Source organism: Aythya fuligula, chromosome Z (assembly GCF_009819795.1).
Source record: "Aythya fuligula isolate bAytFul2 chromosome Z, bAytFul2.pri, whole genome shotgun sequence".
Classification (NCBI taxonomy): domain Eukaryota; kingdom Metazoa; phylum Chordata; class Aves; order Anseriformes; family Anatidae; genus Aythya; species Aythya fuligula.
Genome location: NC_045593.1, coordinates 39,914,463 through 40,491,178, shown reverse-complemented (window position 1 = coordinate 40,491,178; position 576,716 = coordinate 39,914,463). Strand labels below are relative to the sequence as shown.

Genomic DNA, 576,716 nt, shown 5'->3' with positions numbered 1-576,716 from the left:
ATGCTGACAGAGCCTAGTTCTCCTTTTTCATAGCACTGGGTCTGGAAAAAGAATTAAGTGCTCCAGTGTTCGGCAAAGGTGGAGCATGTACAAGCAGTAGGTGGCCCACAGTCAGGTTGGAGAAGCTGATGAAATTGTCAAATCTGAGTGGGACCCCTGTTCTGGATCTCTGCTGAAGACCAGCTCTTGTTGATCCAACCATAACTTTATACCTCACCACTTATTCTGGTTTGTTCCCTTGCAGGTAGCAGAAAATGGCACATCATAACTATAAATCTGTGTGTGAGCTTTAGCTATGGGATGATACAGGGGAAACAACATAAAGAGCCTTAGTGAAGCAGACAGCATGTCTCAGAAGAAGATCAGGAAACAACTCATATCTAGAAACTAATGGAAATACAGAATCTGGCAGCTTGCCAGATGCTGAATCCACCTTGTCATGATGCTGGAGATAAACAATGGGGTATTCCTAATCAGAGAAGAGCACAATTCAAAGAGAAATAAACATACTTTGTAAGCCAGCCATAGGACTCAGTCCATGACAACACATTGTTGTGGCAATATCATACCCAGTGTCATTATTAGTCACTTTCCCCTTTGGACTGTACTATAGACTATAACCATCACTGCTTTTGTCTCTACATGGCTACAAGGAAGCCGCAGAGCTGTCATCTTGCTGGCAGCAGAAACGTGTTTGCCACAAAAGGAAAACAAAATGCAGCGTTTGATGCAAAGAGCGCTCCCTGCACATCTGATCATTCTGGCCTGGTGTGAGATGCCCAGCGTGCAGGCACAGATTGTTTGCAGACATCGATCAAACCAGCTGACAGTGCAAGCCGCAGCCACAAGAAGGGGTGTAATTTTGGCTTTGCTTTTTTTGTCTGAGTGAAGAAGTTTAGAAGAAATAGCCTCATCTGTTTGCTAGCTTTAAAAACAGGAAGGAGAGCCTCTAAAGTTTCTAGATTTTTTTTTTTTGGCTGTCTTTTTTTGTTTAGAGTTGATCAGTGTGAGTCAGAATAGTGAGAATTCATAACGTCTGACAGTTGCATCTAAGTAATTCCTGGGGAAAAAATATTTTAACCTAAGGAATGCAATTTTATCCTTGCAGATTTTTAAATTGGAAGGGCTTCTTGGTTGGAAAGTGAACGGGGGATGACCAAAGGGGTGCTGTTTCTTCATGGATCAGCTTTAAAGGATTGGAACATATAAAGATTTTTCTAATACTCTAAGGTTTAAGACATTTACATCTGTTATTTGGATTATAGCCCACTTATCTTGGGCTGTATAATGTTTCAAGCTGAGGATCCTCACTCTCCTCACACCAACAGCAGGGTAAATCAGGAATAACTGTGCTGAAGTACAAAACTTGGACAAAAAAAACCTTTCAGGCCTTCAATGTTTAAACAGAGATGAAAATATAAACATCTGTGTTCATTAGCATGCTTTCTTCTTGCTGAGAAATGAAATGGATTATTCCAAACAATAACTAACCACCTCTTTTATCCCTCTCCTTTCTTTTTCCATGAATTCCTCTTCTCATGCCATGGAAATAGCTGCCTTCTTAAAGATCTTTTGATGCTGCTTAAGTGCTGCAAAATTCACAGATCAAAACAAATCACTGCAGCATGAAAACAAAGGGGCAACCTACCCGGTGGAACAAGCAGAATGTTGGTGTCAGTGGGTTGTGCAGGAGCACTGCTGGGCTGCCATTCAGGTTTTTCGTTAGGTAAGTAGCAAGTTGTGACCTGTAATCAAAGTAAGTGATACATTACAGAGATTTTTCTTTGTTGTATGCAATCTGTTGAAATGCTGGCATGTAACTTGAACAGGTGGGGGGGAACCCCATGGCGATACTTGCCTGTACAGCTTTAGGTGTAAATCTACCTTGTGTTCTGTACATTGATGGTATGCGTCAAACTAGAAACCAGGGAGCAGCTGGAGCTGCCTCATTCATAATGTTTGCAGAAGTGAAGCTGCACTTTTTAAATTATTATTATTAATTTTTTTTGGTCATGATCAATGATTTCCAGTGTAAGTGTTCCTTTCCAGTTGCAGTCAGATAGACTATTATTCACTTTGACATGAATCTGTAAAACTCCAGCCATAGCCTCCTTGGAAAAGTGCTATATGTTTTATTTTATGCTTTTCTCTCATACCCTTCCCATTTGATATTGCATTTGTAACAGCTGTTGCTAAGATCATGTCTTCCCTTTTTACATATGTCTTTGCTCTGCTCAGTAAGTTTCAAAAGGACAGTTAGTGCTAGAGCTGGCAAAGAGAATGCTCTGAGGAAGGCAGGAGGAGATACCCAGGTAAGAGACAGATTACTTCAAGCCACACAAAATCTTAGCCTGGCAGGCAGGTGAATGCAATACATCCCAGCTCTAGGACTCCAACACCCAAGGATACAGCACAGACATTGTACCTGCCAAAACTTTGCTGACTCAGGAAACAGAAGGCTCCTGACACAGGAGCTGAGCTACTGAGCTGTACAAAGTTCCTGAGCATCTGCTGGAGGCTCATGAACATGGCAACCCTCCCCTGCAGGATTTCTGCACTGTTTTGAGCAGTTACTTTGCCCCAGCCAGGCAGATTTGTTACTCCAGTGACAGCCTTATGAAGAAGTCCTTGGGAAGCTACGTTACAGCAATATAAGGATTATGAAGATCAATGTCAAAAAGTCTGAAAAAATAGGATCTAAAAGTTTTAAACAGTATTGAACAAATCTTCCTTTTATTCTGTCTCATTTCCTTTTTTTTTTTTTTTTTCTCCATTTTCCATTTCTGCACATCTCCTCATATTTGGCTTTCTCCTCTGTTTTCTTCCAAGTTCTGCAAAAGCACTGTCATCTGAGGGAGAAACTGACCACAGGGCATTTATTTGTACACAAATAATATTTTACCATGGCAACCTCCATTTTTTTCCATTATGCAGTCCTCTGGATGATGAAGTTGCATATGAGCACATGGGCATTCTCCTGCTTCTTTTACAGCTGGTATCTCAAAGAAATATTAACTATGGATTTTGATAGGGACATAAACAATAAGGCAAAGAGACTTCATCCACTGAAAAGGTTTTCTGAAATTGTCAGTGGCTTCTTGGTTTGTTCATGTCTACAAGTAAGAGGTACTTATTTATAAATCATATAAGATTTAGGAGTTTACTTATCTATAAATGATTGATCATGTTATTTAGCTGTTAAGAGGGGTAATTTTGCTTTCATTTGCTTTCATTTACACCTATAGTGTAGCATCTGATACAAATTAGCAGAGAATTCTGTTCACAGTATTTTGTTCATTCTGGACTCTTACTAAATACTCATTGTCTCTCACCTGATACATTCTGCAATGTCTAAAGACAACAATGGCATTTGAATAATTTAATTTCTATGTAATTTAAACAAAAAATATCCTTTTAATTATTATTATTTTTTAATTCTCAGAGTAGAATACATGTAGACTATTCAAAAGAATAGTTTATTTTCTTCAATTACACATCACTCCAAAGATCATACAGAGGAACTCAGCCACGTAACTTTGCCCCTGACCTTACACCTCAGCTTTCCTTGCAGAATATAAGACCAGTTCCTGACTCCAGATGTAGACTGAGCTACATGCCTGTTCTGAGTCCATCTGTCATTCCAGCTCTCTGGGATGAGCAGGATGTTGTTGGCATTTCAGCTCAAAGTTTTTTTAAATTCCCTAGTCCTAAGCCTAATTGTAACCGTACTCTTCTGCAGAGTAGGTGATAAACCTTCCTAGTTCAAAACGTGTGATGAGCTACCGCTCCATCCTGAGCACATCTTCCTGCAGCTCTTTGGGTGGAGACAGTTTTACTCCAACCACAAATATACTGGCTTCCCTAGCTCCAACACTAATGTTATGCTGCAACAGTGTGCATATCAAACACATCCAGCTGGAAATGGGTGATGAAACCATCGTTACCCTCATCGCTGACCTTAAGCAGCAAAGAGTTTCTTTTAATCTCACAGAATCAGAATCACAGAACAGGCAGGGGTTGGAAGGGACCTCTGAAGATCACCTGGTCCAACCCCATGTTGAGCAGGATCACCCAGAGCACATTGCACAGGATGGCATCCAGGCAGGTTGTGAATGACCTTCAATAATTTGACTCTTACAGTGCAGCTTTAATGGAAGTGTTTATTATTGTTCTTGTTTGAATAGCTGAGATACCATTCAGTAACATACCTGAACCTTAAAGGGGTTCAAAGATATGATTCACCATAGAAGTATATTGGTACTTGCAGAATATAAATTAGAAGACACCTTCAAAATGCTATTAAATGATTCAAAAAACAGAGTTCACTTTCTAATTTTCTAGGGCTGAGATCAGGAAAAGCTGGAAGACAGCTGTTAGGTTAGAATTAGGGGAAACTTTGCATTTTCAAACTCTTTAAACTCAATTAAGCCAATGTTTGGCTTTTCTTCATTTATCTGAAGACAAATCAATTTAAAAAAGATGAACTTGGAGTTACACACAGAACAATATATACCACATCCTATCTCAGAGATATTTTCACTGAAGTGAATGGATAATGGACCAGAAGAAAGGTTTTATGAATTTGGTTTATGTTGTTTCTCCTTCTGTTTACAGGAGCCCTGTATCCTCTTTAGAAATCCCATTAGTATTTCCCATTCTTCATGTTCCTGTCTTAAAGTTAATAACAAAACCATCATGCTTACCTCAAAACAGTTCTATTCCCCAGCCTCTGGAATAGGGGGGCTCTAGGTCTTCGACTAGCAGTGGCCGAACACTGCCCCTGTATGGAAGTAATAAAATAAAATATAAAAATAAAATAAAATAAAATAAAATAAAATAAAATAAAATAAAATAAAATAAAATAAAATAAAATAAAATAAAATAAAATAAAATAAAATAAAATAAAATAAAATAAAATAAAATAAAATAAAATATTGGAACTGATAATGGGTGATGAGACAATGGACTTCGAGGGTTGGAGATAGTTTGTTGTTTTTTTTTAGTTTGAGGAAGTTAGGGTACTTTGTAGGTTTGTCATAATAGATTTTCTTTGTATATACCAATAATTTTTGCAATAGCCTAATCAGCTTGTCTAACCAGAAGGTTGTAGTTCAGACTGACATTTGTAAATTCCACAGGGCTTATGGAGAAGCCAGGTCTAGAACAGGGTGATAACAAGACTTGTTTGGCCTAAAGAAAACAAAGCAGATGAGAACATATGCTCTTCTAATCAAGACTCACCAACTTTTGGCCTGAGTCCATAAAACCAAACACCTGGTGAACTGATTGTTTTTAATGTTACTATGTGGTTTTGTCCAGAACCAAAACCAACTTTGGATATGAAATGACAAATAATATTAATTTCTTCTCCTTCTCTCAAAGTTCATTTCATAATTACTTATCTTTAGCAGTGCAGTGGGAGAGTTCCACCACATAAAGTCTTCTCTTTGCCCTGCAAAGCCAAATCCTCTTCTGTGATATCTCCTGTCTACAGGTGAAGTAGATTTGATTTATGTGAGGAAACTCCTTTAGACATGTGTGTGTGGAAAGAATGCTTTCCAGCAGGATTATCTGCAGTAACTACAACCACGAGGTTGCCCATCTCACTTTGCACTCCCTCTGTCCTGTACCTACTGGCTTCCTCTCTTCCACAAGTGAGTGACAAGCCCCATGGCATGAGGATAAAGAAGTAATTCTTGGAAAGATTTATCTTCTGGCATGGATCAAGCACTGATATCCTCTTCAGACCCCTCCACCTGACCATTTTTACCGACTGAGAAGTCACAGTGGCTGGCACTCTGTGTTGATGGAGAAGGACAGAGTTGGCAGCTGAAAGCAATGTTCAATGCCCTCGGCCTTCAGAGGCCAACAGTTGGCTACTAGGTCACTAGCAAGGCTTCTAGACAATATTTAAGGACTGTAGGGTATCTGCTAACCCACTGGTTTAAAAAAACAGACAGAAGTCAGACCTGATAGCTATAATAAAAAGTTAATTAGCTGTAAACCTGAGCTTTTTATGTTCAGTTTATTTCCCCAGTATACTTTTTTTTTTTTTTTTTTTTTTTTTCCCTGCAGAGGAAGTTGAAGTTTGCTGGTGCCAGAGTTTTTACAAACAGAGAAACAAATCACTGGGATTTAGTTTGTTTTATAACTTTACATGAAGATGTCATTCTTGACTGTTTCTTTTACTCCTCTTCATGAAATCATGGTGATGTGCAGCTAGAGCTTGCTTCCTTATAGCAGCTGGCTTTCCTTTACAGGCAATTAAATAAGGCCTAGAAAACTTCTTAAACAATAACAATTGTAATAAAGCAGGCTGCTGCTTCTAATGTGACAGAGGGATCCTGGAATCTTTTCATTGCCACCCACAAAGGAAGAGCCTGCTTTAGTGTGCAGTTACCTCATGCCCAGATTTGCCTTTTCTGAGACTGGCCTCCTGTTCTTTTCTATCCTATTGACAATCTGCAAACTGAAGAATTGTTAATTTAATTTTATTATTTTTTTTTTAATTGCTCATTTCAGTGGCTAGCTACATCTTTACCTAGAAGTAACTGCAGTGCAGATGGATGCTGACTGCACACACACAACAGAATGATCTCCTCTGGTCTGTTCTCATGTTTCTGCATGACCAGCTTCAGGACCAGCTGATCTTGCTGAGCTCAGCTGCAGCACAGTTCCTGTACTGAGTCCCAGAAGTGCTTGCTGATGAATCAGCACCAGATCAACCACAAGGTCCTTAAAAACCTCAGGTGTCTTTCTTACTCTCCTCAGTAAGACCAGTCACCAACCTCCAGCAAACCAAGCAGCAGCAGCTGCGTGGTTTCTGCATGAAATTTTGGGGCATTAATCACTGGAAGCAACAGGGAAGAGGAAATATACTGAATGAAGACACAATATTCCAGAACAATGTGCCAAAAACATGTACTTTGTTAGTACTAAACCATACCAGGCTGCTCAGAGCATAGCCCTCCAAAACTTTACACAGAACCAGTCCAACAGAACAGAAGAAAAAAATTCCTCCGTAAGCCATTCTAAAACGTGTGGAGATGTACCTGCTGTGCTGATGTATGCATGTGGCTCATACTACAGATGGCAGTGACAGGAGCTTTCCCCACTGCTTCACTTCGAAATTGCAGTTTGTTGCTAGTAGTGCAACATCATAGCAATCAGAAAAATCAAATAAAACTGTCATGACATTTTTCCTGCTCATCTTTCTACCTCCCCAAAGGGCACATATGCTGTATGGCAGCAGAAATAGCCAGCACAGTCACTGGATACTAGTACCCTCTGCCCAACCTCATTTTGGTTTTCTGTTAGAAATTAAATCCCTCAGAAAAATATTGCACATGTATACTCCCTTTAGCCACTCTCCCCACTACGTGTCATCGCTTACTAAGCAGCACAAAAGGGGATTCCTCATTCCTCTTACTGCATCTACGTAGTATACAGAGAAGCAAAACTTTGAGCATTTTCTGCTTGATTTATGACATAGCTCTGCCCATAGGGGCTAACCAGCCCCTGGAAACAAGAAGTGTATTGTATGCAAGGGCTGCAAAAAGCCAGATATTGATGCTGAACTGGGCATGACTGCACGGCTCTGTTAACGCTGCCCTGTGGTGCAGTGCTGTCATGTCCTAACAAAGACAAACCCAGACCTTATGCAGAGTCGTGCCTGTGAGAAGCACAGTGAAAACCAGAGGAAATATTCCTACAGCATGAGGTTCTTCCAGAGAAGGGTGATTACAGTAGTTGCAGAAACTGGCTCATAAACCAGATCAGAGCCAATTTTGCACTGTGAAGCACTGGAGACAATGGGCACAAGGCATTGCAGATACACCACGGCAGTTACACTGTTTAATTGTTGTGGCATAATTGGATTAGCTCAAACTACTGGCATTTTTCATACTGAAGATAAATATGAAGGAAGTCGATGCCAGGTTTTCTGTCTAATTTGACTTGCAAAGTGCCATGTGTGATTATAGTACATTAAAGCATATTAATAACAGTAACACATGTGTGTGACGAGACTGAAATATGAACACTGAACTGTTTGACAAGACCTCATTTCCTTGTCCAGCCCTGATATCCCGTTCCAACTCAAAACAGTACCGGTGTCCAATGTCTGAGATCCAGTGGAAAGTTTGGATGTGCCTGGGCATTTGGTGAGATCTTTTTACAAAGTGTATTTTCCAGGATTTCAAAACAAACACTGCAGAGGAGAGTATCTGTAGCTAGGGGTGCAGAAAATATGGAAAAGCTTAGAATGTAATCATCATCCTTCTGCTCCTCTGGTGTTAATCTGGAAGTACAAAAGGAGTCAAATTAAAGTAAGGCAAATTGAGGCCTGTGAATCAAATTAGTCCTTAAAGCAAGCTCACTTAATAACATGATTTACCAAGATGTAATTGGCCTTCTGCCTTATTGTGTGTTTCTGCATTCCCCATCTTAAAAGGCAACAAACACAATCGTGTCCTGCTTGCCCCTTTGCTGGCTGGTGAGGATTGAGCTGGGGAAGTGCCGATGGAATTAAAACCTGCCATTGTAGAGGGCTTCTGTACACCTCAGACACTCATATAAAATGATTAATGGCACTCCTGATATTTGTTCTCACTTGTGAGGGAGGCTGGTTAACATATACACGATTACACTCCTCCCTGACATGAAGAGGGCAACCTAATTCATTTAGCAGCAGGAGAGGACAGGGTGGGACTTCAGGAAATCTGAGTTAACAAGGTGCAAACTGCTTTTATGAATTCATTATAAAGGAAAATATTCTATCCTCTTCCACACATTTCTTGGAAGAAAAAGCCCAAGGGGACACTCTGAGGGTTTGCATCAGTTTCAGGAATTTTTATGTCATTTGAATATTGACTCTCTCAAGACCCTTGGCTAGATTTTGACACTAGATTTTGATGTGTTTTACCTGTCACTATTTGAGTTAACTAGACTTTCAGAAATTCTCTATCCTTCTCCTCCAAGTCCTCTAAATTAATCTGTAAATCTAATTTACCCCGCCCCCCCAAAAAAAATATATATCTGACCTAACCATTGCTCTCATTACTTTAATATTTTCTCAAATCCCTACACAAAGTATCTGTATCTGCCACATATCCCTTTGCCTTCCCAACAAAACCCCCTATTTGCATGTCTGCTCACCTTCTCCCTTTGCCCTTCAGAATAGCCCATCCACACCCACCACTGCCATTACACACTTCTGATACTTTCCAGGCTCCTGAGAGTTTGCAGCAACCTGGAGTTGCCAGATTAATAACCAGTTTAATACAGGGGGACATAAACTTTGGTGGCTGAAGAACTGTGGCATGTGTGGCTCTGTCATTCCTGATAAAAGCCACACCATCTGCAAGACTGGTGGGGAAATCAGATGAGTACTGATAGTGGTGAGTCACCAGCATCAGCAGCCTATCTGGCCACAAAACTGGTATATACTGCATACTGCACAATACTTGGTTCTATATGTATACAATTTTTAAAATGTTGGAGACATATAGCTAATCAGCTGCCTTGATATTGCAGCTAATTCATGTTAGGTGTGTTTATCTGGCTTCAGAAGATGTTGTTAAAATGTATGCTGAGAGAATCATTTGTCTTGCTCAAGCTTGGTGTTCTTTGAATCAAGAATAAATCCATTTATTCTAGAAGATTAGGTAGAGATATTAGTCAGCCATCTGTCAAAGACACTTTGCAGCAGATATGCCTGAAATGGGATCATTTAAGTCTCTGAAGATTTTGGTTATGAGAGTTTGGCCCCAGCGAGAAACTTAAATTAGAATTGTGTATGTCTTTGACTAGATAAATCCTAGGTAAGGTCTTACAGAGAAGGCAAGAGAATGATATTAAAATGTAAGTCTGTATTTTAAACATTTTTGTGTGCCTCTAGTAAGATCTGCAAAGTTTGCTCTGTCTATAGATTGGGTGGACAAATAATGTAGAATTTCAGTACTTGCTACGTAACAAATGAAGTGATCCTGAATTCTTTGTTATTTCTTATTGTTTGCATGTTACCATAGCAGTTGGGAAACATCATCAAAGATCAGTACCTCTATTAAACTGCACCCTGAAAAAAAATCCTTGCCGCTCCCAAATGTTTTCTGCCTAAGAAAAAGGGTGGTAGATAAATAAAGACAGAGAGGCAGTAAATATAATGCAACTACCCTGCATGACTTATGTTGGTCTCAGCACACCAGTTTCCTGTTGTCAGTCTATTAGAGGTCTCATAGAAAAGAAAAAAAAAGAAAAAAAAAATCAAACAACAACTATCTCTTAAGGAGGAATGTGAAGAAGTATAAACAAGAAACAATGTGGATGATTATGGAGACCTTCTTACATGTGAGAGGATCAAAGGGTCTGGAAGCTGATGTCAATGTGGAGGAAAAACCTTTCTGGGGGAAGGAGACTATGAAAGACTTTGAAAACGAAAACCTGCAGTCTAGATTTAACAGAAGGAGAGAGGAGAGCTAATGGTCATAGCTAGTTAAGTTGTCTTGGTTACATCTAAGAGAAAATAGCAGTCAGTCTTAACTGAGCAATTAGTGTTATAGGAAACTTGCAACAACAGTGCTGGAACAGAGGAAGAGGAAAATAATCACAATAAGCAAGGTATTTCTTTCAATTTTCTTACTTCAGGCATGGAGTTTCTGCATTTATCCCTTCAGAAGTCATTTTGAATCTGTTGCTGCCTTATAACAAAACGTAACGGCATGCAGTGTGTCAGGTTTTGTTTTTCCTGCAGCAGTCGGAAAATGCTTTGGTCATCTCAAGTGAGACATCATCGTTATACAACTTGCAGCTGTAACAGATCAAAAATCTAAAAAGGCTAAAGAAATGTGGTTCTTCCTTCTGCTAAAAATAGGAAAAAAAATAATCTTTGTATATAATACTGTGAAAAATCTTTGACAATTTTTTTTTTTATTAGTTATATTTCTGAGCAAGTGACCATTTTGCTGTAGTCCTATAGACTTTATTCTGATGAGGAGCCACGTAATTTTTCCAGCCAGCTGGGAAAAGTTGTAAGGTGCTACGTTTTGTCTTGTGGAGTTTGTTCTTTTTTGTTGTTGTTTTTTTTTTTTGTTGTTGTTTGTTTGGATTTTAGCCTATAAACTCCTTGCTTTTAAGTTCATGTGTCTGTGGGGCTTGGCTCACACTAAGGTAGAGATGTTAAGGCACAAGAGAAAAAGGGATGACTGAAAAAGCTGGATGCTATACAGGCACCATTTCAACTCTGTAGGAGCTAACTTGCTGCAAAAACTGGCAGCCTTAGGCCTATCTCTACCTGTGCTCATTTTTCAGACAAAAATCTAATTCATGGAAGACAGAAAGCATGGAACCAAAAGGATTTCTTTGCATCTTAACAGGGTCTTTTGTCTAGACTATCAGGAATAAAAATAAACTAAGAAATACAGAATAGGGATTGGGGCAGGTTGAAGCTGTAGGAGAGAGGGAACACCCTGAAAACAAGGAAAAGAGTGCTTAATTATACATGCATGAAGAACAGAGCCTTGAAAATAAAAGAAATAAAGAAAGCTGACATTGTTTCTGAAGTTGTTTGTGAAGCACTTAATTTGTCTAACAAGTTGTGATGTTCTGCACACAGTAAAAAGAATGAATTATGACAATGTTATCTTTTCAAATGGAGAATGCAAAGGAAGACAGAAGACACAACATGTTTATGATGATCTTGTGCCTGATGGGCCACTTTTGGGATTTGTCAAATCCCTGAGAAAAGATCCACTCATGCCTGGAGTCTGATGAAGTCCATACTGCAAGAAACTACCCAAGGAGCCTGAAATGTATAAAAACAAACCTGAAAATACAAAACATGCTAAAAGCAGAGCATAAATAGAGTTAAAATGATCTGAGTCCTGGATCTCGTCAAGGCTTCATCCCTTGAAGGAGGAGATGGAATGGGGAACCCTGAAAATAGAGGAATATTTTGTGAACTTTTTCAAGGGGATAATGCAGCTTTCACCAAAGTTCAGAGCAGAGCTGGGGGTGCCCTCTCTTCTTGATTGTTTATACCCCTGTACTTTCCCTGAAATAGGTACTAGAAGTCTCCTTGTTCTGGAAACCACAGGTCAAACAGAAAAAAAAAAAATAAATAAAAAAAAAAAAATTAAAGATTACCTGTTCTGCTCAAGACCACTGGTTTTATTAAAAACCCACATGAGATGAGTTAATTTCTGAAGTGGGAAAGTTTTTCTACTACCTGAGAAGAAGCATTCTGGGAGAAGCCTGTGCCAGATATTTTTGACACCAATTTTCATTTCACAGTGTTTCCAGGGAGGCCTGGCACGTGTCCCTGGGAGGAGCAGAGAATATGTTTGTGTGGGCATTCAGAGTCTGTTTCTGGACACACCACTTCCACATGCTGCGAGTGGGTTGCTGCTCAAGTGTGAAGTGTTTCACTGGAAATTACAATAACTTCCTGATTTTATTGTGGGTGCTCAGGTCTGAACACACATGGCCTCTGTTTGGGATGCTGGCAGAGAAGCAAGATTGAAGGGTCTGAGAAAGTTTGTATCTTTGACTTCAAGACAAAGCTAAACTAACAACTGTGAATGCTGTGTTACAGAAGTACTGTGAATACTGCAAAGTGTACAGGTAAATGTCACAGCAGAAGAACCCAGGGCACTGCCACAGTCCTGGCCCTTACAGGAAAGGAAAGGAGACAAAGAGTTTTTGGAAGGTGTATTGTGCAGGAAATGCTGTGTTACCCAGCTAGCTGAGCAAAAACAAACAACAACAACAACAACAACAACAACAACAAACCTGAGAGCACCATTGTATGAACAAATGAATGAGGGATGCAGGCACTATTAAATTGTCTGTGGGAAACTGAAGAGATTGCACTAATTAATACCCAGCAAAATCAAAATTAAACTGTGAATGTTTATCCCCAAGGTAGATGCTGCTCCAGTCCTCTTACAATGGAAGGACTGAAAATTAGATGCCTGCTTCTTTCATGCACAAAAAATATTGAGTATCATTATGTTTGTTATGAAATGGGCCATGAACCTTTCTCTGCCATTCCCCAAAGCAAGCAGGCATGCCCTACCCATGAGAGCACAGTCTGTTCTTCTGGGTACAAAAGCATGCCTTTAAAACAGAACACATTTGGGAGGGATTATTCAAGAGGTAGACTACATGTGTGGGTAATCTGATATTATAAATAATAGTAATAAAAAAGCCTGTCAGCCAAAACCCTTCTCAGACCAAGCATGAACTGTGTGAGGGCTGGAGCCATTGTGCAAGACATCAGTGTGGTCATAGGGACCTAGTGCCTCTGTCAGTTTATGGGGAAAGGCTCTAGATACCGTATGGGATTCAGGAGTGGTTTTATGATAAGTGTATTAGAGGCTACGTGACAGTTATTTAGGGATGCGTTTAGGGATCACCGGGTGCAAGAGATATTTTTACCGGGTTCATGTGCCTTTGCTAGGAGCCTTTTAAAACTGGTGTTGCACGCCGGAATTTGCTAACAATAAGTAAAGTAAAAGCCACGTAACTGAAGCAGCCTGTGCAGGCTGCACATTTTCCACGAGGGCTGAAGAAAAACCCCGCGCGCGCGTGTGTGTGTGTGTGTGTGTGCCCAGCGGTGCGGGTCCGGGTGCAGGTGAGAGCCGCGGGGCTGACACCAGAGGGGGGCAATTCGGGGCGGCGGTGAGGAGGAAACTTTTCCCCGATGGGGACAGCCCAGAGGCGGAGGTTGCCGATCCCTGCGCAGCCCGGAGGTCGCAGAGGAGCGGGGTACCAGGGCGGGCGGCCAGCCCCGCGGGGCAGCAGAGGGGCAGGGCGGGCCGGGGCGGCACAGGGGGTGGGAGCCGCTTTGTGCTCCGCAGACGGGTGCGAGGGGGCACCGCACCGAGCAGCATAAATACCCGGCGGCGGAGGACAGCGAGGCACAGCCGGGCTCCGCTCGCAGTGCCCAGCAGCGAGCACGACCCCAAAGACGGAGACCACCCCCCCCCAACCCGACCCGGACCTTGCTCCTACCCAGCGGGTCGCCCCCGGGGGGCTGCGGCGCCCCCATCCCCGACACGACCCAAGCCCCCCCGCCCCGATCCGGGGCTGGGTCCCGCCGCCGCCCCGCTCGTTCCCCGCCCCGCCGCGCTCCCGCCCCGCCGCCGCCGCCAGCCCTGGCTCCCCCGGCGCCGAAGATGCTGCGGCTCTGCCTGCTCGCCGCGCACGGTAAGCGGCGGCCGGGCAGGGGGCTGGGGGGCGCTGCCCACGGTGGGGGGGGGAGCGGAGCCCGAGTCCCGTCCACCCCCCACCACAACCACCCCCCGAGCCGGCCGTGCCGTGACCGGGGCTGGCTTTGTCCCTTTGCAGCTCTGCGGCTGGCCGGCGCCGCCCTGCTGTCGCCCGGGTCGTGCGCCTTTGAGGACAGCGCCTGCGGATACGAGTGGGACTTCGCGCATCTGCCCTGGGCGCTGCACGGCGAAGGTAAGGGCGCCGCCGGCACCCCGGCTCGCTGACCCACCCCTCGGGGCGCTGCAGACCCCCCGCTGACGGTGGCGGAGCAGGGAAGCCCCCCCGGGGAAGCCCCGGGTCCCCGCTCGCCCCCGAGCGCGCTCCCGCTCGCCCTGTGTCGCCGTGCGCCCCGTGTCACCGTGCGCCGCCCCGCGCAGGTTCCGCCGCCGCTCTCCGCGGGATGCCTCTGGAACAGCCCTGCCTCGGCTCTCGGTCCCTGCCGGGAACAGGAGGCTTATCGAAGACCAAAAAAACGCGCCCCCAAAAAAACAAAATACAAAACACCGCCACCACCAAACCCCACGCATCTGTCAAATTCCTACTGAGCAGCACTGCTTTTCCCTGAGCGTGTGTTGGGCTCTGCTCTACGAGTGGGTGCATTTTCAGGGCAGAAGACAACCTGTGTGAAGAGTATCTTCGTAGTATTAAGGCTTTAATCCAGTCTATGGAACCCACAGTTCAACAGGAAACACATGCATTACCATTTCAAGTTGTATTAGACTTTAGTGAGACTGACTGCCATTCAAAGGAACAAAATTCAGTCAATATTCAGAATTTCCTTGCAACTGTAGCCCCTACCTGATAAGTTTTTAGTGTAGGCTCTTATTTTTGATAGAATCAATGTGAGCAGACAAGGCACTAGACAAATATAGACACAAAGTGGTTATAACCACTGTATTTTTAATTTAACCATTGTATTTTTAATATAATAACCATAACCATTGTATTTTTAATTGCTTTTGATTTTATGGCCTTAATGTCATTCATAAAGTGAAAGTTGTTTTCACACAGTAAAAGGAGCTGTAGGTTTCAGATGTTCCTAAGCTCCAAAAGGGTCACCAAGAACAATGAAGAGGTGAGTACAGATACAAAAGAGGTCAAGACCCTTCATCATTGCTTATCAGTGCACCATTCAAAGCAGGATGGTCCAGATTGGTCATTTTACCTGCCACTCCGTTTATAATGAGTTTTTTGTTTGTTTGTTTGTTTTGTACCCAGTTCCCACATATGCAAAGCAAGTCACCTTAACTATTAGTCATTAGTGCTTGGGAATGGCCAGAGAGTGCCAACTTAGAACAGGCTGTGAAGATGTCTTGATTTGACATTAAAATAATTCTTGCCTTCTTCTCATTTACTTAAGGATACATAGGTTTTCCTGCACTTTTGAGGATACTACTGAAAATTTGGTGCCCATCTCTGCTTTCCCTGCTGTTCCTGTTAACTTTATGCTCCTTCAAGCTGCCCGGCTCGGCAGCAGCACCGCTCATGATTAATGGGAAACCACACAGTCGTGGTACTGGTTCAGCTCCACGGGGCTGTGGGATGCTGGGGGCAGTACCTACACAGATGAGTGAGCACAGTGTTGTGCCCATTCATGCCACAGTACTTCAGAAAACAGGGAAATTTTGTCAGAGGTTTGGATCATCAACTGCTGGCATTTTTTGGTCCGCAGAACCGTACTTTGGTTGTTGTAGTTTGCTTCTTGTGTCTGACCATCAACATACCAGAGGCCAATACCACTGCTAAGCTTCTGTCACTGTAGATCTTGTTTTTCAGAGAGATGAACTGTCATGTGCTGGGCGGACATGTGGTGTACCAGCACTTGTAATTGGTATAGTTCAGTCAGTGTTTCCATTATAAACCCTTTTTCTGTGGTCTGATATTTCATATGTCATTTAATATTTAATATTTAGTATGTCATTCTATGCAAACCTTTGGCACACACAGTATTAGCCTCTTTGGAAATGCATTCACATAACTCTAAACTCAAATGATGCAGATCTATGTGGCAGGTGTGCAAACCAAGTTTCTTTTTTCCTTAGTAAAACCGTGTTTCTTTTGGTAGCGCCAGCCTCTGGTATTTGCAGGTCAGTGTATGTGCGTGTGGCATTCTGCTGGTACAACAGAGGAAGTTGAGGATAGGAGGGGCAACTTAGCTTTGAATTGTTCCACGTCTCCTTGCATTGCTTCAACATTGTTTTATAATTTTAAAATATGATTTGGAATACAGTTATATGCAGCAAATTTCTTCTGGGGATTATCTGACTTGCAGTGTAAATTCTTTCATCTTATAAATCTCTCAGCGTTGTGGTCCCATGCCAAACTGTCAAGATGATGTAAATACAACTAAAATCCTGCCCAGAAATTTCCACTCCATACTTGAAAGCTTTTTGCCTCATTGCCGAGGAAACCAACATCTTGTGAACAGCCAGGTACAGATAGGAAATAGGAGGCTGAATTTTGCTTTTGTTTGCAGCTGTGCATTCCCACTAAAACCAGCAGGTTTCTAAGGTTTTATTGTTTTTTTTTTTTTTTTTTTTTTTTTTTTTTTTTTTTTTTTAATAAATATCTCTGGCTTCTCTTTAGTATTCTGGTAGTAATGGAGAAAGAGACCTTTGTTTGTTTAACAGTATAGTTTATAAAATTGGAAAGATTTATTTATTTATTTATTTATTTTTAGATGAAGCTTTGACACCTGTAGTAGACTGAGTTTTAAGGGTCCATTTTTGTGTAAGTGCAAAAAGAAAACCAAAACAAAAATGCTCAGTGCTAAAATGGATAGCTCTTCTGCTTTACTCAGAACTGTTGAATTGGGCCCTAACAAAGGGGATGTCTGTAGGATACCAGCTACACAAGAAATGATTAGGACATCTTCCCTTAATATCTGTCCAATGGATATCTTCCCTTAATACCTGTCCCATAAACTCCCGCTTCACTGAAACCCTCTGTAAGCTCATGCTCCCTCATGTGGCTCTGAATTCAGGAAAAGGGCTTTCAAGTCTGACCATCAAGATAATGTCCTTAGCTGTTAGCTTTTTGAGTCAGTCATCTGCCAACATCTCTGGTGTTCACATTTTAGAATGGTAAAGATTTTTAGCAGACAATCACTGTGCAAAGGAAAATGTAAAAAATTAGAAATAGCTGAGGATACAGTTTTCTTGCAAGCTTACCTATGACTGAGAGGCATGCCCAGCTGAGGTCTGTAGCACAGGCTGGGTAAATATAGCACCATGCTTGTGGCATCTTGTTTCCTAATGTGCTAGTTCTGCTTTCAGTGTACGCTGTGGGAAGAATGGGGAAATCCCATGCAAACATGGTGTGCTTCATGAGGGGGTGTTTGTAGGATACCAGCTACACAAGAAGCATGCTGATGTGGCTGCTCTGGAAAAGGGCTGCATCACGTAAAGCATGGAACTGAAACCTGATGAGCAGCAGATGAACATGTGCATGTATGATGGATGGAGCAATAAACTCTGAAGACTTCAAGTCACTTGGTAGTATAGATAAACCAAGATGTCAATGGCCCACTTTAGCTTCAGAGAAGTATGATCCCATTCTAGCATATATATTTCTTCATTCATGAGTCCTCTGAACAGGAAGTTTATGTACCAAAAAACAACCCAGAAAAATAATAACAGTAATAAAGTATAAGACAGTGAAAGAACTCATTGGAGTAAATTAAGTGATGAGAAACTTAGAAAGCAGACCTGCATTCATCACCACTATGCTATTTTAGGACAACTGGAATACCATGCCACTCACCACAAACATCCATGGGTAAATTTAGCCCGAGTTCATGCCCAGTTATGCTGGGGCATAGAGCTTTGCAGAAGCACAGTGGCCAGCTTCCACAGACACTTCTGTGTCAGCAGTGGATGTGTCAGAATTAGAGATGAGTTGTGAGGGGAAGACATAGTTAATTTTAATGCATCGTGTAAAACTTCATGCAGTAGGATCTCATCACATGATCTTGAGATTTTGTTTAACCAGGTCAGGTAGCATTTCAGAATGGAATATATCCTTTGTAAATGTAATGTTCCTCTTTACCAAGCATGACTACTTTCTTTCATTGTGCTTTAAAACAAAGGACGATAACATATGTAATAGGCAATAAACCAGAGCAGAGCAGTAAGTAAAGCTGCTCAGCTCCACTTGAAATGGGAGCAGGAAACACAGTCTCCAGCCTGTCCCAATCATTCTGCAGGGCTGGGTTTGGCCTTTTTTACTTTCCTCCCACCTCTGTCCAGCACAGAGCAAGCCATAACCTGACTGTAAGAACATCCTGCTCACAGCAACATTGTAAATAAGTTTCATTAGACACAATAACCATGGCACATTTCTTTTGCGACTCTGGAAAGTCTGTTTACATTTTTGCCAAGAATAGCTGTGCAGTATTTTGTGTGCCTGTGTCTGTGGGTATGTTTTGTTCTCAGACTTCCCTTATTTTAATGGGGACCATTTTAATAGTGCAAGAATTAATTTGGACTGTCAGCTCAAATTTGCCCTCAGAGAGTTTGTTGTGCTACATCTGTTTGCCTGGATTTAAGCATTAGATAAGAAATGTGTCTATTACCCCTGCAAACTACAGGGAAGAGAGCTTTTTTATCCCAACAAAGTGCTCTGAAAAGCAGGTGATCTTTGTCAAATCTGCCCCTGCACTGCCAGCTGCAGCGGACCTGGAGCTATTTTAGTAGTAGTGTCAGTAGTTTTTGTACAGTTGTCTCCTTATCACCTTTGCTCTTCTGCGGAGTGTTGTCAAACAGCTTTCACTGTTGATGTATAGTGAGCTATGCAGCACTGAGCCACTGAGGCTGTGACTGGTAGTTGATATAGCCATAATTCATCTCTTAGACTCATTGACTACTCTAAATAGACATTGGTGTGTGTGTGTTGCTTTCCTTTCTAAATTCTGGAAGTGTAAATTACTTCAAATCTCACATTTCCATGGACATATTTTTAATAACATGCACTTCAGAGTTTTGGAATAACATTTTCTCCTTCTGCAGTACTCCAAAGGGGGGTCCCATCCCTAAAAGAAAAGTTTTCATTCAGAAAAGTGATGTAATAAATTACAATGTACTTAAAAATTGCCTGGTTTTCTTCTCCATAAATGGTCCCTGCATTTTGCTGCACCAGTCCAAGGCTCTGTTTCTGTGGTATACTTTAAATGTCAGGTAATGGTTTACAGTAAGCAGGTAAGCTAGCAACATCTCAAGCAACAGTATGAGGAAAGTGACACTGCCTTTTGGGGCATACTTGTCATTTAGATACACTTTTAAATGGTTTTGAGATAGTAAATAATTTCAAGCAGCAGACCACTCTTCCAGGGCATCAAGTAACACAGGCACGAGAGCAGCAGCGTACAGAATCTCTAATCCAAACACGGCATGCATACCATTTAAATAGCTTGCATTCACAGCTGTGCCATAGGACTTAAAACTGACCTTTACTGACCTAAGCTCTGTTATCCTGAATGCCAGCTCGCTTGGATGCAACATGTGGAGTAATGAAGCAGGTCATCATTAGTGATCCTAATTGTTGTTGCACAGCAAACACAGTTCATGTCTGATAAGTGCTACCTCTCGCTCAGCTACAAACCCGCTGGCAGATACATTGGCACATCAGTAGTCTCAGTTTTCTCTACTTCTACCTGCAGTACTTTCCTGTACATGGGACAGTATGAAATTTTAAAGTGTCTCTGTAATATCTCTGCCTTTATGCAACACTCAGATGAGACAAGTGGTCTCACGTGTTCACAATAACCGTAACTGGGAGGAAAGCAGGGTAATTTAGGGAGACTTGCACCAGCTTGTACCTAGCTGCAGCAACACCAGGATGGCATACCTTATGGTAGCTCACTGGCAAGGTTTTCAGCTGGTAAATCCACCCTGCCATGTGAGCTTGTTGTTTTGGGTTCCCATACATGTAGCCTGGATATCTCTTCACTGCATGCTACTTTGCAGAGTGGAGAAGCCCAAAGACCTGGCACATGGTCTGTTTTCCCTTGACCTGATAATTAAAATGTTTGTCTTTATGGCCAAAATAATTTCATTTTGAGTGACAACTTTCCTTCCCAGTCAGTCCTGAGGAAAAAAAAAAAAAAAAAAGGACACTCTCACATACTTCTGGCACACTCAGACTCTTCCATTCTTCTTATTTCTTCTTTACCTCTGGTGCTGTGTTTCCTGTTCATTCCACGTTGACTGCTCAGCTGCTACTCTTCTCTTAACAGCTCTCTCTCTCTCTCCCTTTTTTTTTTTTTTTTTTTTTTTTTTCTTTCCAATTTTCTTGCTCAGTCTGTCAACAGCAGATTAATAGTACTACATGTGAGTAGGATTCAGCCTTGTTCCAGCCTCACCCTTGTCTTGCAGACATGAGTGGGACATCTGACATTTTGCTCAGCCAGGTATAACTTCCTGTCCCAGGCTTCTGAGTAACAGCATTTATGGTGGACTGTGTCCAAATAATGGTTATTAGTATACTTTTTGCTTGTCTTGTGGAAATAGATGGCCAAGTGTACTTCACATTCATGGAGGTCTTCATCAGCAGCTGGCTGTTCATGAGACTTTTGATAAGTTTTGGCTTTCCATTTTCATGGGAGAACAAACAAATCCTAAGTTGTTATCAGTGAATCACTGCATGAAAGATGAGTTTCAAAGCATTCCTCCTCCTCCACAGGACAGAAATGTCTTCAGAAGTGTATTTTCGCTTACAGCTGTTAGTGATTCAGCACTCAGAGAATCAACGAACTATTTTGGTGCATTTTACACCAAGCTGTGGAGGACAAGAGAGGGAGGACAGCTGTTAAAAAGATCTTGTTTACTGAATATACCTGCAAATGCTGACAATGGGCTAGACTTTACTTAGCTTGGAAACAACTGAAAATAGGTAAAATGTAACACTAGAATTTGGAAAAAAAAAAAAAAAAAAAAAAAGAAACAGAAAACTGGATGAGGTCAAAAGAATGTTTAGGAGAGGTGATGTAGGCCAAAGCAACTCTGCCAAAAAATAATTGGCATGCAAACCCGTAGAAAAACTGATTCCCTCTGAGTATAAAGGTTTGTAATTCACTACTAGAATGGGACAACTGGTATGGTTCTCTACCATTAGGACAGGACAACTTGTATGGTTCTCTACCACCAATAAAGCAAAATAAACCACGAATATTACAAACTGCATTGCATCTTCACATGTCTGAACAGTGAAGATAGACATGAAAAACTAGTCCCATGACTGTACTGCAGCCACTTCATATGTGACCAGCTCATTCGGACATTACCTGGGCTAGCTTTATGTTATCATGCAAGTTGTGTGTGTCAGTTGCACAACCTGCCCAGACAGACTGGTGTCACAACACTTCAGCTTGCGTGTGTAGGCAAGGTGACCATACCCAGAGTTTATGCTAAGGGCTGCAGGGTCTGGGCTTGTCTCAGTTGAACATTGGAGGGTGAGGCATGACTTCCTGCCTGAAATCACAGCTGCTGTGGCTGACTGGTGGGGAAGGACAGAGACCAGTATTAGGAAATTCATCTACCTTTGTGTGTTTTTGTTCTTCATTACTAAGAATATTAGATCTTACTATATTAATAAAACATATTAATAAAATATAATGTCAATGTATTAACACACTGCTTAAATGTAGTATAATATAATGTAATATAATGTTAAAATATTTAAACAATATATTTTCAGATTCTGTAATAAGCTGGATACGAAATAGAAAGACCTGGGGGTCCTGGTGGATGACAGGTTGACCATGAGCCAGCAGTGTGCCCTGGTGTCCAAGAAGGCCCATGGGATCCTGGCATGCATTAAAAGGAGCCTGGCCAGCAGGTCAAGGGAGGTGATCCTCCCCCTCTTCTCTGACCTGGTCAGGCCTCACCTGGAGTACTGTGTCCAGTTCTGGGCTCCCTGGTACAAAAAAGACAGGGATCTCCTAGAAAGAGTCCAGCGGAGGGCCACAAAGATGATACAGGGCCTGGAGCATCTTCCTTATGAGGAAAGGCTGAGAGACCTGGGTCTGTTCAGCCTGCAAAAAAGAAGAACGAGAAGGGATCTTATCAATGTAGTATCTTAGTATCCTAAGTGTGGGAGACAGAGGGATTTGGCCAGCCTCTTTTCAGTGGTTTGTGGGGACAGGAAAAGGGGTAATGGCCACAAAATGGAGCACAGGAACTTCTGCACCAACATGCGAAAGAACTTCTTCACGGTGAGGGTGATGGAGCACTGGGACAGGCTGCCCAGGGAGGCTGTGGAGTCTCCTTCTCTGGAGATATTCAAGGTCCTTCTGGACACCTACCTGGGCAGCCTGCTCTAAGGAACCTACTTTGGCAGGGGGGTTGGATCCGATGATCTCTTGAGGTCCCCTACAGTTCTGTGATTCTGTGAAACTGGATGGATATTGACCTTGTACATACTGTTGAAACTGACAAAATACATACACAAATCTATAAAATCACTTGCCAAAAACAGCTAGAAATGTTTTCAGTTTTCTGAAAAAATGCATGATTTAAACAATTTGAACTAAAGTTTCTTTCTAGCAGTTTTAGGGTGCATGTATGGCATGAGTTTTTATATACAGGCAATCAGTGAAACTGCTGACAGGCAGTATAAACCACTTTGTGGTCATTGAACTTATTACTCTACATAGGTAATTGTCTTGAAAAAGAAAAGGAAAGCCAACCATTTGCCAGTTCATTTTTTGTATGGAAAGGGAAGTATTTTCAGAACTCTCAAATTCCACAATAAATTATGGAGTCAACATGGGTCAAGATTTGTAGTGAGTGAGGAAAAAAGTTTGTACTTGCATGGATGAGTTACCACAGATTTTTCAGAAGCATTTCTACTAGGAACAACAACAACAACAACAAATGTTCATTTTGTGTATGGCTTCGACTCTGTGCAGAATTGTAACAGAATCATCCTGAGAATGTTCTAATAGTCATATATAGAATGCTATTGAGTGGGAAACTTTAAAAATTTGTTGAAAAAAATAAGCCAAATGCAGTGACAATTACTTGTCTTGTGTTCCCCTTCCTTCCTTTCTTCCTTCCTTCCTTCCTTCCTGCATCCCCTCTTCCTTCAATCATGCTTGTCTTCCTGCTTGCTTTACTTTCTACTTTTTTTTTTTTTTTTTTTTTTTTTTTTTTTAATAGTTCTGTAGTATTATGTTCTGAGATTTTTCATCCTCAGCCACCATTCGCAAGAGCAGTACAGGCAATGCTATTTGGATGACTGATTAAATTTATCAAACAAGGTCAAACCTTCTGAAGAAGGTTACGTCTGAAGAATATATACTTAAAAAGGGATATTTTCCTTTAATCTTTTTGTTTTTATTGTCTTAATATAACTTTGTAACAGTAGTGTAACAGAAGGCCAGATAAAAGGGCAGTGTAGTCATCTGTGTAACTTCATACAATGCTTTGATTGCTCCGAAGCCTCTGTATTGTTCGAACATATTTTATTACTCTCATTTAAGAGAGTGAGCATCATTTGCCCTGTATCTCCCAATGGTTCCAGTCAGCCAAAGATTCAAGTCTGATTATTATAGCTCTTGTCTGAATGATAATAAAGCCAAAGATTCCTAAAATATTATGTAACAATATAGTGCATGGCACCTTAAAAGTGTTCTTTAATAAACAGGTTATTTCTCCCTACACTATATAGCTGTTCCTGCAACACATTTTCTTTTGGCAGACACGGCTCAAGGTCAGCTTATTAGACAACTCCTGTAATTTGTGTAATTGTGTTGGTGTACTTTGGAAGCTGTTTTAAATAGATGTATTGTCTGATAAAGTGTGAGCTGCATACTACTAACATGTTGTTCTGTTCTGAAAACCTTACAAGTCCTAGTATGAAAAGATCCATGAATCATAGTAATTAGATTTCCATTTGAAATCAGTCAAAGACTTTTAGAAAATACAGACTTCCCTGTTTTTAATTAGCAAACTGTTAAAATACTTAAAGAAGATCTATTATGACTGTAGGTGTTTCTTCACATTTGCTAGACCTTAAACGGTATTTCATATTAAAAATTTTGGAAGAGCTTCAGAAAAGGGCAGATTACATCTGTTGTACAGAAACCCATAGTGAGATGTAGTTTTCAATGGAAGTTATTCTCCACCAACTGATTCTCAATTTTTTGCTGTTACATCATAACAATTGACCAAAACTAATTTGAAGGTACAACTGCTGCCTTGTGTAGCACTCAGGTTGGACAAAGGTCAAAGCAAACTTCTGTGTGACAATGGTGTCACAGTGTGAATGATATCACATTCAGTTTTGAAGGAGATGTATTTGTGTTAAAAAGTCATGTCTAGAAGGCCAGGAGGCCAGATAGTCCTCCTACCTGCTCTGTGAATAAGCAGGATATTTCACTGTTTTCTGATAATAACTCTAAAGATCATGTTTTAATACACTGTATCTAAGAACAAAGTTTAGATTAACTATGTAAACAGTTCAATAAAGCTCTAAGTACTTCAAAAAGCTTTTAAGAGCACTTAGTCATGAAGAACACTTACTCATCTCTACATTAGATGTAGAGATGGATAAACTAAATTGTCCAGTGTCACTCTCTGATTCACTAGTAGATCTTGCAACGAGAATGTGCCTCCTTTCATAGGTCCATTTTACAGTTGCTGAGCCATATTTCTTCCAGCCTGGAACATGTAGAGTTTTTTTTTTGTTGTTGTTTTGTTTTGTTTTGTTTTTCCATTTCAGTAGCTATCATGAACATGATTTGAGAAACACACTGAATACGGTTGTTGTCAGCAGGTAGGATTAATACTATTTGGAATAAGGGGCCGTGAAATATGGAAAGGATGCCATTGGGATTTTATGGCTCTCTCTTCACTCCTGAGGCAGATGATGAGGTTTGTGCCTGGCTATGAGAATCCAGGCTAGTCTCATTTTCATATAGATAGCCATAAAACGAAGTCACAACTGAGTTAAAATCTTCATGGGTATTGGGAGCACTGGGAACTCCTTTGGGAACATATTTCAAGGTTTTTGTGCTGTGATAAACTGAACTGCTGTAATTATTTTCTAGTGTGTTGCAGAGGAGTCATCAGTTCTTCTGGGCATAATCTGAGAATAGCAGGGTGGAAGGAAACCATAGACCCAGGAGCTATAAAGGGAGGAACACAAACTCTTCATTGCATGAGATGGGGATAAGATATATTTGGGAAATAGTGTGGAAAGTCTGAGTGGACAATAGATTTTTTTTCTCTGTTTATGTGGCTATCGTGCCATACCACTAAACCTCACAGGAATCTCCTCCCCTCAGGAGACAGAATGTTCCTGAGCCTGTCAGATTTACATGTAAAACCCATGAGTTCTGCCTTATTTTTTCCTTTCTTTATGTATGTATTTTGCAAAAGAATGATAAAGTTTGTGGCATATTTTCTTTGGAAATCAATAATGCTGACTTTCTCGGGGAGGTATAAATAACATTCTGACTTTTCCCTGACTCTGTTTCCTGTTTCACATGTTGGCAGATCTTGGAGGGCACAGCTTTATTGCTATGACTGGGTATAACATCATCCCAGCCAGAAAACTTTGGCTAGCATTTGGATTTTTGAGCTGTTGCTGATATGCCTTTTCTGTTTCAGAAATATCTTGGTTCACTTTAATTCATATACATGCTGTAGAGAAAATGCATATGTACAGAGTGGGGTATTAAGGGCTTTATCTAGAAAATCTGAATGGAGGAAAATACAACAGGAAAAAACAGCAGGAAAATCTGCTTCATTTTCCTTTAAAGAAATGTACCCTCTTGAAAGGGAGGGTAGAACTAATCACTGTGTTCTGTATTTAAAACTCTGAGGCAACAGAGATTACTATTATTGTTTTTAGTACTGTTGATATTTGCAAGACTATGTTCTTAGAGGTGTAGTTGCTTTAGGGAAATAGTTGAATCACAGTCCTTGGAGGGGTTCAAAAGACATATAGGTGTGGTACTTAGGGACACAGTTTAGTAGTAGACTTGGGAGCACTAGGTTAATGGTTGGACTTGATCTTAGAGCTCTTCTTCCAAACTGAACGATTCTGTAATTCAATAATTCTACATTATGGCGAAGGCCACAAGAGCTGCAGCCAAGGTGTGGGGGATGTAGAAATAGATTTGCCTTGTGGCATGGCTACTCTTCCACTGCATGTGTGCTGCAGGTGAACAGCAGAAATGGCCAAAGGAATACTTCACAGTTTTTTTCAAAGTGGAGAAAAATTATTTCTCTCCTGGTGTACTAATGAACTTTAGTTGTAATCAGTTTAGAAATACGAAGTTCTGGCTTCTTTTGATGATGAATTAACTAGAAACTTAGCTGTTGAGGCTGTGGCATTCTATGCAATTAGAAACTGAAGAACAGGGAAAGAGGGCTTCCAGTCTTCATTTGATACATTTTGAATAATTTTAGCACCTACTGCATATTTTTGCACCAGGAAGTTCTGTGGTTTTTAGTTTGTTTGTTTTGTTGCTGTTGTTGTTTGACTTTAAGTATCTTCACAGTTCTTCACAGAGGATTTCTTCACAGAGAAGCTGATGAAGTATGGGTTGGGTGAGCAGACAGTAAGGTGGATTGAAAACTGGCTGAATGGCCAAGCCCAGAGGCTGGTAGTCAGTGGCACAAAGTCCACTTGGGGGCCAGTAACTGGAGCTATACCTGAGGGGTCAATACTGGGACTGCCTTAGTTAGCTTCATTAATGATCTGGATGATGAGGTAGAGTGCACCCTGAACAAGTGTGCTGATGACATAAAACTGGGAGGAGTGGATGATACATGAGAGCGTTTTGATACCTTCCACAGGGACTTTTACAGTGTGGAGAGATGGGCTGACAAGAATCTCATGAGGTTCCATAAGGGGAACTTCATGCACATGGGGAGGAACAACTCCAGGCACCAGTACATGTCACTACTGACAAGCTGGAAGACAGCTTTGCAGAAAAGGGGCTGGTGTTCCTGCTGTATTATACCAAGTTGACCATGAGCCAGCAGTGTGTCCTTGTGGCAAAAAAAAAAAAAAAAAAAAAAAAAAAAAAAAAAAAAAAAAGCCAATGTTATTTTGGGCAGCATTAGGAGGAATGCTACCAGGATGTTGAGGGAAATGATCTCCTCAGCACTGGTGAGGCCTTGGCTGAAGTACTGCACCCAGTTCTGGGCTCCCTACCACAAGAAAGACATAGACACACTGAAGAGACTCCAGTGATGGGCTACAGAGTTCATGAGTGTACTGGAGCACCTCTCATGTGAGGAAAGACTGAGATATATGGGACTGTTCAGCCTGGAAAAGTGAAGGCTCAGGGCAGAGTTTTTTAGTGCATAGAAATACATGAAGGGAGAACGCCTAGAAGACAGAGCAAGGTACTTTCTAGTGGTGCCCATGGACAGCACACAATGGGCATAAGCTGAAACGCGAGCTTTCGTATGAACATCAGGAAAGACTTTACTATGCAGGTGACTGAGAACTTGAACAGATTTCCCAGAGAGACTGGTTTTTACCTCCTTGGAGATCTTCAAAAGCTACCTGGACATGGTCCTGGGCAACAGAGATTCCTCCCAGCCTTAATCATTATGTGACTCTGTGGTATTTTCACTTTTTCAAGTGAAAGATAAGAAAAGCCCTTCTGTAGTCAGGTTTTGAGTGAAGAGATCTCCACACACATCAGGGAATGTGAGAATTTCTGGTATTTAAAGGTAAGAACTAAACACAGTATATGTACATGTGTATAAACTCTGCACCCTCATTTGAGAGAGAATAAAAGTTCTTTGCAGGTACCCTGTTAGATAAGAGATCTCTCAATTGTTACTAACAGGATGTGGAGAGTTTTTTTCCTTATTGGTATTTTTCAGGATTGATTATCATGTAGCTGAGTTTTTCTAATGCACGACTGAAAGATTTCATGGGAAACAGATAAGCTAAATGCAGCATTCTGCTGCATTTTGCAGAACGGTCTGTTCAACATTTCCAACTTTTTAATAATTTCTATTTGAAGACTTCTTGGTCTTTGTTGCGTGCTGTTTTAGACATAGTTGTTATGCTGAGGAAGGTTTAGCAAAATACTTCTGTTGCATATCATCAGTCTTTGTAGAACTTTCTGCAAATGAATCTCCTTGACTGAAAGTGCAATCTCATAGCTGTTTAGTCAAAGTGAGCTGAGTTCATTTAAGGACACACGACAGAAAAAATCAGAATTCAGACCATATGACTGAGAGCATAGTCTGAACGCTTAAACTCTGACAGGCTTGGTGCTGTGACTATGACCCTGGACATTAATTGGTGTCTATGTTTAGTGGATGCAGCAGGGATACAGATGAATGGGTGGGTAGGAGCTATGGGTTGCTCCCAGCAGATAAGCAAGTGACGAAGCAGATGTAGCTGTCTGTGCTGTCTGTCTTGCATCTGTTCTGGAAATAGAGGTCTTTATTCTCCACGGCCATCTATCACCAAGCTAATTTGCATTATCAGTATTTATTTATTATCATTATTTATCACTGTTGTCTGGTTTTAGCGAGTCTGTTCTTTTCTCTTTCCCCCACATGCCAGATGCCAAGCATACAGAGAGTATATTTCCTGCCTTAAACGTGTACACACTTCTGTCAAGCAGTCACAAAAATTTTTAAGTGGGGACTCAAAAAAGAAGACAAGAGGGGCTTAAAGACAAAAGCCTCAAGCCGTGCTTCACTAACTTAGTGTTCTAGAGACTGAGACATCCATCTCATCCAAGGAAAACCGTAGCTGATTGCCCAGATGTCAGGTGGTAGGCAGTCTTATTCTGCATGATTACAGCTGAAAAACAGTGGAAATTTGTACCAGAGCTGGGATAATGCTATTGTTTTTATCTCTTGCCTCTACTTAACACTAAGTGTCATTGGACAACCCACCTGGAGTACTGCGTTCAGCTCTGAGGCCCCAGTGTAAGAAAGACACAGACTTGCTGGAGTGGGTGCAGTAAAGGGACATGAGGATGATCAAGGGGCTGGAGCATCTCTCCTATGAACACAGGCTGAGAGAGCTGGGCTTGTTCAGCCCGAAGAAGAGAAGGCCCCAGGGATAATGAAGAGATTCTTTACTGTGAGGGTGGTGAGTCACTGGAACAGGTTGCCCAGAGAAACTGTGGATGCCCCATCCCTGGAGATGTTCAAGGCCAGGCTGGATGGGGCTTTGGGCAACCTGGTCTTGTGGGAGGTGTCCCTGCCCACGGGACGGGGATTGGAACTGTGTGGTCTTTAAAGTCCCTTCCTACCCAAACTGTTCTATGACTCTGTGACTCTATGACTTTCTATTCTAGAGCCCTGTGATTTCATGCCCTCCTTAAGAGTTCAGTGGAGAAGTTATTCAAAGCAGGCAGCAAGAAAATGTGGAGCTTTTAGTACTGCTCAGGCTTTGGGCCATGGCTTGAGCAACAGTGTAATTCTATTGCTGTGAACAAATTTGAGCCCACCCAGTAAGCAGAAGATCTATGGTTACAGTCTTCCTAAGTGTAAAACTCATCTCTGGTTGTTTAAATTCCTAAGTCTTCATAAGGGGAGGAAAAGGCTGCCTTGAGTGCAAGTGTGCATAAAGATACACAAATGCAAACTGGGAATACAAGCATCTAGGTTCACAGATTTTTAAAGCATACTTAACACAGCAACAAAAAATATATTCAAGAAAAAAAACAGTTCACTTGATCTTTATCCACTAGAGATATGCCTTGGAGACAAGAAAAGGCCCAGGGCATATACAATGATAAACTCTGTCAGTGTGAGGAATAATGTCTATTTACAGGTCTGTGCCAGTTTACTGGCTTACATCTGAATGTGCAGTTGCATATTCATCATCACAGTACTTACTGTTAGAAATCCAGTTATGAATGTCTTCATATGCATCCTTGAAAACTTGTAAATAACTGTATGAACACTTCATTTTAAGTTGTTGCTTTAGTATTTCAAGTAGGATGACTAGTAACATACAAAATATGCATACATATAGCTACAGTGAGGCAATGCTGATGTAAGCTTTTGCTTTGTATAAGATTAGTTGATGTTTAGTAACATACAGCAGGAGTTTAAATGCACAAATCTTAACTAGATCCTATTTAGTCATTGCTTTGAATTTTAATTTTTGTGAGGCCTTTTGCAGAGGGATTTCTTTCCTAGCCAAGAATATTCTTGTGTACTTAAGTGGAAACATGAGAGGATTTATATCAATACCAGATTGTTCTCTAAATATAGCCACTTCTACTGCTTATTTTAAACTAAGTGTCAAACTGGAGAGTTATTAGGGCAGTAACTGTAGTTTGTTTGAAAAAGAAGAGAGAACTTTGCACAGCAAAGTTGTCATATATGGAAATAAGATGAGTGGTATGTGTAGCTTGGACCGCCACATGTAGGTAAGAAGCAAAGAGTTGCAATCAGTGTTTGTTTTTGTATGAAAACACACTCACAAATTTGGAGTAGACTTCACATCTGACGGGTGTTGAAGCCAAAAACAGTTAAAATGATCAATCGCCCCTAACTAGCAGAGGAATCCCAATAGTCTCCTCTTGTGCTGGGTCAGCTAGGTCTTCTGATACACTTTCCAGACTCATTTATTTTTTATGTTATTTCTTTATGACAGATCATTTTGAATTTTCTGTTAGTTATTCACTGCTATGCCATTAGTCAACTCCCAAGTTAGTCCACTATTCTTGAGAGAAATTTCCTACTTGTAAGAGAGGGACAAAGTGCAAGACAGAGGAAGAGCTTAAGCTGTGGAAGCCCAGAGCAGTGGAAGTTTCAGACTAAGTCCATGGTTTGAAAACATTCAAATTGTTCTATGGAAAGAAAACAAAACTGAATCTTTGAAACTGGCTGGAAAATTCTATTGCTGCCTGCTGGACAACTGCTCTAGATGAAGTTCCCTCTTGAGGCCTTTCCTGATCTGGTTCTTGTACCATCCTAGTTTGTACAGCATATGTATGGTCCATACTGGACTACAAGAAACTCCCTGAGAGAGGAAGGTGGTAGTCTGAATGGTGCTTATAATAATGCTTTGCTCTAGGCTGATGGAAGAAGGCAGCCTGTCAGATCTTCTGCAAAGATATCCTTGCAAGCTGTACCTGCATGGTGTGTCTGGGTGAAATCAGTTCTCCCTGTACATTTTACTTGTCATTCTACGTGTTGCTGAGGGGGTTACAAGATGTGCGTGGGAAACCTGCTGCAGGGTTTCCATTAGTGCTCCTATGGTCACTGTTAGCCATTGGGCTACCTGAAAGCCACAAGAAATACAGCCCTGCAGGGACACTGAAGAGGGTGTAGAGTGACAGGCATTGTCCCAAGTCTTGAACATGTTAGATATTTAGATTACAGTAAATACATTGAGAGGGATGCTGAAGAAGAAGTTCAGGTCAAATAGGAATTGGTATCCACCATGAAGTATTTAAACTTAATCTACAGCCATGGCTCTGCTTTACAATTTCTTTAGCTCCTTCAACATTTTCTGGATGTGAGTTGCCAAAGGACAAAACTTAAGATTTTACCAGAAAGTTGAGAAAATTTTATAAGTTATGAAATGTCCAGTCCAGTCCAGTTGCATCTGCTGCCCACCATCTTTAATTTATAATATAGCCTGGTGTCTGCAAGCGTACATGTACATAGCCAAAGAGCGATAATTTGAGGATGGGGAGAGATGGATCCACTCTATGACATCTTCAGCAAGCATCAGAAACAAGCTTGAAATAGGATGTTCAACTCCACACTGCTATTCTGGAGTTAAGTATGTGAACTCATTCCCTGGTCAAACTAATGACATAAGTATTTCTCCAAATAGCTGATATTGTGGTTGTTTACAGTGGTCACACATATTTTGAGTTTTCAACTAACATTAATTAAATTAATTGATTTTGAAATCCAACTGTAGTGAAGTACTCTATATTAATTGCTATTTTCCCCTGCTCCAGCAGCTTACTCTGCAACTATGTTTATACTTAATGTCAAAGATTGTACTCAATATCTGACAATTTTCAGAGGTTAACTAAGGCCAGCTAGTTATGAAAGTCATAATAAACATTTAACTTATTTTGAATAGTCACTGAATTTTATAGTTTTGTACTCAGTTTTGCCCCCATTTTTCTTTCACAGCTGGCAAAGAAGTGCAGTAAAACAGGTCTGTCTGATAAGTACAGCTTGGTTGAAGTGGAAATCACTTTCTGTTTATTTACATACTTCGTTACTCAGATTATTGTCTGTTTGCATGGTTTGTTGCCTGGGTTTCCGTATGTTGCTGCCAACAATTGTAATTTTATGGCAGCACTTGTACCAATGCACAATATACAAACTGATATCAAAGTTTTGGCTATCCTGGAGCAGAGAGTATACTTCACCTTTTCAATTAATATTTTTTAAAAGACCATCCTGATGATGAGTTCTAGTGGTTAACTCTGCCTGAGCTGTTGTGGAAGGACATTCAGAAAGGTGAGGTTAGATTTTATTTGAAAATTCAAGCTATGGAATCTTCCTCATTGTTGCTTCTGCAGGAAAAATAAATGATAATAGTAAGCAAACACTGTCAAACTGTGCCCAGTTTGGTTAATCTCAAGTGATGTATCCAGAAACTCAATACTATACTCCCCAAAGGAGGACTATTATCTTTAAAAAAGTGCTCCATATTTGCTTTTCAAAAAGGAGGATTTTCTAAACCTTTTTATTGTCCTTCAAACTTCTGTATTTCTTTTCTCCCTGATAAGAAAGGAAATACATTTCAGAGGGAAAATATGCCTAGAAGAAACAGGAAATTTAGACGTGGAGAATTTTCTATATCCTGGGGATTCAGCAAGCCAGTAAAGAAGGTAATTACCCTGATGGGAGAAGCTGCATTTGTGCAGATCACACTAGCAACAGCAAACTCGCTCACTGTCTTGTGTAGTTGTGTGCCTACTGGGGAGAGCCATCATCAGTTGTGGCAACCACAAGAATTAGTCAGTAGGGAATGCATGTCTGCCTCAGATCCTGCACTGGAGGGACTCCTTTCCTGTTCATATGGGATTGCCAGCAACTCTTGTGACACATTTCCTCCATGCCAAAGAAAAATTGCTAAATGCCAAGAGATCTACACAGAGGTGCGGAGCATTTTGGTAGCTGCCTGCATTCCACCTGCGTATTTGCAGACCTCTTTGCCATATGTTGTTTTCTCATGGCACCCTATGGCAGGCAGACACAGCTTAATGCAAGAGATAATTTAGCTTGTGCTAACAGTTCCTATCCAGTGGTCCATCATCAGTCCCTTGGGCAGTGATAAACAAAACTTTGAGTTGACACCTTTACCTTTCTGCTCTTGTACCTGATACAGAAATTAAGCCCTTGCATATTACTGAGGTACTTACACAGGGAGATACAAAGAAGTACCTACATGTTTATTCTGTCATGACATAGCTGTGTGGATGCTGGGTTACACAGTTAGATTTGTTTTCAGTGAGGCACTGCGAGTTTAATTCTCTCCTAACTGGGTTTCACGTGGCACAGAGATGTGGAGGAGGAAGGCAGGTTTAATATTCCTTGTATGCTTCTCCTGTTGGAACCAATCTGCATTTTCCTGAGAACAGCTGGAAAGCAGAACCATTTTCCTCCCCAGAGGGTTTCAAGGACAACCACGGGTATTCCTTGAGGCCAGTTTCCTGACTGTTAATAGTCTTATACTTTGCTTTTCTCTGATACAAATAATCTGAGCCATAACAAGGAAATAATTTCTTTATTTTCAAAATGTAAAGGTATTGAAAACTCTGATTTTTTTTTTTTTAAGCAGATTTTTTAAAATCCTGTGAAAATAAATTCCTATGGAAAAGAAAGTAGAACACTTTTAAAAGCAAGGAAATATCTCTGCTTGTATTTGTGTGTGTGTTGCATGCTGTATCCATTGCTCTCTACAGCTTTTTGTACATTTTTTCCTTCTTAAAAATCTGATGTGCACTACAGAAAAATTAGTTAACTATTTACATAATGTACCTTATTCATTTCCCACCTTCATTAACACTTTTTAACTGAAAATTAAAAAAAAACCTGTTTATTAGCAGTAGTCTTATGAAATAACATCTACCTAAGTTCTGAATGTGAAGAGTTTTGGCCCTAGATCGCTTTCATATACTAGGTCAGCTTAGATCAGCCTCTTGGTAGTGTTAGAGACTAGACTTTGAAGGCTGGTGTTTGAGATCTTGTGTTTTCCTTTTTCAGAGTACTCCAGTTATACGAATTCTGGCTCAGTACTTGGGGTTACTTCAGTATCACACATTGAAAAGTTGACTTTTTTTTTTTTTTTTTTTTTTTCCAAGTTCCCAACAGTCATAAATATTTTCCTTGTTTTCCAAGATAAAACTTGGCAAGCAGCTGTTCTTGTGGCCTAGTTTAATCTGAGTTTTTGAGGTTTGGAGAAGGAGCAGAAAAAGTGGGAATTTCACTCCTGCTGTGCTGTGGAAATGGTCTTTTCTCTTGCTCAACAGTAAAGGGAGAGTCTGGGCACAGCGTAAGGAAGTTGATAACATGTTGACAAATATTTCTTGTATGTGAGTTGCAGAGCAGCTGTCAATGTTATTTGGGTTTATAGCTTGGAGCAGTGACTGGAAAAGACAATTCTACACCTTCACTTTTGAGAGATGGCCTGCAGCAGGGTTTTCGGTATATGTGAAAGTTGAACCTGAAATGAAATTGTGGAGTTAGTCTCATCACTTGTTAACATTTAATAATTAGTAAATTGCCTCCATAATCCCCAAGATGCCCATTGATATTTCTTAGGCAAACACGGCTACAAAAGTCTTCAGTAAACAATGAGATTTCTCTGCAGGCAGCACAAGTTTCCGACTCTGCAGGGCAACAGGCAAAACCTCTTTCCCTTTTGGGATCAGCTGCCGGGACAGTTTGAGACTTGAAAATCTGTTTCTTGACATCAGAAACAAAGAAGTGAGTCACTGTCAGTGACCAGCCAGACACACCAGAGCTCCAGCCGGCGTTGTCAAGAGCAGAAAGCAATGTATTGGAGCACTTGCATGTGCCAGATGCTAGCTTTTGGCTTCATTTTCCCCCAAAATGTATTATGTTTGCATAAAATACTTTTCCAGTACAGAATTCACTGTTCCTGGGGAGACTAAAAAATACAGAAAATGTGTTGGGACCGGTGATGAATGTGTTTGTTTGCATTTGTTTATGAACTTTTCTAACACCTTCAAATATTCCAATATTATTGTCTCAAGTGACTTCTGAACTACATTTTATGGCAAATACAACACTCAGAAATTGGCTTTCTTAGTAAAACTAGACTACGGACTGCTTTTAAAAAGACCACACAAAGCTTGGCACGTAGAGCAAAATAATTTCTGTAGAGTTTATTATATACATGGTTTATTTTGATTTAGAATGTGTACAGAGCACATGCTGCTAAGTTGAGCACGGGCTCATCTGTTGATACAGTTGATACCATAACCAGCTCAGCAAGTCTTCCAAACTAAAAAGTGGCTGAGACTGGGAGGGCACAGGCAGAAGTATCTAAATAAGCTCGTTTTGCACTTAATTCTTTATCAAGTGTCCATCTGTGACCACAGTCAGGTTCCACCAGAGTGGGTGGATGCAGGGTTGGATCTGTGGGAGCCAGTCACAGTTCTTTTATTATATTTTGAGCAATAAATCAGGTGCACACTTGCAAGAGAACTGTTCCCTGTGACTGGTGCTCAGTGTCTGGTGAGGTTTGGCAGCCTAGGTGCACCAAGGTAGGGTCACCTGAAAGGTGTTTTATGGATCACCTCAACTTCACTAATCTGTGTGACCACCCTAGGATACTTAAGGTGTCAAGTAGGTAGAATGAGGCCAATTAGCTTTAATTGTCTGCTAGGGGAAAATAAAACTCTAACAAGGACCCATAAACTCCAATACTTTGGAAAGTTTTGCCAAACTTTTTTGTTGTGAAATAAGATTCAGTGAGGATATCCTGAAGGAAGTGGTGTTGTGAACTGGCAGGACCAGCATGATATTTTTTTTTCTAATGACCAGTATATCTCTCATGTGTTATTTCTGTGTTACAGCTCAGATGACATATGCTAAATACCCTTGTAAACAATTGCCTCGGAATAATTAATACTGGCTATTCATGGAATGAAGTTGCAGTAAGAGTGTGCTAAAATTCACCAAAAGTTTCAGCATTTCATTTCCAAAGTCATCTCTACAGAAAGAAAGGGAAATATTTGGGGCCTCTGTCAAGAATAAAGCCTGAAAGCCTGAGCATCTGTGATGACAGGTGCCCCTGGGCAGCTGGAGGAGTGTGAGAAGGGACTGGTGGAAAGAATTCACACTTGGTCATCACCAAGACAGAGGAAGCACAGGGGCCACCATGACATGACAAATGTGTGAGTGGAGGGGGTCAGACAGATGGCAGAGTCCTCTGCGTGTTTTGGGTGATGACTGGTGGCCTGAGTGGACTTCAGATATCAGGGGATTCACTCAGTTAGATGCTGTCCCAATGAAGAATTTGATTAACTGTTTTAATTAAAATAGAAACCCCAAGAAACAACAAATGTAGCAGACCTTTATTGGCTAGGGTCAGTAATTAGATACCTTGTGGAAAGCAAAACACTGGCTCTGTTCCTAAATCTCCTAAATTTCTGAACATTCATTGGCATACATTTCTTCCTGTTCCCTCAGACTGGAGTTTGCACAAGGAAGTGTCTTTTGATTTTGGTACCAAGTGATGCTTATGAATGTGTTTCTGGAAAATCCAAATGTCTCACTGGGAGCCAAAGTTCTCTGACTGAGTCTCCTTCTAGTGGCACTGGAGACTGAAACCACAGAGGCAAAAGGGATGTAGTCATAGGGCACCAGCCCCTGCCACAGAGGACCGCACCATCCTGCAAAATGTTCTGGGGTCTTCTGAATTTTGAGACCAGCAGGGAATTTATAAATGTACAATTGTTTACAATCCCTGTAAAATTTGGAAAGTCATCCTAGGGTTCATAAATACATCCGAGTTTCGCGAAAAAAAAAACATGGCAAGCTTTCAGTCATGCATTTTGATGTGCAGTGTTTCATATTTTTAAAGCTATTCCCTTAACAAAAAGGAATAGAGAGTAATAATTGAGGAGGAAAAAAACAGACATGCAAACAAACTAACGAACAAAAACCAAAACAAGCAAACAAACAAACAAAAACTAACAAACAAACAAACAAAAAAAAAAAAAACAAACCAAACCAACCAAACAAAACAAACAAACAAACAACAACAACAACAACAACAACAACAACAACAAAAACAACAAAAAAACAAACACACAACCAAAACCAACCAAAGATTGCAGCAGCACTGACAGGTTGAATTCCAGTCTTCCTGGGCTGTTAAATCCAACTTTAGCTTAATTTTCCCAGTTTTAACAGTTTCAGGGTACTCAGCCAGAAAACATTACTCGAGTTCTTGGAAAGGAGCTCCCTTGCAGGAGCAGGATTGTGACCAGAACCCCCATGCTCTATATTTGAATGAAAAATACATTGTTAAACATCTCTGAACATAGGGGATTTGATACCCAAAGAACGTAATTGTACAGCAGGTTATATTTAAAGTTCAAATGGCAAATATGCGTTTCAGGATTAACTGTACAACTACTTTCCATTTATGTAAAATGTGCGTGTGCTCACAGTTATCTAACCTGAAGCTATTTTGATAATCCCTTGAAAACTCTCGTTCTCTGATTTTGTGGATTTTGGCTCAGTCAGTCTGTACACATTCACAAACATCCTCAATTGCAACCAGCTGACTGCCAGACAAGATTCGTGTACAGGACTGTAGGAGTAGAGGCATCCCTGGTAAACTGAAGCCACAGATACTGATCTTTGAAGTGGATAACTGTTGGATGCAGTTTTGCAGAGCTTCAGGAAGTATTAGCAGTGGTCCTGGTGTTTGTTATGTTCAAGATCAATAGATATGTTCCTTGGCTGCAGGTTTTGTGGTTGCAGATGCTGAATCTTCACTGTTACATGCTCCTGGTCCAGGATGAGTCTTGCTGAGACAGAAAATGAGTCACTGTGGCTGCTTTCTCACTTAGAGTGGATTACTCGAGAGTAGCCATTGAGTAAACATGGCAGCAACTAAGGGACTGCCAACAATAAACAAGTCAGGAGCCAGTGACTGTCAGCAGCTTTTCAAAAGTGATGGTGTAGCGAGGCTGGCTTGCTTGGGCACCCTTCTTCCGGGTTACTGTTAGCACCCATCAGGATCTGATTAGCATACCTTTAGGCAGTTCGTGTAGCCAGCTATTTCAAGGCCTGGATCTAGACACAAACCTGGTCTGTTAGTAGTACCGTTTGTGTTTTTTGATGTGAGAGCAGTGATCACTCCACCAGGAGTCTGCCAATTGTCCTAATGATCCTGGAATACACAAGAACTATAAAAACACTAAGCTTACAAAAAGCAGGAAACTGAACTCACGGGAGTTCAACTTTTGAAGCCAGTGAAACCAAACAAATATCTCAAATATTTCAACACTAAATAATATTTCAGTCTTTGCAAAAGCAAGGGCCTGGGTGAACATCAGAGTAAATGTAATTTGTCTAGGCCAAGCACATTTACAACTTTTACTGGAGGGACAATGCTGTGGGCAAAGGTTACATTTTATTAGTTGATCTGATGTAGCTGGGAGAAACAGACAAGTACTTAGGCAGATGAGCAATTTTTTTGGGTAATGTAGTAGGCCAAGTGATTTGGCAGATGCTGAGAAAGCAGATCCGTGCAGTAGAAAAGCTTTGCTTTTATAATCTCTTACTGAGCGCACCCCTGTGGTTTGCAGACGCACTCCAGGAGGCTGCCGGATGGGTTTTTTCTTTCCCTAGGGGTGGTGATGTGATGTGGCCTGGCCCAGGACCCCACTGCTCGCCCTGACCCCACAATATCCAAGCCAGCCTGCTCTGCTCTCTGACAGGCCCCAGCCCCGAGGCTTGCTTGTCCTCTCTCTTCCTGGGCCACGGCTGTCATCCCATTGCTTGCTCTGTGGCCTATGAGCCAACAGCTTGGTCAGGGGTGCAAATCTGATGGCTTTTCCTTCAAAAAAGAGCCACTGCAGCGTGGACTGGGGGTCAGTCAGCTGGCTGTAGGCACGCCGAGGTGTAATGTGGCCAGTGCAGAACAGAGGGGGCAGAGCTAGTGACACGCCTTGGGCACACCCCAGTGCATCCATGGCACACATCAACAATGTAAATAAGCAGCATAACTCAAGGGAATACTGTAGGAGCAAGATTTCATTCCTCTTTTTCTGAGGAAAGGCAGCCCTGCGCTACACTCTGCCAGAAGAAACAGCTGGGCTGAAGGAGCAGTTGCAGCACTTTCCTCTGTGTTTGATCCTGGGGAAACATGATGGATGAAAGGGGCAGAACTCATAGCGAGGGAGGTGAGCGCAGTCAGCAAATACATGCCTGATGATTTCTGCTTTACCTGGTTCTTGTCTTTGATATTCCCTATGGAACAATGGAAACTGATTTAGGGTGCCAAAGAATAAAAGAAAGGCTTTTCTAAAATAATTCTTTACAGTTCAGAAATTCACAGCGGAGTATCTTGTACCTAAATCTTACTTGAGTTCTGCTCAAGTGTACCGGCTAATAAGAATCACACAGCATTTTTGAAAGAGCTCTTGCAAGTAAAAGCAGAGATAATAGACTACAATCTGGGACCCTTTATGTCAGCAGTTAAAGAAGTGTCAAAATGATATAATGAACAGTGTGAAAGGGAGATGTGAGTGGTTTGAACAATTGCTCATTGGAATTGGTGGATTGTTCACAAGCCTACAAGGCTGTGTTTGGAACAAGCAGAAAGAATACTTGAAAAGTGCATAAGCATCTGTGAGGTCACTGTGAGAGAAAACAAGCCCACATGGTTGTGCTTGGAACAAACAGAAAATCTGGTGTAATTGGTACATGATGTCAGGATCTTGGGACTCAAAGAGGGAGGGTGAGGAGACAACCCATCTGTGGCCAAAAACTCTTGCAGTTAAAGCATCCCCAGTGAGACTACTGTAGTGGAGCAACTGCTCTAAATTAAAAACAGAAAACAGCAGCACAAGCTGAACCCCTGCCAGGAGCTTGTAGCCATGCTGATGGATCAAGATGAGAAGGCATTGCCAGTATGGTAGTAGTTGTGACCAGATGCCAAACGCACAGAGGGCTTCAGGGCTATTGTACTACTCTGACCTTTACTGACAGGCTCACTAACAGCTGCCTTTGTGCACTTTCTGGAGAAGCAAAGGACAGTGCAGGAGAAGGGGCTGGTAGTCATGCCCTTTCTCCCTTTCCAAGCTCTCTGCATGGAAACAGTATCAGTAACAAGCCTTTGGAAACTTCTTTCCCCTGGTTTGAAAACCCATTGCTCTGACTGCTTTGGCATCCTTGACCACCAAAGATCCCAATAATCAGTTTCTCTTCTCAGAGACAGATTCAGTCTATAAAGCAGAGTGAGCTTGTGTGTGAAGAGAGCTGCTGGGGGCAGCTCCTGCTGCCAGGGCTCCTGCTGTCAGGGTTGTTGGTGCAGTGGAGGAAGGTGTGTGGCTGCTGGGAAGAGCTACCTGTCTGCTTATCATCCAGGGCTGTGGTTTCCTACAAAATGCTCTTGTTTTGTGTAAATGTTACTTGCTTTTGCAAAAGTTGCCTGGAAACCCCATTGTTCCTCCTGAAGTGGAATAGTACAGAGGTAAATTTAAGGGGGTCCTCCTCAGGTGCCCTCCCTGATGGGCAACAAGAGGGATGCCAGTGGCCAGGCAGGACCACAAGCTTTTGCTGCAGGAAAGTGGCAGCCTTAGGCCTAAGGTGCCCCTATGGACACACAAGAGGGAAACCCTGTGACAGCAGCTGTGCATGAGTACAGCCAATGTTGTCCAGTTTTGTGGTGAGTGCTGGACATCAGTCCCTGCAGACAGCAAACACAGACCACCTCCTGCATCTCTTTCCCTCAGCTGTTTTCACAGAGCTGCTTTTAAGAAACCACAGATGAGACAAGGAGGTTTAAAGACCAAAAAGTTTTTTCCTACAGCAATAGGTCCCAGTGGAACAGTGCATTTCTTCTGATGCGAATCTAACAGCTTACCAGAAATGAACTCCACTGTGGCTTAGCAAGAATGGAAATAATGATTATGTTCTGCTTTGTCAAGTAACTTTAATCATAGATGTTTCAGACATTTTGGGACTGAACCTATACCTTTGTGAACATGGGCTGGCCTTTGCTGCTCAGCCCAGTGCACACTGTGTGAGCTTTTGTCCACCTGTGCCAGAAACTGCTGCTGCGAATCCTCTGGGGACCAAGAAGAATTGGTCAAACACTGTCCCTGCCGCTGCTAGGGACATGAGGCAGATGGACAGGCCTCCTCTTCTTTCTTTACCTTCTCCTCCTCCTCCCCTGGCCAGGCATCGATGGTGAGCAGTGCTGCTTTCTGCAGCAGCCTGTGTTGAACTGATGCTGACACTGCCCAGAGATGCTGGTCACACGTGAGGCCTTGCTCACAGGAGACTGCCATAGGGTAACACCCTGACCAAGGCTTTTGTGTGGTTGATCAGTCTGAAAGTTTCTTTGACTTTTTTTTTTTCATAGGATTGTAGCAAGAAAAGTTTTTCCTCCTATTGAAAGGTGACTTTATCATGCCATTTTTTGCTTTCCCAAGACACTACCTAAAAAAAACTTGAAAAGCTCCTCTCTTCCACTTTTCTCCAAAGAGCCTTACCAAAATGCATGGTAACTCTTCCTGGGAAGAGGAAAGGTTTTCTCCAGAAAATCTCAGCTTTTCATGGGTTAAACAAATTAAACAGTGATCCATATGCTTCTGTTTTTCAAAACAACTGCCAGGTCAGCAAAAAATGCCCATGTTAGTTGAAAAGTTTCCTTTATATTGACAAGGAATTGACTCAAAAGCAGTGTGTTGAGTCTGAGGCTTTTGTATCCAATATCCACAACCCTTCTCCTTTTCAGCCAAAATTTCATTCAAATATATGGGAGAATTTATGTGTTCTTACCTCAAAGTCTCATCTAAACACAATCTGCACCCAAGGATAGCCTCCAATTAAAAACTTAATTTGCAAAATGATCATTAATATGTTTTTATGATTAATATTTTAAACCAATTTTTCCTGGTGATATAGTAAGGAATAATAGGTCATAAAAAACTGTTTTTCTTTTTTTTTTTTTTTTTTTTTTCTTGGAGTAGAATATAAAAAAAACAGCAACAATAAACAAACAAACAAAACACCCTAAAGGCACTCCCCAAAATCCAGACACTGGTATTCCAAAGAAGTATCAGTTTTTGTTGTAAGAATCCCTGGTAATATTCTTTTCTGTTTCCATAGGGAAAGTACAGAGGAAATCCAAACATAACTGGCATTTCTTGCAAATTTTGTCTATAAATAAATGTCTAATCAAATGTAAATTTCCAGACTTTTTTCTGCTTCATATTTCCTTAATAATGTTTCTCTTGGAACTTGCTGTTTATATACATTTTTCTTGTAAAGCTTCACTGTTGCTGAACTGAGCAAACAGCTGTGTCAGACATAAGCCCCATGAAGGGTGTAAAATTTCTGTGGTTATGCTTCTAAATGTGAAAAGCTAGTTGGTAATTTTAGCTCCGCCCCCTCCTTTTTTTTTTTTTTAGGTTTCTTAATGGGATTTGGTTTAGTTTATTAGCCAGTGTCTGGCTTTGTGCCTTGTTTGTGTTATTTACAGGGAGAGCAATCACTGTCATTTCCTTACTGAACTGGGGGAAAAAGTAGTATTGCTGGTCTCACACCAAACCCCCACAAACCATTGATATAATTGCTGCTGACTGATGTAGAGATGGCCATTTAGTAAGTAAATTAAAAAAAAAAAAAAAAAGGTTAAATATAGATTAGGAAAATCTGAGTGAATGATTCATAGAGTTACAATATAACCAACTGTAATTGAGAGACTTTGTAAGGAACTACTTATTACAGCATCAAGATCAGAGACTTGCACACAGAAGGATTTTAAAGGTCTCATTTTGCAAGTCTTACAGATGCGATGCGTAGTCACACTGATTTGCAGTATTGGGTCCTAAGCCCCCCTGGGGCTCAATATTTTGCTTGGACAAGCAGAAATGTAAAATGAGCACATTCTTGGTCCTGTACAGAGTTTGATACAGCTGTCAGGCAGAAAGCAGACAAGTTACACAGTAGGTAAGCAGTCATTACAGAAACCTGGGTTGGAAAGTGCACTACTTGCCAGCTGGAACAGTGAGTGCATCACCAGAGAAATACATCCAAGAGTCCCCTTTCTCCCAACTCTTCTCTTAGCTGTACATGTTTGCCATCACCAGGTAATTGCTAACTGCCAGTAGTTAAATGTAGGTAGCCATCCCTGTCTGTTGTCACCTGTAAAATAGCTTGTAAGTTCTCTTCACCATAACAACAACAACAACAACAACAAAAAAAAGGCCATTCCATAAATTAGGAAAGCAAGAGCAGCTTGCCTGTATTTACAAAACTAATTATACTGATTAGGGCTGTATCTACCACCTAAGCAAGTCATTGCCAGAAATTGCAAGAAATAATATGTTTGTGTTTCTGCGTCATCAGACTTTTCCCAGCATTTTGTGACTTTCTGTGGTTTGGAAAAGTAGCCCTCTTCTGACAACTCCTGAGTGAATTCTATAAATTAGGTGACTGTAGGTGATTGGAGGGAGGAGGATTTTGAGGGAAAACAAAAACAAAAACAAATCCATTATGACATGCTGCAAATGAAGCTGCATGTTGCATTTTTAATGAGAGATTTCTGGGTACATCAGTGTGCATTCATCCAGTTCTCCATAGACTGTTAAATATCCTTCTGTTACTCCCACAGACAAGTGTGGAAAGTTATCTGCTTCTTTACTCCAAGGAGCCCTCTCTTTGCATTGATTTGCTCTCACAATCGCTCTGTGTCAGTTCTTGAGGTCTGCATTGTGGGACCTTCCCTTCTGCAGCAGCAGCACATCGTAGCTATTATTGAAACACAATTTAGTTTAAAGGGCACTTAGTCAATGGCAGCATTCATTTGTACGAAGTTTACCATTAGCATTTTCTGTGCTTGATTCTGCAAAGTGCCAGGCTCTCTGATCCTCATTAGCAAAGCATTTTAACATACAGATAAAACTCTCTATCAGTGGTCCCATTGATTTCAGTGGAGCCAATCACACTCTGATCCTTCCAGAACAGGCTAAAAGGATTAGTAAATTGGGGGTGAGAGCACTTTTTCTGGAGACTTTGATGAATAAGTCAAATTAATCTTAAAAACGAAAAGAACGAAGAGATTCTGATTAAAAAGAGTTCATGATCTTTACTTTCGTATCAGTGGGGATTCAGACCAATCCTGACTGGAAAGTTTAAGAGGTTTTCTTTCTTTTTTAAATGAGTACTTCTGTAGAAGAACATTAGTCTACTTATAATTAAGCCTTAAAGCCAGGCAGCCATTTGAACCTCACAGCTGGTAATTTGAGGTATTCATGGGAATATTTTTCTATGTCAACATTAATTTATTTCTGAAAAAGAAAGAAGAAAAAAAAAAAAAGGTGAATATTATAAGAATGTTCTGTTTCCTGTGGGTTTTCTCATGATGTCTAGAAAAAAATAGGGTTGAATTCTAAACTGAAATTGCCAAGCATGGATTCTGAATTACAGGTTTCTTTGCAGGCAAAATGATCCAAATTCATGCTAGCTTAAAAACACAGATTTTGTGTCTGAACTGGATAATTCCACTTAAATCAATGTAAAACAAGTGTCGTGTGAGAAGCATTTGACTTCTGGTAGAGCCTTAGTAATCTCCCTGTATCACCCACCCTCATGAAAAAACATGCACGCCCTGGACTAGATCATGCCAGCAAATAAATACAAATAAATCTCTTGTGGACTAAGTTGGTAGCTGTGTGCAGGTGGATGTTTTATACACTCACATTGCAGTTAGTGGCAGATGAAGTATATGGAAGGCACATTAGGTGCCTATTTCTAAATATGTACTTTATTTTTTTTTCTTTGATGTGCTGTTGCAATAATGGGTTACTTGCACTTGACCAGTGATTTTGTGTTTTCCTTCAAGAGACTAAAACCAGGCACAGCAGATATAAGAAGAAATTCTGGTAAGAGGCAAAAATAAACATTCCATTCCCTAAAAAGGGAAAGAAAATGCAGCTTTTCTGTGTCCACACAGCCCCTTATACTGCTTAGGGCTACATTTATCCCATAAGTAAGTAGCAATCATTTATCTTACATCTGCTAAACAAAAATGCACAGTACAAATGTGTTAGATTGTTTCCTATGCAGTGTCCCCAAGTAAGAGAGGGAGCAGATAAAGTGGGATATTGTAGCATACACTGCTTAAGGAACCAGGGATCATCAGAGCTCCTGCCATCATCATGCACTGGGCAGAGGATTTTGGGAACTGCATAGACCAAATCTGTGCTTGTTGTTTGTTTTGTGGGGTGGTGACTGTCCATGCTTATGATTTTTTTTCACAATAGAGAAAATACTTGTGAATCTGAGAGGCAATAGCAGAGCTTCTAGTAAGAAACCTCAAGGTAGTTTTGTTGAGCTGAAGAGTTCAGGTGGGAATTCAGAGAGGAGAGTGTGCCTTAAAGGCAAACAATGTATACAACATCACTCTAATTCCTGCTGTGTCCAAGTTAAGCAAATGCTTACACATGTGTAGGACCTAAGAATGGGCTCTGTGGTCAAGTAGAATAAAATTGAAGAAATATATGCCTTGAGGAGAGAAAAGAGTGTAGGGTGATGCCCTGCTGTGTGAAGGACTGATGTGACAGTCCTCAAGAGCTCTTGCAACTCCAGCTTTCTATGACTACTGTATGCCATTGCACACTCTCGATCTTGGTTTTGATGTGTTAATGAACTCTCTAAGAACAGGCATCCATTCTACTGTGATTTATTTATCATTGTCAACTTTTCCTACATAATGTTTCTTTGGTATGTTTTTGCATCTTCATGTCTTTTTATCCTTTCATCACTTCCTTTCATTTGTTTTTATAGAGGAGCTGATGTTTTAGTCCCTGCTCTTAAAATATCCATCTGGAAATTAATTTTGAAATAGTTCCATTGACATCGCTGATACATTTAAATATAACTTTACATTGAGCACTATTTCTGAATCAGTATAGTTGTACCTGCTGGTATTGCTGCTTAAGAGAGAGTCTAATCAAATGATTTGTCTACAGCTACCTGTTTTGGAGGGCAATGCTTAAATAAAAATTCTGATGTGTTTTGTTCCTAGGACATTACATTTCCGTGGACACATCTTATGAGGGTGAGAAAGCAGTGCTTTTCAGTCCTGACCTATATTCTGAAGAGTGGAGCTGCATCAGACTGATTTATCAGATAGCAACTACTTCAGGGACTTCATCTGATCATGCCAGGCTCAACCTGTATCTGAGGCAAGAAGGAGAGAGCTTTGATCGTTTGATGTGGTCAGCCAAGGAGCCTTCAGATAGCTGGCTCATAGCTAGTTTAGATTTAACAAACAGCACAAAGAAGTACAAGGTAAGCCCAATTTTGGAAGACACCACAAGCTTTCATTATGGTATCGTATAATCAGTATGCATTATGGTGTATGGACTAATTTACAAGCATTTCCACTCTTGGCCTTACTCTTCCTATTCTGACTCCATGGAATATGTGGTCTTCAGTATGCACTTCCTGGACAGAAGAGAAATGCACTCCATACTGATGGGATGCTGAGTGCTTGTTCTAAAATCTCTGGGTTAAAACTGATGCAGGCTAGCAGCATGTGAATCACTTGTCCCCTTCTATCCATAAAGTCGGTGAGTAATGCTGTTTTGAGTCAGGCAGTTAATACTCTTCGAAGCAAAGGCATCTGTCTCACTGGAAATCACAGCGGACTGAAACCAAGCAGCAAAGATACCTCATTTCTTGGCAGCCTGACATAGCTGCAGTTGTCTCATGGGAGATACATGACCTGCCAGGTCTTAGTTCTGCAGATGTGCTCTCAATGCTGTCCTCTGCACCCTTCTGGAAGAAACAAGGATCAGAAGGTTAGGGCAGAGTATTTCTACCCAAATCCTCTTATGATGCATTTCTCACAGTAACTTCCTGTATAGCCAAAGATGAGGAATATAAAGCTATCTATTTGCAGTGAATGATATGAAGTGCAAGCTATTTTGACCTTGTCTCATTGTCCTTCAGTGTGCCTTTTTTTCCTCAGAGAAGGGCATTAACTGTCTTTAATACATTCTGCCAAGCCTTTCATCAAAAGTACTTCTGCTGACTGTAAGGGTGTTGAGGTCCCTACATATGTTCTGTTAGTTCACCTGTTTAGCCAGTTTAAGTGTTTAGGTTGATAATGGCCATTCTGACACCCTAAAATCTACAATTTGATTTATATTGTGCAGATTGTACTAGAAGGTGAAATGGGACAAGATAAATCTGCCAGTATAGCCATCTTTGAAATTAAAATAACTCCTGGGTATTGCATTGGTAAGTAATGTCTGCTCAGCTCTCATATTCTCTGCATAGCACAAAATGCCTCATTGGCTGCTTTAAAACCAAGTTAAAGATTCTGTTTTATGAAAAAGGCAAGGGGTATTCTCTTAATGAAAACTTGACGGTTGCATTTGATACAGATATTTCATTGTTTTTAATTTAAGACAGTGCACATTAAAATGCGTATGTATGTACCTACCTCTCTAGTATATATAGACATTTCATATAAATTCATGTGGAATTTCAGTAACCCGTTCTGTTCTTAAGCTACTTATTGTTTGAACAGGACCAAGTGTTATATTTTCACAAAAATAGATGTCTGCAAACATTAAGCATAAGAGCTGCAACATTATGTCTGCTGTCTGCTGCCTCATGTTTCCTTACAGAGGCACCTTTAAGGCTACAGAGTGTCAATATTTACACTGATTTTATTTCCTCATGACATTTGCCAAAAACTGCTAAGTCAGTGGCTCAGATGCTGGGACACCTTCCCATTTCTGGGAAGCTCTGGTGGAGTCCAACCAAACAGTTAAAATTCTTTGGCTCTGCAAAAGAAACAAAATAGCTTTATCACCACTAGGAAATCCTGTTGTACTTCCAGGCATCCCTGTCTTGCAAGTGGGTGTTCTGCTCTTCTATATAGAAGGTGTTATCTTGTAAATCTATTGTATTTGGTTCTAAATTACAGCAGATGTATATTACCAAATAATGAACAGAGAGATTGGACTAATCAGGACAGAAATGAGGATAGCAGTGATCAGGAACTGTGTCTTAGCTTGCTTTTGTTTGTTATGAGCTGTTAAGCAATGTGTCCATTTTTATAAATGTAGTGTTCTTTGTGCTACTGTATGTAAAACAAGCCCACTGCTTGGCCTTTCTTTTAGTTTCCGTAATGAAAATGTGTGCATTGAACTGGTGTTTGCAATTGCAGAATGTGACTTTGAAGAAAATCATCTTTGTGGCTTTGTGAACCGCTGGAACCCCAATGTGAACTGGTTTGTTGGTGGAGGAAACATTCGCAATTCCCAGTCCATCCTTCCCAAAGACCACACACTTAACAGTGAATTGGGTAAGCAGCAAATATAAAACAGAAATATAGTGGATTCATATAAGACTCTTATATTGTTTATGTATACTTATATGCTATTTCTTTTATCCTGGCATTAGGTGGGGGAAGAATGACTCGTGTGTAAATAGAGATCAGAAAGAGATGGAGAGAACTTGCAGAAGGCCACACAAAATTTCCCATACGCATTATAATAAGGTTGCTATGCCTTTCTCTCTGCTTCAAAATAAGGAGAAGGAGCTGGATGCTGAATGCCCTGAAGTCTATAGGGCTCTATTCATCCCAGGATACTCAGAGATCTGCCTGAGGTCATTGTGAGACCTCTCCCAATTATTTTTGTAATGGTCTTGGGAGTCTAGAGAGATCCCAGTCTGCTGAAAGCTGGCAGTTGTGCCAGTTTTCAAGAAGGGTAAGAAAGAAGACCTGATAATTACTGGTCTGTCAGTGTCACTTCAGTGCCTGTTAAAATGATGGAGAAGATTATTCAGGGAGTTACTGAAAATCACTTGAAAGACAGTATAGTCATTGCACAATATGGATTCATGAGGGGAAAGTGCTTTTTAGCAAACATAATTTTCTTTTATGATGAGGTTACCCATCTAGCTGACCAGGGGAAGCCAGTAAGTGTCATATTTTGGATTTCAGCAAAGATTTCAGTACTGTTTCTCACACTAAGCTTCTGGACCAAATGTCCAGCATACAGCTAGACAAATACATAATGTGATGGGTGAAAAATTGGCTGACGGGTCAGGCTGAAAGGGTTATAGTGAATGGGGCTACACCAGGCTGGCAACTAATCACTAGTGGGGTTCCCCGGGGCTCCATTTTAGGGCCAGTTCTCTTCAATGTTTTCATAAATAATCTGGATGCATAACTCAAATGCATACTAGGTAAGTTTACAGATGACACTAAACTAGGAGGAGCTGTTGATTCCTTCTAGGGTAGTAAGGAATTGCAGAGAGATCTTGACAGACCAGTGGTAATCAACAACTGTATGTAGATTAACAAGACCAAGTGCTGAATTGTACACCTGGGATGAGGCAACCCTGGCTATACATATGGACTGAGACTGACTGGGGAATGGGAGGATGGAGAGCAGCCCCACGGAAAGGGATCTGGGAGTTCTGGTTGGGAGCAGTGTGCCCTGGCAGCCAAAAGGGCCAGCCATACCCTGGGGTGCATCGGGCACGGCACTGCCAGCTGGGTGAGGGAAGGGATTGTCCTGCTCTGCTCTGAGCTGGTGCAGCCTCACCTCAATGGCTGTGTACAGTTTTAGGTGACACAATATGAGAAGAACATAAAGCTATTAGAGAGTGTCCAAAGGAGGGCTACAAAGATGTTGAATCTTTGTCTAGAGGGGAAGACGTATGAGGCACAGCTGAGGCTCCTTGGTTTGTTCAGAGCAGGCTGAGGGGAGGCCTCATGGCGGCCTGCAGCTCCCTCACGAGGGGAGCGGAGGGGCAGGCGCTGAGCTCTGCTCTCTGGGGACAGCGACAGGACCCGAGGGAACGGCATGGAGCTGGGACAGGGGAGGGTCAGGCTGGGGTTTAGGGAAAGGGTCTGCACCCAGAGGGGGTTCGGGCACTGGGACAGGCTGCCCAGGACACTGGTCACAGCACTGAGCCTGCTGGAGTTCAAGAAGTGTTTGGACAACACTCTTTGACATATGGTCTGATTTTTGCATGGCTCTCTGTGGAGACAGCAGTTGGACTTGATGAACCTCGTGGGTCCCTTCCCACTTAGGATGTTTTGTGATAAAATTTTGTATGGTGCAGGGAAGGTGGCTTCTAAAAGTATGGCCCACAGTGTGTCAAAAACTTGTACCACTGGCCTGTGCATCTGGCAGGGATTTTCTTCTCAGTGGCCATTGGAAGTGAGTAGGAAAGCTAAGGGATTGAAACATGTTTGGGGAATTTCATGTTAAATTGCACGGGATTTAGGAGTGGTGTTTCTTTCGGTCAAATGGGGTGCTGTTAATGCTGTCCAGCACTCTGTAAAGGCTTAAAGTTTTTTTTAGCACTGTCCCTATGTGAAATACTTGCTCTGGCCACCTTACTGACACAACACTTAAAATCATCATGGAGAAAGTCTGGTGGATATCTTAGTCTTTGATGTAGTGTTTGTTGTATGAAATGCCACAGCAGATGACACTTGGGAGATCTGGCTTTCTGCAACACAATGTGCATCTCAGACAATGTGGAGTTTTTGATGGTGCAAGGAACTGCATCATGAAAAGTGGGGTTGGTACTCTTTCCTTAACTCATGCCGCTGTGCCTTTTAATTTTATTTCACAATTGTGTGAGTTGAGTACAGAGTGTCAGCCTAGCCCTGCATAACCCCAAGTCACTTAAATACTGGTAAAATGTTGATGGAAGTTGAACTTGCCACAGCTTCGAACTCTGTAGACAGTGGTTCTACACATTAGAAAGTGCTAAATGAGACCAAAAGGTGGCAGCTGGCAGTGATTTTTTTTCTTGTAGCCACACTATTTCTTGTTCACACCAAGGCCTCACTGATGACCATTGTCTGAGAAGACTCCAAGAAACAAAAATTCACAGGAGAGCTTTCATTTTGCAAGAAGTGTGTTATGAAGATACAGCAACCATTTGTAAGGAAAACTTTAACTGATATATGAAAACTGCAGAAGAAAATGAAGCCCAGAACTTCTCAGGCCAGTTTCACTGAAGTGTCACCAGTCCCTTACAGTGGCCAAGCTGGAGAAGACCCACAGCCACAGCAACCCTTTTCCCTTTTTCCACTGGAGTGAAGTGAGAAGTGACAACTCCAGGACTGGGAACACTATTAGATAATTGGCTGTAGTTGTGTAGATAGAAGCAGATACAAACCTAAGAGCAGAGTTTGCAGTGTCCCAGCTGATGCATCCTGCCGATTTAGCATTTCACTCTCCTATGAGTTTTCTTCTTGTGAAGAACCATTTTTCCATTGATCAACAGGCACTGTTTGATCCTGTATTCTTGACAGTAGAAAAGGAAAAACTACAGATGCACAGCTTATTCATGAACATGCACATATCCTTACATCAAGATAGCTCTCCCAAAATCACAGTCTCTTCCCTTTGAAAATCCTGCCTAGTACATCATATTGGCTGTTCAGGGGAAGGGTTTTTACCCATCTGTATTGCGTGTTTCTGTTAATGAATCTCTCTTAAAAGTATTTTTAGGGATTTTGAGAAAAAACAAACAAACAAACAAACAAACAAAAAAAGAAAACACAACAATCTATACAGTAAATATAAAAGATTTAGAAACCAAATTTTAGGTAGATCAAACAGTTTTATACAGGTAGTGAAATGTACAGAATTACAAGATGTTTTCCAACTCATTTGTTACATTAAATAAATGATGTGCTGTATAAAATATGTGAGGAAACACATAGTTCATATTCTTGTTCATTTACTTAGTTTACCTCAACACTTGGATAAACTAAACCCCATACCAAGCTGTTGAGGGGCAGAGAATTTGCTCAGTTGTAACATTTTTTATCCATTTATGTATGAATCTCAAAATTCAGAGAGTTTATTACTTTCTTTGTTGTAAAGGTTTTGATTAAAGACTTAAGAAAGAGATGAGCTGTTTTGCCTGTGGTATCAGCTGAACAACTTTGGGCTGTACGTAGAAGGAAAGGAGAAAAGAATTATTTGAACTACTTGTTTTCCAAGTCACAGAAATACATAACTTGTCCCTGCCCACCTCTTGCAACTTGTTTTAAGTGGTGTCCATTAAAGGGTGTCCTCATGCCACGTTTCTTTTACACTTTTAGGTCACTACATGTATGTGGACTCTGTTTATGTCAAACATTTTCAGGAAGTGGCGCAGCTAATCTCACCAAAGACCACAGCCCCAATGTCTGGTTGCTTATCGTTTTATTATCAACTTAAGCAGGAGAGCAGCATTGTTTTTACCCTTTACTTGAGAGATACGAATGGCTTTTATGAAGAGATCTGGAAAACAGACAGTGCCTTGTCTGCAGGCTGGGAGTTAGCGGAGGTTGACTTTAGCGCACCGTACCCAATGGAGGTAAAACAATCATTCCTATCCAGTCCAGCTATGAATTACAGGTTTCATCAGACATCACTGCTGACTCAGGCCAAGTTGGGAACATTCCAGTGGCCTTCCAGTATCTGAAAGATGTTAATAATGATGCTCCTGATCTGTCTCTTCCTTTGTTGTTTCCTTTGTCCACTGTATAAAGGTCAAGGAAAAATCACTTTTCATGCTGCTTTTTGTTTTTCAGTAAAGATGAAGTCAGGTGGTGAATTGCTTGAAGCGACTGTCATGGGAGGTTGTAGAGTCCTACTAACGTGAAATCTTTTTGTTCCTAGCAACTAATGTCATTGCCCTTTCAGTCCCATATTTCTGTGAATTGATAATTCATTTTTTAAGATGCTGACTATAATAAAATTATGCATGCCTCACGCCGTAGAAGAAAAACTTTAAAAAATGTTCTAAATATCTGTCTTATATAATCTGTTTTTGCTTTTATGAGACGGAGTCCAAACTTGGGTCTAAATAGTACAGCAGCCCTTAGATGTGAAAGCTATCTCTCTATGGTAGCTATAATTAACGACCAAATTACAGAAAAAAGTAGATTTTTTTATTCCCTAATGTTTACTGAAAAACAAATACCTTAGAAGACTGGAATAAACAGTTTGTATGTGTGTGTATACATATTATATATAGTATATATACATATATAAATATCTAAGATGTTTGGAATAAACAGTGGGCTATATATGCATATATGTACTTACAAATAATATATATACATATTATACACATTATACATATGTATCTATATATATAGCACAGATATTCCTATATCTGTATATGCTATAGATATATAGATATATAATACTAAGATTACAGAGAAACCAGATTTAAATGTATTTGCGTTAACTCTACATAGTTTATTCACCATTCAGTGTAAACCTACAGATTTTCAGAAAATATTAGGAGTAAAACTAATTTTCATTAAATGTTACATACTTGGTTCATACACAGTAATGTCAGTGACCAAGTCATCTGTTGAAACTGTCAGACTTCAAATGGTAAGGGAAACCAGATGAGATCTGATAGCAAAGTACACGTCAACCCAGGACAATAGGAACAGAAGATGTATAACATTTGCTGATATCATGGTCATAATTTTAAAACACTATATTTGAAACTAAGTACAAGTTATTAAAAAAAAAAAAAAAAAGGTCAGAAAAGATTAAAAGGGTCAGAAAATTGGAATGATTAAACAATGAAGTGAAGAGAGTTAGAAAATTAAAAAAATAAAAAACATTCCACAAAAAACAGGAGTTGTGTGCAAATGGGAAAAACAGAAGAGACCACATGATCTGGCGGGTAGAAAAGAATGTGTGGGAATGTCATTCTGCATCAGTGACATTAATTACAAAGCCTTTAGCAACATTGGAATTTGAAGATATGTTTAAGTCTCTGGCGGTCCAATCAAGGTGAAATAGAGGAAGTGTATGAATACTTAACCACAGCAGAAAAAACGAATGCATCTTTTGCATGTGTGTCCTGTGAAGGAATTCCCACACTGCAGTCTTCCTTTAGAATCTTAATGTGTCAGTGCATGTGTATGTAAAACAAACAAACAAACAAACAAACAAACAAAAAAAGGCAGAGCAGCTTTCCTGGGCTCATTTGCCCTTCAGAGCTGCCTCCCTGCCTCCCATGGCATCCCACCTATCAGTACCTGAATGAGCCAAAATCTGCTCTGCTGAAGCCCAGGGCCTGGCCCTGCTACTTGCCTTCCTCTCTCCCTGCCTCCTCTCACATACCTGACTCCACTATTTTGTGGCCACTACAGCATCACTGGCCGTAAATTGGTTAATGATCACTTAGACCTTGGAGTTACTGTGGTTAGTTTTATGAAAACATTACCTCAGTTCTTACTGGCCACCTGGAATGCTGGAAATTGTTTAACAGGAATATACAGCAAACCATGGGATGTCATACCACTAAATGAATGAATGCTCATGGTATCCCTGCCTTCAGGAGAATTCACAACTCCAGTCCTTTCAGTTAGCAATGAATATCCTCAAAATTACAAGAGGGAGATGGGGATAATCAATTTACATTAATAAAGTAAGAGTTCTTAGCCTCCAAAAAACATGACTAAAGTAGAATATGTTAGAAATTTATAAAAATCATGACACAGGAAAGTTTGACTGTTCACTGTTTCTCATAATTCGGATTAGTTTCAAAAATAAACCAAAAGGGAGATTTTTCATACGTAGCATATCTAAACTGTAGAAATCAATGCCACAACATACTATAGATACCATTCCTGTGACCTGTTCAAAAGCTGATTAGACAAATATGTGGAAGAAAAGAAACCATTGGGAATGCAGTGTGACAGAAGAAGTGGAAGCTTGTCATCATAAACAGTTGTTCTGTAGGTGACCTCTGCTCAAAACAAGATAGTGGGAAAACTGTGTGTTTATTCTGTTCCAGGAATTTTTATGTAATCCATCATTCTCATTATTTTAGATATAATTTTACAGAAATAAGATTAAACTTTGCATATAATTTTTTCAGTTGCTTCATGAGGATCCTTCTCTTTTTTCATCTGGCTCAAGGAAATGTTTCAGGTTTCTTACACAGCTCTTCTAGTTTGGCTCCCATCTGTAGGCAACACATCACAGACATTGCTATCACTAGAGAAGATCTCAATCTGGAAGCATTTGTCCATATATCCTTGTTTTGTCCCTGGGGTTGTCTTGTGATTCAGGCTTTTTCTCAAAGTTTTCCTGTATCTCAGTGCTTTGATACTTCAGATAATTTTTAGCACACTTCCTGAAGAGTTATGGACTGTCCTCCACTTACTAGAGGAAATAATTTCCTTTGGGAGTGGCAAAGTACACACAGTGTTTGATTTTCTCGTAAACAAAATACAGGGATAGCTTTTCTGGTTCTTAACTGATTTTTTGAAAAGGAAAACTTCCTTTCCTGCTGATTCCAAGGCATGGGTTTCAATGTCTGAGGATGTTTAGTGAAAAGTTAACGTGACAACAACAATTCATGCAGGATAATCCATGCAGTTTTGTTCTAGCTCTTGATTAAGATAGATGCTAGATACAGTCATAATGAGGCAGCATTGGAGTTATGGCCAATAAAAGGTGATAACCCTGAGTATTATCTTGGTATGGTATAATTGGAGGAGCCTGACTGCATCTTTAAAATTGATGGTTCATAAAGCAGCAGAAAAGCTCTGTTCTCCTTGATTTTTCCTTGACCTTAAATGGACAAAGATCTGGTTCAAGGGTCAGACTTGGACTTATATCATGAATCAGTGATACAATTCAATTTGTCCCAACACCTGTAATGCTATCTGAGGTACATGAAGTCTGTCTGGGAGATCTGGTCAGAATTCTGTAATAAGAAGGTGTGTAACAAAATTATTGTTGTGTAGATGGTAAATGAATAACAAATGATTATTATTTCCAGGTAGTATTTGAAGTTGCTTTCAATAGTGCCAAGGGAGGTTATGTTGCCCTTGATGACATTTCCTTCTCTCCGTCTTACTGCAGCAATCAGACAGGTATGAGTTCTTATTGCTATTTACCATCCTTATTTTCTCCCTTTGCTCTGTCCCTTTGACCTGCCTGTGTCAGTATGTGCAATATTTTGTAGTGATGTGAAGATGCTGCCTTCTTAGCTGAGCAACACCATTGGGCTTCTTGTCCTACTAGTGACAAAATAGCAGTGTAAGGCAGATAAAGACTAAGGCCATTCACTTGATCAGTTGATCTAGAAACCAATCCCTAGTGCTTCCTTTCCAGTTACCTTGCCTCAGGGATCTGCATCCACTGTGCTGGACTGAATGCTCCAATTGCATCTCCCCAGTGCTAAAACAAATTACCATATGCAGACCTGCACCAGAAAGAGAGAGGGATTTCCCAAGGTATGAGGAAGCAGATGTCCTGGGCTTTCCACATTTGCCAATGTAGGGAATATCTTCCACCATGCCACATGTCCTGAGGTGTTCTTGAGAACCAAAGCAGGAGCCTTGCCTTCCTGTCTCCATTGTTCCAGGTGGTATTATTTGTCTCAGATAGAGACAATACCTGCCACTTATTTCTCTGTAGGCAGAGAAAAATACCAGTGCATAGATCTGGCTTATTTGAGGACAAAAGGGAAAATTTAAAAAGAGGCATTTCTCAAAATTTTTCTTGTCCTGAAGCCTCTATCCCTGTCCTTGCATGAAAATCCTGCTTAGCCTCTGTGCACAAGGGTCATTTGTGCTGTTGTAAACTGATGCTGACTCCTGGCCTAGCCAAAAATCACATGGTCACTTTGGGTTGTGTCCCTTCCTTCACACAGTGTCTGCAGCAAGTGACTGATGAAGTTTTTAAAGTCAAGATATTTTACTTAAAAAACACCCTTTCACCACAGGTCAGGAGAGAGCTGTCAGTAGGATTGAAGGTTAGATAAACTTTTAATAAACTGTGCTATAAATGATGCAGTTTTCCTTGTTGCAGTGCTAAAATGAGTCTATAGCCATAAGGCGGTACACAAAAGCTATTTGACTTACAGACTCAGGGTATGTATATGCACACACATAATCCATTACTGCAAAAGGCTTTTGAGAGGTGCTGTTTTTTAAAAAAATACTGAATTCTTATACTAGAAAGCTATCCCCTTGGAAACTGAAATGAAAATATGACAGCCACACACACACACACTCATTTAGTCCAAATATATTCTGAGTGAAGGAGAAGGATCAAAAGAATTACTTCAATGTCTTCATGCATTATGTCCTGAAGGAGGAATCTTCTTTTAAAGTTTGTAGCTTATTTGTTTTTTATAGGGACAGAGAGGGAAGATTTTTTTCCCCCTCCAGTAGCAATATAAGAAAATAACATCCACTTGTGATAGAAAAATGATAGCTTGATGTTAGTGTGACTTTGCATCATGTATGTGTAACATCTTTATATGTTCTTGTCTTCTGTAATGCAAAGAAATATGAAACAGAGTATACTTTGGCACACTTGTGCTTCAAATGCCTGTACTTGTCATACTGCACTTTTCCTAACAGAACATATGCATTTATCTTTTAGGAATATCCTTCAATCCTGCAGAGGCAAGCTGCAATTTTGAAGAAGATCTGTGTAATTTTTACCAGGATCACAAGGATGGCCCAGGATGGAGCAGAGTGAAAGTGAAGCGTAATGTGTATAGAGTCGGAGATCACACTACTGGGTTCGGTAAATCAAATTTTTTCCCTAGAAGAACCAATCTGCATAAAGCTTAACCTGTTGCATAAATTTTTACTCAGTTAAATAACATCATTGTCATGCTGGTTAGATTGCCTCACTATAAAACCCTGCAGTGAGAAATCAGGGCAGGCTGCTGATCCCTAGCTGGGACTCAGACTGTACCTGCATGTGCAGGGGCAGTGTCACATGTGGAATGGCCACACAGGGACATAAATAGTGTCACCAGGCGGCACTGATCTGCAGTCACTAAGGACATGACTCCATGTCCTGGTTTCAGTTAGGACAGAGTTAATTTTCCTCCTAGTAGCTGGTAGGGTGCTCTGTTTTGGATTAGGATGAGAAGATAACTGCTGATAACATGCTGATGTTTTAATTGTTGCGGAGCAGTGCTTACACCAAGCCAAGGACGTTTCAGCTTCTCACTCTGTCTTGCCAACGGGCAGGCTGGGGGTGCAGCAAGAGCTGGGAGGGGACAGACCCAGAGCAGCTGACCCAAACTGGCCAAAGGGGTATTCCATACCATCTGACATCACACTAAACAATATATAGGGGTGGCTAGCTGCGGTGGGAGGGCTGGACTGCTCAGGATTAGGCTGGGCATCGGTTAGCGTGTGGTGAGCAATTGCATTGTGCATCATTTGTTTGTACACATTATTGTTATTATTATTATTATTATTATTATTATTATTATTATTATTATTATTATTATTATTATTATTATTACACTCCACAAAAACATGCAAGCAAATATGATAGTGGCTCAATGAATTGCTTTTCATATAGAGGAGAGCTGGGGCTCCTAACTCTTCCAGGCATAGGACTGTTGGCATTTTAAGGGAAAACTGTCAAATTTTGCGTAGTGAAACCACATAGTAAAAGGCCTGCTAATAAGCTCTGAAAATGTCTTTTGCACTGATGTAGTGCTTCTCACACATCCCCTTATGTAGAGTATTTGTGGTTATTAATCGTGTGTGCTAAAGCCTGATCTCTTTCATACTCGTTGCAGGGAATAATGTGCTTGGTGCCCCAGTCTTCATTCTTTGTTCTCAGAGCAGTACCTTTGAAATAGTGAAGGATCCAGCAGGCCAGAGGATATTTCCACGTGTATTTGAAAAGTACTTATTTCTAGTAACTTAGCTGTGTGCCAGTTTAATATGAAATAACAGGGATGTTTTTAGAAAAAAAAATCTTACTTCCTTTCAGTATCTGTTTCCTGCCAGTAGGATTTGCTTTTACAACCAAAGTCTGCTGCAGTAATGGAAGCTGCTTTAATAGCAAATAAGCTGTGCTAATTGTCTATTAGAAATACTCAATAACTGCAATGTCTTGCAGGTTATTACTTGCTGGCAAACACGAAGTTTACATCACAGCCTGGGTACATTGGACGTCTGTACGGCCCAACCCTGCCAGGAAACCTGCAGTTTTGCCTACGTTTTTATTATGCCTTGTATGGTTTTTTCAAAATGAGCGGCACCCTCACTGTTTATATTTTTGAGGAGAATCACGTGGTTCAAGAGAAAATCTGGTCTGTGCTGGACTCTCCAAAGGGAGTTTGGACTCAAGCTGAAATCTCCTTCAAAAAGCCTATGCCTTGCAAGGTAAGAGCCAGCTCTTCACATCTGCAGAGTTACAGATGGAGGTTTTCCTTGCCTCTTCCTTTCAGGGAGCTCTCTTATCCAGTGAATAATCCTGTGAATCATACCTCCAAAGTGAAATAAAGGTCCCTGGGCAGTAGAGCAGGTAGGTGCCTTCTTTGCAGTCTAGCTCCCAAGTGAGCCCCAGTAAAGCAGCTTTGCATGGGGCACAGGGCGGTGCCCTGAAGCACAGGCACAGTATTCAGAGACTTCATTGGAGGACATGGAACAACAGCTGGTTGTATGTTGGTTTCTCAGTGCTATGTTTATATACTTCTGTGTTTATTTCCTGTGTGATTCCAATTACCTTAGTGAATTTCAGATTGTAATTATTTAAAAAATTCAGTGACAGTCAAAGTTCTGGTCAAAATGGGGAGTTGGTCCTACAGTAAGCTACTAGGTTAACATATAAAAACAGAAGTCAGTCTAATTTAGAGCAGTAGACTTGAAACATTGGCAGAGTCTGGTTGGAGAGGTCATTTTAATAGCTCACCAAGTTAATAATGATATATTTTATATCAGCTCCTGAATAAGTCTTCAAACTACTATTTTTCCACATCTCCACTCTTCTTACAAAGACTTGCTTTTCTCAGGTGACTTGCTCAAATTTGCATAGGAGCTACTTTGGCAGTTATCCCAATATCTGTAATGTTTTTTTACTATCTTTGAGTCATCAGAAGAGGACCAGATAGATCACTACCTGAGAACACTGAGATAAATACAGCTTTATTATTATTATTGTTGTTGTTGTTGTTGTTATTATTATTATTATTATTATTATTATTATTATTATTATTATTATTATTATTATTATTATCTGCTTGAAGCACAGGAAGTTCTGGCTCAATATGAGTGGGCACTTCTTTACTGTGAGGGTGACAGAGCACTGGAACAGGTTGCCCAGAGAGGTTGTGGAGTCTCCTTCACTGGAGATATTCAAAACCCACATGGATGTCATCCTATGCGATGTGCTCCAGGTGATCCTGCTCAGCAGGGGGTTTGGACTAGGTGATTTTCAGAGGTCCTTTCCAACCCTGCCCATTCTGTGATTAGTACCTCTTCAAATAAAAGTATTTCTAAATTATAGATAAGAATCTTAAGCATTTTTCCTCACAATAAAGTAATTTTTGAAACGACAGGAATTACTTAGTTTAACTCCTTGGGAAAAACAAACAAACAAACAAACAACTTTTTGTCTGGAAGTAAATGCCCTGTAAAAAAGAAAACTTGCTAGAATGTGTTAAAAAGGAAGTTTACACTGAAAGTTTCAATCCTAATTGTTGGGTAGTTTTCTCTAGACATCTGTTAAATAATAATAAAAAATTCTTATGTCTATATTTTTTACACATAAAACTTAAATTCATTTCTAATGCCCTTTCAACTCATACAGAAAGAAGTGATTTCTGAATTTTATTACTGCCAAGAAAGTGAGCAATAGAAAACTCTCTTAGTATCAACCCAAAATATTTGCAGAAAAATACATTTTTCTTTTCCTTAAAACATGAAACGATACTGGTCAAAAAGGTGAGTTTATAATATACTTTTGCCATCTCCTGTTTCCATATATTTTTATTACTTCTAAAAAGGCTCAGTAGCTTGAGCAGTGTAACACTGTGTGAGTAGTGATGACAGCTCAACATAACTGCTTACAAATGGTTTATAGCCGCGGAGGTGGCAGGTTTTTTTTTTAGTATCTGACATTTGCATGGAAAATTTCTTTCAGTGTGGATTTATGAAGAACTATTTTTATGTTTTCCTAGAAATTAGTGTATCTAAAAAACTTGCAAAGAAGCTTGCCTAGGATGGAAAGCTTGTAAAACTTTTCTTGAAATTCAGCTTTCATGTCTGTAGCCACTAGCCTGCCTGTGGGCAGTAATAGATGGGGAGAGTGGTACAGGAGAGAAGAAGTCAAAGGAATATACTCTCTGCTTCTGAGCCTAAAGGTCTGCTGGAGGGGCTTTACGAACCCCATGCTCTGCAGAAGGGGGTTAAGTTGGCATCTGACAATTCTCAAAAACCTTCAGTGGTTTCATAGAATCACAGAATGGCTTGGGTAGGAAGGGACCTTAAATTCATCCAGTTCCAAGTCCCCTGCCATGGGCAGGGACACTTCCCACCGGACCAGGTTCCTCAAAGCCCCAGCTTGGCTTTGAACACCTCCAGGGATGGGGCACCCCCTACTTCTCTGGGTAACCTGCTCCAGTGCCTAACCAACTTTTGAGTGAAAAGTTTCCTCCTAACCTCTAATCAAAATCTCCCCTCTTTTAGTTTAAAACCATTCCCCTTTGTCCTATTATTTATCTGCCTGAGGAAGAAGTTACCTTCCTTTTTTTTATAAGCCCCCTTTAAGTAGTGAACAGCTGCAATGAGGTCTCCCTGGAGTCTGCTCTTCTTCAGGCTGAGCATCCCCAGCTCTCTCAGCCTTTCTTCACAGGAGAGGTGCTCCAGCCTTCTGATCAACTTTGTGGCCCTCCTCTGGGCCCACTCTAACAGCCCCATATCTTTCTGTGAAGGAGCATGCTGTGGCATTATATAAGCATTCACTTAGTTATCTGTAAGGATATCTGCCAAGGACCTAATGAAATAGCTGTCAAGGGATAGTCATTTGCCATCTTCAGTGTAGGCAGCTGGTGGAAGTGCATTTGCCTGACTGTAAGGAGTGGTGTGAGACAGCAGCTCAGGGATTACACTGCAGGTTCTGGGGGGAGAGATTGTGAATCCAAGACCCTTATCTGCTCAGTGAAACTTGGTATCTCTTGTCTTGTCTCCTCTAACCTGTACTCGTGTCTCTTGGTGCCTTGTGGGGGCATCTTTGTCTTTTCTGTCCTGCCCTGTAGGCAGCAACACCCCACTCATATTCCCCATTTTACTTCTGGCTCCGCAGCTCCAGTCGGTCCCTCAGATCCTGTCCATGTCCCACTCTCCACTGTCCCTGCCTGTACAAGTTCTTACAAATTTTAGGTTTTCTAAAAGTAATGAATTGACAAAAAGCACAATTCTGGTACAAAGACCAAACCCAGAAACATCTCATTGTCTTACTCCAGTCTCAGAGTGACCAAGCTTTTCAAAGAATTTTTAAAATAGGGGCAAAATAATGCCTTTTTTCCTAGCCCTGTTCTTGGAAACGATGGAACTGTTTTGGCTTAAATCTTCCAAAACAAGCTTAAAGCAAGCACCCAGAATGGAAAGTCTGAGCTAAAATAATTGCAACTTGGCAATGTTATAAACAAGTGAAAATGCAGTCTTTTAATGGAGCGAGGTGTTCCTAAAATAAGGTGGAGCTACAACTTTTTCTCTGGGAGGCTGATGTGACTATCACATTGTTTTCTGAGGTGCATCACATCTGGATGTAAATGATATGAAGCTGTAGGCGTGCACAGTAGTTTGGCTGATCAAGTTCTTGGTTACTGGTGACTTGTAGGTTGGCTCAGTGTCTGTGGAAAGAGTAAACAGTCTCCTGGCTGCTCCTTAATGGTCCGCTAGGTCAGCGAGGCAGACGTTATGTTCCTTTGGCTGGAGAGTCCTGGAGGTCATAAAGATTTTGCAGCCAGAAGACAATTTTTCTAAAATACCTGAATATGTATGTCTTTCATCATTCTTCTCACTATGAATATTACACTCAGAGCTTTGAAAACAATACTTTAAAATCCATCTGATAAGTTTTAATTTTGATATATATTTTTTTTGTGTGTGAGTGTCAGGCTAGTAAAAAGTCTCAGACTTTCACCCTTTGGTTCATGTAATAGTTTTTGCAAGTTCTTTTGGAATTAGCTAACTTCAGTCTGGCACAGAGTTTTGGCTTGAGTTCTTTGAGCAGGAAATTTGAAGCTGGCCAACAGGCTTTTATTTTACACTTTCAAAATACCACATTGAAAAGGTTAGGTGGGTATGATCCAACTAAGTAAGTCATAAACATTTATATATACTTTTATATAATTATACATATATGTTTGCATATGTATATATGCAAATAATGCAAATATATGTTTTATATGAAGCTAGTGAAAAGGCAGGAAATTTAAATTCCAATTTTTCCCTTTGCATTTGAGACACTCTGTTTATACAGCTATAGTCCTTTGCATAAAAAGTATTTTTATACTCTCTATACCCAGCAAATAAATGTGAGACAATTAATATAAAATAAGATTTTCCTATCATTTATTAAAATAAATGAAACCCTCCATGTCTTATTGTATAAATATCTTGAAGTGCAGTATAAAAATCTGACTCTGAAATATGTAGATTCTTTCCATCTCACTGAATGAACTGAATCTAATCTTCCAGGTTAATACCTGGCAGGGAAAGGTCAGTGCTAACTGAAAGACCAATTTGCTTATGCCATGTGTAGCTTGGAGATGCTCACGTGCACCATAGAGCATGAATTTTATTTTTAATATTGTGTGTGTGTGTGCTTGTGTGCATAAGCAACCATGGAAAGATTTTGCTTCCATGAAACTACAGAATAAATCTCTAATGCCTAGATTAAAATAAAGATTTGAGTGCAGTTTGGTCTGCTCACATCAGTTCTGTTTATTTCTGTTGGATTGATTCACCATTCTCATCCCCTGATTTTACAAAGCAAAAATCTCATGTTGTTTATCCTCCATTCATACAGATTTGTATGATGCCACTGTAGTGTCTGAATACCACCCAAAGAGTTAAGATAGAAATCCTCAAGAGGGTAGCTGGCATCATAACCCATCTACCTTACTTTCCTCAGACCAGTTGTGGCAGCATTTCCTGGGGTTTTATTCTTTCTATTTTTCCTCCTCTTTAGTGTGTTTTTCTTTAATGTCATTTTTTTTTTCTCATCCTCTTTCTATGAGTTCATCTGTTTGTTTTCACCCCTTTCCAATAACTAATTTTAGTTACAGTTGTGAGAAAGTGAAATTGACTGAGTGTTACACTTCAATATTTATTTATTTTTTTAAACAAACAAAAGGAAGGACTTTTTCAGGAACAGCTAGACAATGAAGTCTCTTGCCACAGGATGCTATAGAGGCTAATAGTATACATGCATTTCAGAAGGGATTGGGCAAATTCATGGAAAATAGACATTGCAGTGACCAGTAAACACAGTGGTATATGTGTGACCTCCAGTTCAGCAAATTCTTCAGATCTCTAGGAGGTGAACATGTTACAGTAGGAGACAAATTCCTTTATGGTTGATTTGTTTCTTGTACTGTTTTCCCTAAACATCCATTATCAACCCACTCTCCACCATCCTTGGGCTTGACATGAGTGTTTTTGGACCTTGTTCTCACTTTTTCCCTGTGAAAATGCTCAGTGAAATGAGTAGTCTTTTAAAATCTGTAGTAATTAAATTAATTAATTCTGAGATTTATTTTTACTACTGATAAAAGCATGCCTCCTACTTGTCCACAGAAGTCACTGGTAAATGACTAATGTTGTCTTGAATACCATAAAAACCTGTATCACCATAGCCAAGTCAACAGTATGGGAGGATACAGTTTTCCAGCTAGGTACCAGGTGAAGGAGGGCTGACATCCTAGTCCTCACCTGCTCCTCTTAAAATCTCTCACTTGTGTCAAATAACGGTTGATTATTTTGTTTGAATCAGCTGCATTTTATATTTTGACCCTTCTCTGTCACCTTCTCTTGTTTTAGACATACCTTCTGTGATGTCTAAAACAAGAAACGTCTTAAAGAACAGTCACTGGAAATAACAATATTAGGGTCTGTAAACAGTAGCATTAATACTTACAAAATGTGTACCCCGCTGTCTGTGGTGTTTGATATACAGTTACGGAAATGATATATTGGAAAGAACTGTAAAACTTACTCAGAAAATATTAGAAAGTTCTTCCTCAGTGGCCTGCAACTTCACAGTAGCTAAGCAAGGGAATACGTTGCATTAAGCAAGGGAATACGTTGCATGTGTAGGGACACAATTAAGTTTGTTACTTAATTGATATTCTTTTTTTTTTTTCTTTTCTATTTTTGTTCTGGGTAATTAATATTGTGATATTACTGTGCCACGCCATCAGAAAAGACTCTTCATCCTAAAAGCAAGAACCTTTGCCTCTAACAGAAAGAGCCAAGGAACCAATTTCATTGAAATAGAGCAATAATAGGACATTACTGGAAATCTAGGAAGGATCTGGAGGACAGTGCATGATATCAGTGTCCTGTATACATCACCATGCAGGCAGTATTCTCTACTAGGCAATGCAATCCATTGAATATACATGTAGCAATAACTATGATAAATATTGAAGCCTGTGGCATCACCTTGTTCTCTTAGTATGTTTCTCTTTCATTGTTTGTTTCTGTAACCCATTTGGCCTTGGACAGGAAAGGTTTTCAAAAAAGTTTGTCTTAAATATGTATCTAACTGCCAGAATGAGTTTTGAGTCTAGGCAGATATACAGTGCATAGATTAAACATAATACTCAGTAGGATAAAATCGGGTAAACTAATTTGCTGCAGAGGCATAGCCTGCTGTTCAGACACCAGATTTGGCTGTTGTCCCTATTTCTTTCTTTTTTCTTTCTTTTTTTTTTTTTTTTTTTTTTTAATTATTATTATTATTAGATGTTCCTGCTCTTTAATTGAGCAACAGCTATACTTTCTGGGATAGACAAGCAGGAAAGAAAATGCACTGGACCCATAGGGATGTAGGGACATCTTCTATCCTTTTCTCCTGTTTTCTGTTTTCAATCCAAATACCCTCAAGCTGCTGTTTACAAACTTCCCTATTCCTCTCTCTGTACTCCTTATGTCCTACTCCTCTCTCCTTCAAAAGCAGATGCACACTGATACACACTTCATATGCATACCTTCAACTCACATCAACTCGTAGAGATGCCGAGGTAAGGATGAGAAGTCCATTCCACTTGACTTGATGTCTGAGCCACAACCCAAAAGCAGCTCATAGGAGAAGTGAAATCTACCAGTTCTCATTTGGTGCTACTCATTACTGGTATATATAATCTTGGATAAATGATAAGACCTGCTCATTGTTATTTTTGAGGCTGCAGGTCAGGAACATTGATTAAGCACTGGAAAATAAACAAATCAGCCTCCAGAAATCAGGGTAATGATATGGAAGGAGACTAATGCCCTGGCATTAAATATCTGTTTGTTGAATAAGAGACATGAGAGAAAAATACATTTATTTTTCAGTATTCAGGCAGTCTCAGTAGAACTGCCTGCATTTGACAATGTTTTTAATTTAGCCTCCAAGATAGCATGCTAGTCCAGAAAGATTTGTTACCTAGTTTGAAACAATTAGCATATTGTTCGTTTGGCATGGTTTGTGAAAAAAAGTGTGAGCTGAGAACAAAGATCCTGCTGTTTTCTTCTCCAAGGCATGAGATAACTTCATAAAAATTTCTTTTGGAACAATTGACCCAGGAAATATTTTCATTCAAAACAAGAGCAAATGTAAAGCACCATGAGACACTAGGGCTGTTGAGAATGTAGGAAGGATTGAGTTCTGACATAGGGTTAAAAAGACTGGCTGAGTGCAATCCAAACTGATGGAATTTTGGTAGGTAAAGTTCAAGTACCCCAAAATAGTCATTTAAGACAAAAAATGGGACATTCAGGACAAAAGAAGAGTGAATAGATGACCTGTGAAGAAAAATATCTTCTACCCCATTGCTTAAAAATAAATCAAGAACATAACAAAATAAGCCAAGAGGAAAATGAACAATTATAGTATATAATGCTATAGCTCATATTGGAAATTCTGCATACTCGAGCACCGCCTCCCGCACCCTGTGCAATTATAAAGTCTGCTCATGGCAATATGTCACCCAGTACCACAAAAAGCAGGCAGAGAATCAGTAATGCTAAAGCTGCAGATGACAAGACTGAACGAGTTTACAAATGTCACAGAAACAGGTCGATCCTTTGTACAAAGCATACTTGTTCAGTGGCCTTTGTCAGACCATCTTATATGGTTGTGATGCTTTTAAAATGGTGCGCTTTCTGCAGGATCCAATGGGTAGTTGCATACCTTGTATGGAACAAATTATTGCAATTTAAGAATAAAGAACTTGATTCTGGTCCCAGTGATGTCAATTGGAAAACATTGCTTAGAACATGATTCCACAGTGTGGAAATGTTGTTTCGCAAACGAGAACTGACCTCACCCTTGCATGTGTGGTTTTCTGAATATTCTTGGTTTTAGAACTGTAATATGTCTTTAGTTTATTACAAATGTTCACCAGAATGCATTTATTAAAAATACAGTGAATGACGTCCACTCAACGTCAGTATTTATTGTATTCTTTATTCAAAGAAATGCTACCACTTTTTTAAAAAAGTGCATCTGTTTCTTGAGAATGGCCTTACAAATTAGGAAAAAATTTTTGCCCTGTTAAACCTTACGACTGAGAGAGCAGCTCTACAGAAAAAACATCTAAGACCACTCTTAGGCTACTATACACTGAGCACCTCTGTGTGCTATGAAGAGGCAACTGACAAGTCCATACCTCTAACATTTTGCAAGATTGATAATCCCTGCTACCAGGATTGGTATGTAAAATGGTTTGGAATGAATGGTTTGGATGATTGGAATGTAAAATGGCTTTGAAAAGTGCTCCATGCTGGGCAGTCTTAAAAGGGCATTCTTAAAAGGCTGTTTTATAAGCAGATAGATAAATAAATATAACTAAGCAAAACAGTCTAGAAAATTACTGTATGATGACTACATTGAAGATGTTACTTACACTGGTAATAGAGGATATAACAGATAATGCATTAAGTACTCTTAAAAATCTTTTTCTATCAGCATGAAACTGTCAATCAGCATTCAACCTCAAATATGTACCCAAGATATTTACAGTTGTTCCAAAATATTAAATTTTAGAAGTGACATTTACCTGTCACTAGTCACTAGCTCAGACCTCATCACAAAAGAATTGTTTTCAAAAGCTCCACACAAATTATGGTCATAACCTGAATGGATTGACAGTTGTTTGCAGTAGTTAGGCAGAGAAAACTGTCAGACGTATTTTCACAAAATAGACCTTATTGCGTCTTGTGTAATTTGAACAGTTCTGTGTCAACCTTGGGAGAACAGCAGCTAGGAATCTTACGGTTTCAGTGGTTTCTTTGTATTTTATTTTGCCATTCTGGGAGTGACTTGGATTTTCCATGGCAGAATTAATGTGTAGTCAAATAAAACATCTTGGGATCTGTTCTTAATGTTCTTAAAAGCTAGATAAACACTGTGAATGATGCTTAGCATTTTCAGTCTCCTGCCTTATGACATTGTGGCCTTGTGTCAATTCTGAAGAATCAGTAGTTTCACCTTTGCCTTGTTGTTCTTTGCTTGCACTTTGCCTGGGCCATTCCTGTTGGCCATCACGCTGCACTACTCCATGAAATTTATGTTTTCATAGATAAAACTTCCTGGTTGTAAGGATGGGTTGGCTGAGGATGCTTAACTTTTAATGATGTTTCATTGGGGAGGTAAAAAAATATAAAATTAAATTAAAAAAATCCTTTAGAAGCTGGCAAATGTTGTGCCGATTTTCAAGAAGGGTCAGAAAGAAGACCCTAGCAATTACAGGCCTGTCAGTCTCACGTCAGTGCCTGGTAAAATCATGGAGAAGATGGTTCTCGAACTTATTGAGGTGCACCTGGGGGACAAAGCAGTCATTGGTCCCAGCCAGCATGGGTTTGTGAAGGGTAGGTCCTGCCTAACTAACCTGATTTCCTTTTATGATAAGATCACCCGTATGGTGGACCAAGGGAAACCAGCTGATGTGATTTTTTTGGACTTCAGCAAGGCTTTTGACGCGGTTTCCCATAGGATCCTACTGGACAAAATGTCCACCATACAGCTAAATAAAAACATCATACGATGGGTGAGCAATTGGCTAACGGGCAGGGCCCAAAGGGTTATGGTAAATGGGGCTGCGTCAGGCTGGCGGGCGGTCACCAGTGGGGTCCCTCAAGGCTCCATTTTAGGGCCGGTACTTTTCAATATTTTTATAAACGATCTGGATGTAGGAATAGAGGGTATTTTGAGCAAGTTTGCTGATGACACCAAACTTGGAGGAGTTGTGGACTCGAATGAGGGTGGAAAGGCCTTGCAGAGGGACCTGGATAGGTTGGAGAGCTGGGCGATCACCAACTGCATGAAGTTCAATAAGAGCAAGTGCCGGGTCCTGCACCTGGGACGGGGAAACCCTGGCTGCACGTACAGACTGGGCGATGAGACGCTGGAGAGCAGCCTAGAAGAGAGGGATCTGGGGGTCGTGGTAGACAGCAAGTTGAATACGAGCCAGCAGTGTGCCCTGGCAGCCAGGAGGGCCAACCGTGTCCTGGGGTGCATCAAGCACGGCATCGCTAGTAGGTCAAGGGAGGTGATTGTCCCGCTCTCCTCTGCGCTGGTGCGGCCTCACCTCGAGTACTGTGTGCAGTTCTGGGCACCACAGTATAAAAAGGACATGAAACTGTTGGAGAGTGTCCAGAGGAGGGCTATGAAGATGGTGAAAGGCCTGGAGGGGAAGACGTACGAAGAACGGCTGAGGTCACTGGGCCTGTTCAGCCTTGAGAAGAGGAGGCTGAGGGGAGACCTCATCACAGTCTACAACTTCCTCGTAAGGGGGTGTCGAGAGGCAGGAGACCTTTTCTCCATTAACACCAGTGACAGGACCCACGGGAACGGGGTTAAGCTGAGGCAGGGGAAATTTAGGCTTGACGTCAGGAGGGCGTTCTTCACAGAGAGGGTGGTTGCACACTGGAACAGGCTCCCCAGGGAAGTGGTCACTGCACCGAGCCTGTCTGAATTTAAGAAGAGATTGGACTGTGCACTTAGTCACATGGTCTGAACTTTTGGGTAGACCTGTGTGGTGTCAAGAGTTGGACTTGATGATCCTTAAGGGTCCCTTCCAACTCAGGATATTCTATGATTCTATGATTCTATGATCCTTTGACATGCACTAAAAATGCACTCTCCTAGTAAAATGGCAGCTACATACAGATACATCATTTGCCTATAAAAATGAGAAAACACTTTCTATTTAATGAAAACATCTAAACCCACTGGATTTAAATGCCAGTCATTGGCAGTATTAGTATGTGCTGAATCAAAGTTAGTTCATCATTTCTGTATTGTAGATGTTAAATCAGTAGCATAGTGGGAAAACTCTAAAATTTCAGGCCCTTAGCAATGCCAGCTTTTTTTGGAGATACATGAAACTTCCTTCATATATTGCAGGTTGTCTTTGTGAGTTGGTGCAAAAGCTTCTGGGACTGTGGACTTGTGGCACTGGATGATATAACTCTGAGTCTGGGAAGCTGCCAGTCTGCTGGTAAGACCATGTGTATTTGTTGTTCAGCAGCTGCTACCCCCCTGTTCCCTTTTCAATAAGGGCACATCTTATACCTTCATTTTCCAAGCATTTCCAGTAGCTGACTTCATTCCACTGGGGTGTCTTTTCTTTTTTCAATATGTATTGCATTAATCCTATTTTTGGAGTATTTTACATAGAGTGAGAACCAGGTTTTGTTCACAGGGGTACCGGCTAACTCCTAATTAACTTCACTGACTTCAGTGCAGTTGTGTATCAGGGCTCTTTACTTTTGGGGCACACACCCATTTATAAAAGAAGTCAGACTGACAGTAAAGTGGCTTTAGGAGACTGGGGATAGACTCAAAAGCAACATTTTCAAAACACAGCATTGTTCTTTTTGTCCAGAAGCACAGTTGTGTGAAGCCAAGATACAGTCCCTTATCTGAGCTGCAGCTCTGAAATGTACACAGATAAGACAAGCCTAACTTCCATAGTGGGAGGAATTCAGTGTTTCTGAGACTTTACACTCTGACATGCACAGGCTAACCTCGCTGAACTCACCCAAACTCTCTCTTCTGGGGCTTTTGGAGGTTTGACAATGCAACGATTGTATCTTAATTTGGAAGCCATTCTCATAAGACAGGCACGATCTATAATCCCATTATTTTTTGGAACAAAACCATGCCTTTGAAATGGTGATGAGGCAGATTTACCATGCCATTTATATTGCCATGTAATAATAAGTATTTTATGACCTCTTCAGACTGGATTTCGTGCATTCAGGCAGCTAGCCATTACTGAACAGAGAGAGAGAAGTCACACATATAAAGCAACATGCTATTTTTCTAAAGTATTTCCAGAAGTTGCTGATTTTGCCTCTTTGTAGTTCCTAAGGGGTTTGTAAATGAATGAAGGGTGAAGAACTGGTATTTGAATTTATAGTCATACTAGGGCTATGACTTTGACTTTTTTATAATTATACAGTGACTGTTGTCACTGATGGCAGCAAAAACTCAGCTCCTGAGTGAGAGATGCTCAAAGGCTTCCTCCTTTTCAAAAGGGGAACACATTTTATGGTGGCAACTCCTGTAGTACAAGCTAAAATTGTAGCAGTCTGTTGTATATGACAGTGGAATCAGATGCCAAGGCATATCTATTAATATGCATGTTACACGAGCTGGGGCTCGTTAAACTGCCTTGGGTGCTACAGTAGTGAAGAAGACAAGGCTGGTAGAGCCCTTTACAGAGTCAGAGCTACAATAAACTATACAAGATGTTTTAAAGAATGTTAATAGATGTTAGTGAGCTAGACTAAGGCACAGATTTGCCCAAAGCTGTGAAGAAAATGAAACAAAATCTTGTACTTCAGTTTTAAGCTAATTTTTACAGGCTTGTGACAGCCCTAAGTATTGCTAGGCAGATGTAAATGATCTCAGCAGGTGAACAGATGCAATGTATTGTTTGTGTAATCTCTCTATATGTCTATCTAATATATTTACAGTTTTAAACAATGACATCTCATTATAGATCTATTGCCACCCTCTCCTGGAAAGTGTACGTTTGAAAAAGATGAGTGTATGTTTACCCAGAAGAAGAGAGGTCGTGGAATTTGGCACAGGAGAAGGGGCCCAACTCCCACCTCTTACACTGGACCAAAAGGAGACCACACTACTGGGGTAGGTGAGTTAAGCTTCATATTGAACTTTCAGAACAGATATTAGAGTTAATCAAAATACTTTGACATGATAACCTGGAACACAGAAACATTTTTTACTCTTCTGTTCAGAACAATTATTAACCAAACGAAGTAAGTAAGTTTCTTAGGGAACCACCAATATTTTGAGAATGTGGTGTTTAATCAGAATTATCTGCAGGCCAAGTGAAGAATCCAAACTTCACATCTCAGAGTAGCCCTTTCCCTTGGGAGAAAAAGGACAGGGTGACTCCCTGGGTCCTACAAAAAAGCCCTCTCCCAAACCCTTAGATTCTGCAAATATTCCCTAAAACAAAAATGCAAACAGTTGGGTGGGAGCTCATCTCTTCCACATAAACAACTTCCTATTTGAACTTAGAACAAAACATGGGTAATACAAAAGCAGTCCTGCAGAGCTTTTATCTTGAAAATCTGTTCCATCACCACACTTATGCCATTTTATTCTTTGAATGATGTAGGAGAGTAGGGCCCCCATTATCATGAGTGAGTTCACACAAAACTGCATCCAAATTCCCCCCCACCCCCGACTCTCCCAACCATAGTACCTGCTGACTTTTGGAAATGAATTACTGTGTTGGGCACTTGGGTTCCTGCAGAAGACCTCCACATCAATTCCACTGATGCCAGTATAACAAATGAAACTGCCCTAAGGGTTGTGAACTTTAAATGCTTACATGGGTTTAAAATTATTTTTGCTGCCTTTAGATTTGCCCTTATTCACAAGGGACAGTATTCATTCAACAAGCCATTCAACAAGATCATTGCAGACAAGCTAGCATACATACTGTAGCAATCTAATGCGGTCTGCTAAAATTTTTATCTGGGTCATTAAAGCAGTTGACCTGTTTAAAAGTCTCACCAAAAACTATTATTATTATTCACTATTATTGTATATCAACTGTGATTGAGTGTAAACTACATTATTATTACAAGCTACATATTATGGAAAAGGATTTTCTTCTAGCTAAGGAAATACATGTTTTGCCCTGTTTCTGATCACTTTATCTAAAAGCATGGCTTTGTGCACATTCAGCAAAAAGTCCCTTCCTATTCCCTAGTAAAATTTATGGAATATTTGCATCCAGACCAGGGCATGGAGATTAATTGCAGAGACAAATCTGTGGTTTGTGGGACTGTACAGCCAAAATCCTGCACATGAAATTGAGAATACAGATTGAAATGTTTCATTTAGGAACAAAATACCAGGCTGCAAAGAAATTACATTCTTCCACTGTTGGTTCTAAAAGGTGCAGATTCTAGGTAGAAATATGAATAGCCTTCAGAGATAAGGGAGTTTTAAAGCTTGAAATTCCTCTTACATGTTCTGAAATAAAAAACAAGAAGCATTTCTTACAAACCTGAGCAAATTCTGACCAGCTCTATCAGATAAGTTATGCAAATAAAAAAATCAGTCTATGTACAAATCAAGAACATTTTCCCAGTAATGATACCTTTGTGCTGTGGAATGATTTTCAAAAGGGATAATTTAAATTCTTGTCCATTTTCTATTTAGAAGCAGAGAAGAGGTGTAAATGTAATATCTGAAAAACTTATATTTAGGTAGTTAACTAGATGACAAATTGTCTCTAAGTCTTCGCTACCCTTATTGTCCAGTTTTTCTGCATCAACCAGCCTTAAAATAGGCGAGGATTTTTCCTAATGTTTTTTAAAGTTTATTTGGGAGGGTTTTTTTGAAATGTGGGTAACAATGTTGGAGAGGCGTCTGTAGGCTAGCTCTATACTATCTGCCAGACTCTTCTCCATAATAAAATCTAAAAGGAGTACATCATATTAAAAATGCAGGTTATTTTGGTAAGAAACTAGGCTCAAATCTGTCATAAGATTCAACATTCAGGTTCATTTGCTGCCTTTTTTTTTTCCTTTTTTTTTTTTTTTCCCTATGAACATTCCTGAGATAATACCATTTTTTCTCTTTCAAATACTCAGTTTTTTGATTCTCATGTTTCCAAGGACAATATCCCTCTACTCATAGAAAGACTTAAAGAGTTTCTTGCCAATGAAAAAGAATGGGATTTTAGCATGTGTTTCTGACTTCAGATCCATTTTCAGTTTATGTACTTTGCTAAGTAATCTGAGATCTGAGACTGACAGTTTGTGTTTCTGGTGAAGCAAGAGAATCCTTTAAGCCTGGCCTGTGACAGGAAAATATGTTTACAGCAATGTAAACATTTATTCCTGGTAACACACATCTGTTTGCAGCAAAGTGTGTTGAGAAGTAATGTGGGTTTGAATTCACAAAATCAAGAGATAATCTAGTCTTTCCAATACATTTATAATATGATTCAGGCCTAAAAACTAAAGGCAAGTTACTTTATGCTGCAGTGTAAGCTGCAGGTTTTGATGTCTAACTGAAGTAACTTTTAAGCATAGTGAATAACAAAATTCTTGCAGTCACTTGCACTAGATTTGGAATAAACAGCCTCAGGAATTCTCCAACAGACTGCACCAAATGATCTTTCCTTTACAGATCTGCAGCTGTAGATAATCATCCTTATCACCCTTTCTCTTTAGTGCTGCAGACCGCCAAACTGCAATCCTGGCTAGAGAGGATGACTTCAGCATGTGTTTGTTTAGGTAATAGGGCTTTGAGTATCCTGAGAGACACATCTACCAGCTGCTCTGGCCACTCTCAGTCTGTCTGCTGCCTCACTGATCCCCAGAAATCCCCTCACCCTCTTGGGGACCATCCCACCTCCTGTACTCACAGTGGCAGAAGGGCAGCTTTCCCACTCCAACATGACAAATAGGGAGTGATGGTACTGTATCAGGGGCTGCAGCAAAATCTGGATCCACCACCTGCTGCAAAACAGCGCAAAACAGCTGACACATGCAGCAGATGGGATGTGGGGGTGTTTCTCAGTCTTCTGATTGAGCTTACTCCAGTTGGAAATCTCTAAATGATGGATCTCAGGGAGGTGGGGGGAATAATTTTTCCGCCACCACTTAATGACTGATTTTCCCACAGATCTGAGTTCATGACAATCTCTCGTTCATTGATGGATTCTAGATAATCTAGTTTTCCTCACTTATGTCACAGAACAGAAATATCAATGATGTCATATGTGATTTAAAAGAGGCACTTTAGTTCATTTGCTTTGTTAATAGCATTGGCTCTAAACATAGCCTAAGCTGTACCCTCAGATGTATGTGCAACTATCCTTCCAGATCTGCAAATAGACCACTGTCAGAGTGCATTCCTGATTTAAGAATAAATGTAATTCTTTTTTCTTACTTTGCATTGCTTTCTATTATGTATTTCATCAGATATACATGTACATAGCTTTTTTTTTGTTTCTGTGTTCCTATATTAGCATTCACAAACTTACAATAACTACAATACACAGCTATTATAGTATCACTAATACTGCAATTTACAAACATAAAAACCCAAATATGTCACTTACAAGGAAATATTCCTTGTCAAGGGTTTCAGTCATAGCTTTGTATATGGTGAGTATGTTGAGCATAATGAACAGATTGAGAGAATGTATTTTACTTTGCTAATAATTTTATGTCTTTTTAAGGATACTACATGTACATAGAGGCATCCGACATGGTCTATGGACAGAGAGCATACCTAATTTCAAGATCACTAAGAGGGGTCTCTGGAAAACAGTGCCTGACATTTTTCTACCACATGTATGGAGCTGGGACTGGATTATTAAGTGTTTATCTAAAAAAAGAAGGTGATGATGAAGAGATTCCTTTGTGGAGAAGGACAGGGGAACAAAGTATCTCATGGCTAAGGGCACTAATAGAATATGAAAGTGATAGAACCTACCAGGTAAGAAAAAACAAACGCAATGCAGTCAAAGTGGTGATTAAGCTGCATATGTGCTAGAAGCTAAGTTCTGGGTTGCATAAAAAAAACACAGACAGCACTAAATGGACATCTGAACAAGCTGAAGTAATGCATAATTTATTACAAATGGAATGGAATGGGATAGAATAGATTAGAACAGAACAGAATAGAATAGTTCAGTTGGAACGGACCTTCAGAGATCATCTAGACCACTTCATGAGCATAGTTCATGAATTCATTAATTCAAAATTATTATTTTTTAAATTACTTAAATGCCATTTTCTCATACTTCTTGCCAGTAGCAGTAGTTTTTATTTAGGCCACTTGTGCATTTTTTTCCTTCTGCCGTCTAAAGCCTTGTCTAATTTTGATATTATCAATAAGCTGTGATAAAAAAACCTTTGTCTTGCAGGCTGATCTTTCTGAGGTGGCACCAAATGCAAGGAACGATGCAAATTTAGAGCTCTGCCTTTGATTTCAACAGTGTGGGAATCTCAGTATTGCCAGAGCCAAAGTCTGCGTCTGTTTCTGTCAAAGAGAAAGCTAAACTGCTATTGACTGAAACAGCACTGGGTAGAATACTGCAATGATCACTAACCAAAGATGTATTTGTATTTATTTTTTTCACTTTGCCTTATGACCCTGGAAAGTAATTAAAAAACAAACAAACAAAAAACACTTTTTCAGTAAAAGCAAGTTTAGCTTCATCAGTAAGACCACAACAGAATACTGTAACTTTATTTTTTTTTCTCCTCAAGTCTTGCTTCACTTGGGCAACACCTGACTATTTAGGCCAAAAAGCATGACAGACATACTAAATCATTGGAGTAAATTTATCAATGGTCTATAACACTGTCTTATGTCTTATCAAATTGTGAAAGCAAATCTGTTCCCTTCATCAGAATATATCTCCAAATTCTCTGACCAAATAAATCAGTCCAGTGATGGAATCAGTCCAGTGATGGAGTATAAAACTTTTTTTTTTTTTTTTTCCCCCAAGAAGTAGGCTTTCAGGACACACTAGATCCTTGAATAGACTGCATGGTTGGTTTTCTTTTTCAGCCCTTCTTTTGAGGCATGGGATCCATGAAAAGCTATATCTTATCTTTACAGATTATTTTTGAAGCAATCCGTGGGGTGTCGATAAGAAGTGACATGGCTATTGATGATATTCTGTTCCAAGCAGGACCCTGTTTAGGTAAGTTTAGCTTTACTTTTCCTAGGAGACATCTAGCAAGTCACATAGTATTTTTTGTACTTACACAGGTGATATGTCGTCCCTTGAATCCCCACTGGATGATCTGCTTTTAATATCATGCTGCTGCGTTAGTGCAGAATTTCTAGTTTTTACTAAGATGTGAGACCATCCTTCAGAATTCATACTAGTAAAAATCTTACAGCACTTTTAGCTGTATGGCAGTTCCATTTACATCCAACAAGATAATTATACTCTGTTATGTCTTTTTATGTGTGATAAAAATGAAAGAAATTACAGTATTTTTCTCTCTCTCCTCCCCCCCCCCCCCCTTTTTTTTTTTAATTCTAGAAGTGGAAGAAATTCAATTCTCATCAGGCTATCCCGACAGCTTAAATGAAATTGAGTATTAAATACAATACAGTCTGCTGAAAGGAATGGAGTGCATAGAAGGTTTTTACATGAGAAACTGCACGAACTGCCTATTTTAAAATGTGTTTTAAGTAAATACTGGACTTGTTTGGATATACAACAATGTATAGGAAGAACTCAGAGCACTCATGTTCCTCGCCTTTGCAATGAAATTATTGACTCAGGGCTTCTTAGACTGTTTTTTGTTGTTGTTGTTGTTATTTTTTTCTCTTTTGCATGAGGTATCAATTATTATATAAAGGCTTCTCATTTTGCACAGATTGTTCAACACAGTATTTTAGTGCTTTATTTTTGTGTGTAAATCTTTCTGGTATATAGGTAAAAAGGGGAAAGTAAAGGTACACAATTAAAACCCAATATTGTGTTATCTTAAATCTGCATTCAGTGAATGTTTTGCGTTGGGTACAGAATGGATTTTTGTTAAGGAAATCATAAATATTTTTAAATAATAAAGAAAATTGTATTAGATACTACTAATATCCTACAGGTTAAGTGCAATTATTAATGAGACAATTCCCTCTGGGAAACTCTAACACTTTGCAGGCAATTTTTTGTGTTTTTGTATTCTTTTACTATAACAAATATCTTTGTCATCCTTACCAATAATAAGCTCACCTTTAGTACTCCAGTATAATTCAGTGTAATCTATTGCCATTTTGAGCTATATGAAACAAAACCCTTTGAAACCATGTGTTTTCTGGCATACAAATCTTCTTTTCTAAATAAATTTATTTGTACACGCACAGAGAATGTACTTACACGTTACCCAACCACAAATGTCTTGCAATTATATTGATAAGATACTGAATTCACACAACTTGTTAATTTTTAAGATTTTTTAATGTGTTTGTGTTTAAGGTTTTGTTTTGAAACTATTAAAACTTCCTAATAAAATATAACTTTGAAAATTGTCTGCTTTGGACTTTAGTTATTGGTAAAACGAAAAACAACTGAACCTCATGTAACAGCCTGCATTCATTATTTTGAATATGAAGAAAATGGGTCACTTCATGTAAGACATCTGACAGAAAGCAGAAGGAAGCACCAGTATCGACTCATACAGGTGGTGCTTGCAGCCACAACATTTAAGCAGTTTCTGCAAGATGTGAGCCCTGAAAAATAGGAACAGCCTTTGATACTTTGAGAATGAAGGATGCAGCATTTCTAATGGGCTCTAAGAATCAACAGCACCTGGGACATGCTGGATCAGGTTTCACATTGTCCTCAGGGTACTCAGCCTCCTGACTTGTAAGTCTGGGATGGGGAGCAGGATAAATCCCCCATGATTCAGGTGAAAACAGTTTGAGTCCTACTGCTCCACATGCAGTGTCACAAGTCCATGGGGCCAGATGGGATCCACCCAAGGGTGCTGAGGGAGCTGGCTGATGTGGTTGCCAGCTGGCTGGATAGCTGGGCTCAGAGAGCTGTGGTGAATGAGGCTTTATTCAGCTGGTAACTGGTCACAGGTGGTGTTCCCCAGGGGTCAGTGTTGGGACCCATCCTCTTTAATATCTTTATTGATGATTTGGATGAGGGAATTGAGTGTTCCCTCAGTAAGTTTGTAGACGACACCAAGCTGGGGGGAAGTTTTGATCTACTGGAGGGCAGGAAGGCCCTGCAGAGGGACCTGGACAGGACGGGGCGATGGGCAGAGGCCAATGGGATGAGGTTCAACATGGCTAAGTGCTGGGTCCTGCACTTTGGCCACAAAAACCCCATGCAGCGCTACAGGCGTGGGGCAGTGTGGCTGGAAAGCTGTGTAGAGGAAAAGGATCTGGGGTGCTGGTTGCTGGCAGTGTGCTCAGGTGGCCAAGAAGGCCAAAGGCTTCCTGGCGTTTATAAGAAATAGTGTGGCCAGCAGGGCTAGGAAGGTGATCGTCCCCCTGTACTCGGCTCTAGTCAGGCTGCACTTTGAGTACTGTGCTCAGCTTTGGGCCCCTCACTACAAGAAGGACATTGAGGCCCTGGAGCGTGTCCAGAGAAGGGCTACAAAGCTGGAGAAGGGCCTGGAGCACAAGTCCCATGAGGAGCAGCTGAGGGAACTGGGGATGTTTAGTCTGGAGAAGAGAAGGCTCAGGGGCAACCTTAGTGCTCTCTACAACTACCTGAAAGGAAGGTGTGAGGAGCTGGGGGTCAGCCTCTTCTCACAGGTAACTAGTGATGGAACTAGAGGGAATGGCCTCATGTTGCACCAGGGGAGGCTTAGTTTGGAAATTAGGAGACATTTCCTCTCAGAAGGAGTAGTCGGGCATTGGGATGGGTTGCTCGGAGAGGTGCTGGAGTGACTGTCCGTGGGGGTGTTTAAGGAAAAGTTGGACATGGTGCTTAGAGACATGGTTTAGTGGGTGATAGTGGTGGTAGGGGGACAGTAGGACCAGGTGATCTTGGAGGTCTTTTCCAACCTTAATGATTCTCTGAATGCTTTATATTGGCTTCACCCTGTACTTTCACCCTGTACATTCAGCTGTACATTTAGAAGGAAAAATAAAAAAAGATCCAACCCTTTGCATCACTGTTAGGTTTTTCATTTTGGTGACACAAACAATTAAAGAGGTTGTTCCATTAAATACATTCAGTAATAACATCTACGTTTGCTTATTGACTGACATAGGTGGTTTATTATTTCCTAGAGACTGAGAGAGAGACCAAAGGAACTGACGTTTTAACTGCCTATCCTAGCTACCTGCTGGTTACCAATCATTCTTCATATTATAGTTTGAAAATAAAATCAATCAGAATCAATGGGCTCTTTCCTTAGAGTTAACACAGTTTTACGGTTGTTCTGTAAAGCTTATGTTTTGGTATCAAGAAAATTCAGATCAAATTATTTAAATAGAAAACAGGTGAAAATTAAGTGGTTGAAACCACCATGCTTGGTGCTTCTCCATACATCTGGTGGAACTTCTCTATAACTGAAATGAAGCACAAGACATAACCATCGTACTCCTATCTCTAACACCTTTATGCAGTGTGGCTTCATTCCACCAAAGTAATCAGATTTCAACTGATATGGACAAGAACATAAGCAAATTACTCTGTTCTGCTCACAGCAATTCTTTAGGAACCTCACTGGTATGATGATTTTGTTGGTATCACTGAGGGTAACATTTATCCCTGATGTGTGAAGCACTATCCTGGCTGCAAATAAAAACTCTAGGTTCTTCCCTCACTAGGGAACAACAGCACCTTTCCACCCACCTCTGCTTCTGCAAGAACAGAAGAACAAAGGGAGGATTTGAAAGGTGGCTTTGAATTACTTTAGTGCCTAGTGAATATCAGTCCATAGAATAGCAAATTCTCAGACTAGTCCCTTGAAAAGAAGGGTTTTAAAGCACCTGACAAACAGAAAAGATTCACTAAAATATCTCTACTGGCAAACTTCATTTTTTAGGTTATATAAAAAACATTCCATCAGCTCTGCTCAATTAGGAAATACCCCATCCACCTAATTTCTGCCCTGGATCCATTTTTTGTGGGCTGTTTGTTCCCCTCTCACTGTGGCAGTAGCTATACAGGGATCACAGCACGGCAAAGAGCAGTTCTGAGTCTGTTCTGTCTGTTCTGCAGTAGGCCTATTCACTGTCTGAAAATTTCTTCAAGAGTGACTGGAGAACCTACAAGTAATTGCTTTGAGCACAGTGGTGGCACAGTCCATAGAAGAACTATGAAGAGAAAGCCTTCAAAAGCAACTATAACACCTCAGACACTAAAAGGCTTATATTTGCCCTAAACTTAGCTTTGAGCTGCTGTGGAACCAAACTTAAGAGCAGAAGAAAATGCTTTTTAATGTCCTCTTGTTTAATACTCTTTTTATTCCTTAAATATTTTCCATTAGTTGACATTTTGTAATTATACTTCTGAAAAGAGAACCAAATTCTCATCTCAGTTGCACCAATAGAAATCCAGAATAACAACATAAAATATTGCTGTTATTATAGCTTTATACCAACGTACACAAAACTGTATTCTGGATGAATATTTTATCACATCAACATAAACCTAATGTAAATCCAAGCTTACAGTCTTGAAGCTTCAGTTGAACAGCTCAAGCTAAGCACTAAAAGACCTGGCACTTTATCAGTCTAGATCTGAACACAGCTGAAAAGTGTGAGTACCAGCACATGAGAGACCCACTGCTCCAAAAGGACTACCATGTAAGGTAAAATGCTAAGGATAGCACACTTTTCATGCAGCATGGCACACTGTCAGAAGCTTCTACCCCTCACACTTTGAAACAGTCTCATCCTCCCTCAAATAAACACTAATCCTGAGATGTAAATTTTTCTTAATCTTAACATTTCCTTTGGAAAGACAAAGCAAGAGAAAACCAAAAATCATCAGTTTGTTATTTCAAGCTTCTTAGTTACTTAGGAAAGAATGAAGAAAGCTTAAATATTCCTTTATGTTACTCTGGTTTGTGTTCATCTCCTTGCTGTTTTTTCCCCCATTTCTCTGCATGTTTTCTCTGTCCTTTTCCTGTCCATCTCCTGTGCCACTCCCACCCACCCAATGCCCTTTCTCTTTTTCCATGTTGCACGTGGTCTTTGTGAATATCGCGAGCATTTTGCTCTCATTGCTAGCTAACTGCACATACTTGAGAGAGGGAGTTAGGAGAATCTTATCAAGTAGCGATAGAGAATATGCTGCGCAAACGCAGATGGGAGGAGATTATGGAAAAGACTCCTTGGAACTAATTTTAATACGAAGTGGGGACAGGTTATGAATACATATAGGCGTACGGGGAAACTTTATGCATATGTAAGTCTTTTCTGCATATAACCAAGGCAAGTTGCTGCGTCAGGTGTGCACGACTTTGGCGGGACTACCCCCTCTGCTGCCCAGTGCTGAATAAACACACCTACTGTACAATCTGACTGGCTGTGGAGTGCGTTTTCCGCAAGTCATACTTCTTACCACTGAGTACTGTGTCCCAACTCACCGCTCTTACATTTTGTATTGGCCCTTAAATCTTCCCTCTATTCTTTGAAGAACTCCTCTTAGCCCCGAGCACTGCCTACCTTGTGGCCTTCAGAAGCTCTTTTTTTTCTAGCTCTTACTAGCAGCCACTCTCATCAGACCCTTGAAAATGCTCCATGACAAACTAGGAAAAGCAGATTTCTTCAGAAGAATCTGGCAGGAGGTTATGTTGAAATCATTCCTTATTCTAATGCCTCCTTCTCTTTCAGCCTTAACTGTTCATTCATGGGTCCAACTCTACCTCTCTAGACTGCGAGCTTGAGACATAACTAATTTAAGAGACACTTTTTATTATACAGAACATTACTAGGAATTAATAAATCAACAAGTAATATAATAAGGAAATATACTAGTGTTACAGGTTTACAACTCTGTCTTTCTGCACTGTTACACAGAATCACAAAGTTATGAATTACCACAAATCTTACGAATGGCACAGAAATACTCTCAGTTTGGTTATCCTTCCCTAGATACGTCATATTACTAGTGTGTGCTGCTGCTGGTTGTGCGTGTACCCTTCTGGATATGAACCTTACGGAGAGTCCTGCCCCGCATCCTGGGGTAGGCAGGTCAGCTGCACTGACAGCCCGTGTATCGGTGCTCTGAGCAGTTCCACGTGAGCACAAGTGTATTTCATTTTACATTTTATTTTATTTTATTTTATTTTATTTTATTTTATTTTATTTTATTTTATTTCTAAAATGTATTTATTTTACTTTTTTCCATTTATTTTTTTTAATTTATTCATTTTATGTATTTTTTCCATTTTATTTTTTATTTATTTTAATTTATTTTATTTAATACTTATTTATTTTTTAATATTTATTTCGTTTTATTTCGTCTCCCTCCAGCAGCCTGCCTGCTGCCTGCCGACCCCCCCCTTCTCCCCCCCAGGCGGTGCTGAGGGCAGCTCCTCGCGAAGCCTCCCCGCGGCCGCCCGGCTGTGCCGCCATCTTGCGGGCGCACGAGGGGAGCCCGCGCGCCGCGCGGGTGGGCGGGGCCTATCTTCCGAAGCCGAAGGCACTCAGGGAACGGCCCCCCCTCCCTCGCACCGCCCCCTTCCCTCCCAGCCAATAGGAACCCTCCGAGCGCGCTGCGGGCCAATGAGAGGCCCCGCGGCGGCTGAGCCCGCCGGTGAGCGCCCCCCTTGCCCCCGTGCCGGAGCCCCGCTGCCCGCGCCCCGCCCGCCTCGCCCTCCGCGCGGAGCGGGGGCCCAAGATGGCGGCGGCGGAGGCGGCGTGCGAGGAGCGGAGCGCGGGCGCCTCGGAGCCGGGCGCCGCCGGGGCGCCGCGGGGCGCCCGGCAGCGGCCGCGCTTCATGGAAGGCTCCATCGTCAGGATCTTCATGAAGAACTTCCTGTGAGTGCGCGCCGCCCGCCCGCCTGTCGCGACAGAGCCGCGACAGAGGCTGCGGGGCGGGGCGGGGCGGTGTGGTGGCTGCGGGGGGCCGTTGGGGGGCGGCTGCGGAGCCGTGAGGGGATGGCGGCGGCGGCCTGATCCCGGCCGTTGGGCGCCCTCGCCCCTCGGTGAAAATATATATGCGTGTTTAAGTATCTATTTATGTGTTTATTCGTTTATTTGGAGCTGTTGTGGCGGCCGGTGGAAGCCCGCGTTTCGTTTTGTGCTGATGGCTTCTCGCCGCGCCCAGACCGGCCCAGCCTAAAACACCTCCGTTGTAAGCCTCAGGGCTAGGCGCTCAGATGCGTCCTTTCCAGCAGGACTGTCGTGGTGTTGAGAGACTTGAGTTTGTTTGTTTGTTTTTTTTGGTGCTGGTGCCCGCCAACTTCCTCTCTGCCTGGTGCAGTGTGTGAAGAGAACAGCGAGCGGTGGGTTTTATTATAAACACATGGAGTTAAGGGTTGTGCCAGCAGTAGTAGTTTGCCGTGGCATTTTTTTCTGTGGTTACTATTACTAAGTATGCACGTGCAGAAAGCTAATGTCTGATACAAGGTTAAAAAGTGTAAATCACTGATTCTGGGCCAATGTTTCAGGTTCTTGTGAGTAACAGACACTAGTGCACACTGTCCAGCCTATCCGTGCGAGGTACCACAGAATCCACAGACCTTGCAGAGCTGAAAACCCATTTGCATCATATGGTTTAGGCTTGAATCTCCTGCGCCTGCAGTGCAGGTGGCAACTGGCATCAAATTCAACAGACTTGACTGACCGCCCTCTGTGTGGTTGGTTTTAACGTCAGATTATATCAAGTCCTAAAAAGTCAGTAGGAATTGTCTCTTTTCTTTTTGTGTGTGTGTTGAGGTTTCATTCTTTATTTGTTGTGAAGAATACTGCTGTAAATGCTCTGGCAGGTAGGAATTTTTTTCCCAAGTGTTTTAATGGAGTTCCAGCTTTCACTCTTGAGGTTTAATTACAGTATAATGGTTGAGAAATGAGTCTAGATTTGATAAAACTCATAATCTTTCGTATTTAATATAGTCAAAAAGTGGTTTTGAGGTGATTTATTGTGTATAATGTTCAAGAAAATACTGTGTTTTCCAGAACTTATGACATCTGTGAAGTACGTCCGGGACCCAACTTGAACATGATTGTAGGTGCCAATGGAACGGGAAAATCTAGCATTGTTTGTGCCATCTGTCTGGGACTGGCTGGAAAACCTTCTTTCATAGGACGAGCTGACAAGGTGACTATAAACTTTCTTAATTTTCATGTTTAATATAAATTTCATCGAGAGTCTTGCCCAAGGGGAGGGATGGATGGTACGTTTTCCTCGATTTACTTTGTTTTGTAAGAATATGAGGTGTGGGGATTGTAGAATGGCTTGCTCTAGTGACAAAGGCTTTTACCAAAGTGGTGGCCATACTTGCTGTTTTGTCTGAATTATCAAATGGAAACACCTGAATTGTACCTGAACCTAGAGTAGATTAGATGTTATTTCTGAAGATGGCTTCCACAGTAGCATAGGAAAATGCCACCAATAGAAATAACATATTCCTGATGTGACTGAGAGTTTTTATAGAGCCATGCTACCTTTATAAATTCATCTATGATTTAATGTAGCGACTTAAATGATTTGGGGGTTGAGCTATTAGTTTTTTTTCATTGCATCTATTGTTTTTTTGTTCCCAAAAGATTATATAGTGATATTGTAGGAGAAAGTTTATTTGTGTGGTCTCTCTTTTTTTTTTTTTTTTTTCCTTTTGTTTCCATCGATATTGTGGTTAGGTGGAACATATTTTGGTAGTTCTTTGGAGCTCTAAGTCTGGTTACCTAAATGATTGTATGTATTCTGTGATTGCAGCTCTGTCTTGAGAAAACCTTAAGTATGGAAATTGCCTGGATGGTATTTTCATGTTTATCCAATTAATTTATCCAATTAATCCAATTTCATGTTACTATCCAATGAGTATGAACCTTTTAGTTGAAATTGATAACAAACTGTTAATCTGTGGAGGAAACTAATGCTGCTAGTTAATGAGGAAGTTAATACCATCTTCCTTTATTCTGAGGTAGTAAACTGATAAAATAATTTTTTGTTGTTATTGTCAGTTTTCAGTAAAATACACCATTACTGCAACTCTATAATACAAATACGTGTTTTTGTAAGAGATTACAACTTAATACAGAGTTACTTTGCAATAATAACTTACATAATTCATTTTGTAGGTTGGTCTCTTTGTAAAGCAGGGGTGCCTGAAAGGTGTGGTAGAAATTGAACTGTAAGTAGTAAAATTATATTTTCTTATTAATTTTTAATTAGATTATTTCCCCACACAGTCGCTCGCAAAACTCTAGAACAAAATCTGTACAGGGTGTGCAGAGATCTTTATTTAAGCTGATGATTTATTTGTTTTTTTTTTTTTTATTGTTGTTTCCCCTGAACTTAAAATTGTAAAGCTTTTAAAAAATCACTCAAAAAAAAATAAGCAGTGATAGTTTGTTCTGATTTCACTTTCTGAAGCATTTTACCTTGTCTTGATGCAAAAACAATACAAGGACAAAGACTGATGCGTATGGTGTGTTTAGCTTTCGATGATACTCAAGGATCACGTGATTTATGTGCAGTCTGTACTGCTGTCATGTCATAGTGGTTGGAAGTGATTTAAAAAGGATAAAAAACAAGTCTGAATTCTAGAAATAAATAGACAACAATATTTAAAAAAAAATAAAAGTTCTGTCTTTGCGTTCCTGTACTGATACTCCTGATGTGAGGGGTTCCTCTGCATTCTTACTATAAATGTTACTGAAGCAAAGCAGAAGAAAAAAGTAGAGCTGACTAATTCCAGATAATGTAGAATTCCAGGTAGTGTAGTCTTCTAGGTAAGATTAATGAATAAGATTAATCTATTTTATACAAGATAGAGAAACTGAAATATCATTTGGAGTTAGCCTGTAAAATCAGGTTAGTAACTTGCATTTATTTTATGGTTACAGGGTAATACTACATGGTTCCAGTATTTAGTGCTAAACTGAACAGAAAAAGATAAAGAGAAACTATCCTAACAGAGTTTCTCAGTATCTGCTTTTGGGTAGAGATCTTAACTTGAAACTGCAATAGCAGTGCAATAGCGCAGGTTGCCTTGATAAGCCTTAACCTGCTATGTGGCTACACTAAATAGAATGTAGAGCTAATAAAATGACTTAGATCCTTAATTTGTATGAAAGTTGGCCACCTTGATCAAATTGTATATAAACTAAATTGTGGGCAATTGATGCTTTTTTACTCTTCTTTAAAAGCAGAAAAAGGAATTATTTTTCATTCAGTATGATATTGTTCGTATTTTCAGGTGGAATATGTATACACAGCTTATTGATTGAGTTCTGTACATTAATATTAAACTTTAAGAACTTGGTGCTGGTACAGTTCCTGCATACCAAGTTTAAAGCTTCCTCTTTCAAATTAAAAATACTTTTATATATAAAACTACTTCATATGTAACAACTTTTAAATGATTCATGCATTCATCAAGAATATGTTATATATGTAAATAGCTACCTCTGAGTTAAGATTTGCAGATATTTGTAATGTCATCAGTGTTGCACAGGAGACATGGTGGGATTCATTCATCATGAAAATATTGTATACTATGTGAAACAATATGAATCTGTCTCTGCTGTTCAGTTTTTAAATATTTAAGTATCAAATAAGTTTTTAACATGGTAACTAATGTATTCTGACATCTGGTGACCCTTGTATACTCTCAAAAAATGTAAATACTTTTTTTATTAATCAGGTCTAAGGCACCTGAGAATATCATTATCACACGGGAAATGCAAGTGGTGAACAACACATCAACATGGTTTATCAACAAAAAACCAACAACTCTGAAAACAGTAGAGGAACAGGTCGCAGCCTTAAACATCCAGATGGACAATTTGTGCCAGTTTCTTCCTCAGGTATGAAAGAATTTTGAGAGGCAATGCAGTTGCAGTGAGAGGGTTCTGTAGTTTATTTCCAAATCCTGTGTCATTTCAGCAATTTAATTGGACCACACAAAGGAGGAGCATGGGGACATAGCCATACTGGTGGGATGTTGAAAGAAGGAAGGAACTATGTGGCCTTTAGGGTTTCTTAACTGGACAGTTCTGTACCTGCTGTCTGTTGTCACTGAAAGGGAAGCTGCTGATGTTGTTTGGGTAGCAATGATACCAGTATTACCTCTCTGACCTGCCGCTAATGCGGCAACAAATCTGTGGGGAAATTTATTTATTTAAATAAGGTCTTGAGATCTAGCACCATTTCTGTGCATTTATCTGCGTGGTTCCTGCATCCCTGCCTTCCACAGTCATTGTCTGCATGTGCTTTTCTTTAGTTATATCCAGACAGTTCCTCATGACTAGGTCCTCTACTTGGCAAGTGAAGGCAAAGAGTTGTCTGGATTTCTCTCTCCGAGATCCAGGAAGTAGCCCTATTAAGTGACCTTGTAGTTGCAAGAGAGACTGCTGCTAGAGCCTTCCTATAAGCTCCTGTGGCTTAAACTGTTTTTTGAGCATAAGGTAGGACTTAATGGTATTCAGAATCAAACTTGGTAAAAAAATAAAATTGTCCTGATGGAAAATAGCTCATGAAGGAAGGAGAAGACTAATGAATGCCAGGTGCTGCTTTGATAGCTGGATCCATGCATGGGAAGATTAGGGTTTCTGTGCAGATAGCTATGTTGGATCACAGTTATACCCTTAAAAAAAAAAATAAATAAAAAATTATGGTGGGTTGTTTCTAAAGACCTTTCTAGCTCATGGGGATCGTCAGAGATAGTAGTAAAAGGGAACCCTATCAGAGCCTAGCCAGTCATGACTTTTTTTCTCCTCTTCAAGGAGAAGTGCGTTCATGAAGAAAGGCTGAAAAAAGTGAATTCTCTGAACTGAGCTGTCTCATTTGGAAGAATGATAGCCAATTCAGAAACAATGAACCAACCTTTGTCCTCAGCAGGTACCCTCAAGCTGCTGAAAAAGCCAAGAGCTAAGGTTTAAGCTCAAATCATGCCAGAACAGCTCCATACGTGGATATTTCCTTGTATGAAATTTTACAAATTCCAGAGGTGGTTGTCCTATGCTTAATTATGTCAGAACTATCAAAGAACTGTACATCAGGTGTTTGTGAACCTATTTAAATCCAGTATTGCTGTCCTACACTATTATAACTAAAACTGTATTGTTACAACTTCTTTATTTTATAGGACAGAGTTGGAGAATTTGCAAGACTGACTAAGGTTGAATTGCTTGAAGCCACTGAAAAATCCATTGGTCCTCCAGAAATGTACAAATATCACTGTGAACTGAAAAACTTCAGAGACAAAGAAAGAGAACTAGAGGTAAACATGCACATTGTACAGACAGAATTTACATAATAAAATTTTGTGAGTTCTTACAGGTATCTTTTTTGTCCTTTAAGAGTTGGCAGCTGTTAGGAGGTGTTCCTTTTGCTTTAATCTTGCTTTCCATAAATTATGGGTGAGATTGTTGCCTGTTTCTACTTTTTCCTGGTTAGTAGTAGTCACATATTAAAAGGAAAAAAGATAATTGTAAGCAGTATGGTGCAACCTTGTTGCTGTCCTTTTCTTAGTATGCAGGATCTTTCCCTGACACTCAGTTGTGCTGTGAATTTATCAGGCTTTGTAATCTGTACAGAGATGTTACTGCTGGGAATGGTGTCTTGGGAGCACTGTTCTGGGAACAGTGCCTGTCGTTATCAGTGCAGGCCATTTTAATTCTTTGTTCTGCTGTTCCTTGTATTTGTGCAAATGCATGTATTTCCATTTATACGTACTATATTCAAATACCAACCTTAATATTTCTGTTACAGGTCTGTACAAGAACTTTCAGAAGTATTTTTACAACTTATATTTAGCAAAATCAGTTATGGTTGTTTAGAAACTTCTAGATTAATCAGTCCATGAGCTGTAGGGATGATATCTTTTCTTTAAGTGTTTTAATCTTTCAGTGAAGAAATTTTTCCTAATATCCAACCTAGACCTCCCCTGGTGCAACTTAAGGCCATTTCCTCTTGTCTTACCACTTGGTGCTTAGGAGAAGAAGAGACCAATTCCTGCCTTGCTATAGCCTTCTGTAAGGTAGCTGTAGAGCGTGATAAGGTCTCCCCTGAGCCTCCTCTTCTCCAGGCTAAACAACCCCAACTCTCTCAGCTGCTCCTTGTAAAACTTGTTCTCTAGGCCCTTCTGCAGCTTTGTAGCCCTTTTTTGGACACACTCAAGTACCTTGATGCCCTTGTAGCGAGGGGTCCAGGTATGGATAATTTCTGAAAAGTGTTTTCATAGAGTAGATGCTGTAAATTATGAAATGCATATTCTTACAGAATTTGTGCAAAGAAAAAGCTTACTCATTGGAGAAAATGAAACAGAGGGTTGAACGATACAAACAAGATGTTGAGAGATACCATGAATGCAAGCGCCATCTAGACCTAATTGACATGCTTCAGAGAAAAAGACCTTGGGTGGTAAGATTTAATTTTATTTTCAGTGTTTCTCTTACCTGATGTGTTTTTCTTACAACTGCAATACTAGAACTATGTCGTGTTGAAGGGATTTTTTAATCTTAAATTGGATTATCACATCTTTCTCCGAATGTTTTTCTGCTTTACAAGAAAAGATATAACAAAGAAAGAATTTTGACAGAGTAGTCTAAGTAGATATATTTGTGATTATTTTTTTTTATGTTTACAAGTGTGGTGATTAAATTACTAACTAGGAAAAAGTGGCTGTGTTGGTTTCACGCTGATGGGCAGCTAACTCAATCACACAGCTCTTCCCTTCTAAAAAGGAAAGGGGAATAAAATATGGTGAAAAAAAGGCTAATGGGTTGAGATAACAGGGAGATCACTCACTATCACAGGCAAAGCAAACTCAGCATAGAGAGATCAATGTAATTTATTGCCTGTTGCTAACAGACAAGAGCTGTAAGAAGCTATGAGCAAACTAAAAACACTTTTCCTCTCTCCTTCTGAGCAGCTCAGGGGAATGGGGGTTGTGGTCAGTACTTAACACTTTGTCTCTGCCATTCCATCCTCCTCACTGTCTTCCCTGCTCCAGCCTGATGTCCCTCCCACAGGATGCCATCCTTCCTAAATTGATTTTATGTGGGCTTCCCACAGGCTGCAGTTCTTCAAGAACCAATCCAATATGGGTCTGTACCATCAGGTCAGTCCTTCAGGAATTGACTGCTCCAGTATGGGCGGCAGCTCCCCCCAGACCCCTGCTCCTGCGTGGGCTCCTCTCCATGGGCTGCCGGGGCCTGCTCTTGTGGGGGCTCTCCATGGGCCTCAGCCTCCTCCAGGCCACATCCACCTGCTCCACTGGGGGCTCCTCCACCCATGGGGGGGCTGCAGCGTGGAGATCTGCTCCATGTGGGACCCATGGGCTGCAGGGGGACAGCCTGCTCCACCAGGGGCCTCTCCCTGCACAGGCGGCAGGGGAACTGCTGCTGCCTGCCTGGAGCACCTCCTGCTGCACTGGTTTTAGTGTCCGCAGTATTCTACAGCCCCCCACCTCCTGCTCCTATAGCCTTGTTATGTTAACCCAGTACAGTGGCAGATAGTGCAAAATGGACAGAGCTTGCAGGCAATCCCTTTTTTTTGTGTGTGTGTTATTTTAAAAATCAGAATAATTCAGGGCTCCCTAGATAGTGACTTGTTATTGTAGTGTTTGGTGGAGGATTTGTATGCATGTGTTGTGTCTTTATGTTTTTTTTCTCCTTGAAAGTTTTGTTCTTGCCTTCTCCCCTTCAGTTTACTTCAGTGTATGTTCCTAGCTCTGATCCATCTAACTTCTTCTTTTTCTTTCTCCTGAAATTTCCTGTGGTTACTTGCTCCTTCGCTTGAGGACTTCTGCCTAATTAATGCTCAAAGTATAGACAGAAGGGGCTAAATTAGTTTTTTGACGCTGATCCAAGATGGGTTTAAAGGCAAAGCTGTTGGTCGTATCTTCTGCTACTTCCATTGTCTGTTGAGAGCCACTAAAAGTGTGCCCTATTCAGTGGGGATTGAACGATCTCTGTATCTTCTGCTCATCGTCACTACTAACAGGCGCATTACTTAAGTAGTCATGCTAACACTGGTTTCTGTATGAGACTTTTCTCTTAAAACCTGTGTTCAATTACATAAAATGTTAAAGCAGTATAAATAATACTGGAAAGGAAGACAGAAGTCTTTAATTATTTTACTTGAAACTTTTCCAAGGAATACGAAACTGTTCGTCAGCAGCATGAGGAAGTAAAACAAATCCGAGACCAGGCCAGGGAAGAACTGAAGAATCTGAAGGAAATGCAGTCTCCACTTGTGAAAAAAATAGAAGAAACTGTAGAATCTTTTAAGAGTCTGGATAAGAAGATAAAATGTATGGTAGGTAATTTAAGTTCAGTTATAGTATTCAGGTGTTCTTTGTTCAGATTTGCGAAGAGTGACATCTGTCTTTCTAGTGTGCCCTAATATGTTCTAGAAGTTTTCCTGAAGTTCTCCTGCTATTGATTCTCAGTGAGTTCTGCATATTGGTGTTTCGCTAAAAGCAGTAAAACTTAAGGATTGTGTTTCTTAATAAACCTTAGGTAGCCACTCTAGTGTCTCCTCTCTTGGTATTACATGAACAGGAACTTTTCGTCTTTAAAGATACTTATGCATCTTTAAAGATACTTATGTACCTTTTAAAGAACCTTCACAGTCTTCAGGGTTATCATGTTACAGGTTCCTGAAGTTAGATAACAGTATTAAATTAGTCCTGTGTTTTTGTCTGTTCTGTAGTATCTTTGCAAAACTTAGTCAGCTTGCAAATTCTCCAACTTGGTGTATCTTAGAAAAAATGTGGTCAGTTTGTGTGGCTAATTTAAGCAAATTTGCAACTTTTCTGGCATAAGGGTTTTTTTCTAATGTTTAATCTACTTTTGTAAGTAGGGTATTTATATGTTTATTTTTTAGTATACAGTAATCCTCCATCAGTTGTGAACATTGTTATGCATTGAAGAATTTAAATGGGTAGCCTGCCTGTGCTTTACAGCTTGGTATCTGGCTTTGAATAGCTGTTCTCTCTACAGCTGTGGAAGATGTCAATAAAAGTACTGTAATTCTCTGCAGGAGAATGTACTGTTCAGGCTCCAGTAGTAATTGTAAAAAATTTTGGATGAATAATCAAAGTTAACTGATAACATGAGAATATTTACAGCAGTGAGTTCTACTTGAAGATAACTGTAATTCAAATCAGATAACTTGGTGTGAAGGCACCTGTGACACGGCTGTCATGATGCAGCTTGTAGAATCAGGCTGACACTTTACTTGAATGTAATTTAGTGCACTGTGAGTTACTACACTCTCCATGTGCTTTCTTTGAAAGACAAAACAAATCAAAAACCCAAAATTGCAATCAAGCAAAAAAACAGATTGAAGAGCGGTACTGGTGTGAACAACAAAAATCTTACTAAGAACAGTTGTAGTCAGACTTTGGATTCAGAGCTCCACAGTGCTGCAAGAGTTTATTACACTGTTATATGACATACATGTATATAAACTTCTTAAAAAGTTGGTTTTATTGAAGTGGGGTGTGGCTTTTTTGTTTTTTTTATTGTTAATGTTCTTTGTTTTTAAAAAGTAGGTGGTCTTCCTTAGAGGAAAGTTAATGGATGAAAGCTTCAATTGATTTTCATAATTTGGAAAGGGCCTTTGTGCTTTGTTTTCATGGCTTAGTGTTATCCTTCTGTGTTTTAGTCATATCTCATTTTTAACTAATGTTATACTAATGCTTATATCTATATCTCTATATATGTATATATTGTGAACAGGAAGGAGTTCTGCTGCTTCCACAGTTCCTCGAGGTATTGGTCTCTACTCATTTAGGAGTTACTCCCTGTTTGCATCAGAAGCCTATGGAAAAATAGTGAACACTTTAGTTTTAACTTGCAAAGAGTGTTCTTATATAGGCTGTTCACTACGGAACTGTAAAAGTGGAACTGGGGGAGTGTGCTACCTGATTGACTCATGCTCTTGATGGACTTACTCTTGAATCAACTTGTTTCTACTGAATCTAAACCTGTGAAGTGTTTTTTTTTTTTTATATATATATATATATATATTATATAAACAATGTACTACATATTCACAAGGTTAGCTTTATTCTGAAGTCATGCTTCTTTTGGGCTCAGAGAATGTATTAGGTGCATTTTGATCTATGAATTCCAGAAGCCAAAAAGCTGCAAAGAAGGAGAGATCACAGAATCACAGAATCACAGAATTTCCTAGGTTGGAAGAGACCTCAAGGTCATCGAGTCCAACCTAACGCTAACAGCCCTCCACTAAACCATATCCCTAAGCTCTACATCTAAACGTCTTTTGAAGACTTCCAGGGATGGTGACTCCACCACTTCCCTGGGCAGCCTGTTCCAGTGCCTCACAACCCTTTCAGTGAAGAAGTTCTTCCTAACATCTAACCTAAAACTCCCCTGGCTCAACTTAAGCCTATTCCCCCTCGTCCTGTCACCAGGCACGTGGGAGAACAGGCCAACCCCCACCTCGCTACAGCCTCCCTTGAGGTACCTAAAAAGAGCGATAAGGTCACCCCTGAGCCTCCTCTTCTCCAGGCTGAACAAGCCCAGCTCCCTCAGCCGCTCCTCGTAGGACTTGTTCTCCAGGCCCCTCACCAGCTTCGTCGCCCTTCTCTGCACCCGCTCAAGCACCTCGATGTCCTTCTTGTAGCGAGGGGCCCAAAACTGAACACAGTACTCGAGGTGCGGCCTCACCAGAGCTGAGTACAGGGGGACGATCACCTCCCTAGCCCTGCTGGTCACACTGTTCCTAATACAAGCCAGGATGCCGTTGGCCTTCTTGGCCACCTGAGCACACTGCTGGCTCATATTCAGCCGACGATGTGACATTTGAAGTAAATTAACCACAGAAGACTTACCGAGATATTCTAATCTTGCTTTCTAGTTTCTTTTGAAGCAGGGTGTGTTCTGCCAGCACTGTCACTAGTTTTAACCCAAGGCAAAACCTCAATGGCTTTAAGTACCATACCTTCAAATTACTTTGACTGCTAGTTCTTCAGAAACTCTTCACTTCTTTAAAGACACAGCTTGAATTCATTATAGCTTAAAATTTAGTCCTTATAGATGCAAGGATTTGAGTATTTCAGGGATAATTATACTATCAGCCAGCATGAGTTGAGTGATTTTTACTATCAAAGCAGTGTAACTTTATTTGTGTAATTTTTTTTTTTTTAATTAAACATTTAGTTGGGCATTAAGGGAGAGCAGTGTAGCATTTCAAGCCAGTCATGGTGTTACAGATTTCCTATAGTATGAAAGTAAAGACAGTGTTAAATCTGGAAAGAAATTAAAGTACCCAGAGAGAGTGCATGACTATTTCTGTTGTTTGTGTTTAAACCCTTGTAAGTGTTTGGTTAGATTAAGAACTGTGAGTAAAGTTTTGTGCTTAGGGTGGGTGGGGTGTGCAGATTCTGAAGAAAATAAATCTGCCCATTGTGGAGGAGGAGGTTGATAAAATTGTGTGAGAGAATGCTGGAATAGTTTATGCTCCAGACTCTTGGACCTCTGAAAAGGGTGCAATGCAATTTGTGTAGTACTTCGTAGTATAAAGCAAGAGTTTTTTGGTTGTACCGCAAAAACTTTAAACAAGATTGTTGTCGTTAATCTATTCAGTAAGTTGGTACGTATAAATACATGATAACTGAAAATGTAATGATAATTGAAAAATTGGATTCCAGTTCTGTAATACTCTCCTGACTTTGAGATGCTTCAAATTTTTTCTGTGAACATTTAGCATCAATTTCCCAGGAAAGGCTTTCTTCTTCGTAGTGCCAGCCTGTGCACTTTTCAGACAGCGCTGTGGAGTCATTAGTGTATCGCGGTCAACTGCAAGACCAAGGCATATCATTCCATCTTGTCTCTGTACAAACAACTGCAGAGTCAAGGCCTTTAAGTTATGTTCACCTTTTAGGTTGCGAGATGAAGAAGAGTTGCACAATTTTATTTTCTGTTCTTCGCACATCTTAGCTTTTCAGTGTGACATATTTTGTAGGAAGAAATTCCTTCCAGCTGGAGCGCTGTTTTTATTTACCTGTCTGCACTGGAATTTACCCACAGGATTCCCATCCTTCAGCCTTTTTAGTTCAGGAGAGGAGTTGAATTTGTTCAGAAAGCACAGCACGCTTCCTCTGTGATCATAATTCTATTTGATTATGCAACTTGCAATTAGTAGCTTTTTCTAACTACTTTTTCCAACTGAGAATCTTTTAAACCTGTTAATTTTAGCCACACCACAACTCAAGTCTTGTAATACCATGTTGAGATAATGTGGGGAGTCTGAAGGTTGCCAGGTTCACGTCTTTTCCTCTCATTGCACTTCCTAGGTAGCCTCCTTAGACAAATGGGCCTTCACTGCTCTTATTCCTATTGCTATGACAAGTAGCAGAGGCAATTTGGAATTTGGGAAGGTTTGGAGGGTTTGGAGATTCACAGACTCAGTTAATTAATTGGGCATTGGAGGCTTTCAGGACTCAACTGGACATGTGCCTTAGTAACATGGTTTAGTAAGACCTGCTTTGAGCAAGGGATTGCATAGGGTGACTTGACTTCCAGGAGTTCCTACCAACATGTATTGTTTTAAGTCAATTTGGAAAAAGAGGCAGTAACCCTTTTCAGTTTAAGGGTCTGAGTGTAACTTTTTTGTTTGTTTAAATCAAAGGTGGAATTATTTTAATTAAGATTAGGTTCGGATGCTTCCTCTGTGCCAGAGTTTGCAGATCCATAGCTGATCTTGCATGACTGTGAACAGATTATACGCCAATATTCAGTTTTGTACAAATTGCTGAAAATGTATGTGTTACAGATAGAAGTAAGAGTAATAATAAGATGATGAGCTTGTCTTTGTCAGTCATAAAAATTCACTTACAGCTTTATCTGTAAGAATCAGTCACACTTGAAGGAATTTTCAGTATATACATAACTAAGCATTTATTCTGCATTTTATTACTATCTGATTTAAATATGTTGTTGTATGCAGGCTGGTGAAATCAAGGAGGTTTCCCAAAAATGTAAACAAAAGCAAGATGCTTTGGAGATGAAAGATAAGCAAGTAAGAGTCTTGATTTTTGACTTTTTGGTGCTTTTTTGTTTAATATATTAATTTGGTACTAGCTTTGGCACATCTTGCGTGCAGGTAGAATTCTTCTCCTTAAATTCTGCAGTAAAACTTTTTTTTGTCTACTCTTTAGTCAGATGTCAGAGATTTCTCTCCAAGCACTAGCAGCATTTTTATACTCCACTTCTAGTATACAATGAATCTTTGCACCTTCTGGGCAGAACAGAATCTCCTGAGAATCAAATGCCCATTACTCCAAACACCAATTGCTATTAGATAGTTATAGGCTACATAAAATCAGTTACTTTGCAACAAACTTTTAGAATGGATGGTATGTATATGAGCAATATTTTGCAGGCTTTTCTTGAAAAGTTACAGCCTTGGTAGTACAGTAATACACACAACATTAAAAACTCCCTCAGATACTCTGTGCAAGAGACTTTGGTTTTTGCTTCTGTTAACTAAAAGCATTTTTAAAGAAGGTGCTGCAAAAATCTGTTGCAAAGAAGAATTGCTGTTCTTCACTTATGCACTCCATCAAGAAATTTCTAAGTTACACATCAAGGCGCAGAATTCAGGTTGCACGCTGTTTTGTGATGTAGGCTTTATGTAATCTAGACTGGCTTACAAATGTGTTAAAGATGTTTTAAACTTCTGCTTTTGTAGAAATAAAGGATCTTTGAAAATGATGTAAAAATTTGATTTTAGTTTAGATTAAATGTTCTCAAACCTTAACAAAATCTATTCAGCTTCTAATTTGTCATAGGGCTATTAGAACTAGAACATATGGTTTTAATGCATGGTTACATCTGTATTTAATACCTGTCTCAGTGATATACTAGTTATTTGTCATAATATTGCATACTAAACTCTCTCAATGTTGAAAATATTCAAAATTCTTAGATTGAAGAAATTAATCAAGCTTTCAGAATGAAAAAAGATGAAGAAATGGATAGAAGGAAGAAAATAATAAGTGCTCATAAGATGATAGAGGAATGGAACGATGAACTCAGTACAGCGAGCAACTGTGAGAATCTTCAGCCACAAATTGATGCTGTTAATAATGAACTGAAAGATTTACAAGGAGAAAGGGCAAACATTGAGAGTGATATTAGTGATGTAACAACAGAGAAAAATAACCAAGAACGGGAAAAGAGAAGTAAGTTACTTGTTTTTCTTTGTTTTATTTTTTAAGACTGCTCCTACAGCATCTGCTTGTTGTCCTGCTATAGTAAAAATAATTTGAGACATTTACCTCAAGCCTCAGAGTTGCAGATTGTTACTTTAGTAGCCCTCTTGACTGTTTTATTAAAAGTAACAAAACCAGCTGTAGAGATAAGAACACTTAAATTCAAAAGAAGTAACTGACATTAAAACTACTCTTACAAGAAGTTAGTTTCCCTTGATCCCTGGGTAAAGAAACTGGTTTGCCAGTTTTGTTTGTACTTGCAGGATGAAGGTGGGGGAAAAAAGCTTGTTTTAAAGATGTGTTGCTTAAAATGATCTCTGTGGCAGTATATTAGCTATTGATGCTGATTCTTCCTTTTTGGAAGAACTTCAGCTAACATTAATTTCAGTAAATTACTTTGAAGTGTCCTGGGGAAAGATCAAGTGACCTAGAGGGAGAGAGGCTATGTACTTTATTTCAAGAGGCATAGAAGGTATTCAACCTCTGCTTCTCCTCAGTACCAAATGCTTTCTTACACAGTCTACGGTCATGTCTTCATTTTTCTGCAAACATGAAATATCACTCAAATTTCATGTTGCTAGTCCCCCAGTTTCTTTTCTCTTGGGGTATTACTGGTTCTAAATATAACAGTAGAACATGAATTGAAGAGATACTTCTAGGACTAAATTCTTATGTTCTTTAATATAAATAAATGCTGTACACATTTCATTATGCTTTGGACAATTATAATTTTATTCTAAATTTTAAGTTTGAATAATTCTTTAAATCCCTTTAGAATAAGTGGGATTTTGAATGTGGGAATAGAAACTCTAAATTCTTATACTCTCCTGTCAGCCCTACTCCTGTGGTAACATAGTCAATAAATATTGAAAAATACTGAATATAATGTATTTTTACTATGGACTCTATTTACGAAACTGTCTTAAATCACAGGAATAATTGATCGCATTGAACAACTTAATAATATAATGAGTATGAAAGAAGAGACTCTTAGAGGGAAATATCAAGATACACACTCTGCTCTTATGTGGCTAAGAAAGAACAAAGACAAGTTTAAAAAAACAGTTTGTGAGCCCATAATGCTTGTGGTAAGAAAATTTACATCTATATCACTAATCAATTAATTTCTATTTATGCTTGCAAGACTTTGAGAATTAGTTCAGAACTTGCAAGACACCTTAAAGTTAGCTGCCAATTGCATGCAGTATATGTATGTAATATGTATGGTATGGTGAACTCTGTATTTTTCGTTCCTTTTGAGTAAGATGAGATCATACCTTCTCTCTCCCTCCCCAGTAAGAAGTTCTTTCTTAAGGTTCATGCTGCAGATTTCCTCAAAAGTACATCTAATTACTTAGGTTTAAGTGGCTTCCTAAAAATACAGTGGTAGTTGCAACTGAGGGCCCACTCCTTAAAGCGCAATCTGCTCAGCAAATATTTCATCATATCACTGTGCTCCTCAGATGTTTTTGTGGTGTGCTCTGCATAACCAGCTACAAGCACAGGAAAAGCCTACTCCTAGAATTTCCTCTTATTACCAGATATTCCAATTCTTTTTGTAAGATCACATCAAATTAATTCTGTAGATACCTTGGTATGATGGCTTTTGCTTTTACTTTAAGGCCTCATTAATATCTATAAATGACTAATATCTATAAAATCCACTAATGTTTGAACTTTGTTCTGTGATAAATGTAAGTTAGTCTCACTTACTTAGATGCTTTAGTTTTCAAATTGATAGTAAGTTTATCCAGCCTTTGGCAGTCTTGGGGCTGTTAAATTGTGTGGTTCTGTGTAATTTCGTCTTCATTTATCATGGATATAATATCTTAAATACTGGTGAGTTACTGCAGAATTCTAATATTAACGTTTTATTCAGTTAGTAAAAGCTTCATTCATACTTTCTTTAAATTCTTAAATAAAAAAGTTTAATATAGTCTTTGTCTTTCTCGGGCTTCACAATTCTTTATTCATGTTTGTCAAAGAGAACTGCATTTGAATAATTCGTAAAGCATGGAGTTCTGTGTATTTGGTCTATTATCCCAGTTGCTTCTAAACAGTATGGTATCTTTACTAGCGTTGGAGCAGAGCCACCAGACATGAAATGGTGGTGAACTGTAGGCTTGGATATCAGCTGACTGCTGGCATGGAAGGGTTGTTAAGTTCAGTTGTATTAAAACAGTCTCTTATCATTACCTTTTCTTAACTTTTTTTTTGTATGTGAGCAGATCAATATGAAAGACAGTAGACACGCTAAATATATTGAAAATCACATTCCGGCCAATGACATGAAGGCTTTCGTTTTTGAGAGTCCAGAAGATATGGATACGTTTCTTGTGGAGGCAAGTAGGCAGTAATTTTAAAAGTTGATTGTACTAATATGCAGCTAACACAAAGGGTAGTAGACTCCAAAGTATGTTTCCTAATTATTATTCAATCTGTATTTATTGTACTTGAAGCATCCTTGAAGTATCTGGATGCTTCAGCTAGTTTGGCATATGCCCAGGATGAGAGGCATGAGGCTTTTTTCTGCTCTTCCAAGCATGGTAAAACTCAACATCTGGAACCTTTATTGGAAAAGGCATCCACTTGCTTGTGTGTTTGTCTACTAGCCAACATGGCACATCCATCCACCTTTGCTGCTGGTTGCAGTAGCTCCTTTTATTAGGAGCACTGTCCTACAGACCTAAGTTGGGAAAGAAAGCATGGTATACAGTTTGATTAGTTTTTCTTTTAAAATTAACAGAGGGGTTTAGGATTGCAGGAAGGTACTGAGTCTTAGTTACTAAACATTGATAAGATCACTGCAGTAGCTAATACAGAATATTCAAAGACTTTAATCTGATTAGTAAGTAAGATTTTTTTCAAAACTGGAGGAATGTGGAAATATTAGGAAAATATTTCTCTTTAGAAAAAGCTCTTGTCTTCCTTGGCAATGTAATCACTGCAGAGGCAAAAAAAGTGCTGATAAAAGGAAATGACAAGAGCAGGAAGCTGATAATTAAGTACCAAGTATTTCCAGTACCTCCTGACTAAAATGGCAAGAGGATATCTTTCTTGAAGATAATGGTCCAAGCAACAAATCAGGCTTATTATTTTTCTAATGTTGCTCTTTCCTGGAGCCATGGGGAAATTGTGCCCATTGAGAGCCAGACAGATGACGTAGGAGAAAAAAAAGTCACAAGACAGGACATTAACTGTCATAGTGCTTCCCAGCTACACTCCTTAGAGTAGTTTGATTGATGACAAACTACTCTGCAGTTTTTGAAGACTTATTGGCTCTTCTTAGAAGCTAGTCATTTTTATATGTGAGCCATTTTTGTCTGAAGTTCTGGGCTGCTTTAGGTAGCTAAACCGATCTTTCATGTGTATACTCAATCTTTTCTGCCCCATTAAGATCAAAGCCTCTGTGGCTAGTGATCTGCCATTATCTGTGCAAAATGGCCATGCAGCCTGAAAGAAGGGTCTTCCGTAGTACATCCATACAGACTACCACCTAGCTTAGCTATTAAGATTCAGCACATGGCACTGGATTTGAATGCTTTTATTATACCTAATGTGTAGTATTTTTACATATAAAAATAAGCTTTTGTACGTCGTAGTCATTCTTGAGCAGGAGGAGTTTTTTGTAGGTTCTTCCATAGGTTTAAGTAGTTTAAAATAATTCTAAGTTAGTGAAATCCTTCTTAAGAACAATATATGGCCTTCACAAAGCAATTTTTTCCATTCTTTTTAACCAAATAATGTAATCTATATTTAGACACGTGATCATCAGAAATTAAGAGTGAATGCTGTGTGTGCACCTGCTGTATCATGTGCTGGAAACTTACCTTCAAGACCTATTGAAGAATTACGGTATGTATCAGATTAAATCAATGGGAAAGGGTTTTAAATGTAGTGTTTTTGTGTCATTGCTATGTATTATGGTTTTTCCATGCAAATAAAATTGTTACCAATTCAATTTGGGATTAGTGGGACTTCTGACCCTTTATTAAATTCAGCTTGCTTTTATGTCTTTTTTTTTTGGTGATGCTTGCTTTTTTTTCCTTCTCTTTAGCCAATACGGATTTTTTTCATATTTACGAGAGTTGTTTGATGCTCCACTTCTTGTGATGAGTTATCTTTGTTACCAGTATTCTATTCATGATGTCCCTGTGGGAACAGAGAAGACCAGAAACATGATCGAAAAGGTGAGATGTACTAAATAGCACAAACACACCTGTCAACTAAGTTTTACTTCAGGAATTATTTGGCAAGCTAAAGTGAATATAACAAAAAATGTTTTGCCCTTTTATTTGGAGTTCACAAGAGAGAACAGTTCATGATATACAAGCAGTTCATGATACTGCAAGACATTTTAACAAATCCAATAAGCTTACTGCATTACTTTGCAGAAAGCTCAATGTCTTCCACCCAGGTGTTGTTCTGAGTCAGTTATATGAAGTTGTTCTTATTATAATAACTTCTACATTAAGTGTCTGAAATATTGTGGACAAAGTTCTAATCAAACAGTTAATAGTACATAACAAAGCTGACCTAGAAAGAAAATGGGTGGGTGGAGAATTGAGGTTTGTCCTGACCTCTTCCCCTTCAATCCCTGAGATGGGGTCTTAAAGCAATGATTAGGAAGGTGCTTCTTTCTTACTTTTTCTACATCTGATGTTCAGATTCTGGCTGCTACAGCTGTGCAACTTCAGTTAGAATTGATATGATAAATAGGATAAAAAGGCTTCAGATTCAGAGTAAGTTTACTACCTTACTCTTACATAGTCTTCCAAGCTCATAATTGCTGGATTGTAATGAGTAACATGACTGGTTTTGGCATTAATCCTTATTCACTTATCTGTCCATGCTGATCTCCTGTTTTCTGTCTTGTATAAAGAATAAAGTCTCCAAGTGGAAAAGGAATTATTTGGGCTCTCTGAGAACAATGAAAGTTGTGTTTTCAAGAATCTCAGGGAACAGTCTCTTTAAATAGAGAACAATTCCTACCTTTTTTGCTGGGATAGCTGTTGCTCCTTTCTGTCTTTTTCGTTTCTCAAGTGCTAAGAATGAGGAAGAAAATAAAAGTGGAGGGAGACCTAGATTAGAAAAAGCAGGAATAGAAAGGGTGTTTTTTTTAAGCATTTCCTATTTAGAATGTCACTGTTTTCTGTTTATTAGCTGATGAAGCAGATACCTATGTAATAGGTCTGAGAGTTATATTATGTAGATCATTCAGAATTACTTGGTTAGATACTCTGTCCTTTCCTGAGCTCTGTGAGCAAGTGTAAAATCACTGATATAGCAGGAAAGATAAGCTAATATTATGAATGTTTTGCACGTGGCATTTTCTCAGTTAAGCTGTGTGAAGTTTTTTCTGCTTTTATTACTTTTGATTGAGAAATGCAGTGTTTCAACATTGTATTTCATACTTCTCAGAAAGTTCCAGTTTAAAAGGAGACCAATTTTTATAGAGCTGAACATGTGGAAAAGAACTATGATGGAAATGTCATCAACCATGGTATAAGCTGTAAAGCAAAATTAAAACAGTTTGCAATGTCCAGGAGCCAAGTGAACACAATATTGGAGGTGTTTTGTGTATAATCTGAAAGTAGCATTAGTCAAATTAACTTTTGTCTCATGGGGTCTCTTTTTGCTCTTCTTGGTTTACTGGGCACTCTACATTCTTCTGAAGTACTGCGTTACCTTGTGTTATGGTAAACGTTTGGTTATTTATAATACCCTGTTTGACACAAGTAATCTAAAAACAGTTATTCAAGTATTTTTATCTCCCATAGTTTTTTTCTATGAATATGCTTGCTTAACTGAAGTTCATGCTTTACAGGTCACCTTATGGTTTCCTCTATTCATTTAGTTGTGTGCCTTTAGTAGTTAGGTACACAGGCTATGTTTGCATGTATTTACACGTAGTACAATGCATTTGTTCATTGTACCATAAATAAGCACAAGTGCAGATGTTAATAGTTTTCACCAAAGCTCGTTCTTATAATATTGTTAGAGAAACCCATAAAAGCACGTAATAGGGTTAGAAGTAACTTATACATCAGAATAATTGGAAGCTGTTTGATTGTTTATAGTCGCATAGGCTGTGTGATGGTATCTTAAAAGTTCTTTGCTGACTGTTCTGAATTACAAGTATAAAAATGCATTAAATGTTACATCATCTTTTTGCAAAAACTTGTTAACAAATCAGAATTTTACATAAGCTGACATTCTTTACTGTGGATTTCATCTAGTTTATTCCTTGCTCTGAAAAGCATTGCCTTAATTAACATTTTTGTCAAAAGAGTATTTTTCATTTTTTAGGTCATTCAAGAAACCAAACTTAGGCAACTGTACACAGCAGAAGAAAGATACATTGTTAAAGTATCTGCTTATACAAACCTAACCTTCTGTAGTAATGTGTCTCTGAGAGCAGCCCAGTTTCTCACTAATTTGGTGGATACAGATGAAAGACAGCAGCTAGAAAAACAGCAGCAGGTAGGCATTTGTTTTCAGATATTTGTTTTCAATAAGCATAGCCTGCTTCCATGTATTACTATGGTACGTTTAAAGCAAGAATGCTAATGTTGTGTTTTTTCTTATTTCAGGCTATCAATAGCACGTTACAGTCGTTAGATACGCAGTTGACAACATTGCTTGAGAGACATAAACATCTGGAACGGAGAGACAATGAGCTCAGGCAACAGAAGAAGGAACTCTTAGAGAGAGGAAACAAGAGGAGACAATTGGAATCAAAAATTGCTGTGAAGTATGATAGGTAGGAAACAAATTGTGTTATGTGTGAAATGAGAACAATTTTAATAACAAATGTATACTGTCTTCCACTTACTGAAGCGTGCTTTTAATATAAAAAAATACTTAAGTGTCAGATACAGGTCATAATCAAGATCAAGAGGGTGCTTAGAAATAGGGATTAAGATAGTAGTTGAGAAGCCATATAACAATATCCTAAATAATTAATAAAATCATAGGATTCCAGTGAGAAATCATTGCATTCATTTGCTTAGAGATTGCCATAGCCCTCTCTCTTGGTAGCACACATCTTGGCACACCAGAAGGGACTTGCTGGTAGTACGAAAGGCAAAGGCAGCTTTAAGATCCTTGGGGCAGTGAGTAGGGCACACAGCGTAGATATATGGAGGTCAGTACTGAACCAGTGTATACCAGGGGAGGATTTTGCTGGCCAGCAGTGTGCCCTGGCCAAGAAGGTTAACAATATTCTTGGCTTCCTTAGGCAAGGTACTGCCAGCAGGTCAAAGGCCTTACTCAAGTCCAGGTAGACAATAACCACTGCTTTCCCTTCATCCATGAGGCTAGTCTTTTCATTGTAGACCTTATTAATTTGTTTAGAAGCATATCAACATTCCTGTCATCTCATCCTTAGATCTGCACATGTAAGTGTGGGTTTTACCCCTGGAGACACCTAACCCCATGGTCTCTCTGGCAGCTGGCCTGGATTCCCCTGTTCCCTCTGATATCCAGCTTCTGTGGTCTCAACCTTAGAGACAAACACATGCTTGACTCCCTGGCCACTTCACCTAGTTGCCAGCTAGTCTGGCTTGATCTTCACTAAGGAACAAAAGCTCACTTATATGCCAGGTGCTAGCACTGTGGACTCATGGGCCCCCAGTCTGTGGTGCTACACCTGTGCCTGGTATTTAAGTCCACGAACTCTGGTCTTTGTAGCTGCTGGTACCACAGATCATCTGGTCCTCTGACTTGTGATCCTGACTAGCTGCTTGCAGGTAGGCCCCCTATATGCACATGTGAATGCCAAACAAATAGTCCCTCAGCTGAGGAAAAGTGACAAATGGAATTTAATGACAAGAAAGAGCGGACTGTGCTGAGTGGGCATGGGACATGACTGTACAAGTGTATCAACCTGCCAGCTGTTCATGTGTAACTGGCCCCTTGGTGCCTGTATCCCTCTATTTTTTTCACACTTCATCCTTCCCACGTCACCTAGATTGCTTGCTTTCCTTGCCTTCAATTTCTCCCCTCAGTATCACATAAGTCCTGTGCAATTGTGAAACGCTTTCTGCTGCACCATATAATGTGTGCCATAACCACAGGCATGAACTTGTCACAGTCTAGGGAGTGCTCAGACATTGACTCATCCTGATGGGTTTTCACACCTGGACGATGGGGTTGAGGTTGTCCTGGAACAGGATATCCTTTCCTCCTCATCTTTAATTTGGGTTAGTGCCAGCTGGGGTGTCCTTGGCTCCTCTGGGCTTGTGGAGATGGGCCTTCGATAGGTAGGAGACTTCTATGATGGGCCTGGGAGTAGCCAAGATAGGGCATTATTTGAGCTTCCCCCATCTGCCAGCATCTCTCTGTACTCCTTTATGGGCGTGCAGGTGAGCTTTTATTATACAACCTAACAGGAAGCGTGCCTAGATTAAGGTAAATGACATTCCCTTCATCTCCCGTCATCCAAAATCTGGTCATTTTGTCATAGAAGACAATCAGAGTGGTCAGGTTAACCCTTGGTTAGTGCTTGCTGACTGTTCTTGACAGCCTTTTCATGCTGCTAGGAGTGTTTTTGAAAGGGACTTGCTCCAGCAGTTTCCCAGGGATCAAAGTGAGAAGACTGGTTTGTAGTTTTCTAGATTATTGTCTTGATGTATTTGGCCTTTTTTGAATGTCTCCATTTGGAGCCCTCTGCAGCTACCTAAACAGCATGATTATTTCATTTGAAGTTCTTCATAATTATGCAGTTTTGGTATTTAAAATGAGTGAAAATTCTAATTTTCTGCAGTACATGCGGGAAGCTGAAGGTGCAGATTTTACTTACTAGTATGTGTAGCAAGAATTAAGTAAGCCTTTTACTCTTGGATGCTGTATTGTTGTGAGCAAGTAGTAGCAGAGGAAGAATGTCATCCTTGCACTGACGCTTTAAGTCTGAAATTTATAGAAACCATATGGTTGCTGAGAGATGCCCTTAATAACCTAAATTCAGATTTCTCTAATTATGAAAGTTTTTGTGTTTTCAGTTTCTTAGGCATAAAGTTCATGTATGGGGAATGCATCTAATATGTTTGGAATGTTTAGAAACAAAAATACCTATTCTTCCTTACTGTTGGTTTATTACATACAAGATTTAAGAATTCTGGTATTTTCTGCAATTTATTTTAATTAGGATTAATCATGTATTGGTTCCTTCCATAGTATAAAACAGCTGGAACAGGATGCTATCAACCTAGAAGAGGAATCTCAAAAGGCAAATGTAAAGATCAAAGAAATAAATACGCAAAAAGCAAGACTTGTTTCTGAATTAATGCATCTCATAAAGGTACGTGTTTTTTCATGGTATATGTTCCACCAGTGTGAAGATTCTAATTCATGTAAGAAGGAGTTATGCAACATTTGGATGCATTACTGTAAATGTTTACAAGCTACCTTGCTTGATGATAAACTCCTTCTAAAGCTTTAATGAACTTGCACCTGTTTATTTGTTGGTGACAAAAGTCCTTTATGGACTGATCCAGTAAATACAGAAATGAACTGCGTAATCATTTCAGTCTGTACTTTTTCAGAATACTGCTTGTTCGTGTGAACTGTTTCTTCCTCTTAGTTAATAATCTACTTTTTTTATATCGTTGTTCCTATTGAAAAAAGGAACAGTCATTAGTCTGCTAAAAGTCTGTCTTACTGCTAAAACTAAAGAAAATGTGAACTCTTCCTGTACCCACATGAAAAAACTGTCCTGAAACTGTAAGGACCCATGACTGTGAAGGAAGGCTAGAATCAGGAAAGTACTTGCAGGCTCTAGTGTCATGAGTTACTTGTTGTCTTTTTTTTTTTTTTTTTTAGAGTTCAATATTAAAAATAAAAGTAAGCCCTGTGTGTTTAATTGTTACATTAGTTTACCTTGTAAGCCTGAATAAGGGGAACTGCTGGAAGGTGAATTACATTAATTTGTCTTCTGAATAAGTAAGGGGCAAGAAACAATTACTTCTAGTTCTAAGGGAATCTGCTTGTGGCTTCGCACTTGGCAAGAAACGGTGCCATTCTGACTACAACTTTGATCTTGTATGCTCTTCTTTTGCCATGTCTTAGCGACATTGAAATGTTTTCTTGCTTACTCCTGAAAAGAATTGAATATTCCCTCTGAAATAATGATGATTTCAGTACTCTTCAGTTGTTGGTATTTATTTAAAAAAAAAAAAAAAGCTTCCAAATGGATGAGCTGCTTGTTTGATAGCCCTGGACAGGAATGACTGGTGTGTCTGAGAGAGCATCTTTCAATCAGCTAGCCAGCAACTTTGAAAATGCAAAAGAATGGCAGAAAACATCTGCCATGTTAAAAAGGGTTTTGACACTTTTATGTTTAGTGCCCGTTTCCCTGTATGTAAACTGTCCCAAGTGTTTTCCTGTTGTAAAGACAATTGAAGTAATTTATAGACTGTTGTAAAACCTGTCTGAAGGAGTGTTTTAAGTCTCTTTTCCCTGGTATAAGAAACTGTATTTGACACATACTGTATGATTTCTTAGTATACCAGGGTGTAGGGCAGAACGGATGGTATTTGCTTGAAGTAGTTATTGACCACAAAAGGTATTTTTGTATCATTTTGTGTATCAGCTTAATTTTTACGGCTTGTGTGCTCAAGGAAATATGTGCTAGTGCCTATAGAAGAGATTAAAATGATCTGTTTCAAGAAAAATGTTTTGGCATGTGATTTATTAAAATTACTGAATGCCAGGCATTTCTGTTCATTCCCAAACCAAACTTCATGCATGTTTCCAAGTTTATGGGAATCTTTTCAATTTTGTTCTGTAGTTTTTGTAGTTGTGCTAGCTGTAGGCTATTCAGGTGACAAGCTTTTTTTTTTTTTATTCTTATGTTCAGGGCATACTCATTTCTGCTACAGAAGGAAACTTAAAATGTTTATGGGATTTTTGTTTGCATGGTAGCAATGTGATCTGTTTTTTAAAGAGTTTCTGTGGGTTATGTGGAACAGTCAACAAGAGTGATGGTCTGCATGTATATTTATAGGAATATACAAGGCAGAGCAGACCTGGTATGAGTCAATTCTTTACAACCACTTGACAGAAACAGAGTTGTTCCACTGTTTCAAATTCTGGTTTAAATTTTGCATATAGCTCTCTTGTGCTGTTATCTTAAATAGGCTTAACTTCTATTTTTCATCACCTTTAATTAAAACTCTCTTCTGAGTTGGCTTCTCTGATAATTTTAAGATTATTTAAGTGGATTGGAAACAAGGAAACTTATTCTGTGTCTAAGTTCACACTGTAGGAACTTTGTGTTGAAATGACAAGTAGTAAAGAACTCATACATTTGGCTTACTACTAGGGTTGGAAGCTAACACTGAAATATTCATTCCCATAGGTCTACAGTGGGAACTTTGTGTGCCCTTACCTTAAGAGAAGGGGGGTCCTCTCTAATATGCTGATTATTTTAAAAAAAAAAAAAAAAAAAAAAAAGAGCCTGGGTTCTTAGTGCTTTATACTTGAAGCTATTCTTTACATAGGCAAGAAAATGTTGGTGATTTTGAAGTCTTCCAGACCATTTCCGAGGCTATCTCACTTACAGAAATTATCATTTTAATGTCAAAGTTGCCTAACCAGAGAATGAGGCTCACTAAAGTCTGTTATAAAACTTCCAAAGCAGAACCTCCATCTGTACTTGTGCATTTGTTCAAGGTAGGACACTCAAGGACCCCTTCTAAATGGTTACTGTACTAACTGAGGGGCATCCAGAGCTTTTATGGTACTTAGTAGATTTTGATTGTGTTAAGACCATGCTCTTACATTCATGGGTAAAAGAACACGAAGGGAGAATGTCACAGCTCCTGCCATGTACTTCATGTTCACTCACTCTTGCGTTGCCAGTGAGAGGGGCATGTATTTTATGTGCTTATTTCTTGATTGTTTTTCCATCTCTGGGTGTGATGTGTGAAATCCATCAAACTCCACCTGTTGGAATTTGTCTCTGAGAAAGAACTGAGATAGCTTTACCTTTTCTGGAACTTCATATGGGAGTATGTGGTGTAGGGAGAGAATATATGCTTTTTTGGTATAACATTGTTTAGTTGCAAGTGATATCTGAATGCCTACAGATTAAAAATGTGGGTGGATTCCATGTCTTGAAGAGTTTGAGTCACCAAAAAGTCACTTTTCTTTTTTGTGTTAAGCCTTCCAAAAAGGTGAGCACAGTACGGGATTGTATGCTATCACTAAAGAGAAAATGCATGGTTTCTGAAGCTTGATGGTAATTATTTTTGAGTTTCTCCTGGGGATGTTTAAAAAAAAAAAAGACATTTTCTTTTTTCCTATGCAGCATTGTGTATCACTGAACATGCTCAAAACAGATCTGGTTCTTCAGAGCACTGTGGTGGCTGCTGAGAAGAACAGACTAGAATTGGAGTATAAAGCAGCAAGTACGCAGCTAAGAGCTTCAGAGGTAACTGTTTCTATGAATGATTGTATATCTACTGTGAAAATATCTTCTGTGGAAACCTTTATAGTGTAGAAGAGCATGCTTCTGTGCCATTCTTTAGGAATGGACATTAATATTGTTAAATATGTAGCCTTAATTTCAGTGGTTGATTCATTACTTCAGCATCTTAATTTAAAGCTGAAAAGGAGGTTCTGCTTCCTCAATTAAGATGTCTAAACTGCCATGAAAACATGATAGACAGTCATCATGTCCTCCTTCAAGCTTTTAATTCTAATGCTTAGCCAGGGTAAAAAAAATCTAGCTATTTTTTTGGAACTGTACTCTTTCTTCTGAGCCTATCATAGACAACAGTACTCAATCCACATGGTACATGCAGAGTCAAGATAGCTCTGCTGGACCCTAACACAGTACTTTCTTTCATAGCTGACTTTCTCATACTGTAATTATATGCCTTTGGTGGACAGAAGAGGTGATAACTAGTCTTTTGATTAATCATATTAGGCAGCTATGCAGTATTCTGGTTTAAAGAAAGTTTGAGTAATGGGTTTCACAGGAAAGTAATCTTACAGAGGATGTGGTTCTTTTTAGTGGATTAGCATTTAGAGGTCAATTCGCACATTTGTTTAGTAAGCACACAATTTTTCAATGTACCAGGGGAAAAAAGCTGTAAAACTGCAGTATGGTAGGTTTATTTCTTATCTTGAGAGACTCAGGTTAACAGTAGTTTAATGCTAATTCAGCTTGATAGACAAAGTAATTGCAGTTAAATTGGAAAGCAATTCAAAAGGTAAATGATTTTCATTTTTGTTTGATAAGCAGTTTCAGAAAAAATTACTATGGGAATTTTTTAGAAAATATTTAGAAAACCACTTGGAGGCATAGGTATCATCACTTGCAGGACAATTAGAAAAAAGAGAACTTGAGCAAAAAATGTCTGGAAAGTAGAGACAATCCAGTATGTTGCTTGGAAAGTCACAGGTTGCATCAGACCTCTCATGCAATGCATGTGTTACTCAGACTATGAAAATCCAATGCAAGGTGCTACATTAGTGGAGCTCAGTAACCAGTAAAAATGTATTACAAAGCCATGAACCATGTAGGAATAGTCTGTGTCATCAGTGGTAAATTTAATACTTTTTTTGTTCTGTCTGTCCAATCTTTTTCACCCTTTTAGAGATTAGCTTTGAGTTGGTGCATAGGTAGGTGTCTGGTCAGGTAAATACACAGGACATGTAAGATGAACATTCTGATAATTCTTAGTTAAACAAAAATTGCTTCCTTTCTTAGTGAAAAGCTAGTTGGGTCAGTTGAGGTTCCCTTAATAATTGTTACTGCATTATATTCAGCCACTTGCATAGAGGAAACACTGTATCGGAGCTAGTATTTTTGATGGGTGCTTTACTTGATGTTAGGAACATTAAAACAACAATAACAAAACCCTAAAATTATTAATTCCCGTATTAGAACTTGAAGAAATGTAACTGCTCTGGAGGAAAACTTTTTTGAGTTTTCAAATGCATCTTAGGTTTTCTCTTACACTGAAGTTCAAAGCCAAGCATCCCCATGAGTTTTCAATTAAGTCTTTGGCCCCTTTTTTAAAAAAGGTTCTCTTTCTTGTATTGCATTGAGCTATGTATGTTGTGCACACTGTTTTTTCTCATTTTGTCTGCTTCACTCTAATTCCTTAGTGGCTGACTGATATTTTTTTTCTGCATTAAAGTAGTCTTGCTCCAAAACTGTCCTTGAGGATGCCATCACAACACTGTGTAGAAGTCTTGCTAACAGTTGCTTTATGTTTTTATAAAATAAACCTGCAAAAAGTATGGAACCAAACAAAAATAGAAATAAGTGTGATGAACAAAAGCTAGGAAGTAAAACTAAATTGAAATTTAAGTGTTATGGTTATGGGGCTAATAATTTTCTGTTTGATCATCAGACACTTTCTTAGGTCATGTGCTGATTATAATGCATTTATTAAAATTGAAATGGAGGGTATCAGCCAAAGAAACCGTGAAACTTAGCACTTATTCATGGTGTTTATCTCCCAAGCAATTTTGAGCCTCTGTAATATATAAGTAAATATCTGATTAAGATTTGAAGAAAGCACAACCTCCCCCCTTACATCTAGAAGATCACATATGTTCCTTTTGTGAGGGCTCGACACTGGGATACCGTGGAGAGAGCAGCATGTTTGTTGCTTTATGGGTGTTTTTTAACCACTTAGGTGTAAAGGCCAAAACAGTACATGTTTTTGAACAAGTCAAGTTAGCAGCAACAGATTTCTGGGGTATATATTTTGTTATTGCAGTTCAAATGGGAACCTTGGTGTTAGTTTAACAGCTTCTTGTATTTAATCTATTTAATGAGACTAAGAAGCAAATCTGTGTTTTGTGACCTATATTGAATGTTAGGGAGAATTGTTAGCCCCATCTGCTTATTAGATAATTGGCACAATTGCCTGCATGTTTATGGTGATTGTTTGAAAGAGTCTTGCTAATTGACTTGCTGCGATAGCTTGCTAATTTTTTAGGTTCATTTGGTGTAAATTTAAATAATCAGTATTAGTACTCAGTGTATACATTGCAGCACTTGTTCCTTAAGCCAAGTTTTAAGAAAATGCAAATTCTGTTTTCCTGTGTATAAATTTGCAAACTTGAAATAACTAAGTACTGTCACCAGGCGTGTGTTCAAACACTAATTCATGAGAAAATATTGGGTGCTGGTGACTGTTTTCTTCAACCAGCTTCTCATTTTTCACAAAACCAACTGCACTACTGTTAAGTGCAACTCCATAAGAAACACAGAACGTAAGTGGGCTCTGCTGCTTGGTAAATGTTTCAGTAAGTTCTAATCACAGCCTTGTGCTAGCATGGAATTATCCTGAAAGACCAGGATACAGTTCTTTCCAAGTTGGTATGCTGTTGGCTGAAGCAAATTTGAAGCTTTGTCTAGGCTACAGTGTCTTTCATGGTGTAGCCTCTCTGTTCAAAGTAGCAATTCTTTCTACTTAACATTTTTCCATGGGTTTTATTGAGGCACCTTCAGAAAGTGCACAAGAACCTTTACATTGCAGTGCACTTCTGAGTATCTAAGAGGATGCAGGATTCAATGCTTGTGGTTTTTCTTTATATTATTTAACTTATGTTTAGCATAGGCCTATGACAACAAACGGGAAAAACTGAACGAAAACTGAGGCTTGCCTTCCTGATGAGCTGTCAGTGCTTTTATTCTATCTTCATAACCACATCACGTCTATTGCTTTCCAGTGTTCCTGTTGAATGTTGAGTTTTTTTCTGCCTAAACGTGTTTTCCTTTTCACACCCTGAAAAAAATTACTTGCCTCAGACTTCAATTAGGCCTGTTCAATTTTAAGTATATTTAAGATTTTCAGTGCCTAGAGTTCAACTCAAAATCTTGTTTCGTGCAGCTCTGCAGGATTTCAAGTGTGAGCAATACGTGCAATTGAAACCGAGATTCCTCACTTCAGATTTTTTCAGAACTGACTTTGGCTCTGAATGATCAAATGCTTGAATATGAAATTGATGTTTCATGTGTAATAAAGCACGGCTTGTGGATCCTTTCACTGGATCCTTGGCTCTCATTATTAAGAGGTCAAACACAGTTTAAGTCAGTTGCCTTTTAAATTTCTAGGGCCAAAAGTACAGGCTAGTTTTAATTCAGAAACTTATGAAATGTTCCTAAAATATTTGAGTGTGTTACAGGTCACATGCCGGTATGTAATGGAACATAAGTGTTGTGGTGTACAGTTTTGCTTTTGTTAATTCAGAAAGACATAAAATACTGGCTGTGACCAAAACGAGGGCCATCCTCCGCTTACCCTTGTTTTATCAGTGTAGCTCCAATGCCAGCCCTTCTTGCCTGTAAGACATTTCCTTCATTCTCTAGCATGGACTTTACAGAAATTGAGGAAAGTAAATGGTGCTTTTTTAATCTTTTTGAAAGCATTAACACAGTGACCGTGTCCTGTGTTTGAAAAAACATTCAATATACAATTGAATAAATACTCAGTTTACTGAATATTTATTCAATTGTATAATCCTGAGATGAAAAGTCATTTTTTTTGCCACTGGAGCGCTCCCATATTTAGCTAAAACACAAAACAAACAAACAAAAAAAAAAATACAAACTGGGGAGATAAAGCACTCCAAAGTTTAGGAATAAAATTAAACGTACCAAACTGTTAGAAGTAAGTACTGAAGCAAAATATTGTACATATGGATTTTAAGTTAGGATTTTAGGTTGGATGTTAGGAAGAACTTCTTTACCAAAAAGGTTGTTAGACAGTGGAACAGGCTGCCCAGGGAAGTGGTGGAGTCACCATCCCTGGAAGTCTTTAAAAGACGTTTAGATGTAGAGCTGAGGGATATGGTTTAGTGGGGACTGTTAGTGTTAGGTCGGAGGTTGGACTTGATGATCTTGAGGTCTCTTTCAACCTAGAAATTCTGTGATTCTGTGATTTTGTGACTCTAAAAAAAGTGAAAATGGTGCGTACCCACAGTGTAACTGCCTATTAAAAGGTACACTGCATGTGTAGTCAGTCACTGAGTAAGGGCATGGTAAAATAACTCGGAGTAAAGTTCCAGTCTCTTGGTACTTACTCATTTTCACTTCTAAGTTGTTGGCAGCTCCCAGCTTTCTGCATCTGAGTGCTCACCTGAGCTGGGCATCAGTAACAAGCAGTTACTCCCAAGCCTGTTCTGCTCCATGTATTGAAGTGGCAGGCCTGAGGTCTGGGCTGCATGTGCAGAGAGAAGTCAGTGAAACTTTTCTCTCTCCAAGCTTTTTTGCCTGGATATTGATGTTGCAAGATAAAATACAATACAGAGAATACGACACGTTCATAAAGCACTGTCCTGAAAGAGAACTACTGTTGCGGGAGAACTGAATTACAAAAGTAATAGGACTTGGCTGTCCGTTTACCTGTGGTGAATTCCAAAAAGTTTAGTTTCAAGACAGCTGTTCAACAGCAGAACCTGTTTTTCACTTTTTTTTTTTTCCAGTGTTGGTTTAAAAATTGTGGATGTTCCTGTTTTATATTTTGCAAACTGTATGACAGGAGGTAGAATACAAAACAGCAGAGGAGGACTTCTGATTTGTAATTAGTTTGCTCTGTACAATTTCAGATAATCTCCACCATGTAGATACATACAGTTAAATGGGAGCTAATAACAAATAAGGCTCACAGTATAGTTCTGCTATACCTTGTAGCAAATTTGCTGTAAAATTGTCTGATTTTAAATGTATGTTGAACCTACAAAAATCTACATATACGGGAAAAAAAAAATATTATATTACTAAAGCATGCTTTTGATCAGTTTACCTTGACATCTGTTGACTTTGAACAGAGAAGCAGAAGGAGTTCTACGTGTTGAAATGATGAATTTTCTGTCGTTAAGCAGTATGATTTCACCTATATTCCTTGATTTGGAAGTCATTTGTTGCTTATATGCTCTTATCAACTCATGTTGGAACCGAAGTTCAACTGTGTGGATATGACTTGCAACATTTAGATGTTCAGCACATTTCTTAAGGAGTCAGTGAAGTGTAATGCAAAATCAGGGACCATAATGGAAAGCAATAGAAAATTTAAAGTAAAAAAGATGTGTATTTTTAATATCTTTTCTAATAGCAAACTTTTTGTGAGCTGGATGAGAAAAAGCGGGTTCTTACAGAAAACTGCAGGGCATTGCTGAAAAAGGCTCGACAGATGTGCAAACTGGGTCCGGATCAACATCTTCCAAAAGAATTTCAAACTGTATGTACAAAAATAAATCTCCATATTTCTTTTAAATTTTGGATGATCCTCATATCATTCTAATTTTTCTAGCAAAAAATATTTAAATTTAATATTGTAAGGGTACTAGCAAAGGATCATCTCTATTTCTGTTAGAATTGGCTTGCATCTTATCATTTAACCTTTAAAAGCACCTTTCAGTATTTAGATTATAAAAGATGGGATATCCCCTGACTGTGCATAGGGGAAGAAAATGTGATCTGAAATTTCAATTGAAATGCATATGTTTGTATTTGTAAAAAATAATTCAAAGCTATATTCTTCTGATTTGTTGTTTTAATGGAGTAACACGGAAGTATTGAAATCTGGGCTATCTTCCTACCTACTTGGAAGTCTTCCAATAGTCTAGAAGTATTTGTATGGCTTAACTGGAATAGCCCTGGCGTACACCATGTCTGAGTATCTGTACCTACACAGAATAGGCAAGTATGGAGCAATTGCTTGTGTATCTGTAGTATCACTGTAGGCAGAACTCTCTGTCCTGGATAGCTTGTGAAGGAATGTTGCTGTGTTAAATTTTGAACATGTGACATCCTGAATAAAAGTAAGCATTTTCTGGCTTATGGGATTTCTTTTTAGCAAACTTGAGTTCTTCATTAGCATTGCTGTAAAACATATGCATCTTTGCTCTTGTAGGCTTTTCAGGATCTTCCAAACACACTGGAGGAAATAGATGCTCTTCTGAATGAAGAGAAATGCAGGGCCTCCTGTTTCACAGGCCTGAATGTTGTGGTATGTTCACTGCTTTCTCTACGCCCTCCCTTCCTCCCCCTCCACCCGTATTGTACTTGCTTCCCACTCTGTACTAGATCTCTTAGTATAACAAGCTAGACAGCAGGAACAATGTTCTGTAAATGCCAGTTTCTGCATCTATTAGAATTTTAAGTAGGTTCTTCCAAAAGAACAGTGTGTTCTGTGTCTTTTAAAGAAAAAAAGTTGTAACCTGAAATAAAAAATACTTCAGTTTCTCTGCCTTAAAGCTTGGAACAAGTCTTGCTTCGTGTACAGTGCAATAATCATATAGTTGTGTTTGAACAGGATCAGTGTAGTGTGATATTTTCACAATCAAGGTTAGAATTGTGAAACATTGTGGTTAGTGACTGCTTTTTTTAATTCTGGCAGGTTGTTGAAGAGTACAATAAGCAAACTGAAGAAATACAACAACTGATTGAAGATCTAGAGGAAAAGAAAAAGGAACTGGATAACTATAAGCAAAACATTTCACAGGTAATAGCTGAAATTAGTTTTTCTGTTTGAGAATATCTTCATTAGAACAGAACACGTACAAAAACAAATGGTAACATTCAAAGTTCTCTTGAGTGTAAAGTGAAATCCTAGCTCCTGGAATTATATATTTTTAATACTAATTACTGTCTCTGAAGAAAAATTTGCTTACTAAAAATAGTTTTACATGGATGTTTCTACTTCTAGGTCAAAGAGAGGTGGCTAAACCCTTTGAAAAGCTTGATTGAGAAAATTAATGAGAAGTTCAGTAACTTCTTTAGCTCTATGCAGTGTGTTGGTGAAGTTGATCTTCATGTGGAAAATGAGGTATGACTTAGTTTTCATACATAATATTGCATTCATATTTTCATACATCTTATATGTTGGCAGAGATAAAATAACAAATTGTCATTTGGATTGTGGGGAAAATGTTCTTTAGAAGTTCTTCATTTTTGTAACTGTCGCACACACTTTGTGCTAGAGCTGCCTGATTGGTTTGACTAAAGGAAAATGAGCCTTTGTCCAGTTGCATAAGAGTTCAGCTCATTGACTTTTGGAAGTTTCTTGTAACTGAATTAACTACTCAACTTCTTCAAATGCTAAATTGCTGTTCTTCATCTTTTTATGAAAGATTGGTTTTAGGAATGCCCTTTTAGACTTCACATTTTTGGAAATGCTTACTCTTTCTGCCAGAGCAATACTCTTCAAGAGAAGCAGCAACTCTGAGTGATGCATGATCTGAAATTTCAAATCATTGTCTGTGTTTCCTTCTTTTTCTTGTAGTAGATGAAAGTGTGCATTTCAGTTCTGATTTTTCCCTCTGTTTTCCTGTTACAAGGCATAGTTAGAAGCTCTGCGTTCACTTCAGCTGTAATTCACATTTGTTATGTTAGTAATTTAATTTTACTTTTTTGACTAATTTGTGCTATTTTATTACCATATAGTGGCTAAAAGCTGCTATTAATATTGTAATAATTTGGTTTTACCTGTAGTTTCTAGTCAAGTCTGGTGTTTTGGCTTTTCTGGAGCAGTAGCAGTCACCTGGACCTGCCTGTTACACCATTAGTAATGGTTACAGGAAGAGTTTACCTCTGAGGGAATTACCAGTAGTAGCTTGAGGAATGATGCTCTACACAGTGGGCTGAAGAGAAATCAGCTATTTCGTTTTAAACTGATCTCTGTAATGATGATCTTAAAGACTTTTAAGTAATACATACATTCTATTACACTGATAGCTGACAGTTTTTTCTGTAAATTACTCAAGCTGCTTCTAAAATATTTAGTGGTAGTTATTACTGGGGACAGAATAGTAACAGGGAAAGCTTGGTATGTGAACAGTGCATTAAAATGTTAGTATAGAAACTAGTAGTAAGAAACAATAGGACATTAAAACATGGCCTTTTGATTTCAGAGTCAAATCTATTACACAAATACTGTCTTCTGTGTAAAACTAAGTTGGGAGGGAGAGAGTACACAGAGAAAAACAGTAAATAAGTGGAGGGCTGATCTTACAGGCTAGCAAAGCCTCCAGGATGAACCTTGTACACTTCTCCCACCCTACTTTCAGCCTGTGCCAGTGCATCTGAAAATACAGTGGGCCTTGGAGACCTTAGGTCTTGTTTTTTATTTCTCCTTACTTCAAATGGTTGTGTTCTTCATGTTCTACAGGAAGCTCAGTTACTTTCCAGAGAGTACAGCAAAAGCTCTCTAAGTATCTCTTAGAGAACAAACAGGAACTAAATTGTGCACTTAAGCATATTTTTCCCTCCACTGTGATAACAGTTCCTGATCATAAGCAAGTCAGACTGTGGGTCTGTTGAGATGGCTCCTGATAGTCAAGTATGAAATCCTTCTGAGATGGAGCAAGACTATCTAAGCAATAGTGCTGTTACCTCCACTGATTAGGAGAGCCTTGTATTAGCTCTCCTTAGCAAAAGACCACCTTCAGGAAGGTCAGTGCAGCTGCATTTGAGTGTTCTGAAAGTATGTCCCTTGATTTACCTGCTTAGGTTCCTGACTGTCAGGCATAGCTATTGAAGTACAATCTGAAAATCTGAGAAGCTAATTATTCTTCTGCTAAGCTGCATTAAATGCTAAATTAAATACTTCTTGCATAGTGGGAGAGATTGGAATGGTAACCAAAAAGAATTTGTAAATGGTTTGAGTTGCAGTAAGTATTGCTTTGTTCCAGCATGTCTGTCAGTCACATAGCACTCCTCCTCAAGGCAGGGCTTCAATTTGTCCTTGAAGTGCCAACTGATTGCCAGCAGGGGAGAAAACACTGAGGGTAAGAAAGGTGATCTGTCTTCAAAAATCGGAAAAAGCTTGCACTGTTGCAGTTGTGGGTATGCAGCTATGCCAGGTCACCTTCAGTCTCTCCCAAAGTACATACGGGTTGACCTCAGCCTCACAGTTCTATGTTTCTACAGTTTCAGTATGCCAGTAGCACCAGGGATTTGTAGTATGTGAAAGTAAATACCAGTATAACTTACACATCTCAGTCTTGAAGATGCTTGTCTGTCTGCAGATAGAGTAAAACACCAGGAGCACCAAAAGGTGTTTTGTTGTTCAGATTTAGCAGATTAGCATGTAAACAATAAATCCTCTCAAATGTTAGATGCAATATCTCATCTATGCATTATATATGCAAAACCTGGAGGTATCAAAGAAGCCAACCATTGTTCCTACAGTCTTCAAGTTCATTAAGACAGTTCTAAGATTGAGTTTTAAGAGTGTCTTGTTTCCTTCCTAGCAGTTTTTAGACCTTGCGCTTCACAGAAGCCAGCCCTACGCTGTCACTCCTCTCTGCTGGGTCACTTAGGTTCTGTATGCCTTTTGATAGCTGTGGTACGTGGTCTTCTAAACCAATCTGGTGTGTGCTGGCTTCTGTGGGAAGGGCTCCTCATTGTCTTTTTGTGTCACCTGTCTTTTCTAATACTAGATGTATTTTGCAAGTAACCATCAGTGCGTCACCTCCACTCCTTTTTTTTCTACCTTAAGCATCACTGCTGTGTACTATTACAAGAACAGCAGTTGGTGACCTCCAGGCACAGAACTTATGCTTCCATAGTGAATACAGCTAGACCTCTTAGAACTCAAATTCCTGAAACTTTTGAATGTTCCCTGTAGGATTTGTTAATATGATAAATACAGATAAGGAACATGTGTAGACTGAACAGTCTACATAAGTAGATTTCATAAGCAGTCAGTATAGACTTTCTGCAGTGTGAGGATCTCTGAGGATTAGCAGGTGAAAACTGCTCTCAGCTGCTTTTCACTTCTGAAAGATTAGCAGGTACTCCCAAAGATGTTTTTTTTCATCAAATAATGAATAGATTTCATTGGATGGGCCTTCTTTGAACCAATTTATTCCCCACACTTGTGTCTCATTAACTCAAACTGTTGACGGGTCAATTTTCTCTTGAAGATGCCAGTGGGAAGCCTCATGTGTTGTTTTCTGGACTGTGAATGAAAGGGAAGTTTCTGTCATGGTGCATTTGGTTGGGGGATTTGTATCTCATTCTGCTAGTGGAGGAAAAGTAGCTTCTGTTTTTACTTTGGAGCACAAAGATTTGGATGGATATACTTACACTGCTTGCACTTGGAGAACATTAGGTGGGGTCAGAGCCAAATGTGTGGCTGTAGGTTTTCACCTCACTGTTTAAGTAGGTAACATCATGCACCTGATGTTTTATTTTTTTCGGAAAAAACTGAATTTTTAGGGTCATTGATTTCTCCTGTTTCAAGCAAAGACTATTTTTTTTTCTTGTCTGTGTCCTTATTGTGCACAAAGTCTTTCTTACAAGCAATTTGGAAATGAACAAATCAATATTTAGCGACAGTAGTATAGAGGAACTCTCTAACAAGAATAAATAAGAATTAAAGAAACTGTATGAAGCAGAAAGAATATTAAGTTGAATCTGTGCTGTTTGTTAACTCTTGTAGAACATTTCACATTTCCTTTCATTTGCATGTCATTGTCAAATAAACTGTAATACAGAGCAACTGAATTTAACAGATACTGACTTTTATAGGATGAGTATGACAAGTATGGGATTCGCATAAGAGTAAAATTCCACAGCAGCACTGAACTTCATGAATTGACTCCCTATCATCAGAGTGGAGGTGAGAAAAGCGTTTCAACTATGTTGTACCTGCTGGCTCTACAGGAACTCAACAAATGTCCTTTTAGGGTTGTAGATGAAATAAATCAGGTGAGGATCTAGTGCAGTAAATAATCACATGTTATATAGAAGCTTATGAAACTGTGGAGAGAATAGCCTTTTTTTTTTTCCTCTTAGGGAATGGATCCTGTGAATGAGAGAAGAGTTTTTGAAATGGTTGTGAAAACTGCTTGTAAAGAAAGCACATCTCAGTACTTCCTTGTTACACCAAAGGTATGTGGCTGAAAAATGAAAGTTTCTGTGAATGGCAGTTGTTTTCTGTGGTGGAATCCCTATAAGCACAGTATAGCTTGAGTCTGATTTGTTTTATGCCAGACCATAAAATTAAATGGGTAACTGTAACATAATTTGCCTATTGTAAGGATGGTCCTGCCACAAATTAATACAACCTATACCAAGGCTTGAGTAAAAACAACAACAGAAAATATTTAGATGACTTAATGAGTTTGGATGATGTAGCTTTAGGGGACTAGTGAGTTGGATGGTAGTTCGGCTGCACCTTTAATGGAGGTGAATGTTACATTCAACCTGATGCAAGACAGCTAGAACAACAAAAAAATATTTGTACACCAAGGAGGCAAATGATAAGTACTTGTATACTCTGTTAAGGTATCACTTTTCTTACATCTCCTACATTACTACTGCAATGTAGAAAATCTGGTGGTATGTACTATACTTTTATAGTATTAGCAGTTGAAAGACCTGTGAAAAGCCACCTACTGCATTTACCTGACTGAAAGTAGCAGGAAGGTAAGTTTACTTACCTCCACGCAGTTTGATTGTTTCTGCTTTGTTATTGTTCTGTCTTGTTTTGTATCTGTCTCCTTTTGTCTTTTTGTGATTCATCTCCTTATCACTGGCTCTGCTTTTCTTACCTCTTTCCTGCTTTAAGAAACAACGGAGTAATTTGGATATTGAAAATATCCAAAATGGGGCCTTAGAAGACGACTGTCAAGGGGTTCAGAGTTTCTTTTAAGGGTTGTGCATGCTGTCTAATCAGTGCTTTAATTGATAAGGAGGAAAATTGTGTGTGGAGAGCCAGACAAATAAATCAAAGCAAAAGCGAGAAACAAGTAGAAAGAAGCTTCACAGGCTTTTTTTTTTTTTTTAAATATATATCCATTTAATATTCTTGATAAGAGGAAGATCAAGGAACATGTTGGACCCCTATTCAGCAGCAAGAGATGGCTTTATGAAGAGATTACTTAAAATAATACCTTTTTTTTTGCATAATCTAGTATTTTTTCCAGAAAGATCAACCACAAGTAGGAGTTAACCATGCACACAGTTAACATGGTAAAGTTGTAGTGGCCCACTACAATGAATAGTACTGAAATAGTACTTCATGTATAGATCTTAGCAAACGAGATTGTTCAGATAGGCCTCATCCAAGGGTGTGCAGAACAGGCTGAGGAGAAAGCTGGAATCTGCACCAGTGCTTTCAGTGGCTTACTTGTAGTTCCTGAGCCTAAGCTATATATAATTACTTTATAGAAAGTAAGCACTTAATGTCATACTAAAAAAAAAAATAATTGCCATATTAAGCTATGTTCCTTTATGTGTATCTGTTGTACACAGGAAAAAGTCTTGTTTTTTTTTTTCAGTATGTTTCAGTTTGTTGACACCTTTCCCAGCTAATTTTTATGCGAACTATGGAAGAGAAGGGGCATAGATTAATATGCAGTAGAGTTGTTTATGGAAGTTTGTTTTCTGAATTGTTGTGATTCATTATCAGAATAAGTAGATGAACTGAATGCATTCTTCAGAAGTGAGTCCTGGGTTTGAAAAGCAGCATTTTTTGATACAAATAACCACTATACAGGGAGCGAATGTGTCTCTGCTGGAGAGCAAGATTAGAATTCTGAATAATCTTAGATTAGATAATTGTGTTTGAAAACAGGATGTATTTCAGCACACAAACCTAGGACATGGGATTTAAATGGCAATAATTAACAACCGTAACTGGTCTAAGGTATAAATTACAGCAGAGAGAGGAATTACTGTGGGTGATGAGTTGTAAGTTAATTGCTAGAAGTTATCCTTAGTGCTGAAGAAAGCCTTACGGCTTGTGAGATGTAGGAAATCTGTCAGTCTCCTGGGCTTGCCACTGACAAAACTTGTGAAAACTTGAACCGTGGTAGGTGTCCAGCTTTGGTTGCTACACATCAAAAAAACAGAACACTGGCTGGAGATATTTCAGAAGACATCAATGTAACTTGTAAAAAGTTTTTGAAAGTTTTGAGTTCCAAGTAATGGGAATTGCTTAGCTCAGAGGAGTTTGAAGTAGCTCAGAGGAGGTTGAAGAGAAGGATAATCCATAATAACTGTCTCCAAGTAATTCTCCCCTTCTGCTCTCCTTAGCCCTGGCAGGAGAAAAGCAAAAGCAGTCAGTATTCTCTGCATGTAGTGGATTGGGCAAAGAAGTTATGACCTCATTTGCAGCAAGAAGGTACAGATTAGGCAAGAAGAAACACTGTCATAGTGAGGATAGCAAAATATGGAAACTACCTGAAGGATGAATGCGTTCTCTCTGGGGGCATCTGGGAACAAATTACACATCATCTGCCTGAAAGGTTATAAAATTGATCCTGCAGGATTGACCTTTCAAGGTCTAAGGCTTGATGTTAACCTTCTTAACTTATTTTAGATAACGGGCAACATCATCTTTTATAGCAATTTTGACTTCGGATTTTGTGTTTTTCCCCAGCTCCTACAGAATCTCACTTACAATGACAAGATGACAGTGTTGTTTGTCTACAATGGACCTTGTATGTTGGAAACAAACAAATGGAACTTAAAGTCTTTCTGTAGGCAGCGGCGGCGACTTGGAAAGATGGATGAACAGTGATACGTATATATGTATATTTATGTGTATGTACATGTGTATATGAAATATATAATTTTTTTAGAACATTTTGGAACATTAGGCTTTCAAGACTCACAGAAATTGTGAAAGATGAGAACCTGTAAAAAAAAAAAAAAAAACAAACAAAAACAATGATTGAGAGCTTTGTTTTTTTTAAAAGCTTATGTAAAAACAATGGATTTCAAGTATGTATTTTTTCAAGTCTTTTGTAATAGTCTATTTCTTCAAAGAATCTACTTTTTAAAAATAATATGTTTAAATAAAAAGGGAGTTTCTTGTATTTTGCTGTTATACCGGTAACGCAACATCAAAAATACAGTTAATTCTTCTAGGTTATATTGGATTAAACCAAAGTATATTTTTTTATCTAAACCTGGAGTTTGCTTTTGTTGAACTGTGTTCCCCTAACAGTTTAGGGTGTTCTCCAGACTTCTCGTATTGAAAGGGGGGGAAACCTTTTTTTGTAACGAATGAAGCAGAAGATGTATGGGAAGAGAGTGGTTCGTAAGTAGCTGTGTATTGTTTTTTGTTTTGTGAAAATACACCTGAAGTTGATACAAGGAATGTATTATAATTATAGTAATATACTTTATTATTGTGATTATTTTTAGCTAGCCTTCCATTTTGTTTTCCTGGAAGGATAAGATATGTATTTTTCTATGGCATGGAGGCAGTGACAGAGAGCCAGGTGTTTAATAATTAAACAATGAGATAGTTATCTTGCAGCGGTAAAGCTAAGCAATGTCTAACTTTTTAAAGTAAAACTGGATATATTTTTGGTAATAGGTGACCAGAAGGCTTTTTACACATCTTTAGCTGCATTGAAGTGATAGTACACAATAGTTTTTTAACAGGGTAGCTTTAAAATTCATTAGTAGAGTTTTCTCTATAGCTGTTAAATATTTCAAAGTAGATGTTACCGATAGAATGTTGAATACAGCTGTTTAATAGTTAAGGAGATATTATCAATAGACCATTAAATACCCAAAATAAAATCCTGGCTATTTAGTTAACTATTCAGTGTTAGGTTTGTTTTTTTTTTTTAATTGTAAAGAGTATGATCTGTAAAGAAGTGGAAACTATGGTTGTTATCTAAAATGTACGTAAAAAATAAGAGTCCCAGGACAGCATCTGAAAATATACAGTATCCTCTTTTACAGCAGGACAGTAGCCCTCAATAGAATTTTAGACATAATTCAGTGTCTGCTTTATTTTGAATGGGAGTTTTTCCTACTGGCATCCTGCCCAGTGAACTTTGTCAGTGAAATCGATATGTCAGGCTTTTTACATGAGAGTGAGATGTTAGAAATACAGTTACACACTGCAAAACTTAAGCTAGAATATGAAGCGTTTCACATATTAAAAGTAAGTAATTCTTGTTTTTGAATTCATGAGTCTTTAAGGGAAGAACTGCATACTCCTACCTCACGGGCCAGAAGACTGGCTGCTGTTGATCAGTGAAGCTCCTTCTGTGAAATGAATTCCTGGAATTAGCTCCAGGAGGATTAGTGTCCTTACAAAAATACTTGACAGAAGAAATAAACGTGTGGAAACTCAGGCTCTAGTCCAGATACAGAGTGGGCTGGTGGAATATCCTTGACTTAATTGAGGCTACAAGGCCTATCTGTCCACTTTATTTTAAGATCTGTGTTTTAAATGTGTTCTTTGAACTTCAGAATGCTTCGTTTCTCCTAACCACAAACTTCTAAGGTTAATTTTGTAATTATTATTATTATTAAATGGAAGCATCTTCCATTTAGTCTCTGAGGATTGCTGTATGAAAAGTGCAATTTGTTTTCCAATGTTAAGCGGATGAAACTACTTACAGGCACACAAGTTGGGACGTCAGTTCATCTGTGTCTAGACAACACTGATTATCAATTCTTAATGTTGTCATCATAGAACTAGTTCATGGGTTTTCTTCCTAGAGTTGTGTTCCTTTCTCATGTTTCAGACTAAGTGAAGTATGAAAAGCAAATCTGACTTCCTTCAAGAGAATGTTAGTTCAGATCCTGTCTCAAAAATCCCACTTTCTGAGTATGTGCCTGTTGCACTGCAAAAGTGAAGAGAATGATGGGCTTGTGAGTGTTTGCTTCTTCCTTAGATATGTGTCACTACTGACCAGAGGTTCTGGTTTACAGTCCTAACATGACACTGTCATTCATACTGCTTTTGTCCAGACATTGTAACAAGTAGCAAAACCATACAATACTGTTATGTTACAGACCAATTGTTATCTAGGATCTTTGCTAGCTAAAGGCTTTAAAAAGGACCTATAACACATCTGTGTATATGTACAGTATAGCCAGTGCCATTTGCAAACAGGCTGTAGAGCCTGACTGTGTGCCTCCCATACACGTTCCCATTGGTGACCTGCTCCTTCGTGTGATGGCTGCATCCTTGTCCGTGAACAGAGCTCCTCTGGCTTATGGAAAAGTTTTTTGGACTGGATGCTTATCCACACTAAGTGACTTAGGGTAGCAATAGCCTTTCTTAGCATTCCTTACCTTATGTATTGGGTGTTTCATTGCTGTCAGCTTTTTTGCTGTTCTTGTTTTGCTGCTATTCAGCTCCTCAGGCCCTCTTGCTATAAAAATGGGTAAGATTTAATTTCAGTATAACTGAGGAAGAGGGGACGAGTGGAAGTGTATGTTAAATATACATGCAGTATCCAGCTTTTCCTGATGACTAGACAGTACCTCAGATAGAGAAGTGGAAAGTCACTAAATGGTCCTTCCAGCTGAAGTATAAATTGGGTGTTCTCAGAAAACAGGTATTCCTTTCTGTTATTTAGACCAACTGAAGACTACAGTAAAGATCCTTTTCCATAATCATCCACAGTTTGACACTTGTGTATCCTCAAGTATTGAGACAAAGAAGTGGCATGGAAGTTTTGACTTACTGGGAGAAATAAAGCAATTTTGAGAAACAAAATACCAAAAAGCTTGTATGAATCAGCTTTTAGTAGCGTTTTTCCTGACTGAAAGTGTCATTTGTGCATGTATGCTGTTAACTAGGAACGGTTGTGTAGCTGGATGGAGTAGCAGGCTAGAACAAAGAGCATAACTTGCATAACTATAATGCTTTCTTGGTACTTGTGTTTTCATTGGAAGAAAAATTAAATGAAATATGTTAAGGCTCTTGCTATCAGAACTTCTATTCTATGGTCTCTGGAGAGGTGGTGAGAGGTGGTGAGACACACAACTGATATGCGCTGCAGCATGCTTACTGACAAGTGTGACAGGTGCCCACTAGAGGCCAGAATATGCATCTGCTCTAGGCCTGCTGGCAAACTTTATTCAGAATTAATACTACTTAGAATTAACTCTACATTGTTTTATTTTTACAAACATGTGCATGGCGTTAAAATGTCTGATAGTGTTGATGCATTCCCATGCTTAGTGTTTGATTAATGTTGGGGGGACGGAAATGGGGGAGGTAGATCTGTAGTGAAAGATACTCACTGTTCACTAAGCTGAGCAGGGATTCTCTCTCTGTTCCCAGGGAGTGGCTGATGCGATTCCCAGGCAAAGCAAATTCCCAGTCTTGTCACTGCATCCATCATGTTTAACAGTGCCTGTGTTGGGAAAGGAGCACCACACTGAACTGAAGGGCTGTATCGACTCAGCAGTATCCCAATAAATACATAAAATTATTTTGTAATTTTATGGAAGCTTTGTGGTTCTGTGCATCAGTTCCCCATCTCCTCCTCCGGCTTTAGTTGCCCTGATTCTTGAAAATCTCACTGTAGTTTCATCTGATTTGACTGGCGTAATACCTGATGGGAGGTGTCTAGGGAGAGCCTACATCACAGGCGGGGGGAACCTTGGCAGTCCAGCTTCACTGTAAATAACTCTGAGCCAAGATTACTCTCTTAGGTTTTGACTCACTGAAACACAATGTCCAAAATAAATTTTCCTAGAACTTTTTGTTACAGAAGCATTTTTCCCAGTGCCTTGCTGAATCAGAATAAAGCCAGGATTCAGTACATGATAATCTGGTGAGGAAGGAGATGGGGAAGAGAATTAAATCTATCTCTGTTCTTAAAAAAAAAAAAAAAAAAAAAAAAAAAAATTCCTTGTCCCGGCCTGAACGTTGGGAAATAGCAGGAATATTTCTCTTCTGTAACTTTCATAGATTACGTGTGCTAAAAATCAGGTTTCTTCTGCATGGCTCATTTGTCCACTATAGCAGCCTGCTAGCCATCATCTCTTGTGGTTCAGCCATGATCCCATCAGCATGATCCACAGCAATTCCCATCTCCGGTTTCCACCAAATTCACCACCTTTTCTTCATTATTCTTCATTATTCTGCTACACAGTTGCTCCCAAAGTAATTCTCTAGTTATCTGGTATCGCTTCTGTTGATCACTTGTCTCTACTAAAGCCAATACTGTTGACAGTATGTTAGTCCCAAACAATGACATTATACATGTCACTGGCTAGATTTTAGTATCGCAAATGGTTTGCATCAACTGTTGCATCTGGAGCTACATCAAATCTTGGCATATATTTCCCGCACATACTTGGAGAAAAGCAAGACACCTGCTTGAGAACTGACAGTCTTTTGTGAAGCATGGAGATGAGAATATTGCAAGTAGGCCAAAAAAGAATTACAAAAGTATCTTTGAGAATAAGTAACTATGCATGGCAGTGGGCAAAGTTGTCTTTGGTAGAAGCAAGGAGGAAGGAACAGATGCTAACTGAGAAGATGGTTGCAGAAGATATCAAGGAACTCTGGAAAAGAACAGAGCAGATGACACAGGTAACATGCAGTATGGATGGCTCAAAGTGGATACATGCTTCAGAATAATCAGAACCAAGTAATTTAAAGAGGGAAGGTATATTATTAGACATCTGTGGAGAAATCCTCTAACAAAGAAAAGACTGGTGAAAATAAGGATATTAGTGAGGGAAAGGCAAGCAGAGGAAACAAGCTAGAGCAGGAGCAAATCTAAACTCAATATTATTTAGCAGATACTTCTGACATACAGCATTATGCAATAGGTAGCATAAAAGAGGCAGGTGTCTTTGGGAGAACTGGAGAACTAGTGTGTTGAACTGAAGAGCAGTTAGTGTCCTCTGGAGTCATACGAAGAGTCAAGGAACAAATGGGATTCCAGAAAGAAAGTCTATGAGAAGACCTTCCACTTGTCAGCTAGTTCCCTCCTTCACCAGTTGCTAAGTAAAGTTTTAGAAAGTTTTACTGCTTGATCTTGACTGCACTCTATTAGTAGCAGTTTGTGTATTATCTTCATGGATGACAAAATGTGTTTTTGTGTGTGTGTGTTTCTCCTTTTCCTACCCCCCTTGATTGCCAAGAATTACGAACTGTGAACATGGGCTAAATCCAAAGCAAATGATCAGTAGAGAGCATGGAAAGGGACTTGCTCTTAAGTACCATAAACAGTATCAGTCCCACTCCGTGCTGCTGCAGTGATACTTACAGGTCTGTTTAGGTAAAAAGCCAATGATGCTCTGGTTTCCTGTGGGCCCCTATCTGAATCCACTTTCTGTCTGCTTCTGAGCCTGATTGTGCTGTTCATGAAGGATTTCTGTGTTCAGAATTCTCCTTGTGTTTAAAATACGCTCTGCTGTACGTAATGCGCTGGTTTGATGTCAGCGTAATGAAAGTGGTACAGGTTCCAGAGTGCATACGGTTCCCCAAGCATAGGTATGCCTTAAATCACTGTTCTCATGAAAAATGATCATAGTATGTTACGTTGAGAGAATCTCCTTTTATTTCAGCTTGAAGGAGTTTACAGCAAGGCTTTCCCAGTTAAGTATAGCAGGTGAAAAATGATAGCCCTGTGAAAAACGATTCATTGAATGTAGAAGCTGAATGTAGCTTTGCTTCTAGGTAAGATTGTCGTTCTGTGGTTCAGTAAAATGGATGCAACAATTAACCATCAACATTGCATAGCCTAATAACATAATTGTGGTTTTCCCTGGCCTTGTGTTTCTTGACAGAGGAGTTATGCATGTCTTTTCTTGGGTTCTCTAAAGCGTTTTTTGCTTGGAAACACCGTCAGAAACCACCAAAGCAGTGGTTAACAGCAGAACACAAAATGTTGTATGTGGTTTCTGCAGGGAAATGGGTTAACTTACACCTCCCTCCTTATCTCTCCGGGAACTTCACCTGATGTCTTACCAACCTCTTGCCCATTAGCCAGAAGAAGAAAAGGCCACTTGGAAAGACTACGACAGTTCTTTGCAGCCTTTCAGCACAGTAGGCTCTGCCCACAGAGGGCTCTGTTACTGTCTGTGCGCTTTGCTTTCTTTTCCTGTGCCTTCTGAATTCCTGTGGGTTTTTTTTGTTTTTTTTTGGATGTTGGGATGGTAAGTTAATCTCATCTACTAGGTGCTTCTAGTCCTGTGGTGTATATACTCCATTACCTTTGTACCTTGTGTTCAGCAGTGCAGTTTTCCAGGTGTTGATTTCATTAACAGGGTTATCACCTAAAGGGCGACAGACAGTACTGAAAGAGGAATAGAGGAATGGATGGCTTTTGATATGGAAAGCAATAGGATGTTTGTCAGTTGTAAATTAGTTGTAAACTGAGGGCAGTGAGCTGGTTAGAAAAACTGAAACGTCAGAAATACAAGCTGAATGCAGCAGAGGCACTCTGCTCACTCTCACCCCAAAAGGAATACATGGGCTCCATATACAGATGTATAAAGTGGAAAAAGTGTATAATAATACAGAAATAAAAGTTTGTTATGGATTAGAACTGATGCCAGATCCCTGGTTGAAATAAGAAGTGTTCTGTACTACCTGTGGAAGTGCTTGGGGAGATAATTTAGGGGACGTGATGTCTCAGTTGAGGACAACATGACACAGAAAACACTAATTGGAAAATTCTTGTCATTGGGAAAGCTTCCCTTGCTTATTTAAGGCAGTCCATTAAAGAGGGTTTTGGTAAGTAAGTGCATTATTCTGACAATTGTGACTTTGCTTTGTTGTTGATGTAATTTGTCAGATGTGGCTGGCAGGTGTGAGGAGCTCAAGCTGGAAGAGATTTTGCTTCCAATGCAAAAGCCCTTGAGGAAGTAGCAGTTCTCACAGAGGTCTGATGCAGAAAGGAGTCAGGCAGGTTTCCTTAGCCCTGGCTGAGTGAGTGCTGAACAACATGGCTTTAGACTCCCACAGAAAAGAAAGTCAGCCTGGGCATCCTAGCAGGCAGGTTGCATGTGAACCTTTTCTGAACCACTCTGCAGACATTTAACTGGACTTCCATGGTATTAAATGGCATGTTTCCTTTCTTCTCTCTTCAGCAGAAAGTAGTAAAACTTCTCCTTGTAGAAATAATTGTACTCTCTGAATCAGCTGGGATGTGCTCAGGGTCGCATTTCCACATGTCAGTGCTGAAGTCTTAGTTAGCATCCGTGGAGGGGCTTCCAGTCTGCATACCTTGCCTATTCCAGCCAAGATTTACATCACTCCTGGAAAGGCTATTCTGCATAGTGTACTAGATCTCAACGGTTGGAAACATCCTCAGGCTATGGCATTGTCTACACTTGGAAGATTTTGGTAGTTTTTCCAATTGGAGCACAAAGGGAAAATGTTAAATACTTTAAGGAGGAGTCTAAAAAACACTTGGAATGTCCTTTTATGATGGGAATGCAACGGAATAAGCTCAGGGGAATGAGCCCTCTGTCCTTTATTCCTAGAAACAATGACAAACTAAAAAAAGAAAACTGTGCTGAGTTTGTTGTGTTTGTCCTTTGGCTGTCCAGCCAAGGACAGAAAACTCCAATGCAGTATCCAAGCCAAATGTGCCTGCAAATTTAGTTCTAGATGCAGAGGGCACACGTCTACCCCTCTGTCTCTGCCCACAGTGCCACAGGGTTACATGTTCCTTGGGTCCGGGGAGTTACACCCTAGTGTGGTTCCCAGGTGCCAGGTTGAGTTCTCATGCACCAAGTTAAGATAGTTTGTGTAAGTAGTTGCTTCTTGCTAGTCCTGACTGTAAACATCAGTGAGCATTTTGGTGAAGGGCTCCTTGCCTTTCCGGCCTTTGGAGGCTGCACAGCTATGGTGTTCTTATTTCCTTACCTCAGCGAACTCCTCCAGACCTTTGGAAACCTCAAGGCAGTGGCACTGGGTGTACAGGCTGCGGTGGTGCAAGGGAGAGCACCAGGCTGAGGTCAAAAGCTGCTGAGCAGTGGGAAACCTCGTAGGTGGTGCAGCAAGTGCATGAAGGGACACTCTTGCTCCAATGCACGCTGTCTCTGCAGTAGTGGGAGAAGGAATCTCTGAAAATACTGTGGAAAAGTAGAGAAATAAGACCTAAGCTTAATAATGACAAGCAAGGCTGGGACCTTTGAAACTGGTCCATATGCCACTTAACTCAGGGATTTCACCGTGTGCAGCAGAATTTTTTTAATTATCTAAATTATTTAATTATTATTTTTTTTAATTATCTAAACAGGATGATTACTTGGTTGGTTTATATTGATTGGTTTACATGATCACTCTTTGACTCCAATCACTCAAAACAGCCTTTGTTTTTTTAACTCATTTCTTTTTATTTTGACAATATATATATACATATGTACAAAAACATCTATGCCTACTTTTTTTTTCCTTTTCTTTTTTTTACAATTTCATGTGATTTACAAAACAGGACAGCAAAATAACTTATAAAGGATACGAATACTGTACAAAAATAAAACTGATTAAACTGTTGGAAGTTTGTATCTTACAGTGTTACAGATCATGAATCTGTAAAACAGCATTTTGAAGAATGTGTCCAGTCTGGTGTATGTTGAACTAAGTCCGTCTGCAAACTGAAAACAGATCTGTAATAAAGGTTATGAGAAACTGTTTTGAAAAAGAAGTATGTTGAAGTATGTATAGCTATACCTTTAAAGCCATGACTTCACTATAGTAATGGGCTTTCTGAACCAAGGAGAGGAGCTGTCCTAACTTCAGCACTATTAAGTATTTCCAAAATAGTACAACAAGTATGAACGGTATTAGAGAACCCGATTTTCCTTTTCTTTTCCAACATTTGCAGCACTCTTTGAAACTTAACTTGAAGATGCAGAAAACTAACTTGGAGTTTGTTTCATGTATTAGATCCGTTGTTTGCTTTTACTAGAAGAAAAACTAAAAGACCCAAATCATCAATACAATAAACTGAAATACCTAAACCTGATCATCCCCCATGTATTCTGTTAGTGGTTAAAAAATCACATTAGTCCCGTCTGTCCTATGCTGAAATACAGCATACGTTAGAGTAAATTGGTTACGGCTTAGGAAGGTTTTTTTCAGAAACAGGATCTTGTCACCAGTGGTGATGACATGAGTTTATATGTCCCTTTGTTCTGTGGACCAAGGTAACCCCCTGCCTGTTAATTCTTTTAGAAATTGAAGAATTAATGATGATATTTCCTTAGATGCGCATTCTACCCCAAGTATCGAAGCTGGGATCTATGAATCTGGCCATTTGCTTCCACATGTAGGCTAATTCCGGTAGCTGTGACCAAGCCATTTATCTATTGATTTAGGAGCTGCTTATCAGCTGTGGCTTCCCGTTGTGGTTGACAGCACGTGGGGGTGCTTTGTACTTCACAGGACCAGGCCTTAATACTCCCAGTACTGCATTTGTCCTACAAAATGGCAACAATCCAGACTGTAGGACAGACTCAAAAGGTTATTGTGATCTTCACAGAGAAGAAGGAAAATGAATATGCATGCTCCATTGAATCTCACTGGGCTACACGTGGCCCTAGCTCCGCTTAACAAGGCAGCATTAACAGTAATGGTAAGCGGAACCATTTCTGTATTTCTAGATCAGTAGAAATACTGAGGCTACCTATTTTTTGTTAGGAAGAACATATGTCCCTACAACTCAATTTGAACACCAGAAATTAAAGTTTGGTTTCTAAAATAAAAGTTTCACAAAGCTGAAACGGAGGTAGAAAGTGTGCTTGGTTTCCTGATGTCTTCACTGAAGAAAACACATCCCTTTTTACTCCACAGACTGCTCAATATCCCTAATGCCTTAAAAGCAGTTCTCTTCACATAGACAGAATTTATCAAGAACTACACAGGTAAAAACACTATAAGCAAACTGATTTCTAATGCTGAAAGCCTTATACAACTGTAGAAGAAAATACCCTACTCTCTGAGCTCATTTTTTTTTTTTTAACGTTTGTTTCTAGGAAGCAAGCTTTTTATCAATTAAAACAATAAGATACGGTAACTGCAGCTGTACTAACAGGATCTTTATGTACAGAATTTTACAGGATGACCTAAATTCATCTGCAGTGGAAACACTTCAGATTTCAGTGTGATTACTCCTGAGATGAATTGGGCCCTAAGTCTCTATAGTAGGGCTGCACCTCCCCTTCCTCTTCTGGAGGAAGGAGTAAAAACAGAACAGCAGAAGAATGCTTCTGGAAGAAATGTGTAAACATAATTATCCCCTTATAAGTAGCTGGGAAGGGAAAAAAAAAAATAATCACTGGTAACCTGGTATGGTGCATGGTTTTAACATGAAAAAAGATGAAATACTCGCACAATGACCATGACTTGGAAGTTCAACTTCGGTGATCTTTTTGCTCCTTTTAGAGAGCAAAACATAGCTTTAAGTTAAACATAATATTGCCTTGATCGGTATTTGGCATGTCATGCATGACACAGGTATGACTGCAAGGTACTTAGGGAAGCTGATGCCAGAAGGAATATTGTGACACACCTTGGGCGTTTTATTTCCAATTAGCTCATGGTTTTCCCTCATACTCTACAGAAACAGTGATCAAGAGATACGGGAGCCCTTCTGAAGTGCTCTTTTACAATAAATTTAACTGTTTCCATTAGCAGAGTGCTCCTAAGGAAAGGTCTACTCTCTCCATAAGCACACGGAACTCCCATTGATGTGGCAGGAGTTAGGCACGTGTATGAAGAGAATAAATCTTTAAGGCAAGTGTATGAAGAGAAAAAACCTGTAAAAAAGCAGCAGTTTATAAAGATGGTAGCTGCTGTAATCCATCCAGTCAAACAAAACACAGCAGAATAACGAACTGTTACTGGCATTTCTATAGTACAGTACTGTATTTATTGACAAATGAAAATATAGATCAATTGAGAGACGTATGTTTCTGCCCGCATCCCCCCCGCCACGTTATGTAGGCTGACTTGTATTTTTCCAGGTAACTGAACAACAGAGCTAAATACACGTATGGTCAGAAAATGACTGAGTGGTTGTGTTGGTGTTTTTTGCTTTAAGTATCTGCTTGAATTTTACATGTTTTTACTGGAAAAGTGCAGCTTATATTCAAAAGTATAGTTAATACAAAGAAAAATTAAAAAGACCCCCTTACTTTAATGGGTCTTCTTGAGTATAAATTCACCTTATTTCAGTATATCAATCAGATGCTATTAGTAACATGTAATATTTCTCTTAACAGTCTTTTTAAATGAAGGATCATTCTGAAATATAGAAGTAAACCCACTTCTACAATGTGCTATGGATTTTATATCTGAGAATTACTTATGTGACTCGGAAAGTGGTTTTACTCGACAGACTCTAAAACACAAGCAGCATTACATTGTTCAACAAAACATGTTCATGACACAGCAATCACAAAGACCTCAGAGTCACGCTACGGTGGTGTCACTGGCCGGACCATCCCGTGAGACGTACGTACGCCAGTCTCAACGCGCCGAATGGCAGAAGGCGGCGGTCCCGTCCTTCTGCCCGGAATCCCCTTCATCAAGACGGCTGCTCCCAGCGAGGGGGAGGGCGTGAGTGGGAAGCACAAGGTGCTTATGTTCTGAACACCGGCTACAAATGCTTGATCCCCAGTTGCCGGACGCACCTTGCACCCCCTGCTCCGCTCCCCGGGCCGGCCCTGCCTTCACAAGGAGCCAGAGCTGGATTTTTTGGATCGCTTGATCATGCTGGGGTGAAACTCAGTGTGGCGGCGGGCATGCTTCGTCAGGTGGTCGCTCCGCATGAAGCGCTTCTCGCAGAGAGGGCACCGAAACTGCTTCTCGCCGGTGTGGGTGCGGTAGTGCCGGGTCAGCTCGTCGGAGCGGGAGAACTTTTTAAGGCAGTCGGGCCACGTGCAGGGGAACGGACGCTCGCCTGCAGGGAGGAAAGGACAAGAAGGTGTTTAGAGAAGGGGGCAGCGTGCTGCCGAAGGGACACAGCTCTTGCTTTATGTCAGGTCTGCCGAGCTGCTGCCGATTCGCTTGGCAGGTTTCAGCCTCGCCACTCTCAAGCCGAAAAACCCTCCATCCACACTGACCCCAACGGATGAGCACTGCCCATGCACCCACGCTTCTTATATCAAATGCACTATGCTAGTTTGAGAGGAGCACACCATTATTATTCCTCTGGCACTTCCATTCAACTGGATAAAATCATCCACAACCACTAGAAAAGCAGCCAAAAAAACCCTCACCTACAAGACGTACTTACTACCTGCCTGGGAAGGGATGAGGGGGGAAGAGAGCTGGGAGAGCAGAGCAGCCTCAGAGCTGTAAATCTGCAGAGCAGAAAGGCTGCGCCTGCTGGCAGAGGCCCTCTGCCCCCCTCTCCTCCCTTCCCCGGGGCTGTGCCAGCAGATGATGGTCTCCCCTCGATCTCCTACATGTCCAGTTTGAGGACAGGAAAACTGTGATGTTACTTGCAGCCCTATCAGTAGAAATGTTTGCTGTGGTGGCGAAGAACCAAACCAAATGCCTTAACCTAGAACACCTTTGTTTTAAAACCCAGGGTGTGAGGAGCAAGTGATACCAGCATCCTCCTGGCACCCCAGATCCCTGTGGCTCAGCCCTGCGGGCTGCCCGCACCCCGCGCACAGCCACAGGCCCAGCACCTCCCAACCTGCAAAGCTGACTACTCCATGTCACAGAAGGAAATCAAAAACGCTCAGGATACATCATGTACCAGAGCCATTTGATGCCTTAATTCCTTTTCTCAAGAGCCTCCTGAAGGGAATATAAATGACAGCTATGTGACAGCTATTTATAGTCAACCATGAAATATAGAAACTATCCCAGGAGATTTCCAGCTTGGAAGAGTTGGAAAGAAATTCAAGAGCTCCAGTACTTCTTGGTACGGTGCAATTTGGCACAACACGCAAGCTCACTTTACATTTGCAGATTGCAAGAAAAGGCGTTATTTACAAGGAAGTGTGCCTTGGAAAACTCCCCAGACACAACAGCCTGGACAAAAGACTGAAGACTGGGATGAACACCCCAGCAGCCAGGAGGACGACCACGAGCAGGAAGTACTGCAGAGCTCTTGGGAGGAGAATGGGGGTGTGGGGAGGGGGCTGGGGGGGCAGTCTGCTGGCATCCAAGAGATGCCACACCAAGGAGGATGACGGCAGGACAGATGTGCTGAGATTATGCCACACAACTGGCCCTGAAAGCCTAGTGAAAGTCTCTGAAATAAAGCAGACACTATACTGGCTTAAGTTTCCAATTACGTGGTGCTCCTTGCCAGGCAGACTGCTCTGTCCCAGACTGACATGCTTTTGGTTCAGTTTTAGGCAGATGATCAAGACCAAATGTGTCAAAGCAGCCTCTAGGGCCAGGCCAGCCATAGCACAGCTGCTTCCTGCATGTTTCCTCTCCTCACCTGGCAGCAGTGCTGGCCTCTGGTCAGGGAAGGGGAAAGCAGAAGTAGCACGACGCCAGCTGTGCCTGCATGTTAACCCGGAGGAGATAGGTCCTGACCCATGGGGCTTTATAATTGTTTTTAAGTACAGGCTCCCTGCTATATTCCTTTAAACATGGTTGGAAGCCCTTCTGAACAGCCACTGCCCTTGTGAATGAAATTAAAGCTGTGCATTCCCTCACACATGCTTGAAGGCCATGGCCATAGCTACAAGACCGCAGCACCAGGAGGTGCCATGCGATGGTCTCACAGATCTCATCTGCCTTTGTTCTGCCCAGCGCCCACATCTGGCCTCCCAGGCAAGCATTTTATGGGTACTACTCTTAGTATCCATCTTATGGTTTCTGTCATGGCTTTGCAAAACAGGCAGCAGTGGGCGGTGCAGAAAAGCTTTCCAGATCCCGAGGGGACGTGGGAGAAGTGCGGTACATCACGCGTGTGTGGAGGCATCTCATATATAGCTCTGTCCAGAGCACTGGGGGCAGCTCAGGCATCTTGACCCTTCCCCAGAAGCTGCATTCCCACCATCTACCTCAGGACAGCTCGTCGGCCTGCCAAAGTGCCTAACTCACAGAGACCAAGAGTGAGACCGAGTACCTAGGCTGGGTAACATGGACCTTTGGTGCTCAGTGTCTGCTTGTTAGGCGGTGGAGTATGCAAACTGGTTGCTTGAAAGCAGTGTTTTATTTTAAATACTTGCAGAAGGGAAGAAGAAACAGAACCTGCTTTCTGGTTCCTCCCGAAACGCACGGGGAGCGGTGACCTCCGCCATTGTGGCCTGGCACCACCACTTCACCTGCCGGGGGAAATGGTTGAGCTGCGAGGCATCCACGAGGCCACGGGCTGAGGCAGCTCTCGCCCGGGATCCCTCACATCGGTTCACAGCACCGCAGTGATCACAAGATGACAAGATCACTGCCACCAGGGAGCAGGGGGAAACAGCTTCCCTGTGGGAACCTCCCAGCCACGGAGGTCTGAAGGAAGCAGGGTGGAGGCATGCTTGGTGCTCAGGGTGGCGAGCATAGCGGCTGTCACCAAAGGACAGGGACGGTCACGCGTCCTGAAGCATGCGAGAAGGGGAACCCACTGCAGGCCACCTTCTGCCACCGAGTACAGCGATGGAAAGTGATTTCATCACCTCAGTGGTACGAGCTCCAGGAGGCTGTCACAAACGCTTTGGAAACGCGCACATTAAAAAAAAAAAAAAAGTAGGCCAGGCATAATCCGTGACACCAGGAAGTGTTAAAACTCAAAGAGCAGAGAGACGAGGGGGAAGAGAGAGACTTCTCCAGGCCCTGGGTGTTTGTCTCCAAGCCTGAAGATCTGTTCTCCTCGGTTACAAAGCCATAACCTGTTGCACAAGCCCAGAGAGATGGTGCTTCAGTGACCAACTGAACAGATGCAGCACAGTGGTGGAGCGTGAATTTGGAAGGGTTTTTATGCAACGCAGAGACGCCTGATGGCATGCGATGACTGTGTGCTCAGCAGAGCTGGACCTTGCAGTTGCTGGTGGTATTTGACATGCCATTCCTTAAAGCAGCAGAGGAGCACAGGAGCGCAGAGGCGAGCTGCCATGACACAAAGATGTGATGCCCATAGTGCTGCCTCCACCAGGGGACATCCCTGTCTGTGCCATGTCCAAGCCAGAGGTATTTTTTCCATATGATTCTTCCCCCTGGGTTTTGGGAGCAGTACCGCTAGGGCCTGAAAAGAACAAAACGAACCACTAAAACAGGGTGCTGTTATGCACTGCTGCCTTTGGTGGCAGTATGCTACTTCGATTTTAAGACATGCCTGAGAGCGAATTTCTATCAATCGATGAGGGAAAGGCCACTGATGGATCACAAGACATTAGAACTGTGTGCAACAGAATCTGACCGCAGAGATAAAAGGTGTAAATAATTCTCTTCACCAGACGTATCCGTGGCAGCTCACAGAAGTAACCACTGAAACAAACTGGTTTACAGGAATCGACTCATTGCAGAATTCCCCTTTGTCCTGTTTGACACCAGGGTGCAGCGGGAGGCACAGTTTACACTGAGATGGCACAACAGCACAAGCTGATGTTGGCTGCGCACAGCTCCTTCCCTGCTCCTGAGCCCTGACTTGCTTTAAATCCCACATAAATACGAAGGCCATCGCAGATCCTTTCGAACTGTGCTCTCTCACTTCACCCAGTCTTCTCTCCCTGTTCATCCTCCCCACTCTTCACTATACATGGTTCACTTCTTCTGGGGAGTTTAAGCTCTCTGTCTAGGCTGATTTGTAAAACCTGAGGCAACTCAACGTTATTCTTTTTCCATTTTATCCTGACTAGATTGAAAACTATTCAGCTTTTTGCCCTGCCCAGAGACATTCCAGATTTTCCCACATGGTAGTCTTGTGCAGGAAGCGTTTCTGAAAATAAGAATACGGAGTGGGCATTAGCAGACTCATTAACAGGGCAGATAATACTGGTATCCTGACTTGTTGTTTGCCTTCTCACTAAAAGTGCTGATCTAGATGTGGATGGATGACTGAGGTTAGGAGCTGCAGTTCGTGTTGGCTTTAGAAAAGATGACTTCATTCAGGCAAACAAGTGATAGAGAAGGTCTGGAGTGTCTTTTTTTTGTCCCAGGGGAAAAAAAATGCTGTGTTTTTTGACAAAGCTGAAGACAAAGTTTATTATCATACACTTGAGCTATTCTCTTGGCTTTTAGCAGGGCACGTCCTAGGAGTGGAGCAAACTGAGTTTCTGTGATGAAGTACTAATTTTAAGAGAATTGCTAAATCGCTTTGAGCACTGACTTTATGGAAGATGCTCAGAGACTGCTGTTGGTGTGGATGGAAGTCTGGCCAAGATGAACGCTTTACTAGCCTTGTATTGTTTTTCTGGCTGACAGAGACGAAGTTAGGTGCAGCCATGAGCAGAGCCTGGGATCTACGCTAGCTAACACAGAACAGTTTGCCATCAAATAATGATGATGATGATGCTTCACATATTAATTAGAAAGCCAAATGGACTGTATCTACAGCTGCAGGAATGGACCGCTAATTAGACACTGCTGACTGACCTGCATGTTAAAGAGGTGACCACCGGGAACACGGTAGGACAGGACTGCTCTGCCAGGTACTCATAGCAGCACCTACACTAAGGTACCAAAACTGAAGAACGGGACCAAGTTGGACTTCTGGGATGCAGTGCCTGTGCTTGACTCCCACCCTCTCTCTGGCCACAGGACACATCACAGCTAGCCAACATCTCCTGCCACAGCAACACCCACCTCTGCCCGTGGCACCTGCCCAAAAGCCCAGCCGTACTGCATGACAGCTGCACTGACCCGTCCCATCAGAGATGAGGGGGGAAAGGCTGAGAAGGGAAAGCACACAAACGAGGAAAGCTCAAAGAATTTGTCTTTTTTCCATCAGGCAAGAGCAAAATTACTTAGGAAAACAGGACTGCTGTTTGCAGGAAGGCAGAAGACAAAAATAGGGGGGAAAAAAGGCATTCCCAGAGCTTCAGTGGGCATGACCAACTCCTTATGGTTCAAATAAATAAAAAAAATGTAATCTCCACCTTCATCTTCTGAGATCCTCCTGAACCCCTGTGGCTGCTGGACCTTGAACTTTCCAAAGCAATCTTGGTACCCTGGGAAGATCTGGTCCTGAACAATGATCCTTGGCTTAGATACAAGGATAACGCTTCCCTCCACGACCCCCTTCTATGACCCCACTCAGCCACCACTCCCGAGCGTCACAGTGTCTCCTGAAGTATCACAGGTCCTGTAGATGGATAAGTGTCAAAAACATGGCCAAGCATATTGCAAGAAAAAAAAAAAAAAAAGGAATAAGGGCAGACACTCCTTTTTGCCACAAGACAGCTGTATTTCAGGCCTCTTTTTCCCTCGAGTGTCATTGCTTTCCCCGCATACCTGAAGGAGCAGATCCCTGTGAGACACTGGATGCTGACCCAGTGTTCTCTCGCAAGGTGTTCTGATGAAGATGGCTCTTACAGACATCTGTACTCCCAGTTCTGGGCTGACAGGCTTTCAAACTGCCTTTTTTACTCTTCCAAGACAGATACTCCAGAACTGGAGTGTTAAAACGCATGGCAATCACAGGGTAGAGATGCTGGTGAGAAACAGCACAGAGCAAGTCCAGCAGAGAGGAGACTCGGTACAGAACAAGGGTTCCCGGAACACGTCAACCATGGCCAGCCAGTCTGGCAAGAAGATCAGATGCTGCCTACAGGATGGACGATGGACAGAGGGGTTGCACCAAGGGGTTTATTCCACCAGCACCAGGACTGAACACCACAGGAAAACTCAGGTGTTAAAATGCTGCTTTCAGCATGTTCTTACGCTGCTGTGACATCCTCGAAGCCACCACCCAACAACTGCTTTTATCCATCTGCAGGTGCCTGAGTCTCTTTCAAAAGAGCAGATGCAAAACCACCTGCTACAACCCACCACTGCTGAGCGCCCCAGCTCGCGCCGACAGCCCAGCGAGACGCAGTCCTGCCACAGATACACCTGATAACAGCAGTAAGGGATGCACCCCTGCAGCCTCTCTACCAGCACCCCTTCCTACAACAGGCTTTCCTTCTGGGATTGTACCTCCTTGTATCTATCAGTCAGGCAGGGTACCTGGGCTGTGAGAGACCTCTTCAGGTCTCACCAGAGAGTTAAACACACACTTCTCGTAGCTGAGAGGAGTGTCCTCAGCAGTAGACTCCTAGGTACTTGGAATAAGCTTCTACCTCTTACCCTTTTCTATCTTACCTCCATGTGAACTTCCCCTGCCTTGCAGTAATACTTAAACATTAACTGAGCAATGCAGGGAGACCAACTCCTCATCTGGTGCACAGGGCACTTAGCTGGGATCGCAGAGCACTGGACGTGGGCTGCTGTCCTGTCTGAGTGACCGAGTACTTGCTAAGGGGGAACAGCTCTGACAGAAGGAGCAGAAACTTTCTGAGTCAGAGCGGCCTCTCTCCGAACTCCAGCAGAGCGGGGACCTGGGAACACGTCTTCCAGTGACCACGGCCATTCCCTCAGATACCGAGCTGCTGGATACCACAGCACCCTGGACTTTCCCCACTCCTCCCCTCTAGCACAGAAAGGAAGAGTTTGGCACGGGCACTTTGCCTCGGGAGGAGGTTTATGTCCTGGAGGAGCCCCTCTCTCCAGCCAGGCACCAATTGCTGGCACGACAGCCCTGCACACAGCTGGGGCTCCCTGCCCCTGCCCGTGCCCTCAGGTGGCAGATGAAGGACTTTCTTTGGCCTCCACAGGGTGACCCGGCTCTTTAGAGACCAGCACTGCAACCATCTGTGGGGCTGGACCAAACACACGGGGGAGGGAAGGTTTTTGGTGGCTGCCTTTCCAAACTGCTTGTGTGTAGCTCGGGGTAGTGCTGGGGGCCGGCAGCGCAGGCGGCCGCTGTGCTTAATGCATTCCCACTGACCCTGAGTAAACCGAGTGTGTCACGGCTCTCGTCTTCACATGCATTCGGGGAGATAATTCTCATTAATCTAGTGTGAATTTATTAGCCAATAATTCAGCTGACTCTTCCCTCAGGTTGAGGCATTTACAGCCAGCGTTCCCAGGCTGTCCGCCCTCGCTCGATGCTGGATGATGAACTATGCACCACAAATACCCGGCATTGGAAGCTGCCTTGCCTCCAGCCCGGCCTTTTGGTCTGTGCCTTGCCTCCTCCCTGCTCCTCCAGCCACCAGCCTGGGGGCTCGGCGAGGCGAGGAACGACAGCACAGTGCAGAAGCACGGCTGCCCATTGCGGGGAATGGTTGTTCCTGCTCGGATCCATGCTGCCAGGACTGTGAGACGTACAAGCTACCAGAAGCAGCTGACACCTACTATGGGGCCGTCGGTGCCACAGCGTGCACAGCCTGGCAGAGCTGCCTTCCCAGCACGTCCCTCCAGAAACGGGAGTCCCGTCCTGCCCACTGCTTCTGCCCTACACAGCTCTAAATCTTCATTTTTGGTTTAAAGTAACCCATAAACACCTTCCTGGGGTGCTTTCACACCGCGACACGCGCACTTGCTTAGTGTTTGTGTTTTTAAAACTGGGGGAATAAAAACAACTGAGCAAACACTGAACTTAATCTTGAGGATCTGCGCCTACCTTACTTGGCTGGCAGGGCTTCCAGTCAGCACAGTCATGTTTCCCCAAGGCCTGGAAGTGAGCCTAGCAGAGCTCTAGCAATTTACACATTTTGTGAACCCTTGAGAACGGGGGTTTCAGATGGAGGCCTGGTTTTGGCAAAAGTGTCCTGCTGGCTCCACTTCCTGCTCTTCAGTCTTATTTTAAAAGGAACTGGCAACGTGACATTGCATGAGCTGGGAAAGGGGGGCTTAAAATGCTAAATTTCAGATTATGCTCCCATAAAACACCCAAAAAAGCTCTCGGCAGGCAGAGGATTGTCAACTGATCATCATCCGTGCAGTCTGTCAAGCTAGCGATAACCTAGAACACAACTAACAAAGCAGCACAGTCGGAACCAAGCTGATACGGGGGCTGGATCGACACCATCGCATCCAGATCGCAGCACCAGGCAGCTGCAGCGCTCATCTCCCCTTTCTACCAGGATCGCTCCTGAGCTTCGCTGTGCCAGATGCTGACCCACGGCCCCACGCCTCTGCTCACAGCCTGCTGCTGAATCTCCACCAGAGCCAAGAGCTGGGGGAGCTCCGGGGTCTGCCGACTGCCTGATGTCACGAAACCCTTTGTCTGGCTCGGACCTGGTCTTCATGATGGGAAAGTTGGGTGAAAAGCCTGGTTGACAAGGCAGGACTTGAAGCACGACTGCTGGTTTTTGAGTGTCTAACCTCTTCACGAGGGGCACCTGATGTAAACGTGAATTTCTCTTCAAACCACGAAAACAAATTGTTGAGAAGCATTTGGGATTCGCCTCCCCAGGCAAGTGAACTCCTGTAGGTCCTGTAAGAGGCACCTCGTGAACCAGCTTCGTGGTACCTGCTCTGCTCCTAGCCAGGAGGGCCTGTTCCTGGCAGCCACAAGCCCTCTAGCTGGCTGTATTCACACTGTAAGCAGGTGTACGTTCCTTAAATTAAGCTTCTCCTGACAGTTTTTCTGCTTCTGCCTTTCAGGATCTTGCTCTTTGCTCCGTGCTCCCTGCCCTGCCCTTCTGACCGAGGCGGCTTGTTTGCTCTCGCATGCCTCTCCCCATTGCCCCTGGAAACACTCCCTGCACATCCTTCTCTGCTAAGCTTCCCTCTCCCTCCCTACATTTCTGAGGCTCGTAATAACGCTGCACATTACCAACCATAACCAAACCTCCGAATCAAGCTGTTCAGAGAAGACCCTGAATTTTCAAGGCAACCTTCTGTCTATCTGTTGCTACTCATTGCTTTCCTGTGCGGCACGGACATCTGTTTTCTCCTGGCCTCTTGCACTGCTTCCAGGGCTCCGGTCTTGTTCACATCTCGAGAATGAGCCTGGGCCTTTTTCTCTGCTCTGGAGGCCCCCAGGGGAACATCTGCAAGGCGTGGTCATGCCCCCTCTCCTGCGGAGAGGACGCTCCTGCAATCCCTGCCTCTGCATGCAAACTTCAGCTGAGCGTGCACGTCCCGTGCTCCCACAGCACTGTCCCAGGAGGGACGGGATGGATACTTCAGAGACCAAGGTAAGGTCACTTTGTAGACCTGGGTCTTCTGGAAATTGAACTACACTCAGAGGCTCAAACTCCAAGAAGACAAAGATGGATACTTTTTGTTTCTGAAGTCAGGGGTGCCTTTGAACCAGCAAGTTTAAAGTGTGATTAATAAGATCCAGACCTGCAACCTCTGAGCATCAAGCCTTTGGTCTTCTACCTTCATTTGGTATTTCACGTCTCGCTTTCCATTAGCTCACCAACGTTATTCTAATGAGCTTTTAGGTTCCAATATATTACACTGCACAGAGCAGAGCTTTCCAACCAGCTCAGTGAGTGTCCACGAGTACAGACAGGCGTTGCCACAAGCACGCTCATGGGTGTGAACAGAAACAGTGAAGTCGTTTCCCAGGATCGAGAGATTGGGGGACAAGTACTGAAAACTGAAGACCAGGAAGCCTCCACCAGCGGCTGTGCACGTACTTCAACCAAGGGCTGCAAAGCAGCAAGAAGGCAGTTTGGTTGCCCGATGGAAGCGATTCAAAAGGCTCAGAAATGACAGAAATAACTTGATACAAAAAAGGGAAGAAAACGGTACTGAGGAAGGAGGGAGTATTAGTGCTCCGCAGAAACACCGCTATGAATAACTCTGGCGATCCAATCAAGCCCCACTGTTGCTAAGGAATTGTTCTGCCATCTATAAAGATAATTAGCATTAGCGGTATCATTCAGCATTTCGGTTGGCTCCAATTAACTGCTCGCATTAGGAAGCTCTGAAAGTTTATTACTGCTGCATGTTTGCAGTGTCCTTAATCACACGGGGCTGCCACGGCGGCGCGGCCGTGCGCCCACCTCGGGCATCTCGTGCTTGGAGCTTGGCCCCCTGCTCCCAGGGGTGCACGGTGAGCCCCAGGGGTCCCTGTTGTAACGCTGCTGCTTGCAGCGAGCTGTTAGGGCTGTGCTGTGCATCAACCTGCCCGTCCTCACCCAGCACCATACCCCGGCTGGCGCCTGTGTCGGATCGGGGTGGGTACCCGAGCACCGGGCAGTAGGTGGAACCGGCACCCGTCCATTGCGTTTGCCACTCGCGAGCCAGATTTTTGGCAAGGCATCGCTTACATCCAGCCCCCAGATGAGCACCGGGGCTCGGGTCCCCGCGCTGATAAACCCAGCAGCCCCCGGCACGGCTCCTGCACCGCCCTGCGGCCCCCTGCCAGCCCCCGCTCCCGTCCCACCGCGGCACAGCCGAGCCTTCGGAGCTCTCTCCCCTCGCAGGCAGCCTCGCTCCGTGCTCCACGCCGACAGACGGGGCCCGGGGAAGGCGCAGACCGGTGCCAAGCACCGCGGTGCGCCCGGTCGGGGGGGGTCCTGGCCTCCCCCCTCTGCCTCCCTGCCGTCCACGGGGAGCGGCGGTGGGGCAGCCCGGCTGGGACGCGCGGTGCTGTTTGAACTCAGCCCCTCGCACCGAAGGGCTGAAGCACACCGAAAAATGATGATTAAAAAAATAATAATAATAAAAAAGCCCACGACCGGGCACGGCCGCGGCAGATAACGCCTCACGGCCGGGCTGCCGCCCCGACACACCCTCCGCGGCACCCGGGGCGCCCGTCCCCGACGGCGGCGGGGGGGGGACGAGCCGGGAGGGGGCCGCTCCGCCGGGACAAGACCCTTGGACCCCTCCTGCCTGCCCCCCGGGACCCGGTGTCCCCGGTGCCCGCCCGCCCCCTCCCGCGTCCCCGGCGGGGGCGTGCCAAGGGCAGCGGCCGGGCGCGGGGCGCTGCGGGAGCGGGGCCGCCCCCCGACGGGGCTTGGCTGCGACCCCCGGGCACCCCATTTCCCCAAATGACCCGGACCCTCCCCATTTCCCCAAATCCCCCGGACCCTCCCCATTTCCCCGCAGCCCCGTTCCCGTCCCCCCGCTGCCGCAGACCGCCCCGGGGGAGGGGTGTGGGGGGGTGTCACGCCCCCCCCCCCCTCATCCCCCCGTTCTCCCCCGGGGGGGACCCCTGCCCTCGGTGCTGCCCGGGGAAGGGCCGGCGTGAGACAAACGACACGAAACGAGCGAAATGCGAGGAAGCCGAGGGAAGAAAGGAGCGGGCGGAAAGCGGCGGGCGGGGCGAGGGGGCGGGGCGGGGGGCGGCGCGGCGCTGCCGGCAGGGTTCACCCGAGGACACGCGGCTCCCCGCGGCCGCCCCGCCCGGCGCGGCTGACCTGTGTGCACCCGGTAGTGCGCCTTCAGGTGGGAGGACTTGCCGTACACCTTGCCGCAGCCGCTGTACGGGCACTTGTGCCGCTTCTCGCCCGACGGCTTCCCCTTGCCGCCGCCGCCGGCAGCGGCGGAGGAGGCGGCGGCGGCGGCGGCGCTGGTGGCGGTGCCGGCGGCGCTGGCGCTGTCGGGGGGCGCCCGCGGGGGCGGCCCGGGCGCGGGGCTGCGGGGCGGGCTGGAGCCCGGCTCGGTGGCCGCGTCGCTGTCGGAGCCGGCGTCGTCGTCGGGGCTCTCGAGGCTGTCGCTGCAGACCGAGGGGGCGGGCAGCGGCCGGTACTTGTTCAGCTCCAGCAGGCTCTTGGCGATGGCCAGCAGGGCGCAGTAGTCCTGCCAGGCGTCCCGCGGGTCCCGGGCGCCCGCCTCCCCCTCGCCCGCCGCCTTCAGCCGCGGGGCGGCCCCGCTGCCGCTGCCGCTGCCTCCCCCTGCGCCGCTGCCGCTGCCGGAGCCGGAGCCGGTGCCGCTGCCGGCGGCGGCGGCGCGGTTGGAGATGGACACGAGGCACTGCGCCGCCACGAAGTCCACGTAGGCCACGGCCGACATGCCGCGGCCGCGCCCCGCGGGGGGCCCGGGGCCCTCAGCCGCTGCTCCCGGCGCCGCTCCCCGCCGCTGCCCGCCGTCGGGCGCCGGGGGCGGGGCGTCCTGCGCCGAGCGGGACAGGGCGGCGGGGCGGGGGGCGGGCGGCGGCGGCGGCGGCGGGGAGCGGCAGCGGCAGCGGCAGCACCGGCAGCACCAGCACCAGCAGCACCGGCAGCGCCGGCAGCGGCAGCGGCAGCGGCCCGGCGGGGCCGGCGGGGCCGGGGCTGCGCGGGGGGAGCCGAGAGCAGAGCGCCCGCCTGGCGCCGCCCGCCCCGCGCCCCGCGCGCTCGTGCCGGGGAACGGCCGCGCCGCGTCCCATCACGTCAGGTTCGGAGCCCCCCGCCCGCCCCCCCGATTGGTCAGCGGGCAGGGCCGGACGCCGTGTTTACCTTCTCCCCCCCCCCCCTCCAACCTCCCGCCCCCGCCCCTCCCCGCCCCAGCCGCTCGCTCGCGGGCGCCTTTTGGCAGGGGGGCGTGCCCGCCCGCCGGCCCGCCCGCCAATCGCCGCGCCGCCTGCGCCGGGCCGCGTGCGAGCCCGCGCGCCCCGCCGCGCCGCCCTTAAAGCGGCGATGCCGCCCCCCCGGCAGCGGCAGCGGCGCCGGGCGGGTTAAGTGGCCGGCTGGGAGCCCGGCCGTCCCAGCAACCGGGCGGCCAATGGGAAGTGGGCCGGCTGACGTCACTGCGCGGCCCTCCGCCAATCGCAGCGGGGCTGCCAGGCGGCGCGCGCCGCCCGGGGAAGCCGCCCGGCGGCCACGCCCCCCGGGCCCCCGTGCGCCCCGTCGGGGCCCGGCGCGGAGCGGGGACGGGGCCGACGCAGCCCGGCCACGGCCCTGCCGCAGGGCTCGGGGGCCCCCCTGGGGCTCCCCCCGTGGTGGCAGCGGGCACGGGCAGTGCTGGGGGGCAGCGCTGCGGGATGGGCAGGCCTCGGGCAGGGCGGTGGGGTGGGGTGGGGTGGCGGAGAGGCGGGAGTGGTGGCGGTGGTGGTGGTGGCGGTGGTGACAGCGATAATGGTGGTGATGGTGGTGGTGATGGTGGTGGTGGTGATGGTGGTACTGGTGGTGGCAGTGATGATGGTGATGCTGATGACAGTGGTGGTGATCATGGTGATGGTGGCGATGATGATGGCCGTGATGATGGTGGTGATGGTGATGACAGTAACGGTGGTGGTTGTGGTGTGGTGATGACAGCCGTAGTGATGGTGGCGGTGGTGGCGATGATGGCACTGGTGATGATGGTGATGCTGACGGTGTTGGTGGTGGCGACAGTGGTGGTAGTGATGGTGGTGGTGATGGTGGTGGTGATGATAACAGTGATGATGTTGGTGATAGTGATGATGGCGGTAGTGATGATGGTGGTGATGATGGTGTTGGTGATGGTGGTGGTGATGATCGTGGTGGCGGCGATGTCAGTGGTAGTGATGGTGGTACTGGTGGTGACAGTAACGATGGTGGTTGTGCTGATGACAGCCGTAGTGGTGGTGATGCTGACAGTCGTGGCGGCGGTGATGGTTGTGGTGGCGATGATGGCACTGGTGATGATGGCGATGATGGTGGTGGTGGTGATGGTTGTGATGATGGCACTGGTGATGATGGTGGTGCTGAGGGGGGCTGTGCACGCAGCCACCCGTGGCACAGCACACAGCACGTGGCGGGTACATCGCATCCCCTGCCGGCCCCCTCGCCCCTCCGCCCACCCCACCCGGCTCCCGGCGCGGCCACCCGGCGCGGAGCCCCTCGGCTGCCGGCCCCTCGGCTGCCGGCCCCGCTGCGCACTGCGGGCTGCAGGCGTACGTGCGGCGCGGCGGCGGCATCGCCGCTTTAAGGCTCGGCGGCGGGCGGGGGAGGCGGCGCGCCGGGTTCAGCCGAGGACACAGCCCCAGTTCTCAGAAATCCCCGCGCTGCGGGAACATCGCGCTCCGGCACCGCAGCCCCGCCGCCTGCCCTACATCGGGGCCGCCCCCGCCCCCAGCCCCCCGCCCCCCGCCCCCAGTCCCCAGTCCCCAGCCCCGACGGGGGCCCCAGCCCCGCGCCCCCAGCCCCAGCCCCAGCCCCGGCCCGGCGGCTTTTGGGGTGCGGGGCTGTGGGTTTGGGGCGTGTGCCGGGCGCGGGGCGTGCACGCGGGACACGCGCGTGTGTGCGTGTGACATGTGGCGGCCGGGGGCGCCCCCGCCAGCGCAGTCCTTTGTCATCGCCCCGCACACGGGGGGGGGCGGGGGGGGTTGGGGGAGCTTTTCCGTAAATTTTACGCTTTTTTATTGCATACTTCTGCGAGTCAGTGTTCTATTTATATATATATATATATATATAAATATATATATATTATTTCATTTCTTTTCTTATTTCTTTTTATTGATTTTTTATTTATTTCATTTTATTATATTTTATTATTATTTTATTTATTTTATCTATTTCATTTATTCCATTTTATTTATTTTTCATTTCATTTCATTTCACTTCATTTCATTCTACTTTTGTTTCGTTTTATTCCATTTTATTCCTTTTTTTCTTTTTAATTATTATTATTTTTTTTATTATTTTTTTTTGCGTGGGGGCGCGCCCAGATCCCGGCACCATGCAGGCAGGCAGGCAGGGACCGCGGTGGGGGTGTGCTCCTGCTCAGCCCCCTCCCCTCCTTCCCCTCCCCCCCCCCCCCCCCCACCGCCCCCGAGGGGAGGGGCGTCCCTTCGGCCCCTCCCCGCCTCACCTCAGATGCCCTCCGCCGCTCCCCCCCTCCCTTCCCCCCCTCGTCCCCCCGCCCGCCGCCTCCATCTTACGCCCTCCCCCGCGATGTCACAGGCAGCGCTGCCGCCTCCGCTAACATGTCCGCCCCCGCGCCCGCACGGCTCCGTGTGCGGGTGCCCGCTGGGGGCTGCCCCCCCGGGACCCTCTCCCGGGACCCCCCCCCGGGACCCCCGTGCCCCGGCTCCCCCCCTGCCCGCCCCGTCCCGGCCGCTCCGGGGGCCGCGGGTTCGGTTCCCGCTGCCCCGGCCTCGCCCAGCCCCAGGGCTGCCGCTGCCCCCCGATGGGGGAGAGCCCCCGCCGCTGGCCCTCCCCAAAACGCTGATTTTCGGGGACGCGGGGCTCTGCTGCATCTCCCCCGGCACCCAGGCACCAGCACGGGCTGGGTTTGGTGCTCGCCGGGCGCTGGGGCTGCAGGAGCGCTCGTAAATACATTTACAGTAACGCTGTAATTGCCGCTGCTGGTGGCATCGCGCGGCTCAGCGGCTGAGAGGTTTCCTTTGGACGTTTTAATTCATCCCCGGCGGAAATTCCTTCCAGAGAAAAGAAGGGCCCGGCAAGCAGCTCTGCAGAAGGGGCTCTGGTGGTGCTGCCGGGCACCGGGCTGGAGGTGAGCCAGTGGCACCCCTGGGCTGCGCCAGGAGGGACGGTGCCAGCAGGTCACCCTTGCAGGTGACCCTTCCCCTCTGCACAGCCCTGGTGGGGCCTCACCTGCAGTGCTGTGTCCAGCTCCGGGCTCCCCGGCACAGGAGGGACGTGGGCACGCTGCAGAGAGCCCAGCAAAGGGCTGTGAAGGTTCTGCAGAGCCTGGAGCACCTCTCCTGTGAGGAGAAGCTGGGAGCTGGGACTGCACAGCCTAGACAAAAGAGGCTCAGAGGGATCCGAGTCAGTATAGATATCTGAAGGGAGGGTGCAGGGATGGAAGATGGATGCAGGCTCTTTCTGATAGTGCCCAGCGCCAGGACAAGCGGCAGTGGGCACAAACTGGACCATGAGAGGTTCTGCCTAAACGTCACTTTGCTGTGCAGCTGACAGGGCACTGCCACAGGCTGTGCAGGCTCCCTGCTTGGAGATCTTCAAGTGCCTCCTGGACATGGTCCTGGGCAGCCTGCCTGAGGAGGGCGTTGGAGCCGGTGGCCTCCAGAGGTCGCTTCCAGCCCTAACCATTCTGTGCTTCTGGGATCGGGTAGTAGTTGGGTAGGATCACAGAATGGCTTGGGCTGGAAGGACCCTGAAGGAACATCCAGTTCCAGCTCCCTGCCACGGGCAGGGACACCTCCCACCAGACCAGGCTGCCCAAAGCCCCATCCAGCCTGGCCTTGAGCACCATCCAGGGATGGGGCAGCCACAGCTTCTCTGGACAACGTCACCAACAGTGAAGAGGTTCTTTCATATATCCGATTTAAATCTATTCCCTTTTAGTTTAAAGCTATTGTCACTACAGGTCCTGGTAAAACAAAACAAAACAAACAAACAAAAAAAAAACCACCACCACCAACAACAAAAAAAACAACCAACCAAACAAAAAAACCCCACCTTTCTACAGCTTTCCTGTAGGGCCCCTTTAGATACCAGAAGGCTGCTGTGAGGTCTCCCTGGAGCCTTTTCGTCTCCAGGCTGAACAACCCCAACTCCCTCAGCCTGCCCTCACAGGAGAGGTGCTCCAGACCTCTGATCATCCTCGTGGCCCACCTCTGGGCCTGCCTTCACAGGTCCACATCTCTCTTGTGCTGGGGCCTCAGCAGTGTACGGGCCAGTCTGTGCAGGTTTGGAGTTGGTGTCTGGGAACACATGACAGGTAAAGCAAAGGGTCTGAACACGTTAATTTTCTTTCATAATTTTGACTACTGCTGAGTAACATCCTAATACTGATTCCCATGTGTCCACTTGTACTGGTGAAGGGGTCTGGTGGGCCCTGCGGTATTCTACGGCTCACTCCCCTACTGCTTGGTCAGCTTTCAGGACTGACTTATGACACAGTCTTTCAGATACCAATTTACAATCTTCAAGAGAAATGCAAAATGAATGTGCCTGTGCTTGCACATATGTCCCGCATTATCAGAAATCATCTCTAATCACAAGGGAGAGACTTAAAAGGTTTCTGGTGCCCTAACCCCACCTCTTAGTCCCTTTGTTTTTCTCCCATTCCAGAAAGTTTTGTCTCAAAAAGATATATTCTAAAAAAAAAAAACAAACAAACAAACATATGCCAGAAGATCCTGTTTTGTGGTCTGGCTGTACCAACACAAGCTTTGTTTAGTAGTAATCAGCTAAGAACATTGTCGTATCCATTAAGGTTATCTCAACAAACAGTTACATTTTCCCCAGAATGTGAAAAATGCTATTATAGCCCTAAACTGGAGAAAATATTAGATTGTTAGTTTAGACTGACAAAATGCTTTTCTACATAAGTCACCCTTTTACTTTCATGGTCACACTCCTTTTTTTTTTTTTTTTCTTCCTTATGCCAGTGTTTTACAGTTAACTTTGACTGAGTTCTAATCTCTGTTAGTCAGTTTTACTTTAAAATCAGCTTTACAGACTTGACTGAATTATTCTGAAGCGTGTGGAAAATCAGCATAGGTAATGTTATTTATTCATTTATTTATTTACAGAGTCAAACGAGGTATTAGGCACCTAGAGAAGAACACGGACACTTGGATTTTACTCAAATTCGAATTTGCAAAGGCCTGATGGTTCCTAGTGCCAAGAGAGCTTAAACTCTAACTTCTCTTGATTTTCCCTAATACTCTGCTCTTGTGCATGCCCTTGGACATAAACTTTTGGTTTGTATATCTGCCTAGATTTCAGGTCCTGCTAAGAACACCAGGGCAGCTGTATCAAACCGACCAGGCGAAACATGCTGTCTGTCGCGGTGGCCTGGGACAGACTTTAACATCCTTCTTCTAACATTCTCCAGGCCTCCGGCCATTTGCGGGTTAGAGGCGCTGTGATAACTTCACGTTTGATTGCAAAATGCCCAGCAGCCCTTAGAGCAGAGCCTGGAGTTCAGGCCTTGCCCAATCCCAAGTCAAGGTCCTGAGGATGAGGTTCACCCTCTCATTCACAGTCATGGGTTTTAAAAGGAAGGGCGGAGACTGTCTCACCCGGCCCAGCCCAGCCGCCTGAGCACTGGGTTTCAAGGTGGGAACTGCAGATGTGAATCCCCTCAGGAAACAGCAGCTCCCTTAGCTGCTGGGATCAGCCACAGCCTCAGAGCACATCAGGGCAGGGGGCTGGCTATAAACTGCATGCTGGGCAAAGCCTGTCCCCAGCTTAGCTGGGTGAGATTCCTGATTTCTGGAGAAAACCGTGGCTAGAGGTTCATTTTCTCCTTGGTTGCTCTACTCAGTGCGCTCTTGTTGCTTTGAGAGCCTCTCCAAGGCTACTGTTGCAGGGCAGACAAAATCATGCCCTGCCCTTGATTCTGAGGTAGCTGATTGCAAGTCAGCTCCAGTGTGGGCAGTTATCACAGTGCTGAAAGTAAGCTGGTGAGTCCTGCTGGGTTAAAGGGGATATTAGGTCATGCTCACTCTGCTGACTTAGCTGCCTAATTTCTGCTCCGTAGCACAAGCAGCACTGGAGCAAGGCTTTGTAGCACAGCTTGAGATGTGCAGCTCCGCTCTCACATGATGTACAGAGCCTGAAGTGCCCACCTCAGAGCTCCAACCCCCACACGTCTATGAAAAGTGCATAGATATTGTCACATACATAGCATGATGCATCACCGCTGCCTCACTCAGTCACTCGCAAAGCAGGCTCTTGTCAAAGCAAAGGTTCAGGGCTGAGAAAGTTGTCACTGTGGTTGCACTGATGCACACACCAGAGAGATGTCTTTTTTTTTTTTTTTTCCTCTCTCTCTCTCTCTCTCTCTTTTTTTTTTTTTTTTCCCCCTTTCTTCTTTTTCTTATTTGTTTATTTATTTATTTTGCCAGAGCTGCCAAGTAATTTCCACCTAATTTTCTCAAATACAAGTGCCTGCAACACCAGAAGACTTCTGACTTCACAAATGTTACAAGCTCCATGCTCAAATACATATATATTTTTTTGGTGTGTCTGTGACTTCACCATGGTGGATTGTCGTGCATGGCAGCACTGCAGACTTGTGTAGTTCAGTGTGTAGAGAAAAAAAACAACAACTGTACAGATAAAGGAAAAGAGATGGGCAGAGATATCAGTTAGTTGGATTTAATTATAACTTGTAAGGAAAGCTAGTTGGCTGTGCTTGGATTAAAAGAGCTTGGAGAGACAGATGATCTAATAGGTCTTTGATTTTCTGAGGTGAGAAAGTGGGAAAGGACATGATTCTCTTATGAGCATGTGTTCCTCCTCTTTAACGTAGCTATTTTTATAGCTGTGCAACTATTTCTATGGATCTCACTTGTTTGAAATCTAGTAAGAACAGTAATTAGCACTCATAATGGAGCGTTAAGGTGAGTACTACTTTTTTCCTTTTTTTTTTTTTTTTTTGGTACAAATAGCAATACTGAGTCAGAGAGATGACGTATCTTGCTGAGGGCTCTGAGCTCCATGAGAAAGTCAGAGTGCAGGACTCCGAGTTTAGTTACACACTGTTCAGCATTTCAAGTAACTTTTGCTACTCTGAAGGGTAGCCAGGCCACCCTTAGGTCAATCTAGCTGACTCAACCATTTTTTTCTACTTCTTCTTCAGGATACAAAAGAGAACAAATCTTAGAATGAGTGTAGCAGTCAAAATGCCAATTTTGGGTGACTTTACGCTGTTCAGTTAATGCTGCTGACACTCAAAATCAAAGAGTGTAACAGCTGCAGAGGATTATTTTTCAGGTGAGGAAACAAGACAACAGTAAGGGAACTTTTTAAGACTAATCTTGCGGTGCTCCCAGTACCAAGGCCATCTGCTGGCTTTGTCTACTTAGCCAACCTTCGCTGTGAATAAGTTATTGTTTCCTCACTAATGCTGTTCGAGGAACATCTACTGCTGCTGCAAATGCAGAGCTAGTATGAAATAACCTTTCTTATTGTTTGAAGGAGTTGAGTAGAGAGAGAGAAGGAGTCTAATATTTAGGCTTTCTTAATTTTTGAAGCTCCCCTCACCTTTTTGTGCTTCAGCTTCAACCTGACCGAGAACCTCCTGTCACGAATGTACGTGAGTCAGAAGCCCATGTATTTTTAGCTAGTTACACTAGAAGTCACACCAGCCAGAACCAGTAACACTGAATTGAAAGTATCGAATGTTTGCTGATGGGTTATAATGAAAACATACATTTTGTCTGTCTCGTTTGACTTCCAGCACCGAAAGCCCAAAGACATTTAAGCACGTTTCCGCTGCTTGCAAGAAGAGAATTATAATAAAATTATCACTTAGCTGCTGCCAGCATTTCACATGAAGTTCTTTATAAATATTAATCTAAATGACCTAACTTACTAATTAAGTAGTCATCTGTGTACAGCAAGTGGTACTTGGTGGTATGCAGTGGGTGTTAAGCTACCCCCAGCAGTTGCATGTACAAGGAGCTTATTGCTCACAATGCTGGATCTGTCAGGAGCTTCGTCCAGATCCATAACTTGTCCTGCTTGGAACTCAGTGTAAGATCAAATGATGAAGGTTAACTTCAGTAAACATTTACCCATGCAAATGACATTAAATAACTATGACGTTCCTCTTAGTATCTGTCACACTGTATTTTGCATGAGACGCTGGACTGAAAATCAATTTACCCATTGATGTTTACACCAGCATCTGTTTTGAGAATTTCAGCACACATTTCATCCTACAAACAAGCAAAATTTTCACTACCCTATTTCTCTCAAAGCAGCAATGGCTATTAAGTGACAACAAAAGAAGTTCTGGTATTTCTGCAGAAATGAATAAATCCTGATTTTTCCTCCCAGGAGTCAACTGACTATGCTAGGCAGGAGATTTACATGGACGTACAACTTTGAGAAGCCTACTCTCTGTGCTTGTTAAGAATCACAGCTGTTGATTTCAGTGCCTGTCTTCTTCTATTGCAGCCCCTATTTCCAACAACAACAAAAAAGTGATTGGGACTTATAACTTTGAATTCCCATCAGTGTATGTAAAAAAGACCAACACTAAGACTTTTCTTCCTTTTTTATGTATTAGGGTTTGCTGAGTTTCAATCTGCTGTACCAGAGAAGGTCCACAGAGAACAATAATACTCAGCAGGTGCCAATAAGGACACAATCTGAGAGCTAATTTAATCTGCTACTCAAGTTGCTGAAGGTAGCAGCTGGAATTTCCCTAATTATCTTCTTCCCCGTTTAGCTTATAAAATAAATGCACTTTATGAAGTAAGTACTGGGGACAGAGTGGATATAGAAAGGATTAATTCTTTCCAACAGATTAAAACTGTGCTTTATCCTAAAGAATTCTTAGAGACCCTGAGTAGTTGCCATTGAGAAGTTTGTATATAGGAGGTAACAGAACATCCTCATTTTGTAGTACTTACTATGTTGAGATAAAAGCCTTGTTTTTTAGGGGATTCCAATCCACTGTTCTTGTAAAGATGTTTTAAAACAAAACAAACAAACAAAAAAGCATTTTGTTATTATAACGATCTTCCATCTCAGTCAGGTAGTTTCAAAGTGATTGCTACATTTAATAGATAATATTATTTCACAGTGGAGTAGTCTGTCCTGCAAGAATGGAAAAGATGTAGAAACACTCTGATAAAACATAACACCAAGCGTTCAAGCCAATATTTCTCTTCCTACGAGTGGAGAACACTGGAACAATGGCAAACACTATCTGTCTTATCTGGATTATCACGTATACAGTGCCCTCCGGCTCCTCTAGGTATGCGGCAATGCAGATTCTCTTAGTGATGGTTCATGTCCTCCCTTTGGGAACAGCTCTCTCAAGAGTTCTCTTAAAGCCTGCCACGTACATTCCTAGGCAGTTTTTCTGTAGTCACCATGTCTGCTGATCACTTGATATCTTCCCGTGTATTTAGGTTGTTTGTCCTACTGCACTGTGAGTGGCTGGTGTTTTCACTGCTGTCCAGGGTGATTTGTACCATTGCAAAAATGTGGTACAATACTCTGAATTGACTTAACATGCCAAGTATCTCATGCTATCAGCCTTTTTTCAGCATTGCACAGTGGATTTGCAGTGCAACTTATTTTTAGGTGATGCAAATAATAAACATCACTATTTATTTGTTCATTTTCCCCAGAAAGAGCCTATAGTGAAAATAGTCTTCTAGAAAAATAGAAAAAGGGGTACATGTCCCCAGATTAAACTCCTGAGGGATTCTGTCAGCTACTAGGACATTACAACTGTAATCAATAAAGAAAATAAAAACTTACACTTCCTGAAAGAGACCAGTAGGCATGGAACTCCCCCAGGTTAACTTATTTATCACCAACATTTTGTTTCACTGACTGATTCTTCTCTACTCAGCCATGGTGAGACTACACATGGAGTACTTTGTCCACTTCTGGGTTTTCCAGTACAGGAGGGACATGGACATACTGGAGAGAGTCCGGTGGAGGGCTACGAAGATGATGAGGGGACTGGGACACCTGTGTTTTGACGAAAGTCTGAGAGAGATGGGACTGTTCAGCCTGTAGAAGAGGAGTCTGAGAGGGGATCTTATCAACGTACACAAATATCTTAAGGGAGGGTGTCAAAGTGGTGGGGCCAGACTCTTTTTGGTGGTTCTCAGCAACAGAACAAGAGGCAATGGGCACAAACTGAAGCACAGGAGGTTCTGGCTGAGTATGAGGGGGCACTTTACTGTGAGGGTGACAGAGCACTGGAACAATTTGCCCAGAGAGGTTGTGGAGTCTCCTTCTCTGTAGATATTAAAAACCTGCCTGGAGGCCGTCCTGTGCAATGTCCTGCTCAGCAAGGGGGGTTGGACCGGATGACCTCCAGAAGTTCCTTTCAACCTCACTGTTCTGTGATTCTGCGAAGTTAATTGACCTATTCCTAAAGGAACCTTCAGAAGTAATATGTCAATTTAATATCAATTTTATTATTTTTCTTTGAAACAATGCAGCAACTTACAATGTCAGCAGAAAGTGAACTCTTGAGTTACTTTATTCTAGTGTTCCAGAGATAGTCACTCAACGTGAAGTAACCCGTGATGTGATGAACTCCATTACATCCTGGGTTAGCAGTGCTGTTAGGGGGCTGACATATGGAATTAAAAGTGTCAGTTTTCTGCTCTTTGAAGCAGACATCTTTATTTGCTAACAAAATGCGTGATAGGAAAGAACTGTGAGATGATCATGATATTCATTCCGTATGGTGCCCTCCTGAGGAATCTCCTAATATTTCAAGAGACAGACAAGGAAATCTTCATTTCATCCCTTGCTGAAAGTCGTTACTTCTTCACAGCAATGAAGAAAAGTCAATTTTCAAGCAACACAGAAATGTAGGGCAAGAACTGAAGAATACCTTTCATGCAGTTGCAGTAATACATTCAGAGAATAACTGTTTATATAGGAATTTGAAGAGGAGATTTCAATTACCAATCTTTCTTTGATGACGGCAACTTTTTGGCTGCCTTGTATGGACAGTTCTTCTTCAATGACAGCTGAACAGCATTTCCTAAATCTACAGATTTCTAATTCCAAATGGTTTTATTCTGACCAATAAGGAACAATGCAACTTTTTGATTTTTTTTTTTTAATGAATTTTTTATTATTTTTCTAAAGAGCGTGTGTATTCTCTGAAAGTATTTTGTTTGATTGCTGATCAGTCCCATTGAATTCATCAAACTGGTGTTGCTAGAAGACACTTTTTACTGAAAAATTGCATACAATTTTGATGCTGAAATTGTTTTAACACTTCTCTTTCCTGATGTGTGCATATGGCTGGTTCTGCAGTGCTAACAGGCTGTCTTTGGCAGGAGAGAGAGCAACTTTTAACTCCCAACCTTCTGATGCTCATGCTCATTTTTATTTTATTTTTGCTGTTTATTTATTTGTCTGTTTGTTTCTGGTGTGTGTGTGTGTTTGTGTGTTTGGTTGGTTCCCCCCTCTCCACCCCATGTGTTCTCTGCCTACGCCTACAGTGTGGTACATGTACATCCATCCTGCTTCATTTTGCCACTCCTTTTTAAGCCATCAAGCCCAATAATGAAGCTCTTGATGAAACTGTGAAACCAGTACCAGCAACAATGAGTCTTCATTATTCTTGGAGAAGACTGGGGTGTTTGATATGCGTGAAGCTTTGTGCAGATAGCTACCACTATGAACTGCCATTTGTTACTGTCAAACAAGTAAGTGTTACAACTATGTAAAAGTGTTGCTCTTCTCTAGCAAGGGATTTATACTTGGAAAAGAAAACAAAAAATAATTAGTACTTTATCTTTGTTTCATCCACACCTCAAGTGTATGGATGTTGGCTGATGGACAGAAACCCTGTTCTCTATTACTGCTTACAGTGGGGTTGGAAATGATAAAGAATTGGCTTGAGTATATTATAAATAGCTGAGATAAAATGCCTGTGACCTGATACCTGAGTCACCAAATATTTTAGCTATTTGCATACGGTTACTATGATTGTAAAATATATAACCTGTCCACATAACTGTGTATTTATAGAACTTTAATAAATATGTAACAGACACATACTGACAAAATCTGACATACTGATAGCCTATTTTGCTTTTGGTTGTGCAGGAAGTGCTGAGTTTGGGATTCACTTTGCAGAGAGCTGAGAGTAAAAAAAAAAAAAAAAAAAGAAAAAGCTTAATTACAAGGTACCCCTCCCATAAACATCTCCCAGACAAAACCACAAAGTTTTATTGATAACAGTCTACTTATCTACAGGCAGTGTAGCTGATAAGCTTCCTGTCTGCTCAGGCAGACCAAGTATAGCATACCTTATGAAAAAATTTAGAGCTGTCTCTAATACTCAAATATTTCTACTTCACTTCTCACCTTTTATTTATTTATTTTTTCCATTTTATTTATTTATTTATTTATTTAAATCTTCAATATGACCAGAGTTTTCCTTCTCCCAGGGCAGATGCAGTCCTAGTCTGTAGCAGAAGAGGTGATGATTATATATATGGTTGGGAATATGGATGGTGTTAACAGGAGGGTTGAACGCAGTTTAATGTTTCTGACCTGTATGTCGTATTTTTGCATATGTACACAGACATATGCACAAGCACACATGTGCAAATGTGTGCCTGTCTTCATACCCCTCTGCCATTCATAAAACTTTGACTGCAAGCTGTTCTGGCACAGTCATTGCAAAAGAGCAAGGGCAGTCTGTAGCTGTTGTGGCTGCATTCACATGCTTACTTCTATTCCTGTGGCTTACATGTGGATCTCTCTGAAACAGAAGAGAAGAAATCAAAGCTAACTCCTAACATATTTTTAAGATGCAGCTGAACAAATTCCTGAAGTTTCTAAGGATCAAGGAAATTGTTGAGCAAGGCCAATCTAGCCCTGAAAACTTCGAGGGATGGGGCATCCACAGATTCTCTGGGCAACCTGTCCCAGTGCCTCACCACCCTCGGAGCAAATAGTTTCTTCCAAATATTTACTCTAAATCTACATTCTTTTAGTTTAAAGCCACTCTCCTTGTCCCCTCGCTACAGTCCCTGACAAGGAGTAAGCTCCCTTTAGGTATCGGAAGGCTCCTATAAGGTTTCCCCAGAGCCTTCTCTCCAGACTGAACAACCACAGCTCCCTCTACCTGTCTTCATCGGAAAGGTGGAGCCACATCAACCTCATGGCCCTCCTCTGGACTTATATATCCATACAGCTTGTGCTGGGAACCCCAGAACTGAATGCAGTGCTCCAGGTTGGGTCTCATGACAGCAGAGTAAAGAGGGAGAATCACCCCCCTCGACCTGCTGGCCACTCTGCTTTTGATGCAGCCCAGGATACACTTGGCTTTCCGGGCTGCAAGCTCACATTGCTGGGTCATGTTGAGCTTCTCATAAACCAGAAGAGAAGGGAAACTGAACTGTGTTTCTGAGCATGCGCTGTATTCTACGCCATATTCCTTTGTGTGGTGTAATGGGTGTTTTTGTCACTTCTTACTAGGATATAAGAAATGCAGTTTGCAGTGAAAATAAATCTGTGTGGACAGTTGAAATGCGGTCTATCACTCTCTCTTAATTTGAGATGACTCTAAGATAAACAGTTCTTTTCCTGGTGCTCTCATGTTTAGAACCTTTACTCCATAGTACAGAGAGAGAAAAGCCTGTAGACTCTTCTTCTGGTTTTAAATGAGGAACAGAATGATTTGTGTCTGTTTAATCATCTACAAGGAAATCAAAGCAAGGTTTCCTCTGTCACTCAGTGCTGAAGTAATGCCACCAAGGTCCTTGAGTATGGTGAGAGAAAGTAGTCTCACCTGTGTAGTAAGTCATTACCATGTTATCAGTGGTAGGACTGGAGTACACTAGAATCTGTGTATGTTTACCATCTCCAGATGATCGTAAAATATTTGTTTCCTGTCTACGGTATGAATATTGAAGTAAAAATAATCATAATAACTTACATAAATCACTCAAGACCTATTTCTCAGAGTTTTTATTCCAGGGGGAGAATGTCCTTGGAGTATAAAAACTGGAGGAAGAGAAGTAGTTGTCCTGAGGGAGCATTTGTTCATAATGGGGAAAGATCCTGAATAGTGGGTGTGAGGGCAGATTTACCGATAAAGGATCTCAGTAAACTGCGTATTAAAACAGTGCAGCTCTGCATGTATGTCATGAGAGAAAGAGCTGGCCAAGCCATTGGCTTTAAGGGGGCTTTAAGCCTAACTTGACCCCCTTATTAACACTGGCCCGTATAGCACATGCTCCTGGGTTACCAGATAGTACTTGTGCATCCCTGCAGTCTTCCCCACCATGTTGACTCTGATTGATTTCCACCTTTAAAGGCTGCACTGTGGCACAGCCTCCCCCTTCACCATCGCAGCTGCATCTATCCCTGTTGGAAAATGCAGATCAACAGAAGATGTTTGGAGTACCTGTTATGACAGCATGCATCTACACTGGGGAGAATAACAGCCATACCTTTCCTTTCTGCTGATGTTGGCAAGAGGTGTTCTCTAGCACTGTGACATGCTAGATGCTTGTATATTTCTTTTGATTTGTCTCTATGGTAACAGACTGCCAAAAGAAGGGATCTGGTGTCTGGGAGCTCAGCCATGAGCATAGGGAAAATGGAGGATTATACCCCACCTGCGGGAAAGGCAAGCCCAAGAATGATTTATTTAAGCAGAGATTTATGGGTGGAAGATGGGAAATAATACACATACAACATAAGATGCTCGAGAAGAAGGTATTCTCCTAGTTCTTGTTTGTCAAATGAAAGGCAAGTTGCATCATCTGGCCTCACCTCATAGGGGAAAGGAATGGGCATTCTCCAGTCTCAACATTTGCTTTTGTTGCTAATGCTTTGACACAAGTCCTAATGTTGCTTTGTGGGTAACCACCACATTTTTCGCCTTTCTTCCACCTTTACCTTCTACTCCAGCCCATTCAGTGCAGGGCAGTGCAAGCATAATTCTGAAATATTCAGTTTGTTCATGAGTTTCTCCACTGATTTGCTGTTTCAAGCTACAACAAGTTCAAACACCCTTGCTCACTTTCAGCTTTCTCTGTGATTCAGCCTCCCTTTCATTTACTATGCCACACTATCATCGCCTTCCTGCTTTGCAATTGGGTTATTGAGCTACATGTATATTCACACCTTGCAGTTTCTAGGTTGGGAAATAGTTCCAGCTGCATTTCAGGGTGAGAGCCAAACGTGCAACAGCTTTGCCTGTGCCTTCAAAGCTCAACACGAGAATTGAAGGAAAAAACAGTGGAGTATATAGCATATCAAATGTTTTAGGAACAAAAAATGTAAGCTAGAATTAGAAAATAAAAATAATGGAATTCAAAGACCTTATTTTTCTTCTGCAGGCCACAGATTTATTTTCTGTTTGCAGCACTGCTAAGGCTATCCCAGTCACTGTGCAGGTTCATGGAAAACACATGTGTGCATGTGTATTGTGCGCACACATACACAGTGAAGAGGTATGGTATCAGTCTCTTCGATTTATTTTATATGAAACTGACAATTTAAAGCATTTTAAGACTAGGTGCTTGTCTTTCACGTTCATTGCCTTTATTTTTTATTTTTTCCCCTACACATAATAAATGTTTAGAAAATCATTCTTGTATTTCACAAGCATCTGCAGAATTGGGGCAGCATATTAACTGTGAATAATAAAAGATACAGAAAAAAACACACTTGTGAAATCATTCCTTTGAAGCTGAAATAAAGACATGGTTACACCCGGAGATTAATTATGAAAAACTGGATACTAATGCAGTGGCAATATGCATAGAGACTTTAATCCATTCAGTTGAGGAGGGAAGCATGGATGAGTTGAGGGGGAATATTTTTCAGTCTTGAAATGATCAAAGAATTTTAGTATATTTGCAGAAATTGGTGGAGACAGATGACAGTCAGCACGGGGGAGAAAGGGCGACAGTTTAAAATAAATAATGATATCAGATGAAACATGGAATGAACATACAAAACATGGCAGGAATTTGCACTGGAGGTTATGCAAAAATTCTGCAGCTCTGCAGAAAATAGTAAACACTGTGTTTCCTTATAAACTTCTCTCTTGATTTGTGGGAATCCAGTTGTTATCAGCTTTCAGCATGACAGTTATAAAAATAGCACTATGTAAAAATAATGCACGTACAATAAAATGGTAAAAATGTCCAAGGCCTGTTCACTAAATGAGAATGCCAATGCTTGAGTTGGACTTTGCATATTTTCTTTTGGCTGTGAATTTCATGATTCGTTTCATAGTCTCTTCCCACCCTTTCTGAAACCCCTGCACCAACAAGCCAGAGGTTCAGTCCTGGAGGAGAGGAATGAAGAAATGATGGGTTTGGACCAGGCATGTATGTTTGTTAGGGAAGGAAATATTAAGAATGAGTAATACTTGCCTTTTGTTTTGTTTTGTTTTATATTATTACTGTTACTGTTACTATTATTACTATTGCTATTGCTATTGCTATTGCTATTGCTATTGCTATTGCTATTACTATTACTATTACTATTATTTATTTTAACCTACCAACAGCTCTGGTAAGCCTAATGTAAATCTGGAGCCAATCAATCATGTTTGGCAGATTGCTCTGTCCACCATCCAAGAGGAAGAACCCCTTGCACCACCTGGCTGACAGTAGGCACCCAGCACCACAGCCCCAGAGCCCCGTGCCCCAATGCTCTCAGCCCATAGTGTGGCACTGGGCCCCCAGAGGCACTGCAGACCCCTGGGGCTCCCCCTTGTCTGCCTTCCACTGCCAGGAAACCTTACAACTCTGGTCATTATCTCCGTCCTAGGAAAGAACAAACGTTCCCTCTTCAGGGCCTTTCCTCCATCTCAGCCTTCACGAGTGACCTTGGGTTTCATTTCACTGCCGTGCCCTTGCACTAGGAACCAACTGTCAAAGAAAAGTGTATCTGGGATTTGTTAGTGCTTGCATTTTTTTTTTTTTTTTTTCAGACCCACGATTCATTACAGGTGATTATGCAAGAACAAGCCTCAAGGCTGTTATGTACATGGAATGCTTCTGGCCTTTGCAGTTTCTCCCACCTCTGTATTTCTTCAGAAAGAGGAGAAAAAGCCAGATTAGATGCTGAGGGTATAGTACAAATCTTACTTTTCTATATTTAAAGCATAACATGATCCAGTGACTGCTGAAGTAATGAATCACTGTGATTTACATATACAGGTCAGCGGAGGACATCAGCACACAGCTGAAAACATCCCCAAACCTACACTCTCCTTTACAACTCCTATTCCAGCCAGATATGTGTGCATTCCTGTTACGGATCCTGTTAACCAGCTGCAGGCTGGGAGATGAGGAGGCTGTGCTCCTCGTGGCCAGGAGGAGGCCTGACAGCGAGGACTCTGCTGCCCCAGCTCGCAGCCTGGCAGAGCAAGAGGTGCTCCCAGTTTATCCTCTGAGTTCCCTCGAAGCCAGCATTGAGGTGAAGCCAGGAGCAGATCCGGGCTGCCATCCAGGGGTCCGGGTGCTGGTGACACAGACAGACACTTTCTCCATTCCCCGGCCAAGTCATGTTTGAGGGATCTGAGAAGTGGGACGGGCAGGCTGGTTTCCTTGGAAATGCTTTTGCTATAATTAAACCCAGCGAGGGGGGGGGGGGGGGGGGGGGGGGGGGGGAGGAGAGGGGAAGAAGTGAAGGGTACCCCCCACCATTTCTGAGTGAGGGAAAAAAATAATCTATTTGCACCCTGGGCCGGAATATGGAGGAAACCACTGGGCTCGATCCCTGCTCCACATGCATGTGCCTGAGCGCGCGAGCATGTCTTTTCTGTACACAGAGCGATCTCTGGACGGCTCAGATATTGCCAGTGTCCCTCTTGTAGCGCCGCGGCTGAGATCATGTTGTTGATCTTGTTTTACAGCAGCCCTGACTGTTGTGCAGAGTACAGAATGTTCCCTCCCGTGAACTGAGGTTGAACTTCTCCAGCCCACTTTGTTTCAGGAACCGTGCAGATATAGAGCTTGGGGTGGGGGGGTGGGGGTGGGGGGGATTGGAGGGGGAGGAAGGGAGGGGGAGCCAGTTTTAAAAAAAGCAAGAGGGGTGGAAGGGAGGAAGTTCCCAAAGGGTTTGTTTCATCTTAAGTATTTAGTTTATTTTTTTTTTAATTAAAAAAAAAAAAGCACCACCACCGCCACCAAAACAAACAAACAAACAAAGCCAATCAGCATAAATAAATAAATCTACTTTGAGGAAAGATGTAAAAAAAAAAGACAAGGCAAACTCACGTTTACAGAAATAGATTTATGGCACTATTGTTTCTTTGACTGTATGTCATTGTTAAACGAGCACATCTCTTTTGCTTTGCTGCACCTCTCCCCCTGCCCTGAAAGCCATGCTTCAGTTCCTTTCCCAGAGGAAACTGCAAGTGTGGCTGGCTCCACCTGAGAGAGAAGAGGCCAAAGGTTTGACGGACACCTCACCTCATCCCCACAGATGATTTTATTTTATTTATTTATTTATTTATTTATTTTTTTTTCCTGAGAGTACACCTTCAAAGCTGGAGCCTCTCAGAAGCTTTTTGTCATTGTGGTGCAGTTCTCAGGCCAGGCGGCGGGGGGGCTGCTGGGACCAAAGGAGCCTGTGAAAGGAAGGTGTAGAGGAATAAATAAGTCGAGGAGTTTCAGCCTGCAACAGGTGAACACGCCAGCACCCCGAGGAGCCGGAATGTCATTGGTGTGCTCCAGGGGCTGCACTGCCACGGGCTGTCTTTATAAAAGGATTGTTGAAAGGAGTGACTGGATTAGCAGCACACTTGGGCATTCTTCTTGTTTAGTGCAGCCAGCCCTGTGTCAATCTTGGATCAAAATGAATCAGGAACCTCAAGAGACGTTGTTAGCTCCTTTGTATAATTTCTTGTATTTCATGCAAATCTCACAAACTCATTGCTTTTGAGAGACTTTCTGCCTTTCTCTAATTTTCTTTCATATGGAGATCACAGAGTTAACCCACTCAATCAATGTCTGTGTTCCTCGCAGTAGCTAATCTCGCCACCTAGTCCAGTTTAACTAGCTTCTAATTTATTTCTCAGTACTGACTACATGCCATCTGCATATATTTTTTTGGCAGCAAACTGGGATTTATATCACTACAATGTGTTATACCCTTGGTGTGTTCCACTCCATTAAGCACCTCATCAAATCCTGTAAGAATATTTTTTGTAGCCTGCTCAATAGCTAGATGATGCACCCTTTTGTGGTTTGCTGTTCAACCCCAGTGAGCTATAACATTTTTTTTTTTTTTCTTTTCCCCAAACATAAGGTAATCTTATCTCTCAGATGTGAAAGCATGCAAAAAAGCCCCTTCCACTCTCACTTTGAAGTTAATTCCCTGTGTATTGCAATGAAAGCTATACCATACCCCCTCTGAAAGTTGGGTAGGCTGCCTCCTGGAAGATGCCCCCTGACAGTACAAGAACAACCTTCCAGGTAGCACATGCTCAAAGCATAGCTCCAAAAACTGGTGAACCTGCAGCCCCAATTTGGTCTGCATGGTGCCCTTTGCCATCTGCTCCCCAGCTGTGCATTGGCAGCTGGTGCAGCCCATGGGTCAGAAGAAGGGTAGGCAGGGTGGAGGCACTCTGTCTTCCTTGTTCTCTTTCCTCCACAGGAAACAACATGTCCTTGTCCCGTGTCCCCATGATACTCTTTTCCCCCTCTTTCTTGTCTCTCATCTCAAAACAGCCCTTCCTTTTTGTTTTCTCAGGTGCTAGCACCTAGCACCACTCTGCACCTTAGCAGTTAATGTGGCTGCTTCACAGCCTGCTGCATTTTATCTTATCCGCAGCACTTCAGAGCTACATTAGCCCACTCTCACTGTGCTTTGCCAGGCTGCTCTGCTGTAGCTATACAAGACCCATGCAAAAGTAATCCAAGGTCACTTCCTTTCTGTGAAATGGGGGTGAGCTGCTTTGCTCTGGCTGTGGACCAGGATGACGGACAGCTGTGGGCAGTTGTTACTGGGCAGAAGAGCAGAGTGGTTCCGTGGGGTGGGAGGTGGATGGGTGCACTTTGCAGGTACGGTGCTACAGGAGACCTCTTGAGCTTTTTGTGACAGTGGCCACCTGTAACCAATCCGTATTCTGGATGTTCCCCCAAAAAACAGCCTTGTTCGCCCTTCAGCCACAACACTAGCATCTGTGCAGCTCAGCGGTGACTTGGATTGGGGAGTTGATCTGCCTGAGAAGTGCTCTTTTCTGAGTTATTTTTTGTCCAGATCAGGTCAGTGACCTGACTGAGCCCACAGACCGTGGGGTGTGGGAAGGAGAGGAACTGGAGGTATGGCCTACAGAGGTAGGTCAACCTCTTTTTTTCCCCCAGCTGTCTCATGTATGTTTGAAGTGACCTACCTTAGACAAATCCGTAGGCTCTTTGATGAGACACATCAGGCTACAGGCTATAAATCAGGGTTCTCTTTACTACACAGTGTTGAATGCAAGCCCTGCACACAAAAATAGTATCATTTAAAACACATCTATATATTTAAATATATATATTTAAAGAAGTAGCGAGGCTGTGCAGGGACAAAATTAGGAAGGCCAAAGCTCATCTGGAGCTCAATCTGGCTACTGCCGTTAAAGATAACAAAAAACGTTTCTATAAATACATCAACACAAAAAGGAGGACTAAGGAGAATCTCCATCCTTTACTGGATGCGGGGGGAAACTTAGTTACAAGAGATGAGGAAAAGGCAGAGGTGCTCAATGCCTTCTTTGCCTCAGTCTTTAGCGGCAATACCGGATGTTCTCTGGATACTCAGTACCCTGAGCTGGTGGAAGGGGATGGGGAGCAGGATGTGGCCCTCATTATCCATGAAGAACTGGTTGGTGACCTGGTACGGCACTTAGATGTGCACAAGTCGATGGGGCCGGATGGGATCCACCCAAGGGTACTGAGGGAACTGGCAGAGGAGCTGGCCAAGCCACTATCCATCATTTATCAACAGTCCTGGCTATCAGGGGAGGTCCCAATCGACTGGCGGCTAGCAAACGTGACGCCCATCTACAAGAAGGGCCAGAGGGCAGACCCGGGAAACTACAGGCCTGTCAGTTTGACCTCAGTGCCAGGGAAGCTCATGGAGCAGATCCTCCTGAGAGTCATCACGCAACACTTGCAGGGGAAGCAGGCGATCAGGCCCAGTCAGCATGGCTTTATGAAAGGCAGGTCATGCCTGACGAACCTGATCTCCTTCTATGACAGAGTGACGCGCTGGGTGGATGAGGGAAAGGCTGTGGATGTGGTCTACCTTGACTTCAGCAAGGCTTTTGACACCGTCTCCCACAGCATTCTCCTCAAGAAACTGGCTGCTCTTGGCTTGGACTGGCGCACGCTTCGTTGGGTTAGAAACTGGCTGGATAGCTGGGCCCAAAGAGTCGTGGTGAATGGAGCCAAGTCCAGTTGGAGGCCAGTCACTAGTGGCGTTCCCCAGGGCTCGGTGCTGGGGCCGGTCCTCTTTAATATCTTTATCGATGATCTGGACGAGGGCATTGAGTGCACCCTCAGTAAGTTTGCAGATGACACCAAGTTAGGTGCGTGTGTCGATCTGCTTGAGGGTAGGAAAGCTCTGCAGGAGGATCTGGATAGGCTTCACCGATGGGCTGAGGTCAACTGCATGAAGTTCAACAAGGCCAAGTGCCGGGTCCTGCACCTGGGGTGCAATAACCCCAAGCAGAGCTACAGGCTGGGAGAGGAATGGTTGGAAAGCTGCCAGGCAGAGAAGGACCTGGGAGTGATGGTGGATAGTCGGCTGAATATGAGCCAGCAGTGTGCTCAGGTGGCCAAGAAGGCCAACAGCATCCTGGCTTGTATCAGGAACAGCGTCACCAGCAGGGCTAGGGAGGTGATCGTCCCCCTGTACTCAGCTCTGGTGAGGCCGCACCTCGAGTACTTTGTTCAGTTTTGGGCCCCTCGCTACAAGAAGGACATGGAGGTGCTTGAGCGGGTGCAGAGAAGGGCGACGAAGCTGGTGAGGGGCCTGGAGAACAAGTCCTACGAGGAGCGGCTGAGGGAGCTGGGCTTGTTCAGCCTGGAAAAGAGGAGGCTCAGGGGTGACCTTATCGCTCTTTTTAGGTACCTCAAGGGAGGCTGTAGCGAGGTGGGGGTTGGCCTGTTCTCCCACGTGCCTGGTGACAGGACGAGGGGGAATGGGCTTAAGTTGAGCCAGGGGAGTTTTAGGTTAGATGTTAGAAAGAACTTCTTTACTGAAAGGGTTGTGAGGCACTGGAACAGGCTGCCCAGGGAAGTGGTGGAGTCACCATCCCTGGAAGTCTTCAAAAGACGCTTAGATGTAGAGCTTAGGGATATGGTTTAGTGGGGGCTGTTAGTGTTAGGTTGGAGGTTGGACTCGATGACCTTGAGGTCTCTTCCAACCTAGAAAATTCTGTGATTCTGTGATTCTGTGATTTATTGTTTGCTAATTCAGCTTACTTGCCTATCTCTTGATACTGCTCCCTGGCTCCTATGAAAGCTTCCTGGCTTTCCATATGTTACAGAGCAGGTCAGTGTGCATAACAGAGCTATGGTCTTTGGCACAAAGACTGAGAGACTACTTTTTTTTTTTTTTTTTTTTTTTTTTTTTTTTTTTTTTGGTAGCTTTTTACACCACTTTGTGAAACAAGCTGGCTTTTATATTCTAACATTATGTGATGCGTGTCCTTGGTAATCTGGACTGTAGTTACATTGTGTTTGGAGACACTGCTCTTCAGGAAGTTCCACTTTAACTCTGTCTGCTGTAGAATTCATCAAGAACTATTATTATTATTTGAAACCACAACATTTTCCCGCTAGTTGCATCTTTTTAACTTTTATTTATTTATTTATTTATTATTGGCATCTCTTTGTAGTTTATGAAAACAGGGTCATGCCCTTACAAAACAGTTGTTTCATTATGTTCTTTGTACTTCTATTACTTGCAATGAGGTCTTTTTTTTTTTTCTTTTCCTTTCTTTTTGTTTCTTTTTAGTTTTATGTATTTATTTATTTATTTTCATCAGAGAGACTGTGATCACCTCTGTACTGGGAGATGGCATGTTTCTTTACCCTTCTGGTCTGCCTTCATGAGCTTCTGTGCACACAGAAGCATGGACAATTACATGGACTTGGTATTTCAATGCTTTCCTCTTAGAATCTCAGTTTCCACAAAACCTGCAAAGGCTTAATAATCTTCACAGAACCATGGCTATTTGTCACAATAATTTTGCTTTGACCTGGCCATTTGTGGCTACACCACAAACTAATTTAATCCCTAATTAATCCATTTGATTGCAGTTCAAATTCAGAGGACTTAGCCTTATTCATTGGGGTGACCCGACACCTGGCTGTTTCAAAGGAAATGTACCTTCTGTGCATGGGTGGCAGAAGTCACCGCTATTTTTTGAATAATCCTTTCCAGCAGCTTGCAATTTTCTCTGTACACCCATGGGAACAGATTGTAGGTTTCCAAAAGCTCTGGGCTTGCATCATACAGCAGTGTGGAAGATTTAATTCCGAATCATTTTCTTTCAGTACTACCTTATCGGGCAATAATGGAAAGTGTTATGACCGTTTTCAGCAATTTTGTCATGCTCTTTTCCAGTTTGGAAGTTGCAGAAAACTTATTTTTCTCCATTTTCACTTGTTTTTGGCACTGTGCTTTACTGAGTTGACGCAAAAAGAGAATAGCTCCACTGTCAACTGTGGACTAATGTTACCATGCAAGATGAGGAGTGGAGGGCATTATTGTCAATTCAATTGGTAACGATGGCTCACGACAGCCTATTACTTTTTATACAGGTAGGACCTCCAGCCAGGTGGGATGAGCACTTCCTCAGTCATTGTGCTTCTGTCAGTCAGCACAAGGCAGACAGTCTGACAGAAGACTTGGAGTTAATCATTATGGTGATGAAAACTGATGCTCTCCAGAGCAGCCAGGGAGATGGAGAGTGATGCTGTGCTCCATATATTAGAGCATAGATAAAAAATAGCCAGACAGCAATGAAAACTGCAGAAAAGGCTGGATGAACATTGTTTGCTCTTGCTAACACTCAAGATTCCTCCCTCCCTCCTCAGGAGGCCAAGCACCATTACAGTTCTCTCTGAGGACGAATGATGCACAAATGTGCCTGTGACCAAGTTACATCTGGAGAAGGGCAGTAAAAAATAGGGTTCAAGGTCTGAACCCCAAATACATTCAAACCTGGGTTTAGTGCCTAGGGTAGGAGATAAAGGCTAGACCACACATAGAAATTCTGGATTTTGCTGCACTCCAAGCTTCTGGACTGTGTTTTTAACTGTTGAGATCAAAGGTTTTACCTGTGAGATCTGAAACTTTTTGGCTCAAAGTGCTGTAAGAATACTTGTTGTGGTGGGTTTTTGCTGTCTATGAACTTAAAAGATAAATGTCTGATTTGAGATTCAGTTTGGTGGAAATCTGCAAGGCTAACTTTGATTTTGGCAGGATGGAATTCGGTTTCTCTGTGTAGTTAAGAGGCTTTCATTTAGTTGAATGAGAGTGGTAAGAGCTCATTGAAAAGGCAAATAAATTAAACAAAACATCTTTCTAGTCCAGAGTGGGAAGGCAAACAGACCCCATTTTCATCTCAGGATGTATTACAATTGTGTGTTGTGGAGAGGTTTTGAAGACCATCGCAGTAAAATGGGAATGCTTGCAGAAGTTTCTGGTAGAAGGGGAAAACCATTGGATGCTGAGGGCATCCCATGCCTGGATAATCTAGATGCCAAAAAGGAGTGCTTTGATTTTTGCTTGTTTAAAAGGAGTTGAGTTGGAGGTGGGCCTACTTTTAGGTAGCTTTTTCACATGCAGAGGATATGACTCATATTGGGAATGTAGTCTGTGATTTGAGTATAGATATATTTTAGGAATATATGTGTACTTAGTAATGAAGGTATCTGAGTATGTACCAGAGAAAAGGCTGTTTTTCTGAACTTTTGTGTTGAATTACCTGACATACATTTACTGCTTTTCAAACTGTTACACATATTTGCATTGACAAATCAATAACACTAAAGTATTGGAGGTTGTAACCCTTTATTTGTGTGGTTGTATTTGTATTTAAATGTTAAATTAGAACTTTTTTTTTTTTTTTTTTTTGATAAAACAGCTAAGTAGGCTTCTGCTGGTATCATTGATGGCCTAAAAGTTCAAATTTTAGTGTAAAACACCTTAGTAAGTAACATTTTTGGCAGACGTTCTGACATAAATGTTTCCATATGAATACATGTATCATCATGATTTTTTTGAAACTCCTGGATACGAGTATAGGGACATTTTTCTTCTCTGCCAGGTTTGTTGAATATATAACGCATATTCTGTGAAATGTACATGAAACCAGACTTAACAAGTCTGGTAAAGCAGAATTTTCTTGTGACAAGTTCTTCATCCTGAGAAGAGGCTGCAACAACCAGTAGGAACTGATACTGGTGGTGGTGGTACGGGTGTTGAAATTCAGGGAACTCACTCAAATGTCTGAATATGAATTTAGATGCCTAATTTTGACATTCCTGGCTAAGAGTTAGTCAGCCTATGAATTTCTACAAGCCATACCATGTATCCGCAATGTTGAGTGAACTTTGAATTAAAGATGATTGGCTTAGGGTGGTTATAATGTTTGACTTGTTTAGCAGAGCCATATGTGTAAAATAATAATTTTCTAATCACCTGGAACTTTTTTCTTCTCTTTTGGCAGTAGATAAAAAAGAAGTAGTTTTATTTATTTATTTATTTATTTTAGAATAAATTTGGCCAAGCCAGATGTTAAAGTAGTGATAGTTTACAAGTCTGGCTACTAGATTTGTGTCATGCTTTTTCAGTGATCATAGGTGGAAGAAGTTTCAAAGACATTTTTTCTGGCAACCTCACTGAAGTTTTGAATAGAAGTTAGAAGAGCGACTGTCCATTTTATTTTTTTTTCTGCTGAATTGTGCTGTTCAATAAGCTTATAATTATTTTCAGTTGCAGATAAAAGGAAGTTTGTCCTTGAAAATAAAGCTAATTTTGTATTTTTTTTTAAGAACAAAGAAAAGTCATTACAACCTCCTTAACAGTCTTGTCCCACGACAGAGAAAACTCTTCTATGAAACAGATATACTCAGTAAACTGAGTGACAAAAAATGTCTGAAAAAGAACAGATGGATCTATCCCAACTTTGATTTTTTTTTTTTGCTTTTTTTGTTTGTTTGTTTGTTTTGTTTAATTTTATTTATTTATTTATTTATTCCTGTTGCTGTTAAGGTTTCCCTTTGAAACTCCCAGGTTTCTGCCGTATCACTCAAACAGGACAGTCTCTACTACGCTTTTCTGAAGGCTGACAAATGGGGAGAATAGAAATCCTTACCTATTTAAATACCACATAAAGACAAAACCAAAATACAATGTCATTCACACAGCTAAGGATAATAAACACTGCAGGGGCTTACACTGATGGTAGAGCCCTCTCTGGGAGCAGTGCAGCTGTGTCCCCAGCTGCTTCTTGCTACCTTGCTGGATGCAGCTGCTGTGGTTGCTCCATGCTTGCACTAGCACAGCATCTGGGAGCCTGAGGTGGCTGGGACCTTATATTACAAGGGTGGGTAGTAAACAAGGTGACAAGTGCAGGGAAGCAACCTGCCAGCACCATACCACCCCACCAGCAACCCAGCTGGCTGAGTTTTCTGTGGGCATTTAGCCTTTCACAGGGCTTTGTTAGATTTCTGGTAGAGTCCTTCCCAGGGATAAAAGGCAGAATGTGAGAGAGGCTGGCTTTTTGACTGACCGGAGAAACAGAGGACAGGCAGGAGCATTTCAGTTTTTATTGGTAAAGCCTTGGTCTTTATTAGTAAGGACAATTGTTCTCAGGGTACCCATCCCCCTGAGATGTACAGCAGTGACATGGAGCAGGATGAAACTCCTATAACCCAATGTAAAACTGTGAGTGACCAACTACATTGCTTGAACATTCGTAATCCTATGAGACCAGATGGGATCTATCCAAAGGTACTGAAGGAACTGGCAGAAGTGCTCACCAACCTACATATATGACAAAGCAAACAAACAAACAAACAAGCAACCCTGGTTAGTAGATGAGGGAAAGGCTGTGGATGTTTCCTAACTCTATTTTAGTAAAGTGTTTGAAATCATTTCTTACACTGCTCTCCTGGAGAAACAGCCTCTTCATGGCTTGGGCAGGTGTACAGTTTGCTGGGTGAAGAAGTGGTGGGCTCAAACCGTCATAGTGAATGGAGTTCAATCTGTCTGGCAGCTGGCTTGGTACTGCGGCCATTTCTGTTCAACATTTTTATCAATGATCTGGATGAGGGGATCAAGCGCACCCTCAGTGAGGTTGCAGATGACACCAAGTTGGGCAGAAGTGTTGATCTGCTTGAAGGCAGGAAGGATTTGCAGAGGGATCTGGATGGGTTGGATTGATGGGCTGTGTCCAGCCACAGCTCACTCAATAGGGTTAAGTGCTGGGTCCCACACTTGGGTCATAACAACCCTGTGCAACAGTTTAATCTTGGGGAAGAGTGGCCCAAAAGCTGCCTGGCGGAAAAAGACCTGGGGGCAGTGGCTGAGAGCTGGCTGAATGTGAGCCAGCAGGGTGCCCTGGTGGCCAAGAAAACCAACAGCATTCTGACCTACATCAGGGATAGGGTGGCCAGCAGGACTAGGGAATTGCTTGTTCTCTTGTACCTGGCACTGGTGAGACTGCACCACAAATATTGTGCTCAGTTTTGGGCCCCTCACTGCAGGAAGGATATTGAGTTGCGTGAGTATGTGCAGAAAAGAACTGAAAACAAAACTCATGACGGGACTAGAAAATGGAACTTAAGAGTGACTGAAGGAAACGTTTTGTTTGTTTGTTTGTTTGTTTGTTTGTTTTAGTCTGGAGAAGAGGGGCCTGAAGGGACATCTCATTGCTCTATACAACTACCTGAAAGGAGGTTCCACCGAGGACACTTGGTCTCTTTTCTCATGTGACAAGTGACAGGATGTGCAGTCTCAGGTTGCACTGGCAGAGGTTTAAGTTGGACATTAATGGAGAGTGTGGTGAAGCATTGGAATGGGGTGCCCAGAGCAGTGGTGGATTCCTCATTCCTGGAGGTATTTTAGAGACACGTGGACATGGCATTAAGGGATATTGTTGACTGATAGAGTGTAGTGATAGGACAAGGGGTAATGGCTTTAAACTAAAAGAGTGTAGTTTTACATGAGATATTCACAAGAAATGCTTTATTCAGAGGGTGGAGAGGCACAGGCACAGGTTGCCCAGGGAAGCTGTGGATGCCCCATCCCTGAAAGTATTTCAGGCCAGGGGCTTTGAGCAACCTGGTCTGGTGGGAGGAGTCTGCCCATGGCAGGGGTTGGAACTGGATTATCTTTAAAGTCCCATTCAGCTCAAACCATTCTGTTGACCTGGTAGGTCAGGTGACTTCATGATATTGAAGGTCTTTTCCAACCTAAATGATTCTATGATTTTATGATTCTATGAAATCAAACCCAAATGCGTTATCTAGAGTAAAATGTATTAGCTACATCGACAACATATATTCCTGTCCTCTATTAGTCACTGTTAGTCACTACTGAGAGCTTGTGTTGACAGTGAGTCAAATTTGTCTCAGTTCAACAGATAGTTGCCCGCTGTGGGCATTTGGATTTTGGAGTCCATGAGGTTGTGGATTACTTGGAGGTTAGAGTTAAACTCTCTCCATACCCACTGTGGTGCTTTCTATTGAAGTTCATAATTCTGCAGAGCAGTAACTGGAGGAATGTGCAGCCCCCTGTTCTGCTGATGGAAAAGATCAGATGCTTTCAGTACAGGCTATTATTTTAAACCAGGTTATAAATTAAAGAGGTCACAATCAACTTGAAAGCCAGATTTTCCTTCTGACACACTTTTCCATATTTCTGCAGATGAAAGACAAGACTCTTTCAGCTGCTCAAGCAGCTGTGCTGCTTCGTTAACATTTCTGTGTTAGGTGTAGCATGTAGATTAATTTCCCTTTGACTTTTTCCTCAGGGTAGTGTGTTAGCTTTTATGTGGGTCTTTCACAGCAGTGCAAGGGTAAAGGGGCATTGAGGAGCTACTGAGTCTTAAAAATTAATTTCAATAGTTCAAAAACTAAATTTTGAGTTATCAACCTCCTTATAGAGTCTGTACATTTCATAAATTAAATGCTGGTCTAATTCTTGTCTTTTTTTTTACCTGGTAAGTCAGGATTAGTACCACTGAAGAGAAATGAAATATAACTCTTGTGAAGTTAAAGGTAGGCAAGAGACCTCTCAGGCATATTTCCTTTCATATTTTTGGCATCATGGAGAGCCTTCACTTTTTAGCAATTCATGTAAACTGCAAGAAGCTCAGAAACGGGATTTTTGCTGAGGGAACCATCTTTCAGCTGTCAGGCCATCTCTGGTATCTGAGAAGGAGGACACAGGGACAAGGATGTACAGTACGCAGGGGAGGGAAGTGGTAGGCTGGGAGCTGCCCTGGGGTAGGTACTGGGACACTGTTGGTGGGGAGCGGGCACCCCATCTGTTAGGGAATGGGAACGACCTAGTCCCTCTGCTCCTGGCTGCCAGCCCTGTGGGTGACACCAGCTGCCACCCCTCACTCCTTCAATTCAAGCACAGAGCTGTCACATTAGAAACTCCAGCTCCACCGTGGTCTAGTAAAAATGCACGAGGAGTACCTGGTGTGGCAGAATGGGTGGGTTGTTCTTTTCTTTTTGGAAAACTGAAAACAATATAAGGTCCCAAGCTGCTAATATTAATTTTTGGATGTTGCGCATTCAGAAGTTGAGAAAGGTTGCCTTTGCAGGTGCCCATTCAACCTCAATTAGACCCCTGAGGCTTGTGTGTTCAGCAGTCTGTAATTGTATGACTATGTACCATCCTATCCACAGAAGTTTTACTCAGTCAGTACACAGGATGGAATTCCTTTGGGGATGAATAATCAAAAAAAGGTGCAAAGGAATAAATATATATATTTTTTTTCTGTAGGAGTCAGATTTTGTTTCTTTCCAAAGTCTGTATAAAGACAATTAGTGTCTAACAACGCGTTATACATAGAAAAATGTAATTGTACTTTGGTGGGTTTTTTAATTATTATTATTATTATTTTTTGAAAAAAAAAAATCTTCTCAAATGGGAATGAGACATATCAAAGTGTTTTTTTTTGTTTTTTTTTTTTTTTTTTTTTTTTTTTTTAATAAATAATGTAGTTACCAAGGAACAGAAATAGTATTTTGGCTTCCTGGTTGCCTGAGCTTAATTTTGATTCTTCCTGCGGGCACACACTAATGATGACAAAGTCCTTTCAGCCTTGGTGCCATTAGGTAGGGGACCGTGAATCCTCCCTTCCTTTGCTTGCTCCACAAAGCAAAGGTGGAGGTGGCAGAGGGGGAGCTCAGCTTTGGCAACTGAGCAGGCAGATGTCAGTATGCTCAGACAGAGAGTAAAAATTTCTGGTTTTGGGTGGACTGTTGAAGAAGAACTGCTTCTGTAGTTTCTCTGCATCCTGAAATAAAACATATATATAAATATATATATATATATATATATATAATTTGTCTATGATGTCATTTTCTGTCACAAAATACTTCCCAGTGGAAAGCTTCAAGTCAATGGTCATTACAATGAGGTAATAGAAAAGAAAATATGAGGGAGAAATGTTCACTGAAGGACTGGGCTCTGTCGCCATTTTTGCCACAAAGTTCTGATGGATTTTGGTTAAGTCATTTCAACTAAACTTCTGACTGCCACCAAATGTCTCTAATTCTCCAGATACCTGACCTGAGGCTATTTTCAAAGGCAGCGTATGCTCACAGCTGTAAAAAAATCTATCAAGATTATCTCAAATGGATAACATTCAGTATAAAACGTTAGAAGTTTGGATGGCAAATTTTTCAAATTGAGTTTCCACAATTACAAACCATTTTGTAAACTGAGATTATCAACACTTAGTCATGTCAGAGTTATTGCAGAAATAAATTAATTCATAAATATGTAAAAACATTTGTTAATTTAGCAACAAGTATTACAGAACCCGCCCAAATGAAATTAAAACTTAAAAAAAACAATAAAATAAATTAAAATGTAGGAGCATAAGGCATGGATTGATGAGAAAACAACATAGATGTTCATCAATTTTAGACAATCCTGAGGAGGAAGAATACAATAGTATTTGAATATGTAAATAAACCCATCATTTTTTGCAGAAAGAGAATGCATAGGCGACCTTTATTTATTTATTTATTTATTTATTTATTTAAAGATTTTAGGGCTTAGCAATATTAATCCTGCTTTTTATTATAGGATATAAAGAAACTGAGGATTGTTACTAGAGTTCCCCGTACCTTCAAAATATAAAGAAAGAAATTATAGTGTTCATTTTACCAGTTAGAATTTTAAGAGACCTGAGAGTTGTGCAGGAACCATTGAACTGCTTGTATTGAAAGAGGCTTGTTGTGCAGATCCCACAGTGAGCTAGACAGATAGCTGACGAATGTCAATAAATATCTGTTCACAATTTAAGTAACTTTGGTGAGTCCATGACCCTTTTGAATAACTTTGATAACTAAATTACAAAAATACTGGCTGAAGGAGCAAAGCTCAGCTCTTTAAGTATTCTGGTATTAAAGTACCCATGAAGGTACTAAACATCTTTGTGCTAAACATACTTAGGTGCAAAACATCTTTGAATGTTTGATCCTGAGTCACAGACTGATTAAATAGAAGTAGAAATATTAACTTCTTATTGTCTAGACTTGAGTGGGGAGAAGACTGGCTTTTTCCTGCCACATAAATTCCTGTGTGTTTCAAGTGTGCTAAGAAGTGAATTTTCCTTGAAGCCTTAATTAAAGCAGTGGTTCAAGTGCTAATTGCAAACTCTTTACAAGTCATGCTTCAAATTCATGTGTACAAGAAATAATTTCCCCCCCCAAAAGAGGTTTAGATATACTCTAGTTTGTCAGAGTACCTAAAATGTCCTTGTCTCTTATTATCTGGTCAGAGAGGATGACCTGCTGGTGAATAACCAAAAACAAAGAAAACATTTTCTAAATATTTGACAGATAGTTCAAGCAGATAGTAGATCTGAGAAGACAAATACTACTTCTTGTATAGTTCACTAACAGATGTGAACTTCATCAAGATCATTTATTGTATTATTGAAAAATATGACCTCAAATGTTGCAATTATGTAAAGCTTATTTGAAATTTCTTTTTTCTTGTAAGACTATATAGGGCATTGCTCTTCCCATCTTTTAGTTTTTTGCCCATTTCCAGTGCTTTTTTTGAAAAAATAAAGTGAAATTTTTCAAGATGTATGATCAGTTTTATGACATTACTCAAATCTTGTTTGATTGATTGTTTATATATATTTTTTTTTCTTCTACAAATGCAGTTAAGGTGCCTGCAGAAGTACATGGATGTGTCAATGCTCTTACAGGAGAAAGGGAGTGTCTGGGCTGGGGGCACTGCAGCATATTTGACCAGAAAATTGCAGGGAGGAATGGCAGGATATGAGAGTGGCATGACCCTTTCAGCTGGTGTTCATAATCTAGTCTGTACAGAAAAAGGTACAAAGCTCAGAAAACTCACAGGACCGTACATGCACCAGGTACTGGTGCAGACGAGAACAGTTAGGGCACTGTCAGTGGCCTGTGAAGCACTCAGCACAATTGTACTCCTTCTGTGTATCAAAATCCAAGTATATCCATGCCAAAAAAAAAAATATAATCAGCAATCTGCTTAATGAGTCCTTGTGATGCCACAAGTGGTGGTTCACATTAATGGCTCTGGAAGAAGTGAATGCATATTAATCAATAACATGGTGGGAAGCCAGCTGCAAGGATCGCCTGTACCCACAGACAGGTACCTGAAGCCGTGGGACTCCAATTGCAACTGCAAGTTAGTGTATTGATCTGAGGGAGTACCTTTAAATTAGGGTTTATTCAAGTTTCCTCCTTAACAAGTACTTAACTCTTTTGTTACAGATTGCTGTTTGTGCTTGGGCCTTTGGTTTGTAAGAGTTTTATTTATTTATTTATTTATTTTAACAGCACTGCCACTCTGAAAACCAACTGTGGCATTTGTTATGCCCTCATTTACAACTACAATAACCATTCAGCTTACAGCAAGAGGCCTGTGAACTCCTAAGCACTTCACCTGTTGGAAGCCCTGCAGCTTGCTTAATTGCAGTGTAGTACCTCCTTGTGTCATGCAGTGCCCTCTGCGAGCAGGTGAGCTATTGGTCTGGGATGATCCAGCCTGTCTTTGTTGGGAGCTGGCTTCTCTTGTATCTAACCATTGCGGCTGCTAGTTGAAGTTCTTGGAGTGTGTGGTGCGCAGCTATAGCTGCTATTTCACTTGAAGCCTGCCCCACCAGTGACCACCTCAGCTCCTGTGTCACCCAAAGCTGCCAGGAGAAAAGGCAGCAGCTGGCTAGCTGAGTTCTCCCCGGCATCAGAGGTGGCCTCATCAAGTGCAGCCTGACTCTCTGTGCTATGTGTGTGTGTGGCAGCCATGGGATAGCAGGTGTCAACTGGCGAGTGTTCCAGTTCCTTTATTTCCAAGACTGGGCTGGGGAAATCACATGGAAATGCCGAATGAAGGGGGCTTATGTCCTTAACTTTTCATTAATTTCAGCTCTGACTAATCATTTGCTATGAATCACTACCATTTGTGTGCACAGGTAGGCTTTAGGAGATTTGGAAAGATGGCTATCAATACTAATGGCAGTAAAAGTACTATGTTTCTGGAGTGTGCTGCTGTAACAGGAATAAAAGCCAATTATAAATCTGTTTCTTACAGACCTGATTACTAGGACTGTAGTGTTGGCAGCTAGGGCAGTGTTTTGGCCTGATACTCTAACAACAGCTTTTACACAGAAATTCAAAGCTGTTAAGTTGCCCTTTGTTATTGAAGAAGGGATAAAAAATCTTGCATGCAGCTGCTATGTAAATTCTGATGAATCATTGCAGCCTACAGGGTTTATGAACAACCAGCATATATGAGAAGTGGGCAGAAATAATTATTTTTATTTTATTTTCTGTAGAAAGACATAAGAAATATAAGGCTGATACATCCTATTAAGACAAAATTTGAGGCAGCTATTACTCATGTGAGTTTAGATGCTCCTTTATTTGGAGCCATCACAGAGAGCCATCACCACCCATCACACTATGTATTGCTAGCTCAGGATGGTTTCATTTGTTGTGTCAAGTTTTGCTTGTAGTCATTTAAGCATGTAGTCTGGGTAACTTGGTTGCTTCAATGGAGAAGACAGTTGACCAGTTTTGGCTTAGCCAAGGTGAGACTTCATTCTTCACAGTACCTGTTTCTCTGCATGCTTGCATTTTTGATGCTCTGTTCAGAAAAGATGAACACTGATGTTCCTTTCGCTCCACTTTTTTTTTTCTTTTTTTTTTTTTTTCCTTTTTTTTTTTTTTTTTTTTTTTAATGATTAGTTTATTTCTCAAAGTTTTGTTTTATATAAGTAGTAAAAATACTCCTTTTGATCTTTACATTCCCGTCAGGTGGTCACTTTCAGCAAGGTTTACATGTATTTATTATTCATGTACACATAGTTACTCCTGGCTTGGACATGCTCATTCTGCTCCCATTTCCATTGAGCTATGGCTGCTCTACTCCACCACAGTGGGAACATGAGCTGGTTCACAGCAATGTAACAGAGGTTGCTTAATATTTCTGAATGTTCATTTAGCATTCTTTTTTTTTTTTTTTTTTTTTTTATTTTATTTTTTGAGATGGAGTGGGTAGGGCTTAGAACTGGCTTCAGAGGTTTCAGAAGGACAGAGCAGGCAGAGGTTGCCAAGATACATATTTTTTTAAATCATGGACAGTCCTATTTATTTATTTACTTATTTATTTTTATTTTTAATGTAATAGCAGTTGTGGTATTAGGTGGTCCTATGCTGTTCAGAGCCCTGAGAGAAACAAACCCAGGAGTCTTGTGATTGCTGAGACACCTTGAGACACTTGTGTGAAAGCAGCAGTCATTGGATTTCCTCTGGATCAGCTTTTGCACTACATTAAATAGAAAGGAATAGAAAGAAGGTAGCAGAAGATCCCTCCTAAATTCCAGATTAATTTAGCAGGCTGAACTTGTGACATTGGCACAGTAGGAGATTAAAATCTTTAATGTTATGTGTCACAATTTCCAATGCTTTTCCCTGTGTAATGTTTCTGTTGGCAGATGTGAAACAAGGATGTGGTGGCTTAGCACCAGATCACCAAAACAGCATAAAAGGTATGGCCATTTGAAGCCAGGTTGATAAATCTGCTCAGTTCTTGCCTAATGCAGTAGGTGCTTAAAGTTTCTAATGGCCTGTATTTTCCCCAAATCCCATTGGGAGATACATACTCTGTACTTTCTATGCATGATTTTGCCAAACAGCCAGGGGCTTATCTGATGTATGAAACCTCTTTTGGAATCATTAAACAGGTTTCCCCCTCTCTCTGCCTTATTCTTTTGCTCTCCAAGCCCAGGAGGCTTAAAATAGGTCAACTCAGAACATGCCTAATAAAACAGGGAGCAGGAAAAACAGCTGGTTATGTCATCAGTGTCCCCTTCTATTATACTGTATATAAAAAGCACTCTGAACTTTGAAAGATTTCCTACATTTTATGATCCTTTCTCTGCCTGAGACTCTTCAAACTGCACCGGGGGAATGCCTTAACCTAGCTTTGCTCTGGGCTCTGGAGCCCTCTGTCTGAACGAGCAGCTTCAAACAGTCTCCTGGCTGAGGGTGGTTTGCCCAGGAATACTCACAGATGGAGAAGTCATTAACTGCTCCCTGGGGAGGTGGGAGAATGGGATTTGTCTGTTGAGAGGGCTCAGAGGAGAGATAGTACCCAACTTTTCTGCATGGATAGTGCAAAAAGAAGTGTTCTTGGTAGTGAATGGTGAACATAGCATGAACACATTTTTTCCTACTTGTTTAAGGGACCAGAAGGACAGATGCAGAATTGCTCTGTCAGAGGGACTGAGGTTCTAATTAGGGACCTGATTTTTCAGGAGATTTGTCGTTATACAGTTCTCTGCATGTTCAGAGGGTTACCACTGATTTCTACCTGTCCTGCATGTTCAGCCCTTTGTCATGCAAACAAACCAAGCCAAAAATTCAGAAAACGAGAACACAATAATTATTGCATCACTTTGAAGTTCTTCAGGATGTTGTTTTCTGACTAACAATCCCAAGGATAGTGTGCCACAGTCTAAGACAGCAGCAAGTTGCCTGGTGTGTGGTCAGTACAATACAGCCAACTTTCTGATGCTTTTCACCTTGATAGATGTGCAAAAGCCCCTTAATGGAAAAAACTCTTAACACAGGCAACCTTCCACTCTCCAGGCTTTCTGTGCCCATGCCCAGTGTAAAGCCAGAGCTGGTTTTTGTCAGGGAGGGTTTTGTGTCTAAAGTGGTGTACAATTATGTGATTTTTTTTTTTTTTTTTACATCAGACTCTCCAGTGTCTGCTGTGCAGAATTCTGTTATGGGAAATAATTTAATGAACTGAAGTGAGAACCCTCCTGTTTTGGTGGCTGGCTCAAAAAAGGCATCCAATATCCCAGTGCTGCAGGTGTAAGTAAGTCATCATCAGTTCTGCATGGGTAAAAAATCTCCATAGGTTTTAACTGTTAAAATAAAATAAGATAAATAATAATAATAATAAACCCCACATTGCTACTCATTGATTTTAAGGTATACATGCAAAATTCAGATTTTTTTTTGATGGTTTATTTTTTCATTTGTTTATTTGTGTTTAGTATGAATAAGATATTTATTATTATTATTATTATTATTATTATTATTATTATTATTATTATTATTATTATTATTATTATTATTATTATTATTATTTTAATAAAATAATAATAAATAATTAATATAATAACATATAGTCAATATATTATTATATATATTAATCATTATTATTATTAATAATAACCAGGGAAACAAATTATTATTAATAATAATAATAATAATTTGTTTCCCTGGTTACCTTTACCTCCAACCAGGAATCATACCAGAAAACTTCAACCTTAAGGGTTGCAATGTTCAGCAATATTCTGAACAACTAAAACATGACTAAAGTTGCCTGACATTTCCACTTATAAGAAATAATGTTACCATCCCCATATATAATGAAGTTTCAAACTCCAGATATTTTCCACATAAGGAGTTATGCTACTTATGCAATTTTTTTCATGTTGGACTTAGAAAAATTGTGATGAGCATGGGTAACACAAATAGGTCAGGCTCTCTACTTCTTCCTCCAAAAAACACTTGTTAGCATAGTGCCAGGTCTCCAGGTCTAGCTACAACACAGCCCCAGGATTTATTTCTGAGGGCTTCACACTTCAATCTGCCCATGTTCTCAGTCCTTATTGATGCCAACCAATTCAGGGTGGCTCGGTCAGTTTTGGTTGCAGCCAGAGCCTGCCTGGCTGGTCCCCTGTGGCTCCTGCACCACCTGGGACTTCAATAAGGGATGCTTCAAGTGATTGTCCTGGAGCAGGCTGTGAAGCTTGCTCTTTCCTTTGTCCTTAAGGCCCTCAATTCCCTTATTTCGAGTCACAGAAACGCTGTCAGCGTGGGTGCCTCTCGGATAAGAAACAGTGACATCCAGCGGCCACTTGGACAGAAATGGCACCGTGTCCCACAGCCGGTGCCGGGACGGCGCAGCGGGCAGGGACCCTCGCGTCTGGGGAGGGGGCGAAACCCAGCGGAGAAAGGTTTGAAATGCTGTGAGTGCCCGTGCTTTACCATGCAGGACACACGCGTTCCTCCATCCTGCTCTTGAAGGCTGCCAGCTTTCAGTGTAAATAGCTTTAGACACAGGTGGAGCAGGACAATGTTCCCCTTTCAGATTAGGAAGCTATCCAGATTTGGTGACAGCGGTACTTTGCATGACAAGTTGCTGTAAACGCAACTTGGATCCTAGGCTCCAGTCAATACAGGAGAGTAAGCTGGTGAGTCAGCTGGACCTGCCTGCCCTTAACACCTCCTTACGAAGCATAGCGGTCACCTCTGAGTGTCCCGTAGCCGTCGGGGTGTGGGAACTGGTGCTTGCATGGCACTGCATAACACTGACCTTCCTCACAACAACTGGGCTGCTCATTTCCATCTGCAATTCAGCCTCTGCTGCAAGTGCTCTGCCTCATTTAGGCTGACTCAGAGTTTCTCTGTAAACATGTTAAAATATAACATTTTGATTGTAGCGTTAACTCCACCAGCAGAGAAAGAAACAGAAAAAAAAATCACTTTTTAAAATAGAGGCCAGGCAAAGGTCTTAGCCATTTCTTCAACATGAAAACATTATTAGGACAGTTTAAACAAATAATGCATACTGTACAATATTTTCTATTGTAGTGTACACTCTGGAAAATGTTCATTTAAAAAAGAAATTCCAGTGCCAAATTTCAACAGTACAGTAACTCTTCATTTTGGTCATCTTCATTTTTTTTTAATTAATAGCTTTTTAATGTATAACTATTCCGTGCAACCTCATCTAAACTGAAAAAATGCACGGCTAACTTCTTGGTACACCTAGAACTAACTTCTTAGTAAAACTGAATCTTCAGTGTCTGCTTCATATTGAGCCCTTATGGATCCATAAGTTGTTGCTCTGCACTTGATTGTTATTTTATTTGATTGTTTGTTTGTCTGTTTGCTATAGGATTTTTACTTTTAAAGTACTCTTTTTTTTTTTTTTTTAATCAAACCCTTGACCCTCATTTTGGACTAAAATTATTTGTTAAGACTTCTCTAGCATGAACCTGCATGTTATAGTTCGCTTAGTGATGTAGTTCCACTACATCTCAGAAGGGAAGAAACTAGAGAGAACAGGAGCACAGAAAATCCTGTGAAATCCTGTGGTTTCCAAGTTCTACTTAGCCTAGAACTAAAGCCCCATGCTGAATCTGCTCAGGTGCTGCACAGAACTGTTTCTTCCACCATCTCAAACAAAATGGAGATTTTTTTTTTTTTTTTCACCATCAGTGGCCAGTGAGTAGGATCAGCTGCTGTTATTGAGAAGAACTTGTTTTCCCATGAACGTCCACGGTGCCTTATGGCCTGAAAGACACAGATATTTTAGAAGGGATTGTTTGGACTAAGGTAGTCTTAGTTTATTTTGTAGACTTATTGATAAATCAAACAAGCATATAAAAGTTAGAGATAAATGTTTAAAGGACTGCAGTGGTAATGAAGACCCTAGCTATGGCTCTACATAGTGAGGAAAAGGAAAGGGAAAAAGAAAGGAAATTAAAGTGTGATGCACTTTCCAAGGTGTCTGCTGCCACTCCTTTCTGACTGGGATGGGATGGAGATGAAGGCAGTCTGTTCTGGTTAGAAAGCCAAAATGTTTCAGGAAGAAAATGATCTTCATGGGAACTGGGAAACAGGTCACATTTTCTTAATCTTTGGCCCGCTCCTGCAACAGGGCAGCTATTCACCATCCCTTAGATAAGACTGGAGCAAACAGACAGAACATCTTTTCAGGTATTTATCAAAAGCCACTCAACAGTGCCACTGAGAAGGGGACTGTTCATTCAGTAATAAGCACGAATTAATCATTGTAGCTCTAAGTTATATGCCTAAGTTATGATTCTCTGATGAACATACTACAGTATTAGTAAAATAGATAGCATTGTAGAAATGGGTTACTCATGAGCTAACCCTAGTACCAATTTCAGAGATAATGTGTAGTTCCTGAAACATCCTCTATGGGAAGAAGCAGGTTCTAGCTACATAGCATGACTGATCTGAATTTTAGAGTTCGTTGTTCATATTTTCTCTTAAGTAGACTGTTTCCCTTATCCCACCCCTAAATTATAATACAGTTACTGTAGTTCAGTAGCTGTGGGTTAGAACTCAAGTTTGAGTGTGACTCATATTTTTAAGGACTTTTTTTTTTAAAAATTAATCATATTTACTATTTTTACTGATATTTCCAGAAGATTTTATTTTTGGCAAAAGATGTATATTAAGTTTCAAAATTTTCATTAACAGATAGTGCTTGGCAGTTGAATTTTTGTAATCTTCCAAATAAGGGAAAAGTAGATTATTTGTTAGCATTTTCAGCTAATGTTTCAGAACCTCAGCATTTTTTTTTTCCTGAGATTGTTAAAAAAAATTGTATCTTTACACACTGAGAACCAAAATCACCAGAATATTTTGGGAGGATAATTCTGGATCTTTCACAGCTGCTTCAATGATGCACATGAGATTGTTTGGCATTTGGCTATCTGTTTATGTTGTAAGGAAAGGTGTGGCAAAAAAAAAAAGTTTTTGAAGGTGGTAGTCTCTCTGTCTAAGGTATCTCTACCTCTATCTAAGGTACCAGTCTCTCTAGCTGTCTGAATAGCTTTCAGACTTCTTATTTTTAAATTCACACTAACAAAGGCCATTCTTTTCATAGCTCTTAATCCACCCTTAGCTCTCTGCAGCAGTTGCCTATATATGCAATTGGATGTCTGTTCATGGGCTGCTATTGTTATCTTGCACAACCATACTACAGTAACCTTCCCTTAGATACTGCTTGTCATTATTGTTTCATAATATTCTACAACTACTCATGCTGCAACCAATTATTTGAAAATTTCATAATCATAAAATTTTGGGATTTTATATATATTTTTTTTCACTGTTGTTCCAGAAATATAAACAGGGTGAAATTTGAGGTTGATACACAAAGACTGTGAAGATGTAGAAGCATTTCTGTACTCTAAGTTCTTGCTGTATTCAGTTGTGAGGATAACGAATCAGGGTGGAATGTCATGGTCAACTTCAAATGGAGTTCTTTGCCATTGTGTGGTAACTGGAGTAAAAGATACCAGACCACTGCCCTAAAAGCTATAAGAGTGCAGTTTGTGGGCTTAAAAATCAAGACATCAGTTTCTACAGGCATATACTAACTGTCTGAATTCAGATTAAGGTTTTTCCTGGGAAATCTCAGGAGGGACCAGGTACATAGTGTTACCTAGAAATCAACTGTCTTGCACAGATCTGTGTGCATATGTGTGTGTATAAGGCTTCAAAGCTCCTACTGTCTTTACTGAATGGCACTCTAGGAGATTAGATAAAATCTGATTTATCATTTCCTTCTGAGAAATCTGAAATAAATAACACCTTTCTCAACCATTCCCCTCCTGAAGTGTGACTGATTTATGTAGAACTATCTTGAGTATCTGATATATTTGTGTTCAGTGGGATGTTTCCTGTGTCTCTTTTGCATTTAGTTAAAATATGTATTATCTCAGTGAAGAGTCACTTGCTGAAGGAGCAGATCCTGACCTTGACTTACTTTGTGTCAGTGCCTCTTTTTTCCAGCATTTTTGTGAGGAAGTACCAGGGCTGGTTGTAGAGCATCATGAAGACAGAGGTAATGACTTCGTTCTTGAAGAAGCTGAGATACAAGTTCAGAGGAGGTCATGGGTACTAGTGGCTTCCTTGGTTTCTGTTGTTTTCAATGAACCTTCTTTAGTTACAAGAGCCAATGATGCCACCCATCTGGGTAGTGTGCCACACAAATGAGTGTGTTTATTCAAGACTATGTGGAAGCAACTTAGAGTGGACCTGTAATCAATGCTTGTATCTCTCAACTTGCTGAAGTGGTAGCTGTAAATAAAAGAAACTATCACTTCTTCTTAACAAACACATCAAGACATCAAGATGTCTGTCTGTCTGGGCTCAAACTTGGGTCTGATAATGACCAGGAGAAGAGATATCTGAATGACACTCCATTTCAGAGGTGGAAGTAACTTAGAACATTCAACGTGTCAGTGTGCAAGGCAGCAAACAATTTTTTTTTTTTTTTTTTTGTTTTTTTTAAGCTGTGAAGTTAGAACTAGAGCAGTGGGAGGTCTTAGAGAAAAGCAGTTTCCATCACACTGCTATTGTGTTGCTGTGTAGTAAATGACCATGAATAAATGTACCAGTAAGTACAGATGTTTTGAACTACATCTTTTCTTTTATTGCAAAACAATTGTTACAGAATTGTCAGAAAGTTCTACTGTAGTAATTGCCAACTTCTGCTTTTTTATTACATATCTAAACACAGTCTAAAAGTGCATTGTGAATCCAGTAGACCTTTGGAAAGTACCATTTTCCCTAGTGATATACATTTAGACAAATCATACTTGAAAAGCTTCATATTAGTAGGAATTTGTTTAAAATGACATTTTAATCATTTTTTTTCTCCCTTTATAAATGATTGTTATACACTTACAAATGATAACCCAAATAATAAACGATTAAATAGCTATTAGTATAGTATATTGCAAACACTGTTCCAGACAGCAGTAGCAGCATATAGACTCTCCTCATGTACAACAACTGCAGTGGTGGAAGAAGAATATAACTTTAATACAATTTACTCTTGTGAAGGCATAAAATTGTATTTCACAGCCAATTCCCACCTCTGTCCCCTCCCTCTCCCTACAAAATACTAAAATAAACAAGACTTATCACTTCCCTGCAGCAGAAAAAGCAGCAATTTCATAATCAAACATTTTTCTTAATCACTTTTTTTTTTTTTTTGAAATAAGTACTCTGTGGCTCTATGATAGATCTGAAAACGTATAGCAAAAATTAATAGGTTAGAGACTTTCATGACTGCTCTGGCTCAATGGCTCAGTCATTAGACTGCCCACCTAATGATGACTTAGGATAAGCTGTGCCATGACTCAAAGTAATATAGAAATAGCAGGATAAAAGAATAAATCCATTCTCTGACAAATGTCAGAATAACTCCTTAGAAATCAGTTTTTTTTTTTTTTTTTTCTTTTCCCATCAGATTTGCATCAGCAGTGATAAGACCATAACTGTCATCAATATTGCAGAAGAGAAAATTATATTACCTATAGTGTTCACCCTGTGATTAGCTATTAAGCTGCATAATTCTTACTGGGGTGCAGAAAGTTGGTCCCTCCACATTCAACACTAGTGTTTCTCTGCAAAAGTGTGGCAAGGCCAGTGAATTCCATCCAAAGTAATGCAGTGTTTCCTTATATAAGCAGACACCTCAATGCCATACTTCTGCTCAGTTTGGACGATGTTGTTGTTTGAAGTGGATGATGGAAAATTAATGCTATAAAGCTTTCCTATTTCTTTTGAAGAAGGTGGTCAATACCTGACACCATTTAACAGAACTGAAAATGTTGTGTTTTTTGAAAAAAATAGGCATATTTGTGCAAAAACGCAAATATACTATTATTTTGAAGCAGGGGGGAGGCTCACAACTACGAAAGTATTCCTAGGGAAATCCAGGAATCACAAGCTCACATTTTCCTTTGTGGTGATTATCAAATCCTCTTAACTGTATAACCTGAGCAACATAACAAGACATTTATGCTTGTTTTAAAAATCTGCACCATGAGTTTATAGATAATTTTGTTTCACTGGCTCGCTCTAAACTAAAACCTTTGATAAATTCTGCTCTCAGGACAGAGATACTTGTTTTTTCCGACTGCAGTCATTGGACTAAGGCTGTGTGCTGCTATCAGCACATTTTTTTATCAGTTATATGTGTAGTTGCATTTTCCACGTACTGACAGTTTCTAGGAAACAAATCATTTTCTTCTCTTACAAAAAATATACCTAACTAAGATATTTATCCCCTGACAAAAGGCTATCCATTCCACAAAAGGTACAAATCATTTTTATTTTTATTTTTTTACCAAAAATCTATAAATGGAAAATGAAAAAAAGCAATCTATATTTGGAACCCAGAGGGCTTTCCTTATGTGCATGAATGGATATTTTGGGCGTTCATTGTATTTTTAAATTATCCCCACACTGCCATTTATTAACTGGCACTTGTGCTAAGAACAATAATGTAGCACCTTATCTCTTTCAAAAAAGAGAGAGCCAAATGTCTGAGGACTGCTGTAGGTTCGCATTTTGTGTTGAATATTTCAATTTCATAAAATACAATTGTCATTTAAAAATAATAAAAAAATCAGTTACTTAGCTAAAGATCAAACATAATGGAAATAATGTAAACATCCAAAAGCTTGAATTCATTCCTAACTGGATTCGTCTTTACAGGCAGGCAATAGCAAAATGTTAAGTTTCATAGCAGTCCAAAGAAACTCATGGAACAATGCATGCATTTTCATTGACACAAAAAAAGACTGGACTGTAAGGAAGAGAAACTATTTCAGTCATACTACACGGTTATTGTGAAAGAATAATATGCTATAACCCAATACCTAGGACAAGTGTATACCCCAACTGTAGAATAACATCACTTAAACTGGAAACAACAGAACAGATTACTATAGGAAAATACTTATAAAATACTGTACACTGCTTCCTCAGTTGGCCAGCGTATGTAAACAAACAACTAAGTTCAGTTGAGTTTCAAAATATTATTAAAGTTCATTTATCTTATAATCTTTTGCATAACATGCCAGTTCATCTTTCACATTACCACAGCTCACCTGTCACAGCCCACAGTGGCTCATTAGAGGTTTACACATCAGCTCATACAGACATTTAAGTGGAGCTATACAAAGAAATGTGTGAAATATACCTAACTCACACACTGTGACCAGAAATGCATATTCCATATGTATGCTAATAACTGGATAGTGGAACTTAATGCTTGATGCAACATGTGCTATTTTATTGAATGTTACAGATTTACAAACAAGACTTTATAATGTGATATTAAAATTGTCCTGTAACGTTCACTAATATTATCACATGTCACAACTATACTGGTTTATACATGGGAGATATGTATATATGTGCAGATATATAATTCATAAGCGCTATCCCTTGATACAGAATATGTCATATGGCACAAGCTATAGGTACGTGATGATGGATGATAAGACTTTTACTCTCACTAAATGGTCATAGTACATTGGGAGGGGGCAATCTGGCCCCATTGCAAGAAATGGGTTTCTTACCACCAAATTCTGAAAGGAGCAGTTTGATGCAATACGTAAAAAAGAGATGAAGATGAAATAACATAACATCCATCATAATATATTCTATAGAAACCACGTTGTAGAATAAATGGGAAACATTCAGGAAAAGAAGTGTTCTGACATCTTGCAATCACACTTTTAACATCTGAATTTACATTTTATATATAATGGCAAATTTTAAGAGGTAAATAAAGTGTCCTGTTTCCTTTTACCTGGAATGTGTGTTCCAGATCAATAAAGTGCTGTATCTTAAATGTTTATACAGCTTCTGGGTTTGGCAAATTCCTTTACCCTGACAAACTAAGCGATGAAATCTACCCCAGAGGAGAGCCCTATGCCTCAAACAAATCACTGTTGACGAATTTCTAATGAATTTGAAGTTCCTCTAGAGTAGGCCAGAAATATGGTGGAGGTGGAAGAATCCACGAATAGTTTTAGAAGACATTCGTAAAAGTAACAAAGAAAACAGAGTGAGAAGATCCCCCTATACTCATCAAGGACAAATAGATTTGGAGAAGCCTTAGTAAAAGGCTGCTAACAAAAGTTGGCACATTTGAAGCAGACTGTTAAACACAAGTTCCTTTGTCCCTGGGCTTTTTGCTATTGTTCAACAATCAGCCTATTACAAGCATGCTTCATAATGCACAGAAAGGTTTCTGACCTTTCTTGGTGTTGCCATGTGACCATAATGCTGCACATGGACTGCAAGGCAATTGCATAAATATGGTGTCTTGGTGGAGTTTAGCTCACTGAAAGCTTGGTCAAATAGGATAAAGAAAGGAACACATTGGTGCAGGAAGCACGAAACACATTGTGCTTAGTGTGTCCATGTTGCAGTTCTCTATGTAATGAACTTTCCAACGTAGTGACTCAGTACCTATAGGTTTTTACCTTCTTTGCCTCTTGTCTTGAGCCAGATGATTATTTTTATGTCTCTATTTTTTGTCTTTCAGACTTTATTCTCACACGATCCTTAGAGTCTTCCAGTGCGAGATTCTAGTGAGAAAATGTCAGCCTACATTTTCAAAGCTGCCTTAGAGATTTGGAAGATAATTCCCATTTAAATAAATGGGAAGTGTGTACCCCACTTGCACATGCTCTTTTTTAATAACAAAAAGGACCTGATTCTACACAGATGTTGGTCATTGTAGAGATGTTTTAATTTTTAACAGCACTAGCTTCACTCTTTTCAAGCTTGAAAGTCCCTTCACAGAGGATGTGAAATTTTGATCCAGTTGCTTTTTATACTTCTTTAACATTTTCCTGTCTTCTGCATACCCTTTCTCCTCTGCTCACAATGATATCTTTCCTTAATAAGTTTAAAATTCCTGTTGATACTGTGGTCCCTTAGAAAGTATGTGAGTGAGGTCAGTGGAGTCTATTGCCATTAACCAAAACCCACAATTATATTACAGATCAAATACATTTTCTCCTACTAAAATGCATGTAATGTAATATGTTGCAGAACAGTGGAAGCATACTTGCAACTGATGTAATTTGTTGTTAACAGACAATTCCTGTTTCATTCTGGTTCTTTAACCTACCTTAAAAACACATACTACATACCTTTTATTGTTTTGTAGTATTCTGCCAAGAATGCTTTCATTTAAGCAAATTCAGCCTAATTTGGTTGATCTGGATTTAGACCAGATAAATCTTGATACATCTTATATAGTTTGAAATGTTCAAATACAGTGACGTCCTCATTAAAAAAAAAAATAAATTGTATAGTTTTAGGTGACAAATATTGGCAGCTCAAATGGAATGGCAAGAAGAGCCTGGTGGCAACCTCACAGGTAAATCTCTCCAGTCTGTACAATTAATTAAACAGAGCAGTAAGAACCTGACAGTAGTGCTGTGCTCTGTTCTGATCACCCCATTCTTACTGTTCCATCACATCCTTTGATTTAATAAGACAACGTATTGATGACAAATATGGTAAAAAAATAAATATATACTATTCTGCTAAATTACATTCATCCTAAGCTTGCTTAGCTGTCCTAGAATCTAGAATGCCTATTTTACACAGGAAATCACCTGATATTTTAACATAAATTCCTCCTCCATTTAAGTTGCAGTACAATAGGTGTTTCTGTTCCCTTTCTACTTTTGATTTTTTATATTTTAATTATTATTATATATATTTTTTGTGACACTAGAAGTTGATACAAAAAGAGACAAGTGAACTTTATGGTTGTTAGCTTGTTCATCTTCATTTTCACAAGAGTAGGGAAGTAAGGTATTTGGGAGGCTTTAGGTTTATTTGCTGCCAGTTCCTACAGAAATAACAAATGCTTTTCATCAGTCATCATAATGATGAAACGGGTGAAAAGGAAGTCATGATTGAAGTTTAGAACATCTAATTTGTACATCTCTTTTTGCCAGTTAATTCCTGTGTCCTAAAGACTTGTGAATAATAGATCTTAGGATGCCTTCTAGTAAAAGGCAGATTTCTGAACTCAGTTATTACTTGTGACTTCATAAAGGGGGATTTTTTTCTTGTTGTTTATTGAGGTGATCATAATTATTTCATCCCTCCCTTTTTCCTTAAGTGCAAATGTCAACTGGGTCAAGATGCAGTAGCTCAGCAGGAGCTGCTGAGACTGACAATGTGCTCCCTTGACTGGTGGCTAACACCAACTAGAGTTGACATGGAATTATATGAGATGTGTTAATTCTTCTAAGGAAAATGGACTGGAGAGCAGATGATCCTGCGGGCAAGCTTTGTCTAGGCCTAGCTGTGCTTGCTTTCGAAGCTACGGAAGGCTCCTGTTCTTGATAATCTCCTCAAGGACAGGTTGTCTCCTTTGCTCTCTGGCCTCGAGGACTTGCTCCTCTGGAAGGGGTTTCGCAGACTCGTTGCATTTCGCTGTCTGTCAAGTTTATCGCTGATTGAGTAGCTCTTACGTGTGTGCTGTGCATACAGCATGTTGGACTCCTCTGCAGAGTAGCTGTTGGCTCGCTCTATTTTTGGAAGTGGGATGCTGTTGTTCAGAGTTCTTGTTGCATTGCCATCTTGAGGAGATAAGGGGATTCCCTTCTTGTCTTTGGACTCAATATCTTCATGATCAGAACTTGGGTGGCTTAGTTCTGCTTCTCTCTCTGGGTGGCAGCATCCCAAGTCTTCCACCTTGCCCCCAAGGCTTCCAGGAAAACTGGCCCTCTCTGCAATGGTCTGGGGAGCACTCACACACCTTGTGTCTATGCAGTCTGTAATACTTGTGTACTCTGCTGTTTTGACTGGGACGCCAAGGCTGCTGAAGTAACTTCGAGATGGTGAGAACATAAAACTGTGAGATTTCACAATTGGTGTTTCCTCCAGAATGAATGGAGTTGTAGCCAGATAACGACTGCTTTTGGATCTCTCTAAAGTGTGGTACAAGGGAGGGTCTGAATCCCAGGGTATTTGGCAATCTGTGATTTGTGAATAGTCTGAAGAAAATGCTCTTGTTTCTATTCCAGATGTTTCCTCATAATCAAGACTCCTGCCAGAAATCTTTTCACTAGGTGTACTGCTAATATACGTGCTGTTAGCTAAAATGGAAGAGGCTATGTGAGCCTGTAGGGCTGTATCTACAGTACCGAGAATATTTATGGAGCTGTCAAGAGGCTCTGTGTCAGAATGCATCTCATCCATTGCAGAAACATAGATGTCGATACAAGACGAAGGCCTTCTGGAGTCTGGGGCAATTGACAAAGTGCTGGTAGGGGCTAAGGGAGCCTTTCCTTCTTTTGCTATCGAGTGGGAACTGCTAGCCCTGTGCAGGCTTGGAGACCTTTCCTTAAAAATGCTTTCAAACTTTTCCAACCCACACTTGTCCTTCATATTTGTTGCATAGAAAGAGTGGCTTCGCATGCGGGGTGTGATTGTAGGAGATGTTGGGGACATGGACTCCTCTCCTGTAGGATCTATGCTCTCTTGAAGCTTGTAAGTATTTCCTTCCTGACTATTGAAGCTACTCTGCCTCACAATGTAGGCTGCATCTGTACAGTCAGATGAGGTCCTGGATCGTATCTTGGTTGTCTCACCTCTCTCTATGCCGGTCAGTTTTTCTAAGGCTGTCACCATTCGTCCTATCATATCTTCCAGCTGAGCAAGCCTGATGTCGACAGTCTGCAGAGAAGCCTTCATGCAGTGCTCTCGCTCATTTACTTCTTCCAGTCGCATGGCCATGTTCTCTACCCTTAAGGAGGGGAAGATAAAATGGGTTAATTTTTACAAAGCAGTGATGTTCAACCAATAGGTCATTGAAACAAATTGAAATAAATAGGCCTCAACATTCAGAATCAGTGTGCACCTCATATACATCAAACATTGCTAAAAGAGTTTCAGCAACCAAAGGATACTGCTTGCTCAGGAAATTGTTCCAGTAAGTTAACCAGTCAGTGTCTGCTCCTTATTGATTATAACATAGAAGGGATTTTAGGTATGCACTATCCCAGGGACAGGGGCTATTACAGAAATGTTATTGTGATTTGTTACCTCTCTGCTGCCAAAACTTCTAATTAGGTGGTTACAAATGAATAAAACTTTCAGCACATGCACATGATATTGCTCTCAGTTGTGCTACAGGCAGAACTATTGTGGTTAACTCCTGAATTAAAAAAAGTCATGGAAGTGTGTAATGTGCCACAGAACGTGGGAAATACCTCACATTTTTCTTCTGATGTTCCCCCCATATTTGTACCAGCTACCCTTGCATGGGCCTAAGGAAGTATTTTCCTTGTTCTCTGATTCATACTTACAGAATCACAGAATCACAGAATTTCTAGGTTGGAAGAGACCTTCAAGATCACCGAGTCCAACCTATGACATTAACCAGTCCTCTACTAAACCATATCACTAAGCTCTACATCTAAACGTCTTTTAAAGACCTCCAGGGATGGTGACTCAACCACTTCCCTGGGCAGCCCATTCCAATGCCTCACAACCCTCTCAGTAAAGAATTTCTTCCTAATATCCAATCTAAACCTCCCCTGGTGCAACTTTAGCCTGTTCCCCCTTGTCCTGTCACCAGGCACGTGAGAGAATAGGCCAACCTCACCTTGCTACAGCCTCCTTTAATGTAACTGCAGAGTGCGATAAGGTTGCCCCTAAGCTTCCTCTTCTCCTGGCTGAACAATCCCAGCTCCCTCAGCTGCTCCTCGTAGGACTTGTTCTCCAAACCCCTCACCAGCTTCGTTGTGCTTCTCTGGACTCTCTCGAGCACCTTCATGCTCTTCTTGTAGTGAGAGGCCCAAAACTGAACACAGTACTCGAGGTGCAGCCTCACCAGAGCCGAGTACAGGGGGACAATCACTTCCCTAGACCTGCTGGCCACACTGCTTCTTATACAAGCCAGGATGCTGTTGGCCTTCTTGGCCACCTGAGCACACTGCTGACTCATATTCAGCTGACTATCAACCATCACTCCCAGGTCCTTCTCCGCCTGGCAGCTCTCCAACCACTCATCTCCCAGCCTGTAATGCTGCTTGGGGTTATTGCGCCCCAGGTGCAGGACCCGGCACTTGGCCTTGTTAAACTTCATACAGTTGGCCTCAGCCCATCGGTCCAGCCTTTCCAGATCCTCCTGCAGAGCCTTCCTATCCTCGAGCAGATCGACACACGCGCATAGCTTGGTGTCATCTGCAAGCTTACTGAGGGTGCACTCGATCCCCTCATCCAGATCATCGATAAAGATATTAAAGAGGACTGGCCCCAGTACTGAGCCCTGGGGAACGCCACTAGTGACCGGCCTCCAACTGGATTTGACTCCATTCACCACAACCCTTTGGGCCCAGCTACCCAGCCAATTTTTAAGCCAGCGAAGCGTATGCTAGTCCAAGCAATGAGCATCCAGTTTCTTGAGGAGAATGCTGTGGGAGACGGTGTCAAAAGCCTTGCTGAAGTCAAGGTAGACCACATCCACAGCCTTTCCCTCATCCACCCAGCGCGTCACTCTGTCATAGAAGGAGATCAGGTTCGTCAGGCATGACCTGCCTTTCATAAAGCCATGCTGACTGGGCCTGATCGCCTGCTTCCCCTGCAAGTGTTGCGTGATGACTCTCAGGAGGATCTGCTCCATGAGCTTCCCTGGCACTGAGGTCAAACTGACAGGCCTGTAGTTTCCCGGGTCTGCCCTCTGGCCCTTCTTGTAGATGGGCGTCACATTTGCTAGCCGCCAGTCGACTGGGACTTCCCCTGATAGCCAGGACTGCTGATAAATGATGGAAAGTGTCTTGGCCAGCTCCTCTGCCAGTTCTCTCAGTACCTTCGGGTGGATCCCATCCGGCCCCATTGACTTGTGTATTTAGCTCAGATACATAGAAGAAGATTATCAACATTGTACAAAAATGTAGGTAATATGTATATAAAAAAACTGCAAGGAGTGAGCACTGATGGAATAAAATGTAGTGTACAACAGGGTACACATATCAAGACTGTTCCGTTCCTGTGTTTGTACCTTTTGTAGTCTGTGTTAGTAGTTTAGGGATTGAAATGGTGAGCTTATTAGCTCCCTATCATAATATATAATAAAGTACTAATAGCTAATAACTGAATGTGTGAGTTTAATTTAAATTTCAGTATAACTGTTTTATATACAGTATATACAGTATCAAATTTAGCTCACTTTTTAAAAGTTTTCATCTGTAAAGTGAACTGTGAATTTAAAGTGAATTTATGCCGGTGGCTTATAATCATTTCTGTTTGCTGGCCTAAAAACTTCTAAAACTTCTCTAAAAACTTCTAAAAACTTCTCTACTGCTTTTGTATGGAGTCTTCCAATTTCATGCAATAAGATTGCCTTTAGCACATATGAAATTCCTTATAATTATATTTCTCTGGTAGTAGTCCATGGAGTAGACCAGGGAATTTCATTATCTGCCAAAGAAATATTAAAAGCTGCATACTTATGTAGTTTGTTTACTTACATATGGCTTATTTTAGGGTTGCACTTCTGGGTTTCCCTGTCCCTATTGACACTGAAAAATGAACAGTGAAGTGACAAATACCAAATGACGGGTTTTCCACACTTTTCTCAAGTCTCTCATTCTCTGTCTATTACTGCAAATCATACTCCAAAGTTAATATGCACTCTGTCAACTGTAGCTGGGATTTCTGATGGGATAAATATCATACCCTACTATTTGTAGATAAATTTCCAACAGGACAAGTGATCTGAAACTGGAAACACCACAAACACTCCTGCTTGTCCAAAAGGAAATCAGATTTTAGGCAATAAATGAATATTGGGCAGCATTAATATCTGGTATGTCACAGAAGCTTAGGAAGTGAAACGCTGAAGTCTGACTACAATGTCATATTGAGCAGCAACCATCCATCCGCACAAGAGAGGAGAAGGAAGAGAGTGGCACCACACTCTGCAGCAAGGCTTGTATGCGCAAGAAATATGGGCTTATTGTGTTGAAGACCATGAATTTTGAAAGTACAAGTAAAAAAACAAAAAACAAATCTATAGATTTGAAGTGTTCCATGAATCAGCAACTGTATTACTGTCATCAGACTTCAGTGGATGAAAGATTAAATAAGCTAAGACCCCTACAAAGAAATAAACCTGTAGTTTCAAGGAATCTCCTTCTACTCAGCTTATTATTATTAACCAGTAGTCTACTTCTTCTGTCAACCTCCTCTAACAAAACAGACTAATGTTATTACAAGCACAGGATATAATTTCATAGTAAGAGAGCAGTTGGTGTAAGAAGCAGTTGAATTTTCCCTCATGTTATTAGTTATTTAAACTGCTATTTTATCAAAGAAATTATACTTTTGAAAAAATTATCAGCTAGTAACTGAGTACCTGGTCACTCACTCAGATTCCATAATAACTTCTTGATGATGATGACAGATATAGGTTGACAGTTCCGGTACAGTTAGACATGCTGAAAATCCTGAGTAAACTCGTGGTCTATTTGAGCTAAAGGAAAACATTTTGCCTGGATATTAACAGAGCCTGACATAAGATGTAAGACCAGTGGTTTTGCTGGCCGAGACAAAGAGAGGCTTCTGGGTTACTTGGACTGGTGGTTGCCATGGAAGGAGCCCCAGATTTGGTCACATTGATAGTGGTGGGAAATTTCTTTAGAAACATAACAAGGTAAGGAATTTGCAGCCTGGGTTCAGAAATAAAAGGTAACCATAGATGTACTGTGAGGTACATAACTGAGAGGTACATACATGTGTTTACACTGTATGAATCCCAGAAAGGAAAGAAGGAAGAAAGGAAGGAAGGAAGGAAGGAAGGAAGGAAGGAAGGAAGGAAGGAAGGAAGGAAGGAAGGAAGGAAGGAAGGAATCTTGAGTGTTAGTAGTCTCCTCCAATTTCAAAGCTATTAGCTGACTTTAGTCATCTTTTGTTTTATATATGACACTGCTGGACCTTTCCAAAAAATATTTATACTTTTAATTAGGGATATTCTCAATATTTTATGCTCAATTCTGTAATCATTCAGCACACACAATAGCACTCTGTGAGTATTCCCACTAGAAATGTGATAAAATCCCATCAACTAAACACTGAGGACATAGGGAGATATGCTCTGGAGAAATACAATCATAATCTGGTCCTTAAAATATTTTAATAAATGAAAATTTATATTGTCCTATGTTAGATGATATTGCACTCAGTGAACACAGACAGAGCTGTATTTTCTTCAGGAATAGTTTCAAATTAAAAGACTATTTCAAAGCAAGAAATAAAAATAAGTTTTTCATAGAATCATATCATAAAACAGCCTGGGTTGGAAGGGACTTTAAAGATCACCTAGTTCCAACTGCCTTGACAACACTTCCCACTAGATCAGGTTGCTCAAAGCTCTGTACAACCGGGTCTTGAACTCCTCTAGGGAGGGGTACCCACTTCTCTGGACAACACATTCTAGTGCCTCATCGCCTTCTGAGAGACGAATTTCCTCCTAATATCCAATCTAAATTTCCCCTCTTAGTTTAAAATGACTCCCCCTTGTTTTGTCATTTTCTGCCTGAGCAAAAAGTTGCTCTCCATCTTTTCTTATAAGCTCCTTCTAAGTACTGGGAAGCTGCAGAACTTCTCAGAGCCTTCTCTTCACCAGGCTGAACAGCCCCAGCTCTCTCAGCCTTCACAGAAAGGATGCTCCAGCCCTCTGATCAACTTCATGGCCCTCTTCTGGACCTGCTCTAACAGTCCCATATCCTTCTTTTGCTGGGGGCCCCAGACCTGGAAGCAGCACTCCAGGTGGGGCCTCACAAGGGCAGAGCAGAGGGGAACAATCACCTCCCTCTTCCTGCTGGCCACCCCTCTGTTGATGCAGCCAAGGATGCAGTTGGCCTTCTGGGCTGCAGGCACACACTGCTGGCTTGTGTCGAGCTTTTCCACCAGAACCCCCAAATCCTTCCCTGCCGGGCTGCTCTCAATGAGTTTTTCTCCCAGTCAATGCTCATGTCTGGGATTGCCTTGACCCAGGTGCAGCACCTTGCACTTGGCCTTGTTGAGCTTCATTAGGTTCACATGGGCCCACTTTCCAGCCTGCAGGTCCCTTTGGATGGCTTCCCTTCCTCCTCTTGTATTGACTGCGCCACTCAGCTTGGTGTCATCTGCAAACTTGCTGAGTGTGGGCTCAATACCACTGTCTATGTTGTTGATAAATATATTAAAAAGCACCAGTCCCAAGACAGACCCCTGAGGGACACCACTCATCACTGGCCCACCTGAACCTAGAACCATTGGCCACTATTCTCTGGGGGTGATCTTCAAGCCCACTCCTTATCCACTGCATGGTCCACCCATCCAGTCCATATCTCTCCAATTTAGTGATTAGGATGTCACGTGGGACCGTGTCAAAGGCCTTGCAGAAGTCCAAGTAGATGACATCGTTTGGTCTTCCCTTGTGAAGTGATGCAGTCACTCCATCATTCTATGCCACCAGATTGGTCAGGCAAAATTTGCCCTTGGTGAAGCCACGCTGTCTGTTTCATATCACCTCCTTGTCTCACATATGCCTTGCCTTGTATATGTTCTATTATTATTATTATTATTATTATTATTATTATTATTATTATTATTATTATTATTATTATTATTATTTTGTGATGTGTACTGGAGATAGTATAAACCTTTTGGCAAATCTGACAATATTCATGTATGATGCCTCTATTGCACCTGTGTTTTTCCTTACAGCAAGATTTATCTCATGTATGAGAGGGTGCCAAGCCATCTTAGCAGATGGGCATGAGAACAGAAAAAGAGATGGCTAAATCTAAAATGTGCATTGAGTGTATTTTGCTGAAGCTTAAAAAATTCTAATAGAAAAACATATATATACCAGCTGAAGAGAATATTCAGTAACTGGGGAAAAATACAAACTCAGAGCTGGGAATCTGACAAAGGTACTACATTGTCAGTGACCAACTTTAAATTATGGTTTGGAAGATGAAGGATTTTGCTGGCATTCACTTTGGTTATAGTCATTTTTAACCTCTACACAGCTGTTCATCTATAATTTAATTGAAGCAATGATTTAATGGGAGTAAGGTACTCTTTTCAGAAGTAGACCTCTTAACTGAATTAAACCATTAAATGAATTTGAGAATTAGGTTCACAAGTCCCTTTGTAGAGCAGTGTCCATTTTTTAGGCATCCTTTGTGTCTGCAAAATCGTTTTCATCCATGCAAAGATTGTAGACGCTGAAAGTCTTTTAAAGAGGGGATCCACATTGCTTGTTATAGGTGACCGTTGAATGCTTTTACTTTTCTGGAAGCAGTTCCCAAGCTTGTAACAGGCTATTGGTACTGTGCCTGATATTTTTTGGTAAGGTATCTCTGGTGTAAGTAGACAGCCAATTTTTCCAAGTACTGTGTTTTTTGCAGGTTAAGGATATTGTGTTGTCCTGGCTGCATTCCTGTCTGGATCCTAAAACCACCAAACTCTTTCTGATTAAAGACAGATGCAGTGAGATTAACAGACCTTTCCTAGCCCCACTTTGCACATATGGCCTGATCGGGTAAGGTCACTATTGACCCTTTTCTGTGCACTTCATTTTGCTCTCTCTGGAACCAGGATAACAGCTATGTCTTCATTCTCAGACACTGTTAATGCAATTGCACTGAAGACTGTGTAAAGTGTTACGGTACTATAGCTATGAACTCCAGAGATGACATAATAATGTCTACTCCAACCAGTTTATCTGATTTTTAAATACTATTAGGATGTGACCCTTCTCCCTTTGGAATCAACAAGAGGTTTTTGTTGGGTCAAGACTTGGCCATATGGCCAAGAGTTTTGAAAGTAGAGTCCAACTCTACTTTCTTCCCTGGTCTCCAGAAGATTCACTAAGATTTGCCTTTGTGATAAATGCACTTAAAAAACCACCTTACAGTTTTGTACTGCTTTGTATTTCTCACCATAATCACTTCCTCTGATATGTATCATTAACTCAGACCTACTTCCATGTACCTGTGCTAGACCCTAGCAAACAGAATAGGACAAACATCAAGAGTTGTTTCATGTTTTTGATTTCTGAATGTAAAAACAAGCAGTCAAAGGAGGCATTCTGTGTGGTGACACCAACTGTGGATACCTCTGGGATATTTTTTGCAGTGAGAATGGTAAGACTGAACCCACTGAAGCCACACAAGATGTCAGGGTGAACTATTCCAATGTGAGAGTATATAAACTGCTTCTTGTTTTAGGGGAGTCAGGCAAGGCATTGTGATCCTGACCCAGCACGGCCACTGAGACCATGGCTGAAATTGCTGGTTCACATGCAGTTCAACACATCAAGAAACAGCATCTCTTGTTCTTTTGCTTTCCTGAACTCCCTCATGCCTCTGGGACCAATCTAGGCTGAACTTCAAGGCAAGACTTTGTTCCCATCTTCTATTGCCTTTCTAGTGCTAGATTTCTATTCCTTCATCCAGGCTTACTGGGCTTTGCACCCTGATTTTGCAGCTGCTTTTCCTTCAAGTAGTCCTTGGGGCATTTTGGTAGATCCAGCTGCAAGCAGAAGATACTCAATGGGATGTTTAAGAGGTGAAAACATTCTTGTGAGCTAAGCGCATCACAGATGCCTGGAGGAGAGGAAAGGCTCTGAGAAGTCTAGGTGGATATACATCACACCAGGCCTTGTCCCAGTTCTTTTCTCCTCCACCTAAACAGCATCCTCAGCTTCCTGCAAAAAGGTCTTCAGTGCAAAGGGAAACTCCACACACATTATCAGGATATTCTGGGTTGATTTTACACCATGTAAAGTTGAGTTAATTGGCCAGATGGCTAGGGTGATGATATCATGGCTATAATGTAGATACTGTGCTTGATCTAATACTACAGGTTAATGACTGGGCATTGGAAGAGAAACTGTGTTAGTGCATCTTCTCTGTTTTCTTTGCTTTACATCTTGCTAATTGTACAAAGACTATTATATAGAGAGCCTATGAAGTACAAAGCTGGGTTTTAAATATTTAAATATTCTACAAGTTGGGAAAAAGAAGTTTGGTGTTTTAGATCCAGAGCACTTCAAGGGATACATATCTGACCATAATTGCAGACAAAATGACAGACCTGGGAATGTGGTTCTTAAACTGAGCATGATTAGATACTTATACTGGATATTTATACAGCCTGGATATGAGCATATTTAATCTAATGCTTTCAAACTTGTCTTGTCTGGGTGGAGTATTGTAGTGGGTTTAGTGGAGAGCTGTTATGAGATGGGACTTCACTGCTGGAAGTCATACTAGTGGAATGTCCAACTTTCCTGTGTTTAGGTTTGGAAATAGACTCTGTACCCTGTCCTCACAAAGCCTATCCTATCCTCACAAACGGCCTTCCAAACAGAGCTGGGACTTGCTGGTTTAACATTATTGACTAAGGAAAATGAATTTTTAAATAATTATTTCTCTGTGAGACTCAGGTCATCCTTCATTTAGGATTCATAATCACAAACCCTCCTCTGGAATTTAGTGCTTTAAGTCATTAATTTAAAATATAGAAAAGGACTTCTTTCCTATAAAACAAGACCAAAACAGAGAGCAAAGATAGACTATTACAAATTCATTGTCCAGTACATAGAACACTTGCCTAATGTAGGGGAGGTCTCATCAGGGTCATTTATTTATACACACTTCTTTCCTTGGCCACCAAAAATAAAGCTATGAGCAAACAGAGATTTGAACCTACAACTACTATTTCCAGGTTAGTTTTCTGATCTCTGCAGTATCAGAACACAGAAAACCTTGGACAACCGTTCAATCTATCCTTCCATCTTTCTTTGAAATGTAAGTAATTCTTCAGTCTACAGTCTTCAACCACTTTCAGCTTAGGACCTTCTTGGGAGTAAAATGATTTCTATGTATTTAGAAATCCTGACAGGATTTCTCTTCCATAAGCTTATCTAGTCTCTGTTTTAACTAGTGTCGACTTTTACCTGACATCATCAGGTCTTTTAGACCTCATAATCTTTCAAGAATTCACTCTATTTTAGTATTTAGTGCATGAAAAGGACATCTGCTTTTATTTATTTTGAACAGTCTCCTTTTAGATTTATCTGTTGTTCTCCTAGTTCTTGATTTGGGAGAGGCAGCAAATATTGATTTCTACTCACCCTCTTCTTGCATGCAGAATTATATAGGCCTCTGTGGTTTCATTTCTGATTTTTCCCTTCCAGACAGAATAGAGTTTTATTTGAGGATTACCAGGCCATCCCTTGTGAAGAAACTATTCCATGCTTTACCACACTTCCCCTCTAACACCCTTTTCTAAAATGTGTCTTGTGAGTACTATTTTCAGGAAAACAGATGATTAAAGGATATTATATTTGCTAATCCCGTTCTGGGATAGATTTAGTTCAAAAACAATTTAAAAGCACTTTTTCTTGCCTACATGAAACATATTTGAGGCATAGCTGTATCAGGAGCTGTGCTGGAAGTTTACATATAAATAGAAGAGTGTTACACCCATGTACTCAATTACAGCAATGACTCTCCTGATTTCTTTTACGTGTTAAATCATAGTACTCAGCGTACAGAATATTCAGTGGTTCTTAATTTTCATGAGTATTTGACAGGATATCACCTTAGTATTTTTATTGACAACAGTGCTGTGCATTGAACAACAAGCTCTGTACTCAAAATTTAGCTCTGTTGATCAGCTGCGATATGATGAAAGCATGTATTTGAGATTAACAGATTCATTAAGTTTAGGACTGTTAAATTAGAAGACTAGAAACGTGCACTAAACCCACATATTATCTTAGTCCTCTGTGCTTGTTATCATTCTGAGTGATATATCTAGTTCCTTTGAAATTAATAGCAAGATTTCATCTCAATGAAACTAGTCTACCTACCAAGACCACCTCAAAGTAAAGCTCTTTCTTTATCTAAATGCTAAAGCTCTAGTTCTTATTGAGGAATTCTCATTTACTCTCCCACTGTGTTCTGACCACTTGTGCCTCAAAGTTCTGCTTCAAAAACTGCAGCACAAAGAGGAATTGTGTTTTCCTCACTATTTCATTTGCATACAATTGGAACTGGTTAGATGATACAAAGTTTTCAAAATTTTGAGGAACATTTGCTTTAGTGAAGAAGAAAAAAAAAAAGAGAAAAGAAATTGATCACCTTGTATCACTCTACTTTTTCATTAAGATTTACTTAAAATTCCCTCAAATGTTTCCCTGTTCAAGAAAAAGAAAGGAAGGGTGAGAAAGACAATAAAGATATATTTCTAGATCAACATATGAGAGAGCAAAGTGCACCTTTCTGAAGTGACACGGATTCTTTCATCATTGGAGGAATTAAATCTGTCATCCTTCTCTCTAAAATATTCTTCTATACACTGCTCTTCAAAATCATGGACTTTTTTCAATTCATCCTCAGTTATGAAAAGTTCTGTAGAAACAATGGAAAAAATATCAGTTTGGCAAAGCATTAACATGTGAAATTAAGTACACTTTTCTTATTGCAGAAATCACAGACTGAACTTTCAAAATCAGGCTTCAATTTTATCTGGCATTTTCATATGAAAGCAAAGAGATGCAGCTAATTTCCAAATTAGTGGCTTCAATTATAAGTGATCCTGGAGATAGCAACACTTTAGCGGGCAAATGCTGTACAAACATGAATGTGTTTTGATTACGTGAGACCTAAACACAGCTGTTGGTCAGGACCTGGAGAGACAGTGGGAGCCAAACGTCACCTGTAACCTAATATAAATTCAATCATATTTGTAGACCAGTAAGAAAGGAGTATGAGAGTAGAAAGGGTCTGTTTGACATGGCAAGAGATGAAATCTGTAGGCAGCAGCAAAGGCTATGTCAGACATGGTGTGATGTGAGTGGGAGGAGAGCGGTATAGTTGCACTTGCATCTCTCATGCCATCACAGGACTTCAGCTCCTTTCTTGCGGAGAAGTGGGCTGTGGCATGGGTTTGAGTTGGGAAGAGATGCACATCCGCTAGCTCCCTACTTCTGTCATATACACTGGGGAAGGTGGAGTTTTTCTACTTTGAAGAACTAGATAAGGAAGAGCAGTGAAAGTGTTATCAAAATAATCTGTCAGGCTTTCTATCATGCTTATGGGAGTTCTTATTAAAGTGTCTGGAGAAACCACTCCTCCACTTTGAATCAATGTCAAGGAGACAACATGTGTCTACAGAATAATTACTCCTCACCATCTCTTATCTTATGTAGGCATAAAGTGTGTTGAGGGGACATATGTGCTATTTGCTCAAAAAATAGGAACACTATCTCTGTATTAACTGCAATAAAAGTAAAGATCTGGAAGTGCAAAGAACTGTAAGAATTCCAGTAAAAACAGTCTTCTAGCAACAGCAAAACAAAAGTCTTTGTTTTGAAGAAAGAAACAACTCAAAATATCCAGGAACAACACTGCCTCATTAATGCTCTGAGGAGAACTGTGTGTTAAGGAATGGAAGTAAAGCTAAGTGATTCAGGTGGCAACTTGTGGCTAATAGTTCTCTGTTGAAAAGGTTACCAAAGTACTGGGCTTAGCCTTCATTCATTTCAAATTCCAGATACTACAAAGAGAATTGGAAAGTCCCACTCTGTAAATTGTTTAAGGCTTACTTAGTCCGTAGTCTCTCTCATCTGGGTCACTTTCGTGTTTCCGCCATCTACAGCAGAGATGTTGGAATATCATAGTCATATGGCTGAAAATGATCAGAGGTGGTGGGAGAACTGGCCTTTCATGAAATGTCATGATTAGCTGATACCTTTGAAACTTCCATACTTGGTTGGATATGGATTTGACTTCAAAAAATGTATTGCTAGGAGGCAAGAAGAGAAAATAACATCAGATTAAAATGTTTTTGAGTACTTTGCCAGAAATGGTATGACAGCACTTTAATTACACACATTTCACTAATAGTGCCAAACTTTTCCTTGTCATACAAAAAAAGGAAGTACAAAAGAAAGCAGATAATAAGGTTGTTCTTCAGTGATGCACAGTGGCAATCAGTCATTTAAAATGTTATTACTCTCTATTCTTGCTCTGTGCAACCAGTTAGTTTTTCGACAACCTAGTAAGACAGGCAAGTATTTTTGTTCTTATCTTCTGTATTAGGAGTGAATGATGCCATAACTGAATTTCAAATTTTTGGATTTTCTACTTTCAGTCACATTGGATGTCTGTTCTTGGAAATGAGATAATGTAAAAAATTTGACATTTCCCTCACTCTCTGGAGACAAGGTACTACTTTATATCTTCTCACCCCTACATCCTCTGAAAATAGCTTTCAGCCAAAGTCTTCAGCTTAGCTGCTTTCTTAGACCATAAATAATGCCCACCATCCCCAGCTCCATTCTTTGCAATGTGTCACTCACTTGAAAACAGCAATCAGAAGGTTCACCAAAAGGATGTTTGCAACCAAGAGGTAACAGGCCATGATGGCAGGAACGATCCATGCTCCTGTTTTGCAGGGAGGCAGTTGGATTATTTTACCATCTTCTCTTGTTTCATTCTGACCACAAGGAGCTGGGAACAAAAATACAAAAATACAAACCAGGAATTAATCTTATTTTTTCTTCTTTTTCTGCTTTTTTACAGAAATATTTAAATGTTTATGAAGGCCTGCCTGCCAAAGCAATATCTTCTAAGTAACAGTGCCATTAATGCTCCTCTCAATAAATCTGCAATTGCTATAGGTGGTGGTGATCACATGCATGTCAAATTTATCATATATTTTAAAAGCTACACTTCTTGATGCTATACGTTATTTTCCATGAAAGTCAAGATATTCCCCTTAGAAATTTCAGGAAATCTGTCTCATGTAAACTGCCCATTCTTTTTAACTGAAATATCTTAGTACTCTGGTATTAATTAGTGGTTGTGCAAATGAAATAATCAAAATGGTTAATCCCACAAAAAGCTAACATACTATTTTTTAATGGTGAAAGGTTTTAATTTTATTTTTCATAGAAAAAAAAAGAAGTACATTAAAATAAAGGGTATATATTTATTCCTGTGCACTGTACTTCCCAGAGCCCAGAGCATTATGAATTCTTCTGGGAAGAATTCATAATGGCCTTCTGCTATTGACTTTTGACTGCATTCCTAGAAAAACAGTGGGGGAGATTATCAAGTCTTTATTGTACCAGGTAAAGGGATATGTAGGCAACAGAGTTGCCACCTGTTTCTTTCACAAATGTTTTGGAACAAAAATGACTAAAATTTCCTCATCATGAGAGTTGTAAAACTGAAGCAGGGGGAGAAAAAAATGTGAAATAGTTGTTATTACTATTCAGAAGATTTAGTTTGAAATTACTTCTGTCATACTATTATGACAGAAGGATACATCCTGCATCAGGTTCAACATGAACTCTCCCAAAGTATTCAACTCACAGAAAACAAAACAAAACAAAACAAAAACCAACCAACCAACCAACCAAACAAACAAACAAAAAAAGAGACAACTACAAGCAATACTACATTTGCAAGCAGTTCTGCTGTGTCTGGACCCACATTATCTCTAGTTCTTTGTACTTACAGAAAAAACACTTTATTCCTGGAACAGGTTAAATATGAGCAATTCTCTATTTCTTGGAAAATATCATATTACAGGCCCTTTCAGTTAGTTGCTCCAACCAGTGGCTTCATTTAGACATTCAAAATACCATCTGTGAACTGATGGATTTCTTGAGCTAGGTGCATTCAGCCTCCATCCAGCAGAAACTGGGACATTCAACACCTCTTGGTATCAGCATTCAAAGTGAGACTTTTTTGTTTATGTGGAAACAGTAATGTGTTGATTCAGAGCTACAAAGCTACAACAGAGTACCAAACCCCATCATGATCTCACCAGTAACACAGAAATCATTCTAGCAGTTGATGAAACCTGTTGTCCTTCTGTGTGTTAAAGCACAGAAACAATAATGTCTTTTATAGTGAAGAGAGAAATTTCTGAAAAGCATATCTTAAACTTTAAATCAATGATATCCAAAACTCAGCTTTAAGTCTGGCTATAATCTATTATTCAATTTTTCTATTAAAAATATTTTCATCCAAAATATTTTCCATCTTTCACAACTACCAAGACAAAAATATTTTCTCTAAAGTGATTTTCCTACAATAGAATATTTGGAAAACCATTAATGTGTCCCTGTCAGTTTATGCCGCATAAACTTCCTTGAAAACAAGCCACATAAACTTTCCTTGAAAACAAGCCTCCATAATCTATACATACATAGGTGTTTGGCTTGCCTTGAGGCTTTGTAAACGTCTTCTCTTCTGACAGTTCTGTTGGAGAAACAGAACTTAGCATTCCTTTAAATAACAAAGGAATACTAATCTTACACCTTACTTTACAGAGGTCTAAGCCAACATTCAATCTTCAAATCTTCAGCTGCGTGAGAAAGTGTGATGTGTGTCCAAAGTTCTGAAGCCTTTGTTCTAAGGTGTATGACTGAAATTAACATCTTTTTCCACTTTAAACCATAACATCAGTTTTAAGGGATTTTGCTCCCACTATTAAGCAAACTATTTGTTAAAAACAATTACTCCCAGAAAAAAAAAGGAAACTGAATTTTCACCCTTTGCTACAGGGAGGAATCTGGCAGGTGTCTAAGAGTGCAGATGATACTCTTTTTAGATAACAAAGACACTTGCTTACTTTTAAGAATTTAGAATTCTTATTGATGATTTTATATTTTGAAAAATGTAGGGATTTTTGTAGTATGTGCAATAACATATTGTAACGACAAACTTTTTCAAAGAACAATTTTAAAGTGTAGGAAAACATACTCTTATCTTTCTACATGACAGCCTTGCTTTAGCAAAAATTATGTAGGATTCATAATTCGAGTGAAATGTTTTGTTAAAATAAATTCTGTTAGTGTAACTACATGCATATTCCAGGTAACTGAAAAACTCAGGTAGTCAAATGACCTGTAGGTCATTTGATGTAGGTAGGACATCAAGCCCCGAACTTTGGTTTTGAAAAATGGTAATTGGTTGAAGTTTTAATTTCAATTACATGTATTAACTTCCCTCAGCTTTCAGATATTGAACCTTGACAGCTGTGGTGGTATGTACTTGTTGCATCTTTTGTTTCTCTTTTCATAGTCTGCCTCTATGCTTATGTTTCCTTCCTGGCTCCCTTTTACCATTTCCTTTACAGGCCTTTCCTGCTACATATCTAATGTTTCCTCTTTCCTGGCCAGCAAACTGGTGCAAAGCAAACAGCAATAGCCCACATCTCTGTGCTTCAACCGTACCAGTTTACCAGGCTAGTAAGTATTGAAAAAAGGCTAAGCGAGCTGCTTAGGACTGTCCACTTCTTAACTAACAGAGAAAATACTGAACTCTGGGAACTCTGAATCTCACATCACTGCTCTCTTCATCAGTAGAAACATTCAGGGAACTGACAAGTATCTCATTACTAGAAGAAAGTTTCTCTAACTAGAGTATTGTGACCTTACACATTGCTTTTTGCTCTCAGACACATTAAAATGACTCCAAAACATCTTTCCTATCATATTTTAATCATAATTTATAGTAAATCTCTCTAATTTTCTTGTTTTCTTTCTCCCTCCTCCTCCCTTCCTTAAAAATATTCAACCGAATGGAACCTAAAATATAACCTCATGGGAGTGATAGGAAGGGGAAGACTGCCACAGCTCAAGGCCAGGGAGATTCTTGAAGTGATGTGTAGGCAGTACAAAAATATTATCCTCTGCCTTTGTCTAACAATACAAAAAATATTGCCTGTGCTGCAGAGTTGTAACACAGATGAAGGAGGAGAAAGGAAGGGAAGGGAAGGGAAGGGAAGGGAAGGGAAGGGAAGGGAAGGGAAAGGAAGGGAAGGGAAGGGAAGGGAAGGGAAGGGAAGGGAAGGGAAGGGAAGGGAAGGGAAGGGAAGGGAAGGGAAGGGAAGGGAAGGGAAGGGAAGGGAAGGGAAGGGAAGGGAAGGGAAGGGAAGGGAAGGGAAGGGAAGGGAAGGGAAGGGAAGGGAAGGGAAGGGGAGGGAAGGGAAGGGAAGGGAAGGGAAGGGAAGGGAAGGGAAGGGAAGGGAAGGGAAGGGAAGGGAAGGGAAGGGAAGGGAAGGGAAGGGAAGGGAAGGGAAGGGAAGGGAAGGGAAGGGAAGGGAAGGGAAGGGAAGGGAAGGGAAGGGAAGGGAAGGGAAGGGAAGGGAAGGGAAGGGAAGGGAAGGGAAGGGAAGGGAAGGGAAGGGAAGGGAAAAAGCATGATTTATTATATTTTGTGAAAAAATGCTCTATTACTTCAAATTCCAAACTAATCCACGCAAATAACAACCCTTACTGGAAGATACCACAGAGACATACAAAGGATGAAATGTTTAAGATTGTATAGAATTTTGTATAGAACTTTAATTTTAATAAGAAACCTTTGAGAACTTAAATAAATTCTAAAAGATTAAGAAATGTAAATAATTTAAATAAAAGTAATTTGTATTAATTATGTTTTCCTCAAGTTCATTGGATAGTTGCATAATAATTTGTCTTTCGTATTCTACTGAAACAACTGCATTCTGATTACTTGGCATTGCTCCAATACAAGCAAGAAAAGGAGGCTCCATCTTTTTCTCTTTACATATATAGGATTTTCCAATAATGCTTTAGGCAAAGAGAACAAACAGAACTCAGATTGATCCTCAGATTTCAGATGGCACTTGAAATACTGTCAGCTGGAAAGAAAATCCAGATGCAAATCTGACATGAGACAACAAATCTGAAAACAGACCAAAAAAAAAAAAAAGAGAGAAACCAAACCCAAACCCGTGTTGACTAACAACAGTCTCAGATGTTCTACTTTCTGAATATAGGAAAATATGAAGTCTGTTTTTTTTTTTTTTTTTTTTATTTTTATTTTCCCCTGGAATAATCATTTCCTCTTCAGTATTTCTATATACTTCCGTATCCTTAATATCCTGGAGGGACAGATAGCTTGGCAAGGTGAAAAGAAGTTCTTTGCATGTAACATCTGTGTTCTGAAGTTTTTGGCTAGTATTGCCAGCAATAGTGCTGAAGTAAGTGAGGCAAACCAAGGGAGAGATTTTACAGCATTTGTGGGTTTTCTCCTAGACAGGCCTTCACTGCTAAGCAGCTAAGCAGCTGGCTGCTGCCCCATGTATCCCATCAGGCAGCAGAAGGTTGGGCTAGACTAAGAAAAGCAGACTAAAAATGAGATAATTCCACACGCCATAACCAGTACCTTGGCCTGGACCGCCTCTTGTCCTTGACTAGTGCAGCTGTGATGAATTGTCAGTCTGAGAGGAGCTACTTTGAGACTGGTTTTGCTCTTTGGCTTAATTTGCCTAAAAAGTTAAACACAATTCTAAAAGGTTTACTTTGTTTTGTTTTGTTTTGTTTGCTTGTGTTTTACCTTTTACATCTGGTTGGTTTTCATGAATTTGCAGGAATGTAGTACTTGTGTACATCACTGATAATTAACCATACCGCTGAAAAGTGTACTTGTACTCCCGGAAGTGAGGATATATTTCTGTCCCCACTTTTGAGTTGAAGGTGTGATCACATTGTCAACAGGACACTAATGCACACTCCAGTTAACATATGTATTTTAAATGTGAAATGAATACAGACAGTATGGGTAAAAAGTGTAAGTGTACAAGACACACATTATTTTAGAGAGACATATTTTACTGATGTTTTAACAGTGCAATGTGTTGAGATAAAAGTCAAACTACATCCACTGGATGGTTAGGCTGCCAGCTGATGAAATATATCCAGACATTACATCTGGTCAGCCTTAGTGGCATGCTTTACAGTCAACAGAAAGTGAAAGAAAAGAAAAGTAAGTCAGGAATTTTAGAGTAACATACATTCTTTGTACATTTCTCAGAAATACAAGGATAATTTCCAGGAGCATGACTCCAATATACATGCATCTAAAATATTAGCATTTTTACTGAATTCCAAACTTGCAAATAATGTTGTAATATTAACATCAAAATATAAAGAAAAAAACCCACAAACTTTAGGCTTGCTATTATAACAACAATAATGATAATAACCTGCTCAGAGCTATAAAGTTCAATTGTAGTTTAGATGTAGCATACCAATTTTTATCTTCTTCGAGAAAGTACAAACATTGTGTAGTACTCTAACATGAATACAGTGGCTGATTTAGCTTAGAACAACTTGGAAAATAGATAACAATAAATTTCTGAATGGTGAAAAAATGTATCCTAGTAAAACCTTTTGGGTGCCAATCCAGTCATTTTGATTGAGTAACATCACCAACCATTTGCTCCCAGTCTATTCCAAGGGTAACATTTCTTGAGACAACCAAGCCTCAGACAGACATGACATATTGCATATAATTTGTGCTGCAAGAGTGGCAGATTCTAAGTCCCTGCATCATCTGTCTCTCAGGAAGGAGGAACTAGGTGCTGCTTTTCATTTTGGCATCACCACTTTCTCTGCAACTCCTAGTTTCCTTGACACAGACAGAAGAGCAACACATCTACACCTACAGCTGGGGATGAAACCATTAGAAATTTTACTTTCCCTAAGCCTCAGAAGTAAATACTCTGCATTTTTTTTTTTTTCCCAAGGTTTAAATGTTGGGCATCTGAATAATGTACAAAACCACCTCTAAATTCTTATGCAAGAGTATGGAGCCTGCCACCCTCTTTTTATACTTAAGAAACATGCTTCATTCAAAGGCAGTATATTTTGTTGGGTTTCAGGGTTCTAAACTATAATCAGCACTTCAATAAAAAATACCAAGAACTATTTATTCAGCCAATTGCCACATTTGTTTCACTATGGTAGTTACTAAGAACAACATCAATAAATGGCCACTTGTAGAGGGACAGAATTCTGCTTGCACATGGAAGTCATAGTTTTAAACCTTTATCCATCTATTACACCTTTGGAGCAAGCTGACGTTTTGAATCCACAAGTATTATGTCTTTGGATTGAAATGAATTTTTAAAAAGAAAAGAAAAGGAAAAAGGATAAAAATGAGGGGAACTGGGTGAAAAGCTAAACTCAGGGAGGAGCTTTGTGATTTTAAGTATTTATGATAGAATCATAGACTGGTTTGGATTGGAAGGGACCTTAAATGTAATCTAATTCCAACCCCCCTGCCATTGGTAGAGAGGGACACCTTCCTCCAGACCAGGTTGCTCAAAGCCCCATCTAACCTGGCCTTGAACACCTCCACTGATGGGGCATCTACAGCTTCTCTGGACAACCTGTTCCAGTGCTTTACCACCCTCTGAGTAAAGAATTTTTGTTGTTACATTTTGTGTTATAAACCTACCCTATTTTAGTTTAACGCCATTACTCCTTGTCCTATCATTACACTTCCTGACAAAGAGTCCCTCTCCTGCTTTTCTGTTGGCCCCCTTTAAGTACTAGAAGGCTACAATGAGGTCTCCCCAGAGCTTTCTGTTCTCCAGGCTGACCAATACAAACTCCCTCAGCTTGTGCTCACAAGTCCTCATTTTCTGGCATGTCTTGCTGCCTCTGAGAACAATGTGTAAAAATAATCATAAAAAAGAGGTTTCATCTGCATCCATTGTAACAATTCTGTGCAACCCAGGAAAAAGAAATAAACATGAAACTGCTGTAACATCTGACATGGGATATGTCCCTCTGAAACTCTGTAAATTCTCTATCCATCTGAAACTGTGTAAGTTGGGGTAATTCACGATAGTACATTTATTACCTTAACCCTTTCAGAAAAAAACAACACATTTTTTCCAATCGAGCTTTGTCAATGCTAAAGAAGTAGAAGATAAATTATGAAAACACCTTTCCTAAGGTGGTGCTTAGGATAGAAAAGAATACGTTAAACAGAGTTTTAATGGATGCCATTTGCCATTGGAAAAGATACTCACTTCTAAATGCTGCCAAGACACTGCACATTTAGGTAGGAATGATAAACATCACTTGCATGTCAGTATTTTTTAAAGATACATTGTTTGTGGTTCTTAGTTTGTTCTATTTGTCATCTATTGCATCACTCCTCATGACCACCCCTCTCTTTTGGCGTAATGTACTAGCTGGAACCAGAAGGTCTAATTTAAGTAGAAAACTGCCATTTTCCTGATCACCAGCCAAATGAATCCTGAAGAGACAGTATATGAAATACTGGCCTTTGTTCCGTTTGCATTGACATGAGCACACTCTTGCCTTCCAGTAAATAAATAAAGCAAAATTCTTATAACGTATGTACTCTCCCCAAAGAATTGCATCACATTATTTAGCATAAAGGTGGTGACAGTGAGTAGGTAACAGAGAAAAGAAAACACAATGGATTAGATCCTCATGAAGTCCAGGAATTAGAGGTCTAACCAAGTACTATTATATTTGATGCTTAGTATGAAATTAGGTAGAAGCATTTAGGTCTAAAATCAAACAAATGGATGAAAAAAAAAAAGTGACATTTTGTGTCTCAGATAAACCAAAGAACTCATCATGGATACCTGGAAGGGTATCCCTATCACCCAACCGGTAAAAAGGAAACATTAAAACATTCTTTATATACAAGATAATTTAGCATTGCAGATATCTGTTTAAATTATTGCAAAAATGATGCCAGAAGCACTTTCTAGAACTGACACCCCAATATTACAGCTGTAAAAATATTTTGTGACCATTCTCTGTGATGAAGGAGTCCTCTATCCTGAGCCATTTATTGAGCACACATACATGATCTGGTAGAACATCATCTGATCAAAGTTGGATACCTGACTTTGGAGTATGAGAATCATAAACTTGCTTACGGTCTATCTGGTCTGCAAACACTTCCCCATAGATCATCCAATAAGGCATGTAAAAAATGTTTTTTGCCAGCTTCCACGAAGGCTCCTCATTGGGGAAGAGAATAGCCTGTCTTGCGACACCGAAGCTCATCAGAACCACCAACATGATGATGACAAAATACATCATGTCGATCATCTGAATGTCATGAGAGGAAAAGAGAGAGAGAAAGAGAGAAAGGACAAGAATTAAAGAAATATATTTGTCCATATTTCCATTAGTCTATGCTGCAAAAAAAGTTTTTAAACCTTAGAAAGAGAATTTTCAGAAACAGTTTCTGAAAAGATGTTCTCAGTTTTACACATATCATTTCATTTTGAAAGAAGGAAAATGGTATCCCCGCGTCTTTGATTTTTTTCCCAGTATTCCTTTTAAGAACTATATAAATGTTATGTATAGGCCTGAAAACACAAGCAGCCATCTGGTCATACCAGTTGCCTGAACAATAATATAAGTTCATAGGCATCAGCAGCATGGCCTGAACAAGGGTTGTGAGATAATGTATTGTTTACAGGCACCTATTGGCAACTGTATCAAAACAAAAGGTCTGAAATGGACTATCTTATTTGTTGGTACCCATTGTCTTGGTGAAAAGGAGGGAACCTGGATATAACATAAGGAATAACGAGTGGCAGAACAGCCTGTTATTGAAACATAAGGCATGCCATAGGGGTAACCAGTGAGAAAGGAAAGCTGTGATACTGGCTGGACTAGAATTCAGGCTGGTGGTGGTGTCCAACAAATGCCATATTTAAAAAAATAAAATGCAGATAACACAGGCACTCAGTCCTATTCTTCTGCATTGTTGAATACCTCATTAGCATATGCACAGCTTTAATTAGTGCCTGCAAACAGTATCTACCCATTCAAAATGTTCCAGGAAAAATTGGGACAGCAGTCCTAGGAGGTTCTCACTAGAGGCTGAAGATTAGAAGAACAGCTGTGCTAAGCAGTATTAGTGGGACCCTCCAGAGAGTGGAGCAAAGGAGGAGCCTTGGGCGTCAAACAGGTACAGCACAGACATACTCAAATGTTTGAAAAATAAAAGTGACTCTTGTAAGGTCTCTGGTAAGGTCCCTTTAGAACTCTCAGTTACAGGTTTATTTATAGGCTTTTATTTATAAGGCATGTTATGATAGAGGCATGTTATTTCCATGGCTGTGGAAGCAACTTCTGTCTGCTCAAACTAAAGAGCCTCAAAACTTTCTGACTCTTAAACCTGTCAGTCTCCACTTTCTCTGGTGGTGAACTCAGCATTCTGAGTTCACTGCAAGGCAGGTGTGCAACCAACGTGCACTTTAACTGGTGGCTCTATAGCTCCACATGGACCTGCCACAGCTAAGGAGCAGGGTGATTCATTTCAGGAGCTAGTGGAACAGGGCTACTAATTTCCAGCAGATGGATCTGCCACTGCTGTTGGGGTTTTTCAGTTAAAAGCACAAGGATGGAGATGTAAGGTCAAAGTAACACTATGAAATTACTTAACAGAGAAAAGAGAGGGATACTGAAAAGCAAACAGATAGGGATATTCTCATACTCACTAAGATAGCAACTCTAAGAGAAAGAGACCTGTAGGGAAGGGCCCTGGTAGGAGAGTCTTCACGAGACAGAATGAAGGAATTGAGGTAGGTGAAAAGAAGCATGGAAAAATAAAAACCTTAAAATAATGCAGAAAAGAAAGACAAAAAAAAACAACACACACACACATATTGGAAGATGAGACATGTAAATAAATGCCTTAAAGAAATAAAAAATGGACAAATAAATCATGAACATTCTTATGTTTTTTCAGGTCATTAATCTTTCAAGAAAACCTGGTTGAAGGGGAATTCCGGATGATTATATCTCAGACAGCAACCTGAAATGGGGAAGATGCATAATTACTCTTAATTCTTACTGCTTTTAGAGAGATATGGAGATGAAACCTGTATCCTTCCTTCTTCTCTGATAAAAATATGCTTTCATTTAGAAAGATGATATGATATGATATGATATGATATGATATGATATGATATGATGTAATACGCATAAAAATTACTTGCTGGAAATTAAAAAAAATAATCTTAAATGTTTCCAACACTTTTGATCAAGATTCACAGAGGTTTGAACTCACTTTGCAAGAAATTAAATTTTCAGTGTTATTTTCCGTTCAACCAGTGTATTAGTGTTTCCCTCATTCAACCAGATATCATTCTAAAATGTCAGTAGCTTGTCTTGAATTGAGTGAAATATATGGGCGTGTTTCCACTGACTGCAATGAGCAGTGTATCAGGCCCCTTGGCCTGCAGGCTCAAATTACAATTGCTGTTTTAACAATGCAGTGACTGTTCAGTCATTCTGAAGAACCCTTTAGTCACCTATTCAAACAGCTGATAAAACAAAGATCTTTTGGTGCAGTTTTATTAAGAAGTTGGCTCCATTCCCCCTCGCCCCCCCTTTTTTTTTTTAATCAAAGAAACTAAGAAAATGTAGACATTCCCATACAGAAGGGGAACTGATATACTTCTGACTCTCTTGACATGCACAGTGATTGCATTTCATTCTGAAATAGGCAGGAAGTAAATCTACCATTGTGCAGGGATTGGAAAAGCACACTATAATAAGCACATTCTGTAACTGAAATTAGTAGATAATAATAAACTTTGCCATTCATCTTCTTCCTCCTCTCTTCATCCTTCCTTTTAAACCTCTGAATACTATTCCTGCCTTAATTTAATTTGCATATTTGTTCACAAGGCCCACTAAAACCTATTACTGCTATTCTGTTGGATGCAGTGGAGAGGCAGGTGAAGGGAAAGTTCCTTTATATTGGAAAGATGAAAAGAGTCATCTGTTCCCTCCTGAGTCTAAAATTTGCTTAAACAGAAGCTCAGTATAAAAGCTCAGGCTATAGATTGCATTAAATATAGTCTGCTGAGGAACTCAATAGCTGTGATGGGCTTACTTTTTAGAAACAAGTACAAATTTATTGTCTCCACAGCACTGAATGGTACTTGCAAAGAGGTAAATGTGCCTGTGATTTAAACAGAAATACACAGGGGAGGCCACTGCAGCCCAGAGCGAGCAGGTGCAACCCCAGGGAAGTCTGTGCATGTTATAAATGGGTTGGCCATTACACAGGGGAATAAGCTGGCCAGAAAACAGTTGTTAGGGGCAAATTTATGTAACTGAAACCAGCTGGGCATTGCATATGTGGGCAAAATAGATGTGCCAGAGTTGCTGAGTGCATGGAAAACTGGATGAGGTGTGAAAATCAAATAACAGGAAGGCATAAAATAAAACAACTTCCCTTCTTTAACAGATGCCCACACCTTCAGAGAAATCTGGTAGCTGAATTCAAAACTCTCTGAGTAGGTGCTAAGCCTACAGAGGCTAGTGATTTTCATGCATTAGTTTTCCAATGAAAGTGGAGTGCAACTTAATTCATTATGCACATGTAAGAATGACAAAGCAATGTAAAATATATTATTTTGATGATTTCAACCATTTCCTTTCTATGTTGATACCAGTGGGGGAAAAAAACAAACAAACAAACAAAAAAAAACCAAAAACAAACAAACAAAAAAACAACCACAAAACACTGCTTAAACTACTGGTGAAGCTGGGTTCCTATCAGTCCTCCATAACTCTGACTGCTAGAAGTTTGTTATTCATGATCAACTCGTTTAATATTGAACTGTTTTTTGGGCTGCTTTTGCTAACATAACAGCTCTGAAACTTTTTGGCCATGATATCTGTGAAAATTAATACAGAATTGAAGGATAATTGGTTTTGGTCCTTTCTCTCATCCTGCTGTCCTTTTCCAGTAATTCATAGCAAGAACTCCTGAGTGTTCCTGTAGTGGTGCACTCTGGAGCACTGCAAATCCCCACCCATAAACAACCTGTTGGCTTCCTTGAAGGAAGGAACCAGACTTCAAAATTCTGTCTGCAGCAAATAAACACTGGGCTTGTTGTGAGTAACTTAATATCAAAGAATTGTAGTCCATGAATTCATATATGTCCCTATTTCCTACATGTATGATGGCAAGGAAGTAGGGTTGTTGGCTTTTCATTTTATGGACAATGGTAAGGCAAACAGAACACAGAACCTATTTGAATTTATTCAATATTGTCCACATATCAATTAGATAGCAGTAATGATATTTATAATTAGGAAATTTAATATCCAGTTTGGCTTTTACTGAATACTGACCTCAAGGATTATTTCATCCTTATTTTTAAAAATAAATCTTAAGCTCTAGAATGCATGAAGCAGACATTATTTACACAACAAAAGCTGGCTAACTGTATCTAAAACATAAATATATGTGTTAGCACATGTTTAGCTACATGTGCAGGTACCCGAATATCAGTGACCTGTACATGTGTTTCTGTAAACTCAACAATTTTCCTTAACTCAGATAAGCAAAATTGTGCTTTAATGTAACGCTTCTGCTGATATAAATATATATATAAATACAAAAAGTTAAATGTTACACATACAACTATACATATCACTTGATCCACTTTATATGAATTTACTATTATGTAAACTAATTAATTTGTGTCACACTGTATACATGTGATGCAGCCAGGGGACAGAGGCTGCAGTTAGGCACATAAATTTCTCATCTCACAGAAATATACCTGAACAAGCAAGAAAGACATGTGGCTATGGAACAAAATAGAGAAATGTCACGGTTTTAATCTGACCATTATGGTTTTGAACATACTTACTGTGACATAATTTCTTTGAGGGTCTCAGAATCCTGAATATTTTTTTTTTTTTTTTTTTTCCTCCAAGCTAAACAAATCTCTCTCCTTTGCAACTAGTTGAGAATTAATACCCTGTGTGTTTACTGCAAATGAGGTAGATGGCTTTGCTACTGAAGAGAGATCTGAGAGAAACACAAACAATATATCATCTAACAGAATAGGCAGAGTCTAATCCCCAGTTCTGGGGGTCTGTGCAGATGATCTGATTCAATAAGGACCTGATTTTTAGCTTACATGAAAATACTAATCTGTTAAGAAAAAACAAACAAACAAACCAACCACAAAACAAACAAAAACAAACCACAAAACAAAAAAACACTGGAGTGATTTAATCGGCCAAACCAGAGACACTGAATCAAGAACATGCTGGCAAAAAAAGAGAACGAGTTCATCAACTTTTCTTACCATTTTTCCAATCATCATAACATATGGTCCCAAGTACTTGTTTACTCCGAAGATGTCTAGTAATCGTATATACCAGTAAATGATGTTGACACAGTATATGACCCGGCCATCACTCCGGAGTGGCAGATCTTGCAGACGGAGGACCATCCCAACAGAGAACAGCAGGATAGCTATGAGATCTGTAACATTCCAGTACTCTTGCAGCCAAACTTTTACTTTCTGTAACAGTTTCCCAGGCTCTGACATCAATATCTGAAGGACACAGGACACAGAGAGGAAAGGAGCTGAGTTGCCTTAATTTAAGCCTGAAATAAAGATAGGTGCCACACTGCCTGCAACCAAAACTGGTAGCTCCCTAGTATATAATACTATACGTACTCTCTGATTTTTTTTTTTTTTTTTTTGTGTGTGAAACCTTCAAATTCTTCTAGTCTTAGCCTGCATCTATTTGTAAAATATTTTTTTAAATAGAAGGTATATAATACATACACATATATATACTATATATATATATATATTAAAAAGGAATAAAACCTTAATTCCTCTGAAATCCCCCCAAAAATAGAAGAAATGTAGGTATGACTTTTCGTTTCAAATTGATTGATCCTAGTTAGAGTCTTAGAATAGAGGGAGAAACAAAGAAAGGCATTTAATCAGGAAATTCACTGTTAAAAACACTATACATTTAAAGAACATTATTCTAAAGTATGTATCAAAATGTCAAGAAATTTGTTACTGACCATAAAGATCTGGGATTGGCATTAAAACCAGCAAAAGACTAGCTATCACTTGGACTTGTTTTTGGAATTTCAGTTCCACAGCTGACAAGATAATTCATAAAAATAATTAATCTTACCTTATGAATTTATCACCATTTTATTTGCTAGATCATTTGGGAGAGCTGATTGTTTTCCTGAATTACTGCTGAAACTATTCCTCAAGTGATTTCTATGAATAATTCCTAGCTTTTAGTTAGTTAACAAGCTGTTTGTTTTAATTTTCTATATTTAGCATGAGAACATTTGAGCAGACTCATACAGTTCCTTAAAGAGAGGAATGCCATTCTTATAATTTTCTTATAATTCATTTTCAGAATGAATTTTAGGCTCATCTTCCTTGAACAATCTCCAACATCTGCTTAGAAATTCATTCCCACAAATGCTCTTGATAAACTTTTGTGGAAAGGACAATTTAGGGTGAATGATTAGATATAAATGGCACACTCCATTCCTGCCAGCAGTCTCCCACCTACTGAGCCAGAGGTGCTTTGTCTCCATCAGTGCTGCAGAGCCACCGTGTGGCTTGCCGCCTCTATTTCCCTTTTTCTTTTGGTTAGCGAAGGACACTCGCTCAATTAACGTCTTTTCCTCTGCTCTTTTAATTTATAATGTAGTTTGCCGTGCAGTGTTTGAAACCTATATTTGGAGTCTAAGTGGCTGTTGCAAGACCATTTTCTGCTAGTCCTCAAAAACATTTGCTGCAGAACATACAGACGTAAATGGCAACAAATTCAGCCCAGGGGTACAAATGTGCTGTTTCAGCTGAGGTCAATGGGACTTGCACCTACACACATCAGGGATGAATTTGGCCTCTGGTGGCATTGTGGAATAAATGAACATTTGGCCAAGTGAAAATGGCACAGAAGAGTCTGCGGCTGGGAGAGACCATGAGGGGCAGGGGGTGGCAGAACAAGATCACTCTGCCTATAGACTGAGCACTACCTTAAATAATTTCTTAGCTCTATGTGTCTGCTCTAGCATTTTTAGGGAGATGCATGCTATTGCTGGACATAATTACTAAGAAATTTCAAGATTAAAAAGGGGGAGAATCTATCCAAAATATACTGTAACACTCATCATGGATCTAATTTTTCCCCCAGTTATGTCTGGTTTTATTTAATGCTTTCACATGAGGTACTTGGACAGACAGAACAATTGTAAATTTTGAATGAACTCTACTTTTGGTGAGGATTCAGGCATAGACTTCTTGGTTATCATTCTATTGTCATGTCTCTGTGTCCATTCCATTATACTCTTATCTCCCTTCTCTATTCCTCAAACATACTTCAAAGCCTAGGCATCATTTCAAGGATGATGGCCGAGCTTTAAGGTATATCAGAATCGCACCCCATACTTGTGAATGGCATTTGACATGCATCATGCAGAAATCTGAACAGAGAAATTCCATGCAAGTAAGGTCATTATACAAAGAAAGGAAGCAATTCTTGGTTTAAAAATGGAGGAAGATAGAATTTTTAATGCTGTGTTTTTAACAATTCATCTGCTTTTCTGAAAAAAAAAAAGAGAAATTTTATGTTAAACCCATTCATCAGAAAATATCCTGAGAAAAATAATAAAAACAAATATTAAAATGCATAAAGACACACCACACATTGTATTTTTCATTCTGTCTTTTGTGGTTGGGTTGACTTTACCTCTCTCATCTTCTCTATTCCCAGAGTGAAAATGTATGAGATGACAATCCATTCCTGTGTAGATGGCCAGCGATCCATCTTCACTAACACTATATAATTGAACAGCATCAAGTAGCCTATGTATGCCAGCTGTAAAGAAACAAAATTAAATGAATATTAGTAGTCACTACATTTACACATCTGAGCCAGTTTCTCAGGTGTGATTTGATGTTCCTAATTCCAGTGTAACTAAACAGACCAAAGAAAGATCAGAGAGTACTCCGGGTTTTAAGCTCACATTAACATATTAAACTCAGATTAAGCTCATACTAACATATACAATATAGAATCTACAAAATACATGTACATATATCCTCTCCTCTAGCTACAGCTGCCTCTCCAACAAAACTATATTAATACAGTCCCTTCAGATTTTCCCACAGTGGCGGGGACTACCATTTCACATATCGCAATGCTGGCTACCAGACACTGATTTACTAAGTTAACTTGTGTGAATACTTCTCCCCCATCCACTTCTAATAACAATTACTTGTCCAGCATCCCTGCTCTTTGCTTCCTCTCCTTGTTCACCTAACTTGGGGTCACTGACAATTCATGCCCTTTTTGCACAATCCTTGCTTGGTATCCAAAAGGTTCTAAGTATCATTAGAGATGTCCCTACTCAATGAAGTACTGCTTTAACTTCCACCATCATTCCTCCCCCAAATACTGCTACTCCTACTTACTTTGCTGCAGCAAGTAGCCATGCAAAGTCATACATTCATTTGCCTTGTATTTTCTGCAAGTTTTTGTTTTGTTTCATTTTCTTTTTTCCCTTCTCTAATACATCTACTTTCTGGCCTAATTTTTGATACAAAGGAAAGTATGGTTGAAGTTTTTGGTTTCTTTTTCTTTTCTTTTGTCTATGTTGAATATAATTGGTCAGTCAAAGAAATACAAGTTAGCAAATAGTATCATCAAGTTCATGAAACTCAGAGAAGCCTAACTGTTACTCTGGAGTGTGAGCTGTAGCAAAAGTGAGCAGCTGGGGCTGGGCTCTGTGTTGACCAGAATCCCTCTTCATATCTACTTTGCTTTTCGAACAGCAGCCCTACAAGAACCTTCACCTGAAGCCAAATTTAAATCAGAGAAAAGATGATTCAGTTCTGTGCATGAACATTTTAATAATTGTTGCAGAATGCTTAGTACATACATTTGTATTACAATACAGTTCTTTTGCAGTTCCATAATACCCACAACTATTTTGTACTCAGTATCAGACTTCAGATGAAACAACCACAGAGGGTCTTAGTACTTTGGGATGGGATTATTTCAAGTGTTCAGCACCTCACAAAACATGATTTATAATCTTGCTGTATTTGTTACAGAAAATTGCTTCTGCTCCGTGTAAAAGGCACAGGATTCTTGTTTCCCTTTCAGTTGCTGGTTTTAAGGATACTTGAGAACTCCTTACATTGTCCTTAAATATCTACACAGATAGGACAACCAGTTGAATCACAGCTTCTCATATGCTTAAAACAGAGGAGAAAATGATTTCACGGGTCTTTCAGTTTGTGAGTAAAAATGAATTGCAGATTTCGGGTCTGGAGATATCTTGGTTTTACCTCACCACTCTGGAAGGAAACTGAGAGCAATATTGATTTAAGTCAGCATCTAGAGCATCAGCTGAGTTAGCCAAACAACTATTTGGGCAGGCAGAACTACAAGATTTTCAGTGTAACTAGGGGCTTTTGATTTTAATTGTTTTTCTTTCCTTTGTTGTTGTTGTTGTAATCACTATTGCTGGTTTTTGTCAATCAAAAATTACTGAAAGTTACTGGAATTTTTTTGCATGGAAAAATTTGGTTTAATCTTGATTTAATGATGAAATTATGCTGACATCATACCTTTTTAACCCAAGAAGCCATCCCTTCAGACCATGGCTGACTTCCTCCATCTCCCTCTCTAGGAGGGATGGTCCTTACAGGAACATGTTCTAGTCCCACACTACTGTCAAATTTCAGTAGGGATGCAAATACTGGGAGTCAAGATTTTTTGAAAGTGCTATTACACAAGTAACTAAACCTTCTTTTTTTTTGCTTTTACGAAGAGCTAGTGTCTGCCATTTCTACCCCTGAGTCCAGTACCTGAAGACATTAAGCAGAGGAGTAGCTGCTAGGAATTTTCTAGGATGGGTTCCTCCCTGCCCTCCTGTGGATGTTGTCCTATTTTGTGTATACTTCAATATGCACCACTGTAAGGGACAAACCTGGAAATTGCAACCAGCAAGAGAGTGCTTCAAAAATGAATGTACCCTCCTCTTTTCTCACAGATTGCAATAATTAAATGATCATAAAGTGACTTGCTTCCAAAATTAAAAACTTAGGACGAAGCTGTTCTGATGCCTGGAACATGACTCTTTTTGGGGATTCAATTCCCTTTGTACCTCTTTCTCACAGGAGGTAGAAATGGGGCTTCTCACATCATGACAGCATTTCAATGTAAAACTCGTACTTCAATGGGGAAGGCTGTCCTCTTCTTATTGGACAATCTCTGGGCTGAAACCTTTGAATCATGATTTTCAGTGCAACAGCCACAAAAATAGAACAGAGTAGTTGACTTTTGAAACTACCGCATGCCCAGAGAGAAAGGCAAAATTCCTTTTTGTTTGAGAAAACGCTGTTTATTTTAGCTCATCTGCTGAGCCAAAATATTTCTTACACAGAAATTTCCACATCTAAAGCACTCTTGTTTATTTTAAAAATGAAGATGGATAAAGACAAGTAGATATAGAATAATCAAATGATTTTAAATGACATGCAGAAGCCACATTTCTTACATTTTGGAGTTTGGAATGTAAAATTTTGAAGATTGCTTTTGAAATCTATGATTAGTGTTTCTGCCTGTGCATTTGTCGTGCGATAGGCTGCACAATTTTAATGGTCATAGGAAACATTTTTTTTTTCTGTCCTGGAATTCCTGAACATACCCACTGGTCAAGCATTGCAATTGGAATGCACCTTAATTTGCTCTTGAAACTTGGTACAGGCAAGATCCGACTTTAATAAGTGACCTTAAGTGAGACCTGCCTCAGGACTGTAGAACCAAGTCTAAAAGGCAACATAATATTGATCTTTCTCCCATTTCAAAATTGAGTTAACAGGGAAAGCCAGTATGTTTGTTTCTGTTTACAGTGAAAAGACTTTTCTGGTTATACATAACATATATAGCAATTGATAATGGGACCAGGTTGCTGCTGATGAGTTTCTAGACTCATCATGCTGATTAACCTCTAATGGCCACAGTTCAGAAAGCCGTAACTTCAAGTTGCCAAACTGGAACTATTTGCTAGCATAAGCAGTCCACTACAGTTTGGTTTCTATAAATGTAAGTTGTTTCTGCTGTCTGTAGACATATTGTCTGGATCTCAGTAAGGCATTTTTTTCTTTTAAGAAGTCATCTACAGAAGGAAGCAAACAAATGCATTCATTGCTATTTGCTGTGATTTCAGCAGAATGATGGAAAATTTAACTGGGATGGACAAGAAGTCAGCTGAACAACTCCATAGTGACAAGGCATAATTAATATGCCATATTGGACACATGTTTTGACAAGATAAACTTAGAAATCCCTGACAATGGAAAATCTACTGTCTCCTTACATGATTTATAACAATATTTCTCAGAACATGTAGAAGCTGTTTCCTAATATCTTACCAAGAATTGCCTTGATGCAATCCTATTCAGAAAGGATTTGGACAGTATAAGGATTTGGACAGTATTCTTGTATTCTTCAGATTTTGTTCCTTTTTACAGAAACTTACACATATTTGAAGACCATTGCATTCCTTCTGCAGGACTTTTTTTTTTTTTTTTTTTTTTTTGGCCTTCAAACCAGTACACATTTTTCACATTATGCAGAAACTGAAGTGGATTATAATATTCCAGTGAAGCTGATTGGAAGGACTAATTTCCACGTTCATTTTAATTTTGATGTCATCCTTCTACATTCCAGAGCCATTTACAAAACTTCATCATCCAAGTTTTGAATGAAAATAACAGATGGTACCTGATGTAAGAGGGACCCTAATAGAATCCTTTCCAATCCCTGATTCCAGCTGGGTAGAGAATAATTAACATCAACTCTTGAGGATCAATCACCAAAAACCTTTTTATCTATGTAATAACTTTAAGTAATATAGCAATTACTAATGTATCTGTGAGAATACCTAGTAAAATTTTTGACTTACTATAGTCAAAATATATGACCTCAGCTGTTTTCTGTCCCATCTCCAAGGTTTGTTTCTTTATAACATAGGGATATTAGCTTGGTTTGACTTAGTTTGTCGCTGAAAAATGTCGGTTACTATTCATATTTTTGTTATCTTGTGGCTACTTACGCAAACACTTTCTTTGAGAGACACTTTGCAGACTAGTAAAATCAACAAAGCAAAAATGTTCCAAGAAAAAATGTGTTCTGTCTGTTTCATATTTTCATCAGTTATTATCTGATTTGAGATGGTGATTAAAACCAGCTTTGTATTGGGCTTACTATTGGAAACACTCCTATTGGGAATTCCTTGGGAGCACTGATTGCAGCAAGCTACTACTTATTGTACTTGACAAAAGTTTGCATGCAGTGTTTAACCATTAATTTCCTAAATAAAGTGTGCTGAATTTAAAACACTTTGAAAGGTTTGCAAGTGCTATCTGACTTCTTCACAACATGTTTATTAAATTATTTAAGCCCTCCAATGCACACAGACACAGACTTTCAAAAAAATACACAATATGACTTTAACCCAATTCCGGTACTTGTCCAAATCAGTAGTAACAAGAAAGATATCTTACTGTGTAAAACCAAAATTTAACAATAGGAGCATTGTAGAATTCATAAATCTTTCTTCCAACAGGAATCAGTCTGTGTCTGCTCTGAACTTCCTCTTCCTCTTTCTTTCTCGAGGATTCTCCATTCCCTCGACCCAGCATTGCCTACAAGAAAGGACACTTTTATGTTCCTTTATTTCTGAAGAGCAAATTAAGGTTTATTTATTTATTTATTTATTTATTTTAATTTCAAATGGAAATTATTCCAAACTTATCTGATTTCTTGATCTTTAGACAAAAACAAGTGACCACAGCCATGTGCAAAATATTTCATTCTCAGATTATCTTTTATAGAGGGAAGATGTACTTTAGTTCCTTCTAAATTGACAAAGTAATGCTTTGGCAGAAGGCATCAACACTAGTGTGAAATCCTTGAAAGGTGAACAAAAAATGAGATGTGGAGAACATTTCTCCTTTTGGCTGTATAGACAGCAAGAGTTTTTACCTGACAACAGTTTCTTAGTATGCACTTCACAATAAACTAATACATTCAGAAAACAGATAAGTTTTGTTTTTAAACAATCAGAAGATCATAAAGCTGATACTGACAGTGAACAACAGGAGGAAAGATGAGTTGGCAGCTGCTGTACTGGGAGCAATGAAACTAGTGACTGTTCTTCTGTTGATCACAGGATGCATCATAGACCATGATACCACATGGATGTAAAGGACTGAGGATGCAGAGTTCACTGCAACATTAAGGCCTTAGATCACAAGATCCTTCTACATGACCACAGCTTCTTCTATAATGAAGTTCCAGAGTGCTCATGCATTATCTCTGGTACACACTAACTGTAACTTTTGTACTACAGACTCACTGAAAATCTACTGTGAGCTACAGAATCATATACTTAAGAAGTCTTCAGTTATGAGTACAAAGCTATCATGCAAAAGATGCTAATATTATATTTACTCTTAGCTTCATGCTCAGCTTCAGAGAGAAGTGGAAGGAGTAACTGAACAACACACTCCTGAAGTTAGTGCTAAAAGAAGTTACCACTTTGTATTTAGGGTACAGACTGATCTATTAAATGTTCTTTTGAAAAAAAAAAATATATTTATTTATATATAGTAATAGTGAATTTTAGTTCCCTGTGTACAGAGAAAGTTCTTACTACTTAGTTTCTTAGTTTGTGGCAACAGCTATAGACTACAACATACTTCTGCACATGAAAGCAACTGCAAGAATCAAGATACAAGAGTCTTAAGTAATTACGGAGCGATTGCACAATGACGGTCTTATTGAAATACTTTTACAATATTTGTACAAGTAGATCAAAATATTTTAGTGCTTTTATGGTAACTGAAGTAAACTTTCAACGTCCCTGAAGATAAATTCTTTACTATGTGGGTTTTGAGGCACTGGAACAGGTTGCAAAGAGATGCTGTGGATGGACCATTCCTGAAGGTGTTCAAGGCTGGGTTGGATGGGACCCTGGGCAACCTGATGTAGTAGGTGGCATCCCTGCCTGTGACAGAGGGGTTGCATCTGGATTATACTTATGGTTCTTTCCAACAGAAACCATTCTGTGGTTCTATGATCCATAACTTAAAAATATGGGAAACTAAATCACTAAAGAGAACAATGATATGGCAAACATAGTCTTGAAATTAAGATGTGTTTTTTTTTTTTAACTGTCTCTGTGGTCTCTTAATTCACAAGGATATTCAACACATACTTAACTAGTGAACTTCACTACTCACATATTTGATTGTAAGAATCACATACGGTTCTCATACAGGTCTATGGTCTAAAAAAAAATAATTAATGCAATAATGCAATGACCACTTTTTTTTCTCTCTCTCTCTCTCTTTTTTTTTTTTTTCTTTCAGTCAGAGTAGAAAAAAAATAATTAATGCAATGACCACTTTTTTTTCTCTTTCATTTTTTTTTCTTTCAGTCAGAGTAGACATTTGTAACATTATTAGGACCACGTATAATCCTAGATGCCTGCTCTCTAATATTTCAATTTCATTTAATTATGCAGTTAGTTTTTTTCTCTGTTTTATTGCTTTCCATGTGATCTCTTTTAAGCCTGAATATGACTGTGCATGGATGTTGCCTTTCATACTTTGAAAGTTGACAAAGAAAATTGAACAAAGATTCAAGACACAGGTATACCATACTAAAACTAGCCTGCTGATAATGTCTTGAAACTGTAGCATTTTTTTAAGTTACCTGTTTCCATTACCTTTTTATGCCTGCTGATCTCTGTTTATTCCCACAAATACATATAAAAATGTATATTAAAAAAATTAAGACACCCCCTGCTGATTTTCACACAGCCCATAAAAACCCTTTAAAATCCAGAAAAAAAAACCAAACCTTTAAAATCCAGAAAGAGCTTCATAAAAAAAAGAAAAAGCTGAAGTAGCTGTGTCCTGTTTTCAGCCACAGTTGTAAACATAGAAGTATATTTCTTATTAGATGAGCAGGTAATCTACAAGAATGGGAGACTTATTGCATATACCTGTGGTAATAGAGGCTATACAACCTTCACAGAACCCTGGGTATCATTACCTGAAATCTACAAAACCAAACTGATTCCCCAGTCTTTAAAAAGGATTTATTATGCTTTGAAAATATTCTAGCCTAGGAAGGTAATTTCTTTGTTTCTCTCTACCTCCTGACACTGTTTAGGGAAAAATGCCATCTGGTGCTTCAGATTTTTCTGCAGCTTTTCCCAAGGCTTTGTATTTGCTGTCCTCTGGTGCCCAAGAATTTTGCAGGAGAGTGAAAATAAAAGCTGGCAGCTTTAACGAATGAGTAGTCCTGTGCTTTTGTGAAGGGGATTATTTTGCAGTCTAAATCCTTCAAAATTTTATAAAAGTAGTATTTCTGAGATATCCTTCACCCTCATTGAAATCAGTGAGTTTTGTGTGTTTTAAGGATAAAGCTCCTTCAGAGTGAGGCTATATGCTCATGGATGCTGATTTCTTGTTTCTTATTGCTTTTTTGTTCATAAATGATGCTCTAATTTTATCTTGTTATATTTTTGAATTAACTGCGTACTGTACAATACTATCCTCTCCCCTCCCCCATGCTACAGATGGGGAATTGCTCTGAGATGGCTGGGGATTAGATTTGTCCTAGTGTCCCTGACTGTTAATTATATCATGGTATTAACAATTTGAAAAGCCTCCCCATTAGAAACATACAGAAATAACCTAAGTCACTGTGTTAACTGAATAGCTGCAATGCCAAATATGAAAAAATGTGTTTCCACTTGGAGGGGGAAGCAAGAAGGTGGGAATAACTCAAGACACTGCTCTGTGTAGGCGGCATCTCTTTCTCTAATACACAATTCTGTCCATGATTCACTATGAGTCATGCAAGGTAAGCCTGACAGCAGTGCAACAGTAAATTACTGTACAACTGCATCATTGTGGCCTGAGGGGGTTGATGTGTGCGTACTTTTTACATGGAGATTTTCTGTCTCCCCCCCCCAATTTTATTTTGTTTACTTGAGGACTGTTCATTGACACAAAACCAGGACAGTTTTGGGTTCTGTATTTTTTTTTGTTAAGATATGTTAATGATTGAATGATATTTTATCTGTTTTTATAATTAAATAGCAAGAGTTTTAGTCCTGTTAGCATGATCAAAGCTCTTCACAGTTTATCATTAGTGAAATGTACATGCTACACATAGACATACCCTGTACTCACAATGAACTAGTGTGGAAATAGTACATAGATGGGTGGACATACATGCCATACCTCGCCCTGTACATCACCTTGTATCCTGCAGTGTGCATAGAAATGCTGCCTCCGTGCTAATTGTTCCAGGGCTATTGCTCTCTGCATTGAGCTGCTGGCAGGAAAAATGCCTTTGTGTTCTACGTGTAAAAAAGTGGATTTTGCACATGCTCATTGGTTCTTTAAAGTGAACAGAGAGCGGACATAAATCATTAGGAGCTCAGCTCTCCCAGCTGCTGAGCACTGTGAGCCATGGAGAGTGCTGGAGCATGACAGTGACACATGAAGTTTCTGAAACTCTCAGAGAAATGGAGGGAAATCCCTTATTATGGAGAGGTCCAGCACTGGCGCTTCTGCCTTGTGAGCCCCAGCAGAATTTCCCACTTTTGTTTTCCAGATGGGTTACAGGGGTGCCTCACTCCTGGCACGTGAGATGCTACAAGCACTGTGGTTAGTAGCATGGGTGAGATGGCGTGGGGGCATGATGGCACTGCTCTTCAACCTTTTCTAGGTTAAAAACTGCATTTTTACTGATTTGGTTAGTTCTTGCCATGGAAAAAAAAGCTAAGCATATGTACTATGGGTAAGATACAGGTCTGCCCAGAGGTCTTGTTGCTGGTGAACAATCCTATCACAGAATTTCTAGGTTGGAAGAGACCTCAAGATCATCGAATCCAACCTCTGACCCAACGCCAACAGTCCCCACTAAACCATATCCCTAAGCTCTACATCTAAACGTCTTTTAAAGACTTCCAGGGATGGTGACTTCACCACTTCCCTGGGCAGCCTATTCCAATGCCTAACAACCCTTTCAGTAAAGAAGTTCTTCCTAACATCCAACCTAAAACTCCCCTGGCGCAACTTAAGTCCTGTCACCAGGCACGTGGGAGAGTAGACCAACCCCCATCTCGCTACAGCCTCCTTTAAGGTATCTGTAAAGAGCAACAAGGTCACCCCTGAGCCTCCTTTTCTCCTAACTCAGACTTTTGCCCATGGAAGTTCAAATTTCCTATTTAGTGTGGAAAATTAGAAAAATGCAACAACAAACAAACAAACAATCTTCTAAAGGACTTTAATGAGTTGTTCTTTATCGTGAAATAACACCATTTACTGGGAAACTAGTAAGTGAATAATAAGGCACCGAAGGAAGATTAGGATGCTCCTAATTGCAGTTTCTAGAACCATTGTTAAGGTGAGGCTAGTCCACTGAGGTTTCTGACCAGCCTAAAAATTAGCACCTAAAGTAAGATTCTGACCAGGACATTGTACAAATACAAAATGTCTCTGGCCTTCAGATTTTAGTGCCTTTCTGCTCCTCTAGGTCTTAATAAGAAGGATTAATAACTAGTGGCTCCTTCTATAAATTCTGGTAAATTGATTGGAGCCAAGGGAATGGTGATGAGAACAATATTTGAGAGTGGTTTTGTGAGTAGCTGCTATAAGGAAAGTCTGTTGCCTAGCATCTAGGTGTTGAAGGAATGTGTGCCCAGCACTCTCAAATATGTGTTATAAAGCTAAATGCAGGTGTGAGTAACAAGTAGTTTACAGTAAATAAACACTGCATCTTTATATAGTATACCCAAATGTTCACCTACCTACCAGTTCCTTTGAGATGAGAGTAAAATAAGCATATATAAGCAGATGCACCCATGTGGGGACTTCATTGTTGCTGTTCTCTATATGATCACATTATTCTGTGCAAGTGAGATGTAAAATACTGCAAAAATCACATCAACCTGATCCACACTAGAAAAATGCAGTCCAGACTAAGGAATTGACTCTTGTTCTATCATTAGTCTGGGCTAAATTTCACAAGAAAAAGATTTCATAAGAAATCAATTCACAGATCTTGATTATGTGCAATCCCTTTATCTTAGTAATACCTTTATAAAAATTTGTGTGGTCATAAGATTACTGGAATACACATATTTCAGTAGTATTCTGTGTGAAGGATTATGAATAAAACTAGGCAGACTATTTGGATTACAGATTACTTGCTAGAAATGGATTTATGAGGTGACAAAAAGTGTTAGTGTTCTTAGTTTGTCAATGTTATTTGTTTAAACTTGAAGCTGAACAAAGCTTGGAAGGCCAAACCATGGGAAATTTTGGATTTTCAATGATCCCGTGTCAAATAAACAGATTTTAAAAAAATGCACTAACCCCTTAAAGAATCTATTTTTTAGTCACGAAAATGAAAAAAAAAAGGGGGGGGTGGGGAGGGGAATGTGCATTTCACTTTGAATATAAATAATATTAGTCAAGATTAAAGTTAATCACTGCATCAAAATATCAGTTATTAAAACAGATTATATTACAAATGCTTTGTAGCAGGTGTTATGAATAATCGCAAAGTATGTTTAGGGTCAATGGCTGATCTATTGAACCAGAGTTCAGCAACTGATTAAACATTTGTGATACCAAATCATAACCATTTATTAACCTTAATGAACTATGAATAAAGTATCCTGAGTATAATTGTAGCTAAACGTTAAAGTTCTCAAAGGCGCTTCCCAAAATACCTGTTAGATATCCTCTCATTAGTGAAGAGGCCAGATCTAACATGTCAAGCAATTTGACTTAGGTCAGAACAATCCAAAATTCAATCTGAAATCCTTTCTTATATCTAAAACATGTCAGTAGTAAAACTCTCCCTGACGCAGTGCCTGAAAAGGACTAGGTATAACTACCTATGGTGTACAACCACAGAAATATATGCAAAGTTCTCTGCTAGCAAGTAACTGCTCCTTACAGCTGAAGGGCACAGCTGGCATTGCTCTAAAGCCCTAAGAAGAAGCTGCATTAGAAGTCCTAAAACATGCTACAGGTAATATGGGCAAAAAAATAAGTCAAAGTGTGTCAAGGATTTTTTATTTTTTTTTTTTTCTGAATTTTGTCAACAACATGGGGGTACTCCTTACACTTATAGAAAAATTGTATCTGTCAGAAACTTTACTAGAAAGATGCATCAAATTTGAGGGAGCAGAAGGATGGATTCACAAATGGAAAAGAGCAATAAGATTGTCAGCACACTGTAAGGAGAAGGGAGGGAAAAATCTAAGATTAATTTAGAAAAACATATACAGTTCAGCACATAACTTCCTTGTAGCAGGAATCAGAAGATAAAAAGGAAACAGTATTGTAGACAAGAAACCAGGAGCTGGATTATTAACTGCAGAGATGGAAATGACTTCCTCCCCAAATCTCTCCCATTGCCAAGAAAAAGGCAGTTTACAAAGTGCTTATTTGATTTGAATAGGCACTTCATGAGTGGATCAGAAGCCAGGGGTAATACTTTGCAATTGACAGCTAATGAGTGGAGAACAACCCATAGTGGCTATTCTGGCTTCTGGTCCTTCCCAACCACCAGGTTCTTGCCTGCAAACGAGTCCTGTAGGTGGGTCTTGTGGACTGCTCCTTCGGCTTGCCTGCATATGGGGTCCTGTAGGCAGGTCCTTCTGCCTGCCTGCAGACGGGGTCCTGGGGGCAGCTCCTGCTGTTTGCCTGTGGGAAACAGTCTTTTTTTTTTTTTTTTTTTTTTTTTTTTTAATTAAGCAGGAAAATCCCTTTTTTACTTCTACTCCTCTGTCCTAACCTTGAAGGACTAGTATTGAGCTTTAAGTCTGTCAAAAGACACCACAACCCACAACCAAAACTAAAAGCAAACTAAGGTAAGGCCTGATAACTCCTGATAACTGTGGTTTTCATTCCTGATAATTTTGACTCCTGATACCTGCATAATTTGCAGATCTTTAGCTATTTGTTTCTCTTTGTCTTGTAAATTATTAATATAAGACTATATTACAATACAGACAAGATCTTTCTTACACAGTTCTGCTGATCTATAAAAGCTTTTAGCAAGGGCTGAGCTGTCTAGCTACTTGCCAATGTCTTCAGTTGATTAAAAATGCATGTGTAAATGTGTGAGAGGCACTGAATACAAATTCATAAATGGTTTTGAAAAATGTCACCATTGCTTTTCTTGCCTATTTGCCTGCTTGTCCTCTAATTAACTAACAATCAGTAAATAAATTTCTAGCTTCCACAAGTCTTTGTATATTTCCAACTGAAAAACAAAGAGTTTTCTTTGTTCTTTCAACTGAAAAACAAAGGAGTTTCTTTTCTAACAGAAAGGTGCACTCCCTTTATCATGGTCAAGTTTTATCAATCCTGAAATTTGAATTTATCTGAATCTTGAATTTATTTCAGATAATGCAGCATCAAATTGGATCAAAATATGAAGATATTACGTTACAAAGTGGTGCTTCAGTATCACCAAATACTACTGCAACATCAAGACACGATGACAAATTATTTTGATTTGTGCTGAAGAGGTGGGAACATTAGGAGCGGTATCCTATCATCTGCTTAATGTATCAGATGACCTACAGCACCCATAAAATAGCAAACTGAGAGCACTGAGGTTGCTCTCAGTTTGTTATTTATTGTCAGCTCTTACGGTGAGTTCCATGTCCTCCTCCTCTTTTTCTTTCACTGGTTTTTCTTGTTCTTCTGGCTCCTTCTCTTGAAGATGGATCTCATTGGCCTGAGACATGTAAGGCATATCATCTTTGTTCTTGAACTCCAAGCTGAGGATTGAAGGAGGAAGTAGAATTCCTAGAATTACCTAAAGCAATGATAATAATGATAACAATAATCATCACAATACACAGTACAATCATGATGGTTATTTAGTGTCAAATGGAACAACTCCCTTGGGACATTTGAGAAAATAAATATACTTGCACAAGTGAGTTTCTATGGCAATAAAGTATTTGTCACTTGGGGTAATGTTTTCAGAGCTCTGTAGTGAAACAAAGCATGTAAATTCTATTACCACTGCTATGAGTGCTATGGTTAATTGTCTCTCTTGAGTATTTTATCTCATGAGATAAAATGCTTTCTCATCAGATTCATATTGTTAATACATGAATGCATTTACAAAATATTATAGAGGGTCAATGGCAGGTGGTATCTTGGCTATGTTCAGACTTTGGACTTGCTGATTTCTGAGTTTTATGTAATAGAGAACATCAGTGTAAATGACAGACAGGAATTTTCAATTTTAATAGACAGGGTCTCAAGCTCCCTGCATCCATACTTAACACATACAGAAAGTCAAGACATAAACGTGGATCTGAGGACAGGAAGCACAGCCATCAGTAGTAAATGCAAGATGTGCTTAGCTATGCAGTTCCCTTAGATTTTGCTTCCCTAGCTTGGCAGCCCACATTATGCTCATGCTAATACCGACTCCTCCTTTTCTGCCTTCTCTCTTACGCTGAGGGAGTGCAGAAAAAACATTACATTTACGTTGCTATATGCAATGAATAACACTTGGGGTATAACTGAAGAGATATCATAACAATACAAGAAGAAGTGGCCAGTCTGTATTCATAAGCACAACAGCTTTTTCTGTTTTTGCTAGAATCTCTAGAAAATCTCAGATGACAGTGAAACCAGTTAGCTTGTCAGCTGGTTGGGGCTGGTGACTGCTTGTGTTTGTCTCAACAGCACACAGAAGGTGTGTGTTACTGAAAGCACCCAGGTTATTGCAGTTAGCAGCAGTGAGCATGTGCGCAGCCTGCTCCCAGCCTTGGACAAACTGAGCACGCGGCAGCCTGCACTGCTCCTGCACCCAGCTCATTCATCAAAGGGTAAAAAGCAAACCTGAATTCCCCGAGAGAAATCCAGGAAGGATTCACAATTGCCTCTCCCCTTCCCCTTGGTGCTGCACCTCCCTGCTGGGATGATAAGAGAATTAGGCTTCTTGCTGTTTGCCAGTTTCAATGGCATAAAATTATTTGTGGGAAATAATCCATGACTCATACTTGTCAATTATCTCTTCTCTGTGTTGCCTCCTGCTCATGGAGCCTGCTTTATCTTTAAACGGGGTCTGCTAATGAGCTTCAATGGAATAAATCACAGACTGTAAACTGAGCAAAGGATCCTTGTGAGGGGCCCAGCTATTATGAGAAGCTGAAAGGAAACAGCATGTTATCTTTGTTTATTCAGTGTGAAAGGAAGCTCTGTTTTATGACTTCAGATGTATACACTGTAAAAGTGAAAACATGCAGTGGAAAATTAGGTGCTGCGGGGACCACCACCTGGCCAGGTGGAGTATCTGCAAAGCCAAGCAAGGAACAAGGTAGCAGTCCCCCATGAAGGGCACAGAGCCCATGACAGTGCAGCTCCTGAGGGAGGATGGTGAGAATCCTGTTAGTCACTTACTCCCATTCATCATCATTACTGCATTATACACAGTATGATAATAATGCAAGCAGTCATCACCATTCTCACCATTACCAAACAACTTTTCACACAGCAAAGCAGCTGAGCAATTATCACTTCTCACACACAGAAGTCATACAGGAAAGAGAGGGCCTTCCCTGAAGGTGCTTCTCTGTCATCTAGAGGGAAGAGAAAACTCCTGACTTTGTGCTCTGGTGAGAACTCTGGTGAAAGTGGCAGCCTAGGTTTCTTCTGAACAGAAATTCACATCACAGAACCTACCTTGCTCTGTTAGCAATTATGCAGGTGGAAGTAAAGCTTAAGCACCTTTGGAAATTGGAATACCATCTGTATCCCCTTGGTTAGTTCCTTCAGGGCAATCATCAGGAAGACTGGTGGGGGATTGCAAGAACATTGTTATGCTCTCTTTGACCTGTTCTGGGGAAGGCTGTTGGATTTCTTCTACTTTTCTCTAGCTGTTAATTCACTTTCATATCCATTTTCTTTATTTAAATGTAAGAACCTTGACTAACTCCTCAAGTGTCCAGGCAGAGTGATGAACTAACTTCCTGGCTCGATTCTGATTCTGGTAACTCTCACTGACGCTGGAAGGGGCTTTGAGAAAGAAGATAATGAAAAATAAGTTATGCATTTTGAACTTGGGTTTCTGATAAGCTCTCTGATGAAATGTTAAAAACAGGAAGAATATACCCTGAAAACAGGAAGAACATACCCTGGTTAATACTACTATGAATAAGACACCCAGAATAATGTTAACTGATCATGTTGTTACTAATTTGCTCTGAGCCCCGTCACCATAAATCAAACTCCTCTGGCTATTAATTGTAGTTTAAAACAATGCTGACCTTTAGGCCAGAATTTTTGCGCATCCTGAGACGACCCATCCACATGTCTGTGAGCAACATTTGGCTGCAAGTGTGAGCTATGAAGTCCCTGTGCTTCGCTGCCACTGCGAGCTGCAGGCATGTGGCATTGCTCCAGTTCTTCAGCTCATAGGTCAGCAGTTTCATTGCCAGTTGCTCGTCTTGCTTGTATGACTGGTCCAACAGCTCCACTGCCAACTGGCCAAAGTCCCTGCAACAGAGGGACATTTGATCATTCCTGTTAGGCCACAGGGTCTAAAACACCAGAAAACACCCCTCAGGAAGTGACAGCCTCTGCAGCGGGTGCATCACCTTCCATCATGCAAACCGTGATGTTGACTGCATGCACACAAACCCACTTTTTCAAATGTGAGTGGCTAATGGTAGGCATATAAATAAATAGCCCGGCTTAGACATGCTGAGCACCCACAGCTACCAGCTGTCTTCTCCCACCTGCCTGCCCACCTCCCTGACATGTTCTGGTTGAAAAATGTTGGTTATCTGCAATCTGGAGGACTGCTACTCCTCTGTTTGCTCACGACTTCATGGTCAAGGCTCTTGGAATGAGGAGCATCGAATAAGATTTTTTGAATTATCATCATTTTCTGTCTCAGTCTTTTAAAATCAGAAAAGATTATTACGAAAAGTAGTGTTTTGTCCTGCTCACCTAAATAGGAGCTATTGGTTAATTACCACTTCTGCCTGCATAAGGTGTTCATAAGGATTTCAACAGTTGTTCTGGATAGAATGAACACAGTGCCTTGCAAAAGCACAGAGAAAGACTGCAGCCTGACTGTTGAGGCCTCAGGGAGAACTTGTACACAGAATAGATAATTCACTAACTTCTTGATAACCTTCTTATTCAGAAGTTGCCTTGGTTGCAACATCGCTTATTTGGCAGACAGATTGTTTAAAAGCCATTTAGTCTTTCTCCAAAGGGAGAGAGACTTTCTCTACAATTTCCCTACAATTTAGAAGTGGAAACAAGTTACAGAAAGAGGCAGGGTTAGCAGCATCTTTCTCTCTCTCTCTCTCTCTTTTATTAAAATTTTATTTATTTGTATTTTGTTTTTCTAATTATTATTATTATTATTTTTTTCATCTATTAAAATGTGTATGAAGGAAAATCCACCTGGAATTATGGTTCAGTTCTTGGGATATGTCATCCACCATGTCATTTTCTGATGCTTCATGGGCCATGGCTTTGCAGAGCTTACAGGCCACCAGTGCTTTAGCCATAGCCTCCTCCCCATGCTGCCAAAAGAAGAGAGCCATCTTCTGACGCTTCATAAGCACAGCCCACACCATCAGCTCATGGAACGGGAAGGGAAAATGATTGATCTCAGGGTCATCCAAGTCAATATCAACTTCTTCTTCTCTTTTCTTAGTTGTTTTCCTCCCTCGCCGCAAAGGGACATCATCCTGTGAGAATTGTAGAGATTGTTTTTTTTTTTTTTTTTTTTTTTTTTTTTTTTCCCACATGAAGGAATTCAGTCAATTCACACAATGTATTGGTCAGTATCTGAGATGTCAGATACATTCCCCACAGGCTAGCCTGTTCAGCATTTTTGGATAAAATATTTAACAGCACGAAACAATGGCAATAGTATTGGTACATGCACTGTAATTATGAAGTGGGCCCATACCTAAATATAGGGAAAAAGAGCTTTGGACTATCACTCTGAACTGCTCTTTCTCCCTGAAAGCACAAAGCATGACAATGCCCAGAGCTATTTTGGAATAGCCATCATTAAAATAAAGTGAAGAATTCATTCAATTATAACATCTGTTATAAAGCATCTGCCTCATTCCTCCTACTGACAGTACATCACCAAGGGATGGTCTCATCTTTTGAAGACTTCTTCCCTTCTTACTCCTAGTGTTTTGTATCTTTATCTTCTCAAAAGAATCAGAATCACCTTTCTTTACTTCCAATCTGCTTTTCTATCCCATGCTTATCCCTTTTTTCTCCAGTTCAACATTGTTTCTGTAGTTATCCCCAAATGAGAGGGCAGGGCAATCACCAACTATATGAAGTTTAACAAGAGAAACTGCTGGATTTTGCACCTGGGATGGGGCAGCCCTGCCTGTACATACAGACTGTGAGACAAGAGGCTAGAGAGCAGCCCCATGGAAAGGGAGCTATGGGTTTTGATCATCAGCAAGTTGAACATGGGCCAGCAGTGAGCCCTGGCAGCCAAAAGGGCCAGCTATACCCTGGGGTGCATCAGACACAGCACTGCTAGCTGGTTGGGGAGGGAAGGGGTTGTTCTGCTCTGCTCAGCACTGGTGTGGCCTCACCTTGAGTACTGGGTACAGTTTTGGGCACCACCATATAAAGAGGACATGAAGCTATCAGAGAGTGCCCAAAGGAGGTCTACAAAGATGGTGAAGGGTCTAAAGGGCAAGACATATAAGGAGCTGCTGATGTCCCTTGGTTTGTTCAGCCCCGAGCAGAGCAGGCTGAGGGGAGGCCTCATGGCGGCCTGCAGCTCCCTCAGGAGGGGAGTGGAGGGGCAGGCGCTGAGCTCTGCTCTCTGGGGACAGCGACAGGACCCGAGGGAACGGCATGGAGCTGGGACAGGGGAGGGTCAGGCTGGGGGTTAGGGAAAGGGTCTGCACCCAGAGGGTGGTTGGGCACTGGGACAGGCTCCCCAGGGCAGTGGACTCAACACCAAGACTGTTGGGGTTCAAGAAGTGTTTGGACAATGCTCTCAGACACATGGTCTTTTTGGGTGGTCCTGGGTGGATCCAGGAGTTGGACTTGATGATCCTGGTGGGTCCCTTCCAACTCGAGATATTCTGTGATTCTCTCTCTCTCTCTCTTGTGCACGCGCTCTTTCCAGTTTTAGCTTACTTTTAGTCTGATGTATATATATATATTTTATATATATATATATATATATATATATATATTTGTTTTCAGATACCAAATTAAAGTTGTTGTATAAATTAAACAAGCAAGAAAGCAACACTATTTGAATTATCAGGGTAGACAGAAGCATCAACAAAATTGATGAAAATTTAGCCCAAAGAAAGATTTCCGCACCAGTCTATTCAATGGCTTCATTTCTTTGAAATCTTTCTAAAAGTACATAGTAATCTGACTGAAATACTGCATAGGCTGACAGACCAAAGCATTTTGTTTAACTTTTATCAAAATAAACCTGATGCACAGAGGTGGCAGAGCCTTCTTTTCTTTTGCCTACCTGTTAGATTTTTATTAAGAAATGTTTCTTAATCTGGCCCTTGCATAAACAAATTATCTGGACGAAAATTACAACTGATGTGGCACATTACTCATTAAAAATTTGAAAACAACTATTGGTGCCTTCATCAGTGTGAACTTTAATATTATCAGGATACCATTTATATTTGTCAAAGAAGAAAAAGACAATAAGATTTATCACAGGTCACCTACCTCCATTCCCAACAGTTTCAGGGCTTTTGGCTGTACAAAAAAGTTAGAAAAATGTTATTTCTCCCAGAAGGGTGATGAAAAATTACAACTATATGTGTATATATACATACATGAGTGTGCAATGCAATGTATAACATATAGAATATAAAATATGCAATATTTAATGTAAATAATCTTTATATAATGAAATGTAAGGTAATATACTACACACATATAAATCAAATAAATATCTGCATACATGTGTTTAATTCAACCTTGAGTTTGACTCTATTTCACCAAAACAAACAACAGAAGACATACATATGGATTCAGATGTAAATTCCAGCTGGATTGTGTCTGTTCTAGTAGAATGGAAACAGGAATTACTGCTAAGAGACTGCATGAGAGAGTTTCTGAGGAGTGCTTCAGTATTTTGGCCATTTACTTGGCAAGCTTTTATTGATACGAATCTGCTCTACATGTTGTGTCAATGTCTGTGAAGTCTCTGCTTAAATGTTTTTCTTATTGGAATATGACTAAATGAAGGAGGTCTCTCCTGGCAGTTTTGGTTACTACCCTTCCTCTCAAAAGTGAAGTATGAACATATAGGGAAAGAAAGAACCCCCTTGTTATGTGTTATGGCTGTAAATTTCCTTAGAGCTGTTGACTTTGAACAGTATTCAGTAGTATGTATATTTGCTAAAACCTGGACTGAGGCATGAAATGAAAATGTGAGGCAAAAATAGGCAAAGAACTACAAATCTTGCTGGCAAAAGTTGATCAGAATTTCCTTCAAGTTAGATTGGGTTGGTGGCATTATTATTACAATAGGCATATTTTATGCTTTAGAAAGATAATAAATTTACTTTGGATTCAAAATTTTGAAACCTATCAGGCAAGAAAACTCAAAAAAAAAAAAAAATCAGAAAGGTATTTTTGCTATGATCTCACTGACTTAGCTGGAGAGACATGCAAGCGCTAAAACCTGCTTTGAGTGATGGGTTTTTTTGCTCACATAGCTTCTGGCCACAATCAAGAGGATGAGTCCTGAGATAGGACATGAATCTATAAAATAAAACAAGTTTTCTCAAGTCTAACCCAGGTGCCCTGTGGTATTGTTGGTACAAATCAAAAGACTGGTCTTTTGAAAGCTGTGGATAATTACAGATTTTAAATCCAGGGGAGGCTGCTTTATGTCATGGTCTCACCAGGGCAGCAGGACAGCTCAACCCAGTAATTTTTTAATTAAACTCATAAAAAAATGCAGCTGACTTACTACAGTGCATTTCAATGAAATAGCTGCTATGTAAGTAATGGAAATGAATCTGTAGACAGAATAGTGTGTGCATGCAGATCCCCCCCAAAGCCTGGAACCATCCAAGAAACTATTGCAATCCCTGCCAGTGGGTGCAGTCACACAGAAGAGAAGCAATTTGTTCCTTACTCTCTTGGGGCCAAATAAATTGTGGTACAGTGTTCTGAACCGTTTTCGGGTGTAATTGCAGCGATATGCTCCTCCCATCAGGTACTCTATCACCAAGCCAATATCAATCAGGCTAATTCGATAATCAGGAGGTAAATTTCCCTGTAACAAAAATAAGTAGGATTGTGGGGGAGGGAGAAATAATTATTATTGGTATTGTTAAATATACTTCAAAAAGATGTTAGAATGAAATAAATTAAAATAGTTAAAAACAATAATATATTATTATACTGGTTAATTAATTCACCTTAAAATAGATCCAACCGAAACCTGGATATTCTCGCTTGGAAAGAAGACATAAGTTAAATAAGAAGTTGAAGAACTTGTTGATAGTAACAGAAGATAACGTCAGTACACAGTGCTCATATTCTTCAGCTGGGAAAACAAGGAACATGACTGCAGAACAAAAAGCACGAGGTTCAGCGCACTGGAAAGGTCAGGCACAGTTGCTGAGCCCTAGTCTTGCAGGACAGCACCTCTGCTGCACCATCTGTCCCCCACATCTCTTGTCCTGGAATCTCACGTCTCTGTTGGCATCTCTTTGCACTGCATCATCTGCACTGCTGAGACACTGTGAAGTGACACTGTGCAAAATTGATAGTTTGCATGAAACCAGCTTCTACATGTGATCTTCCCATCCTGAAGTGTTTCCTTGCCACATTCCAGGAAAGGAAGGACAGTGAGGAACAGATATGTTAGCTACTCTAGAAGACTTACACACATGTTCTGGTGTTGATGTACAAGTAGAATACTATAATTGGTTAAATTTCACGCATATTATGAGGAAAATGTATGTATAAAAGTGAGTATGAAAATTGTAATAAACAAAATATCTGTGGTTAATTCTTTGGGGGTTGACCAAGAAGAAAAATATAGGACCAGCAATTTTTCTAGATGGGCCCTCCTTGCACTTCCAAGGTATTTTACTGAAAACTCCTCTAAGTACTCCACAGTAATCTTGCTACCTAACTTCCTGAAGTGCCAAGGAGTTTGTGTTCCAGAAGGGCAAACTGTGATTGTGGCAAGGGTCATTAGCAGGATCCTGAAAAATATTTCTACATACTCACTCTTCTACTTCTGTCCCATTCTTATTTCTGCTAAATAGAATATGAATATCCTCTGACTTCAGCATGCACCTTTCATTTAGAAGGTAAAAAGAACTGTAAATACATTCATATACACTCTGTGAACTCCCTTACAGATATCTTCTTTCTCTTTATTGTTGGGTCTGGAAATGGTAACACTGGTTTGAGTTCTGGGATATGCATATCTTGCTTACACTATGAAGAAAGACTTCAATAACAGGTTGTCTCTTCTGCATTTTAGTTTGAACCTTTGAATCAAGTGGGTATTTCTGTTCTCATGGAACAGTAAGTCTGACAAGACACCTATCAGGCCAGAACAAATTCAGAGTGAGTTCTCAGTGATGTGCTGGTGCTCTTGGGGCTCTCTTGCAACAGAAGATCAAAGGCCCAGCACCAGCACAGCTGCTTTTCTGTTTCCCCATGGAGACTCTGCAAGGCAAACTCTGGTCCATTTTCAGGAGGAGAGGATTAATGGACAGGGGACACACCCAAATCAAAAGTTACCTCTTTCTGTAAATCATTGCTACTGAATTTTTTGGACAGCAGTTCATGGTTCAGCAAGCAGTTCCCTACTGGAAAAGAAGGCATGATTCAGAAAATTCTGAATAGGTCACCCAAATTTGGAGATCTCATTAAGGACTGTACAGATTTACAACTTGGTCCTGTATGTTATAGTGCAATAGATGTGGCCACAAATTAAAGGTAGAAAGAGAAGTAAGTAGTCTGTCTGTGAACTGCAAGTGGTAGCTTTGGAAAAAAAAAGAGACTTTAGCAAAAAAAAAAAAAATTTGTACAGTCAACATTGCAGAAGAACCAGGAAATTATATTTTTTTTTTGCTTCAAAATTATTCAGTCCACTTTAATAAAATAATCACATTTCCTATAATGATATACAGCACAGATTACAGTTAGCCTGTGGCTCTTTTTATGTGATCATCAAAAGAAGGTTAATAATTCACATGAAGCAATTTTATGACTGCCTTGTCTTGCTTGAAATATCTGCATGTCTGCCTGGCTTCTCTGCAGATTTGCTTATTACATTCAGAGCAGAGAGGCACTAATGGAGAGCAGATGGCACCTGGTTCTGCAAAAGAGATGAAATGGATGCAAAGATCCGCCTTCCTCTTCTACTTCAGCCAGGAAAAGAGCTTATTTCAGTCTCTGCTCACCATGGTACTGACAGCATGCTAAACGGCTGAGGAAGTAGAGAGCAAAGTAGCCCTGTGGTGCACAGGCACTGGGTTGAAATTCAAAGGGATGTAAGATCAAGCAAATTTAGTGGCAAAAGGTGAACTGCCAACTATGTTTCAGTGCTGTCACTTGGCATATCCTTCTCCAGACTTCCTACTCTTGGCCAGTCTGATAGGGGGAATATTGCTATGGTTTGCAGGACTGCCTATTAGATCAGTTTATTTGAAACCAGACATTTCTATTCTGAACAGTTTAAAGAAAAATCAACATAAAGCTAAAATTTTAACCCTGCCATGTTTATTTGTTTTCCCAAATATTCTCCCCTTTCCAGAATGCTTAAGACAATGACACTTTTTTTTTTTTTTTTTTTTTTTTTTTTTTTTTTTTTTTTCTAGAACAAGGTTGAAGGCACTAGCAGAAGTGGGAGTAAAAAAGACAGAGTTGTATTTCTTCAGCAGACTCCTGGTGTCTTAATATAAGAGACTGAAACTGAATGTTTCAATGTTATTAGCTTAAAAAACAAAAACAAACAAACAAAAAACACCCAAAAACTGTGCAATTAACAAAGTACAACAGGGTTCAAGCTGCATCATGCATTACAATGTGTGACTTCCTTGATTGTTCAGAACAGCAATCAGTTGTTCTGATTTCTGAAATTTCATAAAGAGATTTAGATTAAAAAAGTTAAATATAGTTACTTTAATGAAAGATGCTCCTAAACCTTCTAGATAATACTGAAATGCTTTGCTTCAGAAAACTCCTAAAATCACAGCAGAAATATATATTTTATGCAGACATACTGGTAAGCATGGCTCCATGCTAATAAACATAGAATTGCTTTTCCAAAGTGATCAACCCTAATGAAGCCAATTAGACTAGCCTTGTCAAAGGGGGTATGCGTATATCAAAAGGTCTGCTGTACCAGCAGATACCTTGAACTACCCCAACAGTGGTGATCTGCCTATACACAAAACATACTGGTGCAAGTGACAGAACACCTCTGAGAGTAGCAAAAAATTTGGGCGGGATAATTCCAGAGACAGAGAACTCCAATGACAGAGAAGGTTTTTTTTTTTTTGGGGGGGGTGGAGGGGGGAGGTGTGGTAAGTGTGTGAGAGATACCCCAATTAATAATATGTTAAACTTTTAATGCTGAGACAAAATTTCTATCGCTAATGCACTACTCTTTTCCTGAAGAACCTTCAACTTTAAAACACAATTAATCAGTTTTAGTATTTTTTTTCATCTCGTGCATTTTTATGTTCAGCTGATATATAACCTCTGATTTTGCATACTGAGAAGATAATATTTTAAAAATTCTGTTTAATACCTGCTAGTTCTCTGGAAGAATAGACAGTAGTGACAGTCCAAAATAAAGGCTTTGAAAACATATGCTACCCCACAGTAAGATTAAGACATGTTTATTATGTACCAGTTTTGAATTAAAGAAGAAATCGATCTGTTAATTTTCAATACTCATTAGCAAGTTGCAGCAAAGGAGTTTTTCCTTACAAGCAACCTGTAGAGGGCAATGTCTGCTTATGAATATGATGACAAGCTCAACCACTGTTCCTTTCTCTGGACGCATCAGTTTGTACAAAGAAGGGAAAAAGTCAACCATGTCAGTTAAATTCTGTACCCCTGACAGAAGGTGTCAAAAAAATCACGATAAAAATGATGCAGGCAGAGTTGGCCTCGTCTGTAGTTATGGAACTGGGAGGATCAAAAAGAGAGATGAACACAGTTCTCTCTAAAGCAGAGCCATGAAGAAGTAATTTGCTTTATTAATTGACATATCTAGAATTTAAGTCCTCCGATTATGGTAAATTCTTTAAGAGTCTTTCTCTGGGCCTCTGCAGTTTGCTGCCTAGGCTGACAGTCTTTATAGCAATTTGCATTCAGGAATCCAATAATGAATTAAATATTTTATTTTGTAATTTTATATGTTTGTGTGTGTATTTGTGCATGCCTGTGTGTGCATTCTCAGGGTATGTGAATGTGACTTCTGTTGTGCAGCTTTTTTGTGCAAATAGGCAGACAGAGTGGTCTGTCAAAAACCTCCAAGTGATTTTTATAGCTTTGTAATAAAGTGACATTAAAGAATAGGAGGAGCGGCTGAGGGAACTGGGTTTGTTCAGCCAGGAGAAGAGGAGGCTCAGGGGCAACCTTATCGCTCTCTATAGGTACCTTAAAGGAGGCTGTAGCGAGGTAGGGGTTGGTCTGTTCTCCCACATGCCTGGTGACAGGACAAGGGGGAACGAGCTAAAGTTGTGCCAGGGGAGTTTTAGGTTGGACCATAGGAAGAACTTCTTTTAGGCATTGGAATGGGCTGCCCAGGGAAGTGGTTGAGTCACCATCCCTGGAGGTCTTTAAAAGATGTTTAGATGTTGAACTTAGTGATATGATTTAGTGGAGGACTTGTTAGCGTTAGGTCAGAGGTTGGACTTGATGATCTTGAGGTCTCTTCCAACCTAGACAATTCTGTGATTCTGTGATTCTGTGAATACTTCTATACTTTGTAAGCAGCTCTTTTCTGATGGATAATTCACAATTACTTAGATGAAAATAACTTTCAGTAGCATGTACCTTTGTGCATAATGCAGGTTTTATAATTGGGATGCAGGCATAAAAAAGTCACATAATATGCATGTCCTTCAAGTGTTGTCTCAAGGTGATACACTACATGTTTGTGTTTATGATTTGTAATTAAAGCTGAAAGTTTAGGTATCTGGCTTCAATATATATATGTGTATATATATATATTACATATATACTTTTATCTATATATATGTATATATTATACTCAAAAACTAGCATCAGCAACATGGTCTGGTTTTCATGTACAGTGGGCCATTTAACTGTCAAATAGCAATATCCATTAAGAAGTTATTTCCAAGAAGGTGTTTTCATTTAAACTGGTGTCAGATCTGTTGACAGATTTACAGCTTGGTTGATTGGTGAGATATCTGATTGCTTGGGTACAGTCTATAGTGAGCCGTCACATTTTTTCTTGTGAACTGTAGTTGTTCCTCATCACTGACAAAATGAGCAATACATCCACAGAGGTACAGTATTCCCTGAAGAAAGTGCTGGGGGGCTACCACAGACTATTCATTTTCAAAGCCCTTAACTATATTCAAATAACACTACATGTTGTCTTCACATAGTGAGAGTTGCTGGAGACTTCAGATGTGGATAGAGGAAAGAAAGATGCATTTAAGGAAAAAATCACTGTTGCCTAATATCTAGCAATCAATGTGGACAAATAATATCATTAAGTATAATGTAAGTACATTTAATGTCAATGCCTATCAATGTACACCTACAAGTAATGATCCTATTTGACTATTTTCATTTTTCAAGAGCTCCTTAAAAAAACATCTTTCCTTATTGACTCAGATAAAGATGATACTATTTTTCTACTCAAGGCTTTGAAAAAGGACTTAGAAAGGTGATGCTGGTAGGAGTTTGAAAAGTCTGTTTTAAAGTAAAGAGAATCACACTTGTTTCAAATTCTTAAAGGCACACAGAGAACAGCATATTTAGTAAAAAAATGAATTAGTTAACTTGGAGAAACAGACAGTCTAAATGTGTTCCAGCTTTTCTCTGCTCCAGCCAAGGGGTTGTGTTCGTGAGAACAGTTTTGTTTTTTTGACATTTCACATTTTTTGATGTAACTTAATGTACTATATAAGTGAACAGTAATGGTGCCATGTAACATACTAAACAAAGAAAAACATCAGAACCTCTCTAAATATAACTAGTGATTATTCCGTAGCATTATTTAATAGAAAGATGAATTCCGAAGCATTGCCACTCTCCTTCCCTATTTTCTTTCAGTTCTGCTCAGCTACGTGTGACAGAAACCACGAAAGGCTGTGCTTTTACAAAAAATTTCCATTCCCTTCTCTCTAACTCTTCCCATGTACAGAAATCTGTCCTCTCAAGTACACCAGCCTTGATATTCAAGTTACACAGTGAACAAGGTTCCAATCTGCACATGCTTGGGAAGAATATCCAAGCTGATGAGGTCAGTTACAGGGTAAATCTCCTTACTTGATCCTTATATTTAAAGGATGACAGACTTTTATTTTTGCTGCTGCTGTAACCCTTAATCCTGCACAGCAAATACCTAAAGGTTTTTGGTGTCTCCTCCCTGTCTCTATATCTCTCTATGTTTCTGCCCTACCTTATTAATGGCTATTTATAATTCAAGATGCTGGAAATTAACTTGATAAGAGGACAGTGAGAAAATTTGTGCTATCTTTTTTTATATGTTTCTTCTGAGGAAGACAGCTACATCATACTACAAAACACAGAACGAGGAACCATTTCAATGAACTAGGAACCAACACAAAGGTAACAGCTATTTCACAGACTCAAAAGTTAATTAAAAAAATGGAAATTAACTTTGATGATAGTTGCAGGTATGGAAAAATACAGATAACAGCATAAATCCACAGGGAATACAAGAGCCTACAATTCTGCTAGCAGAAGTGCTATAACCCAAGCATCTAAGATCACAGCAAAAGCAATCCCAATAACTTGCTAATTGTGCATTGTATGCAGAAAGTTAATATTCAGTACAGACAAGACATTCTGTAACAGCAGGGAAAGGAGAAGGTTCTAACTGAAAGCTCATGCAAAACAGAGATTGTATCTAGCTACAGAAAGCAATCATGACATTATTTCCAACCTACCGTCTACTGGGCTCTTACCTTTTTGACATCCCTGACTAGATGATACAGAGTGTTGGATGGTCCATGTCTCTGCAAAGGACAAATACAGAAGAATAAAATAGTTTTGCATTGTCCAGGGCTATGCAACATATAAATGCTGAAATAGGTGTCTCAGTTTAGTAGCTTAAGAATCAGACAACTGAGAACACTTCAGATGTAGTGTCATATGTATATATTTTTTAATCAGTTAAAAGTGTAGTGTTTTGACTGACTTCTTTCACACAAAATACTTCAGAAAGGAAACCACAACAACTGCTATACTACATCAAATCTAAGGTCCTAGTCATGCTGACTAGTCTCCAGCACAATGTGCAGAACCTCTGGATGAGAGTGGAAAGAGGAGCAGCAGGTTAGGCACCAGCCCTGCTGTGCTCAGCATCTCCACTTCCACTGTTGTTGACTCAGAGAACCCCTGTGCCAGAGTCTGCATCTGTGTTGTTCAGACAGCAACTAATAGTACATAGAGTCTGTGAATTTGCCTAATCTTTTGAATCCTCACCTGACATGGAAAGATCTCACAGAAATGACTCCCACAATTTTATTCACATTTTGTGTGGAGAAGTACATTGATTTCAGTTGTGTTTTTGTACTGTTTCTGACATTTTCATACATTTTAGTAGGAGGCCTCCTTAGCTATGACTGGCAATACGTGAGATGATTGCATATGTCAGTATTTCCATACATACACTTCTCTGTGCTTATCAACAGAATTTTAGGTACCCCAGTCACTGAATGTGATGAGACTTTTCCTGCAATTCTTCATGAACAGTTTCAAATTTTCCTGTCAGAAGAGATGCCAAACCACCTGTACATATTGTCTCTTCAGTAGTCTCTGTCACATCATCTCTAAATAGACTGTATAACAGTGACCCTTGCATAAGCCCTTGAATCAATCATCTTTTGCAGTGAAAACAGACCATGTATCACTACTTCTTTCTATACTTCAAGCAGCTTTTTTTTTTTTTTTTTTCCCCTTTTCTTCTATGCTATGACAGACAAATTTCTTTAGTAACCTTTGAGGATGAACATTATTAAATATTTTTTGGAAACATAGGTGTATGAAGTAGAACTTCTTCATTCTCCTGCACGTTGACTTCAAAAATTGTAATAAATTTCTAAGGTTTTGCATTTTCCTACAGAATCCATGTGTACTTTTTTTTTTTTTTTTTTTTCCTTCTTGACATAAAATTGATCCCCGTCTCTATTAATTCAATTCTTTATTGTATTTTTAGACATCTGCCATGACAAAAGTCAATTTCACTGCTCTGTAGCTTCCCAAGTCACTCTCAGGGCTATAACTGAAATTAAATAGTTCTTATTTGGTCATTTTCTGTTTTTTATGTTGAGGCTATCATGGATGCATGTCTTTTATCACAATTGCTAGCTTAGTGATTTCACAGATAAGGTCTTTTGGAATTCTTGCATGAATAAGTTACGGTGATTTCTATAGTTCACATAAAATTTATTCTAAAAGGTCTTATTTTAGATGTTGAACGTTAGGGTTTCCTCAGACCTATGCCCTATAAGAACTCAGCTTGGTACAAATAATACAGTGTTTATCTTTGTGACAAGAAATCTCATAGGCCTTCTGTTCTTAGTGTATAGATGTTAGATATTTGGCAAGATTTAAGTGATCAAAGATGGGGCATTCTGGCTATATATTGGCATAGGTACTTGTTCCTCCATATTTTGCCTGAATTTAATGAATTCTCACATTTGATTTTTTTGAAAGACTGACTTCTGGTCACCATCACAAAACACCTCTGGATAATAGCCCAGTGTGGAAGCTTATGGTGGCAGGGCTTTGAAAGCTACTGGCAAAATAAAATTTTTTGAAAAGCCCTATGCACTATACCATGGCCTCTTTTCCACAGATAGAGCTTGTAATCCTAAAACTTAGGCAAAGCTTGAAGAATTTTTTCCATACCACTGTACCAATTCAAATGCCTTTGTTTTTCTCAGTAGGTGATTATGATCTCAATGCCAGAATGTGTTTTAGAGTTGGGAACTCAGAAGTGATTTGAACCTGTGCAGTTTTATGTACATCTTAAAGGTAAAAATATAAAACTTGCAAACAGGCTTTTAAACATCAAAACTGTAATTTTTGGAACATTCTGTGAGGACACAGTTAAGTTTTTCACCGTAAAGACATGTGGCCCTCCTGAAATTATCACATTACACCTTTAACTTCAGAATATTATCCTAATAAGTTTTCTATTATTTGTTTTATAGTGTGTGAGTTTGATTAACCTTTGCAAGACTTTTCCGGGCTTGTAAATTCAGGAGTCATATATCACAATGATACAGGCCCCAGCTTGCTAATTACTGCCTTCCAGCCAGTGCATTCATATTGGATGTACAATGACCAGAAATCAGCCAGTACTGTGTGGGGCTTAATCAAAGTTTCATAAAATATGTACAACAGTTCAGGTGGGCAAGACACAGTGTGATCCATTAGAGACAAAGCTAAGAGAAAGCGTGCACTTCTAACATGGAAAATTTCTGCAGCAGATGTTGGCTACCTTGTTGTTGCGATATGAGTGGGGGTTAGAACAATGAATACAGAGTAAGAAAATTTGCCTTAGGTTGGTCCTACCGTATTGTACAATTCCTCTAGCCGGGAGATGGTGAGAAACCGATGCATGCTTACTCCATTTTCTATGAGTAATTTCACAAAATCCACTCTGTCCAACACCAGTGCATCCAGCATTGCTTGCTCAAGGGAGCCCACCTGCAAAGCAAGTGATTATTTCAGGCCATTCCTGGGCTTCACAGGCCATATCCGGCTTGTCCTGTCACTCTGGCAAAAGCAGGAAAACGTGGCAAAAATTGTAAAGTTTTATTTATTTATTTATTTTGAGTTCACTTAAAATGGGGGTAATAGCAATTTTAGTCTATATTGGTTTCTCTGATTCAGGACAGCATTTCAGAAATGAGTGTCAGAGTGTTAAGATAGGTGGAAATCCAGATAAGGAACAAAGAACCAAAACATAGTAAACTGGTGATAGTACCTCTCCACTATTCAGTATCTCATTATTTTCTTTATATCATTCTTTCCTGAGGAATATTTTGTTTATATTGTGTATATTTGTTATGTATACAAACACTTTAATTCTATCTTTACCAGCCTTTTCCTCAGTTTGTGATGTTGAGACTCAAGGAAACTTTGACACTCAGGAAGTGGAAATCGTTTCAAAAATAGCATATCTTTGAAGGCCCAAATGCAAGAGGTCTTCCTATACATAGCCTCTTCTTTTACATTACTTTCAGGCTGGGGAGAGGTGGAGGGATGAGAATGTACTTCATGCTTTCAGCTTCTAGCTTGCAAAATAATTACATCTTGCAGCATATATATATCGTATTATATTATTTATTGTATTATATTATTTATTTATTCTATTATTTTTATGTTTGTTATGTTATGTTATGTTATGTTATGTTATGTTATGTTATGTTATGTAATTGCTATGATGTAGCAATAAAGATAAGGACAGCTTAGTACCTTTTAAATGTCTGCTATGTTTTGTTGCATACATATGCCCAGTATTTGGAAGCAAAATAAAAAGTCTTTTTCTCTCCATAATGGAAAATGCAAGGATTTTTGAAATTAGTTTTAAGGTGCAGCAAACTTGAGAAACTACATTTTAAAGAAGGATATTTAACCAGAAAATATTTCCTTTGTAATAATTTTCCTATTTGGAAACACAAATGCTCATGCAATGAACACATGAATTTTTCATGACAGTGACAAAACAATTGTCACAGTAATGAACATTGTGATTCAACTAAACCTTCTGAGTGAAGATGTAGTAGATTTTAAAGGTGGAAACAGTGTTTTTCAGCTTTTGCTGGGTAGCTTTTACCACTGCAAAAATTGCATTGTAAATGGGGTGTTATGATACTAGAGACTGCTACACCACTGCCCCTCACAAGGTCCAATAGCCCCTCTATTTACTGCTGTCACACTCCAGTGGAGTAGCTCTGCCTGCGGTGCATCTTGGGGGACAGTGCTGGCTAGGGACCTGTCCCCACAGCTGGTAGCTGGAGCATAGGATGGGCAAGATGTGAAGCAGGCAGTTGGGTGCAAAGTAACACTAGGTACAAAATTAACACTGGCTTAGGTTTTGAACCACAGCTCATTTGTGGTAATATCACAGCACAGCTCTCACGGTCCACCTGATGACCTCCCTACACCTGTGCAGCATCATTTGGTTATGAAATCATTGTGAACTTCGGTATTTTCAAGTAAAACATATAAGATGAAGAACAGAAAGAACAGAAAGAAGTTTCACCTTTCCTTTAACTTACAGACCGATATCTTAGCACAGCTGTTAAGAAATGCTTGTTTTTCTCAGGTTGCAGAATCGTTTCTTTCAATTCTTGATAGGGTATCAAAGTGCTGCTTTTTTTTTTTTTTTTTTTTTTTTTTTTTTTAGAGGTGTGGCCTCAGTGTTAAGGTATCGCTAGATGTCATCATTGCCTTGAACAAGTGAACACATTGCTGTCTGTAGCCTTACCTGCCTTCAGTAGCTATGAATGGATACTTTGTATTTGACAGGAAACATGACCCAGTACCAAAACATTGTAAAACCAACAAAGACAAAAGAATAGATTTAATGTGGTGTAAGGTTTAAGGTGTTTTCTGTAGAAGATGATGTATATATATACTGTACCGGCCACTGCTGCCCATAAATAAAGATCTGACTTCGAGCGATGTCTACTCTGTTCCAGGCTAATGCTAGGCTCAGCTGGTCGGGAGCAGATGCGTTCGCTCCTGTGAAAACAGAGGGAAGTGTGGAAAAGATAGGAGGAGAAAGAAGAAATGGCATACATTAGGCTCAGTCAAGAAATCACCTTGATAATTCCTATTAATCAGGAATCTCACAGACATAATTCCTGCAACTGATCTCTTAATACGTACCAAAACCCAAAGCTTCTATTATCCCTGCAATAAAAGCCTTGTTCTCACACCCTCCTTGAAAATTTTCCTATGGATATTGGCAGCTGCAATTTTCAATGGAGTGAACTAGTTTCCCTCACTCAGATGGGAAATCACAGAAGAAGCCAGGAAGTGTATTGATCTGGTACAGGAATACACACACACACACATGTATGCGCACACACGCACACATGCATGCACACATGCACATATAGCAGTTACAAATGGGTTCAACTCACAAAGGCACTACCAATTTAAATAAACATACATTTTATACACTTCTTTTATGCCTTTGTGCCTGTACGAGCACAGGAATTCCTCCTCAGTTTGTAGTTTGGGGTCCTGGTGGAATAAGTTTCCCTTCACATGTGATATTCACATAAGAAAACATGCTAAAAATCTGCTGTCAAAGTATAATATATGACAATTAAATAAGTAACCATGCAGATGATAAGATGGGTTTGGAGCTGTTTGTTTGTGGAAGGGAGGGTATATTTTCTCTTTAGAGACATTCTGTGGGACATTCCTGCCCTGCTGTGCTTTATTAATATTTCACTAAGGACTTCAAGGCTATTAACTGTTTTGTAGTATTTGTGCTTCAGTGTCACAGTGAGAACTCACCTGTATGAACTGAACAACTGAATCAAAAGGGCCCTTCAACTTTTAACTACCTACTGGTTTACAGAGATTAGATGATTGTATACAGGGTCATTTTTTAAAGGCCTAATACCTTCACTTTTTCTTGTCTTCATTATTTCATATGCCAACAAATGGTCCTCATGGAGAGAGAACAAGCTAAAGTTTTTCTTTAGTCAAAGCAGATTTGTCAACATTCTAGTGCTATTAAAAATCAAGTACTGTTTCATCTGAAAGAGGACTCTAAAATTAGAGGCATAGAAAACAAATGGCATAATATGCTGGCCACTGAAATCTTCTTTGAAGGATCAGTTCAGCAGACTTTAGGGAAACAGCCTACAGCTGTTTCCTAACTCATGGCTTTTCAGTCAGTTCACTGCCATGAAACTTTGCCAAATACTTGAACTTATCTAAAGAAATTGTTTGGTATATATATCTAGATCACTTTGATTTTATTTCAGAAAGGAGCTCTGATAAAAAGGCAGGTGGTGCAGGAGCAGAGGGATGAATAAAAATGAATACAAGAAGAAAAAGCAATGAAAACAGTCAAACTCCTTTCTGTGACCAAGAAGTGACAAAAATCCTTTGGTTCTCATTTCTATATATTATGATACAGACAAAAGCTGTTATGGGAGACCCCACAGGTGATGATTCCAATGATTTCTGAACCTTTCTCTTTCTGAATTTCATATGCAAGTAACATACAACTTTCAAGAACAGAATATATTTACCTCTAGGAATAAAAATATTTACCTCTACAATTTTATTTATGAAATCTTAAAACAAACAAACAAGCAAACAAACAAACAAAAAAAATGCACTGCGTACAACAGTATAAATTAATAATAGAGAGAGAATAGTTTTTCCAAAGCAAACAACAGTATCTCTCAAAACATCCTTGGATCTCCTCCTTCGCATCTGCAGGAGAAGGGAGAGCCTTGGCAGGGATTTAAGCGAGGTCTCTGCTGAGCAGTGGAGGAGGCATATGGGTGAACTCCAAAACTCAGGGACAGTGATGGTGATCTTAAGGCCTGGCACAGTTTTGAACATGTGATGGAGGAGCTGCACCTCCTGACTTTGCTAAACTGACTGAAGCTTACAGTCCAGGTAACCAGAGATGCTGCTTGGACAGAAGCCATTTGGGACTGAGAGTGGGTCAGATGTACTTGGGAAAGGACTGAAGGGGCTACCTGAACTGCCCCCACTTCAGCCAAAGCTAAAATCAAATCATAGAGGTTTAGTGTAGCTCCAGGTGAAAACCTTCTGGCCCCTATCAGGGAAACATCCCCAGTCTTTGCTGAGGTACTCAACAATGCTGGAACTTTTCATGCTTTAGGAAGTACCTAGCTGCAGAATGAGTGAACAGGGCAGAAGAGAGAAGACTCCAGGAGTAATAAGAAAGACCTCAGAAAAGCCAACTCAGGGATCTGATCCCAACAGGGATGTCAGAAAGACGAACCACACAAAATTGGCTCAGTTTCCTATCTGCATCAGAACCAGTGCCACAAAGAAGGTTCAAAGGAGTCATTGGAGATTCCTCTCTGAGGCTCCTATTTGTCATGGGGACAATCTCTCTAGAGAGGTTTACTGCCTGCCTGGGGCCTGTATTTGTGATACTACAAAGTGGCTACTATGTCTGGTGGGTCCCCAAAAATACCATCCCTTCCTGCTTTTTCAAATAGGATCAAACCGTGCTGTGACAAGAAAACTCCAAAATATCAAAAAGGATTTTACATCCCCTGGATTTGAGTCAGTAAGAAGAACTCCAAACTTGACTTCTGTAAGTATTAATCTTGGTCATGAGTATGACTGCAGTGTACTCAAATAAAAGCCAAAACATATTTAGGAGATCAGAAAATATGATAATTAAAATACTGCTCTTATCAACTTAATACAGAGGATCATAATGGAGCCACTTATTAGGCCCTTAATTCTGTCTGTGCTGAGAAATTAGCATTTCCTTTCCCTGCATTTTTTTCTTCCTGTCTTGTGGAAAAAGTCTCTGCCTAGTTCTGTTATGTTATTTAATTACCATACCATACATAGTGCTTTAAACAACATTTTAGTTAAGGTAAGACTTATATCTATGTAATATTTACTCAATACCCTAGTGTTTATATCCCAAAAGGTATGTTCCTCAAAAAAAAAAAACACTTTAGAGAATATGACTAATGTCTATAGTGGGACTCTTTCTTCCCCTCATCTGCTTCTAAAAGTAAAATTCAATTTGAGATGGAATGCATTGATTTGGTATCATTTTCTTTCAATATATAATTTGCTAAATACAGTTATATGCTAGAAAATTTAAGGATGGCGAGAAGTTAAATGAATGAGAAGGACATCTATGAAAGCTGTTCCTGCAGGTGTTAACTCTATGCTCTTAGGCAACTACCCAAGGGAGATTCTTCTTATAAAAAGTCCAATCACATCAGATGATCTATCTAATATCTTGGACCAAAAATGCAATATGTTTTGATGACAAAGCTTGTGACAGTAAACTTGAATCAGTATCCTAAGTGTTATGTCCTTGCAAGACCCCAGATTACTGAGGAGATACACTACAGACTTTTAAATTGCAGCTGAGATTTACTGAGACCAGTGTAAAACTTCTGATGGATTCTCTAGCAATAGTGTAGGATACTTAATGATTAGGAATCTGAAAAGTTGAAATGCCATAAAACTGACCTACCTAGGCAAAAATGGTTGTTGGAGATTCATTTCCATAATGCTTTTAAGCGTGTCAGTGCCCTCTTTGAATCATCATTTAAAGAAAGGAAGTAGACTAACGGAAATAACAATCCAAATTAACTTTCTGCTCTGCATTTCAGCAGGTCTTAAATTGTCTTCTGTTTCAGAGAGTGCAAGGTTTTTGGAGAAAGGGATTTCCAATGTGTTTGCTACAAGCACATTCCTAGCATTTAGCAAATCAATTGGCAATAACAAAGCTGATAGGAAAAACAACTGTGGGGGCAGTAAACAGACATCTGGTCTAACTCTGAGACATACTGGACTGAGGTAACATTAATCCTTATATATCAGTGATTTCATGGTTGACAGACCATCACACAATCTTCCAGGACCCCATGACGGTTGCTCAGTGAGCATGAATCATGACTTATTCACAGGCTGGAAGGCAGGCAGAGACATCAGGTCTGCATTAGTTTAACGAGACTTATCTCAAAGGGTAACATGGCAGTCATAGCAATTTTAATATGAGCTAACAGTGTGCCCTGTCAGCCAGGAGGGCCAGCTGTATCCTGGGGTGCATCAAGCACAGCATTGCTAGTCAGTTGAGGGAACAGATGTCCCACTCTGCTCTGTGCTGGTGCAGCCTCATCTTGAGCACTGTGTATGGTTCTGGGCACCACAGTATAAAAAGGATGTAAAACTGTTGGAGAGGGTCCAGAGGAGGTCTATAAAGATGGTGAAGGCCCTAGAGGGGAAGACATAAAAGCTGCAGCTGAGGTCACTTGGTTTGTTCAGCCTGGAAAAGAGGAGGCTGAGGGCAGACCTCACTGCAGTCTACAACTTCCTCATGAGGGGGAGCCAAGGGGAGTAGGTGCTGATCTAATCTCTTTAGTGACCAGCAATAGGACCCAAGGGAATGGAGTCAAGCTGTGACAGGGGAGGGTCAGGCTGGATAACAGGAGGAAGTTCCTCAGTGAAAGTGTTGTCAGGCACTGGAACAGGCTCCCCAGGGCTGTAGTCATGGCACCAAGCCTGTTGGAGTTTAAGCATTTGGGCATTTGGACTGTGTTCTTAGTCATATGGTCTGAATTCTGATTTTTAGGTAGATCTGTGTGGAATCAGGAGTTGGACCTGATGATCCTTCTAATTCCATTCCATCCTATCCTATCCTATCCTATCCTATCCTATCCTATCCTATCCTATCCTATCCTATCCTATCCTATCCGATTCTGCTCTGCTCTGCTCTGCTCTGCTCTACTCTACTCTACTCTACTCTACTCTACTCTAATTACAGTATGCATAGACCACAAAGCACCTCTTTTTCAATATTACTTGAAAAATTACTTGAAAAATGACGCAATTTCACTGTGAGGGCTTCTGGAGCACCAGCTGAAACCTGAGTGGTGCTGCTAGTATGTTCCAGACATTGCAACAGCTTTGTGAACTATGATCTTTGATGCCCCTTCAGAAGAAAAATATTTTAGCACTTCTCAACAAGCTGACTTTAAATTCCATGTCATGTACTTTCATCTTAATTAGCAGCTGCAAAAGAACAAAATCCATTACTATTTGAGCTCTAACTGCTCAAGTTAAAAGCACAAACAGTTAAACTGTCTCAATAAATGTACTTTTTTTTTTTTTTTTTTTTTTTTTTTTTTTGGAAATTTGCTTTCCACACTTACATGTCTCTCAAGATGAGAAGAAAAAAAAAAAAAGAATTAAGAAGGAATCCACAAGCCATATGCTGTTGTGACATCCATGCAATATAAATTGATAATCAGTTTGGATCCCTGGCTTATTGGAGATCACTTCCAAGAAAGATAGATCTGCTGATGAGATTAAACAAGTGACTCACAAAAACAAACAAGGAAATAATCTCTCATATTCAGTGCAGGGTTTTGGTCTTGTGGAGTATCCAGGCCAAGAGAGTTCTTGCATTGGCAGTGTGCCTGATGCAAGATTAAAAAGAGAATAGCTCATTGCAAATTTTGCACAGCAAGCAGGAAATGATACTTCTTGTGTTTCCAGTCCTTGTCCTCCTCCTATTCCCTGAGCAAATCACTCACATCAGGGTGGGATCAGTAATTAGCTAGTAAGTGTCTTGACTATAATGGCTAAAAAGAATTGTAAAATCCTCATTGGATTGTGAAGAAGTAACAGGTAATTTCACACTGGTTTCATACTTTTCACTGTACCTGTTTCACATGGTTCTGATAAAGTGAAAGAGATTAATTTCTGAATCTATTATCTTGAATCTATTATCTGAATTATCTTGAATCTTTCAAGATAATTCATTCAGGTTCAGTCTTGAAATTGATAGGCAAGTGTCTCAGCATTGCTGAGATGGATGTCTTGATTTGATGAAAACACCATCTAAACATCAGCTTTTTTTTTTTTTTTTTTTTTTTTCTTCTAAGTGTGTAAATGTGTATAACGCAGCATTTCAAATCAGCTTTTCTTTCAAGTTGTGTCAGAACTTTTGTACAAAGACACGGATGCACAAAGACAACTGATTTGCTTGAGACAAGAGATTTCATTTCTGCACACATTGATTAAAGTCATATGGACTTTCATTCCCTGTGATCAGAAAGCTCAGATTAACAAGATATAAAGTGGCTTCTGATAAATCTAATCTTCTTTGAGTATCTTCAGAATCAGAAAATGCTGAGGAGCAGGGAAGATGAGGAGTAAATTTTAGTTCCTCTAACTCTTGAGCAAGACAAAGATGTTGCTGCCATCAGTAGATTACAAAATCATGTCAGCCAAGTGTGAGAGGAGGTGTCTACATCACTTACACAGGTCAAGGATCCTTCTGAGATAACAGAAGTTCACTATGATGTCTTGCATTTTTTTTTATTTTTATTTTTTTTATTACTAAAAGGAAGAGTAGCAAATAGTGCAGTCGTTCATGTAAATACTGCAAAAGAACTTTTCAGATATCGAACAGTCCCTCCCAAGGCCTATAATTTATTTTCTTCAACTTACAGGAGGATTTCTTCCAAGGTAATTAAAGATTTCCAGAGATATTGAGATTCAAACATCGAAAATATACCTTGACAAAATACACCTCAACAATCTATGTCTAATAGGAATCAAGAGTAACAGTTTCAATGACTGCCTTAAGGATAAATGCCAAGAGAATATGCTTTACATTGAAGATAATGAAGAATTCAGTTATATTTAAGATAAAAATGCAATTAAAATATTTCCTTCAGATAGAAAAGACAAATTTGGTGATGGATGCAATTCCTTTTTCTTTGTTTGAATTAATTCATTTTTCTTCACATTGATTTATATTGTTTCTGTGTGAAGATGTCCAAAATTCCTTGAGATTTAACTGCGCAGATGGCTAAGACTTGTTAACTCAGGGTAGCAGCAAAATAGTCATTACCTGCAGGCCAAACAACTGGTATCTTGATCAAAATGAACAAAGAGGAGAAAGTGGTAATACAGAAGCCTAATGATACAGAAACTGCTGCTGCAAAATAATTCCTATCTATTTCCATGGTTGGTATGGTAGCTCTCAGTCTGCAATCCTGGCCAGTGCTTATTTACTGATCCTGTTCAGACCTTAAATTTAAATATTCAAAGGCCATTTTGGAAATGGGATTCATAACTGTGTAAAAGTTAAAATATTCTTTTTCCTGGTTAGGTGGAAATTATTCAGGCCTTCTCCCTTTTTCTTTTCTTATAGCTCTTTTCATCCTACACAGGAAGAAACTGAGAAGAAAACAGTCCTGGAACAAGTAAGAATAGTTCCTATTACCATTTCAAAAAGATTTTTTTTTTTTTAATGATTCAAATTCAAGACTGCCACATATCAGTATTTACCCTCTTACTCAGGTGTAGGAGTGTCAACAGCATCAAGAAAACTGCTGAAAAGCCTCAGAAAGCAGAACTTTCCCCAGGTACCTTCTGAAGTGCATTCCCTAATATTTATTAGGGATAATATCCCATTCTCATAATGCTCTTTAAAATTATTTTGTATGTCTTATTCTCTATTTTTAAAATGAGTTTGGCCCGTGTTACATAACAGAAAACAGTCCAGACGAGAACAAGATGACTGTGGTGCTATACATGCCATTTGTTAAAACCCCGTCTGGGGAAATACCATATACATGGATGGGTATATCCTCCCAGCCCTTGCTTGATCAGTTAAGAACATGTATTTCAGAGCTTTCAAAATCTTACCTGTATTTGCACCATATGGTGCAAATGGAGAAGAGACATGAACTAAATTGCATGTCTTTGAGGGACCAGTGTTTAAAATGAACTATAATTTGGAAATATTTTAGCAACAAGGGATTCATTGTAAGAAGGTCTTTTAAGAGCACAAGAGCAACATGTAATTGTTTAGAAAGATATAGCTAATTGAGCAAATTAAGGTTAAAATCCCTCAAACTCTGATACTGGAGTTCTCAGCTCAACCAGTGGAGGCTGGAGGGAATTCCTGAGTTCCCAACCTTTTCTAGAATGACTGGAGAAAACATTTTACAATATTGCCAGTTTTGTCTAAGTGGAGAAAACCTCCTCCTCTATTTTCCGCTAGCTATGAAAGCAATCTAAATCTGAGAAGTTCTTTGGCTTGCTGGTTGTGAGTGCTAATTGTCTAAAGTAACCTGTGAGGGTCACCATTGATGTATTAGTGACACATAAGCAATTGTAGGTGGTAAGTAAAGACTGAGACAGGAAAAAAAAAAAAAAGAAAAAAAAGAAAAGGACATTAAATTAAACATTAAATTAAACATTAAAGAAAGGGCTGGTTTTGTACAAAGTAGTTAGAACAAAAAGTATACTTTAATTTCATGGTATAAATTTACCATCTAGATATGGTACATAGTGTCAATAAATGCATGTTCCAGCACAGCAGAGACACAGAGTTAATCCACTTGGATCGTTACAGACTCACTGTGAAGTGAAACTCCATTACCTTTTAGTAATGCTGTAAGGATAGCTAAATCAATATCCTGGTGTCCTTCTGATCCCATGCGAAAGACTGTGATCTGAAATGTTAAATGACAACACCATTACTGAAACCAGAGTAATATTTTAAAGCAAAAAGTCAGGGCAACATCATTTGCATCTCAAAATATCCTGATGGCTACAAGCTGATAATCTTAATGTAGTCATTTTAAGTGGAGCTTACTAGATAGAATTAACACAGAGTATAAATATATATATATACACACATATATACAAAATATATATGTTTGTGAGACGAAATTCACCAAAGATAAAAGTTGCATTAATATGTGTATAAAAGAAAAATCCTATAAAATCCTATAAAAATATCAGAAAAATCTGATATTTACAGAGTGAAATCAGAGATGAAGAGATGAAAGAATATTCTTATATTAGAATAACATTAGATTTAATGTTTCCAGTACATTACTATGACAAACTAGGTGTGTTTTAGGTTATGGACTTGATTTACAGAACATGGCATTGAATAAATATTTTCAACAAAAAATCAACAACATATTAAACCTCGTGACTTTGTATAACAGAAAGTTATCTACATAATCTAGGCTTCAAACAGGTCCCTGAACATCTTTAGGCATGTGTAGTCAGTGACCTATACAATACATAAGCTTTGAGGTGGTGAGGTTACACACACAATTCATAAAGAATAAGACTGAACGTTGGGGGTCTGTTCTTTCAAGGCAATTTGACTCTTGGTTGAGACAGCACTGAAATATATAGAAGTGTAAATCCCCTTGCTCTTTTTGTTACTATGGCAATAGATGTTCTTGGACCTCTGTTTCCTGAAAGGCAACCAAGACTGCAGTCTTTTATTTTATTTTATTTTATTTTATTTTATTTTATTTTATTTTATTTTATTTTATTTTATTTTATTTTATTTTATTTTATTTTATTTTATTTTATTTTATATTTTATTTTATTTTATTTTATTTTATTTTATTTTATTTTATTTTATTTTATTTTATTTTATATTTTATTTTATTTTATTTTATTTTATTTTATTTTATTTTATTTTATATTTTATTTTATTTTATTTTATTTTATTTTATTTTATTTTATTTTATTTTATTTTATTTTATTTTACTTTACTTTACTTTATTTTACTTTATTTTACTTTATTTTATTTATATTATTTTATTTACACTGTGTCAACATGGTTATCTGAATAAATTACACTTTTTTTTTTTTTTTTTTCCCTTTTGCCACTACTGACTGCCCCCATAAAATCTGAAATAAGCAATATGTTTAATTAGTAATTTTGTAAACATATTTTACACTCATATTCAGGAGCACACATAGTCCCTAAATTCTTACTTGTACAGCACCATTGAATGACAGCAGCATCTGGAACAGAAGTCAGCAAACATCAGTGCTCAAAATATAGTACAAGGAGGTGGGAAAAGGATTTCCTTTATATATATTTTATATATTTCCTTATATATAAAGTAGTTAAGTCTAATCTTCAGTTTACCAGCTGAAATAGCCCTACAGGTTATATCCCAAGAAATTTACTGCAGACCTCCTGTAACACCTATTCTAGCTTAACACAACCCTGGGAACACTAGGGAGTTCAAAGAGATGTTAGAGATTTTGCTCCATAGTGCAGCATTATAGACACTGAGAAGGCAAACTGGATTAAGCCATGTGGAAACTGGTTTAGCTTACTTAATCAACTGGGTTAAATTCTGCCTAACACAATGTGAAGTATTTACATTAGCATTACATTAGGTGTCTTCTCCAGTTTAAATAGATAGTTCTCAAATTAGACTTTGTTTGACCCTCAGAGGTGTTCCTGATACAAACCATAAATACTACAAATGATACTTTAATGATTTATTTTTCCTCCCTCATCCAGAGTCTACAGATGTTTCTGTACTTTTTTTTTTTTTTTTTTTTTTTTTTTTTTTTTTTTTTTTAATCTCTACAGCAACTGTCAAATAAGCTTTCCCTGCAGTGCAGTCAGTCTGGTTCTTTGACCTGTGGAGCATAGCTAATATGGGCACAAACATATATTTATATCTAAGTATCATCTCAGAACACAGTAAAAACATAAGTTGATGAGATCAAGCCTTCTCCTGTTTAAGTGTATGATGAACTATGCCACAGAGGTTAGTAGTCAGGTTGGGGGAGGAAGGGAAGGGTGGATTAGAAAGTAGAGGAAAGAGAAAGCCTTCCTCCCTTACCAAGAAGGAAAGAGGAACATCTTCCCTCTTGTGGGTAGGTCTGCAGCTGATGAAAAATTGTAAGTGTTCCCACATTTGTTTGAGCAAGATATCCTCATAAAGATTTGCATTCTCCTACATTCTTTTTGAATCAAGAGGCACTTCCTTAACATTAAATGGATGTGTGTCTGCCTGGCAAGCAGCTCAGATGGTTCTGGAAATGTGCTGTTTGCAGCTCTGGACTTGGTGGTACCAACACATGGTAAAATGCCATTCTTGTACTTTGTGGCCAGGTAAAGCAATCAGTTCATGGGGGCCTGAAAATACTCAACTGAGGTAGTTCAGACTCTGCAGTGGAAGAACATCTTAAGCCAAAATTGTGCTCAGTAAACTCCCAGCTTAATTAAAAAATGTCACATAAATTGCAAACACTGAACAGCTTATCATCACAGGAAAACTAAGTGAAGAACTTTGCATGTATTGGAACACATATAACCTTAAATTCCAACTTCTTTTTCCCGTCTTTTCACTTCACCCCTTTCTCCCTCAGAAAAATCAATCCATTCCAGCAGAACAAATTGCTACCCTATAAAAAATAAAGTAGAAAATAAAGTAGAAATCTAAAATTTAGTTGCATCTGAATAAAAAAGTTACCTTTAGATGGTAACTGTTTATTTATTATTATGTGCAAGAGGTCAAGCCATAACCCAAGCACTAAAATAAAGAAAGAGAAGATAACCAGATTAGAGACAGGAATAGAAAAAGTGTTTGGACTCAAAACAGATTTATAATCATCTGGGGGCTCATACCCAAGACTGAACTAGAATTTTAGACTGACCAAAGCAAAATCTCATGGTTATTCCTTTCAAAATGCTACAAAGTTAGTAGCTCAAAGATTTGCCTGTGGACTTTTGCCTGTTCTGAATGCACAATTATTATTATTATTATTTTAGGACAGAAAACAGGCATGCTCATTGTGGTTTAGGCTAACTCTGACTGTTCATAGATGCTCTCTTTATGGTCACAGGTCATGAAGAAGATTTTGGATAACATGCAGCACCTTACCACTCTTATTCATGAACCTTTTTTTTAGGAGAAGCTTCTCACAGCTAGTTATCCTTTGAACTGATTTTTCACACAATTCTGTAGATGAAATTTTAGTCCTGACCTGCAGAATTTTTCAACCATAGTCCTGTTCCCCTTGTATCTTTGCAAGAAATATTGGTTATTTCCACTACTGGACATCTTCAGAGACCATAAAATCATAGAACATCCGAGTTGGAAGGGACCCACAAGGATCATCTAGTCCAACTCCTGGGTCCCCAAAGGACCACCTCAAAATAAATAAATAAATAAATAAATAAATAAATAAATAAATAAAATCAGATCATGTGTCTAAGAGCATTGATCCAAACGCTTCTTGAACTCCAACAGGCTCAGTGCCATGACAACATCCCTTGAGAGCCTGTTCCAGTGCCCAATCACTCTCATGGTAAAAAACATTTTCTTGATACCCAGGCTCCTGAACCTTCCCTGTTGCAGATACAAGCTGTTTCCTCAAATCCTATTGCTAGTCACCAGAGAGAAGAGACCAGATCCTCTCTGCTCCCCATGGTGAGGAAGTTGTAGACCATGACGAGGTCTCTCCTCAGTCTCCTCTTCTCCAGGCTGAACAAACCAAGTGACTTCAGCTGTTCCTCATGTCTTTCCCTCTAGGCCCTTCACCATCTTTGTAGACCTCCTTTGGATGCTCTCAAATAGTTTTATATCTTTCTTATGCTGTGGTGCCCCAAACTGCACACAATACTCAAGGTGAGGCTGCGCCAGCACAGAGTAGAGTGGGACAATCGCTTCCCTTGACTGGCTAACAATGCCGTGCTTGATGCACCCCAGATATGGTTGGCTCTCATGGCTGCCAGGGCACACAGCTGGCTCATATTTAACTTGAAGTCAATCAAAATACCAGATCCTTTTCTGAGGAGCTGATCTCTAGCATCTCATCCCCCAGTCAGTATTTATAACCAAAGTTTCCCAGGTGCAGAATCTGGTACTTGCTCTTGTTAAACTTCATATTGTTGGTGATAGCCTAGCTCTATGATTTGTCCAGATCTCTCTGCAAGGACTCGCCACCTTTGAAAGAGTCAACAGATCCACCCAATCTTAGTGTTGTCCATGAACTTGATAAAAAAACCTTCAAGTCCTGCATACAAATCTTTTATGAAAACAGTGAAGAGGACTGGTCCTCAAATGGAGCTCTAGGGAATCCCACTAGTGACAAGTTGGCAGCCTGATATAACCCCACCTATAAGAACCTTCTGGGCCAGAACCATAAGAAAATTGTTCACCCATCTTATTAAGCTTTTATGTAACTGTGTTCTGGTCCTCTTGTCCAGTAGGATACTGTGAGAGACAGTATTGAAAACTTTACTGAAATCCAGAAAGATTACATTGAGTGGCTTCCTTTGGTCACCTAGCTGGGTGATCTTGTCATGAAGGAAATTAAGTTTGTTAGACATGACCTTCCTCTACTAAACCCATGTTGGCTCTAACCAATGACTGTATTGTCCTTTTGGTGTTTTTAAATAACTCCCAGAATAATCTCCACAATTTTACCAGTCACTGAAGTGAGAGTGACAAGCCCATAATTGTTAGGATCTTTCTTGCCCTTCTTGGAAATTGGCATTTGCCAGCTTCCAGTCAACTGGGATCTCTCTGGATTCCCAAGACCATTGAAAAATAATTGAGAGAGGTCCTGTGATGACATCAGGACATCAGAAGGACATCGAGGCCCTGAAGCATATCTAGAGAAGGGCTAGAAAGCTGGTGAAAGGTCTGGAACACAAGTCCTGTGAGGAGCAGCTGAGGGAACTGGAGTTGTTTAGTCTGGAGAAGAGAAGGCTCAGGTAGTTATTGCTCTCTATAACTACCTGAAGGGAAATTGTGGGAGCTGGGGGTCAGCCTCTTCTCACAGACAACTAGTGGTAGCACTAGAGGGAATGGCCTCAAGTTGTTCCAGGTGAGGTTTAGGTTAGAAATTAGGAGACCTTTCTTCTTAGTCAGGCATTGGAATGGGTTGCCTAAGGAGGTGGTGGCATCACCTTCCCTGGGGTGTTTAAGGAGAGGTTGGACTTGATGCTTAAGGACATGGTTTAGTGGGTGACATTCATAGTAGGGTGATGGTTGGACCAGAAGATCTTGGAGGTCTTTTCCAACCTTAATGATTCTATGATTCTATGATTCTATGATTCTATGATTCTATGATTCTATGATTCTATGATCAACCAGTTCTCTGAGTATTCTGGGATGAATCCGATTGGGCCTCATTGACATATGAATCCAGGAGAAGAAGCAAATCCCATACAAGTTTGGGGTTAACTGAGAGTTTATCATTCCCACAGTCATGTTCCTCCAAGTCAGGGCAGCTGGGGTGCCATAGCCCATCACTGGTGTTGAAGACAGAGGCAAAAAATGCATTAAATGCCTCTGCTTTGTCTGTGTCCCTGTTTATTAGGTGACTGTCCTCAACAAGTATCAGACCAATGTTTGCTCTAGTCCTCCTTTTCCTGTCATACTTAAAAAAGCCTTTTTATGCTGCTGTCCAGCTTCAGCTCTAATTGAGCCTTGGCCACACAAATTCTCTCCGTACAAAGGTGAGCAGCATTTCTGCAATCCTTCCAAGTTGCCTGACCTTGCTTCCACTGGCCATACACTTTCTTTTTCCGCCTTAGCTCTTGAAGAGTATTTGTGCCAGACCAAAAGGCTGTGAGGAATCATCAGCATCTTGAACAGACCTGGAATGTTATTCCAGTTGAAGTTTTACATCAGGCTTCTGTAATCATGCTTGAATACTTCGTTAATGAAGAGGGTTGCATATGCCCCCTGTCTTTTCTCACAATTTCTATTAGAAATGCAGACACAGATGTTGCCCCTTTGTCTTTTTTTCTGTCACATTAAAACATGGATAACCAGAGAAAATAAACAAGCTTTGTAAAACATTGAGAGAAACAGAATTTTTTTACATGGTTCATTGTTGGATCAGATTGTATTGCCTTATGCTAGACACTTTTTTGACATAAAGAAAGCATGAACTTTTTATTTCTGAATTTTACAACTACAAGTATAAGGAGACAATAATTGTTCCAAAAATACAGATTAATTTCTCTGCTTATGTACTCTGTAGTGTTTTAGCATTCTTTAATTCTTGTAGTTAGAGGACGAAGGACATGGGGACATATGTTATAGTATTTATGAAGATTTACACTCAGAAATGTTCAATATCTCTGTATCTCTAAACAAACAAACAAAAAAAACAAACAAGTCCATCCATTTTGCTGGAGATCTACCCTTCTGATGATTTCTTTTCCTTCAAATAATGAGTAAGAATTTTGTGTTTGTAATTTACTCATCTAGTTTCAAGAATCGTAAATGCATTTGACATCTTACTGAGTGCTATTTCCCAGTATGTTGGTGGATAAATCATTGCAGACAACTGATAAACAACACATCAATGTTGTTAAAGCAGGACATTGCCCAGAGCCTTATTAAAAGGGCTTACAGATGCTACTGCACTAACATATATAAAACTTCAGTGCCAAAGGAAAACATCTGGGTTCTCTGTTCCCAGCCTCCTTTTACTGGATGAACATCTGCCTCTGAGAAGTAAAAACAGTGATTAATAAAAACCTAGAAACCCACTTGATAACCAACACACACAAAAAAAGAAAGCTTTACTTCTTTAAAGGAAAAGAAGTGACATAGTTCCTCAGAGCCATTCGTCTTGAAAAAGACCAGCCTCCTGCTTAAACCTACAGTAGTCCTGCTTAAACCTTCTATACAGTTGTAGCCTCTGTTCAGCCTCAGTGAAAAACTAAAAGGAGATATAAGTTAATAAGGCATTGAGATCCAGACCATTTAATTATATATAAGTAATATATACATATAAAAATTATATATATAAGACAACACAAAAGCAAACAAACAAAACAACACAACCAAGCAAGCAAAAAAACCCCAAAACAAACAAACAAACAAACAAAAACAACAACAACAACAACAACAAAAAACACAAAATAACAAAACAAGCAAACAAAAAAACAAAGTTAAAATGTAATGCATGTTTAAGACTTGTTTGCCCTGGAAAAATAAAAGTAGTGGGAAGAGTTGCAGTAGCAGTCAGACTAACCTGAGACATTCTTTGGAATTGCTGTGAAAGAGATTAGTTTAAACTGAACAATTTTCTTTATGCTGATCTGATTCAAACTGTATCTATAAAATAGTTTTATATTTTTTTTATAATATCCTTATATTACAACGAAAAACTATCATTTAATTCCTCAGCTATTTTTTTTTTGGAACAACAAAAAACCAGATGTTCAGAGAAGAACAAAAAAGAATTTCCTTTTGCCCAGATGTTTTGTGCTACGTTATTACTTCCATGTAGCCAGTAGTTTCAACTGTTGATGTTAAACTCAATTACTTTAAAAGATATTTATTTATTTTATTTATTTATTTATTTATTTGTGTTACTCACTTTGGGTATTTTGGGATTGGTCTTTTTTTCATTTCCTCTTTTCCTTCGTCAGTGTTCACACAATTTATTGGCTTGAAATGTTTTTTTTTGGGTAATTGCCTGAGGCATCTCAGTGTACAAGTATGAACTCCAACAACAGTACAAGCTTTTTTCTTTTTAATCTACCTTTTCTTCTCTTCTTTACAAATATATAAAAGCTGATGTTAACACTCCTTAGAAATACAAAAATGTATTGCATTGCACTGAAGGAGTTAAATCTTCAGATGAAACCCAACTGAAACAGACATGCAAGAATGTTTCAGTTGCATAAAGAAAGCATGAACTTTTAAGACACCAATAGTTCTTAAGCATGAACTTAAGACACCAATAAAAACTGCACCAATGAGCTGCAAAAGCAGCATTAATGGGCATTGTGATTCTTACTAAATGTAGCTGTAAAGTTTGACTTCTTTTTGATATGCCCATATCAAAATGTAATGTATGTAATTTAGATCTATATGTAAAGTATAGTAGATAGCAGCTCAGGTTGTTCACTTTTAAATGCTTCTGTGTTTGTGAGAGGCTGAATTTAATATTTGCAGGTGAAACAGGGTACCTTCCTTTATTATCCTTTGATAAGCTTGTTATAGGAGGAAGATGAAGAACGGAGAGGAAGAGGTGACAGAGTAGAGATCACCAGCTCTGCTGGGCTCCTCATAGGAGGAGGTGATTGAGAGCCACCTGGAAAAATACTGTCTTAGTTTTATAGTGAAAAGAAAAAATGAAGGTACCATAGCACAGAAAACTACTTATCATTTTCCTCTACAAATTTTGCCTGAGTGAAATGGATAAGGTTTGTTATTAAAAGCAGGAAAAGAAAAACAAAACAAAACAAAACAAAGCTGGAGAGGTCTTCTCACTATCTCATTGTAGATTATCTTGAAACATCTTAATGTGTACAGCAGTAACTTCCAGGAAAAATAAAAATGAAAACAACAACAACATCGACAAAACCCTAGCTGTGTCCTATTTCTTCCTAGGAAAATATGTCAGGAAATCACTGAGCCAAAACAAACTTCTGCAAGCACAATGATTGCAGCACATTGTGGTCCTTGCCAGAAATAATTACAGTCCAGCAGGGTAGAAACCTAATTTTCAGGCAAAGCAGGTAGAAAGCAAGTGAAAAACAAAAGGATGAAGAAGAAAAATCAGCAGGACAGAAATCAATGGAGGGTGGGGTGGTTGCAGAGCTGAGCAAGAGGAGGAGATTATCTGACCTTAGGACCTTAGGCACTTTATTAAATTTTTTTTTTTTTTTTTAGTTTGTTTGTGTGTTTTGTTTAGTGCCACCTTCATTCTTCTTTGTCAGATTTATTTTTATTACAGTTTCCTTTGCCTCTTCTGGCTCAGTAGGGCCGGTTTAACCTGATATGATGAATCCTGTTATTCGTTTATCTTCATGCTGGTACTTCATTGCACTTCTATAGGCACGGTCAAACAATACTGTTTTAACTGAGAGCAAGAAATATGAGCCAGACTTTCAGAACTAAGTGACATACTGGCATACACAGATATTACACCGACATTTAGGATTTCCCAAATTTTGTGTGCACATAAATTCAGAGTTACCTTAGAAATACAGATTACAGCTGTGAGTATACAGATGAGTATACGCAGTTTCCTTAATGGGAGCTGACAAATCAAAGGACCAACAAGGAAGAAAATACATCAAATAGATGCTGAAGAGGGAAGATGTGGTAAAACAGAAAGCAAATGAAGTCATAGGTGATTCAACCTCTGAAGTTGCATGGGCATTGAGACACTTCAGAGCACATAAGTATTATAGGTTTCAGTATTCTAATCACAAAACTTCTGAGTTCTTAGAACTGGTTCCCCTGTCCAGTTCCTTTGTAACTGTTTGTATTTATGTCCCTTAGTAATCTGGGTGAAGCAGGGCTATTGGAGAAGGCAGGAGGGGATGCAGCAGGCAGACAGACACAATTCAGGTTATTTGATCAGCAAGTCATACACAACCATGGGAAAATCCTTGGCACAAAAATTGTTTTGCTTTATAGATTCCTCTTTAAAGCAAGTATAAAACAAGAGACAGAATAGCTCTGTCACTGTTTTCTATTTTCAGGCCTTGTTGGATATATGAATGATAAATTTTCCTTAGAATGAACTGCTGTATGGAGAACAGGTTAATAATGGATGAAGCTGATTGTACCACTAGAAGGAGAAGCAAGAGCAATAGGTAGGGACATCAGCCATGGTCATTACTAACTGCAAATTCTCCAGATTATGGTATGGGAATTCATTCTATGATTTCATAGAAATATTTCTCAATAGTTCAAAATAACATTTGGAGAAATTAATCACAGGACAAAAAGATTATTCCTAAGGATCAGAATATTTGTTTCTTTTGATGACTTTTCTAACCAAAAATAAGTCCATCCTGCCTTCCCTCCCAACCCTCTTTTTTTTTTTTTTTTTTTTTTTTTTCCCCTAGGACTTATTCTGAAAACTTGATACAAACAGAACTACTTCTGTTCAAGGACAGTTATAAATGCCCACAATCGATCTGAATAGCTATGCAACACCAGGCTGCTCTAAGTATCCTATCACAGTTAAAACTTTTTTTTTTTTTTTTTTTTTTTTTTTTTTTTTGTTTAATAAGGTTAATGTCAACCCCTTCAGAGTAAGAAAAAAAGGATGAAATATATTCAGATTTTTAGCTGGTATGTGTTTGAAGAAAGAGGATACAATTTCATATCAACAGGAAGAATGTACAACTGCATTGAAAAGCATTTTACCCACTGTCATAGAGGCAAGAGAAAAAGAAGAAATATCGTTCTCTATACCTCAGATTTACAGTGCCTGCTGACTACACAATGGATAGCTGAGGAGAGATAAAAAAGCAGGGTGGAAATGACGACAGCAGAGAAAGCTGCCGACAGTACTCTCTTTACATGCTGTATTCATAGCTTCTTAAGAAAGCTCCGAATTATTCATGCTTTTAGAGATGGGAGTGTTTTACACTGGCATTTCACTGTCACATCAGGAGAACATACAGTGATTTCAAATTACTCTAAATGATTTTTTATTTATTATTATTATTATTATTATTATTATTATTATTATTATTATTATTATTATTATTGCTATCTCCATACAATCTTTTGAATGTCCTTAATTCTCACCTATGGCAAATTCACTAATTGATGTTTGTATGTATTTTGGTCAGAAAAAAAAACACACCTCCTTTTCTACAAAACAAAACAAACAAACAAAAACCAACCAACCAAACAAAAAACAGATACAATTTTGAACAGAGCCTGAAACTCCCTGCTTGAGAGGCTAAGTTCAGAAACATAGGCAGTTCCTTCTAGAGTGCATGTTGACATTTATAATTTAGTTAGGCCTACCTGAATATTTCAGAGGAAAATTCCTCTGAAAAGAAAAAGGAGACTTTTAATGAAACAAGGTCTGTTATGCAAAGTATCAAAATGGCTCAGATAATAGGGGAAAGCATTTTCTCTTTTTTCTTGCAATAAATGATCCTGTTTAGCTCAGAGGAAAAGCTTCTTGTTGTGGAGGCATAACAAAGATCAAAGTGAGCAGGTGAGTAGATGGATAATACTGCAGAAGAAAGAGGGTGGCAAAAAAGAAGAACTTCAGGAACAGAAACATTAGAGAGAATCATGTTTAGGGAAAGAAAACCTAAATTAAATGGTGTGCTATTCTGAGGAATAAAAAAGCGAATTCCAAATGAGGAAACAAGAGGGAGCACACACATGAGGGGAGAAGTTTGAATGTCAGCTGCAGTTTCAGAATTATTTACATTTCATTTTGCTTTGTGGCAGCACTGCAACACATTTTATTGCTCGATCCAACAATTTGTCACAGACTCATTTTCTGGTAACAAGCAGAGAACAAACAAAAATATCAGTGTTTATAAGAATGGCAGCAATTCTGCAATGAGGAGCCATCTAGGTGCACAGAAAATCATGTTACAGAAATTACCGTCAGTGTTTGGTTTCTCCAGTAATTTGTATCTTTTGTTCAAGACTGAGACAGCTGTGTCAACCTCTTAATGACTGGCGAGAGAATGCTATGGAAATGTCACAGCTTTGTCCCATGTAAAAAACTTACAGTGTACACAATACTTTTTAAGCCTTACAGCACTGCCAGCAGTTTGGAATGCAATAAGGTTGGATATGGTGTTTAGGGACATGGTTTAGTGGGTGATATTGGTGGTTGGGGGATGGTTGGACTAGATGATCTTGGAGGTCTTTTCTAACCCTTGTGATTCTATGATTCTATATATATTTCCAGTAGAATAAATGACCCCAAACTAGTTTTGGAAGTAAAAAACATTGAAAACAATCATTTTCCCTAGTGCTTTCACACTGTTACATTACGCAATTTATCCCTCTATACAGGCAGTGTACCAGCTCCTGATTTTAATGTTGAGGAAACAGGAATAAATATAAATTGTAACTCACAAAGAATATAAGCAGAGAAACGGAATTTAGATATTGTCCATTAATTTACAGTGCATCAGCATATTCTGATGATAAAGACAGATGTGTTTCCACACACATATGTACTGCTTCTGACGAATGCGGAGAACTGGTAACAACAGATGAGGAGAAGGCAGAGGTACTTAACAACTTCTTTGTCTCAGTCTTCACTGGGGTCAGGCTTCCCACACCTCTTGACTCCTCAAACATCTAGGCAGGGGCTGGGGGAGCAGAGTCCCCCCCACTGTAAATAAAGAGTAAGTTTGTGACCTCCTGACACAACTACAAGTCTATGGGGCCTGATGACATGCATCCCAGGGTCCTGAGGGAATTAGCTGATGTAGTCGCCAAGCCACTCTCCATCGGATTTGAAAAATCATGGCTGTCAGGTGAATTGCCAAGTGACAGGAAGAAGAGAACATCACACCCAGTTTTAAAAAGGGTAGAATGTAAGACTCAGGGAACTACATACCAATGAGACTCACTTCTGTGCCTGGCAAGATCATGGAATGAATCTCCCTGAAGGCAATGGCACATGCAAGACAAAGATGTGATCCAGGACAGCCAGCATGGCTTTGCCAAGGGCTAACTGTGCTTGACCAATCTGCTGGACTTCTATGATGGAGTGACTGTATCAGTCAACAAGAGAAGACCAACCAATTTCATCTACTTGGACTTCTGTAAGGCTTTTGACATGGTCAAACAAAACATCCTAATCATTATTTTGGAAAATCTCAATGGATTTGAAGGGTAGACCATCTGGAAGATAAGGAATAGGCTGGATGGCCGCACCCAGAGAGTTGTGATCAATGGTTCTATGTCCAGGTGGAGGCTGGTGATGATCTGTATTCTGTCTTGGGACTGCTGCTTTTCAATATCTTCATCAATGACATAGGCAATGGGACTGAGTGAACCCTCAACAAGTTTTCAAATGACACCAAGCTGAGTAATACAGCTGACAGCAAAAAAAGATGTGCCATTCAAAGGTCCCTGGACAGGCTGGAGAAGCTGGCCCATGTGAATCTAATGAGTTTCAACAAGTCAAAGTGCAAGGTGTCACAGTGCATCTGGGCTGGGGCAATCCCAGACACGAAGACAGACTAGGAGAACTCACAGAGCACAGCCCCGCAGAATGACTTCTGGTGGATGAAGTCTTGACATGAGCTGGCAGTGCGTGCCTACAGCCCGGAAGGCCAACAGTGTCCTGGGCTGTATCAAAAGTGGAGTGGCCAGCACGTTGAGAGAGGTGATCGTCCCCCTCTGCTCTGCCCCACCTAGAGTACTACACCCAGGTTTTGGTCTCCCATTACAATGAAGATATGGACCTGTTCAAGTGGGTCCAGAGGAGGGCCACAAAGTTGATCAGAGGGGTGGAGCACCTCTCTTATGAAGAAAAGCTGAGAAAAGTGGGGCTGTCCAGCCTAAAGAAAAGAAGGCTCTGGCGAGACCTCATTGCAGCCTTTCAATACTTAAAGGAGTCTTATAAAAAGGATGGCGAGGAACTCTTTGCTTGGGTAGATAATGATTGAACAAGAGGGAATGGTCTTAAACTAAAAGAGCATAGATTTAGATTAGACATTAGGAAGAAATTATTCACCGTAAGGGTAGAAAGGCACTGGAAAGAGGTTCCCCAAAGAACTTGTAGATGTCCCATCCCTGGAGGAGTTCAAGTCCATGTTGGATGGGACCTTGGCCAACCTGATTTAGTGGCATGGGCATTGGAGTTAGATGATCTTTATGGTCCCTTCCAACACAAGCCATATGATTCTGCAATTCCATGAAGGCTTGCAGTACAGGAAGTGGTTGAGAACAACTAGGAAGAGAAATGGCTTGGGGTAACAGGATGATAGGCATCAGCCATTTAGCTATTTAACCCCATCAAACTAGTGTTTACTTGAGAATGTACTCTCCTGACAAACAAACAGGCACCCATGCCATGGACTGAGGAGGTCAGAGTTAACTGAGGAGGTCATAGTTAACAGAGTTAACTATGCCTGTGTGTGTCTGGCCTGCTGAGAGAAACCCATGTGCATTCCATTTGAACTTTACTTTACATTTACAGTCTCATACACCTCAGGTCATCTCATAAGTGTGTGTCCCCATACAAGTCCCTTTAAATCATTCTGGGAAATTAGGAACTGGCAGCAACTCACAGTCTTAGCCAGTGTTACAATTGAATACACATCGCTTTTGGCACTTGCCCTTGGATCTGCAGTGTCTTTGCTCTCCTGCTAAGCTAACAATCTTGGGCAGAGTACTATTTCTGTAAAAACCAGCCAAGAAAGCCAATGTTATTCTAGGCTTTTATTTAGATAATTTAACCTATAACCTTTATCTTGCTCAAGGATACTAACTACTGAAAAACTAAATCAAGTTTCAAAGCAAATTTTAATAAAAAAGATATCAATGAAATAAAAAACTCACCACTGAGATGGATAAACCTAATATTCTCTTATTTTAAGAGATCAAAAGTCCAATTTGTTCATTCTTACTGCTGTATATACTGAAAAATTATGTCTTGCAAACTACTGCCTTAAACAATGCTGTCTGTAGGACTTACACGCTCGGATACATCTTCAAATGTTGATTTTAGAGGGAAGTGTGATGAGTTGATTGGATAACAACAATATTAAGACTGTGGACTCTTGCTTCATTTTAACCCCCCTTTTTTTTTTTCTTCTGTGCAACATCTGTGCAAATAGTCTGACAGAATATGGGTGCCCAGGTTACTTTGTTATAGATGATACAGGTGCATGTCTATTCTGGATTTAGGTTGTCAATAATGTCATGATGACACACAGAAAACAAGCAGCAAAATTAGTCATGAACCTTTAGTTTCATAACTGTCTTGGTACTGATATTAAGCAGGTCATACTTGGAAAAGGCAGCTCAGTTGATCTACATGAGCTTCTGTAGATATTTCTACAGGATGGCAAATTGGCAGATACTGCTGTATCTACACAGAAGTTCCATCTCATACGGTGAGCTCCTCATCAATGAATAAGATATTATAGCATTAATGAATGGGTGTCCATGACTGAGCTGAAGTCATGGAAAGAGAAATTAGATTTTCTAAGAATGGTAAAAAAAATTACAACTTGTCAGACATGACTGGGATGGGTAGTGAGAAAGGTTTCTATTATGTGGAGTGTACACATGACATTAAATCCTTCCAACTTCCTGACTGAAAATATTGGTTTGTATTATACTGTGTATTATATTGCGCATTATATTGTGTATTATATTGTTGTCTGTATTATCTTGCTGGCCACATGCTACAGTTCTGCCTTAACTTTCATTCCTGGGACAATTGACAGGGCTGTATAATGGCTCGGTGTGCATTTTGCATAATTACTTGCTGGGGTAGTTTAACACTGATGAGCAATGTCAGCATCACACAGCTGGTCTCTTACTCCCCTTCCTCAACTGGATGAGGATGTAAAGGGATAGAATGGAGAAAGGGATAGGGGGAGAAAATGAAAAATGAAATGGAGAAAAAATGAAAAAAGGCTTGCACATTTGATATAGGAACAGTTTAAGGAAAGGAAAAAAAAAAAGAAGGCCAAGCAGAAGCAAAAGGAGAAAAAATATTTTCTACTTCCTATCCTCAAGTGATGTTCAACCACTTCCTGGAAAGCAGGACCTGTGTGTATACACAGTAGTTGCTTGGGAAGACCAGTGTTTTCACGAGAGTACCCCCTTCTTCTTCCCATTCTCCAGGTTTTATTGGTGTGTGTGACATCATGTGACACACAATATTCCTTTGGTTTGTTTAGGTCAGCTGCTCTGGCTGTGTTCCCTCCCCACCTCTTGCCACTCCCAGCCCAGTGGCCTTATGGAGTGTTGGAGTGATGGCCTTAGTGCTGTGCCAGCTCTGCTCAGCAATAGACAAGACATTGCTGCAAAACAAATTCTGTTCTAGCTATAAGTGCAGAGCACAGCACTGTGTGGGCTGCTGTGGGGAAAGTGAACTTCATCCCAGCCAGACCAAGTACCCTTGTTAATAGTGTAAATGGTCTAATGTTCCTACAAACATATTTTTAAGGGAAAATAAAAAAATTAAATCTAAATCTGCAAAAAAGATGCAAATTTAATAACGCAATACATAGAAAAAGGAGATATTTGTAGTAAGTATCTAATATGTAACTCCACCTGTGATAATTGTGTATCATAGAATCATAGAATCATAGAATATCCTGAGTTGGAAGGGACCCATAAGGATAAGAGTCTAACTCCTGGCACTGCACAGGTCTACCCAAAAGTTTAGACCATGTGACTAAGTGCACAGTCCAAATGCTTCTTAAACTCCAACAGGCTTGGTGCAGTGACTACTTCCCTGGGGAGCCTGTTCCAGTGTGAAGAACCTCTTCCTGATGTCTAGCCTAAACTTCCCCTGCCTCAGCTTAACACCGTTCCCGCAGGTCCTATCACTGATGATTACAGAGAATAGGTCATCTGCCTCTCCACTCCCCCTTGTGAGGAAGTTGTAGACTGTGATGAGCCTCCTCTTTTTCAGGCTGAACAGGCCCAGTGACCTCAGGCACTCCTCATGTCTTCCCCTCTAGGCCTTTCACCATCTTAGTCACCCTCTTCTGGACACTCTCCAACAGTTTAATGTCCTTCTTGTACTGTGGTACCCAGAACTGCACACAGTACTTGAGGTGAGGTCGCACCAGTGCAGAGTAGAGCAGATGTATATGCAAAATGCATCAAATAAACCTAAAATTGTCCACTTACTGACTGTAAGCAACAGATCAGATATTTGCTATAGCGCTCTAGGTGGCTGTTGTCACAAAAGAACATCACCAGACTTGTGCTGAACATGGCATTAGAGTGGTTTAGGATGGACCAAATAACTGACTAAATCACAGAATCACAGAATGATCTAGGTTGGAAGAGATTTCCAAGATCACCTAGCCCAGCCTCTGGCCTAACACTAACAAGTCCTCCACTAAACCATATCACTAAGTTCAACATCTAACCGTCTTTTAAAGACCTCCAGGGATGGTGATTCAACTACTTCCCTGGGCAGCCCATTCCAATGCCTAACAACCCTTTCTGTAAATAAGTTCTTCCTAATATCCAACCTAAAATTCCCCTGGCACAATTTTAGCCCATTCCCCCTTGTCCTATCACCAGATATGTGTGAAAATAGACCAACCCTCACCTCCCTACAGCCTCCTTTAAGGTACCTGTAGAGTGGGATAAGGTCACCCTGAGCCTCCTCTTCTCCTGGCTGAACAACCCCAGCTCCCTCAGCTGCTCCTTGTAAGACTTTTTCTCCAGACCTCTCATTACAAATTGCACAGTTTTGTTTTGACATTTGATCTCACATTTTTGGGCTTTTTGTCAGCAGAAGCCCTTGCAAAGCAGCTGATAGGATCAAAAGCTGTTGAAAGCTTTGGTGTAATACAACTCTTTTTTTTTTTTTTTTTTTCTTTTTATTAAGTAACTGTTTGGCTTGTTGAACATGTTCACTGGTTTCTGAAATAATAATAATAATAAACAAACAAACAAACAACAAGCAAAAACAACAAGAACAACAAGAAAAAAGCAGACTTCTCCTTGCACAGACTTTGTTCTATGTGGAGTCAATGACAAAGCCCAGCTGACTTCTTGGTGGAGGAAGGAAAAAAAAATGATATTGTCTTAGCAGAAAGGAATCAAATAAAGCTTACAGAATGCAGTACTACTGGGTAGAACCATAAGACTTATTTACAGAGGTAGGGCTTACATACTAGACTAAACCTATTGATCTGCATTGACTGCAAAGGAGGTTTGACCTTCATCAAAATTAGGAGATCTACTACAGTCACTACTGAAGACAACTGGCCCCTCCATTTGGACACAGAGGACTAATTAACATCAGTACACTTTATGCTGGAAATCTCACGGAATGTTTCCATGGGTGAGAGAATTCCAGCTACCAGCAGACCATTAATGACATGATGTTCCCTTGCTACAGAGCTTTACTGCCAAGTTACATGCTGTTCACAGCAATTATACTCCTGCAGGAACCACAGTTTTTACTGTTTGAGAAGTCACCACTCCCTCTTCTGCCTCTATGAAAAATACTCCACTAGCATTACAAAATCTTAGCTGAAATAATTTGTTTATGAAGCAGAATTAATTAAAAAAAAAATGGATTAGAATGAAATTTCTAGCCTTTGGGAAGGGCCAAAGAAATAATTAATTAATTAATAGATAATTTGAAAATTCATTGGCAAATTCTTAAAAGTCCATTTGATTTAGCTAATATTTATTTCAAACATGTCTATGTGTACATTAATAAACACATCCAGATGATGGGTAATTAACATATTAATTCTCTGAACCTCTACTTAAAACCACACCGTGTTTTCTGTGTTTTGAAGCTAGAATATAGAATTGTAGAATCATTTAGGCTGGAAAACACCTTCAAGATCATCAAATCCAACCATTTTTATAGCAGTTTTTTTTTTTTTTTTTTTTTTTTTTTTTTTTTTTTCCCATTAGTTTCAAAATACTTAGCAAAGAAATTAAAACATACTACTTGATTTTTACAAATACAGTGTTTGTTTATAAGACCAGGTTAAGCTTTTTTTTTTTTTTTTTTTTTTTTTTTTTTTTTTTTTTTTTTCGGAACTGTTCCAGAAATGTGGACAAACTCACTCCAGCCTTTTCAGTCAGATAGATTAGAAACCACTGGAGATGAATAAGTCTTACTGGTAGTCCAGAGAGAATAGAAACTGCTAAATCACTCAGCAGCTTCTCAGTATTTTGGGTAAATAACCAATATAATGAGTAAAAGCTGGGGTAGTACTGGGGTAAAATGTTATCCTTGCAATACAGGTTGCTTATAAACTGCATCTTTGCATTTCTGGACAATTTGGATTTGTCTCTGAAAGAAAAAAGCAATAAATATTAAGCATCTTCACTATACAGGCTCTCCAGATCTCTTCCCAATGTACCCAGCTACTTCAGAGCGACACCTGAATTATTTAATTGGACAGCACCTGAGTTGCAAGTTAACCATGAAGACAACTGTAATGACCATTTATATGTTCAGGAAAAACAAACAAACAAACCAGAAACAAAACCAAAACAGCTATAAGGTCACGCTTGTCATTAGGCAGCCATTACGTTCATCATAATGACCATGCACCAAGCCACAGGAATAGCTGAGAATAGGAGAGGCAAGGAAAAATATCTATTTTTTGCTGACAGGATTTAGGAATGGGATTTTCTTGTTTCTCCTGTAGCAAGAAACAAATTTTATCTGTGGCATCTATGTGGGAATGAGCTCCAGGGATTGACAGCTGCATAAAAACCTATGCCCACTACCAATATTCTCTTTCCACAGATCCTTCTTGTACAGTCTTTTTAGCAATAAGACAACAAATTCAACCAACAGGCCGTACACAGTTAATATACTATTTTTTGATTACTCAGGTACCAAGACTGGACCTATCCTGATTCATGGCAAAAGCCTCCTCTCTAAAATGGATATAAGATTATGTCTGTTAACTCTCAAAGGGCTATTTGGGAAACAATTTTTTTTAATTTTATGAAAAACCTACCTAGTTGCACTTTTTTTTTTTTTTTTTTTTTTTTTTTTTACGGGGACATGTACCTCTCTTGCTTGCCAGAGTGTTTTTTCCCAGACCCTGCCCAAACAAGCTTCCTTCTTTTGCTTCTGTCTGCTCCACTGGTTTAGGAACAAATCACTCCAGCAATATGCCAGTCTAAGCTTAAAAATTATTCAGTACTCCTAAAAGAGTAGACCAGCCTGTTTTTGTCAGATGACTCAAACACCAGAATTATTGTTCTAGGGGCACATAATAAGTACTGACATACAGATGAAACAAGAATTCTGAACTATAACCCAACACAATGCATTTCTAGAGTCTATCTGAAGTGAATTATCTGCTATCCAGTTATTTGAGGGAATCCCTTTGCAGCTGTTAGAGCAGAGCTGGGCCACTGCCAGGCCTCGACAGGCTGAGTCCTCAGTCGATGAATTGCAATGACCTACTCTTTGAATTCTGAGAAGAAATTCCACAGTGAAATGAGGGATCAAAACACACCCTTGAAGACTGTTTTTTTCTCACATAATAATAATAATAATAATAATAATAATAATAATAATAATAATAATAATAATAATAATAATAATAATATTGTGTTAATTTCTGGAATTCCAGTTCCATTTTATTGTGCTTTTGGACTAATCAATATGGGTGCAAATATCCCAAGTGGAAAAATTCTACTTTCATTTCTTAAAAACCTCCTAAAACCTCCTTCTTTCTCCTCCTCCACCCTCCTTCCCCTTTTATTTTTTTTTATTTTTTTTATTTTTTTATTTTTTTTTCTGTGTCAGGTAAGATATCAAATGGGCTCTTTTAGCTTCTCATGAGCTTCATGTATGAGATTGGAAAATATATTCAAAGTAGTTTTTAAAAAACAGTGTTTGTTGGACTTTACAATACTACTTCTTCTACAGTTAGTTTTTGATGAACCTTCATGCCATTATTCGAGGAAAATTTTTAGGGTAAATATTTTTTTAAGAATTCTAAGAGTAACAGTAGAGAATCTCCATAAATTACATAAGAAAAACATTCTATGCCCTTGTAATCTACAGTCATACATTCATAGTCTTCTTAATTTTAAATAGAATTTTATGCTCTATATTTTATTAATCACCTTGCTCCAAATACGTTTCTGAATGTAAGTGCAGATGCATGCAACATGCTCTATATTTTATTAATCACCTTGCTCCAAATACGTTTCTGAATGTAAGTGCAGATGCATGCAACACTATCACAGCCAAGTTTACAATTGAATCAAATCTACTCATGAAACAGACAAGTAAAATTTGTTCTGTGCTGCAAACCTAACAGACTTAGTTCTCTCATCTGCTATGGCCTCACCTTATTATCTAGCTCACGTACTCAGATTGAATTCATTTAATAAACTTACAGTTCAGCAAACAAAAGGAATATTGCACATGTAATAATGACAATCCCTGTGCATAAAATTTATTCTTTAAGAGTGAAACTCAAAATGTCAGAACTTGAAAAGTCTATCTTATGCAGAGTTATTAAGACTTTTTTTTTTCTGATTACCACATTTAAAAAAAAAAATTATAAATGAGATGACATTTTTTTTTATACATTCTAAGTAGGCAGAGTAGGAAAATTTGCTTTCCAAGTCAGCTTTTTGTTCCTTTCCAGAGATTAAATTGTGTTTTGTTTTCTCTTTTCACTTTTCCTTTTCGCATCTGTGACTCATCAGTATTTACCATTTTCCTACCTATGCATGTTTGTACTTATCTGTTTAGGATGCATACTGCCAGTCTCTCTCCCACTGTCTTTTTTGCTTTCTATGAGTTCAGCAGCACCAATGTTAGGCAGTCGGGTACACTGTACCCATGAACTCAGGGAAAATAGTCATGATCAGTTTGGCTGATGCTGAGTTCACATAAGAGACAGTTTTCTACATCTTCCTTTTGCTAAGGGAAAAAAGTGCTTTTCCTTTATTTTGTTTATTTCTTTTGAGAGAGAAGAGATTAAGGTGATGACAAAGTCTGTTCATCAAGCAGTATTTTGTATTATGCACAAACCAAATTAGAAGGTCAACACTGAGGAAGGACAGGAGCTGGGACAGACGTAGAAATATGAAACATCTTGCTATGTAGATCCAGTGAAGTCTCCACTCACTCCTGGGAATAATTCACATCTCTAAAGTCATCTGTCTCCTCTGGCAATGATTACGAAATGTTTACTTCATCATTATGAAAATGGGCACCACAGTACAAAAGGTTTGTGAAACTGTTGGAGAGCGTCCAGAGGAGGGCTACGAAGATGGTGAAAGGCCTAGAGGGGAAGATATATGAGGAGCGGCTGAGGTCACTGCGCCTGTTCAGCCTCAAAAAGAGGAGGCTGAGGGGAGGCCTCATCGTGGTCTACAGCTTCCTCATGAAGGGGAGTGGAGGGGCAGGTGCTGATCTATTCTCTTTAGTCACCAGTGATAGGACCTGCAGGAATGGTGTCAACCTGAGGCAGGGGAGGTTTAGGCTAGACATCAGGAAGAGGTTTCTCACTGAGAGGGTGGTCGCACACTGGAACAGGCTCCCCAGTGAAGTAGTCACTGCACCAAGCCTGTTGGAGTTTAAGAAGCATTTGGACTGTGCACTTAGTCACATGGTCTGAACTTTTGGGTAGACCTGTGCAGTGCCAGGAGTTGGACTCTTATCCTTATGGATCCATTCCAACTCAGGATATTCTATGATTTTAAGAAAATTCTTGTTCTTCTACATTCATATAAAATGGTATGAGTCTTAAAGAGACCATTAGGTTAGCAACCACACCTCAGACATAAAATCTTTCTGTCATACTGCTATTAGAAATATCAATGAGTATAACTAAGATACCAGGGAGAAACACTTGTGTTCGTGCATACTTTTTACATATGGTTGGTAAGTGTTATAAATTCAGGTTTGGAACACTTAATTATGGAAAATAATTTCCTGGCTGATGGCTCTTCACAAGACACATAGGTAAAGAATGTAAGTGGTGACAGGTTACATGACTGTAAAGAAACTTGTAACAAAGGCACAGTCTTGCAGAGAATAAAAATCCTTGTGTAAACACTGTGGACAAAAGCTTCACAGTTTAACTTTACGGGAGTAAAGGTTGTTCAAAGACTGAAAACATATTCTGTTTCAGATGTCTCGAACAATCCAGAATTTCATTCTTTCATTCCTGATAATTCCATCTCTCCTTCCTGCTTTTCTGCCTCCCTTGTTCTTTTACATTCTCTCCATTATTCCTTTCAGCCATCTTCTAAATGGGATTTATATATTTGCATGCAGAACGCTGGTTCTGCATATACATATGCATTTTATTATTATTTTCATTCTTTGTTAGTATTATTAAGATGTTAACAGAAATGCCTAAAAAGTGATATAGAGTGAAGATTTTATTTATTATATATATCTACTGAAGGCACCTCATTTGATACAGTAGCTACATTACTGCATAATGAAATATTTTCAAAAGCTTAGACTTGCATCAAAACAGCATGTTCAGTACTACTAAGGTGTCTAGGCCTTGCAGTGAGACTAAGTGTCTAGGCCATTCAGTGAGAGTACCTCAGAAGTGGACCCTATCTCCAGCACCTTTTTCCATCACATTTCTCCAGTGGACAATATTATATACATGTCCAAATTTTAAAGAATGTCTTTCACTGTGGCTATCTGGTATTTGGAGACAGACTGCATGTGTGGGCATAAAAAGATGGTTAATTTCCTGTGCCTTCTGCAGTAAGGCAGCCTTTTCAGATAAGAGCTATGTTTAGTTTTTACTCTTTTAAGTGGTAGCCATATCTGCTGTCATGATAAGAAAATAAGACCAACTCAACATTAAAAAAAGTCTGGCTTTGATTTGGAGATTAATTTATTAAGGAATTATTTTTATTCACTCAGCTCTTCTACTCTCTGCATATAGCTACTACAAAAATCATTGCATGTGAAGCAAACTTGAACGCCATGGAGGTCATGGTACATCTTGACAGTAACAATTGGACAAGAAAAGAATTTCTGTAGCATGATCACATTTTTTATTTTTTCCTGAGAGTTTTAATGGAAAGAGAATGTTGGTAAAATAATACAAGAAGAAAAATAACTCTATTTTGATGTAGTTCATCTGTGAAAGGGATGACCAGTCTATAGCTTATGGACTGCACAGACTGCTTGTGAATAATTTACAGTCTGTTATACATTATGAATTCTGACAATATGATTAAGAACCCAGCAGAGGCTGCTGATGGTCATGTGCACAGCTCACCTTAGGGTAGAAGGGAGAATCCTCCCTTCACACTAAAAGGGAGATTTTAATTAACACAACGATTAACATCATTTCCCATCATGTTTCAGTGTGGTATTATATTATATACTATATGCCATATTTTCAACTGAAATTAAAAGACATTGCAGAGGATGAAGTCACAGAAAACTCCAATAGTTTCAGAAGACAAAAAATCTGTAAAACATCTGAGTCAATATTTCTACCTGGTTTTTACCCTACACAAAATATTACAGCATGCCTTCAGTCTGGAATTTCAGGAAGCTGCAATATGAACTAAAAACAAAGCTAAGAAGTTATATTACAAAATGGAAGGATGCCTGCTCAGTCATTTTTAAGAAATAAAAGTAAAAATAAAAATAATAAAAGACTCAGTTTAATCCCAAGTGCTTTAAAATGTGATTTTGCTTTTGCTTCTGCAAAAGTACTTTCATAGAGCTCCTAGAAATTATTGAAAGATCTTATTTTATGCATGAAAGTATGAGTAAAGGATGAGAGATAAACTTTTTTTTTTTTTTTTTTTTTTTGTAGTTGAAAGGAATAGAATTTTAATCACAATATACCTGAGGATGATTGAAAAGTAATGATATCCATACACTATTAGCTATATTTTGACAAGTAAAAGTAAATGTAGAGGAACTTACAAAAGCTGGAATAAATAATTTCAAATAAGAAAACAGATCAAAGCAAACAAAAGTCACCATAATGTAGAATAATATCCTTTTAGAGTGTAGATCATAGTCAACAGTTTTGTGAAATACTTCAATAGATGCCTGAAAAGCTCAATTAAAACAATGCATTGAGCTTTGTCTTTGTCCCTAAGGAATGTGTAAACATACCAGTTCCTTCTTCTTCATGCACTCCATGAGGATAATGAAGAGGTGTTGTGCCTGGGTTCGAGTGTATGTGAAAGTCTTCTGGATGGTAACTAGCAGCTGGTCCCTCAAAGACTCATTGATAAGTCTGAAATTCAAGAAGAAAAAAATAGAGAAATGGTAAATTTCTGTTACTGAAACAGACCTAAGGAAATTTTGTAAAGGTCATACAAGGGTCAAAGAAATAAAAGATGATAAAGCAGGGCTGTCTGTTCTGGACTGGCAAGGAAAGGAAAGGAAAGGAAAGGAAAGGAAAGGAAAGGAAAGGAAAGGAAAGGAAAGGAAAGGAAAGGAAAGGAAAGGAAAGGAAAGGAAAGGAAAGGAAAGGAAAGGAAAGGAAAGGAAAGGAAAGGAAAGGAATTCTGAGAGCATCAGAAAAAAATTGGAAAACACTGTTCTAGAAAAACACATTGATCATGTTGGGGTCCCTCATCTCCAAAGTTTTTCTTTCAGTTCACATGTACTACATGACAGAAAGTCATTCAAGTGATCAGCTCTGTGCGATTTCCTAACAAAAACAGGTACCAAACTGACAGTCTCGATTTCAGGAAGACCAACAGGTGAACTGAAGACCTCTTTCTATTAATGAGTTAGAAGAATTCAACTCACAGTTCATTTTATGAAATTGGGAACATTTCTGCTGTCGGTGTCTTTGATTTTAGCTTGAGTATCTCAACAACTTCAACCAAATAAGGAATGCATAAAAAACTTACTCTGATCCTGAATCCACCCAAAAGAGCCATTTTGCTTTTACTGATCTTCCAGAATTTTAAACCATTTTTATGTTCCTCCTTGTTACTAATGTTATTACTTGCAAAAAATGGCTCAAGAACAGAAAGAAAAGATAACATGGAATATTAGTACTTGAACCACAGTCCTTTATATCAGAAAGTCTATTCCTCAGGACCTTTTTGGGTGAAACACTGAAGTCTGTAATATCTTACAAATTAGTGGGATGTAATTTAGAACATTTTCCTTTTATGTACAAAAGTTCTACACTATAGCAGTTTTTTCACACACACACACAAAAAAAAAAAGAAACTGAATGTTTAAAATTAACAGAGGCAAGATGTTTAAGAGTCACGTCACAAGTCAATGTTGATCACAGAGTCACAAGTCACTGTTGATCATCTGAGGCAATGAAAATCAGAGAATCTTCATGACTCATATTTTATGATAGAAGATAAACAAAGATATAGTTCTGCAGCAACCAAAAAGAATTATCAGAAACAACACAATATGTCAGTGTTGGCTTATGGCAACTGTTTTAGGAGAACAAAGACCAAACCTTCTAACCTTTCATTTCATGCTGTTGGTAAATGTCACCTGTACTCTGTACTGCAGGAACTTCACTATACAATTGAATTTCAAAAGTGATTTAAATATCTAGTCTTCCTGTCTACAGCAAACATGTTCTTAGAAGGGACAATAAATGGAAATGGGAATGGGAATAGATATGGGAATGGGAACAAACGGAAATGGGAACAGGAAAGGAAATGGGAACGGGAACGGGAAAGCAGTATAAAGGCACAGAAATGAATATAGAGGGCCTGGCAGATGAAGTGCTTTTGTTCTCTACTCTCTAAATTTGACTGTAAATATCTCTGTTGAGTACGATTCCACTGCATAAAGAGGTCTACAAGACTTATGTTAAATTTCTTGAATTAAAATGAATTAATACGGATTTTTAGACCACACTGTGGATCACTGTCCTCTCAACACCTGGCTCCTCCTACTGTCTTCTGCTTTTTTGTGGATTCCTTTGAAAGAAGAGTATCTGTATGTCCTCCTTGCAACAAACAACAGTGTGGCCTAGAGGTACTTTTCTCTGGGACAGTGGAGAGACAACAACACTGCATTTACTGCTTTGTGTAAACATTTCATTCCCCTGAAAAATGACCTGCTTCCCTCATAAAAGTGGATATACAACAACTTCAGTGGAAACAACAACCTCATGATGAATGGCAATGAGACCTAGCAGCAGAGGACTTCCTGTGCAGGGTTATAAGAAAAAAAACAACCTGAAAAAAACAGCTCCTGTATAGAAGAAGATACAAGCAAGTGGGAACATGAGATGTTGGAGCACAGGCAAAAATATATGTTCCCTTCATGTTAAAGAGAATTAACTGGGAAAGGCTGACACCCTGAAGAATACACTTTAATTACAGTAAGTTAGGTCTCCTTAGTCTAGTGTATTTCAAGCTACAGATTAGTAGGTCACATGCAAAATAAATTTTAAAGCCCCCTTTTTAGGACTCTTTAAAAAAAATGGAAATTTGTTTTTGTTAAGAATTCTGATCTTAAAGAGATAGTGGAGATAGAAGTTATTCTAAGGATAAGTTATTGGACATATTAAATTTTCCACATTTCAAACTAAGAAAGAAAAAATGGATTAACCAGCAGAACAAATTTCCTGAAAACATGGAGACTAAACAGAAATGTAAATAAAGCTCTAATTTCCATTGGAAATGATGTGAAATGTATGAAAAAAAGAACACACACATATTAAGAAATATATGAAATTGAAACATGAAGGAATTTCACAAAATATTTCTAAAGATTCTGTGATGAAAGATATCCTATTTTCTCACTGAAATTTAATTTTTAAAAAAGTATGGAACTTCAAGTTTGGAATTCTCTTGGGCTAAAGTAGGGGAAAATTTCTTCCTTAAGCGCTGAATAAAAGCACAGTTATTCTCTTTTCCTTTTCCTTTTCCTTTTCCTTTTCCTTTTCCTTTTCCTTTGCCTTTGCCTTTGCCTTTGCCTTTGCCTTTGCCTTTGCCTTTGCCTTTGCCTTTTATTCCTTTTTCTTTTTATATTCCCTCCTTCCCTTTCTCCTTCTCCTTCTCCTTCTCCTTCTCCTTCTCCTTCTCCTTCTCCTTCTCCTTCTCCTTCTCCTTCTCCTTCTCCTTCTCCTTCTCCTTCTCCTTCTCCTTCTCCTTCTCCTTCTCCTTCTCCTTCTCCTTCTCCTTCTCCTTCTCCTTCTCCTTCTCCTTCTCCTTCTCCTTCTCCTTCTCCTTCTCCTCCCTTTCTCTTTCCTTTTTCTTTTTCTCTTATACACCTACATTTAATTACAGGAAAAATAAATATGTCTTCTTATAAAGTTTCCTAATAGTGATTTTTTTTTCCCACTTTTCCTAAGGAATATCTAATTAATAATAGTTTTTGGTGCAAAGTTGATCTTTATGATCTTACCATGAAAAAAAAGGGAGAAAGATGTCTTGGATCCATTAAAAATGTTGAAGTGGCAAATTTAATAAAGTGACATTCTAGTTTTGTTCAAGACACGCTAGAAGATTAAACAACAAAGCAGAACTTTCTTCATTGCTTTGGCTGATCTTGTAGAGATAGAAGATAGCATTCTGGCATCTTCCCTCTTCATAAATATATTTTTTTGAAGTCTTGCCTAATATGTGAGGAGATAATACACAGTCCCCTCAATAACATCACAGTCTTTCAGCCTCATGGCACATGATTTTATAGTGAACACTGAGAGGATTTGAAAGATCTGGTCCATAGCCAGCTTCTTAAATTATTTAGTCACTTTTCTGCAGAGCTTTTTAGTATTGAAGTTGTACAATGTACTAGAGATTTATAATGATTATGATTTATAATAATAACCCAATTTCGAAATGTAAGTTTGTTATAGGTTTTTTAACTTATTGTTATCAAAATGCTTTGAAGTTCTCTAAATGGTACACTCCCATTCAATGAACTGCACATAATCTATTTTTAACTTTTCCTTCATGAATTCTTATTTCCTTTTATTTATTTATTTATTTATTTTTAGATTACTACACTTTTATTTGAGATAAAGAAAATATATCCATAAAATATCAGTGTAATCTGAAAACAATTCCCTACCATCCTTTATGGGAAGCTTAAGGGATTTTCTGTTTTAATTATGGTTTTCACTATAGACAATCACACCATACATCAGAAATATGACAAGACTCTCTGCTGATTTTTCTTTTTTCCATTAGAATTGCAAGTAAGACACAGTGGTGCAACTCCATGGGACTGAATGAATTTCTACTGCCTTTGAATCCACATATTTTACACAGAATTACAATAAGAAGAGACAGAATATAAATGTAATTCATTCTATTCAAACAATGATAATTTCTCTGTGCTTCATAGAAGGAATCCTTGAAAGGACTGGAAGGGCACTTAAAGATCATCTAATTCCTGCATTCCTGCCTCCTCCCACACAGTTTTTTTTTTTTTTTTTAATTAAAACCTTTACTGCTTATCCTATCACTACATCAAGCCCTGGCAAAAGGTCTCTCTCCTCTATGTCCCCTTCAGGTACTGGAAGGCTGCTCTAAGTTCTCCCTAGAGCCTTCTCTTCTCCAGGCTGAACAATCCCATCCATATGCAGTACAGTACACCTGAAGTACCAGATGATCTTGAAGGTCTCTTCCAACCGTAATGATTCTATGATTCTATGTTTCTATGATTCTATAACTCAAAGTGAGGTTTCATGAGAGCTGAGTAAAGGGGGAGAATCACCTCTCTTGTCCTGCTTACCATACTGGTTTTGATACCGATCAGATATGGTTGGCTTTCTGGGCTGCAAACACATATTGCTACCTCAAAATGGGGGTTATGTTTCCCCTCTTCCCATTAGTGTGAACTTAGAATTTCACTGGACTGCCACAAGCTCTCAAATATGATGGGCAGTGGCTTAGCAACTACATCTGCCAGTTCTCTCATGTCCTGCAGATGTATTTCATCAAGTTCCATGGAATCGTGCACCTTTATGATCCTTAGATAGTCTTGAACATGATCTCTTACAGTGGGTTGTTCATCATTCTCCCAGTCACTGCCTTTGCTTGCTGGAGCTTGCACTATGTGGCTGGAGCTCTTGCTGGTGAAGATAGAGGCAAAAAACTTGTTAAGTACCTCAGGCTTATAATCTGGGAGGCCGTGTCTCCTGTTTCCTTCAGAAGAAGGCCCACAATTTCCCTAGTCTTCTTTTTATCATTGATATATCTTTCTTGTGGCTCTTAATGGCCCTGGCTAAATTTAATTCTAAACAGGCTTTAGCTTTCTTAATCTGATCCCCTTCCCTTTGACAGGGACTGATAAAAAAAACAACTACCTGGACTCCTGAGTCCTGTACTGCTGCTCCCAGGGAGCAGCATTACTTGCAGCTCTTCACTGGTGGTTGTTGTTCTACACTATTTTTCCCTGATTATGTTTATTGAATGGCTGTCCCTTGACAAAAGAGGTGGTTGCGTATAACATAGAAATGAGATGCTTCTATCCAGCTTTTAATCTGCAAAGTGCTTTGATGCAAGAGAAAAGTAACAATATAAAAGTATGCAATGTGAAAGCAATCTTGCAATCTTGCAGTCTTGCAAAAGATGCAAAAGAAACACCACAGGGGACAGAGAAGAGCCAAACTGCATGCACACTATCATCCTTTTTGCTCAAAGCAAAATATCCTAATATTTTCCTTATTAGAAACAAAGATACTTAAGTCTCATACGTAGCCTAAAAGCCCTGCCACAGTGTATGCAGAGACAGATCAATCCAAATTTAAAAATTCTCATGTGAGGCTGCTCTGTTAAAGAAGAAAGAATGTTTTATACGTTTCCTTATGAACATTAGACAAGAAATACATTTTTATGGCATTGAACTGAATTCCTTAAGGGTTTCATACTTGCAGGAGTAGATCTGATGGAGTAGTTAATAGACTGTAAACTCAGCTGGGAGACTGCTGTTGAATAGTCATTTTCCATTAAGAAAGGAAATATTTGCCTAAGAAGTGACACAGTTTTAACTTAGTATTTCATTTTTCTCTTAAATTCAGCATTTAATTAAAAAAAGTCTCTGAGGATTAAAAACTACTATTGAATGGTTCTATAAATAGTTGCACTTTCCAGTTTGTGCAAGAAAGTGAAATGAGAAGACATCTTTGATAATACAGTCAAAAATATTTTGGCTTTATGTGGAGAAGAGCTATTAATCACTAGAATATTCACTTCAATAGTTTGGGGGCTACATATACGATAATTTTGGGTGCTTATGATTAATCCTATTTTTTCACCTCTCAAAGCACTTCAACACATTTTCAGCTTTTGAGAAAATGAGAAATTAAGTGTTTCAGAGACTTAGATATTTAAATTAGGGAAAATAGCAATAAGTAGCCAAAAAAATCATCAAAGTCAGAACACAGGGAAGCCTATATTTCAGCCTGCTTCTCATTTAGGTTACTTCCAGTAGATAGCCTGTTTGTTGTTAAGACATCAAAACTACAAGGAGCTCAGTGAGTTTATAATTAAGACTAATTTGTTTGTAGTGAAATGTAGCTATCTTGTACATAAAATGTTGCATTCAACATTTTTCAGACTGAGGCAATATGTAGTCCTTGAAACTATAGCTATGGTAAGCTTTAAAAAAACAAACAACAACAACAACAACAACAAAATACCACAAACAACAGTAACACTGCATTAATACTGTATATCTGATATTCATAATGCTCAAGCCTCAGCTCTGTGGAAACTGCCTGTCTGCCTTGCCTTTCCCCTGAAATTTCAATGGACTTTTTGAGAGACATTTGATAACGAGGCTTCAAAACTAATTTACACACAAAGACACCTTTGCTTCATGGTGTGCATCACAGTTCTTTTTGATCTGTACTTAGCACATCATTCCATTGCAGAAACACTTCCTGCAAGGAAGGATGTACAGAGCATTCTGTGCTCACAGTCTTGTTCCACTGCAGTACAATAAAGTCTGCTTGTAGTTAGACTAGAGTCATACTTAGGTTAGTGACACGTCCAACTTTTCATGAGGTAGGACTATCATTAGGCTTTAAAACAAGGCAGATCCATCTTCCTACCTTTTGTCTGCTCAAGGATGTGCAAATATTGACATTGCAAAGGGTTACTGCAACATGATTTATATATTTTTATATATATATATATATATAAATCTGTTTCTGCTATGTGAAATCAATTAGAAATGATAAACAATGAGGATAGAAAGCAGGCACACTACAACTTTTTGAAGCTCACAAAATACAAAAGGACCTTTGGGGCAGATGAACAATTGCCCAACATGTAAAGACCTCTCTGAGATGATGGATTGGTGCCACACTAATTAAAACTCAAGAAAACAGAGCTATATTTTGCCCTCCTTCACCTCCAGACATAGTTCTGTGACCTCTGGAAATAAGCTTTAAAATAAACTTGAAAACTTACAGCTGTGCTAAGTACACACACACATTTGTATTCTATCCATAGAGAATGAATCCATTCCTTGTTTTCACTGAGTAGGATTTTAAAATATTGGGAAAAAAAAAAGTGTGATAATATCAGCATTCAACTGCTGAGTCTGTTTTTGCCATGAATTAGGTATTTTTTGAAAGATTTAGATCAGACATCCAGTGCAAAACAGTGAGAAGATATGTTTTGTCTTGGAGAAGTCCCTAATTAATTAAAATAGACTTTTGACTTTATAGTTTGATTGCAGGGTGGACTGCACAATTAAATTCTGAACACAATTTGCATGTGCTACATTGATTTAGTGTCTAATAGACACAGTTCTATGTAACCTACTTAGATTTGATCTGAAAGAAAAAGCTATTAGCTATACACAATTAATGTCCCAATTATTCAGTATTCTGCTCATATTGCTAATCATTATTCAAAACTAGGTTAATATAATCAGAGGGGAGCGAGTACCCAATTTGCATATGAGCTGAAATATATCTGGGTAAAATTTTTTAAGCATATATATAATATTGGCATTTCACTTTGAGTATTCTTAGGAATATAATTGCATGTTAGACTGATGTTTTCAGACATGAGACAATGACATAGAAATTGTCACTACACAGCTTTACAGATTTCTTATTTTCCTGTGGTTTATTTAGTGCAGGATGAACAGAAACAAACACCACCACAAAAAGACTCATTGTAAAAAAACAAACACTTTCATTAAGAAAGAATTGAACATCTCAGTTGCTCAAATGAGCAACTCTCTAGCAACTAGTGTTTCATTCACTTGCTTTTCTTAAGAGTTTCCGATGATGACATAAATTGCATTTATTCTGTTTTTGCTATACTATTTGCCAAGATGACATCAGAATGCAGACAAGATAGATGGAAACTGTATAGGCAAATAGCATGCAAAGGAATAAGAGATGGTTGAATAGGATTATGTTAAATATATTAACAATAAGACTACTGAGAACAGAGAAATAACGTCTCACAGATTAAGAGGAAAACTGACGCTGTCAGATCTATTTCAGATGCAGCATTGGACTATGTGAACCTGAATATAAATCTGATTCTAGTATTTGTGGAAAACTACCTCACTTTCATTAGGAGCTCTAGGTTGAAGAAGTTCATGATCACGTTTATTTTTAAACAATACAATACTGTTTGGTCTAGAGTTCAGAGTTTATGTATTCTTGTTTTATTATTTGCATAACTACTGTGGGTGTGAATACATACCTTTAAGTATTCTAAAGTACCCCTTCCCACTAAATCCTGATCGGATTACTGCAGCTAATCAGAGAAAAAGTATGAAATAGTTTTTAGTAATTAGAATCTCAGTTGGCCTTGATGCCCCTTTCATGCTTTGATCTAAAATTCTAAATGATCTAAATCATCCTTTATTTGCTGTTCCTTACTGTAAAAAGCAATCTCTGTGTTCTGCTTTGGAGACTTCTGGGTACAAGGTCCATGCTCTTAGGTGACTGGCTGGAAACCCTCTGAGGGTGTCTACTGGCACCAGGTAAAGACCAGTCAGTGAGATCTACAAGGGTGTGGGCCTGAGGAAGCTCTAGAAGCTTCTAACCAGTGTGATTAGCTGCCCTTGACCCAAGGTGCCTGAAGCTTTTGATGCAGCTACCTCTTATTTAGGGAGGGTCTAGCACTCTTTGGGCTAGTGCCCTTCAGAAGCCTATATTACAGCAAGGACAAAAGCACAGCTCCAAGAATACAACCAACAGACACAGCAGTGTGTGCAGGAGGATGAAAATAAGGGATCTTAGCTGAACTTGTACCAGCACAGTCTTTGGTATGGTGGTGGCAAACCACAGGGCAGTTTCCCCAGCAGGTGTTGAAGCAACTGTCCCTGCTAGGGTAGAGGCTTTGATGCAGATAGAGCTTAAGAGAGTTGTTGCAGCCTTCTTCATGTTGGTGATATCGTTTTGGGTTCTATGACCATAGGACCTTGTTTGCAGGTCGATGTCTATCTGAGGAAGAAGGCTTAAAGTGGCAGATGTGTTAATGTGGGCTTTAAAGTACAAATGATGGGAGCAGAAGAGAGTAACCTGCAGGCAGGTGAGGCAGTGATGGATGACATTGATGGACAAAGGGCCTGGAGTCATTTGACAGGAAAGGATCATAAAATTATCAAAACAATGCTTAAAGAGGGTCATCTCTAACAGTTCTATTTAAGCAAGGAAGTTTCTTCAGGGCATCAATGAAGAAATCCCCTAAGTACTTATTGGGAAATCAGCATGCCAGGATGCCTCTCTGAAATGCCTGTACACTAATGCATGTTGCATATGGAATAAACATAATGAGCTAGATCTGTGTGCAGTTGCAAGCCTACGATGTTGGGATCATGGAGAAGTGATGGGGTGGCTCCCATGACTGGAATGCTGCAGTGAAGGGATACAGTCTCTTTAGGGAAGACAGGCTGGGAAGATGAGGAGGTGATTCTGCTGTTTCTGTTAGAGTGTAGCTGGAACACATGGAACTTTACCTGCAAGTGGATGATGAGCCAGACCAGAGCTGAAGAGAGCACAGGTAAGGGTGAAATTGTAGTGGGTATCCATTACAGGCTGTGTGACCTGGAGAAACAAACAGATGAGGCCGTCTACAGACGGCTAGGAGCAAACTCATATTTGCAGACCCTGGACCACATGGAGATCTTCAATCACCCTGATATCTGCTGGACGGACAACACAGAAGAGCATAAGTAATCCAGGGGTTCCTGGAGATAATTGACAACTTTCTGAGAGAAGAACTAATGAGAAAAGGTGCTCTGGCAGACCTCATGCTCACCAGCAAGGTGGTACTTGTTGAGAAGGTGAAGGTCAAAGGCAGCCTTAGCTCCAGTGACTATGGCATGGTGAAATTCAGGACTCTGAGAAGATGGAGCAAGGCAAGAAAAACAAGATCAAAACCCTGACTTAAGACTAGCTGATTCTTTTCAGGAATCTGCCTAAATGAGTCCCATAGGGTAAGGCCTGGAGGGAAGAGAAAACTGGTTAACATTCAAAGATCATCTCCTCCAAGCTCAAGAGTGGTCCATCTTAATGATCAGGAAATGGCCATTGGGAATGGTTAGGGAAAAATGCTAGGAGACCTGCATGGATAACAAGGATCTACTGGCAAAACTCAAACATGAAAAGAAGTATAAAGAAGATAGAGGTAGACAGAAATGCAGAGACACTCCCAAAGTGTATGTAGATGAAGTTAAGAAGGCCAAAGCCCAGCAGAAATTGAACGTGGCAAAAGGTGTCAAAGTCAACAAGAAGGGTTCTGCAACTACCCTGCTGACAGAAAGAAGGCTAGAAAAATATGGGCCCATTGTTGAATTGGTAGAGGCCCTGGTGGCACAGGATCTGGAAAAGTCTGAGGTACTGACTGTCTTCTCTGCTTCAGTATTTATTAGCAAAACTAGCCTTGAAGAATCCCAGGGGCAACAGACCCGTGGGTAAAAACCTGGATGAAGAAAGATATATCCTTGGTGGGATACTTAAGCAAATTGAATTAGTCCATGGACACTAATGGGGTGTACCCATGAGTACTGTAGGAGTTGGCTGATGTCATTATGAGGGCACTCTTAATAATCTTTGGATGATATGGTGACTGAGAATAGTGCCTGAGTACTGGCAGAAGGCAAATGTCATTCCTATCTCCAAACAATACAAGAAGGAGGACCCAGGGACCTACAGCCCTGTCAGCCTCACTTCAATCCCTGAGAAAATTACAGAACATCTCATCTTGAAAACAATTTCCAGGCACTTGACGGATAAAAAAGTCCTTAGAAATAGTCAGCATGGATTTAGTAAGGGGAAGTCATGTTTGACCAACTTGATAAGTTAAATAAACAGCCTGATGAATGAGAGAAAGAAGATGATATTGTCTACCTAGACTTCAGCAAGGCCTTTGAAACTGTTTCCCTGAAGGTTCTCATAGACCAGTTGATGTATGGACTGGGTACTCATTCAGTGAGGTGGATTGAAAACTGAATGGCCAGGCTCAGTGGATAGAAACAGTGTCTCAAAGTCCAGCAAGAGTCCAGTAACTAGTGGTGTACCCCAGAAGTCTGTACTGTTTCTGGTCCTGTTTAATGTCTTAACTAATTATCTGGATGATGAGGCTCAGCAAGTTTGCTGATGACACAATACTGAGAGAAGTAGCTGATATGCCAGGTAGTTGCGCTGCCATCCTGAGGGACCTGGACAGGCTGGAGAAATTGGCTGATAGGAACCCCTCTCTGCAAGGATAAGTGAAAGGTCCCATAGATGAAGAGAAACAGCCCCAGGTACATGTTAAGGGTCCCCCAGCTGGAAAGCAGTCTGGCAGAAAATGTTCTGGGAGCTCTGGTTGTCACCAAACTGATCATGAGCCAGAAATGTGTCTTTGCAGCAAGTAAGATCAATGCTATTCCTGGCTGCATTAGGAGGGATGTTTCCAGCATGGCAAGGGAAGTGATCCTTCCCCTCTACTCAGCACTGGTGAGACCACACCCAGAGTACTGTGTCCATCTCTGGGATCCCCAGGACAAATAAGACATGGATGTACTAGAGAGAGTCCAGGAAAGGACCACAAAGATGATGAAGGGACTGGAGTATCTCTCCTATGAGAAAAGGCTAAGAGAGCTGGGACTGGTTAGCCTACAGAAGAGAAGGCCGCTTGGGGGGGGATCTTATGAATGCATATAAATACGTGGAAAGAGGGTGTTAAGAACATGGAGTTAGGCTCTTTCAAGTGGTGCCCAGTGACAGAACAAGAAGCAATGGACATAAACTTAAATACTGGAGGCTCCATTTGAATATCACAAAGAAGCTTTGAGGGTCATGGAACACTGACACATATTGCTCAGACAGTTGTGGAGCCATCATCCTTGGCGATGCTCTAAGGCTGTCTGGACATGGTCAGGGGCAGCATGCTGTAGCCAACTGCCTGAGCAGGGCAGTTGGACCACATGACCTCCAAAGATTGCTTTCAACCTCAATCATTCCATGATTCCATGGTTGCATACATATTTTTGTGGCAGAGGGAAAAAAAAAAACACAAACAACTAACCAAACAAAAAACATGTTTTAGGCATGCAGTATTAACACGCACTTTAGAAGTTGGAAAGAATACGTACAGCCTGATTCAACAAAAACACACTTGAATTTTCTATAATAAAAGCTAAATATTATCCTTGCTGCACCTTGAGTCTGCAAAGAAAGGCAGGACAGCACAAATGCAGATCAGTGCACAAGCAGTTGTGTAAATATAGGCAGGTGTGCAGAGTCATGCCTAAAGTGCAAGGCAAATCCCACTGAGATTATGAACATTTGGGATTCATGTGGTGATTTATGTAGAAATGAAACCAGAGGATGGCAGTACACTGTTACAATGACATAACTTGTCAGAGACAGTTTTGAATACAATGAAAATAATTTTGCATGTCTTTTGAGTGAATCCTTTGAGTTGTGATTTCAAGAAACATATGTTTTACCTGTCCACATGCTGCATTTCACGGCACTATAATATTCTAACCATATGATAGAGTCTCTAAATCTCTGATTATTTTATTCTGTAGATTTTCCTTAGTGTTACTTTAGCTTTTTTTGGACTGGGTACATTCAATGCTTTACTCATGTCAATGACAGAAAAAGCCATGTGAGGACTGGATTAGTTTCAGAACTATTTTTCCAATAGTGTTTTGGGCTCTATGTTATCACCAAATTGGTAGAAAAAATGCTCTCATGAGGAAATGACTCACCCTCCTTCTTCAGAATATTTGTGACCAAAGGCAAGGATGTCAGATGCCCGACCGCTGCCATCACAAATCACAACAGGAACAGGAGGCGTGTCTCGCAGGTACTCCAGAACGATAGAGATAACATTGGGACCTCCTTCTACAATGAGGGCCACCACTGGAACCCCCTGACCAATTCCTGGAGTAAAAGAAAGAAAGAAACAAAACCAACCAAAGAAACAAAAGGAACAACAAGAACCAATAAAAACAACAACAACAACAACAATAACAACAAACAAAGTCAGAAAAGCAAACAAAATGTAACAGAAGACAGAAAAAAAATATCAAACTTAAATTACTGGACTGTGACTCTACAGTGTCATGTTAGAGAAAATGCCATTCAGAAAATCATAGCTTTTAAGGACAGGAGAGACCGGTGTAGTCACCTGGTCTGTTTCATCACATAAATAAATAAAAAATAAAAATTAAAAAAAAAAAGAGAAAAGAAAAGGATTTTATAAATTTATTTTCTGTTTTAAGTGCCATATGCATGGCTGAAATAGACCATAATTTTCTTTATTTATTTTTTAAAAGATCAAATCTTTTTTTGAAAGAATAGAGAAGCTACCACAATTATTTCTAACATGTTCTGATTCAGAACACAGTAGTTTTCTTGTGATCTAGATTTTGCATGGTGTCAGTTTTCAGTCATTGGTTCTTCCAGTAGCTTTGCTTGGAGATTCAAAATAATCCCTACCATGGTAATTTTGTTTTCTTACTGCATATTTTAAGGGTGCAGCTGGATGGTCCTATAACCTTCTCCTTGACAAAATAATAATACACGTTACAAGCCAATGAAACACTTATTTTCTAATTCTAGTTGGTCTCACAGTCCTCCAAAATCACTTCAAATTTTCTGGCATGTTACTTGCGCTGCAGACCTCACACTGGACAGTGCAACTGAGAGAGCTGAACTTGTGCTGAACCAGAGGAGTGATTTTTTTTTTTTTTTTCCAAATTTTGTTATATAGTTAGATGGGAGAGCTCTACAAAATTGACAGAATAGACTTTGACATGAAAGCCTTGTGAATTTAGAGAAAAACATTTTGACACTAGGCTTGTGTTTTATTTGACTGAAAAAACTTTTATGCTTGTCACTTTTTTCTTGGCAAAGACTTTTTTTTTTTTTTTTTAAGTTACGTAGTGTGTTTTTACAGTACGAAGACTGTAAGCAGAGTTATAAAATCCCGGCTAATAAAAGAGAGGTAAAAGGGTAGAACATAACAAGACATTTAACAGAATGATTTCCACAGAACTCACTGTTTTTATTTTATTATTTTTTTATTTTTTATCAATATTAAGACTTACCATGATAGCTGCTCTACCTAATCATTTATAGGTTGTTGAATTATTTTCAAAGACATTAGTGAAAAAATAGCTTATAAGAGTGGAATTAAATGAGAAATAGAAGTTAGGAATGTTGATTCAAAGGAGTAAATTATAACTGTGAGGGGTTAAACTACCTTTGTGTACTTCCTTTAACTTTAAAGTATTTAAGTTAAGGATGACTTTAGATGGGCAAATTTGGGTTACTTATTTATTTGACTTACTCATTAATTTTTATCATTTATAAAATCATACCTCTTAAGACAGCATTCTAAATATTAAATATAATAAAAATAATTCCCGAGAGTCTTACAGATAATATGGTTTTATTCCACATCATATCAATAATATAATAAATCTGTTTGCACTTGAGTTTTCATCAGAGAACCTCAATTCACAAATCTGCCTAGGTTTTCCTTTGCCACTAGATGACAAAAGAAATGCTGTTTATATTTATGTCTAGTATAAGAAAACTTTGTAGTATGGAAATTGCTAACAGATGATGAGTAAAAATTAAATTAACTGACTTGAATGCTTTTATTTAAGGAATATCCCAGTGTAATCACATAGTGGCTGATGAGTCACTCTTCGGTTAAGATTTTAATGTAAAATAAGGAATTGTTTTATTTCTAGTGGTCTGGCTAGAATGTCAAAGTCACCAAGTTTTATGAAATTTCTACCAATACTTATGAAGCTTTTCTTTATATAAAATGTATCATATAGCAGATGCTTTTAGTATTTTTTCTTCTGTTGATTTTTTTTTTATTTTATAAAAATAAAATAAAAAAAATATTTTATTTTATTTTATTTAAAAAAAAATCTTATTTTTTTTTTTAAGATTTGTGGTAGTAGAATAAAGATCTCCCTTCACTGTTCTTGGTTCATCGACCCTTTCTCTAAAGACTGATCTACTGTGATAACTGTCTAGGAGGCACACAATTCACTGAAATTTTACATCAATGTTCTCTTCAGAAGTGTAGTATTTTTCTATGGAATATAACTAGAATGATCCATTTTATTTCATTACTGATAAATAAAAAAACAGGTTTTTTTTGTTTTTTTTTTTTGTTTTTTTTTTAAAGCCTAACTCTAACAAAGGTTGCATTTTGTAAAGTATTTGCTATTATGCCTATATATATATATATATATATATATATATATATAGGCATAATATATATATGTAAATATATATATATATATGTAAACAAACTGAATAAAAATGAAAAAATTGTGAAAGTATATAATTTACTAAGGAGTAGCATTGTATAAGAAAGTCTAGTACCAAGAGTTTCATAAAAAATTTGCAATCATCCTATCATCATTATTGATGACTTTAGAACAGGAAGTAGAAGTGATTTGATAAGACAAAAAGGCTCTGATAAGACAAAATTAAGAAGTAACCTTTGCAAAAAGGGTGGCTGAATGACATAATGGATTGAGTAATAGAAATGTAGGAAGTTCGTAGTGCAAGATGCAAAGTACCTATTATCTGGGGATTAATAAAATCTACTGTAAACTGGGAAGTCTTTAGGAGGGAATACTGGAAAATAGAAAGGTGTGATAAAGCTGATCACAGGATATATCATTGGTGTTGCATGTCTTTGAAGAAGGTAGCTTAGGTCCTGAAATATAAGAATACAGAAGGAAATTTGGATACATCATTGCCAGCATGTAAGCCACTGTACTGGGTCTGGCTGGGATATTAACTTTCCCTGCAGCAGCCCATACAGTGCTGTGAAATGTGTTCATCTGATTCGTGTCAATATGGAACAATGCTAGGGCTGCATGATATGATGAAATGTGACCTTCTATCTTACATACCCTTGTACAACCACAATTCTAAGAAAAACAGAGTGGTTAATGTATATAGTTCTTGTATCTTGCAAACGTATGGTCCAGCAGTTCATGTCAATAGGGGATTTGAAGGGTTAACATTGAGGCCTGGGGCTAGGGGATAAGAGAACAAAGGGGTTTCAGAATAGCTGCTAACTATTATGACTATTGCATGGGACACTATGCAAGTCTCTTGATATGTGGCCAAGAGATTAAGGAGAAGGGAAAAACTGAAGGATGGCTAAAAGACAAAGCTTGCATGGGACGCTGTGCAAGTCTCTGACATCTGGCCAAGGTGGACAAAGGAGACGGACAATGAAAAAGCCTGGGAGGAAGACTACAAGCCTTCAGCACGAGAGACCCCCAGAGGGACCACCAGAGACTGATACGCATTAGCCAGTGGGAGGGTTTGGATTCTGGGAACTAATTATAATAACCCTGCCTTTTCTAGAAGTAGTAATGAATATGTATTAGCCTAGGAGCATAAAAACTAGCCACCTGATGTAACTTGTGTGCGTCTTCGTGGAGCAGAGACTAAGTGCAGCCAGCACTGTTTGCTTACCTCTATTCATTTAATAAATTGTAAACTTTGATTGTAATTCTATTTGGGACTTAGCCATTTATTACAGTGCTGTGCTCTGCATGTGTAGCTAGAACAGCAGTGGTATCACACCAGTGTTGTGTCTGCTGCTGAGCAGTGCTAGCACAGCATCAGGACTCTCTCTAACCCTCCATGGCTGAAATATCACTCTGTCTGGATGAGGAGAGATGTGCTCATTCTATGAGGTCGTGAAGCCTTTGGGACAGTTTCTCCACAGCCAAGATGAAGGCCCGTAGCAGGGGTGGGCAAAAAGTGAGAAAGGCATGTCTCCAGGGCAGCTGACCTAAACCAACTAAAGGGATATTTCATACCATATCATGTCACACTCAGCAATAAAAGGTGGAAAAATGAAGAAGAAGGGAGGGGTGGCTACATACATTGAGGTTCGGCTTCAAGAACGTAGTCAAGCATCACTCATTTGTGGGAAGCAGAGAGTAAATTCTTTCCTCTGCACTTCCACACAACCTTTTTTTTTTTTTTTTCCCCTTTTCCCTCCCTTTTCCCCTTTAACTTTTTTTCCCTTTAGTTAAATTGTTTAATTAATCACAGAATCACAGAATCACAGAATTTCTAGGTTGGAAGAGACCTCAAGATCATCGAGTCCAACCTCTGACCTAACGCTAGCAGTCCCCACTAAACCACATCCCTAAGCTCTACATCTAAATATCTAATAATCTTTCTTTAATAATAAATTTTCCCTTTAATTAAATTATCCGTACCTCAGCCCATGAGTTGTTCTTTCCTTTACTTCTTCCTTCTTCCCCTCCTCTTCTTAGGAGGGGGAGTGAGAGAGTGGTTGTGGAGTTCAGCTCTCTAGCACGGTAAAATTACCACAGCCACTCACGTAATTTCATGCAGAACTATGTGTGTAGCTAAGACCTACCCATCTTAAGACAACTTTATAAGTGAGCTTGGCTCATTTTCTTTAGTGTGCTGAAGAGTGAAAGAATATGTCTGAATATCACCATGACATCAAGCTCATTAGGAAAGGATAAAAAATATTAAAAAAAAAAAAAAAAAAAACAAACACAACAATTTATTCACAAGAATAGATAGATATTGGCCATTGTTTTAGATTGAGCTCAGAATGAGATTTCTGGCTGTCAAAGAAGTGTCATTTACTAAGGTCCTCATGTAACATACTGATGTCCTAGCCTCCCTGCTCTAAATACAAAAAGAAAGGTAGATTCTCATGACCTAACTAACAGAAAACAGACAAAACACTATTTTTATTTCCATTTTGTGTATCCATTCTACCAAAAATAAGAAATAGTACAGAAGACCTGTGAGTACTCTGAAGTACATCCCTGTCTTAATTTCTAAAATAATAACTTTTATTTAGTGCACTTAAGTCTGTAAGCATAGCTTAGAGACAAGACAAGAAAAGACAAGACTGGTAAGTTTCACAGAGTCAGTTATTGTGGATAAGGTTGGTGTAATATTGTAAAGCAGACTGCAATATAATGCAGAATTTTTATGCAACCAACCTGAAGCTTTATTACTGTGTTATTACTTTTGCGGCCAGCAACAGAGCCACTGAGAGACTTTTTGGCAACTGTGATTCCACATGGGTATGTACATACCAGAACATTCATTCTGTAATGCGCGAGTGGCAACTTGTAGGACTTAATGTTATTATACAGAAAAATAATTCCATTTTCCCCTTGGCAGAGGAGTACTGCATAAATATATAGGTTAAAACAATAACCAAGGAGAAATGAATGAATATGGAAAAGCAAGCAAAGAAATACTTTGCCTAATACTCAATGCAGTGTGAAAAGAGATTTAATAAATCATGTTTTACAGAAGCCTTACTTTTTTTCTCATTTCTCAAAAAAGCATTAATATTTTAGACTGTGAACATATCTATAAATAATCTATAGCAGCCCTATGAATGATTACTAATTCTTTTAACGAAGAGCTGAACATGGGTTATCCATTGCTTTGTAGACCAACAAATGAATAAAATGACTTATTTACTGCTAAATAAATTTATTTCTCATGTACATAAGTGTGTTTATAAAAATAACTGGAACATACCAGTAGGTTATATACAACTTCTAAGTTCACCCCTGAGATCAGTGAAGAAAAAAACACACAAAACCAACACAAAACCACCACCACCACCACAAAAACCAAAAACAAAACCACCATCCTGAGATGTTTTTTCTCTTCAATATCCCTGAGAGAAATGTGTCTAATTTCTGCTTCTTAACATTGGGTAGTGGCAGATATAGGTCACACTTTCTCTACTATTAGGCAAGAAATGCTGGTCTAGGCTTCCCATAGACCTACTTGCTTTTTCTACTTGTAAATTTTAGCTGGAGAATTTAGTAATTATTTGGGTTTGCCTGGGGTATTGGGGCCCGTGACTATGTTGGGGCCTGTGACTAAAGGTGTAGATGGTCATTAAGGTCCCTTCTAAGCCATGACATTCTATGATTCAATTATTCTATAGTGTATTAGTCACTTTCTCTCCAGTCATTTTCTGGATGCCTACAGCTACAGTGTCTCGGTTACTAAAGAGCAACCTCAAGATTAGACTGACAGCTGAATGGAAATAATAAAGGTTTGCCTACTATTCCCATTACAGTTACACACAAGTCAGCAAAACATCCTGTAGATGCACCTACTCCAAAATGAAGATTTTTTTTCTAGGGACAAATATTTGCAGAAAATATGTTATTGTGTAACATGTTGCAGGTTTTTGTGCAACCAAACTGGATTTCAGAAAACTATATAATAGAACATCTGTAGGTCTCCTCCTCTTAATTTTTAGAGTTCACAAATTGTGGGGAACATGTTCTTCATGCTATATAAGACATTTGGGAGTGGTAAACCTGGTGTGGAGCAAAACTGATGGTCACTGACATCTATACACCTACCAGATGTGGCATTGACAGACAAGTTTATGCATCCAGCACCTGGAACATATCTTCATTTAATATGGACTTGATCTTAAAAACTGGCAATAAGAAAAAATGATGGAAAAATGAATGAAACCCTCTTTCACTTTTCATTCTTGTCTTTGGAAAAGGACAGAAAACTTAGAAAGCTAAGAGTCTCAAAAGAGGCAAGACACTAAAAAACACCTAAATCTCAGAAACTAAAAAACTAAATCTGAAACTAAACCTTGGGATTTCTGAGTCTCACAACCCAGTAATAACCCATTTGGTTGCTTTCTGCAGGATGGCAATATTTAGTTCAAAGCTTGTGCTAAGTTCAAAGTAGAAGAACCTTAACAGATTTCAGTTAAAATGTACCCTATGTTTTCAAATTCTACACATTTAGTTTTCAAATTCTACACATTTAGTATATTTAGTAGGCCAGTACAACAGAACTTAACTTGTTTTGCTTTTATCAGAGTTCACCAGCTGTAGTTAATGACCTAAGAGATTCAGGAACAATTACAGTTTAGGAATTTTCACAGTCTTCTCTTCCTTCACACCTTCTCTGGTTCCTTTGGATATGAGCACCACCATATATTATAGTCATCACTTTATAAAAGGTATCACAGTAACATAACCAAATTTTACACTGCCTCAGATTACAGATTGAGGGGTTTTTCCTTGTTATATTTTGCATATTTGTCAACATATGGATGCTATGTCTGAAAATCATCTCTCCTTTCACACCTATTCTGGAAAATGAAGAGCAGAAATATTTCTCGAGAGTATTCACCCCACAAAATTTCTGCTACTTAGATTTATGTCTTTATTCTGATCTTTGCAGTGAATTCAGTAAATCTAAAATTTCTGACAATAGACTTAAAGTGACCAATTTGTTTTTGCCTGTATATCAATTATATGAGAACAAATATGTTTTCAACAAACACATCTGATGAAAATCAGGTTTATTAGAGGAATACATAGATCCTTTTCTGCCCTATTAATTATTTATCTGTTCCTCAAGAACAATTTTTAACCTGTATGTGCTTTCTCAGAATTTTCTGAGATATTTTTGGCTCCAGTGCCTGATCTACCAGCATCACAAAGCTTTCAATGAAAAAGGCCCATGTTTCTGATCTCTAACAAACCTTGATACCAGTCAAGCTTCAAACAGTTCTGAAGTTTCCTCAGGTTTCACTGAAGTCCAATTTACAGCAGATTCCCAGCCCTAGAAGGAAATCTGTACCCACATCTCCCTAGCTATGTAGTTATGAAAATGCACCTAGGGCTGCACAGAATATGAAGGAAAAATCTGAAGCAAATGAGAATTCCAATGCATTTGATGATGGTGCAATGGTCAGAGAAGATGCCAGTGATGACAGTTGAACGTCCCTTTGCCTTCCCAGCCCCCTTCATATATTCTCAGGCATAGGATGACAAAGGGAAGTCCACGGGTCACATGAACAGACATTGTCGACATATTACCCTGTCCAAATTACCTCATTTATCCAATCAAATCACCCAACTTTTCCATCTATTCTTTAATCAAGAATAAATTATTTTCACAGGCCTACCAGAACACATCTACATTCACCAACATTATAAAGAATGGTAGACCAAATACAAGGACACAGATACCAATGCCTGTCTGTTTTTGAAAAGTATACTGTAAAGGCAGGCCAGATTTTCAGCACTTAACAGCATGTTTAAAATGAGAACAACTGCAGATTAATAATTAGTAATAATATTCAACATGAAGCCTTATATGGTCTAGGACACCATTCTTCCAGAAATGTACAAATTAAAAGAATAATAACATCACAGGGTGGACCTGCATAACCTAAGGATTTTTGTGTGTGTGTGTGTGTGTGTGTGTGTGTATGTGTGTGTGATAATCTTTCTAAAAAATGCAAAGTGCATTGAATGTTTCAGTGCCTGGAATTGATTCAGAAGTGCAGAATAGTTCTAGGTCAAACTGCACAGAGGTTTGCACTTACTTTCATTGAGGGAAATGAAGCCAAAACACTGAGAACTTTAGTGTTTGTAGGAAAGACACCAGACCTAAAACCAATGCAGTAAAGAATGTATATTTTTTTCTGTTATTTTTACATGGTTCAGAGAAGATGAAGCATAGTGAAGGTAACACTTAAGGTGTTAATATTACAACATAAGGGTGGGATATGAAAAGTATTATTGAAGATAGGTATATATATTTATTGTGGCAATTTTAATGTGGACATCTGGCTTTAACATAAATATACATCTTGTTACTCAAAATCTTCTGTTACAGTTCACCTCTTCCAGAAGGCTGACACACAGATAAAATTTTTCTGATGTATAAACCATGATGGTTTGAAGACTATACACCAGTAGTCTACTTTTTGTTTCTGAACGTGTCATACATGCTAAGAGTGTTCCGATTAAAGGAATTTATGAAAGATATAGAATAAACTAGTCTACTTAAAATATTCTGACTTTAGAAGCAGTCTGCTTACAATTAAACACACTTCACCTTTATTCCACTGACTTAACATTCTTGTTTCAAATGCACCTTTGGCATACATTTTAATATTTACCTTACTTTGGGGTCTCAAGGAAAAGAGAACTCCTCCCCCCAATTCTTCCTTTAAAGAAAGCTAGAAGGTTACTAATTTTAAGAAGAATAAAGAATTTCCATAGTGAAAATGCCATCTTCTCTACCACTCCCCGAACCCTCCAAACTAAAGGCTAGTCTAGACTATACTATCTATCCTTGTTATCTTAATTCCTCATAATGGTAAAGTCTTTTTGCCTTTTCACTTCTCTGCCCTTCCCAAGGTTGTGTTTTATTCAGTAAAATGTCATAAATCTAAGTAGTCCAACCTGACAAGTAAATGACCCTCTTTTATATTATTAGAGGAATCATTAAATCTTTTTACATTTTAATCTCTGCGGGTAGCTGTTAACCCTAATTTGAACATAGTTGAGTCAGCAATGTGCCATTGTGGCCAAGAAGGCCAATGGTATCCTGGGGTGCATTTGGAAGTGTTGCCATAAGGTCAAGGGAGGTGGTCATCCCTCTCTCCTGGTGATGCCACAGTTGGAGTATTTTGTCCAGTTCTGGGCTCCCCAGTACAAGAGGGACATAGAGCTACTGTAGTAAGTTCAGAGGAGGGCTACTGAGATGATGAGGGGACTGGAGCACCTGTTGTATGAGGACAGACTGAGAGAGCTGGGCCTATTTAGCCTGGAAAAGAGAAGACTGAGGGGAGACCACATCATTGCACATAAATATCCAGGGGGAGGGTGTCTAGATGATGGAGCTGGTCTCTTTTCAATTGTTCCAAGTGACAGAACGAGAGGCAATGGGCACAAACAGAAGCACAGGAGGTTCTGGCTGAGTATGAGGGTGAAAGAGCACTGGAACATGTTGCCCAGAGAGGTTGTGGGGTCTCCTTCTCTGGAGTTATTCAAAACCCGCCTGGATGCCATCCTGGACAATATCTTCTAGGTGATCCTGCTTGACAAAGGGGTTAGACTAAACGATCTTCAGAAGTCACTTCCAACCTTGGCAGTTCTGTGATTCTGTGATTGCTTCACTGGATGGACTTCAAGAATTTCCAAAGTAAATTTAAAAATGTAAAATCTCTGTTGCATAAGAACAGAAAACAGAAAATTCTGGCCAAGATTTATATCTTTTGATACATGAAGCTTGCAGCATAAGAAAGATATTTGGATATAAAAAAAATGTAACTAATACATGATGAATATACATTCAGGACTGTTTGTCAGCTCTGCAGACATCACACAAACCTCTTATTCTGCCCTCTGAATCACTACTCCGAGCACATTACGGCCTCATAACACATGCCAAACACAAATTTTATTATTGGCATGTCGGTACTGATATGTCCTAGACAAAGATTCTTAGACTGCTGAAAGTTATATATTCTTCTTAAGAAAAAATGAAAACATTGCTAACTAATTTACATTCTCTTTCATTCCAATTCAAATTATTATTATTATTATTTTTGCATAGACTATATGTGATCATCTTTTTTTTTCTTTTTTTTTTCTTTCTCTCTCTTTTTTTTTTTTTTTTAAATAAATCACTTGTGTCCTTTCTCTACAGCTCCAGGAATTTCACTCACATGAAGGAAAGTAGTGCATTTATGTTAGAAGTGCTTGGTAACCATGCTGAAAGCACTCCAAAAATTTGAGAATATTTCATTTACTAGTAACTGACTGAGTATTCAGTTAATAGTAGAAATTATACTACAAGAACTGATGGTCTTAATGCAAAAAACAGGAATGAATGGTGAATATGCAAACTTTAATGTTTTTCAATGAATGGAAATGTGCAAACAGGAGTGCAAAGCCAAGAGAGAAACTTTTGGTAGGATTTTGAAAGAGAGAATCTTTAAGCATTGGTAAACATCTTCTTATGTAATATGAAGTATTTCTAGACCCCACTTGATAAGGAAAAAGCATTATTCTACATATTTACAAAATATATAGAAACCATGGCACGTCAACCTACTGTAGTGACTTTTTGCCTGAAATATATATATATATATATATATATATGTATATATTTCCAAATCAGAAAACTAAATCCTTATGAAAGAAACCTGGGGTTACAACAGATGGCAATCTGAACGTGATCCAACTGCATGCTCTCAGTTCATACAAAACAAACTGTGCACTCTGCTATATTAGAGAAGTCTGTCAAGTGTAAGAGATTTTAACCTCCTTATCATGTTCACTGTTAGGTCTGTATTTGGAAAAGAGAATTTAAATTTGGGCCATCTACTTCAAGAGGCATGAGACACTGCAGAGTATACAGAGAAAAAGTGTTAAACTATATAGTGGCCTAGAAAACATATCTGGCAGAGAGAATTTAAGACAGCAAGGATCATTTAACTTTTTGAAAATATTTTTGAAAAGGTATCCAGTATCTGCCTACAATTAGCTGAAGGGGTATTAAAAAAAGTGGTAGCACCAGACTTAGATCACTATTAAGATTTACTTTTGAACTTGAAACAGTGTTAGACAAGTTCATCTTACTTTTAACATTTTTTAATGAAAAATGACGCATTTGAAAACATTATAATTTTGAGAAAACTAGAGGCTTACCTCAAGGAACTGTTGCTGAACTGTGTTAAAATCCTCTTTACTTGTGACAGTATGAAGGACCTGCCCTGAGCACTGAAGTGTCAAACTGACTTTTTTTTTTGTTTTCCTTTTTTTAAAAAAATGCTTGTGGACAAAACAAAGGCTAGGGAAGTGGTAAAAGTTGCAAAAAGTACAAGGGGAACAGTATTCAATAAAATCTTTATTTTTCTCTAGTTGTTATATTCTATTATTGTTTAACAGTGACATTCACTCAGGAAATTAGATATTGCTGTATGACTTGGAGTGATGTCATATTAGGAAGAAAAAGGGTTTTAGAACTATGTTGCATACTTACTGGCCTGATTTAATCTTAAGTTTTATAAGAAGAGAGACTGCTACTTTCTTAATGTATTTGAAAGGAATACAGTTTTCTGTGTCTTTAATAGGTGAGCAGAAGCTTGAAGTTTCTCTTTGTGAATAGAATATGATCCCAAACATCTAGAAGAGCTATAACTGCCCTGAAAAAAGATACCATTAAAGCAAAGCAAAGAAAATAAGAATAAGTGACAAGCCTGGTTTGTAAAAGTCAGATAGGCTTAAAAATAAGAATAAAATCTGATTTCAATACTATTGTCCAGGGACAGGCTGTGAAATGAGAAGTTACAATCTGTTTATTTGGTCCTGTACCTGTCCTGGTTTTCAGTGCCCTATTTTTTTTGTTTGTTTGTTTTATTTTGTTTTCCCATGATTAACTAAAAATTGCATTTTCACAGATCTCCACTGAACAGAATTTTAACTCTGTCATCGTTTTTTCCCCCCAGTCCACATGTTTACTACTGGAAAATGGTAAATAAGGACACACATGCACAACCCCATTCCTGTTCAGATAAAGATCTCTTTGCAGCAGTTCCCCTGTGCACAGAGGGCCAAGGACTCTGCTAGGACTGAGGCATCAAAAAAGGGCATCAAAAAGTGGTCATCTGTTTGGCTGACCCAGAAGAGCAGGTGGTCCTTCTGTCACCCATATGGTCACCTTCCTATTAACTAGAGGCAGGGCAGGACTAAGTCACCTTCTTTTAAAGCATAAGAAAGCAAAACAAGTCATAAAGAAAAAATAATAATAATAATAAAAATCTATATCCTTACGGCATTAGGTATTTTGTTTGCTGAAGTTATAATGTTACTCAGATCTGGAAACCATGGAAATTATGGATGTCACTGGACCAAGCTGTAGAAATCTCACCCGCAACCTTCCTTCTTTATCACATTTCTGCCTTTGAAAGTGTTGTGAGAACCAAGTATTTTTTGTATTTGTCAGAGACACTGAGTTGGGAGAAAGAAGTTAAATGATAGAGTGATTCTGTCACATGAGAAAAGGGGAAAGAAAATGACGATACATACTTCTGGCCACAGAAAAGTTGCAGAGAGAAACTAGAGAAGAGATTTTTTTTTTTTTGGTAGTTTTTTGATGAGGTCAGGCAATCATATGACTTGAACTGCCAAACTTCAAAGTTTCTTCCGTCAGTCGCATTTCAGCAGATAAATATATAAATTTATCTTTATATAAGTCTTAATTAAGTGAAAATATATAAATCTTAATTAAGTGAAAGCCTTAAAGAGATATAATTTTCTAATGTAAGGTTTTTCCTAACACAATATTTTGTTGTAAACTGCACGTGCTGACATTTTTCTTTTGAGCATCCTCAAAATAATTACTATTTATGGCACAGTTTTCTACAGCTTGCTCATATTATATATGCTATTTCATATATGATAGTCCAATTTCAAATATGGCTTTGTTCTGGTCAGCCTAGGCTTAGAACACACTATCTGCATCTGCTAAGGATACACATACACTTAGAAGACACTTGTGTGTACAATACACATGATCTGAGAAAAAACAATGTATACACTGATATCATAAAATATAAAAGCCTGGATTGCTCTCATTTTGAGAACAACTTGCAATCAACTGATTCACACAGTGGTGTTGAAAGATCTAAGTATCAAAATATTTCAGTTTAAGCACAGACTATACTCACGATTCAGAAAGCTTTATCAAGTATTGCCAAAATGCTCCTTTTTGTTCATCAGACTGGATCTGCCGGTAATTCATTATCATCTGATATCTGGATGGGTAGATGCATTTCCTAATCTTATCCCAATTTCAAATTCCCAAATCACAAAAATATCACCCTTTCTGGACTCAAAATTACGTGTTTACAGAGCATCAGAAAGACCTTCTATGATTACTTTGTAAAACAAGTTCTGTTTTTATTCTTAAAGGTAGCTTACGGAAGTACAACGCTGAGGTTTGCTCAGTCAGGTTGGTGGTTGGACTTGATGATCTCGAAGGTCTTTACCAAACCATATGGTCCCATGATTCTAAGACTGAAAAAAATACTGCCTGGCAACTTTCCAGTGGAAGATTTTTTCCCTGAGTAGGTCTTAGGCTAAATTTACAGAACAGATCTTTTTCTCTTTTGATAGCACTAAGTTTCTAAAAACTAAATGATTGTAAATAGAAGCAAATACTACTACTAAAAAAAATAAAAATAACCCAAAATATCAAAAAAGGTAATAAACTCCCCACCTAGATTAATTATCTGTAATACTACAGAAATAATAATACTAATATTGAAATTTAATCTTTTATGCAAATGATATATTTTTTTCTCATTTTATGTAGAAAAGTGGGATATGCTTGTAAAAGAAAAGATACAACCTTGAGAGAAGACCTGATGCTTCAGTCTGATCATGTTATGGAAAGTGATATCTCAAAATAGTCATAAAAGAAGAGAGCAAAGGACCATCTGGCCTTATATTCTGTTTCTAACTGTGGTTAATGACAGCTGCCTAGGACTAAGAAACATAGTGCAAACATAGAGTATCACTTATATGGAAACAATCTCAGCCTCTAAATATTGTTGGCTCTGGGACTGCTTGAGTTGTGCAGTCATTTCTCCTGCAACTTTTCAATGTCGTACACATTTGTCATTTCATATCCCTCTGTACATCCACAAATATTAGCACTTGCAAAGGCCTTTTCATGAAAAGCTCTCCCTTTTTGTCACCCTTTTCTCTGTCCTTATTGATTCTATTGTCTTCATTATGAAATGAAGGGGACTGGAACTATATACAGTTTTAAGGAGATGGGGTACCAAAGATCTAAGTTGAACCACAAGAGACATATATATATATTGTCATATATATTGACAAATATACCCTGAACTTGTTTCAGGCAAGTTTCAAGATATATGAACAAATTCATACATCTTTTAGTGCTTCGTTCTCACCCACGGTACTCTGAAATCAAAATTTATTCACTTGATTCACTATTATTTGCCTCTATTATCTCATACTCATCACTTTAGATAGTAGAATTACTCCCCAGAATATACAGACCTTATTGCCTATTTAAAATTAGTTACTTTGATAGAATTGTAATTATTAAAAAAAAGAAAAAAGAAAAAAAAAAAAAAAAGAAAATGTTACTCACTTGTATTTATCTTCTGAAGTGAAATGTGCTTTTCCAGTTGTCTACGGAGTTTCACTTCTGCTCCATATTTGCCAGTAGTGCCATTGTCAGCCAAAATGAAATGAGAATGCATACTGTTGAGCACTGTCAACTTACTCATGGGATTGGACATCGTCTGGTATGGTCGGACCACCTGCATTTTAGAGACAGAAGAAATAGTACTAAACAAAAAAGACCATTTGAACTAAATCAGTTAAAGATAACATTTGACAAGACAATTAAAAGACGATAGTTTGTAAATGACTATTGAAATATTGCATTTGAGCACTGCTTGCTTCCTTTGCAAAATAGAAAATAACGTTGGCACTTAAAGCAGTGTGGCTACCTTTTACAAACACTGACTCTTTAAATGCAGACATTTCTTGAAGATTCTTCCAGAGTTACCTGTTTCAGTTACATCAATGGCCACTGTTTCAATGACAAGTCCAGCTAATAATCTCCAAAGGTCTATAACACTACACACATGCAGTCTGTCTGTTGCTGTCTTTCAACAATGTTGTCCTAACCCCTATTCTCTTCCAATTTAACTCTTTGATTCTTTGATAGCCTCCACAAGGACCAGGCCCCTGTTTTATCTCACTGAGAGCCACCAGTTCAGGAGACCCCCTACAGACACCCCAGCACAGGTGAATGCCACTCTTGGAGAGGTATAAACATGATATTACACCATATTTTCAATTTTATTGGAAAAAAAATAATATTGAGTTATTTTTATCATAGTACAAAGACAGTTACTTACATTGACAATAGCTTCAGAAAGTTTCCATTCACTGAGGAGCCTGCTACACTTCTTTTGATTTGTTTTCATCAAGAGAAACTCTTTTGTAGACAAACAGATTAAATTACTGCAGAGCTGTTCCATTCATAGCCTCCACTCAGACCAAGCAAAGCACTGTGTCATATTTGGCTGTCAGCTACTTCAGTGGGTCTACATAAATAAGGCTGCACTGATGTGACAAAAGAATTGGTGTTGTGTTGAGGGATTCTGGCTGATAGTTCAAATACGTTTGATAGAAGTATAGTTCCCTGTATTTTTTACACATACATTTTCTTTTTGGAAAGACAAAACTGTCAGTTTGTAAGATGAAGTCCTGGCTGAAGAAATGCGGAAGTGACTTGTCACAAAACAGCTGTGTTATGCTTCCTCTGCAAGGAATTTTCTTCACAGCTCTGGCATTGTACTTTTTGGAAATCTAACAAAAACTTGTCCTTTTTAATGCACAAAAATGTTTACTCTTACATTTTGGCAGGACTACTTGCACACAGAAATATGGTTACTAATTTGTTTCTAAAATTCTGCCCCTTTCTGTTATTCAAAAGAGTTCTCTAATTGATAAACAATTCTTTATAAATATTATGTTATTTTTTTATTATTGTTATTATTTTTGGCCAGAGATCCCTATCTATTTATTTCACTTGTTAATTCTTGCAGCACTTTGGTCAACTCATCAATGGCAAGGAGAAACCCATGGGCATCTGCTGCTGTTCTAAACTGTCCCACAGAGAGTACTTTGCAAGCTCTCTGTCCTGGAAAAGCAAGGAAGTAGTTCTGAGAACATGAGGGGGCAGCTGGCCAAAAGCAAGGGCATGCATGACACTGCAGGAACAGGTGATAGCTTTGGCTCATGTTTCTTTTTATACTATTTCTTTTGGAGTCCCATTCATAAAGCATTTCTTCTACAAGGGGAGTATAGCTTAAGAGCTATCAGCATGCTGCTGGAACACGCTCATTAACTAGCTTCTACAGACACAGAACCATGTGTCTCTTGCTACTGTCAGAAAGAGAAAGAAGGTTCTTTCTCACACAAATAAATTCAAGCTAAAACAGTTACAAGCCTGGCAACTGCTACCTGTCTTCTCAGTATGGAAGGCACAGGACAGCAAGATCTTCAAGAAGAGGAATGACTTGATTCACCTATTCATTGTGCAATTACAAGAAAGAAAATCTGTTGCTGTGAATGCAGTTTTACTGAAGGGCTGTGGTTTGTCCCCAAGAGCCATATCTCCGGATTTTCTAAGGGTCATGGGTTGACCCACATTTCTAATAAGATGCAGCACAAAAGACTCCACATATTGACATAGTAATTGGCATAGTAATGCTGCTTAAGAGCAGATTAGAAGGCTATGCTTTAGTTCCATGCCTGATGACTAACTACAAGGTGAATTATGTTAATAAAATTTATAGATGTAAAAACAAGGCTGCAATTATTTTCAATCAAACTGCTCACAACATGCACACTTCAAAAAGAGAAAATCATTTTTTTGTAATGAAGATCACAAATTTCTATTGTGATTAAAAGATAAAAAAATCTTCAGGAACACAACAAAATCTTAGGCTTTGAGGCTATTTCCTTGAGGGATATTGGTTTACAACATCACTCAGCAGATTTCAGTTTCTCACTCTTGCAGTTCCCATTCCTTTGTCCTTTTCAATTCTTTACATTTTACAGGCAAGTTAAAAGGTTAGAAAAAGTTTGACTTTTTAATTTCTTCCCATCCTCTTTCTGCACTGAGAAGAGGGAATAATTTTGATCCACTTTCTGCATTGAGAGGAGGAAATAATGTCCCCTGACAGCTTCCTTTACAGAGTTGAAAGGAAGTATTTATACACAATATAACCCTTCTAAATAAGGGTTAATTAATATGAAAGTAGAATGCTGTAGGGCAATATCCATGCTCCGCAGGGTGAGGGCTGGGTCCCTTGGGCTGTCAACAGGTGAGGAACTAGGCCAACTGCAATGGTTGCCCTTGAATTAAAAACACTGCTATGCTTGGTTTTCATTCCCCATTGTCACATGAGACTCAGAACAGGGACAATATCTGAAAAATCACTTGGGATATCTCAACATAGGAAATAAGCAAAACGTAATGAGACAGGTGACAGAAGACAAACCAGGTGCTGGATGCCCCAGGGCAGGGGACAAGGCATATCATTCATTGGCATTGACTGTCAAACTGATGCAGTGAGAGAAAGCCCAGATTGGGTGCTGTCCAGTAACACGCCAACTAGCACATGCCTCCATCTGTCCCTATGCATGCTATCCAACATAAATTTGTGCAGTCTAGAAGAAGGCAAGGCATTTACAACTAACAACTAACTTAGTGCATTCACTGTTATGGTGCAAAGAAAAAGAAAAATGTGTGTTTTGCTTCAAAAAGACCTAGCAGCTGTTGTTCAAATTATACCTTATCTGAAGCCCCACTGTTCTGGGGCACACCAGGGAATAGAGTAGTTCTTGGTTTAACTTAAAGGATCCTGGAAGCATCACTGTTTAAAGCCTCTGTAACATGTCTGTGCCCAGCTTTGCCTCAGGCATGGTTCTCACATTGTAGTTTACAATTCGAGCTAAATCCCTCTTCCTTACAATTTTTCTTAGAGTAATTATTTCCTGGCCCAGACTAGGCATGGAAAGGGAGCTCCATTGCTTTGACACTGAAAAAAAAGCCATACTGAAATTAACTTGTGAATCATTTACAGCTATCTGTAATCTTCTTCTTTTTCAGCAATTCAATTTAACTTCAATCCATAATATATTTCTTTAAAGATAATTGCAAAATGTCTACCAACTGTAATTCAAAACTTGTAACTGCAAATCCTATGGCATAATGAATAATTGGTTGCATGAGATTTGTAACTTTTATTTATATTCTGAAACTTTCAGAAAGCAGATAAAGGAAAACATAATACTTCTCACAATGTTAAACAAAGAGATATGAAGGAGAAAACAAAGTTGTCTCATACTGTAAGCTAACATTCTTATTCAGATGAACTAAGAAACAATGAAAAGAAAATATTGAGCCAATTTTGACAGTCTGAGGTATGTGTTGTTTTGTATGCTGTCCTGGTTTCAGTTAGGACAGAGTTAATTTTCCTCCTCAGGACAGATCTCTGGATGAGATTCCTAAGTAGTTGTTTTAACCTCAAACGAAACCTGAAGCGCATTCAGGAGACATAACAACAAGAACATTCTGGTCTGAGTATCTGAAGGATATTCAACATCTTGGAGAGCTATCATAACAAGCTCGGAGGATAAGAGGGTGGTGAAGAATAAAGGGAGATTGAACAAGTAGGAAGAAATATCTCCCCATTTCCCCTCCACAGGTTGGCTCCCTGATGAAAGAAGGCAATAGGTGTAATTGTTAACAGTTTCCGAGATATGGTTTCCAAAGTATAGAGTTGACAAGAGTGCTGAGTACAAATACGAGGTTAGAGTCATGACCAGAAATTTCATCATATCATAAGCCACTGTTACACTGCACAGTACCATAACAATCTTAAACCAGGGCCCAGAAAGGATAAACAGCACAACAGGGAGCACATACAGAAAGTAACATGCTGTAAAACTCAATTTGGAAAACAGAAACAGCAGACTTGAGATTAAAGCAATCAGCATTGTGACTAGCAGGTCTAATTGTGATTAAGCAGGTCTAATACTTACACCAATTTTAGTTTAACATACTCTGGTCTGATCTGTCGTTATCTCAACCCTTCGAGCCCCACGTTGGGTGCCAAAAAGGACTGTTGTGGTTTAACCTGAGTGGCAGCTAAACACCACACAGCCGTTCGCTCACCCTCCCATCTCCCTCTCTGGGATGGGGGAGAGAAATGGGAAAGTGAAGCCTGAAAGTTGAGATAAAGACGGTTTATTAAGACATAATAATAATAATAATAATAATAATAACAACAGTAATAATGGTAATACTACTACTAATAATAATGTGTACGAAACAAGTGATGCTCAATGTAATTGCTCACCACCCGCTGACCGATGCCCAGACTAACCCCGAGCAGTCTGGCCCTCCCACCCCAGCTAGCCACCCCTATATATTGTTCAGCATGATGTCAGATGGTATGCAATACCCCTTTGGCTAGTTTGGGCCAGCTGTTCTGGGTCTGTCCCCTCTCAGCCCTTGCTGCACCCCCAGCCTGCCCATTGGCAGGACAGAGTGAGAAGCTGAAATGTCCTTGGCTTGGTGTAAGCATTCCTCTGCAGCAACTAAAACATCACCCTGTTATCAGCACTCTGAGCTGAAAAGTCCTTGGCTTCGTGTAAACACTGCTCTGCAACAATTAAAACATCACCATGTTATCAGCACTCTTCTCATCCTAATCCAAAACATAGCACCCTACCAGCTACTAGGAGGACAATTAACTCTGTCCTAACTGAAACCAGGACATATGAACATACAAACCAGGCAATATGAATGCTATACTTATGCTAAGACTCACTGGCATATATTTTAAAGAGTGTGGTTTAAAATGGTGAGCTCTGGCTACACGTCTATTATGCTTGACAGCTGTGTGATTTATTTTTTTTTTCACATATGTAAGGAAATAATAATTCTTAAGGAGACAGCAATTCTTAAATTAAATTTTTTTTTTTTTTTTTTTTTTTTCTGGTTTAGATGATAACCTTCGGTGATCTCAGGGATGTTGGTGGTATTCTGAAAACAAAGGGCAGTTAGTTCTGACGGAGTGGTACTTGGATGAAGTTATTTATAATGAAGGATTTACAGATAAGATCATTGAGAAAGGAGTAGAACTTGCTGTGTTGGTGAAAAAAACCCTCAGTCAATCTGACTGTAATAAATAGTAAACAATCCCAGGACTGTAAGCTTTCCTCATTAGACATGTTTTCTATACCTCCAGTTTACTTGTTCTATAAGTAGAGATGTGTCTGACCCATGACCAATATTATAGAAATAAATTACTCCCTATGTTGTATATCAGGTCTGACACTAAATTTCAGCACAATGTTCATCTTCCTGAAAAAGTATTGTGTTATAAAGTAATCAAGTTGTTAATTATTAAAAAAATACATTGTACTACAATATGGAAGGATCCAACCTTCCCTGAATAAGTTGGCTAGTCAGTTATTGTCCCAGTGGCTTTGAGAGGTTCATTCTAGAAGTGCCTGTTCCATGAAAGCCTGACTTGAAACAACGTCACTTGTGACCTTGACATCCCAGGTGTATACAACCTTCCAGCTTCTAAATATTCTCCATCTTCCACTATACAAATCAATATTGAAAAAATGGAAGATAAAACAAAGCACATAGAACAGGTCTGCAGTGTTCTGCTTTGAGTACTATTTGAACATCCTAGACAAAACTTTGGTGATGACGTACTTTAACATCCAATTACAGTTATGAAATCCAGCAACTGCACTGAGATAAAAAATAATTACTCTGAAACTGCAGCCTTTAATAAATCAAAAATATTTTTCTAGACACAGAATATGAAAGCTAGTTTTTTGTTTGTTGTTGTTTTCAACAAAACAAATATTTAAATTTTTATTCAACTTTTATTTAATCTAATCTAAATCCAGGTTTTATATTAAAAGAAACAGATTTTTCTCCTTTTTTTTTTTTTTTTTTTTTTTTTGATTTCAGCTCTATGGGAGAGTAGGGGAGAGTAGGCTTCAAGTAGCAGTATACTCACCACTCAGGTATTATTATTATTAATTATTATTATTATTATTTCTTTTTCTGAATGTTCTGAACAGTACAAAAGAGAAAGAGAAACAGAGCAGGCATCTGTTCTTTAACATAAGTGAAGTCTGTAAAGAACATTTACAATTGGAAATGGCTTTGTCTCAAGTATTTGAATGCTAAAGAGTAAAAAAGATAATTTATTCTGGAACATGGAGGACATGCAAAGGGTTAGTGTATACTATATACATACACAGTAGTAAATATTAGGTTGATATATGTAGCAGTTTACTGTTAGAAAGTATTTTTCTTTCTGATAGTACTTTTTGCTTAGATGCAGAATGTGTGTTATGTTACAAGTCTGCTGAGAACACACAATATTCTTTGTGTGTTCTGCTGTACTAAGTGATTTAAGTTGACCTCTGTGGCTTCCCCTTTACAGGCTAGCGCTTCTGATAAAATCGTAAGTATTCCACTTTCTCCAAGATTTCTGTTGAGCTTCATTTTTTTCTATACGCTAGTTGTTGAGTGTAAATCTGAGATTGATGAAGAGGTATGGGGAAACACTGTAACCCATGTAATCATACTCTAAGTAAGATAAATAAAAAACAATAAATTATTAGAGAATTTATGAATTTCTTCCTATGTCTATATGCTGGATCCACATTTTATTTTTATAGTGGGCATGGAAGAGAGGGTGACATGTTTTGGAGTGGACAGGATTTTTGGAGTGTGACAACACAGAAGGTCACTTTTATTTTCAATGAATTTAGTAAGCAAAACATGTTTTAGCTATTGTTTTTAAAACTTTATTTACTAAATCAATGCTTTCTACTTAAGTTAGTAGGTCATGTACTACAGCATTGCCACTGATCAGTGATATCATGCTGAAGGTGTCCATTTCTTCATTATGTCACACAATAAAAGGATATCCTGATTTAAGTCTAAAATACTCACTTCTGTGGACTAAAAATGAGACGTCTGGATGATTTCACTGAGTATATGCAAAGTACTAAAATCAATGCTCTACTTCTAATCCAGACACTCTCTCTACTGAGGTGACTAGGAATTAATGGACACTGAAAGGGTGCAATCACATGCTTGCTACAAAGACTGAGCTCTTTTAAATGGAAAGATGGCTCTGTGTGTAAGGAGAAACATGGCTGTGATATACATTTTCTACAAGACTAAGAGAGCCATCTTTCTCAGTTTTTCTAACAGAAAACTGGAAATAAGACAACTGACTACTTTCCCCTCACGTGCTTTGGTTTGAAAATAGAATTTAAGTTTGTTAAGATAGGCACTATTTTCTACTGTATTGCTTTTACCATACTGGAGTAAGACTAGTCTCCTCAGGGACCATCACAATAACAAATAGCAAACAACAGTAATATGTTGCTTGATTTACTTGGGCACTTCTCTTCAAGAGTCTGAAGAAAGCCCTTGGGCTTCACAAGCTGATTTGAATGGTAGATGTAACAAAACTTCTCATCTATGACTTCAAAGATGACAAGGGCTGGAATGTTAGCAGAGGCATGGCTCTGCTGAGCAAGCCCAGTGTGCCATGAAGCAAAGAGCAAAAGCATGCACTGGGTGATGTGAAATAATGTCCTCCCCACCCCCGCAAATATTCCATGACTAAGAAAGTTTTCTATATCTGATTCCGCTCTAAGCTGTGAGGGGATGTTTTGACAACTCTTTAGTTTTGATCATAATTTAACTAGACTTAGTGAACATAAACATAAAACCATGTTGATGCTAGAGTTCAACAGGTCTTTTACTATTCATTGACATTTCTTTCCCTACATAATCCTTTGTGCCTTGTGTTTCTTGCTTAATGGCAGTACATTTTACATTCCTATGGTATTATTTATATTTCCTCTTCTTGGTTCATTTCACAGCATTCACCTCTAATGAGCCAGTCAATATAGTGCACTCAGATGTTCACAGAATCATAGAATCATTCAAGTTGGAAAAGACCTCTAAGATCATCTAGTTCAACTTTTAACATAACACTAAACTCTAGCACTAAACCATCTACCAAGTTCTAAATTTACATGTTTCTTGAAGACTTCCAGTGATGGTGACTTGACCACTTCCCTGGGCAGCCAATTCCAATGCCACACAACTCTTTCTGTAAAGAAATTTCTCCTAATATCCAACATAAGATTTCAAAAAGCTTCCCCACCAAATGTTTCAAAAGAAACTGCATGCACTGGACAAAAAGTCCTTTTATGGTAAGAAGATTATTTTCTACAACAATCAGAGTACTGTTCCACTTGGCTGGAACAGCTGGGAAGTCATCTTCTTTCTTCAATATTTTCATAAGAAAGGCTACAGAATCCCCTTAAAAGTGGATACTTTTGTGAACTGTGGTATGTAGCTTCCAAAAAGTGGAAATACCTAATGGAGGAATAAAAATGTCCCAGAATTCAGGACCAATTTGATGTTCTTATTTGACTGATTTCTTCTTACAATGCTACCAGAAGAACTCCATGCATAATCAGTAAATATTGCTTACTTGAAATTGATGTGTACGTTAACCTTATAGTTCTTTAACAAGATGCAGCTTATCTTTTTGATTAACAATTTCTGCCTTTTGCATTATATCTCAGAAAAATTCATATTTATATATAGACTCTCTATTACTTCTGCAGTACCATATCCTGTTTGCTTTTTGTATATATTGGTAGCCTTATTATACAAGCACTTGTGGTACTGGAGAATATCAACCTATGTTAATAAGCATTGTCCCTAATAACTGAGCTTTAATAGTGAACTGCAACAAATCCCAACTGGATCAATTTCTTCACATTCACTGTAGTTCCTCTGGACTTAACTGGTAATTGAATCTTCTTCCCCTCCCCAACTTATTAATGGACAAATATACCAAGAAGAATGAGTTATATTGATTTAGAAAACAAAATGATCATTATGAAAAATGTGCACATACACTGTATTACTTCTTCACTCATACTTATTTCCAGGTAGAATGTTTTAGAGTGAAACAGAGGTGAGGCAGAAAGAAACTCAAAAAATCTCCAACTAGCCAGTGTAATATAAAATAAAATAAAATAAAATAAAAATAAAATAAAATAATCCATTTCAAATCAAGGGGGTTAAAGTTTCTGAGTGACAGTATAGATTTAAAAGAGAAGGATGATGTGAAGGAGTGTAAGAAATACCAGCTGTGCCTATTCTAGAATCACAGAATCGAAGATGTTGAAAAGGACCTTGAAAGACCATCGGGTCCAACCCCCCTGCCAAAGCAGGCTCCTTAGAGCAGGCTGCTCAGGCAGGTGTCTAGACGGGCCTTGAATATCTCCAGGCTGAACAGACCCAGCTTTCTCAGTCTTTCCTCATAAGGAAGATGTTTCAGGCCCTGTAGCATCTTTGTTGTCCTCCACTGGACTCTTTCTAGGAGATCCCTGTCTTTTTTGTACCAGGGAGCCCAGAATTGGACAAAATACTCCAGGTGAGGCCTGACCAGGGCAGATCACCTCCCTTGACATGCTGACCACAATCCTTTTAACGCACACCAGGATCCCCTTGGCCCTCTTGGCCACGAGGGCACACTGCTGGCTCATGGTCAACCTGTCATCCACCAGGACCCCCAGGTCCTTCTCTACAGCTCCTCTCCAGCAGGTCATCCCCCAGCCTGTACTGATGCGTGCGGTTGTTCCTTCCCAGGTGCAGGACTCTACACTTGCTCTTACTAAACCTAATTTGGTTTCTTCCTGCCCATCTCTCCAGCCGGGCCAGGTCTCGCTGAATGGCAGCACAGCCTTCTGGCGTGTCAGTCACTCCTCCCAGCTTTGTGTCATCAGTGTACTTGCTGAGGGCAGACACTATTCCCTCATCAAGGTCATCGATGAAGATGTTGAACAAGACCGGACCCAGCACCAACCCCTGGGGAACAACGCTAGTCACAGGTCTCCAGCCAGACTCTGCACCACCGATCACCACCCTCGGAGCTCAGCTAGTCAGCCAGTTCTCAACCCACCTTACTGTCCACTCCACACTTTCTCAGCTTTGCTAGCAGGATGTCATGAGAGACAGTATCAAAAGCCTTGCTAAAGTCAAGGTAGATGACATCCACTGCTCTCCCCTCATCTACCCAGTTGGTGATGCCATCATAGAAGACAATGAGGTTGGTCGAGCATGACTTCCTCTTGCTGAATCCATACTGACTACTCCTCATAATCTTCTTCTCTTCCAATTGCTTGGAGATGGTATCCAGAACAAGCTGTTCCAATACCTTTCCAGGGACAGAGGTGAGACTGACTGGCCTGTAGTTTCCCGGATTCTCCTTCTTGCCCTTCTTGAAGACTCTAGTGACATTGGCTATTGTCCAATCTTCAGGCACCTCTCCTGTTATCCAGGACCTTTCAAAGATGATAGAGAGTGGTTTGGTGATCACCTCTGCCAACTCCCTTAGCACACGTGGAGGCATCCCATCGGGACCCATGGATTTTTGTGCGTTGAGCCCACTCAGACGCTCCCGAACCACTCCCGTGTCAACTAGGGGGGAGATCTCTACTTCCCAGACTCTTTCTCCTCCCTCCAGGATTGAGGAGTCCCGGGGGAGAGGTAGTCCTTGAAGCAAAGACTGAAGCAAAGAAAGCATTCAGTATCTTCACCTTCTCAGTGTCTCCCATTACTAGGACACCCCCTTCATTCAGCAAGGGACCCACGTTATCCCTAATCTTTCTTTTACTGTTAACATACTTAAAAACAACAACAACAACAACAACAACAACCCTTCTTATTTTCTTTTATCTCTTTTGCAAGCCTCATCTCTAGGTGGGCTTTAGCCTTCCTTGTCACATCCCTGCAGGCCCTGACAACACTTCTATACTCCTCCCAAGAGGACAGGCCCTTTCTCCACATTTCATAAACCTTCCTCTTCCTTTTGATCTTATCAATGAGCTCCTCGCTCATCCATGCAGGTTTTCTGCCCCCCTTCCCTGATTTCCTACTCTTAGGGATGCACCGATCCTGAGCTTGGAAGAAGTAGCCCAGCTCTCACAAACACCCTTACCTTCTAGCATCCTATCCCATGAGATACTCCCAAGCAGGTCCTGGAAGAGGTCGAAGTTGGTTCTTTGAATGTCCGGGGTTGCAATTCTGCTTTTAGCCTTTCTTCTTCCACCAAGTTCCATCTTGAACTCCACCATTTCATGGTCACTGCATCCCAAGCTGCCCCCAACCTTCACAATCCCTAACAAGCCCACCCCTGTTGGTAAGGACAAGGTCCAGGAGCACCCCCTGCCTCATTGGCTCCTCCACAACCTGCATCAGAAAATTGTCTTCAACACATTGTAGGAACCATTTGGACTGCACATGCCTGGCCGAGTTGCTTACCCAACAGATGTCTGGAAAATTGAAGTCCCCCATAAGAACCAGCACCTGTGATCGTGAGATTACTAGCAGCTGCTTGTAGGAGGCCTCATTGACCTCCTCCTCCTCCTGATCTGGTGACCTGTAGTAGACCCCCACAACAGTGTCCCCCATACCAGCCCACCCCTTAATTCTCACCCACAAGCTCTCCACTTGACCATCACCCTCCCCCAGGTGGAGCTGGGTACATTCTAATTGCTCCCTCACATAAAGGACAACCCCACCCGCTCACTTCCCCAGCCTGTCTTTCCTAAAAAGGACATAGCCCTCCATGACAATGTTCTAGCTGTGCGAGCTGTCCCACCACATCTCTGTGATTGCAACGAGATCATGGCCCTGTGACCGAACACAGATATCAAGCTCATCCTGTTTATTTCCCATGCTCCACACATTGGTATACAGGCACTTTAGGGAAGCAGCAGGCACAGTTACCCCTGGAGGAATGCAAGAAGAGAAAAATTCTGGACAGGGTATTGGGATCATTACCTTCTCTGAGGAGCCCTCAGACAATCCTATGGGACAACCCAGAGGTTTTTCCCTACTATCTTCAACAGTGACAGCAGTGACAACTTCACCCAGCCCTTCTCTGTCACTTTTAGCTCCCTTCCCTCATCAAACCTAGTTCAAAGGCCTGGTAATTAGCCCAGAGAGCTTGCTGCCCAACACACTTGTGCCCCACTTGCTGAGTTGAAGTCGGTAAGCAGCCCACATACCTGGCTTCTCAAAGGGCTGCCCAAGATCAAAATACCCAAATCCTTGGTATTGTTTTGGAAGAACCAATGGAAGGTGACTGGCATAATTACTCTGTGAGGTCTGATCTCATGGCCGATATTTACAAGTCTTTTCCCAGTTGCAGTAATAAAAAAGAATAGGATGGAATATGTTGTACAGAGAACTGTCTATAGTTATGAACTTAATCGATCCATCATAGTGTTGCAAAGTGCATCTGAATTCAAGGTTTCCAATCAGATTTTGCTTCGGCAATCTTCAAAGTTCATATTGATGTAAGGATGATGCATTAGTATATTTGTTAGAATAACATTTAATGAAATTACTTTATATATATAATATATATATATATATTAGAAGATATATATATATATTCTAGAAGATAATGCAAATTCCTGTTTCTTGACTTGCTGCTGTTCTTGTTGCTATATCAAAACTGTTATCAACTGTAATGGCAACTCTATGTATGCATTGTTTTTTTTGCTACAGACAATAATTCTGTAAGGAATTGTTAAATGCAGGATGGAGAGAAAAACAAAATAACTGGAATATTTATATACATTGGAGGTAACCTATGTCCACATAGGGCTTACATCTTTGCCAATCAGGTCCTCCTGATTTTCAACAATCCCCCAGGGAGCTATACCAATGGTGCATATCTTCCCTCTAGATTTTGAGGCATGATCTTTCAGTGCATCTCCAACATGGCGAATGACCCCTGGAGAAAAAAAGAAAAAAAGAAAAAAAAAGAAAAAAAAGCATAAAATAGACATTTTTTTTTTTTTTTTTTTTTTTTTTTTTGGGAACGTGTGGATGCAGTATAGAATCCCTTTTTAGGGAACTCCTATACAATTAATGCAAGCTACTTGCAACTTAACACTTGCAATTAAGTAAAGATATGAATACTTTTGTGATCTACAAAATTATTAAATGAAGTAGCAGGGAAAAAAAAAAAAAGCACAGGCCATAATAATAATAATCAAATAAATATTGATAGCTTACTGTAACATGTTTATCTGCGCTTGTGTTCAGACATCCACACAAACAGATATATGGTATATGTATCCTTCCCAAGCATAGGAACAAGTACAGGAATGAGAAAAATATGTAAAGTTTCTTTGTATCTGAATGTCTGAAAAAAATAATTTCACTACTCTATGTTGAACTATTCAGTCATTCTTTCCAACAAACTGTCACCTAAGGATCAGCATGAAAATAGAAATTAGTATAGAGAGAACGAATGCTTCCCAGCTCTCTTCCCTGTGCTTTCTGGTACTGCTGCTTATATGCTTTAGACCAGTTTTGTTAGCATTTCAGAGGTGCAGAGGATATGTGTCATTCCTCTTTCCTTTACAGTAAATAATTTTTGACCTGGGCATCAATAATATTTTATAAATAATATTATTTATGTAGCTGTATTGAGGCAGACCTGTGGATTTGCTGTGGACATTTTCTGTTATTTGGTTTCTCTGTTTGCCTCTTGTTCTGATTCTAGGAATTTCAAAATGACTGGATAGGCATTATAAGAGTTATACAACAGGTACAATTTTAGCCATATATTACCATCGTTTTAAATGAGCCATGTAAGAAAGAAACAAAGTTCTTGTGTCAAATTTCCTTCCTGTAGCATGAAAGGAAAAATAAACAACCTATACCCAGGTATTATTTTTAAAATTATAACCCAACAATCCACATGATTTGGAGCAGAATATTTGGCTAGATTACCACCCCCTCCCCCTGAAAAAAAAAGTAAAAATCCTGCTAAGTAGGATAATCCAATTTCAGTATAGCATGAATATTCGGGAAAAAAAAAAAAAAAAACAAACAAAACACAACACTTGTTTATTTAACAGTTATGCTTATAATTAAGTATGTACCATTCTTGTCACATCACTGCATCACAATGCAACAGCAGTATCTCAGGATTTTTCAATTATACATTTTGTTAAGAGAAATACGATGTAAAAATTCATCATGAACTGAACTGACTAGATACAGAAATTCTAAGTTCTCACAAGTTCACGTTAAACACTGAATTTTCACCTAAACAATTTGAAAACCTAGCTTTGAGTCAATGAGATGTTTTGTTACACAATTCAAAAGGAGCAACGAAAGGTAGCTGATAATGCACAACGGCTTCTGAAGTTACGTCTATTTATAACTCACAGCAACATGAATTCAATTGGTTTGACTAGATCACTTTTGATTACAGGAAAAGAAGATATCATTTTCAACAGTAATTATATTCATTTTTTCTGTTTTGTTCATTTTGTTTTGGCATTCACAACTATGATGTTTTGAAAAATGGTATGATGCAGTCATCCTTTTCCCAAACGCAAATATTATATATTTCGTTGTCATCTACAAAATTTCTGCAGTCTTATTTCCAGAGCTGGTGTGCACACTGCAGTGAATGTACAACATCTACAGTTTTCTAATATGTTTTAACATTTCTTTTTAAAATCTGCCTTTACCTTTATCATTACAACAGTACCTGCCAACAAGTCAACTTATTATCACCACAAAAGAGAGGTCAATATTTAACCTGATTTTTTTCCTTATGACACATGTGTGTATCTGTTTATCTATCTAACAGTCAATAAATTATTCCTCTTTGCTATTTATATTGCTTCTGTGAATATTGTTTAAAATTTGATATGTTTTGGAAACTAAAAAGCCCAACACTCCTTCGTATTTAAATACATATGAGTTGATCCACAGCACACTAAAATCAATGCATGATTAATTAAGAGTGATTACAATATTTTCCACAGAGAGTAAGAGGATACACTTTGTGAAATTACTAAAGCAATAAATTATAGTGTTGTTACTGCCATAAATGAGAATGACAAGAATTGACAAGTGTGTCCTGTCTCAAAACTTCTTACATTTATTTTTAGCAGAACTCTTTGATTTTCCCTTGACTCTTTCCTCCTTTCTGCCTCCTTCAGGGAGGGTAATTGGGAAGCTTATTCCAAGTTTTTTTTCATCTAGGGAATTATGTTTTATAGTTTATTCCCAAAACCTACATGCTGTCTCCCAGCAGAGCAGGGCAGCTGCTGTATTGAATTCATAGAAGGCCCATATGGTATGTTACAGATGTTCTTAACTTTGAATACAAATGGCAATATTATCTCTCTTGCTCCAGGGGTAATAGGAAAAAGTGGGTCAAGCTGTCTGCCAGAAAGGAAAAAGTGATACTTATTCACCATAATGTTTTCTATCACATCCATAAAACAGAACTTTTTTCCTTTCACACTTCAGATGGTCTTATAAGAGAAAATAAGTTTTTTTTTTTTTTTTTTTTTTTTTCTGGATGAAATTGTTTTCCATTTTATGCAATAAGTGTTTGGCTTCTTGGGTTTCTGTTTAGTAGCCTTTCCCGGTAGCTGATTGTTTATTTCATAAAGTCTTCACTGGCAATGTACTAGTATAATTGCCTCACAGGAAGCCTTATTTTCAGTTTCCCAGTGTACTTTTCATGCTTTAGTGAACCTTTTATTCCCTGGTAGCTGCCAGACTGGTATGAACTTGCCATTTTCTTGTTTACACATAGTATAGCTAGCTATAAAATAAAACATGCAATATTATCCTGATCTGATCAGACCTATTTTTTTTTTTTTGGTCAAACTGATGAAATCTCCTAGATGACACTGTGCTTTCATTTCAATATTGCTGTTACCTGTGTTTACGCCTCCAGTGAATATCCATGCTCCAGTTGTCATAGCAGCCTTAATGAGGCCTTTCCCAAAGACTTGCTTGAGCTTTGGCTGAAGTTCAAAATTCTGAAGGCCCCCATGCACAGAGATGAGAAGTTTAGGGAGCTCAAGCTGCCACTCTTTGGTCATCAGGTGCAGAAGAAGGTCAGGCTTTGTGTCAAAAGACACACGTACATACTGCAGAAATAGCGGCAACAGTAAAGAGAAAAGGATTGTTTATACTCAGAGGTGTGTGATGCATATCACCTATGCCCAATAGATTAAAGAAAAAAGGCAACCTTCATAACAAAAACATTAATTAATTGGTAAGTTGGTGATTTCTAAAAATGTAGAAAACTAGGCAACTATGCTTAATGGAACACTTGCAGTTCAGAGACTGAATGATTTTCCCATGCAAATACAAAATTAAGAAATTAATTAAGAAATTAAATATTCACAACGATGTTTGATAGGTAGTTGTCTTTAATTTAAGGATGCAGAAGCTTGAGTAAAAGTTTAAATGGTCCACCAAAAACAACCCAGGTAATCAGAGTCACAATTGTGCATTTGCTTGTGTCTTATATTAAAATTAACAAAACCAAGCACTCCAAAGGTAGCCAAGAACAGAAACATGTTTGGTTCTTCAAACATACATGTGTTTAAACTGAGCAAGACCACTAAAGAGGTACTTTTCAAATGAATGAATGAATGAATGAATGAATGAATGAATGAATGAATGAGACTTACAGACTAATTTGTACAGATTCATTAATTTGCATAACAAAGTGCAGGCACCTAAAATGACTTTGAAATACATTTATACATTTCAGGTTCTCAGCTCTTCTGTGCTATGTCTGCAGCATTTTGTCCAAAGGGAGAATGTGTTGAACCTGTATGAATTGTCTTACATAGGAACTGCCTTCAAATTTTCTATAGCCCCACTATATCACACACATGCCTGTCTCTTCCTGATAAGCCCTTCTATATGGGGCTCTTCTCCTCAGTCTTTCTATTGATGGTATTTGAATAGTTTCACAGTAACAGTACCAGGGCAGATGCCTGTTTTGAATTCTAGCTGCACAATATAAAAGGGCCAAAAAGAGGATAAAAATCTTCTCTATAACTTGTCAAATATGTAAGGACCACCGTAATCAAATAAAATGGGTTATTGAAAGCTACCTATCTACCAAATTTATGACTGAACCAATGCATATAGTGTTATTTCAAGTTGTCAGCATAACCTTCAGTTATATAACACCGGTACCTTTGCTTTCAGCTAGAAGAATGTCCAGTTCTACCTTATTCATTGCAACATGCCAGGCAATATAATATCCACATACATCATGTAATCATTTTTTTCCCTTTTTAACATATCTAATCAGTATTTATCACCGTAAGATTGTTCTGCTTTTGTAAACAATATGACTGTTAGGTGGACTCCTTTATAGTTGACTAAGAAATAAGGCATTGAATTTTTCCAGAAAAAGTTGCTAATAGTTAGGTTTCTTTGCAGGAATGAATTGTCAAAAATAGGACAACCATTCTCAGCATTTCTGGAAGTAGAAGACCATTCTTGCAAACCATCAGAGGAAAGCAAGAGGAACATAGACAAATAGAGATGAGCAAGAACTTGTGAATCTTCCTTTGCTCCAATACATCAGTAATGTTCCCTTCAGCTGCCATGCAAATTCTTAACAGCTAATGGATGAAGAGCATACAATACTTATATTTGGCAAGAGTGTATGGTACCTTTGAGTTTCTATATGTAAACTATATTGTCAACAGCTACACATTCAATTACTTGCATGAGAGTTAAGAAAAACCTTTCATGGTACCCGATCCCACTGACCAGATGGTGAAGTTAATAATTTTTATTAAGATTCAAGGGCTGTTGAATTTTTAACAGACCAATATTATGAGAATAATTCTTATTCCCTTTGCTCTGGACCTAGGGAGAACTGAGGCTACAAAATGCTACTGCTCATTACACTTCATTAATATAGAGACATCATCCTTCAGGGAGCTATACAAATGCTGTACTGGTCTAAGTATGGAGGTTATGTTTTAGTATCCTTGCCACCTTACATTGTTTGTAGCAAAGATAGACTGTGAGTTTTAAGCAGATTAGAAAAAGTGAATTCATATCAGTAATGGCCATACAAATTTTTCTAAAGCAGGGGACACAACATCATTCTGGCTTGCACTAAATGAAGGCACAAATAGCTTCAGATATGTATTGTGTAATCTTTAGTATCTTTTTATCCTCCAGAATATGTGACTCTGCTGTCTCTACCTTCTTAAGTCTATGTATTAATTGGTAAAAATCTCTTTCATTCTTTCCATTCATTTCCATATTGAAACCTCCGAGTTTCAATAAACATAAACCTTAAATCATATGTTAGGAATATTTTCCTGTATTTATTTGAAATTTAGATATATTATATTACAAATGGCTGCTTGTTCTTTATAATTCAGGTGAAATTCAATATTGGAGATAATAATTTATTTATTTATGAGAAAATCTAAGCAAAAGTGAATCAGAATGTTTTTTCATGTAAATTTAAATTTACATCATCATTGATGAACTTCACTGTTTTAGAATCTTTTGAGAAGAGTAATGGCACCTAAAATGATGATTTTACATCTGTGCAGCGACCTTAGTTTTAGCTTTTACGGAGGGCATTTTAATTGTGGTATGCTTTGGATTGATCTTTTACTATTTACATAACATGTTAACAAGTAAGAAAAAACCATTTATTTATTTGTTTGTTTGTTTATTTATTTTTGCAGTCATTTTCAAAGCATTGATTAAATTATTAATGAACACTTTAAAAGTAATTTTTGTCCAAATTAAAAATTCGGTCATGTAGCAGAATATTCAAATTTTGCAGTTTGTGTTTAGAAACTTAATAAGTATTTCTGCCATTCCTTAATTCTTTTGCTATAGCCTCTGGAGGCAGATTTAAAACTTAAATGTAAACATAAGCTAAGCCTGATATAACCATCTGTCAGATGTAGAAATGACCACTTCTAATGGCAAATAATTTAATCCTTCCTTTGTGGGAATGGTGTAGAGATAGGATGCAATAATTCAGTTGCAGCCAGCAAGATAGGAAAGAAAAGTACAGTTTTGAACCAGAAAACATGATGGAAAATTTGACTGATTCAGCATAAGACCATAAGATCATCAAATTTATCATGCCCACTTGATCCCTTAACTAGTACAGAGGCTATCAGCAAGGGTGCCATTTGATACTAATACTTGTTTCATTTTTTTATCAAATAGTTTCCTAAAACATAACTGTGTTCATAACCAGTCAAACAGCTGGATGTTTCCAAGTTGAACTCCCATGCTCTATGGTAGAAATCAAAGTTACTGAGTGGTAAAAATAGTTCTCTGTTGGTCAAGCACAGCTATCTTATGAAATATATGGTGTATGACAGCAGATGACAGCATAAATGTATAAATGAGAAAGATTCAGAATAGAGGTCCATTTTGTTGTATTTCTTCAAATAAAATCTCTTTGGGTGATATTTTGTGATCTGGAAGGCATTTTAACATCGCTCCTTCAGTTCTCTTTGATGCAAACAAAGACTGGTTGAATATTTCACCTACCTCAAAAAAAAAAAAAAAAAAAAAAAATCAGAGCTGCAGATAGTCCTTCAAGCTAAAGATTCATCCCTCAAAGTGTGGATGTTTTTACACTTTTTCATATAAAACAGGCTTGATCTAATTCCCACTATACTCAAGAGTAAAATTGTAACTTAGACTGAAACCAGACTGGTTCCTTAAAAGTTAATACTCTCAACAGCTGAAGGCTCCATCTAAGTCCTGCTTAAGTGGCTGGTGGAAAGGTTGTCATTGACTTACAGGTTCTTTAACTAGATGTCTTTCTGTGTTACTTTCCCTTTTTCTTCATGTAGGACACCATCTTTTGAACACTGTAAAAATCCTTTGAATATTAATTTACCATAACAAAAACAATGCTTGCTGCCATTTTCATGATTTATGTGAGTTAAAGTATTATCTCTACATTTTCTCTCTAAAAACAGACAGATTTAAAAAAGTTTTTAACACAGTTTTGACAGAAATTAATAAATTTTAAAAGCAAAAATATACATTTGTGTGCTTGACTTCAATATCATTAGTAATGATAATATATAAAAAACCCAGATATTAGGAAGTCTATGTAAGAAACAAAATATGTACTTTGGACAGTCTATTGATGTGTTTTTATGATTCCATGTCATATAAGAAACATTAAGCCAAAAATACTGTAATAAATTTTATTTCTTCTACATCTGCAAAGGTATGCTAGCTTCTTATTGTGCACATTAAATGTACTGTTAAAATGTATTTGATTAGGAGGAATTTATTAAAAATAGAATGAAAGTGTTTAATTCATTAAAGTTCCTAAAAAAGACATTTTTTGGCTAACCTTGAGAAACCATGATCAAAATATTTTTCAGTTCAGTGAAAAGTGGTCCTTAAAAAGAGATTGAGATGGAATCTAAACATACCAGTTAATGAAACAATATTATGTCTTTTTTTTTTTTTTTTCCTTCCACCATCTGTTATGTAGAAGCAGATGTTAAAATTTTAAAAATTGGTTTAGTTTGGTCATAAATTTGGTGCAAAACACATCACAGCAAGATTGCCTTAACTAGTGCACTAATTTTTTGGTTTTGAAATCATTCAGATTATTGCTTTTAATTAGAATGAAATCAGTCACATTAGTTTAGTAATTGCTCTCAGATTCAAGGTAATATATCACCAGTAGATAGTTAGATGAATTATAGTTAGATGAATTCATGCATATCATTTCTTCAATGCTAAACACAAAATGATATAATGATATAAGTAGATTAAGTTTTATTAATCCTTTTTTTTTTTTTTTTTTTTTTTTTAATTCACTGATTGCAAAAATGATTGAAAATGATTCTGTATCTCCACATCTTTCTCTGTTCTCAGCTGTAAATGAAGAGAACCAACTTTCAGATGCCAAAATTGACAATCCATCATAAAAACAAAAACAAAAGCAAAAAACAAAAACAAAGAAACAAACAAAAAACAAACAAAAAAAAAACCAACAATGTAAACATGAGAAGCAAAATTGTAAAATGTGTTTCTTACACAGGAGATGACAAAATGGGATGAGCCACTTGGAAAGAAAATATGAAATTATTAGAGATCTAAAAAAAACCCACAAAATTATTGCAGGACCAACTGTGGTTTCACAAAGACTGAAAGAAAGGCCTCTTTAGCAACTGACACCATTTATTCTTCTTCTTTACTCATCTTCTCTGTTATATGTTTTTGCATAATCTATTGTACAATCTGTTCAAATTATTGATGTAAGTACCTTAGACCATAGACCAGTCTCATTGAAGAAAAATTAACAACTCAATTTATCGGCAAAATTCATCCCACTTGAGAAATTTTATTCTATTTGACTGCAGAATTCAAATTAATGGTACATAGAATTCTACCAACATTACATATACCTAAATGTTCTTTACTTGACTGTTTTGTTCCAATCCATGTTAACTTTTAAATTTCTTTCTTTCTCTCTCCCCCCGTCCTCCCCCCCCCCCCCCCCCCCCCCAACTAAAGATACCATTTTTAATATTATGGTGGCAACAGATGTAATATATCACTGCATTTATAACTTGCAAGTAATGCAAAGTATATGTATATTTACCATCAAATTAATATATGTATTAATAAAATCCAATTCTGTTACTTTCAGTGGACAAAATCATTATCTGTCAGTCTTATACATACTAATCTGTTTTGTGAATTTACAGGTACTAGTTTCCCCATTGTAAATCTGAGGTTTAAGTTGTTTCTGTTAATAAATATCATCTCTTGACATGTAAATTCATGAAGTATTCCATATTATTTTGAGTAGCCCTGCAGAGAGAGAGTTTTGCTTGATAGCAGGCTGAATATGAGCCTGTAGTGTGCCCTGGCAGCCAGGAGGGCCAACTGTAGCCTGGAGTGCATCAAGCACGACATTGGCTGAGGAAGTGATTGTCCTGCTCTACTCTGTGTTAGTGTGGCCTCACCTCAACTACTGTGTACAGTTATGGGCACCACAATACAAAAAGGATGTGAAACTGTTGGAGAGTGTCCAGAGGAGGACTATGAAGATGGTGAAGGGCCTAGAGGGGAATGAGGAGGTCACTTAGCCTGTTCAGCCTGGAAAAGAGGAGGCTGAGGGGATATGTTGTTGTGGTCTACAGCTTCCTAATGAAGAAGAGTGGAGGGAATCAGTCACACTAGCTTAGTAATTGCTCTCAGGATCAGGGTAATCTGACAGAGTCAGAAAGGGGCAGGCACTGATCTATTCTCGTTAATGACCAGCGATAGGACTGTGTCAGGCTGTGACAGGGGAGGTTCAGGATGGGTATCAGGAAGATTCTTCACCAAGAGAGTTGTCATGCACTGGAACAGGCTCCCCAGGGATGTAGTCATGGCATCAAGCCTGTCAGAGTTTAAGAAGCATTGGGACTGTGCTCTTAGTTATATGGTCTGAATTTTTGGGTAGACCTGTGTGGAGTCAGGAGCTAGACTCTAAGATCCTTATGGGTCCCTTCCAACTAGGGATATTCTATGATTCTCATTCTTTGTAGCCTTGATTCAGAAAAAAAAAATACCAAATTTGCTGTTCACATATAACAAGATAATGTTCCTGTGTTTACCATGCTTAAAAAATGTCAAGTATAGGCATCCATTTCAGGAAACAGGGTAAAATATTGGTGATAAATTTTATACCAAATTCTTCCCCCTAGTCTTTGCTTTATCTTTGTTATCTTGCCAAATTTTACACATTTATAAAATTATTCTTTTAGGCAATAGGAATAACATTAATTTACCACAAGTGTCAGGAAAAAGTCAGGTGGTATGCTATAGTTGTATTTGATATCTCGTATTTAGAAAATAAATATGTACTTTATTTTGAGAAAAGAACAAACATTTATCTATAGTATTGCCCCCTGCAGTCCATTTTTATGTTCCAGTTTCACTTTTAGTTTTGATTAGGTGGTATCCAGGTATTAATTAAATAAGACTGTTGTCCAGAGTTTTTATGCACTTATTCCTTTTTCCAAGCCTTATATTTCAATATACTATAACTGTTCTTTATTCCCCTTGTCTCCTGGAAAAAAATGGTTCATTGTTTTCAGTGAGTAAGGGCTAAGTTTTCACAGAAAAATTTAGATTTGGTAAGGTTAGTTGTTTATTATGGGAAAGACCTTGTATCTAGTAAATTCAGAGACAAGAGTTTAATTTTCTTTTAATAAAACTGCAACGACTAGTTAGTCCCCTAACCTCCTTGACTGTTTGGTATTGGAAATAAGACCATTAAGAAACCTTCATACTCTTTTCAGTGACAAACACATAACAGTATAGCAAATTTTTTTATTATTATTATTATTTTTGTTAAAAAATGTGTCATTAAGGTTTTGAAAACCTCCTTATTTGGGCCTTGATCATATAGAAGGTGTTTTTCTCACTGATGGTAACCAAGTGGAACACCCTTTCAGAGATTTTTAGTGAGTAGCTTATTTTGAAACACTTTTCTCACTAGCAAGATGATTGAATTTCTGAAGGTTTTATAGACATATCTAATTCATTAAGAATTTTTTGTTTCCATGTTTCAGGTGAGATTTAATGACTATGACTAGACGACAGATGCAGCTATCTTCCTGTTTCTAGTATTGTCAAAATAAATCCAGAGTTTTTCTAGAAATAAATGTTTCTTCTATATTTGTCCTTGACTTGTCACTTATTTAGATATCTGAGATTCTTAACCTTTTTTTGTCTTCTACTTTTTAAATTATTCAGGGCTTAGTTTTGTTTGTTTCAAGTCCTGACTGTGCTCTGTGACAAGATTTTTCTATTCATGTCGACTTTGACTTTTGTCTCTACAGTTTCACTTTTACTATACTACTTTCAACACATGGCATACACTCTGGAAAATCTATTCTCTTATGGCATTGTTCCCAAGACACCAGAATCCCAAAGGAGGCCAGAAATCCTGTAGCACAATTAATATCATCTGCTTCTTTAAACTCTTAAACAGTTCAGAACTCTCCAAGATGACTTTTGCCTAGGCAGGACAGTTTATTGTTTTAAAGAACTCTCCACGGACGTCACTCAAACAGCTCTAGTAATTATTGTATATCATAAAGGCAGATTTAAATCAAAGTAACCATATATAGGTAATAACATGATGGTTACTACATCTCTGAGTCTTAATTTTTGTGAAAATTATTCTGTTTTGTTCCCACTCCTTGGGAAGTTATCAACAGCATGGTTTACTTCACTTGGATTCTGAGGGAGGTGTCAATTTATTCACACTAAACAAACTTTATTTACTGAATCAGATTCTCTCACTAGCAATGGCCTTGCAGATTTTTAGGTGATTGATTAGTAACTGAACATAAGGCATCTGTGATGTTTGGAGAGAGATGACCTATTTTGAATGACACTCTTTCTGGGGGCAATGGTGTTTTCTAGTTTGTACCATCAGAATACATCTACCAGGGTGAACAGTACCATCCACTCAAGTAATATTTCCATCTCCACCCCCCCAACATATGCATCTGAGGAAACTATCTGGCTCTTGGTAGAGCAGTATTGAGCTCTTCATCATCACTAATCCATCTAGTGCTGCAATAACTCTGAGAATCTTGCATGGAAGTACTTAGGAAGATTGCCCTGGGCTGCTGGGCAGGTTATTCTGCAGAGCATCTGGGGGTTCTGTGTTTGCCCTCACTCACAGCTGTGCACAGCAATCTCTTGGCCACAGTATACTAGGTATATACTCATCTTTCATTTTCCTACTGCCAGGTTTTGCAGTTTAGATATAGCCAGAGAGATTCTTCCTTTCCTACAATGCTATGTAGAAACCCACAGGTTAACATGGACACTGGAAACATCTGAGTTAGTGGAGAAATATATTCAGATTAGTATACTTTGGTATCTCTCCATAACACTGCATTATGACTAAATGACTTGCTCAAGGAAATCCACGGCAGAATAGGGATTTCCCAGTTCTTAACTTAAACACTTAGTGTGCTTCTTATTTCAGTAAAACATAAACAAGTAAGTCTAACTGGTCTATCCTCCAACATATATCTAAAGGAATATTAAAAAAAAAATAAAAATTGGTCTATTTCAAATTTGTCTGCCTAACAGACATATGCCAGCAATGGGAAACCATAGATGAATTCTAAAGTTGTTCAGAAAAAGATAGATGGATCGTCATTGGTAGAAAATCATGATAGTGGTAGATTGGCATATTTTTGGTTATAACGGTTGCCTCTTTCATGCTCTCTAGCTCTTAAAATTCCCTCTCTTCACTGCCATTATTGGCACATAATACATAAAAACAGATAGCATGACTTTATGCTAAATAATACTTAAAAATGATATTAAAAATTCTTTTATTTATGAATGTCTTTTTTTTTTTTTTTTTTTTTTTTTTTTTTTTAGATAGCAGCGTTATTTATCTAAGAGAAAAACGTGGTTACCATGGCTTTATTGGAGTGGCCTCCTCCTTGGAACTCAATAGTTCCAAAAGCATCTGTCGGGCTGAGCTGTGTGTGCTTGCTGATGGACCACTTCTCTGACTGGATGTCATTGCGAGTAAGCCTGCTTTCATTTTTCTCATTCTGGATAACGGAGATACTTGGAGTCAGTCCAACATGTTGACCTATTAGACGCCCACAGCAACACCTATGACATTAAACAAGCAGAAAAATTGTGTAACATGTACAAAAATTGTGTAACTTACAAAACTAATAGGAAAACAAGCCATAATAAATTGCCTACAAGTCTTCCCCATTCCCTTCCCTCTCTTCCCTCACTGCCAAAACCTTTCAATTCTGCTGAGCATGTAACCAAAGCCTCTATTTTTGGAAGAAACATAATACAGATATTACCTTTTCATTCTATGATTTTGTTTCCTTTGGGCTATCTATATTTCAATAAAATCATTGCTTTGCTTTAAATATGTACAAAATGAAATTAAAAATAGTTTTCTACATTCTCAGATAACATCAGATCAATAATCAGCTATTGAACTGACCCCAAGACATTCTAAATTGGTAGTTTACTGCAATTTTTTTTTTTTTTTTTTTTGTGTGTTTTGGTTTTGAGAGTATTGTGTATCATGCATCTAATTAATTTAGGTAAATATTTGAAGATCCAAAACTTTCACTAAGATGAGAAAATTAAAGATAGACACTAGAGACCTTTAATACTTCTTTTTTGATGGAATATGTTTTGAAATGTAGATGAATGGTACTCATGGGCATCCAGCTCTCCGTATGTAATTCAACCACCTTCTTCTGTACAGCTTTACAAATTATTTTGATCTCTATAAGTACATATAAACACACATATATAAGATATTTACTTGTAATTGATTTCATTTTCATACAAGTTACATGCAATTACCTATGGGGGTCTTTGGTGCTGGGTATGATATGAACACATTCTCTCTTGTAAAAAGCTCTTTCTATCCATGATTTCTGTGCCTAAAAAAAAAAAAAAAAAAAAAAAAAAAGAGAGAGAGAGAGAAAATACCTTAAGCTCTGTTTGCTTCTTCTTAAATACAACTTACAGTACATCTGAAGGCAAACTTCAAATGCAAACGAAAACTTCACTGACTCTACGGATATGCAGTGCCCATGCTGTATAGAGTAAACATTTTCCATTGGAACTGTTAGGGCTAAGCATCCAAGAGAAGGTCTTAAATTTGTTTTCATATTCACTAGTCAGTTGACTTTGATGCTGTGAACTATGTTCTCATAACAGCACATTGGAGAAAAACTTTCAAACTTTAAATTACCATAGTTCTCTTACACAGCAGAGGAGAAACTCACTTGTTAAAAATACTTAAAAAAAATAATAATCATACAATTAAATCGGTTCAAATTAAACAACAAGACAGAAACAAAAAACAACCAACCAAACAATAAAACCTCAAGAACTAGAGAAAATATAGAAGGAAGATTCATAACACCATGATTCCACTGAATTTTTTTGTATAGGCACTGATAATTATGTTTAACATGGAGCTAGAAAATACTTCTGTACAAGAAAATAATAATGAAAAAAAAAATCTTGGATACATTAAGAACTAGATGACTAGTTGATGTAAACTCTGAAACTGAGTTCCATGAAATTATGTCATTTGTCATGATCTTGTCCCAGATAGTCTCAGGAAATCATGTAATTTCTCAATTTCCCTTGGCAAACTCTATATTACTGGGCAAAAAGGAGATTTATTTTTTTTATTTTTTATGTAGTTTGGGAAAAAACAAATTTACAAAAGAAACAAACTAAACCAGCCAAAGTATAACAACCACAACCCCCCCCCCCAAAAAAAAAAAAAAAAAAAAAAAAACAAACAGACAAACAAACAAACAAAAAAACACAAAACAACAACAACAACAAAAGAGAAAACTTCAGAATCCATGTTTTAAATCCATGTTTTAAATAATCTAGCCAGTGCGATATGAATTCTGGGAAAGTATCTAAAACATTCCCCCAAACAGAATTAAATTGTTCCATTTACTAAGGAGTTGAGTTGAAATTTTCCTTTAAAAATGTATTACAAATGGATAAAAAATATATATATCTGTTTGATTCCACAGCATAAATGGAACTATAAGAACTACGAAAAGCTACTGTTAAGTAATGTGAAATGGACTTTAGGTAGTTTAAATGAAATCTGAGCACCTTGTATTCACAGAAAGATAAAACATGAAATTATCTTTGTATAATTCCCTATCTGCTATCTAATGTCACCTTTTGTCAGCTAAATCAACATCATCTTATTTTTAAAGACAGAAGCATGTATTTCTGGGACTTTTGGAAATCATTGTGAACTTTGAAAATTTATTGAGTCAGCATCACTAGAATAAAGTACCAAAATAACAATTTCCAACTACATTCCTTACACCTTACTCACAAATCGAAAAGCTGATCTTTCACCTTCTTCACAGAACATAATTCCTTTTGGGAATTAATGGTCACTGATGTTTCATAACAATATTTTATCTTTGCTTATTTTATGCTTTGCTTGTATTTTTAATTGTAAAAGTGTGCCAGAGTTCATGTTCTGCAGACACCCTGACAAGACTCTTACAGTCAGGGAAACAAGCTTATTAAAAGTATTAAATAGATCTGTATTTGAAAGTTGTTCCTTACTATGTAGAAAATAGAAAGTTAATCTAATACAGAATGTGGGACATTTTATTTATTTATTTATTTATTTATTCATGTTTACGCTAAGGAAATTTATATTGGGATTCTGAAAAAAGCTAAATAAGGTGTAATATGCACAGAGGGGATAACCTTGAACTTCTAACTTATTATAACTTTTTAATGTTTATAAGCCAGGCATTTATATACAGGCATTAATAATCACAATCATCATCACAACATTACATAATATAGAATGAAATCAGCTTAAAAGACCAGTGTACCATTGAGCAGTTTCTCAATTTGTCAAAGAAAGCCTTTTAAAAATCTGTCTAGATTTCTCAAGTCATTCAGCATGGGCATTATGAACTTCACTTGACCCTCTTATCGCAGACATTTGAAGCAAAAATACGTGGGAAAGTTAGGGCAACACTTGTGGAGTGTTGCAGAGAAAGAAAAGGAGTTACAACTATTATTCAAGTACTGCAATACTAACTTTTGAAATTACATACTTTACAGTATAGACTATACATTCTAGAAATTTCATGTACTTTGAGTTCCAAGAGTACAAAAGTTTCCTATATTGCCTTAAGAGGTACATTGAATAAGAACCTGCATCTTTATGAATACCTGTTATTGTATATATAAAATAACTTTTTGAAACCACACGTCCCCCCCAAAAAACAGACAAATTTCAGGTTTTTTTCTTTGTTGTTTGTTTTCGAAATAACTACTATGTTTATAACATCTTCTGTTTTCTGTAAAAGAGTGAAAAACTTTTTGATGCTAACTTTTCTTATTTGGCATCAAAAATCAACTCTTAGTGCAGAAATTCCATATGATATGAGTCTCATTCCTTTTGTGATAGATCACTAAAGAGTATCTATTATTAAATATATACCTTTCAAATACTTATCTGCAAACAATTTACCTTGTTAAATTTACTAGCTAGATAGATCTAATGTGTCTTTTCTAAAGATAGCCAGTAACTCAATTTCTAAACAACCAAATCCAGTATTAACATTTTTTTTTTCAGTGAATATATACAAACATGCTATTGAAAAAAAAAAAACCACACCTAAAATTTGTTATTGTACTCTTTTTCATACTCTCTTCTCTCGTAGAAAAGGAATCCAGCTATGCTAGAAGTGATAATAAATTACAACAGAATCTTCATCATACTTCTTCAAATACAAAATTGAAAAGTAACAACCTGTTTTAAAAAGTTTTTTATTCAAATTACTAAAAATAAAAAAAAAAATAAATTCTGGATTGTAGGTCTTAAACAATATGCCATCCTACCTGACCCATAAATAACACCAATGATTTATAGCACTATGATTTAGTCATTTCATAGTTCTTACAGAGAAAAAAGAAAACATCTGTTTTCACTGCCTCATGCTGGTTATAGAGATCATTTGTAATAAAATGCAAGGTTCAGAGGTAAAATAATTATAATTACGTTACTTGCAGTAGTGTCTTCATAGCAGAATTAGAATAACTTGTTGAAATTATCACTATTAAACTCTTACTTAACATATGAATTTATAAAGTAGTAAATAGTTTGGAAAAATATTTTCAAAAATAGCAGAGCAAGAAGCTTATCTTCTCTTTTTGTTGTTTCACAAATTCTCCTTCAACGTTAATTCATAAAAGAATTTAACATCCATAGTGAGCTCTTAAAGTACATGCCATTATTGATGCTTGAATATAGTTTAGTCTTAGCTTGGATCTCTCAATTAAATACCTCTGTTAGCTGCATGCAAAATCCCGCCAAGACCATTTTGCCCCCTCTTCTTTACCTGATCATTAAACTTGGTGTTTAAGTCTATCCTGGAGCAAACTCTGCTGTCCACATTACGCTGCTGCTGGTCATTGCTAACAACACATTTATGACCACTCCCTGAACAGGGCAGTCAGCCCATCTGTAGTGCAGGGATGGGAGCATGAGCAGAGTCCTTGTTGCTTGGAATGTGCTGCCACAGGATTAGCCTCATTAAGGGTCCAGTGGACATGCTTCCATAGCCCCTGAATGCCCCTTGATGTGAGCATCTGATCTGATGCCAAAAGAAAAACAAATCCCCTGAGAGCTTGGTTTTGACTGGCACAAGCAGTGACAGGCTTTTTTCCCCCTCCTCATTCCCTCTCAGAAAGCAAGCTTGTGAAAGTGTGATAAGGTGCTCTGAATCCTTAAAGTTCAATCCATGAAAACAAATCCTTCAAAAGAAACAGTGTATTAAGCTAGAAAGAACCTGAGCACACTAGAGAGATTGTTAATCTCCGAAGAATAAAACCAGTGTGTTTATTGGGTAACTGTGAGAAATCTATACACAGCTGAAATATGTTACAATTAATAAACAATGACATTTTTCCAGAGAAGCTGCGGTTTATCACTGTTTCTCACCACAGTTGCCGAATTGTAATGAAAGTTTTTGTAATTGTAATTGTAAGTTTTCAGAAAATTATAAGCATATTTTTTTTTGTCTTACGGAGAAAAGTAACTGCATTATTTTCAGCTTAATTAAAAGTTAGTAATTTGAAATACACCTAGAATGTTTACAAAGTCAGAGATTAATTCTTTACCATATGCATGTGATATCAACTCCAAGAATGATTTTCATATGAACAACAGTTAGTTTTTTAGTACATACCAATTATATGTTTTGAATGAATGAGTTATTTCAGGCTTAAAAAAAAAAAAAAAAAAAAAAAAGTCAACATTTTTTACTCTCTTTTCCACCCTAAATTTGGATTAATTCCTCTCTAATCCTATATATGCATACATACCCTCCTTTTCTTTTCAATGAGGTTGCCATCTAACACCTGAAAAATATGCTGTCTTCCTATTACATTGATAGATACAAGCATTAAACAATCCTACATGTCCAGATCTGCTGGACATCTACCAGACTGAGCACATGCATCAAATTCTAAACTTCTTGTATTGTCATGCATGTTGAGAAGCTTCTGCAAGGCTGACTAATCTTTGAGATTTTTGTATATATATACATGGATATTTGTACACATTCTGTTCCAACAAAACTATCATCTGTGAGATCTGTTAACCACACAGTTTAAACCAACAGAGAATTAAGTGTTTCCAAGCACATCCTGGAAGATTAGCACAGATTCAGATGGTTTGTGCAGGATGCAAAGGCAGACAAAGTTGCAGTGTCAAGAAGAGAGCTAGTAAGCAGCTCAGAAAGGTAAAGAATGCATCTAGGAATTTGGCAGAAAAAGATTGCTTTCATTTTTATACGAGAGATTTTGGTTTGATTGGGATGGTAGACAAAACATGAGGGAAGGAAAGAAAAAAAATGAATAAAATTGAATAAAAACAAAAATCTGACTTTGAAGTGAAATGTCTGTACATTTGACAAGATTCTGTAAGTCATTCCAGGATTTAGGTTTCAGCTTGCAGTGTAGCTGGGGCAAAAGCCACATCTTTATTCCTTTTTAGAAATCAACACAAGCAACAATGGCTATACTCATTTGCATATGTCACCCAATGGTTGTTTTAGAGTTGTGGTTTTGGGACTTAGTATAAACAATTGAAGCTATGGGAAACTACAGCTGTCTTTGCTGTAGTATATTTGAAAATACTTTAAATTTGTAATCCTCTTTGGAGATGAAAATACCCATAGCATAGATAAACATATATTGAGTGGTAAAGATAAAAACAATAAGCAAAGATTTTTAGAAAATGGATGTTTTATGTTTATATGTTAATAAGTGTTTATATAAATTTTATTTTATGTTTATATGTTATGTTTATATGTTAATATATGTTTTGGATTTTTTTTTTTTCTCTCTACAGCACAATCTGCAGGTGCTTTTAGAGAGGTGGATGCTGTACATTCGATCCTACAAACTTACACGTTATTAACATTTTCAACCCAGATCACTATTAATGAAACAAACTCTGAGGCAGTAGATAGCAATGAAATAAGTACTGATGCAGGAGAAGAACAAATATTAAAAATGAACGAAGAAAAAAAATCAATAAAATAAATTCTGGTAGATTTTAACATGTAATATAGCTGAAAGGCTTAACAGCTGACCTCAACATTAAAGACATTTTAAAAAAGAGCACCAAGAATGACAAATTTAGAATCCTTCAATTTTTGTGGTAGACCAGAGATGAAGGAAGTTCTAATCTTCTGATTCTCAACTTTCTTAAATTTCAACAAGCAACCAGATTATAAAACAGGTTCATCACAAGAGACGTGTGATGGAGACGTGAAAAGGTAGCTTTTCTCTACCTTTCTGTGGCGTAGAGCAACTGGTCAGGCAATGGAATATTACTGAAGAAAATTACAGATAGGATTTGCAGGAACATCTGGTGACTGAACAACATCAGTGCTATTGCAATTTGAGTGGATTAGTTTACTTTAATCAAAAGGGCACTTTTGGAAATCCAACCGCCTCTAAGTGAGGACCTTATTATCAGTAAACTTTTGTAGTTAGATTAGTACAAAGGATGACAATGCTTCAATATAATGTTGTTACTTGCTGTGCTTGAGGCAAATTTCTATCCCCCATTTCAGTGTTGTCCAGTTATAAACATTATAAGAAGTTTTACACCTAGCTTGAAGCATTAGGATTTTACCTTAAGGACATTAAGCTAATTAGATCATTACAGCATCCAAAAATGTTTCAGTTTCTAACAGGTTTTTATCACCAGTGGCATCTTAGAGGCTGTCCATCAGGTCTTTACCCACTATAGTTTAATTTTTTTTTTAATTTTTACTATATACTTATTTTTACTTCTGATTCCATAAACATTTTATCACTAGAGCTGTTTTAAGAACATTGTTGAATAGTCTTGAAAATCAAACTGTCTTAAGGACAGATTAGGAAGTCACAGAATGCAGCCATTCATTAATACAAGACATTATAGAATTTCTCTACTGTCGTTATTTACCAGATGTAAATTCAAATACTGTACGTAGGTGAAACAGAGTAATTCTAAAACAATCAGAAATTACTTTTTTTTTTTATCAATAATATATAATTTTAAACATTCCATCTGACATTCTTCTTAAAATAAATTAACGGAAAAGAAAATTGTACATCTATGCAAGGGCAACTATGCCAATACGTATCTGTGCTTTATATATTTTCAAAATATTTTATATACTAAGTATAAATGGCTACCATTATTATCATGGTATTGCTAAATAATTGGAAAGATTAATGGATGTTTCAAAAAGAATCAGGGAGAATGATTAGGTCCAAGAATTGGTATAAACATACTGGCTCCAACAAACTTCCTCAAAATCAGTAGGAATTCAAGGGGAAGATTTTAGAGATAAAAGCTGATTAAAATGAAAGGTATGTTGTAAAGAATACTTTTAAAAAGTCCCTTTATTTCCTTCTTATGGGTCCTGGCACATGGCAGAAGAATTAAGCCTAATGACTTCATTTATGATGTTTCTTTGGTAAACTATTGTTGTGGTTTAACCCAGCCAGCAGCTCAGCAACACACAGAAGTTTGTTCACCCTCCCCCCTACCTCTCTGGGATGGGGCAGAGAATCAGAAGAAGCCTGTTTGTTGAGATAGAGACAGTTTATTAGGACAGAAAAGAAAAGAAGAAAAATAAATACTACTACTACTACTACTAACAATGTGTACAAACTAGTGATGCACAATGCAATTGCTCACTGCTGACTAATGCCCAGCCTATCCCCAAGCAGATGATCTCCCCACTCCACCCAGCCACTCCTATATATTGTTCAGCATGATGTCAGATGGTATGGAATACTCCTTTGGACAGTTTGAATCAGCTGTCCTGGGTCTGTCCCCTCCCAGCTCCTGCTGCACTCCCAGCCTGTCTGCTTGCAGGACAGCATGAGAAACTGAAAAGTCTTTGGCACTGCTCTGCAGCAATTAAAATATCAGCATATTATCAACTTTATTTTCATCCTAAATACCAAACACAGCACCCTACCAGCTACTAGGAGGAAAATTAACTCTATCCTAGCTGAAACCAGGACAGCTATTTAAGTTTTTACTAAATTTATCATCAGGTTATAATTATTTAAAGAAGAAAATAATTTTTTTGAGCATTAACAGCCCTACTTGATCAAATGATAGGTTCATCTATTGTGTCACTTGTCAGTGCCATAAACAGGTACTAGGGAAAAGGAAAAACAAGGCAAAGATACATAATACTTTTTTTTGTAATAATCTTTCAGCTTGCAACTATTTTTTTTTTGCTTATGGACTTCCTGCATTGTTGTGATTTCTGTGTTCTGTATTGCTTTGTGGGCTTTTCTCCACAAAATAATATTCTGATTTCATGTAGGTTTTCAACGTTCATAACATCCTTCTCCCTGCTGCAGGTGGAACCATTTCCTTCTTTTTGCTTTGAATGTGACTCATGGTTCCTCACACTGTTTCTATGTTGAGAATGGTATTGCAGAGTCAATGTCCATGCAGACTGATGATGGAGTTCAGGATCTTACAAGGAGGAAGCAAGGCAAAAAATAGTCCTAATAGTACAAAAAATAGTACACAGTCCTGTACTTCAGGAGAGCAAATTTTGGCCTCTTCTTGGACCTGCTTGGAGTAATCGCATGGATTAAGGTCCCAGAAGGAAGAGGGGTCCAGGAGAGCTGGTCAGTATTCAAGCATCACTTCCTCCTAGCTCAAGATCAGTGTAATCCCTTATAGTAAGAAGACAAGCAAAAGAGGAAGGGCACTTGCATGGATGAGTAAGGAGTTTCTGGCAAAACTTAAACAGAATGAAGAAGTACACAGAATGTGGACAAAGAGACGGGCCACTTGGGTGGAATAGAGGGACATTAACAGAGTATTCAGAGATGTGACAAGGGAGATCAAAACCCATTTGGAATTCAATCTGCCGAGGGATGTCAAGGACAAGAAGAAGGTCTTCTTCAAATATATCAATGATAAAAGGAACACAAGGGGAAATTTGGGCCTGCTCTTGAGTGGGGTGGGTGCCCTGGTAACAAAGGATACAGAGAAGACAGAATTACTGAATGCCTTCTTTGCTTCAGTCTTCACCACTAAGACCAGTCCTCAGGAATCTCAGACCCTAGAGACAAGAGAAGATGTCTGAAGAAAGAAGGACTTTTTTTTTCGTTGTAGAGGATCAGGTTAGAGATCATTTAGGCAAACCTGACACCCACAAATCATAGAATTATGGAATCATTAAGGTTGGAAAAGGCCTTCAGGATCATCTGGTCCAACCATACCCCTACCACCAATATCATCCACTAGACAATGTCCCTAAGCATTATGTCCAACATTTCCTCAAACACTCCCAGGGATGGCAATGCCACCACTTCTAGGCAACCCTTTCCAATGCCTGACTACTGTATTTGAGAAGAAATGTCTTCTAATTTCTAACCTAAACCTCCCCTAGTTCAACTTGAGATCATTCCCTCTAGTCCTATTATTGGTTTTCTGTGAGAAGAGGCCAACACACAGCTCCCCACAACTTCCTTTCAGGTAGAGAGCAACAAGGTCTCCCCTGAGCCTTCTCTTCTCCAGACTAAACAACCCCAGTTCCTTCAGCTGCTCCTCATAAGACTTGTGTTCCAGGCCTTTCACCAGTTTCATAGATGGGATGCACCCATGAGTACTGAGGGACCTGGTGAATTATTATTGCTTGGCCACTCTTCATCATCTTTGAAAGGTCATGGAGAACAGGAGAGGTGCCTGAGGACTGGAAGAAAGCCAATATCATGCCAATCTTCAAAAAAGGCAAGAAGGAGGACCCAGGCAACTACAGGCCAGTCAGCCTCACCTCCATCCCTGGAAAGGTGATGGAACAGCTCATCCTGGAGGTCATCTCCAAATACGTGGAGAATAAGAAGGTTGTCAGGAGTAGTCAGCATAGATTCACCAAGGTGAAACCGTATTTAAGAAATCTTATAGCCTTCCATGATGACTGGCTAGGTAGATGAGGGTGGAGCTGAATGGATGAGTGAATGTTGTCTACCTTGACTTCAGCAAGGCTTCTACATCCACAGTCTTCCATAACATTCCATAACTTTCTCATAGGCAAGCTCAGGAAGTACAGGGTAGATGAGTGGACAGTGGTGTCGACTTAAAGCTGGATGGGTGGCAGAGGTCAGAGAGTTGTGCTTAGTGGCACTGTCTAGTTGGAGGCCTCTAACTAGAGGTGTTCCCCAAGGGTCAGTGCTGTGTCAAGTCTTGTTCAACTTATTCATCAATGACCTGGAGGCTAGAATAGAGTGCACCCTCAGCAAGTTTGCTGATGACAAAACTGGGATGAGATGAGTGGCTAATATGCCACAGGACTGTGCTGCCTTTTAGAGGGACCTGGACAGGCTGGAGAGCTGGGCAGTGAGGAACCTCATGAAGTTCAACAAAGGCAAATGCAGACTGCTGCACCTGGAGAGGAACAACCCCATGCACAAGTAGAGGCTTGGGGCTGACCTGCTGGAAAGCACCTCTGTGGAGAAGGACCTGTGAGTCCTGGCAGCCAACAGGTTAACCATGAGTCAGCAATGTGCCCTTGTGGGAAGTGAAAAACACCAGTGGTATCCTGGGTTGCATTTGGAAGAGTGCCAATGAGGAGAAGCTAATAGAGCCAGGCCTGTTAAGCTTGGAGAAGTCTGAGAGAGGATCTTATCAATATCTATAAAATCTGAAGGGAGAGTGTCAAGAGAACTGGGCCAGACTCTTTTCAGTGGTGCCCAATACAAGAGGCAATGGGCACAAACTGAAATATAGGAAGCTCCATCTGAATATAAGGAGACGATTCTTTACCATGAGGGTGACAGAGCTGGAAAAAAATGCCCAGAGAGGCTGTGAAGTCTCCTTCTCTGGAAATATTTAAAACCCATCTGGATGCAGTCCTGTGCAATGTGCTGTAAGTGTCCCTGACTGGCAGGGGATCTGGAACAAATGATCTCCATCAGTTCCTCCGAAGCTCAACCATTCTGTGATTCTGTGATCTTCACATCTACATGTCAGTCATGATTTTCAAGATAACTTATTATTATTATTAATATATATATATATATATTTCCCAGATGAAGTATTTGCCAAATTTTCCTTTCACTGAAACTATTTGTTTCAGTCCTTTTTGTTTATTGTCCTTGCTGCCATTTTCCAACCTTTTTACTCTTCACTTTTTTCTTCTGAGAGGAACCAGACTTGTGCAATGCTGAACTACAGACCGGTAATGTTGCAATCACTGTTTTGTTATCCACTCCTTTCCAAATAATTTAAATAATTCCTATTAAAAATTATGTTTTTATTGACCACTACTGTAAGCATTGAGTTAACGCTTTCACAAAAGTATCTAAGATACTGAAAGTATCTACTAAAAGTATCTACTATAATAACTACTATAAAAATCAAGTGAATCAAATGAAACTTTATATCACAGATGTGTGTAGGTATACATACATAACTAGAAAGTGAGCAGAAAATGCAGAAAATATTTTTCTGCCATTCAACACTGCCAGACTATTTATCTTTTAAATCACTAAGCTTGATTTTATCTTCTAAAAAAAGTGTAACACTATTCCTTCTCAAATTAAGGAAAGAAAATAACTACACTAAGAGAGATCTCATTGCTTTCTAATGAAAAATCAGATTAAAATGTACGTGTAGGAGTTTTGTGCTGAATTTTTGTGCTGGGACCCTTCTAATTTTCATCTGAACTATTTGATTTCTGAACTGCTCATTCTACATCACAAATGCCTGAAAGCTATAGCATTGTTAGTCCTTTCAGATTTAAAGATTGATGTAGTTTTGGTAGCCACTGTGTGGGTGTTGACTTAAAGAAACAGTTAAAATTAAATTACACATAATTGTATAAAACAACCTGACAGAATGGGGATTCCAGATGTTCTACAAGCCTAAATATTTAAATGGACTAATGATATGCTACTGTTCACAATTCATCTCATTTTCCATCCCTACAGCTATTTGAAAATCCCTCCTGAGTTCCTGCATAATTTGGTCCTACAGAAACCCTTTGCTAAGAGCATCTTGGTGCAGATACTGGTTTCACCACACTCCAGCCTTCCTTCAGACACCATTTTTGAGAAATGGAATAGGAGAAGAGCAAATTAACAAGAGCAAGTTAACAAGGGGAATTCTTCACCTCTTGAACTAAAGGTTCAAGAGGTGAAGAATTCAGTCCGAAACACCCTGAAGGCAAAACATCCAGAAAGCAAAACAACCTTCCAGGCTGGGCAACATCCTTTTCTCCCTCTATGGATTTCTGTGCTTCCTCACCGGCTTCCCTTCTCTTCTGGAGACTACATACAGATATCCCCTACAGCTCATCATTTTTGAAAACACCTTCATTCACCAAAACAAGGGCAAATGTGTTACTGCCTCCCCTGTTGATTAATTTTCCTTTGCACATCATGAATGGATAGAGAGAATCCCCATGTAGAGAGACTTGGGACTACTAGTGAATGAAAATCATAGAATCGTGGAATCACAGAATCATAGAATATCCTGAGTTGGAAGGGACCCATAAGGATCATCAAGTCAAAATCCTGGCACCACATAGGTCTACCCAAAAGTTTAGACCATGTGATTAAGTGCACAGTCCAATCACTTTTTAAATTCCGAGAGGCTTGGTAAAGTGACTACTTCACTGGGGAGCCTGTTCCAGTGTGTGACCACCCTCTTGGTGAAGAACCTCTTCCTAAAGTTCAGCCTACACCAGCTTAACACCATTCCTGTGAGTCCTATCACTGGTGTTTACAGAGAATAGGTCACCTGCCTCTCCACTCCCCCTAGCGAGGAAGTTGTAGACCACGATGAGGTCCCCCCTCAGCCTCCTCTTCTCCAGGCTGAACAGGTCCAGTGACCTCAGCTGCTTCTCAGATGTCTTTCCATCTAGGCTCTTCACCATCTTCGTCGCAGCTCAACATGAGTCAGCAATGTGCATTTGCAGCCCAGAAAACCAACTATATCCTGGACAACGTTAAAATGTGTGGCCAGCAGGTTGAGAGAAGTGATTGTCCCCCCTACTCTGCTCTCGTGAGAGAACAACCTGGCCTAGAAGAAGGTGTCCCTGTCCGTGACGGAGGGGTTGGAATTAGATGACCTTTAAGTTTCCTTCCAACCCAAACCATTCTATGATTCTATGATGTTGGACTAAGTAGGATCCTGGCAGAAGGAACAGACACCTTGCCCAAGGTTTGTCAGAAAAAAAGAGGACACACATGAAAAGTTCAAGTAGTGACTCTCACCCTGGCAGCACAGACTAGTGTAGCAGTAATGTTTCTTAATCTTTCTAAGTAATATGTGGTAGTTCTTAATTCTATTTTTAATTGGCATTTTGGATCTCTGTAAAACTTCAGGCTGATTTTTAATTATATGTGCACCTACTATTCAGATATTAGAATATCAATTGTCAGATACAGAATAAACTGTATTGTGCTTTCTTCTCCTGACAATTATACAGCCCAAGCTGCAATTACTGGAATGAAACACGTTATGATTTCTGGTTATCACTAAGCAAATGGAGTGAAGCAGAATTTTTATTATTAACTTAGAAAAAATTGAACCAGTTTTAAATCATATAGGAAGATTTAGCAACACTATCTAAATCCTATTATCTCTTTGCACTAATGTGGACTTTAACAGCAACTAAGATATGGAAGCAGGCATTCTTCCTGTTGAATTCCTACCTGCAGCTCTTCACAGACACAGAAAAATACAGTCACATACTCTTTGTATGTAGCTGATATATTTATGTAATCGGATATACAAACATCTCATATGAAGGAGGGATAAAATATTATGGAAATATTTCTGGTTGATACTTTTGGATTTATTTATTTATTTAATTAATTATTTATTTCAGTTTCCAGTGGAAATTTAATTCTATGATCTTCATTTTTAAAGAGAAGTCAAGCAAGTTTGTTCTGTAAGTTTGCTCTGAGGCCTACTAGATTAATGTGTCATTTTCTGAACAATTCTAGCTTCTTATATTTAGACTAGGACTGTCTGCCTGGGTTGATAATTTTTGTACATTTTTTGTACATCTATGCACAGTAGTGGACCTTCACTGTAAATGTAGCAGGACAGATTTCTGTGAGAAAATAAACTAGAAAAGATACATTTCAGAAAATGCAGGGGCAGATCAAATGGATGAATATTTAACATATTAAGAAATAATTAGAAATTTCTGAAATACAAAATTACACCAGAATTACAAAGCATAAAATGAAAGAAACATGCTCATAGTAAATTACTCCCCCAAGCAAGCATGTTTTTTATCTTTCCTTTTAGGTTTTCCTTACAATGAAAGACCCATGCTTATTTCTCCAAATCTCTTCATTAATAGCTTTATAAAGAGACCATTTATGAAGATTTTCTTAATTCACTATGTAAAATTTTAAATGCTGTTGAATTGAATGAATGCTGTTGAGAAAGAGGGGAGAAGAATTATGTGGGAGAAATAATTATAGATGACTGATTTACAAAATAGGGTATGGTAACTGTCCAATGGTAGCACAGAGCCTTGCATCAATCACCTTCACAATAGGAGGAAAAAGAGCCAAAATTTCCATAAACTAAAAGGCTAATTAGGCTAATTAATGTGCCTTCTTTTTTATGGGAAATCTGGTATGATGAACTTGCCAAAGTGAAAACAATTTTTTCCATCAGGAGCCTCGAGATTTTTGACAACTGTTTTTTTTTTCTGAAAAATATTACTCAAATTTCAAATGTCAACCTAGTGTAGTATTTCATACCAAAATTAAATATGTAAGATAGAAAAAAAATGCAGACAAAGTATAATTTAATAATTAAATTCATGAATTCCTCAGGAATGTTCTAATATCTTATAGGCACACTTTCCTTATAAAAATACCTATAGAATATTTGAATAACTGAATGAAATAGTTGAAACTATTCTGAGAATATAAGCATTTATGTAGACATGGAGTGAATGATGAATTTGAAACATTGTCAGATAAACTCTGATTTAGATTCTGAGAACAGTACAAGAAACTGCGCTTTTATGCGCTTTCCCTATGCTTTGAACACGTAATTTTGTCACGGTTGAAGCATGTGTTGTAATGTAGGCAACGTATTTAAAATATCATATCTGAAACAGTTAGATGGTTCCTCATAGAGCTTCAATTTTGCTTTTTTTTTTTTTTAGGTATATTTCTACTCCAGATGTTTATAGCATTATGTAATATTTTTTTTTTTTTTTTTTTTTCCAAAAATATTCAGATCAGATATTTTGCAAACTATATTGCTTCAATAATGCATAAATAAGTCATACGAGTATCTGTGGCATATTTATAGTTTCTGACATTATTTAGACAATAAGATTTCCATGCCATACACGTATGCGTAAAGGTCAACAGACAAGCCACTATTATTTATATGCCAAAGAATTGTCATTATTTTTCTAATACTTTTGATTCAGAATCATAACTACACATGGTTTAGTGGGTGATATTATAAGGGTGATGGTTTGACCAGATTATCTTGAAGGTCTTTTTCAACCTTTATGATTCTATACACATCAGAACTCAAAGTTCATTGCTGTACTAAAATATTTTTCATCTGGGTTGTATGCTCCAGTTGATGCTCAATGCTCATTTACTTCTTCTGCAATGAAGCATCATTTTATTTATTTTATTTAAAATCATTTTATTTATTTATTTTTTCTTCTGTTAACATTTTATACTGACTTACCTTCAAGTAAAAAATAAAAATGATTGTGACTAGTGCTATCAGCTCTTCCTTCCTTCCAGATGAAAGGAATCATCCTACTTGAACCAAGAACACTGCAGTGTTCCAAAAAAGGGAAAATTTCACACAAATAAAATATAGAAGTGGAACTCTATATCACTTTTCATCACTTTTAAATTTTGAAATTTTAAACCCCTTTGTATATAAATACATTATGCAGGATATCTTTTTTTATTATTATTTTTAATTTTTTATTTTTTTTTTATCATACAGCTCTATGCATACCACAAGTACCTGTCTGTCTTCTTTGTGGCCTCTAAAATTTCACATTGGCCTGTAAAATTTCAACATGCATTTTCTAAATTTAGCAAAGGAAATAAAATATATTCAGTATATGAAAATATATACAGTATATGAATATATTCAATATATTCATATCCAGATGTCAATGCAATCATCTCATCTGTTCTGTGACTCGAGTATGACTAAAAACACACACCTTTTTTTTTCAAAGAGGTGTGTGTAATGAAGATCTCAGCACCATTTTATTTATTTATTTATTTATTTTTTTTTTTTCCTTTTGGTGAACAGGATTGCATTACTCCTTTTTCTTCCTGAAGTTTGGTCCTGAATATGCATTTATAGTAAACACATAACATTCTCTAATAACAAAAACCAATCACCAAGTATGAAGTTATAAGTAAAATTTCATGATATTCAGTGTCAAACCAGAAGGCAAATAATACCCTTGAGAAAAAATTTCTTATTAAAACACAGAGCAGAAAAAGAAAATCACTGAAAATATAAATAGGTGCTTTCATTATTTCCTGTTTGATCTGAACAGTGTCTCAGTTCAAAGGTTTGTTGAAGAAATGACATGACAATATAAAAACTTGGGCAGGATTTTATTTTTTATATCTTGTGTAATAAACATCTTTAAATATGATCTATATCAGAATTTAATTGTACTAACCAAGATGTGTATTAACACACGGTTATTACCTACAATATATAAAAAAGCAAATATTTCACCAGCTTTTCCTGTTTTAATTTATGTTTAAATTATGTTTATGTTTAATTTATTTAATCCTGTTTTAATTTATGGATTTAGCTTTGCTTAATGATTGAAAGCTTTACTGAAAGGTGTTCTTTCAGCTTATTCTGACTTTGATTTAAAAAGATTATTAAACCAGTTCTACAATTCCATTTCTAATCCTTGAATTGCTATTAGGCTTTTACAGTGAACATGGGTGGGCCTCATTAAATCCCAAATCCTTGCAAATTTCTCTATCTGGGCAACCCACTGTGCTATGACTTTGGAAAATCTGAAGGACTGGAACCTAACAGAGAGGAAAACAAGCTCCATGCTTTCACATTTCTACCATAATTGAGTGCTTCCTTATACACCATAATCCTTGCAAAGGTATACACCTTACCATATAAAACAAAAATATGGTAGGGGGGTCTGCTTTACATCAATCAGGAAGTAAACTGCAAAGATGAATAAACTAAGTAAAACATTGGGAACAAATTTTGTCCCCTGGGCAGTGTTGGAAACCTTCATTGCAATATAACCCCACCATTTGGGATTGAACCTTCTCTCTTTCCCCCACAAATTTGAAAACAGTTGTGGTAAAGGCAGCTGACAAATGATATCCATTTGAAGAGGTCTGAGAAATATTTTAGTAAGCTTACAGTTATTGCACCATTACAAGAAGTGGCCTTTTTTTTTTTTTTTTTCTCCCCTGCAGTACCAAGTAAAATATTTTTATGTGAACAATGTGAACAGACACACACATTCTGGGGAACAACTTCTGGGGAAAAGCGTTGAAACTTTTTCTAATGGTTTGAGACCATTAGACCAATCCTTCCTTCTCCCTCTGAAAGCCTGGATGACTTTCTTAAAGTGGACCTGACCTCAGCTGTAAGCTACTGGTTCAAGGACATAAGTGTTGCTATGGCCTGTCTTATGCAGCTGGTCAGACTGGGTATTCAGAGCTGAATCTTTTCACCTGAAAAGATATATGAGAGAAAGCAAAGCTGTGATGTAGGATATAGTTTAGACTATGTAGTATACCACATCAATACTGCTGGTATGGGAATTATAATTTCAGCCTTATCAAAGGCTAAGGTAGAGCTCAGTGTCATTGAAGGGTAAGACAGATTTGGTAAAATAGATAATTTGTTTATCCACTGATTGAAGTGCAACTTGGAGTCTACAGACACGGTGATATGGACTTTCCTAAGAAGTAGTTTAATGTGTTTTATTCTTAATTTTAGCCTATTATAAGACCTATGCAAAGGTCTGGAATGACAGAAATCAGATCATATCCATGTATGAAGTTCCTTATATTTCATGATGAAAGTACTTGAGAAAACAAGGTGGCACAGGCCATTTATTAAATATAAACAAACCAAACATCATCTGTTAAATGACAACTTAGTGCTAATATTAATCATTCTGAACTTTACAAGGTTCTACATACAGTCAAATGTACATATAGGATATGGACTTAGGGTAAAAAACACTACCATGCTCCAGCACTTTGAGTACAGCTTGTGGTGTTACAGAGGGTTCTGGAAAAAATTAAAAAAATACAAATTAAGGCCAATTAGAAATCTTTAACTTAGTGAATACTCATAGTACAGAGACAGAAAACACCCAGTCCAGGAACTTAGTCTTTTTTTGCAAAGATCTATAATGAAGGTCATTCACAGGGTGGGCAAGTAAGTAGAAGTAAGTAGCTTTAAATTACTTTCTTGTTTTGACTTGTCATAGTAATAAGAATTTTAATGCTTTCATTTAGTTCTGTTTCTTTAGAATATGCAGTTCTGCATATGCTGGATATTAAAATCTAGTGATGGAAAAAATCCACAACTTAAAAACATGGTCAATTTCCTTCTGTCTGTCTCTCTCCTTGTATCTATCCTTTTTTTTTTTTATTTTTTTTTTTTTCTTTTTTTTTTTTTCCTTTTTTTTTTTTTTTTTTTCCTAAGGTCCTAAGGTGTAAATCTCCTGAATCTCCTGGAATTTGATTACACAGCACATTCCAGCTATCTATCTGAGCAAGTCCCCCAGTCAGGACTTTCTGATTACTACCTACTCTTTGTTTCAGTTTGAGCCCTTGAAGGACTTCATTTAATACAGATTAGTACCTTTATTAAACTGTGGCTAATTGAAACTTCCAAGCACTGCTAACTATTGTTCAGTGAAGTGGATTAATTATTTTAATTTGTTGCTATCTCTCTCTCTACCCCTCCAAAACCAAAATAAATTAATAAAATAAAATAAAAGAAAACAAAAAAGCAACAACAACAAAAGCCCACCCAAAACACTGAATGAAATAATTACCTATTCACATTGGGCTACTGTGACAGTATGACAGGGCTTGTGGTTTAAATATTTTTAGAGAAGTAATTTTCTTATTTACAGAGAAGCTTATGGTTCAACAAAATTAGAAACTAACTTAACCCCAATGTCAGTCTCTTGAACTGGTTTAATTTTAAAACAGAATAAAATAATGCCAGCATCAAAAACATCTTACCAAATGCCTAGATAAAATGTGTCACTTCTTCTTTTGATCTCACACCCAGAAAACAAACAAACAAACAAACAAAAATACAAGCTGCAACATTTAAAGTTGTTATTTTATATGTAATTAATTTTCCTGGTAGTTTTTTTTTTTTTTTTTTTTTTTTTTTTTTTATTAGACAGCTACTATCTATTGAAACACTATATTGGGAAAGATTATGAAAACTTAATGTTGTAAATCTTATACTCAGTACAGTCAGTGACTCATTAAATAGTAATTTGTTAAAAGTTTATTTTAAAAAGTTTTGGTTTCTAAAATATCTGTCTTGTTACTTTTGAATGTTGACTTGTTAGTCAATGATAATTCAAGATTTAATTGAAAGTAATAGATCATGTAAATGCTAATATACTGTATTAGCATATGTACCTTAGTATACCACCTGTTTTAGGAGAAAAAAACTCATTCTTAGCAAGTCTTGGATATGAAGTTTTAAAGGGAAAAAAAATAACTGAAAAGTTACTTTTTTTTTTTTTTTTAACTAAAAGTTACTACAAAAGCAATTGTCTAAATCACCTTGAAAAATTTCTCTGCTTATATGATAGTGAAGATGTGACAACAAAATGGCTCTTGATTTTAGCCAGAAGTTCTGGCTATACTAGGGGGAATTGTGAAGAAAGGCACAATGCAGAGTAATACAGAGACAGCTCTGATTACTCATTTAATGCATGACTCTGGCTAGGTTTTCATACTGGTAGCTGTGGAAAAAGGTTGCTGTAGTAGCTGCACACAACAGACAGGGTCTATACAACTATATTTGCACTAGTTCTGCATTATTGTAGAGTGAAACCTCTTTATTACCAACTTGGTGAAAGAATGAATAGGTACACTTTATTAACTGCTATTACTGTTGATAAACTTTACTACCTTTCCTATAAACAAAATTATTCAAAATGGCTTGCCTTATTATATAAAGGTAAGTTTACCAGCATAAAGGTTTGTTACTTATGCTAGGAACAGTTTAGTCTACATTCTGTAAATAAGATATGTCACACCTAGTATAATAAAAATAGTTAAAAAGATGTATTAAAAATTCCTGATATTTTCTGCTATTTTTAGGCAGATTGTAGAATAGAAAAAAAAATAATAATAAATTAGTGGAGATGAATTAAGTGAATTTCAGAGATAAAATAAGGAGAGTATCCAAAATTTACTTTTGTCTTCTGAAACAACGTAAGGTGAGGACTATATTTGGCCCAACTTTTCTCAATGACACAGAAGTTAATTCCACCCTGAATATGTCTGCTTTTGTTTTTGTTTCATCTTGTTTTGTTTTGTTTTTGTTTTTGTTTTTGCTTTCAGTGTTGGAAATACTTGTATGTATTGGGCTTTAGTGATTGAATTTAGTGATGTGTAATGGACTTAGTTTTCTTCAGGTAACATGAATCTGCAACAAAGTGAAGCTAACAGCGTTAATATTTCCACTACTTCATCTCCAGGGAGAGATGCAATAGGACATATTACAACTAGAAATAAGTGAACTGGTTCAACTTATGCGATCCAATGAAAATCAGAGATTCACAGCATGAATGAAGGTCAAGTCTGCAACATCTGCTTGAAAAGTCTGCAGGCAGGAATGACAGCTCAAGGTAGAGTGGCTGCTGTTATGTAGGGAAGTCTGATTTCTTGGCAACCCAAAGGTTGCCACTGTAACACAATTGGGAATATTCCTCTTTTCCTTTTCGTTTTTATGTTTTCCCAGTAAATTTACACATTTTAAAATAAAATTAAAAGAGAAGAAAATGGAAAAGAAAAAGATAAAGAAACACTCCATCTCTGAGGTTTTAAAGTGCTCTTGGCACTTCTTAATCATGCATGGAGAAAACACAAGTACCCAATTAGAGTTCAGGAAGGTCACTGCTCCAAAAGCACAGACTTTTGCACTAGACTGATACCTCAGCAGCCCCAAAGGAATAATGGTAGAAAAGGAAAAGAGATGTGAGGGAGGAGGATAACTGCATCTTCTTTTCTGTGCTCCTGTGGTATTGGAGATGTCGGAAACTGGCCACAGAGACAATGCTGATTACAGCAGCCCATGCTTCTCTGGCAGACTTGCCCCCAGGCTATTACTTGGGTGCAGGTGAAGTATTTTTTTTTAAGTGAACATTTCAAATTAACCTATGATGGTTAGATTCTTCATCAAAAAGAGGAAGTCTAAATGCTTCCTTCAAAAGAGTTCCTTCCATGAGTGTCACAAGTACCAGTATTTTATCTCAGTCCATGCCTGCAAGAGTCTCAGTTGAGAATCAGAAAATTACATCTATGAAAATTAGACTCTAGACCTCAGAAGTTTAAACCTGTTTATGAAAAATGTTTATGTCTGGGTTACCCTCTTGTGAAGTCACTTCACAAGACTGTGGAATTTTATGTGCCTCTTTTCATTAAATTGTGATTTTAAAGAATATGAATACGGTATACTTTGCTTGTCAATGTGAAGAGCATGTAAAACAGCAACAATGATGCTCTGAAAAAAAAAATTCTAAATATTCTTCATTTTAGACTTTCTGCATAGATGGATGGATTCTATGATATAAACTTGGACTTCCCAACTGTACATTATAGAAACTAAAATGTTAAGATACCTCTAAGAACTTGATATCCATAGGACTTCAGTAAATTTAAAACGCATAAGCTACAGGCTCAGAGCAGAGCTGTTCTTTGCTTTAAATGTGTTTATTCTCAGAATAATGTGGAGAAGATTTGGAGAAGAAAGTCACTACCTATAAATGTTTAGCTTTGTCAGGACTGAATGGCATGATGTAGTTATTTTGACACAGGGATATTTATTCTCTTAGGAAAGAAAAATCTTGTTATTTAAAAGGGGGGAGGGGGAGTATTAGAAGAAAAGTCAACTGTTGTTAAAAGATTTTGAATCTGATGTAAATTTCAAAACCTATGTTGTGACTAGCTGAGCTTGCTAATAGCAATTATGTTTCACCCAGAAATGTTTTGTAATATTCAAAATCAGAACACACATTTGTATAAGTCTTTAAGGGCTGTGACCATTTACTAAAATCCTAAAGCCACTTTTATGCAATTGATTGTGACACCAAAGACAATAGCTATTGAATTCAACAGGCTCAGAACCTGTAGTTTTTTTATTTTTATTATTTTTTATGTGCATGTGTGTTTAGTGCATGTAGAAGAGGAAGATCAAGGCTGTGACTGCCGTCTGAAGGTGTTGACACACATATATCTATCTATTCATTACAGAGTTGAGTTGTTGTCAGAAAATAAAGGTAGCTATCTGTTCCCTAGCTATTACGTATGTTTACAGACAATAATATAGCCTTTTATTACTGCCCTTGGAGAAGCTCAGTGGGAGCTAGCCATAAATCATCATAAAAGTTAACCAATTTTATATCTAAAATGCATTTATTAATATTTCTCATTTTAGATCAGTATGGTGTCTCCACAAATTTTTGAGATACTTTTTTATAATCCACAGCTTTACAGCTTTATGAGCACTGCTTTAAGTAAACTACTACTGTCCTGAAAATGTGAAGGATTGTAAAATGTTACAAGAAACAATACAGGTTTGGGTGGATAATTGCCATAGTGATATCTATATGGCAACATGAAGTATACTTGCACACAAGTAATGAAAGTTTTTGGGCTTTGCATATTTATTCAAACCCAGGTGGCTTAACTCTGGATTTCCAAAACACTAATGCAAAAGGAAGGCAGGATTTTACTACCTCTCAATTGCAAACATATTATTTCTGTTTATTTAAGCTTGAAACTAGAAACGAAATTTGTATTTTAGTAAATAATTCAGCATCAGTCTATCATTTCACCTATTTTAATGAGTTACCCATTTCACTGCATTTTAAATGTTTCATAGAGTGACTTGAATCTAAGCTGTGTAAGAAAAAAAAAATGCACAAAACCCCCTTAGATATCAATACAGTGGTAATTAGAAAACATGGAGGGGCTGCATATTGCTAATTCATTTCAAAAATGAATACGATTTTGAAATTAGAATCACTCAAAAGACTGAAAAAACTATCCTCCACCTTTAAATATAGTTTTTCCTTTGTGACTAGATATATAAATGACTGACATTTAAATTTAAATATAGTGAGTAAAATTCAGTTTCAATCTCTGTTGACTGAAGTGAGAAGTGTGTGTTTACACTGGAGGAGAATTTGATTCAAAATACACAGGAGACAACAGTTTTCCCAGACAGGTTTAATGTCTTGCAAAATTTAATTTAATTTTCATTATAACCAAATCTAGAGTGTTCTTGCAATATTAAACCTCTTGGGCCCTGGCTACAACATGAATGCTTTAGGCAGACTTTATGCAGGGCTTTTCAGGTAATCAGCTTGGAAAAAAAAAAATGTCGTACTTCTTTATTCTAACTGCAGTCAGAAATTAATGATCTTGTGTTCATGACAAGGGAGAAAAAGGAAGGCTATTTTTGAAACCTTTATTTTTTACTTAACAGTGGAGTAGATTTCTCTTTCCCCATGGACTCTACTAGTGTCAAGGCTGTCCCTATGTTCCAGAATCACTAGGATCTCACTTCCATAATGTGCAATAAACACATTAGCACCCATCCACAAAGTGCTTCATGGTGCTTCATTGCCACAAAGATTCAAGGAGAGTAGCAGAAAACCCTGCAAGAGAGTGACTTGAACACCATATGTCTGTAACATTTTTAGACCAGACTTTGATTTTATTGATTTAGGGTGATGAAAAATAAAAGTGAATCCTCAACTGAACATGGTTAAATGTTTCAAGCAGCCAAATATTTGGGATGTTTTAGCTCTGAAGTTTTAGTAAATTATTTTATATATGTGTGTGTGTGTGTAGGTTGGCTATGCATACATGCATACACATACACACATGTTTCTGTTCCAATTCTGAAACTTAAATCTAATTCCAGAATTTTCTGGAAATCACAGTTTCCTTTCAGTTAATATTTTAAAAGCAACATATTAAAATGCACCCAGATCAAATAAAAGCTATTCAATGCCTTTCTTACATGGTGGTCCTTCAAAAAGCCACAGATTTCAGGTAGAAAATCATGTGTGATTTGTGGAGGACCAGGATGTTACAGCAGAGATTCTGCAGCCATTATAACTAATTCAATGTGCTGCTAGGAGAGAAAAGTTTTTTTTTTTTTTTTTCAGTTATTCAGGGTGTTTTGCATCCTATTTCTCACTTCTTAATTCTGTCCAACATATAGGAGCATGTCAGACCTGTGCACTCCTGACCTATTGTGCTGTACTCCTCAGCGAACACAGGAGGCTTGGAGTTCTCTCATCCCTCAAGACACCAAGTGAGGAGGAGGGAAAGCTGAGTATTTTGCTCTATCACCTCCCATGCCCCAACTCCCTCTCCAAAACAAAAACAAACAAACAAACAACAACAAGAACAAAAACACCACAGGTGAACAGGGTTAGATGCTGAATTTTTGACAGGCTGAAGTGCTTTTTGTGAAGGGAGGATATCTTATGCCTTTGTGAAAACAGAGTAGTATATTCTGACCTCATAGAGTATAACTCTGTCTATCTGATATAGTGAAAACATGATGTTTTGACCATAACTGAAATTTCTGCTCAGGGATACATAGGCAAATGGATCAGTTGTCTTATTCTGTGCATTAAGATTAATTTAATACAATGTAAGACTTTATTAGATACCAAGTTCTTTCCACTTACATTTGTCTCACCAGTCTCCTCCATCCTACAGTAATCACAGAACCACAGAATCACAGAAATGTCTGGGTTGGAAGAGACCTCAGGATCATCGAGTCCAACCTCTGACCTAACGAGTCATCCACTAAACCATATCAATAAGTTCAACATCTAAACATCTTTTAAAGACCTCCAGCGATGGTGACTCAACCACTTCCCTGGGCAGCCTGTTACAATGCCTAACAACCTTTTTGGTAAAGAAGTTTTTCCTAGTATCCAACCTAAACTTCCCCTGGCGCAACTTTAGCCTATTCCCCCTTGTCCTGTCACCAGGCACATGGGAGAATAGACCAACCCCCACCTTGCCTCCTTTAAGGTACCTATAGGGAGTGATAAGATCGCCCCTGAGCCTTCTTTTCTCCAGGCTGAACAAGCCCAGCTCCCTCAGCCGCTCCTTGTAAGACTTGTTCTCTAGACCCCTCACCAGCTTTGTTGCGCTTCTCTGTACGTGCTCGAGCACCTTCACATCCTTCTTGTAGCGAGGGGCCCAAAACTGAACCCAGTACTCAAGGTGCGCCTTACCAGAGCTGAGTACAGGGGGACGATCACTTCCCTAGACCTGCTGGCTACACTGCTTCTTATACAAGCCAGGATGCTGTTGGCCTTCTTGGCCACCTGAGCACACTGCTGGCTCATATTCAGCTGACTATCCACCAATACTCCCAGGTCCTTCTCCTCCTTGCAGCTTTCCAACCACTCCTCTCCCAGCCTGTAGTGCTGCTTGGGGTTACAGCACCCCAGGTGCAGGACCCGGCAGTTGGCCTTGTTGAACTTCTTACAGCTGGCCTCAGCCCATCGGTCCAGCCTATGCAGATCCTCCTGCAGAGCCTTCCTACCCTCGAGCAGATCAACACATGCACCTAACTTGGTGTCATCTGCAAGCTTACTGAAGGTGCACTCAATCCCCTCATCCAGATCATCGATAAAGATATTAAAGAGGACCGGCCCTAGTACTGGACCCTGGGAATGCCACTAGTGACTGGCCTCCAACTGGATTTGACTCCATTCACCACAACTCTTTGGGCCCAGCTACCCAGCCAGTTTTTAACCCAACAAAGTGCATGCCAGTCCAAGCCATGAGAAGACAGTTTCTTGAGGAGAATGTTGTGGGAAACAGTGTCAAAAGCCTTACTGAAGTCAAGGTAGACCACATCCACAGCCTTTCCCTCATCCACCAAGCGCGTCACTTTGTCATAGAAGGAGATCAGGTTTGTCAAGCAGGATCTGCCTTTCATAAACCCATGCTGATTGGGCCTGACCACCTGGTTGCCCTGTAAGTGCTGCATGATGACACTCAAGGTAATCTGCTCCATGAGTTTCCCTGGCACTGAGGTCAAACTAACAGTTCCCCAGGTCTACCCTCAGGCCCTTCTTGTAGATGGGTGTCACGTTTGCTAGCCGCCAGTTGACTGGGACCTCCCCCGATAGCCAGGACTGCCGATAAATGATGGAAAAGTGCTTGGCCAGCTCCTCTGCCAGTTCTCTCAGTATCCTCGGGTGGATCCCATCCAGCCCCATCGACTTGCGTACATCGAAGTGCCATAGCAGGTCGATAACCATTTCCTTATGGATAGTGAGGACCACATTCTGCTCCCCATCCCCTTCCACCAGCTCAGGGTACTGGTGGTACCATATATCCACAGCCCACAACAATTTATTTTACTGCAAATGAAAAGTACTGCAAATCATTTTTTGTCCTTTTTTTTTTTTTTTTTTTTTTTTTTTTTTTTTTTTGTTTCTCCTGAAAACACTAATGCAATAACAGTGACATGATCTACTACTTTAAGGTTTCATGTGAAATCATAACAAAAACCTCTCTTACAGGAATAGTCTTTTTAGTGATGTTTTTAGAGTTATGTAGAAAACAAAACAAACAAAACAAAAACAAGAAAAAAACAGTAATGTATTGTAATTAACTCTCCTCTGTTTTCATCATCAGTTCCTCATAGACTCACTGCATGTTGTAAAACAGTCCTGCTATTTATTGTATTTTAGCAATCTCACAAAACTGCAAGGAAGTAGTATGATTCTTCTCAGATCACTCTACTTATAGGTGAAATTGCTTGAAAGCTTGAAAACTTATTATAAATGGGAATATAATTTTTGAGAAAAGGAAGTGAGTTAGAATATAAACTGAGAGATTAAAATTCATTCTCAGTAGGATTCTATACATGTATGTAATGTATTTATTCCCAACTTCAGTCTTGTGAAATGGCCAAGAGAGCAAAACCTCATGTTTGCTGTTTTTCTGGCTTCAGTGAAGATGTGGATTACAATTTACCGTTGCCAAACTGTGAACATTATCCTCCAGTTTGAACTCCATCAGAAAAAAAAACACTAGCTAACTTAGGCAAATAGTGGCAATTATGCTGTAACCACTTCTATCTTACACAGTCCTCTCCCTATATCACAAGATTATTTTAAATTAACTCTGCCATAAATTGAGCAAATTATGGTGAGGCATTGAAATTATGTTAGAGTTCAAGAAAAATTAAGAGGAAGTGAAAAGATCAGAGAGCAACTGAAAGAGTCTAGTGCAGATATGAGATTTTCTTTCTGAAAGCTGCAAAATACAAGAAACACTGGATGCTACAGTGTTTTTTTATTTTAGAAAATCTAAATGGATTATGAAAAATATAGTGTCAACAAATTAATTAACTAGTCTGTAAGTACTGGATTGCTCAGCCTTGGAAAGATAGTGTTGCTACTGAGCATGCAGATATAGGATGCCAGAAGCTTTAATTTTTTTAAACCAAAACTATGACAGCTAAAAATAAGTGTCCAGAAGTTTTGAGCATGGGTCTATTTTAAATGTTTAAATATTTTAGCAGACCATCAACATGCCTTAAAACTTTCAGCTAAGAGAAGGAAAAGCCCTTAATCAGGAAAATGCGAATTAACAGTCACTGCAGAAGATTTTAGACATCTAAGTAACACTCGTTAAGGCAAACTGAAATCAAGACCACTAGAAACCAGTGGTTTTGTTTTTCTTGCTGATCTCTTTTCCACCAGCTGCAATTTTTCCCTTAACTTGATTGCACTAAACAGAATGTGGCAATTATTATTATTATTATTATTATTATTATTATTATTATTATTATTATTATTATTATTATTATTATTATTTCAAATAGTTGGTCAAAAAACATCCCTTAGCTTATTCTTCTCACTCTGAAGTCAGCCTCTCTTTTCAGAGGCTTTTTCCTTGTGAAACACAGATATTAAAATATTCACATGACATTATAGGTCTTTCCACGAAGATACTGTAAGAGGAGAAGTGATGATAACAACGATGCAATCATGGGTTACAAAACATGAATGTCTCAATTGGTCTTCTGAAGCAGAAAGGTGAGCCTGTTTTAAGTAATGTCACTTCAGATACATTATGGAAGTGAAGAACAACTGAACAGCTTATTTCCCACAGATATTTTCAAAGCTTTAGACACTACCATTTGAACCATTCTTTAATTATTCCTGGCACAGACTTCAGAAAGCTCTGTGCAGACAAAAGTGAGAATTTTAACTGAATTTTGACTTAGTCCTATAGTAGTAAATATAATGCTCATAAAATATAAGGGTCAACTTTATGCCATATATAATGAATATGCAGATACGAAATATTACTAGAGGCCACTGCTTTTGCCATTGTGAAGATCTTGCACAGTGAAGTGTTGAATGATCTCTCCTCCCATTGAAATAGATGGGTGTTGTATCTACTCCATGCTTTGTGAAATCAGGATTTCAGCTCTGTCTTGGTCTGGTATGACAGAGCTAGGCCAGCCCACAAATGCTAGGTTGGGGTCTCCCTTTTGAGACAAATTTTTATCTCTAGTGAAAATCCAGAGAACATGTATGGGGGCTGCTATACAAGATGTACAAGTTAGTTTTTCATCTCATCTTCTGCAGAACATAAAGCCTTACAGTTTTTCCTTTGAAGAGTAAAAAAAAAAAAAAAAAAACAACTTTCTGGTGAGTAAAAGACAACTTTCAAAAAACATTTCTTCGGCTTTGAGTTGGCAAAGCATTTATACATACAAAAGTCACATCTTATTTAATCTAAACCTCAATGATTTAATGAATTTAATTTAAATACTTTTCTAAATAGAGATGTTTTCTTGAATCAACATCTCAATTGGCCAAAGTAATTAAACAATACTGTAAATACAGTCTTGGATTCTAAAAATTCTTTCAGCTTTAATGCACTAATTACAACAAGAAATATATGTATCATTCTAAAAGAGGGAAATGAGTGTTTTTTCTAGACAACAGAATAATGTAATAGAAAATAACCTTTTATTTTGCCAAACATATAAATCATAATAAAAAGTAAAATGTAAGCAACATAAGGAAACAAACAAGCATCTTTACTTGGCATAATCCCTAGCTTTTCTAGAACAGCTCTAGCAAAGCATTGCATAGAATCTAAACCTGACCCCAAATCAGCTTGCCTGTCAACAAGCTTGAAAAACACCAGTGATATGGGAAATCACTGGAGGAGCTGTAGTGTGATGCTTCTTAAAAATAAAGTAACGTTCTCAAGTTAGCCTTCTCTTTAATGCATTTATTGTTGACATTTTTCCCTCCTCATGGTTTTCATTCATTCCCTTCCTTACAATAGATCATGCGTCACCTTTACATGGACAATTTTCAGCATCTCTCTCAAATCCCCTTTATTTGCCTTTGTTGGGTTCTACTACCTATATCCTCCATTGACCCTTGTCTCACTGGACCAATTCTGCTCTTTTCTAATGTGCTCCGTCAGCCTCTAAGTTGACAGCACAGGTAGCCCACAACTTCCTGAACACTACCTCCAGCCAGTGGTCCTTAGTTATAACTTGCATCAGCTGCTGGCAGGTTAGAAGGCTTCATTACATACCTAATGAGCCAGAAAATGAAGCTTTAGCTAAAGCTAAGTCCAGCATTCTTAGCTGGCACTAAGAATAGCAGTAAGGTGTGACCAGTGAGAAAGACTACTGCTTGATCAGTAAGGAAACTATGCCTCATCCCTAAATCACAAGGATTACATTGTCTCCAAGCTTCCTGTCAGGATTCTCAATTTTCATATCAACCTCTTTGCTCTTCCACATTGAAATTATGAGGCCACAGATATTTATACAGACTGTGATTCTGTTGTGCATGAAGGGCTGTGGAGAATGAGCATTACATGCCACAAATGTTGCCTTAACTGTCAACAGCTTCCAGTGCATCCCATAGAAAACAAGCATAAACAGAAGCAGAGCTGTGCTGGCCTGGGTTGGAAGCCCATAATAATGTCAGACCAGTACTGGCAATACAAAATGAAAGGACAGACAAACTAGAAGAAAGGACAGTATTCATATATGACAGTAATAGAGTTTTACTCTGGAAAGCAGGGTAGACATCTATAACTGTATCTATCTGTCTAGATATATTTGCATGGAGAAGACACCTTCCTTAAAACAGACTGGTGATGGTGTGATATTAGTAACTACAAGTTTTTTTAGTAACAGATATATTTATTCTTTCAAATGATAAGATTTAGGCATTGGTAGCTTTAAGCCCAGCCTGACACAGGCAAAACTCTTACTAGAGACTGTGGGAATGTGTAACTAAAATACAAACCAGGATTTCAGGATAAGCAAACAAAATCAATCATACAACACATATGCAGACTGTCTCTTGTAACAGGTATATGAAAATGAGTAAGTACATTGCATTACCAGTGCTGAATCATCTGCCTTAAACAACAGTCTAATTGCCTTGCTTGGCCTCAGATGGCTACATGGCAGTTTTTATTCTTTACACAGAGGAAAATGAATAGCACAACAGAGGTCTGTTTTCCTCAGGAAAAAGCTAAAGGACTAAACATAGCTTGTGCTCTAGTTAGCATTGTTTCTCTTTTACATTCTATTGGTGAGAGATTAGTATGTCAAATTAATTTAAAATCCGTGGCCAGAGTAGCTTGGTGCATGAGGGCTTTTGCTTAGTGTTTCAGTCAGAAGCCAAGATTCATGAACAATCTTTAAAGGCTCTTATTAGATCAGTCTAGTTCTTCTGTATGAAAGGACTATCTCTTCAGGCAAGGGCATTTCTAAATAGGATAAAGCATTCTCTGAAGAATGTTGGATGTTGGATGTGCTGATTATTTTCTCCAAGGCTGTTTCAGGCTTCCAGGTTATTTGGAAAGAGGACAAGCTGAAAACTATTTTGATAGTTAGATTTATTTGATGCAATCATCTAATACTACTTATTCATCTTGGTTTGTCTTTAATTGATGCCAGATTTATAATTTGACAAACAGTAGGTTTGTTCTGCTTCTGTTGACAAGTTAACCTTTTTTCTTCTGCAGTATTTGACTGTTCCATTGTGCAGATAGAAACTGAATTGTATATTTCCATGGCAAAAGTACTGTGATACATTGGTCTATCTCCCCCCCACCCCCCCCAAGGGATGGTGTTTCAGTTAGACTAAGGGGGGGAGGGGGGGGGACGGGGGCAGCATTTATTTTATTAATCCATTTTAGGAAAATAGAGAAAAAAAGTATTTTCTTTTGATTATTACAATTTTTAACAATAATTAACAAACAATTAACAATTAATTAACAATAACAAACAATAATTGGATCTAAACTCAGTACTCATATAAGGCATAATGCTAGATCACTGTAAGCAAGTGAACTGAATACATCCCTCAAAGCATACATATGACCCACATAAACGAAACACCCACAGCTACTGGTCCTACATTTGAGGACAGAAACCAATCATTTGGTATCCAACCCAAGCAACTGATTAGAATGTAAAATGAACTGCTCCAAACAAATTGAGGATTGTAAGCATGAAGATGACTAGAAAGGAGGGATTAAATAAGAAGTAAATGAAATCTTTACAGAACACCAATCCAAATTGATTATAATTGCTCTGTGGCTCTACTTCATGAACTGCAATATGTTCTCCTACTAAGTGAACATGGTAGATGTAGAATGGTAGACACATAGATGTAGAATGGTAGATAAACTTTCCTGGCAGCACACTGATAATGAGAACAGCTCTGTTGTTCCTTCTAGCTCATGTTTGTTAAGAGAACAACTACTGGTCTTTCTGATATTCAGAGGACAGTGAGGAATCCATTCCTGATATTTTCTCTCCAGCCTTTCTACAGTGGTGCAGCTGTGTTCAGAATCTTACATGCCCACCTAACTTCAGGGCAGTTTTGTATGCATGATGGTTTATGTTGCAATGCAGAAGAATAGTGCTGTATTAACAAAGATCAATTAAAAAAAAGTCTTCAGATAAAAGGTAACTGTCCCTTGTTTGTGACACAGATAAGCAGACTTTTGTGCATGTATCTTAAGGGGCATGCACAAAGATAACTATCACATGTAATGCAATCCAGCAAATATACCACACCACGAAGTAGGTACACTGCATAAATGAAGATGGACTGGGACTGTGAAGGCATCTTACTTTTGAGAATATCTTGTAGAATGCATCATTTGAAGAATAAAACAACAGGTTAACTTTAAAGTAGTTTGGAAACACTTTGTAAAGACAAAAAGTGTAGCATCACCACCTGTATTATGCTGTGCTGAATTCTTAACATATGCTGTGATTATTAGACTGCATACATCACTCAAACTTTAGAATTTCCTCCTTGGTCCAGGCTATTTATAGTGTTGATACAATTAGTCTGATATACAGCTATGCTTTAGGCAGGTTAGTTCCATCTGAGAAATTAGATGATGAAAATAACCCCCAAGCAGCTCTGCTCCCACTGTGTCTTATCTGGGGAGTCTAACTTCCCTGCTCAGCTCAGTACAACACCAGCTCCCTTTCCTGCTTGGGCAGGTGCTGGTCTCAATGGCTGTTTACCTATTTCACTGAGGCAGAGACTGTCTTGCCCCAGTCTCCAGACTTGGTCTGTACTGGTCTGCCAGAACTGCAGACAGAAGCTTCACAAGGAAAGTCTGGTCCCCTGTCTAGACTGATTGAAAACTGATCTGTCCTCATCATGTTATGTTTTGTAGTAGGTTCTTGATCTAAAGAATGTAAAAGATTCTGCATGCTCCTTCAATAGCAAAAAGTGATTTCTTAGTTTTTAAGAACCACTTGAGAAATTTTCATCAGCAAGAATCCTTGCATGTTCAGCAATCTGACTATTTAAATGGTTAGAATTTTGATTCTTCTGGAAATTCTTCAGCTTGATGCCTCAAACCCTGTAATTTCTAACTCCCTGTTAGCTTGAAACACGGGTTTCAACAGTGGCAAATACAAACACTGAATAGTGTTGTTTTTATCCATTTGGTAAGTCCTACTCTACATATATGTTTAATAGTAACTTGTATTTCTTACCTTACGATGACCTAGTTATTACCCACAGATAAGTACACGTAGCTAGAACAATATAAATGTCATGTTTTACAGATAATAGGATCAACTATGGTCAACCCTTTCTCCAATTTCAATTAATTTTTGGAAGGTGTCAAGAGCTATCTGGAGGATATATTTGACATAAGGTGATGATGGTAGTTTAGTGGACTATCTTCAAACAAAAGCTTTCTCTCTGGATTGCTGTAAACAAAGAGAAAAAGAACCAAGAACCCAGGATATTGAAAAAGGAATCAAGAATTATTTATAAGATATATTAAATAAAAATGCTAAGAAAGTCTAGTAGCTTTCTGCAAGAGTTTTCATGTCTGTTCAGTGACAATTTCACTACCTGCCTCACAGGTATTTTGCTTTACAGCATTAACATTACAACATTAACTCTTCTGCAAAGCATTCCTGATCTGACAGTTCAGGAATGATGTCAGGTCTGTAAACACTTTCACCCTTACAACTAGCCTCTCTTAATTCATCATCAGCAAAGTGTCCTCCTTTGAACTTCTGATTCAGACATATCACAGTGAATTAAAGAGAGTGGAAACTGAATGACTTCTATCAACAAAAAGTAATTAAACTAAGAGAAGGAAGAAAAAAAAAAAAAACAAGTAAGTGTGTCTTCCTGTCCCCTCTGGTCCCTGAGTTTTCTGTACAATTTTGGTGCAATGGCAGAAATCTCTCTCAAGACTAATATTTTATTATAACTGAAAAAATAAAATGATGAAAACCCTTATTTAATCTGCAGATGGCTAAAATATCACAGAATCACAGAATTTCTAGGTTGGAAGAGACCTCAAGATCATCGAGTCCAACCTCTGACCTAACACTAACAGTCCCCACTAAACCATATCCCTAAGCTCTACATCTAAACATCTTTTAAAGACTTCCAGGGATGGTGACTCCACCACTTTCCTGGGCAGCCTGTTCCAATGTCTAACAACCCTTTCAGTAAAGAAGTTCTTCCTAACATCCAACCTAAAACTCCCCTGGCTCAACTTAAGCCCATTCCCCCTCGTCCTGTCACCAGGCACGTGGGAGAACAGGCCAACCCCCACCTCGCTACAGCCTCCCTTGAGGTACCTGTAGAGAGCAATAAGGTCGCCCCTGAGTCTCCTTTTCTCCAGGCTGAACAAGCCCAGCTCCCTCAGCCGCTCCTCGTAGTACTTGTTCTCCAGGCCCCTCACCAGCTTTGTCGCCCTTCTCTGTACCCGCTCAAGCACCTCGATGTCCTTCTTGTAGCAAGGGGCCCAAAACTGAACACAGTACTCAAGGTGCGGCCTCACCAGAGCCGAGTACAGGGGGATGATCACCTCCCTAGCCCTAAGACATAAGCTGTAAATTGTTCTTATGAGCATCTTACTACTGGCTGACAGGCTGCGTAGCACAGAAACATTGCCCATCTTCTTCTCTGTGTATATTTTATTTGTTTGCCCTATAAATCTTTTATTGTGGAAAAAAAATAATCTTTCATTTCTTTATTATGCTTATTGACCAAAATCTATCATTAGTCTCTATTGAAGCACTGCTGCTCATGTTGAATACATCCATAATTTTTTTGCTTTTGAATTGGAAAATTGTGAATAATTCCTGCCTCAATAATTTGCAGCATTCTAAAGACTGTAGTCATGGCACTGGAAAAATGTAAGATCTCCCTCTTCTCACTGTATATAAAATAGCACTGCCTTTGCTGACTGGTCAACAACCACAACAATACCAGGGGAAAAAAAAAAAAAAAAAAAAGAAAACACTGAAAATTTAATAGGAAAATTTCATATGTACTTGACTGTTACTCCTCTTCTGCCCTTCCAGTGGCCTTAGTGAGCCATGAGAATGCTTCAGTTTTCTACCTTTTCATTTTGCATTTGCAAATTCTATTCATACACAGATCTATAGATGACAGAAAACTTACATGCAGCATAAATCTTTAAAAAAAAATCTAGTAGAAATTAGTGGTTAGAAAACATGCACTCTCTTGCTTACTTGTTCTTTACAATTATTAAAAGACAAACAGACATGACAGTTTACAAGTAACACTTGGAACTTGGGTTGATAAAAATAACAACAATATCTTGTAGCATTCATAACTTTTTTTTTTTTAGTTCTGAAAGTGATGCAGAAAATATAGGAGATTCTGAAGGAGAAACATCCTAAGACCCGTTCTAGTTCCCTGTGTTTCTGTCCCTCATATTTTTTATTTATACATTTTTTAAAACTACAACCTTTTTCTTTTAGAAGGATACTTTAAATTATATAACACTCTAGTCAATGTCATTATTGCAATCGAGTCGAAAAAGTGGAATACAGTTTATGATAATATATGATACTCAGACATACTCCCACTTGAATGCAATGACTGATTTAAGAATTAAAGAAAGCAGAAGTGTAGAAAAAATGAGAAGAAACTTTTCTAACACTTTCTACTCTATATCAAAATTGAAACTGTATTGTCAAGGAAAGAACACATAAAAAGCAGTACCTTCTGAAAAACACATCTGTGCCATTTGCCAAGTGGCCGAGTGGCACATAATTGTGTAGGGAACCAGTTTCCATGACTGTTTTCTTATGCTTCAGTGAACAAACCAGCTGGTCTCTCTGCTTCCTTTTGTTTCTCCATAAGCTAGGGATACTATTACTTGAAACCCTTATAGACAGGAAGTGTGATGTTTAAAGTGTATGAATTGAGTGATACAACATTAATAGAATTATTAATAATTTATACTACACTCCTCAGACCACCATCTGAAATCAGAACCTAGTGGTTCCTGCTGCTTCACATAAAAATAAAGGGAGTCAGAGCTCAGAGTCTAAAGAGTATAGACAATGTGTAAGCAAAAGTGCAAACAGGAAAAGATAGACAGTGGGAAAACAATGTTGTACTTACAGCACCAAAACAAATATCAGAACTGCATTTCAATCTATCCTCACTGATGCTCTAATTAAAAATATCTTGTAATTTTATTTCTTGGCTAACAGCCAACACCTGTTATGAGCCACAAACCTGTCCCCTAACTCTCTCTTGGATTTATCTTGGGTTCCTAAATTTCTTTTGATTGCCCCTTACTTTCATCTTGCCAGTCCCTGTATATCTGACAGCTGTTTGTTGTTACAGATATTCACCACCTTAACAGTCACACAGTTTAATGCTAACTAGCTCTCATTTAACCTGTGGCTTGGCTGTGGATATTAGCTCAGCTTTCTTACTCCAAAGAAGATCTTAAGTTAGTCAGAGTCCTGGGGTTACAGTCAATTAATGTGACTTCTAATGTGATCCTTATGCTTCTTTAACATTTATGCCCTGGGCACACATAAACATTGCTAACATACTCTTTTTTCATTTGTTGCTTTATTAGAGCTCTGAAAAGCAAGAGGTCATTATAAAATGGGAATCCCACAGGTAGTAGCAAATTTTTCATATAAATACTTCAGACGCTCCAGAGTCCCGCATTATGAGATATATATTGTGGAATATGCCCACATTAAATACAAGAAATATTCACTAATATGTATGGCTTTTCTGTAATTTTATTATTATTTTTATTTATTTATTTATTTATTTATTTATTTATTTTAAATTCTTGAATGCTATGTAACTTGCTCATACAGAAGATTCTTCTTAGATCTTGAATTGCCCACAACAGCTCCTGTGAGGGAGGAAAACCTGCCTTGAAATGGCAAGAAATGAATGGATGGATCCCATATGATATGCTAGCATCAAGTAGAGTCTAGTGTGGGTCAAAGGAATAGGCACTGTACTTGGCTCACTAATTCTTTAACCATCAGTGATCTCAGTCAGAAGCAATCTGTTTTTTCACCTGTTAGTTACTGTCTCCTGATTAGTAGGACTCAGGTGCTTTTAAAAATTCATGCTACAGCAGATTGTCACTGAAAATTGGATCCTTCAAAATTTCAGTTAACCATAAATGCCAATTCAGTGTTCTTTTTAGTCTTCTTTCTTACAAGGATGAGTACAGGATATATTCAATATTTTCCTTCAATGGTCAGAAACTTATCTCCATGCATATACCATCTACATCAACTAATACATCTGAAACCCCAGTGTTGCCAGAATTTGTATACAAACACTGTACATGTAGCATAACTGATATAAGCAGGGACTTCACACTAAAGAGCACTCAAACTCTTTTGGGCTAGTATGAGTGGTTTTGCCCCATAGTCATTTCCTTCCCCTATTTGGTAAAAGGGCATAAAGTGTCTTAGTTTTAATCAGCTGACTTGTGCCTCAATTGCCTAATGTAAAATAACACTAATTGCTCTTCATATGGTGACTCACTTTTTCACAGAATCACAGAACTGTAGGGGTTGGAAGAGACCTCAAGAGATCATGGGGTTCAACCCCCCTGTCAAAGTAAGTTCCCTAGAGCAGATTGCCCAGGTGAGCATCCAGATTGGCCTTAAATATCTCCAGAGAAGGAGACTCCACAACCTCCCTGCACAGCTTGTTCTAGTACTCTGTCACCCTCACCGTGAAGAAGTTCTTTCACATATTGGTGCAGAATTTCCTGTGATCCATTTTTTGGCCATTGCCCCTTGTCCCATCCCCACAAACCACTGAGAAGAGGTGGGTCAGATCCCTTTGTCTCTCACGCTTAAGATACTTGCAAACATTATTAAGATCCCATCAGTCTTCTCTTCTCAAGGCTGAACAGACCCAGGTCTCTCAGCCTTTCCTCATAGGGAAGATGCTCCAGGCCCTGTATCATTCTTTTTGTCCTCTGCTGGAGTCTTTCCAGAAGACCCCTGTCTTCACAGAATCACAGAATCACAGAATTGTCTAGGTTGGAAGAGACCTCAAGATCATCGAGTCCAACCTCTGACCTAACAGTAACAAGTCCTCCACTAAACCATATCGCTAAGTTCAACATCTAAACGTCTTTTAAAGACCTTCAGGGATGATGACTCCACCATTTCCCTGGGAAGCCATTTCCAATGCCTCACAACCCTTTCAGTAAAGAAGCTCTTCCTAATATCCAACCTGAAATGCCCTGGGCTCAACTTAAGCCTATTCCCCCTTGTCCTGTCACCAGGCACATCGGAGAATAGACCAACGCCCCCCTCACTATAGACTGCTTTAATGTACCTGCAGAGAGCGATAAGGTCACCCCTGAGCATCCTCATCTCCAGGCTGATCAATCCCAGCTCCCTCAGCTGCTCCTCATAAGACTTGTTCTTTAGACCCCTCACCAAGTTCATTGCCCTTCTCTGGACACTCTTATGAGCACCTTCATGTCCTTCTTGTAGCAAGGGGCCCAAAACTGAACCCAGTACTTGAGCAATACTCCCAGGTCCATCACCACCTGGTAGCTTTCCAACCACTCCTCTCCCAGCCTGTAGTGCTGCTTGGGGTTACAGCACCCCAGGTGCAGGACCTGGCAGTTGGCCTTGTTGAACTTCTTACAGCTGGCCTCAGCCCATCGGTCCAGCCTATGCAGATCCTCCTGCAGAGCCTTCCTACCCTCGAGCAGATCAACACATGCACCTAACTTGGTGTCATCTGCAAGCTTACTGAAGGTGCACTCAATCCCCTCATCCAGATCATCGATAAAGATATTAAAGAGGACCGGCCCTAGTACCGGACCCTGGGAATGCCACTAGTGACTGGCCTCCAACTGGATTTGACTCCATTCACCACAACTCTTTGGGCCCAGCTACCCAGCCAGTTTTTAACCCAACAAAGTGCATGCCAGTCCAAGCCATGAGAAGACAGTTTCTTGAGGAGAATGTTGTGGGAAACAGTGTCAAAAGCCTTACTGAAGTCAAGGTAGACCACATCCACAGCCTTTCCCTCATCCACCCAGCGCGTCACTTTGTCATAGAAGGAGATCAGGTTTGTCAAGCAGGATCTGCCTTTCATAAACCCATGCTGACTGGGCCTGACCACCTGGTTGCCCTGTAAGTGCTGCATGATGACACTCAAGGTAATCTGCTCCATGAGTTTCCCTGGCACTGAGGTCAAACTAACAGGACTATAGTTCCCCAGGTCTACCCTCAGGCCCTTCTTGTAGATGGGTGTCACGTTTGCTAGCCGCCAGTTGACTGGGACCTGTCTCCATTCCTCCTCAACTCCTCGGTCCCCTGCCTCTGCCCGACAGCAACAGCACAGGGGGTCCACCCCTATTTGGGGTGTCTCACCCTGGTACCTGTCCTTCAGGCCCGGCAGGGAGTCTCTCCACAAGTCTATCTCCCGCTCACACTCCCTGATATCCCTCAACCTCTCAACCTCCTCCTTGAGTTCTGCCACCAGATGGACCAGGTCATCCACCTGCTTGCACCTTATGCACACAGTCTCTTTGCTCCCCGCATGTGGTAGCAACAGGCTCAGGCACTCCCTGCACCTGGAGACCTGAACTTCTGCAGTTTTGAGAGGGCAGTCAGTCTGGATGTGTACAGACTTCCTGGAGAGCGTGCTGTGCCTGGTGTACACTGTTGCAGCTGAGCTAGTGGTAGACCACCATTAGAGGATGTGTTTGTATGGGTGGGGGGGAATGCTCTGCCCTTTCTGCTCTTGTTTTTATTGGGCAACCCTGAACTGGACACAATACTCTAGGTGAAGTCTGACCAGGGCAGAGTAGAAGGGGAGGATCACCTCCCTTGACCTTCTGGCCATGCTCCTTTTCATGCATGTCAGGTAGCATCAACCTATAAAAAACCTAGGTCATCTTTAGGTAGCATTAATCTATACCCAACATCTGAAATGCAACAGAAGGACTGTAAATGGGCAAAAAGGAGGGGAATGGGTCAGTTCTTTTCTTCAGAGAAAGTGAAAAACAAATATTTAATGGTCATGCCCATCACCTTATACATAATCTTTAATAACTAGTGAGTTCTGTAACTATTTTAGTGAGACATCTATGGATAATGCTGTAAAATATGAACCAAAATTTCAGCAGCTTCAGAAAGAGCAGATCCAAAAATAACCCACAAAGTCTTAGAATCCAAGCATGACATGCAGACTTTTTAAAGGATGAATGATAATCTTTCAACAAATCTTGTCTATGAAAAAAATGTTACTGATTAAATATCTGAAAATCTTAATGGAGTTAATCACTTAATAGAAACTTGAAGTTAACAAGAAAGGAAGATGAGGGTGACTTCAAGTTCAGTTGAGTAAATACTGCCACCAATACCGTTAATCTTAATTAATCTTCTGGATGATTGGACACCCTCAGCAACTTTGTCAACAACAGAAAATTAAGAGGAATTGTTGATATATCAAATAGGTGTATTGACATTGAGAGGGACCTCAGTAGGCTGGAGAAATGGGCAGACAGGAATCTCAGGAAGTTCAGCAAAGGGAAGTGTGAAGTTCTGCACTGGGGGAAGCACAATGCCAGACAGTAAACATTCTGGGAGCTACCAGCAGCAGAGCAGCTTGCCAGGAAAGGCCCTGGAGGTCTAGGGGTACATCAAGCTGATCATGAGTCAGTAATCACCTTTTGCAGCAAAAAAGGCCAACAGCTTCTTGGGCTTCTGTAGGAGGAAAGCAGTCAGCAGGTCAAGGGAAGTGATCCTTCCCTCAGCTCAGCACTGGTGAGGCCTTATCTGGGGTGCTGGGTCCAGCTGTGGGCTTCCCACTACAAAAGAGAGATGGAAATACTGGGGAAACCACTGAAGAGACATGAAGATAATTAAGAGACTGGAGCACCTCTCCTATGAGGAAACACTGAGGTTGGAACAGTTCAGCCTGGAGAAGAGAAGTTTTTAGGAAGATTTTATCAATGTACATAGATACCTGAATGAAAGGCATACATAAGAAGAAACGTGTCTCTTTTCCAGTGTTGCTCAGTGACAGGACAAGAGGCAGAATCCATTGAAATACAGGATATTTTATTTAAACTTAGGAAAAAACATTGGCTTAGAAGTGGAATAGGTTGCCTAAAGAAGTTGTGGAGTCTCCATCCTCAGAAGTATTTGAAACCTAACTACATATGGACCCGAGAAACCTGCTACAGCTCACCCTACTTGAGCAGAAGAGTTGGACTAGCTGATTTTCAGAGATCCCTTATGACTTAGCTATTATGTAAAAAGCAAAAGGTTTTCCTGAATTTCTAACTGTTGGTGCTTACTCTCTGAAATATCTCCATTTCATCAACCTGATTGGGTTGCAGAGGGTGTGGGGAACAGTCAGGCTCTGAAGCAGCTGCCACAGATCTGCATAGATGTAAATCATGTTGTGATAAAGGTATGATGTGGTTTGCAGTGTGATAAAAACTCTTCTGTGTCATTGCAGTGAATGTTTTCTGTAGTTAACCACAGGGATCATCTGTTATTGATATGAAAACTGTCTAGCATAGTAAGAGCAGTTTCAACACAACATTTAAAGACTTCTGAAAAACTTCAGGCCATGTAGCTTCCTCCCCTTCCCCTTTTTCTTTCCTATCTTTGAGTCCATGTTAACTTTGGGAACATGCTGACTATGCAAAATTTAGCTTGCTGTATCCTTTTCCAGAGCTCATTTATTGTACGTCATCATCTCACAGCATAAGGTAACAAAACATCCTGAAATAACAGAGAAAGCTCTGCAAGACAAAATGTCTTAGAATAAAGAACGGCCTATAAGGCTGTGGAAAAACCTCAGAGGTTTATCCATGGTGATTTTTTACAAGGAAGAAATGTTCTCTGATAGGCCATGGTGGAAAGACCAGTGCAGGACCAATGCTTTGACTGAGGTACAGGCAGTAGATGTCTAAAGGGTAAGGTTGCCTCACAAGGAATTAGTCTGGTTGCATGTTGCTACCAATGCAAAATGCTTGACAGTAGATATAGGTACAAATCAAGATTCATGTTTGCAGACTCAGGTATTAAATGTCACAAAATCACTAAAACCAAATCAAGATGTGAGCTGAAAAATCCATTCTGAACGCACATTGGCACATTACAACATGTTAGCGTCTGTAATGGTTTGACTTCAGGACTCATATTAGTTAGCAGAAAGCTAGCTTGGATGCATCAAAATGAGCTGAATCAGCTTTTTATTATAGCAGGAAATGTTTAGCAGGAATAATGGCCAGCTGTAAGTCTTTGAAACAGGGAAATGGATGGCATCACAAAAGAAAACTAAAAAATGACCACTTGCTGCACTTTAGTATATTCTTTCAGCTTGCCATTCCCAAATTGTTCATTAACAGCTGATCATGCTTAAAGAAAATTAAAAGCAAACAAAAAAGTATTTTTCTGGAGATGCCTTAAAGAAAGTAAAACATAGGTGTCAAGCTACTTGTGAAAAGCTCTATGCCATTACTCCTTTGCATTTCCTGTACTGAAACTCCTGACATTTCAAGTCTGTCAGTTAGTACCAGAGTTCTTGTTTGTTGGTCACTGAACCTGAATGAGGAGGACTTGGATATATCAGAGTTTTTTCTTTTTTTCTTTTTATTTTTTCTTTCTCAGATGAGTTCCTACTCTTCACCAGACCTTTTAAAATCTCAACACATTATTGTGGGAGAGGATGACTGACAAGTTTGGTTGTGGGGATTACAGCCATTATATGTACAAGACAAATCAAACCCAGTTAAATAACTAACTAACTAAATAAACAAATCCAAGAGTCTAAATGAAAGCTGGACTCTATTTACCATTCTCCTCTGCAATAGTCTCTCCCTTTTCTCTCAATTTAAAAGATCTCATCTTACCCTCAGTTATTTAAAATAGTAAGTCCTGAATTTTCATAAGGGAGCCATGAGTAGAACCGTGGTATTTATTTTTCCAAAGTGCAAGGACAATATAGAGACAACATCAGATAGAAATTTATAATAATAATAATAATAAAAAAATCAATAGTTCTGCAGAAAGCTTAAAGGGGTTCAACTGTGGATTTTATGTTACTTACACTTATAAGTTTTTCTCTCACTGTCAAAGAGATGTTAGGAATTTGTAATGTTCATTTCTGAAGAAATTAAAGTCATTAATAAATATGTATTTTTAAGCAAACAAGAAAAAATCTGGTGAAGCAGGATTTTAGTTCTGTTTTCCTTTTTTTTTTTTTTTTTCACCAAGAACCTTTTATACCATGAAATGGTGGCATTATTATTCGTATAAAAATACACTGTGATTGTGTGATGCAGACCCACTATGCTAAGTACTGCACATTTTCACATATTTACTCTGATGAATTTAATTGTGGGTCAATTCAGAGCCATAGCATCTCTGATCTTCTTTTGTCTGAGTATTAAAAATGAAGCATCACTCAGGGCCTAAAAAAGGGGAAATGCACTTTCTTCTTCACAATAGCTCTCTTCTTCTTCACTAAGACTGTAAAACACAGACTCTTTCTGGAGATGAAAAGCAGTACACAAATATTAAATAACATGATTTTGGTGTGTCACCAATGGATGAAAACAATACCGAGTATTTCAGTTTATAAGCAAGAAAACTAGACTGTGACAGCTGCAAAAGTACCTTTCCTCCCATTATATTAGTAATATAAAAAGAGATAACTTTTGAGGTTTCATGATACCGATGGAACAGCAGCCTCAAAAATTAATTTGAAATCCTACCAAAGTCACATTTGATTGTCACTTTCGTTGACAAACAGAAAGCCTCTAGATTGAGTTAGTGTGGGCTATAAAACATTATGTGATTATTAAATTTAAAAACACATTTCTGGTTTGTCTAGAAATGAGCATTATTCAAGGTTAGCTTTACAAACAAAACCCCAATAAAACGTTCCCTTCTTATCTAAAGTCATGAATCAAATACAAAAGCCAGCTGAACGTCCTTATTTTGAGGCATACACTTTGACAACTTTTCACAACAAACATTTAGACTGGTAGTGAATTTCTAGTAAATTTCCATGTTATTTCACTCACTAGACTGGTTCATGAACCAGCTCGGAATGTATGAGCTAGATTCCTTTTGGAAAACATTAAATAGGAAGACCTTTTCCCTGTAGTTTCCAAATGAGTTCCAATCCCAAATAGGGATGCAAAACTGATGACCTGCATGAAGTTCTCCAGGACATAATATACAATGCACGTACTAACAGAAGGCCTTTACACCTTCCCCAAGCAGCACAAATATCTGGAAGTGCTTCGTATATGGTACAAACCAAGCTACAGCAATTAATTCATGTTTCGTATTTCAACTACACAGTCTCAAGCTCTTTGTAAGGTCGCGAACTCACAAACATAGACATGAAAACCCCACTTTGCCTTCCTGCTCTACTTTCTCTTGCCAGCCCCAAAACTCTTCTATTGCATTTCTACCATTTTCCTTTTCCTTTTCCTTTTCCTTTTCCTTTTCCTTTTCCTTTTCCTTTTCCTTTTCCTTTTCCTTTTCCTTTTCCTTTTCCTTTTCCTTTTCCTAATGCATTCCTGATAGCAATATCTGTCCCTTTGGTCTTCTGTAAGATACAGCTTGCACTCTATGGTACAGCTTGCACACTAAGAAAAACAATGTTTATAAACGTCAAAACAAGGTTTAAGGCTTCTCTGACAACAGGTAAGCTTGTGGTAATACCAGACTACCAGAAGAAAAATGAGTAACAAAATTCAGGAAAAGGCACATTACTGAACTGAAGTTGTTGGATAATAGCCACACTCTGAAGATATGTGGCTTGCTGTGGCTATCTTGAATAGACCTTTGGGTAGGAGCACATCACCAATCCTGCTTCCTGCCTGGCTTCCCATGTCCCCAAACTCAGCCTTATTACATGAGAGTTCTCTAGGGTCTGCATTTTTTGATCCTGAACCACTTCTATGTGGTGTGTCAACCATGACCAGAACTGTGGAGTGCTCCTGGCCACAGCTAATGCCAACAACATCCTGTGTCAGAAAACATAATCATCCACCACATGTTGAGTGGTGCAAAGGCTCCACGGGGTGACAGCAACCTTCCTGAACACAGGTACAGGGAACCTCCTAAAATTTAATGAAAGAGTAGTAAAGACAAGGCCCAACTCTTGGCCAAAGACTTCAGCTGTGTTGCTCTACATCTGAAAGCTTTGAACACACTTCAGGATCACAGGCCCAAAGTGGTTTCACCTGAGAAAACTCATTTGTCAGGCTCTAAGGCTCCTTTTTCTGATCAATAGCAAAACAGATGCAGGAGCAAAAGCTCCCAGACCTTGTTCAAGTTTTCTTTCCTTCACAAAAGGATGCCCCTGTGTGATAAGGTCTATTTATTCAGTGTGTGCTCCTGGAACTTTTGCCATAGTTGTAAGTTAAGATACTGCATGCCTCACCCCCCTTTTTCTGAGCATTCTTTGGCTGAGTAAGAAGGAAGTTAAAGCCACAGGCACTGTGGTGGCACTTGGAGGTAAGCAGAGACAACCGGAAATAATGGGAGAAAATAAACAGGAACAAAAATAAGTGACATTACCATGTTGCAGTGACATGCTGCCATCATCATCTGCAGGGGAAAAGGTGGAGTGACGCTTCTTGGACCTCTTAGGATATATGGTCAGGAGAGCAACATTTCTTTGGACAGTTTCAACCACATTCACAAAAGATATATTTGATCCATGGGACTAGTCTAAAGTCTGACTTAACTAAAATGTCCAAACTGATATGCATGTCATATAAATCCACAGCCTTAGCAGCAACTGCTTTTGCAAGCGGTTCAAAAGTAATACTTTTTTTTTTTTTTTTTTTTTTTTTTTTAATGTAAACATAGCTCTAGAGGAGACAGATCTCAGGACATTATCTCTGCTCTGTAGCCCGTGATTATTTTGAAACAACATTTGCTTTAGTTATTTTAAATTGCCTATATGTGCAGGCAGAAAAGACAAAAGCTAAATACAAAAATAACTTTGAAAACTTGCACATTTTTTTCAATGTCCCAAATATAATTACATATGGTTTTAATCACAGGATGTATACTATGTATACACATTCGTATATGTACATTGCTTCCATCTTAAAAAGCTTAAGTTAATTTTAATTTTAATACTCACAAATTATTTTTGAATACTGGGTGAAAAAGCAACAATCAGTAAATTAATAAAATTTCATTACAGAATCACAGAATCACAGAATTTCTAGGTTGGAAGAGACCTCAAGATCATCGAGTCCAACCTCTGACCTAACTCTAACAGTCCCCACTAAACCATATCCCTAAGCTCTACATCTAAACGTCTTTTAAAGACTTCCAGGGATGGTGACTCCACCACTTCCCTGGGCAGCCTGTTCCAATGCCTAACAACCCTTTCAGTGAAGTTCTTCCTAACATCTAACCTAAAACTCCCCTGGCTCAACTTAAGCCCATTCCCCCTCGTCCTGTCACCAGGCACGTGGGAGAACAGACCAACCCCCACCTCGCTACAGCCTCCCTTGAGGTACCTATAGAGAGCGATAAGGTCGCCCCTGAGCCTCCTCTTCTCCAGGCTGAACAAGCCCAGCTCCCTCAGCCGCTCCTCGTAGTACTTGTTCTCCAGGCCCCTCACCAGCTTCGTTGCCCTTCTCTGTACCTGCTCAAGCACCTCCATCTCCTTCTTGTAGCGAGGGGCCCAAAACTGAACACAGTACTCGAGGTGCGGCCTCACCAGAGCTGAGTACAGGGGGACGATCACCTCCCTAGCCCTGCTGGTCACACTGTTCCTGATACAAGCCAGGATGCCGTTGGCCTTCTTGGCCACCTGAGCACACTGCTGGCTCATATTCAGCCGACTATCCACCATCACTCCCAGGTCCTTCTCTGCCTGGCAGCTCTCCAACCATTCCTCTCCCAGCCTGTAGTGCTGCTTGGGGTTATTGTGCCCCAGGTGCAGGACCCGGCACTTGGCCTTGTTGAACTTCACGCAGTTGACCTCAGTCCACCGGTCCAGCCTATCCAGATCCTCCTGCAGAGCTTTCCTACCCTCAAGCAGATCGACACATGCACCTAACTTGGTGTCATCTGCAAACTTACTGAGGGTGCACTCAATGCCCTCGTCCAGATCATCGATGAAAATATTAAAGAGGACCCGCCCCAGCACCGAGCCCTGGGTGACACCACTAGTGACTGGCCTCCAACTGGACTTGACTCCATTCACCACGACTCTTTGGGCCCGGCTATCCAGCCAGTTTCTAACCCAACGAAGCGTGCGCCAGTCCAAGCCAAGAGCAGTCAGTTTCTTGAGGAGAATGTTGTGGGAGACGGTGTCAAAAGCCTTGCTGAAGTCAAGGTAGACCACATCCACAGCCTTTCCCTCATCCACCCAGCGCGTCACTTTGTCATAGAAGGAGATCAGGTTTGTCAAGCAGGATCTGCCTTTCATAAACCCATGCTGACTAGGCCTGATCGCCTGCTTGCCCTGCAAGTGCTGCGTGATGACTCTCAGGAGGATCTGCTCCATGAGCTTCCCTGGCACTGACGTCAAACTGACAGGCCTGTAGTTTCCCGGGTCTGCCCTCCGGCCCTTCTTGTAGATGGGCGTCACATTTGCTAGCCACCAGTCAACTGGGACCTCCCCCGATAGCCAGGACTGCTGATAAATGATGGAAAAGGGCTTGGCCAGCTCCTCTGCCAGTTCTCTCAGTACCCTTGGGTGGATCCCATCCGGCCCCATCGACTTGTGCACATCCAAGTGCCGTAGCAGGTCACCAAACAGATCTTCATGGATAATGAGGACCACATCCTGCTCCCCATCCCCTTCCACCAGCTCAGGGTACTGGGTATCCAGAGAACAGCCAGTATTGCCGCTAAAGACTGAGGCAAAGAAGGCATTAAGCACCTCCGCCTTTTCCTCATCTCTTGTAACTAAGTTTCCCCCCGCATCCAGTAGAGGATGGAGATTCTCCTTAGTCCTCCTTTTTGTGTTGATGTATTTATAGAAACGTTTTTTGTTATCTTTAACGGCAGTAGCCAGATTGAGCTCCAGATGAGCTTTGGCCTTCCTAATTTTATCCCTGCACAGCCTCATAGAATCATAGAATCATAGAATATCCTGAGTTGGAAGGGACCCTTAAGGATCATCAAGTCCAACTCTCGACACCGCACAGGTCTACCCAAAAGTTCAGACCATGTGCCTAAGTTCACAGTCCAATCTCTTCTTAAATTCAGACAGGCTCGGTGCAGTGACCACTTCCCTGGGGAGCCTGTTCCAGTGTGCAACCACCCTCTCTGTGAAGAACCCCCTCCTGACGTCCAGCCTAAATTTCCCCTGCCTCAGCTTAACCCCATTCCCGCGGGTCCTGTCACTAGTGTTAATGGAGAAAAGGTCTCCTGCCTCTTGACAACCCCTTACGAGGAAGTTGTAGACTGCGATGAGGTCTCCCCTCAGCCTCCTCTTCTCCAGGCTGAACAGGCCCAGTGACCTCAGCCGTTCCTCGTACGTCTTCCCCTCCAGGCCTTTCACCATCTTCGTAGCCCTCCTCTGGACACTTTCCAACAGTTTCATGTCCTTTTTATACTGTGGTGCCCAGAACTGCACACAGTACTCGAGGTGAGGCCGCACCAGCGCAGAGTAGAGCGGGACAATCACCTCCCTTGACCTACTAGCGATGCCGTTCTTGATGCACCCCAGGATACGATTGGCCCTCCTGGCTGCCAGGGCACACTGCTGGCTCATATTCAACTTGCTGTCTATCACGACCCCCAGATCCCTCTCTTCTAGGCTGCTCTCCAGCGTCTCATCGCCCAGTCTGTACGTGCAGCCAGGGTTTCCCCGTCCCAGGTGCAGGACCCGGCACTTGCTCTTATTGAACTTCATGCGGTTGGTGATCGCCCAGCTCTCCAACCTGTCCAGATCCCTCTGCAAGGCCTTTACGCCCTCATTTGAGTCCACAACTCCTCCAAGTTTGGTGTCATCAGCAAACTTGCTCAAAATACCCTCTATTCCTACATCCAGATCATTTATAAAAATATTGAAAAGTACCGGCCCTAAAATGGAGCCTTGAGGGACCCCACTGGTGACCGCCCGCCAGCCTGACGCAGCTCCATTTACCATAACCCTTTGGGCCCTGCCCGTTAGCCAATTGCTCACCCATCGTATGATGTTTTTATTTAGCTGTATGGTGGACATTTTGTCCAGTAGGATCCTATGGGAAACGGTGTCAAAAGCCTTGCTGAAGTCCAAAAAAATCACATCAGCTGGTTTCCCTTGGTCCACCATACGGGTGATCTTATCATAAAAGGAAATCAGGTTAGTTAGGCAGGACCTACCCTTCACAAACCCATGCTGGCTGGGACCAATGACTGCTTTGTCCCCCAGGTGCGCCTCAGTGAGTCCGAGAACCAACTTCTCCATGATTTTACCAGGCACTGACGTGAGACTGACAGGCCTGTAATTGCTAGGGTCTTCTTTCTGACCCTTCTTGAAAATTGGCACAACATTTGCCAGCTTCCCGTCTACTGGGACCTCTCCAAATTCCCAGGATCGTTGAAAAATAATTGATAGAGGTTCCGCGATGACATCCGCCAGCTCTTTCAGCACCCGGGGATGAATCCCATCCGGACCCATGGACTTGTAGGGATCCAGGTGGAGTAGCAAATCCCGCACACGTTCAGGGTCAGTTGGGAGTTTGTCATCCCCACCGTCCCGGTCCTCCAGCTCAGGGCACCCTGGGTCCCGAAGCCCATCATCGGCATTGAAGACAGAGGCAAAGAAGGCGTTAAGCGTCTCTGCTTTGCCTACGTCATTGTCTGTGAGGAGACCTTCCCTATCAAGGAGCGGCCCTATGTTTTCTTTAGTTCTCCTTTTTCCATTTACATATCTAAAAAAACCCTTTTTATTTTCTCTCACAGACACAGCCAGCTTCAACTCTAGCTGTGCTTTGGCCACTCGAACTTTCTCCCTACAAACACGAACAGCATCCCTGTATTCTTTCCATGACGCCTGGCCCTCCTTCCAGTAGCGAAACACTCTCTGTTTCCGCCTAATCTCCATTAGAATGTTCCTGGTCAGCCACGCCGGCCTCCTGCCCCGCCTGCCTGACTTGCGATATTTTGGAATTGCCTTATCTTGTGCTTCTAGGAGGCATCGCTTAAAGAGTGACCAGCACTGGTGGACATCGAGGCCTTCAAGAGCAGTTTCCCAGGGGACCTTACTGACTAGTTCCCTGAGCAGCCTGAAGTCCGCTTTCCCCATATCTAGGGATGAGGTTTTGGTGGCACTTTTCCTTCTGTCACCATAAATTTTGAACTCAACCACTTCATGGTCGCTATGACCGAGGCGGCCACCAATCACCACATCTCCCACCAGACCCTCTCTGTTTTCTAGCAACAGGTCTAGGAGGGCACCTTTCCTAGTTGGCTCCGTTAGCACCTGTACCAAGAAGTTATCATCTAGGTGCTTCATGAACCTCCTGGACTTGCTCGTGTCAGCCGTGTGGCACTCCCAGTTAACGTCCGGCAAGTTGAAGTCCCCCATAAGGACAAGGGGAGTTAATCTCGAGGCCTCTCTTAGTTCTGTAAAGAATAATTTATCGGCGCTATCGTCCTGGCCAGGCGGTCTGTAATAGACTCCCACAACGACATCCCCTTTATTCGTTCGTCCCTTGATCCTTACCCAGAGGCTCTCAACTTTGCCATCGCCGACCTGAAGTTCCACACAGTCCAGCCCCTGCTTCACATACATCGCCACCCCACCACCTCGCCTACCCTGCCTGTCCCTCCTGAAGAGCCTGTAACCATCTATCGCAACACCCCAGTCACAGGACTCATCCCACCAGGTTTCGCTTATGCCGATGATGTCGTAGTTGCGGGACTGGGCCAGGACTTCTAGCTCATCTATTTTATTCCTCATACTGCGTGCGTTTGTGTAAAAGCACTTCAGGTGCGTCTCCTTACACTCAGCACCTTAATTACATTACATCCTTAAAGTCCTCCCTAGTGGCCTGCCCACTTTTCCAAAGATTATAAACCCTCTTTTTTCTCCTAAGCTCAAGCCACAATTCTCTGTTGAGCCAGGCTGGTCTTCTTCCCCGCCAGCTCGTCTTTGGGCACGTGGGGACAGACCGTTCCTGCGCCATTAAGATTTCCCTCTTGAAGAGCGCCCAGCCTTCCTGGACCCCTCTGCCCTTCAGAACCGCCTCCCAAGGGACTCCACCAATTAGTGTCCTCAGCAGCTCAAAGTCAGCCCTCCGAAAGCCCAATACAGCGGTTTTACTGATCCCCTTCCTGGCCTCGCCAAGAATAGTGAACTCCACCATTTCGTGGTCACTCTGCCCAAGACAGCTCCCGACAATCACATCCTCCACCAGTCCTTCTCTGTTTGTGAAGAGAAGGTCTAGCGGGGCACCACCCCTGGTAGGTTCACTAACCAGCTGCATCAGGAAGCTATCTTCCATGCTCTCCAGAAACCTCCTAGACTGCTTTCTCAGGGCTGTGTTGTGTTTCCAGGATATGTCAGGGAAGTTGAAGTCCCCCACGAGTACAAGAGCTGACGATTTCGCGACTTCTGTCAGCTGCCTGTAGAATTCCTCATCCGTCTCCTCATCCTGGTTCGGCGGTCTATAGCAGACCCCGACCAGGACACTAGCCTTGTTGTCCCTGCCGATCCTAACCCAAAGGGACTTGATCTTGTCATTCCCAGCCTCGAGTTCTACAACCTCAAAAGACTCTCTAATATAGAGAGCCACACCACCACCCCTTCTGTGCTGCCTGTCTCTTCTAAAGAGCTTATAGCCAGGCATTGCAGTACTCCAGTCATGAGACTGGTCCCACCACGTCTCTGTGATGGCAACCAAGTCGTAGCCTGCCTGCCGCACGATGGCTTCCAGCTCTTCCTGTTTGTTACCCATGCTGCGTGCATTGGTGTAGATGCACTTCAGCTGGGCCATTGCCTTATCCCCCGGCCTTGCCATTGTTCCCCCTGGCACAGCCCCAACAATCCTAGCTTCAGCCCCATCCCCCTTCCTACCTAGTTTAAAGCCCTCTCAATGAGCCCTGCCAGCTCCTGGCCCAGGATCCTTTTACCCCTAAAAGATAGGGACCCGTCTGTGGCCATCAGGCCAGGTGCTGAGTAAAGTGCCCCATGATTGAAAAAGCCAAGATTTCTGTGTTGGCACCAGCCCCGGAGCCACGTGTTTAACAGGTGGGCTTTCCGTGTCCTCTCTGTACCCCTCCCTGCCACTGTAGGGATGGATGAAAACACCACCTGCACTCCCGCTCCATCCAGTAACTGACCCAGCTCCCTAAAGTCTCTTTTGATAGCCTTCAGGCTTCTCTCCTCAATGTTGTCACTGCCCGCCTGGACTATCAAAAGAGGATAATAGTCAGAGGGGTGTACCAGGTTGGGAAGCTTCCTGGCAACGTCCCTGACCCTGGCCCCAGGGAGGCAGCAGACTTCCCTACGGGTAGGGTCAGGCCGACAAATAGGGCCCTCTGTTCCCCTAAGAATAGAGTCTCCATCAACAATAACCCTCCTTTCTTTCTTGGTTGACATTTTAAGTAACATCACAAAAATACTAAGCTCTGAAATCAAAACAAATGACAGTGACCATCTGCTGACATAGCAATTAAAATTAGCCATTTCATTCCAACAAAATGTTTTATGACAATGATATGATGGTTCATTGATATATTTCAGTAACTTCTTTTGGCAAAGTTTGAGAATAAATTTCTAGTTCTGCAGGTGATGGTAGGAAAAGATGACCTGGAGTCTAATGCAAATTCCTCAATGTACATGAATGGAGTAGGTCCAGAGCTTTCACTGCCATCATTTCCTTCTGTCTCTCAAATCAAAGAGGGAAAGAATGTGAATGTTCTTTGCCTGCCACAGGAACCAACACCCTTGTGACTAGTGTTTGTGAAAGCATGCACTCACTACATTTATGGAAATAAAATATTCACATATTTTTTCTGTTCCAAAACAGATTAAAACCAAGTTCTGAAACTTCCAAATGACCATGAGATCACAACTGGCCCTAGTACTGAGCCGTGGGGGGATGCCACTAGTGACTGGCCTCCAACTGGATTTGATTCCCTTCACCACAACTCTTTGGGCCCAGCTATCCAGCCCATTTTTAACCCAATGAAGCATACGCCAGTCCACGCCACGAGGACAGTTTCTTGAGGAGAATGTTGTGGGAAACAGTGTCAAAAGCCTTACTGAAGTCAAGGTAGACCACATCCACAGCCTTTCCCTCATCCACCCAGCGTGTCACTTTGTCATAGAAGGAGATTAGGTTTGTCAAGCAGGACCTGCTTTTCATAAACCCATGCTGACTGGGCCTGACCACCTGGTTGCCCTGTAAGTGCCGTGTGATGACATTCAAGGTAATCTGCTCCATTCCCCCTGGCACACCTCTAACAAGCCTTATTTCAACTCTGTCCCCCTTCTTACCTATTTTAAAGCCCTCTCAATGAGCCCTGCCAGCTCCTGGGCTAGGATACATTTCCTCTTGGGGATAGGTTGGACCCATCTGCAGCCATCAGGCCAGGTGTCGAGTAAAGTGCGCCATGGTCAAAACCAACAAAATTTCTGTGTTGGTACCAGCCTCTGAGCCATGTGTTTATTGGGTGGGCTTTCGTCCATCCCTGCCACTGTAGGGATGGACGAAAACACCGCCTGTACTCCTGCTCCATCCACTACCCATCCCAGTCCCCTAAAGTCCCATTTGATAGCCTTCAGGCTTCTCTCCTCAATATTATCACTGCCAGTCTGGACTATCAAAAGAGGATAGTAATCAGAGGGGCAAACCAGGTTGGGAAGCTTTCTGGCAATGTCCCTGACCCTGGCCCCAGGTAGGCAGCAGACTTCCCAACGGGTAGGGTCAGGCTGACAAATAGGGTCCTCTGTTCCCCTGAGAAGGGAGTCACCTACAATGATTACCCTTCTATCTTTCTTGGTGGAGGCAGTCTTGAGGAGTGGAGTCAACTTCCTCACCCTAGGCATTCTCCTGGCTACACTTTCTACCTCAACCTCACCCAACGGTCTCTCAAGCTCCAGGGTCTCAAATCTGTTATGTTCCACTTGGAAGATGGGGCCAGTAGGGCTGGTAGGGGGGGGCATTGCTTGTGAGGTCGTGCAGGGACCTGTCTCCATTCCCCCTCAACTTCCAGGTCCCCTCTCTCTGCCTGACTGTGACAGGGCAGGGGGTCTACCCCCATTTGGGGTGTCACCCCAATACCTGTCTTTCAGGCCGTGCAGGGAGTCTCTCCACAAGTTTATCTCCTGCTCACATTCCCTGATGACCGTCAACCTCTCCACCTCCTCCTTGAGTTCTGCCACCAGGCTGACCAGGTCATCCACCTGCTTGCACCTCACACACACGGTGTCTCTGCTGCCCTCAGAGAGCAGCAGCAGGCTCAGGCACTCCCTGCATCTGGAGACCTGAACTGCCACATACTGTATTGTTTTCAATACTAATGCTCTTACTATGACACATCCTCTACTTTGACACTATAAAAATTCATCATAGAAGTTCACTGATATATAAGTCTGGAAAATCTTTTGGTTTAATTTTTGTTATTGTAGACCTGTATAGCCATTTTTCCCAGTAAAGTGAAACTTCTATCCTTATGTTCTTCTTTGACCATAATATTCAGAACTATTTTTCTTACCTATATATTCATCTAAAGTGATACATACAAAAACAAATCATTATAACTAACCAATTATTGTGTCAAATATTAAGAAGCAAATGCACTGTTTCAAATTTGTAAGACATTCCTTTCCTTCATTAGGGTTTAAATATATCATCCAGCATTTTGTTATAAGCATATCTTTCCACTCTTGTTCTTTGCAGCCATTAGCAACATTGTTCACTAACATAAAGCCTACTTTCAACACTTTTCTAGCTACTGATAATGAAAAAAAAATAACTTGTTGAAAGAAATATCATGACAGATACCGTGATGAGTGAGAACAATGTTTAGCAATCCCCTTGCTAAACGAACTTTCTAAGATGTATCCAAGTAAATGAATTCCAGAGTACCACATGACTGAAGCTATCATTACCTTCAGGTTTTGGAAATCCACAAAAAATCTGCCCTGGGCATTTTTAGAGTTGTGCCACCCATCATCTCCTAGGATGTTATTGTCACCTTTCTAACAAAGGGGCAATTCAAAAGGAATAGCCTCTATTCTGTCAGAAGTGCCCACACATGGACTTGCTCTACCATTCATGATGTTGCACGCCTTGCTCTCCTTTTCGGGTAGATAGACCTTAGCACAACCGTTATGGAAAATGGAAAACCTGGACACAGTGTACTTATTTGAGGTACAATAGTGCTTTAATCTAAGCTTGACAAAACCAAACAAGCAAAGAAAACCCATAAAGTAAAAACAAAAATAAATCAAACAAACCAGTCCATGACAGAAAACACACTAGTGGTATAGCCAACAAACCCAGGCATCCAGAACACCAGAGACCACTTCTTCATTTACATTGTCCATTTTCTTCTAAATCTACATTTGGAATCTCAGATCAAAATGAAATTACAAACAAACAAACAAAACAAAACAACCACCAACAACATCAAATAACTTTTCCAGATGATTAATAAAAAATACTGTTAGTCTGTCTAAACTTTACTTTACTTATGGTTTTTGCTACATAAAGGCCACTGAAGAGACAACACTACTACAGAAGTGTTTTTGTGATTGAGAGCCCTAATGAAATTCAGTATAAAAATAAAATAAAAGAAAAGAAAAAAAAATACAAAATGGTAGCAATAAATGTATACAGGCAGAAAAGTATATGGGAAGTTAGAATTTGTGATTCAGGATAGAAAGGGGCATTTTTAAATCTCTGGTCACATACCAGTGGGTCATCACCACTTTTCAGCAGATGGCAGTGCAGTGCTAGTATTGGACTTCATAATAAAACTGTGTACAAATCATTTGGACTTCCAGAACAGAATTTCCTCCTTGTTTATGCACCCTGCTTCACAAAGGGATTTCACACTTCACAATTGTTGGAGAAACAATAGCTCAAAGTTGCCAGACAGAAATTCCCCTGTGCATGCAGATAGTTCTTGAAGTATAGAAGTCAGCAGATATTTACTGTCATAAACAAATTACCAAATATTCTGAAAATGTAATCCGACTATGCTATATTTAAGAAATACATAATGAAAACAATGGTGTCAGATATCACTAGGCATTTATTGGAACACTGTGAGCTGTCAAATACTAAAAAAACATTGCAGAAAGAATAAAATCATTTTGGCATATACATCTGTCTAGACAAAAAGCAAATGCAAATTGCATAGATTCTATCAGGATCTCACAGTAAAGACACAGTTTTAAAGAAATAACACAGACTCACTGAACAATAAGAAAGTGCAAAGAAGCATTTTTTCTTGCTGAGAACAATAGGAATTATAATGGAAGGAGATTCACCACTATCCAAGGCAAGGAATTGTTACAACTTTCTACAATGAGGGCAGGAAATCTCAAAAAATTCCTGTCGATTGCAAGCAAGTTCTCCTAGCAAACCATACATATATTTTGTCTTAAAAAACAAGAACAGCAGCAAAACCACCAAAACCAAAACACCATCAACAAAAAATGACAACAAAACAAAACAAAACAACAACAACAAAATCTTCCTGAGCTAAACAAAACAGATTTAAGAAAATATGAGAGATTGAGATCTTGGATTGAGATCCCAGTCTTCAAAACCAACTCCAGGGTTTTTAGTACAGCTGAAAGAAAAAGTTCTGAATTCTAATTGCCCAAGAGCATTTGACATTATAAAGAATATGTGCTCTGTGATTCACAGTAGGCCATTCTCCTCACTTCCTGACTAGTTCTTCAACCATTTGAGGTTATATGTATATACTTCAGTTGTACCAAAGTTGACACCTGGAAGAAACAAAATCCTATTTGAATTTAGTCCCAGAAAGTTAGGATGTGTCAATTTTAGAAACCATGTCTGCTTCAATTTTTCTATATTTCTCATGAATTTTAAATCAGACTTTTGACCCTCTTTCCCTCCTGAGACTTGCCTGTTTTTCCTGCTACTTTGGAGACTATAGACTCTCCAAAATGTTAAAATATTGAAGCTTTTGTGGAATGCAAATTCCAAATTTTTCCCAGCTCCCATGATGAATTTATAATTTATGTAGAGCAATTTACCTCAGCTGAGGAAACAAAAATTGCTAGAGGAAAGATAAAAAAAGCAAAAACAAAAACAAGCAGTGGCACACCAGGGTGGCTTCCAAAATGCTGCAGATGATCAAAGAAAATGTATTATGACTATGTATGTCAGAATCTATTGAAAGTCCTAATAATAGCAGCATGCAATAAGCCCTACATCTAAGCCTGTTATTGCAGATGCTGATAAAAGACTAACTTGACTGAAACACAGCAGATGTTTTTCATGTAAAATAACCAAGGTAGACTCAAGGCAGAGGTGTTATGATATTATTCCTCAGAAAAGAATCTTTCCCATCATTCTTTTAAAAGCTCTATTAAAAGTACAGCAAGAAGATGATATATTCTTTAAAATAATCTCATCAGGATCCCTGTGGAAAATGATGGAAATAAATAAAGAAGAATCCTTTTAAATAAAACTCTAATTAAAGAGCTTTGTGATGAAAGGGTGCTCAAGTTAAATTAAAATTAATTTATTAAAAATTTTAATTAATTCTGTAGCTTCTGAAAAAGCATTAGCACAGTGCTCTTTACAGTGCTACCCTGGAATGCTCACAAAAACTGGCTAACTCAGAAAAAAACACCATGGACAGGGGAGGAAAAATGGCAGTCTGGTGAACCCCTGTGTAAGCAATAGTGTAGTTCAAACTGCCTGAGGAAAATGTTGACACTACAAAGCTCCTTTACAACAAACAGTATAGTTTTACATCTTAAGTCTCCGCAATGGAGAATTATTGCCTGTTCTTACTACTGCTTCAGTTTGTACCCATTGTATCTTGTCCTGTCAGTGGGCACCACTGGCAAGAGCCTGACTGTGTTCTCTTTGCACCTTCCCCTTTTTTTTGTTGGCACTGGTGAGATCCCCCTGAGCCTCTTCTCCAGGCTGAACAGTCCCAGCTACTTCAGCTTTTTCTCATAGGAGAGATGCTCTAGCCTCTTTATAATCTCTGTGGCCCAACTTTGGACTCTGTCCAGTGTATCCACATCTCTCTTGTACCAGGGGTCACAGATCTGAATACAGAACTCCAGCTGTGGCCTCACCAGCACTGAATAAAAGGGAAAGATCACCTCCCTCAGCATCCTGGTAGCACTCCTCTTAATGCAGCCTAGGATATTGCTGGCCTTTGCTGCAATGTCACATTGCTGACTCATCTTCATCATGGTGTCCACAAGGACTTTTTCTGCAAAGCTGTTTCCCAGTGTGTACTGGTGTCTTGGGTTGTTCCTACTCAGTTGTGGGACTTTGTGCTTCCCCTTGCTGAACTGCAGAGGTTCCTGTCAGCACATTCCTCCAGCCTGTCCAGGTTCCTCTGGACGACAGTACAACCCTATGGTGAATCAGACAATTCTCCATCCCAGTTTTGTGTCATCAGCAGACTTGGTGATGGTACACTCTGCCCCATCATTCAGAACATTATTGAAGATGTGAAACAGGACTGGACCCAGTATTGTCCCCTGGAGTAAAGCAGCAGTTACTGGCCTCCAAATGGACTTCAAGCCACTGATCACTACACCGTGCCCCTGTCATTCAGACAGTTTTCAATCTACCTTCTTTGTCTGCGCACCCAGCCTTCAACAGCTTTTCTGTAAGGATCTTATAGAAGAAAATAATGAAAGACTTACTGAAGTCTTTCAGTAGACAGGTAGACAATATCCACCACTTTCCTCTTACCTTCTAAACCAGTCATTTCATCACACAAGTTTATCAAATTGGTCAAAATGACCCTGGTGAATCCATGATGACTAATTTACTTCACTTTCGTATTTTTGGAGCCACTTTCAGCTTGAAAATAGAATCACAGAATCACAGAATTTTCTAGGTTGGAAGAGACCTCAAGGTCATCGAGTCCAACCTCCAACCTAACGCTAACAGCCCTCCACTAAACCATATCCCTAAGCTCTACATCTAAACGTCTTTTGAAGACTTCCAGGGATGGTGACTCCACCACTTCCCTGGGCAGCCTGTTCCAATGCCTCACAACCCTTTCAGTGAAGAAGTTCTTCCTAACATCTAACCTAAAACTCCCCTGGCTCAACTTAAGCCCATTCCCCCTCGTTCCGTCACCAGGCACGTGGGAGAACAGGCCAACCCCCACCTCGCTACAGCCTCCCTTGAGGTACCTAAAAAGAGTGATAAGGTCACCCCTGAGCCTCCTCTTCTCCAGGCTGAACAAGCCCAGCTCCCTCAGCCGCTCCTCATAGGACTTGTTCTCCAGGCCCCTCACCAGCTTCGTTATTTTTATTTACCCTATGTAGAAAGCAGGACAAGTATATCTCCTATATTCATTTAATTTGTAAATAGTTTTACTCATTTCACCAAGCAGTTATTATAAGGTCATGGTTTACCCATATGAGCCATTCAACACTAGTATTATTTAAATACTTCTTTAAACTCTCAGAGTGTTCTTTACCATATTTCACAGTCCAGCATCCTCTGTTACATTATATTAAGTCCAGACCTATTGTTAAAACCTCTCCATCATCACAGCAAGAGTTCTAAGGATGGTTTTCTATGGAGAGATAGCTCAAAATCCAGGATAATTGCTGTTTCTTATAATCCAGGCTAAGTGCATATTTTTCTATATGTACCGGACCACCAGAACATCAGAGGAAAGAATTAAAGCAACGGAAGCAAATGTAATTTTTCTTAGTATTTCATAAGTCTTCTTAGACTTCACAAAAAGCTTGAGGAGGAAAACCAGTTTAAGCTCTTTAAAATATTTCCAAAAACATTTCCTTTGCTGACATGTTGCTTGTCACAGAGCAAATATGTATTTTTAGACAGTAGACAGTATTTCTTAAGTTTCAGTCTGGACACTGTTTTTGCTCACTGAAGTAGCACAGCAGAAGATAAGGCCAGATAAAAGAAATATCTTGTCTTCTATACAGAGCCACCTTTCTTGGATTACTTCAAAATTGCATCTTGTTTCCTTTAAATATGGTCATCTTGTTTTGACTGGTTTCCAACTCACAGCTAGATCAATAAAATTTCTATTAACTCAGTTTTAGCTAAAAGGAAAGCTGAGACCCATTCAGTGGCATAATTTGCCTGGTGAGATGTCATTCTGAAACATCTATTTTATATTATGTTCTATATTTAATTCATATCCATTCTCATACAATAAACTTTTTTTTTTTTTTTTTTTTTTTTTCCTGTTTTTAAATGTTTAGTGATTTTCTTCCTGTTATTCTGTAAAGTCAGAAAGTAACAGCATTTACTCATTTATATCTGTTTACATCACAGCTCAGATATGTTACACATGGCCTGAGAAAACATTCAGTTCTTTACTAACGGAATCACTACCTACATTGCATATCGTGCAATGAATGGATTCAATGCTTTAAGACATGTAGTGCATAAAGTTCTCACTTCAGTGATGTATACTGAACTGCAAGATTATGCCCAGAAACTGTAGCTTTTAGATGAGATAATACATATATATGTGTGTGTATATATATATATATATATATATATATATATACACACATGTATATATACACATATACATAGTACATTTTCTTTGGGGACCTTCCGATAAACATATTCCAGTTTTAGGGCCTATTTTACCTGAAAAGAAACTCACTTCTGCCTTAGCAAAACATAGCAGTTATAAAAAGTATTCTCAAACATCACTTTCAGATGCTAACAATAGAAAAAGGGGACTCTCCACAAATCAGTAGAAAGAGGGAAATATTGGGTCACAAGTGAATGTATTTCAAATAACAATGCAACCATCTGCAAACAAAATGAAGTCTTCTGGGTTATATAAGCTCTGCCATGTCTATTTTGTGAGGTACCTGGACAATTATGTAACTTGTAAACTTTCTTTTGCATCTGCCTTGTTCTCAGTACATTTTCCTAAATAATCAAAAGGCTGCTTCCAGTTGAATCAACCTGTCAGTACTGATTTCAACGGCAACAGAGATCTCAGCAAAAAAAAAAAAAAAAAAATCTGGCCAAATCTCAAATGCCTTATTGAAGGTATTTACTGATCAATGTATTAACCTTCTAGTATTTACCAATAAAGAATCTGTAGGTTGATGTTATGAATGGGGTATAAGACGTGTTAATATTATTTTCCAGAAAAAAAATATGCATTTGCAAAAGAAAATAGATGGCAAAATGGGAAATGCCATTGAAACTATATGGTACATTCAAAGGCCATTCAAAGGATTCTTTATACTTTACATTCATATATTTATTGTAATTTTCTGGTAATTACAGACAGAAGCTAGTACACCAGAAAAAAAAAAAAAAAAAGAAAAAAAAAAAAAAAGATTTTAAGCAGTGAAGTCAAGCAACACGTTTGATAAGTAGAAATGAACTTATGTATTACTCAGAGTTACTTCTGTATTAGGAACTGTAGCTTGTCCTTGCTACACATGGCTGTGGTCAAATAAAAACTCTGTTGGACAGCTTACTCTAATTAAAGGATAAACTGTAATTGTTAGGCACTTCTTTCATCTCACAGCAGGAAGAATTTCTCTTGCTTCTTGCTTAAAAAAAAAAAAAAAAAAAAAAAAAGAACAGAGTCAAAGCTAAGCATAGTCAAAATTTCTGGGAAAAGCAGACAAAATACAGCAGCCATTCTGCAATTCTTTGCACCCAAAAGAATATTTCTCCAAGTCATGTGTGAGAAACTCCCAAGAACATTTGCCGAATACTTATTGTTTCCTTGTTCCCATGATGTTCTATGACAGACTACACACTGGATTTTGCTCAAAAAGTATCAAACTACTGTGCATTAAAGGTATGATAGTAAGTCAAAACATTATTTTACTACTGAAGGATGTTGCATGGCCCTGCTTATAGTAGCTATACTTGACTTAGCTTGTTTCTAGGGTAATTCTATCCTCCAAGTTGGTGATTTTTTTTATTATTATTATTTTTATTTTTTTTTTATGATGTATCACTTTCAACATATGTGCCTTGCAATCTCAGATTTAATGTTTTACAAAGCTGATATTTCCTGGAGATGGGGGGAAGGACGACACAGCATAGAAATAATTAGACAGTACAACAACTTAAGTAGAGATAATACATCTACTAAAATCTAGAGAGGTTTTTTTTTTTTTTTTTTTTTTTTTTTTTTTTTTTTTTTAATGGTTATTCTTAATTTACACTGAAACACTGAAATTATTTGTACTCTATTTCTAAAACTAATTTTCCAAACATTTCCTATCTCGCTTTTTAAACCACATTCTTTGTTCTTTTGTTCCCTAGTGAAGTTTTCTTCTGTGTCTACCTCCTGAGAACTGATGCGGCTCTCCCTTTCTTTTCTTTCAGTGTTTTCCCCTTGCAATCTAACCAATAGAAAATTTAGCTATTTTTTCTTCACCCCTTTTTATACATCACCACCTAAGACCTGTTTCTCTGTTGAAATATTTGGTGTAATATTCTTCTACAGAATAAGATTTCTACAAGAACTGCAGTGAAATATGGCAAAGGCTTTCATGCTTCACATCGATTCTGAGCTTTCCTATACTGACTATACACAGAGAAGTTCCAACTGCATCCAAGAAGCAAACTCCTAAGGAAGATGCAGTACCAAAACTTGATACAACAGTTCTGAGTTACATACTTTCAATTTTGGTTCAGTAAGATATATAAGATTATACCAGGAACAAACATAAACTAAGCACCATGCTAGGAACCAATATCTGAATTGTACTTGAGAAACTCACTAATGCATTTTTTGAAACCAACTAATTCAGCAGTATGCTTGTAACACTTATATATATATATATATATATATATATGTTTACTGGAAAAGTTTTTCAGAAATTACTCAGTCTTATGGAACTGTAATAGAAATTAGGATATGAATAAAAATAAGTGTATGGAAATAGGAAGGAAGATTCCTCCTGACCAAGCAGAAATTCTTTGCCAACGCACTCTCCATGCAACCAACCCGTTAAGAATGAGAGGTGCTCCACCACATTTATTCCAGATCTGTGCTTTGGAATTTCAGGGAACTTGAGCAGGGAACATCATTAGATCAGTTAACAATTATTTTTACTACTAGTAGGGGATAACGAAAGAAGCTTCCACTGAAAGTGTAATAAAACAATTGTTCCATTGTACTTGCCACATTACAGTTACCATTACCTGTACTGCAGATGGAGTTGTACAGAAATAGAAAAATACATGTAGAATTTCGCAGTGAGAAAGTGAACATGCATGAGAAGCTTGTATCATGGAAGCTCCTCCACATGGAGGTAAAAGCTATAAAAAATTATTTGGTCAATATTTCTGAGAAAGAAGTAGACTGTTATAATAGTGAGATGCCAGAAAGTATGTATATGTGTGAATGTGTGAGACCACTTCAACAAAATTGAAAGAAAATTTTTTTTCAGTACTAACAAGATTAAAAAAGTAAAATTTTCTAAAGAATGCCCTTTACAAACTTTAAAAAAAAAAAAAAAAAGAGAGAGAGAAATTAATTTTTTCTGAGAAAGGCTTCTAAATACAAAGTGGAAACTGTTCCTACAAAGCAGAATTATCTTATCAAATAGAATTTTGTCAAAAATAAATAAATAAATAAATATTACATTTGAATCAATACTACATAACTAACACAATGTGAACCAACACTACTCTTGCATATCTTTAAAATGACATGCAATATATCATATCATTGCTACTGTGGCTGGACAACTAAAATATAGGATTTAGAATATAAAACACTGCTATACTATAAAACACCGCTAATGTGAATCTGATGAGAATTGCAACACCAATTGCAGTAGACAGGTTGATTGGTTTATAAATTACAAAATATAAAGTATTTACATTTAAAATATAATAACAGATTAACAATAAATTCATGTTTATAAACTTTTTCTTTGAATCTTCACTGGAGTGAATTCTAAGGAACTGAGTAAATAGAACACATTCTGGTAAAAGTAAGATCTGCTTAGTCTTTTATGTAAATAAAACACACAGAACAGTATTTTATACTGATCCTCTAATTATCTGTGATCTTCATTTTTAGTTAATAATTAATGATTTAGATAATTCCTTGGATAATTTATGGCTACAATAATTTTGAATTAGTATATTATAAGCTACTTCTGTAACTCTGAAAACATTCAGTTCACTGTGTATTTCCCATCTATTTTTTGTATATGTCAAGAAAAATTGTCTACTTTTTATATGTCAAGAAAAATTAAAATACATGTTTTAAAAAAATTGGTAAAATAATAATAATAAAAAAAATTTATTAAATATTTAGTATGATCAACTTCATAGAACTAAGGGGTAATACACTGAGAAGAAACTGAAGAAAAATGAAGAAAAAGCAAAAGCTGGTGGTAGAGTTGACAAGAATATATATTGAGGAGTTATAAACACTATTTTAAGCATTGCTATGAAAGTTTTTCTGTTTGTTTGATTGATTTTTTTCCAGTATCCTGTAAGCCTGATCATAATATTTATTCCAAAAATAAACATAGGATGCAGGTAAATTTGGTGAATCACATTTCCAGCCTTCCATAGAAGGAATGTTAATCACCAGACTGTTTAGGAGAAGAGTTTTCCCATTCTGTCCAGCTGACAGAATTTGTCTCTGCAATATGCATATGCTAAATGTCACTGCCTTAAAGGATGGAAATCCAGTGCTGCTGGGTTTCCAGCAACTGCTTTCACCAGGATTTTTCCTCTTTCTCTCACTATTTAGTACTTTGTTAGTCACAGATGTAGAGTGGGACTTAAGTTCTGAAAAAATGTCCCTTACCTCTACCCCTCAAATAAAAAGTGTTGAAGGGCAAACGTTAAAATGTTAAAATACATGTGTATGTAAAATTTCCCAGTGAGCATATGTGAGAAGCTTGTACGATTTTGTCTGATTTAAAATTTAACCTGCTGAAGCAGATAATAGAATCAGAATCTCTTTCTTTGGTTAATAATCAAGGGACATAATAACAGAACACCAGAATTACACTTCCAACTCCAAACATTTAGCTATTTAGAAAACTAAAACAACATTGACTTCTGTTTCCTATGTATTGGAACCTAAGCTGCACACAGGCAAAAAGGATGGTCTCAACTCTCATTTGACAAATCTAACCTTTAATTTCCTTTACATTTTTATTGCCATCAGTTACATATTTCATATCAAGTCTAATGGAATAATTTCCTTGACACAAAGATAATTCTTTTCTTCTGTTCAGAAAAATTGGGGGAAAAAATAAATAAAGTGATGTTCAGTGGAAACACTTAAGAGTGTGAAATTTATACTTTTATTTTTGAGTCAATTAATTCTCCTCAACTTAATGCAATATATGAAGCATAACTGCAATATTAAAAAAAAATTAAATGCAGTAAACTTTTAAATATTGCTTTTTTGATGTTTGCTTATTCAGAACCAAATAGTAATTTTGGAGGGAAATTACTGCATTTGGTAAAGCTTTTCTTTGCATTGGTCAGTTTGACTTTTCTACAGAAAAAAAAAAAAAAGAGAGAGATTCATAACTTTCCTATTTTCCTAAAAGGCAGCCTATTTTTAGATCATGGTACTTTCTTCATTTTTTCTTAAAAGTGCATTATGACCATGAAAGCTAAATCCTAAATGTTCATATTTGTTTAATATTATACGTATTACATCCTTTGTATTGTATTTGTGGATGTGATAAAAAGTGTTTAATTTCTACACATGAAAGACTTTATTTAGAATTAAATATTAAATACACTTAACCACAGCCTTTCTCAAGTGCTCGATATAAAAGCCATTTGAAATATGATTAGGACCTTGCAGCAAAAGCACTAACAATTTCTTACCTTCAGTGTAGGTACTATCTATTCTATTTATTTCTAAGTGTATCCCACTTACATATCTACTATATCAATAAAAACCTGTGGTGACAGTTGTCTTTTAAACCTCTATTGCATTGATTTTTCCTAGGTTTATTCTCAATAGAATTGTTACATATGTTCAACAAATAATGCAAAAAATACTAAATAATGTATACTAAATATTTGTCATATAAATCAACATACTTATTGGTTCTTTGGAGACTCTGATAATCTTCATCTCTAACAATTTATAGTCCACAAACTGATTGAACTCAATAATTGAAAATATTTTCTATATTATATATTACAAATGTTCCATAGTGCTCTTCTACAGTAACTATTCTAGTAAATTTATTTTTAACTCCATACTTGGATCCTTATTTATAAATTTATATTATTTGGGATAGTTTCTTTTTGTAAAAAAAAAATCAGATCTCTGCTTCTTTTGGTACAAACATTGTTTAAGACAATATACTGCAGTTTTGCCTGTTAATTTGTCTGCAGTTTCAATGGGTGAAGTTAATGAAAAGCAAATTAGGGATACATTATGTGCTATAAAGAATGCTTAGAAAGACAAAAAGTTAGATACAGTATAATAAGTTAACTTGAGGGGACATCAGGGAAGACCCAAAGATGTCAAACTGCGAGAAATAAGGAATCAGAGAAGTGTGTGTATGGCATGGTCCATCTCTTACTGGGCAACAAGAAGAACCTGCCAGTACAGACATAGTAATCTAAAAATACTAGAAGCAATACAAACTCTGCTGAAGAACTGGAATAGTATTTTCTGTTCTCCTCTTTCCCAGACCAACTTCTAGGTTTTGGTTTGTCTGTTTCTTCTGTTTTCCTCTTTGAAACACCTTGAGACTTTATAGATTCTTATTCATATAACAAGTATCTAGGGGGCTTATTTTAAATTGGATGAACACTATTAATTATATGCTATAGAAGGTTATTTCCAACAGGAGTTTCTATTCTTTCACATTCTTTTTCAATTTATTCAGCCCGCCTGTTCTTTTTCAAATCACCTTTCAGATGTCACAGTAGAGAAAAAACACAAAACCTTTTTTGTTTGTATTATTTAGGTGCACTAGTTAGCATCACAAAGACTTAGTTTAAGTTAAGTTTCACATCATATCAAGATGCTAATGAGAGGTTCATTACCCTAATGAATTATAGTTGTTCATTCATTTGGAATTGTAAGTGCAGAGGAATGCAAGAGAAATTCATCAAAAAAGAATTCAAAATAATGTTTAACAGGAACAGAGAAATGTTGCCAAGTAACTCAAGAACAGATACTGAAATAATACATGAACTCTGTGTATTTTATCTAAAAAATCCTGTGAGCAAATGATGATGATAAGGGCAAAAAGCAGAATGTCTAGATAAGTGGGATAAAAGTCTGTAAAATATTCACCAGGATTTTATTCTCTGTACTTGAAGGCTTTATGTCACTTAGGGCTGGTAAGAAAAACAACCCTTGTAAAATTTGGAAATTTGGTTATTCTAGACAAAAATACTTTGGGAAATAGTTACCAGATATATGTCTGGTCTTTCACATAATGATTTCTCATCTTATATAATCAGTACTGGCCTGATTTTTCATCAAAACCTCAATGCAGCTGCCAGCAGAGGAGGTAGAGGACCACTTTGCTCTCTCTGATACACACCTGCTCTCTACAGCCTCTGACTTCTGATTTCAGCTCTGACATTATCCAGAAACGTTCTGGCAATACCTACCTGTTAACAATGTGACCACCCAGAAGAAAGAAGGAGCCATCACAGCAGTTACTTCCTATTTAAAGATTTGCTTATATAACATTAGCTGCAGCTAATTTCCTTTGGGTATGAGCCAGCTGCCTGTAGATACAAGAGCTCCCAGCTCACTAAGTACAGTTTGTACAGCACGGCTCTCGTGCAGGCTCTGTGCATATGTTTTTTCCTGTAGGCTCCTTGCGAATGTACAGAGATGCCAAGAACCAGCTGATTTTCAAAACATTCTCCAACTTTTCTGCCATCTAGAAATTCCCTGTGAACTTCATGTGCGGATCCCCAATGTCTTCTTGATTTCCAAGAAGTTGATGACCAGTTAGGACTTATGCTTCAGCAGAGCTGAGATGTAATTCAGGTGTTACAAGGTGTCTTTGAGCTATGCAGCACACCCTACATTTAACCATGAACTTGTATAATATAAAATGGTTAGGAAGCAGAATGTGTACTATATGCTGTAAGATGAGATACTAGAATATTTTTCCATGTTTAGTGTAGATTGCTTAAAAATAATGAAAGAAATTTACTTTATCACACTACATTATTTTCCAAAATAAAAAACATTGCTCTTTCATGTGTTAACAGAACACTGATGAACATGTTTGATTAAAAATAGAATCATTTGAACAAAGTATTTGTCAAAAATAAACTGTAAAAGACTTTGGTTAAAATTTAATATAATGAAATGTGAACTCTTCAAACTACTTTAAATTACAGTTTTACCAGGTGTACCATAGGTAGCACAATTGGAAAAACAAAACAAAACAAAACAAAAAACAAAAAAAAACAACCACCACCACCAACAAAACTGCATAAATGTTTTATATCTTTATATCTTTCCTGTCAAATATTCAATTGTATCTAACTAATTATCATTATTCTCATAGAAATTTTAGAAACAGAGGATGAAACAGAATCTGACCAGTTAATGTATTCTGTGAAAAATTATTCAACAAAATTAAAGTTTTGGATATTAGATTCGACACAATGAAAATTTGGCCTTTGAAACAATTCAAAATGTAATCTTTCTTCCTACTTCTGATAAAAGAATTACCAGAAAGCAATGGATTGTGATATTATATGATACTAAGAAGTAGCCAATTTTGCAATATTCGAGTAAATATATTAACATAATCATCTGACAGGAAATCAACATATTTATTTATTGAAACCTATTTTATTGGTGTAAACCACCATCAGAAAGATTTATTTATATATTTGTTTGTCTAATTTAAGAACACTCCATTCTTAAAAACTGTATTTGGACTAGATGTGCATATCCATATCTTACTTTGGAAAGGGTATGGCTGTAAGTGAAGAAAAAGAAGACCATGCAATTGGTATTGTACTGCGCTGGGAATGTGTGTAGGTCATCATTGTCTACAGATGTGATAATTTATTATTATTATTTTTTCCTTTTGCAAAAGCTATGTTTTGATTTGTACACCATCTCCCTCCTGTTTCTGAGTTCTCCCTATGATGGCTGTACTTATACATTATTAGTGCAAGTAAATTATTCATCTGCTTTTAATGGAAGATCAATCTACTTTCATCAGTAAAACAGGATATCAGTGAGACCTGCAGCTAAAGAGACTGCAAAAGAATTTTTCTTGAGCACTGGTGAAGAGTACTGTACCAGTAAAAAAAAACAAAGTGCAAAAGTGTGCATGCTTTAGGAAGGAGATCATTTGAATGCATGAGATAGACCTGTTGTAAGATATGTTATATTTCAAATAACAATGTTATGTTTATGTTAGGAGGAGAAAGTGTGCATAATACAAAGATGCTCAAATGGGGACACGATTTGGGGGCCATATTGCGTGATCATAAATGAAGTATTTTGATAAAAAGCACTAGAAGGATGTATGATGAAGTTTGACAATGAACTTGCTCTGAGTATTTTAAATCTTTCATTGAAGAGCAGGGGAACTAGGGGAATGAAAAACATCTGAAGTTGCAGAAAGTTTTTTTTTATTATTATTATTTTTTTCTACATGTTAGTACTATGCTGGTTCACATAGCATCAGCAAAATACAAGGAGTCTTATAAGCAGAGCTTTCCTGCTCTAAAAATGTAGTTTAAATAGCCCACGCCTACACAGAACAAGCAGAAGAGGACAGGAATGAGGAGTAAAAACAGCAACAAGGTTAGACATAATCATGCAAACATATTAATGTCACATTTATATTTCAACTGTTTGTTTTGATGCCATTTTCTAAAGGAAGAATGGTGAAGGAAAGACCTTAAAAAAGATGCAACTTTAGAAAAGCCAAGAAAAAAAAAAAAAGAAAAAAAAAATAAGACAAGAAATATTGTTTCTACAGGCTGTGAGAGACTTCAAGGATCTCTTATTTTAGAATATCTTCAAAAATAGTGCCAGAAAGAATACATGTAAATGAAAGGCTAATGCTTAAAAGCAAAGGTTTTTTATTAAATCTGTGCAGGTGTGATTTTCTTTTTTTTCTCACTCCAGAGTATTATAATGAAAGGAGTCTTTCTCTGAAAGAAGACTACAACATTTTTTTGATACACACGATTTTGATACACATGAATGGAAAACCATATTCTTACTCTTTTCAGTCCAAATTTCTATGTTTTGCATGAGAAATACTTACATTTTAAAGGAAGGGAAACAAACAAACAAACAAACAACAGTTTATGGAGTACCATCTTCATGGCTACAGATGCCTCAGTCTCTTAAGATGGAGATTTAATTAATCAGAATGCTCTAGATTGTGTAGATAAGTTGATGATCTGCCATGAACACATACAAATGAACTACAAATCTGCAAGAGAAATTCCAAACAAACCAACCAACCAACCAAACAACAATAAACAAAAACAAACGAACAAAAAAACAAACAACACAGGAATGAGAGGAGGTAGATGTGTGGTGTATACGAGAAGGAGAATTAACATAATATGAATGTAAAAGCACATCATTGGGTAATAAGGACTCTCAGCTACAGCATGGAAAGAGCTGCAGGCATCTTAAATCCAATTTAACAAAATTATTCCCAAGGGTTTGCAGAGCACTGGTCCAAAGACAATCTATTTAAGAAGCCTGAATTCTCACAATTTCCACAAAATACAGTGATCACAAGGTAAAAACAAATAAACAACTAAACAAAATTCACTCACATGTCCCCCTTCCCCATCCTTCCTCATCCTCCTCCTCCACCCCCCCCCCCCCCAAAAAAAAAAAAAAAGTAAAAAAAAAAAAGTAACAATAACTTCTCTGACTACCTCAGAAAATAACATTTTAGAACACTGATGTCTGGCTTTGCAGATGAGGTAGTGATTGAAGATGGTGCAGCCTAAGGGATTTGAAGGGAGTCCCTTCAAATCTGCATATCTGCTCTGCACTGATTTTCACTATGAAGAGGTCTTGGAAAAGTCTCAGCACCCAACTTTAAACAAGCTTACCAGTAGCATGTGGCAATCTTTTACTGGCCATTTGAGCATAAACATGTGAATATCTCAAGTAACATTGTGATGCATCTGTGTTTTTGACACATCAAGGAACAGGATGCAGTGTTCAGTTGTGTGTGGTCACACTCCCATTCACAGACACTGCACCACACCTTAGTGTGTAAAGGGATGGATCCTGAGAGGAGCATAGTTTTTCATACCTACTATACTCATTAGAAGTTTATTTTTGAATATTATTGCAGGGAACTTTTTCCCTCCAATGTACATTCATTAATGGCCTATTGTTTGTTTTTGTTTGTTTGGTATTTTTTTCTCTATAAATATATATATTTCTCTATAAATATATATATTTTCTGTATAAATATATATATTTTTCTCTATATAAATGCACATAAATGTTGTAAGATGAATGAGTACTTTCTCTCCCTTGTTATTCTTTTCACTATATTTACAAATACTTTCCCTGGCATTTGTTTTTTAAGGTAAAGAAAGCAGACAATTCATGCCTCTACATTTAAAATATTTTCTAGTCATTCACCAATGCTACTTCTGTGTGACTTCCAAATTTAGTGATGTCACCTGCTGAGCCACTTCATAAAAACAAAACAAAAATACAAAGCATCACCACCACCAACAAACAACAACAACAACAAAAACATAAAACAACAACAAGATAAACACCCCACAACCAAGTATCTTAATTGTCTTTCCCTAGAGGCTACAATCCTGCATTTGTTCTGCATTTGTTGTTGTTGTTGTTGTTGTTATTATTAATTGATGGGATCCAGTCCTGGCATCTCTCCTACTAACACTGCGGTATAAAAGTATTTTGAGATAGAAGCCAATAAACAACCCCAATATTATCAGGGAGAAAAATTTCACCTTCTTATAACTAGACATATAAATATATTTGTTATATATTTTAAATGTATTTGTTATATATAACAATATATATATTATATATAACAAATAAATATATTTGTTATATATTTTAAATATATTTGTTATATATTTATATGTCTAGTTATATATTCCAAAAGAGACTGGACTTTTGTCCCTCCAAATATACCCATCTATCCCTTTAATATTATATTCTATATAAAGAGTACTGAAGTATGTATTGATTACAAGAATCTTCAGATGCTGAAGGCAGAAAAATGAAAGTTTTACCTATCAAGCTTCAGTAAAAGGTAGTTCATGCTAATCTCAGGGTTTTTGCACTCTGGGACATTCTGATCTCTCACTTAATTGCCCCTGACTCATTGCCAGAAAAAACAGAAGCTAAAAAAGCCATTAAATGCTCTTTTGTATTGTGTTCTCTCTGTTCCATTATTTCTTTGCTTATGCAAAAAAAGCTTATGAAGACCTGCTACTCAATAGGAGATTTAGCTACACATTTAAACACATGTAAAATGTGAAGGGGGATTGGAGAGTAAAGGTTAAGATAAGCTTAAGATAGAATAAATAAATAAACAGACAGAAGTAGGGGTATTTCAAAACATCAATGGATGAACTGTTTGAGTGACAGAGCTAGTTCTACCCTCTCATCTAAAGCAGGAAAAAACAAGATAATCCATCACTGAGAAAGTAGGGCATAAAACCACCAGTTTGTTGCAAATATTGTGGTGGTGTTTTGTTGTTGTATGTTTGTTTGTTTTTCCTGTTAGTGCGTCTTAGGACTTAAAATATGCAATATGCTAATGACATCAGCAGCACAGAAGGGTCAGTGAATCTAGCTGACCATTCATGTGCTGAGTGTTGCAGAAATTGAAGCTTTCTTCACATACTTCCTCTAAAAGCACATCTCACAGCTGAAATACTTGTAGATATTACCAGAGCATAACAGGAAAAAAAAAATAGAGTAACTCTCAAATGTAAAAAAGACCTAAAGATGTTTCAACAGTTTGTAAAGTGATAAAGCAAAAAAGACCTCAAAAAACAGCCTTTAGTTTAGATCAAGAACTCAGCGCATCATAAAATTTAGCAGAAATGCAGAAAGTCCATAATGCTCTGAGATATTTAGGCTGCAATAGTGCCCAGAGAGCTATCTACAGTGATCTTTATGAAATTGTAAAAAAGGCAGTTCTGAGTCCAGAGTACCTGAGAAAGCAAATTAGCATAACTGAGATTTCAGCAAGTTAATTCAGTCCTTTTAATCTAGAATATGAGCAATATAGAACAATGCAGAATTCTCTCTTTTTCCTAAATAGAGCAGGAGATGCCACCAAAGAAGAAAAGGTACCTCAACCACAGTCATGTATGGAAAAGGACAACTAAAGAAGCAGGCAGCAACACATATCAGCACTGAAAATACTCAAGTAAACATTTGAAAATATGAAGTTACTGGTTTACTGTTATCTGCTCACTAATTTTTGCAGAACAGTCAGTCATCAGCCAGTCCTTCTAAGAGTCTTTTCTGGGCAATTACATCTAGTGTGTGGCATCCCTTCCCACGGAAGTTGTTGGAACTAGATGATCCTTAAGCTCCCTTCCAAGCTGTTTTATGATTCTATGATATATAGCCAGGAGTACATAAAATCAGACTTCATTTCATGCCATCTCATCTCTTTAGTGGTAGTTATCTGTCTGCATCACTCTTTGAATGTAAACACTTTTTCCTGGCAGAGCCTGAAACCTGCACTCCGCCTGAGACTTTGATGATGCTGCTGTTTTCCACCAATATAACCACTAACCATTATGTTTTCCAACATAACCACTTCTTGTTCAGAGTCAACAATATGCATGTTCACAGCACTGCAAACCTCCCTGAAAATGACACCTCAGGCAAGATGGTGGAAAAGGGCAAGCAGCAGAAACAGCAGTTTAAGTCCTACTAGAATTCCGGTGCAGCACAAAGGGCAAGTTTCAGTCTCATTTCACTGTATCCTTACATGTGATACTTCATTGTAAACAGAATTCATATATGATAAATACAATATACATGTGAAAGAAAAGAAGCAGAACAAGAGATGATAGTTTCATAGATGAAACAAACAAACAACAGCAAAAATTAGTCAGTTAAAACTAAGGTATTATTAATACCTATGAGTTCATAAAAGCCCTACTTATCCTCTTGCAAACTGATGGGAAACAAACAAACAAACAACAACAACAACAAAAACATACACCTAAGCCTATAAAAATACTTATCTCTAACACCTGTTTTCTGCAGCTTCTGTCACAGTAAAGCACTCTCTTCTCCCTGGAGAAGGCCACCCCCTGTAGAGTCAGTCCAAAAGAACAATGACTTTCACAGGCCAGAAGTGTTTGCTAATAAATGAGCCTTGAAAAGTAGGACATGGAAAGAATCAGTAAAGAGGGTGCCAAATATTCATTTTAACTTTACAAGTAAATGGGGATCACCTGTCAGGGTGAGTGAATCTAAGATCTGGTTTAAGTAGTATGCAGTCCTCTAATACAACTGCATATTATAAGTACCCCTGTAAAAAGGTTTCTAATAGGCAAGGAGTGGCTCTCCAGAACTGTGACAGGACACAGTGAATTACATTAATGGAAGTTGCTTCAGTAAAACCTACTTGTTAAACCATCTAGAATGACTCCCGTCTTTCTGAAAAAGATTTCCTAAGCAATTATGACCAGATCCCTGAACTGAGGGACGCATGTGATCCCAGCATATAGTTTTTAAATTAAGAATAAAAACCTTCTGCTGCCAGACCTCTCTGATTATTAAACAAATTGAGCAAAACCACTGTGAAAATTATAGACTTCTTACCACAGCATAATTTGTCATTTAAAGAACATTTACTAATACTATTTTATCCCTTGGGGTAGAGCCTTCTGATATCGTGTTTTCCTCATAAACTCAGTATACATTCCTGCCCACACACCACAGTGAGTTTCTTTTCAGATCAGTTCCTGATATGGTCGAGCCCTTTCTTCATGCTTCAGGCTAGCGTATCAAATAATAAAATAGTTTACAGTGCTGATAGTCACATGGAAGAGAAAAACACTGAGACTTCATGAAAACAATTAGAAGACCAGAGATAAATGGAATATCTGTAATCTCAAAGTAAACCTATGACCTACAATAAGATGACTAATGAGCAGACCATCACTTAAAATAAGTAGACCATGATATGCAAAAATGTTGATGGAGAGCATCATATCAACCCCTTCAGAAAACCAACAGCAATTATTTCTGAGAGAAACAGAAATGGCAGAATAGATGATCTAACATGTTCTCCTAATGTTACAACGCTGTGAAATAGTCTTTCACAAATGAAATCTTTAAGCTCAAATCCATACTAAAATCACTTTCTGTTCTCTTGAATATCTATATGTAATATACCATAATACTGATAGTATATACATAGCATATATTTAATACATAATATTGATAGGAACCAGTTATCCATTTTTTAATATATACAATCAATAATAATTTACTTTTGAGGGTTATTGCATTCTTCAAGAGCAGGTAAATATACTTTAATTGCTATCCGTGTATTTCATATGACAGAAACCCTACCATCCCATGAAGTGGTTGTTCATTTCAATTCTGAGTCAGTATTCATAATACAGAGAGACTAATTGTGTTTTAGACTCAGTTGAGTTACTCCTGATAGTCTCCATACAGAAAAATGTAGATTAGGAATGGGAAAATGGAAATAACAGTTTAAAATTGGTGGATACATTCTGAAAGAAATATAGACATTGATCATCCATGCAAGGATGCTAGCTTTCTTTGGCTCCTCTTCCCCTCAGGGCTTTGTCCAATGGTCTACTACCAAACAGGTCCCTGAAGAGGGAAAAGTCAGCTCTCAAAGTCCAGGGTAGTGAGGTAGTGATGTGTTCACTCTTTCCTGCCTTCTGAATGCAAAACTCCACCATTTCATGACCCCTGCAACCAAGGCTGCCCTTATGTTTCACCTTCTCTGCCACCCCTCTTTGCTGGTGACAATGTAGTCCAGCATAGCACCTTTCCTCATTGACTCCTCTATCACTTGGAGAAGAAAGTTGTCATCAATGCATTCTAGGAACCTCATGGATTGCCTATGCCTTGCTGTGCTGTTTCTCCAACAGATATTAAGGTGTTTGAAGACCCCCATGAGAACTAGGGCTTGCAAATGTGAGGCTGTTTATGTCTATAGAGGGCCTCATCTGCTTGATCTTCTTGATTGGGTGGCCTGTAGCACACTCCCATGATAATGTCCTCATCTCTGGCTTGCCTTTAAACCTGACCCCTAAGCCCTCTGTCAGCTCCTCTCCTATTCCTAGGCAGAGCTCCATGCACTCCAGTTCCTTGTTGACATAGAGGTTGACACCCCCACATTACTTCTCCCGCCTGTCCTTCCTAAACAGTCTGTATCATAGACTCAGAGACTCAATCATAGAACCATAGAATACATGTAGCTCAGGTTGGAAGGCATCTTGAGGATTACCTAGCTCCAAATCCCCCGCCAAAGTCAGGGATGCCACCTCCCACTAGATCAGGTTGCTCAGGGCCCCATGCAACCTGGTTTTGAACACTCCAAATTACTCCTCTTTTAGTTTAAAACCATTCCCCCTTGTCCTATCATTATCTTCCTGAACAAAAAGTTTATCTCCATCTTTTTTATGAGACTCCTTTAAGTATTGAAAAGCTGCAGTAGGGTCACCCTGGAGCCTTCTCTTCTTTGGGCTGAACAGACCCAGCTTTCTCAGCCTTTCTTCATAGGAAAGGTGCTCTAGCCCTCTGATTAGCTTTATGGCCCTCCTCTGGACCTGCTCTAACAGACCCACATCTTTCTTGTGCTGGGGACCCCAGATTTGGATTCAGCACTCCAAGAAGGGCCCCACAAGGGCAAAGTAGTGGGGGACAATCACCTCACTCAGCCTGCTGGCCACTCCTCTGTTGATGCAGCCAAGGATGCAGTTGGCCTTCTGGGCTGCAAGTGTGCACTGCTGGTTTATGTCAAGCCTTTTGTCCACCAGAACCCCCAAGTCCTTTTCTGCAGGGCTGCTCTCAGTGAGTTCTTATCTCAGTCTATCCTCCTGTCTGGGATTGCCTCAACCCAGATGCAGAACCTTGAACTTGGACTTATTGAAACTCATTAATTTCACATAGACCCATTTCTCAAGCTTGTCTAGGTCCCTTTAGATGGCATCTCTTCCTTCTGTTTTATCAACTTCTCAGCTTAGTGTTACCTGCAAACTTGTTGAGGGCACAGTCTATCTTACTGTCTATGTCAATGATAAAGAAATTAAACAGCACCAGTCCCAGAACAGACCCCTGAAGTATACCACTCATCACTGGACTCCACCTGGACATAGAAACATTGACCACTACTCTCTGGGGGTGACCTTCAAGCCAACTCCTTATCCATTGAATGGTCCACCAATCAGATCCATATCTCTCCAATTTGGAGATTAGGATGTCATGTGTCAAAGGCCTTACAGAAGTCCAGGTAGATGTCATCGGTAGGTCTTCCTTTATGAATAGATGCAGTCAGTCCATCATAGAAAGCCACCAGATTGGTGAGGCACAATTTACCTTTGGTAGAGCCCTGCTGGCTGTCTTGGATGATTCTCTTTGTCTTTTATGTGCCTTGAAATTGCCTCCAGAAGGATCTTTTCCATGATCTTGCCAGACACAGAGGTAGCTCATCACTCTGTAGTTCCCTAGAACATCCTTTCAAACCTTTTTAAAAATGGGAGTGATGTTTCATTTTTTTTAGTCACCAGGGACTCTGCTTGACTTCCAGTACATTTCAAATATGATGGAGATCTCCCTCCCTCAGGACCTCAGAATGCATGTCATCAAGCCTCATAGACTTGTACCAGTTCAGTTTCATCAGGTGGTCTCAAACCTGCTCTTCACTTACAGTGGGTGGGACTTTGCTGCCCCACCCTCCATCTACAGATTCAGGGAAATGAAAGACTTGGAAAGCCTGACTGACAGTGAGGACTGAGGCAAAGAAGTTGTTGAGTACCTCAGACTTCTCCATGCCTGTCATTAATAGTTCACCCGTCTCATCCATTAGAGGGAGGATTTTGTGCCAGGGTAGATTTAGGTTGGATTTTAGGAAGAATCTCTTTACTGAAATTGTGTTAGGCATTGGAATGGGCTGCCGAGGGAAGTAGTTAAGTCACCAACCCTGGAGGTCTTTAAAAGATGTTTAGACGTAGTGCTTAGTGATATGGTTTAGTGGAGTACGTGTTAGTATTAGGTCAGAGGTTGGACTAGATGATCTTGGAGGTCTCTTCCAGCCTAGATTATTCTGTGGTTCTGTGATTCTGAGGGAGGACATTCTTCTTGGCTTTTCTTTTCTGAGCAGCGTACCTATAGAATCCCTTGCCAAGCTCAGTTCTATCTATGTCTTGGCTTTCCTGATCCTATCCCTACGCATCCAAACATCATCCCTGTACTCTTCCCAGGCCACATATCCTTGTTTCCACTGCCTGTGCATTTCCTTTAAAATTGACCAACAGCTCTATCCCAGTTTTCTGCCCTCCCCACTTGCTCTCTTACACAGGGAGATGGAGAGTTTTTGCGCTCTAAGGAAAATGTCCTTAAAGAGTTGCCAGCTTTGTTCAGCTCCTTTGTCCCTAAAAACAGTGTTCCAGGGATTTTCTTGTACTCAGTTTTTATATAGCTTGAAGCTTGCTCTTCAAAAGTTCAAGGTCCCGACTTTGCTCTTTGTCAGGCCAATATTCCTTGAGATCACAAACTCAACCAGAGCATGGTCACTGCAACCCAATCTGTCTGCAGTCTTCACCTCTTTAATGAGTTCATCCACACTGGTGAACACCGGGTCAAGTAAAAGTTCTCTTCTAGTTGGTTGGTCTAATAACTTGACCAGTAATTTATCCTCCATCTGTTCTAGGAATCTTCTGGATTGCTTACAGACTACTGTGTAGCTTTTCCAAAAGACATCTGGGTGGTTGAAGTCCCCCAACAGGATGAGAGCATGCGAACGCAATGCTTCTTGTAGTTGAAGCAAGAAGGCCTCATCGACAGTCTCTCTTTGATCAGGTGGCCTGCAGTAGATCCCAACCACAAGATGTCCTTTAGTAGTGTGGTCCTTAACTCTCACCTACAAGCCCTCAACCTCTTCATGGCTGTTTTTCATAGGCATCTCTCTGTGATCAAGCCCCTCCATAATGTAGAGGGCAAAAACCCCTCCCCTCCTTCCCTGTCTATCTCTTCCCCTCCTTCCCTGTCTCTCTCTTCTGAAGTCTCGTAGTCCTCTATTCGAGTGTTGTAGTTGTGTGATCCATTCCACCACATTTCTGTGATAGCAATCAGGTGATATTTTTATAGTTGCACCATGTTTCCAACTCCTCTTGCTTATTTCCCATGTTATTTGCTTCTGTCTAGAGACACTTCAGCTGGGTTACCAGTCATGTTACTTTTCCAGAGGAACCCTTCCTGATTGCATTAGGAGAGTTCAACACTATTTCCCTGTTGTTTCTTAGAGTGACAATGTTTTCAGGTTTGTTTTCTTCACTCAGATGTACATCCTTTTCCCCCACCAAAACTAGTTTAAAGCCCTCCTGATAAGCCCTGCCAACTTTTTGCCCAAAACACTCTTGCCCTACCTGGTCAGCCATGCCCTATGCGGTGTCAGCATGCCCAATTTCTCAGAAGTGCATCCAAGATCGTAGAACCCAAAACCTTGGGCATGGCAACAGCATCACAGCTATTCATTTATGAAGCTAACATTTTCATAAACGATTTGGATGTAGGACTAAAACGTGTTCTGATCAAATTTGCTGATAATACTAAACTTGGGGGAGTTGTTGACTCTGCTGAGTGATGTGCAGAGAGATCTTGACAGACTGGAGAACTGGACAATCACCAAACACATGAAGTTTAACAAAAGAAAGTGCCAGGTCCTGCACCAGGGAAGTGGCAACACTCATTATAAGCTATACATACAGACTGGGGAACAAGATGCTGGAGAGAAGCCCTGCAGAGAGGGATCTGGAGGTTGTGGTTGATAGCAAGTTGTTTATGAGCCAGCAGTGTGCCCTGGCAGCCAGGAGGGCCAACCATATCCTACGGTACATCAAACATGGCATTGCTAGTCAGTCGAGTAATGTGATTGTCCCACTCTTCTCTGTGTGGGTGTGGCCTCACGTCAAGTACTGTGTGTCAGTTCTAGGCACCACAGAACAAAAATGATGTGAAACTTTTGGAGAGTGGCTACAAAGATGGTGAAGGGCCTAGAGGGGAAGTTGTACAAGGAGCAGATGAGGTCACTTGGCCTGTTCAGCCTGGAAAAGAGGAGGCTGAGGGGACACCTCATCACGGTCTACAGTTTCGTCATGAGGGAGAGTGGAGGGGCAGGTGTCGATCTATTCTCTTTAGTGAACAATGATAGGACCTGAGGGAAAGAGGTCAAGCTGTGACAGGGGAGGTTCAGGCTGGATATCAGGAAGAGGTTCTTCACTGAGCAGGTGGTTGCTCACTGGAACAGGTTTCCCAGGGACCTAGTCACAGCACCAAGCCTGTCGGAGTTTAAGAAGTGTTTGGACTGTGCTCTTAGTCATATGGTCTGAATTTTTTGGGTAGACCTGTGTGGTGCCAGGACTTGGACTTGATCCACATGGGTCCCTTCCAACTTGGGATATTCTATGATTCGATGATTCTATGATAATCATTCACTTGTTTTGTTCTTCTCCTTTGTTTTGGGTCCCAGTCACCAACTGGGAGAACAGAGTACTTGCACTCTCAATCCCTTCAACATCTTTCTGAGGGACATGAAGTCCCTTTTGATATTTGGAGTCTCCTTGTTGCAGCCTTATTTGATCCTGTGTGAAAAAGTAGGAGGGGGTGCTAGTCTTGGGAACCCATCAGGCTTGGTAGCTTCATTGTGATATCACAAATGCAGGCTCCATGTAGGCAGCAAACTTCTCTGAAGAGGTTATCTGGATGACAAATGTGTGCTTTAGTGACTCTTAGAGAGAAGCCTTCAATGACTAACACCCTTTGTGCTTTTTTTGTGGCATTAGTTCTCATGCAGGTGGGAAACTGAGCCAACTTTGTATGGTTAGCGTGTCTGAGGTCCTTACTATTACTCTTGGAATCTCCTTCCTCCTTCCCTAGAACACTGGATCTATTTTGCAGGGTCACTGCGGGGACATGGGGGAGACTCCTCCACTGGCTCTGATCACAGACAAGGGTCCACTCTCCATTGTCCTGTGAATTGTTCAAATGTGTTCATTCAGGGCTGGAAGCTTGTTTAACATTCCCTTCCCAGGACTTAAGGCAGGGCTGTTGCTGTGCCTGTGTCAGCACATGACACTATTTGTCAATCTCCTGCTAGGATTCCTGGATGGTATGTCATCTGATGAGCTCCTCTTGTAACAGAACCACCTGTTTGAAAAGTTCATCCAGCTGGCCATACTTGCACCCATGACACCTACCTCTCCCTTCTGCTTATGAGAACTTCCAGAAATTGTAATTCTCTGGAACTGTGGGTCTGGGCCACTCTTTCAATCCTCGGAAGGTCTGTTTGGGTGTAGGTATCATCCCCAGAAGGTTGTGGCCCCTTTGTCTGGGTTTCATCTTCAGACTGTCAGGCTCAGTAGGTGGACACCATTTCTGTTGCAGTAGAAGGCCCTTCCTCTGTTGTTCCCAGAATACAAAGTGACTGACCTTGCGCCCTCTGTGCTTGCCCTGCCTATGTGCACTACCGTACCACTCCCTGACTGTCTGCCCAGTTTGCTGAGCTCCTGGGCACTTTCACTCCGCTAGGGACTGTCTTGGTACAAAGGGAGGAGGGGGATGAGGGAGAGAACACTACTGGCTCTGCCCAAGTCTCCTCAGCAACTCCCATGAGGGCTGCTGGATCTTGGAGGTTCCCTCAGCTGCTTCAATGCATGAAACTGCAGGCCATGATCTCCCTCTCCACTGCAGAATGCATCTGCTCTGGAGCTAATTGCCTCGGTGAGTGACTTGAATATCATTGTATTCCAACACTCCAGTCATGGGGCCATCTGACCCACCATATATCCATAATGTCAATGAGGTCATAGCTCCGTAGGCATACATATATCTCTAACTTTTATTGTTTATTCCACATACTACTTGTGTTAACACGGAGACATTTAATTTGGGCACCTGATGAAGCTGACGCAGTATCCAGAGTGGCTGGAATTCCCTTGTGTTGATATTCAGGTGGTCTCCTGCTGACCCATGACTCCTCTCCATGTTCAGGACATCTGCCACTGACATCAATCTGGGAGGAGCAGGATGGGTTGAGGTTCCTCTCCTCTGGCAACTTAAGAATACTTAAGCAAATTGGACATAGATGGGATGCAACCATAAGCACTGAGGGAGCTAGCAGATGTTATTGTGAGGACACTTGATAATGGTGACTGAGAGAAGTGCCTGAGGACAGGAGGAGAGCAAATATCACTCCTATCTGCAAGCAGGACAAGGAGATCCAATTGAAATACAGGTCAGTCAATTTCCCAACTGAGATACACCCTGAGAAGGTGACGGAAATAATCCTTGGAGCCATTTCAAGGAATATGATGAACAAGAAAGACAGAAAGATTAGTCAACAAGGATTCACTAGTGCAAAGACATGTTGGACCAGCCTGATAAGCTTCTACAATGAAAAGACTGGCATGGTAGAGAAGAGCAGTACATGCTTATAGATTTCCTAGAAATTTCAGGAAGACTTTCAATGTTGTCTCTCACAAGATCCTTACAGAGAAGCAGTTCAAGTATGAGCTGAATGAGCAGACAGGGAGGTGGACTGAAAACTGTCTGAATAGCCAGGCCCATGGTGTGGTGATCAGTGACTCAAAGTTGGAGCTTATGCTAGTAACTAGCACTGTACCCAAGGGCCCAATCCTGGGCCCAATCCTATTTAACATCTACATTAAAGATCTGGATAATAGGGCAGAGTTTATCCTCAGCAAGTTTGCTGATGACACAATACAGGGAGGAGCGGCTGATATGCCAGAGAGTCATGCTGTCATCCAGTGACCTGAATGACAGCCTGGCTGGTGAGAGACTGAAGAAATTGGCTGACAGGAAAAAAAAAAAAAAAAAGACTAAAGACATCCTGAGCTTCCTGAGTTGGCAAAGTATTTCCAGCAGGTTAAAGGAAGGGATCATTCCCCTTTACTGAGTGCTGGTGAGGTCACTTTGGAGTACTGGGTCCAGTCCTGGGCTCTCTGGAGAGATAGTCCAATGAAAAGCCACAAAGATAATTAAGAGATGAGCACCTTTCTTCTGAGGAAAGCCTGAGAGAGCTGATACAGAGAGTGGATCAGTTCTTATGAAAACAATAACATACTATGTAGTTGTGTTATAAAGCGTTTAAGCAATTCAGTGGATACTGGGAGAATCTGCTTGGTAAGGAAGAGCAGAAAGATGGGCAAACATAGAGGAAATGAAGAGTTCATCCATACAGACATTATTACAACTAAATACAAACAATAACAATCCTCCGTTAAGAAAAACAAAACAAAACAAAACAACAACAACAACAAAAAACACAAAATGTATCAGTAAGAGATTTTATTCCTCAGATTTAGAAAAACATAAATTTAATTTAATTATTTTATTTATTTATAGCTACCCATATTCTCTTGTTGATTTTCCTCCTTAAATGAGAAGACAAGAAAGATGAAAAAAAATGGGACAGTATTAAAGGTCTTCTTCTGGGATTCAAAATTCATTAATTATTTGCAAAGATAGCCATTTATGGCTTCCACTTTCAATCGATTTTAATAGTCTACTCATCAAACTTTAGTTATGAATAAGCATTATGCAGTTGCATTCTTCTTTTATTTGTGCCTGTGAAGCTCATTTTATATCAATCAAGTCATTGCTAATTTACCTTGTTGCCAGGGAAAGGAAACTGAGACTCAAGAAAACAACCAAAAGGAGAAATTAAATATAACATTTTCTCAAAAGTTCTTCTTCTATTGAAATGCTTTTTGCCTGAAGCTAAATTAATTCATTTCTTGTACTGACATTCACTGTTCTTTCTCTCCTATGGTTATTGTCTGTTTTCTAGAATTACAAATGTAAGCATAGCACACTAACTTTTCAAGGTATGACTGTGGAAAAAAGTGTTCTACTTCAGTTGTTTCAATCAAGAAGCAGATGTGTGAAATTTCCAATATGGGGCTCTAAGTTTTTATACAACAAAGTAAAGATTTGTTATCTTTTTACTGAGTTTGCAATACTGATCTTTTATTTTATGCACATAATCAATTATTTCTGTTTAACTTCATAAAGACTGTTGACACCAGTAGGACTGCTTTGACCCATCTTGTACCCAGAGCACATATGCAAAACACAATTATAAGCCCTCTAAAACTAAAATTTATCCTGTCACAAGCAAACCTCTATAACATACTTCACTCAGTAGAATAAGGAAAGGGAAAGGGAAAGGGAAAGGGAAAGGGAAAGGGAAAGGGAAAGGGAAAGGGAAAGGGAAAGGGAAAGGGAAAGGGAAAGGGAAAGGGAAAGGGAAAGGGAAAGGGAAAGGGAAAGGGAAAGGGAAAGGGAAAGGGAAAGGGAAAGGGAAAGAAAGCTGCCTTCTGCTAAGCTGCCTTAAGCATCCACCTGCAGTTTCAATTCCTCTTGAAATTTTATTTAAATGGGTTCATAAAAGTTGACCTAAAGGAAACAATTGTCCTTCTAATTACAGAGTTCTCTGTGGTGTATAGTGTTGTAATTAGCAGGTACAGTACTGACAGAACAGACTTGGTTTGATTTTCACCAACACTGGTTTACACCATTAATTTTACCAGAACCTTTTTATTTAGTAATTTACTTCAGGGAACCAACTCTGAATATTACTGAAGTTTCTAGGCAATTATCATAATTTCATAGCAAATATGTGAAACAAACCCAATGCAGTCCTTCCCAAGTTATTTCTTGAAAATAATTCACCAGATACATTAGTATACCAAATGAATACAAAAAAAGTCTACAAATGGAGTAAGGAAAAGTAAGTGCCAGGAAGGTATTAACCCATTTTATGACTGTGAATGTTGCTTTTTAAGCACAGATAACATGAAATTTTGTGCATGTAAGGACCATAAGTAAAATGTTAATCTAATCAAGCAACAATTAAAACCTCTTTTCATAAGTATGTAAGCAGAACTGACAGATTCAATTTCATTCCTTCTGCAAGAGATTACCGTGCTGAGAATGTCTCCAGGGTGTTCCCAGAGCAATTGCTAAACCAGCGCATACAGTTTCTATTCTCATTATACTTGATTCAGCACAATGAACATCCAGCTGCTGCTCTGAAGGCAATGACCCTTGGGAGCATGCATGGAGCTAGAAAGAAAAATGGGAATTTTTGCTCCTTTTCTCTGTTTTATCCAAGTCTACATGGAGTCTCTAATTGAAACTGGAGAGAAAGAGATGACAGATGTCAAAGGAAGCAGTTGATTCAGCTGGAAATGATGAATCCCAGGAAGACATGATAATTTTTAAGGCCTTTTCTAAAGTGAAGATATAGGTCTGGAATCACACTATATTAAAAATTAAAAATATACAAAATAGTAACCACATGAAAACAATTTATTTTTCTTCTTGTCTTTATAATAATTCCTCATGTCTCATAATTTCATTTGTATTTGCACATGATTCTATGCTATATTTTTTCTTGAACTATGCCAACTTGTTTAATCATCTTGATTAATACAAGAAAAGTAGGCAATTGCTAAGAGAAAATGTATTATGATTGCCATGGTTTGCTGCTCGATTGTTTCTACCTTCACTTACAAACCAAAAGTTTCCCATAAAAACAAACAAGCCAACACTTGTAAGATATTTTCTTTAGTTTTCCTTATTTATGTCACTTTTTAATACCTCTCCATAGCATTCCCCTTCATCAGATTATTTCTTTCATCTAGTTTTTTCTTTTAGCATTCCCTTTTCTCAGTTGTCTCATTTCTTTTCTGTTCCAACCTTTTCCTTTCCATTTGCCTTTCTGAACTTAGGATATTTGGAGATGGAAGTATAAAGCAACCAAACTCTATGGGTCTTTGATTTGCGGATCTACTTTGTAAATCTATACATCTACACAAAAGTTCAGTATCTGATGTTGGAATTCATCACAAATTGTCTTTCATGCTCTGATATTTGTTCAGATTACCTGAAAATAGGATGGAGCTCAACCCCCAAGAAAAAGCATCCTCATTAAGACACCTTTATTTCCAAATCAAAACTGCACATATATTTTCAAGAAGGGTATTCGTTTTTTTTTATTGTTTTTTTTTTTTTTTTTTTTTTTTTTCCAGGTAATTAAAGAAAGAACTGAAATACATTATGCATTAATATCCAATCTTACAGTATGGCAAATAATTTAGTCATAAATATCAAACAGGAACAATGTCAATAAAATGCTAGCTATTCCCAAATGATTAAGAAATTCATCAAATGCTATCAGATGTAAAAAATATCCACAAAGAACTATGGTTGCAAAGACACTTCTCCATCCACAATTCCCTCTTCAACATAAGAAGATTTCACTCTAAATTTTTTATTGATTAACCCTAGGATAATATTGGGTCAGGGATTCTAGGTTCTTATAAACATTATATTCTCAAAAACAGATGTTCACAGCAGTTAAACACACATCTCCCAGGTGAATACATTCTAACCACTGAATCTTGTTTGTCTTGCTCACTCTCTAGAATATACATATAAGAATAGTTGCAAACAGGATAACCTGCTATTAGAGATACTGAAAAAAGCAGAGTACCCCTGTATGTCTTACTGTCACCTGAGCAAGACATTCAGACTGAAGGTGATAGAGAAAACCTCATTCAAATCTATCACCAGTGACCAAACATAATTCAATGTCTTTCATCCTTCTTCTGCCTTGCAGACAGCAATTTCTCTTTTACAGGAGGCTGACAGATACATTAAGTACTGGAGTTTATTCTGCAGTTTAGTTTCTCAGCTGCTAATATATTGCCCGAACTTGTCACAGTCATGCAGAACACCAGCATTAATGACATCCCATTTCCACAGGCTTTTAGAATGTGTCTTAATTTTCAATTTTATTTTTACATGACCCCAATATTTACATGATCCCATTCTTAATATGACCCCAAATATCTAGCTATGTGTCAACTTGTTTGAGGCGATGTTTTCATTTGACTACATGGCAACTTTTTAATCTAATTTTGTTACAAGAGCCCACAGTCCCATAATCTGACATCACAGTGAATTTCCCCCTTCCTTATCTGATCCCCCTTCTTATCAGGTCCTCAGATTCTCTTGATTCTGAAATCAGTTTCAAAGATCAGCATAAGACAGTGATAAATATAATAAACTTGGTAAAACTCAAAAGCAGAATATGTGAAGTCAATAATGATTAATTGCACAATGGTCTCCAGTCTGGGTATGAAGCCAAAGTAAATTTTGCTTAAACCTGGTCACACAGATATACATGTTTCCACAGTTCTGCTGGAACAGTATTTCCTAGTGTAGTGGGTTTACGTGGCAAGGTTTTGGTAGCAGGGGGCCGTAGGGGTGGTTTCTGTGAGAAGGATCTAGAAGCTGCCCAGCATCTTTTTTTGTCTGCAGGAGCTCTGACACCAAAATATGCTGAAGTTTCTAGTGGAAAAGCAGAAAAAAGAACCCTGATAGAGCTGGAACTGGTATGTAAATTTTTGTGGGGTGGGTTTTGTTAAAAACTCACAAACTTTCACATTATAAAATTTACAGTAGTTTCAGACCTAGGCTTGCCAGAGACTTGCAAGGAAGTCAAGTCAGGAAAGTGTTCTTCCTATTTTTATCTTGGCTTCATGTAGTCATGTTTTCCATCCCCTACCTCTAAGACTTTATTGCAACGAATGAGTTTATCCAAACTGGCCAGGATAAAAGAGGTCATAGAGAAGAAGGGTCTTGAAAGAGACTGAAAAGAAGGAAGGGACCCATAGGTGTTGGCAACAGTAGGAGATCTGGAGAAGCAACACACGTTACCTGACACAATGGGTCCATGTGGAAGAAAAAGGACAATGAGGTGAATGTCCTCAAAACAGGAAAAGATTGAATTACTTTTTGACTCATTGAAAACACTCAACTCAGTCATGAAAGACAAATATGGGAAACTGGTTTTAATGCTTGCAGAGACACTTGTTTAAATGATACTCTTCCAATAACAGAACAAAAGTCCACAGGGAGAGGAAGCATAAGAAATGTTAAAGAAAATGGGTTTACCTCTAAATAGAGATATCACGGTCTCACAGCAAATCAGTTATCTAATAACAAAACATTTTTAAGCACTCTCTAGACTTACATTTGAACAGAATAGAGAATATTCTGAAAATGCTACAATTTTATGTCAAAATAGTTTGAACCTTCATTACATATACAATGCCGCTTTCCTTCTATCAGACTGACAGCTCTTTTAACAGAAGTACACCATTCCCCTCCCTGAAGAAATGCAGTGTGGTGGGAAGTGCTCCAGAGGAGATTCCAAAAAGCTTCCAAGTATTAGAGATTTGAAAATCAGTCATGGAGAAGCAAAATGGTCCATTTATTTTTTAGCACTAGTAGCTATCTTCACATTGTCATTCTCTTTTCAATCTGATGTCTCTAGTGCCATAGTTAAGTGGATAAAGCTAAAAATAGACTGACACCATCTACTACAACACAGAATGGAAGAAGGGACATAGAGTTTGAATAAAGTTTGTTGTTGTTGTTGTTGCTGTTGCTGTTTTGTTTTTCCCCCCCCATGGAAAAATCTAGCTTGGCAACTTTGAAGAATGATCTCTAACCCCAGCTGTCAGAAGTGTAACAAAGACAATACAAACATAAAAGTATATATACTGTCTTACTGAGGCCTGGAGGGTGATTTATCAACCCCCTTGTCAGTCTTGGCTTCTGCTAAAATATAGGATAGTGTGGTTGGACTTTTGCCATCAGATGTACACTTATCTGATTTTCAGAAATGGCAAGCAACAGTACTTTCCATGGAAGATGACTGCAGAGTGTGCTGGGATTCATCTTAAAAAAGAAAGAAAATCACTTCCGCAACTATTAGAATATGTCAACATCACTAATTTCATACTAGCTGGGTCAAGACATTCAAACTTGCAGTTTGAATGCAATGAACGGCAATGACTTGCAGTTACATTTAGCTGGGCTTGTTTTGATGTTGTGACAGAGCTGACAATTTCCTTTTCTTCCTGATAACTCAATGTATCCAGAACACTACATTGCTTTCATGTATGGACCAAAAGTCAAAACATTCTGTATCCCAGAAGAATTTACAGAGAACTGTGAATGAACAGACTTAGAGAGAAGGAAAGAATAGAATGGGCCTTTTTAAAAAAGCATATATAAAGAAAGTTATTTGTTTTAGTATTAGTTTTATGATTAGGAATGGTTGAGTCACCATCCCTGAGGGTATATAAATGATGTGTACATGTGTTTTTTAGGGACATGGTTTAGAGGCAGACTTGGTAATACTAGGTTAATGGTTGAACTTGATGATCTTAAAAGTCTTTCCCAACCTAAATAATTCTACCATTCTATGATTTCTTGTTCTATTATGTTTGTTTAAGAAATGTTATTAAGGATATTCTTCTTTTATTAATATTTATTAATTTTATTACTATTAATATTTTTATTTATGTTAATTTCTAAGTAACACATTTTAGTATGAGTCTTGAAATTCAAGCTGTTCATAAATCTAGGCAATATTTAAAATAAGAAGCAGTATTGGCCTGTAGTGAAAGACAGAGTGAAATAGCTGGTGCAGGGAGTCCGACATCCACGATGTTTGCTCTTATGAGGGTTTTACTTTGGAATTTCCTACTCTGCTGCCAAGGAGTGAATGTGCATTAGAAGGTAAAGTGCAACATGCGTTCTTCTGACATACACTTTCCTGTTCAGTTTCATCTGAAAGATGTGGTAAATGGGGATCAACAGGAGCTTCTCTTCAAATGTTTCAAATCTACTTCTGGAGAGACATCACTAAAGAAATTCATGCCATTTCGACAACCTTTTTGTTTTTCTTAAGGAATATGCAAAACAAAGATGTAACTGTAACTACATAAAGTTTTTAGGAACACTTCCCAGGTGTTATTTCCAACTTTCAGCAAGGAAAAGTGAAAATAAGCACACTTTTTAAAAGAACATTTACCATAAATCTTGGAATCAACAGCCAGCAAGTCACTCCTAAGAAATCCATTTTTGTTTCCCCCCTTTTTCAAAAAAGCCTCATTCTTTGGATAAAAGCAACTGCGTGCTCTTCCAGAATAAGTCCTGAAGCAACACAGCAACCATCTCCCAACTTTTCCCACAGCCAGAGCAGAGAATAAATGAGCACTGAAAGTTATCTGATTAACTCCAACAGGTTGTCCTGGCTATCTCCAAACCTCTTATTTCAAATAGGTGTTAATTAATACAACTTGACCTATTCAATTTACAATTACCTTGTGTGAGCTTGGTTTGCAGTGAGTCAGAGCACACACATACCAACACACTGAAGCAAACTCAGAATGCAAGGCTTTTTCAACTATTCATAATAAGATCAAACTTAGCAAGAAAATGTCAGATTTTCAGAGAATGCCCTAAAAGCTACAAAGGGAAACAGAAGTAACAGTGGTCACTGGTGTCATTTAGATTCACATTTGGGCAAACACTGCTCTAGGTATAGAGGGAGGATTAGCTGAGTAGTGACAGGAAAAGATTTCTGTCGATATAAGTTCCCCAATTATCAGAGAATTTGCACAAATATTAATTGTATTCATACTTATTAATATAGGCATTATTTTATATGAAAATCTCTCATTATTATAGTCTTATAATTTTTCCTTTTAAATGCCTAGAGCTTACAGAACATCAGCTCTATCATGGATAGAGAAGAGTTATTCACAGAGTCACAAAATCATTGAATGTTCCAAGTTGGAAGGAACACACAAGGATCATTAAACCAACTCCTGGCTCCACACAGGACTGCCTAAAAATCAGACCACTTGTCTGAGAATATTGTCTAAACTCTTGAACTCTGGCAGGCTTGGTGCTGTGACTTGGTAAAGAACCTTTTTCTAGCATCTAGCCTGAACCTGCCCAACACAGCTCCATGACATTTCCTTGGGTCGTTTTGCTGGTCACCAATGAGAAGAGATCAGTGCCTGGCTCTCCATCCCCTTTATGGAGCTGTAGGAAAGCTTAAGACTTCTTAGTCTCCTTTTCTCTGGCCTGAACAGACCAAGCCACCTCAGCCACTCCTCAAATGTTTTCCCCTGTATCCTTCATCATCTTTGTAGCCCTCCTTTGGACATTTTCTAATAATTTTATATCCTTCTCACATTGTGGTGCCCAAAACTGCACACAGCACTCAAAATGAGGCTGAACCAGTGCAAAGCAGAGGGGGACAATCCCTTCCCTCGACCAGCTAGCAGTGCTATGCTTGATGCTATGCCCCAGGGTACTGCTGGCACTTTTGGCCATCAGGGAACACTGCTGGGTTATGTTCAACTTGCTGTCAATGAGAACACCCAGAACCCTCAGCCAGAGAGGCTGCTCTCCAGCCTCTGCTCCCCCAGTCTGTACATAGAGCCAGGGCTGCCATGTACCAAATGGACTCTACACAAGATATGCAACTTCTAGTAGTTCGTTATGAATATCTTGCAGACATTCTTGTCCAAAATAAAACAAAACAAACAAACAAACTAACAAAAAACAGTAAGTTCTAGAATACAAAACCTGTGTTTGTAATATAACCAATGTACCTAAAAAATGAGTCTGCAAAGGACCTTTATTCATCACTGCTGCTAGGGAGAAAAGTTATAAATATTGTAAGAAACCTGACTTTTCAATTTGTCAGTCCTACTCTGTGTAGATAGAGCACCATCAAAATCTGTCTCTTAAACGGCAGGTCATACAAGACCAGCAAGCTGACTGGCTCTACCTACAATGTGTGAAATTAGTTTGGAGGTGTGAGTTTAGTTGTCAGACATGTTTTACGGTGGAAGAAACTGAGACTGATGCTGGAGTTAACTCCAAATTGACAAAAAATATAATCTTTTGAGAGGATAGAACAAAATGGACAAAATCTTCACCTTACCATGGTTTTCAAAGCACTTTAACAGATAGCAAGCATCATAATTAGAAATACACTTAAAAACACATATTCTCATAGATAAGGCATTTAAACCTTAATCTAGAAAGAGACCTCAATGGGTATCAGTACTTATAGGTATCAGTACCTATAGTAGTAGGAATATAGAGTTCGTGCAGTCCTTCTGGAAAACTCTTATCTTCTTAGGTCTGTCAAATTCAGATAGAAAACTTGAAATTCTGTCCTACCAACCACCTTTGAAAATGAATGTGCCAGATAGACACTCTGAGATTAAAACTGGAAGAGCAGTTAGCCAGAATTTCTGGCAAACAAAATGACATGAATCTCATCAGCTCAGGAGCTGTCTTCACAGGACAGAATCATTTATTTTTTGATTGAGACTTGACATTTATCATACTGTTTTGACAGATCCTGGTGACAATTACGAAAGACATTTACCGGGCTTTCTGTCAGTATTTCATGTTAGCATAGAAGACCCCATTAACACAGAACCAGAAAAACCATCCACTGAATGTGAAAGAGAGAAAAAATAAGTTCTTTTTAATTAACTCTGTCAATTCCTCAAAATGTTTCTAAGTCAAAGCACAAGACATGAAAGTCTAAAGCAAGGGTGAATATGTTTACCAATGCTGACTTTAGAAGAAACTTGAACAAGTCAGCTCATTTTATGCTGCAGCAGTTACAAGTCATTGCATACACTCAAAACAAACAAATAAACAAACAAATAAAACCACCTTTAATCTTCTTCTGGTTTCTTTGATTTTTTAATTTCATTCCAACAACAGGAGCAAAACATAAGTGAAGCACAGTAAATATAGGGCCAATGCTTGTATAAATTGTCTTCATACAAGCAGAATATGACTGTTGTAAGAAGAAATCAGCAAAAGTACTAAATTTGTTAGAAAGAATACAACAGACATCTATTTTTTGGATGAAAAATATTATGTATTAGTATTATATTATTATACATTGATAACTGTAAAGTTATCAGCTCTGCCCAACTACTTGTCATAGCTGTTTCAATTCTAACTAGCAAGTAGGTGACACCCAAGATTCAAATAAACCTCAGGATAGTTAGTGGGCTCAAACATAAATGTTGAGAAAGTAAGAAAAAAATCTCATGCTGTATGAAATTTTAATGTGTAATTATTTTAATGTGTAACAATTTTAAGATTAGATCTTTTTGGGGAGTCAGTAATTTTCACTACTCAAGGAAGGATTTGCTTTGATAAAGTGTGAATGTCTTCCAGATATTTGAAGGAGATAGATTCTTTTTACTTTGAAAGCACTGTCAGAAATATTACCTTAAATTGTACAGCATTATGACACTCTTTTCCTATATTGGAACATGTATTCCTACAGGATTCATGTCATATATGCATCAACATGAGTGATTACATATGTAGGTGTCTTATTTTGAAGAACCATAGTATATCAAGACATATACATTTTTTGATTCTGTGCAATTACACATTGTCAGAACACCCACAACACAATTTAGATTTTTTAAAAAAAGATTTAGCACAATGTGAGGAGTAGATACTACAGTCCTTGTTCACATCATTAGATTTTAATGGAACTTCTGAAATACAAGAAGGATACAACACTAAATTTTGATGGTATAGATCTATAAAGATTTAAACCTAAGATTAAGATTTAGATTTAAGCCTAAATTTAAGATTTAAGATTAAAAAAATGTAAAGAACCAAGGTTCTCTGCTTTACCAGAAATTAATATTCTGCATACTCTGATTATGTCTTGTACATAATATTCTTCCTATTTCTACCTGTATGCATTTTATTTAATTAAAAACAAAACAAAAAAAACACCCTACCTTTTTGAACTTTATTTTTATCTTCTTTGAAGATATATTTAAGATGCATTGATCTTGAGAATATTGTTATTAGATTAACGTTTTTTAACTCTGTTAATTCCCAGTGAAATACTGAAGCAGTGTCTCTGTCTTTAGACAGACCTTTATATTTGACTCTCTCCTCTTCCACTAGTAATTGAAGCAACTGAAGAATTGCTTTCAAACTATTGAAGAACATACAAAGGAAAGCAGTTCTTCCTATTTTACAGGTCCACAAAGTTCTTCCCAGGGTTTGGCTATAATATTTAATTGCCTTTGAAGAGCTCCATAGCTTTTTTTTTTTTTTTTTTTTTTTTTTTTAAATTTCATTTTTCTAAAACATTTTCTAAAATATTTCATCCACGTTTCCTGGAATCTTCTGATCTTGCCTATATACAGCACACTGATTTCACAGCAAGAAATTTTAGTTTAATGTTTGCTTCTCTTCCAATAAAAATTTATTGTCAAAAACCAAAACAAAGGAGTGTGATGATATTTTCTGAAGCTAATATCCACACAGTGGATACTTTTAAGTATTCTAAATTAGGCCAGTGAATCCATATACATTATCAAAGTTCAAGATATGATTAATATATTTACAGTTCAAAATATGATCTTATTTGGAGCAGAGATATGAGAACAGCTCAGCTATTCCCTGTAGCAGGGAATTCTGGGTATTCATTCATTTATTTACTTATTTATTTACCACCAATTCATTTGTTGATAACAGATTCAATACTGTCCCTGGCAACATACATAATCTGTGCTATTCATTTGTGATTGGACTGATAATTAGCAATGTCAATTTGCTACTGCCATTTTCTTTTACAAATGACTTCAAAATAATTATTAAAAATACATTATTAATTATGGAGAAATTATCAACAGTGCTATTACAGCTGCACTGGGAAAAGCTTGTCACAGCTAGAGATCAAACAATAATAACTCAAACTATAAATTAAATGTGATGATTAAGTAACATTATCCTCTATCAGCAAAAAGAAATGTAAATCAACTTGTGTGTATACAAACTGTGTTTCATTCCATCCACCAAAGACTAAAGAGAATTGAAGAGATGAACAATTCTATATCAGACCTGAATTTCAAAAATTTCAATGTAGGACTGGAGAAAAACAAAACATTAATTGCAAAATTAAGTTAGTCTTGACTAGGTAAAAATGCATGCATACCAACAGGATTCAATAAAATCTAGTTTGAACAATTAAATTGATACTATTTAGTATCAATTTACTAAATTTCAATAATTTCAATAATTTCAATAATTTCAATATACTTTATTAAAATGAAGTATATGAGACATCATTACTGATATCTCATTTTCTGTAACACAGATATTATTTCAATATTTATATAAGTATATAACAGGGTGTATAAAACCATTAGAATACTCTCGCTACATGCATCATGTTATGCAACACGTGATCCTTGACATGATCCCTTAGGAAAGAAAAAAAAAAAAAAAAAAAAAAAAAAAAAAGATTTGGTTTTATATCTATAAAGCCTTTATCTCCAAATAAATGGCGTTCCTGGTTTCACATCTTGCAATATATTTCATAAATCTTCTAGTACATATTCCGTAATTATATTTGGATAAAATCTAAAATTTACTTGTGTGTAGAACTCTCTGCTCTCTGCTCTCTGCTCTCTACTTTGTGACTTGAATGGGCTTTAAAAAGACAATCTTCTGTCACTGTGCTCTCAACTCTTGTGAGAAAGCTTATTATATAAATAACTAAAGCTGCTATGAGCACATATGTTTAATCTTGAAACACCCTTGTAATACTATGTAGCACTCAAATCTTGCAACTGACTTAAGATAATTAGAGCACTCCCTAAATTCATTTTCATCAGTGGTCTGAGCAAGTAGCTTTAATCTTCTCAGATTAAATGATGAAGTGCTAACATGTTATATCACTATATGCTGTACTCCTATTAAAAATTTATTCACCAAAAGGTAAGGTGCTGTTATTACTTCCATCCTGAAAAACATCTTCAGAGTTGTTAGCTTAATATGTTTTGCTGAGAAAGGTTTTGTGAACAGTAGGGTTGAAAGCATGCTTGCAATCCGGATAAACCGTTACAAAATACCCAAATGAATTTCCTTTACATAACCACTCATTTACATACTTCAAGGGAATGATGTGCATCTCAACAGCCTATAGTAGGATTTGAAGAATCCTACCAAGCTGGAAGCATGTCGATGGATCAGAAGAGAAAGATTGAATGGTAACTATTCTTCACTGCTGGAAAGGGTTGCCTCATATGGCTCAAAGGGAAGACTCAAATGGTTGAGTGTATGTATGTGTGTAAGGTTGGCATCAGCAAGACAGATTGCTGTGTTTACAAAGGAAAACGAGAGAAAGATAAATGTGTACATGAAACAGCAGAGAGCAAAGACACAGTAGTGAGAAAAATGTGTCATGATAGATTCTTAGTGGTGTTTGGAGGATGGGGAAAGAGAAGGAAAAACAAAGTTAAAAAAAAAAAAAAAAAGGAAATATTGCAATTCGTAATTCTGAGGGAAGAAATATTGCAATTCGTAATTCTGAGGGAAGTAGAATGGCTATTTTTAGGCTTTAATATTGTACAAGAAAGTTAGATTCTTCTCAAGTTAAAGAAAGACCAAATCAAAGTGTGAAACTTGGAATCACAAAGTTAGGTTTTTAAAAACTCTAAATTTTGAAGAGTCGATCAGTAGGTGTTACAAGCATGTATTTATACAGAAAATCAAAGTTTTTTCACTTAGGAACAGACATGTGACTGCAGGTCATAAATAAAAAAGATAAAAAATAAAAAATAAAAATCTGATCCACATTATTTTGCTATTCTAGAGCACAAAGTCAAAATTTAGCAAATAACCACCCACCTGCTACAGAGAATCTTCCCGTGGCCACTAACAAAACACATTATCTAAGTTTTTGGCCCAACTGACCTATAGAAAGTGCTAAGTTAGGCATTGTACCTAACAAAAGCTGTGTTGTTGAGGGCTTGAGCTAAGAAGAGAATAAAATGGTTAATTAGTCACCAGATAGAACTGAACCACCTGAAATACCATTTGCAACGCTATGAGAGAGAGGTCAACATTACCTGAAGTGCGTTGACAACTGAACTCCCCTGAAAGCAATGTAAGCTCAGAGATCTTGCAGGCACTCACCCTTTATTCTTTTCCTTCCAATGAAAATTGGAGATTGCTTTTTTTTTTTTTTTTTTTTTTTCTTTTAGGGCTCTGGACATAGAAACAAATAAATATCTTTCTACATTTATTGTTACAAAATTTAGAAAGTAGTACAGAAACAGAAGCAAAATCATAGTACAATTGCCCCATAAACTGTAGAAAAGAGTTCTACACACCTTAAATTTTGGATTCGTATAGCAACAGAATTCATGTAAATTAAACTATATTGGGTAACTCTTGAGAAGGAGTATGCAAGAGGAAAACAGCATCCAAAGAAAGGAGTACTATATTTAGAGTTAGATATAAGAACAAGGTCTATTAAAAATCATTATAGAAACATAAAACTACAACAAGCCTGAGGTCTGAAAGCTGGGAAAGCATCTGATCATAGAATCATAGAATCATAGAATCATAGAATATCCTGAGTTGGAAGGGACCCTTAAGGATCATCAAGTCCAACTCTTGACACCGCACAGGTCTACCCAAAAGTTCAGACCATGTGCCTAAGTTCACAGTCCAATCTCTTCTTAAATTCAGACAGGCTCGGTGCAGTGACCACTTCCCTGGGGAGCCTGTTCCAGTGTGCAACCACCCTCTCTGTGAAGAACCCCCTCCTGATGTCAAGCCTAAATTTCCCCTGCCTCAGCTTAACCCCGTTCCCGCGGGTCCTGTCACTGCTGTTAATGGAGAAAAGGTCTCCTGCCTCTCGACACCCCCTTACGAGGAAGTTGTAGACTGTGATGAGGTCTCCCCTCAGCCTCCTCTTCTCCAGGCTGAACAGGCCCAGTGACCTCAGCCATTCTTCGTACGTCTTCCCCTCCAGGCCTTTCACCATCTTCGTAGTCCTCCTCTGGACACTTTCCAACAGTTTCACGTCCTTTTTATACTGTGGTGCCCAGAACTGCACACAGTACTCGAGGTGAGGCCGCACCAGTGCAGAGTAGAGCGGGACAATCACCTCCCTTGACCTACTAGCGATGCCGTGCTTGATGCACCCCAGGACACAGTTGGCCCTCCTGGCTGCCAGGGCACACTGCTGGCTCATATTCAATTTGCTGTCTACCACGACCCCCAGATCTCCTCCTTATGATGAAATAAATAAATAAATAAACAACAGATACATAATTGGTTTCTGTTTTTAAGAAATAATGCTATTCTAGTCTCGTGTAAAACTCTATTTGCTATGTAGAAATCTATGCAGATTATGCAAGAAGAAGGCATAATAGGATTTACTTCCAAGGAACAGGACAACCATTTAACAGCCCTCTCTTAGGATATTCTCTTTTTTTGATCTGTATAAATCCTCCTATTACCTCAAAGAAAATCAGTCTCCAAAATTAGTGGTCAGGAATCATGTAGACAACTCAAAATCCCATATAAATCATTTAAATTGAGAGATGCTACAGTATATTTTGTAAATATTGACTGCAGAAGTTTACAAAATTAATAAAGCTAATCTAAGAAAAGCCTGGGTCCTTGCACAGAAGATTATAGAACAGAGAAGCATTTATTTATTTTTTTTTGTATGTTTATTTTTTTCCAGACTCTATCCCATAAATTCCAAGGAACAAAATTATCAAGTTTTGCCTAAAATCAGAGATGGTGTCTTGCAGTTTCAGGACCTGGCTTTGTTCCTGCTAGAATTAATTGAAGCAGATGCAGCCACTCACTTTGTATATTTTCTACTGGTAAGAGCCAAAATAAACAAATGTAGTCAAATGCCATGAAAACAAAATATTATTAAATGTATCTATAAAAAGAAATGTGTTCGAGAACTTCTCTGTCTGTAAATAACATCTGCAGTACCTACAGCTGAAAAGTCAGTTGTGCATTTACAGTAAGAATTTGACATACTGTAGGTGGTATTATCAAAAATCTAGAACTGCAAAGCTATTTAAGTAAGGTTAACTAAATCTCTGCAAAGCATTTGCAAACTTAGCTTTGTTATGGTAATATTTGAAGACAATCCTACATAACTTTCATGCTGCTGCTTCCTTCATTAACAAGTTGCATTCTAACCTTCTGGGGATGTTCCTATCTTTATGCTATGTTGCCTGTTCTTAAGCCAAATGTTTCAATACAAAGTATTACTGATATTAAAATAAGAGGGAACATTCTATTTTGACTAAACAACCATGTGACAAGCAACCATGGGACAATTTGAGAAGCAGGTGCAGGGTGTGTGGTGTTGGTTACAGTGGCATTTGGCATAACAATAAATCATGAAACTGAAATGACAGCTAAGACAGCCAAAGGAAACAAATCATCAAGCATTAATCCACTGAAACAAACATTTCACACATATAATATTTGAATGCATTTCTGAAATGTTATTAATTAGTACCTTCAGTCACTCTGACATATCTGCAACTGAGTGAAATCCTACCTCAGTGAAGACAGCAAAATTTTAACAACAAAACAGGATGCTGATTTTTTAAATCATATCCAGAAATGATATGAAGAAGTCACAGGCTGATGTATTGGTGATCTATAACAAAGCAACTGGTTGAAATTTAATGATGAAATACAAGTGGAAGGTTAAAAAAAAAAAAAAAAAAAAAAAAGAGAGAGATATTGGAGAGAAATCTATACAATTTTGTAGAAAAAATGTCTCAAAAATATGTTTCATGAGTTTCATGACAGATTCAATGAGCAGGTGGGTGAGCTGATAGTGTCTAGGAGTATTGTGGGAAGTTATAACAAGCCATATCTTGTAACAAGCAAAGTCTCCTAAAGATACAAAGTCATCATGGGATCAGAGGGAGTCTCTCTATTAACCAGAATTGAGACATAAGGCAGACATCACAATGCTGGAAAGGTTGCAGTCACTGTGAACAGTTTAACATATTGGTAAATGACCTGAAAAGGGGAACACTACACAACAGAGAATTATTCAAAACATACAATGCTAAAGCCAACTTCAGGAAATACAGACATCTCATAACACTGAATAATTTGGCAATAGAATGTTAAATGCAATTGAAAAAAAAAAAAAAGTACACAGTAACACGAAGTGGAAAAGCACATGTGTGACGTGTGGCTTCTGACTCAGCAATCCCCTTTTGGAAAACATCTTGAAATTACCATGGGTAATTCTTTGAAATCATCTCCGCAGCAGGTGTTATCAGAATATCAAGCAGAACCTTAAAAATATTGGGAAAGGATTTGAGGACAAAACATGAAGAACTATACAGTTCTACTTAATTTATTTTAAGAAAGATGCAGTTTAGTTAAGATGAAACTAAGAAAGACAACAATGATTACAGGTATGAAATACTTTCATAGTATTATATAGTGCAAGAGACAAAGCATTTCCACCTGAGATAAATAAAGTGAGGACAAGAGGGAAAAATAAAATAGAAATCTTAAAGCATTATGAATACCATTGATAGGGACCAGGGAATGGTTGTTCTCTCTTATAACAGCAGGTTGAGATTAAGAACTTTTCTGCAGGGGTAAACACAAAAAAAACAACACTATTTCAGCTACAGTAGAAACTGTGGAACACAGTGATATTCTGTGCTAACAGAATTAATTAAAGATGGATGACTTCAAAGATGAGTAAAAAAGATAATTTAATGAAAGAGATCATCAGTGTCTTTAAGTGAATTATCTAAAATACAATGATCTGAATGATTCTGAAGTATTGCAGCTTTTCACTACTTCAAGGGGACTTACAAAAAAGATGGAGAGAAACTTTCTCTGCTCAGACAAGTAATGACCCTCTGAGATAATGACTCAGAGGGTGGTGAGGCACTGGAATAGGTTGCCCAGCGAGGTTGTGGATGCCCCACCACTGCAGGTGTCTGAGACCTGATCTAGTGGGTGGCACCTCCATATTAGTGGGGTTGGAAGCAAATTATCTCTAAGATGCCTTCTGACCCAAGCCATTCTGTTATTCTATGATTCTCCCTACCAATCATTAAACCATTTTCTACCATAAGCTTGAGGGGTTTAAAAAGGAAAATTGTTTTATAGTTACCTTACTTCTGAAATATTTTCTTTTGCATTTACTGCTTATTATCATTCATTCATAGAACATGAATGAATGTTTTAAGGTCATTCAAAGGTTTTACAGCTCTGCCAATTATCATACACATGTAGAAATCAAGAGGTCTTTATGATTGTCCTGGTTTCAGTTAGAACAGAGTTAATTTTCTTCCTAGTAGCTGATAGAATGCTATGTTTTTGCTTAGGATGAGAAGAGTGCTGATAACACCCCGATGTTTTAATTGTTGCAGAACAGTGCTTATACCAAGCCAAGGACATTTCAGCTTCTTGCTCTGTCCTGCCAACAGGCAGGCTGGGGGTGCAATAAGAGCTGGGAGGGGACAGACCCAGGACAGGTGACCCAAACTAGCCAAAGGGGTATTCCATACCATCTGACGTCATGCTAAACAATACATAGGGGTGGCTAGCTGGGGGAGGGGCGCCGGGCTGCTCGGGGTTAGGCTGGGCATCGGTCAGCAGGTGGTGAGGGTGGTGAGCAATTGCATTGTGCATCACTTGTTTGTACACATTATTATTAGTAGTACTATTATCATTATTGTATTATTATTATTATTATTATTATTATTATTATTATTATTATTATTATTATTATTATTATTATTATTATTATTATTATTTTGTCTTATTAAACTGTCTTTATCTCAACTCACGGGCTTCACTTTCCATCTCTCTCCCCTGTCCCAGAGAGGGAGGGGGGAGGGTGAGTGAACGGCTGTGTGGTGTTTAGCTGCTGGCTGGGTTAAACCACGATAATGATCTTCCCGTCTCTGCCCACAAGTTCTCTGCACAAAGGTCTTATTCTCTTAAAAACATTTAGATCGATGGACTGTGAAGTGCAAACATTGTTTTTTAGATCTAACTTATTTTTGCATACTACTTGTTCCTCAGATTTTTTTTCTCTAATTCATCTGAAGAAGTTAGTGCAATTCAGTGTAAAATATGGAACATTGTTTTGTTGTTGTTGCTGTTTGTTTGTTTTTAAATTGTGAGTACAATTGTGATGTCATTAGGTGGAAGAATCTACTCAAGCCAAGAGAGTTTTGGAGTTGAACTACTACTAAAAACCTTTTCCGTTGATAGTACTATGTCCACAGCCAAAAAAGATAAGAATAGCTAAGAAACAGATATAGGTGCTGATTGAACAAGGTTCAATCAATTCTAATGGATCTCTTTTTTTGGATAAAAGAGGACAACAGAAAACTATAAGGGGCAGAAAATACGTAGATATAACACAGAGGGAAGCAGTGTGAAGTGTGTAAATACCTTCACGTTCTCTTTTTCATTCGTTTCTGGAAGTGCAACTTGCTGTCTAGCATTGTACCTTTTCAAGAAGGCCTTAATTTGACAACATGGTGTGTGCTAAGCAGACTGTAGTATCAGGATGAAGATATCTTCAGAGTACATCATACAATTTTTCCAGTCAGGATTAAGTTTCCTTCACATCTCACAAACTAATAAAACTGATAATTCATATTCTTCTAAAGATCCATCAACACACACACATTCAATCTACTTCTGTAATACAGAAATGTTCTGGAGAGAAAAAAACAAACACAGGAAAAGGTGCTCTTCTTTGGCTAAGATTCTTCCTGTTGATTTCCATGCAGGCACTCTAACAATCTCTTCAATGACAATGTTTTTTCTCATCCTAAAATAACAAACTATTCATTTACATGCTATAGACATTTCAGGTAATGTATCCTTTGAGACACGATCACAATCTGCAAACCTTTCTAAATCTTCTAACTTGGTTCTCGGTTCAAACTTTTTCATTGGTCAAACATACAAAGAAAAAAGGCCATTCTTCTGTTAATTTCTTGAACCCTTTGAAAATCTGTTATCTCTGTCTTACACCAAAGACCAGAAGTAGACATTCAAATGACCTCTCAAACCTTAGACGTATCAATTAAAAGAATTAAATCTGGTCTAAAACAGTGCTATTGGAAAATATTTTGTTATGGCTGAAGGAGCCAACACCTTACAGAATATGTTGTCATATGTTGTGCTGGAGCATGTCCAAAGAAGGGCAACAAAGCTTCTGAAGGTCTAGAAAACAACTCTTATGAAGGCTGAGGGAACTGGATTTATTTAGCCTACAAGAAAAGGAGGCTCAGGGAAGACCTTATTGGTCTGTACCACTGCCTTAAAGGAGGCTATAGGGAGGTCTTGAGGTCTTCTCCCAAGCACAAAGTGATAAGACAAGGAGAAATCTCAAGTTGCAAGGTGCATGAATTTGCACCAGAGGAGGTTTAGTTTGCTTATTAGGAGAAATTTGTTTATTGTTTATTGAGGCCTTTGAACAGGATGCCCAGGGAAGTGGTTGAGTCACCTTCCGTGAAGATCTTCAAGAAACACATAGATTTAGAACTTAGTAACATGGTTTAGTGGTGGACTTGTCAATACTAGGTTAAAGGTTGGACTAGATGTCCAACTAGATGGAAAAGAAGTATTTTCCAACCCAAATGATTCTATGATTCTATGATATACATGTGATTCTTTTAGATTTTGAACTGTAGATTAGTGTACACCTTTCAACAAATACCAGTTGCCTGCTTAAAACTCCAGTTGTGCCCTTCTTTTTGTGTAAGCCAGAGAGCTTTTCTAATGATTTAGTGTGAGGATGATACAACATCGATACCTGTCACTCCTACCTAAAGGTTACATGTTACTGAACTCACATCATTCAACTCAAGTGAGGCAGCATTCTTTACAACTTAGAGGACAAATCTCTTCTCCCAGTTTGAAAGCCAGGAGGGCTGTGATGATCCTTTACCCTCACTGCCACTGCTGCCAGCTGCTTCTATTCAGCTGGTGCTGGTGGTCACTCATAGAGAGGCAGGAGAACTTCCTCTAACTCTGGGTGATCTCATAATTTATTTTAAGGGGATTCAGAGTAACAGAATCACAGAATTTCTAGGTTGGAAGAGACCTCAAGATCATCGAGTCCAACCTCTGACCTAACTCTAACAGTCCCCACTAAACCATATCCCTAAGCTCTACATCTAAACGTCTTTTGAAGACTTCCAGGGATGGTGACTCCACCACTTCCCTGGGCAGCCTGTTCCAATGCCTCACAACCCTTTCAGTAAAGAAGTTCTTCCTAACATCTAACCTAAAACTCCCCTGGCTCAACTTAAGCCCATTCCCCCTCGTCCTGTCACCAGGCACATGGGAGAACAGACCAACCCCCACCTCGCTACAGCCTCCCTTGAGGTACCTATAGAGAGCGATAAGGTCGCCCCTGAGCCTCCTCTTCTCCAGGCTGAACAAGCCCAGCTCCCTCAGCCGCTCCTCGTAGGACTTGTTCTCCAGGCCCCTCACCAGCTTCGTCGCCCTTCTCTGGACCCACTCAAGCACCTCTTGTAGCGAGGGGCCCAAAACTGAACACAGTACTCGAGGTGCGGCCTCACCAGAGCTGAGTACAGGGGGACGATCACCTCCCTAGACCTGCTGGTCACACTGTTCCTGATACAAGCCAGGATGCCGTTGGCCTTCTTGTAAAGATATTTGTAAGAAACAAATATCTTATCAAGATATCACCTTTGATGTTTAAACAGACTGAAAGTGTGCTGGCCTTTATATTGCTGGTATTGACCTTAATATGCTGGCCACATATTAGCACAAAAAGATTTCTACATGTAAAACTAAACAACTATATATAGATCAACAATTAAAAATATTTTCCCAAATAATTCTAAATTAATATTTTGTATAAAATGAGCAACAGCACGTTATGTATTGCTAAATGTCATATTTCCAGGAACTCAGCAAAATACTTAATTAACTGATAAGCTAAATGAGACAGTGAGATCAGAAACCATTATTTTTAGTTAAAGAGAATTACTTGGTTTGAAACGTCAGGAGTGGTTAATTTTCAAAAGGTGACAAGTAAAATTAATGTTAATTAGTTAACTATTTAAATCACAAATGTTTAGGCAGTAGAGGTGACAGGTCATATAAATATTTTTCATGCTTACATTAAAATTTCCAACATGTTACTCAAAATTGCAATATAGATGTCTTAACAATAATTTTAAAATAGAAAGGCAAAAAAATGGTATAGTATATACTTTCCTGTGCCTGAACTTCATTGAGCATTCTCTACTTTTGCCTTTAGTAATTGATTATTATTATTATTATTTTTTGTCCTGCTTTGATGAGCATCTTGATGAGTGTTCATTTGCGTATATTTTCAATAACTGGACATTTGTACATTGATCGGTCACAAATCTGGAAGAGATATCAGAGACCTTGTGCTTGCATGAAAGGATGAGATCATCTGACCATAAAAGGAAGGAAGGTAAAACAGTAGTTGACAATTCTGGAATCATGATGTGGCATACTTTGATACTGAGATTTCAGAGGGTTCACCAGGTTACAGGACTTTGGGAGACTCTCCCTACTGCTTGTAACAAAACTCTAAAATTGCCATCATAAAACTGATTCTCTGAATAATAAAGTAGGGTCAGATCAATTTCATGAGAGTCAAACCAATTTATATTAACTGGTAAGTTGGGCTACACATGTCCAGAGAAAAATTCTTCCATTCTATCCTGTATTTAACCCAGAACTGAAATAAAATGTGTAAGTAATAGGAGTGGCAATGAAATCAGTGTAGAATCACCAAATCAGATAACATACTATTATTTCAATTACAACTATGATGATTGGGAAAAAAAAAAAAAAAAAAAAAGAAAAAAAAAAAAAAGAGAGAGAGAAGATTTTAATTTATCTATTTAGAAAATACACTTCAAATATCTTTAATCTTCAACATACTAATCTTCCTTTCAGTATAAATCACATCTCTTAATTTCCATTTTGGCTGATTATCCTCTTGATGATACTCAGAGATTTACAGTAAGAATACTGTTTATGAAAGGAAGCCATTTAACAACAGAACAGTCCTTTGATAACTCTAATTACAATTTCCTGAGATTTGAGATAGATAGATAGATAGATAGATAGATAGATAGATAGATAGATAGGTTTTTTTTTTTTGAATGGTAGCTCTTCACTCTCCACATTACATTAAGTCTTTTTAGATAGGAGATGCTTCTCTAGTGAGTCTTTTTTTAATTCATTGCGTATATCAATTTAACAAGAGTAGAATAAAGCTATTCACTACCTCTAATCAGTTTTATAGTTCATGAGATCTACAAACTTTGATTATGTTTCTCCTCTGCCTTTATTTTTAATGTATCTACATAAAATAATAATAAAACAGAGGGCTTCTTGTAGCATATATTTAGGGATAAGGCAACTAAGAAACCTCAAGATCATACCTGACATTCTGCAAGCTATTTGTACTGGGTCTGGCTGGAATGTTAACTTTCCCTGCAGCAGACTATACAGTGCTGTGCTCTGCACTTGTAGCTGGAACAGCAGTGTTATCACACCAGTGTTGTGTCTGCTGCTGAGCAGTGCTGGCACAGCATTGGGACAGTTTAACCCTCCTAGGGGGTGGGCAAAGAGTGAGAAGAGAAACATCACCAGGGCAGCTGACCTAAACCAACCAAAGGGATATTCCATACCATGTGATGTCTCATGCAATAAAACTCAGCAATAAAAGGTGGAAACAGGAAGAAGAGGGGAGGAGTGGGCTCTTGTGAAAACATCAGTCCTCCTCCCGAACACTGGCTATGTGCGTTGAGGCCCTACTTCAAGGACATGGTCAAGCATCGCTTGTTTGTGGGAAGTAGAGAGTAATTTCTTTCCTCTGCACTTCCACATAGCTTTCGTTTTATTTGTTTGTTTTCCTTTTTTTTTTTTTTTTTTTTTTTTCCTTTCCCCCTCCCTTTTCCCCTTATTTTTTTTATAAAAATAAAATTATTTTAAAGTTATTTTTTTAGTTCATAATAATCTTTCTTTAATTATTATTATTATTATTATTATTATTATTATTATTTCCCTTTAATTAAATTATCCTTATCTCAGCCCATGAGTTGTTCTTTGTTTTACTTCTTCCCCTCCTCATCTAAGAAGGGGGAATAAGAGAGCGGTTGTGGTGTTTAGCTGCCCAGCACAGTAAAACCACCACACTGTTAACCATTATTAACTATATAAGAATGTCTTAATTTATTTAACAACTAATTAAACTCTTAATATTTGGTTTACATTTATTAGTTTGCTGGAGCTAAATAGAAAATACACTACCTTGTTTTGTTTTATCTAGCTATAAGACACAAGCTCAGACTTCAGAAATCAGTGTTTGCTTTGGAGAAGATCATTCATTTACCCAAGGCCTTCAGCAACGTTATACTTTTTTTTTTTTTTTTTTCCTAGATTCTAAGTGTTTCATTACACAACCACCCCTCAGAAATAGATGATTATTTTATTTCTTCCTAAATCCCTACTGTAACATATCCAAATCCTTCTGGTATTTAAGGTGGCCTACAGAAAAGGCAGGGAGAATCTTTAACAGAGTCTAGTCACAGGACAAGAAGTAACAGTTTTAAACTAAAAAATTATAGTTTTAGATTAAATATATGGAGGAATTTCTTTACTATGAGGGTGGTGAAACAGTGGAACAGATTACTGAGGGAAGCTGTGGATCCCCATCCCTGGAAATATTTAAGGCCAGGTTGGATGGGGCTTTGAGCAACTTGCTCTCTAAGGAGGTATCCCTGCCGATAGCAGGGGTGTTGGAACTATGTGATCTTTAAGTTATGTGATCCAACTCAAACCATTCTGTGATTTTATGTGCAATGCAAAGGTGAATGTGTAATGCAGAGTCCTGTCACCTCACAGACCTTTGAAAGATCCCACTCTGTATATGTATATACATTATACAAGGGGCTACAGGTTGCAAACTGTCCCTAATTATCTTCCCAGTATTCAGTCATTTCTTTCCTCACTCCTCCACATTTATAAGCTAATGACTTTACTGATTTACTGATGCCTTAAGAAACCAGCAACTGTCCACCAGTGAGAGCTGTTCCTACTACAATCACAACCCAAACCACCTTTGTGTATATAACAAAGAAAATAAAGTAGCTTATCTCTGCTACCCCTTTTAAGTCACTTTCTTATGTGTAGGGCTCGGAGGAGCAGGGAGGAGACCAGAATTTCAGTTGAGAAGTAAACTACATGTAAAGTTAGTTTTTACTCAAAATTTGTTGGAGAAGACAGTTGTGTGAAGACTCTAGACAGGTAAACATGGAACTAGTGAGAGAATGAATAAGGTAATTATGAGGGGAACTTTAAAAAGGACTTTTAGGAGCAGTGAAGTAAACATTGCACATCCACACAGGTACACTTTGCCATATAGCATTGATTGTGCGCACATGAAATACTCTTAAATTTTAAGTTTTGCCTGGATTACTGTTTGTAGCACTGAAAATAAGAACAACTTGTTCACCAAGGAGGTAAGTGTATTTATCTGTCCTTCAGTCTGAATTTTTAAGCTCTCTGATCAACGGTGAATGACAATGTCAACTCTGGAAAGGAGAGCTTTAAATAGTGATTTTCAATGCATTACATTCAGTCAATGGAATATTTAGTTCACATTGTTACATAATCAGATTTTTATTCACATGAATCAAAGTGAGATTTGTAGTCTCACCAGACAAAAGAAGTTTCACGTGAAATCCTACATCAGCTCATCCCAAATACTAAAAATTTCTATTATGTATTTCCTGTCTATGGGGAAGAATTTATTTTGCAATTGTAAGTCAAATATCACCACATTCTTTCTCACTTTGCAGATGCATTGCAACATGCCATGCAAGGTAACTTTTTGCCATCATCCTCAGTGATAAGGGCCCACATGTTTACCATGTTTTGGTGAGTAGGTGGTTGATATATGCTAGTAATGACAAATTATGTGTATCTCCCTCTCTCAATGATGAATGTAGCCTTAGAACATACCTTATTTGTGAAATGCACTGACATTTTGGGGGATAAAATTTTCTCTGTGAATACAGAATATTGCATGCCACACTTCGTTTCTGTCTTGACGATTATTAGACTTACATTATTACTACTTAAATGAAACATGAATATTTGAAAGGCTGTGGATGTGGTCTGCGTTGACTTCAGTAAGGCTTTTGACACTGTTTCCCACAGCATTCTCCTCAAGAAACAGTCTGCTCATGGCTTGGACTGGCATACACTTTGTTGGATTAAAATTTGACTGGGTAGCCAGGCTCACTGACCATCATATTCATGGTGAATGGAGCTAAATCCAATTGGAGGCCGGTCGCTAGTGGTGTCACCCAGGGCTCAGTATTAGGGCTAGTTCTCTTCAATATCTTTATCAATGATCTGGATGAGGGGATTGAGTGCACCCTCAGTAAGTTTGCAGATGACACCAAGTTAGGTGCGTGTGTTGATCTGCTCAAGGATAGGAAGGCTCTGCAGGAGGATCTGCATAGGCTGGACTGATGGGCTGAGGCCAACTGTAAGAAGTTCAACAAGGCCAAGTGCTGGGTCCTGCACCTGGGGTGCTGTAACCCCAAGCAGCACTACAGGCTGGGAGAGGAGTGGTTGGAAAGCTGCCAGGCGGAGCAGGACCTGGGAGTATTGGTGGATAGTCAGCTGAATATGAGCCAGCAGTGTGCTCAGGTGGCCAAGAAGGCCAACGGCATCCTGGCTTGCATAAAAAGCAGTGAGGTCAGCAGGTCTAGGGAAGTGATCGTCCCCCTGTACTCAGCTCTGGTAGGGCACACCTTGAGTACTGGGTTCAGTTTTGGGTCCCTCTATACAAGGACATAAAGGTGCTCAAAAGAGTGTCCAGAGAAGGGCAATGAACTTGGTGAGGGGTCTAGAGAACAAGTCTTACAAGGAGTGGCTGAGGGAGCTGGGATTGATCAGCCTGGAGAAAAGGAGGCTCAGGGGTGACCTTATCGCTCTCTATAGGTACCTCAAGGGAGGCTGTAGTGAGGTGGGGGTTGGTCTATTCTCCCACATGCCTGGTGACAGGACAAGGGGGAACGGGCTAAAGTTGAGCCCGGGGCATTTTAGGTTGGATATTAGGAAGAACTTCTTTACTGAAAGGGTTGTGAGGCATTGGAAATGGCTTCCCAGGGAAGTGGTGGAGTCATCATCCCTGGAGGTCTTTAAAAGACGTTTAGATGTTGAACTTAGCGATATGGTTTAGTGGAGGACTTGTTACTGTTAGGTTAGAGGTTGGACTAGGTGATCTTGGAGGTCTCTTCCAACCTAAATGATTCTGTGATTCTGTGATTTTGTTATAAAATGAAATGAGCAAAAATTTTATTATTGAAGACTAGCCAGATATAATAGTCAGTGATTGTTGTTAGATGTTTTTAAATTTCTTTATACCAAAACCAGCAGAATACATATGTATTCTTATTTATGCCTCCCTGAGCACATTAATCTCCTCCAAACTTAAACATACGTGTAAAAATAGCTAGCAAAAAATAACTAGTGATGTATGTCTAGAAAAATGGATCCAACATTTTAGTGCACACATACATAGGGTTGTAACTATTAACACCACTACATACCAAGAGAAACTAATAATAAATAAATAAATAAAAGCAATAGATAAACAAATATAAAATGCAAAATGAATTTATCCTACTGACTATTCACCTCTCTAAAAAGGAACTTCATCAAAATCAAGAAAAGTAAATCCACCTTCCAACTGTTGTAAGATCAACAAAAATAAACTCTTTTGAATAAAATAGGAATTAATTCTTCATATATGGAAAAATATATCAAAACTCCAAAAAAGATACACAACCGTCTCATTATGAAAACTTTCAGCAACTCCGAGATATCCAGTAAGAGGATCTTAGCACTCTGGGGCTTTCATCATTAATACGAAAGAGTAATCTGTAAAGTATGATCAGCAGAGACATAAAGCAATAAACACAGTCAAAGATTTTAGAAGCAGTATGTGTTTCTGGCAAAAGAAAAAAATATGGAGGTTCCTTTGGTTATGTATCCAAGAGGCAAGAGAGCTGGACCTTCAGAGAAATGTCTGGAGGTTGAAGCTGTTGCTGTGTCAGCAAATTCCTGAATAGTCTTATTTTAATTATTATTAATTCTTAGTATTAATTATTCCTGGATTTTGACTCAGTTACCCAGGCTGCAAAAGGCAGTAAAAAGAAACCACTATTTTTGTCAATAGGAGATGGTGAGAACTAATAAAATGGAAGATTTGAAGTTGAGAAGCATCATGAAACTACTGTGATCAACACATACATAATCAAATAAATATTGTTTTTATACTACACAGATTTGGTCAGAAGAGGTTTCTAGTTTTAGGATGTATGAATATTTTCAATTACAAGTAAAATATTTTATGGAACTATGCATTTTCTTAATATCTGATAGCAAAGACTATTGAAAATTAAAAAAACATCCTAGTAAACTATCTTGCTTCATTTCAACATTTGATATTGGATTACATTGGAATATAACATTCAGAAAATCAATACAGACTGTTTTGATATTTACCAAGGCCTGCTCATGAAATATTGGAGAATTTCTACTCAGAGAAATTTTCCAGAGTTACTTCCCATAGTAACATGAGGTGAGATGTTCTGAAAACAGTTTCCCATTGTCTTATTTCACAATTTGCTCTCATTGGGGTTGGGAAGAAGTTGCCTTGCTACACTACACAGGATGTAAGAATAACACTGCCCTCTCAACAATAACAGCAAAATGAACCAGACATGATCAAGATGTGATTCTCAGTTCTCTGTTTTTGACTAAACCAATGGTGAAATTGTAGTTCAAAGCAACAACCCCAACAACCACAAATGAGTGGTGAAGAAGAATCCCCCTATTTCAGGAGGACCTGGAATTGCTAACCATCAGTAGGTGGTCCATAAGCAGGTGCTAGCCCCCTTCTGCCTTCAGCATCAAGAACTGCATACCCTTTTCCCTTATGTTATTTCAAGCTTTAGTTCCTACAACATTTTTAAAACACTTTTCCTGCTACTAGTCTACTGTTTATCCAGGTGTTGGGTGTGTTGGGTGTTGTATGGAATTGTTTCTTTTTTGTTTTTGTTTTTGTTTTTGTTTTTTTGTTTTTTTTTTTCTAAAAAAATCCAGATTTCCAGCATGCAAATGACAATTGCAAAGGCAGCGTTTTTTTTTTGTGCTACATGATTAAAGATTAGTCTTTGCAAACAAAAAGTGGCAACGATGTGAAAACACAAGTCTCTGATAGCTGTTCTTGGTGTTAAAAGCTCCTCAGTCATTTAGGAACTCTAACAGATATACCAGATATGTAGATTAAACACTAATGTAGTACCTTGCATCCCAAAGAGTCAGTACTGACCTTGGATACTTGGCATCTTACTTATCCTACTGTATTTTTATAGCAAGTATGTGGAACAACTGTAGCAATGATGTAAAAATAATAAGATCAAGCCTTTCACTTCTCCTCTTTATTCACTTCCTCCTTCCATAAAGAAATATTACATTTCTGATTGCTTATTGAACATTTCCTATGCAACGTTAGTCTACTGACTGACATCATCTTATACAGTACCTTCATGGCACTTGATATATGTAAATAAAGACCTGACCTATAATATATACATACACAAAAGCACCAAAGTTGTTGAATGGTTTGTTTAATACTAACAGTTTGACCAGCCTGTTTTTCCTAATACCAGCCAGAGGACTGATTTTCTTTTCCATTAAACAGCAGATATTTCCATCATGGTATGTTTCCATTGAGAGCACATGTAAATGCTGATGGTGAGATTCAGACTCCTGGGCAATTAAATTTTCTCACTAAATCAGCATGGAAGCAACAGTAACAAAACCAACCAACCAACCAACCAAACAAAAAAAAAAACAAAAAAAAAAACAAAACAAAAATAAAAAAAGCAAAAAGAAAAAAAAAAAAAAAAAAAAAAAAGTCAAACCAAAATAAAACAGGATTAAATTCTTATAACCTGTAAAGGAAGAAACTATATAGGTTGCAGGGTGCTGCCATGCAGGTGGTGTATTTTCTGCCTTCTTTTGTGTTTCATAGCTCCTACAGGATATCAACAAGTGGAGAACACCAAAAAAAGTCACACACAGAAGTAAATTACCTCCATCGGACTACTTTTTGAACACAGAAGGAGTAAACCCAAACGGAGAACAGAAAGGGAAAACCAAATTAGCTTGAAAAAAATATTTGCCTTTTCTGATTGCCGGCAGAACAAGTTTGCTGACTAACCTGATTTACAATGTGATTCTGAGGGTCAGAGTTTTAGCCCGGAGACAAGTTACTTGCCTCTAACTCTAATTTCCAGAGCCACTGCCAACTGCCAAATCAAGCAACCTACACATGCATGTTTACCTCTCCTACAACGCAGCAGTAGGTACTTCGACACAGTTGCTCCAAATGGCTGTAAAACTTTTGGATTTCTACTGGAGCTGCACTGTCACACAAATTATTTAGACATGGGAATGAGTTTGAAAAGCAGCAACCCCAAACTTTATGTGGGGTTATGTGATACACCACAGCTTCCTCAACTTTTCCACATATGGTGAAGATACCATATCTGTTTGATGTAAATATGATGTAAATACATTACTTAATTGAAAATAAAAGAATCTGAGTGCTAAATACTCCCCGCGCCCTTCTAACTAAAAAAAAAAAAAAAAAAAAAAAAAAAAAAAAGTTTGTATTTCATAAATGTCTATCATAAATAAAAATATCTGCATTCATGCTATTTTCTATTTACTAGTGTTGTTCATTATAACTCATGTCTCTTCCTAACTGAGCAGAAGCTAGAATTTGCCATATGTTATGCCTCAGAAATTTAATGATTGTGGTTGGCACCATGAAACTTCATTTTAAATAAGTATTACACATTTACCAATTGAGGAAATAAAAAAGTCATAAACAGATCATCAGAAAGCTTCTCAGTGTGTTAAAATGCAAGCAATAAAATGAGATGTGACATGAACAAAACTGCTAAGCAGGATTCAGGAATGACTGTAATGGCTATTGAGGAGATTTAAAATACATTCACCGGTTCTACACATTAATACACTTGTATTTATTGTATCATATATTTTTCACTGACAGCTTCTAAATGGGCAATATTGATTTTATGTTTGTGATTATTTATTTGATTCTAAGTAGGCATGGGAATAGAATTGCAAGAGAAGCCAGACCAGAGGAGGTACAAAAAATTTGATCAAAATTGCTGTCTTTTCTATTAATGCCACATTAATTCAGCCCATAAAATAAAATTAAATAAAAAATATTGTTTACAGGTTACTTTATAAATTATATCTATCAGAAATGTAATAAGAATACCTTTATGCGAAGTTAAATACTTTTAACTCACTTCAGCTAAACTGCCTAATAAGCAATTGTTTAGGCAAAAAGTTCTAACTTTTAAAGTTTTTTGTTGTTGTTTTTGTGTTGGTTGTTTGTTTGATTTTCCCCGAAGGTTAATTTGTGGTACCTCTTGTTTTCAGGAAGGAAAATCTATTTTTTTCTTTAGACTGCATTAAATTTATCTTTCTATTATTTATACCTCATTCTTTTTTTTTATTATTTTTTTTATTATCTCATATACCTTATTCTTTTACCTCAAAGGATATTAATTAATTAAAAAAAAAAAAAAAAGATACTTGTCAAGACCAAATTTTGTTCAAGGAAAAAAAAGATTATTTTAATTATCTTCATCAAGAAAAGGCACAAAAAGAATAAAATACGTATCACTAGCATATCGTTTCCCCAACTGAAAAAGCAAGGATTTTGGCATGGCCCTAGAAGGCTACCTTTCATCCATTAGAATGGAAGATATTTGTTTGTAGGTGAACTCTTGTATTACATTACAAAATCCAGTGATCAACACTGGATCAACATCAGGTTCAAACTGGATCAAACACCTGATCAACATCAGGTTTAATACAGTCAGGAGAAGCTTTGCCACAGCCCTGCGAGCCACCACTTGTTGCTGTTTTTTTGTTTCTTTTAGCATGTATTTCTCTAGCTTCCTCTTGCAATCCTTACTGTTCCAGAAGTTTCAAGAGAGAAAGGCTAAAGACACTTTTATATTGGTAACAGAGGACACTATTTTCAATGCACCAGTAGAAAAATTAAACAAATGATTTATCATCAAGAGATTGTAATGGAATTTTTAAAATAATCCTTACTAAATGCCAACCACAGGATTTTGTCTTTTTTTTGCACGCAAAATTAGTTGTATGCACAGAGTGTTTACAAAAATCAGCAGATATCCACTTTCTCCTCTTCATAAGTTTATAAATGGACAAATAGGCTATACTAATGCTGTTTTGTGGAACTTCACTTTTGCATCTATCACATCTGCATCACATTGCATCTTCACTTTTGCATCTATCTATCTATCTATCTATCTATCTATCTATCTATCTATATATCTTTACCTTTATGAGAGCTTCACAGACAATTTTCACAAGACCTGTTAAACTGGTGGTTATATTACTTTTAGGGGTAGATTTGTGCCAACATATATTCTAATTTTGGGCTCCCAAATGAGAAAATTTGGGATTTGGAAATGCTACGGTGTTTTTTGTTTTGGTTGGTTGGTTGGTTGGTTGGTGGTTTTTCTTTGGAGTACTTCAAAGCACAATTTTGCTGTTTAAAACATTCCTTTCCTTTTACTGTGGCTGTAAGTGCTCTGCACTTCTAGCTGACAGAGCTTGAATTTTCAAGGCAGGTGGAGAGATAGCTGCCATTCACTGCCCCCACAGTAAATACAGATCAACTCTTTTTTTTACCCCAAATATCTGTACTCATAAGAAGCCATCAGGCAGCCCCCTTGACTTTGATTATTCAATATTATTAGTCCTATGTGATACAGATATGTAACAGAACAAAAGTACTAACAAAACAGCACCACTGAAATTTATAATAGCTCACATTCAATACTAACTGCTGTTTCCAGTAGGAATACCATTCCCTCGTCATTTACAAAGAATTATCTTTCACTTTGATTAAAGCAAATAAGTTTGAGAAAGCAGTTCACTCATTAACTCACTGATCCACTTGATGCCAGATGAAATTACGCTAACAACTTCTCATATCAAACATTTTCATACAGCTTAGTACTCAGTCAAGACCCTTTCATCTGGGCCCAGAAAGAATGAATAAATTATATTAATTAAAATTTTGAATAAAAATGCCAGTTATATACTACTGCGGACTCTGGCATGTTTTGCCTACTTAACATCTATGCTGTTAGATTAAAATGTACTTTAAGGCACCAGCTGCTTTTATGCCTTATGTAAGACTGAGTACAATGTTCATGCTTAGCAAATAAGCGATCTATGTTCTCCTGATTCCTCACTGCAAATTAGTTACAGAAATTACAGAGATTTTTTTCATTCTCCAGTTTTATATAGCATTATAGAAAGATGTAGGTAAGATTGTGATACTTCCATCTCAATTTTAAATGTTTGCTTAGTGTTGTTTTCAAATTCATTAAGTCTGTGAAGCTAAATCAACTCAACTGCAAAGTTTATAAGACCTCAGCTTAAACACTGTTCAACACTTAATGCTATTTTATTTTATTTTATTTTATTTTATTTTATTTTATTTTATTTTATTTATTTATTTTTCCATAAGAGTATCTTTATTCAGAATTAAAATTCAGGCAAATATCACATGGTCAGCCAATGAGTTAATTTTTTAACTTCTTGTAAGCTCAAGAAAGAAAAGCATCTCAGTTAGGCACAGACATGTAACTGAGTTTCCGCTGTCACACATTTTGTATGAATAGCTAAGTCATACTGGAGAACTGAGCCTTGTGGGAGAAAGTTTCAAACTCTGAAAGCTTGCTAGCTTGCTCTTTTTTTTTTTTTTTTTTTTTTTTTTTTTTTTTTTTTTATGGGTGGAATAATGAATCCAGCAGTTTCTGGTGGGAATATAGTTATGATCAACAGTTAAGATCAACAAATCAACAAATTCACACGTGTGAAAGAGGGAGAGACTGACTGCAGCTTGGGAACAAAAGTGTTTTATTCAGTCCTTCTCTATAACAAATTAGACAAACAGACAAAGCATGGTGCCTTGTCTTATATACCTAATCCTAAGTGACCTCTCCATCTTTCAAGGTCATTGGAGGTAAAGAAAAGATACAGAAAGCAAGAAAAATTGTTGTGTACTTTATATTCTATATCCAGCCACTAATGCAGTCTACTTGCTGCAATGTTTTTATGTATATACATATATGTATATATACATACATATATATAATGTGCAGAAATATCATATTTTGTATTGTGCAGAAGTCACACACACACCCTTCATTTGAAGGCTATTGATATTGTTTACAAATGTAAATATAATGAGAGAGAAAAATAACAAAGAGTTGGGCAGAACATGGCTGTTGAGGAAAGTTCTGTATGTTACAAATTGAATTTGAGACAGAAGTTGCAGCTACTGGTAATTCTGTTTTTGTTCTTGTCACTGCTATGTGTTACAGTTTAGCAACAAAATGCCTCACTAGTGGCTGCCTTACATAAATGTCTATGAGCAGGGAAAACAATGTAATAAAAAGATCATAATTCAGGGTACTACTTACACATGTGTCATAAAGAACAATTGTCTGTTCCTGATCTGATTTCCTTTATTCAAATTCAAAGTAAATTAGCTGAAGTTAGATAGAAGATCTTTAGTGGATTTCTGTAGGGTCTGCTCCATGTGAGTGCCTAATTAATTAGATCAATATGAAGACTGCAAAGAATACAGTGACCTAATAGTAGCAGTACCAATTAACTGATCCAGAAAGCTCTGCCATTACCAGGACTTGTGTACTCAAGAGATACAGCGTTAGGGGACACTCATCCACAGAAACTACTCAAGTCTTCTGTCTCAGCCAACTGTTTTATGTAACATGAGTATCATAGGCAGAAAAGAGCTGAATGGTATGGTCATAGGCCTCACAGAGCTGGGTGGCCAGAGGCAACAAGTATATATAGGCGATATATATAGGCGATAAATAAATATCACAATGAGGATGCAAGCTGAAAATTCTGTGAAGAAAATGAAGAAAACAAAAGGGTCATTAAAAATAAATAAATATCTGAGTTATCAGTAGCCATGTAAGAATGTATTCTTATGACAGTTTTGCTTTTGCTAGCTGAAACAGTAGTAACAAGGGATCCTGATATGTAACAGTCACATTAATCTATTATTAATCTACTTCTCCTCGGAGGTAATTTTAGTCTAGAGAAAAACATGGAAAAAAATCTTGGTGCATATGACATATGAGAAACTGATAAGGGAATTGCTTTTTTTTCAGCCTAGGAAAGGTTAAAGGTGGAGATAACTGCTGAATACCACTACACAAAGGGACCTGTATAAATTACAGTGTCAGGCTTTGTTCAGAAGCACAGTGAAACAACAAGAAGCAGTGATCACAAGTTGCAATAAGCACAATTGCAAATGGAGATAGTCTAAAAAATATTCCATCAGGGGAATCAGCATTGGGACTGGTTGCCCAGAAATGTTATGGTATCCATCTTGAAAGATTTTATTTTATTATTATTATTTTTATTTATTTATTTATTTATTTGTTTATTTATTTATTTATTTATTTATTACAACTCAGCTAATCAATTTGACCTAGTTTTGAAATTTGTTGTGTTTATTAAAAGGCTGGACCAGAAGGTTTCTGGATGTCCCATAAAATCCACATTTTAAAAAATATTTTCTTTAAGACAGGAGAATCACAGAATCCTAGAATCATTAAGGCTGGAAAAGACCTCTGAGATTGTCTGCTCCATCCAACCCCCTACTGCCAATATCACTCAGTAAACCAGGTCCCTAAGAACGATGTCCAACACCCCCAGGGACGGTGACTCTACTACCTCCCTGGGCAACACATCCCAATGCCTGACTACTCAATTCTGAGAAGAAATGTCTCCTAATTTTCAACCTAAATCTCCCCTGGCGCAACTTGAGGCCATTCCCTCTAGTCCTATCACTAGTTATCTGTGAGAAGAGGCTGAGCCCCAGCCTCTTCTTTCAAGTAGTTGTAGAGAGCAATAAGGTTGCCCCTGAGCCTCCTCTTCTCCAGACTAAACAACCCCAGGTCCCTTAGCCACCCACCAGCTTCATAGCCCTTCTCTGAACAAGCTCCAGGGCCTTGATGTCCTTCCTGTAGTGAGGGGCCCAGAACTGAACACAATACTCGAGGTGCGGCCTCACCAGAACAGAGTATAACAATGTAACCATTTTCAATTCAGGTGAGTAATAAAGACTCACTATGTTCAAGGTAGAGATAACCTTCTTCACACACAGGTGTCCAGATGAAAAAGAGAAAAAAAGACTGTAGCCTTAGAAGAAGGTGGCAATTGGAATATTGGGCTTTCTCAGAAGAGCACTGAAATTGATGAATGGAGAAGACCTGCTACATGTCTGACTTTTGGGGTGTTTGTCACTATCCAGTTTGAAATCCATGTATACCTAGTTCACTGAAGCTCCTTGAGGAAGGCATGTTTGCTCTCCAGCTCATTCAGAGCAGCAGTAGGGAAAACACATCACTCCTGTGGACTTATCAGTAGCCAGGATGCTTACAGAAACACCAGCAAGGTTGGAGGAGCATGGTTAGTGTTGCATGGGTCTGACTCAGTCTTCGAGTGGTTTGGGAGTAACACTAACCATAGGGAAATCACATTTCCCCCCCCTGGAAAAAAAGGGAATTCTGGAAAGACAAAATCTGTAGAGAAGAGTAATACCATTAGCTAAACCGACATATACAAATGAAAAAAAGTAGACACTTTCGTGTAAACAGTACCTCAAGCTTTGTGGTGGTAACATTATTTGTTTGATATTTTGCCCATTATAAAGGGAAAAATTGAAAGACGTCTGTCATAGGATGTTACACATTTCAGAATAAACATTGCCTATAATAACAAAACTAACTTTTTTCTATATGTTAGCAATATAAATTTGGTTTAAATTTGATTACAGTTTGGCTTAAAATATATTTCCCAATTAAACATAATTGCATTTTTAAAGTAGAACAACTGTATTTACCTGGTTGTTTGTTTTCTTTCGCATTGTTTCTAAAGACTAATATTTATGTTCCTTGTTTTGCTGAAAGAACATTTCAGCTTTGCGAAGAAGCAGGAAGTAGCCAAGAAAAATCTAGTAGTTTTCTTAAAGAGGAAAAATCATGCTCCAAATCAATTGCAAGGGAAATCACAAACAGAATCAGATGCTCTTTTTGAGTTTCTCATGACAGCAAAATTCCACTACATTGAAACAGAAGCAAATACACTGTGTTATTGTTAGTTGTCTCTTAAAAACAAACAAACAAACAAACAAACAAACAAACCAAACTGAAGTGGGTAGGCAAAGAGTAGTTATTTTTTCTCCTTTGTATCTTTAATCTAAGGATTAAATAATAATATGAAGTTAGCATCATCATTCCAATCAGTAGGCTACTACTTCAGATAATTCCGGTGCTGAAAATGAATAAAGAAATTCAGATAAATTACAGGGACAGATGGTTAGTTTGTAAGACTGGAGAATCTGGACAGTTTTTTAGAAGAATCATCAGCTTTGATTTTCTTTCTTCTTCAAGGTAATTTCACAGAAGTCATTGCCTGTCATCCCTTGCAGTGAAGGACAGCAGTTTTGGAAAGGACTATAGCAGCAAATTTTAAAAGAAGCACAGCTCCTCCAAATTCATTATCTCCATTTCTGATGTCATAGAAACTACTGATCCAAGGAAACAGAGGATCTGCTCTCTCCTGATCTAAAAACAGCTGTGTTGTAAAGATGTAAAACAAGATGTTAAATATGTACTATATCTACATGAAAAACTATTACAGGCAGCAAACAAACAAACAAAACCAAATTATAGGCAAAACATTATATTGTTATTTTTATAATGATCATTACTGAGGAAAAAAAAAAAAAGCATTAAAATATAATTGAGAACTACTTAAGTTTTGTAAGCTTTTGTAATCATTTCAATTGCATATTGTTTTTCACTTAGAAATAAAAACCCTTTAATTTATTGGAGGAGAAAGATGCAAATTAGTTTTTACTTTCCACTTAACGTTATCTATTACTAATTGCAATCATTCCTTCCACTGCAAGAACATTAAAAAGATAAAAGAGAAACACTTTCTAAAGCCTTAATGCTAGTTGCATTCTAGGCTATATAATGACATTAAAACTCTCTGATGTACTGTGCAAATGGGTAGAGATGTACTGTGCTTACTCTGGCTACCCAGGGAGAGAAAAAGCAATACAATATTGATGAGGTGGGATCTGGCAATGAAGAAAATTCCCTTTTTCTGAAGCAGCCAAGCGTTACAAACTAATTCCAAGAGCTAGCTCTCCTCTGAAAAGTCCCTTCATTGTAGTTTCCCATGACACAGAAAGTGACAGGCTGAAGAGCTGTGTCTCCAGCACCATCTCTGCTAATGTTCTCATGGGTTACCCTGGCTGAAAATAAAAAAAAACAGAAACAGCGACCAGGAAGAGGAGGTGTTTTCTGAACATCCAGGTCAAACAGCTGTATCTACAAACTTCCACACACACAGTTGGAATTTTTCATTATTATTATTATTATTATTATTATTATTATTATTATTATTTTCTTTACAACGGGAGGGATACAGCCTTATAAAAAAAATGGGACCTGATTAACAGTGTTGGCAAGAAATGCACTCAGGAGCCACAGCAGGAGCAGGAGTAAGTCTCCTGGGAACTGAGGGCAGCTGCTATGCTGGAAGCTACTGCCTGCCCTTTCTCTGGCAGCAGACCAGGAGCCAGCAGTGGGGCTCCCACTCCTTCAAGCAGTCTCCACTGCCACTGTTACTTTTCCTTAGGAGAGGAAGATGTAGAATGAGATGTAGTTGGAGCGGGTGCTGCTGGTACAGTCACCTCAAGGAAATCATCTAATTGTGGTCACTCGGGAAGGTGCAGGAAGGAGAGAATGGTTAAATATTCATTTGTCCCCTGTGTTCCCAAGCCAGCAAGGATCTCCCCACTACTTCTGATGATGGCCCACATTAGGGAGAGAAAAGATGTGTCTCTACTTTACAAGGAAAATACTTAATACACAAAGAATTTTATTCTTATAAGTATATGAGCAGGAGGGAGAAATGATGTTCCACAAGGGGTTCCATCTCTTTTCACAACCCTGCTGCAAGAACTTTGCAGATCTGGCTCTAAAATCTCTCCCATGAAGGCAACAGGGGTCAAAGAGATTACTTTCAAATACATTACTTACTCAAAAGAACATATTCATCAAGTCATCTATGATGACTTGAGTCCTACCTTCAGCTAAACAGTAAAAGAATTACTTAAATAAACCAAATAAACCTGGAGCAAACTTGAATCATAATTAAAATACAACACAGTTATAAATGGAATATATACACACACAACTAACTTTACAAGAAATCCTAGTTATTCAGATAAACATGCATGAAAAGACTAGTTAATTTTATAAAGACTAATGTTTGTGTTGGCTGGATAAGAGTTTAAGGCTACATTTTTTACATAGGTGGTTTACTCAGTTTCATTTAGGGTTGTTACTGTATGCAAACAACAACAAGAAAAAACATGGATATGGCTGTTGAACTAAACATGGAATGGATATATTGTATACAGAATGGACTGAACTCTAGAACTATTTATTTTGAAAAAAGGATTAAGATAAATACTTACAAAGATTGTAACTTTTAGGTAAGAACTCAGAAAACACAGGGATATCCAATGAAATCTAAATCCAAAAGAGGAAAGGAATTTGGGGAATAATTAACCTAGAGATTCCCCCCCCCCCCCCCCCCCCCCACACACACACACAATATGGAAAAGAAAGAACTAAATTAGGATTAGAAGATTAGAAATCCTTTAAAATATTGTTATCACTCCCAGTTCCATTAGATAGGATTGATATATATGTAAATTCTTATTCTTATACAACTAAGCCAGTCACTTGCTGCTCTGAGTAAAGTTGAAACTTTTCAATACATATCCTCTGTAGGATACTTTGAGCTTTTGTATAAAGCAGGAAGCACTAGTTGCTGTCAGTGATAAGATACTGTTCAGAAATTGCTTTTGTTCTACAATACTTTATTGTACATTAATGCAAAACACCTTGAAGATCTATTTTTCTGTTTACACTCAAATTTCAGTTTTTCAGAACATATTTTGCAAACACAAACTGTTCACAAGAAGAAAAGCTATACATTAAGTTAAAGGAGAGGGGAGGGGAGGGAGGGAAGGGAAGGGAAGGGAAGGGAAGGGAAGGGAAGGGAAGGGAAGGGAAGGGAAGGGAAGGGAAGGGAAGGGAAGGGAAGGGAAGGGAAGGGAAGGGAAGGGAAGGGAAGGGAAGGGAAGGGAAGGGAAGGGAAGGGAAGGGAAGGGAAGGGAAGGGAAGGGAAGGGAAGGGAAGGGAAGGGAAGGGAAGGGAAGGGAAGGGAAGGGAAATATTGATGAGATCAGCAGAAATAAGGTGGGCTGACTGAGGGATGTGTTCCAATATGGCTGACTGCTATTTACATGCTATGAGAGATCATAAAATGTGCATAGACTTGCATGAAGATTACTTTTGCAGAATGCAGTGCATGGTTCATTTCTAATTCTGTCTGGTCTTTATATATTAGTTCTAGATTTAATTTTCAGTAATGAAGCAAATATTTATATGGCTCTCCTGTTTCTAAGTGTCTTTGAAATATTTATTTATTTATTTATTTATTTATTTTTAACTGGGGACGAAATTGTCAAGTTCTGCGATGTAATTTAAAAAATACCATACCTTCCTCAAGAATGCAGTTATATCTTGCACCACCTTTATTTGTTTCTTTGAGAAATTAAATCATCATCAAGTTTGGGCTGAAGGAAAGGGGGCAGGAACGGAAGAAAGAGTTTCTGTAGTGAGGAGCAAGGAAGAAAAAAAAATGAACTCAGAAGTAATTTTTAACCCAGTTTTTCCTTGGCACTTTTATATCTGAAAGAATGCTAATGCTCAATAGGTTCTCCTCACAGTATTGCCTCATATATCTTATATTGCTTCCCTGTACACATGATAGAGACCTAAAGGCTCCCCAGGACTTTCACTTGGATTCCAATTTCTTGTCTTTCCTGTAGTCCTCCCCTATTCCTCCTCTTAAAAATAAATACAAATAATCTTTGCCATTTCTTTCCTTACCATTTTCACACTGTCTTCTTTTGATAATCCTAGATTTTATGTCCTCATTTATTTATTTAAAAACATAAACCTTTTTCAGGTGCATCCCCTTTAAGTTAGAAAGAGATGTTAGGATCTTGTTTTGTCATCCTAGCTTAAACACTGCAACCCTTTCACACTAACAAACCACAGCAAATAAATAATTCTAAAACTGAAACAGTTCCAACAGGAAGTTAGATAGTTTATGATTTTTAGAGCTGTATTCTGGCTTTTGTCTCTACTAAAACACTAGACTACCTGGATTTAGTGCAACTATTTTCAGTATAACACATTGTTTTAGTTGTGTTTGCCAAATCCTACCCTTATATCTTATTGTAAGTTGTGAACACACATTTGAGCAGGGAAGGAGAAAAACGATGAGTTATTTCACAAATTATGTTCTTAGCATGGATAACACTGAGATAATGTTTTACAACTGTTTAATATCACAGAAATATCATTATTCTGTCTGGTAGGCATTAGTTTGAATAATAGTAAGTGTTTTAATAGCTTCTGATGTATTACATTCCACTGTAATGATATCTAAGATTAATGAGCAGACAGATTTGTAGGAAAGGGTACAAGTCAATTAAAAAAATATAGAGTTCCTTTTGGCAGTGTGAAATAGAAAGGTTTGTGCATTCAGAAGGAATAATTCATGAAATATAATGAACAGAGTTCTCCTTTATTTTGCATTTAAGTAGCTGCTTTCCTCAGCAATCAGTGTTCTTCACTACAGCAGTGGCAGTGGTTCGAACATGGGGAAAAAATAAAAGGATAGTTAGGGGAAGATGACCAGTATGGATGAGGGGAATTTTAAATTTATGTAAACTTTTCATTCCCATAGCATACCTACTAAATTGCACTTAACATTTATGGAAGCTGCTTGCCTTCCTCTCTCTTACTCTCTCTGTTCCTAACATATCCATAAACATGTACAGCAGTAACTCACCTTTGCATTTACAAGGTATTAATTCTGGCTCAATAAAGATTTTGTATAAGCAATGTGGAAAAGATCAAAAAGAAATAATTGAGAGAGACCTTTGAATCATTAATCATGCAAGTAACATTTTCAGCCCTCAGCTGGGATAGTAGAACTTGATCTTGTTTTCCAATCCAGTCAGAAGAGAGACTGAATTTTCAGCCTGAGTTTTCAATGCCTGAATTGTTCAAATATTTCAAATTTTCTTATTGATCAAAAATGCTTTCCTGTTAAGATACTGAGTAACTGCACAAAAACATGATGTGGATTTTGCTTATCAATGACTCTCTTTCTCCTTTCCACCATGCAGTAATTAAAAATCAATCGGTCAAAAGGTTTGTGACCTTCTTAAGATTACAGTTCTCTTAAAGCAGAAAATGAGACAAAATACCTTTTATTCTGAAATCTAAATAGGCAGTTTAACATTTTTGCTTGTTTGATTGGTTTGTTTTTCACCTTTCTTCATTACCACAAAAATAGGTATTTTAGCAAAAAGTCAGTATTCATGTTCATACATTTAAGTTGAAATTTCTCTTTTAAAACAAACATTACATTTATAAAGTAGCTCAAAAGACAGCTATGTGAATCTCTTCCCTGAACACAAATAGTACACTTCATCTCTGGAATATCAGAAATAGTGCAATGGTAGTAATACAGATTCTATTCTTAGGAAGCCATTTTGCTCTGGCTTCAAGCCAAAGTACCACCAGAATATTATATTAGAAAACGTTATGAAAAAATAAATTCAACATATCTGGAAACCTTGTGCTGCTTAAAATGATAATTAAGGAGCATATATTAAAATTTCACTTCTTCAATAGACCTGTTATGAAAAGTAAAATACTGATCTGATTCCTAGATTAAAAATCACCCTTATTTTTGTAGGTTATTTGCCTCAAGTTACCTCAAATTCTTGCAATAGTACTACAGTTGTCAAACAATTAATGCGTTATTGTAATTAAGTTATAGGTATATGTCAAGGTAGATATATAGGTATATGTAAAGTAGATGTCATAACATGTTAGTTTTTAACAAGAACCATATACATTTTCTACTTTATAACCTTCAAGAAACTGGATATCATTTTGCTTAATTTTATACCATGAAACTAGAAAACAAGAACGTCCTTTATGATAAAGGAGTAGAGGTAGTTAAGCCTGGAGAAGAGAAGGGTTCAGGGAGACATTTTTAGGGCTAGAAAGATGATTAGAAGACTGGAGCACCTCTCATAAGAGGACAGGCTGTGAGAACTGTGCTGGTTTAGCCTGGAAAAGAGAAGACTGAGGGTAGACCTCATCAATGGGCATAAATATCTGAAGAGAGAGTGTCAAGAGGAAGCAGCCATGGTGTCCAGCAAAAGAACAAGAGGCAATGGACACAAAATGAAGCACAGGGGGTTCCAGATGTGTATGAGAGGGCACTTTACTGTGAGGGTGACAAAGCACTGCCACAGGTTGCCCAGACATGCTGTGGAGTCTCCTTCTCTGGAAATATTCAAAACCTAACTGGATGCCATCCTGTGCAATGCCACCTGCTGTAGGTGACCCTGCTTGGCAAGGGGTTTGGACTAGATGATCTTCAGAGGTCCCTTCTTACCTCATCCATTCTGTGATTCGGTGATTTATAGCAGTACACAAAATGGGCCTACAGAAAAGATGGGGAGGAACTATTTGTCAGGAAGTGTAGTGATATGACAAGGGATAGTAGCTTTAAACTAAAAGAGGGTAGGTTTATATTAGATAGGAGAAGGAAACTCTTTACTCAGAGAATGGTGGTGAGGCACTGGAGCTGGTGGCCCAGAGAAGTTGTGTATGTCCCATCACTGGAAGTGTTCAAGGCCACGTTGGATGGGGCTTTGGGGCTTTGAGCAACCTGATCTAGAGGAAGGTGTCCCAGCCCATAGCAGGGGTGTTGGAGCTATGTGATACTTAATGGTCCTTTCCAACTCAAATAATTCTATGATTCTACAAATTCACAAGTACTCTGAGATCTCATCTCTAGAGGAAGTCATAGTTTAATTCTAAAGATGACCCACGTTAAAAAAGTTGCCATTTCACCAACCCCTCAAAGAGAGTTCCTGATATCTGCAACAGTGATATAATCTCCACAAATTGAGAATGGGAGTAAATAGTGACAACAGAAATGCATATGTATAACCTAGATTTACCAGTCTGAAACTGTAATACTATGTTTTGTTTTTCAACTAGAGCAATTATAATGGACAGAAAGACTCAGGGAAGGTATAGTTCCCTGAGTTTGCTATACCTTGTTTCTTGTATTTGGTGAAGCAATCAGCGTTTCAACATAGCAAGACAAAACCTTGGTTTCAACCTGCCCTGGTGAATCTCTACAGGCTGTCGCAGGGATTCCTAATGGTTCTGACTACACTGATAATGCTTTTGGGGGATGATGATGATGATGACCAGCAGGCCAAGAAAGATAAATGTTTCCCTCAACTGTGTCCTTGTGAGGCCCCAGTTGAAGTGCTGCATCCTGGTCTGGGACCTCCAGTGCAAGAAAGATGTGGGTTACTTAGCAGGGGTCCAGAGGAGGGCCACGAATTTGATCAGAGGGCTGGAGCTCTGATCCTGTGAAGACAGGCTGAGAGAGCTGGGGTTGTTTAGCTTAGAGAAGAGAAGGCTCCAGGGAGCTTTCAGTACTTAAGAGGACTTAGAAAAAGGATGAAGTAACTTTTTTTGCAGAGGCAGATAGTGATAGAACAAGGGGACATGGTTTTATACTAAAAGAGTAGAGATTTGGATTAATGGTTAGGAGGAAAATCTTTACTCAGAGGGTGGTGAGGCAATGGAACTTGTTGCCCAGAGAAGCTGGGGTGGGGGAGGAAAGGGAGATGGGAATTGGATAAATCACTCTATGATTTTATAACTATATTATTTTGAGGGCTTTACTGATTTTTATGTTTGAATTTGACATGGGTAGATTATGACTATTTTATGGTCTTTTATACTGTTTTAACGTATTGCATACAAGTGAAGGAAAACCATTTAATCTCTGATTTGTTACAAACACATGAAATCTGAGCTGCTCAACAGATACTAAAATGTCAGATTTTGAGGGGGATGTTTTTTTGTTTAAGGGATACTAGCTATAGACTTTATGCTGCATCAGAAAGAGACTGGTGACCTTTTAAAAGACATGTCACTTTTCTTACTATGGATATTTTGTATAATTTTCTAAATATCTGAAAACTGTTCTGGGATATATTTGATCTCATAGAAATGATTATTGAAAATATAATTATTCACTACCTATTCAACCAAACAAAAATTCATAAATTGGGTACACTTCTCTCAGAATTCGTTTAAGAGGTATTTAAATCTTTTTCTGCACACTCAAAACAACAGATCATCAAACCTTGATTTTTAATTGTATGATAAGCTGATACTGAAATATTCAAAACTGGTGGACTTTTGTCATCAAGTACCAGAATGATACTCAGTAATAACACCTGTATTCTCTATCATTGTATTTACCTTTCAAAGCCAGTGTTAAATATTCATAAAGCCTTGAGCCAAACAGATTAAATATCAAATCTTTATTTTCTCCTCAAAAAAAAAAAAAAAAAGCAGGCAGTAATTTTTCTATCTTCCACTATACTGTGTTCAATAGTTCAATATACTATTATTTCATTTATTTCCAGAATACATCCTCCATGAGTCATGGGACTTTCTTCTGCCAGCTAGAACTTGTGCAACACACTTGTCCATTTACAAGAAAGGGTAGGTACTTGTGAAACCTGAGACATCAAACTCCCTTAGATTTTGACATTATAGAAAGTCTTAACCAGGAAAACCTGAAGGAGTGGAGACCCAATAAATTAAAATAGCACACAGTTCTGTGAACATTTGTCATTTTTCCATAGGCTATAGATGCTTCATAGTTATGATAAGTTACTTCAGGAAGAAACAAAAACAAAAACAAACACAAAATTATGTTCTGAAGTAACTTGGCAGAGAGTCTGAAATTATTATTATCCCATGGAAGAGGAAATCTCTTACAAGGTAACTCAGGATAATTTCACTTCAAGGATTTAAAAATAATATATTCCTTCTCACTGGATTTAAAACATATACAGAGGTGTTCGTTTTTTTTGTCCAGAGTATCTGGACAAAATAGATACTATATTAGATATATTAATAAGTGTTTTAATAAAATTCAGTAGTGCAGTAACAGTAACAGCTGTTACAGCTATATTACAATATTACTACTGTGAGTGTGAAAACATAGTTTAAACATAGTTTAAACACTGTATTTTGTTAAAACTAACATGCTATGTGTTCATTGTGTGACAAACCTTTTTCTCAGTACTTTTAAGTGAACCAGTTCAGGCAGTCCCAAGCTTCATGGAAAAAAACAAAAAACAAAAAACAAAACACAGTTCCCCAGACCCAGAAATCACCAACTCATTAAACAAGAAAAGGAAGTAACAGAGTTTCAGCTGTGCTGCTTTGTGACAAAGTTTGAAACATGAGTTATACAAACATCAAATTCCTGTATTGATCTTTATTTATTTATTGAGGTTTTTCCCTGTAGTAATTTTTGACTGACTCATATATGACATGTTTCTATAATGTCCATCACAACAACATCATGCTGAGTTGTAATCTTAATGCATTATTACAACACCAGTGTTTAAGAATACTAGTGATCACACAGAACTACATTTGATGGTCTACTTGAGAGCCACTGCCTTCAGAAATTACAGAATTTATTGCAAACCATATGGAAATGGAGTAATTATTGCAGGTACACCTATCTTACTATTTCTTCTCTCCCTTTGAAACAATTATTTTTGCCCAGGGTCTTTTAAGAAAATGATGTGTTTGTATTAACTGCTCAAACAAAGTCATGGTAATGTGTCATATGCTTACTCATCTATACTAGCACTTCTGTTGATCCTCTTGCAGGTCACAATTTAAGATGATTTAGAGAGAGAGAGAAGCATCTGTTTTCCTTTGCTTATAGAGTCTTAGTCTTCTTTGTAATAACATTTTCTCTATTGATAAAAGGCATAGAGAATAAATTATATTTGTATATGGAATCTGCATGGTTAGGTAAACCTGCATAGGTAACCTGCATAGGTAAACTGCATGGTGTATATGTCGAAGTATGCACCTACCTCTTAATGCTCAATAAATAAAAGCAGATTAAGGAAGAAAGGTCAATAGTAATCCTATGTAAAAGTTGCTGATACATTGAAATTAATTTGATTAGATGTATTTGTCATGAAGCTGTACTATATCCAAATACTAATATCAAGTGTTTTTGACTTGCTAGCTATATAAGACTGACTGCTGCTGGTAAAGAAGAAAGTTAGAAATGCAAACATTTTCAGGCATGGATCATCAGTTACCTTCTTAAATAATTACACATATAGTCCATGGAATATTAGATATTAGACATGAGAAAATTGAATATTAGATATTAGACATGAGAAAAATACATTTTGATGGAAATTATTGAATGCTACTAGCGGTAGTTTAAGTCACATACAACCAAAGAACTCAGCCATCAATCAAGTGTAATAATTAATTGGAAATGCAACACCCAAAGTATCTCTGGGCTAACATGAATATATGGTTAAGAAGGATGTTGAAAGCTAGAATATAGTTTTATGTAAAATATATAGAATGGTGGCATTGTCCATGACAAACATGGAACATCAACCATATCTCTAGGAAACATATTTCAATGTTTGATCACACCCAGACTTCAGAAATGTTTCCTAATGTCGAGTCTGAACCTCCCTTTGTGCAGCTTTGTGCTATGTCCACATGTCCTGTCATTGATTCCCAGGGAGCAACTCCACCTCCACTTCTCTTCTTCAGAAGTTGCAGAGAACAATGTGGTTGCCTCTCAAACTTCTCCAGATCAGACAAACACAGTGTCTTTGGTCTCTGGAAGGTCTCTGGACATGCTTTCCAGCCTTTTTACCAGCTTTGTTGCCCTCCTCTGGAGGCTAAGTACCTTAACATTATTTTTATATCATAGAACTACACAAAAATTAATAAATGAGAATTTCATTTTTAGAATCTTTTAACAGGCATTTTAAAGGGCAGTAGTTCTTGAAATGTAAGTTTATCTCACATGGGGGAAAAAAAAGCATTTGAAGTATTTAAAATTTTATTTTATTTTATTTTATTTTGTAACTTTAATCTTCTCAGTGAGTTATATAAGAATCTTATCTTTTTTTAAAATAAAAATAAACTTTTGTCCTCAAAGTTCATCATGTTTTAATCATAATAAAGAATAATTTATTTGATTAAATAACAGGCAATCTACTTAAACTGTACCTGGATAATCTTCAGGAATTTATCATTAGTTATTTATTGGAATACACAATAAGGATGATATAATATTCACTAGAGAAGATTCTGAACTGAGGTTTCCTCAGTTTGTGACAGTTCCTCATCTCAGGAGTGACCAAAGAAAAAAAATAACTTTTTGTTTGTTTGTTTGTTTGTTTGTTTTGTTTTTGTTTTGTTTTTCCTTTAGAGACAGAAAGAATTTATGCAATTTCAATGCTTCTGGCAGGATAAGAAAAAAATTTTCTTGTTCAGGCCTACTGACAACTGCAACAATAAATCTTGACTGCTAGAAAAATGTCCAAAGAAAAAAGAAAAAAATGCTAGAAAATATAAACAGAACACATGTTCCATGTGCAGAAGAAGGAGCCAAATATTTTATATTCAGGTACAGATCATCATAACTAACATATGTCCACTAAGCAACCTAATATGGGTTTAGTAGATTAATATTCGGAAATAGAAGCCATAAGAGGCAAGTCTCACAGACAAAATGATAATCTGAAGAAACAACTGTATTTCTAACACAACTAGACTATGATGTCATGTCAAGTACAGAAATCTGCCTTAAGGATCTAATGTTACATCAAAGACAACTGGGAATGCTTCATTTACAGGCCTTACAGAAAAAAAAATGCAAACTGATTGTGCAACAAAGTGCATGTAACCTGAAAAGACAAGTCATCCAGCTGGAAAAGATGTTCTATAAAAGTAAACCATTCCATGCAAAAGAAAACATCCAATATAATAGAAATTTGTGCTTTTGTAGAGATTTGCATCTTATATTGAAGACAGCAGCCAACTGATGCTACAAATCTCTGCACTGTGGGGTTTTATGTAAGATAATCAAAAATGAATTTCTTTAAGGGATTCCTCATCATGGTCTTTGAGGCGATAATAAAGAAGCCAACAGTATCTTTATAAGCTATATGCAACCCAAGGAACTGGAATCATTGCTAGCCTCCAGTACAGTGTTCAATCCATACAGCTGGAGCTGCCAACTGATTTGAGCAGAAACACGTATCTTAAAAATGAAGTGCATGGTTAAAAAAGACCTACACACTTAACCAATTGAGATGAGCATCACTCTATCTGGACCAAACTTATTCGGAAAAACAAACAAACAAACAAAGAAAAAAAAAAAACATACATCACTACAAAAAAAAAAAAAAAATTACATCATTAAGGATGGAGGAGTGGCTGGTACACCAGACAGCTATGCTGCCGTTCAGAGGAACCTGGACAGGCTGGAGAGCTGGGTGGTGAGAAACCTTATGAAGTTCAACAAAGGCAAGTGCAGAGTCCTGCACCTGGGCAGGAATAACCCCAAGTACAGGTTGGGGGCTGACCTGCTGGAAAGCAGCCCTGCAGAGAAGGACCTGGGAGTCCTGGTGGGCAGCAGGTTAACCATGGGTCAGCAATGTGCCCTTGTGGACAAGAAGGCCAACGGTATCCTGGGGTGCCTTTGGAAGAGTGTTGCTAGCATGTCAAGGGAGGTGATCCTGCCCTTCTACTCAGTGCTCGTGAAGACACATCTGGAGTATTGTGTTCAGTTCTGGGCTCCCCAGTACAAGAAGGACATAGAGATACTGATGTGAGTCCAGCAGAGGGCTACTAAGGTGATCAGGGGACTGGAACACCAGCCACATGAGGAGAGGCTGAGAGAGCTGGGCCTGGAGAAGAGAAGGCTCAGAGGTGACCTTATCACACTCTATAGATAATTTAAAGGAGGCTGTAGTGAGGTGGGGGTTGGTCTACTCTCCCATGTGCCTGGTGACAGGACAAGGGGGCCTGTCACCCTGGCCTAAAATTGTGCCAAGGGGATGTTTAGGTTGGACATTAGGAAGAACATCTTTACTGAAAGTGTTGTTAGAAATCGGAATAGGCTGCCCAGGGTGGTTGAGTCACCATCCCTGGAGGTCTTTAAAGGACGTTTAAACGTAATTCTTAGTGATTTGGCTTAGTGGAGGACTTGTTAGTGTTAGGTCAGAGGTTGGACTGGGTGATCTTGGAGGTCTCTTCCAACCTAGATGATTCTGTGATTCTGTTTAGCTTGGAGAAGAGACGGCTCAGAGGGGATATTATCAATGTCTTTAAATACCTGAAGGGAGGATGTCAAGAGGATGGGGATGGAGTCTTTTCAATGGTACCAGGTGACAGGACAAGGGGCTTTGGGCACAGACTGAAACACAGGAAGTTCTGGCTGAATAAGAGGAAGAATTTCTTTACTGTAAGGATGACAGAGCACTGGCACAGGTTGCCCAGAGATGTTGAGGGGTCTCCTTCTCTGGAGATATTCAAAACCCATGTGAATGTGTTCCTTTGCAACATGCTGCAGGTTATCCTGCTTGGCAGGGGGGTTGGATTTCTGGAGGTCCCTTCCAACCTCAAACATTTTGTAATTCTGTGATTAAAGTATCGTGGAAGCCTGGATTTATTTGCTACTTTCAACACCCAAGGAACTATCACAACTGAGATTCATTTAATAATACATATACTTCAATGCAATAAATAGGTAAAAATATCTACAAAGAAAATATGATACCACAGCTCTTGTAAAATAACACATGTTAGACTTGTAGGATATTTTTTTTTCACCAGTAGTTTGAAGTGTAAACTTTCATTTGGTCATAAATTATTTGCATACAAATACATAAAATTATATTACATATATTCTACAAAATAATACACCACATCTTAGCAGACTTACATACAGTACAGAAACAGGGATTGAAAAATTAGTGCATTTTGAAAGTGGCCTTAATGTAACATATACAATCACTTTCTACATTCACACCTGTACAGTTTATGATTTAGATCTGGAATATTTACAGATCCAAACATGTTCGAAAATACCATTCAAATACATCAACCTAATGAATACTATTCTGAATAACTTCCTCTTTTCTGCAGCAATATATCAATACAAAATGAAGATTATAGACTAATACCAAATAACTGGATAACTGGTGGATAACTTCACAAGTTTTGTTGGTATATTATTAGCTTATGAAAATTGCTACAGCTGAATAAATAACAAAAATACTGAGCATATTAATAAACAATTTCCATTAAGCAAAAATAATTGACATCACAACAAGTAATGAAAGCTGAATCTCCTTTATGAAAATCCAAAAAAAAAAAAAAAAAAAAAGTCTTTTGACTTAGGAAGGAACATTTCCTAACCTGCAGTGCAAAAATTACATATGATAGTCTATAGTGTATACAGTGTAAATTTGAAAGTGCAATGTAGATTTACTGTATGAAGAATGTATTTATCAATGTTTATAGAGGTACCACATTTAATTCAGCAATGACTTTCTAACACTTTCATTACAGACTTACTATTTTATCTTAATTTTAACTTGTCGTCCTTCACCTTCTGGGAAGATACATTTTAATTCATAAAGAATTATGAGTTATTCTTAATTTTACAGTGCATAAATTAATTGAAAGAATTTAAATGGGTTCCAAATTTGGGTACTATCAAGTTTTAACTTTCATTATTATAATGTTCTCACTACCTGCTTTAAAATAAATAAATAAATAAATAAATAAATAAATAAAATAAAAATGAAAATAAAAATAAAAATAAAAATAAAAATAAAAATAATCAATAATTATTGTTGAATAAATACTATAATTTGTGTTATTTGTGTTACACACAAAGAAAAGCAATTGATATATCACTTGTTTTGAATTATATTATCTAATTAAAACAACCAAACAACAGGCAAAAATTTGGTGTTAGCCCTGAAATTTGCTCTGTCCTCTGACTTTATTTTAATTTGTTTCCAATAAAATTTATTTAATAGATTCATATCCCAGCAACACAATAAAATATTTGAGCCATATGTAGAGATAGCCCAGCATCTACAAAAGAACAGAGACAAAATTCTGGGCCCAAACAGCCCTAGTATATATTCTGCAATTATGTAATACCTGAGTGGAAAACAGAGGATTAAGAAAAAGAAAAAGATTATCTGTTACCATCAACAGCCAAGAACAGCCAAGGTTGCAACTTATGACAATGCATGTTCTCTGGTATGATAGGTCTTCGTGCTTTCTGTATATGCATTTCAATTAAGTCTGTTGGGACATGGAAGTGGGACACAGAGAAAAGTATTCCATATCAGGAAGTTAGCACTTTTAATGGGGTAACCTAACTGTACCCTAACATAAAAGTAGTTTTTAAAAGTAATGACAAGGCTTTCTCTTCCTTTTTTTTTTTTTTTTTTTTTTTTTTTTTTTTTTTATCAGGTAATAGCTTGCAGGGAAAAATTACAGTTTAGTTTAGCCACATTATGTTTTGACAATTTTTTTTGGTATGTTAATGCACAAATAATCATGATGGGAAACGTGGTACTTGAATTACTCAGCTCAGTTACGTGTATCATTCTATGATTTCTGTAAAGTTCAAGAATATGCAGATATTTATTATTATTGCTCTTATATTCTGATGATTTTTTTTAATGGAATGAGGGCTTTATATATATATATATCCTTTTCACGTTATTTTTCTGTTGTTAAAAGCTTTATCAGAAATGCTTCATTTTCTCAGATAGAGATTTGTACCTCTCAAATAATTTATCTTCATTCTGCATGGTCTTGAAGACAGTAACTTGAATTTATCATCTTTCACCTTGAAGGTTCCAAAACAAAGAAATAAAATTTAAAATATATAAACGAATAAATAAAAATTTGAACAAAGAAAAAAATATTTCTGCAAGCATGTTTTATGTGATGAGAAAGTGTTAGAATCATGCTGTAATGCACAGAAAATTAAGTAATCTTTCTTACAAGCCTGAAATACTGTCCAGTCTACACTGACACCCACTCCAAAGTTATACAGGTAATGTCAAGATGTGAAATTTGCCTGAGACACAGCTGTGGACACTTAGTGATTACAGGAATGTGCTTAACCTTAATTTCTACATTCTGTCAGAAAGAGCAATGCAAATAATCTAATACTATACTAAAGTACTGGTTCAGGTCAGGCTTGAATCTAGAAAAATCAACTATTGAATCACTAATGTTACCTTCTTTGTTCCTTGAAGTTCTCTTTGAAGATTTCTTAGTCAATTAATTAGTCTTAAATTTGCTGGTTAGTATAAGTTGAAAGCATTACAATTGAGAAGATACTGCTTGGGACCCCACCAATTTTCCTGATTATAAATCCAAACAGTTTTGTAAAATATTGAGAGGATAATAGGTATTTCTTAACATCTTACTGTCAATGGGAATAATGACTACTGATCAGACAAGTCATATTTGAACATCTGAATTATGCAAGCAGCAACTTAAATTAGGACCCAGGAATGACTTATTTTTTTTTTTTTTTTTTTTTTTTTTTTTTTTTTTTTTATCTTAAGGTTTGCTAGTATTATAAATGAGAAAGATATCAGGGAACTAATGAAACAAATAGTTTACTAGATTATTTTAATTTATATGAAGAAAATATAGATATGCTCAAATAAGACCAAATGAATCTGTAAAGTTATCTGCAGCTCTTTACAGTACTTTGTTCTTTCCTCCTCCACATATATATACATATACATATATATATCTATCTATTGTATCACAATATTATCCCCAAAATTGTCTACACCCCTGAGCACAGAGCTTTGATTGCCTTGGCCAGCCTGAAAACATCTTTCTACACAAAAGGAGCAGCTGAGGGAGCTGGGCTTGTTCAGCCTGGAGAAAAGGAGGCTCAGGGGTGACCTTATTGCTCTCTACAGATACCTTAAAGGAGGCTGTAGCGAGGTGGGGGTTGGCCTGTTCTCCCACGTGCCTGGTGACAGTACGAGGGGGAATGGGCTAAAGCTGAGCCAGGGGAGTTTTAGGTTAGATGTTAGGAAGAACTTCTTTACCGAAAGGGTTGTTGGACACTGGAACAGGCTTCCCAGGGAAGTGGTGGAGTCACCATCCCTGGAAGTCTTTAAAAGGCGTTTAGACGTAGAGCTTAGGGATATGGTTTAGTGGGGACTGTTAGCGTTAGGTAGAGGTTGGACTTGATGATCTTGAGGTCTCTTCCAACCTAAAAATTCTGTGATTCTGTGATTCTGTAATTCGCCTTTTTCCCAGCTCCTCAGGATTTAACTCCCTTTAACCAAGATCACCTGTAACAGAGGCAGGTCACAGCTCTGTAGTTTTTTGTAACATCGCCAGTTCCCACAGTAATCCCTGTCTCAAAATCTTTATGCACAACCCTGGAACTCTCCTCTCAGGACTGTGACCTTGTGTCTGTGGTCACTGTTCACACTCTGAAGTATGATGTTGTCTGTGAAAGTTGGGTGGGGAACAGTGACCCTGCAGCAGCTCAGAAGTGACTGAGGCCATTTCAGTTAAGATGAATAAGGCTAACTTGGAAGATGTGAGAGTTTTGTGACCTCTGAATTTGCCCAGCAGGTGCTCTGTGCCATGCCCCAGATCAAACGATGACTGACTGCAACAGATAGGAGGATGACTGAAGGGAGATCCATAACACATGAGAGATCCCAGACACTTTGTCCTTCCCTGTCCCATATACTTTTTCCTATCACCCTTGCTGGCATGGCTGCAGCAGCACAACCTCATAGTTAACACTATGACAATCAGGATCCTTGTGCTACTCTCTGGGAAGGATAGCCAGAGTCTGAAGACAAAGCCCTGCATGGAGGATCCTCAGGGTGCTTTCTTCTCCAGGTCTGCTAGTATTGCCTAGCCCTCTCTATAATGATGTATCAAAAGCAGTTCTGCCAAAGAAATGACTGAAAGACTCACTGTGCATAACTGTGAATGAACAAGTAAATTTTCAATTTGAAATAATGAGGTCATAGATAACAAAGAGCATGACAGCAAATAGGTGATAAAAATTGATAGCTCAACTGCTAGCATGTTGAAATATCTGTCTGAATTTCTGAAAATTGCCGGTTACTGTAAGTCAGTTTTTACAACCACTACACAATCAGCCATCCAAACAAATTAATGACACTCAGTTGAAAAGCTGCTGCAGCAAAAATAACTTCAGAATATAATTGCAATATAATGTCTACCCAGGAACTATTCTGTTCCACATTCACAGAATACAAAGTTTGTCACCTTTCACCCTTGATTTATCTACTGCCACCAAGCCCTGGGAGTAACTTCAAAAGACTCATCTGACGATTCCTGAATTTCAGACATTCCTGTGATAACAGACTAGCAGTTGCAGTGTTGTTCTGCATTACTTAAGAAAGTGTTTAAAAATACATCTCTGCCCACATTTAAAACATTAGAGATGCCTGCAAAGCCAAAGACATTTACTTTGAAGATTAACCCTCTTTACTTCATTTTACCAAATGTATCAAAGCACAATTCACAAGTCAGCTCCAGTTACATTATGTTGCTCAGGCCCCATTTTCCTGATCTTTGAGTGTTGCCAAGGATAGAGAGCCTACTGACTCTCTAGGAAACCTGTACCAGTGCTTAAACATCCTTAGACACCTTTACCCTTGTGAGCATTACCTACTCTCCTGACTTTCTGCATCTCCTCTATAAACTGCTTTTACGGATAGAAAGCTAGAAATAATATTTCTCCTCCATCTTCCCTCCTTATTGTTGAACAAATTCAGCTTTCTCCCATGTCATGTACAACAGCTCACCAGTCAGACTCTGCAACACTCACTCCAACATGCCCATGCACTTTTGTTCTGGGGAGCCCATAGCTGGACACAGTGGCAGATGTGGTCTCACAAATAGATTACTTCCCTTGACCCCCAACGGTTACATTCCTAATGCAGCACAGGATGCAGCTGGCCCTCCTTGCTGCAAGAGCACACTGCTGAGGTTCCATTCAACATTGCTGTTTACAATGACCTTCAGCTGACACCGTTATTTCTAGTATTGACAGAAGAATATCAAATGGGAAGGCAAGAATGCTAAACGAGCTAATTTTAGCTAAAATGTGGAACTAGTAATCTGCTATCTCTACAATGATATCATGAAGGTAGACAGAAGACAACAGTTAGTGAAAATATTAGCCTGATAGATAAACTTTCTGTAACAAACTGATATTAGTGACATGACATTCTAAACCGTGTTTATATTTTTTTCCTGTGCAAGTGGTTCATAACCAGAACCACTTTGGTTCATAACCAAAATTAAATTTTTTTATTTTCTATTTTTAATCTGCTTTATTTTACTTACAGCAGAACTTAAATTTCATGTTTTTAATATTTCTTGCAAAATTACTTTAATTTTTTATGTTTAAATAGCTAATTTCTATGAATGGAATTTGAAAAAAATCCAAAATCAGCAGAGACCTACTAATATGGAGGTAATCCAAACAAATGGGATATAATAATAATTGCTGCTTTAAGCATTATGTGTTTTAGCATTTATGTATTCACCAAGTATTCAGATCGCATATCAACTATCTGAATTAATTATGGGTATCTCATTCCTCACTGAATATTTCTTTTTTTGCACTGAACTAAGTGTGTTATGTTACTCTGTCTGTGGCTTCCCAGTGAGCTTGAAAACCCATAGCAGGAAGAAAGTGTTTCAAAAACAGCTAATTTGAGTACCTAAGGAAGATTTAGAGCCATAGCCTATTGCATCATGGAAATATACAACAGGAAATACAGAAAGAAAAAATACATTAAAAGTTAAATGCAGAAGTTTTGAAATTGTAGGACCTTCATTTTAGAAATTTTAGGTTCCAACCTTTAGCTAATGGGCTTTTATAGAGACTATTACTTTCAGAGAACATTGCCACAGCAGTTTCTGAAAAGTTAATCTATAGTCAAGGGATATTAATTTTGAGCACAGAAAAATAAATAATTAAAAAGCAACTTTGATAATGTTAATATTAGTTGTACTCACTGTGATACATAACAGCTATTTCCAAACTGGGATTTTTAATCTGTAAAAGACCTTTTTCTAGACTATACATATACATGTATATTTAATAGGGTTTTTACATGAGTATGAAAAGCTACGGGAGAGTGGACATATGCCAGCCTAGTTCAGATGCTGTTGCAGTAGTAACTTTGCTTTTGCTAAAGCCAAGTTAAAGAGTACATCCCAGAACTGGATGGAGTCCAAATGCCATGTAAGTCAAGCTTGAACCACAGTTCTGAAGAAATTCTTCCTGACATGAAATGACCTCTGCCTTTCAGGCAGTAACTCCACCATTGACTTTCTTAGTACTATCAAGTGTTAAGTATAGAACTGGGATGTGGATGACTGTCACAACGAATCTAGTTACCAAGGTGTGAAGTAGTGCCATATTAAACGATCACATGGATATTGAAATATATTCAAACAAATAAAGCAAAACAAGCTTGAAGTGGAATACTTACTTTGCAGTTCCAAAGGACTAGGGGCATAACTCCACCATGTTGTAACAGTTTACATTTTAACCAGCTGTAACACAATATTATTTTGCGATTACATCAATGCAAACAAGGGCTAGAACTACCATAAGTAATGAGCATATCCACATTCCTCAAAGGAAATGAAAAAGCTTTTTTTTTTTCCTATGCTATTCTGCTAATCAGTGTATTTGATTTTTATTTTTTTTTCTTCAGCTACTTCTATTTATTTAATAATCTTAAGTAGCTTTTCATCCTCCCCATTCACTTTATAGTGAGAATGGACTTGAAGATATGATATAAAAAAAATTGCAACCTTAGTTATGCACACAACTATTTGCAACATGTGTCCAATTTTGAATGAAAACAACTTAATGTACATTATACATATCCTGGACTATTCCAGTGTTTCTGCTTCAAGCTTCAGTCTCTGCTGTCTGACAAATAAGGGTCATACCTGTGAAAGTGTCTCCATTAATTCAGCTGTATTCTAGATGAGTCCTAAATAAATTGATGGAGACTATCTGAGCTAAAATATTTCATGATGCTGAGACACTAAATTTGTCATATTATTTGATGCACATAATTTGCTCAGTTTCAGTACTTACCTAAAGACTTCCTATTGTTGTCATTTCCCTGGCAAACTGCAATATTGGGTGAATAAGCATTTCTTCTCATTTGTTCTAACTCTACAGACATCCATTTTATCAAGGGATTTTTCAGAAATGCCTGTGAATTTTTGAACATTAAATAAAACTGGTAATTTGCACTAGTTAAGAAAAAAAAAAAAAAAGTTACCAAAAGAAAAAAAAAATCATCCTTAGATGCTAGCAATAACAGTCAGCAGTGTATAAGCAGAAGCAATCCTCTGAACAATTCAATATTCTCATCTCGAATAAACTAAAGCTCTCACAGTTATCATTGCTAAGAAACTGCATAGAATACTTTGGGCTTAATAGTTCAGATATTTGTCTTTAAATTATTTTTAAATAATCACATATATCAAGATAATATAACCTGATCACATTTAATTTCCCACTAGGATATCTGTGAAAACCTTCCCCCCAGTTCCAAAATTGAGGTTGAGGCATCAAAATCGCCTTTTTATTCAAGAGAAATGCACATTTTTCCTTATTTTTGTGTAATAGAGGTAACGTGCATACTTGAAGTTCAGTGTCTTAAAAAGGACTAGGTTACCGATTGTCCCCCAAACTAAGTCTTAATATTTGTTTGTTAATGAGACAATTTAGAAACACTGTAATTATTACTATGTAAAGAAAACAAACAAACAAAAGCAATATTAATATTGTGCAAATAGAAAGGGATTGTGACACCCCAAAATTCTCCCTGAAGACTGATTGTTATTCACCTCTTGCTCATGTAAAGTCAGTTAAATCTGAAAGGCTTTGTACGTAATTTAACAGAAATGTTATCTAGTCCCTTCAGGAAACACAAATGTAAAAGGGCCATGATGCTTTTGGTTTTGATAACTTCTGTTTCATCATTAACTCATTTCCAATTTATAGATCTGAGACCAGCATGGAAGGTTGAGCAGGAGTCCCTCATGTTCCAGCTGGCATTTCTAGTAAGATGTCTGGAAACAAAAGGAAAAGAAGAAAAAGAAAGCAACAATGGAATTTCAGTTTAACTTCAATGGAAGAAAGGATGGAATAAATAATCTAAGAATCTATACTGGAAGATGACAACAAGATGTGACGAATAGATCTATTAAACATTTCCAAACTGGACATAAGAAATTTTAAAAACAAAAGGCTGCTACATCTGTCCTCTGAGTTTGTAAAGGGAAATAAATAAAATAAAATAAAATAAATAAAATAAAATAAAATAAAATAAAATAAAATAAAATAAAATAAAATAAAATAAAATAAAATAAATCACAGACTTTAAATGCAGCAAGGAAGACCCAGGTAGACACCACAGAAAAAAATATTTCTAATCTTTCTAATCAGATTATAAGGGTAATGGCTTTAGGAACTTAAAAAAACACCTGTGAGAAAGAATGTATAAAGCATTGAAGTGGTTCTGCCAGTAACAAGATAGAACAAGAAATATTTTGATGTCTCTTTTCATGATGTATTGCAATTTTTCCTATTCTCCCAGAAGAATGTAAGCCTGACACCTCAAAACTTGGCACCATATTATTTTAAACACAAAGTTAGATTTGAATAGAATATTAAAAATAATTTATTCCAAGCAATATTACTTAGCAATCAAATATTCAAAGTTACAACCATCACATCCTAAAGCAAAAGAACACTTTTAACTGCTGCTGTGCCCATCTCACTTCTATGGTGGACAAGCTTGATGACTGTTTTACAAGCAAAGAAAGTTGACGTCTTCCATGGATGACTCAGTTACCAGACTATATGTGGCAAATTATTTGTCCTCATCATTGCTGTCATAACCTGTCACTACTACTGCTTTTATGAGTACAGGCTAAGCAGCTCAGTGTTGAAAAACTGCTGGGAGTGAGGCAGTTCAGAAAAAGAGCTAGGAGGGAGCTGGGCACAGATGTAAATAAAAATAAATAAAAATTAAAGAACAAACAAACAAAAAAACAGCAATATTCTGCCTCGGTTGTAAAAAATCTTCATGGTTTTTATGTGATAACACAGAATGCAAGATTAGAAAAAAAAAAAAGAGAAAATGGAAATGGACATGGAAATAGGGAAGGGAAAAGGGAAAGGAAAGGGGAAAAGGGGTAAAGGGAAAAAGAAGAAAGGGGAAAGGGGGAGAGGGAGAAAACAACAACAACAACAACCCACCAACCACTGTTAATCAAATATAGCCTCATTTCTAAGACACAATTATGTAGCTTGAAATAAAGGACCCAAAGTTGAACAAGAGCATATTCGTAAGATGTCTTCTCTGATTTAGAAAACTTAGAAACTTCTATATAGAGTAATGGAAAAGTCAGTCTGAAAAGTTCTCAGAATATCTCTGAATTCACACAGTTGTAGATTTGGTCTCTTTTTCCAGCTGTATGCAAAGATTCACTTCAAGATATTGTATGGGGAAGCTGAAGTGTGATATTGCATTACAACACACCAGTGGCAACATGCTGTGATGATTTAGTAAAACACAGATGAGGTTCCAAAAATGACATCATTCTGTAACAAAATAATGTGGTGCATCCTCCATAAATTCTTAATTTTGTCGGATCTGTAAGTTACTACTATTGCCCTGTGTATCTAAAAACAATAGCTGAAGAACAAGTGGTAACTGAAAGACAATGTTTTCACTCTATCACGTCCTCATTAATGTAAAGTCAGCTTGATTTTTTTTTTTTTTTTAATTAAAGTACAATATTCTTGATATTGTCATCATTAAATTCCTTGACACTGCTAAAAGCACTTTGTCAGACTGCTTCATGTCATTATATTATTTGGGGATGAAAGATATTTTTGATGAATCGATTTTATTCTATGCTTTATTATCATCTTTGACACAAATTTCCAGTGATACCCAAGGGCATTTCCTTTTACACACTGTAGCATAGTCTTGTTAGCAATTCAGGTGGAATAAAACCACTCAGCTTCCCTATGTGGTCCTGTGGCCTGAATTACTCACATGACACCCCTTTAACATACAGAGCAGTATTGCAGAACAACATTAAAATCTTACATTGTTAATAGAGTATTCCACTAACATGGTAGTATTTGCAGCCTCTGGCATACATTACTTCTGTACTTCGCATTTTACAGATATTTTTAAAACAATAACGTCTGTTCAGAACCAGAATTGTTCCTCCTGTCCTGTTAAAACATCAAAAATGCTACTTAATATTTTTTAATCTCTGGAAGCAAGACCATAAAGACACCTCTCCTGCAGCCAAAAATTAGGAAATTCACATTTACTTTCTGATAGCCAGGTCTTTTGCAGTGTTGCATACATTCTCAATTCTTGCAAAGGACAACAGGAGTTGTGGCCATTTACCACCTTCTGTAAGTATTCAAATTTGAAAAGATTTAGCCCTGGAGGAAGCAGATATCATTTTTGAGTCAAGTAATTTGACAAGCAGGAAACGTGAATGTTCTTTGTTTGCTTCTCTGATGCCCCACCTTCTTCACTCTAGCCCATTGGCCATGCAGCATAGCAGAAGGCAAAAATCAACTGTATTTTCTAGGATTAAAATAAAGATCTGGATTTACTGAAAACACTGTAAAAAAATATTGATGTGCAAGAGGATGAAAACCTGTAGCTGTTGCAGGACTCTTACTTTAATAAAGCCAGGCATTTTTGTACCTTTGTTGCTGCATCAAGATTACAAATTTAATATTGCCTTTTCTACCATTTTGAAAAGGACTCACGCAGTGAGTACCTGGTTTAGAAGAGCAAACTTTGCATTCAAACTGCCATTTCCAACCTGGAAATTTAAACCACTCTTTCACTCTTTCCTCTACAATATCTTTACCGAAAGGGTTGTTAGACATTGGAACAGGATGCCCAGGAAAGTGGTGGAGTCACCATCCCTGGAAGTCTTTAAAAGACGTTTAGACGTAGAGCTTAGGGATATGGTTTAGTGGGGACTGTTAGTATTAGGTCAGAGGCTGGACTCGATGATCTTGAGGTCTCTTCCAACTTAGAAATTCTGTGATTCTGTGTGATTAAAAGACTGCAGCTTCCTTCAAAACTAAATCACTTTGTCTAACTCTTGTACATGAGGACAGTCTTATATTACCAAGACTTTCTTTTTGCTTTGATCTTTTATTTATTTATTTTCCCCAAATTGGGATACTATTTATTTGGTGTGAAATTATTTTGCTGTTACATCACTTAAAAGGCAGTGGTTACCAACCTGAATCACATTCATGGAACAGATTAGCTTTGTTTCATCTTAGGTCATGTAAAGAGAGTAAAATACAAAAAAAAAAAAAAAAAAAAAAAAAAAAAGTACTTTATACCAAAATAAATAAATAAATAAATAAAATACACAACTACTACTTTTGTTTATAAAAGAAAGCATTACCAAATTCAACATTTCCTTCTTTTTTAGGAGAAATATTATCTGTCATTAACTCTTTACACACGAACATACCCAGCCATCAAGGGAAAAAATTTGGCTCATTTCACGTTTGTTGAGAAGCATGACTTTGAGAAATAAGCAGCTGTGCAGAACCCCCAAAAGGCATATTGTCACTTCTTCAGTCCCAGCGGAAAAATGACTTCACTATATTGATATTACTTGTTTGGAAAAAAGTGAAGTACCATAGTCACAGCTAACAGCAGAGCAGCAGTAATGCAAGCATACCTCTTCAAAGGTGGCCTGAAACCACACTGCAATTACTGCTTTGATTTGAAGTACTAAATGAATTTCCTGATAACAAAGTAGAAGATTGCAAAGGCAGGGCAATATCTAAGTTCAGGACTCTCTTTTGCCATCCTTAACTGATGAAACTGATGGCACAGAAGCATAATAGCTAAGAAAAAGCAGAATTTTTCTCTTTGCTGGTTACATGGGTTTGGGGTTTCTAGGACAAATAATGCACCCCAGAAAATCTGTAAATTAGCGACATAAATGTAACATCTATTACAACTGAAATAGGTGTAACTATGATCTCTCTGTCAAGAAAAGAGAAGTTGGTTCACAAATCATTATTTTCTGAACAGAAAATAATCATTCAGAAAATAATGCATTCTCAAAACATCCATCTTTCATATCATGTACTGCATCTCATCATAAAAAGAGGTATATCCAGTATTTGTATTTGTTAATTTACAAGAAAATTGTTACAATGAATGATATTTCTACATGCTTATGTTTTAAGCAGCCTAAGAGTGGAACTGTCATTACCTCCCAAAATGCATCAAATCTACCTGAAAGAATCATAGGTAGTGGCTCATTAGTTATTACAATTCAAGTCAGTAAGCAGCTGAGTGCAAGGCACAGGTAAATTACTACCCTCATTTTACTGTCAGTATGGTGCATATTACTTTCAGAAACACTTAATGTGCTAGCTCACTTATGATATGCATTAGGTTTTGTTCCAAGTACCTCACTTTTTCAGTTCAGACTTTGTAAGCTTGCCCTCTCATTTTGTTGATGTTTGAAAGGTGTATATGGTAAATTAACTGAAATGATAACCAGAATCAATTTTTAAGCAGTGAAAAAATCAGAAACACCTACTGCCAACTAGACATCAGAGGACTGGCTAAGAGAAAAGCCAGCATTTCTTAAGTGCATAGCACAATCTAGTACTAACATTTTGTGAATATAGCACACAAATCCACTTTAATTTTAGAACCTATTTATCAAAAATGTCTTGACTGTTCTTGACAATGGACTGTTCTGCCAATAACATTTTTTCAAACCTTCAAGGGGGAAAAATCTGTCCCTCAAAATATAACTCTCCTCTTTTATTGTCACATTTTTTTCAAGTATAGGGTTCAGAAACGAAAATATTTACTATTTTACACAGAATACATTTTATTTTTTCAACATGCAGGGGAAGCAAATAGTTCATTCAATTTATGCAACTAGATTTTTCAAAAGTATCCTGAAATTAAATTATATTTGATAATCAAATAGCAACGACATTTTAATTGATTTAAATTGTTGATCTGTGCAGTGTATCACCAAGTACTATTGGTGGTATTTCACCTGTGTTCCTAGTCTTTATTTTTTTAAATATCTGCTTTATGGATACAGAGAAACTTGCCATAGGAGGAGAAATACTGGACATGCTTCTATTCCCCCATTTTCAGCCCAGCAAGAATTTCACATCCATATATTATTACACTTAAAAAGAACACTGTGTGTGTTCTTCCCAGTGAAGTATTTTTCAGCTTTTTACTTTTCTCCTGGGTTAACTTATGAGTTCTTGCTAGGGCAATCAAATAAAAAATAGTTGACAAAAATAAGATCCAGTTTCTCATTTTTTTAAGAAATTTGGTGCCTGATCTCTTCAAGTTTCTAGCAGTTCCTGGAGCTAGATTAGGCTGCTTCCCAGGTAGAGAAAGTGTTCTGTGTATTTATTGGATAGAGCCGAGCAAGCATTTTTACTGAGCCATATGCTGGCAAATGTTAACCAAAACATTTTCTCCAGCATTTCTTCTGATTAATTTTGTTTCCTTTCCTCTGACCCTTCCAAAGTCTTCCAAGTCTACTTACTAACATGCAATTAAAATTGATTATATATAAAAAGAAAAAAAGTAGTCTTAATAAAGAGAGGTAGAATAATAGCTGAGTAATTTGCTGCCATCCAAATGTTTAGTACAATTCTTCTAGACAGGCACATCTCTAAATCTGTGGTGTTAAGTTCATTCAACATTACACTCGTTTTATTTTCTGGTCCTCTGTTTACTCTCAGTTTAGGTTTTTTGTTTGTTTGTGTTAATGCATTACTTTCAATGGCATGTATCATAAGTGAATCCATCCCAAGCAGAAGTGTAACATCTGTATCCTCTCCCATGGCACAGAGTCCTCTGAGTGAAATCTTCAATATGATGTAATTTGTCAACTTTTAAAGTTAAATCATAAGCTTGCTCTGAAATGTTTGAATACTTCTATTTCAACTAGGCTTCATTTCTTGTGTAGACCATCTCTTCTGGCATATTCTAAGTATTATGACTCAAAAACTCCCATTCACCATAAAACAAACAGAAAAGTGACTACCAGAGCTTTTGGCAAACGTGATTGCTCTTGCTTCACACAATGGCACAAAGTGGGGTGGGGGCTGCTCCCACTGGTATTAATTCTTCACTAAGAAAAAATAAATAATAAGAAGAATCAAGTTAACAAGACCTTAGCCAAACACACAAAGAAACAAGATTCAGAACTCAAATAGAAGAATGGAAGCTGCACAGTCACTGTTGGAAAGACCCTCCAGAAACTAACCTGACCATATTGAAGGAATTATGGTCCCTCTCTCTACCACAAAATCAGCCTCTCTGCACATGAGCTCCAGGCACTTTTTAATCCTCTTATTTCAGATGGGAAGGCATTAGACGGTGAGTTAGCTTGCCTTTAAGCATCCTGAGACAACCGCAAAATGTACCAGCATGGAATGTGCTACAGGAAATATTTATTAGGAGAGAAAATGGGACAAGTGAAGGATGAGCTGATGACAAAAGTTGTAAAAATGTTCTCCAGTAATTTGTTTCAGTCTTACATCAAATCTTATTTCATATGTAATAACTTCTAGTATTCTGCATGCCTGTTAGAAATTTTAAAAATGAAATATTGAAATTAAATTAAAAAATGAGAGAGAGAGAGAGAGAGAGAGAGAGAGAGAGAGAATAGGATTATAAAACCATTCCTAAACATGAGGGTATTAGTGAAGTGGGTTAGAACAGAAACACATGCCTTAAAGAAAAGCATAGGCAGTAGACTTGGACAGCTGCTGAGCCTGTCAGCATCTGCAATAGTTTATCTAAATCAAATCAGGACACTGAGGCCAAACACACATCAACTGTCAGTTTGTACAACTGAGCACTGCACATCAGTTCCACAAGATGGAATAGAATGGTAGCCTGCCTGTTGAATAGCACATTTTATTAGTTATTTTAAATTGCTCTTTTAAGGCAATCCCATAGACTGGTAGTGAGCAATATGAAGTGAGAGCATCCACATAAGTCCAAGACACCAGTGTTTGTCTAAATCCATCGATTTCAAACTACAGATTTTACACTTAAAACTGTATCCACTTCAAACTTTTCTTTCAGAAGACATGAAATTAATTGAAAAGTTCTTGTTGTTTACTATCAAGGTCCAGAGCATGCCACAGTGATTTTTTTTCATGTGTAAAATAGGTAAAATTCTGCTATCTCTCATTCTTACAAATTCAGACAAATCCATATTCTTAAATTCGATTATGCAATTTAACTATTTTGTTCTGATAAATAAAAGACTAAACTAAAGCATAGGAAAGACAAAGATACAATGATATTTCATATTCTTCTACTCCAGTTTACTTTACATGATGTAAATAGAATGTGGCAACCATAAAAAAAAAATAAAAAAAAAAATTAAAAAAATGTGCTATTACATATCAGTTTCTACAGAGTTATTCTATAACTGAGGGAACCCTAAGCAGAGAAAGACTGTATTAAAAAGCATCTACTGAACATCTACTGAGACACAATACAACATTACCCCTTAAGACCATTTAATCCATTTGGAAAGTAAGCAATTAAAAATGGACTACATTGCATTTTTGATTCCAGTGATTGTACATTTAAAGAAGCACGTTCATTTAGGGATAAAATAAAAATAAAAATGTATATGTATTTTTTATTTTTGGAGAAAGACACAAAAGAGAGAAGAATACAGACACCTTCTGATGAATTTATACATTTAAAAAAAAAAAAATCAAATTCCTGGAGGAAAAACAGCAAAATATTTATACTTCTTAATTGGTAATTTACTAATGCTGTTATCACTCTCTTTACTTACTAGCTCTTTCTAACAGGAGAATTCACCCAGATTGGCTATCATATCTTTTTGGGAACTGGGACAATGGGGCCCTGTTCTTACACGAATCACTTGCTTTGAACACACTCTATAATAAAAGACAAAGGTGAAAAGTATATATCGGAATCACCATTTTAAGCTGATTGAGATGCTGATATGTACATTTCCCTCTCTAATTAATCAGCTCTGCTCATCAGCTCAGGAACATGCCAGAGCCTCTATTGCTGTGGTCTCCAACACCCCACATACCCCTCCATGCAGACACTGCCTATCTCTGTTTATTTGCCCCACTCTTTTTCACTTTGCAGAGTCCGCTCTCTGACTGCCCCTAAAAGGTTATAGCAGTAGCTTCAGAAAATCATTTTCAGACAGTTCTATTAATAATTAATCATGACGTTCACCCTTAAAACATGTGCAAAGAAGAGAAACCATACACAGGGGGCAACATTTATCTGCCAAAAAATAAATGTTGCAGACTTAATGATATTGAGAATGTTAATAAAATTCCCCATATATAAGTTCTCATTCCCCAGGAAAAATAAATAAATAAATAAATGAAATTAAATGTTTTCCTAAATGACTTACTTGACTTGTCAAGTATCGTTATTTTAATGTGTGCTTCTGGTGCAGGGCGGGGTGGGGAGGTGGGGGTGGTAAGCTGGAGGGAAACATTTTAAAGGGAATCATACTGCTTTATGATTTGTTCTGTGTTACACTTCAGCTGTATTTTGATTTTCCAGCAATCTAAGTTTTGCTATTTATTCTTCGGAGCTGCTCACAAAGTACCTCCAAGAAGCCATACACCTTTCTTGGAAACAGCAATATTTTCTCTGTGATAGCCCATTCCTCTCATGATGTGATAAATCCTTGTTATAAGACACAGCATGGTTCTCTTGTGCACTACATAACCTTACATTCAATACTACTTGCACTATCATATACAGCACTACTATGCAAATATATTGCATTAGTAAGGAGTGACCTAATTTCAAATCTATCCACACAAAAGCGGTTACATCAAACATTACATTCCAATACACTATGAGAGTAGCCATGTTTTACCTGGCTGCATTAATTCCAAAGCCAAACTATCAGGATGAAAGAAATTATTAATGGTGGCATGAATCAAGCATTTCAAAATATATCTATATTATAAGTACAGAAGCCCAAAGGAACCTAAATCTATTGTTCACATTTTCACTGTATAACTCAATTATTAAGAAGTTCCAAGAACAAAGAAGACACATCAGCTTAATGTTACCTTTATTTTCCTCAAAAAGTTGATTCATATTTTGTATTCCATTACAAATTCCTCTAGATTAAATGATTCAGTGGGATGTGGAGTAGTAGTGATACTTCATGTGCCACAATTAGGGTCCTTACGTTGTCTATAACCCTCCAAATATTCTCAAACAATAACCTTTTAGGAAAGCACCTTCAAAACTGTGCCACTTGGCTTAAACAAACAAAATCACTGTCGGAAAGTTTCACTGAACGCTGTCTATACTGTCAGTCTTTGGCTGACCCTACTCCTAAATACAGCTTTCTACACACCAGGGGAATCTTTGTCCACTCACATACAGTTCCATTTACAAGTTGGTCTGAGTGGCACTGGCTATTTCTTGGGGAGCAAATAACCTCAAAGAACGCATGGCAGAAGACTGTTCACAAAGGAACACACCTTAGAAAGGGACTCCTTCCCCTTCCCTAGAAGTTCATGGCTTGATCTTTTAAAGACAAGGGAAATGAAAACATGGATGACATCCATCACTACTTACTCCCTTTTTATCCCTCTCCCAAACCTTTTTCAAGGGACAAACATGCTATGCTGGAGTACAGAAACACAATTTCAGGATCTTCAGGTAGTCGCAAGGGGTTGTAAAGGTAGCAGGGGAAGTAATTAATAGGAAAGTTGGGACTATTTCTGCATTAACTTTCCAGCAGCGGCGACGGCAGTCCTGCGAACAGATGCTGGGCGGTGGGCACCGATTTTCAAAGCGGGGTCTCACCGTACCTTAAGAAGCCTGACGGACGGGAGGAAGGCGGCATGGCACAGCTTCCGGATGGTCCAGTTGAGCGGCCGGGGAGCGTCGGTCTGATTCATGACCCCCCACGGACCCCGCCAGGAGATGAGCCGCAGAGCTGGCAGCGCCCGCCCGCCGCCCGGCTTGGGGGCATCCCCCGGGCAGGGCGCGCCGGGCGCGGGCAGAGGGCTGGGCTGGGCTGGGCGAGCCGCTCCGCCGAGCCTCCTTAAGAGAGCAGCGGGCTCCTGCGTGGGAACAGCAGTGCTCATGCATACCAAATGCGGAGGGATGGAGGCGATCGGCCCGCCGCTCAGGGCAGGCTGCGCTGGCTAAGCGGAAAGGGGCAGCCCGCATAAAAAAAGAGGCTGCAGTGCGAGCTGCTGCTGCTGCTGCCGCTCCCGCTCTCTCCCTCCTGCCCTCCTCAGAGAGCAGCCGGGTTAGGCTCTCCCGGGCAAGCTCAGCCATCCGCCTCGCTCCTCCGCTGGCTTCCCTGGGCGAAAAGCGGAGCAGAAAGGAGAGGATTTAAATAAAGCGAGCGGAGAGGTGCTTGCACTTTCTTCCCCAAAGCATTGCCAGAAGAGGGAAACCGGCATGAGGGGAGGGGCCAGCTATCAGACGGCAAAGATTGAGAAGGGAAAAAAATTAATTCATTCTTGATTTACTATATATAATGGATCTAGGAAGCATAGTTTCATTGATCTGGCACAGTATTGGTGTACTACTGGCGAGTAACAGCATTTAGAAGCTGTACTATGAGAGTACGAGTGCTAGCATGTAAAAATAAATAAATAAATAAATAAATAAAATAAACCAAGAAACCTTCAGAATTCAGGTTAGCTTAATAACTAAATTGATGTGCAGAATATTTCTTTTTAAAGACATGCAAACACATGAGGTTGTAATGCTGAGGCACTTCAAACACAATAAAGCACACCTCTGTTTGGGTGGTAACTGGCTTTCTAAGCTAATGAAGATATTAATGCTAGCTTCATTACACTGCTAGTCAAATGCTAACTAAAGGAGAAATAGTCTTCCCTCCCTCCCCTTCCCCTTCCCCCTTTTTCTGTGGGGGAGGGGGGAGAGGGGAAGATTACATGAAGCAAGTATTACAACATGCTATAAAGCTTAGAAAACATTGCCAATATTTTATTTTGCCAGTAATAATCAATCTTTACTCTAATTATGAAGGAAAACAACCACTGCTCAGGAGAGTTTTAAATCTCTCATACCTCAGGCTAGAAAACATGAATTTAGTTTACTTGGCTAGATTTCACTGACCCGTAATTTTTATGTACTATATTACTCCCCCCCCCCAATACAGGTATTGTGTACACTATTATAATTTATTCTTATTATGGTTACGTTGTTGATCAAACTGGCTGACATGAAACAATAACTCTGGTTCAATTTTTAAAGTCTGCTTAAGGACAAAAAACTCTGGGGAGAACAGGTAAAATTAGTGAGTCTGTTAATACTGTCAGATCTCCCAATGCAAACAGAGGATCCTAAAAATATTGAAATTACCCCAATAGAAGAGAGTAAGGATTGACTTTTACAACCCAGTCTTGCTCTCCAGAAGAAGTCTTGCCTGTGTCCACAGATCAATATTCTCCAAACCCAAGGGTACTGGAGTCCATGCAGAAGGAGCCCATGTGCATTGAAGTGGAAGTGCAGTACCTTTATGCGTCTTTCAACACACACATACCAGCCAGCTCCACCTCAATGCACCCTCTCAAGAACTCTTTGAATGTTGTTATTTGACCTCAGAGTCTTTTGCCCAGGCAAGACCAGCCCAGAACATGATGCAAGGTCGAATGTGTACCAGAGGAGATCTCTCACCCATTCCACCCCACTGTACCTCTCAAAACTACGAAACTTCAAATCTTGAGACATCCATGTAACAGAAACAGTAGAACACCAGGAATCATTCCCTTCTGACAAAGCCTGTTGCAATGCAGATGAATTTCTGGTTATGACTGGCCAACTAGTTTAAGTTGCACATATTTAAGTGCCTTTTCACTTGGGCTCTCTGAATGTATTTGTTTTATGAAAGGAGGAAAAACATGCTGTTGATAATGAAATCAAACATGATGAGGTACATTGTTTTCTAAAACTACTCTTCTAAGGCTCTTTTTCCTCCACTAAGGAGGCAAAAATTAAGGAGGTAGAAAAAAATATTCTTGACTGTAAACAGCATGCCCCTTCAAATGTATGCAACATGACAAATTTTCTGTGTTTGAAATGAATTAATATTCAATGATTAAGATTTGGGGGTTCACAAATCAGAAAGAAGTACTCCCAATTCTCCCAAAACCATGCCTTTCCCTCCCACCTCTTTCCCCCCTTCCCCTCCCCTTTGCTTCCTCTTTCCTTCTCCCCCTCTTTCCCCCTCCTTCCCCTCCCCCCAAGCCATGCTGATGACTTTCCTTTACCCTTGAAGATCAGTAAAGAATTTCTTGGTAAGGACACCAAACTCAACATTGCCTTCACCCTTCACAAATGTTTTGCAATAGGTATCTGTCACAAACCAAATGTTCCATCTGTGTGCTAGGAACAAAGAAGGTGGAGAAATCATAGCATGGCATTCTTTTCAGTGAGTACAGTAACAAATCTCTGAGGAGGCTAGAGAGTTGAAGACAATAAAGAAACACAACAGATAGCTTTAATAAACTAAAAATAGTGAGCCCGATGTATCAGCTTCCACAGAGATTCCTGTCTTTGAGATGGAGCTCTGCCATTGCCTTCTTATGCAAACAGTACCTTAGGGACAAGAGCTTTTATGTGCTGCAGTGCTTAATACACACCAACCTTCTTTCACAGGCCTATTTTCCATATTTCTTGTTGTGCTCTAATCATTTGTATTTGTAGAAAGCAAGTGAAAGAATGCTGACTTCTCTTGGTGACAGTTAGGAAGCACTGACAGACAGGACAGTACTATGACATGGGAGCTTCATTTCCACCACAAAGTTCCTGGGTGACTTGGATAGATCATGTAAACCCTACTTGGCTTTAATTTCAATTCATTTTAACTTTAATGTAGATGTCTTACCTACAAGGTATACTGCAGCCACTTTGAGGCTCTTAAGTGTAAATTTGAAAAAAGCCAAGAAAGATTTTTTTTTGTCTTGGCAGCAGCCAACATCAATTTTCAGTAAATGTTAGTGGTAAAAGGCTAGGAAGCAAAAGAAAAAAATTTTAAGCATCTTATTTCAGGAGCTGTTGACAAAGTCTGGTTAAAAAGTATAGTGAAAGACAAGGGAAATGTTTTTGTTTTTGTTTTTGTTTTTGTTTTTAATCACTTCAGTGAAAAAGTTGGAGTTTGAAGTTCTTGTTCAAACTTGTTGGAAAAGAAAGTGCTCAGCTCAGCTCTTGCACAAGCAGATGTCCATTCAAAGACAAAGGGGTGTAGCAATCCCATTAGAGTCTGAATTTCTATTCTACTAGACCCAAAAGATAGAGCTGCCAGTTTCAGATTAAAACACTTTTTCCTTATAGCATGCTCACTGCACTGTCAGTATTCAAATCTTGTTCTTTGTGTCTTACCAGGGATCACCTTTGGTACCACAGAAAACAGAAGACAAGTTCAATTGTTGTCTGCATTCCAAGACATTTATACTTAAAATCGTTGTTCATAGAAAGCATTTTAAGAGTGCCTCTTTGTAGATTGCTGTCATCTAACAAAATAATAATGCTACATTTAGAAAGCTCTGATACAGTAAACTTTTTAACACCTCTGGGAATACTAGAGAATGAAAAATAGCCGAGGAGCATCCAAATCTCTCACGTCACACCAATAGCATCCAACATTTTCAACCTGAGAGCAAGCACTTGTAAAAAAGATGCTGTGGACAACAAATTTCTTAACCCAGCCAGTAGCCTACTTTTATGAGTCACTCAGCACAAGAAATGCAGCAGTCTTTCTTACGTATCTCAAGAGAAGTTGTTCTTGTTATTATTACCTGTACTTAAGAGTCCAGGGAAGTTTTTCTGTCCTGCTCAGTTAAAAATTCCTTTACAAACTTTGGGATGCAGCCTAGCTGGGGACTAACATCAGGTGTAGGCAGGTGAATTTTCCTGTGATACTACACATGGTTTTCCTGTGTATACCAACAGACGTAAGAAGAAAGATATATCTCTACAGTGCAGTTATACAGATATTTTGCTAAGGCTTCCTTGCTCTCAGAGCATCTTTCCTTCTTCCCTGAGGGCTGGCACAGCCCAGCAGAGTAGCAAATATGGGAGAAAATAGAGCTACACTTGTGCCTTTTTGCTTGTAGCACTCATCATGGAAGTACTACAAAGAGAGTCTGGGGCAAAGGTGACAGTTCTTCATAACATACTTTGCTCATGTGAGTTTACGTTTATGGAGGAAATGGCAAGATGGCAATAGAAGTAGTTAAGAAGCTTTGCAGGTTTGTAAATTAAACATTGATGAAGTGTATGACAATGAATAATAGTGTTTATTTATAATATCAATAGTGTTTTGTTTTGCTTTTTCCAACACATGCACATTTCAATTTACCTTCATTGTGCATAATTTCTTGCAAAAATCATAGAATAGAAAAATGAATATATGTAAGAAAATTTAGATAAACTATAGTTAATTTTATGCCCATCATTACATCTTAATGGGCACAGATGTTTTTATAGCTTAACTCAACCAATTAATTAATTCATAAAATTTCTTCACTGCTTTCCATCTTTTCTATTCACAGCATACCTGAGGTGATTTTTTTTCCTGCTGTTATCATTGCTGAGGTATTTCATAGGTCTTCTGTCATATGCTCATATCCATTAGTCCTTTTCCTCCAGACACAGATAGTGTTAATGTAAAGTTTATATGCTTATTAAATGTTAATTAAATAATTTATCCTAGGTACAAGCAACTCTGTTTCAAGCACATACATAAATGATACTGGATAAATTAGATCTTTATGCCGCTGGCTGAACCGATAAAGGGTACTCTTTCTGGTTTGTTATTCTTATACGTGTGCGATGAAGCCAAAGATGATGAAGCCATTTTATATGCCTATTCACTGCTACCTTAAGGTCACCTTTAACTGATCCATATGTGGCTTTTGCCTGGGAAAGTACCTGACTGAGCTACCATCTCAGGGACACTGTAGCACACAACCGCTACAGAGAAGAAGGGGAACTGGGGTTGTATAGCAGCAAGTGGTCTGAGCAGTGCAGACACACCCGGTGCTCCTTACAGAGATGTTTATTTTCCCAGACACCCTGTTAGACTGCTTACAGTTCCAAAATGAGCAAGTGGAGGTGTAGATTCAGTCTCTGCACGCAGAAAGTGAAGTTTCAGCCAACACCACACAAGCATACTTTGCCATTCTCTGCGGTTTCACTTCTGTAGCTACTGACAGAGAGTCCTGATGTTTGCACCATTTTAGCTTCAGTTGCTCTTTGAGTACTTAAAAATCTGCCTACCCTTTACTCTTGAATCTGTATCCAAGAACGGTATGTTTCACCACACATTCTTCTTTAATTGCAGCCTGAGGAGTTTATCTTTGAAAGAGATTAAAACACTTAGGCATGTAACACTCATTTTGGGACTAGAAATGTCCTTGGTTGATTGTTACTTAGAAACAAATGCTGTATTTTAAATTACAATCTTTCTTATTTTAGAGTGACTTTCAAGTGTAGGCAAGCTGTTAGCATTGCAACCTCTATAGCGTACAACAGAAACTAGGCTGCTCAATTTACAGATTTCTGTTTATGCTAAAAGTTTCTCTCCATCTTAGAAATTATGTTCCAATCTATACTGTTTAACTTTGTGTTATGGCTTTCCTAGTTTTGACCTGTAACCTCATTTTCTCTAGCATTTCTAGCTCAGATACGCAGTTTGTTAAGCATATCAGTGAAATATTTTACTGTAGATAAGTGGAAAACTTTTTTTAGTCTTGATTACCTTGTTAAATACAGAACAAATATGAAATTTCTTGGAAGGAAGCAATTTACCCTGCCTAATAAGCATTCCATTAAGAACCAAATACAGCAACTATCTTGCAATGGGACGCTTCTTTTTGTTTGCTATAGATAGGTACAGTATATGATGGGACCTTTCTCACTTCAAAACTTAGTTCTTTAGAATGGTAAAATACATTTGCATCCTTTCAACATGATGGAGAATCACAAACATTTCTAATGCCTTCTGCTATGAAGCAATAAAGAACAAGAAACCACATACCAGCTTTACTTTTCTCCCAGAGGCAAAGGTCTACAGGCCTACCCTACAGCAAACGCCATCTCTGATGATAAAGCTTCCTGCAACTTCTTGGCTCATACTTGCAGGATTGAGCTCATTACTTGCCTGCTTTTTTGAAGATTCCTTTCCAATAGATATTTACCACAATGTCTGTTGCATTTGTTATGTATTCAGTGGCACACCTGGAAAAAAAATCAAAGACTTGGGCCTTTTAGACTGATCACTGATCAAAGCTGTGGTTAAAATAGTTAATGCCCTCCAAAGATGGTAATCTAGTTTTGTACCCAGACACAACAGATGGGTAACACAGAAGGTGCCAGATGAGGGCAACAGTGAAAACAACATCATCTGTATCAAATAAGCTATAGTCTCGGTTTCCACTTGCCTAACCAGAGCCTGGCCATGCAGTGCCTGGTTTTGTAGGCATCAAGGTAGATGCCTGTAAAAATTAGAGAAATGGTATATGCTGACTTACTTCCAGCTCTAATAGAAGATTCAAACTTATCAAGCACATATACTACTATTAAATATGACATTCTTTAACAGTGTCTTAGTCAATTTTAGTGTGGTTTGTTATCGCATATATATGATATATTTCTTGAAGTTCTGTGACTACAGATACCTGGGAAACTACTGAAATCAAGAGAAAACAAAACAAAACAAAAAGCAAAGAGAACCAAATTATACCAAAACCACACTAATTAGGAGGAAATATTTTCCAGTAATTGCTTTTCAGAAAGACAGAAAAAAAAAAAAACAAAAAAAAAAAAGAAAGGAAAAAACAGCAAACAAAAACTCTACCTGTCTTTCTTAGAACCTCTTTTGAACTTCCCTTCCCTTCCCTTCCCTTCCCTTCCCTTCCCTTCCCTTCCCTTCCCTTCCCTTCCCTTCCCTTCCCTTCCCTTCCCTTCCCTTCCCTTCCCTTCCCTTCCCTTCCCTTCCCTTCCCTTCACTTCCCTTCCCTTCCCTTCCCTTCCCTTCCCTTCCCTTCCCTTCCCTTCCCTTCCCTTCCCTTCCCTTCCCTTCCCTTCCCTTCCCTTCCCTTCCCTTCCCTTCCCTTCCTTTCCTTTCCCTTCCCTTCCCTTCCCTTCCCATTGTGCAGGTGACTGAGCACCAGAGAAGCCCTGAAGTCTCATCCTTGGACATCTTCAAAAGTCACCTGGACACAGTCCTGGGCAACCCGTTCCAGGTGTCCATGCTTGAGGAGCGGAGATGGACCAGATAGCTTCCACAGGTCCCCTTACAAACTCAACTATTCTGTGACTCTGTGATATTTCCTACATACCTGCCCAAACTATATAACCTCTTGGGGTGGTTTTTAAATATTTTTTTGTGAACCCCTGTACTACAACTCTTAAGCCAGACCGCCAAACAGAACTGGAATATAAAACTGCACTGCAGAATAAACTATTACCTCTTTTGCAGAGCACAGCCACAGTACTATTCATGACAGACTATCCTTTTATTTAAGCAGACAAGCTGCCCATGCTTTTCCACATCTATGAAGAGAATATACATAACTCTTCAGACATTGCAACAGCAAAATCCACAGGAACAGGAAAATAGAGCAAAAGAAGTGGGTAAAGGATTTTTTTTTTCTTAAAATTTTCAACCAGTTATGCAACTGGACTCTGCAATAGCCTTTAAACATTCCCTTTCTAACACTGCACTGTGCTTATGCATCCTCTGTCATTGGAGCATAACTCAACTTATCAAGTGGCTTATACCAACACAAGATTCCACTGGCATTATAGAAGTACTGGAAGGATTTTCTTGAAGAACTTTTCTAGCATACCTAAGAAGTATTTGTCAGGTTTATGTCCTCATTATAGACTGTCCTTTAACATACAACAGACATAGCATACTAGTTATTTTCAAGGCAATCTGTAATTTGAATCACATGATTTGTACAATTCTAATAAGACTCCTTAGTATGAATGTGGTGTAAATGCCTGAAGTAACTAGGAAAATAAAACTAACATTCACGTTTTTAAGGAAAAGGTACAGCATTGAAGAGGTTTTCAGGGTAGGGCATAACTGCATTCCCTAGGCTCCCAACCTTAGATGCTATCACGCTGGGGAAACTTGGTGTGCTAGCTCTAAGGAACAGCACGGAGAGTAGAGTGGAGTGGAGACACCACGGCTAGGCTCTGTAATCAGATGGGGCCTCGATTGTTCTTGTGCACAAAGCTGCACTTTTTGCCACCCTAAGCCAAAGACCTGTCATGTTTTGACAAATGCTGTACCCTAGTGTACTTTTTGCTCATTATAATATCATTATAATACTAAAACACACCTCCATCCCAAAAGCTACCAGCCGCCAAGGTGCGACCACCCCTCACTGAGCATATGCTCTGAATTCCTCGGAGCCTATTACTTTAAACGGAGACGGGAAAACTTTACACCAATCATAACTAAGATATGCTTGACTAGAGCCACTCAAGCTCCACCTAAAAGATAGAAAATAATATAAATTGGCCCAAGAGAAAGGGGATGTTAGGGAAGATACCACCGTCAGGGGAGATACCATCCCGAGGACAACATCCTTAGGACCTCCTGACTCCTGGGATCAGTCGACGGGCTGAGCCTCTCTTCCCCCCCATTGGGACGCCTTTGGGTGAGATCTGAATACTTGCTTATAAACCTCTGTAGAGTCTTTGATCCTTTTAACGCGTTTATTCCTAGGCTGCGCACCTGTAACATCTGTAACATCTATAAACACCTGTAACATCTGTAACACCTACAACACCTATAACACCTGTGTATTTTATGCATACTAGCTTGCTTTTGCAGACAGTCACTATTGCCGGCAATCCAAAAGAACCTGATTATCTGTTGCTGTAATAAACCATACTTGATTGCATTGTGATAACTCTCATTAAGTGCAACGAGGGTGAGGGTGGTTAGCCGTGATAGTTCAGTGTTCTGAATCTAACCAGACCCCCAGGTGGTTAATGCATTTTTGGTGAATGTCCGAATGAACCCCCAGATGGTTAATGCGTTTTTGGTGAATGTCTGAACAGACCCCCAGACAGTGAATGCATTTTTGGTGAATGTCTGAACGGACCCCCAGACCGTTAATGCGTTGATGGTGAATGTCTGACTGGACCCCCAGACGGTTAATGTGTTTTTGGTGAATGTCCGACTGGTTCAGTACCCTGAATCTGACTGGGCCCGTAACGGTTAATCAGCTACACCCCTTAACACGACAATGAATCCTTCTGAATCCTCATTAATAACATCATAAAATTACAAAGAAAGATAGCATATGTAAATTGTATTTTAGGCTCTTTATTTCCTTTCCAATGGAACCTGGAAATAAATTTGAGAGACAATGATTTCCTAATGTAGTGATCCCATGTTGCATTTTATCAAATAATGGTCATAGTGTAAATTATATGGTAGACTTAACAAATGACATTCTCTCCAAGACTGTGATTTTACCCTCTCCTTCATGTTTTTAGCACTTTCTCTAGGTCAGAAATTTTGGCTTTATGATTTATGCCTAACTCCCAGAAGGCAAACAGATTCTTCCTATTTCACTGATATGAGAATTTATGCCTCTATTGTGTCATATATGAAATATCTGTTATATTTATGACATGTCATGCATTATATTTCTCAGGCCCACATTATTTTTTTCAGACTCTTAAAAATGACTTTCTGATTCTTAATGGAACAGAGCATCTACAAACATTATTTATGTATCATTTTGCTATAGATCTTAAACTAATTCAGAGGGGAAAAATCAAATTTGACTTTTGAAGCTGGAAAAACATAAGCAAGTTAAGAATACTCGTGTGAAAAGCCTTCTAGAAAATAACAAGGAACATTTGTACAAATGTGTGCATGAGCATCTTCAATACCTATTTTTCAAAATTATAATTTGATATAAACTTCTAATAAGTCAACTTTTGAGGGTATATTTCAATATTAATTGTGTATTTTTTCATAAATTTTTAGTTACCCTACTGTTTCTGTAAGGAGTACTGCACAAATTCTACATACAGTTTGATTTTCTTCCACAGTTCAGGCAATAAGCAGGAGATTAATATTTATACAGTCTTGGAAGAAACATAATTTTCTAAAGAGCTGCTAATAGTTTGTGTCTATTCTATTCTATTTGTGTCTATTCTATTGTGTCTATATTGTATTTTTTGTCTTTAACAGAGTTGCTTTGATATCAAAACACACACAGTGTTAAAGCTCTTAACTAGAGAGCTTCTAAATACCTCATCTCCTCTCTTTGCTTAGTATTTTAGTATATTTTTATTTTATTTCTATTAGTTATTAAACTTTTTTTATCACAAATTTGTCAGCTTTTATCAGATTTATAATTATTGTATAATCAATCACCAGTAAAAGAAAATCATATATTTTGCTTCTTTCACTACAGATATAGCAGAAAACTAGGAGCAAATGTGATACCAGAAGGTATCTGCTGACTTGAAAGTCCCATGAATTATTTAGCTTATCCAGCTACATGTTATAATTACTGTATCCAGTTTAATTACTGGGAGAGAATAACGCCAGCTGAAATATCTTCAGATATTTAAGCACTGATATACCCTCTGCTAGATAAAATTTTCAATGTTCTAACTGGAGATAATATACCATTTCAGGCATATTTAGTACAGAGGGGTCAAACAGGTGAGAGAAAAGCCCTGGGCTGTCATCAGCCATTTTGACACCACATAAACCTTACTGCTTAAAAATATTTTAAGATGAAGAACAGGAAGTAAAATAAATGGTATTTAAGTGCAATTAGAGTAACCAATAATTACCCTAGTTGTACACTGCATCTTTTTTTCTTTCTTTCTTTTTTTTTTTTTTTCCAAAAAATCTACATTTATGCACTAAAAATAAATTGTCAGACTCATAACATATTTATAAAGAAAGCCTTCTCATGTGTGTATCCATGACAACCTAGATTTATATTTTGAGCACCACAAAGTTGTTTCAGCACAGCTTACATAAATTACTTTATAGAATATAACAAGACAAGATGTTTTGCTACCTGAGGTATTTTATGTGGCAAAATATGTAACATTTTAACCATATTGGAGCATGCAGGAAAACAAAAGCATTGTGTAGTGTTTTGAAACCAGTGTTGCCATAAAGTAAATATATATTTTTAATATGAAGAGAATGTAGAAGATCTCTAAGACAAAGCACATTGGAAATTAAAAAATCCCTGAAGAGTTGGTAATTGAATATTAGTATGCCATAGTTCGGAAAGCAAAGAAACATAACAAAATGTGAAACATACATAGCCTGAAATAAATAAAATTCCTCTCATTTACACTAGTGTGCTGCCTACTGGGCTTCTATCTGGACTGTTTTGGGAACAAGCAACCTATTTTGTTTTCGTCTCCTACCTAAGGAAAAGAGCTTGTCTTCATTACACTGTGCATTACTAGAATTGCACTTCTGTAATACTTCTTTTATTTATTTATTTATTATTATTTTTTTGCATTTGATTTGAGAAGGCATAGCATATTGCTTGTATAATAGATCATGACAGTAGGAAATTTCCAAGTACAAAATGGCAAAAGTGAGATGATCCTTCATGAGATTTTCCTAAATGAATATCAGTGTTCTCCATAGCATTTTATTGTCAAATATATGTATTATACATCTTGGAAAAATACTTTGATGGGAGAGGGATGCAATCATTTAAATAACTATTTAATATGCTGCTAAGAATTCATGTGCTGTTAATAACTATAGTCTCTGTGAAAACTGTTCTGAACAGAACCTACTGCTTTAGACTGCAGTCCAGGAAATCAAAAAAGTTCATAACTGTCTTCTCTTGGACTCTCTTTTGAGAGAAAAAATTCTTGACATCAGCAATGCAATACTTGTACAGCACATTACCAATCAGTCTGGTGTTAGATGGATTTCTAGTACCACACAAGAGGCTCAGGAACTCTATTAATGGGAGATCCTCCATGGTGAGGTATTTTGTTGAGGGCTGCCCAACCAAATTCTATTGAATTTCAATAACTCGAACACAGCAAGACAAAATTCTTCTGTAAGCACCATAAAAAGTTGTGTGAACCAGTCATGAGCAGCACTTTGAAAAATTCGCAGATGACCACAGAAAAATAACAGAGGTTATGTTTGTATTGGAATAGCAAGAGCTTTGCAGCCTATGTTCCTGAACTCAACCAGCAAGTAAGAGGGAGGTTTATCCCTGCATGTGTTCACAGCTGGTCAGCAGTGGCCCGTTGTCTCCTCCCCCACTTTCTGGGTGGGAAATTTCAACTCTGGGGTTGCCCCTTCTTATCTAGAAAAAAGACCTGAATGTTCAATGACCTGAATATTGAATATTTAAACTGAGGGATTCTTGGCACTTCTTTTTGCTCCTCTTTTGCGCTTTATTAGGGAAACCTAATTATGTTTTTGTATAAGCCAAACATAGTTTTAGTAACTTACACAAATATCTGTGATCACAGTTCATACACTTCAGGAGTACTAACTACTATAAGAGCCTTAACTAGGCAAAAATGCTACTATTGGGAAGAATTCTGTAGTAAAAGAAAAACAAGTATTATAAGTGTATAAAACATTCACTGAATTTCCATTTTTGGCATTATCTTGGCGTTTTACTATTTGTTTCTTCAAGTTAGTACAATATTTTATTTAATGAAATATATAATATCATATATATACATAATATACTGTAATTACACAACTTTTAACTATTTTAGTACAAACTTAAGCCTTCATTCAGCTTCTTTCAAGGAAGAGCAGCAAATGTGCAGCAGAAAAGAAATCCCTTAATTAAGAGCCACCAGCATTAATAATCTCTCCTGAAATTTCATGACAGTAATGTGCAAATTTATCATAGCTTCCATGATATGTTACAGAAAGACCTGGATTTATTGGCTTACCAGAGAATTATATTGCATCTTAATTAAAAGTTCTGAGACTGATATTACTTCATACGTGTGCAATAACATAGTCTTGAGAGTCTAGTATCACCTCCTGCCACAATCCGACTGCACTAAAATGAAAAAAAAAAAAATAGAATAGATAACATGCCACACTAGTGTGGTGTTAAATAAAATTGAGTGCAATTTAAATGCGTCAATTGAAACAATTAAGCAAGTTAATTTTGAAAGTCAATGTTATGTACCAATATTTAGATACCATGAAGTTACTGTTATAGCTTCTTTCTACACAGCAGATGAAGAACATTTCTTCTTTACTGTTTCAAAAATAAAATAAAATAAAATAAAATAAAATAAAATAAAATAAAATAAAATAAAATAAAATAAAATAAAAGGCTGCTTCAGTCCCTTAATCATCTTTGTGGCTCCCTCACTGCACTTGCTCCAGGTATTTCATATCACTATTCAGCTGGGGAACCCAACACTGGACACAGCATTGTGTTTCTACAGTGCTGAACAGATGGGAAGGATCACTTCCTTTGTTTTGCTGGAAACATTCTTATGCAGCCCAGGATGCTGTCAGCCTGCTTTGCTGTGAGGCTGCATTGCTGGCTCACGGTCAACTTGATATTCACCAGGACCCCCAGAGCCTTTTCTGCTAGGCTGCTTTCCGGCTTGGTAGTCTCCAGCATGTATTTGTACCTGGGGCTACTGCTCTTCAGGTAAAGAACTTTGCAATTCACTTTGCTGAATTTCATGAGGTTCCATCCAACATTACCCTGTCCTGTCAAGGTCTCTCTCAATGGCAGCATACCCACCTGGTCTGTCCACCTGATTTTGTATTGTCTATGAACTTGCACTTGGTCCCATCCTCTAGGTCACTCACAAAAATGTTAAAAGTGTTGACCCCAGTATTGACCTCTGGGATACACAACTAATGACAAGATTCTCACTGGACTTCATGACACTGATCACAACCCTCTAAGGTTATTCAGCTAGTTTTAGTCCACTTATCCATTCCACAATTTGTCAGTTTGTCTATAAGAATGTCATGAAAGACTATCAAAAGTCCTGCTGAAGAAATAAGCAACATCCACTTCTCTTCCCTTGTCTATCACACAAGCAATCTCATTTTAGAAGCCTATCAGGGTGGTCAGATGTGATATCCCCTTTAAAAATCCATGCTGATGGTTCTCACTCACCTTCTTGTCTTTCGTAGCTTTGGAAATGTTTTCGTGACTTTCCTTGTTACTGTGCTGAAGCTGACCAGTCTGTAGTTCATGGATCCTTCTTGTCCTTCCTCAATACAAGGGTGGCATCTGCTTTTTCAATTCTTCAGAAACCTCTCCTGGTGACTAAGAAGTTTCTGCCTTTCAAAGACAATTAAGGCCTTGCAATGGTATCAGCGTGCTCTCTCAGCACTTGTGGATGCTTCTCATCAGAGTCTGTAGACTCGTGAATGTCTAGTCTGTTTATGTGTTCCCTAACCCAATTTTTCTCCACAGATGTATATCTTGTAGTCTCTGGACTTTCCCAGTGGTCTCTGTGACCTGGAATTGCTGAGAGCAAGTCTTATCAGTAAAGACTAAAGCAAAGAATCACAGAATCATAGAATCTTTTAGGTTGGAAAAGACCTCTAAGATCATCAAGTCCAACTGTTAACCTAGCACTACCAAGTCTGCCACTAACCCATGTCCCTAAGCATCACATCTACGTATCTTTTTTAAATACCTCCATAGATAGTGAGTCATCTACTTCCCTGGGCAGCCTTTTCCATTGCTTCACAACCCTTTTAGTGAAGAAGTTTTTCCTAATATCCAACTTAAACTCCCCTGGTACAACTTGAGGCCATTTCCTCTTGTCCTATTGCTTGTTGCTTGGGAGAAGAGATTGACTCCCACCCCGCTACAGCCTTTTTCAATGAAGTTGTAGAGACCAGTAAGGTCTCCCAAGAGCCTTCTTTTCTTCAGGCTAAGCAACCCCAGTTCCCTCAGCCATTCCTCATAATACCTGTTCTATAGACACACAGAAAGCACATTACATTGTTTTTCCCATGTTCTGTGTCATCAGGTTCCCCATTTGGCACAGGCCTCATACTTGCCTTAGTCTCCCTTTTTTGCTGACATACCCATATAAACCTTTCTTGTTACCCTTCACTTCCTTCACCAATTTCAACTCTAGATGGACTTTGATTTTCCTAACTCCATCTCTGCATGCTCAGACAATTCCTCCTGAGTCACCTGTCCTTTCTTTTACCTCTTATGTACTTTCATTTTTATGTCTGAGGTTTATCAGGAGAAACTTGTTTATCCATGCATGCTTTCTGCCTGATTTCAGGCTTGTCAAGAGTTGAGCTTGGAAGAGGATCACCCTGAAAATCAAACTTCTTTCCAGGACCCTTCTTTTCTCCAGGACTACTTCCCATAGGATTCTTCCATACAGGTCTCTGAACTGGACAACATCTGTTCTCCTGAAGCCCAAAGTTCTGATCCTGCTTCCCCCTCACTTCCTCCTCTCAAGATCCTGAACTGCTCCATCTCTTGGTCACTGCAGCCATGGCTGAACCTGACCTTCATATCCCTTACAAGTCCATTCTTATTTATAAGTATCAGATCCAACAGAGCATCTCTTCAGTTTGGGTCCTTGCTTACTTCTGCCATGCAGCATCACAGTACTCTGGAATCTTTCTGGATTGCTCATACTTTGCTGTGATGTCCCATCAGCAGATATCAGCATGATACAATTACCCCTTGAGGACAAAGGCCTGAAAATATGAGACTTCCCATTTTCCAAAGGAGGCTGCAGCTACTTCTTCTTGATAGTGGTCCTCACTGGCTGGCCCAAGGGTGCTACACAGTGAAGAAGACATCCAACATCATTATGGAGAATAAGGAACGCCAAAAACTTTCCTAACTGTTGGTTATTGGTAGGTAAGATGAGCCCTTAATGGTATTGTGCCCCTTGCCTACAAGCAAGTGGCTTTCCCCTTTCACTTTGCTTATCCTCTGGCTTAATTATGCTAGTTATTGGTGTGTGTGGTTATAGTAAATTCCATCAAATTTATTCTGTGTTTTGTTGCCATTTTGTCATCCAATATCTAAAGAACCAAGTTGTCCTGTGATAGTGGTCTGTAGCAGAAAGTTGGCCACATACACGTGCTGTCTAATCTTCACACATCAGCTCTCAGCAGGCTCATTGTCCTGATGACACTAAACTTGGAGTTGTTAACTCTGTTGAGAGTTGAAAGGCCTTGCACAGAGATCTGGACAGATTGGAGAGTTGGGTAATCACCAACCGCATGATGTTTAAACAGAGAAAATGTCAGGTCCTGCAACTGGGGTGGGGCAACCCTAGCTATATGTACAGACTGGGGGAGGAGACTGGCTGCTGGAGAACAGCCCGACAGAGAGGGATCTGGGGGTTGTGGTTGATAGCAAGTTGACTATGAGCAAGCATTGTGCACTGGAAGCCAGGAGGGCCAGTCACATCCTGGGGTGCATCAAGGACGGCATTGCCATAGGGAAGTGATTGTCCCTACTATGTGCTGGTGCAGCCTCACCTCAAGTACTATGTGCAGTTCTGGGCACCACAGTACAAAAAGGATATGAAACTGTTGGAGAGTCTCCAGAGGAGGGCTACTAAGATGGTGAAGGGCCTAGAGGGGAAAATGTACAAGGAGCAGATGAGGTCACTTGGCCTGTTCAGCCTGGAAGAGAGGAGGCTGAGGAGAGACCTCATCATGGTCTACAACTTCCTCACAAGGGAGAATGAAGGGGCATGCGCTGATCTCTTCTCTTTAGTGACCAGCCATAGGAGGGGGGTCCATAGAGAATAGGGTCAAGCTGTGACAGGGGATGTTCAGGCTGGATATCAGGAGGAGGTTCCTCAGTGAGCGGGTGGTCGCACACTGGAACAGGCTCCTCAGGGAAGTAGTTACAGCACCAAGCCTATCGGAGTTTAAGAAGCATTTAGACTGTGAACTAAGTCACATGGTCTGAATTTTTGGATGTGGTGCCAGGAGCTGGACTCCATGGGTCCCTTCCAGCTCAGGATATGATTCTATCTCCAGGCAGAAGTCCATGCTCCAGTCTTGAAGAATGACTCTATTCCTCTTTATGAAGCTAACTATTTTCACAGAGAAAAGCTGAGACTTTTCACACCTTCCTTGTCTGCAGATTAACATTTGGAGATAAGTAAATAATCCTTGGCTCACAGTAGCGATAACTGAGTCCCAAAGTGTTTTTTTCTCTTACCATTGATGGACCATGAAGTTCTAGGATGAGATACAGTCACATACCATAATGGCAAAGTCCTGATTGTTCTTATTTTACAGACTAAGACTATATATTGTAATTGATGGTGACATAATGAACTTCATAAAAACTCATGAAGTAAGTGTTTTATACGTGAACATTTCTGGTTTTGTTTTAGTTTGGTTTACAGTCATTCTAGGCATGTAAACAGCCTCTTTAGAAAAACAAAGGTAGAATTTTTAATTGACAATGGCATTTTCCTGAGTGTTAGCTTAGGTCCATAAAATGCTATTTATCCTGAAAGGTCCCCCCTTTCCTTTTTTTCTTTTCTTTAAAAATAAATAAATAAACAAATAAATAAAAATCAATAATCTTGGATCCCCATTCACTGAAAGAAATATAGACATATCCAATGGATACGAACAACTGTTTAGCAACAGATAAAGAAAGGAAATTAATGCAGTAAATAAATCATTTTTTATAACATATCAAAACTGGAAAGTAAACAGCATGCATGTACTTGTCCAGGACAGAAATGGTAAAGGTAGCCACACTCTTAACAGATGCCTGTGAATAGTATGAATACCATTCTGTAGAACCTCTGCTTGGCAGCTCTATAAACTACTCTTCTGGAAGACCGGGATTAAAAAACGATCAATCCTGTGACACTGAAGGCTTGCAGAGTGTTCAATATCAGATTGTTGTAGTTTGTTAAATAGGAATCAGGTAATAAAGAGAAGTGAGTGTTATAAGCACTTTGAATCTTTTGAGGTGAGGAATTAAGATAATAAATCTAAATTGGAGCCTAGACTTAAGTTTAGCATTACAGTCAAACACTAGTTTATTAAAAATCATATAATGAAAAATAATATGGAAAATTTTCTTCATGTCAGATCCCTGACTGACTGACTGTCATTGTGAAACTTCTGTTTACAATTACCAAACCCTCACTGAAGGTTTTATTTTTAAAGAAAAAAAAAAAAAAAAAAAAAAAAAAAAAGTTAGGTTTTACCTTATATAAGGTGGTTTATGTTTTCAAACAAGGAAAAGGCATTCACACTGCAATAGCTGCCTCAGAGCTAGCTTGTGTTGGAATGTTCATCATTCAGCTCCATCATTGCTTGAGAGTTATATCCCTCTTCAGTTACAGGAACTGGAAATTGCATGAGAGCAAAAATCACTGTATTATTATAGCCCGTGTCTGGTATAGCTACCAGATCATGTACTCTCATGGACTCTCGTGTGTAATACAGCTATTTGTGTTAGCAGTATGTGCCCACTCACAAGATGCCTTTACCTACTATAATCCTGCAAGTAAGATTCACACCTCCCTTTTATCTCTCAGATGTATTCTATAGGCAAGAAATTAACAGCTGAGAAATTCATGGACAAGAAATCGAGTACAATTCATGTATTAACCAGAATTAATCATCATCAGCAGCACACAGGATCCTTATGTGGTAAATCAGTGACAGTTGCTGAGCTAGTTTTGCTGTACTGCTGTCCACGTGGATGGGAACACATGGAGCAAAGTCAGACTCTAGTGTGAATGCACTATTCAGAAAAGAGGACACAGAACCAGCAGAATGAGTGCTGTGGCCTGTCAGCATTTTAATACAGAGACCTTTCCAAGTATATCTCTGTGTTCTCTATCTGTAACTTATATGACTGGCAAGTTGTATATGTTTCAGTATTTAAGTTATTAACCAGTAAAAAAGATACCACTGAAGATGCATTCAAATAGGAATACATTTTTCATGTTTCATACATAAGAAAATAAGAAATGTGAGCACTATGCCTGGGAGGACAAGAAACAGAGTAACGATAGAAGACTGTGGCCACCTCCAGTTAGATTCATTGTGTATAACACCAAGTCCTAACACTGAGGCAAAATTATGCAGGGAACCTGGGGGAAAATAATAATGATAATAATAACAAAAACAATAATGATAATAAACAATCTCCTGAGCAGCACACACATGACTTTACTAAAAATGTTGCTACTCAAAGATGTCAACAGTATACTTTGAATCAGCCTCCTTACACTAGCCACAAAAAAAACAACAAATTCATTATTATTTGAATAGAAACGATAATGAAGAGCTAAAAGACAAAAATGTTTGAAGACAGCACAGAAAGTGTTTATTAGCACTTTAGATCAAATGTGCAGCACCTGTCAAAAAGTCTAGAAAGACCAAAAGAAAGTCAGCTGGCAGTAGAGGATAAGAGAGAAGTAAGAGGACATCTTTAAAGAGCCAAATTTATGTTTAAAGAAGGATAATAAAAGGGATTATAAACTCTGGCAGGTTAAAAACACAAGGCAGCAAAAAGAGAATTTGTGAAGCAGCTTACAAAAAGTATAAATATATATATACATATTTAAACACAGTAAGCAACAGGAACTCTGCCTGAGAGTTTGTAAAGCCAGCCGATGACTGACAGGACGTAAAAGAACTCCCAGAGAAGATAAGGTCATAAAAGAAAGTAAATGAATTTTTTTGTGCCTGTGTTCACCATGTAGAACACAAAGAGGTTTCTCATGTTGGAATAATTCTTGAGGAATATATCACTAGGGACATATCATACTCACATTTACATAGCTTAAATCTGCATGGCACCAGAAAACTGGAAGATATCAAATGTGACAACAAAACTTATAAAAGATTCTGGAGAAGATTCTGGGAAGAAAAGGCCAGGAAGTCTGACACATATTTGAGCCAAACTACTCTAAAAGAGAATCAGTGAAAATAGACACACACACACACACAAAAGACAGCATTTTCTGAAGGAAAGCCATTCCTCACAAACATGAGTTCTTTGGAATATTCAATAGACACATAGACAAAGAATGTAATGTTGTATAACTTGAGTTATCAGAAGGAATTTGAGAGAAGTTCCAAATTAAAAATCCTTCAAAAACTATGCCAGGAAAGCTTAAATGGAAAACCCGTGGTTAAAAACTACTGGAATTGATTGCTGAACTGAAGGGCAAGTTTATACTCTTGAGAAAGATTAGATGCCACACCAAAATGGTTCTGGTCTCATGTTGTTCACTAGATTCATGAATATCCTAAAAAAGGTCAAAAAACAGTGAATGACAGAGTTTTCTTATATTTGATATTAGGCAACAAAATTAAAGATGATACCTTAACATGAAGAAAGGTAAAAAGACCTTTCAAGGTTGATATTACTGACAAAATTATGAACTTTCATGCAGATGAATGCATACAAATAAACAAAAATCCTAATTTTATATACCTAGTGTTAGTCTCAGAGGTGGTTTTTACCACTTAGAAATGAGATTTTTAGGACTATAATAGATAATTCCATTAAAATGATATCTCAGAGCTTAGCAGAGATTTTTTTTTTTTTTCCAATAACAATAACAAAAAGCAGATCAGATGCTATAATGTATTAGGAAAGGAAAAAGCTGCACAGCATAATGGCATTTCCTACTATTGAAATCTGTTGTACATTTCATCTTAAACATGTGGTACTTAGTCTTAATAGACTTAAAGTCTATTAAGACTTGGTCTTAATAGGCATATAGACTGGGAAAATTCTGAGGAAGGTGACACTGATAATTTTAAGTATAAATGGGAGTGATTAAACTGACAAGTAGTTGTGGCTGTATGAAACAGGAAGCCATAAAATTTCAAATGGAACAGCAAACGTGAACAGGGAACAATTGGTCTTTTTTTAAAAACAAAAAACAAAAACAAAAACAAAAAAACACTATGAGACATGAAACAAACTAGAAGGTTCAAAATCATATTATAAAATTTAAAATGGCTCTTCTGCACAACGTGGAAAGGAACACTTTGTCCCAAAACACTGCAGTTACGTAGAAGTCACAAGGTTACCAGAAAAAAATCAGTCAAATTAATGGCACAATGAAATGGTCTATGTACATCTGTTAAATACAGATGACCATATCTAGGTCTGAATGTCTCTGTGCCAAAAAATGGAGGGTGGAGAGTGTCCTTATGAACTCTATGGTTGTCCTGTTTTCAGTCTTCTTTTATGGCCAGTGTCAGAGATAGAGAAATGGTGTGGATGAACCTTGGGTCTGCCTGAGTAGAAATTGTTCTTTGCTGTGATATGATAACCTTGGTAAATGAATATTTCACCACAAACAAGGTTGACTACTGTACAAACCTGCCCTTTAAAAGGTCTGGAAATTTCTGACTATATTAGTAGGGAAGTTAAAAAAAACAAACAAAAAAGCAAACCGACCAACCAACCAACAACAACAAAACACAAATGAAGAAACAAATGAACAAAAAACAACAACAGTATTCTGATTTAAAAGAATGAAAATGAAGGAAGCTTGAGAGTTTTTTTTGCCTACAGAGGGATTTAAATATTTTCCAGCTCCTTCTTTTTTCACTGTTCATTGGAACTTTAGATTACAACTATGCTGTGGTCCACAAAGATTGGGAAACTATGACACTCCTACTGGGAGACTAAATAACACTGCAAAGCAGTAAATACATTTTGAACATCAATATTAAAATAAAGTAACTGCGGCCAGTGGAATTAATATAATTTGCAAGTTGTATAAGAGCAAGCTTCAGAAAATCCTACCATTGGTGTGAAACTACCCAATGGCATAGTCAGAAGACCTTAAGATGGATACTTTTTAAGAAGTAGAATTTTCCTCCCTTAGTCACAACACATATTTGTTATGTCATTTACATGCTCTTCCCCAATAACTGCCTTCCTGTGATTAGTAACTTACAAAAATAAATGTAAAAACAATTTACCACAAAGAAAGGATTATATATCTGACTGTAAGCTGACAGAAGCTTAGTGAAACTTTTTCCCTAAAGATCTGAAGTGTTGTTCAATAATTAAGTATGAGAAAAAGTATCAAAGTTCACCTTGATTGCCAAGTAAGATTTAAATATCAAAGAATAAGGTTGGAGGAAAGTAAAAGAGTGTATGATTATCCGAGCACTAAGAAAAATGAAATACAATTTATAAATGTACTGCAATAACTCCTACTAGCTTTTATGAAAATCACATAAGATCTGTAAAAAATATTTTCTTACATTCTTTCCATTTGTACTCAGTACAAAAATTGTATATCAGTACAGTCCTGTGTTATAACTTTCAGACAATTATATATAAAATAATTCAGATAAATTTTTCTCTTAGGCAATTTTTTTTCTCAATTTTTCCTATATAGTTTGCTTTCTTTTTCCCCATAATTCCACCTTGCTGTTACGTATCAAAGACAAATTGTCCAATTAATTAATATGGCAGTAAGGTTACTTTTAAAGTATTGAACTATTATGAATGTGCTAACCAATCAACTTGATTATGCATTCTCTTCCTATTCTATATTTTGGGCAGGCATCTTTAAATAATGCCAGTGTGAACAAGGGCTCTCCAAATCCTACAGCATCCAGATTACTGCAATACAGAACATGTCAAATGGTGAAAAACTGAAAAGTGTATTTTTCTACAAAACCACAATTTGGCATTACAGATTGCATGGAGAGCATATCTGTCCAGAATACTTATGCAAGCTCCATGATTTGGCTAATGGATCAGTTGTTGTAGAGATACCTGGATGATATTATCATGAAGTTTAATAACTTTTAATGAGTTACTTAGATAAAAACTGAGCTTAGCAAAAAATGGGGGGAAAAAAAATCCTATAAGGAAAACTGAATGGTCATGCATCCATCTAAGTCACACTTAGAGTTGTGGTCAATGGCTCAATGTCCAAGCAAAGACCAGTGATGAGTGGTTTCTCAGGGGTCAGTACTGAGACCATTTTAACATCTATGTCATTGACATGGACAGTGGGATTGAGTGCATCTTCAGAAAGTTTGCTGATGACACTGAGCTGTGTGGTACTGTTGATACACTGGAGGGAGGAGATGTCATTCAGAGGGACCTGGACAGGCTCAAGAGGTAGACCCATAAGAACCTCATGAAGATCAGAAATAAAACAAGTGCAAGGTCCTGTACATGGGTCAGGACAACCCCCAGCACAAATAAGGGCTGGGCAGAGAATGGTTTGAGAGCAATCCTGAGAAGGACTTGGGGATGCTGGTTGACCCAACATGAGCCAACAATGTACGCTTGCAGTCCAGAAAGCCAACTGGGCTACATCACAAGAAGCTTGGACAGGAAGTTGAGGAAGGTGATTCTCCCTCTCTGCTCTGTGCTCATGAGACCTCACCTACAGTACTGCTCTTATCTCTGTGGCCCCAGCGTAAGAAAGATATGGATTTGTTGGAGCAAGTCCAAAGGAGGGCCATGAAGACTGGAGCACCTCTTGTACAAAGACAGGATGAGAGAGTTGAAGTTATTTCACCTGGAGAAGAGAAGACTCCCGAGAAACCTCACTGAAGCCTCCCAGTAGCTAAAGAGGATCTACAAGAAAGCAATGGAGGGAGTCTTTATCAGGGACTGTGGTAGTAGGAAAAAGGATAATGGTTTTAAACTAAAATTCTATGATTCTGTGATTCTAAAAGCAGATATATTTAGATTCTTCGCTCAGAAGGTGGTGATGCATTGGAACAAGTTGCCCAGAGATGGTGTGGATACCCCATCCCTGGAAGTGTTCAAGACCAGGTTGCATGGGGTTTGGGGCAACCTGTTGTAATGGGACGTCCATAGAAGGACCTGTTCATGGCAGGGGGTAGGAACTTTAAGATCTTTAAGGTCCCTTTCTACTCAAACCATTTTATATACACAGATGTTGTCGACGGAAGGAAGACACAGATGTTCAATATGAGTGAACAGTGAACTTCAACTTTAATGGATAGCTCAGTCGCCTTTTATCTAGTTCGAACATAAACAACTCATACATATTGCAAAAACTAAGCTCAGGATTGGCTAACACTTCCCGCTCTTTTCAGTTAGTTCCTCCTTCTTTTAGCTACCGTCCCACCTTAGGGATTTTCCCAATCGCTCAAGGGCATCGTGTCCTTGAGCCTGATTGGCTCTCAGCCAGCTGCGTACGTGCCCAGACTCATGTGAGTTGAGTACAGTACTTCACTAGCTCATTGCCTCCTAACTGCCCAACATCCACATGTCCTATTTCACTTAACCATTCCTCCACACACAGATACGTCCTTATATTAACTATCATGGAGCTAATGTATATTATCTTGACTTTCAGAATATCAAGAATATCAAAAATGTGTAAATTTCAATTAAAAATGAAATCTAAATAGAATACTGCAAAAATACACATCATTTGTTACTTTTGTTATTAATGATGATCTAGTGAAATGGAAGGTCTGTCAAAAAAAAAAAAATTCTTTTTCTGTTTAATACAATTAAGAATAATTTACAGCAGCTTACCCTACATCCCACCACTGGTTATATGATTTCAGAACACAATTGAAATGGAGATAACCAAAGGCCAAATCTACAACTTATTGAAGCTGGGGGAGTACTGCCTTTGATTTCAACAGGCATTAGAAAGGAATTACAAGGAGTAACACAGTTCAGAGCTCTATAATTATATTACCCTCTATATTTACAGTTTTGAAGGAAAGCACATTTTCAGGTTGCCTAGTCCCCCTTCAGCAGTTTGTGAAATCCATCTTAATTTGATGAGTCAGTATGGTAATACTAAAGTTTCTAATATTTTTTGTGCTATTCTTTATTTCTTTGGGGAGTTATAATTTACAGATATTATGTTGCACAATATAACACAATTTCTTATGCATAAAGGTTCACTCTCCTCAGCCAAACACCTAGACAATTATCATAGCACTAACTTGTTAAATATAAACATACTGTAAAATCTCTCATTATCAACTGAAGATAAATTAGAATAAAACTATGAGAGTCAAAAACAAAACAAAACAAAAACACTAATATGTGACTATTCACATTGAAACTTGATAGTAAAATTGCCGTTTTTGAAAGCCTCTTCAGATCAGAGGTGGCGATACAGACTGCACCTACTGAGGAGCATAAACCAGTGCAGAATATGAGAAGACTTCTTGCTGGCACTATATGTCTGGATGACAGCATATGCCATCTCTGTTCTGTGATCTCCAGGATTCTCCTGCTGTTACCTGGGTGGACTTTAAGACTGTGCCCCATAAAACCTAAAATAGCTTTACACTTCACTACTAAAGAGAATGTTGCCTTTTCCATGCCATATTGCCATAGATAACATTTGTAGAAGCCTTTATATTTTTTCCCACTTCAATAAAGAGAGCTGCTGGCAGGATGTGCTATGGAGAGGGATCTTTGCCTTGACAACAAGATCACATCTCACAGAACCAGAAGGGACCTTTCAGGTTACTGAATCTCTTCCTCTGCTATCAGAAGTATATAACTCTTTATTTTAATTGCATACTCTGCCTTCCTCAGCATCTGAATCATTTGCCATCCAAATGTACTGCAGTTGCATTGACACTGTCAGATAGGTAGGGAAGCTGAAGATGCCTTGTGAGCCTGTGTTACAGAACTTTAAAGATTTTTAAGTCTCAAGGCTTGTGATTACCTTTCATGCAGTATGATGGGATCATTGCTCCTTTAGGAGGACAAACCTTGTTAGAATGTCACAGTATCTCATCCTATGTGAAAGTTATTGGGTTTATAAATAATAGTAAACATAGTTGGGGGTTACATGTGTGCATGTTTGCGCAAACAGCACAGTGACCCAGAAATGAGCACATCACAGAGCACTGAATAGGATGCCACAGAACAAGCCTGAGCTGGTGTTACAGCTTCTTCTCAGCTCCTTACTCCCATGTCAGCATTGGTGGTGAGGAGAAACAGTGACACAGAATTTACTTGAGAGAATTAAGGAGTATTCTTGAACCAAGAAAAAGGTTTCCGTCTTCCACATAATTCTATACCTCAGACTAGTATGTTCTTTCTTTCTATTTGTTTGGTAGTTATTAGGTGGTTGATTTCATTAGAGTTGCACTAGCACAAAAGTTTTGTTCGTTTGTTTGTTTGTTTGCTTTCATGCAAAGATATGCATTCTATTGTTGTTGTTTGTTCATTTTTTCATGTAAATACAGTCCTGTAAGATTTCAGAGCAGAAGGAAGGAATTTACTGTGCACGTGCTTTACATGGAAAATGAAATAAAAGAACAAAACTTTACAAGATATGTGTGCATATACATGTATATGTTTTATAGCTACTAAAACAAGACAGAATTTCTCCTATTCTCCACATTCTCGAGTACTGTGTGCAGTTCTGGGCACCACAGTATAAAAAGGACATGAAACTGTTGGAAAGTGTCCGGAGGAGGGCTACGAAGATGGTGAAAGGCCTGGAGGGGAAGACGTACGAGGAACGGCTGAGGTCACTGGGCCTGTTCAGCCTGGAGAAGAGGAGGCTGAGGGGAGACCTCATCACAGTCTACAACTTCCTCGTAAGGGGGTGTCGAGAGGCAGGAGACCTTTTCTCCATTAACACTAGTGACAGGACCCGCGGGAACGGGGTTAAGCTGAGGCAGGGGAAATTTAGGCTGGACGTCAGGAGGGGGTTCTTCACAGAGAGGGTGGTTGCACACTGGATCAGGCTCCCCAGGGAAGTGGTCACTGCACCGAGCCTGTCTGAATTTAAGAAGAGATTGGACTGTGCACTTAGACACATGGTCTGAACTTTTGGGTAGACCTGTGCGGTGTCAAGAGTTGGACATGATGATCCTTAAGGGTCCCTTCCAACTCAGGATATTCTATGATTCTATGATTCTATGAGTTTTGACTTCTGGGTACTTACATTCATGCCAATCACTTTTCATTGACATGCTAGTTCCTATCATGGATCACTCCAAGACTACAGGAAAATTTAATTGCTTTAAATATTTCATATCCAATGAATAATATTTTCAACAAGACAGTACTTCTCACAGAGAAGACAATATTTTATCTAGGAATTTTTGCAACTAGTTATGTGAATAAAACTAATGAAAAATGATATAATTTGCATACATATATGTATACGATATCATAATGCTATGATATATATACTACTGTATATATATACTACCATATATGTACAATACTACTATGAATTAGTAGTCCTTTGAAAAGTGAACTAAAAGCTACTGGCTGTGTAGACTCTTTTCTTCAAGGAGTGAAAAGCTGTCTGGCATTTAACATCACCGTATGAAGTCTAAAGACACTTAGCTCTCTTTGACCTTTGAATAAGCAGTCGCACATTGAATATTTGAGCTTGAAAAATCTGATTTTCCCCATTTTCCTCCCCTCCCAGAGTATTACTAACAGGATTTTCCAAATCACCAAAGATGTTAACATAGATTGGATATGACTATAAAGTATTAATTACCGTTTGCATATACAAGAATGATAAAAGCTTCATTGCATCAGATTAAAGAACTTTTGTCTAGAAATACATTATTGTTCTAAATTTCAATGCTAAGGTAAATACATTACAGCTAAGAGGGAAATAAAGCAGATAATAAACTGATATCTGAAAGTGTCTGACATGGTATAATGAAAATGTACACAATAGAGATCATATTTCTGAAAACTGGATCACTTAGAATCCACTGAGAATCTACACTATATTGAATCCATATTTATCATTTCATATTTCTCATCCAAATGCACAACTAACAGGATATATTCTGTCTCTCTTGTGCATTTATATTCTTGCTTTCAAGCAAGAGTTGTCAAAATAAGTGGATCAAAAGAATTTTTTAAAAAGAGAAAACAGCGGGTTGTAAGTAAGCCTCTCCATTCAATCCTTTCCTTTGTGCTGGAAAATAGGAATGTTTTCTTATTCTTTGTTAAAAACCTACCCCACTTCTGGCACATCACACAAAAATATAGAAAAATAATAAATGCTAGTAAGCTTAGCTCTTTTTCTATTTTCATTTGTGTTTAGTAACAGAAAATGAATTTGCATCATAACTCAATAAAATCCTCTTTTTTTTTTGCAGTCCACTTTTTATGTTCCCAAACATAAGAGAATAAATGACTCAGGAGCACTAATACAAAACTCAAATCTCAGTTCTTCTCTGAGTTCTGTTCTCTTTCTCTTCTGATCTCTGGAGTCTAAGCACCCTGCTGAACATATGATAACACTAACAGAGAAATGTCTTAGTTCCTCAAACTCAAATTAGAAGCGAAAAATCTACTGGTATATTTTATAACCTTAATTTTTACTTTGATATAGGAGGCTAAGAGTAATTTCACAACGTAGTGTTAAACACAGTTTTATTCTGCAGGAATAATTCACTTAATTTGTTTAACAGATGTCTTTCATAGATAATCATATAGAATTTATATAGTCTATATATAATATAATATAATATAATATAATATAATATAATATAATATAATATAATATAATATAATATAATATAATATATACATTATACAATATATATACATTATATAATATATATTATATTATATATAATTACATAATTATATATAATATAATGTATATAATTATATAACACATATAATATATATTATATATTATGTGTGTTATATAATAAAATGTATATATTATATGTTATATGTTATATATATAACAAGCTATATTGTTATATACATATATACTAGTTATAATATTTTAACTAGTTATAATATTATATCTAGTATTAATATATACAAATTATATTGTTATATATACTATTATAATATATAATATAACAAGTTATATTATATATTATATATAATATATATATAATATAACTTGTTCTGGCAAAAAGTGGAGAAATCAAAACTGTTGTGAGAACTTCTTTCCAATAAGGAAGGATAATAATAATAGTTCTTTATATTTCTACCCTGTTTCTAGTTCAGGTAACGTTTTGTTTAAAGACCATTTCTTACTTTGTCAGATCCGGACTGCCTACATTTCCTTTAAATTTTTAAGAAGAGTCTATCTGAAAGCATTCAATAATTAATATGTTTAACTTCCTTCACTTTGGAGATAGACTACCATGGCTGAAGGGCTGATTTAAGCACTGTCAGCCTGGTGGCTCTTGAAACACCTGAGTTACTCTGAGAAATAGAACGTAAGTTAAAACTAGTTAGTATTATCCATTAACAAGAGTGTTCAGATTTCAGAATATATTCAGGCATTTACTTAAGGTTCTTAAAAATGTGCAACATCTATTTCCCCAGGTACAAAAATAATTCATAGTTTGACAGAGTACATGGATGGTTAAAAGTATGGATGAAAGGTGATATTTACAGCACAAATCTTATTGTATAAAAAAATTATTTCCTTACAGTCTTACAAAGAAAAAAAAAAAAAGAAAAAATAAAGAAAAAAAAATAGTTCTCAGGACAAATATTAATCTTTGGTTAGCTCCCCAGTAGAATGGAGAATCTGATACAAAAGTAGACTTCTGGTAGTGCCATCAGAGTGGATGTTAATTTATAAAGACAAAGGTTTCACAGAATATTCATCTCCCAAAACCTGGACAACTGACTCCAAGTGAGGGTTGAGGTGAAAGTCTATTGGTTGTTCAGGATTGTAATCATACAGAATATTCATGGTAAAATCATAGAGAACAAGGTTCTGTGCTTCTCCCAGGGAGGTGTGCTATGGTAAATAAGTCTCTGTATCTTGAAAGAGTAAGGAATGGCCACATAATTTGCTGATACAATTTTGGGAATGACCCCAGAGTGACACTGTAATGACCTCTGGCATTTGAGACAATAGAAGCATAGAACCTCATTAGGTTTATTTTTTAAGCCAAATCAGTGCAAGGTAGCTTACTGCTACTCATGTTCCTGGACAACTTGTAGGAATGAATACTCCTGAAAGGAGCAAGAGCTTTCATTGTAAATGAACAAAGAATGTGAGACAAGTAAAGCTGAATAAGAACTCGTGATTTTTCTCTACAACCTCTAAGAAGTTAAAATTTCATTTTAATCAGTGACATCTGACTTATACCAACTTACATGTATATCAGCAGATATCTTATATCATGTCAAACTATATCACCTGAATACTTACTTCTGAAGCTGGGGAGTATTATATTGCAAGTATAATACATATAATATACAATAATATAACAAGTAATATTAGCAGAACAGAATGCAGTCAATGGATAATTTTGTCAGCTATCCTGGCACAACACTGTGTTTTAATGGTAAGCACTTTGTGCACTTTGCTTACCATTAAAACTACAACTCGCTGTTTCAGATTTTAAGGGTACAGTGGACATACATTAGAGTTACAATAATAATTTAGTCTGCATATTTCACACAAGCAGAACACAAATGTAAATACTGCTGCAAATCCTGTGCAATGGACACTGTATGCCGGGGGACTGGTAGCATAGAAATATGTCAGGATTTTGTTTAAAAAGCAAGGGTGTGGGTGAGTGCTTTTCCTCAGGGCACCTTAAAGCATTTTGCAAACTTCTAACTGCAGCTATCTGCCAGCCTCAGCAAGGCAGCTGCAATGCATCTCAAGCATTGTGTGCATTCCCTGGTGGTTAGGAAGAAGTGCTGCAAGAAAGAGTTGGAAATCTAAACGGATGGCTGGAAGACAAAGCAGCCTGAGAGAATGGAAACAGCATCCCAGAGAAATCCATGCTTTAGTTTTTAAGGCTAAATATCTTCAGACGTTCATAATTACTTTTTTTTTTTTTATGTTATGTGTTGTGAACACAACTTTTACAATTAAAAAAAAAAAAAGCTTATATTTGAACATTATACACGAATTTCATTTAAGTAATATGATAACCTTTTTGTTTTTATAATACATGCCATAATGATAATTAGATTTTTTAAAGATATTTTCTTCTTTCTCTTGTATTGCTTTTAGAAGATGAATCTGAATTTGCAAGAGGAGGAAAGTAAAATATGAATATTGGTACAGTAGTGCAACACAACATAATTTCTGAGGTTATGACCATTTCTGGTCTATTTCAGACTATATTCCAGACAGAATAGGCTTTACTGTCTATTTTGAAAATCTTTCTATTGTATCTATTTCTGCTTTTGCAGGTCTGCTTAGTCTTATGTAAAATTCAAGTACTGCTTTTTTCTGTGGTATGATAAACGCCTCTAAGTGGTAAGCAAACAACTCTCCAGTATGCATCTCATCTGTAATTTTATTTTCTGTTCTCACTACATGTTTATTTTGCTCTGTTTTCCTTTCATGAATCCTTATGATAGTATGTCAAAATTACAATGGAATATCTTCTTACACAATGACAGTTTTAATAAGATAATGCTATCTACCCACCTCAGAGAAACAACCAAACAAAAAACCTCAAAGGCTAACATTTCCCCACTATCACCAACACCAGAAAAGGCACAAAAAAGAATAAGTAGTCTGTAAATGTAAAGGCAAGAAAAGGAATAAGAGAGGAAGGGGCTTAAGTAGTCTCCACAGGATTATAACACAATTCCAAAATGAAAAGTTGTAGGATATTAGAATTCCATGTTCCTCCAAGCCTAAACTGGCCACATTCTATTGATGATAGAGCAAGAAGTACCAGAGAAACATACTTTCTATGGCCATCTGATCACTGGTTGAGGTGGGAAGGGGGCTTTGGAGGCCATCTGGTCCACCCCTCCCTGATCAAGCATGGACACCTACAACAAGTTGCCCAGGACTATAACTAGGTGGCTTTTGAAGATCTCCAAGGAGGGAGACTTCTGGCAACCTGTTCCAGCACTCAGTCACCCACATGGTAAAGAGTTTCCTGATAGATTCTTATGCCTAAATACTGGTTGAATTTATTGGATCATCCAAAACTTTCTTAAGGCTTTTATTTTTATTTATTTATTTAGCATCAAAAAAACTTGTAGTTTCACTACAAGATACTACTTGCAGGTAGTATCTCACCTATGTGGGAATTGTTCTCTGCATGGAGGAAAAGGATATTTAAATGATTTATATTTCAGACATGACATTATTATTCTCAAAATGAAAATTTTACTTGTATACAATTACTTGCATAAACATCTTGAAAAATAATCATTAATATCATTGCAAGTTTTATAATTATAATATTTTTAGGTGTAAAAGAAGAGCAAACTAACTCTTTTGGATGGTATATTTTGTAAGCCTTTTATAAATCATCTCAGCAACAATTAAGAAGGATAATTATTACTTTTCCTTCTGATATTTTGTATGACAATGTCATGGGGTACTGTGGGGTACTACGTGCCACATTTCTTGAAACACAAATGTACATACATGTTGGCCAGCAGCCTAGACTGAGGACATTTTAGTAAGAATAACGTGAAACGTCCCAAAAAAAAAAAAAAAAAAAAAAAAAAAAAAAAAAAAAAAAGTCCTGCTAAAAATAAAAACCAGTGCATTTATTTTTAAAACATAAAGCCTAATATAAGCCTAATAATACAGGATTTCGTTTCTGCAGGGAAAACCAAACCAAACCAAACCAACCAACCAACCAAACAAAAATATATAGAAGTCTTCAAAGCTAAACAAACAAAGCCAGGGTAACAAGAAAAAAGAATTGCAGGCAATTTTTTTCTCAAATATCAGCCTATCTGCAGTGATTTCATTTACTGAAGCTAGAAGTAAATGCACTTCCCCATTTTTTACTTAGAGGGAGAATTGTTACTGTCAGGCTCAGATGGGAATTAAATCTGTTCAAAGCTGAAATTATTTTGAACCATCCATAATGAATCCTTATCCATAGCATATTATTTTCTTGCCTTCTCCAAGCTTCTTTTTACATCCCTGTTTGCTCATTTCTTAACTCAAATGCCTGAGGTTGGTCTACCGTTCTTTCTGTGGAAACAGAATCCAGACATCACAAAATGTCCAATGAATTTTTTTGTAATATACATAATACCCTGGAGATCATGTAAGAGCCATCTGAGATAAACACAGGCTTCTGCTATTCCATAAAAATAACAGAAAATCCATGATATTTTGAAGTGTTAAGAATACATTTGGAAATTGCTCATTTTCCTTTAGAAATATCACAATTCATTCACAATAAACTTTTCTACTTTTCTTCTCCACACTGGTACTGTAGATACCTGTAAGAAATTCCTCCTGAAGTGGAGAGAATGAATTAAACTTCCTGCAGAGAAAAAGGTTTCAAATTATGAAGCAAGAGTTAAGCAGCTTTGTATATTATTTTTTGGAGTGTAACCCAAATTTTCTAGCACTCTTAAATTGTATAGAATTCTATATTAATTAAAATCATTGTCCTGACATCTTCTATTTATGAACAGAAGAGGTTATTGGATTTAGGGATTTAAACATTACATTTTACCTTTACTTTGGAAATTGTAGTACGTCTGTGATGCTAAATATAGTTTATTAGATATTTTCAGTTTTAAATGCATAATTAGATGTATATATATATATCACAATCCATAGTTACTAAGAGTTCTAATGTAGTGGTATTTCCTCTCTGAATGTTGAAATTAAGGAGGATTACTGTCAATGTAACAACTGTGTTATCCTCTTTCAGTGAATTCCCATGACTAATACTGTACCAGACAAGCTTACTGCTTTAGCAGAGTAATGGCCACTGAGAAGTGAAAACAAATATTCACTAGAGACACTGCTGTTCATCTAATGACAAGCATTAGATGGATCAAATTTATCTCAAATATGAAGTTACTTCTTTTTACTTCCTTTTGCTTCTCAAATGTTTATGTATAAATAAAGGCTACACTTATGAACAAATTAAAAATATACCACCACTAAACAAGGCTCAAAATTGTAATGCTTCTCTGCCATCTTCTCATTAACATATTGAAAACATCCTTCAGACAGAGACATTTAATCTGAGAGAGTATGAATCAAAGAAATAAGTATTTTCTGAGTTTACTTCTAGTGACCAAACTTCTGCTTACCTACCTGTTGAAATCAGACTATAATTATGTATGTTTTAACATTAATTTTTAGGTTAGATGTTCAACATGAGATATTGATTCATTGTAGGACAATCTTCACTTCCCTCCTCTATTCTGTTCCCAGAATATTGCCATTTTCATCTCTTGCAAAAATTGAGTCATTCATGCTTGAATATGTTATCAATAATTATTTCTAAATGAACTGTGTGTGAATTAGCTATAGATAGAAAGAGACTGATTAATGAAAACAAAACAAAACAAAACAAAACAAAAAAAAACAGACTAATGAAAAATTAAGGAAGCATATAGAGAAAGTCATCTTTTCACATAAACCTATATTCTTGCAGAAAACATAGATAAATCTTCAAACTTAGAATCTTTTCATCTCACCATGGAGACCCACGCTCAAACTTTGCTCATCTAAAGAAAAAAATAGTTGTTTATTAAAAATATATATTAATATATATTAAAAAATAGTTGAAATGCATTTCTTTTTTTCATACAGAGCTTCATTTCTTACACCATCAGGTGTATAGCATCTGTAGTACATGGAAAATTGAACCAAAATAATTTCCTAAGCATTTCAATCAGCAAGTCATTGTAAATATATTTTGTAGTACTTTCTTTCTATATATATATATATATATATATTTCAGCTTAAACAATAATTAATATAAAATGAGGGGACTGTCTCTCTCAATCTCTTTTTTTTTTTTTTTTTTTTTTTTTTTTTTTTCTCTCCAGAAATGTATTCTAGCTGAGAATTGAAAGAAGTAATGGAAAGGTATCTGTTTCAATTTGTGACTACATTAGTCTCATTATAGCTACTGTTAAATTGGATTATAGAGAAAGCTGAATTTAGTGTCCTACATGACAAAACAAATAACTACATGTACTCAATCAAGAGATTTATTTAAAGGCAGTACTAGTAAGTCAGAACTCCTTGCTGATTCTAAATGTTTCGAGAGGGTGTTACTTGGCAAGAACACACAAAACCAAATATGTCAGGGAGTCCTTTTACAAATGTTTAATTTTCCAGAAAGAGTTACACAAGATCAAATTAGAAAACTAGATGTTATATCTAGAACAGATTGAAAAGATGAAGAACACAGGAAGAGGGTACAGAACTGTTTAGAAATATTAAAATTTCCTCTTGATATTTTTAGAAAATACCATTGTTCTCCTTACATTTTTCTCATTTCAGGACTTCATTCAGTCCCTTTGGTTTCATTTTATCTTAATATAAGTTGCACACTGAAATAACACAAACACCAAGTTACTTCTGCAAGCGAGTTTTTGTTTGTTAGTTAGTTTGTTCATTTGTTTTTCTTCTCTAATAATCTCTCTTTAGTTTCCTCAAGATAAGTCTTTCAATCATGGCACAACCCCCATAGGAGACTTTCTCTAATTTACATTTAAAATGTAAAGAATTAATTTTAATGTAAATTAAAATTAATTTTAATTTTAAATTTTAAAGGAATTCCTTGCCTCTGGCCCTGCTTCTCAAATTTCTGATGACCATTATCTTTTGGCCAGAACCCACAGTGATTTACCTAATTTTCCCAACATTTTTCCTAGTGTGCAAATAGTTCTTCATATTGCCCCACCATCAGTTCCTTTAGATATGACTACAGAGAGTCATTCTTTTAAGAGAAAGACATGAAATGGGGGAAAAAAGAAAAAAAAAAAAAAAAAAGGAAAACAGCATTCAAAAATCATCCAGTAAGTACTAAGTAGCAGTAGTGGAAACTATTACTGAAATCTCCTGTGTGACTCTGATCCTTCTTGAGTTACTACAAGTGACCCCCTTCTTTATAAAAGGGTTAATTAATTATGCTTATTGTATAATTTGAGATCTCATGCCGGAAAAATATAATGCACAAACACCAGTATTCCATGGTGAGGAAAACATGTAAGGAATGTACATATGAGACTGTACCTTGTAGTGATGTTATACAGCTTAGATTCATTAAGAAAATAATAAATAATTAATTAAATAAAATCACCAAGAAACCATAAGACTATGCATAGTAAGAAACATACCACTAAGCATACTAAAGCATATCCCATGTTGGGAACTAAATTGTTTCCAAACAGACAACAACAACAACAACAACAAAAGACAGAAGGAGAATCCTATAGTACAAGACCCTTATGTGAGCTCCAGATACCTTATACAGCTTAGAAAATCATACTGTTCATTTATGTGTAGCATGCGTTATAAAGTAGTCATATCCTTTTAATCAAAAGTTTCCACCCCAGAACTTTGTCTCCTATTAATTTTATTTTTTCTGTATTACATTACTATTTTTCCTGCAAAACTTTTTAAAAAAAAAATTTAAAAAATATTAGTCAGAATTCAACATCAAAATTTTTTATGATAAGGTTTATAACTAAATGTCGTCAATAAATAATAACTTGTTATTGATTTATCATTATATATTCAAAACTGAGAAGTATTTAATTACAACATGAGCAAAGGAGTATTTCTGAGTTTTAATTTGTTGGATGTAAAGTCAGAACATAACACTTGTCATAACACATAACAGCACATAACACTTGTGCTGTTTTCAATGTTTTCCAGAACAGAAACAAAATACCTCAATATATATATACATATTTATATATAACAAACATTAACATGAAAAGATGGAGAGAGATTATGGGGATTTAGAGAAGATTCACATTTTTATTATTTCTTTTTCAAAGAAAATTATGCATTTGAATTTTAGGTAATAATTGTTGAGTCCAAGCTTTCTGTGGTTCAAGAATACTGAAGGTCTCCTGCTATGAAATCACCATGTCATTTCATGCAGAATGTTAAGAAGATTTAGGCTGAAGCATGTGGTTTTAACCAAGGATACAAGGATCTATTTTAATAAAAATATTCAAAATTGTATATTTATTTATTTGACTTTTTTTTTTTTTTTTTTTTAATATTGTAGGATGATTACATTAGTTTACCAGGTAATAAAAAGACTATGCAGAAAGTTCCTGAAATATTGTATTTTGAGGAATAGTTTAATTTTATACAGTTCAAGGATCAGGTTTTTTTTTTTTTTTTTTTTTGGTTGAAGAAGGTACCGTACTTAGAAAGATAAAAATGATTGTTGCTACCTTGACTTACTGTTAAAGCAAAGAAAGTGAAACAAACCCTTAAGCTTTCCTCTATGAGGAACAGTAAGTTGTCTGCAGTATTAATTTCTAGGCAATATAAATTAATTTTTATGCACACACTCAAAATTCTCTTAAGAATTTAAAGGGAAGTAGAAGCATTCATTAAATGTAAAATCATAGTGCTCTGAATGCATAAGTATGCCACATTGCTGGCAAAATCCCCCATTCTGCAAATACTATAGCTCAAGTCCTTGACCATGTTAAATTAGCAAATAAAATAAAGCAATCTGATTAGCAAAAATGATGATTACAAAAATGATGATTATCAAAAAATCTGATTACAAAATGATGTAGAGTACTATGAAAAAGATTAACAAATTACTCTATATTTGTGTGATTTTATAACATAAGCTATTTGTGCAGATGGGTTTTCCCCTTCTGTAATATGAGGAAGTTAAAATACTCTTGGAAGAATTCACTCACAACAAGACTACTCGTACTGCCAACTCTGTTTCTGTTACTTTAGTAGTGTTGGTGATTACTTTAAAAAAATACTGGGTTAGCAAAATTTAAGTCATCAAAAAGAGAGCATTGTCTCATCCTGCCTCATAATTAATTCTTAAAGGACAAAATGGCAATGTTTCAACATAAAATGACTGAAAATATTAGCATTATGGATAGCTTCACAAAATATTTAGAAACAAATGCTAAGATAAATGGTGCACCTGAAGCCTGCATTTCATGTGATATTGCTTAAAGCAGCAGCAAATCCCCATGAGTATTTTTAATTACAAGGCTTCTCAGTCTACACAATATACACACTTTTTCTATAAGAAACAACCTCTGTTTAGGTTGCCTCTAATATTCCAGGCAACAGAACACAGGATTTATTTATTTATTTATTTATTTAAGATCTCCAATAATTGTAGTGGGTCTTTTAAACACAGCAAGAGTGACCAAGGTTACAGTAATAGCTTTATCTCCTGAAGTTACATTATAACTACTTGAGAGAGGAAGTGCACTTCTTTGATCAACTGCAAGGGCTCCTTCAAAATTTTGGAGAAGCATCTAATGTAAGAGTGACAAGCAAATATAAGAACATCATAATCCTGTCCTGTGGATCCCAGGGCAGCTACAGAAGTATCCAACAACAGCAGTACATACCAGGGGAGCTATCAGTGGCTGGGGTAGTATGTACTTGATATATTGTACTTGTAATATTTGACATACAACTGAAGTATTAATATACAATACATTACTTCAAGAACAGACAGGTTCTGAAGATATATGTTCTCAACCTTGTTGAGAGACATTGAATGTGAAAAAAATAAAGGAGTAATTCATCAGTGATATACCTTCGTTACCATCCTGCCTCCTGGGAATCATTTTGATCCATCTCTTATGCCAAAGAGTTTTCCTCAGAACCTGCCAGCTGAAATTTCCTCTCTTTCTTCATGCATTCCCATTCTACTTACCCATTTTGGAATAAAAACTGCAGTGAAAATAAAGATGTGCAAGTAAAAATACAAGTGAAAGATCAAAACAAATACCGTTTAAAGAGGGGAAATAAATTAGGTTTCTGGTGCACACTCGATGCTGCATCACTTCTGGAAGAGGATAATCAAGGCTAGACTTTCAATGGCTTAGAGGCTAATTTTATTGGCTTTGCTGGATAGATTGAAGGTTATTTCTAGCTGCCTTGACCATCTAATAATTTTATATACCACCCCATTAAGATTTTTTATTCCTTAACTGTAGGTATGGATACTGGGTAAATGTAAAGAAGGATCAGTGAGTACCAGAAAAGTAGCATCTAATGGAGTAAAGTTTATCAGCAGGCAGCTGTTCATGATTTCTTTCCCAGAACAGAATATAAATCTGACAGAAAAGTGTAGTTCCTGATGGTTGAAGATAAATGTAGTGGAAAATCTATCATTTATAGCTAAGCCTACTATCAACTCTATATATTGAAGCTTTATGAAGTTAAATATGATCCTAAGAAAAAGTATTGATACATACCTGCACTTTCTATACTTCATATATTTAATATGTTCTGGTATACTAGACAGATTCAGGACGTTCATTTCTACTATGCAAAATTTTTTAAAAAAATCCACAATGTAATGTAGCATAACAAAGGAAAAGAAGGAAGGAAAAGGAAGGAGATGGAAGGGAGGGAGGGAGGGAGGGAGGGAGGGAGGGAGGGAGGAAGGGAGGGAGGGAGGGAGGGAGGGAGGAAAAGGAAGGAAAAGGAAGGAAAAGGAAGATTGTAGGAGTGTGTGGTTTTATTACCAGATTCTGGTAGAGCTGTGGATGTAAAAATTGCCCCATGACATGCAATGTCATCGGTTTATGGACTACTGTTACTCTAGTTACATAAATTTGTAAGAGAACATATTATTTGCACTCATTTTATCAGTATTAATCTTCATTTACATCACCAAAAAACATTCAAAGCCCTGTGATGTAATGCCTTGAAAAATTAGCTGCTTCTTATGAGAGCAAGAAGTATTTGGATATAAAGGTTAGAATATGTAATTTCATTACAACCTGAGCTATATAGTTTAGAGGGATCTAAGCTGTAACTTATACTCCATAAAGTGTTATTTATTTCTACAAAAATTTAGCATGGCTGTACAGTATCATTGCTTCAGTCAACAACAAATATATAGGAGACATTTAGAGCTACAGATCAAATTTCCATTTTTCAGTAGAAACAATATAATTTTAAACCATTCACAGCATTCAGTACTATTTATTTCATTTGTTGATGTTTGGGGGGGGATGCAAAAAACACACAGACAACAACAAAAAGAACCCTGACACTTTCTTCCATTTGTCTCTCAGAACCTAGTCTGCCATTTCATGCAAAATTCCTGAAAACTGCAAAGTGAGGAAAATGTGAGTGACTGAGCATAGAACTTCCTAAGTATACTCACTTTATGTTGTCATGCAATAAAACACAAACTTCAGGTGAGGATAGTAGCACTGAGATAAGCAGAGGAAACAGAACATATTTTTCCTAACACATTAAACATACCCACAGATAAATCTGAAGGTTGGTCTGTTCTAGCAGAGAACAGACTGGTGATTCTTCAGCCCCAGCAGAACTGTTCGTGCTTTCTCTCTGCTATCACCACTGCCTTCTGCTTGCTGGACTTGTGGCCCAGAACAAGCTGGAGTGAAATTACAATGCCTTGGACATAACATGTTGTCCTTTGAGTACTTACCCTGAATTAATGTCCTGTACGAGGTTTCAGAGACAAGTGGCATGTCAAAACAAGTGCACATACTTAACCAAAAGGTTCAGAAAATGTGCCTGGACACTTTTTCCAACAATGTTGCTGCTCTTATTAAGGGGGTTATTTCCCTTGAGAGACTTTGGTTCAGAAACTGCATATGAACAGACAGACCTCTGTGGATAGGTATTTTGTCCCCAAACTGACATTTGGCCAGAGCATGTGCCTGCAGGGTTCCTCTTTAATTTTGCTGCTGAGCATTCATGCTCTGCTTCCTGGCATGCTGGAGTGTTTTTCATGTCACCAGTGTTGAAAGCTGAGCTGAGAAACTTTAAAGGAGGTAAAAGGACAAAACTCTAAGTGAAGACAAGATGTAGATGCTACTCAGACTAAAAGGATTCAGACTACATATAAGTGTAGCAAAAGACAAGGAAATTATTCTTAGCACCATTTTACCTGGACACAAAGCCTACTAATAGCTTTCATGGAAAAAACAAATACACTCATCACAAATCAAAGCACAGATTTGGGAAAGCTACTAAACCTCCTTTCCCCATAAACAAATTACAGCCAATATGGCTCTTCACAACCTACACACTTTTCTTCCTCTCTTGACTCAACCTAGTTCATCATGGCTACTGAAAATCCCACATGGTAAGAGTTTCAGGAAAACATTGATTTCTGCAACAAGTTGCAGCTCTGGCTAAAGCCAGTTGTTCAAAATTCTCAGTTCCTCTGGCTATATTTAATTTCAAACACTGAAAATGCCCGTGAGTCTCTGCTGTTTCTAGATTTACAGTTATAGTTCCTATACTTCAGAAATGTCTTTCTGTTAGTATTTGCTGTAAAATAAATAAATAAATAAATAAATAAATAAATAAATAAATAAATAAATAAATCCAGCCGTCCAATATCACACAGGAAGAGAATAATACAGAAAATAAAAAAGTTAACTATATCCTGATGATTGTATTAAATAACAGTAACAAATAAATAACAATAACAATTTTAAAAAGCAGTAACAAATAAAAAACAAAATACAGTTGTATCCTTTAAACATGATCCTTAGTTACGATACAGAAAGACCCCTAATATTGCTTATATATACTGACAGAGAAAAATAACATCCCAGAACACCTTAGATATTTCTGATATCATAAACATGGAACTGAGTGTCTAATGAGAAATAATACCACAAACTTTGCAGCATTACTGTGTAACAAATACACATCTATTTACCCCAGGAAAAGAATTAATTTGGAAGGGCTTGAAATTTCCGAGATAATTCAAAATAAAGACAGGATAGGTTTTAAAGGTCTTTGCTTTTTATCTAACACACTTTATTAAAATGTGTTAAAGTTGTGTACATGGACATGGCAGTACTGGGTAAAAACTCAAATGTATTATAGAAAAAGTTCTTGCGTTAAAATAAATTTGTACTTATATTCACATAATCATATAATGGTTTGAATAGGAATGGACCTTAAAGATAGTCTAATTCCAACCCCTCCAGCCCAACCTCACAGGGACACCTTCCACTAGACCAGGTTGTTCAAAGCCCCATCCAAGCTGGCCTTGAACACTTCCACAATATGTTTTTTTGTTGTTGTTGTTGTTGTTTGTTTCTTTTTTTACTAAGGAGATTTGAATAAAAATTAAGCTAGGAAAAAAAAAAGTCAGAATAGGACATTATTAACAATAACTTCAGCTAGGCACCACACAGCAGCTAGTCATCTTTGCTCTAGCTACTGCCAATGATGTCTGTTTTAGAACATGGAAAAAAAAAAATATTTTTTTTTTTGATGATTTCCCCACACATGCATTAGATGTCTGCCAACTGGCTACCAGTAATCAAGTCAGGTAAACTTCTGCCTTAAACAGTATTGAGAAGTATATTTTAAAACCCATAGTTCTCTGTATCTACCCATCATATTTTAATATAATACTTGTGAAAAATAGTTCTTCCACCTAATAATATTACAAGAAAAAAAAATAAAATCTGAAACTGATAGCTTCTAGAGGTCTTGTTAAAATATATCATGTCATTACAATAAAATCCTAATAAATGCATTGAGGTTTTCTTTGTTCACAATTATAATTCACCTGAATTATAATTTACAAAGGAATTGAAAATTCCTTGGAAAAAGGCAGTTCAAGTGCTACAAAATTATACGTTAGTAACCACATAGCTTTTTATGTTATAAAATTAGAGTATTGTTTAAATACTTCCATCTTTCAGTTTAACACAAGCAGAGCAGAAAGGCTGCAGTAGTCTGTTCAGATTCATCCCAAAAGCACCATGCAAATCTTTTCTACAAGTTATATACATTTCTTGTTCATATCACCTTTAGACTGAAATTCTGAAGCATAGAAACATTAGCAATTTTTCAATGGCTTTCTTGTCTGTTCGTGTGGCTACCCAGAGCACAGACTTGATTAGTTTCTGTAGATTTGTGCTCTGTGCAGCATTTGTTGTTATTCAGAAGATATGAAGTCAGAGGGGAAGGAGGATTGCATGTCATAAAGTAACTTATATATACTGTTCTTTGCCTTATCATACTTTGCAAAGAATGAACGTAATTTAGCTGGAAATAATGTAATTTAGCCTCTCTCAAACTTACTTTATTGTCATATGACATCTTCTGCTAACTTTTTCTCATAATGTGCTTGTAAGTAAGCCCCAGTTCTGCATTTCTGAAGCTGGCTGGAATAAGAACCTGTGGGAAATGTGACTATTTAAAGACATCAACAAGAGGACACACTATATAGAGACAGATGGTAAAATGCAATGTTTGAGTCAAAAGTAGCAGACAGTTAACAAAGGGAAAATTATTTCACACAAAAGGGCTGTAAAGAGAATTGTAATATTTCCTTGTGTTCTTTCCTTCCATGAAACTATCCCTAAAATGTTAATCCCAAAGGTGTGAATAACAACTATATTAGGAGCTTGTGGTGTATAAAATGTTATATGAGCACTTATTAATACTAGTCCATCCTTAAATAATGATAGTACAAAAAGTCCCTTAAATCTTCATTGCCCATTTCAGCATATTAACACATTTTTTATTTTAGCCCCTTTAGGAAAGTTTTGCCTATTAATGTTTATCTGATTCTCAAATCCCACCCCTTGGGACCACTTCCCACAGTCAGTTTTTCAGAGCTACAGTCCCAGGTGGTGGTTGACTTTGACACAACTCTCCTTGCACGCTTCATTAAACAATGTTGTCTTTGGTCTCTCCCTATGCCAGATAAGAATGTCTTTAACCGTACCATGCTCTTTCTCTGTGCTGTATGGAGCCTGTTGATGTTGCCAATTCCTGAAAGTGATATAATCCATTTAAGTTCTTGCATCTGTTTTCAAGGCTTTCTTTGCCAAAATACCTTCACTTACCATGTTTGATTGTTTTCATGGACTGTTACTGTAGTGTCCAATTGAGTTCTGGTTCAGATTTTGGCTTGTAGTACAATCTTTCTAAAATACATACAGTTTCAAACAGAGTCAACTAACTCATGCTTCTAAATCTGTCAAAGGACCTGCTGATGAACGTTGTGGTGATTTATTTTTTTCTCCCCACAAGGGCATCTTCCACTGAATGTTTTAACCAGCAGTCTGAACCAGAGTTGGTCTCTCAACAAGCATTTACTTTAACAGCCTTCAAAAATGTTAGACTGCCTTCTTAGCCATAAATACTTTCATCCATTGTGTCTGCATTTCTAAACTCTAACTTTCAAATTAGATGACTTTTTTAGTCTATATCCATCTTCCATTCAGAGCATTTTTCCATTTTATATAGGGCATGGCATCACATGCTCTTTAGACCTTTTTCAAAGCCAAACATCCAAATGGATCTCTAAATCTATCAGGTGGACTAGAAAAAAGGAAAAAACATGGTGCTTTTCAAAATAGGTGCTGAAGTAAGCAAAGTGCCTTCAGAAACAGTCTTTTTTCCATTACACCTGACTGGCAGGCACTTTCACTGGGATGTGTGGCTCCTGGTAGTCTGCTTGGTAATTCCCTGCTCTGTGCCTTTACTTCTCATGCTGTCTTTTTCTGGCAGAAGAGAGGAAAGTATAACACCTAAGAACTTAACCTTGAAAACACCATGCACAAGAGAAATGTAACTAATTTGCAAACCTCACATCACTACACTCTTCTGCTTCTAATATGACTTAAAGTGTTTTCTATCTTTTAAAAATCAATATGAATACAGTAACTGACCTGGATTCTTAATGAGCTTCCCTTGGTGGTACTACTACTACTACTACTACTACATCTACTACTACTACACCACAAACTAATAATAATTTCCTGTGGGTAGATTTCATGTGTCTGTGTTCTATTTCAAAGCTTGACCTTCTGTCCTGGATTACCTGCGGTGTTCTAGGAGCCTACAGCTTTATGGAGTTTCTCCTGACAATCTTTTCCTCATTTGTTTGGAAATGGCTTAGCAGCTTGGAGATGCTGCAGCAGCATGCAAAGCAGCCACATGACAGCCACGAACACAGATTCACAGATTCACAGAATTTCTAGGTTGGAAGAGACCTCAAGGTCATCGAGTCCAACCTCCAACCTAACGCTAACAGCCCTCCACTAAACCATATCCCTAAGCTCTACATCTAAACGTCTTTTGAAGACTTCCAGGGATGGTGACTCCACCACTTCCCTGGGCAGCCTGTTCCAGTGCCTCACAACCCTTTCAGTGAAGAAGTTCTTCCTAACATCTAGCCTAAAACTCCCCTGGCTCAACTTAAACCCATTCCCCCTCGTCCTGTCACCAGGCACGTGGGAGAACAGGCCAACCCCCACCTCGCTACAGCCTCCCTTGAAGTACCCATAGAGAGCGATAAGGTCGCCCCTGAGCCTCCTCTTCTCCAGGCTGAACAAGCCCAGCTCCCTCAGCCGCTCCTCGTAGGACTTGTTCTCCAGGCCCCTCACCAGCTTCGTCGCCCTTCTCTGGACCCGCTCAAGCACCTCGATGTCCTTCTTGTAGCGAGGGGCCCAAAACTGAACACAGTACTCGAGGTGCGGCCTCACCAGAGCTGAGTACAGGGGGACGATCACCTCCCTAGCCCTGCTGGTCACGCTGTTCCTGATACAAGCCAGGATGCCGTTGGCCTTCTTGGCCACCTGAGCACACTGCTGGCTCATATTCAGCCGACTGTCCACCATCACTCCCAGGTCCTTCTCTGCCTGGCAGCTTTCCAACCATTCCTCTCCCAGCCTGTAGCTCTGCTTGGGGTTATTGTGCCCCAGGTGCAGGACCCGGCACTTGGCCTTGTTGAACTTCATGCAGTTGACCTCAGCCCATCGGTGCAGCCTATCCAGATCCTCCTGCAGAGCTTTCCTACCCTCAAGCAGATCGACACACGCACCTAACTTGGTGTCATCTGCAAACTTACTGAGGGTGCACTCGATGCCCTCGTCCAGATCATCGATGAAGATATTAAAGAGGACCGGCCCCAGCACCGAGCCCTGGGGGACGCCACTAGTGACTGGCCTCCAACTGGACTTGGCTCCATTCACCACGACTCTTTGGGCCCGGCTATCCAGCCAGTTTGTAACCCAACGAAGCGTGCGCCAGTCCAAGCCAAGAGCAGCCAGTTTCTTGAGGAGAATGCTGTGGGAGACGGTGTCAAAAGCCTTGCTGAAGTCAAGGTAGACCACATCCACAGCCTTTCCCTCATCCACCCAGCGCGTCACTCTGTCATAGAAGGAGATCAGGTTCGTCAGGCATGACCTGCCTTTCATAAACCCATGCTGACTGGGCCTGATCGCCTGCTTCCCCTTCAAGTGCTGCATGATGACTCTCAGGAGGATCTGCTCCATGAGCTTCCCTGGCACTGAGGTCAAACTGACAGGCCTGTAGTTTCCTGGGTCTGCCCTCCGGCCCTTCTTGTAGATGGGCATCACGTTTGCTAGCCGCCAGTCGATTGGGACCTCCCCCGATAGCCAGGACTGTTGATAAATGATGGACAGTGGCTTGGCCAGCTCCTCTGCGAGTTCCCTCAGTACCCTTGGGTGGATCCCATCCGGCCCCATCGACTTGTGCACATCTAAGTGCCGTAGCAGGTCACCAACCAGTTCTTCATGGATAATGAGGGCCACTTCCTGCTCCCCATCCCCTTCCACCAGCTCAGGGTACTGAGTATCCAGAGAACAACCGGTATTGCCGATAAAGACTGAGGCAAAGAAGGCATTGAGCACCTCCGCCTTTTCCTCATCTCTTGTAACTAAGTTTCCCCCCGCATCCAGTAAAGGATGGAGATTCTCCTTAGTCCTCCTTTTTGTGTTGATGTATTTATAGAAACGTTTTTTGTTATCTTTAACGGCAGTAGCCAGATTGAGCTCCAGATGAGCTTTGGCCTTCCTAATTTTGTCCCTGCACAGCCTCGCTACTTCTTTAAAGTCCTCCTTAGTGGCCTGCCCACTTTTCCAAAGCTTATAAACCCTCTTTTTCCTCCTAAGATCAAGCCACAATTCTCTGTTGAGCCAGGCCGGTCTTCTTCCCCGCCAGCTCGTCTTTGGGCACGTGGGAACAGACCGTTCCTGCGCCATTAAGACTTCCCTCTTGAAGAGCGCCCAGCCTTCCTGGACCCCTCTGCCCTTCAGAACCGCCTCCCAAGGGACTCCACCAACCAGTGTCCTGAGCAGTTCAAAGTCAGCCCTCCGAAAGTCCAATACAGCGGTTTTACTGGTCCCCTTCCTGGCCTCGCCAAGAATAGTGAACTCCACCATTGCGTGGTCACTCTGCCCGAGACAGCTCCCGACGATCACGTCCTCCACCAGTCCTTCTCTGTTTGTGAAGAGAAGGTCTAGCGGGGCACCTCCCCTGGTAGGCTCACTAACCAGCTGCGTCAGGAAGCTATCTTCCACGCTCTCCAGAAACCTCCTAGACTGCTTTCTCAGGGCTGTGTTGTGCTTCCAGGATATGTCGGGGAAGTTGAAGTCCCCCACGAGTACAAGAGCTGATGATTTTGCAACCTCTGTCAGCTGCCTGTAGAATTCCTCATCCGTCTCCTCATCCTGGTTCGGCGGTCTATAGCAGACCCCGACCAGGACACTAGCCTTATTGTCCCTGCCGATCCTAACCCAAAGGGACTCGACCTTGTCATTCCCAACCTCGAGTTCTACAACCTCGAAAGACTCTCTAATATAGAGAGCCACACCACCACCCCTTCTATGCTGCCTGTCCCTTCTATAGAGCTTATAGCCAGGCATTGCATGGATTTGACAGGAAAATCAATGTCTTCATGAGCCAAAGTTTTTGTGTGCCTGCATGATTACAGCTTGCAATGTCTTGCACACTACAGGGAAAACTATTATGTTATTATTTTATTTTGGTCTAGTATTCCACATAGGAACATGCATTAACTTTAAAGAGTTTGAGCTCCAGTGTGATACCACAAATCCACATACTGTTCTATATAAAGTCCTTTAATCTCTCCTGATAAACTTGTTTAATCTTCCCTGATTGAATGCTGAAAGATTAAAAGAATTCAGTAGGCATACCTTCATATGGACTGAGAAAAAATATTTTGTTGCTGGGTTGGTTGTTGGTTGCTTTTCCTTTGGTTTTATGCATATGTGTATGAAAGGGCCCAAAACATAACTGATTTTATTTTAATTTTTTAAATCTATAAAATCAAATTAAAAAGGAGCTTAAAAAAATGTAAAAACTCAATGAATTCCATCAAAATATGAGTGGTTTCACTAGGAATATAGTGGAAACATCAATATTTTCTACCTGGCATAGTGGAAATAGCATTTTTACTAAGTTAGTTTACATGACTCAATGCTTTATACATTCTCTTGCTTCTACAATCTCCAATGGTACCCTGAGCTTTTCTCCTCTGACAGATTTATAAAAATTTATGTATCCTTCATTGTATCACTGAATATGTAACAGGGAATTAATGTGTTTGATGCAACAGCACTGAGGTGGGTGATGTCAAAAATTAATTCTGAGCAGCTCTCAGAAAAATCTGGTCAATTTCACAGGCTTTTCTGTGTTTTGTTGTTGTTTGTTTTGTTTTGTATGTGATACATCTGTGAACATCCCTTTTTCCTCCTGGGCATCATGGTGAGATTGTTGTTTGCTATTTTTTTACTACAAGGTTAGCAAGTTACACTTTCCTAATTTAATCGACAACTTTGCAGGACCTATATTTATTCCTGAATCTTTAATTACTTTAGAGATGTTAATTGAGGAGTGGCATACAAACCAATGAGGCCAATGAAAATTTAGAAACAAAATTCCTGTAATTAATTATTGTTTGAATGACTCCCATATTAAACCTTCTTGTTCATAAATAAAAATATTTTTTTCTAATAACCTAAGCAGTAACTGAAATTATTTTTTTCTTCTCTTGTTTGGCCTCTCACAGTTGCAATTTATCCAAGTCATAGCTGCTTTATTAAATAGTTGAGGACTTTCTCTCTTCCACCTCCATACCAACTCTATGTAACTAAGAGGAACTGAAAATCACTTTGCTCAAGCAACAGATACATTGACAGTAGCTGATGGTTAGAAATGTATTTCAAGTTACAAGCAGAAAGTTCAAATGATCTGTCAGATTGAAATACAACTCCAGAAAGAGTTCAGAAAGGGAAGCCTCTGGGGAAAAGAAGAAAGAAAGAAAGAAAGAAAGAAAGAAAGAAAGAAAGAAAGAAAGAAAGAAAGAAAGAAAGAAAGAAAGAAAGAAAGAAAGAAAGAAAGAAAGAAAGAAAGAAAGAAAGAAAGAAAGAAAGAAAGAAAGAAAGAAAGAAAGAAAGAAAGAAAGAAAGAAAGAAAGAAAGAAAGAAAGAAAGAAAGAAAGAAAGAAAGAAAGAAAGAAAGAAAGAAAGAAAGAAAAAAAAAGATTTTTTGCCAATTTTTTGCCAAGCTGTTTTATGAAAACAGCTTGAATCATATGACCCATATATGTTACTGAAGATGTAAAATTGTCTGAAAACTAGGAGTTCCCAGATCACTACAGAAGACTATGTACACATCAATAAACCACAAGCATATCTTCTTATAAATCCTACCGTAATTTAACACTGAAACTAAGTCATGCTATTTAATACAAGCAAAGAATATTTGAAGAACTTTTTTGTTTCTTCTGCTCTTTCTAAACTCTGCAAATCTGAAACTATTCTTGATATTCATGCTACCATTTAAACCAGAAAGGAGTTGCCTTCTTGCTGCTGGCAAGTGCATCAGTAGTTTTCATGGAAGAATAAATTAGCCTAATATGATTACAAAGAAATCTGATTTCAGGAGTAGCTGAACAGTGTGAGGCACCATTTCATCCAGTATTCTCTAGGTATGTCATTGTTTCCCATGCTCTTTATTTACTTAATCTAAAAGTAAAAATGAGTGTGTTTACATGAAATAATTTTCCTTTTAAACTCTGAACAATGACTTAACAAGGCTTCCAACCTAGTGTTGTTTGAGAAACCTAAGAAATAAAAGAGGAAAAAAAAAAAAAGAAAGAAAAACAATAACAACAACAACAACAACAACAAACAAACTTTAAAAGCCAACTTCTTTACACCACCTTCTTTGACTAAGTAATTACCAGATGAAGGAGAAATTCTTTATCCTGTATGGTCTAAGCCAACTCCAGTTGGATTTTTACCCAATATGCTCCAAGTGCTTAAGTGGTTGTTCATGCCTAACATGAGAGCACGTCTTACTTGGAAAGGAGTACTTACATTTTTTCATAATTATCTTTAAACCTTATCTCAGCTTTGTCATTATTATACTGAAAATAATTTATTCTAGGTGACAAGATGCTATTAACACCAAGAGTTTAGAAAATACTTGAATCTGACTGATGTTAGATTCAGATATGTTTTTCTGGAAAACAAGGAATAATTATTATTTCACATGTCCACTTGAACTATATGTGTCAGTTATATCCCCAAGCTTTGCTGTGTTTAGGTCAGAAACATAAATACAATTTGCAATTACTAAAAGTGTCTGGCTGATTTCACATCTCCTAGAAGTGCATTCTTTTCCTCTTTGTTCACTGTGAAACTAGTGATGTGCTCAGTCTTAGCTGTTAAAAAGAAACATCTTTCACACATCCTTAGCACTCTGGAGTTTGTTTTTGACACTCAAGAAAGACATTTGCTACTTTGCACAGTAGTCTTTTCTACTTCAGCTTGAGAAAAACATTACTATCTGTCTATGTAAAAGTAGAAAAAATAAGTACTGGAAAAAGAGGCCTCAGGAAACAGTTCTAATTAAAGCAGTATGTTAAAATACTAGTGAAATAATATCAACACCTACTAAAACTGAAAACAAGAGCTTGTGGATACTATTTCCCCTTTTGATTCTGGTGTTCATTTACAGTCTGATTTACAGTTGCAGTGTCACATCCATTCTCTAAAGGACTGGGAGCTACAGTTGTATATTCAACACACTTGAAAATAAGGCTGCAAGCAGTTTGATTGCTCTTTGTTTCTTTATTTCTTATTGGTTCTGAAACCCAGGCTTGCTGCCTCTGCTCTCTTCATTTTGTTTAAACAAGTACAGACAAACCTCTAGGACCACAATAAGTACATATTTCTTGGAAGAGTTTAGTAATTGAGCTTAAGGAAAATTTTTACAATTCTTGAAAAGGTCTCTTAAAGTCCAAACCAGTGCATGCCTAGCTGCTTTTTTGTGTTTCAGGTTTTTGGTTTTGTTTGAAATAAAATCAGAATAAAAACTTTTCCAATTAAGTTATTCAGTAAATATTATATAGTCAAAGAAGTTCCTTAGTACAAGCTTATTCTGTAGAAACACACGGGTGTCACCTGTTTCATCATTTATCAGTGTTTGCTCTGAATGTTTCTGGATGTCTTATGTTTATCTAAACATAATGTGCCGAACAATTTGGTAGCAGAATGCAATACCTGGTTGTTCATCTCTTTAGAGCTTGTGGAGCGGGGTTGGAGGAAGGTTGGGATGGGGGGGGAGGGGGGGGCGGAGGAGGCGCAATAAAAGACCTAGGAGTGTCCTGATTTACTGTTCTAGTGATAAGCTATAGTTAAAGCAGATACAAGGAAGATGATTGCAAAACTTTTTTTTTTTTTTTTTTTTCTTTTTCAAACCCAAACATGTCTTAGATTTTGCTCACTTCTCAAATGCCTGTTGACTGCTGTGTTTTCTTTTCTTTTCTTTTTTTTTTTTTTTTTTTTTTAATAGTTATAACCAATAGGTTATACAATTGCTTACTTTTCTATTATTTGAAAAAAAGCATGGAAGAAGAACTGAAATGTTAGGAAAAAAAAAAAAAAAAAAAAAAAAAGGTTCTTTACATTAGTCATTATTAGCCCATTTCTTTTAATTAACATCTTTTACAGGATGGAAAGGAGCACAGATAATGCACAGTCTAATTTACCCATGAATAAAATTAATTCAAAATTCTGTATTTATCTTTCAAAATAAATCTGTTATTACTTCTTATCACCCTATTGAAGGATCAACCTGAGAGCCACAGGACAAGGGATATACTATTAACATACAATCAGATTATATATAATGAATGAATTTATGTATCGACACAGATACTTTTTAAGGAACTGAAAGCACCAGTAACAATCTTTCATCATGAAAGCACCTTTTGTTCAAATGTAAACTGAGATATATCTTACATCTGTAAATTTATCTCATTAGTTATATCAACTAATACTTTATTTTAATGTCTAGATGAAGTAAAAGTTGTACTACGGGATATCAAGAGCTAACCTGGGGGAAAAAATCCAGTAAAAATCCAACACAAATTAAATACTCTATTTGCATTCTCTGTCAGGGTAGGATAAATAAAGTTTAGCATTTTATTTAAAAATAAATAAAAGATATTTGGTTGGATCTTCCATGGATAGCTGAGATTCCCTTGCCTAACTGGTTATTGGGATTTTCTTCTTCTCTTAACTCCTGCCATTTTCTCTTCTCAGACTGTTTACTCTTTGCTTAATTGTGAAATATTCAAACTAGTAAGAGGCTGATACTGCAGTGAAATATCACTGCACTTTTTTTTTCATAAGAACAGCAATATGCAATGCTGAAAGTGCAGTTTCAAGATCCTTTTGCAAATCAAATAAAACAGAAACATCAGTTTGATCTCCTGCATCCACAGTGAGTGCTTTAGCTATCAGCTCACCATTGACTGCTGTGGTTTGATTTAAATGAACTGAAAATTCTCAAGTCTGCCCAAACACTATTTCATCAAAAATTTCCTTACTTTTCACTACATAGATATCTTCTGAAATAATAATGATAATGAGTACAATTTCTAACCAGAACTAAAAACCTTAGAACTAAATATCTGATTACATGGGAAGGATTACTGTAAGTCTCAGACATTAAACTACAATTTCAATGTGTAAACAGAGCTGCCTGATACATCTCCCATGAAGTATAATGGAAATGCCAATACTCAGACATTACTATATATTTTTTAAATATCAAAAATAGGAAAAACACCAAAGACTTTCCCAGGAGGACTGCAAATGCCAGTCAAGTTTGTGATTATGCAGAGAAGAATACTCAGTGATCAGAAAGGAGAAGAGAGACATAATGGTCAGAAATAACAGAGGATTAAAATACAAAGAGGTTTCATTTGCAAAGGAAAAAAAAATAAAACAGATTTTAATGTATGAAATATTTGTCAAGACAGTAAAAATATCTCGTTTCCTTCATGACCTACTACGAGGGAGAACTGCTTGACTTGAATCTTCATTGAACTGTACATGCTTTCAAAATGCCCGCTTTTGTATCAGTCATTGATAAAGCTCCGTCATAAGTAATTAGATTAAAAAGTTGAGGCTATTCTTACTATGCCCAATAGTTTCATCTGCCATAATCCTTCAACTGAGTACTTCTACCATCCCCATTCTTACAGACAATCATAGAATGGTTTGGGTAGGAAGGGACCTTAAAAATCATCTAGTTCCAACCTTCCACTAGACCAGGTTGCTAAAAGTCCCGTCCAAACTGGTCTTGAACACCTCCAGAGATGGGGCATCCACAGCTTCTCTGGGCAACCTATTCCGGTGCCTTGTCACTCTCTGAGTGAAAAATATATTCCAACTATCTAATTTGATATGCCCCTCTTTTAGTTTAAAGCCATCCCTCCTGGTCCTATCACTCTACTCCCTGACAAAAAGCCCCTCTCCAGCTTTCCTGTAGGCCCACTTTAGGTAACAGAAGGCTGTAATGAGGTCTTCTCAGAGCCTTGTCTTCTCCAGGCTGAGCAACCTCCACTTCCTCAGCCCGTCCTTCATAGGAGAGGTGCTCCAACCCTCTGATCATCCTTGTGGCCCTCCTCTGGACCTGCTCTAAAAGGTCCATGTCCTTCTTGTGCTGGGGAGCCCAGAGCTGAATGCAGTGCTCCAGGTGGGGTCTCATGAGAGCAGAGGGAAAGAATCACCTCCCTCAACCTGCTGGCCACACTTTTTGTGATGCAGCCCAAAATGCGGTTGGCTTTCTGGGCTGCAAGAGCACGTTGCTGGTGCATGTTGAGTTTCTTGTTAACCAACGTCCACAGGTCCTTCTCATCAGGATTGCTCTCAATCCATTCTCTGCCTAGCCTATATTTGTGCGGGGGATTGTCTCAGCTCATGTGCAGGACCTTGTACTTGGCCTTTGTCTTGACATTCTCACAGGCCCACCTCTCTAGCCTGTCCAGGCCCCTCTGGATGGCATCCCTTTCTTCCAGCATGTCAATCACACTACTCAGATTGGTGTCATCACCAAACTTACTGAGGGTGCACTCAATTCCACTGTCCATGACACTGACAAAGACATTAAATAGTGCCAGTCCCAATACCAACCCGTGAGGAACACCCCATTTAGTGATCTCCACTTGGACATGGAACTGTTACGTAGCTGAAAAGATATTATAAACCAAACCTAAAAATAAAGACAAAGTGACTGTTGGAACTTTGGACTTTATGCATAGTATATAATCACTGGCAAAGGTCTCTTAACAGATGGATGTCTTTGGTTTCCTGAAGAAAACAATATTTCAGAGCACATCTACAACCAACAATAAAAAATACCAAGAGAATTGGCAATTTCAGACTTTCAACACCTTTACTCCCTGTTACATTCTTTTTTAACAACTTGTCATTTGAAAAGTCTAAACAATTTGTAGGCTTTTCAGATTTATACTAAAACAGCCATCTGCAAGCAATTTAAAGTATGCTTCATGCATACTGTCTCATCTTTGCATTTTCCAGCATGGTCTCCTCTAACTTCTTCATCACTCTTTCGATAGAGATGCCTTTCTCCCTCTCTTTTGGATTCCTTGTTAGTCTGAAAACAATTTAGTATAGTCAGTCAAGTTTTCTGATCATGGGAGAATAGGTAACACTAGGGCAGAAAACAAGGAATATGCCATAGGTCTTAGCATGGAGGAGGGACTTGAGAAACTTCATAGCTAGAATAAGCTTTCAACGGCAGAAACTGGGAATTGAAATAGGCTTATATTCTTTAATAAAGGATAGAGGATTTGAAACTGGAAAGTCTACAGTATAAAAGACATGACTGGTGACCTTATGTATTTGATGTATTTGAGGACTTCAGATTCTTGAAACCCATTTCCTTCCCTAAGTAACCATACTGACACACAGTAGCTTAATATTCTTTTCTCAACAGAAAGTGGAGAGAAAAAGAGTAAGGATTTAAGGGGTTCACCCTAAGTATCCTTCCATCCTCTCTCTCTGTCAAGTTCAGAAATCTCCTTGACATGATTTAACACCTCCAACTGAGTTTTATTCCACTATGACATCTTGGCTCCCTTTGAATGTATGGAAATTTCTAACACATCCTTATGTCCTTAGATAAAGGTATCACTGCATCATATCCTCTGTCAATAGCATGCCTGTTGGGAACCCTGGCAGCTTGAAGTTTGGCTTCATTTGTCCATCCTTGAGCTACTTGCATCTTGAGACTACCTTTCTCACAACAACCAGCACATAACTCAGTTTATTTGCTCTAACAATATTTGTTATCTTTTCTACTCAGCATTCAATTTCTCAGCTTATACCACAACCTCCATGGGTTGTGGGCTTTTATATGATACTGACTGAAATCAAAATAAATCTATATTATTTGCCTATTAATGGCACCTGACCTGAAAATTTAAAATGCAATACACACCTCTTTTTATAACATACATATCACCTTTGAGCTCAACAATGATAAAAGTTATAACTTTTACATGACAGTAAAAATATAATTGATATATTACACACTATTTTCAGTAGATATAGCAAAATATATATTTTAAAAAAAAAAGCCCAATGTTACTATTAAACTCTTCAAAGAAACCCTTCACTTTATAAATACATATAAAAAAAAAAAAAAAAAAAAAAAGTAAAATATGGCAGAAACTTCATTTCTGAATCTTATAAGAAGTGAAGGAGGAGGTACTAGTAGTTTCAATGACTGGTGGGAGGCTCTACTTTATTAATATCTTCTGTTTATGTTGTACTGGTGTCGTTACTGACAAGCACTCCCTAATGCATTGTTATCACTCTGGTCCACTTCAATCAAGGTACTGGACTTCATTCTCCATTTAATAATATTACAAACAAATAAGAATTTTCTTCTTTGCTGCCTTACAAACACATTTTTTCCCTAATATTTCTAAAAAGATTTTTTACTACACTTTTAAAATAATTCTTTATATCTCTCCTCTTCATGGCATTTGCTCTCACCACAGTTGTCTCGTAATACTTTACATAATACATATTGTTTATTTATACACTTTGATTTCCATGTTTTGGGGTAGAAGAAAGGGAATAGGAAAATCTATTGAAATATACTTGAATGGCTGGTACAAAGATCTGAGGTTAGAAATTTTAGGCAGTGCCTTGAGACAAATGCGCCAAAGTAAAGACCAGGAATCAGGGAAGACTTGAAAAGAAGAAGAAAAGCAAGGAAAGGAAGGATAGGAAGGAAGGAAGCCAAAGAAAATGGGGAAGAAAAAATAAACATAAATAAAATAAAAAATAACAAAAGAGCCAGGAAATGGTGAAATGTGAAAAAGAAAGAAAACAAGATATAACTCCAAAGTCCCTGTAGCGTTAATTCTTCTGTTAAGTCACTTTGCCTGCCACATCCTTTTGCCTGAAACCCTCTGTGGTCAAGAAGATATGGCAGAATTACTCTTCATGCTCTCAGAGCTCACCACAGACAGGAACGGTCATAGACTACATTTCAGTTTTCCATTGTCAGTACTGCATTAAAGCCCATGCTTCCTGCTGCACAGATGTGGTTATTGTAGCAAAGCAGGAGAACAATTCATTAGAGGTGGAAACAGCCAGTTCTATAGCTACCTCTATATTTGTATACATGTACATGTATAGTACAAATAAATCTCTTCTGCAAAATCTCTTCATAATGTCAGAGTCACTAAAATTTGAAATTCAAATCAAATTCAAGTGGAAAATTTTGAGGAGAAACAGAAGAGATCTGTTTTCAGCACAAAGATCATAAATGAGATTTAGTACTGTTATATATAAAAGAATACAATGGGTAACAGCAGCTATACTTGTGTAATACTGCTTTATTACTATACAGTAATACAGATCATTTAGCATTTCAGCCACCAATACCATGCATCACTGAGTGCAATTCTAAAATTTGACAATGTGACAGTCTCTTAAGGTTGAGATATATTTATGATCTGAAAACAAAATCTTAGTGGCAACTGAGAAAGAAGCAACCAATTTCTAAAGCTTAAGGAAACATAAAACTGCTGACTCGAATATAGGTGATTAAATAAATCCAGCTTATCACAAGGTGTTGGATGCATGCACAAAGTTCATGCTTTCAGAAAACTTAAAGAGGCAAATCCTTAGCTCATCCTTAAGAAATCAGAAATTCAGTACATTATGTATGAGGCAACACATTTGAACATCCAAAATATTTAGTGGAGGGTTAAATCTCTCTTTTTCTCTCTCTGTACCTTTATAGTGAAAAACTACATTATACATTCTGGGAAAAAAAAAAAAAAAAAAAAAAAAGATAATGCATTCATTAAACTAGCCATATTCCTTAACTATTTATGAAACTTCATGAGAAGCATGAGTTTATTTTTCAACAAATGCTCTCCTCTGTTTTGTAATTGCTAATAGAATGATTCTGTCATCCTTGACCATAAATAAATAATGCCAGTAGATTACTTTAACCACTAAAAAGGTCCAGCAAAATACAGTTTTCACAGCAAATAGAGTAGCATATTAAACACTACATTATATTCACAACTATTCACAACATTATACACAACTATATTCAATATAGTTGAATAGTTGCACGTAAAATCCATTACACTTTTATATTTCTCAGGAATTATTCATTTTAGTTTTATTCAGCCTCAGTCTTCTCTAAGGTTCAATCAAAATCCCTGCTATCCTGAAAGTAAGCTCAGGACCACAAGTGTCTTTCTAGCCTTAACTGAACATCAAAACATCTACTTAAGAATCTCTTTACATATTGGCCCATCTCCCAAATTTGACACTGGCAAGCTTGAATATAAACTACAGCAGAAACTTGTTCATAAATATTTATAAACATGATAACCGTGCACAAAATACGATTAAATTAAATGTCCCAAACAATTCTAGTGAGAGATATCAAAAAATAATGAAAATATTTTGAACAGGTTAAAAAAAAAACAACAACAACAACAAAACATAACAATAGTTTTAATTCAAACCCAGGTTCTTGTCTTCTGGAGCTGATATCAGTGGGGGCTGTCCTTTTGTTTTGCTCAGAATTTCTCTCCATTCACATATTTTTTAAGAAATGTGAGCAAGCTGGTTTTCTGAAATGGTGTGGTGTTTTTTTTTTGTTTTGTTTTGTTTTGTTTGTTTGTTTGGTTTGTTCTGTTTTTTATTATTCTGTACAATTACATTTTTTATCCATGAAATTAGAATATGTGTTGAGTAACAGTATCCATAAAGGCAATTTTCTCACCTAGAAACACATCTACAGGTGCCTGACTTTTGCTCTACAAACCTGCCCTGGGGGTTGCTGCAGATCCAACACATGATCACGGTTTATCTTCCCGTGTTGAAAGTGATTGGGATGTTAAGATAAGAATTGGTGCTCAGCCTCCCTCATAGTAGTATCTACTCCTACGCTGTTATGGGTATGGTATCTCTCCTCAACACAAACCTGCTGCAATTCACATATAAAGGTGAGAAGTCATGACACTGAATTAACTTCTCAGCTAACAAAGTTACTCCTGTTAAGAGAGGGAAAAGCAGGCAATGGCAGTAAGTTGAAGTGGGCAGTGTAGTGGTTGTCACAAACCTGTTCTTTATTTTAGGTTAAAACCTTCAAGCTTCAAACATCCACAGCAGCCATAGTACACTTGGTAAACTTGTCTGTTAGAGAGTGATGCAATCAAGTGCATGGTCATACTGATCAAATCACCTTGAAACTTTCATCTTTAAAGAGTTGTTGGATTCAGTGTTTAGAGATGACTGTATGGTGTAATGTCTCTTCATTCTTTAATATCTTCAATAATTTCAGAATCTAAGACATCTCTCTATATTTCATCAAAGGAAAAAAAGATCCTCAACAAGAGTATTTTGACATGTTATTTTCGTTCTCATTTGAGGTGGTTCAATGTTTGCATGCATATATCATTCTTAAGCGTTACTTCTTGCTCCTCTATTTTTAACTACATTATAAATGCATAAAACCTGCACTGCAGTTAAATTAAGGAATCAAAAAGCTAAGTGCTCAATTGAAAGAGACATTTCCCCAGACTCATGAGAGCAACTATTCAAAACAGTCTGCATGAAGTAAATTCTGTCACTGATTTTGAAAACATGTACTCACATATCCTGACAGTTGCTAATATGGAAACAAACTTCAGCACAAATCCTTAAGCATCATACAAGCATCACATATTTTAATATAACACTACAATGTATTTATGGGGCAAAAAATCTAGACATGACATGGACAGATCAAACATATGAAATTCCTTAAACTGGAAGGCCAGTATGCAAAAAGAATTATAGGAAATATAACCAGCTCAAGAATCTGTAAGGTGACTATGGAACTGTAAAGTGCACTCCAGGAGCTGGTATGAGAGGTCCTCAGATATCTAAACCTGCAGACATGCAGTTTAACATCTTTGTCAGTGTCATGGACAGTGGAATTGAGTGCACCCTCAGTAAGTTTGGTGATGACACCAATCTGAGTAGTGTGATTGACATGCTGGAAGAAAGGGATGCCATCCAGAGGGGCCTGGACAGGCTAGAGAGGTGGGCCTGTGAGAATGTCAAGACAAAGGCCAAGTACAAGGTCCTGCACATGAGCTGAGACAATCCCCCGCACAAATATAGGCTAGGCAGAGAATGGATTGAGAGCAATCCTGATGAGAAGGACCTGTGGACGTTGGTTAACAAGAAACTCAACATGCACCAGCAACGTGCTCTTGCAGCCCAGAAAGCCAACCGCATTTTGGGCTGCATCACAAAAAGTGTGGCCAGCAGGTTGAGGGAGGTGATTCTTTCCCTCTGCTCTCATGAGACCCCACCTGGAGCACTGCATTCAGCTCTGGGCTCCCCAGCACAAGAAGGACATGGACCTTTTAGAGCAGGTCCAGAGGAGGGCCACAAGGATGATCAGAGGGTTGGAGCACCTCTCCTATGAAGGACGGGCTGAGGAAGTGGAGGTTGCTCAGCCTGGAGAAGACAAGGCTCTGAGAAGACCTCATTACAGCCTTCTGTTACCTAAAGTGGGCCTACAGGAAAGCTGGAGAGGGGCTTTTTGTCAGGGAGTAGAGTGATAGGACCAGGAGGGATGGCTTTAAACTAAAAGAGGGGCATATCAAATTAGATAGTTGGAATATATTTTTCACTCAGAGAGTGACAAGGCACCGGAATAGGTTGCCCAGAGAAGCTGTGGATGCCCCATCTCTGGAGGTGTTCAAGACCAGTTTGGACGGGACTTTTAGCAACCTGGTCTAGTGGAAGGTTGGAACTAGATGATTTTTAAGGTCCCTTCCTACCCAAACCATTCTATGATTATGAAGCCAGGTCTTCCTTGCTAGACTAAGACCTCCTCAACACTGCCACACAAAGCCCTTCCATATGTGGCAGTCAGTATAGTACAGCAGTAATTCTGTGAGAGGCTGTGTAACTGATATTCTTAGACTCTGGTCCTAAAAGCCTAAATGTGATCAAGCAATGTATGCGCCTAAGAAAGTCCTTTCGTTTCAGTAAGGAACTCCCCTTTTTTAAGCATGTACTCTCTAAATGGCTGGTATACTTAAGTCTCTTATAGCTTTAATTATCCAAATTTTGTACGAAGATATTTTCACTGAATTTAAAAGAGAATTAATATCTTTAAACAGAAACAAAGGAACTCTGCAAATGTGTTAAGAAAATTACCTAGCAAGATACTTAACTTGTCTGAGTTTATCTTTCTTCTCTTCAGGAAAGACTTTCTGATACATCTGAGTACATCTAAATTAATAAATAAATGGCAACTCTTTACTGGGGGAGATATATTTATTATTATTATTATTGGCTAATATGTTGTCACTTACTACTTAAGTCATGCTGAACATGAAAGACCAATGCAAACACTACACTTTCCTCTCTGCATGTCTTAAAGAGAAGCTTAATTCCCTAGTTTCTCAATTATTAGTTAGCAGCTAATCATCAAATTTTTTCCTCTGAAAGGGATCAGCAAACAATAAGCAATCATTCTCACGTAACTTACATTACAACAATAAATGTATCTCTATAAAGATATAGACACCGTTAAGAATCTAGTGGAATTATTTTTGTGTTCTATTTGTTTGGGAAAAGCTTTTTGTTGCTGTTTTAACATGACTGTACTTCTCAGTTACAACACCCACTAAGATTTTATGACCAACATTAAGAGAGGATTCAAGGTGATAACAGTGAACATGCTTGAACACTACAAAATCAAATTTGATTGGATATATTCAAGGTGTTTTGTGATGAAATAGCAGTACAGCAAGGGTAGTCAAAAACTCTTTACCTCTGCTTTATATGCTATACTTCAACAGAGAAACACACTGGACTCATAAAGATTAATTTGCTGTAGTCCTGTGCAGAGCACATCAAACAGCATGATAGTAAATAAAAAAAAAGGGACTACAAATAAGGAAGTTACTGAAATAAAGATATTTTTCTGACTTTTAAACATCATATCTTACACAATGGGTTGATCCAGATTTCTTTTTCTCAGAGAGCTCTTAACATTTTTTATTTTTAAGAAAAATGAAATATTTATTTTTATTGACAAATTTCCTATGATTCAATTTTACATTGTCAGATTTAATTAACAATTTTTATGCTTACTAATCCCAAAGAGTAGATGGGAATTCAGTTTACTCTAAGGTTTCCTGAAGTAAAAGAGTGACATGATGTATTATATCTTTCAGGTGGAAATTTCCATAAAACTCCTGGAAACAGAAGAGTTCAGGAAGTCAAAGTCCATCCGTTAAAATCCTGTGTTCTAAATATAGCTGTTATTTTCCCTCACATACTACATCTATATTTCTCTTTATGGTAGAATACTTACGGAGTAGTTGAAAAAAATGTTTGTACCCTAGGTTGCTGTATCAAGCGTCTTCAGGTCCTACAAAGAGTTTATTAGGGAAGTCAGCATTTTTTCCAGAAATAATATCAAAGAAATAAACAGAAATACCTTGGCTTCCAGAGCAAAACCACTTTGCTATATACAGCACCTCCCACAATGAAAACAACCTCTTTAGGTGCTACAGCAATAGATGAGCCTGGAGTAGCAGAACAAGAACTAAAAGGTTCAGAAGCATCATTCCTGGTGATTGCTAGGGGCAATGTTGCCTGTGGCCATTGAGAGGTCAGAATGGAGGGGAGCAAGCTGGGACTGGAGGGGAAGGCAGGGAGAAATGGAAAATAGAAAGAGTAGTTAAGGAATGATCCTTTCCACAGAAGATATTATGATGATATTGTACAAAATGCTTCACAAAGAAAGTAAACATTCTAAAATAAAACAAATCACTAGATATAACATAAGATTAAATCAGCAAATTATTGTCAAGTTATTTGTAAATTTGAAATGTTGTTAATACAACCTTGTATATATTAATGGACTAAGTTACTGCAGTTTTGTCATTAATACTATAAGTTTTTGAATTGCTTATTCGGTCTTCTGGTTTAACCTTTCATTATTTAATAAAAAAAAAAAAAATACTGAAACTTTTTTTTTTTTTTTTTTTTGCTTGAAAGTGTTCTACTGAGATTTTATAATACTCCTGAAGTTTCTTCAAGTATTCCCAAATATGTTTCCATTCAAGGATGAAGAGATGCACCTGACAGATTCATATCTCTCTGATTAAGTATACTGGTGTGTTCTTGTCTATTATTCTACCTCAAGATGAAATACTCAAATCACCGTGAAATAGGTCACATATTCTTTTCATTTTGAAGTAAGAAAATAAAGGTGCTTTTAACTTTGGGAAAAAAAAAAAAAAAAAAAAAAAAAAAAAAAAAAAAAAAGGTCTGGTTTTTATAAGCGTGTATTTTTCATGGTTTTAACAGTACCATACTCAGTGGCCAAAAGGAATTTATTTTGTTCTTGATAAGCAGGTGATCAAGCCCTTATACCAGACAAACAACCAGAATTATTGTTTTAAACAAGAAACTAAAGTAAAAATTATACTGAAAGAGCTGCACTGTGAGGCATCAGCAGTGCATACCCCTTTGGTACACCCCTGCTGGAGTCACAATACACACATGCATCTCCTTTTGGAACCCTGCCACCATCAGATTCCAGTTTTGGGGAAGAAGATGCACCTGCAGAACTAACTACTGCTGCAGTGAAAGATGTTGCAGTACAAGATGCCATCTTCTGTGCTACCCAGAAATATTTTGTGTGACCTCCACCCAGCTATGCACAGGCTTAACCTCCAGTCAAACATACCAGTCCATAGCACAGGTAAGCAGAGAAATGAGGGCAATTGAAGAAAAAAGCCTTGCTGGCTCTTGAGAGAGGAAGGAGCTGGCATAGCCTTTCTCCCCACCCTCAGCACAGATGGACTTTGCTTGCAAATGTGAAGGATGCCAACCATCTTTCACTGCAGGTGACTCACATTTGGCATCGCCAGCACACCCACCCACCCACCCAACTAAGGCAATTTGTCCCACCTACTACTGGGGTGGATGGTCTCTCTAGATGGTCAAGACTACAGGAGAGAGTTTTCTTTCTGTTTTGCTCCCCTGGTTGGCTTGCTGGTGTCAGCTCAGGTCTGCTCTCAGATCACGGAAGTTTAGACAGTAAAGAGAAGTGATGGAGGAAAAAGCCAAAAGATCCACCCCAGAAAAAATAAATAAATAAATAAATAAATAAATAAATAGGTCTTTCAACGAATTGAATTTTCAATGATTTATCAAACAAACACTTGTGATGCTGGAAGACTATATTTGTACAAGAACCTAGATAATTTTGTCTGTCAAAGTGCTGAAAGAATTTTTATCACACTTATTGTTCTAGGTAAATGCAAAATACGCAAGTACACAGAGACCCTTTTGAATTTCATCTTTCCACGCTTCATTAAAAATCTAAAATTCAGACACCCATGTTATTTTTTTCCTGCAAGTTTAAGATAGGCTTTTACTCTTACAGGCACTGTAGCATTAAACAAAGCATTAAAATAATCTGTTTTGTGTAAATCAGCTTATTAAAAAGCTCTTTACTGGAAAAAAAAATAAATAAATAAAAAATTGAAAGATGCCATCAAGTGGTTAAAGGCAGGAAAAAGCTAATATAAAGCTGGAGGTAGCATTCAACTACAATGACATCTAGTGGTATAAAATATCAAAGCTGTAGAACAAGTTTTGAAAACTAAAAAGGGATATTTTGTTACTCAAATTCCAATTAATTGATATTATGATTCAAAATATATTTTAGTAATTCAGTTGTACCTTATTACTTTTTTTCATTTAAAAACATGGCATAGAACACCATCCAGTGTTATTAGTAATTCAGCATGTCTGTTGCTTACAAAAATAGTTTTAAAGCAAGAATAACTTAAAGATTAAGAATATGCTTCTATGTACCCTATGAATTTTAAATTAATATTTCTTGTATAACTGTTACATGAGCTTTTAAAGGTAGCTTGATTCATGTACCCTAATAGGTTTTAATATAAAAACATTTTTTTTAAGGAATGCTATGTATAGAGGGTTTTAGAATAACTATTAAAATACTCTATGGACTATAAATTGGATAATTGATAAATTTTATTTCTGCAGAATCATATTATTTTCATCATCGACAACACAACTGTGTTGTGTTAATGATTGAGTACTCTCATAAATTTTTATTTATTTTAGGTAAATACTAACTGAAGAAGAAAGGGGTAATTTCTATGTTTTCTTATAGGCCTTACATATTTTTTACAAATTTTGTATATAACATATCATCCTCTATGTCCTTGAATTGAACATTAATAAGAATTATAGCATTAGTACAACACATCATGTATCTGTGCAAATAAATACATAAATGACAATCAAGAAGACTATACATTTCTGCTCAGCAATGTGGCATCTCTGGCACCAGTCACCAATGGCCCTCTGCTGAAAAGACCTAGACATCAGCTCTGCAGATTTTTATGTGAATCTCTTTCCAAACTATGTGAGATAAAAAGAACAGTAGATCTATGAAACATGTCCTAGATGTTTCCTGTAGGATGTCCATCCTACAGTTCCAGCCTTAGGTGTCAAGATTGTGAAAGTATTGGACACACATAATCTTATTTTAAAATATATAAATTTTATATAATCAAACCAAAGAATAACAGACTACTAATATTTTCTACTACAAAGAATAATAGATTACCAATACATTCATTCTGAAAGAATAATTCTGATATATACATGTATACACAGATTTTTCTTTTTAATTTAGTTTAGGAGAAACTGAAAATATAATAAATAGAGGAAACACCTCCAAAAGAATGAACAAAAAAATCAGAGTAAGCATGAAGAAGTTGAGGATTAAGAAATGGAGAGCAAGAGAGAGAAAATACAGGTTTTGATGTGATACAACATATTATAGAGTTTGGACATGCAGTTTAATCATCTTACTAGATGGTGTCAAATAATGCCTCCATTACAGGTTTTTGTTTAGCTAAGGTTTAGCTAAACAACACATACACTATTATTGTACTATTACAGGAATTTTGCAACTGCATATACTCAGATATTTCGCAATATATCTGCAATCACTATTGCAGAATAATAACTCCCCCCAGTTGCTGTCCTTTTGTGGACCTATTAAAGGTTCACCTTTAATATAGGTGTTTAATTAGGGGAATTGAGCATCTGTGTCTAACAGGAGCATCCTGTAGTATGATTTCACAGGAAAAGGTTCTTATCTGTATTAAACAAGTTAAATCCTTAAAAGGATGCTGTAGAAACTTGATGCCAGACCCCATCCATCATCCAGAAGCATTTCTGTTAGACAGTCTTTGACGGTAGCCCAAACCCAACAAAATATGTTAATAAAAACATAACTCAAACTATATGTAAATAAAATAGTTATATGAACATCATCTGTACTGTACTAGTTTCCTGGCTGTATTGAGAAATATTCTGAAGACAGTAGATCTATCTGTTCTTTATATTAAAAAAATTTTATTTTTATTTAAGTAAATGTTCAAGCATAAGTAATGTTAATTTAAATAAATATTTTTCTTTTAAGTTAAATTTGTAGTAGTCTATAGTACTATAATGTGATGTTGACGTTTTCAGATTTTTTTTTTTTTTTTTTTTTTTCACTACAACAAATTCCCAGTTTCTAGGAAAAAAAAAATATGGTTTCTAAACACACAGACAAATCACTAAGAAGAAGGGGTTGTGTAGTGGGGGAAATATCTTAGAATCTTTGGGTAATGTTCAGCAGAGAGTGGGTGTATTTTTTTTTTTCTTAAATAGGCAGATAAAATCTGGTTGTGAAGCATTTTGACAAAAAAAAAAATAAATCAATTTGTATGATAACAGAACAAGTTGTTCTTTCTGCCTAACATTCAACACCCACCTAAGTCTCTCAAATGCAAACTGAGTGTGTATCCTTCTTTTGTATGAATTAAGAAATAGCTGACTTTCAATTTTCTTAATGCAGATGCTGGAAAGGTTTTTGCCCAATTCCACTGTTTTTCTCATTCTGTATTGCTGATTTTTCTGCAAAATATTATTCATATAATAATATTCATTACAAGATCATTCATCTTGTGATTTCTTTAGAAAAATTGTATTAGGTATAGAAAGAAAATTGTGACTAAGTTTACTTAGTTATGTAAACACTTAATATTAATATTTTTAAATTAATCTTTTTTAAAACAACTGAATTACATAATGAAAAAGGATGCTTATTTATTTATTTATTTATTTTATGTGTGGAACAAAATGGAAATTATTGCACTGAATAATACCTTAACAAATATTAATGATATTTCACTGGGACATTAGGAGCCAGTGTTACAAAAGTTTAGTAATCAGAGTGGAAGCATTTGCATTACAGAGAAGGAAAAGTTTGGGGGGGAAAAAAAATAAAACAAAAATCACATTTAACATAGATATGTTTTTCAGGATCTACTGAAATGTGATTTTTATGGTCTGCCTCATTTGGTGAACAGTGATAGCCACTAAGTGAAATTTTAATGCTGGTTTATGACTAAAAAAAAAAAACAACATAGGTTTTCTATCAAAAGTTTGAGAAAATGGTATAGATTTTCAATCAATATGCCAATTTATGCTGCATGAAACACATGCATGAAATCCATACAACTGTGGCCAGTAAATTCCACGTGTAAAAGCAGAATTAGCATTTTGAATAGATTTAATCATTTTTTTTTCTGCATTTCTTAAGCTGTTGTGCATTGTTGCTAAATAGCAAGTTCTTGGGTAATATTGCTCTTGCACACCCTGTTAGTTTCACAGGAATTCCAATAGACAGTATCCTGAAATATTCAAATAAAAGCTGCTGCAGAAAATAACAGAAGTTAAAAGAAGCAGCACTATTAAAGTGCTGAGAAAGTTACACTTACAAAAAAGTAGAGTCTAAACCATACAGCTTAATGCAATATTGGTTACTGAATCAGGGTCAAGCTTTATTGAGTGAGTCATGATTGCAGTAAAGATTTGATTATTTTTTCGAGTTTTCAATTTCCCTACTCTCAGCATTATTCCTCAAAATTATTTACTCAGATTAAAAGTTGGTTTTCTCAGTCTGTTCTCTCATCTCAATATTTCCTTGAATATAATGTCTGACAACCTAAAAATATTAACAAGTCTTAAGCAATTTAGGGTATTCTTCAGCCTGAGCCCAAAAACAATAGAGAGCCATCTCTATTGTTCTATCACACAAGCACGAGACTACTACTTAAACCAACTACTTTAGAAGTTGCTAGTGTAACAAAGAGTTACATTATGCCCAGAGAAATATAATTTATGTATTAGTCATATGAGTCAGAGATAGGGAGTTTTGAATTTGTCACAGCTTGTAGGACACTAATGAATTTTTTTCTTATGCTAATTCTTCAAATGAAGAAATGGTTCAATCCCGTTGTAAATATTTAGGAGAATAGAAATGAAATAAATTAACTTTATGCTGAACGAGATTCAAAAAGATAGGAAAAAAATGGAAAAGTAGAAAAGTGACCCAATTTGCTAAAGGCTGACTCCCAGCAAGAAGAAAGAGAGAAATCATCAGGGAGCTATTTTCAGCCCTTGGCTTCAGTTAGGTGGCGAAACAGAATAAAAAGGATAGATAACTACAGGGTAGATAAGGGTAGATAAAAAAAAAAAAAAAAAAAAAAAAAGGTAGATAACCACATTATGGGTCCTGAGGGAGAGAAAAAGTGTGTGTGAGGGGAGGATGGGGGGCAGGGGGGGGGGGAGACAGCAAAACAAAAAAACACTAATTTCCACTATTTTCTACACTTAATGAAAGAAATTTCTTCTTCTGAATAATGAAGAGAGAAAGAATTGTTTCCAAGCCTACACTTGCTTTAAAGTTTATGCTTTAAGCTTTAAATGCTTTAAGCTACATTTGCCTCAGATTGTTTGAGCAAAAGTTTGGACTAGAGGACTCCTTAACTCACTGTCAGTCTCAATTATCTCATGATCTTATCCTACAATACCATATTTTTGTTGGATAAATGGCAGTAAAACCTCTGTGCCTATCTATTCATATTTGTCTTAAATGAAGTGCTTATAGAAAAAAAAAAGGAAAAAAAAAGAAAATAATGACTTTTCAATCTTAAAATTTCATAATAATATTGTGCAAGTTATTTTTAGCACTAGGCAAAAGTAGATTTTTCATTTCTCCTTCTCTTAGCATAGTGTTTTCCTTCAGCTGTAAATTAATATACTGGCAACAAGTAAAGATTATTCTGTGTAGCTAACCTTCTTAGAGATAAAGCATATTTCCTTGGATATTTTTGTCTCAACTATTACTATCATATTAAGTGGAGGAAAACAGTTGTAGCTGTTATGATCTGTGACTACATTCTCCTAAGATTTAGGAAAGTAGAGAGGAAGAATGATATTGGCTTTCTTGGTATTAGCATATGATCTTCTTGTTTTTATGATTGTTGCCCAGTGTTAAGCCTACATATTTTGTGTGCTGTCAATTCTTTTAATATAGTGTATTCGAATACTATAAATTGCTCTATAGTTAGTAATAAAGAAAATATTTCTGTTTTCTCTGAAATCAGAAAAATATTCTGATTTCAGAGAATATGTAGAGTACACAAAAATAAATTTACTTGCACTATAAACTCAAGGATTATTACTATTCTGAGAGAAAAGATAACTTTTAATTAAAATTAAAATCAATAAAAAAAATATTTTAAAAACCTGAGTATCTACGATTTTTCTAAACAAGTCTATCTAAGTACTGGTAATATAAATACAGTGTTATATAATATGTACTCCAGCTAGTTTTTCATTTTAACATTATTCTTTAAAGTTTTAGGCCACTCTTATATATGCAACCTGTTTAGGTTGCATATTTTCTGTGAAACGAAATACATTCTCTATTCATATAGTTGCCTTTAAATATTCTTATACATTGTCCAATATTCTACCACTTATTACCAATCTTATGTTGTAAGAAATTATATATGCTCTTAAAATGAATTTTTAGGTATATTTTGCATTATTCAATGCAACTAAAATATAGGTATGAAACATTAGGTTGTGCTTGTCTGTTGAAGGATTTATCACTTGTTCTTTAGATTTGTGCATCTACCGGTATTTGCTAACTACAGTAGCTTTTTGTTATACATACGTTTATTCATTTATTTAATTCAGGCACAGAAAAACCAAAGCAAAGCAAAGCAAAGCAAACCAAACCCCAAAAAAATAAAATAACAACAACAGTGTTCTGTTTTATGTCATGTGGGTATTCATGCTGTAAACCCTGCTTTCAGTGTATAATGAAATAAAAATAAATTTCAAAATATTTATCTTTCACTAAACATTTTCTTCTAACAAGAGTGTCTAAGGAATGTCTAGCACTATTAAACTTAACTGATTTTCCATATTGGCACAAATCTCAATTTAAAACCAATTTCTGCTAGAGAAAAACAAAAATGACTGTATCTAAAATGAAGATAGTCCTACAGATGCATGTGCATTAAAACAGTAGAGATAAGAATGCCATGCTGCTTATGATGACAAAAAAGGGACCTCATATTCTCCTTATTGATCAGCTGACAAGGCAGAGTCAGTTGACTCTTCTAAGTATGGGAACATTTGGTACATTACTACTACATTGCACGCTCAACATCCCTAAAACTGCAACAAGTACCCAAAAATCACTTAGAAAGAGATCCCTCCCATCTCAATGCTCTCACGAGGCAAAAGGTTTTTCTCTTTGCCCTAAGTAGCAAATATATTAACTGCTTTCTCCACAAGAAGTCCTCCCTGACTGTTCATATTGATTTGGGCCTTGTATGGAGTTATACATACATACAGTTACACTGAGAATTGTACTGCCACGTAACCGTTGGGAACAATGCAGAGAAAACAGACAAAATTAGTGTTAAATAATCACTGTTAAAAGAAAAAGAACAGGGAACCAGAATCTTTACTTTAGGTCTGAGGCTTCACTTTCACAGCCACAGATCTGAAATGGTTTTAGAAATGGGCCATACTGAACACTTTGAAACTGTTGGAAGCTTTCTTTTGTATCCTTTCTCACAGCACCATTGTGGGAAAGGGGAATTTCCAAGTTGGATAAGGAGGGCAGACATTAGTGGGAGAGGTCAACAGGAGAACTGCAACTTGCCTCACCTGATGCTACAGGTGTCCAAAAAGTTTCAAAAACCCATCAAAGTACCCTCAAGGCTGTTGACGGAAACATACCTGGAAGGTGTATTAGCTTAAATTATCTGGCTGTCTGCCAAAAAAACAATTGAGGAGTAACACCTCTCCTCAACATCTTTCTGCTCTCCAGAAGCTGTGAGTGCTTTTAGACTTTGATTATGCAGCTGGAACTTTTCTCCTGGAACAGGTCACAAGTCAAGCAAATGAAAATGGCCCCAACAAGTACAGAACATTCAATGAGGTGGGACTATGCCAAGACTGTTGCTCAAGCACCTTTGTACCCAAGCAAATGAGACACACATACATGTACTGCAATGTGGCTTTCTGTCAGAAATATATGGTTCAATAGCAGCATATCAAAACTAACGTTTCCGAAAACATTTCACTCTTAATACACTAGAGTCCTAACATTTCTGAAGATTTCTTTTCAATATATGGGAAGGCAAGGCAAGGCAAGGGCATTAAATTAGGCATAGTGATGTTTTAAAAAATATATCTTCTTCATTAAAGTGTTAAAAATTCATCTCATTCATTTTAAACCAATAAAAATCAGATCTACTTTAAATGTATTCTAAAGAAAAAGAGAAATTGGAAATTATGATTGAAATATATTGTATGTAAACACAAACAGGTTTTATGCATTTGCACACTGTCACTGAGACCAGCAGCAAAGTACAGAACAATAAATTTTGATTATTCTTGGCTGTCTTTCTCTTTCCTAATACTTAAAATAAAAAACATGGACATCTAATGTCTGGAAATAGGTAGCATGATGGTACCCAAGGAAGTCTTAAAAAACAAATTATCTCTCATCATATATAATAAAGACAAAATACTGTAATTTCTTGCATTGCAGGTTTTGCATGAAATGGTAACAAGGCTATTGTTACATGTCACAGAAATATTGAAGCAGTATGTTAAATTAAATGTTTATGCTGAAAATGAAGAAACATTATGAGCCAAGTAGGGAGAATAATCTACTTTCTGTTTGAACCTTTCTAGGATCTGTACCACAAATTTGTTATCATACTGCACCTCCAGAATCTGCAAGGGAAAGTATTATTTACACAGTTTTATACAGGATGTCTCCAGAACAAAAGATGCTCTCTTAATAATATTTTAGCAAGTGACTGATTATCATTGTTGAACACAACTGCTTGTTAATCTACTCTTAGAAAAAATATAAATAGTGGCAGGATTAATTTGAGACCTCATGTGTAATTTCTTGACTCTTTGAGGGCCCACTACTCAAGCAGTTTTTCCTGCAATGTCTCACTTGTTTGATTTGATTTGATTTGATTTTCTCTTGTTCTTTTCTCTTTTTCTCTGGCCTATATTTACCCAGGTTGTCAGAGAGCCCTTTAAATTCAGTTCCTCTCTGTCATGCTGGTTCTTACTCCCTTAGAAATGAATTTCTTCTTCACCCTTGAGGAACTGAGGGTACTAAACTCCAGGGTACCACACACCACCCAAGCTTCTACCAAGGAGCCTTGGACACAGGAGCTCCCCAGAAGCAGTGATGTTTGCATCTTTATAAGGATGGCTTCCTAAGCATGCGGTCAGGAAACAAGGAGGAATTAAAAAGCTTATGTATCTCTGCTTCTATAGCCCTGTTTATGTAAACTGATGAAAGATATAGATCGTTAAAGATTGCCACAAAAAATAAAATAAAATAAAATAAAATAAAATAAAATAAAATAAAATAAAATAAAATAAAATAAAATAAAATAAAATAAAATAAATAAAATAAAATAAAATAAAATAAAATAAAATAAAATAAAATAAAATAAAATAAAATAAAATGCTCTTCCTCTATTTTAAGGTCATTTATTTCTCTTTGTAATTATGCATATATCTTTGCATAAGAACAACACAAATCTCCTGAAGTTAACAAGGTATTACATGTAAAGAAATGCCACTATATGAGTAAGGTGCATGACAGAAAATCAATAAATAGAAATATACACTCTGTGTTACTTTGGTTTGAAAATAATTTGCTACTATACCATTTTCAAAAAATCCAAGAGATAAATACTGACAGATTGTAAATTATACTTCAAGAACAATTTTTATTACAAATAACTGCACTTAAAATGTGACCAGGCAGCAAGGTGGTAAAGATCAGAAATGTATTTTTAAATAGTTTTTTGTTCCTTTTTTTCAATAGTTTTGTTGTTGTTGTTTTGAAAGATTTGAAAGTGTAATGCTATGTGCCAGGCCAGCAGTGTCCCAAATCCAAACATGATTCATATGTAATGTGTGTGTGTATATATATATATATATATATATATACACATACATACATATATACACTTACAACATGGAGCAGCTTTGTGTTTGAGATAGTATTTCCATTTGTTTGAGATAGTGATTCCATCATTTCTGTCATTTCCATCATTAAGTAATGATGCTAACAAGAACCTATTATGATATAGGTATTTTTATCTTTGTAAATAATTAAATTCCTTCTGTTTATCTATAGCCGGATGCACTTTTATCAGAACCAATGTTTTAAGAAAAAAAAATCAAAGATTAGTTGTAGAGATATAAGAACACATGTGACTATTGCCTAACAAAATGAATGCTGATATAGCAGAGGAAATTGTACTTTTTCCCAATTTATTTCAATGATTCTTTATGAAAAAATATGAAGGAATATCTTTGAGCATATAATAATATAAGAATGCAGAACAGCACTTTCTCTTTGTAGAAAGGAAAGAAAAGGCCTTTTCTGACAAGTTTGCATGCTTAAATTAAATCATTTTCTCCTAATTTAATCTTTAACATAACATCTAAACATTTATCTGCCTAGTTCTTCTGAAAAAGAGAAAAATAAATTAGTTTTGCTGCCTTTAAAAGCAAGTTACTTGCACAGAATGTTGACCTTTCCGGTCATTGTATCCATGGATGCATACAATTTCATATGCAAATTGTTGCCAGATTCTGAAAAATGTATCAATTTGTAAAGCTTATATTTATTCTAGAATTACTAAGATTTTTTTTTTTTAATGGCATTACTTAATTTTCTTTATCCCCTTTCCTTATGATCTTATTAATTCCTTTATAAAACAATTAAAATATATCCAACATACATATTATTTTTGGAAAGGACAGGTAACTGGGGGAAAAAAAAAAAAAAAAAAAAAAAAAGGGAGGGAAAAAGAGGAAATATCATGAATATCATTATTTAGATCTCTTTTTTTTTTTTTCCAGAAAATATATTTTCTTCTGTACTTGTATATAATAACAATGTTATGATTAAAATAAATAAATAAATAAAATGGTGGTACTTTGTACCACTGTACTGTCCAATGAGAAGAGACATATTTGTACTGAAAATTTCCATATCTCTCATACTTCTGGTTTAAGAATAACTTTCAGGTAATATCAGACAATATATCAATGCTTCAACAAAAGAAGACATACAGATTTACTGAGTGGCTGGTTTGTTGGTTTGATTGTGTTTGAAATGTTGTTTGGGTAATTAATTAATTAATTAATTTTGAGCATATAACTTTAATATTATTACAACTACCCTCTTTGCATTCTTCTATCAGGTTCTATTTGCTCCAGCAAAGAAATTCCTTGTGCCCTGTTTCATAGTCATTCACCACACATTCCTTTGCTATTGTATCCTTCATGTTGTCATCTCCTCTGATTCCCAGCAATACTTTCTCTTAAAGCACAAAAGAAGCACATTTGTGGTCTGTTCAGTGATGCTCTCACAGGATGCCCAAGTCCAGATGTTTTTTCTTACACTTTGTTGTTGACTTTGTCCTACATGTAGAAAGTAAATCCTGAACACAAAAGTCACATTCGTGCTATTAAAATCACTAATAAAATTCTAAAAAAAAAAAAAAAAAAAAAAAAAAAAAAAAAAAAAAAAAAAAAAAAAAAAGAGAGAGAAAATATCAAGAAAAGGTTTAGTTTTGATCCTGCAGAAATTTGCAAAACCTGACACTTAGCTCTAACTGTAATCAATCTTCACATTCAGCAGCACCACTTGTGTTTAAAAGTCAAGCTCATACACAATCATGTTTTAGAATCCAAGCCTATAAAAAAAATGAATAATTGAGATTTTTACCTAGTAAATTATTGTTAAAGTGAGAGTACTTTTGTGCATGTCTTCAGAGCATGCTGCCACCCTGGCTGCAGGGACACTGCTGGGGTGCAGATGGCAAGTGGATCCCCATTGGTGAAAAAAGGACAGACGTGGGAAGTTCCACCTGCTAACATAGGTACTCTTACGCCTACAGAGAACCATCCTGATATACTAAATAAATACTTTATCCAGCCTACAGAGTGTACAAAACTGAACTATATTTATCAGAGCTAGTCATTTATGAAAATGAATGAAATGAAATATATTTGGAGTTTCTAGCTCCAATCTGAACTGCATCATCACATCAGATGGCAAAAATCACATCATGGAGAACTTGTTCAATGAACAGAAAACATTCTGTTTCCTCAGCCTCTAAAAGAAAGCTTTGACAGACTAGTTTGAAAATGTTCCTGGAATATGCATCCATGACATTCAACCTGATGGTGATGTTTCATGCAAGCTGATTTTATTTCTGCTAAATTAGTCAGTGAGATGTAAAGTAGCAGCAAAAACAGTTTATAAACATAGAGCAGCTTTCACCTTTCCTATATAGATCTGCGTCTTTTCCTAATACAAATTGTGCCAAATAATTACAAAGCTGTTTGTATATTTATCTACTTATGTAGAAAATTTCAAAGCAGAATTACAAGTTTAGAAGTTATTGGCAGCAGACATCTGTTATACCATCTGTACAAAAAAAAAAAAAAAAAAAAAAAAAAAAAACTTTCAGAGTAATTTTTTCTTTCTTTCCTTTATGTTGTTTTGATTTAAGACTTCTATACCACTGAAATCATAGTCAGTGCTATTTATACTTCACAATGGAAGAATACAATATGAACCTATTTTTTAAAATTATATCTTAATGAAGTGGTAAAGAAGCAGTTTGATCATAGTATAATAGTACTGATGTGAGGATATGAAAATATGTTATCAAATATAAAACGATATGTATCAGCTAGAAGCAGAAATAAAACAAGGAGTAAACAAGCTACAGTGGTGTCCCTGAATTTCTGTCTGGGCTTAATTCAGTAACCCCTCTATATAAACTTTTAGAACATAAAGAAAAAACTACATTCCTCAGACTCTAGAACATAGCAACCACAAAGGTGAAGAGTGTT

General features: G+C 38.5%; 4 protein-coding genes across 5 annotated transcripts; 2 read left to right on the top strand and 2 right to left on the bottom strand.

The window, feature by feature from the left end:
• The first annotated feature begins 14,159 nt into the window (after positions 1–14,159).
• MAMDC2 (MAM domain containing 2) lies at positions 14,160–78,958 on the top strand. Of its 2 annotated transcripts, XM_032206050.1 has the most exons (14): positions 14,160–14,205; positions 14,347–14,460; positions 46,492–46,757; positions 47,627–47,711; positions 48,649–48,786; positions 52,564–52,820; positions 56,265–56,358; positions 57,878–58,024; positions 59,369–59,634; positions 70,871–70,964; positions 72,474–72,626; positions 76,206–76,465; positions 77,597–77,681; positions 78,030–78,958. In XM_032206050.1, exons 1-14 carry the CDS (start codon positions 14,175–14,177, stop codon positions 78,089–78,091), a joined length of 2,052 nt encoding a protein of 683 aa, XP_032061941.1. In that variant the 5' UTR covers positions 14,160–14,174; the 3' UTR covers positions 78,092–78,958. The 2 variants fall into 2 exon arrangements, with proteins under 2 accessions (XP_032061941.1, XP_032061942.1); XM_032206051.1 differs by lacking the exons at positions 77,597–77,681; positions 78,030–78,958 and having other exon boundaries at positions 72,474–72,622; positions 76,206–76,293.
• A 5,397-nt stretch (positions 78,959–84,355) lies between these two features.
• On the top strand, positions 84,356–133,873 carry SMC5 (structural maintenance of chromosomes 5). The gene is made up of 24 exons (XM_032205505.1): positions 84,356–84,445; positions 85,586–85,727; positions 86,711–86,763; positions 88,279–88,441; positions 89,722–89,856; positions 90,858–90,998; positions 92,736–92,897; positions 97,560–97,631; positions 98,541–98,796; positions 99,760–99,914; positions 101,055–101,168; positions 102,587–102,681; positions 102,884–103,016; positions 105,136–105,309; positions 105,420–105,589; positions 108,004–108,127; positions 111,137–111,259; positions 116,907–117,032; positions 117,708–117,803; positions 118,194–118,298; positions 118,503–118,622; positions 122,330–122,509; positions 122,597–122,692; positions 125,187–133,873. Exons 1-24 carry the CDS (start codon positions 84,405–84,407, stop codon positions 125,325–125,327), a joined length of 3,117 nt encoding a protein of 1,038 aa, XP_032061396.1. The 5' UTR covers positions 84,356–84,404; the 3' UTR covers positions 125,328–133,873.
• A 29-nt stretch (positions 133,874–133,902) lies between these two features.
• Positions 133,903–149,424, bottom strand: KLF9 (Kruppel like factor 9). Its single transcript, XM_032205506.1, has 2 exons — positions 148,808–149,424; positions 133,903–137,442 (listed from the first exon to the last, which is right to left on the bottom strand). Exons 1-2 carry the CDS (start codon positions 149,400–149,402, stop codon positions 137,213–137,215), a joined length of 825 nt encoding a protein of 274 aa, XP_032061397.1. The 5' UTR covers positions 149,403–149,424; the 3' UTR covers positions 133,903–137,212.
• A 42,827-nt stretch (positions 149,425–192,251) lies between these two features.
• On the bottom strand, positions 192,252–500,757 carry TRPM3 (transient receptor potential cation channel subfamily M member 3). Its single transcript, XM_032205316.1, has 26 exons — positions 500,622–500,757; positions 348,260–348,339; positions 347,332–347,536; positions 337,776–337,989; positions 334,687–334,811; positions 321,494–321,665; positions 306,217–306,391; positions 293,203–293,326; positions 268,274–268,346; positions 259,754–259,854; positions 257,677–257,811; positions 255,060–255,110; positions 248,027–248,167; positions 246,604–246,633; positions 244,315–244,604; positions 243,165–243,393; positions 240,527–240,694; positions 239,446–239,571; positions 232,333–232,473; positions 227,504–227,632; positions 225,070–225,321; positions 219,871–220,045; positions 211,481–211,631; positions 210,725–210,924; positions 209,396–209,528; positions 192,252–198,856 (listed from the first exon to the last, which is right to left on the bottom strand). The coding sequence occupies exons 1-26, from the start codon at positions 500,709–500,711 to the stop codon at positions 197,407–197,409; spliced, it is 5,160 nt and encodes a 1,719-aa protein (XP_032061207.1). The 5' UTR covers positions 500,712–500,757; the 3' UTR covers positions 192,252–197,406.
• Positions 500,758–576,716: the final 75,959 nt, after the last annotated feature.

Excerpts from the sequence above, each read along its gene's own strand:
- MAMDC2 (XM_032206050.1), top strand. The coding sequence starts at position 14,175 with ATGCTGCGGCTCTGCCTGCTCGCCGCGCACG. Across the intron at positions 14,206-14,346 it reads CTGCCTGCTCGCCGCGCACG|CTCTGCGGCTGGCCGGCGCC; the intron begins GTAAGCGGCGGC and ends GTCCCTTTGCAG. Across the intron at positions 46,758-47,626 it reads ACAGCACAAAGAAGTACAAG|ATTGTACTAGAAGGTGAAAT; the intron begins GTAAGCCCAATT and ends TATATTGTGCAG.
- SMC5 (XM_032205505.1), top strand. The coding sequence starts at position 84,405 with ATGGAAGGCTCCATCGTCAGGATCTTCATGAAGAACTTCCT. Across the intron at positions 85,728-86,710 it reads TCATAGGACGAGCTGACAAG|GTTGGTCTCTTTGTAAAGCA; the intron begins GTGACTATAAAC and ends TTCATTTTGTAG. Across the intron at positions 122,693-125,186 it reads ACTTCCTTGTTACACCAAAG|CTCCTACAGAATCTCACTTA; the intron begins GTATGTGGCTGA and ends GTTTTTCCCCAG.
- KLF9 (XM_032205506.1), bottom strand. The coding sequence starts at position 149,402 with ATGTCGGCCGTGGCCTACGTGGACTTCGTGGCGGCGCAGTGCCTCGTG. Across the intron at positions 137,443-148,807 it reads GCACTACCGGGTGCACACAG|GCGAGCGTCCGTTCCCCTGC; the intron begins GTCAGCCGCGCC and ends TCCTCCCTGCAG.
- TRPM3 (XM_032205316.1), bottom strand. The coding sequence starts at position 500,711 with ATGAATCAGACCGACGCTCCCCGGCCGCTCAACTGGACCATCCGGAAG. Across the intron at positions 348,340-500,621 it reads CGTCCGTCAGGCTTCTTAAG|GCACAGAAATCATGGATAGA; the intron begins GTACGGTGAGAC and ends TTTTTTTTTTAG. Across the intron at positions 225,322-227,503 it reads GAATAGAGAAGATGAGAGAG|ATATTGATGTCAGAGCCTGG; the intron begins GTAAAGTCAACC and ends TGTGTCCTTCAG.